This window comes from Schistocerca cancellata, chromosome 4 (genome assembly GCF_023864275.1).
Source record: "Schistocerca cancellata isolate TAMUIC-IGC-003103 chromosome 4, iqSchCanc2.1, whole genome shotgun sequence".
NCBI lineage: Eukaryota > Metazoa > Arthropoda > Insecta > Orthoptera > Acrididae > Schistocerca > Schistocerca cancellata.
The window spans coordinates 667,088,517-667,665,232 of NC_064629.1; the positions used below are offsets into that span (position 1 = coordinate 667,088,517).

Genomic DNA, 576,716 nt, shown 5'->3' on the forward strand with positions numbered 1-576,716 from the left:
CACCAAAACCAGATAAGTGATGGGTGTGGTGTTACAAAATATATTATACTAGAACTGGTTTGGGTGCAAAGATTCTGAGAAATCAGTACCCAGAACGACCACCCCCAGCCGTAATAATGGCCTTGATACGCCTGGGCATTGAGTCAAACAGAGCTTGGATGGTGTCTACAGGTACAGCTGCCCATTCAGCTTCAACACGTTACCACAGTTCATCAAGAGTCTTGACTGGCGTATTTTGACGAGCCAGTTGCTCGGCCACCATAGAACAGACGTTTTCAGTTGGTGAGAGATCTGGAGAATGTGCTGGCCAGGGCAGCAGGCGAACAATTTCTGTATCCAGAAAGGCCCGACAGGACCTGCAACATGCGGTCGTGCATTATCCTGCTGAAATATAGGGTTTCGCAGGAATCCAATGAACAGCAGAGCTACGGGTCGTAACACATCTGAAATGTAACGTCCACTGTTCAAAGTGCCGTCAATGCGAACAAGAGGTGACCGGGCCGAGACGTGTAACCAATGGCACCCCATACAATCACGCCAGGTGATACGCCAGAATGGCGATGGCGAATACATGCTTCCAACGTGCGTTCACGCGATGTCGCCAAACACGGATGCGACCATCATAATGCTGTAAACAGAACATGGATTCATCCGATAAATGACGGTTTGCCATTCGTGCACCCCCGTTCGTCGTTGAGTACACCATCGCAGACGCTCATGTCTGTGATGCAGCGTCAAGAGTAACCGCAGCCATGGTCTCCGAGCTGATAGCCGATGCTGCTGCAAACGTCGTCGAACTGTTCGTGCAGATGGTTGTTGTCTTGCAAACGTCCCCATCTGATGACTCAGGGATCGAGACGTGGCTGCACGATCCGTTACAGCCATGCGGATAAGATGCCTGTTATCTCGACTGCTAGTGATACGAGGCCGTTGGGATCCAGCACGGCATTCCGTATTATCCTCCTGAACCCACCGATTCCATATTCTGCTAACGGCTATTGGATCTCGACCAACGCGAGCAGCAATGTCGCGATACGATAAACCGCAATCGCGATAGGCTACAATCCGACCTTTATCAAAGTCAGAAACGTGATTGTACGCATTTTTCCTCCTTACACGAGGCATCACAACAACGTTTCACCATTCAACGCCGGTCAACTGCTGTTTGTGTATGAGAAATCGGTTGGAAACTTTCCTCATGTCAGCACGTTGTAGGTGTCGCCACCAGCGCCAACCTTGTGTGAATGCTTTGAAAAGCTAATCATTTGCATATCACAGCATCTTCTTCCTGTCGGTTAAATTTCGAGTCTGTAGCACGTCATCTTCGTGGTGTAGCAATTTTAATGGCCAGTAGGGTAGATATTCGAGTGACATCCCCAGTCTCCAGTTGCCTACGAGGTCAGAATGGGAGCTGGCATGTGCTCACCTGCGTCCACCAGAAATGTATGTTACGTGGCTTTTACACAGTCTCACAAGAATCATTCCGTCTGTGCGTCTACTTGTGCAATGTTACTTACTATTGGGAATGCCTTCCGACAGTTGAAGCACTCCCTTTTGCGTTTAACGGCTGCTTCTGCTGACGTTGTTTTCCCTACCTGTGCTTCCCACAACACTGTGCTCGATGTCCATACTTGGCCACATTTATAGCATTGACGTTGCTGACACTGTTTCTGTAGGTCTGTAGGTCTGCGTCCACTATAACATTTTATGTTCACAGAAAAAAACTGTGGTCCGTAGATGTTCCAGCAGCAATGTCGATCACCTCTAAATGCATCGTGACCCAAAGAGCCGCATTTAAATCCCCAGTATTTTCCATCTTTACCGTACGTGACATCCCTGCAGGAATACCACGTAGAAAAAACGCCTAAAGCCCTACACTCGGCTTCCCGCAGCAAGGCTACCTGCTTATGCATTTTGCGTCAGCTGGTACGTCTGCGCATTGATTCTCTGGATTCTGTCCGGAAAGATCTCTGCCGATTCCTTATTTTTCTGTGTTAAGGTATTCAATTTTTTTCCGAAAAAATGTTTTGTGCTGTTTTGCTTCTGATAACGTTGCCGTAACCCATCTGTTAACTGCTGTGGTTTTTCTGCTTCACTTTGAACTTCATGGTACGACACGTACGTCTTTCTTCGCCTGTCAGTTGTCAATTAGCCACACGGAGGATAATCTGGTCTAACCAACCACTCATTGCGGTGGTTAAAATCCTCACTGAACGCCGTTATGCGCTCTGCCGACTTGCCAGGAAATGTTGTTCTTAACTTAGGTGCCGAAGGACTAAAAGAAGAATGGGAGGTTACAAAAAAATGGTTCAAATGGCTCTGAGCACTATGGGACTTAACAGCTGTGGTCATCAGTCCCCTGGAACTTAGAGCTACTTAAACCTAACTAACCTAAGGACATCACACACATCCATGCCCGAGGCAGGATTCGAACCTGCGACCGTAGCAGTCGCGCGGTTCCGGACTGCGCGCCTAGAACCGCGAGACCTCCGCGGCCGGCTGGGAGGTTACAAACAGTAATGCCTTGGCTTCTTCAGTCCCTGATTGTAACTGCTGAACCATAGCGTGTAAGACTTCTACCTGCTTACTTAGCTATTAGTTTGCCTGCTGTTGCTACGAATTTAACCTTAACAATACTTGTACCTGCTCCGTCAAAATGGCAACAGTCTCACTATTAGTAAGAAAACGTGTGTCTGGCATTTTGTGTAATTTACTACTGCCGTTTGCAACAACAAAAACTAAAAATTGAAAAACTGTACCTATAACACAGGCACAACAATTGCACACTGATGTTTTCCGACGTATAATCTCCCAATGAGACTCAGAACAATCCTGTGCCATATGCCGAAGTCATCTACAAGTATTATAGGTGCTGTTTATGTCACTATGATTTTACATGACCCAAAAAAGATACACATATACACTCAAAAGGCCATAAACTAAGAAAACGTTCACTCAAATGGTTCAAATGGCTCTGAGTACTATGGGACTTAACATCTGAGGTCATCAGTCCCCTATAACTTAGAACTACTTAAACCTAACTAACCGAAGGACATCACACACAGCCATGCCCAAGGCAGCATTCGAACCTTCGACCGTAGCGGTCGCGCGGTTCCAGACTGCAGCGCCTAGAACCGCTCGGCCACATCGGCCGGCCCGTTCACTCAACACGCCACACTGTGATAGTACTGATAGAGGACAGTCGGTGTTTCAGATGTAGCATCACTGCCACAGAGATCTTGAAGTGACAGCCAATTCTGACACCAATGGTGCGACCAGCCTGCTGGAGTCACGTTGTTAACAGGACTTGAGTCCTCCAATTGGCACCAAGAGGCGTCAATGACACATTGGTACCTGTAATAACATTTATTTATCGCAATGGCCCCTATTGTAGGAGGCTGGGCACACACTGGTCGTCTCATGTGCGATGACTAAGTACGCAGCGATAGCGGACCACGATTGTGGTAAGCGTCAGATAGGCTGCATCTCGGCGTCGAAGTCAGAAAGCAGGAAGCAGGCTGTTTATCATCGATCAGCGCGTGGTGGTGTCACTGAAACTCAATAGATGGTCATTCTCTCTGGATCTAGTGACAAACAGAATGACAACACGACAGAATATGTTCTTGAGCCCCGAAAGGCACGCTATTTAAAGGCCAACCCTGCGCCTATGATGCGGTGGTTCTCAATCTGTGAGTGCATTTGCCCTCATTTATCAGATCCGTCAGCACCCCTTGCCTCGCTATCGTAATTCAATAATTATTGTGGATCACTCAGCTCAGTCCTTTTTCTCTACGTTTGATTTTGTTGTGGTGCTGGGGCAGTGGTTCAAATGGCTCTAAGCACTATGGGACTTAACATCTGAGGTCACCAGTTCCCTAGACTTAGAACTACTTAAACCTAACTAACCTAAGGATATCACACATATCCATGCCCGAGGCAGGATTAGAACCTACGACCGTAGTAGCTGCGCGGTTCCGGACAGAAGCGCCTAGAACCGCTCGGCCACAACGGCCGGTGCTCGGGCAGTGAAACTACGTACCTCACGAGGCCTTGTTAAGTAACACAGAACTGCTTGTATTTCTGTTTGCCTTGGTCTGAGGTCTGCTGCATTGGCACTACACCTTGTTGTCATATCGACTGGAACATCAAAATGGTTCAAATGGCTCTGAGCACTATGGGACTTAACTTCTGAGGTCATCAGTCCCCTAGAACTTAGAACTGCTTAAACCTAACTAACCTAAGGACAGCACAGACATCCATGCCCGAGGCAGGATTCGAACCTGCGACCGTAGCGGTCCAGATTGTAGCGCCTAGAACTGCTCGGCCACTCAGGCCGGCGAATGGAACATCAGTCCAGCGCTAACCTACTCTGTTCTGAACTCCACTGGTAGAACTCGTGAAAAAATTTAAACTTATAAAGTAAGATTATTTCGCTGTGTAACATTGTAAATTGTGAAAGAACCCTGTGAACATTTTATATAATAAAATTATTATTTTTATACGTTTCTCCGTTTATTCCTCAGTAAAATATTAAAATAATAAGGTAATCTTAATACAGCTGTGTGTGTGTGTGTGTGTGTGTGTGTGTGTGTGTGTGTGTGCGTGGGTGTGTGTACGTCAAGACATAGTTGCTTGGCAACACAGGTGTATACAGCAGTTTTAGTGTAAAAAATACTGAGATATGTGTGTATATAATGACGAATAACCTTTTGACCTTGGAATCATTTTGTCATATTATGCCAGAGGCATGTTTATGTACAAAGACATCTTTCACTTTCACAGAAATAATATAACTTGATAACATCATAAATTTTCGTAGAGATCTGTAATTATAGTTGCAGTGATCAATGATGGTCAGTGATTAACGGTGGTCAGTCATCAATGATGGTCAGCAATCAATGATGGTCAGTAGTCAATAGGCATTATGCATTAGGTGTTAGACATTTACCACTTAGTGATTAGAGCTTTCCTTTTAGCATTTACCATTTAGCATTTACCTTTACCTACGAGATTAGGCGTTTAGCATTAAGCATTTAGCGTTTACCTTTCATCATTCGCCATTTAGTGTTTACCAATTAGTATTTGTCGTTACCTGTTTATCGTTTATTGTTAAGAGTTTATTCACCGTTTACCATTAAGCGTTTAGCGTTTACTGTTTAGCATTTACCATTAAGCATTACCATTTACCTGTTTACAACTTAGCATTTACCATTTCGCGTTTACCATCTAGCATCTACCATTTATCACTTAGCATTTAGCATTTACTGTTTAGCGTTTACAATTCAGCATTTACCCTTAGTTGTTTAGCATTCAGCATTTACCATTAATAGTTTAGCATTTACTGCTTATCATTTAGCCGTTATCGTTTATCATTTAGTATTATACTATTCCAGGAAGAAACCTTTTAAATTAATTACTTTATCCAACTTCCATTCTTTCTACAACAAGGCCGTTGCGATCATTAAGTCAGCTAGCAATACTGATCATGTTGAAACTGACAAAGTCTGCCACGATGTAATGCAGAGAAAAATAGCAATCGTGCTAATCGACGCCGTCTGCCGCTATATAATGTAGCTACTAACACAGTAGTAATCTTCGATACTTACGGCCATATGAAGCTAAACTCTGTATCAACAAAGTAAAATTTGTTAATATTAATTGTAGCCACTTTCCTCAGTTGATAACTTCAATTATGTTTTATCATAAAGTTAAGGAAATATAGAGGGCTGTACAAGGGCGATATACTTGAGGACAATATTATGGAAATGGAATTGTACATAGATGAAGATGAAATGGGGCATATGATACTGCGCGAAAAATCTGACAGAGCACTGAAATACCTAAGTCGAAAAAAATGTTACTCAATCAGTATGCTGAGCAAACAGTAAAGGAAACAAAAGAAAAATTTGGAGTAGGAATTAAAATCCGTGGAGAAGAAATAAAAACTTTGAGGTTTCCCGATGGCATTGTAATTTTGTCAGAGACAGCAAAGGACCTGGAAGAGCAGTTGAAAGGAATGGACAGTGTCTTGAAAGGAGGATATAGGATGAACATCAACAAAAGCAAAACGATTGTAATGGAATGTAGTCGAATTAAATCAGGTGATGCTGACACTTAAAGTAGTAGTTGAGGTTTGCTATTTGTGGAGCAAAATAACTGATGATGGTGGAAGTAGAGAGGATATGAAATGTGGACTGGAAATGGCAAGGAAAGTGTTTCTGAAGAAGAGAAATTTATCAACATCGATTATAAATTTAAGCGTCCTAAGTATTTTCTGAAAGTATTTGTATGTAGTGTAGCCGTGTATGGAAGTGAAACATGGACGATAAACAGTTTAAACAAGAAGAGAATAGAAGTGTCCGAAATAATGTGCTACAGAAGAATGCTGAAGATTAAATGGCTAGATCACGTAACTACTGACGAGGTACTGAATAGAATTGGGGAAAGAGGAATTTGTGGCACAACTTGACTAGAGGAAGGGATCGGTTGGTAGGACACATTCTGAGGTATCAAGGGACCATCAATTTAGTATTGGAAGGTAGAGTGGAGGGTAAAGAGCGAAGAGGGAGAGCAAGAGATGAATACACTAAGCAGATTCAGAAGGCTGTAGGTTGCAATAGTTACTTGGAGATGAAAAAGCTTGCACAGGATAGAGTAGCATGGAGAGATGCATCAAACCAGTCTCTACACTGAAGCCCACAACAACAACAACAACAACGTAGCTCAGTTAGAGAGCAGCAGTCACTGCAATTCAGTTGAAAGACTTTTGTAGTAGGATCAAAGTTACATGTTTGCACTTGTCTTGTTGTAATATAACTCATTAACACGAGTTGTTTGTTTGATTGTTTATCTAGTAAACCGAGTATGTAAGATTCCTAGACACAACAGAAGACCAATACTCAAAATAATTCACAGCCTACGATAAAATAATTGAAAAGAGAAAAATTAAACAAATAAAATAGAAATAACAATAAACATAAAAATTACACACACACACACACACACACACACACACAAACAGTGCCCCACCACCTACTCTTCTACCAGCCCCAGCTTAACAAGTCACTCCTCTCTCCATGATCCCTCAGACAGCTCCCATGACCCCTCAGTGAGCCCTAAAGCATGTGACCAAGAGCAGTCCAAGCATGCGCAGTTTACTACGGTATAGGCCATGTGCAAAGAAATGTGTACTGGCTGGAAGAAATCATTGCTATGTGCATTTAACATATATAGAACAACAAATGGTTCCATGAACAGGATACAAATATGAATGTACATAAAAAACAAAACCCCATATTTGTGAACAGAAATAGCTAGATTTAAGCAAACTGCTAAGAATCACTACAAAGCTCATATCGAAATATGTATAATTAAATAATTTTGTATGTATTATACACGAATGAAGTTGCCTAAAAGAATAAATTTCAGTTGCAAAAGACAGAAGTTTTCTAATCTTTATTATAAAACATAATTAAAGTGAAATTTCTTGGATCTAAGTCTTAAAATGAGAATCAGACCAGTTAACTGAAGGATATCTGAAATCATCTCTATTAAGATACCTGCTAAGATAAGAGAACTGCGACAGTTCTTGCGGCTCAAATCTCTCTATCGTTGTTATGCAAGAACACCGGCCAAAAAATTAGTTACATCCAGGTGACATTGCGCTACTATAGCGTAACACCAACTATAATAATAATGGCCTCAGTTCGGCGAGAAGAGACTCCACAAATTTCTTCAGGTATGCCATATCGAGCTGAAGCTACTTATTGATGATTAGACCCTGTAGATCTATCAAATTGCGGGTATATTGAATGCTACGTCCGAGGCAGTTTCCATGGGATTAAGTTCCGGTGATTAAAAGTGTCATTAGAAAAGATTGAAGGGAGGAAGATTAGAGTTTAACTTCCCATCGACAGCGCTATCGTTTTAATGGCAGTAATGCACATAGGTAACATGTCAATCAATACTTGTGAAAAAACATTTAGAGCACAAAAATGCTTACAGGTGCCAAAATGGGAGGAAAGCACGTCATCTAGAACATTTTAAAGGTAAAGATCTGCGGAAGCAGTAGTGCCACAGATTACGACACACTATCGGTGTGCTTGATCGGCACACCCTATAGAGGAAAGCCTACACGCCCGCTCAGTGACGTCACGAGCAGGGTCTGGTGCCGGTGCTCGCAGACCGTTTGGCCACAGCAATAGACTGACTGTAAGGGGATCCGGACGACGATAATTCGTAAAGAAATCTGATATACCTCTCTCATGAATTACAAGATTTCCTTTCGTAAATGACCCTGTTCTTTTGTCTGTAACTTATTTCTGCGTACCTTTTAGCCCCGACGTGAAAAGTGGCTGTAATAACTTTCACTATCTGAGGCATCAAAACTCCCAAATGAATGGACCCATTTCATTGTAGTTTATTTTATTTTAACGTTGCTTTAATGGGGATTGTCACGACTTTTTTGATGAGTCTGGTTAGCCGTTCGAAGATCATCAGCTATACAAAGTGAAAGTGTTTGCCGCTAGTGTGCTCTTTTCCAATACCATTCCTAAACTGTAAGTGCTGTAGTATAAATCGTAAATCTCTAAATGGCCTACCTAAACGTCTGCAACAGTACATATTTATCTTTTATGGCTGACCACCATTTACCATACTTCAGTTTTGTAGTTGCTGTGTAAGACGACTTTTAATAACAAAAATTTTGACTGAAAGCCACCCGCGAAAGATTCTCGTATGCTCTCGCGGACTTTCTATTAAGTTTTTTTAGTGAAATATTCCATCATTTTGACGCAGGTCTAACAGAGTGGACGGCATTTTGCAAAGTAGCACACTGGCGGCTAACATTTTGCGGACATTGTTCACTGTTATTGCCGCTGCTTATTCCTTATGTAGCAAAATCTATTTTAAAACCTGTTCAGATGGTATAACTGTGAATTAAAAGAGGAAACACGAAAATTGTTCAAATAGTGGTCGAATTATAACAGCACCCCCTATAGAGGGGCACTGGTAATAAGCAGATGTATGAGTCGTTTCAAAAACCAACACATCCATGAAAGGAATGTTCTACATTTAAATTAGTCCACCATTCAGCAACCTTGTATTCATGCTTTTTTAAATTTAAAGAAATTTCTCCTGTTAACAGTTTTTAATTGATGATGAATGATATGATATCTCTTCTCAGTTTGTGCACCTTTCCCTAAGAAACTTTCTTTCCATTAAGAAAATCTCACTGGCTCAAGATGAGTATGTAATGATATTGCCAGAAAGCTTTGGTAGGCCAATAAAAATTTCAATGAAACAAGTTAACTAAATTTCAATCTATGTATTCAAATTATATGAGGTCTCAAAATACAGATTACCAGGTTAGAATTTCCGTGCTCTAAACTGAATACATTTGAAGAAAGAATGTTTCTCTACTAAGAAATATATACTTTTGAAACAAACTGTTTGCATGAATTACACATAAATAAATTTCAACTATGAAGTAAGCTTACATTTCATCTGTTGAGAAGTTTTATGAAGTTATGTGACCTGTGATGAAATAATTGTGAAAAATGAACACTTACCTACCTTTGGCGTAACATTTAGACTGCACTGACCAGTGGCTTAGATACTTTATCCTTCCATATGTTGGGGGAAAGGGGTGGGGGTGATGGTTCAGCTCTGTTTAGTTGAAATACATTAACAGGTCATCATTCCAAAATATATATACAGATAAACTATTAGAAACAGTTTAATTGTTTAGAAGAGGAACACAAGTTGCATCTACTGACCATGCTGATATGAATGAATGCAAATGAAAGTAGAAAAATGCTCTGTATGAATGAATTTATTTATTTCTTGTATTCATCTTCCATATACTCTTCTTGTCAATAGTCACTAACACAAGGAATAAGAAAAATTTTAGATTATAGTGGTTCGCAACTGAAAATTATAGATGTACAGCATGAATACTATGTAGGTACAAAATAATTAAGACTTATGCACACCAAGTCAAAACATTAACGATAAGCACATTCTTGTGACAGAAGTTTCATAATTTTAGGAGTAATAATGATAAATTTTGAACAACATTAGTTAATAAATTGTTATTTTATAATCTCCAGGGTAGTAATGGAAGGTCTTTAAGTAACTGGGACACAAAAAGAATGCAAATAAAACACTGCACCATAAAGTTTTGTGTAGGAGGAATGCATATGAAAGTACTGTAGTAGAAAAAAGGCAATGCATATAGACATTATATTAGGTTACCCTGTAAATTGCAAGTAATTACCATCTTTAAGTGTATGTTATGTGGCAAAAATGTGTCAAGTGGTGTTGGAATATGATCAGTAATGCATAAGTTGGATCAGGACACATTAATTAGATTAGGTGAGTGAAAAGCAATTGTGATAGGCTTAAGCTTTTTGAATATTCTTTTATAAACAAAGATATTCAAAAAGCCAACAGAAGGGCATATCTGACAGTCCACCTCAAATGTTTTCCTTTTCAGCGAAGATGAGCCAGCAAGAAGGCACATTATGGCACAGAGCAAGCATCTATTTAAAGAGCTCAGTCATTAGCTAGCCTGAGGATTAGTGGCACTCAATAGTGCTTGTAATGGGAATGAGAGCTCTTCCACAATTACATTACTATTAGATGAGGAGACCAGCCAATCATCATACACAAAGAAGGTTATGAAAGTACTGCAAAGCCCTCCCCTACCAGCTTCTCCATTTGTAATGGTAGTAAAATACACTCCTGGAAATTGAAATAAGAACACCGTGAATTCATTGTCCCAGGAAGGTGAAACTTTATTGACACATTCCTGGGGTCAGATACATCACATGATCACACTGACAGAACCACAGGCACATAGACACAGGCAACAAGGCATGCACAATGTCGGCACTAGTACAGTGTATATCCACCTTTCGCAGCAATGCAGGCTGCTATTCTCCCATGGAGACGATCGTAGAGATGCTGGATGTAGTCCTGTGGAACGGCTTGCCATGCCATTTCCACCTGGCGCCTCAGTTGGACCAGCGTTCGTGCTGGACGTGCAGACCGCGTGAGACGACGCTTCATCCAGTCCCAAACATGCTCAATGGGGGACAGATCCGGAGATCTTGCTGGCCAGGGTAGTTGACTTACACCTTCTAGAGCACGTTGGGTGGCACGGGATACATGCGGACGTGCATTGTCCTGTTCGAACAGCAAGTTCCCTTGCCGGTCTAGGAATGGTAGAACGATGGGTTCGATGACGGTTTGGATGTACCGTGCACTATTCAGTGTCCCCTCGACGATCACCAGTGGTGTACGGCCAGTGTAGGAGATCGCTCCCCACACCATGATGCCGGGTGTTGGCCCTGTGTGCCTCGGTCGTATGCAGTCCTGATTGTGGCGCTCACCTGCACGGCGCCAAACACGCATACGACCATCATTGGCACCAAGGCAGAAGCGACTCTCATCGCTGAAGACGACACGTCTCCATTCGTCCCTCCATTCACGCCTGCCGCGACACCACTGGAGGCGGGCTGCACGATGTTGGGGCGTGAGCGGAAGACGGCCTAACGGTGTGCGGGACCGTAGCCCAGCTTCATGGAGACGGTTGCGAATGGTCCTCGCCGATACCCCAGGAGCAACAGTGTCCCTAATTTGCTGGGAAGTGGCGGTGCGGTCCCCTACGGCACTGCGTAGGATCCTACGGTCTTGGCGTGCATCCGTGCGTCGCTGCGGTCCGGTCCCAGGTCGACGGGCACGTGCACCTTCCGCCGACCACTGGCGACAACATCGATGTACTGTGGAGACCTCACGCCCCACGTGTTGAGCAATTCGGCGGTACGTCCACCCAGCCTCCCGCATGCCCACTATACGCCCTCGCTCAAAGTCCGTCAACTGCACATACGGTTCACGTCCACGCTGTCGCGGCATGCTACCAGTGTTAAAGACTGCGATGGAGCTCCGTATGCCACGGCAAACTGGCTGACACTGACGGCGGCGGTGCACAAATGCTGCGCAGCTAGCGCCATTCGACGGCCAACACCGCGGTTCCTGGTGTGTCCGCTGTGCCGTGCGTGTGATCATTGCTTGTACAGCCCTCTCGCAGTGTCCGGAGCAAGTATGGTGGGTCTGACACACCGGTGTCAATGTGTTCTTTTTTCCATTTCCAGGAGTGTATATACAAACATGATCTACAGAAGAAAATGTTGATAGAACAACAGTTATAACAGCTGCAAAAAAGTAGTAAACTCAGAAGGAAAAAGAAGCAATTGTCACAGCATGCACATCTGCACTCATAACAATGACATTAGTAGAAGACAGAGGAAAACCACAAACACTACATGAAATCAAAGTTTGTCTATTTAAATAATGCATAAATAATATAGTAGCTTCTTCAACAGTAACAATTAATGAATCATTACAAATTGGCAGATTTCTCACATATATCATAAGCTAAAGTAATAACTTCAGTATACAAAGAAAAGTGTTGTAGAGAATGTAGAAAACTATAGACCAATTTTCCTTTTGTCTTCCATTTCTAAAAGAATGGGAACTATATTTAATCACCAAAACAAATTAACCTTGTTTGCAAAAGAAGTGGAGTCTGCCATAGCACAGTTTGTGTAAGTTCTTCTCAAAATAATAAAAGAAGGTGATCAAAATGGCATTGTCTTGGCTTTGTCAAAGGCATGTGGCATGTTGGGCCACATGACTTTATTATACAAATTGGAAATACTATGAATAAGGCGTGCAGCAAAGATGTGGTTTAAGTCATACTTGGGAAACCAAGTTAAATGATTTTCACGTTTCACATACTATAAAAAGATTACTATTGGTCCTCTCTGCCCGCACACACCCTCTCCTCTCCCCTGTATATATCGTTCACCACCCAAACTTCAACTGAGAAAGAATTAGTGTAAGATTATTTATATTAAAGATTAATAATTTCGATAAAAATTTCAAGTTAGGCTATCACTGTTGATAGCTGTTAGCATCTGTATATTAAAATATTTACATTAACTCTCAGCCATAAGTTGCAATTTGGTAAGTTTTATTGCTTCACTGGTTTACAAGAACCTAAGTAGTTCAGCTTAAGAGGCATTTGTTGATGTGGCAATATTACTGATGACAGGTTTTGTATTAATGATTTAAAAAGAATATAAGATAAAGAGTTCAAAATTATGTCGTAAGAGTTTGTAGGTTTCGCTGAGTGTTTTTTGAAACTTTTTTCCTTTAACCTTTTCACAGTAGTTATTTAAAAATATGTTGACACCAAACCAAACAACACTTTTCATTATTGCCTGGGATGAATGTCCATTGCAGCATAGCCCATCAAATAATAAAAAGTCATTTTCTTGAAGAGTAACAAGTGCTACTGCACAGGCAAGAAAATCTCTTTCATGTTCTTTGAGAAGTTTGCTGACGACAATATAAGTGCAGACAATTATATTTCAAATAGTGTCTGATGGGTATTTTAGTCCCCCACGGTCAAGTCTTTGTATCAAACTAAAATGTTCGTTTATTGGCAACTCCTTTTCAATCACAATTTCAATAAGGCAACTCTCACACTTCAGTTTCTTAATCACTGCATGAGCACAGTAGCCTGCAATGAAAGTTAAAGACGTTGCAATGTCTTTCACTGAAAGAACATCGCCTACATTTACACTGACTTCTATGTCTAATGTGTCTGTTTCTTCAACTTCAGAAAACATAAAATTTTTTATGGCCCCTACTGTGATATTGCCATAGGAAGGAGAACATAAAACTAAAGGCATTCCACTTTGAATTCGAAGCTTCTTTTCTGCTTCATAGAGTGGTTTTCACTGAAACATTGTATTGGGAAACTGCAAGCTGTCTATACTTTCCAAAACGCCGCTCAAGCACATCTGTTTGCAGCTTTGCTGTCAGTAAACAGCTCATACCTAGCTCTTCAGTACAATATCGAGCAATTTCTACAGTGGCATATGTTGTATGCTGTACAGCAAAAAATGTTTCTTTTGTGCGAAACCCACTTGACAGACCCTTTGCTTTCCACACGTCAAGCCAGTCTAGAAAATCTAGCAAAAACTGCATAGAAACACTATCAGTTGTCAACGGATCCGTATAAGGAGTCTGTTTGTGTTTCCCTTTAAACACTGATTTCACATTCATGACATTAAACCCTTTTGTTATTATTTGAATGTATTCCGCTGTTGATGCACATCCCAAATCAAATTTATCGCTAGCTGCCTCAAGGCCCTCCGATACATGGCGACTGAATATCTGCAACACCAGTTTCATGCTGTTTTTCTAACGATGTAGGGCAAAGCGATTTGAGAGAAAATGTGTGGCAATATTTTACTAAGGAACTGGAATCTATGTCATAAATCTGTTTCAGCGTTTTAAAAGAAGCTCCATAAAACTTATTTTCTTCCACTTCTTTTCTAACTGGAAACTGAGGATAAAGCATATCTTTACCATCATTTTTTTTGGTTCAACCAACATTTCTTATGCATTTAACAATGTGTATGGCATCAATTAAAAAGAAAAATGGGCGATTCTGATCAGATGGATGTTTAAAAACTATATTAACAGCTTTATTCGCTAAAACATGGACATGGTTTTGCTATTGATTTTGTTGTTGTCAGTTACCACACAAAAAAAACCTATAGCCTATTAGTTCAAGGCCATTTATTATGGCCAGTAGCACATCATATACACATTAGATTAAATGGTTTTCACCGGTAAAATGTGAACAACATCCCTGTACACAGACTTGACACTTTACAACATAAATACAAACGCTGAATTTGCAGCATATTACGAGTTATATGGCATGCCGAAAACGCTGCCTCCTTTATATTCCAAATAAGAATTTAGATGAATTTCATCTACACTCAAAACAACATCGACATCATCGCTGTTCAAGTGTTGAAATTTCTGTTTTGTATAGGACAGAAAATTACTTCCCCCAAGCCTTTCATGAGATGGATTCACATTAAATTTGCAGCAGATCCTACGCAGAGTGCTTGGATGTGGCATTTTCATTAATGAACTGCTGCATAAAAATTTATAAGCATGAGACGAAATTGAAAATAGCAAACAACACAGTATCATAAATGTAGAACTAAACCTATGATTAAATTTCTTGATATTTATGAGACTAACTTGTTCATATATAAAGTCTACCATCTCCTTTTCACTCTCCTGTACACTGTCTTTCAGGACTCCTAGACTGTCTTTCACTATCTCTACAATACTCTCTATAGAAGTTTCTGAGTGCCTACCATCTGTCTCTGAAAACTCCTGCAGTACACTGACAATTTCGTGGATATTGGTTACAATTACAGGAAAATACCTTTTTCCTAATGTCTTAATTTGTACATCTTTCTTAAACAACGAAACATTTAAATTACTATCTATAACGACAGAATGTGTAATGAATGGTTCGGGTTTTCTTGTTATCTTCAAAAAACACACAAAATCACTGTTTTTTTTCGATCACACTCCAATTTAAACAGTTACTTTTGGTCCACCGTCGTAATTTCCTCTACCTCTACCACAGAGCAATGAAGCTGCATTTTGCTGGCAACGAAATTTTCACAGGCGAGAAAAACAGATCACCAGTTTAGTGCACAGAAACTAAACAACCAAATCAGGTACACTAACGCAGAAACACCATTCACTATAATAGTAAACTGACGCGAAACTCGCCGCACGACTGTTCACAAGCACTGTTCCGTGAAACTGTTGAAGAAGAGACTAGATGTGTAGCCATCTTGTGACGTCACGCACTACATGGACAGGCTTTCTTTTACAGGGGGTGATGGCTTGATACTGTGCCTAAGTGCCGCTGGTGTAGATAACGGCTGGCGGAAGCGCAAGCTCTATTGACGCTGCACTGTTTCCTTATTGGCAACTGGAGTGATTCAATAGTCGATCTCAATGTTTTCCACTGACCGAGATACTAAAGTTTCTCTTTGGAATGTGGTAGTTCATTGCACGAGTGGCTACATGCCAACTAATTTACACTTCGCCAGAAACCGCAGTAATAACTTCATGGAGCAAACAGAAAAGCTCTTGAATACGCACTTCAAAAAGTCGGCACGAGGGAGAAATAGTAAGGAACGAGCATATGAACACTGTGGAAGCAGTAGATTACGTTCTTTTCAAGAACCAGGAACTCTTCCTCACTTACACATAGGACCTTATTTAAGTACAACTGTATAACTGCAGCGTCGACTGTCTTCGTACCGCACGAGACAAGATGGAAATAGCGATGCAACTGTTATAAGGGAATGCTTCTCAGTTTGAGGGAGCGTTCCGTGAAGGAAGAAGGACAACTACTCAATACCAAGCTCAAATAGAGATAATTTTGTTCTTATGACTAAGTGAGCTTGTATTTTTAGCGTTCTTTTTAGATCTATAGGATGACTATGTTATGATCATCATCATCATCATCTCAGCCTTTTCCCGTGTCATGTGGGGTCGGCGTTGCTTTGCTGTATCCTTCTCTTCCATAAACGCCTATCCAGTGCTTCTTCTCTGAGCCACACTTCTTCCCGTAGGTCCCCTGCTACCTTGTCTTTCCATCTCAGTTTCGGTCTTCCTCTTCTCCTTGCTCCTTCGATTTCTAGGTCTTCGACTCTTCTCCCCACGTAGTACTCCCCTCCTCTCTGCACATGTCCATACCATCTTAGCCGACTTTCTTGGATCTTCTTCCCTATGGGCCCCACTTCCACTGTTCCCCTGATGTACTCATTCTTTGGTCTATCCTTTAGTGTCACCCCACTCATCCACCTTAACATTCTCATTTCTGCCGCTTCCATCTTTTTCTCTTGGGCTTTTGTAATTGGCCAAGTTTCTGCGCTATACAGCATCGCAGGCCCCACCACGGACGTGTAAAGCTTTCCTTTCATTCTGCAGCTAACCTTCTTATCACACAGTACTCCGCTCAGTTTCCTCCAGTTCATCCATCCAGTATTTATCCTGTGCTGTATTTCGGCCTCCAGTCCTCCATCACTTTGCATGTAAGAACCTAAGTATTTAAATTTCTTGAACAACTGACGCTGGTCGACAAATCTCGTCGCGTAGTCGAGGCTACACTGACCTTCAACCAGTTTCTTTAGATGTTCACGACAGTAGCACGCAAACATACGACCTGTCTGTAGTTTCCGAGATGCTCGTTCCCAGCCACTGGGCCATATATATCTCATATTTCCAAAGACGGATATGTTAGTGGATTTCTCCTTTGCTGGCCGTATCGTCGCTAGAATGATTCCCCATTTGTTTCTTCTCCTCTTATATAATACCTGGAAGTATGAAATATGTCGTCACCACCATCATCATCTTTCTCTTCTTCGGTTCCAGGGTTCCGAGGAAGGTAGAATGAGACACCTGGTGTCCCACATCCAGTCAGTCTTTTGAAACAGGAGCATATTAGCCTTCTTTGTGCTATGTTAGGAGCATTTATCCACTGGTTCGCTTCTTTTCCCTACTACAGCAGGGCATGTTACTCACATGAAAATGACTTTATGGGTCTGTAAAATTAAGATGGTTTACTTATGTGAAACATAACACAAAACTAATTTTACACCACAAACCGAATTTTACGTGAACAAAAATTTTACATGTGTTTCAGTATTATAACATGGGTTACGAAGACAATTTAAAGCACAGGTCCCCGTGCTACGTGGCTTTATAAACTACGTTTTCGCCTCACACCGGATATTACGTGTTTGTTTTACATATACAAGTAAGGTAATTTTGAACCTTTGTATCCTGAAAAAGGAGAAAGACATCATGAAAATTTTCAAGGTTGTTCGAGAGCGGAACCTTAGGAATATGTCATAAACATTTTAGCCATTTGCTGTGCACAGCCGTCTTGAAATCTATGTCTCGGTTTTAGAACTCAAACAGCATGGTTTTCAGGATTCCTCAGTAACAGCTCATGAATTAAATGGTGCCTCCGTAAGCCACTGAAGGTGCACCATTGACGACATATAATGCAAAAGGAATCAGCCTATGTTCTCCATTTGCCTAATCTGAAGGAAGTGTGTAATATTCATACTTTTACTCTGCGCTGTAGGATACTTCCAGTAACACGGATATGTAAATGGTCCCTAGTGCAAGGATGTTCAAAGCACTTGACCCTATCTTTCTATCACCAATAGAATCCGAGGTATGAGCCCCGGAAAATTCCGTTTTTATACACGCCGTTTTTGAACATATTAGGCAGCGCATGGTTTCACGTAGGTTCTGATTTAAAAAGATTTAAGTGCTTTACCATAAAAAAATTCGAGGAAAATACTTCTCAGTGCGCCCTCGTAATATAAATACGTAGTTTGGAACTTAAATAGTGGGAACTATTTATTCACAACCGATACAAAAGTGTTACATGTTTGTACCTGTTACTGTCCTTCAAAGTAATCACCAGCGTTGTGTAGAACCCGTTGTTGCGATGTGGAAAGCGTAGTATACCGTTAGCAGAGCGTGTTCTGATCGTTTTTGGAGCATCACCTGCGACCAGCTTTGTGAAAGAAGCGACGACACTTCCTGCGCAACCCACCCATCATTTTGCACGACAATGCGCGGGCGCATACAGCGCAAGCTGTGGCTGCTCTGTTCTGTCAAAGGGACTGGGAAGTAGTGTACCATCCACCGTACTCCCCGGACTTGTGGCCTTAATTTGATTCCGAAGATGAAGGAACCACTTCGTGTCATTCGCTTCAGAACTGTTTCAGAGATTCGACAGGCAGCAGACCGCTCCATTCGCACCATCAACAGAACAGGCTCTGCTAACGGTATGCTACGCCTTCCACATCGATGGCAACGGGTTCTACACAACGCTGGTGACTACTTTGAAGGACAGTAACAGGTTCAAACATGTAATTCTTTTGTATCGATTGTGGCCTCAAAGTTGTGTACAGCATCTTCTATTACCATACTTAGTGCAGTGTCCGTGGTATGGTGTTTGCGAAAGCTGGACGGATATTTGTCATGTAGGTGAACTAATGTAACTACGTATTTAATCCGTTGATTGTGAGAAGTATATTCGAGGGTTCTGGATACAGTGAGCAAAATAAGGATGCGCCGGTAATAACTAGGAGATTGTAAGGTTTGTTTCTTAGAATAAGTCGGACTATGTTTGGTTTCCATTGAGAGCATACCATTCTCGACCGTAGACTTAAATGAACCACTAAAAACTGTTTTGTATCACTCTCATGAATTACATAGTATTTTGTTGACTGGAAACCTCTTTATTAATATTCTTTTCACCACAATGACTGGTTACGTCTAGTCATCTGTGTAATGGAGTTTAAAGTTATCCTTCATTCTAATTGCAGTTCAGTAGAGTGAGTTGTGTCTCAATCGTGAACGGGACACTTCAGATTGTATACCGTGTTCAATCTGTCAACGTGTATCAAAGTGTCAGTTCAGACGCAGACCATGCGCGCAGTGCCACGTTACTGCAAAATCGATTGACAGCACTCGAGGCTGCCAGCACAATTAGCTTACACGGCAGCGAATACATTCGAACATTCAGTCGTTGTCGTGACACACAAAGGCATGAAGATCTGCCTATTAGTAGACGTTTGCGGGCAACACCACCAATCCATAACCGCTTTCTACAAGTTAAGGTTCGTAGATAATCCAAGAAAAATGCAATACAATTGCACAGTGCCGTTTTGGGGGCGATTCTAAAGGCTGTGTCGACCTAGGCAGTAGCAAACGTCTCTATGTGATTAATTTGGCCTCTAGGAGACCCTGCTAACAACAGTACAAACGACTCAGCACCTTGGCCCGTAAGTTTCCCGTCGACGACAGACGGAGGGCAAGCTTGGATTGGGGAAGGATGGAGCGTGCCTTGCTTCAGACGATTCATCGTGGCATCACTTTAAGCGATTTACGAAAAGCACAGCCAACTTACATCTGGTTGGCTAGACAGGGGTTTGAACCACCTTCCTCCCGAATATGAGTGCAGTCTCATACCACTGCGCCAACTCGCTGGGTCGGTGCCTGAAGAATGAACCCAGATCAGTGGCGTCGTACCTATTTACCGACGAGGGCAGGTTTCTTCTGACCCCTGGCGACAGTCCTAAAAGCGTAAGTAGGCTGCCAGGTACCATGTAATCACATGGGTTCAGCGAAGGGGGATCAGTTACCTTTTGGGCTGGTTCCATGTACAGATGTCATTTTTATCAAGGGTAATTTGAGAACTGACCATTATCGCCCAAGACCGCATGAGCATCTTCCACCTGGCAGGAATTGAATCGTCTCCGATATCTGGTGACATGAAATCGATTTAGTATGTTTGGGATCAGTTATAACTTGTTGCGGAAACCCATTCCACACACAGTATGACCTCAAGCGGGCCCCATCGAAGAGTGGGACATGCTGAGAGGCAAGTAGTCTACTAACTGTCGACAGGGTGGATCCAGGAGAGGTATAAAGCATGAGGTGACACATCAAATTATTGATGCAAACTTTGATTTCAAATATGTGCAATTTCTACTAAAACCCCTATATTTTGATTATCGTTTGGTTATTATTTCACAGTATATTAATTTTTTTTTAGTTTTATAAGGCTAATTCTTCCGTTTCCAGTTTCCCTTCTATCCAAGCTCACTTGTGTTCACGTATACATAAGTAGTGGGACAAACTTCATAAGAGCATATTTTGTTAATGCAGAGTGTCTACATCAGGGGCAGGTGTGCACTCAGGGACAAACCTACTGTTCTCGTTTGGTTGACAGATACTTAACCTATTGTTCTCCTTTAACTGAGAGGTACTTAACCTATTGTTCATCTTTGATTGACAGGTCCTTAACCTACTGTTCTGCTAATAGGATCGCTCCTTTTGATTGATAGGCACTTAACCTATCGTTCCCCCATCCCCTCTACTCCCCTCCCCCCTCAGGAAATCTCACCGCTCGCTGCTACAGGTACACTTCCAGGTCTGAGTTATTTGATAGCCACTCTCACTCTTATCAATTGGATTGACTACTATTGATCAATTAATTAAACTCTCCCCCTGGTAAATCCCCTCCCCTTCTCGCTCGTGGGAAAATAGGTCACTTGGGCTACCTTCACTAACCTAAGTCATCCAACCGCCACCTCTTCCTAAGAATTGCTGGGAAAAGGACTCAGCTTGTGCTGGATAGGATGGATATAAGTCTTTATTTTCAGTTTTTATTTAAACAATTAGAGGCAGTATCGCCATCCAGTCTGTTCGACATGAGGTCCTGAGTGCAACGGACCTAGTACACAGTACTGCCACCAGATGGCGCCATTGCCCCTCCCATTATATAATCCAAGATGATGGTCTGGAGGGGGGAAAATAGTGGGAACAGAACTCAACCTGTTCTGGGCTGCTGGAGAGAGGAAGGAGTGTACTTTATTTAAATTCAGAACAATTTATGTACCACAACACTTAAAAAGCCAAAAATAATTCAGCGCACAAACACTCATTGCATCTAAAAAACACTTTCAAACTATCATCAACTGCAACGTTTCAGAGGAACCAACATGCGCACGTGTCAACGCCGCCACAAGCCACCATTGCTGCTGACGGCAGCAAACAGGTCAAAGTTGCATCTACAGTTAGAGTTCTTTGAGTGTTATACTGACATCACAGAACTCCAATGCGGGCACGCACCGTCCGCCATCCTATGTCCACTGGACCACACAGGATGCTACCGCACACACTTCTAGGAATCGGGATGCACCGGCAGCCCTGAAAAGTGGTGATATGATTGTCAGCTGCCAAACCATGTGCAGATGACTCAGGTCCCACAAGGATGAGGCAGCGGCATCCCTTTGATACATGACACCTGAGAAATTCCTGTTGAAATACGTGTTCCCCTAGGCACCGTTGCTGGCGCGATGACGCCTAGTTGCAGAGTAGATCCAGCACCGAAAGAGATCTTTGCATATCAACTAGAAGTTTCTCAATGTTATACTGATATCACATGTCTATGTAAATATCAGGCAAGTTACCCCTATGGATGCACTACAGAAATCTGTTCCAGAATAACATCAACTGCTTTCTCCCTAGCAATCCTAACACGACAGTCTGTTCATCACTGAATTAGCCCATCATACTGCCACTCGAAATGGGAGCACCGTCCGCCATTGTTTTCTGCACCTGAGACTTTCAGTGGCAAAAAACTATTTTGTACAGATCGCCATATTGCACTGACAGGTAAACCCTGCAAAAATGCCCTACATGTCGTCAAATGCGGAAAGACTCTTACTCAATTGTAAAGCTTTGTCAATGAGTATTAGCTTGAATATTAGAGCGTGAAACCGATCTACAACGTGGCAATATATCACCATGTACCGTGCCGATGTGGTAAACATACAATTCATATACTGCGCCATACAAAATCGCCCCTTTTGCATCATTCATACAGCTATCGACTGCCAGAGACTCGTACATATACTGCAAAGACAGACAGTACCATATATACTCCTCGCAGCGCTAGATATTTTCTTGTAGCCGATTGTCACAAGTCACCTGCTTCTGACACATGACCAGAGCACCCTCAGCAGACCAAAGTCATCCGCTGAACTGTTGTACAACCACGGGCTCGTTTGTACAACGGTCTCCAGACTCTGGGGATTACAAGAACACATGTATTTTCACTCATGATTTGCCAGAATATTGTACCATTTACACCACACTTCTCGATATCAAGCACATGGCAATATTGTTTGCATAGCACTATCGCTCACGCAACATAATCCCGAAGATAAAGACTGGAAATTACTACTCTAGAAACCCAAAACTTTAGCTAATTGTAGATTGCTGTAAACCATTGAGTAACGAGAAACTTATCCCATCTGCGAAGACGTTTACGTGAAGACTCGAAAGAAACAGAGGAACTGATATCTCCACTCACGATGTCAGTGATGTAACAGATTCCAAATCTTCCCTATAATTTACAAAGTCAACCAAGGTGTTTCTCATGTCTAGAGAACCAGCAAACGTGTCTTCCATCTGTCTTTCACCTGTTAGATGCGCACACCACAGTCGATGTTCTCTCAACTAAATGAAGATGGGAAAAATGTGAAGAAGCAATCAATCATACAATTTACATGGGAGGGAGTAATGATCCATCAGAAACACATGTCCATATTGAATCTTCTCAAATTTTCATGAGATCACGAAAGCTGTCAACAAATACTAAGTATTAGTTTCCTATTCGGCTATCTCAGTTGAACGACATTCGACAATGAGCGATGTACTGGAAATACACCCTTCTGACAGGTGTGGCTCTGGAAATAGAAATATCGGTACCATTATTATGACTTGACATACTCTTCCCTTTGCTATCTCAGTATTACACATCAGATCCATACCTTCCTTATGACTGGACATGGTCATTTCCTTTGCACATGTCGGAACACAAACACATACTTTATCAGCCTGATGCTCAAGGCGAAACTATCACACATCTGCTACTACTAAGTATAATACTTCGCCAATAACTGATTGCTGGCGATACAAAATGGGTGGACATGTCTCATAAGGTTTTCTTACAAGTGGTACCACTGCATCTTAGATAGAGAGATGTAATCGTCTTACAAACCTCCAGATGTTAAAAAACACAACCACATTACTGTCACAAGCGGTCATGGTTCTACAGGTGCATACAAGTGTCCGTGTTAAAAGCTATACTGGCTGTGTATGTGCATGTGTTGTGGATGGCTCTCAGGACCCACAGTAGACCCGAGTTAGCATTCGAGTGTGAATCCACCGTGTGTTATATCTGGAGCAATGTTGGGATGCAGATCCACAATGTGCCATGTCTGGGATAGGGTTTGAAGATGGATCCACCACACACAATGTACGGAGCGATGTTGGGATGCAGATCCACAATATACCACTTCCAAGTTAGTGTTCAAGTGTGGATCTGCCGTACACTATATATCCAGACCAAGGTTCAGAGGCAGATATACATGTCGTATCTGGGATAGGTCTCGCAGGTGGACCAACCACACGTTACATTCGAAGATGTGTTCTATGTTCGAAGTTTGGTCCACAAGCGGGAGGACCTGGTCCTGGGATCCATCCGCGACACATGCACATACACAAACATACAGAAAACAGAGCAGACGCTCTGCAAATATGGAATATGTGGTGTGGAGGCGACTGGATACAATAAAATACAGTGCTATACTAAGCCTCCCGAGAAGTGCGTTTGCGCTGGGTGTTGGCAGCTGTACTACATCTACGAGCAACTTTAGAACACAGAACAGGAGGTTATGTCATGATCGCATGGGTAGAACTGACATAAAATCGATAGAATTGCGAAAAATACGTTTAAATTGAGGGAATATACACCAAAATGTGGGAAAATTGAGGAAGAACTTGCGTGTCTTCTGGTTGGTGCAGAACAATTTGTACATGGGAACAAGTATGGTACATCAAGAGGAATCCGAGAAAATGTCGACATGGAGGCGAAGGGAACCAGGGAAACAGTCAATTTTTCCGTCGAGGCAGCATTCTACTGTATGTCTATTGAGGTAACAGTGACACACGCGAGTTGATTACTGTATTTGACGCTTTTCAGGAAGACAGAGAACCATTTACATCTAAACTTACATGCATCTCAGTTAAAAAAATGGTTCAAATGGCTCTGAGCACTATGGGACTCAACATCTGTGGTCATAAGTCCCCTAGAACTTAGAACTACTTAAACCTAACTAACCTAAGAACATCACACACATCCATGCCCGAGGCAGGATTGGAACCTGCGACCATAGCAGTCGCACGGTGCTGGACTGAGCGCCTTAACCGCGAGACCACCGTGGCCGGCCATCTCAGTTAAAGGATGACATAGAGTGGATGGAGTGGTCGGTTGAGATGAAATTGTAACGAGGTACGTCTTAATGGTAGACTGATGATGCATTCTAGAGAGAGAGAGGGGGGGGGGAAGTTAGTGCAGGTCATTTGACAATTTTTTCCTGATGTTCTATCAGGATGCATCAGTTGGGTGACATAGCCTGCATTCGACTCGTATACAATCTCGTGTTGTCTTAGAGCAGTGTCTGCTTCCGATCATTAACAGTAAACCTCTCGGTCATCAGAGGACCTCTATCTCATGTGTGATGAAATGTGACACATTCCTCTGAACGAAGGAAGATTTATGTGATGTACTCCATTCCCTTGTCGCATCTTGGGTGTAAAATCGAAACTTCAATTTCATAACTCAGTTAGCGATATCCCCGTGTATACGTCTGCTTGCCAAATGTGCAGTTTACGATTTAGTGGTGGCATGACTTGTGATTTCACGTGTCGGACGCTGCTGCTATGCGTTTATCTATTTCCTTGTAAGAGGTATTCTCCGTTACTGACGAACATTTTATATAGGACTGTTGTGGGTATAGTATAATTTGTGAACCATGATCGGATGTGAACAGTGGACGCTATACACCTCTGGAAAGCTATATTCTACATGAGTCACACAGAGCAACTGTTTTAAGGAAGTAGTTTTTTCGTTTTACAGTATGTTACCATAGTTAATCGTAGAGAAACCTGCAAGAAGGATGTATGTCATGCACTGGAATTATATTTCTTACATTGGAATATTAACAGCGCTGCATTCCACACGACTGATATGTCAGAAACTCAAGGGATCTAATGTTATAGCCTGTTTTAAGTGCAGAACCATGTAGCCTTAGGAGTGCACGTGTTTATGTTCTCTCTTACCAGTACCCTCCTGGTACTGATCCCAGACACTAGAACAGTGCTTTAAAACTGATAGTGTAGTTGATCTACATAAAATGCTTCGAACTCCATTCATCTGGAGCTCCATCGTGCATAAAAATCACCCGTTTCTTGATCATCTTAACCGTCTGCTATTACATTACAACACTTACAAATCTGTTACTATACATCGATAAGGAGTGCAAACCTCTTTGACATGAGCGCATCTGGAACAATCTTGCGCTCTTGGATGGATGAGGACTCAGCAAGCTCCATTCATTCACGAGACATGGAATTTAGCTATCTACTTCTAGTCTGCTGCAGATGAAATCGGTAATGGTGCTGCAGGGCGGGCTGGTCAAAGACAGTGCAAGGGAGTCTTTCAGTCTCTAATTTTATCCTAAGACTGCGAGAATGCTCTGACTCCCATCTGCATAGATATAGATCGTAAATTATGAACTATGTTCGTGGTGTTACAAATATGTAGAGTGCTATCTGCTATACTTTGATGATGTATGTGTTCGAGAATTAACAATGAATGGACATACTGCACAGTCATCTATCTACATTCGCAATGATACTTGCGAAGCAGAGAAGAGGTGGTTTAGCTATGATAGTGAAACTGGGGAAACATGCTATCACACCATTGGTCGGTGTTGAAATTACCGTAAAATTGCTAAAATTGTTCGCACTATCGACTGTGATGCTTATTATCACAGTACATCGACGGTGTCTTTTCCATCCCATCCGTCCACTGGTTCACTGTTGGTTCCCACATTAATATTGATTGACATCGCTTGTTTGAGTTGGAGAAAGAGTTTTGGTGGAGGGGCAACACCTTCTGGGGATGGCTAGCACCGAAACAGTGATCGCGTACTTGACTGCAATATTAGGAATCAGTCAAAATGAAATGCAGAGCCATCACCTATTCTGTTACTGTGACAGATGAGTTTAAACATATAGGTCGTCAGTCACCTTCGGAGTGCAGTTTGGAAACTCTCCACAACACCACCAAACTCTTCCAGTTTCCTTAAGTTGTAACTGTCTTTTATTTAAAATCATTCAGTGTGTGTGGTGTGTTATGGTAGCAGCAGTAACAACATGACTTATAATGTGCGACATCTAGTTTTCTGTGAGAAGCAATGGATAAGAACGTGTTAATGTCAGTTTAGAACTTGACAGAGACCTCAAAGTCGAGGTGGAAAAAACAAAATGTATGGCAGTGTACAAAGCATGTTACATCAGAGAAAAAAACAATGTTTCAAACAACGATACAGTGTCACAGGGAGGGTCTCTTCGACTTATAGTATTGTTTGTGGGATACAGTCATCCGCCTACAGTACATTTGCTGAAACTTTAAACTGGTCTATGCAGTGGATCAATACCTGTATATTTAATAGAATTGTCACATGTGATCGATGCCAGCACATAGACAGTATTTGTTGTTGATGTATGGAAGGAGAGAGAAGTGGTAAAAATCTTATCGAGTTCTCTATCGAATGAAGTTAGTGGAGCTTCTGCAGTTCATAATTTTTCTCTGTTGGATGGTTCAGAATAATGAAGATAGCATGTTGGGCTGATAGACCTGAATGGGCCCAGAGGGATGAGGATCTGTTGCAAACTGTAGTATCTGCATGTAGTTTGGGGATGCACCACAATGCAGTAGCAAAATCCTCATCCTTCTCCCAGTTCCTATACTGTCTTTTATACTATCTAGTTCTGCAGGAGCAGGATTCATCTGGCGCTGACTTTACACCTCGTACACTGTTGGCAGAGCTATGACTACTTGTTCCCATTTCCACCAAATGGTCAAACCACAGACTTGACGAACTAACTCAGGTCACTATTTCTACACAGATTGCAGAAGGTGGTGGATATGGCTCTCTCTGACTTCTACTCAGTTCCGACTTAAATTGGAATGATCACATGCACAAAGCTGCAGAAATGGCAGCAGTTGCTAGATGCATAGGGACTACCTAAAACCACATTCGAATTTTACTGTAGCAGACAGGTTCGAGAAAGGTGACTCGTTTCGAGATATGAGAGTGCCAGAAATATGATTCACTAGTGGCTTTAATCATTAAAGGACTTCTCCATAGGATCCAACACAGATATGTGGTTGAATGGAAAGAAAGGATTCCAAATCATAGACATCATTTACAGCAGATAACATAACACTAGAAATCTGAGAAGCCTGTGTACATTTCTTATGACCTCAATCAGCACACCATCTACCGTTTGTGATCCATCCCAATCAAGCATCACCTATAATCCAGTGGATATACTGTGAAATCTCTGACTTGGTATCGAGACAGAATACGTTACAAATACAGGAGAAATATCTAGCGGCGGCATGAGGGAGATGCAAGTAACGGTGTCATACCATGTTCCAAAGCCAAATCACTTTCAAAATTCACCGATATTTTCACGATGTAGCATCATGAGCTACGTGTAACCACAATGCTTGTGTGATAATATACACTCCTACGATCATTGTCTATATTCAGTGTCATGGTATTTGTCTGGAAAAACCAATTCATTCGGAGATAATGCCATACCTCAATTTATAAAGCCAGTATAGCTTTTAACATGGATACTTGTATGCACCTGTAGAACCATGACCGCTTGTGATTGTAATGTGGTTGTGTTTCTTAACATCTGGCGGTTTGTAAGACGAATATGTCTCTCTTTCTGAGATGCAGTGGTACCACTCACTAGAAAAACTCACGAGACATGTCCACCCATCGCTGATTTTCGGTCAGTATTATTTCGTATCGCCAGCAATCAGTTATTGGCGAAGTATTATACTTTGTAGTAGGGAATGTGTGATAGATTCGCCTAGAGTATCAGGCTTACAAAGTATGTGTTTGTGTTCCGACATGTGCAAAGGAAATGACTACGTCCAGTCGTAAGGAAGGTATGGATTTCATGTGAAATACTGTGATAACAAAGGGAAGAGTACGTCAAGTCATAATAATGGTACAGATATTTCTATTTGCAGAGCCAAACCCATCAGCAGGGTGTATTTCCAGTACTTCACTCATTGTCGGACGTCGTTCAACTGAGACCGTGATCATAATATTTAATTGTAAGTACAGTTATAAAATATATATGTGATCGGTTTCCTAGAATGTTTCTCTGACTGGGGGTGCACGCCACACAGGGCCGATGGCCTGTGGTGGGAATGATTCACATTTCTAGCTAACAGTAGGAACTGTCCGAATGGAGAGACCTGTTGGGATGCAGGAATGTAGCTGACTTAACCGTGTCATCCACTAGACGGTCGAATAGTAAACTAATACGTAGTATTTGTTGGACAGCTTTCATGATCACGTAGAAGTTTGAGAAGATTCAATATGGAGGTATGGTTGAACATTTCACGCATTTATTTAGCTGAGAGAACATCGACCATAGTTTGTGCATCTGTCAGATGAAAGACAGATGGAAGACATGTTTGCTTGTTCTCTAGAGATGAGATACACCTTAGCTGACATTGTAAATTATAGGGATGATTTGGAATATGTTACATCACCGACAATGGCATTCACGAGTGGAAATATTAATTTCCTATATTTTTTTCGAGTTTTCATGTAGAGGTCTTTGCAGACAGGATAAGTTTCTAGTGACTCAATGGTTTCTAGAGAAATAGTTTCCAGTCTACATCTTCAGAATTAAGTTGTGCGAGCAATACTGCTATGCAAACGATATTGCTATGTACTTGATATCAAGAAGTATCGCGTAAATGGTATAATATTCTGGCAAATCATGTGTGAAAATAGATGTGTTCTTGTAATCCCCAGAGTCTGGAGATTGGTTTAGAAATGAGCCCATCTTTCTATAACAGTTCGGAGAGTGACTTTGGTCTGCCAAGGGTGATCTGGTCACGTGTCAGAAGCAGGTGTTTTGTGACCATCGGCTGCGGGAAAGTGTCTAGTGCTGCGAGGAGCTGTCTGTCTTCGTGGTATATGTACGAGTTTCTGGTGATCGATAGGTACATGAATGATGCAAAAGGGGCGATTTCGTATGGTGCAGGATACGAATTGTATGTGGTATATTGGCAGTTTGGATATCGGTTTCACTCTCCGATTTTCAAGCTCCTGTTCTCAGTGCCAAATCAGTGTGAATAAATAAGAGTCTTTCCATATTTGACGACATGCAGGCACTTTTGCAGTGTTTAACTGTCTGTGCAATATGGCGATCTGTGCAAAATAGCTTTTTCCCGCTGGAAGTCTCGTCTACAGAAAACAATGGCGAACATTGCTCCCAAACCAGCAGCAGTTTGATGGGCAAATTCAGTGACGAACGGGCTGTTTTATTAGGATTGCTGGGGAGAATGAGGTCGATGTTATTCTGGAACAGATTTCTATAGTGCGTCCAAAGGGGGAAACTGCCAGATATTTACACACACATGTGACATCAGTATAACATTGAGAAACTTTTAGCTGCTACACAACGTCTCTCTCGGTACTGGACCTGCTCTGCAACTATGCGTCATCCCACCAGAAACAGTGCCTAGGTGAACACATATTTCGACAGGAATTTCTCAGGTGTCATGTATCAAAGGGATGCCGCTGCTTCATTTTTGTGGGACCCGAACCGACACCTGCACGTGGTTTGGCAGCTGACTACTGCATCGTCACTTTGTGAGGGCCGCTGGTGCATCCCGACTCCTGGGGGCGTGTGCGATAGCGTCCTGTGCGGTTCAGTGGACAGGGGACGGTGTCCGGTGTGCGTTTTTGGAGTTCTGTGATGTCAGTACAACACTCAAAGAACTCTAACTGTAGACGTGACTTTCACCTGCTGGCTGCAGTCGGCAGAGCCAGTGGCTTATGGTGATGTTGACGGGTGCGGGCATTGGAGCCTCTGATACGTCGTGGTTGATGATAGTTCGAAAGCGTTGTTTACATGCAATTTGTGTTTGTGCACTGCATTAGTTTTGGTTGTTTAAGCATTGCAGAAGTGTTTGCTTAGCGTTACACATCCATTACTTTTTGACAATTTACGAGTTGCTTACATGTCTGTATGCTGTGTACTGCATTATTTCGGTGATTTACGAGCTGTTTGCGTCTCTGCACATCAGTGTACTGCATTATTTATGGGTAGTTTGCAGGTCTGTAGACTATTTACTACGACCTCAGGGTGAGTGTTTTGTATCAGTGTAATAAATATACTATGTCAAATCCGTCGATACATAAATTGTTCTGAAATAAATAAAGTACTCTCCTTCCTCTCTCCAGCAGCCCAGAACAGGTTGTGACCTGTTCCCACTATTTCCCCCCTCCAAACCGCCATCTTGAATTACATCATAGGAGGGGCAATGGCACCATCTGGTGGCAGTCCTGTGTACTAGGTCCGTTGCACTCAGGACCTCATGTTGAACACACTGGATTTCGATACTGCCTCTAATTGTTTAAATCAAGACTGAAAATACTTATATCCATCCTATCCAGCACAAGCTGAGTCCTTTTCCCAGCAATTCCTAGGAAGAGGTGGCGGTTGGATGACTTAGGTTGGTGGAGGTGGCCCAAGTGACCTATTTTCCCACCATTTTCTTAGCTTAGTGGAGGTAGCTGTGGTGTGTTGCATTATCCTACTGGAATTTGAACTTCCCGCCAATTTCTGGGGGAGGGAGGGGTTTTACCAGAGGGGGAGTGGTAAATTAATTGACCAATTTAATTAAGTAGTCAGTCAAACTGATAAGAGTGAGAGGGGCTATCAAATAACTCAGACCTGGAAGTGTACCTGTAGCAGTGAGGGATGAGGTTTCCTGAGGGGGGAGGGGAGTGGGAGGGGGTGGGGGAACGATAGGTTAAGCGCTTTTCAATCAAAAGGAGCGATCCTATTAGCAGAACAATAGTTTAAGGACCCGTCAATCAATGGAGGAGGAGGAGGATATTATTGTTTAACGTCCCGTCGACAACGAGGTCATTAGAGACGGAAAATCAATGGAGAACAATAGATTATGTACCTGTCAATCAAAGGAGAACAGTATGTTAAGTACCTGTCAATCAAAAGAGAACAATAGGTTTCCCCCTGAGTGCATACCTGCCCCTGACGTAGGCAATATGCACTAACAAAATGTGCTCTTACAAAGTTTTTCCCACTACCTACGTAGGGAATGCTAATTTGTTTTGAACAGAATATTATCTGGGAAGACTAGTGCTAAGGTCTCCATAACATTATTCACCATTGTGTCCGATGCTGGTAGCTGAGTGGTCAGATCGACAGAATGTCAATTCTAAGGGCCCAGGTTCGATTCCCGGCTGGGTCGGTGCTTTTCTCTGCTCAGGGACTGGGTGTTGTGTTGTCCTAATCATCATAATTTCATCCCCATCGACGTGCAAGTCGCCGAAGTCGAAAGACTTGCACCCGGCGAACAGTCTACATGACAGGAGGCCCTAGTGACGCGACATTATATACAGGGTTATTACAAATGATTGAAGCGATTTCACAGCTCTACAATAACTTTATTATTTGAGATATTTTCACAATGCTTTGCACACACATACAAAAACTCAAAAAGTTTTTTTAGGCATTCACAAATGTTCGATATGTGCCCCTTTAGTGATTCGGCAGACATCAAGCCGATAATCAAGTTCCTCCCACACTCGGCGCAGCATGTCCCCGTCAATGAGTTCGAAAGCATCGTTGATGCGAGCTCGCAGTTCTGGCACGTTTCTTGGTAGAGGAGGTTTAAACACTGAATCTTTCACATAACCCCATCACTTCATCACTGAAAACGAGTTTCGCACTGAACGCATCCTCTTCCATGAGCTGTTGCAACCGCGCCGAAAATTCAAAGCGTTTGAGTTTGTCATCGGGTGTCAGGGCTTGTAGCAATTGTAATCGGTAAGGCTTCTGCTTTAGCCTTTTCCGTAAGATTTTCCAAACCGTCAGCTGTGGTACGTTTAGCTCCCTGCTTGCTTTATTCGTCGACTTCCGCGGACTACGCGTGAAACTTGCCCGCACGCGTTCAACCGTTTCTTCGCTCACTGCAGGCCGACCCGTTGATTTCCCCTTACAGACGCATCCAGAAGCTTTAAACTGCGCATACCATCGCCGATTGGAGTTAGCAGTTGGTGGATCTTTGTTGAACTTCGTCCTGAAGTGTCGTTACACTGTTATGACTGACTGATGTGAATGCATTTCAAGCACGACATAGGCTTTCTCGGGTCCTGTCGCCATTTTGTCTCACTGCGCTCTCGAGCGCTCTGGCGGCAGAAACTTGAAGTGCGGCTTCAGCCGAACAAAACTTTATGAGTTTTTCTACGTATCTGTAGTGTGTCGTGACCATATGTCAATGAATGGAGCTACAGTGAATTTATGAAATCGCTTCAATCATTTGTAATAGCCCTGTATTATTCACCGTTGTTATACTGATAACGCGATTGTCTATCTCTTCAGAAGATCTCAGCATTACTTTTTTGATGTATTGTTTGCAGCTTAAATTACGAGTGACCGTAGCTGCATGGTGAGTGTAAATGGGTGCTTTGTGGAGAACCAACTTTCGATTTCGCTCCACGGTCTGGAATGTTGGCAAAGCGGCCAGGAGAGCGGTGTGCTGACCACATGCCCTTTCGTACGGCATCCGCTTGGCGCCTCAAGGCAGAGGATGACACGGTGCCCGGTTGACATACCTTGGGTTTTCAATACCTGGGCGAAAAGTTCGCTTTAGGAGAAAGTATCCGTAGTAGATACGTGGACTAAAGGGACTGGCGGATGAGGGTTCATTGCATCATGTGGGCTGACTGGAGAAAAACAGTTTCTGAGTTTGTATTTCTATCATCCATGCTACTGTGTTTCTTCCAAAAATAAGCAGGGCACGCATCGTTGCACACAGAGGCACGAGAGAGTCTAATTTTGACGCTGCGAACGTATTTACCTATGCATTTTCGACGCATTTCGCATTATTCGTAATGTTCAGGCATCGGATTTAACTTAAGACGTCTATGAAATGCATCCGTACTGCCCTTTATTTCACGAAGTTCATGTGTCACGCAGGAATCAGGAATTTTATTTATTCCGATTGTACTTGTAAAAGAATGTCTGTCGTGAAGCACCGTGTGCTTACCAGTTAGTTCATGAATTTTAATATCTGTTGTGTTTTGAAGCATGTTTTCATAATCTACAAACCATTCCAGTGTGTTCTTGATCACGTTATTTATAATTTTGCCGAGACAAGAGATACTGGGCGGAATGATCTCGCGGAAGCTACGTTCCTTCGTGATTTGGGAACGCTACTAACCAGCCTCCACTATTCAGATATAAACGTATTTTGGAACAAAACATTAAGCAGCTTTCAAAATATGGTTTTATTTTCGCAAGGAAGAATGAAGATCAAGTAGCACCTAGTGCCATTCATTCCCGCTTCCACAGTTCATTGACACCGTATAGGACGTAAACTGCCACTAACAAATCCATGAGTGGCGTTGTGTATTTTTACTTGCTTTAACTCCGTTATTATCCTGTGTAGGCTCAGTGAACCTTTAACATTTTTAAAGAATATCTACGAGAAAATATCTGGCCCCATATCTGAGAAATGTACGGGAATTGTGTGTCCTGTGCAGAGACCTATGTTGTCACATATCTCCGAAAACGTATTAGGCAGGCTGTCACATTTTTATGGCTCATCATTGTAAATAAGGGAAAGTGCAAGAACTGAGCAGACGTTACAGCAAACAGAGAGTGTGATAGTCTTTACACTCATCTCACTTATCTCCCAGTAGCAATGATCACTGTTCATAGGCATGAGCGATATGACCGATAAAAAAAGTCACAAATGTATGAAAAATATTGTATTGAAAGTCCCTAACATTCTTAACTCTGCGTTACCAATGCTGTACATGAACGCAGTAAGATTATACTAAAGGTCAATTCATTCCATTTATTTCTTCGACTCAGCCCGCTGATCCCTTCGCTTTCTCTCCCTTCACAGAAATAAATACGTAGAAGTGACGCCGGCAGATGGCGACCATGGTACAGGCCCACCCCTTCCATTCCAGCAATTGCGTCAAACATTGTCTAAATTTTCTCTGGCGTCAACGACAACGTGTGGTGGGACCCCCTCATGTCAGAATCATAATCGTTGCCTGACTGCTAGCAGAATATACTCCAACATTTCTGGTACTGCTTCACGGAGAAAGATACGTTAATTTCCTCCACCGAGTGTGTTAGGCAGGAGATACGGCCCAATCGGATGGTCGTTAACAATACGGGCCCACACATTTATCGTAAATCTCTGTTGATGCTGGAACACACGAGTTGACGTAGGATTTTACTGCTCCAAGACATCGCTATTGTGGCTGTTGAATACTCCTTCCCTTCAGAAGGCTGCCTCGTCAGTAAACAAAACACACGTTTAGAAGTAATCGATATCAACATTTTGGTGTAGAAACAATTGGCATATTTCACGTATTGAGGAAAGTCATCAGCTGATAGGTCTTGTACCTTCTGATTCTTGAAGTGATGCATACTCATCTTGTACAGAGCATTTCATACATTGGCGGTTTAGGTCTTTAGTTCCTTGGCTATGGATCGTGTGCTGGTGCTGGTGTTGTCCTTAAGTCGTTGTTACCATAGCTTCCTTAACCCGTACAGTTCACACACTGCGAGGTTTACCATCCGCCTGATTTAAAGGCTCTTGTATCACCAAGACGTCCAGTACGTCTTTTAAATGTGCCGTGATTTGGTAGCCTTCCCCCTGGAAATCGTTCTGCACACAAATGCCTTGCTACCTAACTGTTGCATCGTGCCTCCTCATAAATGAAATGCATGTCAGTTAACTCAGAGTGTAATCAGCAATCAAACATAAACAAAAACAATGTAATTTCTGATCCAGTGACTTGTACGCAGCCGGCCGGAGTGGCCGAGCGGTTCTAGGGGCTTCAGTCTGGAACCGCGCGACCGCTACGGTCGCAGGTTCGAATCCTGCCTCGGGCATGGATGTGTGTGATGTCCTTAGGTTAGTTAGATTTGAGTAGTTCTGGGTTCTAGGGGACTGATGAACTCAGATGTTGAGTCCCATAGTGCTCAGAGCCATTTTAACTATTATTTTGACATGTACACAACATTAATGAGAACTTACCCTTCCTAACAGGAAGACGTAATTGTATTAAAAATCATAATCCAGTATCAAAGATCTGGATAGGAAGCAGTCAAAGTAACTGTGAAAGTTGGCTGAAGGGTGTCAAACAGCAAAACTATTTCTTTTTATCTCCCCTAATAACTGTTCAAATTTGTGTACATAGTTTTTTTTCAACCTTGTGTGTGTGTGTGTGTGTGTGTGTGTAATAGGGCTGACTGGACTAGGTGTCGGAAGCCCAAGTAAAAGAAAAAGATAATAACGTTGCAGAGATTTCAAAGTCCTGCTTGGAGTGGCTAATATGCTCCGATCTTGACGAGTAGCGAAATTTTGCTTGTACTTTCCATATTTTTGAGTGCAGACGCCAGCGTACGTAACAGTAACATAGTGAGTCATCTTTCATTGAGATAGGAAAATAATACCACGCCGCTAAAATGTTCATAAATTGAAAAATTAATAAAATGAAAGAAACTGAGAAAATTTGAGTCTGAAAGCGCGTGAATCAACACATGAAAGCTTAAACATTACTATTCGTGTGACCCATAAATGAGATACGAGAACGATGATCGTGAGGTGACACAAGCAACGAACAACTGGCGTATCTAGTAGATTGTTACACTGACAGCAGACGAAGTTGGAGAAACGCCCTGTGTTGAGGCTGCGAGAGGCAATGTGCGCACTACACAGTATTGCCTGTAATTTGGGGTTATTTGGACAGTCGTACATCACACAGAGGTAGGCTAGGGCGTAACGGACACGTGAAGGTACGCATGCACGGCAGACAAGCGAGGGAGAACAGAGAGGAAGAGCAGTTTGTCATGCAGGAGATACAAAGGTAGTCAGCAGTTTCTTTACCAACCGTTACGTAGAGCTCGGAATTCGTATGCTTCCTTTATAAGTATCAAGAAATGTCAAGCACAAACAATTCCGTAAAATTTACCAAATGCATGGCTTCAGTGGTGCAGAAAGTAACGAGGAACAGTAGTGGATCATAAACTTCCAAAACCACAAATAAGTCTATAGTTATGAGACCAACAAACTTAATTAATAGCAGAAGAACGTTATATGCAAACCCAACGTCTGTGTTGATTGTGTTATTGTATGAGTATTAGAACCCGTTGTAAAGTGTATGATTTGCGATGTTATTGGTGGTATTTAGTGGAATGCTGGCAGTGATTATTTGCGTCTTTAATAATAATAGAAGATTATGAAGGTTCTGGAAAAATTTATGACGAAATTAAAGGATTTTTTCAGTTCTTTAGGGAGAAGAAAGTTCAATAAATGGTAGGGTGCTACAATTAGATACTGGGAAAGAGAAAAGAAGGAAATTAGTGGGAGAGCATACGCTGGGGGGTGGGGGGAAGGAAGAATTAAAGTTGAAGCCATCTGATATAATTTTGCACAGAGAAAAATACAGATATTCCAAACATTTAGTTTAAGCATTAGTAAGAAAGGTTGTATACATGTAAAAATCGTGGAGACACCGGAAGGTTCCAGGTAAATTATGGGGCCTGGGTAAGTTGCATCAAGCAGAGATTATTTAGTGTGTCAAAGGGAGAATCAGACAACGAGTAACTGCAACAGGGGTAAAGAATACAATAGAAGATGAATGATTGACTTTCAGAATAGAAACAATGAAGGCAGCAGAGGAAAATTAGCCAAAAAGACGAAGTCCAGCAGAGATCCTTATATAACATGTGAGATACTATACCTAACTGACGAAAGGAGAAAACATAAAAATGAGGCAAATGAAGCAGCTAAACTGAATACAGACGTCTACAGAATGAAAGAGACGGCAGGTGGAAGATGGCTAAGAACGGATGACTGGAGGATAAACGAATGGCTGTAGTTCACAGAGAAAAAAATAGAAACCATCAGGTTTGCCAGTGGCATTACAACTCTGTCCGAGACGACAAATAACTTGGAAGATAAGGTAAACGGAATGCGTAGTGTCTTGAAAACAAGTAGTAAGGTGAGCATGAAAAAGGTAACTACGTGCAGGTGAATCGTATTAGATGATGCTAGGCGAATAATATGACGAAATGAGAAATCAAAATTGGTGGGACAGATTTGTTATTTGGGTAACCAATCAAGTGAAGACGGCAGAAGTAAGGATGGTATAAGATGCAGAATAACAACGGCAGAAAATGCGTTTCTTAAAAAATGTTAACATGGAAGGAAAAATTGGCTTCAGAAAGTACAGACCAGAATAGAATATAATCGTTTGAAATGTGATGTTATAGTAGCAAGTTAAGTTTAGACAGGTAGATCGAATAAATATTGAAGTACTGAAGAGAAAATATCTTTACTACAAGACTTGACTAACAAAAGGTTAGATTGATGAGAGGCATCCAGAGGCATCAAGAAATAGTTCAGTAGGTAATACAGAGACCTGTGAGGGTTATCAGTTGATTTTGAATCCACGAAGCAGGTGCAAAAGGATGCGGTTGCAGTAGTACTGCAGACACGTAAAGGTTACACGTGATAGAACAACGTGGAGATCTGCTTGAAGGCAGTCTTCGGAAGGACGGCTAAAACCGTAATAACAGCTACAAGACGTTTATTAAATTTGTACAAACTTATTATACATGGAGGAATGACTGAATTAGATACAAATGGCTGTTCTTGTATAGTGGCTTTAGGAGTCACGTGAAGGCGAAACATATGGCGAGGGGAGAGTTTTGTACCTTGGAACACTTTTCAGACATCCGCCTCTAGTCGGTTCTGTAATAGAAATTTAACAGATTTTCATATGCCATTTTAAATTATGGTATTCACTTTTTATGTATTGCAGTCTTTTTCTGAAATTACAGGTCATGTGGTCGAAGTTAAAACCTGCTCATGTACCTAGGAAGAAATATTCTATTGAAATTTGAAAGCCTTACCTTCGAGAAAATCATGTCGATACTGTATTCACTCGTATTACGGCTAACACCGTAATAACAGCTACAAGACGTTTATTAGATTTGTATTACTGAATTGTACAGTATTACCAAAAAACAGTTACAAGTTATCTGATTTGATCCATTACAAATAGTTCTGAAAGCCTGCAACTGTGAAAACAATAGGTGTAACAGAATCTTCCGTCGGTTCTTGGTAGAACAACATTATAATAAATGAAAAGCACCAATTTGCTTCTGTTCTACAATATTACTTTTATTGTTAACCGGTTTTCGGCTTACAAGGCCATCTTCAGACATTTACTGAGTATTATCACCAAAGAAGTTAAATGTTAGCAGACAACATTGGAAGGGAACTAAAACATCTAGACTGAAGTAGAAACATATAGTAAGTAACATCTTTGCAATGAAAAAGTTAAAAAACTGAAAAGTTAAAAAACTGAACAGTACATAAACAACAATGGAGTAGACAGGAAAACCTTCAGCACAAAATAGGAATAGCGTGCCTACGTAACAGTATCTATTAATAAACAAAACTAATAAAATAAAATAAAATTAGTACTAGACAAGACTGCATCGGAGGTGTGAAACATGGAGAGTGATACACAACCAATTATAAGAAGAGACAGTTATCAATGTAAATACAGAACACATAAGGAACTTAAGCAATATCAATAAGATAAACAGAAATAAATAAATGCAAGAAAATGGAGGTGTTTGAGGGAACCTACAGTTTGAGAGTGTGGTGGTACTGCATTTTAACATTAACATTATAATCAAAGCAGTGTCTGTGTACCAGTTTCATTAAATAAATGAGCAAAGTAAAATATGAACAGTATTTGATGAGACAACTACAAGGGATGTTAAACATGGACAGTAATGCAAGTACCAGTTAAAAGAAAGCCTTAACTATTGAAACTACAGCCTATGTGGAATACAAAGACAACTTCAACAAAACAAAACAACTTAATGGATACAGGAAAATGGGAATATGTAGGACGAGAGAGTGTGGGAAGTAATGAACAACAAAGATGGTTATATAAAGTTTAGGAGAGGGAAAGTGTTGAGCTGTGTCTGGTCATTTAGGATGAGATCTGGACTGTGAGCAAGATGTTTGTTAATTTCCAGGGCTTCCAGCAGGTTGAGTTTATGGCCTTTGTTTGACGTACATGGGACACTGGCTGGTAGTTGTGACCCTCACTCAGTACATGCTCAGCAAATGCAGAGTCTGAATTCTGCAACCTGCAGCTGCGTTCATGTTCAGCCAGCCTAGTTGATATATCTCTGCCTGACTAACCAATGTAAAATTTGTCACAATCAGAACAGGTGATTTTGTGTACCCCACTGTTGGCTAATAGCTGGATCTTGTCTTTGCTATTAAAAACACACTGGGCTGTGGCGTTCCAGACATATTAGGAAAGCCTATACTTGCAAGATTTCAGTACTTTGGCTACAATCTGTGATACGTGATCTAGAAATGGTAGTGTACACCATTTCTTGCAGACAGTGGATTGGGAAGCAGTTGGGGCATAGAGGAGGGGTATAATTTTCCGTTTTTGTTTCCTGTGCAAGATGTGGTCAATAAGAACTGGATTGTTGCCATTGGCTGTGGCAATAAATTTTATTGTATCTAACTCTGCTTTAAAATCATCTCTGGTCATGGGGATAGATATGAGACAGTGTACCATTGAGTGCAAAGCTGCATGTTTGTGAGCTAGGGGATGTTGTGAGCAAGAAGGTATTACTGTGTCTGTAGTTGTTGTTTTTCTGTAAATTTTGAAACAATGTGTGTGTGTACTGATGTCAATGGTGAGATCTAAGAAGTTTATGGATTTGTTGCGAATCTCCATAGTGAACTCGATATTTTTATGTTGACTGTTTAGGTTTTTCAAGAATGTGTTGAGTTGTGTTGTAGTACCAGTCCACATACACAGGACATCATCTACATATCTAAACCAGTATTTGATGTTTGCACTCAAAGTTTCTGTTTTTAAAAAATTTTATTCAAAATGGTCCATAAATATTTCAGCCAACAGTGGACTAAGAGGGGAACCCATAGCTAAGCCATCTAATTGTTTATAAAGAGTCCCTTGGAACTGGAAATAGTTCTGTGTGAGGCATGTCTGTGTGGCCAGTCTCAAGTCATTCAATTCCACAGGATTTACATTAGACTTGTGCATCAGCTCTGTCAGAATATCAATGCATTCTACTACTGGTATGTTAGAAAACATACTGCTGACATTAAAGGATAATAATTTATCACTGTGTGAGACAGATATACCTCTTAACTTGTTTACTAGGTCCACAGAGCTTGAAATACCATGCTTTGGTTTGAATTTAGTCTTGCTCTTAAATAGGACGTCCAGTTTACTGGCTAAGATGGAACAGTGAATTACGATACAACTGGACAAATAGGAACATCTTGTTTATGCAGTTTAGGAAGCCCGTACATTCTAGGAGGCACTGGGTTTATATTGGTTAAGTTTTGCTTCAAATTCAGAGAATATGCTTTTGCATGAAGTGATTCAGATAGTGAAGGGAGACGAAAATTTAATAGTCATGGGTGACTGGAATTCGAGTGTAGGAAAAGTGAGAGAAGGAAACGTAGTAGGTGAATATGGATTGGGGCAAAGAAAAGAAAGATGAAGCCGCCTGGCAGAATTTGGCACAGAGCACAACTTAATCATAGCTAACACTTGGTTTAAGAATCATGATAGAAGGTTGTATACATGAAAGAACGCTGGAGATACTAAAAGGTATCAGATAGATTATATAATGGTAAGACAGAGATTTAGGAACCAGGTTTTAAATTGTAAGACATTTCCAGGGGCAGATGTGGACTCTCACCACAATCTATTGGTTATGACCTGTAGATTAAAACTGAAGAAACTGCAAAAATGTGGGAATTTAAGGAGATGGGACCTGGATAAACTGAAAGAACCAGAGGTTGTACAGAGTTTCAGGGAGAGCATAAGGGAACAATTGACAGGAATGGGGGAAAGAAATACAGTAGAAGAAGAATGGGTAGCTTTGAGGGATGAAGTAGTGAAGGCAGCAGAGGATCAAGTAGGTAAAAAGGCGAGGGCTAGTAGAAACCCTTGGGTAACAGAAGAAATATTGAATTTAATTGATGAAAGGAGAAAATATAAAAATGCGGTAAATGAAGCAGGCAAAAAGGAATACAAATGTCTCAAAAATGAGACCGACACGAAGTGCAAAATGGCTAAGCAGGGATGGCTAGAGGACAAATGTAAGGATGTAGAGGCTTATCTCACTAGGGGTAAGATAGATACTGCCTACAGGAAAATTAAAGAGACCTTTGGAGATAAGAGAACCACTTGTATGAACATCAAGAGCTCAGATGGAAACCCAGTTCTAAGCAAAGAAGGGAAAGCAGAAAGGTGGAAGGAGTATATAGAGGGTCTATACAAGGGCGATGTACTTGAGGACAATATTATGGAAATGGAAGAGGATGTAGATGAAGATGAAATGGGAGATACGATACTGCGTGAAGAGTTTGACAGAGCACTCAAAGACCTGAGTCGAAACAAGGCCCCCGGAGTCGACAACATTCCATTGGAACTACTGACGGCCTTGGGAGAGCCAGTCCTGACAAAACTCTACCATCTGGTGAGCAAGATGTATGAAACAGACGAAATACCCTCAGACTTCAAGAACAATATAATAATTCCAATCCCAAAGAAAGCAGGTGTTGACAGATGTGAAAATTACCGAACAATCAGTTTAATAAGCCACAGCTGCAAAATACTAACACGAATTCTTTACAGACGAATGGCAAAACTAGTAGAAGCCGACCTCGGGGAAGATCAGTTTGGATTCCGTAGAAATACTGGAACACGTGAGGCAATACTGACCTTACGACTTATCTTAGAAGAAAGATTAAGAAAAGGCAAACCTACATTTCTAGCATTTGTAGACTTAGAGAAAGCTTTTGACAATGTTGACTGGAATACTCTCTTTCAAATTCTAAAGGTGGCAGGGGTAAAATACAGGGAGCGAAAGGCTATTTACAATTTGCACAGAAATCAGATGGCAGTTATAAGGGTCGATGGGCATGAAAGGGAAGCAGTGGTTGGGAAGGGAGTGAGACAGGGTTGTAGCCTCTCCCCGATGTTATTCAATCTGTATATTGAGCAAGCAGTAAAGGAAACAAAAGAAAAATTCGGAGTAGGTATTAAAATCCATGGAGAAGAAATAAAAACTTTGAGGTTCGCCGATGACATTGTAATTCTGTCAGAGACAGCAAAGGACTTGGAAGAGCAGTTGAACGGAATGTATGGTGTCTTGAAGGGAGGATATAAGATGAACATCAACAAAAGCAAAACGAGGATAATGGAATGTAGTCGAATTAAGTCGAGTGATACTGAGGGAATTAGATTAGGAAATGAGACACTTAAAGTAGTAAAGGAGTTTTGCTATTTGAAGAGCAAAATAACTGATGATGGACGAAGTAGAGAGGATATAAAATGTAGACTGGCAATGGCAAGGAAAGCGTTTCTGAAGAAGAGAAATTTGTGAACATCGAGTATAGATTTAAGTGTCAGTAAGTCATTTCTGAAAGTATTTGTATGGAGTGTAGCCATGTATGGAAGTGAAACATGGACGGTAAATAGTTTGGACAAGAAGAGAATAGAAGCTTTCGAAATGTGGTGCTACAGAAGAATGCTGAAGATTAGATGGGTAGATCACATAACTAATGAGGAAGTATTGAATAGGATTGGGGAGAAGAGAAGTTTGTGGCACAACTTGACCAGAAGAAGGGATTGGTTGGTAGGACATGTTCTGAGGCATCAAGGGATCACCAATTTAGTATTGGAGGGCAGCGTGGAGGATAAAAATCGTAGTGGGAGACCAAGAGATGAATACACTAAGCAGATTCAGAAGGATGTAGGTTGCAGTAGGTACTGGGAGATGAAGGATAGAGTAGCATGGAGAGCTGCATCAAACCAGTCTCAGGACTGAAGACCACAACAACAACATGAAGTGATTGCATATTTAACATCCTCTTTGAATAATTTAGTAGGGAGGACTTGGAAGCCTGTGGTATTCAGGAAATCATTAACTTTATCCACATAATCACATTTGTTCAAAAGCACAATACTGTTGCCATTATCAGATTTTGTGGCAATGATACCTTGGCGTTATAATTTCTGTTTTAAGGACTTGAGGGTGTGAAAGTCAATAGACCGTGGGATGTTACACACGAATTTGTTTTCGTTCTTTAGATCATTGGCAACTATATATATTGCAGTGGTGTCGCAGGAAAAAAACGGAAAATTATACCCGTCCTCTACGCCCCAACTGCTTCCCAATCCACTGTCTGCAAGAAATGGTGTACACTACCATTTCTAGGTCACGTATCACAGATTGTAGCCAAAGCACTGAAATCCTGCAAGTATAGGCTTTCCTAATATGTCTGGAACGCCACAGCCCAGTGTGTTTTTAATAGCAAAGACAAGATCCAGCTATTAGCCAACAGTGGGGTACACAAAATCACCTGTTCTGATTGTGACAAATTTAACATTGGTTAGTCAGGCAGAGACATATCAACTAGGCTGGCTGAACATGAACGCAGCTGCAGGTTGCAGAATTCAGACTCTGCATTTGCTGAGCATGTACTGAGTGAGGGTCACAACTACCAGCCAGTGTCCCATGTACTTCAAACAAAGGCCATAAACTCAACCTGCTGGAAGCCCTGGAAATTAACAAACATCTTGCTCGCAGTCCAGATCTCATCCTAAATGACCAGACACAGCTCAACACTTTCCCTCTCCTAAACTTTATGTAACCATCTTTGTTGTTCATTACTTCCCACACTCTCTCGTCCTACATATTCCCATTTTCCTGTATCCATTAAGTTGTTTTGTTTTGTTGAAGTTGTCTTTGTATTCCACATAGACTGTAGTTTCAATAGTTAAGGCTTTCTTTTAACTGGTACTTGTATTACTGTCTATGTTTAACAGCCCTTGTAGTTGTCTCATCAAATATTGTTCATATTTTACTTTGCTCATTTATTTAATGAAACTGGTACACAGACACTGCTTTGATTATAATGTTAATGTTAAAATGCAGTACCACCACACTCTCAAACTGTAGGTTCCCTCAAACACCTCCATTTTCTTGCATTTATTTATTTCTGTTTATCTTATTGATATTGCTTAAGTTCCTTATGTGTTCTGTATTTACATTGATATCTGTGTCTTCTTATAATTGGTTGTGTATCACTCTCCATGTTTCACACCTCTGATGCAGCCTTGTCTAGTACTAATTTTATTTTATTTTATTAGTTTTGTTTATTAATAGATACTGTTACGTAGGCACGCTATTCCTATTTTGTGCTGAAGGTTTTCCTGTCTAATCCATTGTTGTTTATTACTGTTCAGTTTTTTAACTTTTCAGTTTTTTAACTTTTTCATTGCAAAGATGTTACTTACTATATGTTTCTACTTCAGTCTAGATGTTTTAGTTCCCTTCCAATGTTGTCTGCTAACATTTAACTTCTTTGGTGATAATACTCAGTAAATGTCTGAAGATGGCCTTGTAAGCCGAAAACCGGTCAACAATAAAAGTAATATTGTAGAACAGAAGCAAATTGGTGCTTTTCATTTATTACAATAGGTTTGTTTATAAATAATTCATCTGCTACCAGTCATGATTTTCTTTATTTTTCGCACAGCCTTTACTCAGACATACTCATACAAGAAGCTGTACAGTAATACAAAAATCCTTATGAAACACAAGAAAATTTCATACACAGAAATTGTTGAATTTATGGAATTCCTTCAACTAACCCTATGTTACTTCACTTTTAATGGTAACATATATAAACAACCAGATGGCCTAGGAATGGGATCATGTATATCTGGTACCATATCTGACATTTACATAAATCACTTATAAGAAAAATTATTTAACAGCCAAGAACCTTGCCTAAAGAAAATTGAATTTTGTACGAGATATGTATATGACACACTACTGTTAGTGAAAGGGGATACCAAAGCATCACAGACATTCTAAATTATTTCAATAATCTACATGAGAAAATCAAATTTACAGTGGAAAATGAGCAAAATAAAAGCATCAACTTTCTGGACCTAAATATTGCAAGACACAACAACGCATGCACATTCAAAATTCATAGGAATAAAACAATGACTGACACCACAATCCCCGCAACCTCATGTCACCCAAATACCCGTAAACAGGCAGCATACAGGTCAGTGTACATAGTACAACTAAAATACCATTGAACCAAGAAAACATGCAACAAGAAATAAACACAGTGAAAAAGATTGCAGGTGCCAATCGCTCCAATGCTTCCATGGTTGACACAATCCTAGACAAAGTGAAGAAAGACCCAGGTACAAACTGCACCACAGAAGAAAAAGAGGAAAACAAATGTATATCTAGTATCTAGTATCCCATACATTGGTAATGTATCACAGAAGATTGCAAATACTTTCAAAAATCACAAAGTAAAAATTGGCTTTTCTGCATCTAATAAACTACAACAAAAACTAATACACAGTATAAAGTGTAACCATGATCTATATTCAGACTCTGGAATATACAAGATCACATGCCAGAGATGTTCCATGTTCTACCTAGGACAAACAGGCCGAAATTTCAACACCAGGTACACAGAGCACATAAAAGCCTACACACACAACAGACACACTGCATCAGCAATAGCAACACATGTGCATAATACAGGACACCCATTTGGAAAAATAGAGAAAAAAGTCAAAGTACTTCACCGACTAAATAAAGGACGTAAAATAGATTTGCTAGAAGAGCTGGAGATGTATTCACATTACAGAAAATATGAAGATAAAATATTAAACGAAAAACTTGAAAGTGAATCAGTGAATTTCTTCAGATGTTTCGATAGTATACTCAAATAAAAATAGTAACACATAGAAATAAGCACAATTGTAAAATAGACATAAATAAATTATAATCCAAATTGTTAAGGTAAATAACCTCTTACAAAAGCATATCGCACTCTGTGGAAGACCTATATTGTCATCTCTGTTGACCACTTGTAGGAACATCTGTGTAACTGTTGTGTTTATGTAAATCGTTTTCGATGTTTAAAAGTGTATAACAAGTTCTGTGTGAGACTCTGCACAAACGGACCATAAGGAAAATGTAAGTACAAATTCTACTAAATTTCGAAACTAACTTCACAAAAAGATCGACAACCAACTAAAAATCGCGTGTTTTCTTATATATTGCAGTAAAGTCAACGAAATGAAGCAGAATCTCACACATCGACAGCATCACGTAGGAATGACATAACAAACACAAAAAACGCACTTGAAAATAGGAATTATTTCCCGAAACGCGTCGCGCGAGAAAAAAAGACGAAGAAAATCGTGACTGGTAGCAGATGAGTTATTTATAAATAAACCTATAGTTACAAGTTAAATACATTTTTAAATTGAAGCTATTGGAAACCGACACAAATTTTCATTTTCAAGGCAGATAAAATTGTTAAGACAGTAATGAAACTCAGTTAATTTGCTAATATCCCATATTCCATGGTAAAAGACCTTCTGTTTCAAGGTACGAGATGGTACACCATCTACGAAGTGTAGCTTTACCGTCCAATCGTTACGTAACTAGTTTTAAATTTTGCAAATGATTTATTACCGGTACCAATATACACAGTGTTTCAGAAGTGATGGTCAATATTCAGGGATATGACAGGAATGATCATTCGAAACAAAAATGCGAAGTAAGCATGGGCTCTAAAACGCATACATTAAGAGCTATGAGCAATTCTTGATCTTCAATACTGTGAAACAAATCTCTTCTACTGTAAGCTCTTTGCTTTCCATATTTCGAAAAGTGGTATTATGGACCGAAACAAGGAAAAAAAAGTCGAGTAAGCGTGTGGTATAAAGTGTATACTTTAAGAGCTATGAGAACTTGTTCATCTTCGCTACTTTGAAACACAACTCTGCTAATTAACGAGTGCTCATAACTTTTAAGGTGTGAATTTTAGAGCACATGTTTGCTGGACATTTTCTTCTTGTTTTGGCCCATACTACCGCATCCGAAAATATGGAAAGCAAACTGCTTGCAGTAGAAGAGATTCATTACACAGCATCGAAGATCAAGTATTGCTCATAGCTCTTAAGGTATGTGTTTTAGAACCCATGTTTACTTGACTTTTTTGTTAACAGTGATCATTCCTGTCATATCCCTGAATATTGACCATCAGTTCTGAAACACCCTGTATTTCAAATAGTTTAAGAAATTATACAGCACTTAAATGATCATATGAAACAGAAAAGTTAAGTAAACATGGGCTCTAAAACGCAAATCTTAAGAGCTATTAGCAATTCTTGATCTTCGATACAGTGAAACAAATCTCTTCTACTGCAAGCTCTTTGCTTTCCATATTTTGAAAAGTGGTAGTATTGATTGAAACAAGAAAAAATGTCCAGTAAACACGTGGTCTAAAGTGCATACTTTAAGAGCTATGAGAACTTGTTCATCTCCGCTACTTTGAAACACAACTATTCTAATGAACAAGTGGTCATAACTTTTAAAGTGTGCATTTTAGAGCACATGTTATATGCATTCCTATACTTTATTCTAAAATCAGTCACTAGGCTGAAGTACCTACCAAAATACTTCATGTGGTCCTAAGTACGCTGTCCTCTAGGTTCAACACTCTCCCTTACTATTCGGTAGCAAATATCATCGCCTGAACATTTTCTTAAAATTAATACATCTGTGTGAATTAAATGATTAAGTATGTAAAAGGAAGATATGCATCTATTTAGAAAACATGAAACGGGTAGTATTGACAGCAGGATTGTCAGCTACTAGCCAAGAGGAGAAACGTTGGAAGTCACTATCATGGATTGATGTACTGCATTCAGTTCGCCTGTGATGTAGCAGGTGATGATATGTGGAAGAAAATAGCGCCACTAAAGTCAAATGCGCCGTTTCATTTTATTTTATTTTGTACTTTGCATGTAGTGAGCGCAACGAAATTTCTCTTTCGGGAAATAACTTGCAAATTTCACCTTGAACGATGATATGTGAAGTGTTATTGAAAACTTTAAGCACAGTGAACGAATCGACGATATTCGAGGACAAGATGAAGACAAGACTTTTATACGGGAAGTGATGTGAAGAACTCAAAGAAATGACTGATGAAGTATAGAGATAAAGAGCAGGAAGGAGATAATTCGATGAAATGCTTTGTGTGTAATTAGGTCTTCGAAGGATTGTTCTGCTGTGTTTGTCCATAATATTTTCCTTGAGATAAATGATTTTTACCTTTTAGCTCGCGTACTGAGAGAGATAGGCCAGTGTTACAAGGACAGCGGTTTGAATACCCACCCATATGGCCGTTTAGCTTTAAGTTTCCCGTAATTTCCCTCCATCTCTTAAAGCAAATTCTAGTATCGTTCCTTCGAAATGATGCGGCTGATACCCTTCTCCAATTCGAGCTTGTGCTACGCCTCTAATGACATCAGTGTCGGAGGATCGTCAATCAGTAATCTTTCTTTACTCCACACAACTGGAGTCTTTCTCTTCCATATAAAATAGTACAAAATGGTTTCTTTGAATGTTGGGGAAAATTTAATTTTTTAAATGCGTACCTTTGCGCGGCCATGTTTCTGAAACCGTCCACTATTTCATTTCATCTAATGTTAGCATGTCTTTTGGTCCACATGACTGGTCAATTTGAAGAGATTTTTGTTTTTTGTAAAGACTCTCATAATGTCCATTTCTAGTGAATTGGATTTCTTGGGATAGGGCTGGCGCCTTTACAGTATTTATTATGATCAAAACTTTTTTGCTATTTAATTATGTATAGACTGTAACTATGTAAGAGGGTTCTGCAGGAGAAAACAAATGTTCCACAGAAAAGTGAATTAAACTGTTTATAAACCCGAGCCGTTACGTAGGAAAATCCATCTCACTTTTCCATTGCCTGTTGTTGTGGAACCATAGGTGTAGATCTCGAAATACTCTGGGGAATTACACTGGAAATGAAGTTCCCACTGTGCGACTGGTCCCGGCGGAGGTTCGAGTCCTCCCTCGGGCATGGGTGTGTGTGTTTGTCCTTAGGATAATTTAGTTTAAGTAGTGTGCAAACTTAGGGACTGATGACCTTAGTAGTTAAATCCCATAAGATTTCACACACATTTGAATATTTTTTGAAGTTCCCACCTGTCGTCGACCTAGAGAATCCCTCATGATATGTCATTTACAGAGAGGAATTCTATCCAACTGCTATGAAGTTGTAAGAAATTGAGATAAGTGATATGCAATTTCTCTTGACAGGAGGCTAGGTAGAGTTGCAAAACAGAGGATTACGACTCCTTTATTTTACTTGAAGTTCCGATTAGTAATAGCATGGGAAACCCAGCTTGGCTATGCGGCGGTGGACAGTTACGTTCCCTGGGCCACGAACAAAGTTATACAACTGTGTGATGTTATCTGTGCCTGGGCTCAAATCAGGAGCGGGACATCCCAGCGCCTTCGGACACAATACGCGCCCGGAAAGATTAGCGGAATTATTCTTCTGCAAAGTAAAGCTCGATTCCCCAGTTTAGTGTCAGGAAATGCCCACGTCAGCAGCGTGCAGACGTATGCACCTGACACATCTTGAAAGAGCTGGTTGCCTGCAAAACATAGGATTTTTTTCACTTTTAGCCACAAGTGAAGGAAAATAGAATCCTGGAATTTTTCCCACTTGAAATACAAGCTTCCCATTCGGTAACAACAAACTCTCGAGTAGAGAGCGATGGACATGAACCTTCGTTCGATTAAAGCTATCACAACCGAATGAAACCTCTTTCAAACTGTCTCTACTGCGCATGCGCAGATTCGTGATGGTTTTTACTGTCAGGACCCTTTGGGTTTACTCAAACGCATATTTCGTGTGTTTCCTGTTTCGTTGTCTGACCAGCTGTAGCGCTAGTTGACACCTGTTGCTGTCTTGACATTGCTCAAATGATTTTGATTTGAATAATGAAACAGTGAACCCCGTACGTATTTTTTTCATGCTTAGCACAACGCGTTTAAAGAATTTATTCTCTTTGTCAAATGCAAATATTTACATAAGTATTTCGTGTGCTGTCTATATGTGTGTTGTGCACCTCTTGCACTGTACTGCATTGTCTTTTTGAGGTTAAGGTATCGTACTGTGCCTCCTGTATTATGCAGAAAAACAAAACATACACAATGAAATCTCGCAAACACTATGAGTGATGGTTTGCGTGCGTGTGGTTTTCTGCATAATGGAGGAGGCACAGTATCTTCTAACGTCAAATAGCCGACTACAGTGCAAGACAGACAGACAGCACAACACAAAAGTACTAATGTAAATGTTTGATCGTGGCAATGAGAAATCCTCGAAATGCGTCGTGCTAAGCGTGAAAAAATTCGTAAGTGGTGCAGTGTTTCATTATTTAAAGAATGAATGACAGTTGCAGGCTTTGCAAATACATCGATTATGATTAATGAAATTGAGACAAACGTTTCTGCTTCCCACTTGTGGTCGGCACTTGTTGACGAAGCAGTGGCACAAAATGTTAACTGAAGACGTGTTTAATTATTTCTGACACCACTTTCCTCATCAACATCTTGTTTTTTATCATATGTATATGATGAAAAAATTTAATAAGGTCTCCTTATTGAGTTTACTAACATAAATTTTGGTGCTGATTGACAATACATTGCTGATAATTAGTACCAACTTTAATAAACTACACTGTCGTAAATGCCAAATCATTACAAATGCCAGATATCATCTAGTTTAAAGAAAAATTATCTTGGTTTAATTGGTAGGGAGTGGCTGCAATGTGTCCACTGGTTACGAAACTGGCGTGCAACTTTAAGTTCACTAATATATGTGTTACAACATGCGTATTTCTACCTATGCAACCTCCCCTCTAAAGTGAGCCAACTTAATCTGTGCGTGTCATTTGTGGCAACGAGCATAGTATGTGATTCCCAGTATCGGCTCTTGTGATCGGATCCTTGAACGGAAGAGAGAAAATTTATTCCTTATGAAAGTGACTTTAACTGAAGATGGTGAAAGTCTTTTGCTTTTGATACTTAAAGCTTTATATATGCAACACATTCTGCAGAAAAATCCGTCAAGTGAATAAAATTACACTAGGGTGTATTAAACTTTCACAAGGTTGAGATACATGTTTCCTTTAAAAAGCTAGCAGGAACCTAGTACTTATTTTCTTCAATGAGAATGCTACAAGACGGAACACAAAAGTCACTGCGCATGCTCGCGCTGATCTCTTTGGAGAAGGCTTATTAAAGGCTTTGGGGGCAGGCAGAAAAATTCCTCTGATCAGTCAAAACTATTACCAACCGTCCATTGGCCGCAACTCGAACAGCTTTCACCCATTCACAAACCACGGGAACTGGGAGAATGCCTGCGTCGAACGCGTTCGCGTGGTTACATCGGTTGCCACTGCATCTCGAACGAACCTATAGTCAGAAGGAGACGGAAAACAGTTCTAACCGAAAGTAATGAAAGGAGTAGTTTACGAAAGTAACAACAATTCTGATTCGCTAAACTCTGCCCCACCTAATGTGAGAGGCAGCCTAACCCATAAGCTGAACCGAAGAGGTGAATCTCATAACTTCAGAAAGGACACTCTTGTTGCTGCCGTCGAGTGAAATTGTTGTTGCTGCCCACGTCCGAGAACCGCCGCTCCGCGACACTTGCAGTAGCTGTCTACTGCCGTGATCCAATGAAGCCCTCGTGTAATTACAAGTTTGCACCAGGCGACGTAATACTTCACAACTTGCAGCCATCTCAGGCTTCCGCATCTCAACATGTACAATGGTGAGACCGAACCATCAGCAATTAGGACGTAGTGAATTTTACTGGACGAGCGATGCTCAGTATGTTTCACTTTCAGTTTAGAACTCAGAATCAGACTTGCATTCGCTAATGACTTGATTTCAATAACAGTTTGTTCGATGCATTTTCATCTCTGAATTGCGCATTAGATTCAGTTAGTTGCTTCCAGCTGTTTTCACAGTAAAGTACAGGTACCCATTTAATTTCATAGTAAGAAAGCTTTTTTGAATGTTTCGTACTTTGAAGTCAGACTGCACTTCGAGAATCTTTAACTTTTCAATGTTAAATTGCAAACAAGGAACCATTAATTCTAATTTAAGCTCAGATTCCAAATCAGGTGCCCCGAACCTTACTCCAAGTACATTTGAATATTTTGACAGTAAGATTTTTTGTAATAATGTCCTTCAAAGCAATTAATGAATAAAATACAGGGTGTCCCAAAATAATGTATACACTCTTTGAAACTGAACATCTGTTGAATGAAAGGGGTTAGAAATACTATTTTAGTGGTGTTAGGTGCCTTATGATCTGACTTGAGGTGGTAAATGTTCAAACTGGTGTCCGTCCATCGCAATGCACCGTCGACAACGACTTACGAGTGAGTGACTTGTCAACTTTATTGTTTCCAACGCAATATCATCACAGGTGTGCTCAATTTTCTCTCTAAGATCATCCAGCGTAAAATTGTTAAGGCTTTCGTGGCCGCTTGTTGACAAACTGCCTATTGGCTTCTGTCTCGGGTTCTTCGGCCGACTTTCATCTAATGATTTTACTGACGTTCGCCAGCACGAGTGGCTGGCATTGTCAAAGCTTCAGCCTCCATTGTCGGTGGTGAATGGGAGCAGAGCTCGCGGCCGCAGACTGTATGTACCTGGCGCGCCAACGTCCGAGGGCTTCTCCGTGGTCATTTCCGGTACGGTTCTCCTCTTGCTACCTGCGACGGTCGTTCGCTGCAGTACGGGAAGCCAGGATCCGTTTACCTTAAAGCTTTCCACTTTCTTGTTGAAGCTGTTCGCGTGCTTTTGTATTTTTACAGCTTCTCTGAACAAGCGCATGTGATAGTGCTTCTCTAGAGCCAGAACTTCCGTGTCGGCGAATTTTATTACGTGGTCGGTCTCACTCAGTGAGGCCGATTTCTCCACCTGCCCCAACCCGCAATGTCGCAGGTGGAGAAATCGGCCGTGACAGAGCACGCACTGAGTGAGACCGACCACGTAATAAAATTCGCCGACACGGAAGTTCTGGCTGTAGAGAAGCACTATCACATGCGCTTGTTCAGAGAAGCTGTAGAAATACAAAAGCACGCGAACAGCTTCAACAAGAAAGTGGAAAGCTTTAAGGTAAACAGATCCTGGCTTCCTGTACCGCAGCGAACGACCATCCCAGGTAGCAAGAGGAGAACCGTACCGCAAATGACCGCGGAGAAGCTCTCGGACGTTAGCGCGCAAGGTACATATAGTCTACGGCCGCGAGCTCGGCTTCAGTTCACCACCGGCAGTGGAGAGTGAAGCTCTGACAATGCCAGCCACTCGTGCTGGCGAAACGTCAGTAAAATCATTCGATGAACGTCGGCCGAAGAACCCGAGACAGAAGCCAATAGGCAGTTTGTCATCATTCAGTGTGTGGGGCCTCGCAGCGTAAACTATGTTCTTGAGAGTACCCCACAGAAAGAAGTCTAGAGGACCTAAATCTGGAGATCGAGTGGGATGCTCCACACTCCCTCTTCGTCCTCTCCATCTGGCAGGGAATGTACGATTGAGACATACCTCACATCCAGGTGAAAGTGAGGTGGCACTCCATCTTGTTGAAAGTAGTAATCTTCATTTCCAAACACAACGCTAAGACCAGGAGTTACCATTACCAACATTTCCAAGGACGAATCGCCGGTGACAGTGTTGTCAAAGAAGTAAGGCCCCTATTAACCCTCTATAAGACAGACCACAACAGACTGTTACTCCTGGTAGATTAACATGCCTTTGCTCGGCTACGTATGGATTCTGCCTGGCCCAGTACACGCAGTTATGGCAGTTAATTGTTCCATCATGTTTAAACGGCGCTTCATCTGACCAAAGAATTCGATCTTGGAAATGTTGCTCTTCTTCAGATCTGTTAATGAACCACTCACAAAATGCACTTCGCCTATCAGGATCATCCTCCTTAAGAGCATGGAGAAGTCTTCGAATGTAAGGCTTAAAGTTCTGAGGCCGCTAAATTCTATGAACACTGCTTCTGCAGATCCCAGTCTCACGAGAGCATTGCCTCACAGATTTCTTCGGGGATCGTGTGTACGCCTGGATTACTGCATCAACACTCTCATTGTCTGTTGAACTTCTCTTTCGTCCGCTATGTCCCTTCTTCATGTCGTGCACTGTTCCGTCGACTTCAAACATATCTCTGATTCTTGTAATTGTTACTCTTGTGCCGGCCGAAGTGGCCGCGCGGTTCTGGCGCTGCAGTCTGGAACCGCGAGACCGCTACGGTCGCAGGTTCGAATCCTGCCTGGGCATGGATGTGTGTGATGTCCTTAGGTTAGTTAGGTTTAACTAGTTCTAAGTTCTAGGGGACTAATGACCTCAGCAGTTGAGTCCCATAGTGCTTAGAGCCATTTGAACCATTTTTTTGTTACTCTTGTCGGTGGCGGTGTTCCAGATTCAATTCTCCAACGTCGGCGTACCGAACTCACATTCTTTGTTTTCCAGTAACACTTTAGCACCCATTTCCGTTGTTCAAATGATAACTCCATGTTTACCGACAATCATGAAACAAAAGAAAGCATTGTTGTATTTCATCGCTTTCTAAATTATTACCCATAAAAATTGTATTTCTGTCTCCTTCAATTAATTCTGTTTCAAAGAGTGTATACGTCATTTTGGGATACCTCTATACTATACATCGATTTAACACCATCCTCCCCATGTATTTACCAACAAAACTCCCTACATTTTGACGACTTCTACTCAGGAATCGTTTCCCATGAGTCTCTGAGATGTGATCATGGTTAGGTGTTTCCCAAACTAGAGATGAGAATACAATGAAGACAAATTCAATAATAAGGCTTAAATTTAAAACAAATTTAGATTAAAACACTTCTGCACCTACATCGGTGTGTAATATTAAAGCAACAAGCCAAAATTTTGCAAGGATGTGTTTATTTTGCCACGGAACAGTATAAACAGGTGATCATAAAGTAGAAACAATGCAAAGAACACAGGACGTATACATTAGCAACATGCATAACGGTAGGCAAAAATGTTCTTCGTTTTTTTTTACAACTTAACGGACTTACACATATATTTCGACAACAGGTTTACGCGCTCAGCATGGGTGTGACCACGTCTGACAGCAATACAGGCCTGACAAGCGACAGGACATGGTGTGAATGATGTCATCAATCTCATGTTAAGGCAATAACGCCCATTCTTCCTGTAGCGATGCTCGCAAGTCTTGGAGAGTGGTTGGTGGATGCTGAGGTGATGAAACCTGTCTTCCTAACGCATCCCAGACGTGTTCTATGGGATTCAAATCGGGGGAGCGAGCAGGTCACGTCATGCGTGCAATATCTTCCGTTTCCAAGAATACATCAACCACGCGTGCCCAATGAGGTCACTATTATCGTCCAACAATACGAAGTCTGGGCCCACAGCATCTCGCAGCAACCGCACATTAGGTCTCAAGATTTTGTCACAATACCTGACAGCAGTTAAACCTCGCTGATTTGACAGTAGAATTTCATTAAGGGATATTCGAGTGGTCAACACAATCCCTGCCCACACCATTAGGGATCCTCCATCCAAAACCGTCGAGAATCACTGTCGTCACCAAATTGGCACTCATCTGTGAAAATAACATTGGCCCACTGTTCGACCGTCAAGGTGGCATGTTGATGGCTCCACTCTAGACAATAAGGGCTACTCTGCCGAAATCTTCTGTACATCGTTTGCTCGTTACAACAGGTCCAGTGGATGCTGCGAGGTCAGATGCCAGTTGGCGTGCAGTACTAAGGCGGTACTGTCGTGCCCTTACATCCAAATGACGGTTCTCTCTTTCTGATATTACACGTAGTCGGCCCCGCTCTAGCCTTTGGGACACAGTTTCGATCTCTATAACCTGTCGCCACATCCGAAGCACAACAGAACGATTCACATTAAGCCATCGGACCACATCAGATTCCGACTGTCCTGCTTCCATTCTTCCCATGGTCCTGCACCTCAGAGAGCCTGGTAGGCGTCTTCTCTGTGCCATACTGTCCCGGCTGTGACTGTGCACACAGCGAATGCGGATGTGGCCCTATCCGGCACACCCTACCCCGTTTGATAGCTACTCTGACGTCATCTTTGGCGTGGTTGTCCGTTAACCAGAATGCCACCTCCCGTGCAGGACACGATCGTACTGACATCTGTTGACAGTTTATATGATTATATAGTGAATTAGACACAGGACGGGGAAATAGTGGCTTGTTGCTTTGATTTTGGACATCAGTGTAGTTACAGTGCTTTTCAGGAAAGGAGAGGTCCGTGAGTATTTTGTCCAGCGTTGTCGTATTCATCGTTGTTTATTGTGTCATCTGGGTGAAAATTTAGAAGTTTATTCAGGAATTCATGTATGTTCATGCGCAAATTAGGAGGAGACTTTTCGTCAATTTTAGATTGCTATTTTAACAAGGTTAGGTAAATTTCGGGTGCTTTATTTGCTTGTGTGTTACGACTTCTGCGCCGCCACACAACTACAGTCAAAGTGTTAAAAAAATTTGTGGTAAATCGAGAAGAGAGTTCCGCAATTTTATGTGCTTTTATTAAATATTAAACGTGATGAAAGCAAATAACAAACCAGTAATAAGGAGTACTGCTAGACTGAACCACGGAAGTTCAGAGTTATTAAGTAAGTCAAATACATCTGACCGCGAAATGATGTTGAACGAACAGATAAATGGGAATTTATCCACGGAAGCGAACGTGGGAAGGTAGAATAAAGTAGAAATTCAGATGACATGTCGCTGCTCAATCTAAGTACCAATCAGGCTGGTGAAAACGGAGAACAGACGGATGCAAAGACTGCATCGCGGGGAACACGTCAGAAGTAATTCATGGGCAGGTTAAGAAATCAAACGAAGAAATGAAAAAATTGAGTGAAAAGTGCGTATTGTAGTGGGGCAGATCGATACGAGTATTAAGGAAGCAATTGCAAGCGCGGACGTGGCTACTAAAGAGCATACGACGGAAATTGAAGTGAAATAGGATGCATCAAAAACCAACAGAGTGATATCGAGAATAATAAGAAAACCATTGAGGACATACAGGACCGCTATCGTGGATATTCAGACATGTTTAACAGGCCGTGGAGTGTAGAATTGAAACGAATAAAGAAGAGGCTAAGAAGAATGAAGTCACGATACACGCTCTTCCGAAGAATGTCGGAAATCATTAAGGATTATCATTAAGAATAACAATAAGAAAATACACAAAGCTAATGAACAAGCTGTAACGTTAGCTGGGAAAATAGAGAAAGTCGAGAGGAGAAATGAGATTATTTCAGAGAGAATCGTGCAGACAGATTTGACAGATAACGAACAAATCCACGAGTTATTGAGATATAAAGAAGTACAAACCAACATTAATGTAGGTTATAAACCGAAAAATGGCGCGTTATTCAGAGAGAAGAGAAAAGAACTGAACGCGATAGAGTAAGCGCACGAGATCATCCTGAAAGAAGAGACAGGAAAAACAGTAATTAGGTTTGGCAAGATATTGAGATGAGGTACTAGTCACTAAGAGATATGGAAAACAATTCCTGAGCGTACGACGTAAGGCGTTTAGTGCACAATTCAAGATAGGATGAACAAGACGAGAAGAGAAGGAAACATTTTCTATGAGCACATAAATTTACAAGCTGCCTCGCCGACAGACAGAGTACATCGCGACTTTGGGCCAACCGTTTGCTAGACATGATCCCCAGAATGAGGAGGGAGTGGAATTAAATCCAACACATATGCTCTTATCTTCAGGAGAGGCGCGAGCGAAGATGAGTAGTGTAGCAGACAGATGTAGGAACGGAGAGAAGTTTAAACAGGAGTTTTTGGGAGAGGATTCGCCGGTGAAGAAACAACAACGAACTAAAGCCGACTGATGAGGCAGGATGATTAACACCATTCTAGTTTGCAAAGACACAGTCCAGTATTGTAGATACAGGTGTGAGAGAAATGAGAACCTGGTCGTGCCATATAGAAAAGGGAAGCTGTTTCAGATATACGCTGACAATCTTCCGAGAGCTCTCAGACGAGATGTGGTAATCCCAGGACGTGGGAGGCACAGTGCTTACTCTTTTATCGAGTTATTAAAGGAGTTAGGCTTCGAGCGTTGGAACGGAAGGTGAGAACCGGCACACTTCGTGCAGGACCCGAACTGGGAACCTCAAAACTCGCTGCGAGGACCCAATAATAATTGGGAACGATAATCACAATGGACCACCTCATCATCAGAATGGGAACAACTACAAAAAGAATTACGATGGACGAAGAAGGGCAATAGAAAAGATGACAGGTAAAACAATAATCATGAAGAAGGAAACCGACGAACGAGCCCCCGTCATGACGGCAGGAATGGTGGAAGACACCACGCCGCTCAGCGATGAATCGGTCCACTGGTATGGAAGGAAGACATTCTAGATTTATAGATTTACACAAACATAAAAAAAAGTTTTGCATCACCCCAGTTCCCAGAGCTCCTGAAGATAGAAAATGACTGTGGATATTGCATCACAGACACAGTCCCTTTGACTGGTCAAGGATGTCACTAAACCCGCCCAAAGATGTAAACAAACATGCATGAGCAATGCCTATTAGACGGAGGGGGTCCAACAGCCGATCAGTTCCAGTCACTCCACCAGAAAGGAGGTACACGGCTCGTGTTGTTTGTAGTTCAACCACGCCTAGACGGTCAATACCGCGATTCGATCGCTTTCGCATTGTTACTTTGTGCCAGGAAGGGCTCTCAACAAGGGAAGTGTCCAGACGTTTCGGGGTGGACCAAAGCGATGTTCTTTGTACATGCAGGAGATACAGACAGACAGGAACTGTCGATGACACGCCTCGCTCAGGTGCCCAAGGGCTACTACTGCAGTGGAAGATTGTTACCTACGATTATGGTTGGGAGGAACCGTGACAGCAACGCCACCATGCTGAATAATGCTTCTCGTGCAGCAACAGGACGTCGTGTTACGACTCAAACTGTGCGCAATAGGCTGCATGATGCACAACTTTACTCCCGGAGTCCATAGCGGGGTCCATTTTTGCAACCACGATACCATGCACGCATGGGCTCAACAGAATGCCGAATGGACCGCTCAGGATTGGCATCACGTTCTCTTCACCGATGAGTGTCGAACATGCCTTCAACCAGACAATCGTCGGAGACGTGTTTGGAGGCAACCCGGTCAGACTGAACGCCTTAGACACACTGTCCAGGTGGAGGTTCCCTGCTGTTATGGGGTGGCATTATGTGGGCAACCATATCGGCAGCATATTGGCGAGGCATTCGTCTTCATGGACGACAATTCGCTGCCCCATCGTGCACATCTTGTGAATGACTTCCTTCAGGATAACGACATCGCTCGACTAAGGTGGCCAGCATGTTCTCCAGACATGAACCCTATCGAACATGCCTGGGATAGATTGAAAAGGTCTGTTTATGGACGACGTCATCCACCAACCACTCTGAGGGATCTATGCCGAATCGCCGTTGAGGAGTGGGACAATCTGGACCAAAAGTGCCTTGATGAACTTGTGGATAGTATGCCACGACGAATACAGGCATGCATCAGTGTAGGAGGACGTGCTACTTAGTGTTAGAGGTACCCATGTGTACAGCAATCTGGACCACCACCTCTGAAGGTCTCGCTGTATGATGGTACAACATATAATGTGTGGCTTTCATCAGCGCTAAAAAGATCGGAAATGATGTTTACGTTGATCTCTATTCCAATTTTCTGTACAGGTTCCGGACCGCTACAGTCGCAGGTTCGAATCCTGCCTCGGGCATGGATGTGTGTGGTGTCTTTAGGTTAGTTAGGTTTAAGTAGTTCTAAGGACTAGGGAACTGATGACCTCAGAAGTTAAGTCCCATAGTGCTCAGAGCCATTTGAACCATTTTTACAGGTTCCGGAACCGAGGTAATGCATATTACTCGGTCGACTTTCCCGCTACTCTGACGCAAATTGCAACCCTCTGCGCTTGGAGAGCCTCGAATTGTAGCGTGTAACATGGCGGTGTATAACGTATCGATGTCGCTGCACTGCGAGATCCTTGTTAAACTGAACCTCGAATTCGAGGAGTTCATCCACACATGCAGAATCGTCTTCTTTAGCATTACAATGTGAAACCACACACGTGTGCTGCGACTTCTGAAATAGTCCGACGCCTTGGGTTCGCTGTCATCGGTCATCCTCCATACAGTCCCGACTTGATCCCATCCGATTTTCATCTGTTTCCAAGACTTAAAGAACGCTTTCAGGGACTTCACTTTAATAGTGATATAGCGATGGAAGCAGAGCTGAGATAGTGGCTCTGTCAACAAAGATAAATATTCTACAGTGATGGTATCAATAAAGAGGCCTCTCCATGAGAGAAATGTGTTCAAATGTGTTCGTCGTGGCCAGTGTGACTCTGTTGGGAAGTAAATATGTAGACATGAAGAAGAAAGATGTACATTGTCAATAAAGGTTTTTTTTTTTTACCAACGGATCGAAGCACAAAAAACGCTAATATGCTACTGTTTTAAAAGACTCTTACTGAAAGAGGGGTACCGGCTGCCTCATTCTACCTTCCTCAGAGACTGAAAATTTGCTATCACCTCAGTCTTTTAAATTGAACTTTACTATAAATAAAAGAATAGAAATATTCTCTGGTGGATAATCAGCTCTTGAGAAACAATATGAATTTATCTGTCCAGAAACTATTACTGATTATGTAGTGTCACTTGGTCCCTACGTTCAAAATGTCTTTTACTAGATTATTTCACAGTCATTCGTCCAGAGTCACACTTTGTTTTTACATTTGATGAAACATTCACGCAACTTAACTACAGCTACGTGCCTCTAAAATGTTTCAAATAACACTGAGTTACAGTCAAACGAAAACAGTACATAATGATTAAGAAAATTAGATTACACCGTTTGTGACATTGAAGTCTCCATGACTCTTTGCATTTTAAAAGAACATATCGTGTGTAGAGAAACTTTGTTGAATTGCATATCTCATAACTATTGATAACAGTTTATCAAAAGAAATTTCAGACATTATGGTTCTTAGTCAAAACAAGTTCCCTTTCCTAAAAGTTCAGTACGCATTTTACGTATCACCATTATTGTATCAAAACTGAAGTTCTTTGTACTAGACGGGTGTTATGAACGTTTTCCCTCACATTTTAAAGTATTGTTGCGACAAGTGTTATAAATCTTTAAAAGAAGCATATTGAAAATCTCCTTCTTCATAATCCCAAACACTAGCGTTGGGTGTAATCATCTTTGCGCGTACACCTTGCAAATATGCATGAATGTGTTTTCATTTATGAATCTTTAGTCAAAATTGGCAAATTCTTCCTTTGCTCGTGACACTTCTTTAAAATTTTGTGAATAATATACCAGTGATCATAAAACATATTCTGTTATAACTACACAGAATATACTATTGAAATTAAAAGAAAAATTGACTGCTTAAATCTATACAAAAATATACAGAAACGAAAGCACATAGGAAAATCGTTTGCTTTACAAAATTCGAGTTTTCTTCATCGTCGACCTAAAGTCTATTGCAAGATTTCGGAGCACTTGACACACACAAAAGGCACATTATTCGTTTGTCACACGTCTGGGAGGTAAACGGATAGTTCATGTTTCTGAGTGTGGAGCTCCTTGGATACAAATGCAAACTTTTACAGCTACAAAACAACAAGTTCGCCGGTTGGGTGACTGCGTTTTTCTAGACACACTGGCTAACTCTTCTTCGCGCTAAGATCACGAGCCTTTGGGTTGAGCTTGGCCTAGGGTTACTATTCAAATTTGTGAAGTCTCGCAGTCCTTTTCTTGCTGTTGGGCGGCCTACTTTAACGGTGTCAATACTACATTTGCTATTACGTTGTAGCAGTATCCATTTCACTCGCAAATACAACATTCATTATCCCGATGACCACACTTACACATGAGCTATATACCTTGACTCTCATGAATTGTTCATGCGGATAACGTAGTTGCGTTTACATAGCTCATATATTTGCGTTGTCTCCGAGATTAGTTGTGTTGCAGAGAGGACTCGGTAACTATTGATGTTCTGAGGAACTTGACAGAGCAGTGTTTTGACAGCTGTCATTCCCTCCAAAAGTTCCTGACTTTTAGCGTACCATCGTCGTAATGACTCAAAGCTTTCCCTGATGTTATCTTGTCGTCTGGCGCATGCCGCGAGTGGTATTAGCGGTCTGATTGTAGCAGTGACAAGTTGTTCTTGTAGATAAGCTATTAGCGGGTTAGGCACAAAGGATTCTGTTTGTAAGCGGCTCAGTCTGCCGAGCGGGACTCGTTTGCAGGTTAGTTGGCCTGCGGCCTGGGGTGTCCACCTGTGGGCCTCTCTATATTATACCTGCGGCAGCGGTCAGCGGTCCGTCCGGAAGATGGCGGCGCATCCGGTCCACGCTCCGTAAACAACAGCCCGCTCTCTCAAGCACCCAACAGTTTCAGGTAGTCATCATTTCTCGCACTTCACGTCCTGGTTCACGAAATATGAACATGGCGTCATGCCCAGTGCGTAGCTCCGCATGACACTGAACCTTATGTATTAACAGGAAGAAGACAATCATTAGAATCTTAAAACTGCTAAAGGACTTAAAATAAATGAACCTATACTAGTTGGAGTTTTGTTTTACAATATTGATTCTAAAGTTCTACATTTTTCTTACAAGACAAAGAAAAATCTGGTACTAGTTTATTCTGATCTGATTTCAAATTACCTTCAATCTTGATTAAATTATAACAAGCTTGTTGACAGTCATTGTTTACAAACACAATCAAGATTTGACTATATTCTTATTTTGAACGTTTCTCAAACAAGCATTGTTTAAACTTTAAAACTGGCTGTTCGCCTTTATTTCATCAGTCAAGGGCGCTCGGGACGGGAAAGAGGGTGGCATTAGCGCTAGAAGTTGCGGTTAGTATGCGCGTGTGCGAGTTTTCTTACTACACGTGAGTGTGTCAGTGATACTGTCTCGACACTCCACTTTAGCGCCACTAATAACTAAATCTTACAAAATAAATAAATAGCCATTTATAAGCAAAGCGCGCTGTTAACATCCTATATTGTGGTTTCAGTTTCCTTCCACGTTATTTCATTTATAGTAACTTTACGTTATTTTGTACTCCATAGTCGTCAAACCTTTTTTCCATGAGCTTATTTGTGACCTTTTATACCTCTTGATTTTAGACGCTTTCTGTGGACAACCTGGAACACATTCTTAAAAAGAAGCACACATATAAATGGGTTAGGCACTCTTGCACTAAGGCTACCTTTTTGATCACTCATATTTCGTTTAAGTTAAAGATCTCTAATAACGTTACTTTTACTTTTTCGATGGCGGATTTACTGACGTGACTTCTTTATTTGCAATACCTCCTCAATTTTCCTTTCGAAACTTTAACTGAAATTAGAAGAGCCGTAAATTTCGTCGTCTCCATTTCCATTTCTCTGTCTGTTCGTAGGTTTCATTCTGTAACCTCAGACCGGCTGTGTTCACTGTGCTACCATAAATTACACCTGCTTGCGACGGACTCTATCTGTGAAAATACACACATAGAAAAGCGCTATTAATCCTAGTACACACTACTTCAGTTGAACTTCGTCGGTGATTCTAACTCCCTCACAAAACATGAATATAAATAATGCTTCAGGATATTTAATCCTCTCATATATAAAGATAATCGTCTTCTTCGCCTACATATATCGTAGAAATCCTCCTAAATAATCATCTTCATCGTCAGTGCTCACATAAACTTTATAAATCTCATCTTTAAGTCGTACTCTTCTTCTCTTCAATGCATGCCGTTTTCACTTCAATTGCTGTCGCCTCTTGGATTCATACTTCAGGTTTATTCGTCAATACATCGTATCTTCGCTTCATCAGATTCAATCTATTAATTCTTTGAATTACATGGGACGACCTTCTTTTCTGGAACTATTTAATATCAGATATTCGCTGTGATAACCTGTTTATTTTCATCGGTGCTCCCTTATCTGCTTCTCTTCAACTCATCTGAACGTGGTGTGTTTGAATTTGTTATTTTACGGACTCCTCCCTCCTCACCCACGGTCTGAATCCTTTCAAAAACCTACCTTTGAATGCCCGAGCCCATCTAGGCGCTACAGTCTGGAACCACGACCGCTACAGTCACAGGTTCGAATCCTGCTGCGGGCATGGATGTGTGTGATGTCCTTAGGTTAGTTAGGTTTAAGCAGTTCTAAGTTCTAGGGGACTGATGACCTCAGAAGTTAAGTCCCGTAGTGCTCAGAGCCAATTGATCCTACCTTTGAACTCTGTTGGCGGTTCAGTATTTATCATTATCTGATTTCTCTCAGTGCTTCTGCGTAATTTCGTAGCTCTGGAATACCTATAATTATCCACTCTTTCCCTAGTTTCAATGTCCCTTGATTCACTTCACATTTCTGCATTTAACTGCTTTCGTTTCATTACATTCCTCTACATCTACATCTTCTCCTAACAGAATCTCTCTTAGTTCAAGTTCCAAGAGTTCCGGAACCTGTACAGAAAATTGGAATAGAGATCAACAAACTTCATTTCCGATCTTTTTATTGCTCATGAAAACCACACATTGCATGTTGTACCACCATACAGCAAGACCTTCAGAGGTGGTGGTCCAGATTGCTGTATACGTCGGTACATCTAATACCCCGTAGTTCGTCCCCTTGCATTGATACATGCCTGAATTCGTCGTGGCATACTATCCATAAGTTCATCAAGGCACTGTAAGTCCAGATTCTCCCACTCCTCAACGGCGATTCGGTGTAGATCCCTCAGAGTGGTTGGTGGGTCACGTCGTCCATAAACAGCCGTTTTCAATCTACCCCAGGCATGTTCGATAGGGTTCATGTGTGGAGAACATGCTGGCCACTCTAGTTGAGCGATGTCGTTATCCTGAAGGAAGTCATTCACAAGATGTGCACGGTGGGGCAGCGAATTGTCGTCCATGAAGACGAATGCCTCGCCAATATGCTGCCGATATGGTTGCACTATCGGTCGGACGATGGCATTCGCGTATCGTACAGCCGTTACGGCGCCTTCCGTGACCACCAACGACGTACGTCGGCCCCACGTAATGCCATCCCAAAACATCAGAGAACCTCCACGTTGCTGCACTCGCTGGAAAATGTGTCTAAAGCGTTCAGCCTGACCGGATTGCCTCGAAACACGTCTCTGACGATTGTCTGATTGAAGGCATATGTGACACTCATCGGTGAAGAGAACGTGATGCCAGTCCTGAGCCTTCCATTCGGCATGTTATGGGGCCCATCTGCTCAAAAATGTTCTAACGTGTGTGAAATCTTATGGGACTTAACTGCTAAGGTCATCAGTCCCTAAGCTTACACACCACTTAACCTGAATTTTCCTAAGGATAAGCACATACACCCATGCCCGAGGGAGGATGCGTGTTGTGTCACCGCCAGACACCACACTTGCTAGGTGGTAGCCTTTAAATCGGCCGCGGTCCGTTAGTATACGTCGGACCCGCGTGTCGCCACTATCAGTGATTGCAGACCGAGCGCCGCCACACGGCATGTCTAGAGAGACTTCCTAGCACTCGCCCCAGTTGTACAGCCGACTTTGCTAGCGATGGTTCACTGACAAAATACGCTCTCATTTGCCGAGACGATAGTTAGCATAGCCTTCAGCTACGTCATTTGCTACGACCTAGCAAGGCGCCATTACCAGTTACTATTGATGCTGTAAAACATGTACCGTCAAGAGCGATGTTCACCAATTATGGATTAAAGTTAAGAATTCCACAGCTACGTCCTTTTTTGCTAGTCTCATTTCCTTGACCTGTTCCAGACCCCACGCCAGCCTGCGTCAGCTAAAACGCGTGCCTTTCGTCTTCCTTTCATAGTGGGTTGGCTCTCTTGCCAATCCACAACAATGCGAACCTCCGCCGGGACCAGCCACACAGTCCAAGACTGCAGCGCCTGAGACCGCTCAGCTAATCCCCGCGCGACCGGCCCATCTGTACCGCGCTGTCTGGTGTCGTGGTTGCAAAGATGGACCTCGGCATGGACGTCAGGAGAGAAGTTACGCATCGTGCAGCCTATTGCGCACAGTCTGAGTCGTAACACGACGTCCTGTAGCTGCACGAAGAGCATTATTCAACATGGTGTCGTCCGAGCCATAATCCGTAGCTAGAGGTCATCCACTGCAGTAGTAAGTCCTTGGCCGGCCTGAGCGAGGAAGGTCATCGACAGTTCCTGTCTCTCTGTATCTCTTCCATGTCTGAACAATATCGTTTTAGTTCACTCCGAGACGCGTTGTTGAGAGCCCTTGCTGGCGTATACCTCCTTCATTGTGGAATTACCGTAACTGATCGGCTGTCGGACCCCCTCCGTCTAATAGGCGCTGCTCATGCATGGTTGTTCACATCTTTGGCCGTGTTTAGTGACATCTCTGAGCAGTCAAAGGGACTGTGTCTGTGATACAATATCCACAGCCAAGGTCTATCTACAGGTGTTCTTGGAACGGTGGTGATCGAAAACTTTTTTTGGTGTGTGTATAAAGGCAGTCGGCCCTGTGGGGTATTGGTGTGCGTTCGGGCCTTTCCTGCAGATAGAAAACAGACAAAATTAGTGACAGTGCACCTTGTGTACATTAATCACGATTATGCCAGTACCACGCGGAAAACAACAATCATGTGAAGAAGAAAGCTAAACTTGATACGTGGAAGGAAATGAGACTGTCTGATTGTCAAATTACCGACAAGTTGAATCGTTCAAGTACAGTGATTGATAATTTCGTTAGATTGAGCGCACGATATTGACAGAACGGAAACTATGGGTACAATAGAAAATTATCTGACGCATACAAAGCGTTACTTTTGTGCAAGGTAAGGGACAAAAACCGTTATTCACTTCAACTTATTGCTGATTTGCAGCTGCCAGTAACTACTAGACGTGTACGACATATTTTGTCACATGACAGGCATCTTGCATTCAAGAAACGACTGCAGAAAGTGTGGGCCGGCCGCGGTGGTCTAGCGGTTCTGGCGCTGCAGTCCGGAACCGCGGGACTGCTACGGTCGCAGGTTCGAATCCTGCCTCGGGCATGGGTGTGTGTGATGTCCTTAGGTTAGTTAGGTTTAAGTAGTTCTAAGTTCTAGGGGACTTAGGTCCCATAGTGCTCAGAGCCATTTGAACCATTTTTGACTGCAGAAACCCGCTCTAACAAAATGGTTCAAATGGCTCTAAGCACTATCGGACTTAACATCTGGGGTAATCAGTCCCCTAGACTTAGAACTACTTAAACCTAACTAACCTAAGGTCTTCACACACATCCATGCCCGAGGCAGGATTCGAACCTGCGACCGTAGCAGAAGTGCGCGTCCGGACTGAAGCGCCAAGAACCGCTCGCCCACAGCGGCCGGTACGCTCTAACACCTAAACATAACAGGCTAGATTGACGTTTGCTGAAAAACATTTGTCGTGGATTTTATAGTGGGGTAAAGTGATATTTAGTGATTCTAAGAAGTTTAATTTAGATAGGCTGGATGGATTTCAATATTATTGGCATGATCTGAGGACAGAGAAGAAGGTAAGAATGAGCAGAGATTTTGATGGTGGAAGTGTTGTGATCTTGGCAGTCTTCTGCACTGAAGGTAAATCACGCATTGCTTGGCTGAAAACTGCACTGGGATGCTAGACATAGAATTGATTAGAATGTATGAGAACGTGGTTGACGAAAGTGTTGTTTCAACAAGATAATGCATTTGTGTGTATTTCTGCTACAACCAAAAAGTGGTTTGAATATAAAGATATCAGTGTCTTGCCTTGGCCTGCCCGCAGTCCGGATTTAAACACCCTGGAAAATCTCTGGGAATACTTTCAGCGCTTGTTAACGACAATGGCAGGCAATTTGAGGCTGTATGTGAGATGAAAAGAGGAACACGAGAAGAATGGGCGACAATTTTACTAAAGGAACTTATAAAGCTAGCAAAATTAAAGACGAGAATTTTTTAGGTAATAGGGGAGAACACCTTATTTTGTTACTCGTGTAATGAAAGAAACTATATAATTCCGTCATAATTGGTTATGTCTTTTATGTCTCTACTACTTTCATAGTAAATTCGGTACATGTATGCTTTAGACATTGTACTATAACTTTTCTAGAACGCTGACTTTATACTGATTTCCACTACTGTCTATGATTTTACCGCTAAAGGAATGGAATTAGAACTAATTAGGTTCCTCTCCGAGTATGCTCATGCATTAGCTCCATACTTAACAATCATATACAACCGTTCGCTCGACGAAAGATCCGTACCCAAAGACTGGAAAGTTGCACAGGTCACACCAATATTCAAGAAAGGTAGTAGGAGTAATCCACTAAATTACAGGCCCATATCGTTAACGTCGATATGTAGCAGGATTTTAGAACATATATTGTGTTCGAACATTATGAATTACCTCGAAGGAAAGGGTCTATTGACAAACAGTGAATATGGGTTTAGATAACATCGTTCCTGTGAAACACAACTAGCTCTTTATTCACATGAAGTGCTGAGTGCTATTGACAAGGGATTTCAGATCGATTCCGTATTCCTGGATTTCCGGAAGGCTTTTGACACTGTACCACACAAGCAGCTCGTAGTGAAATTGCGTGCTTATGGAATATCCTCTCAGTTAGGTGACTGGATTTGTGATTTCCTGTCAGAGAGGTCACAGTTCGTAGTAATTGACGGAAAGTCATCGAGTAAAACAGAAGTGATTCAAGGGAAGTTATAGGCCCTTTGCTGTTCCTTATCTATATTAACGATTTGGGAGACAATTTGAGCAGCCGTCGTCGATTGTTTGCAGATGACGCTGTCGTTTATCGACTAATAAAGTCATCAGAAGATCAAAACAAACTGCAAAACGATTTAGAAGAAATGTCGGAATGGTGCGAAAAGTGGCAGTTGACCTTAAATAACGAAAAGTGTGAGGTCATCCACATGAATGCTAAAAGGAACGCGTTAAACTTCGGTTACACGATAAATCAGTCTAATCTAAAAGCCGTTAATTCAGCTAAATACCTAGATATTACAATTACGAACCACTTAAATTTTAAAGAACACATAGAAAATGTTGTGGGGAAGGCTAACCAAAGGCTGCGTTTTATTGGCAGGACACTTAGAAAATGTAACAGACCTACTATGGAGACTGCCTACACTACGTTTGTCCGTCCTCTTTTAGAATACTGCTGCGTGGTGTGGGATCCTTACCAGATAGGACTTACGAAGTACATCGAAACAGTTCAAAGAAAGGCAGCACATTTTGTATTATCGCGAAATATGGGAGAGAGTGTCACAGAAATGATGGAGGATTTGGGCTGGAAATCATTAAAAGAAAGGCGTTTTTCGTTGCGATGGAAACTTTTCACGAAATTCCAATCACCAGCTTTCTCCTCCGAATGCGAAAATATTTTGTTGACACTGACCTACATAGGGAGGAACGATCACCACGATAAAATAAGGGAAATCAGATCTCGTACGAAAAGGTATAGGTGTTCATTCCTTCCGCGCGCTATACGAGATTGGAATAGTAGAGAATCGTGAAGGTGGTTCGATGAACCCTCTGCCAGGCACTTAAATGTGATTTGCAAGTTATCCATGTAGATGTAGAAGTATCTGAGTTGTAAGCAACTACTATGTCATTCAACCTGTGCATAGAGCGAGCAGTAAAGGAAACTGAGGATAAATCTGGAAAAAAATTAAAGTTCAGGGAGAAGTAATAAAAACTTTAAGGTTTGCCAGTCACATTTCGTATGTGTTGTAAGTTGGAGTGTCAGAATATAGACACTCGTAGAAGTTAGCTCAACGGAATCATTGAAGAGATCTCAGAATGTCTATAATTGTATAGCTTAAATGAGGCACCTGTAGCAAATGTCAGATATAAAACGAATTATTAACAAATCTGATAACGCTTGACTAAGATTAAACACTGTTTTAGGTAAATGCTTTTGCGTGAGAGATTTATTTAGCGATAGTCAGACAAAATGATTAATAAATAACTTTCCACGTGCAAGTCTTAAACAACAAAACAAAAAAGTCTAAACTGCAACATAATGAAACACATGTCAATGGATAAGGAAGTATGTGACAAAGGGTTGCTACTTAGTAAAAACAGCATTAACTATTTAACCCGCACCGGTCGCAGGTTCGAATCCTGCCTCGGGCATGGTTGTGTGTGATGTCCTTAGGTTAGTTAGGTTTTAGTAGTTCTAAGTTCTAGGGGACTGATGACCTCAGATGTTAAGTCCCATAGTGCTCAGAGCCATTTTTTGAACTATTTAACCACGTCTAGCATTTCACAGGCGTAAAATTCTGACTGGAAAATTTAGTATGAATTGAAGACCAACGTTGAATACATTACAAAAATATGTTCGCCAGGTTGTCGAATTTACAGAATAAGTGGAAAGTAATCATTTACTGAAGCATGCTTCCTGCAGAACAACCTCGATTCTTCTATTCCCAAACGTTGTAATACGGCCGACCAGAGCGGAAAGCAATGTCAACCCTTTCACGTTTCCTCCCAGAATGCCGACCATAGGTGTCTCCAAGAGCATCTTTTAATCCTTCTGACGCAGCTCCCAGATGGATCTTCAATAAAGCAGTACTGACAAGAAGACGATAGAAGCTTTGGTAATGTGGTGTTACAGAAAACTGCTGTGCACTATATGGGCAGATCGTGTAACTAATGAAGAGGAACTGAAGCGAGTTGGAGAGAAAATCATTCTACAGTAAAAGTTAACTAAAGGGGGAACAGCTGTAAATAACATTTCATGAGACGTCAAAGAGTAGTAAATTTGGTGACGGAGGGAAGTCTGAAGGTAAAATTGACGGGATGTTCGGAAAGTTGCTGTACAATTACAAATGATTTCCCTATGTCACTCCAGGAAAATGCAGTGATGGTTCCTTTCTACATCTACATCGACATAGATACTCCGCAAACCACCGTACGGTGCGTGGCGGAGGGTACCATGTATCACTACTAGTCATTTCCTTTCCTCTGCCACTCGCACATAGAGCTAGGGATAAACGCCTATCTATACGCCTCCGTATGAGCCCTAATTTCTTGCATCTTATCTTCGTGGCGCAGTATATGTTGACGGAACTAGAATTATTGGTTTTCTGAATTTTCTCCATAGTGTTTCTCGAAAAGAACGTCGCCTTCCCACCACGGATTCCCATTTCAGTTCCCGAAGCATCTCCGTAATACCTACGTGTTGTTCAAATCTACCGGTAACAAATCTAGTAGCCCGCCTCTTAATTTGTTCGATATCTTCCTGCAATCTGATCTGGTACAGATCCCAATTTCTCGAGCAGTACTCAAAAATAGGTTGCACCAGTGTCCTATATGTGGTCTCCTTTGCATGTGGCCGGCCGCTGTGGCCGAGCGGTTCTAGGCGCTTCAGTCTGGAACAGCGAGACCGTTACGGTCGCAGGTTCGAATCCTGCCTCGGGCATGGATGTGTGTGATGTCCTTAGGTTTAAATAGTTCGAAGTTCTAGGGGACTGATGACCTCAGATGTTAAGTCCCATAGTGCTCAGAGCCATTTGAACCATTTTGAACCTTTCCATGTGAACCACTCTTTCCTAAAATTTTCCCAATAAACCTACGTCTACCATTCACCTTTCCTACCACATTTCTCACGTGCTCGTTCCATTTCATATCGCTTTCCAACGTTACGCCCAGATATGTAAACCACTTGACTGTGTCGAACAGGACACTAGTAATACTGTATCCTAACATTACAGGTTTGTTTTTCCTACTCATCCTCATTAACTTACATTTTCACGCATTTAAAGCTATCTTCCATTCATCACACCAACTAGAAATTTTGTCTAAGTCGTCTTGTATCTTCCTACAGTCACTCAACTTCGACGCCTTACCGTATACCACAGTATCACCAGCAAACAACTGCCGGCTGTTGCCCATCCTTTTCGCCAAATCATTTATTTAAACACACATGAAAAAAGTTTTGCATCAACCCCGTTCCCTGAACTCCTGAAGATAGACGTTGACTATGGATATAGTATCACAGACACAGTCCCTTTGACTGTTCAGATATGCAACTAAACCCGAGCAAAGATATAAACAACCATGCATGAGCAGCGCCTATTAGACGTAGGGCGTCCGAGGTCACTATGTACTCTTCCGCGTTTGCTGGAACCTCATTGGATTTCCGTTTCACGTGGGACTGTAGACGTCTCGAGTACTGTCAAGTACGATAATAAGGGTACGTTTTGTGCTGTGCGTTACGTGCACATCGACTTAGCGATAATGCAGGACAACAGCGTTATCGGCACATTTGATTTGGACAGCACTGACCGGTCAGCTGGTACAGCTAGCCTGCAGTGACGTGGCCAGCTCTACTTCATATGTAAAAAGAGACGAACAGAAGAGCAATACAGCTTCAAATCTCACTCAATTTTCAAGCAGAATGAAATAATACACTGCAAATCTGCAATAATACACTCCTTAGACGACTAGACGAAAACTACAACACGTTATCGTTTTTAGCTAACATACTATTGTAATTAAAAACAAGAATGATGAAAATTCCTGACTTAACCACAGGATAATTATTCTGCCTAAGGTGTGTGTAACGCTAAAGAGTACTGAAGGATTTCACCGTATAGTTAAATATTGAAGCCACTGAAGGTATTACTTACAGTCAGGCACCAGGTAATCTCTTAGCTCCTTCCTTATCCTAATCCGAGAAATACATTTCAGTTCTGGAAGTGTCACCTGCTACGTTGATAACGAACCTATCAACAACAGAATCCACGAAGCCAACCAGGAGCAGCTTTTCTCTTCTTCTTTTGTGACGAGCCGTTCTGTATTCCACCAGCGTTCGGCAGTGACGTGTGAAAAAGCTGCGTGCGTTAGTTCTAGTATGTCTGGTAGCTTACAGCCTTGTTACTTCTAGGGCCAAATATCGCAGCTTGGCTCCAGACCAGTTCTGTTGGATTCATATTGTAATGGTACAGTAGCAAATGTAAAAATGAGGCATTTGTCTGATGTTCTCGATGCTGTGAAAATGATGGTTTTTCATGTTTCTACGACACTTATCTACCTCTGTGGTATAAAACGATGGACATAGTCCAAATAAAGAGAATCTGTTTTTTTCATTTTTGCCTCAAAAAATTAAATTGTTATGTTTTCTTAATTTAAACAACTTTTATGAACAATCTTTCATAAAACATCGATAATTAAGAATTTGCATTTGAAATGGAAACAGGAATTTCGCGTCCAATATGTAATTAGAAACAAGAAGACGTGCATTATTCATAAAAATGATTATGAATTTTATAATTACGAGATGTAGGTATTTCAGATTGAACGAGGAAAAGAAAAACATACTGGAGCGATCTGAACCAACGCACGAGTAAACATAATTCGTATATATCCCATTACGCTACCGACTGCCCTACAAACTATGTTGTATTGTTACTCTACTGCATCGCTTACAAGATTGAAAAAACTTCACAGCCGATTATCTCCGTAAATTTATGAAAAACATTGAGAGCAGCCTATTTCTCGGCACTTTTTAACCTGTTCGACGCTCGTGTTTCACTAGGAAACAGAAAGCAGCCTCAGCCATTTTCATACTGCGCATTAACAACGCGACAATCAGAGCACAACGCTGCAGAGGCTGTGACTGTACACGATTTTTTAAATGAAAACTCCGTAGCTAAAGCGTGAGTAAGAAAAACGTCGATGGCCGTTAATAAATTTGAAATCTTAAAGTTTCATTTAACGTAACTTAGTAATAAGATATCTAATACAGAAGTAGGACCTACTTCCAAGAGCGTAACAACACCAGTGTACAAGTGCTACGGCTTCTGACCAATCATCGCGTTTGTGTTTGTTCACATCAGGTTTATTCTTATGATGAACGGATTATAGTCTGGGGTGCGATTTAGTATGACAACAGGCGCACTATCATGGTTATCCTTAGCGCTCTAATTGCAAATTTGTACGATTCGAGCTGTTGTGCTGCGATTCATGAAGAGCATTCCATGAAGTGTTTTCCAACAGGATACGCTCGCTCGGATCGCGCTGTTGTAACCCAACGCGCTCTACAGCGGATCGACATGTTACCTTGGCCTACTCAATCACCAGATCTCTCTCCAATCGGGCACGTATGGGACTTCATCAGGCGACAACTCCAACGTCATCCACAAACAGCATTAACCGTCCCTGTATTGACCGAAGATGAATGGGTGTTTGTGTTGTCCTCATCATTTCATCATCATCCCGGAAAGTGGCGAAATTGGACTGAGCAAAGACTGGGTAATTGTACGGGCGCTGATAACCACGCAGTTGAGCGCCCCACAAACCAACCATCATCATCATCATCTGTATTGACCGATCAAGTGCAACAGGCATTGAACTCTATCCCACAAAGTGACATCCGGCTGCTGTACAATACAATGCATGCACATATGCATGCTTGCATTCAATATTCTGTCGGTCACACCGATTATTAATGGTTCAGCATTTCACATTTGCAATGGTTTATACCGCTCTTGTATTAACTTGTTGTCTTATAGTATTAATCACTTAAATATGTTACCTAGACAAATGTATTCCCAAACTTTCATTTCTCTAGTTTTACTAGTTTTTGGTGTTGTGATTTTACTGCGTAATTGTATTTGAGAACAGTTTCTCTTTCTAAAACCCACACCTCCAAAGAGTTTCACATTATGTTAACCCTTGCAACAGCAAAATGCGTCTGACGCAGTTGGCGCCAATCAATCGCGTCGTCCCCTTTATCACTGCGGTTTTCCCGCTGTTGGCGGTTTAAACCGATTCACCTATTATATCTCTAGTTTTTACTGCATCTGCGTCATGATCGGCGCGCGGTCTCACAACTCACGGCTAGTACCTATTTACTATTCATTTTTTCCTGTATGTGGGGCCCGACGGGCAGCACGCGCAAAGTTCATGGAATCCATGTAAGTGCTTCTACAGAATCTGTTCCTTTTCTTTTTTATCTCATCTTAGATTCTCCGTGATTCAGATGGCTCTTGTTTCTCGTTGTAATGTCGTCTTGGTAAATTCCTAGGTTCCCTCCTTTATACTTTAGACACGCAACTGTTGTTCCGTGAGTAACGTCCCGCCTCCTTTTTTATTGATTCAGTTCTCAAGTGTCTATAACTGCTTATGCGCTACATTTTTAATTTTTTGAGGATTCAGTCACTATAGTTCACACCAGATAATGGAATTTTAGTATAAGCAATAAAAATACTGTTCGTTCAGCAATTGTTGTGCGGTTTCTTCAATTTAAAATATGGATTTGTGCAGTTACGGCTGTCCCACAAGATGAATTCTTTGTGAGTCGTCTGTGTACAATAAAATTCCTGAAACGGATCGGCTTTCGAAATGGACCGACCTGAACCCAATGAAATGCCTTTGGGATGAATTTCAAAGTCAGCTTTGCTCCAGATCCCAATCTTTTCTTCTTCAACCATTCAGACACCTCATTGAAAGTTTCTCCAGCAGAGTTCAAGGCGTCATAAGGCGGAGGGAGGACGCAGCCTGTATTAGTGTCTACTAATAGGTGTCCGGATATAGTTTATGTATCCGTTCTTGGAGATACTAGAACATATGTAATACTCCACGACGCATCGCAATACAGTTTGTAAGAACCATGTCAGTCATCATTATTAACAGTTATTTCAAATAAATAACCTGTACAGGAACAGAACTGACAGTAAACTGTACCGTGACACAAATGTACCCGGTTTGCGGGGGCGTTGTTACGTTAGTCATGTAATTTGTTAACCAAATTTCCTTCTGCACGCGATACTACAGTCCGCAGGACGTAATGAGTTGTTAATTGGCATATTTTAACGTCAAAATATGCCTCTTACTGTGCAATAGGCAACTGCACGAGCCATTGGAGACTGTTTGTTCATGATATCTAACCACTCAGCAGAAAACGATGACAAATCTATGACTGTTGTTGTTGTGGTCTTCAGTCCGACGACTGGTTTGCTCGAGCTCTCCATACTACTCTATTCTCTGCAAGACTCTTCATCTCCACCGAGCGAGGTGGCGCAGTGGTTAGACACTGAACTCGCATTCGGGAGGACGACGGTTCAATCCCGCGTCCGGCCATCCTGATTTAGGTTTTCCGTGATTTCCCTAAATCGCTCCAGGCAAATGCCTGGATGGTTCCTTTGAAAAGGGCACGGCCGACTTCCTTCCCCGTCCTTCCGTCATCCGATGAGACCGATGACCTCGCTGTCTGGAATCCTTCCCCAAACCAACCAACCAACCGTCTTCATCTCCGAAAAATTATTGCAACCTACATCCTTTTGAATCTGTTACTGTATTATCTCTTTGTCTCCCTCTACGATTCTTACCCCCCCCCCCCTTCCTCCTCACGCTTCACTCCAGTAGTAATCTGGTGATCCCGTGATGCCTCAGAATGTGTCCTACCAACCGATCCCTTCCTCTAGTCGGATTGTGCCACAAATTTCTTTTCTCCCTAATTCTGTTCAGCACCTCCTCGTTAGTTTCGTGATCTACCATTCTAATCTTCAGCATCATTCAGTAGCACGGAATTTCAAAAGCTTCTGTTCTCTTCTTATCAAAACTGCTTATCGTCAATGCTTCACTTCCACACATGGCTACGCTTCATACAAATACTTTCAAAACAGACTTCCTGGCATTTAAATCTATACTCGATGTTAACAAATTTCTCCTCTTCAGTAACGCCTTTCTTGCCATTGCCAGTCTACATTTTATACCCTCTCTACTTCGACCATCATCAGTTATTTTGCTGCCCAGATAGCAAAACTCATCTAATACATTAAGTGTCTAATTTCCTAATCTAACTCCCTCAGCATCACCCGATTTAATTCGACTACATTCCATTATTCTCCTTTTGCTTTTGTTGATACTTATCTTAACTCCTCTTTTCAAGATTCTATCCATTCCGTTCAACTGCTCTTCCAAGCCCTTTGCTGTCTCTGACATAATTACAGTGTCTTCAGCAAACCTCAAAATTTTTACTTTTTCTCCCTGGACTTTAATTTCTACTTCAAATTTTTCTTTTGTTTCCTTTACTGCTTGCTCAATATACAGATTGAATAACATCGGTGATAAGCTACAACCCTGCTTCATTCCGTTCTCAAACACAGCTTTCCTTTAGTGCCCCTCAACTTTTATAGCAGCCATCTGGTTTCTGTACAAATTGTAAATAGCCTTTTTCTCCCTGCATTTTATCCCTGCCACCTTTAGAATTTGAAAGAGGGTATTCCAGTCAATATTATCAAAAGCTTTCTCCAAGTCTACAAACTCTATAAACGTAGGTCTGCCTTTCCATTAACCTATCTTCCATGAGAAGTCGTAGGTTAGTATTGCCTCAGGTGTTCCTACATTTCTCCGGAATCCAAACTGATTTTCCCTGAGGTCGGCTTCTAATAATTTTTCCATTCTTCTTTAAAGAATTCGTGTTCTGGTATACTGACGACATGAAGCTTCTTAACACACAGTGAAGTAAGTGGCACAGTAGTCAACCTAATGTACATGTATTTACTGCAGTGAGTTTCAAATTCCCTGTGGCTATTCTGATTTATTTTTTGCGTTATTTCGTAAATCATTTAAGATGAATTCGTCGATGGTCCCTTAAACCATATACATTTCGTACGCCACCAGTGCCCCGTTTCTAAGGAGGACTAAGAGACGATATTGAAAGTATATAAAGAAGAGCAGCGCTGATGGTCACTTGTTTGTTAGGTCAATGGGAGAGATTGACTGAAATGCTGAAAAGCCTGAATAGGCAGACACTTAAATTTAAACGCCAAGTACCCACGAAAGCACACTTACAAACTTTTATGAAACAGTATCTGCGTATCGCTTAACAGAAATCACGAAGACAAAGTTAAGCTAATTACAACGGTCACAGTACCATTTAAGGTATCATTCATCCCGTGTTCCATAAGTGAATGGAATGGAAAGAACCCACAACACACAACTGTTTGTGAAAATTTGCAACACCCAAAATTAATGATCTGAATCACTCAAAAACTGAAGAATATATAGAACGGTGGAATTATAATAAGTGATTAATATTGCAGAGAGATGGCGTGCACGTAGATCCAGCAGAGCTCTTTTTTCTGTGTCTAGACAGGCCAGTGTTACGCCACACCCAGTAGTTGCCAAGCTGTCAAAGAGGAAACGTGCAAGCAAGTGCCGGTATGCCGCCAACACACGGAGCGTGCGTTAGAACGTTGAGCAACGAACATGCCGAGTTTCTGACGTCATAGCTTGGAAAAAGGACGCTGGGAAGTCTTTCCGAATACGCAGAGCAATATATAGCATGTTAGATATTCTGTATGTCTTTGAACGTTGACCAATGAGATGGAAGAACGCCACCTACGTCATAGATACACCAACACTTTTCAGAACTGAATCGCGAGACGCCATATTGGTTTTCAGTTGATGCCCATGTATTGGTTATATGCCGTTTCTAAAATTTCTCGAAAACCCGTAGTTAATTTATGATTGTTTCTAATAAAATGACGAGAAGCATCATACGGAATTATCGTAACCTGCGTATTGTGGAAGTATGCCGTTTCAAGGCAGTGGCACATCGACGATCCATCAAAAACGCATTGTTCTTGGTGCAATTTGTTACAATTAAATGTCAGTTAATAACATAGCTACCTGAGCAGGGTCGCAGAATTGTCATATAACAGTTGCTATGTTGAAAGTTTGCGTATCACTATATCCACACATTTTCTTTACTAACCTACAGGTTTTCTAATGCTTTCTGGTATTTTCTTATTGGTTTAATAAAAGTATATTCTGTAATAAGATAACAGATGCTTTGTCACAAGTCTGCTTATCGCTATATCCATACATTTTCTTCACTAACCTTCGGGTTTTCTAATGGGTTCTGATATTTTCTTATTAGTTTCATAAAAGTATATTCTGTAGTATTCGATGTCATGCAAATATAAGCGATGAATGAGTTTGCTCGATTGGCTTAATCTACAAGACAGTTTGCACTACTTGCAGTAAGATATTTTGCACTTTCTTGTTTTATGTTGCCGGAGAGGCCGTGCGGTTCTAGGCGCTACATTCTGGAACCGAGCGACAGCTACGATCGTAGGTTCGAATCCTGCCTCGGACATGGATGTGTGTGATGTCCTTAGGTTAGTTAGGTTTAATTAGTTCTAAGTTCTAGGCGACTGATGACCTCAGACGTTAAGTCACATAGTGCTCAGAGCCATTTGAACCATTTTCTGTTTTATGTTTTATATTTCACACGTTGTATGGATTCTGCTGTTAAATAGCATCAGTGATCAAGCAAGAACGACTTTAGGGTATTACTAAAATGTGAGAATGATAAAGTACAAACCCCCTCCAGTCACTACTTGCGTTTATTTACTGCACTATGCATTTCGAGCCCTGGAAGCTCATCTTCAGGTGCTTTTTAGTGATTTGCATCAGGTTTTTTTAGTTGTTTGCAGTTTAACATTACATGATGTCTGCTTCTGTTGTGCAGTTGGTATACACAATATACATCTTTAATTTTGCAGTACATATTTTCTTTACTAACCTTGAGGTTTTCTAATGCTTTCTGATATTTTCTTACTGGTTTAATAAAAGTACATTCTGTAATAAGATAACAGATGCTTTGTCACAAGTCTGCGTATCGCTGTATCGATATATTTTCTTCACTAACCTTCGGGTACTGCAAAATTAAAGATATATATTGTGTATACCAACTGCACAACAGAAGCAGACATCATGCAATGTTAAGCTGCAAACAACTAAAAAAAACCTGATGCAAATCACTAAAAAGCACCTGAAGATGAGCCTCCAGGGCTCGAAATGCATAGTGCAGTAAATAAACGCAACTAGTGACTGAAGGCGGTTTGTACTTCATTTTAAAAAAGTAAAACAGTCGCGGACGAAACACTGAAAAACAATGGATAAAATTAAAATGGTAAAATAGTTTTTATCTTATGTGGTTAACTATTGTAAGTTTGTATCGCACTATGTTGTAATGAATCATTTACACCGAAGAGCCAAAGAAACTGGTACACCTGCCTAATATCGTGTAGGGCCCCCGTGAGCATGCAGAAGTGCGGCAACACGACGTGGCATGGATTCGACTAATGTCTGAAGTAGTGCTGCAGGGAACTGACGCCATGAATCCTGCAGGGCTGTCCATAAATCCGTGAGAGTACGAGGGGGTGGAGATTTCTTCTGAACAGCACGTTGCAGAGCATCCCAGATATGCTCAATAACGTTCATTTCTGGGGAGTTTGCGAGGTGCCGGGGCTAGCAGTGTATTTAACACTCAATTCTTCTAGAATCTACATATGTACATGATGCTCTAAGCCCCCCTATTCTAACTATTGTGACAAAGCATCTGTTATCTTATTACAGAATGTACTTTTATTAAACCAATAAGAAAATATCAGAAAGCATAAAAAAATACGCGAACTGACTTTAATCAACCCTGCCAGTGGAGTAGAAGAGAGTTTGGCACCTGCAATAATTTAATTTGATAAATAAGTTAAATAAACGAAGGTTTCATTAACATAGTGAGGAATGATGGGGTTGCTCTACCGATTAACAGAATGAAAGTTCTGTCCAAAATAACAATATGATTTATTCAGACTAAACACAAAATAATAAACAAAACCACATGAACATTTACAATACATCAAATTGGCTCAAATTGGATACTCAAACAAACGCTGTGAATGTGAAGTTGTCCCTAAACTAGATTGCGAGGATTATGACGAAGTGGTATGTGCAGCCAATTCCTTGCAACTCAAATCTTAGAGAAAACACATAGCCAACCCAACATTAATTGCTGCTACCCAAGACAGAACAAAGTTAGAAAAAAGACGAACAGGCGCACTCTGCTGAGCTCTGATTATCACCTAGGAAAATCCCTATCTGCCGGTGCTGCGGACATACATTACCCAACTGTCTTCTTGACTGCCAGGACACGATCTGGCGTACCGGAGCCGTTGGCTGGTTGCTTCGACGTCCTCGACCGATAGGCGAGAGCCGACTACTCACAAGAGCACCCGTACAAAACCGAACACAGAACATTCCCGCCCCCACGACAGTGGCCGTGGTTAAACGTTCCAATCAGCAACTCGAAAACCGGCGGAAAATTCCACTCCATTGCCGGAACACTACCATTCCACCAATGGAGATTCTTGGCGCCAATTTCTGCGCCGATCTTGCTACGTCACGGAGCTATGCCCTGAGCAAGCCAATCACAGTTACTATTTTGCAGAAAGCGCGGGAATTTTCCCGCCACAGCTGCCTGGGTGCACAAGTCATTCCCACGCCTCGCTGGTAGCCCGCCAGAAAGTGTTTTCGCTAAGTTTCTGCGGAGTAACGGAACCTCTAGCCCAGCCGTTACTTCAGGCCCTGCGGGCGTGCCTCTTGACAATGTCGGCGTCTGGAAAGCATTCACTCGACTCCCTCACACCTGTCGGCTTACCCTTTCAAAGTCAGAGCCCGCCTGTCACTGGACCACCCGGGTGACGAGAGACGCTGCGTGGGAAGTCCGCGTGTGAAGGAATAGCAACTTTCCACCGCATGCAATTAGAGAGGAGAATCGTAAGATAGAAATATGAGAGGGGGCTCATGCCACCTCTCAAGTTTGGAGGCCAGCGGAAGTGTTTAAGATCAGAAAAATATTCCTGGAGCAACTCTGTAGCTATTCTGGACGTGTGAGATGTCGCATTGTCCTGCTGGAATTGCTGAAGTCCGTCGGAATGCAAAATAGACATGAATGGATGCAGATAATGAGACAGGATGCTTATGTACTTGTCACCTGTCAGAGTCGTATCTAGAAGTATCAGGGGTCCCATCACTCCAACCGCATACCCCCACACCAATACAGAGCCTCCACCAGCTTGAACAGTCCCCTGCTGACATGCAGGGTCCAAGGAGTCATGAGGTTGTCTCCATACCCGTATACGTCCATCCACTCAATACAATTTGAAACGAGACTCGTCCGACCAGACAACTTGTGTCTGTCTAGTCATCAAGAGTCCAATGCCGGTGTTGACGGGCCCAGGCGATGCGTTAAGCTTTGTGTCGTGCAGTCATCAAGGGTACACGAGTAGGTCTTTGGCTACGAAAGCCCATATCGATGATGTTTCGTTGAATGGTTCGCACGCTGACACTTGTTGATGGCCCAGCATTGAAATCTCCAGCAATCTGCGGAAGGTTTGCACTTCAGTCACGTTGAACGATTCTCTTCAGCCGTCGTTGGTCCCGTTCTTTTTCCGGCCACAGTGATGTCGGAAATTTGATGTTTTATCGGATACCTGATATTCACGGTATACTCGTGAAATGGTAGTACGGGAAAATCCCCACTTCATCGCTACCTCAGAGATGCTGTATCCCATCGCTCGTGCGCCGACTGTAACACCACGTTGAAACTCAGTTAAATCTTTCTAGAATGAAATTTTCGCTCTACAGCGGAGTTTGCGCTGATATGAAACTTCCTGGCAGATTAAAACTGTGTGCCGGACCGAGACTCGAACTCGGGACCTTTGCCTTTCGCGGGCAAGTGCTCTACCAACTGAGCTACCCAAGCACGACTCACGCCCCGTCCTCACAGCTTTACTTCTGCTCTCCTGCTCTCCTGCGAGAGCTTCTGTAAAGTTTGGAAGGTAGGAGACGAGGTACTGGCAGAAGTAAAGCTGTGAGGATGGGGCGTGAGTCGTGCTTGGGTAGCTCAGTTGGTAGAGCACTTGCCCGCGTAGGCAAAGGTCCCGAGTTCGAGTCTCGGTCCGGCACACAGTTTTAATCTGCCAGAAAGTTTCAGTTAAATCTTGATAACCTGCCATTGTAGCAGTACTAACCGATGTAACTGACACCGCAGCACCGTATTTTGCCCGTTTACATATCTCTGTATCTGAGTACGCATGCCTGTACCAGTTTCCTTGGAGTTTTTATTCATGTATACTACAGAAAGAACGACATGGTTAGCATTTGGTCAAGGGAGGGAATGCGCGTTTTAATAGAGTTAAGCAAGAATTTTTCGCCCATCCATTTCGTAAACAGTGTGATTTGCGAGCCAGATACAGCCGACAGCTGCCGCTGAAGTACACTGTATTCGCGTAACACGTTGAGACACACGTACCGCATGCACAACTAGCATCGTTTCTGAGCATTCAGCTCCGCATTTAGCTCTGCACACTCAACGTTGACGTCCGTTAAGCACGGTCCGTGTGCTGAAGGCTGAAGCGTGCAGTATCAGCTCGTGAGCGAGTTCTCTGGGAAGCTAGTTTGCCGTACCGTGGCAGTGCAACTCATACTATGCATGCTGCTACGACAGTGTTGTGTGTGTGGAACCAGTGGATAGAAGAGGGTCGTACATAGCGATGAGCGGGTACTGGGCCACAAAATGTGACCACAGCGTGGGATGACTGCCATCATGTCTTTTTTTAATCGGCAGAACAGTTTTGTCAACGATTTAGCCTGATGCCGGTGTAAAGCAACGTGTGTAAATAAGCATGCGTCGACGGTTCGATGCCGTCTGCTGAGGGCTGGACTGGTGACATGAAAGCTATTGTGTCGGCATCCTTTGACATAAACCATCATCGCCTCACATTGCAATAGACACGAGAACGCTGCCACTGGTATGTGAATGACAGAATGCAGTGTTTGTGGAAGAGTCCAGCTACAACTTGCCCTACAGTGATGGTACGTACGTGTTATATGCTAAAGTGTTGAACGCAGGGCAGCAGGTCGCAATGCTGAATGGCGTAGCAGACAAATTCCGAGTGTGATGATTTTGGGGCGCTATTAGCTGTAACATGAAAATTTGCCTCCTACGTGTTCAGTGAAATATGAATAGCAATAACTGTAATACTGGCCATTAAAATTGCTACACCACGAAGATGACGTGCTACAGGCGCGAAATTTAACCGACAGGAAGAAGATGCTGTAATATGCAAATGATTAGCTTTTCAGAGCATTCACACAAGTCTGGCGCCAGTGGCGACACCTACAACGTGCTGCCATGAGGAAAGTTTCCAACCGATTTCTCATACACAAGCAGCAGTTGACCGGCGTTGCCTGGTGAAACGTTGTTGTGATGCTTCGTGTAAGGAGGAGAAATGCGTACCATCACGTTTTCGACTTTGCCAGAGGTGGTTTTTCTGGGTATTGGTTTCTCAGGATCTATGCACCCAAATTGCGTGAAAATGTAATCACATGTCAGTTCTAGTATAATATATTTGTCCAATGAATACCTGTTTATCATCTGCATTTCCTCTTAGTGTAGCAATTTTAATGGTCAGTAGTGTACATTACGGAAATTTTAGTCAGAGTTGTTGTGGGCATCTCCGCCTGCCATATTTCAATATGTCAAACTCTGGCCACCTATGGCGAGGGATGCGTAAGCCTTCTTCAAAAAATGACTTCTATCTTCCCTGACCTGTAAGTCCGCCTGACAAATCGTCTATCAGATATGTTCATACTCGTTCTCCTGCAGTCTCTGTCCATGCTTTATGGACGTGCCCACAAACCACGTGCTAATATGTTCCCAAGCAGCATATTGAAGCCCTCTTTGATTCCGTATCACGACATCTAGGGGTTCTGATTGCAGCACTTGGCAGCTTCACACCATACCGAATTCTGATAGTCAAACTGCATGCACAGTTCTGTAATTCTAATCATTTGAGTATTTTCATGTCCCTACGCTGTGGAATAAATATCATTGTAATCTCGTGTCTCACTCCTGATGTTGCAGTGGTGTACGTGGCACAATTGCAAGTACAGGGGTTGGACAAAAATATCGAAAGACAGAGAGAAATGCATGCTTGAATATAAGTGCAGATGCTAGCCAAGCCAGCAGGTTACGCTGCTGTATTTACAAATGGCTCTGAGCACTATGGGACCTAACTTCTGAGGTCATCAGTCCCCTAGAAATTAGAACTACTTAAACGTAACTAACCTAAGGACATCACACACATCCATGCCCTAGGCAGGATTCGAACCTGCGACCGTAGCGGTCGCGCGGCTCCAGACTGTAGCGCCTAGAACCGCTCGGCCACAACGGCCGGCTGCTGTATTTGACAACGAACAGCACCTATCCATTAATCTTAATACGTTGCAAGTGTCGGTCGTTATCACAAGAGGGTTCTGTGTAGTTGTGAGTGAATTATGTCGGAGTCACGTGATTTCAAACGTTGGTGCCCGTATGGCAAGTTCTTTCGCCACCAAGATAGTCGAAGTGCATAGTTTTTCAAGAGGCACCGCACTGAAGATTTATACCGCACGTAGGGAAAACTGAAAGCCATCATCCTTCAAGTCATAACGATGACGACCGCAAAAGTCATTACAAAACTGGTCGTCGCATTAGCGAACTCAGTCAGCACCAAAACAACACGAAGGGAGCTTCATCTTCAGGGAACTGCAGGGCGAGATGGAATTCCAAAACTACTCATCATCATACAAATACTGGAGTTTTTAAGTCACTCATCATCATGAAAATGTATGTAACAGGAATACATAGAGCCGAAACCATAAACCTGCATCATAGAGCAAGGTAGGAATGTCATTTTGTAAGTAGGCTTGAGAGGTGGCATGAGCCCTCTCTCATATTTCTATCTTACGATTCTCCTCTCTAATTGCATGCAGTGGAAAGTTGCTATTCCTTCACACGCGGACTTCCCACGCAGCGTCTCTCGTCACCCGGGTGGTCCAGTGACAGGCGGGCTCAGTTGACTTTGAAAGGGTAAGCCGACAGGTGTGAGGGAGTCGAGTGAATGCTTTCCAGACGCCGACATTGTCAAGAGGCACGCCCGCAGGGCCTGAAGTAGCGGCTGGGCTAGAGGTTCCGTTACTTCGCAGAAACTTAGCGAAAACACTTTCTGGCGGGCTACCAGCGAGGCGTGGGAATGACTTGTGCACCCAGGCAGCTGTGGCGGGAAAATTCCCGCGCTTTCTGCAAAATAGTAACTGTGATTGGCTTGCTCAGGGCATAGCTCCATGACGTAGCAAGATCGGCGCAGAAATTGGCGCCAAGAATCTCCATTGGTGGAATGGTAGTGTTCCGGCAATGGAGTGGAATTTTCCGCCGGTTTTCGAGTTGCTGATTGGAACGTTTAACCATGGCCACTGTCGTGGGGGCGGGAATGTTCTGTGTTCGGTTTTGTACGGGTGCTCTTGTGAGTAGTCGGCTCTCGCCTATCGGTCGAGGACGTCGAAGCAACCAGCCAACGGCTCCGGTACGCCAGATCGTGTCCTGGCAGTCAAGAAGACAGTTGGGTAATGTATGTCCGCAGCACCGGCAGATAGGGATTTTCCTAGGTGATAATCAGAGCTCAGCAGAGTGCGCCTGTTCGTCTTTTTTCTAACTTTGTTCTGTCTTGGGTAGCAGCAATTAATGTTGGGTTGGCTATGTGTTTTCTCTAAGATTTGAGTTGCAAGGAATTGGCTGCACATACCACTTCGTCATAATCCTCGCAATCTAGTTTAGGGACAACTTCACATTCACAGCGTTTGTTTGAGTATCCAATTTGAGCCAATTTGATGTATTGTAAATGTTCATGTGGTTTTGTTTATTATTTTGTGTTTAGTCTGAATAAATCATATTGTTATTTTGGACAGAACTTTCATTCTGTTAATCGGTAGAGCAACCCCATCATTCCTCACTATGTTAATGAAACCTTCGTTTATTTAACTTATTTATCAAATTAAATTATTGCAGGTGCCAAACTCTCTTCTACTCCACTGGCAGGTTCGCGTATTTTTTTTATCCTTGTGCAACAGCAAAAGTTGGAGTTAGAATAGGGGGGGCTTAGAGCATCATGTACATATGTAGATTCTAGAAGAATTGAGTGTTAAATACACTGCTAGCCCTGGCACCTCGCAGGCTGTTTAGGTTTTTATGTTGGTAACGCCACGTAACGCTCTGTATGCAAGTCACTGACTGTGCTGTGTGCAGTCTGTGGCTGGTTTGCATTGTTGGAATATTTGCTGTTGTAGTGTTGGGCAGTAGGATGTGAACAGCGCGTAGCGTTGCGTAGTTGGAGGTGAGCCGCCAGCAATGGTGGATGTGGGGAGAGAGAGGGCAGAATTTTGAGAGAGGACGATCTGGACGTGTGTCCATCAGAAAGAGTAAATTTCTAATATTATATATATATATATATATATATATATATATATATATATATATATGATGACTTTTGAATATTATTAAGGTAAATACATTGTTTGTTCTCTATCAAAATCTTTCATTTGCTAACTATGCCTATCAGTAGTTAGTGCCTTCAGTAGTTAGAATCTTTTATTTAGCTGGCAGTATTGGCGCTCGCTGTATTGCAGTAGTTCGAGTAACTAAAATTTTTGTGAGGTAAATGATTCATGAAAGGTATAGGTTATTGTTAGTCAGGACCATTCTTTTGGAGGGATTATTGAAAGTCAGATTGCGTTTCGCTAAAAATATTGTGTGTCAGTTTAGTGTTGATCAGAATAAGTAAAGAGAGAAATGTCTGAGTTCGTTCAGTTCTGCTCAGCTGTTTGAAAATCAAATAACGTAAGAGGTTTATCAGCACAGTAATTCATTAATTTTTCTAAGGGGATGTTTCAATTTGGTCGGACAAGTCTTGTTTCACAATGTTTTCTACTTCTGGTCGAGTTTAAGTCCCAAGAGTGAAACATGACGGGGGTTCGATGATCACGTGGGCAGCCATATTATATTATTCCATGGGCCCCATTGTTACTCTGCAATAACGGCCACGGATTATGTGACTGTTTTGGCTGATTAGGTCAATCCAATGGCATAATGTCTGTTCCTCAATGGTGATGCTGTGTTCCAAGGCGACAGCGACCCTGGTCACACAGCTTGCAAAAGAACAGGACTGGTTTGTGAGCAAGAATTGTCCCATCTACCATACACTGGCCACCACAGTCATCAGATCTCAATATTATTGAGCTTTCGTGGTCTAACTGGGCGAGAAGGGTGCGTGGTTGCTATCATCGTTACCTGACCTTGTCACTATTTTGGAGGAAGAACGGTATAAGATTTCCTTGAAAACCACACATGACCCGTATTTATCCATTCCGAAATGATTAGGAGCTGTTTCTAAAGCCAATTATTTTCCTACGCCCTATAGACATGGTAATATGTCGTGTTTTTGGCGTTTCTGTAATTTTGTCCACTCCCGTTATTCACAGTGGTTTGCCGAATATAGATGAAATGATACTTTACTATAAAAATACAGCTACCAGCCACTTTTTTTATGCGTTTTTATTTATGCCAATATGCATTTCGGATTTGCACCCATCTTCAGCTGGCAAATTACATGTATCTTCAGTTTCTACAGTGGTACAATATCGACAGCAGTTTGGATGCTGCAGCTGGCCTGTGCAAAAGCAACGATTCCAATCATTTACTTCAATTTCGCGTGTGTAAAGTTACGCACTATCAGTTGTTCATTTTACTTTCATTCTCCTCTCCTTGTTTTTTCTTGGCTTTTCTTCTTTTTTGTAACAGCACAAACACTTTTTGTCACATATTTTACACAGGCGCGCTGCGTTATTCGCCATGTTGTCGACTGACAGTTTTTGTTCACATACAAGCAGTTTATCTATGGACAGAGTTATATTTTATGAAAGTTTTGAGGTTCTAGCTAATCTACTGTGTACTAAACATTGACTTGGGTGATAGAAGTATTGCAAGTACGATGTATAAATTTTTTTTTGTTACTTAGGCAGTATTGAAGATAATAAAACTAACATAACACATTTATACAAAGCAGTAATTCATACATTTACAACATAACAAAGATATAATTAAGATTTTTATGTTGTATATTATTACATGCATTTGTTGGGTTTGTATTAGATTATGCTATTTCTTGATTGTGTTTAGTAAGTGGTTTGATAAGTAGAGTGTGGAAGTTTTTCAGAAATATTCGGTTTGGTAACTCTGATTGGTCGTTAAGTATGTCAGAAGGGGATGCATGTTCATGTGAATAAATTTCGATTTCTTCTAGGAGGTTCATTCTTTTTCCTTTGTTGGCTAGGTGAAGAACTTGTAGGTTATGGGATATGTCTGTTACTTGATGTTCTTCTTCTGCTACATGTTGGGCAAATGTGGATTTATTTAAGTTTTTTAAACGAAGAGCATCCATGTGTTCTCGAAAACGTATGTTGAAGTTTCTCCCTGTTTGGCCTATGTAGCACCCAAGTCAATGTTTAGTAAACAGTAGCTTAGCTAGAACCTCAAAGCTTTCGTAAAATGTAACTCTGTCCATAGATAATCTGCTTGTATATGAACAAAAACTATCAGTCGACAATATGGTGGATAACGCAGTGCGCCTGTGTAAAATACGCAAAGACCTTGTAAAAAATAACTAGAGTCACTGATGGCGTTGCAGTCGCGGGACAATTTGAACCTTCGGCTGAACGCCATTATAGTGGTTGTCGTCTGATGTGTTGTGTAGTATGGTTGTTTATGAAGAGCCTGATTCAACGTTGTATATTTGTTGGGGCGTACATACAGTATTTGTTACTCGTAATGCTACTGTCTGTACGTTCCAATCGAAAGAAGTACAATGGTGAAGAGTTGTGCAGCGATTAATTGTACAAATAAATTCGAGAAAGGAACAAATATTACATTTCACAGGTATGTGAATATTTTAAGTTGTTTTGTATGTCAGTGCACTTGCTTAATAAATGTTTTTGTAACACGGTATTAGCATAATGTCTGTGCATCTGTTTGCAGGTTTCCTTTCTCAAAACCACAGCTGTTACAAAAATGGTTACACGCTATCAGGAGGCAAGATTTCCGACCGACAGAATACCATTTTATATGTTCTGATCATTTTGAAGAAAGTTGGCTGATCGGTAGTGTTTTCATGGTCTAGGTTAGGTTGAAACTTGATAATTTGGACGTGAGTTGCCAAAGCACTATGCCATTTATAACGCACTTCTCGTCATAAAATCTAAAGCAAAGTAGAGTCAGAAAATATCTATTAACATAGTGGGTAAATCTTCGAGTATTTTGCGTACATCTATCGTAAATGAACTACGAAAAATGCTAAGGGTCCAGTACATAACTTTTAGCTACGGCAGATTCCATGTAGTACGTAAGATAAATTCATAAACAGTGACTATTTGCTATTTGTTCATAAATTAAAAAGTATATTGTAGTAACGTATTTAAATGAGGCATTATGTTGGCGACCTAACTCAAGGGAAGGCATTTTATAACCAAAAGCGATGTATAAACATTCGAACTCCGCATGTCAGTTTACCACTCTAATGGCCGCCGCCCAGCTATTCAATTTGTCCGCTCTTCACAGTCGACCACTCGTGCGGTTGTGGGGGCCTGAAAATACGTAACAAAACGTGTTTGTGCTGTTACAAAAAAGAAGAAAAGCCAAGAAAAAACAAGGAGAGGAGAATGTAAGTAAAATGAACAACTGATAGTACGTAACTTAAAACTCGCGAAATTGAAGTAAATGATTGGAATCGTTGCTTTTGCACAGGCCAGCTACGGCATCCAAACTGCTGTCGATATTGTACCACTCTGTAAACTGAAGATACATGTAATTTGCCAGCTGAAGATGGGTGCAAACCCGAAATGCATATTGGTAGGGTGACCAGACGTCCGGATTAATCCGGACATGTCCTCCTTTTTAGCTATTTGTCCGGGGTCCGGGCGGATTTTGACAGTGTCCGGCTTTTTCGGAAAGTTGAGCGTAATACAGTTCTATTGCTGTTTTCTTAAATACTTTAACTATTGGCACGATGTTAGTAGGTGGCATCAGGATCGTCGATGTTATCGTTGATCGACCTATAAGCGAATGCAAATATCGATTATTTAAAATTTTCGTTTCGTATCTTCCCTTGGCTTCCTGTAGAGCACGTGTGATTCGTGAGTGTAATTTTTAACCGAGTGAGTTACGTAAAATATTTGGCTATGCCTAAACGAAAGTGTACATTTTTTGATGTCCTTTCCTGCAAATATCCCGCTTTCAAGAAAGGGAGAAACGAATTTGAAGCGGCATATAAGATATGTAGAGCTGGAACGAACGTCTCAGTGGCCAATAAAGGTAAGAAAGAACTCGACAGATTAACTGTCATTGTTTTATTTCATTGTTTCATAGTCATTCAATTTATTTGTATTCGGAAGGTTAAAGTGCAGTTTACATGTGGTCAGCTGCTGCTCGAATTGTAGATGTTGGTAGCGGTGCGTCGAATCAAGGGAGGTGAATGGTCTTACGTTTTTCGGTTTGTAAACAATTCCGTTGTTGTTGACATAACAAAACAATTGGCGCCACACTGTCACCACAATCAGTGTTTTTAACTTTTTTTTATATTGCTCAGTTAACCACCACCTGACCATCAGTAACAATTAACTACTAGTTTTACCGGTAATTACCGGCAGTCACGTGACTTGTCCAAAGCTGACGAGTGGTATCCTCATCTGCAGTTGACCCGTTTGATGTGTCCTCTTCTTTCTTCCTTTGTCCTCCTTTTTGAAGCTCTTTGTCCTCCTTTTTAAACAATTGCATCTGGTCACCCTACATATTGGCATCAATAAAAACGCATTAAAAAAAGTGGCTGGTCGCTGTATTTTTATAGTAAAGTATCATTATCCACGGCCACGGAGCTCAACAGTCCAAATAAAATGGACAAATTGTTATAGATGAAATGTACACAATGACGTCGACGCGATGGCTTCTCATCACACTTCCATCAATAGAACCTCTGTTACTTTCGTTGCACGGATACCGACGCAAAGCTGGATACGTTAGCTCTTAGGGCCTGACGGCCGGAGAAGCCGTTCTGGCAGGGAGGCGGCGAGGCTTGTGGGGGCGCGCCTAGATCCTGCGCGGAGAGCCTGGATGCTGCCCCGCGGCGCCAGGTCTGGCGTAGCGGGCTGTGCGGCCTCAGTGCGGCGCCGGGACTCGCCGGGAGCGCCATGCTGACCACCGGCTGCCAACAGGTGAGCACGCCGGCCTGCCGCGAGCGCGCGCGCGCACGCTACGCTTCCCCCTCACGACATTTTTCCTCGGCGTTGTCTGTAGCCGTTCTTCCACATCCTATTCTCTTAGTATTGAGTGCCGACGAATACGCGTCAAAACACAACCAATTAGATTTCATCGTATACCACTAAAGTGAGCGTCGCTTGTCGAATAATACGTGTTGTCTAAGAAAATGTCGTCTTCGTGCGTCTCCATGTAGAACACCTGTTTACAGTAGATTAAAGAGACACATTTCATGTATAATGTATACATGTATTATGACGCTGTTGTTCATGCTACGCTCAGTAATTCTTGACGGCCACATGGGTTGCGTATTCCGGCAGCAGTGAGGAGAAAACGTTCCACTAATCTACAAACGCTAATGCCCAAGGGATCTAAACGTTGTTCAGATGCTCATTCGGCACTCCAAATTCGTATTTTCCGTGGCTTCGCCAAATCAATTCTAACAATTGTAGAGATGGTCTCTTTGACACTGTTGATTTGCCCCATCTTGGTCGGCCGACCTATGTGGCCGAGCGGTTCTAGACGCAGGTTCGAATCCTGCCTCGGGCATGGATGTGTGTGATGTCCTTAAGTAAGTTAGGTTTAAGTAGTTCTAAGTTCTAGGGGACTCATGACCTCAGATGTTAAGTCCCATCCCATAGTGCTCAGAGCCATTTGAACCATTTTGTTAAGTCCCATAGTGCTCAGAGCCATTTGAACCATTTGAAACAACCCCATCTTGGTCGTCTCTGAGGTTGTCCTTCGTATATAATAAACTCGCCGTATGTGCGACGCTAAACGCTATCCTTCCTCCCGTTTCATTTCAGATCTTCCTGAATATCAGTCAACTATCTCAAATGTGTGTGAAAACTTATGGGACTTCACTGCTAAGGTCATCAGTCCCTATGCTTACACACTACTTAACCTAAATTATCCTAAGGACAAACACACACACCCATGCCCGAGGGAGGACTCGAACCTCCGCCGGGATCAGCCGCAGAGTTCAAGACTGCAGCGCCTTACACCGCTCGGCTAATCCCGCGCGGCTCAACTGTCTTATACTAAATCAATACGCCGTGTCATAATCGACAGATATACATTGATCGACTCTGCAGTGAAGGAGGAAACGATGGGAGATATTTTTAGTTCGAGTTGAAGCCGTAGTCTGTCCTTCCCAGTTCTGATTCAACTCGAGGGCCGTCCGACATTTTTCTTAGTTTTTGTCGGCGATTCAGGTGAGTGAGATACGGCGGCAGTGGCACACAAACAGTACGGTTAATGGAGCAGCAAATTGCAGCACAAAATGAGCTGAAAGACAAACGTAGAGAGCCGTTTTGGGTCTTTACCGGTGCTGCGTAACGCTGAATAATAAACACAGCGCCTACATCAGTGAAGACCGGCGTGCTGTGGAGGCGTTGGACAGGTACGCCGACACTAGCGTGTTTACGCTGAGCGCTGACGGCGCGGCGGCAGCGAGCGCCAACGTAAAGATACAGTAACTTATGCGTGCGCTAGCAGCTAGCAGCGGCGGCTCTGTGACGTAACAGAGCCCACAACGGAGATGCTCCTGGCTGGGGCATTATTTTCTTCTCGTTCGTAGCCTCTCGAGGCACGTGACGTCCTAGAGTAGCAGGCAAGAATCTGAAATGTCAGACAGTGCGCACGCGCTGTGCAAAAATGTTTCTACTTGTGACAGGTACCTTTTATTGTACAAACATGTAGGAAGTCGGGAGGAGGGCAATTCAAAATTCGGCACGAAATGACCTGGTTTTGTTCTCTCGGCCATTAGCTTTTCCGGAGAACATCCATTCTCGTAGCGCAAGGCACACCTGCTCCTGCATTCCATCTGTTCGCCCCGCTTTAACCCCTCTAGCCTCACAGTCAGCACTTACGCACAGCCTCTATTTGACTCAAAGCAGACGCCCTTAACACTACCTGTAGCTAATTCAATATGTTTTCTGTTTAGTACGCAGAGATTTTTTCCACTACTCCATCTCCTTCGCAGTGAGAACCTTAGAATTTTTAACTGAAGCGCAGTAACTGGACAGACACGTGTTTCCTTTCCTTATACCTGTACAAGCCACATAAGTTAAAAATGAAGGTATCACTGCATCAGCTGTGTCGAGCATTTAAGTGATCACGGCGACGTCTGTAATTGGCTACAGTCGCCAACTCAGTTCGCAATCGTTGTCATAAATCGAGGAACCATAACCATATTCTAGTCCGAATTTTTGTTACTGGGAAACTGAGTGAAATTTGAATTCTAAAGGTACTGCTGTTGACTAAGAACACATCATTGCCGGAGAGTTATGTGTACTACGCCTTTAAAAGTCTATATTGACGTGTCACATGTAGTTACGCCATTGAACTGTTTGTAAACATTCGGTTATGAACATATATTTCTTATTTACATTTCGACTGGATGAAGCATTCGTAACTGTTGTGATCTGAGGACGTCTGCTTCATAATTTGTCCGCAGGGAAATTCCTTTACACTCTTTTCTTTTTATGAAATGTGGTGTATAAAAGAAGCTGATACATGAAGACAGTTGCCGTATCTGTTGTTTGAAAAAGTCATGTTACCGCCTTTAGTTGCTGATAATGTTCTTTATTTACACAATCAGTTCCGGTCGACTGACAATCAACAGGTTCATAAAAGTATTCACAGGATCATGTCAGACGAAATATAAAATCACTATGGTCAGATGATAAAACCATGAATTAGACAGTCCGCAGCTCGTGGTCTCGCGGTAGCGTTCTCGCTTCCCGAGCACGGGGTCCCGGGTTCGATTCCCGGCGGGGTCAGGGATTTTCTCTGCCTCGTGATGACTGGGTGTTGTGTGTTGTCCTTAGGTTAGTTAGGTTTAAGTAGTTCTAAGTTCTAGGGGACTGATGACCATAGCTGTTAAGTCCCATAGTGCTCAGAGCCATGAATTAGACACTGTTTTCATAACGTTATAAAGATTCCAGTGTATAAAAAGTGTGCCAGCTAGTGCACTTATTCGTGTTACAACTTCAATCGGCCTTAACTTTTATGAACCTGATTATGTCAGTCGGCAGAAACTGCTTATGTAAATAAAGAATTTTATCAGCGGTTATAGGCGGGAACATGACATTTTTCAAATATTTAAGAGCAGTGGAACACCACCTCCTGGAAGTATGTCTGTTGTCTTTCTCCCACAACAATACTTTTCTCATGATATTCAGTCTGCATGATAATTCTTTTGTCCAACTCAGTAACACTATCATTACACAAAGCAAAATACTATATTTACAGGAAACCAATAGGAAATTTCAGATATGTCTGGTGATAACTACATGACTTGTTAGACACTGTTATCACCCACTTTGTTAATTTAGTCATCTATCTCTTGGTTTAGAGTTCAGAAATTATTTAAATTACTTTACGTTTTCAAAAATCGTTGACGAATCATTAATTAAAGTGTTTAGTAAAGCTAGTGATCGACAGTTGTTGCACAGTAATTTTTGCTATTCATTTTTGATAGAGGAAGCAAAGAAAGGTGTAAACTTTATACACAGAGTAGTAAAAACATCAAGGAATAATTGTTAGTTTGAATTTCTTTGGATTAAAGTGGGTATTCTAATTTTTTGAGAGCATGTTTTCATCATACTTTCTCTAACTGCAAGCTGATAACATTAAGAAATCTATCAGTATTTAAAAGTTCTATGGTATTCTATTCCCTCTGAAAAATGTGGGCCGGCCGGAGTGGCCGAGAGGCTCTAGGCGCTACAGTCTGGAACCGCGTGACCGCTACGGTCGCAGATTCGAATCCTGCCTTGGACATGGATGTGTGTGACGTCCTTAGGTTAGTTAGGTTTCAGTAGTTCTAAGTTCTAGGGGACTGATGACCTCAGATGTTAAGTCCCGTAGTGCTCAGAGCCATTTGAACCATTTTTTGAAAAATGTGAAAATATGTCGCTAATAATGTCAGTGCCAAGTTTGTATAGAATTTGTGAAGGAGACTAAGAGGACAGACTTGAAGATGCAGCCGGTGCTCGAAATATATATAGATTCAATAAGACAACACTAAGAGCTGACTGATTTTAGTAATTGAACTATCTCACCTTTAACTGCGTTCCTTTACTATCAGAAGCATCTACGGACTGAAAGAAGCTCGTGTCTAACCGTCTGCGTCGTGTTTGTGTATACAAATGAAGAGTCATCATTCACGATACGATATAATATCATAAGATACAACATAACTGTCATACTCGATAAGAAACATGTATGAGCGCTTTTATGGATACTTTCAGAATGTCCCTTATTTTCTTTGATAAAAAAAGACATCCATTACTCCAATATCAATGAAATAATAGTTCGTTGTTTTATTTAAATACTCGTAATGGAATGTTCTTAAAGTGTCTGAGTGGACTGTGGATGTTCTGTATCAGACCAGATAGGAATTTGATCCCATTTCCTTACAAAAGTACAGCGCTTTGCTAACTCACTGAAATACTGCTCGGAACTTCCGGATAACGTTTCTTTTCTTTTATTAAAATAAATGTATCGATCATTCCATTTTTCTAGATTTTGCTAGCACATATACATTTGTGTGTGTGTGTGTGTGTGTGTGTGTGTGTGTGTGTGTGTGTGTATTATTTCGTTCAGTATACGGATTAGGTTGGGATCTGTGTCCCATTAGTCATTATTTTATGTTGACGAGCCTCGACACTCATTTGTGTTCCATAAAGACAATGAAGGTAATGAACAATGCAGATCACCAACACTGTAGGTGACCTCTTAGATGCAAGCCGCAGCGACTTCATTATCTATAGGGAAGGATGCAGTAGACGGCATCTGCAAACAGTCTGTCGTGTGTGATTTATTGTTTAATTGCTTTATTCGTATTGCTTTATCGTTGAGCTGGGGAACTAGTCCGTCTTTCGAATACACTGGAGTGAGGAAGCACCTGAGAAGTACATCCGCACTGGCCAATGTATGAAATCAAACAGCCTCTGAAAGAGCGCACGAATTCGACCTGGCTCGTCCATCAGTTTCACGAGCTAGCGCTTTATGAGTTGCACCATACGATTGTCTATGAGTTTCATATCTGATATTTCTGCGCCCTAGAGGTTTCTGTAGTTACATACGGTTGGTTTGTTTTTTCAAGGACGGAGATACTACCCTTACAAAAATGAAACTAGGCTAGCCGTATATTTATGGTGACGTATTAGTGCGCGACTATTTTTCGATGTTGACTGTGCATTTACCCCTTGACATGTCGTACTCGTATTAAAATCAATCAGCTCAGTGGCTGTGGACGAGCAGTTCACTACTGATGCGTTCATCCCTCAAATAGGAGGTCTGAAATAAAGAAATAAATAGCGTATTTAGTAAATGTATGCAGTTACTGGTGGCAGCATTCTAAGCAGGATCCGCACAGGTCTACATTCGATCCTGTCACCGCTCGAAGTGTTTTGGGGTGCCATATTTCGTGATGCTGATCAAAACGTGCACTATTTTTTACTATTTAGCGGAGGGCAAGAACGCGTCTGTAACAAACAGCTTGTACCCTGCTCGTGAGTAGACTGATTTTGATTAAACTTGTCACAGTGTAAGGACAAAGTTAAATGTCGAAGAAGACAGTGGTCCACTAAGACCCCTTGGCAGGTGCACTACCTGGCAAAGAAAGTGAAACATCTAGAAGACATTGTCGGATGACAATGTAACTTCAGACTCGTATACATCATTGGTATGTAACTGATTAACGTTGGAATTCTCTGTGAAAGGTAGAACGACCACTACACTGCTTAAGTGTTGATCATGTTTAGTGTTGTTACCAGGACTGGTAAGGTATATAAGGAGATGTCGAGTGATTATTGTGAAGGACACGGAGATGTCACGTACTCGTGTGATACAACGTTATCAGCTCCTGGCATAGTTTGAAGAGACACCAATTGTGCCTCTCCTTTTGGCTGGCTGGTCGAATCATGCAGTAGCCAGAGCTGTGGGACATTCGGTTGTAACAGTGGCCCGATGTTGCACTGCATGTCACGTCGTCAAGGTTCCGGTCGAACACCTGATCCCCGAATTGTGTACCGAGCGCATAGTAACCCCTTCACATTTACACCTGTCATTCGAGAAGTAATGGACTCCCAGCAACATTTTGTGCCCTCTTGTACCATTGGTCGGAGACTAACAGCAACCGGACAAAGGAATCACGGTTCCATGCTTAGGCTGCCGCTAACACTACAACGCAGACGACTGAGTATGGAGTGGTGCTGTGAGCGAGAAGCATGGACTACTGTTGCATGGCGTCCCATTGTGCGCGGCGATGAATCACGGTTCTGCACTGCCCCAGATGACCATCGTTGACGAGTATGGCGGCGATCTGGAGAGAGTTCCTATTCTTCTAATGTTTTGGAGAGGCACAGTGGTGTCGTTCCTGGCGCCATGGTCTGGCGTAGCGTCGAGTATGACTTCAGGTCACGGCTGGTAGTAACTGACGCAACTCTGACGGCGCAGTTGTACTTTACATACGAGCGTGAGTCAAATGAAAACATTAAATATTTTTTAAATATTATTTATTGTGCAGAAGCGGTACAAAGCTGTATCACTTTCCAACATAATCTCCCTCACGCTCAATGCAAGTCCTCCAGCACTAACAAAGTGCAGAAATTCCTTTAGAAAAAAATTCTTTTGGTAGTCCGCGCAACCACTCATGCACCGCGTGGCGTACCTCTTCATCAGAAAAGAACTTCTTTCCTCCCATTGCGTCTCTGAGTGGTCGAAACATATGGAAATCACTTGGGGCAAGGTCTGGTGAGTATGGTGGATGAGGAGACACTCAAAATGCAGGTCTGTGATTGTTGCAACTGTTGTACGGGCAGTGTGGGGTCTTGCATTCTCATGTTGCAAAAGGACACCTGCTGACAGCAATCCACGTCGCTTTGATTTGATTGCCGGCCGCAGATGTTTTTTTAGGAGATCTGTGTATGATGCACTGGTGACAGTGGTCCCTCTAGGCGTGTAATGATGCCTTTTTCGTCCCAAAAGAGTGTCAGCATAACCTTCCCTGCTGATGGTTCTGTGCGAAACTTCTTTGGTTTTGGTGATGAGGAATGGCGCCATTCCTTGCTCGCTCTCTTCGTTTCCGGTTGGTGGAAGTGAACGCAAGTTTCGTCCCAAGTAAGGGTTCTTGCAAGGAAGCCATCACCTTCTCGTTCAAAGCGCCGAAGAAGTTATTCACAAGCATCAACACGTCGTTCTCTCATTTCAGAAGTCATCTGCCGTAGCACCCATCCTGCAGACACTTTGTGAAACTGGAGCACATCATGCCCAATGTAGTGTGCTACCCATGACTAATCTGTAAACATGCTGCAATGTCATTCAGTGCCACTCGGCGATTTTCCTTCACTATGGCTTCAACTGCTGCAATGTTCTGTGGAGTCACAACTCGTTGTGCCTGACCTGGACGAGGAGCATCTTCCACTGAAGTCGCACCATTTGCGAACTTCCTACTCCGTTCGTAGACTTGCTGCTGAACCTTCATTCGTCGATGAATTTCAATAGGTTTCACACCTTCACTACGCAAAAACCGAATAACAGAACGCTGTTCTTCCCTGGTGCAAGTCGCAAGTGGGGCGGCCAACTTTATACTGATACTGCGATGGTATGTGTGCATCCGCACTATGCTGCCAGCTACAGGCCATTCTGCACGCTGTTTGTAGCATCCTTACCAACTTACAGGATAACGGCGCGAAATTTCGGTTTGTTATTACAAATTTGAGGTTTTCATTTGACTCACCCTCGTACATTCTGCATCCTCATGTGTTACCTCTCATGCGACTCATCGTGGTGCCATTTCCAGCAGGACAATGCTCGTCCACGCATTTCACGCGTCTCTATGAGCTATCTGCGTGGTGTTGGGGTACTTCTGTCGCCAGCGGGACCCCCGGATCTGTCGCCGACAGAACATGTGTGGGACCAGCTCGTGCCTCAACTCTGGTCCAGTTCAAATGTTCAAATGTGTGTGAAATCTTATGGGACTTAACTGCTAAGGTCATCAGTCCCTAAGCTTACACACTAAAATTATCCTAAGGACAAACACACACACCCATGCCCGAGGGAGGATTCGAACCTCCGCCGGGACCAGCAGCACAGACTCTGCTCCAGTGCCATTATCCCATGAATCGAGGACCAGTTACACTAGTTGTGAGACGGCTTGCCTCAGAAGAGGATGTAACGGATTTACGACACCCATCCCGACCAGAGATGTTGCAACGTCATTGTGATACGTGAGCTTATAGTGCTGAGCTCTTTGTAAATTTTACTCGATTTTCGTACTCATTGAACTAACGTCACATACCCTCTCAACCCGCTATGTTTCAACCCCATTTACACTTCCCTTTCTGGGTGCTTCCTGTTTGTGTGTGTGTGTTTTTTTTTCTATGTCTTGCTAGCGCGGAAAATAGTCCGGCAAACGAGCGAGCTAGAGATTGTCGTGGCGCACAAACTGGTGCGTCGCGTGGTCACAACTCGGTCAGCTCGATCGATCGCCGCCCTCATTTCTGTACAAAGGGTGCGCAGAATAAAATAATTCCTAAGTAATGATTGGAGTCTCGTATTTTTGTGTCAGGCTTCTATTGATCTGTCCTTTTAAAATCCGTTATGGTTAATAATCAGACTTCGTAAACACAAAAGAATGTTAGCTGGGACAAGTTAATACTCTTCCATTGTTTGTTGTAAGAGAATCTGCATATGTTGTAATGGACATGGCAAGGTAATCACCCGTAGCTGTGATTCGTTTGTTAGGAGTACAAAAATATCACCATCTTTAGTGCAGTTCATACCTTCTACACCAGCCCTGCGAAGATAGTGAACTCTTAGAAAAACATTTTGAGTATGAATGCGAGCATAAAATACCGGATACGGTGCTATGTATCTCAGTAAGAGAACTCCGCGATCGGCTCTTCCACATTTTTAAACACTCGTTGCTTGAAGCCACCAGGTAGTATCGAGGAGGACGTAATTATGTCTGTTAGGGATAGAGAACAGCAACAACGTGAATAAATAAACATCAGCATCGGATATCAGGCAACTGTTAACAGTCTGAAGTCATACATATTCGTATTCGGGACAGTACCTCCAGGAGAGAATACTTCGATCTTAGACACCAAGCGAAATGTTTGCAATACGAGCGAAACAGCTCCGGAAACTTTGTCACATGACATTAAATGAAGTACATTTCGCAAGGGGGTAATTATATTCTGCGTGAGTTCATGACAGCACTATCACAGATTTTATCTTGTGTGTGGTTTTTTTCGAACAATGACCGTTATTTATTGAAAATAAAATATTTACATCTCGTGGATCTTTGTAGCTTTTTCATATGCACTAATTTCGACTGATCTATATAAATGACCTGGGTGACAATCTGAGCAGTTCTCTTGGTTGTTCGCAGATGATGCTGTAATTTACCGTCTAGTAAGGTCATCCGAAGACCAGTATCAGTTGCAAAGCGATTTAGAAAAGATTGCTGTATGGTGTGGCAGGTGGCAGTTGACGCTAAATAACGAAAAGTGTGAGGTGATCCAGATGAGTTCCGAAAGAAATCCGTTGGAATTCGATTACTCGATAAATAGTACAATTCTCAAGGCTGTCAATTCAACAAGTACCTGGGTGTTCAAATTACGAACAACTTCAGTTGGAAAGACCACATAGATAATATTGTCGGGAAGGCGAGCCAAAGGTTGCGTTTCATTGGCAGGACACTTAGAAGATGCAACAAGTCCACTAAAGAGACAGCTTACACTACACTCGTTCGTCCTCTGTTAGAACATTGCTGGGCGGTGTGGGATCCTTACCAGGTGGGATTGACTGAGGACATCGAAAAGGTGCAAAAAAGGGCAGCTTGTTTTGTATTATCACGTAATAGGGACGAGAGTGTGGCAGATATGATACGCGAGTTGGGATGGAAGTCATTAAAGCAAAGACGTTTTTCGTCGCGGCGAGATCTATTTACGAAATTTCAGTCACCAACTTTCTCTTCCGAACGCGAAAATATTTTGTTGAGCCCAACCTACATAGGTAGGAATGATCATCAAAATAAAATAAGAGAAATCAGAGCTCGAACAGAAAGGTTTAGGTGTTCGTTTTTCCCGCGAGCTGTTCGGGAGTGGAATGGTAGAGAGATAGTATGATTGTGGTTCGATGAACCCTCTGCCAAGCACTTAAATGTGAATTTCAGAGTAATCATGTAGATGTAGATGCATGTTCGTAATACATAATTTTCATAGAATCTCTTATGCTTGCGTGATGTCACATGTCAGATACTTTCTTCATAAGTTAATGACTCTTTTCGTCATTCAATCTGATGGTATTACTTTTTTTTACCTACTTTGGACGACAAATTATAGAAACAAACTCTACGCACTTTAGCTTTGTAGCAATGATTTATCGCTTTGGATGATGCAGCAGAAAAACCTTAATAAATGTGAAGGAAATGCATGATCGATGTCGTACGAGAACTTTGAGGCTCTGCTGGACGTGTATAGTAGTGGCACGCGGTGCTTCCTTTGTGGTTTACCGCGTCGGCTGGGATATCGATATCGGGGTCGCGCGCCGTGCCCCTTATGGTCTTGGCCGGTCTGCCAAGGCGACAGTCGTTTCGTTTCTTTTTGTCACGCAGCCATCTGCGTATCATGACCACTGTTTTAGGCCAAAATGCACGCTTTTTCAATTAAGAAAACTATAGCAGTTTTTACAATCTTCTAAAGAGGAAACATAGCTGCGAATGAATAAACTTGGCATGGAAAACAGTGGGAATACAAATATCATCATAAAACATGCAGGTCTACATTCGGTTTAATAAATTAAACTTGAAACCCAAAACAAGCTAAAAAAGACTGCGACTGTACAGGAAAAGTTCATGTAAATTCCAGACACACGAGTGTGAAGAATCCTCGGCAACCAGGAAAGACGATGTAAAGATATAGGCAGCAGTTCATGAGATCAGGTTAAAGTTACACAAGACAGAATCAAATTGAAAATTGTGATATAAAACATGGTGACAAAAGGCACGAGATAGCGATATGCACACCTACAAATAGCGGTAGAATCGCGCACACAAGGCATAAAAGGACAGTACACTGGCGGAGCTTTCATTTGTACTCAGGTGATTCATGTGAAAAGGTTTCCATCGTGATCATGGCCGCACGACGGGAATTAACAGACTTTGTGGCCGGAATGGTAGTTGGAGTTAGACGCATGGGACATTCAATTTCTGAAGTCCTTAGGGAATTCGATGTTCCGAGATCCGCAGTGCCAAGAGTGTGCCGAGAATACCAAATTTGAGGCGTTACCTCTCACCACGGACAAGCCGGTGGCTCTCAGTTAACGACCGCGAAGCAGCGGCGTTTGCGTAGAGTTGTCAGTGCTAACAGACAAGCAATACTGTGTGAAACAACCACTGAAATCAGCGTTGGAGGTACGAAGAATGTATCTGTTAGGACAGTGCGGCGAAATTTGGCGTTAATGGGCTATGGCAGCAGACGACCGACGCCAGTGCCTTTGCTACCAGCACGACATCGCCTGCAGCGGCGCTCGTGGACTCGTGACTGGAAAACCGCGACCTTGTCCGATGAGTCCCGATTTCAGTTGGTAAGAGCTGATGGTGGGGTTCGAATGTGGCGCAGACCCCATGAAGCTATCGATCCAGGTTTCCACAAGGCACTGTGCAAGCTGGTGGTAACTCTGTAATGGTGTGGGCTGTGTTTACATGAAATGGACTGGGTCCTCTGCTCCATCCGAACCGATCACTGACTGGAAATGGTTCTGTTCTGCTACTTGGAGACCATTTGCAGCCGTTCATGGACTTCATATTCTCATACAACGATGTCATGTCACCAGGCCACAGTTGCTCACAATTATTCTGAAGCATTTACGAGGGGCGTTTGAAAAGTCCGTGCAAAAATAAAAACTACGTACGTGTTTGGGGTAAACCTTTTTTATTTTTCGACATAGTCTCCTTTTAGACTTATACACTTCGTCCAACGCTGTTCTAATTTGTTGATCCCTTCCGAATAATAGGAATTGTCCAATTCTGCAAAATAGCTATTAGTAGCTGCAATCACCTCCTCGTTTGAATAAAATCTTTGAGCCGCCAGCCATTTTTTCAAACTGGGGAACAAATAGTGCCCTGAGGGAGCCAAGTCTGGAGAATAGGGGGATGTGAAACGAGTTGGAATCCTATTTACATTAATTTTGCTACCACTACTGCTGAGGTGTGTGCTGGTGCATTGTCGTGATGGAAGAGGACTATTTTGCGGTCCAGTTGCCGGCGTTTTTCTTGCAGCTCGGATTTCAAACTGTCCAGTAACGATGAAAAATATTCACTTGTAATAGTTTTACCCTTTTCCTGATAGCCGATGAGGATTATCCCTTGCGAATCCCAAAAGACAGTCGCCATAACCTTTCCGGCCGAAGGGAGGGTCTTCGCCTATTTTGGTGCAGATTCGTCCATTTTTTGACAATCACTCGACTTCCTTGATTCACACGAATGCCAAGCACCAAGAAATAGACTAATATGGCTGAAACTTGTTGTGAGTTCTTTCCAAAGATGCTACTAACTAAACATGACCTCGATACGCGCCGGTGGTGCCATCTCTCGGACTTTGCACGGACTGTTCAGGGCTGGTTTTTTGACGACGAGGATGAATTGTCGCCTCTCTCCTGACCATCACAGTGGCAAAACCTCAATACTGTTGAGCCTCTGTGGTCTACTTTGGAGAGAAAAGTGCGTGGTTAATATTATCCTTCATCATCGTTTTCCTGAGCATGCCACTATTTTTCAGGAGGGATAGTACAAGATTCCCTTGAAAATTATACATGACCGTTATTCATCCATTCAGAGACGATTGGAAGCAGTTTTGAATGCCAACGGTGTCCTACACTGTATTAAGCATATTAATACGTATGTCGTGGTCCGCCCCCGGTAGCTGAGAGGTCAGCGTGACAGACTGTCAATCCTAAGGGCCCGGGTTCGATTCCCGCCTCGGTCAGAGATATTCTCCGCTCAGGGACTGGGTGTTGTGTTGTCCTAATCATCACCATTTCATTCCCATCGATGCGCAAGTCGCCGAAGTGGCGTCAAATCGAAAGACCTGCACCCGGCGAACGGTCTACCCGAAGGGAGGTCCTCGTCACACGATTAAAAACATATATATATGTCGTGGTTTTGGTGTTTCTATATTTTTGTTCACCGCGTGTATAACTTATGACCGAAAAAGCTAGCGATTCAATTGTTATCACGAGTTTTTATAATTTAGCCTATATTTTAAATAATGTTTGTGTATTTATAATCCTCTGTTGCCAACGTTATGTGATAAGACATCCCAGGAGACGCCTTAGACAATGGACTTAGTTCTAATGGCTGTCGAAATAATGGGAAGGTTTACTAGTTTGTTTTGTGTCACACTGTAGTATTTTTTGCGAACTTTTAAATTTGATCATAAATGATCCACCAAAACTGTGTGTTACTGCAGTAAAAGAAGGTAGTTTGCATTTGCTTAGGCAGTGTACTCACATTACGAGCAACCAGCCACACCTAGGCGGGCCAAAGAGGGAAAGGACGAAGGAGTTAATGCCTCGATCTCAGTGAGGTTGTTAGAGAGTGGGAAGTATATCAGTGGGGGAAAGATAGGAGAAGGAATAGACAGTAGTCCCATCTGACAGCATAGTTCTTCAGGGCAGTCTTTCTGAGTGGTTGATGATGTCGATCGATCGTCGGGTATTTTATTCGGTCTTAACATTCCTCGGTTGTGGCTTACCACGAGTCATATACGCCGTAACTACCCTTGACGCTGTTGCTGTCGACAGAACTTCCACACTGCCAGTATCGTCGATACTCCAACTAAAGGCGTTGCATCAGTCTGAGGCCTCCCATTTTGCCAGTGTCTTTGGAGGTGTCCGAGGACCCTGGAAAAATGGGAGACTTCAGACTGATGCATCAACTGTAGTTGGAGTATTGACGATACTGGCAGTGTGACAATTGTGTCGAGAGCAACAGTGTCAGGGGTGATTATGGCGTATATGACTCGTGGTAAATCACAACTGAGGAATGTTAAAGACTGAAAAAAATACTCGCGGATCGACCGAAAACACCGACCATTCAAAAGGATTGCCGTGAAGAACCGTGCTGTCAAAACTCTGTGATTGTATAATACAACATGTTACTGCAATCAGTCCAGTGTAAAATGCAGACGTAGAATATCTCGCTTAGGATAGTTCAATAAATCATCCAGTAGGTTTTCACAACAACAGTTCGACTTCGTTAACACTAAACTTCCAAAGCAGCACATATGGCTTTCTACTTCCCACCGCTTAACGAGAATGTGTTGTTACCTGTCAAGACCTGTTTGTATAGTTAAGCGTGCAGCGTACTGGCTTGCGAGACAAGGAGGACAACTACGCCTGAATCGAATCTGCCCGCTCGACTAACGACTGGTGGTCATGCATACTTGTCAACCTGAATGTGGTTGCTGGGTGGGATTCCCACCCTTCGCTCGACAAATGCCGGGATGAATCCTCATCCCCGCCTCAGAAACAAAACACATAAACTTTTAAAATATAAATGCAGAGTTCAGAATGACCTGCAGAGGCTTGATAAATGGTGAAGGCTCTGAAAATTCTCCCTGAACGTAAATAAATGTAACATACTGCGCATACATAGGAAAAGAAACCCACTACTGGGAAACTACACTATTGATGACAAATTGCTGCAAACAGCATCAGCCGCAAAATATCTAGGAGTAATATCAAGAGCGACCTTAAGTGGAATGACCACGTGAAACAGAGTAGAAAACGCAGATGACTGAGATTCATAGGAAGAATCTTAAGGAAATGTAACTTATCTACGAACGGAATGGCTTATAAGGCGCTTGTTCGACCGATTCTTGAGTATTGTTCGTAAATGTGGGATGCTTACGAGGTAGGACTGATACAAGAGATAGAAAAGATCCAACGAAGAGCGGCGCGCTTCGTCACGCTTTCGTTTTACGGGGCGAGAGCGTTACCGAGTGCTACAAGACAGGCGTTGTGCATCATGGAGAGGTTTACTATTCATACATATTTCGAGAGAGCCCTTTCCAGGAAGAGTCGGACAACATATTACTTCCTCCCGCACAGATCGCGCGCAGTGACCACCTGAGAAAATACGAGACATTAGAGCCAGTTCAGAGGCTTACCGACAATCATTCTTCCCACGCTCCTTTCGCGAGTAGACTAGGGTAGGGGGGATCAGCTAGTGATACAAGAAGTACCCTCCGTCACACACCATTAGGTGGTTTGCGGGGTATAATGTAGATGTAGAAATAAGCAAACTTATGGTATCTGGCGTTTGTGGCAACAGAAAGGCCATACGGCTACTGAATTATAATGAACATGGTTGTCGTATCATGAAAGAACGACTTTCCATCATTAGAATACCGTGGCACAACCCGGACAAACGATGCAGGAAAAACCGGCTTGTTGCCGAACGACATCGCCGTCTTTCGAGAAGAAACTGTTCGGATGACGCTGCTGGATTTCTTCGGACTGCGTTGCACGGACTTGTGCGTGACTTGGAATAAGTCCCGCAAACTCTCAACCACTCGAACATTATCGTGCATCAGTGGTGTGCTTCAGAGGAGATAATATGAGGCACTTGTCCTCCTTGAGGCTCTAACCTCTTCATCCTTCTGTCAAAGATATTTCATCATCATCATCATCATCATCATCATTTAAGAATGATTATGCCTTTCAGCGTTCAGTCTGGAGCATAGCCCCCCTTATACAGTTCCTCCATGATCCCCTATTCAGTGCTAACATTGGTGCCTCTTCTGATGTTAAACCTATTACTTCAAAGTCATTCTTAACCGAATCCAGGTACCTTCACCTCGGTCTGCCCCGACTCCTCCTACCCTCTACTGCTGAATCCATGAGTCTCTTGGATAACCTTGCTTCTCCCATGCGTGTAACATGACACCACCATCTAAGCCTGTTCGCCCTGACTGCTACATCTATAGAGTTCATTCCCAGTTTTTCTTTGATTTCCTCATTGTGGACACCCTCCTGCCATTGTTCCCATCTACTAGTACCTGCAATCATCCTAGCTACTTTCATATCCGTAACCTCAACCTTGTTGATAAGGTAACCTGAATCCACCCAGCTTTCGCTCCCATACAACAAAGTTGGTCGAAAGATCGAACGGTGCACAGATAACTTAGTCTTGGTACTGACTTCCTTCTTGCAGAAAAGAGTAGATCGTAGCTGAGCGCTCACTGCATTAGCTTTGCTACACCTCGCTTACAGTTCTTTCACTATGTTGCCATCCTGTGAGAATATGCATCCTAAGTACTTGAAATCGTCCACCTGTTCTAACTTTGTTCCTCCTATTTGGCACTCAATCCGTTTATATTTCTTCCCCACTGACATTACTTTCGTTTTGGAGATACTAATCTTCATACCATAGTCCTTACATTTCTGATCTAGCTCTGAAATATTACTTTGCAAACTTTCAGTCGAATCTGCCATCACAACTAAGTCATCCGCATATGCAAGACTGCTTATTTTGTGTTCACATATCTTAATCTCACCCAGCCAGTCTATTGTTTTCAACATATGATCCATAAATAATATGAACAACAGTGGAGACAGGTTGCAGCCTTGTATTACCCCTGAAACTACTCTGAACCATGAACTCAATTTACCGTCAACTCTAACTGCTGCCTGACTATCCATGTAAAGACCTTTAATTGCTTGCAAAAGTTTGCCTCCTATTCCATAATCTTGTAGAACAGACAATAACTTTCTCCTAGGAACCCGGTCATATGCCTTTTCTAGATCTATAAAGCATAGATACAATTCCCTGTTCCACTCATAACACTTCTCCATTATTTGCCGTAAGCTAAAGATCTGGTCCTGACAACCTCTAAGAGGCCTAAACCCACACTGATTTTCATCCAATTGGTCCTCAACTAATACTCGCACTTTCCTTTCAACAATACCTGCGAAGATTTTACCCACAACGCTGATTAAAGAGATACCTCTGTAGTTGTTACAATCTTTTCTGTTTCCATGTTTAAAGATTGGTGTGATTACTGCTTTTGTCCAGTCTGATGGAACCTGTCCCGACTCCCAGGCCATTTCAATTATCCTGTGTAGCCATTTAAGACCTGACATTCCACTGTATTTGATGAGTTCCGTCTTAATTTCATCCACCCCAGCCGCTTTATTGCACTGCAATCTACTGACCATTTTTTCCACTTCCTCAAATGTGATCCTATTTCCATCATCATTCCTATCCCATTCTACCTCGAAATCTGAAACATTACTGATAGCATTTTCACCTACATTGAGCAACTCTTCAAAATATTCCCTCCATCTGCCCAAGGCATCCACAGGATTCACCAGCAGTTTTCCTGACCTGTCCAAAATACTTGTCATTTCCTTCTTACCTCCCTTTCGAAGACTGCTAATTACACTCCAGAATGGTTTTCCAGCAGCTTGACCCATAGTCTCCAACCTGTTTCCAAAGTCTTCCCACGATTTCTTCTTGGATGCTGCAATTATCTGTTTGGCTTTGTTTCTTTCTTCAACATAACTTTCTCTGTCTACCTGGGTTCTGGTATGTAGCCATTTTTGATACGCCTACTTTTTCCTTTTACAGGCTGCCTTGACTGTATCATTCCACCAAGCTGTTTGCTTCATCCTACTTTTACACACTACTGTTCCAAGACATTCTTTAGCCACTTCTAGTACTGTGTCCCTGTACCTTGTCCATTCCTTTTCCAATGACTGTAATTGACTACATTCAACTAACTGGTACCTTTCTGAGATCGCTGTTATGTACTTGTGCCTGATTTCCGTATCCTGAAGTTTCTCCACTCTTATCCTCCTACATATGGACCTGACCTCCTGCACTTTCGGCCTCACAATCCCAATTTCACTGCAGATTAAATAATGATCAGTGTCATCAAAAAATCCCCTGAATACACGTGTGTCCCTCACAGCCTTCCTGAATTCCTGATCTGTTATTATATAGTCAATGACAGATCTGGTTCCCCTGCCTTCCCAAGTATACCGGTGAATGTTCTTATGTTTAAAAAAGGAGTTTGTGATTACTAAGCCCATACTGGCACAGAAATCCAAGAGTTGTTTCCCGTTCCTGTTGGCCTCCATATCCTCTCCAAATTTACCCATAACCTTTTCATACCCTTCTGTTCGATTTCCAATCCTGGCGTTAAAATCACCCATGAGCAGAACACTGTCCTTGTCCTTTACTCTAACAACTACATCACTGAGTGCCTCATAAAAACTATCCATCTTATCTTGATCTGTCCCTTCACAATGCGAATATACTGACACAATCCTAATTTTCTTGCTAGACACTGTCAAATCTATCCACATCAGTCGTTCGTTTACATACCTTATTGCAAGTACGCTGGGTTCCATTTCTTTCCTGATGTAAAGCCCTACACCCCATTGTGCTATTCCTGCTTTGACTCCTGACAGGTAGACCTTGTATTCTCCCACTTCCTCTTCTTTCTCACCCCTTACCCGAATGTCACTAACAGCTAAAACGTCCAGCCCCATTTTACTTGCAGCCTCTGCCAGCTCTACCTTCTTCCCAGAGTAGGCCCCATTGATATTAATAGCTCCCCATCTCATTACCATTTGTTTGCCAAGTCGTATCTTAGGAGTCCCTGGTTTGTCAGTTAGAGGTGGGACTCCGTCACCTCCAAAGGTCCGAGGCATTTTGCTCTGATTATTGCCAGCATCGTATTTAAAGTACCAGGGAAGCAGGTTGCTAGCCTTACTTGCCCGAGTCCCATTGGGTTTTACCCCTAACGGCTGAGAGACTAACCGGTGGATTTGGTAGTCTTTGCCGTATGAGCACAAAGGTGACCACGACTCAGAATATGTCCGAGATGCCCAGCCTTATTCCAAAGTAACTGGTATTCCGACTGTCGGGACCACTTACTTGGCCACTCATACGTTGCCCGTGGTTCATGAACTAGGACATGACTACAGGAACCCACACCATTTCAAAAATTAAAATTTGTCCTGCAGTCTTCAATGGCGAGCATTATTCAGAGCAGCATATAACGAAACAGAAATATGTGATGAATTAATGCACGTGATTGAGAAGCACTATTTGAAAGGAAATAAGTTACTGAGGTTATTTTCTTCCTGTTGTCGTCTCAAAGTTTCTATAAATTGGCTCAAATTCAGGGTCTATTCGAGCTTTACAAGAAGGAATCCAGATTTTTTGGTCATTTATGTATAAATTTTATAAATAAAATATTGCAGAACCTTTTTAGTTTTTATCAGTTATGTAATTTATTATTTTCGAAATAATTTCCGACTACGATTAGTAAACCACTTGAACTTTGCACATAAGAGAATAAAAAAACCAACATTACAGTATCAAGCACAGCAGTATAGATCAGAAGGCACCAGAAACATGTTAGCAAGTCATACTGCATAACAGAATAGTGGTGAATTGCGACGAAAATTTAGATTAAAGGTTGATTGGGGGAGGGGACCAAACAGCGAGGTCATCGGTCCCATCGGATTACGAAAGGATGGGGAAGGAAGTCGGTCGTGCCCTTTATAAGGAACCATCCCGGCATTTACCTGAAGCGATTTATGGAAATCACTGAAAGCCTAAATCATGATGGCCGGACGCGGGTTTGAACTGTCGTCCACTCAAATGCGAGTCCAGTGTGCTAACCACTGCGCCACCTCGCTCGGTTTTAGATTAAAATGACCAGCAATGCTCAACTCGCAACCCAAAAATTTTTATACATCGATCTTTACAATAAAAGGTAAACGTCATATCTCATTAATATTTTATAAAATTTACAATACAATTGATCTAAATTTATACTAAGAATAATAGTTTTGGTAATTTCAGAAGTTTTCCTCAAAATTAAAAAAATGTTTAATGCGACTTTTAGTGGTTTGATTGTAATTGTGAAAAAAATTTTATTACACATTTTTGTATTTGTACATAAGTAAAATAATATTCTACAGTTTATTAAATCATACCCAAGAAACAAAATTTTTATGATTTCTAAAGGATGTCCGTTACCGTTCTAGGTAAAAAAAACAAAAAAAAAAAAAAACACGACGCGTCACGAAGGAACTATCCAAATGGGATACATCACATCGATAGATGTAGAGTACGTGTACGGACAAGCAAATGATTACTATATCAGAAAAATTAGAAGGTTTATTCAAGAGAAAGAGCTACACAAATAGAGCAAGTCAACAATTCGTTGGTCCACCTCTGACCCTTTTGCAAGCAGTAATTGGGCTTAGTATTGATTGATGGAGTTGTTGGTTGCCCTCCTGAGAGATATCGTGCCAAAGTCTGTCCAATTAGATTTTAACAATCTCGAGCTGGTTAGAGGGTCCTGTCCATAATGCTCCACACGTTCTCAATCGGGAGAAACCCGGTGACCTTGCTGGTCAAGGTAAGGTTTGGCAAGCACGAAGGCAAGCAGTAGAAACTTTCCACGTGTGTGGGCTGGCATTATCTTGCTGGAATGTAAGCCCAGGGTTGCTTGCCACGAAGGGCAACAAAATAGGGCCTATAATGTCGTCGGCATACTGATATGCTCTAACGGTCGGACGATGACAACCAAAGAAAAGAAATAGCACTCCAGACCATCCATCACTCCAGATTGACGGGCCGTATGGCGGGCGACAGTCAGGTCCCACTGCTGTCTGGGGCGTTTCCAGGTACACCTTCGGCCTGGAGTCTCATTAACTGGAGTAGAACTGCATCCACTTCGAACTGAGCCCTGATGGCCAGCGAAGACGTGTCTGGAAACACCCCATCCAACAGCAGTGGGATACCAACCTGACTGTCGCCCGCCGTACGGCCCAACAATCAAGCGTGGTGGTCTTGGGTGCCAATTCTTCACGTAGCAGGACCCCTTTGGTTGTCATCTGTGGTACCCTTACAGCACAGCGGTATGTCGAACATATTCTACGCCCTATTTTGTTGTCCTTCATGCCAAGCCATCATGGGCTTACATTTCAGCAAGATAATGCCCGCCCCCGACGGCGAGAGTTAATACTGCCTGTCTTCTTGCTTGTCGAACCCTACCTTGGCCAGCAAGGTCGCCAGATCTCTCTCCAGTTGCGAATGTTTGGGGCATTAGGGCAGGGCCCTACAACCAGCTCCGGATTTTGACGAGCTAATGCGACAATTGAACAGAATTGGACAACATATCCTTCAGTAGGGTATCCGCTGATTTTATCAATCAGTGCTAATGGCTAGAGGTGGACCAACGCGTTATAGACTTGCTCTATTTGTGAAGTTGTTTCTCTTGAATAAATTATCCATTTTTTTCTGAAACTGTGACCATTAGTTTGTCTGTGCGTGTACATAACATCTACTGATTTCCGTCCAGTTCGATTAATACCTACGCGATTCGTCGGATGTTAATATTATGTAAAATTTGCGGAACACTTGCTTTTCAAATTGCAGTCTAAAAGTTATATAAATAATAATAATTTTGACAAATTCGGAAATCTTCCTCAAAATTAAAACAAAATATATGTAATGCAACTTTTAGTGGTTTGATTCTTATTTTGAAATAATACCTTATCCCACATTTGTATATTTGTACCTAAGTAAAATAATACTCTACAGCTAATTTAATCATAACAAGGTACCAAAATTTTTATGACCTGCGAAGCACGTCCCTTAATCGAGTAATACAAATATTTTAGTGTACCGAGAAGTACAATATGTCGCGAAAGTGAGCTAGTGATCATTTCCATTTTAAGGCGCAGTCATAAAGTTTTAATTATCACCTCAAACAAAACAAAACAAAAAAGAATCATCTACTAAGGTTGCACGCAGCTACAACATTTCTGGTGCTGCCGAAAAACAATTACCGCACGATTCAATGGACTGTGCCACTTTATTTCGTGTCTAGCGGTTTGCTACGATACTGTGGGGTGGGGATGTCACTGTATACCTAGACTACAAAACGTACCTGCAAACTAAAAACAAAAAGTAACTAGTAACTTTTCTAGAGAGATAGATAAAACTTTATTAGTAACCCTCGTCCACCGTTGATAGCGTAATTAAGTGTTACACTCTATGAAGAAGAGAGTAAAATCTCTAAGGCGCTGCAGTCATGGACTGTGCGGCTGGTCCCGGCGGAGGTTCGAGTCCTCCCTCGGACATGGGTGTGTGTGTTTGTCCTTAGGATGATTTAGGTTAAGTAGTGTGTAAGCTTAGGGACTGATGACCTTAGCAGTTAAGTCCCATAAGATTTCACACACATTTGAACATTTCTGAGCGTAAAATCCCTCTCGAAGCAATTTATTAGATGTATTCATCCACTTAGATACAAACTGACGTCATGTTCCTAACATCGCCCGGGTTCCCGGGTTCGATTCCCGGCGGGGTCAGGGATTTTCTCTGCCTCGTGATGGCTGGGTGTTGTGTGCTGTCCTTAGGTTAGTTAGGTTTAAGTAGTTCTAAGTTCTAGGGGACTGATGACCATCGATGTTAAGTCCCATAGTGCTCAGAGCCATTTGAACCTAACATCGCGACAGCCATTGCATATTGTGGATAAAGACGTGTTTAGCGCGTTGTATCTAAAAACCGCAAATACAGTTTTCACTGCTGGGAGGGGGATGAAGTCGAATTTAGTCTTCTTGAAATTAACGCCAGGAGTTCGAAACGCTGTATGTAATTATTTTTTCCTATTTACCTAAAACATATTAAATATGCGTTAAGAAGAATACTACAAAGTAAGCGCTATACTACGGGTATGCGCTAGCAAACATGAAACTTAAATGTTAGATATGTTTTACAGTGTAATAATCATTTCTGAAATGTTTCAACTACCACAATGTATACCGTCCATGCAAAAATTTCCGAGACTGATTTTATCCCTGCCCAAGCGACGTTAAGTCAGTAACTACGGTGCAGCTCGAACTAATAACAGTAAAGAACAGATGTACATTCAGCCAGTCAGTTGGGTTATTGTTACACAAATGGAAATGGAAATGAGCGTTTGGCGTCATTGGCTGGGAGGCCCCTTACGGGTCGGGTCCGGCCCCCTTGGTGCAGGTCTTATTACATTCGACGCCACATTGGGCGACCTGCGCGCCGGATGGGGATAAAATGATGATGAAGACAACACGACACCCAGTCCCTGAGCGGAGAAAATCTTCGACCCAGCCGGGAATCGAACCCGGGCCCGTAGGACGGCAATCCGTCTCGCTGATCACTTTTTTTGCGTTTTGTTCGGTATTGTTCGTTGCCTTCGGTCTGGGCGGACGTCACAAGACATCCGTTCAAGTTTATCATTGATTCCTTTACTCGAGTTTTTTTACCGAACACGCTGAGCTACCGTGCCGGCTACCACTCAGCTATCGGGGCGGACTGTTACACAAATGAAAATGGTTAAGTGTTGAAGACATTCTCCAGAATGTTTTGAAGAAGAGAAAAGTGTGAAAAGTTTGTTCCCAACGAAAACAACGATGCGTGGACGCCCTCCGCGACTTAATTGAAATGCAAAGCGCAGACACTTATTTTCTGGAAAAAGTCATCATAGATTTAGTGTTATCAATATGAACCTACCACAATACGACAAAGTGCAGGAAATCAGATGAAGGGTCTGCCGACATATCCGACATTCAAGCTAATGTGAAGCACGAGCTGAACAACATCCCAAAGGAAGACTTTCGTAACACTTTCACATGGTTACATGAATGTTATGTGCGTTGTACTCGATGGGAAGGAGAGGCTATGTAGAACACCTGAAGCATCCAACCCACCATCTTTTCTCGATTTTTATTAACTCACTGTCGAAACTTTTTGGACTAACTATGGTCACAGGTATAGAGCCACCCTTCTAAGAGAGAAACGGGTAGATGAACAGAATTTTAAAGTCACGTAGTATGACATGGGAGCGGGTGAAAACCTGTAAAGCTATGTTATCAACATGGTGGCCCTTTTGAAAGCCGCCAACTCGGATACAACTCGTAATTTTCAAATGAAAAGGAGGCTGTATGACATACCAGACAGATAGAAAATTGTACGAAAAAAACAGTGCTGTCTTCCATTTGATTTTGGGTTCAACTCCTCTTTTAGTTCAAGCATTCTACCTTTTCTAGTGAACGAATTGAATTTATTTACTAATATTAGTTAAAGTAACCTTTTCTTCCTTTTGGCGCTATTCTTGTTCTATTTTTACATATAGCGGTGATTGTTTAACACTAATTCGGAACCGCCATTTCTGTAGCCAGTTTCCCCCTCTGTCACCTTAATCTAGGGTAACAATGAGCCACTTAAGCGAAAACTGGTGTAAGACTATTTTGTTTTGAAATAAGATATAACGGCATAAAACCTTTAGTTAAACATTTGTTTTGGTGTAAACGATGAAAAAAGGTTTCTAACGAAAACGACTCAGACCAAGAAAAGATTTTCTAAGACTCACAATTCAACATGTTAGGAAGGGTGTCGGATAACATGGGACACACGACAAAATATCACCATCATCATCATTTATTGCATTAACGGGCCTTTAAGGGCTACAGCAGATAAACAACTACAGAAGGAGGAAAAATAGCACTCCACAAAAAATTATAAGAGAACACACTACGATCAGTCGGTGACAACAGAGGAGATATCTACAGCAGATGGCAGTCCATCGTTGCCGGTCTCTAGCTTCATCTTCCACCACCTCTGTCGGCTCTTCTTCTTTAAGAATTGTTGACACTCGATCCTTCCATTGCGTCCTCGGACATTCCCATGGGCATTTTCCAGCAGGTTGAGAATGAAGGGCCGGCCGGGGTGGCCAAGCGGTTCTAGGCGCTACAGTTTGGAATCGCGCGACCGCTACGGTCGCAGGTTCGAATCCTGCCTCGGGCATGGATGTGTGTGATGTCCTTAGGTTAGTTAGGTTTAAGTAGTTCTAAGTTCTAGGGGACTGATGACCTCAGAAGTTAAGTCCCATAGTGCTCAGAGCCATTTGAACCATTTGAGAATGGACTCGGTATGGGAGGGATCTATCAGCTCGAAGGATGTGGCCAAATCACTGTAGCTTCTTGTGTCCTAACATTTGACCAATGTGTGACTTTCTAAATCGTTGGTACAGGTTTTTTTGGTTCTTAGCTTCCATTTACCTTCCATTGTATCGCGAATAGGTCCATAGATCTTTCCAAGTACCTTCCTCTCGAAGGCACAGATTGCTTCTTCAGTTTTTGCTGATGTCCGCAGGTTTGAGAACCATCTAAAAGTACAGGGTGTGCTAATGTCACGTTCAGCAGGATCCTGTTCTTCTGTGATATCAGCCAAGAACTGAATAAACTGTTCAGACTAAAAAACATGTGAAAGGTGTTTATTATTCGTTGATGCACTTTTTTCGCCTCTTCACTGTTATCTATCAGTATGGAAGCCAAGTACTTGAATTCGTTGAAAGGTATGCCCATCAACAATTATAGAAGGTGGGTGACACAACAAGATATTTGGTTTTATCCTCGTTCACCACCACTTCGCATTGCGGAGAAATCGGGAAGTATCAACGCATACTTGCTCCAGCGTATCGCCAAGAATTACAACATCGTCAGCAAATGCCACGATCGTGTCTGCTCCCACCATCTCTATTTCTCCGATTGGATCAAGATATAGGTTTTTAATTAAAAAAGGCGTTATGTAATTCACAAACAAATTTATCTTCTTGTATATCAAAAGTACAAAATAATAAAAAATACAGTTTTTTAAAGAGCCTTTCATCTTGGATCGACTGAACATGAAACAACGCGTTAAAGCTGTGGACTGAGGTTATCTGAAAGTCGGTTCTGGCTGTTTCCTCATAAAGTTTTCATAGAAACCTTAACCTGGCGATTTCTTTTTCCTGTTAAGTATGTGAAGCAGTTTCAACTTTTCTGCCAAATTGTAAGGCAACTTTAGAAACTCAGTCTTAGCTAGCGGCATTAACCTGGAATCTAAAGGTCTCGTGTAATTTTTCTTCAAATGTTGGTTTCAAAATCCCAATCTAAGGTGTTATAATTGTCTGCTGAATCCTTCAGTGATTTTATTATCCTTTGCAGTGCAGTTCCAGGAAAATTAAAATGGTCAGCAGCAATCCTTTCGCTCATTTTGCCTTCTAAAACACTTGAAACCTCTTGCTTCACTGCAGTCTCGGGCCACTCCATCGACGGCATGCTTCTTCTTCAAGCTTGTCGTCGAGTCCTAAACTGAAAAAATAAATTTATTATATGGCTCATCCACCCGAGTTTGGTTTAGTCCATACTACCCGTCTAACACAGCACATTCAAACATCGAGGAAACAGAAACCGGCGTGATTGAGCGGAATTTCATTATTACGATTCAGTCTACATTGGACTACTTAAATATTCACTCAAGTTGTACAAAATAAATGTGTGTGAAATCTTATGGGACTTAACTGCTAAGGTCATCAGTCCCTAAGCTTACACTAAGCTTACACACTACTTAACCTAAATTATCCTAAGGACAAACGCACACACCTATGCGCGAGGGAGGACTCGAACCTCCGCCGGGATCAGCCGCACAGTCCATGACTGCAGCGCCCAAGACCGCTCGGTTAATCCCGCGCGGCACTCAAGTTGTAGTAAATGGTGGAGTGATAGCTGCGCATTATTCCAAGCTCTGCATGAGTCCGCCGTTTTGGTGGAGTGATATCTGCGCTATATTCCAAGCACTGAATGAGTCCGCCGTTTTGAAGTAAACCCAAGAAACACCATGTGGCCCATACTAACCACCGGCCCATACTAACCGCTGTTCCCCTAAGTAGGGCACAGGGGCACAGTTGTTTATGCCATTTATCTGTCATTCATATACACTCTAAGGGGAAAAAAAACGACGCATCACGAAGGAATTATCCGAATGGGACGGAAATCGGTAGAAGTGATATACCTGTACAGACAAACAAATGATTACAGTTTCAAAAAAACTGGATGATTTATTCAAGAGAAAGAGCTTCAAAAACTGAGCAAGTTAACAACGTGTTCGTCACTTGCATATGCAAGCAGTTATTCTGCTTGGTATTGACTGATAGATGGTTCAAATGGCTCTGAGCACTATGGGACTTAACATCTTAGGTCATCAGTCCCCTAGAACTTAGAACTACTTAAACCTAACTAACCTAAGGACATCACACACATCCAGTCCCGAGGCAGGATTCGAACCTGCGACCGTAGCAGTCCCGCGGTTCCGGACTGAAGCGCCCAGAACCGCATGGTCACCGCGGCTGTCTTTGACTGATAGAATTCTTAGAGGCCTTCCTGAGGGATATCGTGCAAAATTATGTCCAATTGGCGCGTAAGATCGTCAAAATCCCAGCTGGTTGCAGGGCCCTGCCCTAAAGCTCCGAAGTTCGCAACTGGGGAGAGATCTGGCGACCTTTCTGGCCAAGGTAGGGTTTGGTAAGCGCGAAGACAAGCAGTATAAACTCTCGCCGTTGGGGGCGGGCACTATCTTGCTGAAATGTAAACACAAAATTGCCAGGTAGTGACGCAAAACAGGGCGTAGAATAGCGTTTAAGTACCGCTGTGCTGTAAGGGTGCCGCAGATGACAACCGAAGAGGTCCTGCTATGAAAATAAATGGCAAACTCGACCATCAGTCCAGGTTGTCGGGCCGTATGGCGATCAGTAGTCAGCGGTACGTCGACGATATACTACACTATGTGATCAAAAGTATTTGGACATCTCCAAAAACATACGTTTTTCATATTAGGTGAATTGTGCTGCCACCTCCTGCCAGGTACTCCCATATCAGCAACCTCGGTAGTCATTAGACATCGTGAGGGATTCGAATGGGGCGCTCCGCGGAACTCACGGACTTCGAACGTGGTCAAGTGATTGGGTGTCATTTGTGTCATACGTCTGTAGCGAGATTTCCACACTCTTAAACATCCCTAAGTTCACTGTTTCCGATGTAATAGTTAAGTGGAAACGTGAAGGGACACGTACAGCACATAAGCGTATAGACCGACGTCATTTGTTGACCGACAGAGACCGCCGACCGTTGAAGAGGATCGTAATGTGTAGTAGGCAGACACCTATCCAGACCATCATATAGGAATTCCAAACTGCATCAGGATCCACTGCGAGTACTATGACAGTTAGGCGGGAAATGAGAAAACTTAGATTTCATGGTCGAGCGGCTGCTCATAAGCCACACATCACGCCTGTAAATGCCAAACGATGCCTCGCATGGTGTAAGGAGCGTAAACATTGTGTGGAGTGTCGAATCACGGTACACAATGTGGTGAACCGATGGCAGGGTGCTGGTGTGGCGAATGCCCGGTGAACGTCATCTGCGAGCGTGTGTAGTGCCAACAGTGAAATTCGGAGGCGATGGTGTTATGGTTTGGTCGTGATTTTCATGGAGGGGGCTTGCACCCCTTGTTGTTTTGCGTGGCACTATCACAGCACAGGCCTACATTGATGTTTTAAGCACCTTCTTCCCAATGTTGAAGAGCATTTCGGGGATGGCGATTGCATCTTTCAACAGGATCGAGCACCTGTTCATAACGTACGGCCTGTGGCGGAGTGGTTGCACGACAATAACATCCCTGTAATGGACTGGCCTGCACAGAGTCCTGACCTGAAACCTATATAACATCTTCGGGGTGTTTTGGAACGCCGACTTCGCTCCAGGCCTCACCGACTGACATCGATACCTCTCCTCAGTGCAGCACTCTGTGAAGAATGGGCTACCATTCTCCAAGAGACCTTCCAGCACCTTACTGGACGTATGCCTGCGAGAATGGAAGCTGTCATCAAGGCAAGGATGGGCCAACACCATATTGAATTCCAGCATTACCGATGGAGGGCGCCACGAACTTGTAAGTCATTTTCAGCCAGTTGTCCGGATACTTTTGATCACATAGTGTATGTCCCCATTTTATTGCCCTTCATCGCAACCCGTCCTGGGCTTACCTTTCAGCATGGTAATACCTGCACACACACGGTGAGGGACTCTACTATTTGGCTTAATGCTTGCCAAACCCTACCTTGTCCAGCGAGGTCGCTGGATCTCTCCTCAATTGAGAACGTTTGGAGCATTATGGGCAGGGCCCACCAACAGTCTCGGGATTTTGACGATCTGACTCGCCAACTGGACATAATTTGACACGATATCGCTCAGGAACACATCCAACGACTCTGTCATCAATGCCTAACCAAATAACTACTTGTATAAGGGACAGAGGTGGACCAACACGTTATTGACTTTCTCAATTGGTGAATCTCTTTCTCTTGAATAAATCATCTAATTTTTCTGAAACTGTTATTATTTGGTTGCCTGTACATGTACATCGCCTCTACCGATTTCCGTCCCAATTGGATAATTCTTTCGTGGTGTGTCATTATTTTTGATGTGTGTGATGTCCTTAGGTTAGTTAGGTTTAAGTGGTTCTAAGTTCTAGGGGACTGATGACCTCAGATGTTAAGTCCCATAGTGCTCAGAACCATTTGAACCATTCGGAGTAGTGTAAAGTAAGGGAGGTAATTGGTCCTAACAATTACAAAAGAATCTTCCATGCCCTTTCCTTGAGCGATGTAGGGAAACATAGAACCTAAATCCGGATGCTTGGTGGAGATTTGATCTCCTGAAAGGCTCTACACATTTGTTCATTCAGACACAGTGTTTTTCAAGTGAAAAACCATTATACATCCTTCTTCGTGGGGTGATATCGCTAGATGTAAAAATAACTTCTGTCGTGGCTCAAGAGAACCTTGTAGTGCCATTACAGGTCATGACATACAAAATACAAGTGACCTGTAGCATAAAAGCGGAAGCTTTATGAGGAAGTTCGATGATTACACTTTTGTATATGGGAAGATCACAACGCCTGAAAATAATGGCAAAATGCAGTAAGATCTGCAAAGGATCGACGCAAAGTATAATGTGACACGCGTTTTACTCTCAACAGAAACAGATATTACAGTGAATAGGAAAAAATATGGAAACATCAAAAGCGCAACACATTAATATGTTTTATACGGTTTATGAAAACCAAACAGCTTCTGTTGGTCTCGGAATGGATAAATAGAGGTCCTGCATGATTTTCAAGGGAATCCTATTCCATACTTCCCGCAAAATAGTGGCAAGGTAACAGTGATGGAGATGGATGGTGATCATGCACCCTTGTCTCCAAAGTAGACCACAACAGCTCAATAATATTGAGACCAGGTACCTGTGGTGGCCGGGTAAGATGTGACAATTCGTCATCGTGCTCACGACCTCAGTCCTGGACGATGCGAGCACTGTGAACAGGGGCATTGTTGTCTTGGAACACAACACTGTACAAGGGGATAGACTTGTTCAGCTAAAATGGTCACGTAATCCTTGGCAATATTGGGAACTTGCAGAGCGTCCATGGTGCCCACGGAATACCACGATATGGCTGCCCAGATCATTACCAAACCGCCTCCATTTTTCACTCCTGGAACATAAACACGACCACGTTTCACTCTTTGGACATAAACTCGGCCAGACATTGGAAACAATGTGAAACCACACTTATACGACAAGACAACTTTCTTCCATTGCTCTACAGTCCAGGTTTTATGGATTCGGCACCACTTTTGCTTGTTATTGGCGTTTGTATATTAATGCGTGGTTTTGGGATCCAACTCGTCCTGCAGTTCCCTGCTTCTAAAGCTTCCTTCGAGTTATTTTTGTGGCGACAGGGTTCGTGAGTGCGACATTCAGTTCTGCAGTGACTTTTGCAGCCGTCGTCCTCTTTATTTTTGTCACAGTCACCTTCAATGAACATATGTTAAGACCACTCTACACACAGTTTAATCTGCGTGGTGACTTAGCGGATGATACTTTTCCCCTTTCCCTGAATGCGGTATCAATCTTAGATCCGATGCCTCTTGAAACACAAGACACTTCAGCTGCCTTGGTTACGGAAGTACCGACCAACCATCACCAACAATTCCCCCACCACCACACGAAACAAGTTTTACTAAAAGTAGTTGCTAGAATGAGATTCATTGGGAAAATCTCAAGGAAATAATGGTTGGTTGGTTAATTTGCTGGAGGGGCCGAAACAGCGAGGTCTTGGTCCCATCGCATTAGTGAGGGATAGGGAAGGAAATCAGCTGTGCCCTTCCAAAGGAACCATCCCGGCATTTACGTGAAGCGATTTAGGGAAATCAGGGGAAACCTAAATCAGGATGGCCGGACGTGGGATTGAACTGTCGTCCTCCCGAATGCGAGTCCAGTGTGAGGTAATGTAATTCACTCATTGAAGAGGTATCTTACGACACCTGCGATTCGTAAATGCTGCTCATCAATGTGGGACCAGATAGGGCTACTAGATAAGAGAGCGCGTTCGTTTAGTAGGCCATACAGTATCAAACAGAGGATCATCTCATGCTGTTGGCAGATGTTGCAAGATAGATGTCGTGCAACACTTACGGGTTTACTGCCAAAATTGTGTGTGTCTTTGTTCCATGGTATGTTACAATCCCCGACAAAAAAAGTGCAGCACCCAGAGGTCATGGTCGGATAGCAATGCAGCTTTGTACACGTACACTCCATTGGTATGTACCCTATGATTAGAGTTGCAATTCCCGTGTGACAGGTAGAACGCCACCAGAGTGTATTAGCGTTGTTCGTGTTTAGTGTGGTTACTAGGCCTCGTAGGGGATACAGTGGGTGTAAACAGCGTCAGATGTTGAGTGATCACTGTGAAGGTGACGGAGATGTAGCCTACTCGTGTGAGACAGCATTATCGCTACCTGGCAGAGGCTGAAAGGGGCCTCATTGTGGATCTCCAGTTGGCCGGATGGCGGAATCGTGCAGTATCCAGATTTGTGGGGCGTTCGGATCTGACAACGGCCCGATGTAGGACTGTATCGCAACGTGAGGGCAGGCATACTCGCCGTCAAGATTTCGGTCGACGACGTTTGACTACGGCTAGGGAGGATAGCCACATTTATCACTAGTGAAAGCACTTTAATGTACAAATTACGCTCAGAAAAGATGGGAAAAAGGTTCTGAAAACACACATAACAACATTCAAGAAAGGTGATTTTGAAATTACGTTATGTGAGTCTAAACCAGCTACAGTAACTTTCTTTGTCTCATTTACATGGTTCCGTTATACTGGATTACACACATCATCTCAGTGTTTATGACATTAAGTCGCTGGTGTTTTAGCTCAATAGTTCCTTATATACGGAGGAACTCCGCTCTACATCTACACAAACCAATGGAACATATCTTGTCAGCATCCGTAAAGGAAGTTCAGTGGAAGTTGCAAAGATTTTGACATCTTCACTGTTCTTGATATTTAATTCCAATTTATCTTTAGCAGATCCATCAAGGACGTTCCGAAAACTCATCAACTTCTCCCAATGTTCCTCCTTTGCCATACCTTCTTCTTCCAAACTCTGTATCACATCAGACAAATACTTGGAGCCATACAATGCAAACAGTTACAACTCTACTTCTTTGTTTTTGACTAATTGTTGGACCTGCTTGATGCCTCCTGCGTCCATTGAGTCTAGCGCGGGTGTGAAGTGTTTGATTTTATCATAGTTTTCGCTCACGGAAACTGTGCATCTTACCGAAGTGCCACATTTTGTGATGACAGGAAACTGGGGAAGGTGGAGCTCTGTCATTTCTTGATACAATACCTGACGACTGGAAGTCGTTACCTGAATCTTCTTCAGAGCAGCAACGAAGTCATTTATCCTGTAGTAATTCTCCCAGATGCTTTTGCAAGCACGGTGCAGACCATGTGCAATAAATGTCACATGTTTGAGGTTGGAGTATATGCTCCTCAATTGCTGGGAAGCCGAAAGCAAGTAGCGTGTTTGATCAATCGCCATAAACCTGATTTTTTCGTATTGTATGCCCCCTGGCCACAGGTTCATACACGAGTCGTTGAATGCTTAAATCATCGTGCAAGCGTATGTCATCTCGAGTTGGTACATTTTAAAAAGCGTATGTTTTGTCTATTCTCCAGTTAATGGAAAAACCAACACATTCAAAATATAACCTTGCAGCTCATCAGTAGTTTCATCTAAAACGAATCCAACTTCATGTTTAAGGACCGCCTCTTTTATTTTCTCTAAAAAGTTCTCATAAATTGGCTGTATGTAACTTTTTCTCAACGTACTCTCATCCGGTATTAACCTTCGAGTGTCCTTCTTAAGAAATGGTCTGAATACAGCATATTTTACCTAGTGGATTGGAATTCCTGAATGGATTAACGCCATAGCAAGATCCGCACTAAACTCATTCATTGGCTGCTGCTTCTTCAGATCCTTAAGTGAATAGGTGTATCAGAATAGTTCACTTAGGTTTCGACTTGCAAACTTCTCTGTTCTTTAAATGTTGTTGCTTTGGATGTACTGGTTAATTCTGTTCCTTTGATGCTTGTCATCCACTGCAGTATTTACTCCGCAGAATCGTGCGATTAGTTTCGAATTCTTCGCGAAGTTAACTCAACTTGTCCTCCATAACCTTGGCCATGATTTTGTCATGAAAAATCCGTTCTGGTAAAACGTTAACACAGCCAAAAAGAGACCGGCCGCCGTGGGCGAGCGGTTCTAGGCGCGTCAGTCTGGAACCGCGCGACCGATACGGTCGCAGGTTCGAATCCTGCCTCGGGCATGGATGTGTGTGATGTCCTTAGGTTAGTTAGGTTTAAGTAGTTCTAAGTTCTATGGGACTGATGACCTCAGATGCTAAGTCCCATAGTGCCCAGAGCCATTTGAATTGGAACAGCCAACAAGACAGCACACAGTCGGTGGATAGGAACCGTTAAATTCATGTCAACATTATCTAACTTACGTTTCAACGGTTGCAGCATCATTATTTAAATTTTATTTGATTTCACAGCTGCAGGTTCACGATTGTCACTGACGTTGACTATTGTTCCTGAGGTTGACTATTGTTGCTGGGGGTATGAATAATTAATGGCGCTTTCCATAAATTGCAATTTAAAATTTATTGACCATTATTGACTTCTGATTAAATAAAATTTTAAAATCCTTATGAAGAAGAGAAAAAAAATTCTGTCTAATCTATTAAAAGTGCAGATAAAATCGGGAGACGGTGCTTAAGCATGGAGATGGGAGAAGGTGTAAAATGTTGTAATCTCGCAAAAAGGTGCAAGAAGATGTAACAAACTGCGCTTTTTTTGCTTCGTTTAATGTTCCCAAATGCATATATTGCCCTGTCGGCATGAAAATAGCTATATTTTTGGAAACGTGCTGCAACTTAAGATCCTTTCTTCACTGAACACCGAGTACGTCGTAAATTCTTCATATCAACGCTTGCCATAGAATGGACTCCTTCAACATTCTGTATAATGCCACACTGATGGTCGCTGACTAGCCGGAATCGCGATTTATTGTCCCATGTATATGCTGCCGTTAATACCACAACACAGGCGGCTGCGCTTGGAGTGGAAAGCGTGCACTGCTGAGGAATGGCGTCGTATTATGTTCAACGATGACTTGCAGTCCTGCACTACCCCGGATGACCATTGCCGGTGAGTATGGTGGCAACCTGGGGAGAGATCCCAGTCTTCCAAAATATTGGAGAAGCAGCAATGTAATGTTACTCTTAGCGTCATGGTGTGGGGAGCCATCTATAGGTTCAGGCGTTGGATGGTAGTGATTGAGGGAACTTTGACGGCGGAATGGTGCGGTACGGACATCCTGCGTCCTCATGTATTACCTCTCAAGCGACAGTACTGTGGTGACGATTTACAACATGACATGCTCGTCTACACATGGCTGGCTACTGGTTCTGTGAACTATCTGCCTGACATTGATATACTCATGTGGCCAGCAACGTCCCCAGATCTGGCCCCTATAGAACGAGGGTGGGACCAACTCAGACGTCATATACATCACGGTGCCGACATCCAGTATATCAAGGATGATTTACAACAGTTGTGCGTCAGTTTGCCTTAGTAGAGGGCTGGCCGCTGTGGCCGAGCGGTTCTAGGTGAGGTGCTTCAGTCCGGAACAGAGCTGCTGCTACGATCGCAGGTTCGAAGCCTGCCTCGGGCATGAATGTGTGTGATGTCCTTAGGTTAGTTAGGTTTAAGAAGTTCTAAGTCTAGGGGACTGATGACCTCAGATGTTAAGTCCCATAGTGGTTAGAGCCGTTTGAACCTTAGTAGAGGATACTACATCTGTATGGGGTACAACGTCATCCTGATAAGTGGACTCATACTGACAAGTTCTTTGTATTTTTGACTCTTTATTGTAATCACGGAAATAACATTACATACCCGCTCAACCCGTGAAGTCTTATTTCGTTTCCTCCCCTCCTTCTGGGTGATACACTTTTTTTGTCAGCAGTGTATTTCCTCCTAATACAGTACATCTCGCGAACTACTGAGCGAGGTGGCACAGTGGTTAACACACTACACTCACGTTAGGGATCCGCGTCCGGCTATCGAGATATATGTTTTCCGTGATTTTCCTAAATCGCTCCAGCCAAATGCCGGGATGATTCCTTTGAACAGAATAGGCACGGCCGATCTCCTTGAAATAATTCGAGCTTGAGCTCTGTCTCTAATGACCTCCATGTTGACGGGACGTCAAGCCCTAATCTTCCTTCCTTCCTTTCCTCGCGTAACGCCTATTATGGGAACATCAGCAAAATCGGTGGTCCGACGGTGGCATGCAAAGTGTCGTTGTTGTACAGCACTTTTCGTGAATAGAACGGGAAAGGCAGAAGAAGAAAATTTCAGGCGAAGTATCCTCTGCCATACATCACAGGGTGATATGTGGAGTACAGATGTAGATATGTGTGAAGAAACATCCGCATTACCTAAGAGTATTGATCATCTTAACTATACTGTGTCAAAGAAGAGTCACCTGACTACTATCAGACTGCGGCGGCGCGGTTCCTTCCGTCCCTTTACGACGTACCTGCACCTATCTGTGAACATTGTCTCAGCATATCATCAGTAGGGAAGCCGAGCGAAGCCTCCTGTACTTCGACGTGAACCAGGCTGCAGTTAAAGTCACTAATCTACGTTTCGGGAGAAAATTTTCATGCGAAATGAAGGGTTGGAAATTTTGTCCTCAATTAATATATTCTGAAACGTAGGTGAACAAGTGTCACTGCCAAGCCCGTGCTAGTCTTGACACAGTCACTCACAATCCCCTTCACTCACGTTAGCAAGTTTATGGTGTTGCATTTCCCGAAAACGTAATACCTACAAAAATACTGATTGTTTTTGATTGATAATGCTCGCCAAATATTAAGTCTGTCGGTACCAAATGCAGTCACAGTTTTTAGCCACCGACCTGTTCAATACGCCACGCGGAATATATGTCTTTTCTCGTCACAAAATTCACTTAAAAATTCCGAAATTTCTACACGCCCATCGGAATAATTATGCCGTCACTTTCCAACACTTTTGATGTATGAAACACTGCTAGATCGGGCAACTTATCGTTTCCATCGGAACTATTACTACACACGTCCGAACTGTTTCATGGCTAGGCTCCGACTCTTCCCTAGAATACTCTGTCTCCTTTACCATCAGAGAAAGGCGCGCGAAGAATATTGCTTTACCATTGGTCAGTTTGCTCAACAGCCAATAGCAAAACAACATTCTCCCGCGTCTGTCCGCGCTTTTCATCAATAACCAATCGCAAAATAATAAACCTAACGACTGCACTTTTTACCGACGTAATTATCTAATATGCTGAAGTTTTGTTTATGCATAAAGTTATTTACTATTGTTATTTATACCTGAATTATCTTTCCCTTTACCATAAACTTACTTTACAGATCTATTCTACAAAAATCCCCTTTATTCACATCCATACTTCTTCGAAATGTTCCCACACTAAATTCCACTACACAACTCGTTAAACAATTATCTTCATATTAATCTTAAACCACACTCACGCATCATTCATACTGCTAAAACACATTTATAACATTTTATCTACACAAAAAGACATAATAACACTTTATGAAAATACTAGAACAGTTTATGAAAAACATTCTATTACTTTAGTGCACTCTAGTGGGCACAATCGACACTAAATCAGTCCCCTATCAAATATTGTCATCTATCGGTTGATAGATAAACTACGTGCGCGTCCAGTCTCGCGTCACCATCTGTCACTATCCAGCTCTGAGACACATCTCCCAATTAACCACCTCCAAGGCAGGATCGGGATACGGCGCTACGCCTCAAGACTCATGTAGCAAAATCAGTTTTCCACCTGAGCGCTAACTCTAATATTTAGAATGATTATTCTGCACCAACACCTCATGTTTCAAATCATTGTATGGAAAGTATTACTTTGTCAACAGATAATACCTTAGCTATTACCAGTCAATAAATATGACACATGGGGGTGTGCTGAAGAGTAATGTCTCCGAATCTGTGGAAACTCTTAAAACTTTCTAAACAAAGCAAACGCTATTAACATCCTGCATCTCCATTCTTTATGTCTACATATTTATTTCTCAACATATTCTCTCCCAAGGAGAGACCAGTTTGATGACACCGTCACTGTAGAATGTTTCACTTCGTTGACGTAGCCACAACCTCACCTCTGCTTGCACCGTTTCATCGCTATCAGAGTGAAGTCCTCGAAGGTGTTCTTTAAGTTTTGTAAACAGTTTAAAATCGGATGGGAACAAGTCTGGACTGTATGGAGGATGATCGATTAGAGTGAGCCCAAGGCGTCGGGTTGTTGCGGATGTGGCAGCGCTCGCGTGTGGTCTGGCATTGGCATGCTGAAGGAGAGAGTGCTCCATGTGTGGACGAACTCTTCGAAGCAGGCACGCTGTTCCTCACGCACCGTCATAGTCACGTTAAACACCGCCATGTTACACGCCACTACTCGGATCCGTCTAGCGACGGAGGGCTGCAAGTATGTAGACATGAAGATTAAAGATGTAGAATGTTCACGTTTGTTTTATTTAAAAACTTTAAGAATTTTCACATAAAAAAACCATTACTTTTCAGCACGCCCTCGTAGTTTCGTAGCCTCCGGTCGAGGTGTTAATGGTGTAGTACTCTCATTTCCGTCAGTGAATCACTCATATGCTTAAATTTTATATTTGGATCAAGTAAATATTCATATCTCGCAAATAATCAGCTCAATTTTCAGGCTGGTTTTTCCGGAAGACCTGACGGTTATTACTGATTTTGCGTTGACAAATTATTTTCCTATTTCATCCTCAAAAGTCCTGAACGTATTGGTAAATATGTGTGAATGTTTTTCCGTATTTTAGCTACCCCACTGAGAGCTATTTCATTCTCCGCCACAAATAGGATAATTAAAGTGTCTTGTTGGACAAACTGTTCCTCCTGGGTCCCGCCTACCATACACATGTCATCAGTGGCAGCGTTGTGTCTTCTAAGCTTTTAACGGAAACAACTTAACTCTACGATCTTTTTGTAGTTCAAGACTTTCATTGCTATGCATCATTAGTTTCTATGAGTAGCGTCTTCGTATGGATTCAACTTGCTATTGTGCTTTGTTTTCCTATTATTGAGGGTAAGGGTGTATGACCATTGCCCACTTTGCCGCTTCGTATTCGACAAGCGGAAGTGCAGAAATTGTAGCCTTATCGATTACTTTTATTGAAACAACTTTGTACAAATTAATACAGACTTTCGGTGTTCCTTTTACTCGTAGGCGTGGTATCGTTTAGACAAACTGTCTTCTGTGCGCGGTTATTCATTTAAATCTAGATTTCCTTGAATCATTATACCGGTATAAATGTTTCCACGACATACATAAATCGTCTAAAGTTACGTGGACGACATTCATCACCACCACCATAGTCACAGTCTTGACTTTATACCTGTGTCGGTGACAATTCGCCAATTATCATTAAATAAAAACTGTTTTTCTTCATAAACTGAAAACTGGCAGTTCTTGCCACTTATTCTTGAGTTTTATGCAAATTAGCGGCATGTTCACTTTGGCACTTTGATATACATCCACTTCAAGCGGCTTACTGTAACTAAGCCTTTATCTCCCGGCACAATGTCTACCCCTGCACATCCCTACATTACAAAATTCGCTAGTCCTTGATGCCTCTGGGTGTGTTCTATCAACTGATTTCCTCATACCATTCTTCTGTAGCAACATATTTCACAGGCTTCTATTCTCTTATTGTCTGTCCTGTTTATCGCCCACGTTTCAACTCTAAATGGCTATACTCAAGCCCAATGCTTCCAGAAATGATTTTCTGACGCTTTATATTATACTTTAAAGTATTTCTCTTTCCCAGGAGCGCTTCTCTTACTATCGTGAGTCTGCATTTTATATCACCTCTACTTCGGGCGTCGTCAGTTATTTTGCTGCCCAAATAGCAAAACCTATCTACTACTTTTAGTGACTAATTTTATAATTTAACTGCCACAACACTGTGTGATTTAATTTGACTACCTCCTTTACTGTCCTTTTCTGTTGTTGATACTCGTCTTATAATCTGTTTTCAAGACGCTATCCATTCCATTCATCTGCATTTACAAATTTTTTGCCGTCTCTCACTGAACTGAAACGTTGCCGGCAAACCTTAAACTTTCTGTTTCTTCTTCATAAACTTTAATTCCCGTTCCAAATGTATCTTTGGTTCCTTTAGAGCTTGCTCAATGTACAGTTTTAAGAGCACGCTTGATAGACCACAACCGTGTCTTACTCCCTTCTTTACTAATGCCCTCTTTCATATCCTTCGACTCTTATAGCTACAATCTTGTTTCTGTATAAATTGTAGATAGTCTTTCGCGTCTCATATTTCATCCCTGCTACCTTCAGTATTTGAAAGATGTATTTCACAGTTACTAAAGCTAGTGGAAGAACTGTATGTATCTACTTGCTCCAACGAGGACGGATGATCATATGGATGCTTTTCACAGGGATTGTTGTTACTCCGTGACTGTAAAAACGTTAAATCTTCTATTTACGTTGTTCTTATGTCTTTACATCTTATATACATGGTAAATGAGCTCCAAACTTAACTATTTCTCTTCATTTTATGACAATAATTTGAATTATATTTTCTTCCTCACTGGCGTTTTAAAGTCGCGTTACGAATGAGTCATTTGCATTTTGTGACTACTAAAGGCTGAAGAGTGTCTGTGAATCAACGAAAGCGCTCGTAAACGATTCATATCCTCAGAGCTGATAAGCGAGAGACGCAAAGAAACGCCGTGCAGCGGCTGTGGCAACTTCACCTCTTGGAACCAGACACAGTTGCAAGCGGAAGGATTTAGCTTAGAACGACACACTGCTCTCGCTCAGTTACTGGACCTGAAGCGAGAAAACTCAAACGTTAAGTGATGGACGCAAATATTCATTAGCTGGATTACTAAGGTAGTCTTAACCAAATTCCCCGCATTTTGCTGGACACTAACAGACGCCATTATCATAGGGAATTCGAAAAATATTGTCTCATTTTCATATATTAATTTTATTTGCGCTGTAACTAGATTACCACGACGATCTGATGTACTCAAAAAAATATTCAGGATAGTATAATCCTACTGGCCAACGGCCTTGCCACAGTGCTAACACCGGTTCCCGTCAGATCACCGAAGTTAAACGCCGTCGGGCTTGGTTAGCACTTGGATGGGTAACCATCTGGTCCGCCGAGCGCTGTTGGCAAGCGGGGTGCACTCAGCCCTTGTTAGTCAAATTTGCGAGCTACTTGATTGAGAAACAGCGGCTCCGGTGACGAAAACTGACAACGGCCGAGAGAGCAGTGTGCTGACTTCACGCCTCTCCATATCCGCACCAGTGACGCCTATAGGGTGAGGGTGACACGGCGGTCGGTCAGTAACGTTAGGGTCTTCCGAGACATGTCAGGACGGAGGATAACCTCAATGAGTCTCTCATATACAGCAATAACTGCTTCCCCATCACTGCGGTTACTAAATGGCGAGGATATGATGTACTTGTCTCGGAAGGTAATCGATTTAGCTCATTGTGAACCAAGATATTTTCAATCTCCAGATGTAGTAGAAAGGGGAGAACAAGCAGCTTACGTTTTATCGGAAACAGATTGTACGTAAATCTCCTGAATTGAATCCCAGGCAGCTACGTGAGGACTAATAGAGTGAAGAAATACGGTAAAATCAATCCAAATAATTTCTGAAGCTGAACATGTGTTCGATGTCCGATTAGCTACCGGAAAACAATAAATAAAAATACACGAAATATAGTACAGTCTTCTGTGTTTGATGTTTTGTTATGCTTGAAACAAAGTAGCAAAAAAATGGTTCAAACAGCTCTGAGCACTATGCGACTTAAACATCGGAGGTTATCAGTCCCCTAGAGCTTAGAACTACTTAAACCTAACTAGCCTAAGGACATAACACACATCCATGCCCGAGGTAGGATTCGAACACGCGACCGTTGCAGCATCGCGGTTCCGGACTGAAGCGCCTAGAACCGCTCGGTCACTGCAGCCGGCCACAAAGTAACAGGTTGGAGAAAAGTACTAGGGTTTCCTGAAAAGTAATGCCTCCGATCATTTTATGCGAAAACTCTTAAGCTGCAGTAGTCTCTCCAACCCATCCCACACCTGCTCGATGTGGTTTAAGTCGCAGGAACGGCTAGGCCAGTCCAACACCGAGTATTCTCTCGTTCCAAGAGCTCCTCCGCCAGCACTATACCATGCGGCCGAGTATTGTATCCATAAAAATGAAGAAAGGAAGGAACGTTAGGGTTCAAAAAATGGTTCAAATGGCTCTGAGCACTATGGGACTTAACTACTGAGGTCATCAGTCCCCTAGAACTTAGAACTACTTAAACCTAACTAACCTAAGGACATCACACACGTCCATGCCCGAAGCAGGATTCGAACCTGCGACCGTAGCGGTCGCGCGGTTCCAGACTGTAGCGCCTAGAACCGCTCGGCCACCCGGGCTTGCGGTTAGGGTTCAACGTCCCGTCGACATCAAGGTCGTTAAAGACGGATTATAAGCTCGGATTGTTTCAAGAACAGGGAAGGAAAGCAGCCGTGCCCTTTCAGCGGAACCATCCCGGCATTTGCCTGAAACGAAATCGGGGATTTCACGGATGGCCGGACGCGGATTTGAATCGTCATCCTCCTGAATGCGAATCCAGTGTGCTAACCACTCCAGCACCTCGCTAGGTCATAAAAATGGATCCACGCCCAAATGCACCCCTGAGAAGACGCACATGGGAAAGGAGCACAGTGTCACAATAGCGGTGATCGTTGAAAAAAAAAAAAAACGTTCAAACGTGTGTGAAATTTTATGGGACTTAACTGCTAAGGTCATCAGCCCCTAAGCTTATACACTACTTAACCTAAATTATCCTAAGGACAAACACACACACCCATGCCCGGGGGAGGACTCCAACCTCCGCCAGGACCAGCCGCACAGTCTATGACTGCAGCGCCTTAGAGCGCTCAGCTAATCCCACGCGGTTTGATCGTTGATGATGATGATGTTTCGTTTGTGGGGCGCTCAACTGCGCGGTTATCAGCGCCCGTACAAATTCCCAACCTTTTCTCAGTTCAATCTCTCCACTTTCATGAATGATGATGAAATGATGAGGACAACACAAACACCCAGTCATCTCGAGGCAGGTGAAAATCATTGACCCCGCCGGGAATCGAACCCAGGACCCCGTGCTCGGGAAGCGAGAACGCGGCCGCGAGACCACGAGCTGCGGACTTGATCGTTGAGTTTGCCGTGTCAAAATACTTGGAAGTCATTATACCCACGCAAAATTATGCCTCCCCACACCGTATAGCATCTGGACCGCCAAAACGATCGTGTTCGACAATGTTTCTAGGTGCATTACGTGTTCCCATCTCTCGCCATATGAGAATGCTCATGCTAAATCTGAGAAATGCGTACCATCACGTTTCCGACTTTGATAAAGGTCGGATTGTAGCCTATCGCGATTGCGACATTGCTGCTCGCGTTGGTCGGGATCCAATGGCTGTTAGCAGAATATGGAATCAGTGGATTCAGGAGGGTAATACGGAACGCCGTGCTGGATCCCAACGGCTTCGTATCACTAGCAGTCGAGATGACAGGCATCTTATCCGCATGGCTGTAACGGATCGTGCAGCCAAGTCTCGATCCCTGAGACAACAGATGCGGACGTTTGCAAGACAGTTCGACGACGTTTGCAGCAGCATGGACTATCAGCTCGGAGACCATGGCTGCGGTTACCCTTGACGCTGCATCACAGACAGGAGCGCCTGCGATGGTGTACTCAACGACGAACCTGGGTGCACGAATGGGAAAACGTCATTTTTTCGGATGAATCCATGTTCTGTTTACAGCATTATGATGGTCGCATCCGTGTTTGGCGACATCGCGTGAACGCACGTTGGAAGCGTGTATTCGCCATCGCCATTCTGGCGTATCACCCGGCGTGATGGTATGGGGTGCCATGGGTTACACGTCTCGGTCCGGTCACCTCTTGTTCACATTGACGGCATTTTGAACAGTGGACGTTACATTTCAGATGTGTTACGACCCGTGGCTCTACCCCACATTCGATCCCTGCGAAACCCTACATTCCAGCAGGATAATGCACGACCGCATGTTGCAGGTCCAGTATGGGCCTTTCTGGATACAGAAAATGTTCGACTGCTTCCCTGGCCAGCACATTCTGGAGATCTCTCACCAATTGAAAACGTCTGGTCAATGGTGGCCGAGTAACTGGCTCGTCACAATACGCCAGACACTCCTCTTGATGAACTGTGGTATGATGTTGAAGCTGCATGGGCAGCTGTACCTGTACACGCCATCCAGGCTCTGTTTGACTCAATGCCCAGGCGTATCAAGGCCGTTATTACGGCCAGAGGTGGTTGTTCTGGGTACTGATTCCTCAGGATCTATGCACCCAAATTGCGTGAAAATGTAATCACATGTCAGTTCTAGTATAATATAGTTGTCCAATGAATACCCGTTTATCATCTGCATTTCTTCTTGGTGTAGCGACCTTCGGACTCGTACCCAACGTAACCCACGACTACAGATGCCTGGGCTTTATTTCTCGATTTTTGGTTAACTTGTTGGGATTTGGCCCCACTGCGCAGCAGGCCATGGCAATCTGCCCTATGTCAAAGTAGTTTATAATGGCCGTTTTCCCATTTGCAACCTGTATAGTCACTACAATGTAAAAATGTAAATGTATGACATTGTTGGCTGGGATATCCCATTGAGTGGGCTTAGCCACCTGTCAGAAAAGGTTCAAATGGCTCTGAGCACTATGGGACTCAACTGTTGTGGTCATAAGTCCCCTAGAACTTAGAACGACTTAAACCTAACTAACCTAAGGACAGCACACAACACCCAGCCATCACGAGGCAGAGAAAATCCCTGACCCCGCCGGGAATCGAACCCGGGCGTGGGAAGCGAGAACGCTACCGCACGACCACGAGATGCGGGCGTCAGAAAAGGAGAGTTTTGCCGTAAGTGTATTTGTAAAGTGTAGGTGAGAGGAATGGATGCGTGTATAGTGCAGTGTAATGGTTATGTTGTGTTGTGCTGATGATGAGAGAAGGGATAGTGTGCAACCCGATGCTGCCACATAGCTTTCTCTTCCCAAAGCACCAATGGGACAGCTGTGCTTGAAAGTTACCAACTGACGGCTGATCACCGTCGAGAGTGACACATGTCTTCAGTTCATGAGACATTGCCGAGAAGTTTGGAATTTAATCCAGGACATTGGCGCAAAGAATGGTGATCAAGAGTTGTACCATCTGTCCTCCCGGATGGATTCAAACCGCCGAAACGAGAGCCACCGCGCAGGAGTGCGCTTGCGACTTCGGCTACAGAAGGCTGTCACTATAATGATTCCCCATTAGGGTAAGTTCATATGTAACGCTGGGCTGCCGCACGTTAACGCGCGATAGCATGTCAAGAGTGTTCAAATGACGAGCGGTGGAGAACATTAGTCGCTGCAGTTACTCTCTCACAGTCTGTTTCGGTTTCACGTACCCTGCAAGCGGTTGTTCAGCGGTGGAGCTAAATTGGAATATCGATTACATCTGGGATACATTGTCAATTATGCAGAGTTATCTAGATGCAATTAGAAGAACTTGCAGCCGGCCGGTGTGGCCGTGCGGTTCTAAGCGCGTCAGTTTGGAACCGCGTGACCGCTACAGTCACAGGTTCGAATCCTGCCTCGGGCATGGATGTGTGTGATGTCCTTAGGTTAGTTAGGTTTAAGTAGTTCTAAGTTCTAGGGGACTGATGACCTCAGTAGTTAAGTCCCATAGTGCTCAGAGCTATTTTTGAAGAACTTGCGATGCTAAACCGGATGAAGAAAAAATGGATTGAAATATCTCAGGGATATGAACAGTATCCAGTGTTTCCTCACTGCACCGGAGCATTCGATGGTAAACATGTCACGATCCGAAAACCAGAAAATTCACGTTCCTTATACTTCACTTACGACAGAAACATTCAGAGATTCCGTTCTATATGCAAAACTCACTGTAAAACAGTTGGATATACTAAAACAAAGACCTTTAACGGAAAACCAAGACATGGCCTGACAGCAGGTGATGAAGCAATTGGGCTGATGGAAAATTTAATGAGATCCTATGTCGGAAAGCAACTAACACACAAAAAAAAAAAAAAAAAACTTAACCATCGGCTAACTTTGGCACATACGTATATTGAGTGTACTTCTGGTATAGCGTGCAATAAGTGGAGAATACTACATTGCCCCTTATATGTCAATGTGGACTGTGCCGAACACATTGTAAAAGCGATTACAGTACTTCACAACTACAGGGGGTGAACGAAAATACGGGAACACTAAAAACACAACACATTGCCATCCCTAATACGGCGCAGGAAAATCCTTGGCATTCAAAACGGCTTCCAGTTGTGTCGGAATGAATAAATACAAGTCCTCAATAGTTTTCAGGCAAAGTTATGCCATTATTCCTGCAAAATAGTGGCAGATCCAGGTAACCGTGGTGGAGGTGGATAACGATCACGTACCCTTCTTTTTCAAAGTATATCAGAAGAACTGTATACACTACTGGCCATTAAAATTGCTACACCAAGAAGAAATGCAGATGATAAACGGGTATTCATTGGACAACTATATTATACTAGAACTGACATGTGATTACATTTTCACGCAATTTGGGTGCATAGATCCTGAGAAATCAGTACCCAGAACAACCACCTCTGGCCGTAATAACGGGCGTGATACACCTTGGCATTGAGTCAAAGAGAGCTTCCATGGCTTGTACAGGCACAGCTGCCCATGCAGCTTCAACACGATACCACAGTTCATCAAGAGTAGTGACTGGCGTATTGTGACGAGCCAGTTACTCGGCCACCATCGACCAGACGTTTTCAATTGGTGAGAGATCTGGGTGATACGCCAGTATGGCGATGACTAATACACGCTTCCAGTGTGCGTTCACCGCGATGTCGGATGCGACCATCATGATGCTGTAAACAGAACTTGGGTTCATTCGAAAAAATTACGTTTTCCCATTCGTGCACCGAGGTTCGTCGTTGAGTACACCATCGCAGGCACTCCTGTCTGTGCTGCAGCATCAAGGGTAACCACAGCCATGGTCTCCGAGCTGATAGTCGATGCTGCTGCAAACGTCGTGAAACTGTTCGTGCAGATGGTTGTTGTCTTGCAAACGTCCCCATCTGTTGACTCAGGGATCGAGATGTGGCTGCACGATCCGTTACAGCCATGCGGATAAGATGCCTGTCATCTCGACTTCTAGTGATACTAGGCCGTTGGGATTCAGCGCGGCGTTCCGTATTACCCTCCTGAACCCACCGATTCCATATTCTGCTGACAGTCATTGGATCTCGACCAACGCGAGCAACAATGTCGCGATACGATAAACCGCAATCGCGATAGGCTACAATCCGACCATTATCAAAGTCGGAAACGTGATGGTACGCATTTCTCCTCCTTACAAGAGGCATCAAAACAACGTTTCACCAGGCAACGCCGGTCAACTGCTGTTTGTGTATGAGAAATCGGTTGGAAACTTTCCTCATGTCAGCACGTTGTAGGTGTCACCACCGGCGCCAACCTTGTGTGAATGCTATGAAAAGCTAATCATTTGCATATCACAGCATCTTCTTCCTGTCGGTTAAATTACGCGTCTGTAGCACTTGATCTTCGTGGTGTAGCAATTTTTAAGGCCAGTAGTGTAATATTGAGATTTAGTGACTGTGGTGACCAAGGAAGATACGAGAGTTAATCTCCGTGCTCACAAAACCAGTCCTGGATGATGCCAGCTGTGTGAGCAGCTGCGCAGTCGTCTTAGAACACAGCGTCACCATTGGGAAACAAACATTGCACCTTGGGACGGACCTGATCAGCTAAAATGGTCACATAATTCTTGGTAGTAATGCAGCCTTGCTTAGTAACCACGTAGCCCATGAAATACCACGATATGGCTGCCCACAAGTCACCGAACCCCCACCATGTTTCGTTCTAGTGACTAAACTCGGCAAGAAGTTAGAAACAGTATGAAACATGACTCATCCGACCAACTGTCTTCCTTCCATTGCTCTTTATCCAGGTTGTATGGCTTCGGTATGCCCTCCCTGTTACGCATAACTGATGTTTGGTTTTCTAATTCGAGCTCGCCCTGCAATTCCCTGCTTCTGAAGGTCACTTCATGCTGTTTTGGTGCTAACAGAATTTGCGAGTGGGACATTCAATTCTGCAGTGACCTCTGTAGCTGTCGTCGTCTTATTTTCCGCCACAATACTTTCGTCCGCGTTATGACTTAGCGGATGATATTTTTCCGCTACCCCTGCCTGTCGTATAAATCTTCGATACGCTGCGTCTTGAAACATTTCTACATGTCGGAAGGAGAGATGCATTTAAGCACGAAGAGAACTTAGCTGGAAATCTCACATGTAGAAATCTTCTTCTTCTTCTTCACATGTAGAAATGCTAATCTCAATTGATGACCCACTTTATCTCCAGATAAAGTTCGGACTAAGTTTACTAACAATTTTGTCAATGAAGGTAGACTTGAACATGCAAACAGTAAGTAATGAACGGAACTTAAGTTGTTAATGATAAAAATTTTCTTACCCATTTTTTTTTCTTTCCCTTACAGAATATCAAAACCAATTCTTCCCAAGCTTGACGTCTCAAAATTTTATTTTTATGCAGTTCCGACGCTACCTTCCAAAATGCTGGCTGTTTTCCTGGTAGCTCGATTTCAATATTCTCGCCTTCAGTTTCATTCATGTTTCGCAACGTCCAACAAAGGAAAGTAACGGAAATATAAGGAAAATTCGTCTGGTCGCGACGGAACCGCGGGATCAAATGAACAGCACACGGACGCCATCTGTTGTAAGTTGAATGTTAGATGTCTACACGGGCGAATTGGGAAGTTTCCCGTCATGTGATCTCAGCCTCAATCACAGCTTCGCTTGCACCGGGTGATCAGAAACAGTCTGAAAATCTTGTAAGTATCCGAGTGAATTGGCATTGAAGTTGGGTAATAGGGCCGTTCTGCGCGCAAATTCAAGCGGCCCGCCAGAGATAATGTCGCCACACGTGATCTTCGTTTGGTTTCCTAAGACCGAACAAGAAAGCGATATAAAAACTGGACATGGGATGGTAGCAAGGATCGAACTCGAGCGAAAGGCTGAGTAGTTTAGTGCGCTATCATCTACGCTACGAGAACAGCTGACACTATTTGTATCTGGCGGGTCCCATGAATTTACGCCCGCAACGGGATGATTGATTAACTTCAATCCTAATTAACTCGGAAATGGCACAACGTATAAAAGTATTTTCCGAACAATTATTTCTGAGCACAACCTACCCTCCAAATCCTTACAAGCTTTTCTGACTGTTTCTGACCAGCCTGTAGACTTTTCTTACCGCGTCTCGTGCTCGTAACGTCACTAGGCGGCATTCAGTCTTGCGGTGGGAAACAGTGATAATGATTTGGCCGTCAGTGTATATCGCAACGTTTCAAGAATTGGTAATTTCAATTTTTTTTTTAATTCATAGCCTCGTATCTTCCTTGATTTTTTGAGAGACATAGTTGCACGTCTAAAAAAAAATTATGCACTTAATCCATATTCAAAACAACGTTAGATTGACCAGGATCGGATAACAATTACTCTTTGAGATATACCCCTTTTCCGCACATATGGTGAAACCGTTAGGCTGAAAATCTAAAGTTTAATCAGCAAGTGCGCTCTTCGCGATACCTGCCGCCACGAATATCGTGATACTGGAAGCAGTTTTCATCATCCTCTTTAAAGCGAGTCCAAGACGATGGCGCTCCATCTGTTTCCACCTGTCTTGTTGAAATTAGTTTACTTCGACTGGAGATGTTACTCATTTGGGTTCAATTGGCTGCCACTCACCACTGATTTTAAAAGAAAGAGAAACTCACACATACGTTACTTATGACAACCTTCAGAGACCACTTATGACAGGTACCAAGTGGAAATCATGTGACATTGATGTGGGAGAAAAGATGGGATGCGATAACGTTCAGAAAATACGACTATTTCTTGCGTAGAAGTAACATGGAACGGTGTGTTGTGGCAGTGTTTTGTGTTGCAACAGGTAGATTGTGCCTTTCATCATGTGTATGGCCATAACCGTATGTACATATATCTCAGTATAACTTAACCATGTCTGGAAATAAATAAAGGCACTGATGAACATTCAACGTCTCTGAAACATTCCTTACTTAAATTTAAAACAGGAAACAATGAAACTGTTTCAAATCTTTGAGTCAGGTTGGTTACTAGATGTCAATTAAAACATGCTACACAATCCATACGACACTGAAAAAAACATGGTAAGTTTTTCCTACGGAAATATGGGAAGTTACGCAATTAAACATTAACGTTGGTAAGTACATGTAGCCGGCCGCGGTGGCCGAGCGGGTCTAGGTGCTTCAGTCCGGAACCGCGCGCCTGCTACGTTCACAGGGTCGAATCCTGTCTTGGGTATGGATGTGTGTGATGTCCTTAGGTTAGTTAGGTTCAAGTAGTTCTAAGTTCTAGGGGACTGAGGACCTCAGATGTTAAGTCCCATGGTGCTCAGAGCCATTTGAACCATTTTTTAAGTACATATGTTAAACCAAAGCTAATAAGCACAAGGAGCATAACGAAAACTAGAGGAAGATTCTCCCAGAGCGTTTGCCTGGTTAACACTAGAGATAAGCTCACTGGACAAAAACTTGGTTACCCCACTGTGCACTCACATGTGAATGGTTAAGCCTGTACAGATGGCGCAGCGATCGAGTCACGTGCTCAATCGCGCACACACTGCCTCTAGGTGAGCATAAGGCAGTTTTTATGTGAGATATTTATATTTAAGGCGGACATTGTGCGTAAACATTGTCAATGTAAGGAAGTGATAGAGAGACAAAAAGTGGCAATCGTGTTTGACGTACCAATGCCCATACGGTGTGTGAAGTTGTTGGATTTGTTGGTGTTTCGCGGCGGACTGTCTACAAGCAACGGGCACGAAACACGAAGTTAGAATTGTGGTCGGAAAAACATCCTGACTGAGAGGTACAGGAGACGCGTTTCACGGCATGTGAATGTAGCACTGCGACGGGAACTGCATGTAATGAACATTCGGATTCGCTTATCTCGCAAGAGGCCACTGACATCCCTACTTTTTAAGACAACAGCAATGTTTATCGGGCTGGAAGAATATGTAACTAGTTTTCTAAACATTCCCTCTCGCAATTACATCTAGATTGGCTTCCAAAATCACCTGACCTGAATGTCATACGAAATCTTTGGGACATGTTGGACCAACAGGTAAAACGCCGACATCAGCATCTCCGCAATCCGGTGGAATTGCGTGTTCAGATCCTCAGCGAGGATAGATAGATACGGCGTACCTGGACGACCTTGTGGACTCAGTTCTTGACCTAATTCAAGCGGTTATTAAGTGCAGGGACGGAATTACACAGTATTAAATGATGCGTGTAATGGTTCCCCTAGGGGTGACTAATTTTTTGTCCAGTGAGCTTACGTGTCATATAGGATTACAATTTCTTGTCTGCAGGGAGATGAGGCTTAGGAAAAGGCCGAGGATTACTGCCACCGTCCAAACTGGTCTGGCAGAGGCAGGTAGCAGGGAGTTCACCAACGGACGGAATTCCCACGGCGCCGTTACCAGCAGCTACCGTCTCAAAACAGGAATGGCTAGTAAAGCGGCCCTCACACGTTTAATAATATCATCAAATCGTCAATATATTGACCGTCTGGCGGCGTTTATTGACGTATTGCCAATAGTATAAATACTGACAAGCATTATTGATGGCCGTCAAAATAGCGTCATTATTGTCAATACTTACTGAAATGTGATATCGAGTATTGGCGGTTTGACAATATTCTCCATTCAGATGTTGAGAGAGAGTCATGAACCAGCCACACGGCGTTAGTGTTTACGTTTTATGGATTCATTTCGCCTTTTTGCATATCATACTTCAGTTTCAATGTTTCAAGCAGACTTTTAACACAGAGCAATTTTAATATTCCTATGCAAAGGTAATAATTGTGTGGTGTGCGTACTGTTAGACCTTCGGCACACACACCATCGGGTTATTTGACTTGTCGCTCTAACGAAGTAGGAGAGTGTCAGCAACATGTCTCATGGTCTTTTAGTGGCGTGTTTATCTTCTGCCGTTAGGTCTGACGATAGAAATGCCACTTGCACCCTTAGAGTAGCAGATTGATGGTGACCAACTTTAAACAGAACTTGATTAATTTTTCACACACATTTATTAAAATAATAAGAAGCATAGAAATTACTTAACTTGATTCTGGATGCTGTTTACAATTGAAAATCTGAAGTTCCTTTGGTCTTGGTACGTTAATCTTATTCTCACATATCTCTGATACTTGACAAAGTGTCTACACATTTCTCTTCGTGGCTATGTACAGGAATATGATAATCTTTTTAGACGCAGACTGAAACTTGACTACAGACTGATGCAGACTGACTAATCGGAGGTCTGTACACTCGTTATAATACCTCGCGCGTTCAGGTATCACTGCGCGAGTGTGATCCGCGAGGAGAAAAGGTTCTGCGTTAGCAGCAATCTCATTGGCTGCGTTACATATTAATACGCGGATCGGCGGAAGCAGAATTCGGTCCGTCTCTAAGACAGCGCCATCTCGTAGCGCGGAGACGAACGAGCGCTGCGCCTGCGCTGTTGTGCTTAGCGGGGCGCGCTCTAGTGGGAAAGTTGTGTACGCGCTGACTACGCGGAACTATGTACACAACAAATTGTATATACCTTTTTAGTATAGTCAATCGAACATTCTCTATGATACTGTTTTTTCCGCATGGAGAAAAGTCTGGTGAATACGGTGGATGAGGAAGAACCGCTATGTTGATCTTTGCCAAAAACTGCTGCACGATGTAAGCTGTATATGGCCTTGCATCGCCGTGGTGAATTCATTCATCCCTGCACCACTTCTCTGGACGTTTCCTTCTCACATCGTCCCTTAGCAACCGTAGGACGTCGCCAGATGTTGGATGGTCTGCCTACCATCTTTAACAATGTCATTCCGAACAGCACTGACACTTCCTGGTACCGAGCGAGGTGGCGCAGTGGTTAGCACACTGGACTCGCATTCGGGAGGACGACGGTTCAATCCCGCGTCCGGCCATCCTAATTTAGGTTTTCCGTGATTTCCCTAAATCACTCCAGGCAAATGCCGGGATGGTTCCTTTGAAAGGGCACGGCCGACTTCCTTCCCCGTCCTTCCCTAATCCGGTGAGACCGATGACCTCGCAGTTTGGTCTCTTCCCCCAAAACAACCCCCAACACTTTCTGGTGTAATGTCGGTAGATGGTCGTCCCGAACATTCTACATAAGCAAACAGATTTTCGGTTATTTTTAAAACGTTAAAATCAGTCATAGGTTTGTGTCTGGCGCAAAGCGTCATTAGCGAGTGCTTGCATTAACATTTTGTGCATTTCTGCAGCTGTTTTGCCAAGTTTAAAACATAACTTGATCCAGCAACGCTGTCCTCTGAAGTCGATCATTGGGAAAACCGCAAACACAAGCAAACTTCACAATGGAAAACGGCCCACCGACAATAAATACAACCACTTAGAACGAAGCCGCTAGGCGTACTCATGCACGAAGCAAGCGCTTTAATGAAATATGTATTACGCTGCTTCTAACGGCGTTCGGTTGTACTACCGTTTGTAAGTGCGGATCATGCAAATTTTGGAAAATTGTGAGTAGCAACTCGTATATCTGCAACAACTAATAAGATATGTGCGAAATGCATGTCAGTTTCACCAAATTACCACAAAACGTAAGAAAGTTTTGCATTAATTGCTTCAAAATATCATTATCATTTAGATATAATTACTTCGCACTTCCCATACAATTTTTGTAATCGTGTTTGTTGATGTTACACAGTCAAACTTGAAGTATTCGAATCACCTACCTGTCGTCAGAAATCTCGAAGTTACTCCCAATCTTTGGTCGACAGCGACTGACCTCTCGTACTTTGTTCTCTATTTTGTTACGTATCGAAGTTAATAATTTTTCGCACCACGTAGGACCAAACCGAAAATAGTTCATGAAATCTTTCGGGTACGTGATTCTGATTTCAGTCTGTAAACCGGCATGAGACAAGTTGCTCCTCTTTTTCAGCCATTTTCTGACCAATTTCCACTTTTTAGTTGTGTTCTATTGTTGCAGGTAAACCCTTTTTTTCGGGTGTTCGAAGTCTTAATCTTGTAGAACCGCTTTACCAGCTGAAAATATTGACGGTAATATAGATTTTGTGTAGGTGCCTGCAATATATTGAAGGTTTGACTAACTGGTATGTTCAATAAATATTGAACGTGTGCAGGCGGCTTAATTCCTCCAAAGGTACAACGAAACAGACCTCTCTGTCTACGGCTTATTTCTCAAGATTTCAACCGAACTGAACAGTGTGTCGCAGTGTCTCAAAAGTATTCCCACGGCTTGCTCTCATTGGCCGATTTATGGGACATTCTACAGCCAGAGGGGTGTGGCGTTACAAACTCGTGACTTATATTAGGTTTTCTTGGTACCACTTTGTTCACCCTCCAAATAAATCCCTCTGAAACACATTGCAATCATATTTTCCATATTTGGCTGCTAAGTGCTTCTGTCCACTGAAAAATTCCATCTATGATTGTAGCAGTACGCACTCTTTTCCCACGAACTCACGTTCTGGGCTGAACTGTACTCAGTAGCTAAACAAGTGGTTGGAATCATATCGTACACAAATAAAATCAGTCGTATATTCTATCACGTCACTCAGACTCCTTCTGCGGTGTGCACACACTTATGTCGCAGTGACACGCAATGGCTACAGCGGAACAAGCCATTAATAACGCTCTTATAATTTATAGTTCTTTTGAGCGAATAGAAATAAAACAGCAACAAGTTGAAGATCTGAGTTGATTCTAGGGACATGACTGGATGGCTTTATTGTAGAATAACTCCTCACGAGAAGCTCATACACTGATGAGCCAAAGAATTATGACCACCTGTTTAATAGCTTTGGAACGAAATGCATCACTGATTCTGCACTTCAGGCGCCCGACAATTTGTTGGTAGGTTTATGGAGGTATGTGGCATTGGATGTCTACGCACAGGTCATGTGATTCGCGTAAAATAAAGGGTCTCTGACTTGCGTTCGCGGTTGTGGCACTCGATAGCGACCCAGATAGTTCACAATAATGCTCCTCTAACCACGGTAGCACGGTTCTGCCTCCGAGAAACGGTCCATTATACTGCAGAAAGATGACATCGCCGTCGGGGACGATATCAAGCAAGAAGGAATGCAGGTGCTTCGCCGCTGTCAGCGTGATTGGCAGCAGAAGCATAGGAGAATGCCTCCAATAACACAATACTACTCCTACCAGCCTGAGTCCGTTTCGAATCGCCATTCACATCGATAACGGCGTTCGTTGAGACGGCCATCGACCTAGTGTAGCAAAACTGCGATTCACCTGAAGAGCCGGCGCGGTTCCATTGATCGATGGTCGAATCCCGATGGTCCCGTGCTCAATACAATCGTAGTAACTTGACGATGTAGATGCCACAGATCACCATCTATCCTACTTTACGGACCAGACAGGCCTCCGAACTCCACGTTCTGCGAAGAATCGTGGACGTCCAACCTCTAGTGGCAGTTTCAGTGTATTTCTGCCTTTTTTAGTAGATGCTTATGACAGTGACACATGAACATTCGATCAGCTTCGCCGTTTTCGAGATACTGATTCACAGACTCTGCGTAATAATAATCTGCCCTTTGTCAGAGTCGTTTATCTAAATGGATTTCCCCATTTACAGCCCATACCTTTGCTAGGGTGATGCCCCGTGCGTATCTGCTCCGCTTACATACTTTTGTTATCGCGTCGCGTGTCCGTAACGCCATCGGGCGGCATTCAACGTCGCCGGGGGCAGTGGTCATAACGTTTTGGCTTATCACTGCATGTGCGAATCCCAGTAGGGCACACATTTACAACTTGTCGGATTCTTTTATTATCTTTATTCAGTTTCTATACCCTCAAAATGGTATGTTTCATCAATTCACTTGCCGTATATTAATAAAGACACATTAAACAGCAGTAGCTAAATGGAGAGAAACTTTTATTGATCAAAATACACAAAGAAATCTGGACAGTCAGTGGGGATTTGACATACATTCCCCATGAGCACAACTCCAGTGTTTTAATTGCTATTTTACTCTGTTTATTATAGATCTACAAGAAAATCAGTATCACATGCATTAAGTATAGAAAGCCAGTATCAACATATTAATGTTTATGCTCTTAACGGGTATGCTGCTGGATATGATCGTCTTCACTACGCGATATTTCGGCGACCCATCTGGCCGCCATCTTCAGGTGCGATCGCTGAGTACACAATCACGCTGGAACTGAATGAACATCAGAAACGGCGGAGGGTCCAGGCCATTGCGCCTGCGCATGAAGCCGAAGAGATGTCTCCTGTGAAGCGAAGATTTGCAGCGCCGCCGGCGGTACAAACTGGTGAAAGTGATAAATCGCAAATTAAGATGTAGCGGGTCGAAAACCAGACCGTTGTTGTTTTATAGCAGATAAAATTGGGTTCCATATCTTCCTTAAATGATAGCGTGTATCTCTATTAATAATGTCATCAGATGTCAGAATGTCGCAAATGGCTCTGAGCACTATGGGTCTTAACATCTGGGGTCATCAGTCCCCTAGAACTTAGAACTACTTAAACCTAACTAACCTAAGGACATCACACACATCCATGCCCGAGTCAGGATTCGAACCTGCGACCGTAGCTTTCATGAACAGTGCGAATAGTCCTTCCAGTATAGGCCTTTCCACAATGACAGGGGATTTTATAAACTCCAGGCTTTCTGGTTCGCAAATCATCTTTAACAGATCCCAACAGGGCTTTAGTCTCGGCCAAAGGCAAAAGAACACTTTTGATATAACAGTTCCTTAGAGTTCTAGAAATTTTTGAAGAAATACTTCCAGCAAAGGGTAGAAAAGCAAGTGATTTACTAGTATCCGGCGCTGGTTCTCTTGATGGTCCAAATTGAAAAGCACGATTAATTTGATAATCGGTATATCCTTTGAGCTTGATTACAGCCTTAAGATGACCCAGTTCCTGCGTCAACTCTTCGGAATCAGAAATGACATAAGCTCTCTAGACCAATGTACGTAGAACTCTCATGCGCTGATGTGGTGGATGACAGCTCGTAGAATGAAGATAGCGGTCCGTATGTGTGTGTTTATACTATACGCCAAGTCCCAAGGTACCATTTTCTTTTTTGCGTACTAGAACATCCAAAAAAGGTAATTTGCCATCTTTTTCAATTTCCATCGAAAATTTGATGCGTGGATGAAGACAGTTAAAATAATCTAAAAACCGATTAAGAGCTTCCATTCCACCATGTGGCCAAACAATGAAAATATCATCCATGTATCTTCAGAAACATGTAGGTTGAAGAGAAGAAGTCCTGAGTGCGATATCATCAAAAGTCCTGAGTGCGATATCTTTTTGAAGATATTAGCGTCACATACGTTTGTTCCAGCCTGAAAAATCTGCCGCCGGCGAACATGTCGTTTAAAGAGACGCAAATCATGGCTCCAGCTTCTCGTTACCGGGATTTTGTGTTCAAGAAATCTATCGAAATACGATTATCTGATGGCATTATTAATAGAGATAAAGGTTATCCTTTAAGCACGCTATGGAACCCAATTTTTTCTGATATAAAACAACAACAGTCTGGTTTTCGACTCGCTACACCTTAATTTGCGATTTATCACTTTCGCCAGTTTCCACCGCAGGCGAGCTGCAATTCTTCGCTTCGCAGGGGCAGCTCTTCCGCTTCCTGCGCAGGCGCAGTGGCCTGGACCCGGGGTATTAAGGAGCCGCCGTTTCTAATGTTCATTCAGTTCAGGCAGGATTGTGTTCTCAGCGATCGCATCAGAAGATGGCGGCCAGATGGATCGCCGTAATATCGTGTAGTGAAGACGACCATATCCGGCAGCATACCCGTGAAGAGCATAAGCATATAAGACGCCGGAACATCTACGGAATCATATCAACATCTTCAATTAGGAAGATATTAATAGCAAAGTGAAAGCAAAACTCTGCATACTGGCTCTGACGGGCCAGGCTTCTGTGTTATCCTGTCATCCTCTGCCAATGGCATTATTCCTATGCGGTTTGGACGGATATGGGGTCGGCACACCTCTCAACCGGCCATTGCCAGTTTCCCAGACGTTGGAATCGCTACTATTCACTCGAGTAACTCTTCATTTGACATTACGAGGTTGCGTGCATGCCGTTCCCGTCCTCCCACCAAGGAAAAATCCCTGGCAGTACTCGGGATTGAACCTGGTTTCTGCAAGTACCTGCAGCTGTCAGACAGATTGGATACTTACATGGCTACCGTGCATACTCGTCATTATCGATTTCACCCCAATTTATGGTGTACGCGGGGGGTGGTCAGAAATTAAAGTGGCAGAAGTGGATGCTCCAGATGGCCAAGCGCGCCGAAAAAAAGTAGCATTTTCGTCGCTGGTCAGATGAGGCTTGGTAGTTTCATAGCAGCAGCTGCCGCAGCGGAAAGACTACAGTATGGTGATCTGACCGTCGTTGGATCTAATCTCTCTGAGGAAATTTGATTTTATTTTCAGTTTTTACATTACTTACACTGCAAAGAAACCGAAATAGTGCTCTATATATTATATTTATTAACGTATTCATAAAGGCATGAAAAGGAAAAGCAAAGGAAAATTTAGACTGTATGATTTCGAGGAAGTGGTTTTAAAGAGTACATGGAAGCTTTGTAGGTAAACTAGATACTTTTATTATTTTACAGTTGATGATTTACACGTGCTGGAGTAGTATTCATTGTAAAACCTGGGTGAGAAGCAATTTTCTCGTCGTCCAGCACAAGTTATAAACGACGCATTTTTATAATTACTTTACTTTTTATACAGAAACAAACTTGGTTTACGTTCATAAAGGATTATCTTTCTTCACATAATTTGGGAGGGGGGGGGTCGGGTTATTTGGGGGAAGAGTCCAAACTGCGAGGTCATCGGTCTCATCGGATTAGGGAAGGATGGGAAGGAAGTGGCCTTGCCCTTTCGAAGGAACTATCCCGGCATTTGCCTGGAGCGATGTAGGGAAATTACGGAAAACCTAAATCAAGATGGCTGGACGCGGGATTGAGCTGTCGTCCTCCCGAATACGAGTCCAGTGTGCTAACCACTGCGCCGCCACGCTCGGTCACAATTTGGGAGCAGACCACTTGTAATGTGTCATTTCGCCAAATATTGGTGAGAACAGCTAGTGATCTACAACGGGATGTATTTTGTTGGAGTCTTTCAGGGATGCGATTCCTTTTTCTCTCTCGACGAGGGAAGAACAATTTTGAAGCTTTTTGGTCAAATTCTTTAGATGACGATAGAAATAGACATCGCAGGGTTGCACTACACTAGCGGTAGCGGTGTGGATTTGGTCGACGATGGATGGGAGGGTGGGGGGAGACCACTTTGATAATGCATGATGGCAGTCCTTTTTCATCTCGAAAATCTCGTCGTACAGTTGTGGAATCCCCATGAGTCAGTTAACATAAGAAATTTGTTCTCCTGATCACAGGATTTCATCAACTCAGATATAGTGTATTGAGCATTATCTCGATTAATTTGCGGTATAAGTAACGTAAAAATTGGAAATAAAGTCTCCTCGCCGCGACTCGGTCCCACGCTCTTTCCTCTTTCCGCTGCGTGGCTCGCTGTGTGGAAAGCACGTTCACATTAACTGTGTTGTAACCGGCAGTACCAATTTACAAATATTATTCTAACTATTTTTGTATGTTTTATTAAGAACAGTAACAAATAAAATCCAACTGCATTACATAGTTCCTCCTCTCACAGTTAAAACACAAAATATGTAACTTTGTATTTCCAAAATTCGCTAATATATACCGCCCTTATGATCCGTTACAGAGTTTGGCGGTCTGAGTACTGAAATTATCCGCTTCTCTGTATATCTAAGCACCGTCGCCCTAAAAAATTTCTAATACTGTCGTAAACTGATTTTTCTTCTGGGGTAGATTCATCGTACTCATACACACAGAGTAGCCGAGGTCCAGTCGAAAGGTACCCAAAAATTTCACCATATATAGTATTCTCGGCAATACTCATCCACCGCCGACTGGATTATCTTCTGCGTCATAGGCCTTGGAAGGTTCACATAGTTTTACACGCAATCAATAATGCAGTGAACATCATACACGGAAGCAAGGACATATTCTTTCCTTTGATGAACGCTATAACGGCTGAAGTAAATAATATTACGGGATCTGTATTTATGGACATGGAGACTATGAACACGTCAGTAATAATTCGTGAACGCAATATATTCTGGATGCAAGGTGACATCAGATATCAGTGCTTACGCTTAAGGCACGGAGTTCGCTCAGATAAGCCAAAGAGTAAGAATTTCTGCTATGAGATGCGCTAGTATTCTGCCTTTTCTGGGTCGCACCTGCAACCTAGACAGTCCTAAGACATTTTTGCGTTCCTCTTTCGTCTATAAAGTTACAGGAGTCATGTGTTGAGTGTATTCTCAGTGGAATGGAATGACTCATTCTCTGTCAATATCAATTTGCACGGTCACTAGGACTGACAGAGGTAACAGCAGAGTGGATGGTGCACCAAACCTAACCACATTATTCGAAACATGTCAGCTCCAAATGCCTTGTTTTATCGCTGCTTATATTGCTACTAAATGATGCTCTGCCCATTACTTACTTTACGACTCGTAAAAAACGCTTATTCTGTACCAGTAGACAATGTGATTTCTAGTTTACAACACTGTTAATTCCCTTGCGGGAGAAGAAGCGCCGGCTAGGCGTGAAGAGATGGTCAGGTTATTCCGAGAAACTGTTGATAATTCGGCCCTTGGAAAATTTGATTTCCACCTGGTTATCAAAAAATGATCATCTTGTCAATATTTTGAGGCCGGGCTTGCTCACGTCATTTGGGAGACTGTTTGTCAATTAAATATCTGTCACATATCATTACTGTGCGCCACAGAGAGATAGTGCGATATGCCGTAAACGTTCTTGTGAAGTCACTGGAATCGGCTTCTACGGAATGAAGTCATGTTTTCTTCTGCGACAGGTCGAGATGTTGTCCGGATATGTATAACCTTTTATCAGAAGTATGCCTCATAAGTAGGGTGAATGCGTAAGTATTCAGTGAAAAAATTACACGTAATGTTGGGATGGTATGCATTGCAGTAAACTGTCTGAGTGTCTCTAGCTACAATACAAAGAATAGAGACATCCCAACGATATGTTGAAGAATGTCAGGAAACATGTTGTTTCCACCGTTGAGAAGCTCAAGAAATGTAGGAGAATACCGCCCGCTCGTACGAAACAGTTGTCTCTCCTGACCGCTATATTGTTGCGAACAAGCATCTCACATTGATGTTGCCAGTTGTGTTGCAAATTAAATACTTTTGCAACCATGTGGAAACATGTGGAAACATCAAATACTGTTTTGTTAGGGGTGCTCGTTGTTACTGCTATTGGATGAGATCCACCAGGCGTACACCGGATGTTCCTGTAACTCCATTTCTGCTCACACTGCAGCATAACAAAGTGTAAGAGGGTTTGTACTATCGCAGAACGAAATCTTTAAGTTTATAACAATTAATGATTTCCAAATTCACACCATTCAGGCAATTGCGTCAGTGAACGAATTCATTTTTTTCTCTTTAGGCACGTAAGTTTATCTGAGTGAGAACCTTAATGTTTATTGGTTTTGGCACATAGTTATTGTATTAATGACGCTGTTGTTTGAAAACAAGAGTAGAAGAAGCTTAACGTGTTGTCTGTCTATCTGAGTGAAAAACAGCTTGCTACATCCAGAAGTGACTGATGTTTTTATATCTGGTCCCGTTAGAGTAGTGGGTTGGAACAGCTGCCGAGAAAATTGTGCTTTACTACGCAAAATACAGAAGAAACGTTCACCACTCATCAATTATCCTTACACTTTTGAATCCCTGGATCTGGATATTCTTCTTTTTTGTGGCCTTTATCACGTGTTTTCGCGGAGTGGTTATGTTAATTTCCAGATATGGCGATGATAGTGGGATGCCCTTCCTGTCATCGTCGCCGCTTTTCACTTCGGGATGGAATTAGTGTATCTCTGTTGTCTGCACCTAGTGTTACCCCAAGTGAAAGGATACGAAAGATTCCCAGGTGTCTGCGTATCGGTGCAACTGGGGTCAGACATGGCTACCAGCCCGTTATCTACCTAGCCGGATGTGGGAAAGCGCCAAAAATCGCATCCTGGCTGGCAGGCACACCAGCCGTCGTCGTTAACCCATCGGGCGTATTCCATGTAGAACCGACGCGTCTTCCCGAATCCCAGAAGCGCCGTGCAAACGCATGCGGCTATCCGAGCGTGTCCGGTTTCCCAGTTTCGGATATTCCACAGCAGATCATTATTGTACACAGAAAATGAAAAAAATCACATCTGATTAAGCGCATCTTCATATTTCTACGCTGTAGCCAATATTTTAAAGGGTAATATTTCAATTTTAGATTTTTTTGCATCAACACTGTGAGATATGCGTTTTTGTTTGTTAACATTTAAAGCTATATATAACTTCTGCTGTCATTCCGAACTCAATCAAGATGAACTTACTACAAATCAAATCCAGCGTGTTCATGCAATTTGACGATGTCCCAGACTGTGAAACAGGACAATACATATGTACAATGTAAGTCAAATTTCCCACAATGGAATCATTTAATGGTAAGTTCGTCTTACAGGACTGGCTACACAAGGTAATGCTGGCAAACATTTGTTGCTTCATACAGTAAAAACTCGAAATAACGTAGATCTGCTAAACGATTTCTACAATGTCGAATCAAATAATTATATGACTTCACTGGTAATATTTAAATTACAGTGGCATATAATAATGTATTTCCAATACAGTAATATTTATTTTCCCTTATTCGTGCGATGATACAATTACTTATGTTACTACATCATAAATAGTTTAGTTTTTAAACAGAATTTTGAGAGGACGCCAGTTTTTGAAACTGGTAGATCTCGGAGAAATCCCGAGTCTCACAAAGAGTATATTTCCTAAGGGCTCGGAAGAAGACGAACAGTGAAGAGATGCCACAGGGAACCTTGAAGGCTGTCGATAGCCTCGGAGTAGCGAGGCTGAAGAAACCGTGCGACTCGTAAAAGCCTGCCGTCATCGCACTACTGAAACGCGGAGCACAGCTTGCATTGCGGAACACGTTGCGGTACTTGACAGCTCTTGAGTTTTAGGTGCCCTTCCACTGACTGCGGTTATAGATAAGTTTCCATAAGAGTTATTGAAACTCACTGCCTCTCCTTTACAACGTTACTCATGTCAGTTAGCTATAATATCCATAGCGATATTATAGAAGCCAGTCCTAGAAAAAAGGAGAACTTGGGTAAATTTGTAGATAATTTTAAAGAGGAAGTACAGGGTGTCCCAAAAAGATTCAACCGTTTTCTCAGACTGTCTGCATGAATCAAGATACAAACAAGGAGTGAATTTCAACTTACGAATCGAAATTCAAAGTTTACTTTGGCGCAAATTGTAAGTTCCCCCTTCCATGTGGTTTCCGATAGGCGTCTTCTGGGGCAAATACACCGCTCTCCCCATCGAGTCGAAATGGCTATAACATAGCAAAATAGGAACAAAAGGTGTTTTGCGCTGTCCTTTTCAATATGTTAAAATAATCACATATGCGCAGCGTGATTTTCGTCGAGAGTACGGCACTGCATCCCCCTTAGCGTAAGGGGGATATGGAGCGTCCGTTGCATCATTGGCCTCCAAGGTCGACTGACGTCACACTATATTATTATTGTGGCAGGGTTTGTAAAAGACTAGGCCTATGTGACCCTCCTTCCAACAACTTTGGATTAATTGCTACGCAACATAGTAAAATCAGTGACTGTAGTAACTTCAGCCACACTTCCAAAAGAATGGGACTAATTTGAGTATGAAATTACAATAAAATCCAGACCTTTAGCTGCTTACAGGCGTTGATAAATATCAACGGGGACAGTTGAAAATGTGTACCCCGACCGGGACTCGAACCTGGGATCTCCTACCTACATGGCATCCTCCTGACATGTTCGAAAGAATAGATACCATCTTCATACAGATAAGGTTTACCGGCCAATGATCTTCTTCAGTACGGATGCTCTCACTTTTCTCGAACTCTTACGGGAATCGGTAGATATACTGCCGCGAGTAATGAGTATAGTGGGCAGGTGCACTACAAATGTGGTGTGTGGACAGTAAGTTGGAAATGTGGGTCTCACGGGGAGTGTGCCAGGGATAAGTCCCTGCAGTCGCACTATCCTCTATGACCTCGATGGCTCAGACGGATAGAGCGTCTGCCATGTAAGTATCCGGACAGCTGTAAGTGGACAGTAATTTGGGGTGTGTCCACCCTTCTCCTTCAAGACGACTTGAAATCTGTTGGGGACACTTCCAACGACGTGTCTGAACATCTGTGGAGGAATATAAATCCATTTTTCCACTGGAGGTAGCGCTGTTGGACACTGGGGTCTGGAGCGAAGTCGAAGTTGTAACTGATCTCCAAGGTGTTCCATTGGGCTCAGGTCGGGATTGTGTGCAAGCCAGTTCATTTCAGGAATGTCACTGTGCACAAACCAGTGCCTCACAGATGCTGCTTTATTACAGGGTGCATTGTCGTGCTGATGCAATCACCATCACCGCAATGTTCCTCCACTGTATGCAGTACTCAGTATTGTAAAATGTGTTCATATCCTTCCTTCCGCATTTAACGTCTTCCTAAATACACTAGGGGGACCACAATCTAACCACGACAAGCATCCCAATACCGTAACACCACCTTCTCAAGGTATTCTCCAAACTCAAACCCTTCCATCGGACTGCACAGCGCGTAGCGTGATTCATCACAATAAATCGCTGGTATCCAGTCATTCACTGTCCAGCGGCGGCACTCTTTACACCACCCCAGGCGTCGCTTACAACCGACTACGGGAATTGTGGCTTGTGAGGAGCTGCTCTACCACTTCGCCCTGTTCGTTTTACCTCCCTAAGAATATTCTCTTAGATGGGCAGCTGGTAGCACTTTCCAATTCATGAGTGATTTTTTCTGTCGATTTCATGCGATGTTTTGCAACCACGCTCCACACTGCTCGACGGTCCCTATCCGCAGTACAAAATTTCCGCCTGGTATTGGTTTAATTGTGGTTATTCTTTCGCATTTCAACTTCACAGTCACACCACGAGCAGTCTACCTCGGCGGTTCTGGAAGGGTTGAAAAATCACTGATCGATTTTTTGCTCAGTTGTCATCCAATGACTAACTCACTTCCAAAGTCACCGAGTTCGCCTTACCCACCCATTCTGCTATTACTTCTTCTAGACTGACAACACAATACTTCACGCCTCCGTTTATACTGGCATGTTCGCCTCACGTGACATCTGGTGGTCAATCCTGTATTATACAGGGTTAGGCAGCTAAGTCATAACACCCCTTGTATCTCCCCAACCGTAATAGATACAAAGATGCCGTTTGGACAGTGAATTGCAGGGACAGAGGCTACTTGAATACATCACATTTCATGTTTGTGCTATTTTTAGAGATATGAAGCCATATTTGTTCGTTTTTTTAATGGAACCCTATGTTAAATTTTAGCGTAACATGATGATTTCAAATATGTTTATATCGTAATATTTAGGCCAATAGTTTTTAAGACACAGATATGTTCTCGTATCGTGTTCGTCCTTCGAAGCGGCGTTGTCCAATGCGATCTTTCCTGTTGTGTAGAGTACATGGTAAACGTCGCGAGTCCGTCCTTACACAAACACGCCCATTTACCCGACAATAGTAATACATATGCGATATTTTACGCAAAAATTAACTGATTATGTCGCGCAAATAGTTATCAGTCATTTGACAACTATGATACCAAAATAGTAGACAACATACAGTATTAAAATCCTACAAGATGTTAATACATTTTAAGTAACAGAAATACAAAAGCAATTTAGAAGGCCCTTATTGGTCACAATTATTTCGTATTTGAAAATATTTACTATTGATCACAATACGAAGCAAATACACACAAAGATGCAAAATACATACTGTACCTGATACAAAACTTTACTGAAGCATGTGCTCAAAGTGCTTCCCCTCTGCTGCAATGCACATTTTTAGTCGCCGTTCGAATGATTTGTGAACGGCTGTGAGGATGTCACGTGAGATATCAACGCTCGCTTCGATGATACGCTGCTTCATATTGTCTGGCGTAGTTGGTATTTGAGCATACACTTTATGTTTGATTGCGCCCCACAGAAAAAAAAAACAAGAGGGGTCTTATCAGGAGACCGGGCTGGCCATTTCACTTCAGCACATCGTCCTATCCAACAATTCGGGAGCCGGCCAGAGTGGCCGTGCGGTTCTAGGCGCTACAGTCTGGAGCCGAGCGAGCTCTCCGGTCGCAGGTTCGAATCCTGCCTCGGGCATGGATGTGTGTGATGTCCTTAGGTTAGTTAGGTTTAATTAGTTCCAAGTTCTAGGCGACTGATGACCTCAGATGTTAAGTCTCATAGTGCTCAGAGTCATTTGCACCATTTTTTTGTACCTCTTCCAGCAAAATGGGCAGAATGTTTCGCAGCAACTGTGCATAGTTATTGCCATTTTGTATACCCGAAATGACGTACGGCCCCACAGTGACATTTGCGACGATGCCGCACCACACGTTAACACTCCACGGGTGCTGATGCTGTACCTGTCGGAGCCTAGAGGGTTCTCTATTGACCAGTAATGCATACTATAGAAATTCACATTACCGTGGTTGGTGAAAGTCGCTTCATCAGTAAAAAGCACCCGTTGAAAAACCGTTGGATCATCTTGTAGGCGCTGCAAAGCAAACCGACAAATTTCCTGGCGCCGTTCGAAATCCACACCGGGGAGTGCTTGATGTAAGGAGATGTGAAACGAGTGAAATCTATGCCGGTGCAATATGCGTAGAACACTTCTCTGACTTATACCACATTCCGAGGCGATACGTCACGACGATACAGTTGGGTCGTTATGCGCCAACCCTAGAGCACCCTCTTCATGTACGTCACCAGTCGCAGTTTTCTGCCTTGTCCTCTGTATGGCGTTCCATGACCCAGATTCAAGTAGTTTCTGGCAAATACGTGCAAGATTCTGGCGCGTAGGATACAGCTCTCCATATCGCTTTATTGCTCTAACAGAATTTCTTCTGCTTTCACCATACACTAGAAGCATATCTAACTTTTCTTCGTTGGTGTACATACCTGCTCCAAGAAACTGTGACGGAAATGCGATGTCTCATTACCCCAGCAGCACATTTATACCCTTCTCTCCAGCTACCTCGAGAATCAGGAAAACAACACCTTCCCTGCTAAGTTCCTCAGTGGCAAACAGGAAAGGTCGCATTGGACAACGCCGCTTCGAAGGACAAATACGATACGGGAACATATCTGTGTCTCAAAAACTATTCGCCTAAATGTTATGATATACACATGTTTGAAACCGTCTTTGTAAGGCCAACATGTGAAACCTCTCCTTAGAAAAATTAGTGAATGACTGTGCTGGTAAACCTCTTACGTTATTTGATTTTCAAGCAGCTGAGCAGAACTGAACGTACTCAGACATTTCTCTCTTTACTTACTCTGATCAACACTAAACTGACACACAATATTTTTAGCGCAACGCAATCTGACTTTCAATAATCCCTACAAAAGAATGGCCCTGACTAACAATATCCTATACCTTTCATGAATCACTTACCTCACAAAAATCTCGAAGTACTGCAATACAGCGAGTGCCAATACTGCCATATAAATAAAAGATCTTAACTACTGAATGCACAAACTACTGATAGGCATAGTTAGCAAATGAAAGATTTTGATAGCGAACAAACAATGTATTTACCTTAATAATATTCAAAAGTCATCATATATATATATATATCAGTTCACGATATACAGTATTACAAATTTGCTCTTTCTGATGGACACACGTCTAGATCGTCCGTTTTCAAAATTCTGCCATCTCTCTCCCCACATCCACTACTGCTGGCGGCTCACCTCCAACTGCACAACGCTACGCGCTGTTCGCATCCAACTGCCCAACACTACAGTAGCAAATATTCCAACAATGCAAACCAGCCACAGACTTCACACAGCACAGTCAGTGATTTTCATATAGAGCGCTACGTGGCGTTACAAACGTAAAAACGTAATCAGCCTACTTACATATATTACGCTAAAATTTAACATACGGTTCCATTTAAAAAAAAAAAGATGGCTTCATATCTATGTAATAAAAAGTAGCACAAATATGAAATGTGATGTATTCAGGTAGCCTCTGTCCCCGCAATTTTTTTTAATCTTATGGGACTTAACTGCTAAGGTCATCAGTCCCTAAGCATACACACTACTTTACTTAAATTATCCTAAGGACAAACACACACAGCCATGCCCGAGGAAGGACCCGAACCTCCGCCGGGGCCACCCGCACAGTCGATTACTGCAGCGCCTGAGACCGCTCGGCTAATATCGCGCGGCTCCCTGCAATTCACTGTCCAAACGGCATCTTTGTATCTACACTCCTGGAAATTGAAATAAGAACACCGTGAATTCATTGTCCCAGGAAGGGGAAACTTTATTGACACATTCCTGGGGTCAGATACATCACATGATCACACTGACAGAACCACAGGCACATAGACACAGGCAACAGAGCATGCACAATGTCGGCACTAGTACAGTGTATATCCACCTTTCGCAGCAATGCAGGCTGCTATTCTCCCATGGAGACGATCGTAGAGATGCTGGATGTAGTCCTGTGGAACGGCTTGCCATGCCATTTCCACCTGGCGCCTCAGTTGGACCAGCGTTCGTGCTGGACGTGCAGACTGCGTGAGACGACGCTTCATCCAGTCCCAAACATGCTCAATGGGGGACAGATCCGGAGATCTTGCTGGCCAGGGTAGTTGACTTACACCTTCTAGAGCACGTTGGGTGGCACGGGATACATGCGGACGTGCATTGTCCTGTTGGAACAGCAAGTTCCCTTGCCGGTCTAGGAATGGTAGAACGATGGGTTCGATGACGGTTTGGATGTACCGTGCACTATTCAGTGTCCCCTCGACGATCACCAGTGGTGTACGGCCAGTGTAGGAGATCGCTCCCCACACCATGATGCCGGGTGTTGGCCCTGTGTGCCTCGGTCGTATGCAGTCCTGATTGTGGCGCTCACCTGCACGGCGCCAAACACGCATACGACCATCATTGGCACCAAGGCAGAAGCGACTCTCATCGCTGAAGACGACACGTCTCCATTCGTCCCTCCATTCACGCCTGTCGCGACACCACTGGAGGCGGGCTGCACGATGTTGGGGCGTGAGCGGAAGACGGCCTAACGGTGTGCGGGACCATAGCCCAGCTTCATGGAGACGGTTGCGAATGGTCCTCGCCGATACCCCAGGAGCAACAGTGTCCCTAATTTGCTGGGAAGTGGCGGTGCGGTCCCCTACGGCACTGCGTAGGATCCTACGGTCTTGGCGTGCATCCGTGCGTCGCTGCGGTCCAGTCCCTGGTCGACGGGCATGTGCACCTTCCGCCGACCACTGGCGACAACATCGATGTACTGTGGAGACCTCACGCCCCACGTGTTGAGCAATTCGGCGGTACGTCCACCCGGACTCCCGCATGCCCACTATACGCCCTCGCTCAAAGTCCGTCAACTGCACATACGGTTCACGTCCACGCTGTCGCGGCATGCTACCAGTGTTAAAGACTGCGATGGAGCTCCGTATGCCACGGCAAACTGGCTGACACTGACGGCGGCGGTGCACAAATGCTGCGCAGCTAGCGCCATTCGACGGCCAACACCGCGGTTCCTGGTGTGTCCGCTGTGCCGTGAGTGTGATCATTGCTTGTACAGCCCTCTCGCAGTGTCCGGAGCAAGTATGGTGGGTCTGACACACCGGTGTCAATGTGTTCTTTTTTCCATTTCCAGGAGTGTATTACGGTTGGGGAGATTCAAGTGGTGTTATGACTAACTGTCTCACCCTGTGTAAGGGTGTCCGGATACTTTTTATCAGATAGTGTACATATCTACATCTACATCTAAATCTACATCCATACTCCGCAAGCCACCTGACGGTGTGTGGCGGAGGGTACCTTGAGTACCTCTATCGGTTCTCCCTTCTATTCCAGTCTCGTATTGTTCGTGGAAAGAAGGATTGTCGGTATGCCTCTGTGTGGGCTCTAATCACTCTGATTTTATCCTCATGGTCTCTTCGCGAGATATACGTAGGAGGGAGCAATATATTGGTTGACTCTTCGGTGAAGGTATGTTCTCGAAACTTTGACAAAAGCCCGTACCGAGCTACTGAGCGTCTCTCCTGCAGAGTCTTCCACTGGAGTTTATCTATTATCTCCGTAACGCTTTCGCGATTACTAAATGATCCTGTAACGAAGCGCGCTGCTCTCCGTTGGATCTTCTCTATATCTTCTATCAACCCTATCTGGTACGGATCCCACACTGCTGAGCAGTATTCAAGCAGTGGGCGAACAAGCGTACTGTAACCTACTTCCTTTGTTTTCGGATTGCATTTCCTTAGGATTCTTCCAATGAATCTCAGTCTGGCATCTGCTTTACCGACGATCAACATTATATGATCATTCCATTTTAAATCACTCCTAATGCGTACTCCCAGATAATTTATGGTATTAACTGCTTCCAGTTGCTGACCTGCTATTTTGTAGCTAAATGATAAAGGATCTATCTTTCTGTGTATTCGCAGCACATTACACTTGTCTACATTGAGATTCAGTTGCCATTCCCGGCACCATGCGTCAATTCGCTGCAGATCCTCCTGCATTTCAGTACAATTTTCCATTGTTACAACCTCTCGATACACCACAGCATCATCTGCAAAAAGCCTCAGTGAACTTCCGATGTCATCCACCATCCATTTACATATCCTTGTAAAATCGGATGATTCTTCTTTGCGTAAGTTAAAATTTACCCCAAGTATCTTCATGTGGAAGATATAATGTTGTGAAATCGGATGAATGTCTCTGGAACGCCTTGTGCTTTGTAACTAGCCGTGCGAGCTCCTCGCCGACGGCGGGGCAGGGTCAGAAGTTTACCTGGAAGAGTACTCAGTGGAGCCGTCGGGTGTGTGCCCGGTCACGCTCCAGCTCTCCAGACCCAGGTAAATCGCGCGCCGCACGCCTCACATTTGCGAGAGACATCGGGACTTCAAAGCGCGGCGGGCGCCGCTCACTGTGAGGACCCCCGCAGCAGCCGTCAGCGTTTCTTGTGCGATAATCCCGGGGAAACCTCCCGCCGCGCGCCGCGGACACATGCCTGCCAGACAATGCCGAGGACTTAAAGGCTTTTCAAGATCGGGCGGCAAGCGTTTAAAACGCTTCTTATGGTAATCCGAGTAGCGTTCCACAAAAGCTTTGAAAGGTACCTGCCGCCGGTAATTTACAACCCCCCTGCCCTCCGCCCCCGCGTCCGCCCACGCCGTCCGCGGCTCGCGCATTCCTGCGTGCCGTCACGCCGCCTTCCTTGTCTGTTTCCGTCCCCGTAAGTTACCGGCACAACTTCTGAGGAAACGCACTCACCTTCGTCACTGTCCGTTGCATCCACCGCCGGTGCATGCGTGCCTCTGCCGTCGCGAAACGAGCCGCGGCGTGGAAATAAACGGAAAGGCTTTTCTATGACGAGTTACGACGCTTTTGGAGAACGAAAAAGCCTCCTCTATAAGAATCGTAATGGATTCCGCAAACGGAGGTCTTGCGAAAGTCAGCTCGACCTGGTCGTCCGTGAGAGCCAGAATGCCGTAGACAAGACGCCCTCGTTCTTACCCTCTTCCTAGACAACTGAAATCAGTCAACTCATACAAAAGCCTGAGCGTCACAATTTCTATGAATATGAAAAACTGGTAGAAGCTGACCTCGGGGGAGATTAGTTGGGATTCCGTAGAAATATGGGAACATGTGAGGCAATAATAACCCTACGACTTATCTTAGAAGCTAGATTAAGGAAAGGCAAACCTACATTTCTAGCATTTGTAGACTTAAAGAAAGCTTTTGACAATGTTGACTGGAATTCTCTCTTTCAAATTCTGAAGGTGGCAGGGGTAAAGTACAGGAAGCGAAAGGCTATTTACAATTTGTACACAAACCAGATGACAGTTATAAGAGTCGAGGGGCATGAAAGGGAAGTAGTGGTTGGGAAGGGAGTGAGACAGGGTTGTAGCCTATCCCCGATGTTATTCAGTCTGTATATTGAGCAAGCAGTAAAGGAAAGAAAAGAAAAATTCGTAGTAGGATTTAAAATCCATGGAGAAGAAATAATAACTTTAAGGTTCGCCGATGACATTGTAATTCTGTCAGAGACAGCAAAGAACTTGGAAGAGCAGTTGAACGGAATGGACAGTGTCTTGAAAGGAGGGTATAAGATGAACATCAACAAAAGCAAAACGAGGATAATGGTATGTCGGGTGATGCTGAGGGAATTAGATTAGGAAATGAGACACTTAAAGTAGTAAAGGAGTTTTGCTATTTGGGGAGCATAATAACTGATGATGGTCGAAGTAGAGAGGATATAAAATGTAGACTGGCAATGGCAAGGAAAGCGTTTCTGAAGAAGAGAAATTTGTTAACATCGAGTACTGATTTAAGTGTCAGGAAGTCGTTTCTGAAAGTATTTGTATGGAGTGTAGCCATGTATGGAAGTGAAACATGATCGATTAACAGTTTGGACAAGAAGAGAATAGAAGCTTTCGAAACGTGGTGCTACAGAAGAATGCTGAAGATTAGATGGGTAGATCACATAACTAATGAGGAGGTATTGAATAGGATTGGGGAGAAGAGGAGTTTGTGGCACAACTTGACTAGAAGAAGGGGTCGGTTGGTAGGACACGATCTGAGGCATCAAGGGATCACCAATTTAGTATTGTAAGGCAGCGTGGAGGGTAAAAATCGTAGAGGGAGACCAAGAGTTGAATACACTAAACAGATTCAGAAGGATGTAGGCTGCAGTACGTACTGGGAGATGAAGCAGCTTGCACAGGATAGAGTATCATGGAGAGCTGCATCAAACCAGTCTCAGGACTGAAGACCACAACAACAACATGAAACGGTATCGTCACATATGCTCAGTCGTAGGCAAAGTACGTGGTAGACTTCGATTCATTGTCAGGATACTGGGAAAATGCAGTCAGTCTGCAACAGAACTTCTTACAACACACTTGCGAGTCCCAGATTAAAATAATGCTGAAGTGCGTGGGATCCATACCAAAAATGATTAATGGAGGATGTTGAACGTACTCAAAGAACGCCGGCCGTGGTGGCCAAGCGGTTAAAGACGCTACAGTCTGGAACCGCGCGACCGCTACGGTCGCAGGTTCCAATCCTACCTCGGGCATGGATGTGTGTGATGTCCTTAGGTTAGTTAGGTTTAAGTAGTTCTAAGTTCTAGGGGACTGATGACCTTAGAAGTTAAGTCCCATAGTGCTCAGAGCCACTCAAAGAACAGCACAAACGGTCACAAGTTTGTTTAAGGGGGGTAGGACGTCAAACGGGCCGACTTGGAGCAGGAGAGGCACTACAGGACATTTCAATTTCCACTGTCTATACTTTTACAAATAAATTCAGAAAACCAATAAGGGTTCAGAATATACACTTATAGCAGTGGAAGTTCTAAAACATAACAAAGTATTTTTTACGTGTGAAATTTCATCATTTTTTTCGCTTACCAATGGCAGCATTTGTTTCTATAAGTACACATTTCTTCATAAGTAAGAGAGATTCTTCGATGAATTTTGCACAGCATACAAACCATACTTAAAGGTGTATGAAACTCTAGAATTTTCCAAATCTATTAAAAAGTGTGGTAAAAATTGAGGTAATTAACTATAAAATTTGTTTTTTTCTAAACATGAAGTTTAAAATATAACAGTTCATTCATTTTTTCATAAATTAAATAAATTCTAGAGTTTCAGACACCTGTGAGTATGGTATGTATGCTGTCCAAAATTCATCGAAGAATCTCTCTAACTTATGAAGAAAAGTGTACCCATAGCAACAAATGCAGTCATTAGTAAGTGAAAATTTCGCACGTAAAAAAAATTTATTTTGTTATGTTTTCGAACTTCCACTGCAATGAGTATGAATCCTGAATCCTGCCTGGTGATGCTGACAAAGTTTTATGGATTTATTTGTAAAAGTATTGACACTGGAAATTAAAATGTCCTGAGATGCCTCTCCTGCTCCAAGTCGGCCCGTTTGACGTCCTACCCCCCTTAACTTACGTGAGAGCCTTATGGAAATTGAAAGCGGTTCAAGAAAGAGGAAAATTATCTAGCGAAATCCTGCTTACAAAGTTTCGAGAACCAGTTATTGTTGCTGTGGTCTTCAGTCAGGAGACTGGTTTGATGCATCTCTCCATGCTGCTCTATCCTGTACAAAGCTCTTCATCGCGAATAAATACTCCAACCTACATCCTCCTAAATCTGTTTACTGCATACATCTCTTAGTCTCCCTCTACGATTTTTATCCCCCACACCTAATCCCCTACTACACGGATTATCCCTTGATGTCTCAGAAGGAATCCTATCAATTGAACCCTTCTTTTAGTCAATTTGCGCCACAAATTTCTTGTCTGCCTGATTCTGTTCTGTACCTCCTCATTAGTTACGCGATCTAGCCATATAAACTACAACATTCCAGCTGTCTTCTGTAGCACCATGTTACAGAAGCCTCTATTCTCTTCTTGTCAAAACTGTTCACCGTCCATGTTTCACTTTCATACAAGGCTATAATCCAGACAATTACCTTCAGATAAGACTTACTAATACTTAAATCTACATTCGATGTTAACAAATTTCTCTTCTCCAGAAACGATTTTTGCCATTGACCGTCTACATTTTATATCCTTCTTACTTCGGTCCTCATAAGTTATTTTGCTGCCTAAATAGCAAAACTCATAAACTAATATAAATGTCTCGTTTCCTAATCTAATTTCCTCAGCATCTCTTTATTTCATTCGAATACATTCTTTCTTTTTTCATTCGTCTTATATCCTTTCAAGACATTGTCTATTCCATTCAGCTGCTCTCGTAAGTCCTTTGCTGTCTCTGATGGAATTACAGTGTCATTGGCAAACCTCAAACTCTCCCCAAACTTTAATTCCTATTCCTAATTTCTCATTGGTTTCCTTTACCTCAATGTACAGACTGAATAACGTCGGGGATAGGCTACAATCCTGTCTCCCTCCTTTCTCAACCAGTGATTCAGTTTCATGCCCCTCTAATCATAGCTGCCGTCTGGTTTCTGTGCAAATTGTAGATAGCCTTTCGCTCTCTGTATTTTATCACTGTTACCTTAATTTTGTGGAAGAAGTTTCTGAGAATGTACCTATAGAATATAGCATTGTATGGTACTGACACATGGACTGTGGGGAAGCCGGAACAGAAGAGAATCGAGGCATTTGAGATGTGGTGCTACAGAAGAATGCTGAAAATTTGGTGGACTGGGAAGGTAAGGAATGCGGAGGTTCTCCGCAGAAGCGACAAGGAAAGGAATACATGAAAAACACCAACAAGAAAAAGGGACAGGATGGTAGGACATTTGTTAAGACATCACGGAATAACTTTCGTGGTACTACAGGGAGCCGTAGAGAGTAAAAGCTCTAGAGAAAAACAGAGATTGGAATACGACCAGCAGATAACTGAGAACGTAGGTTGCAAATTCTACTCTGAGATGAAGATGTTGGCACAGGAGAGGAATTAGTCAGAAGACTGACGACCCAAAGAAAAGAAGGTATCAGAGAGGCAGTTCTGACGTTGTGGCTGATAATGGAAGCAAGACTGAAGAAAAATCAAGACACAGTCCTAGGATTTGTCGACCTGGACAACGCTTTCGATAATATAAAAGGTGCAAGTTTTTTCTTAATTCTGATAAAAATAGGGGTAAGCTATAGGGAAAGACAAGTGACATACAATATGTACAAAAACCAAGGGGGGACAAGAAACAAGTGCTCGAATTAAAAAGAGTGATTTGTTGATTCTGTTGTTATTCTCGGTGAAAGTGAAGAAGAATTACAAGATCTGTTGAACGGAATGAAAAGTTTAATGAGTACAGACTATGGGTTGAGAGTAAATCGAAGAAAGACGAAAGTAATGACAAGTAGCAGAAATGAGAACATCAGGAAACTTAACATCTTAAGCCAGCCGGGGTGACCGAGCGGTTCTAGGCGCTACAGTCAGGAACCGCGCGACTGCTACGGTCGCAGGTTCGAATCCTGCCTCGGGCATGGATGTGTGAGATGTCCTTAGGTTAGTTAGGTATAAGTAGTTCTAAGTTCTAGGGGACTGATGACTTCAGAAGTTAAGTCTCATAGTGCTCAGAGCCATTTGAACCATTTTAACATCATCATTAGTGATCACAAGGTAGTTGAAGTTAAGGAATTCTGCTACCTAGGCAGCTAAATAACCCATGACAAACGGGGCAAGGAGGATATAAAAAGCAGACTACCATAGGCAAAAATGGCATTCCTGACCAAGAGAAACCTGCTAGTATCAAACACAGGCCTTGACTTGAGGAAGAAATTTCTGCCAATGTTCATTTGGAGCACAGCATTGTATGGTAGTGAAACATGGGCTGCGGGAAAACGCGAACGGAAGAGAATCGAAGCATTTGTGATGTGGCGCTACAGAAGAATGTTAAAAATTAGGTGGACTGATAAGGTAAGGAATGAGGAGATTATCTGCAGAATTGGCGAGGAAAGGAATGTGTGGAAAACACTGACAAGAACCAGGGACAGAATGATAGGACATTTGTTAAGACATCAGGGAATAACTTTCATGGTAGTAGAGGGAGCTGTAGAGGGTAAAAACTGTGGGGGAAGACAGAAATTGAAATACATCCAGCAAATAATTGAGGACATAGGTTTGCAAGTGCTATTTTGAGATGAAAAGGTTAGCACAGGAGAGGAATTTGTGGCGGGTTGTATCAAAGCAATGCTAGAAATGCTATAAACGAAGATTTGTCTTTGCTTAATCTATCTTCTAAGATGAGTAGTAACGTCAAAATTGTCTCGCGTGTTCCTACATTTCTCCGGAATCCAAACTGACCTTCCCTGAGGTCGGCTTCTACAAGTTTTTCCATTCTTCTGTAATGAATTCGTGTTAGTATTTTGCATCCATGACTTATTAAGCTGGTAGTGCGGTAACATTCATACCTGTCAGCACCTGCTTTCTTTGGAATTGGAATTATTACATTATTTTGTCTCCTAGAACTTACACTCCAGGTGGAAGAGTTTTGTCATGGCAGGCTCTCCCAGGGCTATCAGTAGCTCTGACGGAATGTTCTGCTCCGGACTCCTTGTTTCGACTTAGGTATTTCAGTGCTCTGTCAATTTCTTCTCGCAGTATCGTATCTCCCATCTCATCATCTATGTCCTCTTTCTTTTGTACAATATTGCCTAGACGTTCAAGAGAACTAGCATTGGGTGAAAAATGTAGATATAAACTTCAGCACCCTACGTAACGTGCCCGTAAGGACCGTGAAGATAAAATGAGACGAGTTATAGCGCGCACAGAGCCGTTAAAGCAGTTACACTTTCCGCCCCCATACGCAGTGGAAAGGGGAAGTAGCTTTAACGTGTTTCACAAAGCTCAGTACCCTCTGCCACACACGCCAAAGTGGTTTGCTTAGTATGTATGCTGACCTCGACAAGGCATTCGATATAATTCTGCACTACCGATTAGTGAACAAAATCCACGTCCTGACAAATAAAAAGGAAAGCGCCCCGAAGAGGAGGAGGAAACGAAATGAAACTTCACGGATTGAGAGGGTACGTGATGTTATTCCAGTGATCAAAAAATCTAGCAAAATTTACAAAGAATTGAGTACAATTAGCATTACGACATTGCATCAATATAAATTTATAAGTGATGGTACTAATGCCACAAGGTACACAAAACAGGTGAGATCGCTGTTACAGAAGCAACGAAAATAGCATGCCAAATGTAAAAGAACGCAAAATCCCCAAGATTGGCAAAGTTTTTGCAGGAGCTCGAAAGATAGCGCGTACTTCAATGAAAGATGCTTATAATAATTTCCTCAACGAAACTCTGTCTCGAAATCTGGCAGAAAACACAAAGAGATTCTGGTCATACATAAAGCATACCAGGGGCAAGACGCAATCAATACCACCACTGCGCGATAACAACGGTGAAGTCACTGATAACAGTGCCACAAAAGCAGAGTTATTAAACACGGTTTTCCGAAACTCCTTCAGCAAAGAAGACGAAGTAAATATTCCTGAATTCCAATCAATAACAACGGCCAAGATGAGAAACATAGAAGTAGATATCCTAGGTGTAGCAAAGCAGCTTGTAATATTGTAACTTTAATTTTCTTAGCTGAAGTGTAATGTTGTAACTTTAATTTGGTATGCTGAAATCGGAACTAATTGACAATGAAAGTGGGTTAAAAGCCGTGATCTGTCTGGGGACGTTAACCGTGGATTACTGGGCAACTGTTTCATCAGATATTTAGCAGACTAACATTAATGATAATCTTTTAATAGTCATACAAAACCGGTAAAATATATATATAAAAAGGAGAATTTAAATAAAAAGAAAGAAATCAGTTTATACTTGGAAATTTATTTTAAGATTGTTCATTGAAATTTCAGCATATTATACGTGAGTTATAACTGAGCTGGTGCCTTATTTACGATTGAAAAGAATGTGAGATTGTAATCTTACGGAACACATAAAATATGGAGCCAAGATTTGGGAAATTGCATACAACACTCCATTCATAAAATAACACACGAAGAACATTGAAACATAAGCAAGAAGAAATTAACCACAACCAACAGATTCAGTTTTTACCCAAAGAAATTACGTTCATACCACAATCCTGTCCGTCATGTAAATACCACACACTGGTATACTAAATTCATATTAAATCTTTGTGAAATCTTCGCAAAAAGAATAGCTGAGGGCTACTTTGATGATTACACCACATGCTTCACGTGGTCAACTTGGTTTACACAAAGCGTACAACTCCACAATAATTTTGATAATTAGATCGAAAAGCAATTGACCAAAGAAAAACCTTGAACTGGTTACTAACGTCTTACTATTAACCTGATGGGTCAAACAGTTATATAAGCACGTGGTAGTGGTCTCGCAAAGTACACCCCACGTGGGCTGAACATAAAGAAAAGTTGCTATATTGAAAATATAGTCAAGACGAGACGTTATAATCACACAAGCATTCGCATTTAAGATTGATGAACTTAGTTAGAGTTACTGATCAACACGTGGTTCCACTTTACTCACAAAGTAGTAACAAAGCAACTACCGCAAAATAATCTGAATTTAACACGAGAATTACACTCCGCTGCACTTTAAGATAGCATTAGATATTTTAGAGCTAAACCTGAAATCAAGGTGATTAAATTTTCAGTTAGGCTGAACTTAAGAAATCCATTGTCCTACGGACTTAACAGACACGCGCTTAGCCGGAGATCTTACCACTTCAGACGCTCGCCACGGCCACCCTGCAACTCTCCTACTGCCGAGCGTACTTCCTGAGGGTAGCTCACAAAGACCAACGGAAGTGGCCAGAGGGGCAGGTTCCTATACCAACATGACAACGGACGGACAGGACCATACTAAGGATAGAAACCTCTTTGCTTTTAGGAAGCGTAGCTACCTGTTCCGACGTTGGTCCTACTGTTCTCTAGCAGACAGCCTTGTCTGCTACCCTCAAGCATGCAACTAGAAATACATATGCTCATTCATCCTCTCACACAAAAGGGAAGGGGGATGACAGTATCTTATCATATACAGTATATAAAAGAAAGCGGATGTAGGTTCCGTATGAGACTGTGTGACATGAATTACATATAAGAATTACATATAAACTGTGCTTTAAAGTGTAGTAGTGTGACAGATCGTTCTTGTTTATGTGTAAAAGTAACACGTTCCACTGCTCAGTCTCCTCCCAGATAGTCAGAAACGCCACAGTACATTTAGAAGAGGAATTTATTCCATAAATGGCAACAGATTTAAGAAATTAAACATGAAAGGAATCCAACAGAGACCTTTCAAGCTTAAATTACTTAATAAAGGCAAGGCCTCTGGTCTATATTGTATTCTGTATGCTGATACAATAGCTCCATATTTAGCAATTATATTCGGCCGCTCGCTTACAGAAAGATCCGCACCTAAAGACTGGAAAATTGCTAAGGTCACACAAATACCCAAAAAGGGAAATAGAAGTAATCCGCTGAATTACAGGCCCATATCACTAACGTCGATTTACAGTAGGTTTTTGGAACATATACTGTGTTCGGACATTATGAATTACCTCGAAGAAAACGATTTATTGACACACAGTCAGCACGGATTCAGAACACAACTAGCTCTTTATACTCATGAAGTAATGAGTGCTATCGACAAGGAATGTCAAACTGATTCCTTATTTTTAGATTTCCAGAAGGCTTTCGACACCATTCCTCACAAGCGCCATCTAACAAAACTGCGTGCCTAAGGAATACCGCCTCAGTTGTGCGACTGGATTTGTGATTTCCTGTCAGAAAGGTCACACTTCGTAGCAATAGACGTAAAGTCATCGAGTAAAACAGAAGTAATATCCGGCGTTCCCCAAGGAAATGTTATGGATCCTCTATTGTGTTATCTATATTAACGTCATAGGAGAAAATCTGAGTAGCTCTCTTAGATTGCTAGCAGACGATGCTGTCATTTACTGTCGTTTAAAGCAAAATGATTTAGATACGATATCTGTATGGTGCGAAAAGTGACCCTGAGTAAAGAAAAGTGTGAAGCTATTCACATGAGTACTAAAAGAAATCCGCTAAATTTCGATTACGCGATGATTCACTCGAAACTGAAGGCTGTAAATTCAACTAAATACTTAAGGATTACAATTACAAATAACCTAAATTGGAACGATCACATAGAGAGTGTTGTGGTTAGAGCAAACCAAAAACTGCGATTCATTGATAGAACACTTAAAAGGTGCAACAGGTCTACTAACGAGACTGCTTACAGCACGCTTGTCCACCCTATTCTGGAGTACTGCTGTGCGGTGTGGGATCCGCATCAGGTGGGACTGGCGGATGACATCGAAAAAGTTCAAAGAAGGGCAGCACGTTTTTTATTAGCCCGAAATAGGGGAGATAGTGCCACAGACATGATACGTAAATTGGAATGGCAATCATTAAAACAATGGTGTTTTTCGTTGCGACGGGATCTTCTCATGAAATTTCAATCACCAGTTTTCTTCTCCGATTGCGAAAACATTCTGTTAGCACCTATCTACATAGGGAGAAATGATCATCACGATAAAATAAGAGAAATCAGGGCTCGCACAGAAAAATTTAAGTGCTCGTTTTTCCCGAGCGCCGTTTGAGAGTGGAACGGTAGAGAGACAGTTTGACGGTGGTTCATTGAACCCTCTGTCAGGCACTTTATTGTGAATAGCAGAGTAGTCACGTAGATAGATAGATAGATGGCCTGGGTGTAAGAACTTATTCGGCTAGGATCCATGTTGTCCTCACGATAAAATAAGAGAAATCAGGGCTCGCACAGAAAAATTTAAGTGCTCGTTTTTCCCGAGCGCCGTTTGAGAGTGGAACGGTAGAGAGACAGTTTGACGGTGGTTCATTGAACCCTCTGTCAGGCACTTTATTGTGAATAGCAGAGTAGTCACGTAGATAGATAGATAGATGGCCTGGGTGTAAGAACTTATTCGGTTAGGATCCATGTTGTCCTGAATACGGGCACTGACACGGCGTTGACATCCGAGTTGGTTCCACACATGCCCTGTCGATGACAGGTTTGCAGATATTTCTGGCCACGGAAGTAGGTCAGAATGACGCAGACGGTTCCTAGACACACATGCCATATGTAGACGAGCATTGTCCTGCTGAAAAATGACACCATGATACTGTCGCATGAGAGGTAACACAATAATAATGTCGTGTGACTAGGGCCTCTCCTCAGGTAGACCGTTCGCCAGGCGCGAGTCTTTGTATTTGACGCCACTTCGGCGACTTGCGCGTCGATGCGGATTAAGTGATGATGTTTAGGACAACACAACACCCAGTCCCTGAGCGGAGAAAATCTTGATGGCTTAAAAATGGAGTGCTCTACCAAAAGCACTGCCTTATACGGAAATATTAGAAGAAATGAAGTTTACAGTTTATCGTCATGTAGACATCGACGGCATAAATGAAGGAACAAAACATAGAAGGCAGGGAACACCCAAGAGATAAACCGAGTGAACTGGCGCGGTGCTTAGCATTCGCTACGACAGCGGTTCAAAATGCCATATGGCCAACCACAGTAATACACTGCCTGAAAAAAAGTGATGCACCAAAAATAAGTGTTCATATGTCAATGAAACTACCTAAATGTACACACCAAGGCGGTTGCAATTATCTGTGGCAGGTAGAACGGCCACCGGAGCGTATTAGTGTTGTTAGTGTTTTGTGTTGTTGCAAGGCTTGACAGGATGCATAATGCGCGAAAACAGCGTCAGATGTTGAGCGAACACCGTGAACAACACGGGAATTGCCGCGTACTCGTATGAGACAACTTTTGAAACGGGCCTCATTGTGGATCTCCATTTAGCAGGCTGCTCGAATTGTGCAACGTTAAAATTAGTGGGACATTCGGATGCGACAGCGGCCCGATGCTGGACTGCACAGGAGCGTGAGGGCAAGCATATTCATCGTCAAGGTTGCGGCCGAACATCTGGTCACCTCGCGAAAGGATCGGCGTGTTGTGCACCAAGCACACAGTAATCCTATCCCATCTGCGTCTGCTATCCGAGAACAAGTGAAGGGCTTATTTCAATAGTGGTACAAGTCCATTACCTCCACTCTTCTGTCTATAATGCTTCTGCAATTAATGGTCCAAACAAACAGAAAGAAAGGTTCATCACTAGAAAGAAGCCATATGCTTGAATATTTCTGGTATCTCAACTGCAGATTCTTCAGCGCTCATGTAACTGTAGGACTCTATATCCCAGAATGAACAAAATTGGACTTATTTCACTATTGAAATGAGCCCTTCAAGTAACAGTCTGTGTCATCCTGCATCATTGGTCGGAGACTAGCAGCAGGGAATTTGCGTCCTATGTGTTCGCTGCCGTTATCAGTACAGCACAAACGGCTGCGTTTGGAGTGGTGCCGTGGCAGCGGAGCGTGGACTGCTCACCAATGGCATAGCGCTGTGTTATGCGATAAATCGTGATTTTGCACTAACCCGTCAGGGAGTGACTGAGGGAAATCTGACGGCTCAACGATACGTCACGGACATCCTATGTTCTCATGTGTTACCCGGTCACCGCGACAGAATGTCAATCTTAAGGGCCCGGGTTCGATTTCCGGTTGGCTCGGAGATTTGTCTCCGCTCAGGGACTGGGTGTTGTGTTGTCCTACTTATCATCATTTCATCCCCATCGACGCACTAGTCGCCGAAGTGGCGTCAAATCGAAAGACTTGCACCCAGCTAACGGTCTGCCCGACGGGAGGCTCTAGTCACACGACATTTGATTTTATACTCTCCAGTATTTCTGGATGTAAAACATAAACAAACAGTATTTCCTGTTGCCATTACACATCTGTTGATTTTCAATTTTATCCTTCTTAACTCTGTTCTTTCCACTTCGTCCACTGTTCATGGCCATAATTTTTAGTCTTCCTCAAGCCTTCATTTTCTGTTTTTCTTCCCTTCTTTTACTCCTCAGCACAAGAAGTATAGTGGTGACGTTCCTCTGCCAGCATGTTAACACATCTACCAGAAAATTATTCACCCCCCCCCTTCCCCTCCCCCCCCCCACCCCCACCACTGCCCAGCAGATATCACTCTAATACCCTGTAACGTCGCCTGTAGCCTTGCTAATGGTCTAAATCCGACGAAAAAGAGAGTGCACAAGTTTCTGCATATATTCCATACCCAGCTGATGCTAATCGTTGACGATTAGATTCCGTAGAGCTAACAGATTTCATGGGTTTCGCTTGCAGATCGAAGTACACTTTCCAGTCACATTTATATGAGCACCTTGTATCTTCGATGTCAACGCGGAATAACCAAGCGTGTTTGAGGGACGTGGAAGACAGCGCAGTCGTTGTAATGCTAAAACGGGGCAGTTTATCTGACGACCAAAAGAACATGATTATTGGCTTTTGGTCCAAGCATTTCAGAAGCGTCGAAGATTGTAAACTGTTTGCGTACAGCTGGCCGGGGTGGTCGAGAGGTTCTAGGCAATACAGTCTGGAACCGCGCGACCGCTACGGTCGCAAGTTCGAATCCTGCCTCGGGCATGGATGTGTGTGATGTCCTTAGGTTAGTTAGGTTTAAGTAGTTCTAAGTTCTAGGGCACTGATGACCTTAGAAGTAAAGTCTCATAGTGCTCACAGCCATTTGAACCATTTTGTTCGCGTACAGCCGAGGTTAAAGTATACCTTGTATGGAAAAGTGGCGCTATCCAAAACTGGCGCCGAGGCAACTATGGGGCACCACGGGCCATAGATGACGTGGGTGAACGATGGCTGCGGAGAATTGTGAAGGCGAATAGACGTGCAACTGTTGAACAACTGACCTTCCAGACGAACCAAGGGACTACCGTACCAACAGTGTTTTCTTAACGACCGTTCAACGACCGTTGCTGCGACTGGACCTCCGTCTGGTTCATGCACCCGGGCTGACTGCTGTTCATCGGTGACGAAGGCTGCAATTTGCACTCCAATACCGCAACTGGGAGTCCGCTGAGTGGCGACAGGTGGCCTTTTCAGATGAATCATGTGTTATGCGCCATCGGACAGATTGTCTTTTGCGTGTACGCCGTGAAACGTCTGAAAGCAAAGGATCCATACCGGCTTAGGGAGCGTTATGGTCTGGGGAATGTTTTCGTGGCATTCCCTGGGTGATCTCATGGTTATGGAATGCACAATGGATCAACAGAATTATGCATCCATATTTTGGGACCATGTCCACCATTTCATACGGTTTGTTTTTCCTCAGCATGATGGCATCTACCAGCAGGACAATACAACGTGCCACACAGCTCGCAGTGTAAGTGCGTGGTTCAAAGAGCACCATGGTGAGTTTACCGGTCTCCCTTGGCCACCAGACTCCCCGGATTTAAACCCAGTCGAGAAGCTGTAGGGCTGGTCGCGGCATGGAGCCTCAAACGAGAAACCTAGCATAGCTGGCCCGACACGGGAGTCGGTGTGGCTCTGCATCCCTGTTGGTACCTTCCAGAACATCATTGTCTCTCTTCCTGCATGTCACGCAGGGGTTCACGATGCAAAAGGTGATTATAAAGATTTCTGACTCATGGTCACACTAATGTGACTGGACAGTGTGAAACTTAATAGCTTTTACTTCAACTGCTGAGTAATAAAGATTTTACTTGTTGTTGTTGAGGTCTTCAGTCCTGAGACTGGTTTGATGCAGCTCTCCATGCTACTCTATCCTGCGCAAGCTTCTTCATCTCCCAGCACCTACTGCAACCTACATCCTTCTGAATCTGCTTAGTGTATTTATCTCTTGGTCTCCCTCTACGATTTTTACCCTCCACGCTGCCCTCCAGTACTAAACTGGTGATCCCTTGATGCCTCAGAACGTGTCCTACCAACCGGTCCCTTCTTCTAGTCAAGTTGTGCCACAAACTCCTCTTCTCCCCTATTCTGTTCAATACCTTCTCATTAGTTATGTGATCTACCCATCTAATCTTCAGCATTCTTCTGTAGCACCACATTTCGAAAGCTTCTATTCTCTTCTTGTCTAAACTATTTATCGTCCATGTTTCACTTCCATACATGGCTACACTCCATACAAATACTTTCAGAAACGACTTCCTGACACTTAAATCAGTACTCGATGTTAACAAATTTCTCTTCTTCAGAAACGCTTTCCTTGCCATTGCCAGTCTACACTTTATATTCTCTCTACTACGACCATCATCAGTTATTTTGCTCCCCAAATAGCAAACCTCCTTTACTACTTTAAGTGTCTCATTTCCTAATCTAATTCCCTCAGCATCACTCGACTTAATTCGACTACATTCCATTATCCTCGTTTTGCTTTTGTTGATGTTCATCTTATACCCTCCTTTCAAGACACTGTCCATTCTGTTCAACTGCTCCTCCAAGTCCTTTGCTGTCTCTGACAGAATTACAATGTCATCGGCGAACCTCAAAGTTTTTATTTCTTCTCCATGGATTTTAATACCTACTCCGAACTTTTCTTTTGTTTCCTTTACTGCTTGCTCAATATAGAGATTGAATAGCATCGGAGAGAGGCTACTTAAACTGCTGAATGCTTACTCAATGTTCTTAAACTGGTGAGTGAAATTGAACGTACTGTCTCTTTGCTATTTTATCATTTCAACACTGACCTACAGAATTTGCTATGCAAACAGAACTCAAACTTTTCCTATTCATTAATTATTCACAATATTCAAGGATAACGCGATCTGATTGCTTTAAATTTGAAAATCTGACTTCAAATAATTAATACAAAAGAATGGCCTAACAATAACTTATACATTTCATAACTTACGTTCCTCACAAAAATCTTCATTACACGAACTAAAGCAATGCCACAAGCACCAATACTGCCAGCTGAATAAAAGATTCTAACTACTGAAGGCTCTAACTACTAATAGGCAAGTGGTTAGCAAAGGAAAGATTTTGTTGCAGACCAAACAATGTATCTACCTTAATAATGTGACAACCAGTTCAAAAATTATATAATCGTCCATGACATCCAGTTCCAAAAATTATATAATCAGTAAATTTCCATGAAGGACACACGTCCAGATCGTCCACTCGCGCCAACACTTCAAACCTCTAACTTCCATCACTGCTGGCTACTCACTCCGAACTTCCATCGCTGCTGGCTGTTCACCTCCAACTTCCATCACTGCTGACTGTTAACTTCCAACTTCGAGTCCAACCAGCCACAGTCTCTTACAGAGTGCGCACAGCGCTGTCAGAGATTAATGCAGAGCGCTACATAGCGCTGCCAACATACAAACACATAAACAGGCTACTTACAAGTGTAGTTCCACACCTTTTCTGTGGGATTTAAATTAGGTGATTTAGTGGGCAAATCGAGGTGCGACAGGATGCATGAGTATTCGTCAAACCTGCCCTGTGAAAATGTAGAAGAAAAGCCAACGTTTGTTCGCCGAGGATGTTGACTAAACTTGTGGTGTGATGTTCACGTTAACCTGCATAAATGAGCGTAAGTCATGGTACGAAAAACATCCCCAAAACATCATAGAATCATCTGTGACCTGAGCTACGCCTTCCACACATTGCGGGTTAAACGCTCATGTTGCAGAGAGTGTACCTGAAATTTGGAATGACGCAAAATCGCGACTCGTCGGACCGCAGTACACGTTTCCAGTCAGCTATTGTTCAGTTTATGTATTGTTTGGCCCGGTGAAGACCTGCAGCTATATGTGCCGTTATGATCAAAGGCCTTTTGCGAGACACCGGACTCTAAATGTCCATTGCATGAAGTTCCCTTCGCAACGTTTGGTCGGGAACTGTTTGAGATGGACCTGCATTCACTGACAGAAGAAATTCCATTTGACAACGCTGGACACTAATCTCCGGTCACTGAGGGAGGGTTATGATCTTTTTACGATCACTATTATTGCGCGGTGTTGTATGGCTGTGGATGGTACAGCATCCTTTGTAGACTAGCTGGACAATCCTCGTTGATACATCGTAGGATAAAGGAAACTTCATTCACGGTACGGTCATGACACGTCCAAACACGGTATCTGCCTTTCTGTCACGTCTCCATGTCGACCCATCTTGCTACGCTGTTTCCACACAACCGAATGGTACACACACAGCACTCCACTGTTATGACCTACGTCAGCGATGGAGCGACACATCACTGACTAGTACGAGCTCTGCACCACCTAAAGCGCTCCAAATGGAGTAATGTCTTCATTTAAGGGAAAGACTAGTAATAAATGAAAAGCACTAGTTTGCGTTTGTTCTACAGTATTACTTTTATTGTGTTAACCGGTTTTCGGCTTGCAAGGCCATCTTCAGACATTTACTGAGTATTGTCACCAAAGAAGTTACAATGTCAGTAAACAACATTGGAAGAGAAGTTACACGTTTACATTGAAGCAGAAACATACAGTAAGTAACATCTTTGACAGTGTGGTGGTAATGCAATTTAAAAGTAAAAAATTTGAACATTAAATAAATAAAAATAAAAACGGAGTAGACAGAAAAAAACTTTAACACAAAGCAGGAACAGCATGCCTACATAAGTTTCTAATAATAAACAAAACTAATAAAATACAATAAATACTTGACAGGGCTACTTCAAGAGGTATAAACCATGGAGAGTGATACACAAACCAATTAAAAGAAGAAAGAATTATCAATGTAACTACATGATACCGGGTGATCAAAAAGTCAGTATAAATTTGAAAACTTAATAAACCACGGAATAATGTAGATAGAGAGGTAAAAATTGACACACATGCTTGGAATGACATGGGGTTTTATTAGAAACAAAAACAAAGTTCACAAAATGTCCGACAGATGGCGCTCGACAGCAAAACGTTAGTGACTGCGCATGACAATCGTGTATAAAAGGAGCTGTAATGAGAGCGATTTAGTGAAGCGGAGAGCATTTGCGGTGTGGGCGTTTCAAAAGATGGCGAAGATGACGATTGGTTGAGTAACGTGTTGGGGACCGACGAAGCTCATTTCATGCTCAGAGGGTCTGTCAACGCCCACAACTGCAGAATTTGGGCTACCGAAAATCCTAGAACTGTCGTGGAAACTCCATTGCACGACGAGAAAGTCACGTTATGTGTTGGATTTACCACATCTACCGTTATCGGGCCTTTTTTCTTCGAGGAAATGCGTGATTCTGGTTTTGTAACTGCTACCGTGACGGGTGAGAGGTACGCCGACATGTTACAGAATCGCTTCATCCCCAGCCTGGCTGATAGACACCTGCTGGAACCTACGATGTTTCTGCAGGATGGCGCTCCACCCCATATTCCTAGACGCGTGAAAGATCTCTTGCTCGCGTCGTTTGTTGATGATCGTGTGTTCAGCCGCCACTTTGGTCATGCTCGGCCTCCCAGGTCCCCAGACCTCAGTTCTTGCTCTTATTGGCTTTGGGGTTACCTGAAGTCGCAAGTGTATCGTGATCGACCGACATCTCTAGGGATGCTGAAAGACAACATCCGACGCCAATGCCTCACCATAACTCCGGACATGCTTTACAGTGCTGTTCACAACATTATTCCTCGACTACAGCTATTGTTGAGGAATGATGGTGGACATATTGAGCATTTCCTGTAAAGAGCATCATCTTTGCTTTGTCTTACTTTGTTATGCTAATTATTGCTATTCTGATCAGATGAAGCGCCATGTGTCGGACATTTTTTGAAGTTTTGTATTTTTTTGGTTCTAATAAAACCCCATGTCATTCCAAGCATGGGTGTCAATTTGTACTTCACTATCTACATTATTCCGTGACTTGTTCAGTTTTCAAATGTATACTGACTTTTTGATCACCCGGTATATAAGGAACTTAAGCAATATCGATAAAACAAACAGAAATGAATAAATGCAGGAAAATGGAGGAGTGTGAGGGAACATACTGTCAATGCAATCTTTGAGAGTGTGGTGATACTGCATTTTGAAAGGTAAAAAAGGCTGAACAACACAATTTGTGTATAGTGTTGGGGCGGCGGAAACCATTAATTGCCAGGATGGTCGTCTCTAACCCAGGATGGTGTGTGCAGGACGTTGGGTTGCGTAGCACGACGGTCATGGAATCAGAAGAGTTCAATTAGAAAATACATTATTTATTCAGTAAAACAGTCGTACAGTGATTGATGGCAGTGACTCGAAGGCGTATGTCGAACCCCCCCCCCCCACCCCAGCCAGCAATGACTACCTACCTCAGTACAGCAAAATACGGCGTGTTTAGCTATGGCCGGGCAGGAGAGCCCAGCGAAGTGAGAGCGGCTGATGGCCTCGCAGAAGTTAGCGGGCAGCAATGTGTATGTGCCGCTCCGGTGGTCGGGCAGACGCGGGGCATGCTGGCACACAGGAGGAAGAGATTAGTGTTTAACGTCCCGTCGACAACGAGGTCATTAGAGACGGACCAGAAGCTCGGATTAGGGTAGGATGGGGAAGGAAATCGACCATGCGCTTTCGAAGGAACCATCCCCGCATTTGCCTTAAGCGATTGAAGTAAATCATGGAAAATATAAATCAGGACGGCCGTCGTCCTCCCGAATACGAGTCCAGTGTGCTATCCACTGCACTGCCCCGCTCGGTGCTGACACACAGGCTTCGAATCCAAGTTACCCTGGAAGTGGCTCCCTCTTAGTGACTCCGACTCTAGATTAGATTAGATTATATTTACTTTCATTCCAACTGATCCGAAGTGAGGAGGTCCTCCAGGATGTAGAACATGTCAGAAAAACAACAATACATGACAAATATTTAAAACTAAAACAAATAAGCTTTTGTATCATTCCACAGGTCCCAAGTGGAATGATCGTCAGTTTTTAGTGAACACTATATGAAAGAGTCATTTTACAAATACTGATGCAATGAATTTAAAATAATAACGTTTTTTATTTATTTATAAGGTAATAAATGTGTAATACAACTACTATAATACTTATTTACAATGAACATATTACTGCACTGAAATGGTGCAGAAGTTAGATTGTACTTACACAGTCACACACATATTTACAATGAACACATTACTGCACTGAAATTGTGCAAAAGTTATATATATATATATATCAGTTGGTTTTACTGAGAAATGCATCAATGGAGTAGAAGGAGTGGGCCACCAATAAATCCTTTATGCTTCTCTTAAACTGAATTTCATTGGTTGTTAAGCTTTTTATGGCTGCTGGCAAGTTATTGAAAACGTGTGTTCCTCAATAATGCACACCTTTTTGTACAAGACTAAGCGACTTTGAATCTTTGTGAAGATTATTCTTATTTCTAGTATTGATTCCATGAATTGAGCTGTTGGTTTGATTTGGTTTGAAAAAGTGATATATTTTTAATGACAAATTTCATTAAGGAATAAATATATTGGGAAGCAGTAGTTAGTATCCCTAGCTCCCTAAACAGGCTTCTGCAGGCTGTTCTTGAGTTCACACCACATATAACTCTTACTGCACGTTTTTGTGCCCGGAAAACTTTAGCTTGGCTTGATGAATTACCCCAAAAAATAATCCCATATGACACTATGGAATGAAAGTAAGCATAGTATGCGAGCTTTTTCATTTTTATATCCCCTATGGCTGACACAATTCGCGTTGCAAATAGAGATTTGTTAAGAAGCTTCAGCAGTTCTGTGGTGTGCTCCTCCGAGTTGAATTTATTATCAAGCTAGCCCGAGAATCATCATATATAGCAGCAACCCGTAGATCGGGAGATTGCGGATGAGGTGGCTAAACGAAGACGAAGTTAATTGACCCACATGTGACTGTCGACTTGCGTGGAATAAGTGTCAGTGTCTGTAGTAGTCCAAGACAAGGTAAGATACAGCTAGTATCTTGTGCGATAGAATTTATAGTGACTCTTTCCAGTTTTGTTGTGACAGGGCTCCGCCTTTGGTCATGTAGGGGAACGAGTTGCGCGACATGAGGAAATTTACCTCGTCACTCTGCTGACTGGGATCTTTCATCATGTTGTTACGCAATATTCCAGCCCCGACAGCAGGATTTCAGAGGCAGCTAGCTTGTCCGCCTGAAAACGGGTTGTGAACACTGCAAGGAGGGATGTTGGTGTTAAACGAAATTCATTTGGGAGGAGCATACAACAGAACTATTAAAACGACGAAAGTGGTCATGTAGATGTATTTCAGAATGGTTCAAATGGCTCTGAGCACTATGCGACTTAACTTCTGAGGTCATCAGTCGCCTAGAACTTAGAACTAATTAAACGTAACTAACCCAAGAACATCACACACATCCATGCCCGAGGCAGGATTCGAACCTGCGACCGTAGCGGTCACGCGGTTCCAGACTGAAGCGCCTTTAACCGCACGGCCACACCGGCCGGCCGTAGATGTATTTATGGTGCGGATATTTTAGACGTGGTGAAATCTTCCTACACTTTGTTGTTTAGTTGAAAAAAAAAGAGCTCTCATCAGCAGTTTCTCAAATTCACTTCTACCGGAGATATACAGAGTGATTTGAATTAAACTTTCAGAACTTGACAGGGCTCCCATAAAACGCGAGTGATCGTAGTACAATGAAACTTTCTGGAGACATTTGTAAAAACATGCTGCAGAGAGATAAGGAATAGACCATTAAAAGAAACATATTTTAATTTCGACGAGAGAGGCTAAAAATGGTTCAGATAGCTCTGAGCACTATGGGACTTAACATCTGAGGTCATCAGTCTCCTAGACTTAGAACTACTTAAACCTAAGTAACCTAAGGACATCACACACAGCCATGCCCGAGGCAGGATTGGAACCTGCGACCGTAGCAGCAGCGCGGTTCCGGACTAAAGCGCCTAGAACCACTCGGCCACAGCGGCCGGCTGGGAGGGTAACATTTGTTAATTGGGTAGCTACGTTGCTCAGAGTGACGACCATTTGCATCCACGACACCCTGGAACCGCACTGGAGATTGCTCTACTGCTGCCCAAAACACCTCAGATGATACAGGACCATGGAATGTTCAGCTGTCATGATATAGCTCGTGCACTGCTTGAAGATCGCACATTGCGCCCAACATTCTCAATCACGGCAACAGCAACTTCTTCAATAATTTTTGTCGCAATTGGCTGTCGTCCTCTCCCAGGAGAAATTCCCAAATCGTTAGTTAATTCAAACTTCCGAAACATGTTCTTCAACCCCAGACGGAAAGAGAACCCCTCCATATTCCCGTAATACGTCCATACTAGAGAAAATCAGCAGCACTACTGCGGTTATTTTGATAAAACAGCTTTATGAATAAAGCCCTGTTCGCTTTGTCCAGAGCAGTGATGACTATGTGTGATTGTAATGCACACTAATGCACGTATTTGAACCCTACGTCACCGTACCAGTACCACCAGCCAACGACAAGTCATAACACTAACACTACTAACAAAACAAATAAGCAAAGCACTGTCTCAACGTAATTCCTATAAATTTGAATACTCATATCGTAAATACTTTTCCGTCTACACTGGCTCAAGTCGCGAAAGTATAATTACAACCATCGTTTACTTCCCTTGTGGTGGTTGACCATCTATGGTTGCAGGTCCCTGGATCCATTTTTACGTTTGAGTTGATCTTAGTTTTATAAACGACGAACAAAACTTTGAGTTATGTTCGTGTGTTACAGTTCAGTAAAAGATACAAAAAATCTTGCGCCACTTACACCTTGTTTAGTCAGTGTTACCAATATATTAAATAAAATCGAAAATTCAGAATCATTTGCCTAACTCAACACTCCAAAACTGCTCACAAACTGCCCACATTCAGCTACTTTAAATCTGATGGCTTGTAGTGTCTTGTGAATCAATTCGATATTTATACGATTTCCAGCGACAATGAAAGCCAGTTTTCCAACATGAACCAACCCTTACAGATTTCTGGTTTTGTTTGCATGAAAATCACGTATATAATATATTGATTCAACTGGTCTGACATGGAGATAGTATAGCTAAACACATACAAAAACGAAAATCATTACAAAAATGTCAAAATTAAAACTACACTAAATGTGATTCATATGTCTATTAGAAAATAGCATTTTAATCGTAGATTACACATCTAGATTTGAATTTCGTAAATTATTGATCTATTTGTATCAATGTTTTAACTAACAAATTATTGAACCAAGAGATCAGAAAGCTCGCAGAGCAAAATTTTAACTACATTGTCAATTGTGAAAGAGATATCAGGGCAGAATGTGGGTGCTGAACATATTTACCTCCTTTCTTTGAGAAATTAAACTATTAGTGATGTTATATTTGTACAAAAATTTAATAATCACTTCTTGTCAACAGCCAGCAATTTAAATTAAAATTTTATTGGTACAGGAAAAAACACAGAACTTTTCAAAGCTGCTGTTCCGAGGCAATTAAATCTCGTGTAGCTATAAAAGCAAGCAGAGATGATAGTGAATCAGTTGTTGCCTGATTAAAGAGTAAAGAATTCCATGGATATGATGAAATTTCAAGTAGGATTATGAAGACCAGTCCGCCATACCTTAGTTCCATACTCAGTCACCTATGTAATGTGTCTTTTACGTGAGGTCAGTTTCCGTACGGATTCAAGTATTCGTTAGTGAAACTGCTTTATAAAAATGGTGAAAGAGATAATGTAGAGATTTACCGGTCATCTTCTCTGCTGGCAATGTTTTCAAAAGTTTTTGAGGAAGCTATTTATAGGTGAGCAGTTACTCATCTCAGAACAGATAATTTACTGTCAGAATCGCAGTTTCGTTGCATGAAAGGGATGTCTAAAATGGCTCTCAGCACTATGGGACTTAACATCTGAGGTCATCAGTGCCCTAGAACTTAGAACTACTTAAACCTAACTAACCTAAGGACGTCACACACATCCATACCCGAGGCAGGATTCGAACCTGCGACCGTACCGGTCGCGCGGTTCCAGACTGAAGCGCCTAGAACCTCTCGGTCACTGCGGCCGGCAAAGGGATGTCCACAGAGACAGTAGATATTTTCTTTGGCTTAACAAAAGCGTTTGATTGTGTGGACCATGCAATACTTCTGCATAAACTGTAACATTATGGGTTTAGAGCAAAAGTTCAGCAATTGTTCACTTAATGCCTGGAAAGTAGGAAGCACAAGGTTGCCCTCCCCCATCAAGAAATATGGAAGAATTTAAATCTCATAGTCGTCGTGTAATGTTCGGGGAGAGTGTGTGGTGTGTGTGTGTGTGGGGGGGGGGGGGGGGGCACAGGGGTCTGTTCTTGGACCGTGCACCCTGAACATAAATAAATGTAAGATACTGCACACATATTGGGAAATAAAGCCACTACTTGACGAGTAGACTATTGATGGCAAACTTTGGGAAACAGAACCCACAGTATCTATGAGTATCCATCCAGAGCAATCTTAAGTGGAATGACTACATATTACAAATAGTAGGAAAAGCAGATGTGAGACTGAGATTCAGAAGAAGAATCCTAAGGAAATGTAATTCATCCACTACAGAAGTGGCTTAAAAGGCATTTTTTCGATCTTGAGTATCGTGTATTAATCTGGGTGCTTCACTTTTTCTCTCAGGCAGTGTAAATACCGATGGATTACATTTAAGAACAATTTAAATTGGGACCATCAAACAGAAAATGTTGCTTGGAAGGCGAACCAGAGACGCTGTTTTATAGAAAGAAGATTTAGAAGATGCAGTTACTCTACTGAAGGGACTGTCTACGCTACATTTGTCCGTCCCTTAGTGAAGTGTTGCTGTACAATATGGCATCCTTACCAGACGTGATTGACGTAGTACATCAAAAAAGTTCTAAGTACCCCAGCTCTATTTGTATTATGGCAAAATAGGAGAGAGTGTGTCACGGATATGGTACGGGAGGTAGGGTGGCACTCATAAAATATTTTGTTGACACCCACTTACAGGAGTTAAGATGGCCATCGTAATAAAATAAGGGAAATCACAGCTCACAGAAAAGGATTTTGGTGTTCATTTTCTGCACCTACTATTCGAGACTGAAACGGTCGAGAAATAGATTGAAAGTGGTTCTGTGAACTCTCTGCCAAGCAATTAAGTGTTCATTCGATGTAGATGTAGATGCAGAATTAGGAGCCACTGCTACTAAATTACAGAATGACAGATACCTCTTTTTAATCTTCGCTTCATCAAGAAACTGCCGCCAATTATAAATTAGTAATCTACGATGCGAAACTTCAAGTTCTGACAATCATTGACGAACAAATAAGACAAGCGTGCACAATGCCCACCTGTGAAACACTCACGAAATTTGCAAAGTAATTGTCAGCTCGAAACAGTTTAAGAAATCATGGTTGCAAAGTGTTAACACGATTTATTTACAGAAAAATGGAAGCATCTGTAGAAGCCGACCTTGCGAAAGATCAGTCTGGGTTCTGAAACTCGCGAGGAAATACTGACTATACGAAATATCTCAGAAGAAAGATATAAAAAGGGCTAACCTAAGTTAGCAACATTTGTAAATTTAGACAAATCTATTGACACTGGTGACTGGAGTACACCATTTGGAATTCTCAAGGTAGCAGAGATCAATTACAGGGAGCGAAATGTTATCTACGACTTCTCGAGCAACCAGTCTGAATTTATCGGAGTCAAAGTACAAGAAAGAGAAATTGTAGTTGAGAAGGTAGTGAGACATGTTTATAGCCTATCCTCCATGTTATCCAGTCTGTACAATGAACAAACAATAAAGGAAACCAAGGAGAAATTTGAAAGGAGAATTAAAATTCAATCATGAGAAATTTTTAAAAAATTGAGGTTCGACGATGACGTTGTACTTTCTTTCAGAGAAGGACTTGGAAATTCAGTTGAATGAAAATTAAAACAATTAAAACATGGATGATGGAATCTCGTCAAATCAAATCAGGTGATGCAGAGGGAGTGAGATTAGTAAATGAGAGACTAAAAGAATCACATGAGTTTTACTAATGGGTAGAAAAATAGTTGACATCAGAAGTCGATATTCGACGTAAGAAGGAAGTACAAAAATGCTCATGGAAATTCAGGAATACGTAAATAAAGTTATTTACGAAGGAAATAAATAGGAAGTGTAGGGAAGCTAAGGTGAAATGGCTGCATGAAAAGTGTGAAAAAATCGAAAAAGAAATGATTGTCGGAAGGACTGACACAGCATATCGAAAAGTGAAGGCAAGGACGGCAATATAAAGTGTGCAGTGGGTACTCCACTGTTGAATGCAGAGGAGAGAGCGGATAGGTAGAAGGAGTACATCGCAGGCGTCTTAAGGGGAAGAAATTGTCTGTTGACGTGATAGAAGGAGAAACAGGAGTTGACAGGGAAGAGATAGCGACAAGGGCAAGAATAATCGGAGAATCAGGCTAACAACTCATGCATCCAAGTTGCTGACAACAATAATATACAGAACAATGGAAAAGAAAATTGAGGATCTGTTAGATGACGATTAGTTTGCCTTTCGGAAAGGTGAAGGCACCAGCGAGGCAATTCTGACATTTAACTTGATAATGGAACCAATATTGAAGAAAAATCAAGGTACATTTGTAGTTTTTGTCGACCTGGAAAAACCTTGAGACATTGTAAAATGTTGCCAGCTGTTCAAAATTCTAAGAAAAATAAGGGTAAGCTATAGGGAAGACGGGTAATATACATTATGCACAAAAACTAAGAGCGAACAATGAGACTGGAAGACTAAGAACGAAGTGCTTGGATTAAAAGATGGGGCTGTAATCTTTCGCCCCTCCTATTCAATGTATACGACGAAGAAGCAAAGACAAAAATAGAAAAAAGGTTGAAGAGTTCGATTAAAAATCAAGGTGAAAGGATATGAATGATAAGATTCGCTGGTGACATTGCTATGATCAGTGAAAGTGAAGAAGAATTACATGATCTGTTAAATGTAAATGTCGTGTTACTAGGGCCTCCCGTCGGGTAGACCGTTCGCCGTGTGTCTTTTGACTTGACGTCACTTCGGCGACTTGCGCGTCGATGGGGATGAAATGATGAAATTTAGGACAACACAACACCAAGTTCCTGAGCGAGGAAAATCTCCGACTTGATAGTCTGTCGCGCTGACCACTCAGCCACCGGGGGCGGACACAGCATCGGTTGAAAGGAATGAACAGTCTGATGGGTGCAGAATATGCTTTGAGAGAAATTCTATGAAAGGTGAAAGTAATGAGATGCAGCAGAAATGATAAAGCGAGAAACTCAAGATCAGCACCATTTAGATCAAGTTATTGAATTCTGCTCCCTAGACAGCAAAATAACCCCTGATGGACGAAGCAAAAAGGACATAAAAAGCAGACTACCACTGGCAAAAAGGACATTCCAGACAAAAAGAAGTCTACTAGTATCAAACATAGGACTCAATTTGAGGAAGAAATTTCTGAGAATGTACGTTCGGAACACAGTATTGTATGGTAGTGAAATATGGACGGTGGGAAAACCGGAAGAGAATCCAAGCATTTGAAATGTGGTGGTGCTGCAGAAGAATGTTGAAAATTAGGTGGACTGATAACATAAGGAATTTGGGAGATACTCCGCAGAAGCGGCGAGGAAAGGAATATATGGAAAACACTGACAATAAAGAGGGCCATGTTATAGTACATTTGTTAAGACATCAGGGAATAACTTCCGTGGTACCAGAGGGAGCTCTAGAGGGTAAAAACCGAAGACGAAGACCGAGACTGGAATACGTCCAGCAAATAATGGAGGATGTAGGTTGCAGGTGCCGTTCTGAGACGAAAAGTTTGACACAGGAGAGGAATTCGTGGCGGACCGCATCAAACTAGTCAGAAGACTGACGACTCAAAAAAAAATCCGAAGTGGTAAGTATGCAAAATGCAGACCAGCAATGGCAAGAAAAGTGTTACTAAAAAGATAAATTTGTTAACATCAGATATAAGTTTAAGAGTTAAGGAGTCCTTTCTGAAAGTATTTATCTGTAGTGCCTCTCATGGAACTGAAATGTGCAAGCAAATAGACAGGACAAGGTGACTATAGACGCTTTTGAAATGTGGAGCTGCAGAAGAATGCTGAAAATTGAACAGGTGGACTGGATAAATAATTAATGATGAAGAACTGCATCAAATTGGGGCGAAAAGTTGTGGGACAATTTTTAAAGAGGGGATCCACTGATAGGAAATTTTTAAAGCTGCTGCCCTTACCTCTCGATCTACATCTACATCCATCTACATCCATACTCCGCAAGCCTCCTGACGGTGTGTGGCGGAGGGTACCTTGAGTACCTCTATCGGTTCTCCCTTCTATTCCAGTCTCGTATTGTTCGAGGAAAGAAAGATTGTCGTTATGCCTCTGTGTGGGCTCTAATCTCTCTGATTTTATCCTCATGGTCTCTTCGCGAGATATACGTAGGAGGGAGCAATATACTGGTTGACTCCTCGGCGAAGGTATGTTCTCGAAACTTCAACAAAAGCCCGTACCGAGCTACTAAGCGTGTCTCGTGCAGAGTCTGCCACTGGAGTTTATCTATCATCTCCGTAACGCTTTCGCGATTACTAAATGATCCTGTAACGAAGCGCGCTGCTCTCCGTTGGATCTTCTGTATCTCTTCTATCAGCCCTATCTGGTACTGATCCCACACCGGTGAGCAGTATTCAAGCAGTGGGCGAACAAGTTTACTGTAACCTACTTCCCTTGTTTTCGGACTGAATTTCCTTAGGATTCTTCCAATGAATCTCAGTCTGGCATCTGCTTTACCGACGATTAATTTTATATGGTAATTTCATTTTAAATCACTCCTAATGCCTACTCCCAGATAAGTTATGAAATTAACTGCTTCCAGTTGCTGACCTGCTACTATCCGGAACGTATCGTTGTACATGCTTAGGATTTCCGACATTGGCGGTTAGTACAAACAAAAATTGAATTGACAGCTAAACCCTCTCAAATGAGCTACCAAGGCTTTTCACTTCCGCGTCGGTAGCTTCTTCCACTGTGCGATTTTTAACACAGCAATGACTTTCCGCGCAACAAGTCACAAATTTCTTGCAAAGGCAAAGCACTGGAGTCGTCTTGTGCGTCCAACGTCCACAATAAGTGTAACTTGTCAGTAGACGATTATGGTAAAAATATAAAAATTGACAAAAACGTTGTTGATCTGGTGAGGGTTTCCCAAGGGCCCGAAAATGACTCTTCAATTATTGCTGGAAGACTTTCCATTTCTTTGACATTTCAATAAGACTGTTGGTGGAGGAAAATGCGATGGCGCTGAGGGGTGATGGTGTTTTTGATGTTGTAGCTACTGTTCTTGCGGTTCTCACCGAAGTTGTTGCCCTGGTGATGTTACCCTTTAGCTACTCTTTCTTTATGAATAAACTTCTGAATGTTCGGATCAGTAAAGCAGTGTGTCAGATTGTAAGCCTTCCCACTGTTTCCGTTAGCGTGCAACACGTTATTTATTTGTTGAACAGAAATACTCACAAAAACTTTTCAAAAATGTAACAGGACAGTCGTAACACAAATGACAGTTGTGGATACAGACACAATCTAGTCTGTAATGCTGGCTGACACTTCATAGTGTAGCTGGGCTGTCGTATCATAGGGCAACACACCCGTCAAGAAGACGGACGAATCCGTCGTCACACTGACATACGTAGCACAACCAGGCTACCGTATCACTGGGCGCAGTTTTTGAGGAGCTAACAGCTAAATCTGTATTCGTACGTTGGTCGACGCAGATGAATACTATGGCCCTCAACCTTTATTTGCAGCGTTAAAAGGAACCCCGGCAATAAAGAGGAATAGTCAGGTGATTTCTTGTAGTTGGCCGCTTGTATAGACACCGTGGGCAGATCTTCCCTGTCAAGTGAATGATAGTTACGCTGGCCGGCGTATCATTTCGAGATGTAGAGGAGACTACACTCAGAATTTCTGTGTGGAATCTAAAGAAGGGAGAGATTCATCTGTTGTTGTTGTTGTGGTCTTCAGTCCAGGGACTGATTTGATGCAGCTCTCCATGCTACTCTATCCTGTGCAAGCTTCTTCATTTCCAAGTAGCTACTGCACCCTACATCCTTCTGAATATGCTTAGTGTATTCATCTCTTGGTCTCCCTCTACGATTTTTAAAGTCTACACTGCCCACCAATACTAAATTGGTGATCCCTTGATGCTTCAGAATATGTCTCACCAACCGATCCCTTCTTCTCGTCAAGTTCTGCCACAAATTCCTCTTCTCCCCAATTCTATTCAGTACCTCCTCATTAGCCCCATGATCTACCCATCTAATTTTCAACATTCTTCTGTAGCACCACATTTCTAAAGCTTCTATTCTCTTCTTGTCTAAACTATTTATCGTCTACGTTTCAAATCCTTACATGGCTACACTCCATACAAATACTTTGAGAAAAGACTGCCTGACACTTAAATCTGTACTCGATGTTAACGAATTTCTCTTCTTCAAAACGCTTTTCTTGCCATTGCCAGTCAACATTTTATATCCTCCCTACTTCGACCATCATCAGTTATTTTGCTCCCCAAATAGCAAAACTCATCTACTATTTTAAGTGTCTTATTTCCTAATCTAATACCCTCAGCATCACATGATTTAGTTAGAATACATTCCACTACTCTCGTTTTGCTTTGATGGTGTTCATCATATAGCCTCCTTTCAAGACACTATCCATTCCGTTCAACTGCTCTTCCAGGTCCTTTGCTGTCTCTGACAGAATTACAACGTCATCGGCAAACCTCAAAGTTTTTATTTCTTCTCCATGGATTTTAATTCCTACTGCAAATTTTTCCTTTTGTTTCCTTTACTGCTTGCTCAATATACAGATCATCGGAGAGAGGCTACAAGCCTGTCTCACTCCCTTCCCAACCACTGCTTCCCTTTCATGCCCCTCGACTCTTATAACTGCCATCTGATTTCTGTACAAACTGTAAATAGCCTTTCGCTCCCTGTATTTTACCCCTGCCACCTTTAGAATTTGAAAGAGAGTATTCCACTCAACATTGTCAAAAGCTTTCTCTAAGTCTACAAATGCTAGAAACGTCGGTTTGCCTTTCCTTAATCTATCTTCTAAGATAAGTCGTAGGGTCAGTATTGCCTCCCGTGTTCCAATATTTATACGGAATCCAAACTGATCTTCCCCGACGTCGGCTTCTACCAGTTTTCCCATTCGTCTGTAAAGAATACGTATTAGTATTTTGCAGCCATGACTTATTAAACTGATAGCTCGGTAATTTTCACACCTGTCAACACCTGCTTTCTTTGTGATTGGAATTATATTCTTCTTGAAGTCGGAGGGTATTTCGCCTGTCTCATACATCTTGCTCACCAGACGTTAGAGTTTTGTCAAGGCTGGCTCTCCCAAGGCTGTCAGTAGTTCTAATGGAATGTTGCCTACTTCTGGGGCCTTGTTTCGACTTAGATCTTTCACTGCTCTTTCAAATTCTTCATGCAGTATCATATCTCCCAGTTCATCTTCACCTACGTCCTCTTCCATTTCCATAATATTGCCCTCAAGTACGTCACTCTTGTATAGAACCTCTATATACTCCTTCCACCTTCCTGCTTTCCCTTTACTCTAAAACAACAGCAACACTCTGTCTCACTCCACTAGACGTCTCAGTGCTTAAGAACCTCGCAGACGAAGGAGACAGATGTTACAGAGAAGTTCTGTCTAGGAGGCACGGCAAAATGAGGCGAAATTCGGCTTCATGTACATAATTTTTACAGAGATGCCAAAAGAGCGCCTGCTAAACAATTCGCGCATACTACGAGCAAGATGTTACAATGTCTCGTCAAGGGCGGGAATGGTAGATTACTGCAGGTGCGAGGTCAAAATAAGAACCAATCGTTAAATCAGTATACAAAAATAACCTGATGATAAGGAAGTGAACAGTAACAGATACTAGTGATAAGGTCGTCTGCTGACAAGAAACGATTTATAATATTCAGATAAAACACAAAAAAGTATATGTATACGTGGTACACCTTGTTTCTGGAAAAGATGTTTTGTGTCAGGTTGTGCCATTCGTATTATTAATCAACTTAATATTCTAATCCAGCGGTATATGACTGTATTTGCAGATGAAGATAACATCTCGATATTCCTCTTGAGCGACAGACGAAATTACTAAGCTGCCTTCAGCCTGGTTGACATTTTACCATTGTGACAATTCCCTCTCTGCAGAAGCTTTTCCACTAGACATACATTACTGATCATTAAAAGTGCTACACCACGAAGATGACGTGCTACAGACGCCAAATTTAACCGACAGGAAGAAGATGCTGTCATATGCAAATGATAAGCCTTTCAGAGCATTCACACAGGGTTGGCACCAGAGGCGACACCTACAACGTGCTGGCATGAGGAAAGTTTCCAACCGATTTCTCACACACAAACAGCAGGTCGCCGGCGTTGCCTGGTGAAACGTTGTTGTGATGCCTCGTGTAAGGAGGAGAAATGCGTACCATCACGTTTTCGACTTTGATAAAGGTCGGATTGTAGCCTATGGTGATTGCGCTTTATCGTATCGCGACATTTCTGCTCGCGTTGGTCGAGATCCAATGACTGATAGCAGAATATGGAATCGGTGGGTTCAGGAGGGTAATACGGAACGTCGTGCTGGATCCCAACGGCCTCGCATCACTAGCAGTCGAGATAACAGGCATCTTATCCGCATGGCTATAACGGATCGTGCAACCACGTCTCGATCCCTGAGTCAACAGATGGGGACGTTTGCAAGACAACAACCATCTACACGAACAGTTCGATGACGTTTGCTGCAGCATGGACTATCAGCTCGGAGACCATGGCTGCGGTTACCTTTGACGCTGCATCACAGACAGGAGCGCCTGCGATGCTGTACTCAACGACGAACCTGGGTGCACGAATGGGAAAACGTCATTTTTTCGGATGAATCCAGGTTCTGTTTACAGCATCATGACGGTCGCATCCGTGTTTGGCGACATCGCGGTGAACGCACATTGGAAGCGTGTATTCGTCATCGCCATACAGGCGTATCACCCAGCGTGATGGTATGGGGTGCCATTGGTTACATGTCTCGGTCACGTCTTGTTCACATTGACGGCACTTTGAATAGTGGACGTTAGATTTCAGATGCGTTACGACCCGTGGCTCTACCCTTCATTCGATCCCTGCAGAAACCCTACATTTCAGCAGTATAATACGACCGCATGTTGCAGGTCCTGTACGGGCCTTTCTGGATACAGAAAATGTTCGACTGCTGCCCTGGCCAGCACATTCTGCAGATCTCTCACCAATTGAAAACGTCTGGTCAATGGTGATAGACCAACTGGCTCGTCACAATATGCCAGTCACCACTCTTGATGAACTGTGGTATCGTGTTGAAGCTGCATGGTTAGCTGTACCTGTATACGCCATCCAAGCTCTGACTCAATGCCCAGGTGTATCAAGACTGTTATTACGGCCAGAGGTGGTTGTTCTGGGTACTGATTTCTCAGGATCTATGCACCCAAACTGCTTGAAAATGTAATCTCATGTCAGTTCTAGTATAATATATTTGTGCGATGAATACCCGTTTATCATGTGCATTTTTCTTGGTGTAGCAATTTCAATGGCCAGTAGTGTAGCTATTGTGTTTCAGACTTACTCAAGTTAACTTAAACCTTCCATAATTTAACAGCATTTGTTTTCATAGTCGTCTTACAGCAGTGGCCAAGAAAATGTAATATCAATTCACTTAGTTGTCACGCTATAAATGTCTGCCAACCGCTTTCACCTTTACCATTTACATTAACAGTTCAGTACAGTTTATTCAGTTATTGAAAACTGGGAAGTTAGATCTATCGTATCATTGATATCGAGGTCGTCAGAGACGAAACAATAACTCAGTTGGATGCGGATGGAATGCTTAAGTTGCTCCAAGGTCGCCTAAAAAGATTTAAGAGATTATGTAGACTTGCTCCGTCTGAACATGAATCCAGTTAAAAAAAAATTCTCATTGAATGATTTAGATCAGTTTATGCGATCGAGTGGTATTCTAGACACAATCCTCACCCTTATAATTCAACGAGCTTACTTATGTACCACTTCTATCAGTATCTAGTAATGTAGTGTACTGCTTGCAAGATAGCATTGCGCAAACACTATCACGTGAAAATGTGTATTGAACTAATTAATTGCCGGCCGGAGTAGCCGGCTCTAGGCGCTACAGTCTGGAACCATGCGACCTCTACGGTCGCAGGTTCGAATCCTGCCTCGGGCATGGATGTGTGTGATGTCCTTAGGTTAGTTAGGTGTAAGTAGTTCTAAGTTCTATGGGACTGATGACCTCAGAAGTTAAGTCCCATAGTGCTCAGAGCCATTTGAACTAATTAATTAGACGATTGACTTGTAGGAAGATGGTTTGAGAAGTCTGGTAAAAAAAGCGAGAAAAAATATTTCTTTCGTAAACAGCTCACCTTACTTTTCGACTAGTCTCCTTTGAGGGATATACATTTGGTGCAGCGATCCTTCAGCTTTTCCGTCCCATCGGAAAAATAGGTTCTGTCAAAATCTGCAAAATACTCGTTAACTGCAACTACCACTTCCTCGTTTGATGAAAATTTCTTCCCAGCAAGCCAAGTTTAAAGGTAGGGATCAGAAACAAATCGCTTGGGGCTAAGTCTTATGAACAGAACCAATTCAGAGCCCAATTTATGTTCTTTCGCTATTGTTATCGCTGATGTGTGAGATGGTGCATTATCGTAGTGAGCCTTGGTCATTTTTCAGCGAACGCAAGTTTCAAACGATCCAGCAATGAAGCATAACAGGGCCCAGTTGTGGTTCCGCGTTTTTCGAAGTAATGTATGAGGTTGGGAATCCCAAAAAACAGTGTTAATCACCTTACCAGCTGACGAAATGGTTTTTTTTCGGTGCATTTTCACCACCCTTTGTCCATTGTTTTGATTGCCTTTTTGACCATGATGTACCGAGCGAGGTGGCGCAGTGGTTAGCACACTGGACTCGCATTCGGGAGAACGACGGTTCAATCCCGCGTTCGGCCATCCTGATTTAGGTTTTCCGTGATTTCCCTAGATCACACCAGGCAAATGCCGGGATGGTTCCTTTGAAAGGGCACGGCCGACTTCCTTTCCCATCCTTCCCTAATCCGAGCTTGTGCTCCGCCTCTAATGACCTCGTTGTCGACGGGACGTTAAACACCAATATCCTCCTCCCCCTTGACCATGATGTAAAATGATAGATCTAGGTTTCATCAACAGCCACAAATCGGCGCAAAAAGCCTTGCGGGTTGCGATCTAACATCTCCAGACATTGTGTTGAAACGTTGTTCCGGATACGCTTTTGGTCGACTGTGAGCAATCGTGGCACCCACCTCGCACAAAGCTTCTTCGTAAACAGTTCTCCATGAAGATTATTATGCACTCGCTCAGTTGAGATGTCTACAGTCTTAGTAATTTCACCAGTTTTCATTCGTCGGTCTTGCATTACCATATCACGGATTTTGTCAATAGGTTCCGTTGTGGGGACCTCAATTGGACAGTCGCAGTGTGCTTCGCCTTCGATGCTTTTACCACCACGTTTAAATTCATGAATCCAAAAGTAAATAGTCTTGAAAGATGGTTCAGAGTCTGCTTGAACTTCATCCAGTTATGTTTTGATTTGTGCGGCAGTCCAATCGTTCAAATGAATATGTTCAATCACAGCACGAAACTCGGTTTTCTCCATTTTTAATCACAGCCGACACACTGACCAATTGAGACGGCTGTCAACAGTGAAATGCACGCTATGCAGTTTTGAAATTCTTTATGCGATCTTTGGAAAAAACATGTATATATATATATATATATATATCCACTTATAGTTCATAAATTAGAATACGTTTTTGTTATAATTTTCACGTATAATTGGGTTTTTGGGGTGTTTTCAAGATCAGCTCTTTCTTTCGTTTAAGATACTACTACCATATCGCATTCTTTTGTTCCAGAGCCATCAATATAGCAAAAACAGTAAGCCTGTACGAGACGGGTTACACATGGCTTGTGAGAAGAGAGGCTGCTTCTGGACAAATGTGGTAAGCCAACCTGTAAAAGTTTTGTTTAATAAATTGTTCAGCAGTTAAAAATTCACAAGGTTTTCCTGACTGTGCGAGAATCGTGATTCATCATCATGTGGATTACGTAGATTAATCAGTAAAGAGGAATTATCTGCTGACAAACTAAATTTGTTACGTCAAAAACAGTTCACTGAGATGAGATGAAAACAGTTATCGTCAAGTCTCTGTTATTTTTACATATATTTATTTATCCTAGAACGTAAATATAGAGTAACAGTAGTGAAAAAATTTTCGCCATACTGAACTGAAAATAATTAAAATTTTAAGACATCTACTTTTAATGCTACGAAATTTAACGTGATTTGCTTCTCAAAAAAAGTGGAGTCGCATATGTTCTTTAAAATTTGGGATCAAGGGAATATTAGAAAGGGAGCTGACTCCATGCTATTGGCAGCACCACCTCCACGATCGATATCACCGATAGGGGGCGTCTTGTTGGTTGCCATCCATTGTAATGACGTCGACATTAACGAAGTCTCATTTTAATGCTATATCACACTTTATCACTACAATGTTTCACATCTACACAGATGTGCGTTTTAATATGAGTATCCTTGCATAAACATGCTACATCTGATGATAGCATAGATTCTTCAATTGCAGCTATTGTGAAGTATATCGCAGAAGGCACTTTCCATGTTACCGTACATTACATTTCCTTCCCATTGTTTCGACGGATGAATCACAGGTAAAATGACTGTTGCGGCCCTGTGTCTGTATCAAAATCTTATTTGCACAATCCATACGCTATAAATGTATGAGAGACCGCAGGATATTAGTAGATTACGCATTGGAACTTGGTTTTTCATAGACTGTAAGTAGATTTTCGAGAAATGTTCTGCATCTTTCTACTGTTCCCTGTCAGTTCATGAACCTCAGCATTTCTCTGATATTGTTTCAGAAATCCAACAAATTTTCACCGTCCTTTTATGTAGCTGGCCATTATCTTTTAACAAACTTCAGGGCAAGTGTCATCAAAGTTATAGTATACGCTGTACTAGTATCCTCACACGTAAACGAACTGCCGTTTCCCAATACGTTATGAACGTACTGCTAGAGTCAGTAACCAGTTTTCGGTCTTACGAAAGTCATAACAGACCTAAAGCTAACATTAGACCAAAAGAAACACAGTGATGTTGTGGAAACATTAAGGATAAAACCATGTATAACTGAAATTAGCGAATTCAGTGGACACACAAGTAGAAAGCACATCTCGTCTCCACATTTACATGCACACACCAAAGCTCCAAATAAAACAAATTTTGTCGTGAGATGGTTATGATATGGGTTCATACAGGAGAGCCACCGGCAAGTTTAAATATATTCCCATTTGTGTCTTGCTAGATCTGTGATGAATTTGTAGCGTTGTGTCGTCGTGATAATCATAAAATAATATTAATTGAGGACGTTTAATGAAAAGCATGTATAATGGTCTATATAAAAATATCTACATATAGTTCTCAGCACCACCTGTGACTTACTTTGTCACTGATAACCAACTGATTACTTTGTGTTGATTAATAACTAAATCTAGTATTGGACAGGAATTTGTTACCGCAAAAATCCATTCTGACACCAGAACTAAAAGTCTCTCACAAATCCATCAGAATTCTACAAAGTAGTCAGATCCATGGGTACATGTGTTTTCAACTACTTGTGACAGTCTATTACATTTCTTGTGAGAAAGATAGGGCAATTTAAGAGTTAATGAAATAGCTTTCTACTGACTTCCTCATTGTAATCCATTGCAGACTATCTTCACTACAATTCTCTAAACTAATGTTAAAATGATGTAACCTTCTTTTTCCTTATAATAGGATATAATCTTTTATGTTATAATATTTCTTAACTAAGTCACTCTGTTGTGTTGTGCTTAAATAAAATGTCCAGCTCTGACTTTGTTCCACAGCCCAGAAACTCCTCTCCGTTGTATATACGAAGTATGATTTACATAATCGAATTTGAAGTCCTCCTAAATAAAACGGCGCACTTAAAAATAGAACGCTGTCACAATAAATTCTGGTGATACCTGATAAAGAATGTTTAGAGCATCCCAATTTTGGTAATATTTTTACTTAGTACTTTCTCTTATAAAGAACTGTGTTCTCATAATGTCTTCTCGTAATCGAGACATCTGAAACGAAATTGGTGTCCTTAGACGTACGGTATTTGGGTCATTTAAGTTAAAAGAAACCTTCGCGATACAGCGTTAATATGCACCTCCAGATTTCGCGACTTCCTTTTGCAGCTCTCCATCCTGCTCGTCGCCGCAGGCTGCAACGCCGACGAAGCTTCTGGAGCGACGAACAGCGTCACAGTCACGTCCAACTTCGTTCCATTCTACAGCCACCCTCATATCCACGCCGTGCAGAGGTTACTGAAGGTAATTCCTCTCTTATTATAAGCACCACATTAACTACAGTTCGTTTGATTGCTGTTGCTTATTTTGATATTCAACGAATTATCATTTTGCAGCCTATCAGCGGAAAGGTCAAACTCGTTGTTGGATCAATCATCTGAATTCTTACTCCTATTACAATAATTCAGTTAACAATATCAAGTCTCTGCCTAAGGCTGTTGCTATACTTTTAATTTTAGAGATTTCAGTGTGTTTGCAGTATCGGAAAAGATGCCACATCACCCATAGACACCCATAGAGAGTCAGGAGGAGACGTATATGGTTTGAGGGGTGATACAAGTGGTGATTCTGAACAAAAACCTCCTAATAAACATATGCCCTTTTCTTAACCGTTTCCGGGTAAACCAATGAAAACAACTAGGAACGGGAAGCGTGTAGCGTTGTGCTTACTAACCGTGTCAGTACGCAGTTCACTTGCGCATGGTGCAGTTGTTTACCTCATGTCTCAGTCCGACAGTGTTTGTCGAAGTGCACGGTACTACAGTGTTGTTACGTCAACAACGAATACAGTTTTGTACAGTGAAAATGCCACGGATCTTCACACATGCAGAGTATGCTGACACGGTGTTTGTCTATGGTTTGTCCAATGGGAATTCAAGAGCTGCTGTGAGAGAATACCAACAACGATTTCCGAATCGCAGAGTGCCAGATGGCAGGGTGTTTCACGGATTGCGTGAGCGTGGTACGCTTCCCAGCGCAAATGTCGTCTCTGAACGTCCCGTGCAACAACCTCTTAATGAAGTTGAGAACATTCTTCAAGTAGTGGAACGCAACCCTATTAGTAGCACTAGAAGAATTGCTGCCCAACTTGGTATTCCACAAACACGAGTGATACGCACAGTACACGAGTACGGTCTGTATCCCTTTCATCGGCAGAGTCTAAAACATCTGCATGAAGGAGATGCTGCCCCCGTTAAGAATTCTGTTAATGGATCATTGCCAATGAGCGATTAATTCCACGTATTCTGTTCACTGATGAGTCAACATTTACCCGCAACGGAATCCATAACACGCGCAACTCTCGTGTATGGGCAAATGAAAATGTGCACGGTACTGTGGAAACGAATTTTCAACGACGTTTCTCAGTCAGCGTGTGGTGCGGTATTATTGATAACCATTACCCCATTGGATTACTGTTTGTGGGGATGGTTGGAGAGCGACGTCTACAAGCGCAGAGTGGCCACAAGAGAGGAACTTCTCGCTCCTATTTTACATGCTTTATGGCTCAAATGGCTCTGAGTACTATGGGACTTAACTTCTGAGGTCATCAGTCCCATAGAACAGAACTACTTAAACCTAACTAACCTATGGACATCACACACTTCCATGCCCGAGGCAGGATTCGAACCTGCGACCGTAGCGGTCGCGCGGTTCGAGACTGAAGCGCCTAGAACCGCTCGGCCACACCGGCCGGCTTACAGAGACAGACAGCAAGGGTAACTAGTCCCCTATTCAGCCCCAAGGACAGAAGAAGTGTACCCAGTCTGTCTGTGTATAGAATAAATTATGTGTGCAAGTGTAAGAAAGTGTTCTAAATGTTTGTGTATAGTGTGTCTGAGGAGGAACATGGAAAGCAGTATGGTATTCATCTAATGGGATGTGCGAAACTAGCTAAAAACCACATCCAGGGTGACCGGCACGCCAACCCCTCGCCATTAATCCCCCGGACGGATTCGATCAGGGGCTGGCACATCTACCCTTCCCGAAAGCGGTCGCGTTAACACACCCGGATACCCGGACGGGTCGATAGATGTACAAAGAAATGTATTCAGGCATTTAGGCGGGCAGTGATAGAAGCATTCCACGGCGTACATTCCCTGGACATTTCTAGCATCTGTGATGGTTAAAGAAGTACTTTGGTAAGCTATCCAATGTTGCTAGTGCCCGCTTGCATCCCTGCACGGTTGAAATCTTCCAGATATATTTTCGAAAAGAGTTTTTCCGTGTCGTGAGGCTAATATTATTCTACGGTGGGCTGAAGAGCATCCTTTAACCTCCATTGATTTTCTTGGTTTATATTTAATGAATATTAACTCTAAAAAACAAATATTGAATCTCATAGAGAGCTACCTCGTATATACGTCAAAGTACTTCTTTATATGAAACAAGAACTGTATGAATTGTACGAGGACATCTGGAACCATCTACCTTCGATCATAAATCAAGGCCTATGACTGTTTTATGTTGGAAATGTGGCTCTGCACGCCATTAGATAAAGTATCTGGCCATTAGTGCAAGGACACTCGTATGTAATGCTGAATTGACCACTAGATGTCACGAGAGGCGAGCCCGCCACTAAAAAAGGAGGCGGGGAGTATTGTGTTGTCAGTAAAGAAGCAGTGACAGGACAATATGTCGTTCAGGAGAGTTCGGTGATTTCCAGCGTGGACTGGTCATTTGATGTCACCTGAGGACATTTCAGTCCGTCTAAAGCTGCCCATAGCGACTGATGGTGCTGTGATTGTGACCTGGAAACGCGAAGGAACAACAACTGCCAAATCAAGCCCAGACCTCATGTACAGACAGACAAAGATCGCCGAGCATAGCACAGGGCAGTTCTAAAAAATCACAGGAAATCAGCGGAAGAAATCACTCGCGGGTTCCAAAGTGCTACCAGAAGTCCAGCTAGCACAACGAATAAGTGCAGGGGGTTAAAACGATTGGGCTACATTGGTAGAGGAGCGTATCAAACACCACGTATTTCAGTAGTCAGTGCTCAGAGACTCTTCAGGTCGTGTAAAGAGCGACACCGCTGCACAGTGGATGACTTGTTGTGGTGAATCGCGTTATACCCTGTGGTAATCCGATGGAAGGGTTTGGGTTACGTGATTGTTTTTCATGGTCAGTTTGTGGTCCCCTTATTGCGCTTATAAAACGCTAAATGCAGAACGACGTGAACATATTTTAAACCATTGTAAAACAGTAGGGGAACAGTTCAGGGACGGTGACTGCACCAGGATGACAGTGCACTTTGTCACAAACCAGCATATCGAGATGAATCTGCGGGTTTCTTCCATTACGCTCTCTTTGCAGGTGACGACTTATTGGAGGAGCCTTGCCCTTATCCTTCTCTGATTTTACTGCAAAGCACAAGGAAATTGTAACTGTAGAGTTCGCGCTACTGTTGTGAGTGAGTGTAGCGTTTTTATGTTTTCTGGCTAAGTAACGAAACGAATGAACGTAGCTCAACTTTCCAATTCGATGCTGAACGCAACTGTACACTATGTGATCAAAAGTAACCGGACACCTGGCTGAAAACGACTTACAAGTTCTTGGCGCCCTCCATCGGTAATGTTGGAATTCAATATGATGTTGGCCCACACTTAGTCTCGATGACAGCTTCCACTCTCGCAGGCATACGTTCAATCACGTGCTAGAAGGTTTCTTGGGGAATGGTAGCCAATTCTTCACGGAGTGCTGCACTGAGGAGAGGTATCGATGTTGGTCAGTGAGTCCAGGCTCGAAGTCGGCGTTCCAAAACATCCCAAACGTGTTCTATAGGATTCAGGTCAGAACTCTGTGCAGGCCAGTCCATTGCAGGGATGTTATATGTTATTGTCGAATACCACTTCGCCACAGGCATCATGAACAGGTGCTCGATCGTGTTGAAAGATGCAATCGCCATCCCCGAATTGCTCTTCAACAACTGGAAGCAAACATCAATGTAGGCCTGTGCTGTGATAGTGCCACGCAAAACAACAAGGGGTGCAAGCCCCCTCCATGAAAAACACGACCACACCATAACACCACCGCCTCCGGATTTTACTGTTCGCCGGCCGGGGTGGCCAAGCGGTTAAAGGCGCTACAGTCTGGAACCGCGCGACCGCTGCGGTCGCAGGTTCGAATCCTGCCTCGGGCATGGATGTGTGTGATGTCCTTAGGTTAGTTCGGTTTAAGTAGTTCTAAGTTCTAGGGGACTGATGACCATAGAAGTTAAGTCCCATAGTGCTCAGAGCCATTTTTTACTGTTCGCACTACACACGCTGGCAGATGACTTTCACCGGGCATTCGCCATACCAACACCCTGCCATTGGATCGCCACATTGTGTACCGTGATTCGTCACTCCACACAACGTTTTTCCACTGTTCAATCGTCCGATGTTTACGCTCCTTACACCAAGCGAGGCGCCATTTGGCACTTACCGGCGTGATGTGTGGCTTACGAGCAGCCGCTCGACCATGAAATCAAAGTTTTCTCATCTCCCACCTAACTGTCATAGTACTTGCAGTGGATCTACATCTACATCTACATCCATACTCCGCAAGCCACCTGACGGTGTGTGGCGGAGGGTACCTTGAGTACCTCCATTGGTTCTCCCTTCTATTCCAGTCTCTTATTGCTCGTGGAAAGAAGGATTGTCGGTATGCCTCTGTGTGGGCTCTAATCTCTCCGATTTTATCCTCATAGTCTCTTCGCGAGATATACGTAGGAGGGAGCAATATACTGCTTGACTCCTCGGTGAAGGGATGTTCTCGAAACTTCAACAAAAGCCCGTACCGAGCTACTGAGCGTCTCTCCTGCAGAGTCTTCCACTGGAGTTATGTATCATCTCCGTAACACTTTCGCGATTACTAAACGATCCTGTAACGAAGCGCGCTGCTCTCCGTTGGATCTTCTCTATCTCTTCTATCAACCCTATCTGGTACGAATCCCATACTGCTGAGCAGTACTCAAGCAGTGAGCGAACAAGCGTACTGTATTCTACTTCCTTTGTTTTCGGATTGCATTTCCTTAGGATTCTTCCAATGAATCTCAGTCTGGCATCTGCTTTACCGACGATCACCTTTATATGATCATTCCATTTTAAATCACTCCTAATGCGTACTCCCAGATAATTTATGGAATTAACTGCTTCCAGTTGCTGACCTGCTATATTGTAGCTAAATGATAAGGGATCTTTCTTTCTATGTATTCGCAGCACATTACACTTGTCTACATTGAGATTCAATTGCCATTCCCTGCACCATGCGTCAATTCGCTGCAGATCCTCCTGCATTTCAGTACAATTTTCCATTGTTACAACCTCTCGATATACCACAGCATCATCCGCAAAAAGCCTCACTGAACTTCCGATGTCATCCACAAGGTCATTTATGTATATTGTGAATAGCAACGGTCCTGCGACACTCCCCTGCGGGACACCTGAAATCACTCTTACTTCGGAAGACTTCTCTCCATTGAAAATGACATGCTGCGTTCTATTATCTAGGAACTCTGCAATCCAATCACACAATCGGTCTGATAGTCCATATGCTCTTACTTTGTTCATTAAACGACTGTGGGGAACTGTATCGAAGGCCTTGCGGAAGTCAAGAAACACGGCATCTACCTGGGAACCCGTGTCTATGGCCCTCTGAGTCTCGTGGACGAAGAGCGCGAGCTGGGTTTCACACGATCGTCTTTTTCGAAACCCATGCTGATTCCTACAGAGTAGATTTCTAGTCTCCAGAAAAGTCATTATACTCGAACATAATACGTGTTCCAAAATTCTACAACTGATAGACGTTAGAGATATAGGTCTATAGTTCTGCACATCTGTTCGACGTCCCTTCTTGAAAACGGGGATGACCTGTGCCCTTTTCCAATCCTTTGGAACGCTACGCTCTTCTAGAGACCTACGGTATACCACTGCAAGAAGGGGGGCAAGTTCCTTCGGGTACTCTGTGTAAAATCGAACTGGTATCCCATCAGGTCCAGCGGCCTTTCCTCTTTTGAGCGATTTTAATTGTTTCTCTATCCCTCTGTCGTCTATTTCGATATCTACCATTTTGTCATCTGTGCGACAATCTAGAGAAGGAACTGCAGTGCAGTCTTCCTCTGTGAAACAGCTTTGGAAAACGACATTTAGTATTTCGACCTTTAGTCTGTCATCCTCTGTTTCAGTACCATTTTGGTCACAGAGTGTCTGGACATTTTGTTTTGTTCCACCTACCGCTTTGACGTAAGACCAAAATTTCTTAGGATTTTCTGCCAAGTCAGTACATAGAACTTTACTTTCGAATTCATTGAACGCCTCTCGCATAGCCCTCCTCACACTACATTTCGCTTCACGTAATTTTTGTTTGTCTGCAAGTCTTTGGCTATGTTTATGTTTGCTGTGAAGTTTCCTTTGCTTCCGCAGCAGTTTTCTAACTCGGTTATTGTACCACGGTGGCTCTTTTCCATCTCTTACGATCTTGCTTGGCACATACTCATCTAACACATATTGTACGATTGTTTTGAACTTTGTCCACTGATCCTCAACACCAACGGTACTTGAGACAAAACTTTTGTGTTGAGCCATCAGGTACTCTGAAATCTGCTTTTTGTCACTTTTGCTAAACAGAAAAATCCTCCTACCTTTTTTAATATTTCTATTTACGGCTGAAATCATCGATGCAGTAACCGCTTTATGATCGCTGATTCCCTGTTCTGCGTTAACTGTTTCAAATAGTTCGGGTCTGTTTGTCACCAGAAGGTCTAATATGTTATCGCCACGAGTCGGTTCTCTGTGTAACTGCTCAAGGTGGTTTTCAGATAAAGCACTTAAAAAAATTTCACTCGATTCTTTGTCCCTGCCACCCGTTATGAACGTTTGAGTCTCCCAGTCTATATCCGGCAAATTAAAATTTCCACTCAGAACTATAACATGGTGGGGAAATCTACTCGAAATATTTTCCAAATTAACCTTCAGGTGCTCAGCCACAACAGCTGCTGAGCCAGGGGGCCTATAGAGACATCCAATTAGCATGTCTGAGCCTGCTTTAACCGTGACCTTCACCCAAATTATTTCACATTTCGGATCTCCGTCGATTTCCTTCTATACTATTGCACTTCTTATCGCTATAAACACGCCTCCCCCTTCACTGTACAGCCTGTCTCTGCGGTATACATTCCAATCTGAGTTTAGAATTTCCCGATGCAGTTTGGAATTCCAGTGTGATGGTCTGGATAGATGTCTGCTTATTACACATTACGACCCTCTTCAACTGTCGGCAATCTCTGTCAGTCAACAGACGAGGTCACCGCATTCCTCGCCCTCGCTCCTATCCTCCAACGGTCCCAACGCCTTCTCCAGAATCACCTTGACCTTTTCGCCGCATGGTGTAACCAGTGGCTCCTGAAAATCAATCCTTCCAAGATCCAGGCAATCATTGTAGGTCGTACCACTCGCTCCTTCCGGCTCATGGATTTCTCCCTTACCGTCTGCTCACGTCCTGTCCGCCTCACCCCCACCCTCACCTACCTTGGCCTCACCATTGACCGTCACCTCACCTGGATCCTTCATCTCCTCTCCATCCAATCCAAAGCCCACAACCGCCTCTGCCTCCTCAAACTCCTCTCTGGCTGGACATGGGGGTTGCAACCCTCTACCATCCTCCACACCTACAAATCCTTAATCCGTCCCATCCTCTGTTATGCCAGTCCTGCCTGGATATCTGCCCCCCCCCCTCCCCCAAATTCTACAAGTCCCTCCAGATCCCTGAGCGTCGTGCACTCCACCTCGCCTTCTGTATACGCCTCTCATTCCCCACGCGGATCTTCTATGACCTCAATACTTTCCCCAATCTGCTCCTATTCCTCGAACATATCCGCATACTCTATACCTCCCGCCACCTTGATCCCCCTCACCCCCTGGTTGCTCTTCTCCTCTCCCATCCCCGCCCCCTGCCACGTCTTCACTGTTGTGTCCCCCCTACCCTTCATCTCTACACCCTTCATCTCCTTTCCCAAGGTGGCTTCCATCCCTCCCGGCTCCCCCTCCCAGATGATGCCCTTTCTCCCTCCATTTATCCCTCCTATCAACTTTGATCCTCACTCCCCCTCCTTTCCTCCATCCTTTCCTGGGCTCTCTCCCCCCCTTCCATCCTCTTTTTTCCCCACCTACCCTCTCTCTGCCCCCCCCTTCTATCCCCCGAGTCCTTTTGCATTTCCCTCCTCTGCCTTTTCCTATTTCCTCTCGTGTCTGCCCTGCCCCTCCCCCCCCCCCATGAGTCCTTTCCCTCGTTTGGTTTCCCCTCTTTCGTTTTTCCTCTCCTCCCTCCTTGTTTCCCCCCCCCCCCATCTGTTCAGGTCCCCCCCCCCTCTGCCCTTGGCTATGGTGTGTCATCTTTGTGCCGACATTTTAGTGCAGTGTTAACAGTGAGTGTTCAGTGTTGTGTGTCTTTTCGAAGTGTTGCGAACGGACATCATTCTGTCGCTGGGTGTGATTTTTATATCTCTTGCGAACGGAAACCAGACTGTGGCCATGTTTTTCAATTGTCTGCCTACTATGTTACCTTTCTGCTTCCTGTGTATTTTATTAGCTTTGCCAACCCTTTGGTGTATGTTTTAACTTTCCCCAATTTTCCGTCGTTTTACGATTTAAGTCACCGTTTTATCGCCTTTTTTTATTGTTTCTTATCTTCTCCTTACGTTTTAAAAAACCTGTAGGCTGCAGAGCAGCGTAATTAGCTGATGCCAGCCCGCCTCCTTCGGGGGGAATCGAAATTCAATAAAGGAAATGAAAAAGCTCAGCCAGTCAGTCTAATCTCGCTTACGTCGGTTTACATCTCGCTTTGCGCTAGACTGCTTACTTCCTGGTTCCTGTACAAGTGGGCGTGTTTGTTTCCTTGTGACTCTGTTGACTCTGTTGTTCGGTCATGTTGTATTCCTTCTGTCCTTCGTTGGTCGTGTCCGTCCTCCTCTGTTGTGTTGTTCGCTGGCCTCTCCGCGGGTCCCGCCGCGCATTCCGTCATTGCAACCCCGCGACCGTCCTGGTCGCACTTACAACACGTATGACACAAGTGACACCCAATCACGTGACCACGTTCAAAGTCCGTGAGTTTCGCGGAGCGCCCCATTCTGTTCTCTCATGATGTCTAATGACTACTGAGGTCGCTGATGTGGAGTACCTGGCAGTAGGTGGCAGCACAATGCACCTGTTATGAAAATCGTATGTTTTTGGAGCTGTCTGGATACTTTTGATCACGTAGTGTATGTAATCATACCATGAGATACTGAGGGAAAATGTGAGATTTGTTACAGGCTATCAAATCACAGTGTGGTTGTCAGTTTATCGGGATATTCTTTGTCTGCAGACTACATAATACTGACAACAATTGTTTGTTCAGCATATACAGCGAATCAGCGACTTCATCTGCAGAGGTGGTCAACCGTCGGTAGTGTCGTATCGAGTTTTACTGTACGTAGGAGCACTTGCAACACAGGCTGCCGATATAATCAAAATGAGGGTTTTTTGCACTGTCTGACGAATGTTATGGGAACAACATATTTATGTTTGAGAACAACTGAGGATTAGGTTACATGCCTGCGAGAGAGGGGTCCGACGCGTCACCACGCGTATACCTCCTCTTGTTGCTTGTGAGATAATGAGGCTCACTATTAGCGCAGCAGGGGGACCGGTAATGATCTCTGGATCCCTGACACGGCTGTTGCGTACTGTTACCTGTGAAAGATAAATGGTTATGTGTCATTACTCGTAGAAACCATTATACAACAAAGCCTCCAACTATTGTCACGCATTAATCGTAGATAATGATTTAAGGAAGACAGTAAATTCGTCTTTGGGGAAAGTTTCAGTTTAGAATGCAGATCTGTGATTGTGACATAGTCTCTTCAGAGACAACATTGTCAGTATATACACAATCTGATCAAAAGTATCTGGACATCCATTATCCATTTGTGGAAATTAATGTGAGGTGTGTGTACACTTAGCGTCAACGGCTGCTTGCATTTTACCCAGGTACCTGGATGTGTCATGCTGATGGAAACAATCATCGTCTATGAACGGGTCCTCTACTGGATGTAACACATAATGCTTTCACATTTAGCATTTTCTTACGCGCAATAAGAGGACCACACCGAAACCACGCAAAATACCCCCATAACCCAAACTCTACCATCGGATGGCTACAGGGCATAGCATGAGTCACGACTCCAAATCACTCGTTTCCATTCATCCATTGTCCACTGGCTAAGCTCTTTACACCACATCAAATGTCGTTTAGCATTGGTTACATAAATTTATGGCCGATGAGGGGCTGCTAGAACATTGTATCCCATTCCTTTTAACTGCTTACGCAAATTCATTGTGTTAGCTGGACTGCTGGAAGCACTCTGGAACAAGCGCTTCCTTCTGCTGATTTCATGCAATTTTTTACGACGACTCTCCGCTGTGCTTGACTGCCTCCATTTGTCAGTTCATGAGGTCTGCCTAGTCTTGGCTAAGCTATGATTGCTCCTTCACGTTTCCACTTTACAATCACATCACCAACAATCGACTAGGAAAGCCTTATAAGATCTAAAATGTCCATGATGTTCGTTCCTCAGATGATATGCAATGAACAGTCCATGTTCGACGAACTCAGCTCTCCTAAGGGACCCATTCTGCTTTTTCTGCGTCTCTACTGACAACACAATACTCCCTGCCCCTTTTTATACTGACTGGTCCATCTCTCATGACATGTATTAGTCAATTCCCCATTACGTGGGGATGCCCAAATACCACTGATCATGTACAGTAGATATATATGTGTACAGTGTTCAGATATAAATCAGACATGCTATCATGACGAAATCATTGTTCATTAAATATGTGTAGCAACAAATACACTGTCCAGTCACAGTGCTGTGGCCACCTATTTCAATGTGCACTGCTGTGAGATGTGCAGGAAGAGAGTGAGGTTCTGGAAGACAGGGACAGGGATGTGAAACCATGTCGACTCCAGTGCTTTGGCCAGCTGCGCTAGGTTTCTCTGTTGAGGATCCATGGATCGATTCGAGTTTGTCCCACAGATTCTCGACCAGGTTTAAATTTGGGGAGCTCAGTGGCCAGGCCAGGGAAGTTTGGTAAACGCATCCTGGTGCTCTTCTAACCACACACGTACACTGCGAGGTGTCTGACACACTGCGTTGTCCAGCTGGTCGTTTTCTTTGTGAAGAGGAAAAACAAACTGCGTGTAGGGGTGGATGTCGTCCCCAAGGATAGACGCATATAAGGTAGTTGTGTTGATCCATTGTGCCTTTCAGAATGACGAGATTAGCCAGGGAATGCAGACCATAAGGCTTCCTCCTCCAGCCTTGAACCTTCCGACGATTGTTGCAGGGTGTTTGTTTTCAAACGTTTCACGCTGTACGCGCCAACGCCGTCAGTTCAATGCAGCACAAAACATGATTCACTGAAAAGGCCACCTGTCGCCACTCAGTGAACGTCCAGGTGCCTGCTGTGAACGCTCATATGCATCAATGTTCGGTGAAAGGTTGTTGAGAAAACACTGTTGGTAATTTATTGGTCTATCTGGGCGGTCACCTGCTCAACAATTGCATGTCTGTTCACCCGTACACATCTCCACAGGCGTCGTTCACACATGTCACGTATGGTTTGTGGTACACCACAGTTGTACGGCACCGGTTTTGTATAGGCCATTTCGTCGTGCATGGTATATTTTAACCAAGGCGCATTCGAACTGTTTACAGACTTAGCCATTTCGGAAATGCTTCCACCCTTAGCCCAAAAGCCAATGAGCATACCCTTTTGGACGTTTGATGAATCGGTCTGTTTCCCCATTACAACGACTGCACTGTTTTCGCATTCCCCAACACGCTTTTTTACATCCTTCACTGCTAGTGGTGTCACGTGCCGTCTGTGAGTGATTATTGCACGTTGACGTCGAACATAGGCGGCGGCCTCATTAATGTGACTCAACTGTGTATTTTCCCACATCCGGCAGTACACTGACCAGAAAAAACATGATGACCACCTTCTTAGTAGCGTGTTGGTCCACTTTCGGAACGCTGTACAGGAGCGATTCTGCGTTGGCATGGAGTCAACAAGGTCTTGATATGTTTCCAGAGGTATATGGCATCAGGTGTCTAGACGCAGCTCTCGCAAATCTTGTAAACTACAGGCCGGTAGTTTGTGGGTGCAGAAGTGGCTTCCACTAGCGTCCCAGTTATGTTACATCGGGTTTAGATCAGGCTAATTTGGTGGCTAAGACTATCGTGCTCCTTAAACCACTGTAGGACGATTCTAGCTATGTGACACGGACAGTTATCCTTCTGGAAGATCCCGTCACTGTTGGGGAGGAAATGAAGCGATGCAATGGAGCCGCAATAATCTTCATTCCTTCTACAGCTCTGATGGTGCCTTTTATTCGTAACACAAGTTCCATGGAAGTCCACGTGAATGTCCCCCATAACATAACACTGACCCCATCGACCTTCGTCAGTTGCGCGGTGCACATTTTGAGCAGCTGCTCGCCTGGGTGAGGGTGTATCCGGACGCGACCAGCCGACCAGCTTCGCCGTTTCCGATTTGTTCGTGCCCAGGCGCTGAGTCAGGAGAATCCGGCCTATGTCAAAGTCACGTTTGTCAGTGGATTTCCCCATTTGCAGCCCTTACCGTCGCTATAGTGATTCCCGATTCGCCTCTGCTCCGCTTATATAGGGTGATCAGAAACAGCCTGTAAAGTTTTTAAGGGTGTTGAAGGATAGGTTGTGCTAAAAAGAATTGTTAAAAAATTGAATTAGCCAATCAGGCCGTTGCACACGCAAATTCAAGCGGTCCGCCAGATACAATTAGTGTTAATTGCTCTAGTAACGTAGATGAAAGCTCTCGTGTTCGGTCTTAGGAAACCAGACGAAAAACACTTTTGGTGACAACGTCTCTGGCGGCCAGCTTGAATTTTTTTCTTAACAGCCGGCCTGTTGTGGCCGAGCGGTTCTAGGCGCTTCGGTCTGGAACTGCGCGACCGCTACGGTCGCAGGTTCGAATCCTGCCTCGGGCATGGATGTGTGTGTTGTCCTTAGGTTAGTTAGGTTTAAGTAGTTCTAAGTCTAGGGGACTGATGACCTCAGATGTCCCATAGTGCTCAGAGCCATTTGAATCATTTTTCTTAACAATTATTTTTCAAAAAAATGGCTCTGAGCACTATGGGACTTAACATTGGAGGTCATCAGTCCCCTAGAACTTAGAACTACTTAAACCTAACTAACCTAAGGACATCACACACATCCATGCCCGAGGCAGGATTCGAACCTGCGACCGTAGCGGTCGTGCGATTCCAGACTGAAGCGCCTAGAGCCTCTCGGCCACTTCGGCCGGCACACCATCATGTGCCGAAATAGCCACCAGCTGTTCAAAATGGCTCTGAGCACTATGGGACTTAACATCTATGGTCATCAGTTCCCTAGAACCCTAGAACTTAGAACTACTTAAACCTAACCAACCTAAGGACATCACACAACACCCAGTCATCACGAGGCAGAGAAAACCCCTGACCCCGCCGGGCATCGAACCCGTGAACCCGGGCGTGAGAAGCGAGAACGCTACCGCACGACCACGAGCTGCGGACCCACCAGCTGTAATTCAGTCTCGAGTTGGGCAGTGTTCACAATGTATTGGCTGGTCAGAACGTGATACCTCGTCCTCGAGTGTATTTATTGAGTGTAGGCGAAAGTAATGGGTGTGTCTAAAGCGTAGTATCATCCAGGCGTGGAACCATGTTTCGGTTCAATGGCAGGGTGGAGTGTCACCGTTTGTTACTGTCTGTCTTCTCCCACCCAAATATAACTTGTCCTCAGCCCCACTGTTAACGTGTCACAGATGGGTACGATTTTAATTGTTAAAAAACATTAAATAAGCTCACCAGGCAAAAAATTATTCATCCCAATGTACACGCACAGATGAATCATTAAGCCTTTACAGATGGCGCAGCGATCGATTCATGCTCACAGCCTCGAGCTAACTACCTCTATGTGAGCATGAGACAGAATTTCAAGCGGACATTGTACAGAAACATGAAAAAATGTAAGGACGCGACAGAATGACAAAAAGCGGCAGTTGTGTTTGGCCGTGCCCATGGCCATACGGTATGTGAAATTGCTACAAGCAGTGGTGTAACACACGTGGCCACGAAACACAACGTCAGCATTGTGATCCGAGACAGGTCCTGACTGGTAGCGACCAGAGGCGTTTCACAGCTTGTAAATCAAAATCCCTTCCAAACCCGACAGTAATTGCTGCAAGCAGTGAATGAAGCTCTATCCTGGTCTGTTAGCGAGAGGACGTTGCAAAGGGAACAGCATGCAACGAAAATTTTGAGTCGGTCACCTCGCAAAAGGCTGTTGCTCACACAGGCAAATCAAGAGCCGGCCGCGGTGGCCGAGCGGTTTTAGGCGCTTCAATCCGGCACCAAGCCGCTGCTACGGTCGCAGGTTCGAATCAAAATGGTTCAAATGGCTCTGAGCACTACGGGACTCAGCTTCTGAGGTCATTAGTCCCCTAGAACTTAGAACTAGTTAAGTCTAACTAATCTAAGGACATCACACAGATCCATGCCCGAGGCAGGGTTCGAACCTGCGACCGTAGCTGTCTCGCGGTTCCAGACTGCAGCGCCTAGAACCGCACGGCCACTTCGGCCGGCGCAGGTTCGAATCCTGCCTGGGGCATGGATGTGTGTGAAGTCCTTAGGTTAGTTAGGTTTAAGTAGTTCTAAGTTTAGGGGACTGATGACCTCAGCTGTTAAGTCCCATAGTGTTTAGAGCCATTTGCATTTTACAAATGAAGACGTCAGCAGCATAGCATTGGGCTGTAAGAATACGTGACTGGATTTCTGAACACTCCCCCTCCTTATTACATCGCGAATGGCCTGCAAAATCACCTGACTTGAATCTCACAGAAAATTTGTGGGATATGTTTGAACAGCTGGTAAAACGCCGATATCTACATCCCCGCTATATTGTGGAACTGCGCAATCAAATCCTCAGCGAGTGTCTTAACTATATACGACGTACCGGCACAACCTTGTCGACTTATTTCCTAACCGAATCCAGACGGCTATCAAGTCCAGGAGCGGAATTACAAGGTATTAAATGATGCTTGTAGTCATTTCTCTACGGAGACTAATTATTTGTCGGGTGTGCTTATATGCAGTAGAATAAAATACAAATAAATTTCTTGTTCTTCTTCTTCTTCCCATCAGTTAACGGATGTTGGCGGTTATACGATACATATTTGTTCTATGAACCGCGGTATGTAATAATTGATCTGGCCTTGATCAGTTTGTTAGCTGATATTTGTTATCTAACTGAGATATTCCTCTTTGCCCTTTTCTTATGATACACCGGATCTTCCCTTCTGTTATCAACTGCAGAAGTATATATTTGGTGTTCCGTAAAATACAGGGTGCATTTAAATTCCCTGTAGAGACTTAGAAGACGTGTTCCTTACACCAAAACAAGAAAAAATCTCGAGTAAACAGGGGTTCGAAATTGCATACCTTAAGAGTTATGAGCAATTGTACAACAGAACAAATGTGTTTCACAGTAGCGAAGATGATCACGTGGTCATAGCTCTTAAGGTAAACATTTTAGTCCCTGTGTTTGCTAGACATTTTTCTTGTTTTGTTGTAAGGAACCTGTTCTCAAAGTCTATAAAGGAAACTTAGCTACACCCTTTATGTACTAGGTATGCAGTGTTTCTTCTTTCAAATGGTGTTAACGTTTCTCGCTATTTATAAATTCGTTCCAATGCTTCAGAGTTAGCTATTCATTATGTCCATGATATTTCAACAATTCCGCGGTAAATCCGCATTTAGTTAGCATCGATCTGATTTGCTGCTGGCATATTTACTGTCCATCCTTCAAAACCGCATAGAAGTAAAGACCAGTTATATAACCGTCCAAAAGCCCGCATCTCGTGGTCGTGCGGTAGCGTTCTCGCTTCCCACGCCCGGGTTCCCGGGTTCGATTCCCGGCGGGGTCAGGGTTTTCTCTGCGTCGTGATGGCTGGGTGTTGTGTGCTGTCCTTAGGTTAGTTAGGTTTAAGTAGTTCTAAGTCCTAGGGGACTGATGACCATAGCTGTTAAGTCCCATAGTACTCAGAGCCATTTGAACCATTTTAACCGTACAAACCGAATTTAAGGTTAAGGCTAGGTCTGCACCGGAAGAGAATTTTCTTAGGTTTTATGAACGCGCTACGTTCGTTCTTTGAGCGACATTTTAACTCCATGTCTGATCTCCAGTCTTCAAAGAGCCACGTTCCAAGCTACTTAAACTTGTCTACTATTTGTATTAAGGAGTGCATTTGAAAACGAGTGTTGACATTCGATATAGATTATTGCTGTAATCTTCTACAATGGTGACGAGTTGTTGAAGATCATCTAAATTATTAGCAATCAGCAGTTCATCATCGTTATAGCGAATGTTGTTGATAGAGGCTCTATTAACAAAATGGCTCTGAGCACTATGGGACTTAACATCTATGGTCATCAGTCCCCTAGAACTTAGAACTACTTAAACCTAACTAACCTAAGGACAGCACACAACACCCAGTCATCACGAGGCAGAGAAAATCCCTGACCCCGCCGGGAATCGAACCCGGGACCCCGTGCTCGGGAAGCGTGAACGCTACCGCGAGACCACGAGCTGTGGACGCTCTATTAACAATTATGCCTTTTCTCTATCACCAAGTGTTTCCTGAAAAATACACCCTGAGCAAAAATTTAATAACCGTTCCGACAGAACGCATCCTTGTCGGACTGCTCTACTCATACTAATCAAATCTGTAACCTTATTATTAACCTTAACACGTGGTGTATGATTCCAATGAAGATTCTCAGAACAGCAGATGTCTTTCTGATCTATTTCCATTCTTTTGAGAATTTCCAAAAGTGTATGATGTTGTACTCTATCGGAGACATTTTCATGAACATCAGTACAAAAGCCTGATCATACAGTTTTGCACTAGATCTTGCAATACAACTAATGTTTCTATTGTACGTAAATCTTTCCTAAACTCAAACTGTTTCTCACCTATTGATTTTTCGTATTTTTCATATAACCTTGGATGGATGACTTTCCTAAACATTACAAAGGAATGGCTCATAAGACTAATGGGTCTATGACCTTCACGTTTTTGCGCATTCTTCTCTTTTGATAAGTGAATGAATGTTGATAAACGCCATTTTGTTTTTACTGTTAAATTACCGTTCCTAGAAATCTCAATATTAAGTCTATCGTCCGAAAACAGGTTTCTAGTATAATTTGTTTAATTACTACCACATATTTTATATAATAATAATATGTTTACACCAGTGAATGGTACATTGTTTCAGCATAAAGTCAGAGGAATTGCAGGTGAGAAAAATACTCGTATAACCTTTGAAAAGGATACATCAGAAAACTTGAGAAGTACATGCATAACGCAGTTAATTTAAGAACTGTAAAGGCAAAAACTCTCAAAACGTAGACAACATAATTTACATGGCATAAAACCGAGCCCGCATCTCGTGGTCGTGCGGTAGCGTTCTCGCTTCCCACGCCCGGGTTCCCGGGTTCGATTCCCGGCGGGGTCAGGGATTTTCTCTGCCTCGTGATGGCTGGGTGTTGTGTGATGTCCTTAGGTTAGTTAGGTTTAAGTAGTTCTAAGTTCTAGGGGACTGATGACCATAGATGTTAAGTCCCATAGTGCTCAGAGCCATTTGAACCATAAAACCGAAATGTGCGCTCACTATTATCATTATTTCAGTAAACACGCGATTGTGACCACACGTCTGCAGCCTTTGGATATATGAGCGTGTATCAGAGGAAAATGCTGTTTGAACCAATCAATTCCGCTCACATTCTGGATATCAGTTTGTTTCGGATTTTTGCGTTAGCGGAAAGGTCTTTCCTCTTCTGTCCCGCCTTACTCAACTTCCTATGGTTTTCTGGTTCTATCAGTGGATTCGCGAACCGTGTCGGAATTGCTTTTGACAGCAAGTCGGTGAGGCTGCACATTTGCAACGTTACCTGATTGGAATGTTCAGTCAGGATCTAGCGCATCCACGTGGGCAGCCCTTTACGATAACAGCTGAATTGTATTCTGTGTTAAATGTGGCTTCTAGGCGCTAAATTCCTTGCCGTTTCCGAGACACTAAATTTCTATGCTATTTTATTCTTCGACTGTTAATCGTGAACTTTGGAAGCTGATAAATGTGAAAATATAATACTTGTACTAATTTTTTTTTGAGGGGGGGAGAGGTTGTCAAGACACTTGACGTCCTCTTCCCCCCACGCCCCCCACCCCCCCCACCCCCTCTCAATCTGCGTCTGGTGTCTTGATTGGGAAGAGAGATAACGATGATGCTGATAATGATGATGAGAGGAGGTGAAATTCGTTGCCGGAACGCAGCCTACTCCTCAAGTGCCGGCCGTTGTGACCGAGCGGTTCTACGCGCTGCAGTCTGGAACCGCGGGCACCGCTACGGTCGCAGGCTCGAATCCTGCCTTGGGCATGGATGTGTGTGATATCCTTAGGTTAGTTAGGTTTACGTAGTTCTAAGTTCTACGGGACTGATGACCTCAGATGTTAAGTCCCGTAGTGCTCAGAGCCATTTGAACCCTTTTTTTATTCCTCAAGAACAGCCCCAAAGGGGTCGCCAAGCTTAACGTCCCCATCCAATGGACGGTCCATCATCAACAGTGTTACAAGCCGTCATTCTATGGGAGTCTGCAGAGGGGTTTGTAACTTAATTCAGGATGTTGACGCAAAGTATGGTGATCAGGAACTTTCCATTATCACTTCTCCCCCCTTTGCTATCAAAATACTGATGGTGAGAATTCCTACCACTACCATTGTTCGAACAGACAACCTACACGTCGAACACCAATGCTCAGGCGTGCATTTCCGATCTCGGTTACCGAAGCGGGTAATAAACAGGGACAAAATACATAGAGTGTTAAGTTTAATGTGATTTTTAAGGGAGCAAGGGACACAGAACGGTGCTGATTAGAAATGAGTTTGCATATAGACAAAAGTTCACCAGCGGTGTTACGGACATTATATCCTTCAATGGAAGAAACAGGAACTTTTAGCTTCGAATTTCGTAAACTTGGGCTCACGGCAAGTTTGCATAGTGTTTTAGAAAGCAGAAACCAAAAAGCAATAAAAAAAGTCGTTTTCATAGTAATATTCAATCCTCACCGATGCGGAAAGCGAGTAGATAACTGCCAGGAGATAAGGTGTCTCGCATTACTAATGTGCATGTTGTGTGAACTGATGCCCAAGTAGACTGTGGTACAGATGTACACAACCGACATTCTGGTTCACATTTTGTACACAGTCCTGGTAATTAATCTCTTTCTGAACGATGGTAGTGTTGGGTAGGCCATAAAGAGTAACCAGATTTACAATATTAGCGTTTCATTAGCTCCATTTTAAAAACAAAATGTTTTCATAGCTACAGCATGTGCTAGACGTTTGAGTCAGCTATCAACGATGCGCTGCAACTGCATTATCTAACACATTTCACTGTTTATCGAACGCATGTCTGTAATTTACTTGTTCTCCCACCCCATGACATGCCTCAGGAAGAATTTTTCTGTGTTGATGCTCAGGCAACTTTGTTTCCGTTTGATACCATATCAAAAATTACTACTGAAATGGGGCTTTTGTCAGCATTAATCTCCCAAGTTTTTACATCTATCCTTTCAGGACAAGAACATTAGTCAAACATGTAAAACGGTAGTGTGGGTAACCTACGAGGTCGTACTTAAAAGTAATTTTTTGCTTGAAAGTTCAGAGCGTTTTAAATAAAACAAACGATATTAATTTTCCTTATACTTCATGTCTACATATTTACTTCTCAGGATAGTCGTCCTGGTGATGAACACATTTCTCATGCACCGACATTGTTACATTACTCACCATCATGTTGCAAGCCACTATTCGGAGCCCTCTGGCGGCAAAGAGCTGAAAATATATAGGCATGAAGAATAAATATGTAGAATGTTAATAACGTCTGTTTTACTTAAAAATCTTCAAGAGTTATCACATACAAAGTTCAAAGGCATTACATTTCAGTACGCCCTCGTAATTATCAAGCGACAACCTATTTGCTTTCCGTCTATAAACGTTGGTATCTGCGTTATTGGTGAGTATAATCCGTTCATCATAAGAATAAACCTGATGTAAACAAACACAAACACGATGATTGGTCAGAAGCCGTAGCACACATACACTGGTATTGTTACGCTCTTGGAAGTAGGTCCTGCTTATGTATTAGATATCTCATTACTAAGTTACGTTAAATGAAACTTTAAGATATTCAAATGTATTAACAGCCATCAACGTTTTTCTTAATCATGCTTTAGCTACGTAGTTCTCATTTCAAAGATCATGTACAGCCACAGCCTCTGCAGCGTAGTGCTCTGATTATCGCTCTGTTAATGCGCAGTATGAAAATGGCTGAGGCTGCTTTCTCTTCCGTAGTGAAACTCTCGTGTGGAACACGGTTAAAAAGTGCCGAGAAATAGGCTGTTCTCAATGTTTTTCATAAATTTACGGAGATAATCGGCTTTGAAGTATTCCCAGCGTTGTATATAATGCAATTGATAAACAAATCCGAACTGAATGTTTAGTGCAGTCGGAAGCGCAATGGTATGTGAATATAATGCGGCTTTTCGTGCTATTGGACGCGAAATTCCTGTTTCCATTTCAAATACAAATTCTTAATTATCGATGTTTTATGAAAGACTGTCCATAAAAGTTGTTTAAATTATGAAAACATAACAATTTAATTTTTAAGGCAAAAATGAGAAACCAAATCCTCTTTATTTTGACTATGTCCATCGTTTTATACCACAGAGGTAGATAAGTATCGTAGAAACATGAAAGACAATTATTTTCACAGCATTGAGCACATCATACAAATGCTGCACTTTTAGATTTGCTACTGTACGATTACAATATGAACCCAACAGAACTGATCTGGAGCCAAGCTCTGGGATTTGGCCCGAGAAGTAACAAGACAGTTAAGCTACCAGACGTTCTGGAACTGGCGCACGCAGCTTTTCCACACATCACTGCCGAATGCTGGCGGGATATACAACGGCTCGTCATAAAACAAGAAGATAAAATGCTGCACCTAGTTGGCTTCGTGGATTCTGTTATTGACAGGCTCGTTGTCAACGTAGCAGGTGACACTTCCAGCCGGCCGCGGTTGTACTAGCGGTTCAGGCGCTCAGTCCGGAACCGCGCGACTGCTACGGTCGCAGGTTCGAATCCTGCCTCGGGCATGGATGTGTGTGATGTCCTTAGGTTAGTTAGGTTTAAGTATTTCTAAGTTCTAGGGGACTGATGACCACAGATGTTCGACGACGACGACGTTTGCAGCAGTATGGACTATCAGCTCGGAGACCATGGCTGCGGTTACCCTTGACGCTGCATCACAGAGAGGAGCGCCTGCCATGTTGAATAGTGGACGCTACATTTCAGATGTGTTACGACCCGTGGCTCTACCCCTCATTCGATCCCTGCGAAACCCTACATTTCAGCAGGATAATGCACAACCGCATGTTGCAGGTCCTGTACGGGCCTTTCTGGGTACAGAAAATGTTCGATCGCTGCCATGGCCAGCACATTTTCCATATCTCTCACCAACTGAAAACGTGTGGTCAATGGTGGCCGAGTAACTGGCTCGTCACAATACGCCAGTCACTACTCTTGATTAACTGTAGTATCGTGTTGAAGCTGCATGGGCAGCTGTGCCTGTACAAGCCATCCAAGCTCTGTTTGACTCAATGCCCAGGCGTATCAATGCCGTTATTATGGCCAGAGGTGGTTGTTCTGGGTACTGATTTCTCAGGATCTATGCACCCAAATTGCGTGAAAATGTAATCACATGTCAGTTCTAGTATAATATATTTGTCCAATGAATACCCGTTTATCATCTGCATTTCTTCTTGCTGTAGCAATTTTAATGGCCCGTGGTGTATATCGATAATGGCGGCGATTGGATCAACTATTAGGTAATTGTGCAATTATTAATAACATGTATTTTCATGTAAACATGTATTTTCATGTAAACATGTATTTATATTAGTGTCTTTTATTTGATGCAGATAACGGAGTACACTTACTTGTGGAACTGACTGTAGATTCAAACCCAGCACTGATAGCCAATGCTAAACCAGGCAAAGCTTTCGTGCCTGACCGAGACTCGAACAAAATTCCGATCGTCACTGCTGACTAGGCGCAAAGAGACGTGACGTACCCAAGTTTTGGCCACTATCAGCTAGTACTTCTCAACTCGAAACTGACTGACGAAAGCCTTTGTACCGGACCTAAACTCCTATCCAGCAAGTACTATCTCTGTTAACTAAAAACGATAGATGTTAAATACGGTTTCAGTCATAAGAAAGTATGGACATATTTAAATTGGAAATCATATGGAGTAAAGTTTTGTGTCAGTCGGGAATTCTAACCCACCAAATAATCGGATTGTTAACTAAGCATGGTAAAATGTAAGCTACCGAATTTTTCATCAGTAGCGAAATGTTTGAACTTAAAATCACGAGGATAATATGTTTTGCTTTCCCGGAATTCGAAACCGAATCCTATCATTGTTATTTTCTAGCCGCAAGTAGACTAAGTATTGGTGTCCTTCACCAGTAGTGAGATGTAAGCGTGACTGAACTAGAAGTATCGTAACGAAAACTTCTGAGAGTCGAACACTGCAGTGTTCAGTGTTGATTACATACGAAGAGACGTTAACTACAGAATTCTTGAAACTTCCTGGCAGATTAAAACTGTACGCCCGACCGAGACTCGAACTCGGGACCTTTGCCTTTCGCGGGCAAGGTTCGCAGGAGAGCTTCTGTAAAGTTTGGAAGGTAGGAGACGAGATACTGGCAGAAGTAAAGCTGTGAGTACCGGGCGAGAGCCGTGCTTCGGTAGCTCAGATGGTAGAGCACTTGCCCGCGAAAGGCAAAGGTCCCGAGTTCGAGTCTCGGTCGGGCACACAGTTTTAATCTGCCAGGAAGTTTCATATCAGCGCACACTCCGCTGCAGAGTGAAAATCTCATTCTGGATACAGAAATCATTTTCACCAATCACTACGAATGACATGTTTGAACCTCAAACATTGTGGTGAAAAGTTCTGTGGCTGACTGGGAGTCGAAACTGGCTCTTATCGTTGCTGTTGAGAAAACATGAAGAAACATTAAAAATCAAAATTATTTTTCGCTTATAGTCAGGTTGTACATGCCACAGTTTGAAATGGCATGAAGAAAATTTTTGTGCCTGACCTGGATTCGAACCCAAAGACGTTTCGTGGAGACATTGCGGAGTTTGGAATCTTGGGGAAACAACGAAGTGATGGAACTGTATAGTCCCTAAGGGGTTAAAATCCCGCAAAAGGGGAGATTCGAGTTCGAATCCAAATCGAGTATTAACATTTTCAACTTCTCAGGTACAAATAAAATAAGAAATAAGTGCCCTGTGACCTTTATGACGACTGTTCCATGAAATAAAATATCCTGTATTACTCCAGTCGCTAGCGAAGGAACTGTGGTGTAACTCTAAGCTTTTCACTTGGCGTTAGCAGAGGTGGAGAGGATATGTTAGTGCATTTTAAAAATAGTCAATAGTCGCTCGATGCGGCAATCGATCGCAGACCTTACACATAACGAGCTGCCATCAGTCCAACAGATCACCAGACTCCACATTTGGCTGGGTCATGTATCTGCTGTACTGGAGGATGCGCCACCCTGTATGAGAATTCTGATTCCCTGGTGGCGGAGTACAGCCTTTTCAATACATTCAATTCCTTTTTCAACCACATTCCCATTCCCCAATGGCCTTGGCTACTCAATGCATACATTCGACTTGATTTTGTAAGTACTGCAATAGAATCACGTAACGTCCATCTGCAGCAACTGGCAACATTCTGGGATGCTTCTAGAGAAAGTGTTGCCTTCCACTTAGGCTGTACTGCTTTTTTTTCAATTATTTTTTGCATGTCTAGTTTCGCAGGACCAAATTGAGGAGCAAATCTCCATGGTCATGGAACGTGTCAGTACATGAAATTACAACAGAAAAGTAATAACAGATATAATAAAATTTTTATGAACCCGGAAAAAAGACAATCCATAAGTTAATGTAAACGCAATCAACAATATAACACAAGAATCGGCGTAATTTTAAAAGGAACACTTCGACAGAATAGAAGGAGTGACCCGTGAGGAAAATCTACAGTTTCGATTTAAAAGCGCGTGGATTACTGCTAAGGTTTTAGAACTCAAAAAAATGTTCAAATGCGTGTGAAATCTTATGGGACTTAACTGCTAAGGTCATCAGTCCCTAAGCTTACACACTACTTAACCTAAATTATCCTAAGGACAAACACACACATCCATGCCCGAGAGAGGACTCCAACCTCCGCGTGGCCACCCGCACAGTCGATTACTGCAGCGCCTGAGACCGCTCGGCTAATCCCGCGCGGCTTTTAGAATTCATGTGGTAGCTTACTGAAAATGGATGCGGCGGTATACTGCACACCTTTCTGCGCAAGAGTTAAGGAAGTGCGATCCAAACGCAGATTTGATTTGTGCCTAGCATTAACTGAGTGAAAGCTGCTAATTCTTGGTAATAAGCTGATATTGTTAACAAGAAACAACAGTAAAGAATATATATTGCGAGGCCAATGTCAGAATATCCAGGCTAGTGAACAGGGGTCAACAAGAAATTGACGAACTTACACCACTTATTGCCCGAACCGCCGTTTTTTGAGCCAAAAATATCCTTTAAGAAAAGAAATTGGTATAGGCATGCATATTCAAATACAGAGATACGTAAACAAGCAGAATACGGCGCTACGTTCGGCAACTCCTATACAAGACAACAAGTGTCTGTCGCAGTTGTAAAATCGGTACTGCTGCTACAGTGGCAGGTTATCAAGTTTTAAGTGAATTTGAACGTGGTGTTATAGTTGGCGCACGAAGTAGCGATGAAGTGAGGCTTCTCCCGTACGACCGTTTCAGGAGTGTACCGTTAATATCAGAAATCCGGTAAAACATCAAATCACCGACATCGCTGCGGACGGAAAAAGATCCTGAAAGAACGGGACCAACGACGACTGAAGAGAATCGTTTAAAATGACGGTAGTTCAACCCGTCCGCAATATGGTGTAGATTTCATTGCTAGGCCATCAACATGTGTCAGCGTGCGAAACATTCTACGAAACACCATCGATATGGCCTTTCGGAGCCGAAGGCCCCCTCATGTACCATTGGTGACTGTACGACACAAAGGTTTACGCCTTTCATTGGCTGTCAACACCTACATTGGACTGTTGATGACTGAAAACATGTTTCCTGGTCGGTCGAGTCTCGTTTCAAATTGTATCGAGCGGATGGACGTGTGCGAGTACGGAGAAGATTTCTAACAATCTTTTTCTTCCACAATCACATACAAAATTAATATTTAAGTCACCACATAAAACTAATTTTTGGTTCCTCCTATAGAGTGAACCACGAACCCTTTCTAACTCGAGCAGAATTGTTCTGAAGTCAGAGTTAGGGGACATACAAATAACAACAATTAGAAGTTCAGTTTCACTAAATTCAACTGCCCTTGCACAACATTCAAATACCTAGAATGAGGTGTGCTGTTTGAGGCTTTCCCGGCGCTGCATCTGCTTGATAGGTTCCCGGGATTTACGCCGGATCATATTGTAGAAACCGCACAATATTTCAGCGAGACAACTGCCCGCCATCTTCAGGTGCTACTGTCGCGTCGCTGAGAAGCGCGCCAATTTATATGCTGGCTTTCTAGAACAGCGCAGGCGCCAGCGGGGCATAACGTCATCGAAGACCAATCGTAGACAGCGTCGAATACCAGAGTCCTCTGCTGAAGAAACGGGTCGCGGTCTGCGGAAGCGCGCCGCGGCGCGGGAAAATGCGGCCGGGAGCGACGGACCCCGTTCGCGCGCGCGATTTAAGCATCTGCGCTAAGGCTTCCCATCTGCGTTGACTCGGCGCGGTTACTAATCTGTGGCTGACGGTTCCTTAGTGCCGCCAAGGCTGGTTCCCAGGCTTTGCTCAGGTGAAACCCCGTGTCTCTGTTTAATAGGTCACTGCTTATACGTATTTCGACCGCCTCCTTGATGATGGAGTCCCAGTATGTGGAAGCATGCGAGAGGATCTTAGTTTTTTCATAATTCATGCCGTGTCCCGTGTCAAGGCAATGCTCAGCAACCGCAGATTTCTCTGGTTGGCCCAACCTCGTGTGACGTTTATGTTCGTCGCATCTGTCTTTGACCGTACGACACGTCTGGCCAATATAAGATTTCCCACACTGGCACGGGATCTGCGGTTGCTGAGCATTGCCTTGACACGGGACACGGCATGAATTATGAAAAAACTAAGATCCTCTCGCATGCTTCCACATACTGGGACTCCATCATCAAGGAGGCGGTCGAAATACGTATAAGCAGTGACCTATTAAACAGAGACACGGGGTTTCACCTGAGCAAAGCCTGGGAACCAGCCTTGGCGGCACTAAGGAACCGTCAGCCACAGATTAGTAACCGCGCCGAGTCAACGCAGATGGGAAGCCTTAGCGCAGATGCTTAAATCGCGCGCGCGAACGGGGTCCGTCGCTCCCGGCCGCATTTTCCCGCGCCGCGGCGCGCTTCCGCAGACCGCGACCCGTTTCTTCAGCAGAGGACTCTGGTATTCGACGCTGTCTACGATTGGTCTTCGATGACGTTATGCCCCGCTGGCGCCTGCGCTGTTCTAGAAAGCCAGCATATAAATTGGCGCGCTTCTCAGCGACGCGACAGTAGCACCTGAAGATGGCGGGCAGTTGTCTCGCTGAAATATTGTGCGGTTTCTACAATATGATCCGGCGTAAATCCCGGGAACCTATCAAGCACCTAGAATGAGATTTTCACTCTGCAGCCGAATGTGCGCTGATATGAAACTTCCTGGCAGATTAAAACTGTGTGCCGGACCGAGACTCGAACTCGGGACCTTTGCCCGCGAAAGGCAAAGGTCCCGAGTTCGAGTCTCGGTCCGGCACACATTCAAATACCTGTTCAGTGCAGCGCCGTGATACGTCTACGGCTCAAATGGAATACCAGTTTTTATGTACATGCCACTCCTCCACTCCGCAAAGAACTCCTCGAAAAACAGCCAGCTAATCTATATCCTGGTAAAGGAAGCCTCTGAATTGTCAAATTATGTAAGCGGTGCTCCGATATACCAATAATGTCAGAGTTAACATCTATAAGCAGTTCACTAAATTTGTTTGTAATACCTCTTATATTTTGATGATATATGCTAATTTCTTCACTACTGGGATACCTGACCTCCTTTGAAAGTGATTTTTTTGTCAAAGGGACTTCCTTTAAGCAGGGATACCTACCAACTTGCTTCAGTCTAAAAAAGGTGCAGCTCTAACACCAACTACTACAGGAAGTTTCCCATGAGTAATACCATCACCGCCCACTACACTGTCACCTATAAGCTTTTCCCGTCTCACCTTCCCATACCTATGTATTCATGGTCTTGTGGCAGCCTGTGTTTGGTTGTGGTTGTGTGTGGATATCCGCTGTCCTCTGCCGCCGTCCCGCTCACTAGCGGTAAGTCTGCGCGTTTAATGCAGCTTTTTGCTGTAGTGTTTGAGCTAGTGCGAATCTTAGAAGATGCAAATATGAGTTGACCGAGTAGAGAAGACATTCTGAAGTTCGCCTTCGATAGGAATTTTGTTAGTCCAAACTCATATGAAATTTAACTGATTCTTGAAGAAGTTTTGAAGGCAGGTTGTGATAATATACTTGGCATCAATATGACGATCATTAGTAGTGGTGTGTATTTCTAACTGAAAAATGCTGATCTTTGTAATAGAATTGTCAAAGCTAACGGAGGAAACTTCAAATTCAAGCACAGTGTCTGAAACGTTATTGAAGTTAGTCTTACCTATGCAGGTTTTGGCATAAGAACGGTAAGAATTTTTTAATTTAAATTTTAAGTTACAGTTGAGAAAATTAATGCACTAGTATCTTCTTATGGGAAAGTGACAGGAAGCACTCCAGAAAAGTGTTTTAAGTTTCACAGGTTTCCAGTACCAGAAGGTGTCAGACAATTAAAGGTGGAATTACAAAAACATAAACTGTCTTATATTAACGTATCCGCCGCGCAGGTTAGCCGTGCGGTCTAAGGCGCCTTGTCACGGTTCGCTCGGCTGCTCCCGTCGGAGATTTGAGTTCTCCCTCGGGCATGGGTGAGTGTGTTGTCTTTAGCGTAAGTTAGGTTAAGTTAGATTAAGTAGTGTGTAAGCTTAGGGACCGTTGACCTCAGCAGTTTGGTCCCATAGGACATACCACAAATTTCCAAAAAATTAACGTTTCCTGTTACCGCGTTGCAGTCATGTACGAGGTGGAATCCAAAATTTTCGGGACTGGTGCTGCCATCTGAGAAGTAGGAGTAGTAGATCTTTGCACCGCTAGGTGCTCCCTGCCGCCGTTGGATAAGCAGCTGCAGCAGCAAGTCGTATAATCTTAGCTCACTTATTTGTTACATAGTTTAATTCTTAATTTCTTCGCGTGTTTTTGGTATTTGCATTGTTTAATTCATAAATTTCGGGCGTATTATAGTATTTGAGAGTTGTAGCATCGCGTTTAAGTACCTGAATAGTGTAAAATCGCGTAGTCTCCTTCCGCCGCCGAGCAGTGTGTCAGCAGTGCGCAAGTAGCAGCATTACTGCATTTACTAGGCAATCATGTGTTTTAATATCCGTTTAAATTTTGTATCGAATTATTTGTGCTCTCTGTAGATTAGTTCAAAAAAAAATGGTTCAAATGGCTCTGAGAACTATGGGACTCAACTGCTCAGGTCATTAGTCCCCTAGAACTTAGAACTAGTTAAACCTAACTAACCTAAGGACATCACACACATCCATGCCCGAGGCAGGATTCGAACCTGCGAGCGTAGCGGTCTCGCGGTTCCAGGCTGCAGCGCCAGAACCGCGCGGCCACTTCGGCCGGCTGTAGATTAGTTCAGACTTTCTTTGCACAACAGTTTTTAGCATGGATAGGGACTGCAACTGCTGTGTTCGGATGCAGACTGTGTTGGCATCCCTTCGCTCCCAGCTTCAGGCAGTGTTGGCTTCGGTCACACAGCTTGAGGCTGTTTCCAATGGACATCACTGTGGGGGTCCGGATGGGGGTTTGTTGGGGACGGCCAGCTCGTCCCACGCATCCCCCGATCGGACTACGACTGTGGCTGCCCGGGATACTGCCCACATTGAGGCTGATCCCTCACCTGTGGTAGAGTGGGATGTCGTCTCGAGGTGTGGCAGGGGGCGAAAGACATTCTGGAGGGCTGAAAGGAAGGCCTCTCCAGTTTGTCTGACGAACCGGTTTCAGGCTCTGTCTCATTTCAGCCGGACATGGCTGCTTGTCCTGTTCCAGAGGTTGCCCCTCAGTCTGCAAGATCCGGGCGGTCGCAGAGGGTGGGCTTACTGGTAGTTGGGAGCTCCAACGTCAGGTGCGTAATGGGGCTCCTTAGTGATATGACAGCAAGAGAGGGGAAGAAAACCAATGTGCACTCCGTGTGCATACCGGGGGGAGTCATTCCAGATGTGGAAAGGGTCCTCCCGGATGCTATGAAGGGTACAGGGTGCACCCATCTGCAGGTGGTCGCTCATGTCGGCACCAATGATGTGTGTCGCTATGGATCGGAGGAAATCCTCTCTGGCTTCCGGCGGCTATCTGATTTGGTGAAGACTGCCAGTCTCGCTAACGGGATGAAAGCAGAGCTCACCATCTGCAGCATCGTCGACAGGACTGACCGTGGACCTTTGGTACAGAGCCGAGTGGAGGGTCTGAATCAGAGGCTGAGACGGCTCTACGACCGTGTGGGCTGCAGATTCCTCGACTTGCGCCATAGGGTGGTAGGGTTTCGGGTTCCGCTGGATAGGCCAGGAGTCCACTACAGGCTGCAAGCGGCTACACGGGTAGCAGGGGTTGGTTGTGTGGCGTGGACTGGGCGGTTTTTTAGGTTAGATGGCCTCGGGCAAGTACAGAAAGGGCAGCAGCCTCAAAGGGTGCGGGGCAGAGTCAGGACATGCGGGGGCCAAGCAGCAGTCGGTATTGTAATTGTAAACTTCCGAAGCTGCATTGGTAAAGTACCGGAACTTCAAGCGCTGATAGAAAGCACCGAAGCTGAAATCGTTATAGGTACAGAAAGCTGGCTGAAGCCAGAGATAAATTCTGCCGAAATTTTTACAAAGGCACAGACGGTGTTTAGAAAGAATAGATTGCATGCAACCGGTGGTGGCGTGTTTGTCGCCGTTAGTAGTAGTTTATCCTGTAGTGAAGTAGAAGTGGATAGTTCCTGTGAATTATTATGGGTGGAGGTTACACTCAACAACCGAGCTAGGTTAATAATTGGCTCCTTTTACCGACCTCCCGACTCAGCAGCATTAGTGGCAGAACAACTGTGAGAAAATCTGGAATACATTTCACATAAATTTTCTCAGCATGTTATAGTCTTAGGTGGAGATTTCAATTTACCAGATATAGATTGGGACACTCAGATGTTTAGGACGGGTGGTAGGGACAGAGCATCGAGTGACATTATACTGAGTGCACTATCCGAAAATTACCTCGAGCAACTAAAAAGAGAACCGACTCGTGGAGATAACATCTTGGACCTACTGATAACAAACAGATGCGAGCTTTTCGACTCTGTAAGTGCAGAACAGGGAATCAGTGATCATAAGGCCGTTGCAGCAGCCCTGAATATGGAAGTTAATAGGAATATAAAAAAGGGAGGAAGGTTTATCTGTTTAGCAAGAGCAATAGAAGGCAGATTTCAGACTACCTAACTGATCAAAACGAAAATTTCTGTTCCGACACTGACAATGTTGAGTGTTTATGGAAAAAGTTCAAGGCAATCGTAAAATGCGTTTTAGACAGGTACGTGCCGAGCAAAACTGTGAGGGACGAGAAAAACCCACCGTGGTTCAACAACAAAGTTAGGAAACTACTGCGAAAGCAAAGAGAGCATCACTCCAAGTGTAAACGCAGCCAAAACCGCTCAGACAAACAGAAGCTAAACGATGTCAAAGTTAGCGTAAGGAGGGCTATGCGTGAAGCGTTCAGTGAATTCGAAAGTAAAATTCTATGTACCGACTTGACAGAAAATCCTAGGAAGTTCTGGTCTTACGTTAAATTAGTAAGTGGCTCGAAACCGCATATCCAGACACTCCGGGATGATGATGGCATTGAAACAGAGGATGACACGCGTAAAGCTGAAATATTAAACACCTTTTTCCAAAGCTGTTTCACAGAGGAAGACCGCACTGCAGTTCCTTCTATAAATCCTCGCACAAACGAAAAAATGGCTGACATCGAAATAAGTGTCCAAGGAATAGAAAAGCAACTGGAATCACTCAGCAGAGGAAAGTCCACTGGAGCTGACGGGATACCAATTCGATTCTACACAGAGTTCGCGAATGAACTTGCCCCCCTTCTAACAGCCGTGTACCGCAAGTCTCTAGAGGAACGGAAGGTTCCAAATGATTGAAAAAGAGCACAGGTGGTCCCAGTCTTCAAGAAGGGTCGTCGAGCAGATGCGCAAAACTACAGAATTTTAGAACATGTTTTTTGCTCGAGTATCATGTCGTTTTTGGAAACCCAGAATCTTCCGGAAACAGCGATAGTGTGAGACCCAACTCGCTTTATTTGTTCATGAGACCCAGAAAATATTAGATACAGGCTCCCAGGTAGATGCTATTTTCCTTGACTTCCGGAAGGCCTTCGATACAGTTCCGCAATGTCGCCTGATAAACAAAGTAAGAGCCTATGGAATATCAGACCAGCTGTGTGGCTGGATTGAAGAGTTTTTAGCAAACAGAACACAGCATGTGGTTATCACTGGAGAGACGTCTACAGACGTTAAAGTAACCTCTGGCGTGCCACAGGGGATTGTTATGGGACCATTGCTTTTCACAATATATACAAATGACCTAGTAGATAGTGTCGGAAGTTCCATGCGGCTTTTCGCGGATGATGCTGTAGTATACAGAGAAGTTGCAGCATTAGAAAATTGTAGCGAAATGCAGGAAGATCTGCAGCGGATAGGCACTTGGTGCAGGGAGTGGCAACTGCCCCTTAACATAGACAAATGTAATGTATTGCGAATACATAGAAAGAAGGACCCTTTATCGTATGATTATATGATAGCGGAAAAAACACTGGTAGCAGTTACTTCTGTAAAATATCTGGGAGTATGCGTGCGGAACGATTTGAAGTGGAATGGTCATATGAAATTAATTGTTGATAAGGCGGGTACCAGGTTGAGATTCATTGGGAGAGTCCTTAGAAAATGTAGTCCATCAACAGAGGAGGTGGCTTACAAAACACTTGTTCAACCTGTACTTGAGTATTGCTCATCAGTGTGCGATCCGTACCAGATCGGGTTGACGGAGGAGATAGAGAAGATCCAAAGAAGAGCGGCGCGTTTCGTCACAGGGTTATTTGGTAACCGTGATAGCGTTACGGAGATGTTTAGCAAACTCAAGTGGCAGACTCTGCAAGAGAGGCGCTCTGCATCGCGGTGTAGCTTGCTCGCCAGGTTTCGAGAGGGTGCGTTTCTGGATGAGATATCGAATATATTGCTTCCCCCTACTTATACCTTCCGAGGAGATCACGAATGTAAAATTAGAGAGATTCGAGCGCGCACGGAGGCTTTCAGACAGTCGTTCTTCCCGCGAACCATACGCGACTGGAACAGAAAAGTGAGGTAATGTCAGTGGCACGTAAAGTGCCCTCCGCCACACACCGTTGTGTGGCTTGCGGAGTATAAATGTAGATGTAGATGTAGCTGCATATCTGATGAGTCAGTGTGTGGAGTGGCATTCAGCTGGGAGGACGTGTTGTGTGTCCACAGTGATTTCCGTAATATTCTGCGAACAGAGCAGCGCGTGTGTATCAAATTCTGTGCGAATCTCGGGAAAAATGCTACGGAGGCCCTTGCAATGATTCAACAAGTGTTTAGGGGACAGAACATGAGCTGTACGCGCGTGTTTGTGTGGCTCTCCAAGACCCAAAAAAGTGAGACAGGTGAAGAGCAAAGTGAAGAGCATGATCATCGTTTCCTTTGATACCAAGGAAATTGTGCACAAAAAATTCGTCCCACCCAACCAAACAGTGAATTCCACGTACTTCTGTGACGTTTTGCTATGGTGCCATGAAAACGTGCAGCGATGACGGCCCGAACTTTGGCGTCAAAGGAACTGGCTGCTGCATCACGACAACGCGCCCTGTCACACGTCCATGCTCACCAGGACGTTTTTGGCAAAAAACAACATGGCAGTTGTACCCCACCCACCATACTACCCAGATTTGGCACCTTGCGACTTCGCGCTATTCCCAAAACTGAAATTCAAGTTAAAAGGCCGTCGGTTCGACACTCTAGAGAGGATTCAATAAGCATCACTGGCAGTGATAAACACCCTGAAAGAACAGGACTTCCAGAAAGCGTTTGACCAGTGCCCAAAGCACTGGGACTGGTGTATACATGCGGATGGGAACTATTTCGAGGGTAATGGTGACCATTAGTCCAAAGGTAAAGTTTTCAACAGATGGCAGCACAGTCCCGAAAATTTTGGAGAGCACCTCGTATGACAGGTAGCCCCGCACTTGAGGTGTCTGTGGCCCAAAGGGTCACGTGCATGCCCAGTGTATGCAGTGGCACGTGGCCCAGGTCTCGTCCAGTGAAGCAGTACACTGAGGACCCAGGTGAAAAGGTTTCCTACGTGATTATAGCCGCACGACGGGAATTAACAGACTTTGGATGGCGAATGGTAGCTAGAGCTAGACGTATGGGACATTCCATTTAAGAAATCGTTTGGGAATTCGGTATTCCGAGATCCACAGTGCCAAGAGTGTACCGAGAATACCAAATTTGAGGCATGACCTCTCACCATGGACAATCCGGCGGCTTTCACTTAACGACGGGAACAGCGACGTTTGCGTAGAGTTGTCACTGTTAAGAGACAAGCAACACTGCGACAAATAACCGCAGAAATCAATGTGGGACTTACGATCAACGTATCCGTTAGGACAGTGCGGCGAAATTTGGCGTTAATGGGCTATGGCAGCAGACGACCGACGCGAGTGCTTCTGCTCACAGTATGACATCGCCTGCAGCGACGCTCCTAGGCTCGTGACCATATCGGTTGGACCCTAGACGACCGGAAAACCGTGGCCTGGTCAGATGAGTCCCGATTTCAGTTGGTAAGAGCTGATGATAAGTTCGGAGTGTGTTGCAGAACGTACTAAGCCATGGACCCAAGTTGTCAACAAAACACTGTGAAAAACATGAAATGTATTCGCAATTGCGAATATGGACTACCGTCAGCTCTATAATGGAATGACGTCGATGAAGATTTATGCCAGACCGGGATGTATTCGTTATTGCGAATATGGACTACCGCCAGCTGTATAATGGAATGACGACGATGAAGATCTATGCCAGACCGGGAATGGAGTCCAAATTTCCTGCTTATCGCGAGCGGCCGCCCTACTATTTGGCTATCCGTGTACGACTCACGGCCAGACCTAAACTTTCACATGTCATTAACCATGTGTCCACAACTTTTACTCGTAGAGCCATTACGTATATTCCCGTACAGACAGACATTTTACATGAAAGTCGCCTTCCCGGTGTCGGCGGATAATTACGATATTGCAGTGCTTGTGTTATTCCGAATTATGATGAAAAGTTCCTTCGGACATGTGTGTAACCGTATGAAACGCCTATTGACGGGAACGTCCCAGAACCTGAATGTGGTATATCAGCAGAAAAATGTGAAAGCTAAGTTGCTGAGCAAATTGCCCAGCTAATGCGCGAATAGGTCAGACATATAGCCAAGAAATTAAATGAAAGGTCAGAGGAAATTCCCGACTGTATTACGCCTTCAGCAGTTCCCACATCAGCCGGCAACAGAGTACTCACCCATTCGGGAAGAAAATAAAACGCGAGTGCAGTTTCCCACAAAGGTTCTGAAGACATCGCGCGTCAGACGGGAAAAAGACAAGTTCAGACTTTCCGCTCAGAAGAACTGGGCAGATAAAACCACAGAGGAGAAATGAGAAAATCACTGGTACTTTCCAGAAAGGCTGTTGATTGTCCGACCTATGGCACTATCAAACACTTGGCCGCTCTCCCTCAGACATTTATAGGAAGAGATGGGACTTTGTTAAATATTCTTGTCATGTTATCGAAAAATTAAAAGACATTCAGATTGAGTTGTAGTGATATTATGGTCTTTTTTGATGGGTCACTGTTTTATGTGGCTCCTCTTAACGTTGTAATATCACAGTTTGAAAGCATTTTCGCAGACGATATAGGCGTTCTTTTCAAACATTAAATTATTTTGAATGGGACAACACATTCTTTGAGCAAACTGATGACCTCACTATGGCGAGCCCACTCAGGGGAAATATAACGAATTTTTATATAAAAAATGAAGACGCGACCTTCAGACGGTGAAGAAGAAACCTACATGTTAGTTTCGGTATGTTGACGATATTTTTGTTGTATGGTCTCATGGAGAAAAAGAACCCTCAGAATTTTTAAAATTCCTGAGTGATACTAATTCTAATATAAATTTCACTGTAGAAAAAGAGAAGGAGGGTAAAATGTCATTTCTGGCTGTACAGATACTTAGAAAATCCGACGGAACTTTAGAGCACAAAATTTACAGTAAGCCCACTCACACGGATAGATACCTACACAGAAATTCCAGTCGCCATTCCAAGCAAAAATGTGGATTAATCAAAACATGATGGACCAGGCTAAACGAATCTGTGAACCACCGTACTTGAGAACGACCTCGTTCATTTAAGAGGTGCCTTCAGAAGAAACGGCTCCTCTAACAAAGAGATAAAATAAGGCCCTACACATTAAAAAGATCTGGGAGCTGCTAATGAAAAAGAATCGACTAAAGCAAAAGTTTCCGTTCGATTCGTTAAACTGTCACAGATGGCATCAGCAGAGTACTCAGAAGACACGATTTTGACACAGTATTTAAGCCAAAAAGCAAACTGGTCAAAAATTTGAACCCAGCAAAGAACCTACAACCACCGCTTGCCACAGCGGAATGCATGAAATTCCTTGCATTTGTGGGCCCAAGTCCACATAGAAATTACAAAAAGAAGGATCAACACTCGCCATAACGAATGCGAGAACAGTTGTCGTCTAAGTAACACTGTTTAAGTCGGCAGTAACAGATCATGCATTGGGACCAGGAAACCACCAAATCTGTCTCTCTGAGACTTTCGCTTTGTCAAGATGTATTCATTACACTGCTAGGATGTAAAGAGAGGAAATATAAATTCAAAAGCACGAAACGAACATTAATAGAAAAGAAGAAAGATTTAAATTAGACAAGTTGTGGGCCTCGGTGCTAAATAAAGCAAATTGCGCCAACTATTCCCCACTACTAGCTCCTTAACACACGTCGACGTGACTCCACGATCTTAGGGTGCAGTCTGATGACATCGTACACCGACCGTTGCGTGGATACGTGTAAACAGTTCGGCTTACTGAGCTTTTTTGGGATTGTGACTGCTTTCTGAGTCGTTATACCTTTTGAAGATATCTCCAGCGTGGAAGACGAAACGCTAGGCAGAGAAATATGCTTTTGACGACAGCCTAATGGCCATAAAACAAAAATCATCAAAAACAGAAAGTCAGTCACCAAGAAGCTTTCTTATACTATATATTTTGTTTTACAGGGTGGTTATAATTAAACTTTCGCTACTTAACGGGGCCCCCATGAAAAAAGAGTGATCGTAGGATAATGAAACTTTGTGAAAACATTTATAAGGACATGCGGAAGAGAAATAACGAATGCTCCATTGAAGAATTTCCACGTGTGAAGGTAACAGTTGTTAACTGTGTACCATGTTTACGGTCCAGATTACAAAATTCGCTCAATGTGACAACCGTCTGCATCCACGAAAGCCTGAAACCACACCGGAGATACCATTTCACAATCGTTCGCAGCTCTATTCGAATGGTGAACCGTGGAAATTTCAGCTGTCGTGACACAGCTCGCGCACTCATTGCGTCCATCATTCTCAGCTATGGCAACAGTAACTTCTACAACAATTTGTGGCGCAATTAGCCGTCGGTCTCTCCAGGAGCAATTCCCAAATCTCTCCAGTTAACTCGAACTTCCGAGTCATGTTCTTCAACTGCGGTGCGGAAGGAGGACATCTCCGTATTCCTTTAATGCGTCGATATTCATGAAGGGCAGCGGCACTGTTGCTGTTGATAAACACATTTACGATTAAAGCCCCGTTCACCTTGTCCAGACGCACGTTCACTGTCTGCAACTGTAACGCGTAGCCGCACTGGTACGGGCACCAGTGGCTATTCAAGACACTAACACTGCTAACAACACAAATCCAGCTGCGCACATTTCTATACAAATTAGTTACCCATACGGTAAATAGGCTTCCGTCCACACTGACTCAAGTAGCAAAAGTTTAGTTACAACCACCCTGTATTTTAGGAGCCAATCTTCATGAAGGTTTCAGAGAATTCATTTCTTATTTTCTTTGAACCCGACGTGCTGAAAATGTTTATTCTGGACTGGGATTTGAACTCGTATCTCCCCTTTTGCGAGATTTGCTTCCTTCAGGACGGTACACTTCCATCATTTTGCTCCTTCCTAAGGATTCCAAACGCTTCAAGGTCTTCACGAAACGCACACTCCTACTCCGTCACAGGAACTTTCATCACGTCATTTCAAGCTCGAGCATGCACACACTTAACTGTTGGTGAAAAACAATTTTGATTTTTAGTGTCTCTTTGTACCTTGTCAACAGTAACGATAGGAGTCGATTTCAGCTCTTAGACACAAAAATCTGCATTGCAGCGTTTCAGGTTCAAACATTTCACTCGTAGCTACTGGTGAAAAGGAATTCGATAGTTAACATCTCTTTGTGCGTAGTCAACACCGACGAAATGTGCAGGGTTCGACTGCCAGTCAGCACAGACACTTTCGTCACGTTACTTCTAGTCAAACACGCTCAAATCTCGATACTGGTGAAAGAAACCTATATTTAAGGTCTGTTTGTGGCTGGATAATAAAGATGTTGAGAACCGAGTTAGAATCCTGGCAAGGAAAAAATATTATTCTCATTATTTTAAGTTCAAACGCTTCATTACTGATGAAAAAAATTGATGTCTTACATTTGACAGAGCGTAGTTAACAATCCAATTAGGCACTAGGTCCAAGTCCCCGTTCAACACAAAACTCTACGTCACGTAATTTCAAAAGTTTAGTATTGAACAAGGATTACTAGATGATTTATGGGATAGAGTTACGAGTATTATTTGACTCATAAGTTAATGAGAGTGGTAAAATTTTTGAAACGTCACTTATTGTAATCAGTTTTCGTTTACAAGCTCTAAGGACTTTTAATCTCTAATAACGCGATTCCTAATATTTGCAATATTGTGGTATTATCTTACAGCTGGACTGATTGTCACGCAGCACAGTGCTCTCAACTTGTCTCCTGTGGTAACCATTCGGTATACTCACACCAGTCTGCCGAAAGAGATTGGAGGACGTGCAAGCAAGTTACGTTACGTGTAGGCTCCATGCAAATCAGGCAGAACGGAATACATGTTTTTCTAATACTTATGAGCGTGTTAATACATATAGTCTATGTGGTGTCGCCGCCAGACACCACACTTGCTAGGTGGTAGCCTTTAAATCGGCCGCGGTCCGTTAGTATACGTCGGACCCGCGTGTCGCCACTATCAGTGATTGCAGACCGAGCGCCGCCACACGGCAGGTATAGAGAGACTTCCTAGCACTCGCCCCAGTTGTACAACCGACTTTGCTAGCGATGGTTCACTGACAAAATACGCTCTCAGTTGCCGAGACGATAGTTAGCATAGCCTTCAGCTACGTCATTTGCTACGACCTAGCAAGGCGCCATTACCAGTTACTATTGAGATTATGAATAATGTACCGTCAAGAGCGACGTTCACCATTTATGGATTAAAGTTAAGTATTCCACCAGCTACGTCCGTTTTTTCTAAAGTCTAATTTCCTTGTCCTGTTCCAGACCTCACGCCAGCCTGCGTGAGCTAAAACGCGTGCCTTTCGGCTTCCTCTAGTAAACCGGTGTTGGCTCTCCTGCCAACCCACAACACTCTATAACACCCAAAATGTCATCTTCCGGCTTCGTAACGTCCACCCCATGCATAGTAGTTTTCGCATTGGCACGAGGGACGAAATATAAGCCTCAATATTATTTGACTGTGAACTAAGTGGTTTACCCTCGTCACCAGAATAAGGTTCCCCTTTCTTATGATTGCGGCCTGATGGTATTAGACTTGTATCATACTTATTTATCCCTTCCTGCACCAGTGTATCGAAGGGAACTGGGTGTATCCTTGTAACTGGTTAACATTCGCCTTACTGTGAACGACATAAAATGGCCAACGTGAGGCTCATTATACACATTTATTTGCTGCCCGTTTTGAACTCTACTATTTACCACTTTTGCATCTGCTAATGTAGCTGCCACATGACATCTATTCAAGTGGAGTTTGCGATACCGACTGTCCGCTTTTCCCAGTGTCGGAGTGATAATTGCGCCATGTTTTTGAATGAAGCTTGTGGTGACAGAGTTAAACGATAGCGTAGCCCGAGGTTTAGTTACATCAGATAATGACAGTCTGGTTGTAAGTTGTCAAAGTCAAAAAATATAATATCCGAATGAGCCTGGTTATAGTTACTAATCACCCAAATAATGATTCAGAAGACTGTGTCCAGAGGTTACGTTCATCTTACGGATTGTCGCTATACTGACCACGACGTTGGTGAAAATGTACAGCTTGCTTCAAAACTTCCTCTTCATCCATGATATCTGAATATCATATTAGTGTGACAACGTCTGAGTTTTTCTACAAGTACAGAAATGACATTGACAAACCGGACGACTATGTACTTACGCAAATTCAACTTATATGACAAATATCAGTTCGACTTTTGTAAACGCCACATGACAAACATTGCATTACGGTATCTAGTAACCTGGAATGTGCCACTAATAAACGTGAGGCCACATTATTGGCATTAATAGACTTAAGCAAAAAATCTGATACCGTCAACTTTGACATTCTGCTCAGAAAAATACGACAGCTAAAATTTTCAGATAGTACGCTAAAGTGATCTGGAAGCTACTTGAAAAACAGACAACAATGTGTTGCCTTGAGAGTGAAAACTCGTCCTGGAAGCTTTTTATCTCGGGAGTGCCTCTGGGGGTCAGTCCTGGGCCGACTACTGTTTTCCTTCTACACTCCTGGAAATTGAAATAAGAACACCGTGAATTCATTGTCCCAGGAAGGGGAAACTTTATTGACACATTCCTGGGGTCAGATACATCACATGATCACACTGACAGAACCACAGGCACATAGACACAGGCAACAGAGCATGCACAATGTCGGCACTAGTACAGTGTATATCCACCTTTCGCAGCAATGCAGGCTGCTATTCTCCCATGGAGACGATCGTAGAGATGCTGGATGTAGTCCTGTGGAACGGCTTGCCATGCCATTTCCACCTGGCGCCTCAGTTGGACCAGCGTTCGTGCTGGACGTGCAGACCGTGTGAGACGACGCTTCATCCAGTCCCAAACATGCTCAATGGGGGACAGATCCGGAGATCTTGCTGGCCAGGGTAGTTGACTTACACCTTCTAGAGCACGTTGGGTGGCACGGGATACATGCGGACGTGCATTGTCCTGTTGGAACAGCAAGTTCCCTTGCCGGTCTAGGAATGGTAGAACGATGGGTTCGATGACGGTTTGGATGTACCGTGCACTGTTCAGTGTCCCCTCGACGATCACCAGTGGTGTACGGCCAGTGTAGGAGATCGCTCCCCACACCATGATGCCGGGTGTTGGCCCTGTGTGCCTCGGTCGTATGCAGTCCTGATTGTGGCTCTCACCTGCACGGCGCCAAACACGCATACGACCATCATTGGCACCAAGGCAGAAGCGACTCTCATCGCTGAAGACGACACGTCTCCATTCGTCCCTCCATTCACGCCTGTCGCGACACCACTGGAGGCGGGCTGCACGATGTTGGGGCGTGAGCGGAAGACGGCCTAACGGTGTGCGGGATCGTAGCCCAGCTTCATGGAGACGGTTGCGAATGGTCCTCGCCGATACCCCAGGAGCAACAGTGTCTCTAATTTGCTGGGAAGTGGCGGTGCGGTCCCCTACGGCACTGCGTAGGATCCTACGGTCTTGGCGTGCATCCGTGCGTCGCTGCGGTCCGGTCCCAGGTCGACGGGCACGTGCACCTTCCGCCGACCACTGGCGACAACATCGATGTACTGTGGAGACCTCACGCCCCACGTGTTGAGCAATTCGGCGGTACGTCCACCCGACCTCCCGCATGCCCACTATACGCCCTCGCTCAAAGTCCGTCAACTGCACATACGGTTCACGTCCACGCTGTCGCGGCATGCTACCAGTGTTAAAGACTGCGATGGAGCTCCGTATGCCACGGCAAACTGGCTGACACTGACGGCGGCGGTGCACAAATGCTGCGCAGCTAGCGCCATTCGACGGCCAACACCGCGGTTCCTGGTGTGTCCGCTGTGCCGTGCGTGTGATCATTGCTTGTACAGCCCTCTCGCAGTGTCCGAAGCAAGTATGGTGGGTCTGACACACCGGTGTCAATGTGTTCTTTTTTCCATTTCCAGGAGTGTATATCAATGATAGCCCATTGGTCCCGCCCTTCTGAAAACATCATTTCTATGCCGACGATCTACAGCCTTAACTGTCAGAACCTGAAGACACCAATACTGCGATAGTCCAAGTGAATAACAATCTGTCTTCAGTGGTAAGATGTGTGCAGATCTGGTGACAAACTGAATGTAATAAAGTGTCTTGTATTTGGCTTCCTTTACAAATGATAGTTCTTTCCCACAACTGTCCCGACAGATCTAAGTCATCCATTCAGATTCTCTACTGCTGACTTTGTTTCACTTCATTTTACTTCCTAGAATTACCTATAGATATTTAAACGATTGGCAGTCTCCATACGTTTAAACGTTAATTTTGTATTTGGATACTATAAAATTATTTCTCTTTGTCATAGGGGCACTTCACCCACCTCTAAAGCGAGTTGCTGTTCATTACGTCAACTGAAAATGCCATCTAAGCTGCTCTGAATTTCATTAGGATCGTCCATCTATGTTTCCTTGGAGGCAACAGAATCATCTTTGAACAATCTGATAATTGCTACTGACTCTGTCAGAGGAATCGTTTATGTATATTAAGATCCTTAATGATCCTATTACACTTAATTGGGTTATACCTGATGTTACTTCCGTTTCTATTGAAATGTCGCCATAAATTATAACGTGATTGGTTCCGTTTGTTGTATAGTGTCGACTGTATTTCTGAAAAATTGGTAAACGGAAATTAGCATCAGCATTCCTATTGTATAGTGTCGACTGTATTTCTGAAAAATTGGTAAACGGAAATTAGCATCAGCATCCCTAGAATTGATGACATGAGCATTAATTCTTTTTCCTGAAGCTGCTGACGCAGCATCCGGCCCTCGGGCAATGAAGCAACCACCACCAACATGGACACGTCTGCGGCACCGAGTACGGAGACAAACATATTTCGCTCGGTTTTTTATTTGTAAGTGGAACAGGAAACTGAATTCCTATAAAATAAAAATACACACACCACTCATTGCTACACATGCTAAACTAGTACTCTGTATCTAACTGTGTATGTTCTATAATTATTAATTACATCGAACATGATGGGTAATTGCAGGTATGTTTTTTTAAGGCAAAAGTTGTGATCTTACAGTTCTACACGAAAATTCCACAAGAATGTGCAGCAGAAGAGCTGGTAGCATACACCCTGACAGATGTGCAATGTTACAACAATAGTGTTATTTAGGGAAATAAGAGGTAAATTAAACTCCCCGAATGCTCTCGGCTAGAAAATATGCAGGAAGGAATGGAACTAATTGTTGAATCCATAAAAGAGATAGTTTGCAGGGAAAAAGACATGGTTTTCAGTTCGAGAATATACCTTCTTTGTACTCGTCAAATTACTGGATGGAGAAAGAAATATAAGATTCAGATGTAGATTTAAATTATAAGTCAGAAATTAATCTGGACGTTATTAAAAACTACATCAAACAAACATAAAGAAAGGGTGGTTTTCTGACTTATATGTATATGGCAGAAAATTAATGAAGATTTTGTTGTAGGATATTTGTTTGTCTTATTCGCTAACCCACAAAAAAAAATCCTACGAAGTTTTCAACACGAAAAACCTGTAACATATACGCCGAATTAGTCGGAACAAATTGACTCCTTTAGGTAACTATATTTTTGCCAGCAAGACGGTCAGGTCTATAGAGACGTATAGCTATTCTTTGCATTCCTGTAACTATATTTTGTCCTTATTCTTAACACTAGCAAAGAAAACCGCTCGGAAGCTGGTGCCTTTGCTGGGCATAGTAAATGCAGATAGCCATACATTGGGGTAATGGCTGGAAATTTTGATATCGAGACCATATTGCTGCATGCAAGGACACACAAAAAATCTGTTTATAAAGCTCAATTTACAACTGGACTTGCTCAGATGTCGTACACCCAGCGACATAACAGCCGTTTGCAGAGTTTAAAACTGCTGGAATAACAGCTTTTAACGATAATTTGTTTACAAAAAATCTTAGCTCAAAGTTCTACATTGCTTTGAGTGATGTTTAACACTGTTCTGCAGTCGGTCTACTGAGGTAACGAACCCCTAAAAGCACTGTTCATGTATCGTGTTTATGAAAAAAGGAAAACTGAAAAATATAGGACCTCTAACTGAAGAAATTAAAACTGGAATATATGGCTTAGTCAACTGACATAAAGGAACGAAAAACGAAATCATGGTCATTTGACCTGCTTTTTAAGCTCTTAATAGATAATACGATAAGTCTGCTCGACCATTTGGCTTTTTTAGGTATCTGCATCTTTGCCACCAAGTCAAGCATGTCTCTAGAGATGTATAGCTATTCTTGTAATTCCTCTTAAAAGATTTTTCCCTCGTTCTTATCAAGAAACAAAGAAAACCACTGGGGAAGTAGTGCTCTTTCCAGCCACAGTTACTGCAAATAGCCATGCGTTGGAGTACTGATAGAAAAATGGCGCAATTGAGACCATTTACTGCATTAAGGGACACATGATAGTGACGTAACAACCATTTATGCAGAGTTTAAAACCCTAGAATAACAGCATATAAGGGTAAATGGGAAGTACTCCACAGCAGTCTGCCGTCTTATTCCAGTGGGAAGCCTCTCTGCATGCAGTAAAAATGCCAATCTATGTGTGGTGTTCTACAGTTTGGCTACTGGAGTAATAAGACCCTAAGCACGGTTAATGTGTTATGCATACGAGAAAGAAAGCTAAAAGTACTGAATAGGTACTCTTGCAAGCCCTAGCTTGTCAGGACGAACATTCCGTCCACTGATGGAATCGGATGACGTGTGTAAACCAATTCCTATTTCGCTAGGCAAGTGTTATATTAAAACATCAGGAGAAAAACATGTTTCGCGACAGTACCATCACATAATCTTCTATAACACTGAGTTCTCCGTGACACACTTTTAGTAAAATACGGTTTCCAGGCACTTGCCTAGTATAAATGCCAAAGTGAAAACCGCATTACATACTCGTACAACGTCTCAAAACTTCAAAAACATTTTGTCACTGCTCCACTGGCACATGTTTTGATATACAACTCTAACAGAAGTCACGTATTCGTTCTTGTGATCCGCGAAATTTAGCAACAGCACAATGGTGATCTGGGACGTCTATCGCTTGTCGACTTATAATTCTGTAACTGAAGTCTGTAAATGAGCTGTGACGGAAGAACTCTGCAATAGGAGAGGCAGGTATCTAACAGTTAGTCTATGTTGGACGCTTAAAAACTGGACCTATAGTTTAATATTTCATGCCTGCCAGAGTGATGAGTAGATTTAATAGTTCGTTGACGTTTCCGCTATACAGAACGTTGCTAACAATGGACTGTGGTGTACTTGACTCCTGTGGAAGCCCTACAGCTACATACATATTTCACATGACGCTTTATGGTGCATGGCGGAGACTACCTTGTACCACGACTAATCGTTTCCTTTCCTGTTCCATTCGCAAATAGAGCGAGGGAAAAATGACTGTCTATATCGACTGAAACAACAAGTTTATTGCTTGTCACTACTTGTTTATACAGAAAACGAGTTTGGAAGGCTTCAACTTCTATCATCGGGTGGATATACGTGTGTTAATACGACATGTGTGTTGTGTTACGAGTTTGGGGTAACCTGTACACTGTCTCCAGTGGTCACAGGAATCGTTCTGCTGTCAGATTCAAATGCCGGTTCTCTAAATTTTCTTTCCAATGATTCCCATTTGAATTCATGAAGCATCTCCGTAATACTTAGCTGTTGATCAAACCTACCAGCAACAAATCTAGCGGCTCACCTTTGAATTGCTTCGTTGTCTTCCTTTAATCCGACCTGGTGCGGACGCCAAACATCGAGCAGTACTCAGGAATGGGTCGCAGTAGTTCTATATACGCAGTCTCCTTTACAGATGAGCTACACTTCCCGAAAATGCTCCGAATAAACCGGAGTCGACCATTTGCTCTCCCTACTATCACTCTTACGTGATGGTCCCATTTGCGAACTGGGAGACAGGCACATCAATGGGAACTCGCCACTGTGTTCTTTGAACCACTCCATCACACACCTGACCTTGTGACATGGCACATTATCTTGTTGAAAAATGCTACTGCTGTTGGGAAACAGGATCGCCGTGAAGGGGTGTACGTGGTCTGAAATCAGTGTACGACACCCCTTGGCCGTCATGGTGTCTTGCACGAACTCCACTGAACCCATAGATGCCCACGTGAATGTTCCTCAGAGCATAATGGAGCCACCTCCAGCTTGTCTCCGCCCGCAGTACAGGTGTCTAGGAGCTGCTCCCCTCGAACGCGACGGATTCGCGCCTTCCCATCGGCATGATGAAGAAGGTATCGGGATTCATCAGACCATGCAACGCTCAGCCACTGCGCCAACGTCCAGTAACGATGATCAGTCGTAGTTGACAGTGTCTGGCGCAGGGGGCCATCGTTAGGGATATTCGGTGCACTGTGTGTTCAGACACAGCGTTAACGTCTGATGTTAATTTCAGCATAGTTCACCGCCTGTCCTGCGGTACCAGTCTGCGCAGCCTACGACGTCCGACGTCTGTAATGAGGGGTGGCCGCCCGAACTCGTGACGTCGGGACGTGGTGTCACCTTGGTTTCGCCACGTGTTGAAGACACTCACCACAGCACTCGTTGAACACCCGACAAGTCGTGCAGTTTCCGAAACGCTCGTGCCGAGCCTCTGGGCCATCACAATCTGTCCTCGGTCAGGCTGAAGATAGATCGCGTACTGTCCCCGTTCTACACATGGGCAGCACGCTGACTGTTACTACGAGGTGCATTCAAGTTTTAAGGCCTCCGATTTTTTTTTCTAATTAACTACTCACACGAAATCGATGAAACTGGCGTTACTTCTCGACGTAATCGCCCTGCAGACGTACACATTTTTCACAACGCTGACGCCATGATTCCAAGGCAGTGGCGAAAGCTTCTTTAGGAGTCTGTTTTGACCACTGGAAAATCGCTGAGGCAATAGCAGCATGGCTGGTGAATGTGCGGCCACGGAGAGTGTCTTTCATTGTTGAAAAAAGCCAAAACTCACTAGGAGCCAGGTCAGGTGAGTAGGGAGCATGAGGAATCACTTCAAAGTTATCACGAAGAAACTGTTGCGTAACGTTAGCTCGATGTGCGGGAGTGTTGTCTTGGTGAAACAGCACACGCGCAGCCCTTCCCGGACGTTTTTGTTGCAGTGCAGGAAGGAATTTGTTCTTCAAAACATTTTCGTAGGATGTGCCCTTTGGAACGCAATGGGTAAGGATTACGCCCTCGCTGTCCCAGAATATGGACACCATCATTTTTTCAGCACTGGCGGTTACCCGAAATTTTTTTGGTGGCGGTGAATCTGTGTGCTTCCATTGAGTTGACTGGCGCTTTCTTTCTGGATTGAAAAATGGCATCCACGTCTCATCCATTGTCACAACCGACGAAAAGAAAGTCCCATTCGTGCTGTCATTGCGCGTCAACATTGCTTGGCAACATGCCACACGGGCAGCCGTGTGGTCGTCCGTCAGCATTCGTGGCACCCACCTGGATGACACTTTTCGCATTTTCAGGTCGTCATGCACGATTGTGTGCACAGAACCCACAGAAATGCCAACTCTGAAGGCGATCTGTTCAACAGTCATTCGGCGATCCCCCAAAACAATTCTCTCCACTTTCTCGATCGTATCGTCAGACCGGCTTGTGCGAGCCTGAGGTTGTTTCGGTTAGTTGTCACATGATGTTCTGCCTTCATTAAACTGTTGCACCCACGAACGCACTTTCGACACATCCATAACTCCATCACCACATGTCTCCTTCAACTGTCGATGAATTTCAGTTGGTTTCACACCACGCAAATTCAGAAAACCAATGATTGCACGCTGTTCAAGTAAGGAAAACGTCACCATTTTAAGTATTTAAAACAGTTCTCATTCTCGCCGCTGGCGGTAAAATTCTATCTACCGTACGGTGCTGCCATCTCTGGGACGTATTGACAATGAACGCGGCCTCATTTTAAAACAATGCGCATGTTTCTATCTCTTTCCAGTCCGGAGAAAAAAAATCGGAGGCCTTAGAACTTGAATGCACCTCGTATATGCACCGTGGGAGTGTCTGACTAGCAGTAATTCCTCGCCAGGTGACGCTGCTATCGCCTGGAACTACTTTGTATCGATAGCAGGTCGGTGGTCATAATGTTCTTGCTGATCAGTGCACATATCTTTGATCAAAGAACGGAACTTATGGCCTTCTACGATTACCCAACGTTAGAACTCAATCAACGGTCTCTGTTGAGTCATTCCGACAAAAAATTCGTCTACAATATCATATTGCGTTTATATCCTCTCACACCTCATGGCACTCGGAGTTCGTTTATTGGGGTGTACGGAGACTACTGGCTACGTTGTTGACACTATATTGACACAGACTTTATAGCCATCTGTAAATCTTTAAACAATGAATTACAGGTTACCTGCGTATTCTGAGACTTTCAGTATCGTTTGACTGTTTAAATCAGAATATCTTTTCACGTAAATTAGAATATGGTTCAAGTCAAATCTGCCTAACAGAAAAACAAAAGGTTTCGAAAGAAAATAGTCTTGTATTAAGCTATAAGTCTTCTAATTACACGTGTTGTCCTACAAGGTTCCATCTGAGAGCCCATACTATTCCTTATATGTGTGTGTCTGTGTGTGTGTGTGTGTGTGTGTGTGTGTGTGTGTGTGTGTGAGTGTGTTTGTGTGTGTGGGTTTATTATTGTTCTTTTTACACTAAGATTACAAGATGTTAACCCTTTCCAGCCTGAACACCATTTTTTTGAAAATGGTGAATAAAGTTGAATTCTCTGTATACTTGGGCATAGTAGACACTGGGAAAAATAATAAAAAAAACTCTTCCATAAAAAATGCAGCGGGAAAACAACTAGCACAATCGTGAGGGTCAGGTTTTATTTCACCAAAATTATTCTCTGACTTCCTGCTATTTGTTTCATATTATAAGTTACCTGAGGAACAGTTATGAATAAAAATTATTCTTTCATTACTTTTATTTATTAGTTATTATAAAAAAATATTACATAGATTGCAAATCATATTCTGTGGCAAAAAAATTAATAATAATTTTTATTTATTTATTTTGTAACACAAAGTCATGATTCAGACTGCTTCACTTTTCGTGAAATAATTTGAAAGAATCCTTTCCTTTTGCAAGACATAAGTACTGATTGCATTTTATGCATTTTGTCTTTATTCTGGAACTGCAGCGCTCATACTGACATGTTCGTGGTGACAAAATATCATCCACTGTCGGCCAGTGATCATACCCATAATATCGCCTGTCCAAACCTGGTTTCGGATGGGATTTGTAAACTTTTGCCTTTGTGGAGGTGCTTAACGTATCATCTAACGGTGTTTCAAACTCTTCAGCTCTCAATACTGTAGTAGTTAAAGCTACGAGGCAAACTGTGACATCTTCTTCTTACTGTGTCGATCACTGGCTGAAATTTCCACAGTCTATCAGTTTTAGCCTCTTCAGGTGGTTTTATAGTATCAACAAAGTGCACATTATTCCTGAGACCAAGGAACCGGTCTCTAGACATAGTGTCACTAATCGCTGATAAAGAAATAGATTTCTTCCAGTACATGGGTAGCCTAGAATACCTCATGCACTCCATCATTAAATTTATCCCAAAAAACACCTTCAGTTCGTGAGCTGTAGTCCTTAGGGATTTCCCTGTTTTTGCAACACTATACATATTTGTATATTTCACTGCCTCTTCAAAAAACGTTTCACTGAAATATTAACAGAAATATTCAGCAGGAGTTCCAATTGGTGAAGGACTCTAGAATTAAAAAGAAGATATTTTAGTAAGAAAATGGGAATGATACACGAAATAGGTAACTCAGATCGCACCTCTTTGTCACTGACCTCAATAGCACTGTAATTAATGTTTGGTGGATGAAACTTCGGAACAAAATTTGATCTCTGAAAAAGCAGTGGTCTGACACCTTCTGTGACACTGTGTGAACTCCTGCGCTCTTCAGGAACTTCTTCGGCACTCAAATCATCATCAGACGAGTCGTCTGCCTGCTGAATATTTGAAGGAGAAGGAACAAACTCGTCGTCTTCATCTGACGAAATGCCACTCAAATCCGAATCCTCTAATACAGAACGGATTTGATTGTCTGATAAACCTGCATACAATAACGGGAATGTGCATAAAAACTTTCCCATTCAAAACTGTATGAAAAGCAGGAATATAGGGAGCCCAATGACACAATCAACAACACCCACTCGATGATGAAGTGACACAGTCAACGTCTAACCCGCACAATCGTGCTAGTACAAATTTAACGCACAATTGCTGTGCAAAGATATGAAGTTACTAATAATTATCAATATCACAACGTTGTACACACCATTACAAATAACCAGATCCAGCAGATCGCCGAAACAATTCAATTTAACTTAATTCTGAGCTACTAATCAGGCGCCGGCATAATGCTCACTTCTCGATCAACTTAAACATCATGTGCTGCAATCTGTTGGCGCCGAATGACAACATAAAAATGAGAAACGCGTAGCGCACAACCTGCACGATCGTTGCAGGTCGGTTGGTACCAAGGCAAGAGATTCAATTTGACGTAAAAAAATAAAAACCGCACCCGCACGATCGTGTGGGTTCGGGTGGAAAGGGTTAAGACTGTTTTGTTTGTAGGTAATAAAAACATCACGATGAATAGAAAATCACGTGTATTTTATAAAGAGTGTAACCTCCCACCTATATTTGTATTTTGTATGAAATTTAGCCCAACTTTACCCTTCACTCTATAAAAATCTACGTATTGCCAAAACTATGTGCCCAAAAATTATTATCCAACTTAAACTCGTGTATTAACCTTGAGTAAACAGAACCTAATTTGAATTGAACTGTAACTGCAGCAAACAACAATCAGGCAGCGGCTGAGCTAGATTTCTATTCCTAAATAAAAGGTCAAACCGTTGCGTACCACATGCTGCAATGTGGTATTGCGTAATGATAAACTTCCCTTAAAAATGGGATGGGAAGAGTAACTATTCCTATGAAATGATATTCCAAGAGACGATATTAGAATTAAGTACATATTCAAAATGACAGTGTAGAACTTCGCGTTATCTTCATACATAACATTAGTCTGAGCAATACCAGTGCTTAACAAAGTGAGCAATGATTTAAAAAGGGTACATGTTTGTACATGTTATCAGAGAATTTCTATAAAAATCAAGCAGCTTAATCAGTTGGTATCTTAATGCATGGTTCAAGGAAGTGGGGTGGTGTGTCTCTCAGCTCTGAGCAAGCAAACAAAGTTAATTAGCTGCCAATAATCATTTCTACAAATTAGGTGCGCAGTGATCCAATCGTACCTCAGACTTCTCCTCTTCAAAAAAATAACATTACTCAAAATTTATATTCCTTTCGCCTTTCAACATGTATATCACATTCATCCTTGCTGCCCTTTAAAATAAATCTTTCTGCATCTAATGCATACCAAAAATTGTTCAAATGGCTCTGAGCACTATGGAACGTAACATCTGAGATCATCAGTCCCCTAGTACTTGGAACTACTTAAACCTAACTAACCTAAGGACATCACACACATCCATGCCCCAGGCAGGATTCGAACCAGCTACCGTAGCAGTCGCACGGTTCCGGACTGAAGCGCCTATAGCCGCTCGGCCACCACGGCCGGCAACAGATACCATCATAAGTCAACACAGCACTACTGAATACGCCCATCATCTACCACACTTCAACTAAGAATATATCAGACTGTGCCACGACAAGACCAAAGTTCGTTTAACGGTAACATAACTTGCTCTCTCTGTAACGTGCACATCGATAACTTACAAAAATCAAAATGACGTGCCTACCTTACAACAGAAAATACTGATATTTTTTTGGACGTTAAGAAATGACTTCAAGCCTCTTCACTAGTAATTAAGTCTTGAAAAAAAGTATTTATTCAGAACCTAGAAAAGGTTTCCACCTAACAGATACAAAAGTATACGGACTTGCATAGGCGACGTTGACAATGTTTAATACTTGGTGTTAAAACGAGATGTTAAATACAGCTGGGAGGGGAACACAGAAAAACTACGAAAATACCTAAGCAAATCTTTATTTGAAGTCATTTGGACTACTTTTCGACCGTGACTGTTTCAAGAAATAGATAAGGGTTTTTTTTTTTAAATTACCGCTATCAGTCACACCACGATTGCGACTGGTAGCAGTAATTTAAAAAAAATCTTTACATAAATCTTTATTTGCAACACGAATGATGTCAGACATAGGTGATATAACAATAAAAGAACTGACGTTATTTGCTTATTTCCATTGCATAATGTCATGCGATATTGTATGCTTGGGATAGCTCACGTAGCCATCCTGAAGTTTTCTGGGTCCAAACGCGTATAATACGAATTACTTGTGGTGAAAATTCAAGAGCGCCTTGCACAAGCCTGTTCAAATAACTGAATACACTAACTATCACTTTTGAGCACATATATTCATCAACGAAATCAGTCACGAGTAATATACTTCTCTATCAAACCGATAACTGAGATCACAGAATCAATATTAGAAGCGTGAACAACTTTCAAAAATACTTGAAAGTCGTTCACTTTAATCCAGAAAGTTCACCATTATTCGAGAGTACACGTTGTCAGTAACTTGACAGCAACTATAAAAAACTTGGTTACTACTGAATTATAGTTTAAGAGTACCGTAAAAAATTAATCGGTGGCCACCATTAACTGCACGTGCACCCACTTTATGTCCTTATCAGTACGCATATAATTTAATATGAATGCATTTTAATACACTTGAGGAAAAGAAATCGCAAAACCAAGAAGGAGTTGTGGGACATAAACGGAAGATGGCAGACGTATTTCTACATCTGAAAGATAATGTCTAACCAAATTTCGCGCCAGTCGCGTAAGAGCTGCGCTAGTCACGCCACTATGAGGATTCACATCAGGTTTGCTTTAAACACACCCTGTAGCGGTCATAAGCGTTAGTTACCTTGAGACTGAATGTGGTGAACTGATGTTACTTGTTGTTGTTGTGGTCTTCAGTCCTGAGACTGGTTTGATGCAGCTCTCCATGCTACTCTATCCTGTGCAAGCTTCTTCATCTCCCAGTACCTACTGCAACTTACATCTTTCTGAATCTGCTTAGTGTATTCATCTCTTGGTCTCCCTCTACGATTTTTACCCTTCACGCTACCCTCCAATACTAAACTGGTGATCCCTTGATGCCTCAGGACATGTCCTACCAACCGATCCCTTCTTCTGGTCAAGTTGTTCCACAAACTTCTCTTCTCCCCAATCCTATTCAATACTTCCTCATTAGTTATGTGATCTACCCATCTAATCTTCAGCATTCTTCTGTAGCACCACATTTCGAAAGCTTCTATTCTCTTCTTGTCCAAACTATTTATCGTCCATGTTTCACTTCCATACGTGGCTACACTCCATGCAAATACTTTCAGAAATGACTTCCTAACACTTAAATCTATACTCGATGTTAACAAACTTCTCTTCTCCAGAAACGCTTTCCTTGCCATTGCCAGTCTACATTTTATATCCTCTCTACTTCGACCATCATCAGTTATTTTGCTCCCCAAATAGCAAAACTCCTTTACTACTTTAAGTGTCTCATTTCCTAATCTAATTCCTTCAGCATCACCCGACTTAATTCGACTACATTCCATTATCCTCGTTTTGCTTTTGTTGATGTTCATCTTATACCCTCCTTTCAAGACACTGTCCATTCCATTCAACTGCTCTTCCAAGTCCTTTGCTGTCTCTGACAGAATTACAATGTCATCGGCGAACCTCAAAGTTTTTATTTCTTTTCCATGGATTTTAATACCTACTCCGAATTTTTCTTTTGTTTCCTTTACTGCTTGCTCAATATACAGATTGAATAACATCGGGGACAGGCTACAACCCTGTCTTACTCCCTTCCCAACCACTGCTTCCCTTTCATGTCCCTCGACTCTTATAACTGCCATCTGGTTTCTGTACAAATTGTAAATAGCCTTTCGCTCCCTGTATTTTACCCCAGCCACCTTTAGAATTTGAAAGAGAGTATTCCAGTCAACATTGTCGAAAGCTTTCTCTAAGTCTACAAATGCTAGAAACGTAGGTTTGCCTTTCCTTAATCTTTCTTCTAAGATAAGTCGTAAGGTCAGTATTGCCTCACGTGTTCCAGTGTTTCTACGGAATCCAAACTGATCTTCCCCGAGGTCGGCTTCTACTAGTTTTTCCATTCGTCTGTAAAGAATTCGCGTTAGTATTTTGCAGCTGTGGCTTATTAAACTGATTGTTCGGTAATTTTCACATCTGTCAGCACCTGCTTTCTTTGGGATTGGAATTTATATTCTTCTTGAAGTCTGAGGGTATTTCGCCTGTTTCATACATCTTGCTCACCAGATGGTAGAGTTTTGACAGGACTGGCTCTCCCAAGGCCGTCAGTATTTCCAATGGAATGTTGTCTACTCCGGGGGCCTTGTTCCGACTCAGGTCTTTCAGTGCTCTGTCAAACTCTTCACGCAGTATCATATCTCCCATTTCATCTTCATCTACATCCTCTCCCATTTCCATAATATCGTCCTCAAGTACATCGCCCTTGTATAGACCCTCTATATACTCCTTCCACCTTTCTGCTTTCCCTTCTTTGCTTAGAACTGGGTTTCCATCTGAGCTCTTGATGTTCATACAAGTGATTCTCTTTTCTCCAAAGGTCTCTTTAATTTTCCTGTAGGCAGTATCTATCTTACCCCTAGTGAGATAAGCCTCTACATCCTTACATTTGTCCTCTAGCCACCCCTGCTTAGCCATTTTGCACTTCCTGATCTCATTTTTGAGACGTTTGTATTCCTTTTTGCCTGCTTCATTTACTGCATTTTTATATTTTCTCCTTTCATCAATTAAATTCAATATTTCTTCTGTTACCCAAGGATTTCTACTAGCCCTCGTCTTTTTACCTACTTGATCCTCTGCTGCCTTCACTACTTCATCCCTCAAAGCTACCCATTCTTCTTCTACTGTATTTCTTTCCCCCATTCCTGTCAATTGTTCCCTTATGCTCTCCCTGAAACAATGTACAACCTCTGGTTCTTTCAGTTACTTAAGAATGCCAAAGACGTCCTTATCAACATCTCACTGAGTTTGAACGAAATCGTACAATAGTGCTACGAGAAGCTGGATGTTCCTTCTGCGATGGTGCAGAAAGACTTGGCAGAAATGTAGCCACTGTACATGATTGCTGACAACGGTGCTCACGAGAATGAACAGTCGCAAGGAGATTGGGCTCCGGACGGCCACGTGGTACTACCAAGAAGGAAGACCATCGTATTCGGCGTGGGGCTCTGACCCATCGTACTTGCATCTGCGGCAGCAATTTCAGCAGCAGTTGGCATCATAGTGACACAACGAACTGTCACAAATCGGTTACTTCAAGGACAGCTCCGAGCCAGATGCCCTTTAGCGTACTTTCCACTGACCTCAAACCACTGCTATTTGCGACGTAAGTGGCGTCAAGCGAGAGCTCAGTGGAGGGCAGGGTGGAAGTCTTTTTGTTTTCTGATGAAAGCTGCTTCTGCCTCGGTGTCAATGATAGCCATGTGTTGGTTAGAAGGAGGCCAGTTTAGGGCCTGCAACCTACCTGTCTGTGTGTTAGACTCACTGGACGTAAAATTGGAGTTATGGTCTGGGATGCCATTTGGTATGACAGCAGGAGCACTCTTGTTGTTATCCCAAGCACACTGACTGCAAAATTTGTACATCAGACAGGTGGTTCGACCAGTTTTGCAGCCACTCACAAACAGCCTTTCAGGTTGTGTTTTCCAACAGGATAACGCTCTCCCAGATACCTCTATTGTTACCCAACATGTTCTACAGAGTGTTCACATGTTGCCTTAGCCTGCTCGATCGCCATATCTGTCTCCATTCGAACACAGAAGGGATATCATCGGATGACAACTCCAGCGTCATCCACAACCAGCATTAACCGTCCCTGTAGTGCCCGACTAAGTGCAACAGGCATCGAATCCCATCGAACAAATTGACATACAGCACCTGTACAATACAAAGCATCCAGGTCTACAGGCATTCTGGCGGTTACACCGGTTATTAAGGTACCAGCATTTCACCTTTGCAATGGCTTATCTCGCACTTACATTAACCTGTGATCCTGTAGTGTTAATCAGTTAAATATGTTACCTAGACAAATGTATTTGCGAAATTTAATTACACTACACTGCTGCGATTTTTTTCCGTTAGTGTACATGGCTTCAGCATAACTTCGTTTTAGTAATGTGATCTTTGCAAGAAAACCTTGCAATTGTTTTTGTTTTGACAATAATTGGGTGTAATTGCCTAGGAATTATGTTATGTACTTCAGTATATATACATTTAATTGTTTGTGTTAAATTTCTTAGTTAAAACGTATGTTTTTTTCATATCCTGGAGAACCACTTCACTTAAGAATCACGGAATGCACATTAGGATATCAATTCTTTACAAATATGTCTCATGTATTTTTCACTGACGTGGTGCTCACTGCGAAACGAACAGTGTGGCTAATCTTATGTAATCTAATTTAGCCCACGTGTGTCTTTTATTTTCATAACGGCTTTCGTTATCATCATCATCTACTACTGAAAGAAACGTGGGTAAAACTTTTCCTTTTAAATTAGATACACATTGGAATGCTCAAAATTTTGCGTAAACTTCACCTGCTTCCTGTATGTAAATGCTGCATCTTGATACTCTAGTTTCAATTTTTTGACAAATACGTTTGTATGTTTTCAAGCTATCACGGAATACGCACACAGAGAAGGAAAATGCCCTCAAGAGAATTTTCCTGTCTACGCCAAATGTAACTTGCAACGATGGATCTCCTGCAGGGTAAGAGCTATTCGTTTGCAAATATAACTACCAACTTACAGCTAAGATTTGTATATGAACAGTATAACTAAATTAATTTTAATTTAAAAGAATTATTCTGTAATTTAGTAGTTCTTTGATGACCTGTACGAAAGAATTCAGTGGTATTGGTAGCTGTCAATAAGAACCATGTACAAAGAATGGATATTAAAAGTGATTTGCAGCCGGCCGATGTGGTCGAGTGGTTCTAGGCGCTTCAGTCCGGCGCCTCGCGGCTGCTACGGTCGCAGGTTCGAATCCTGCCTCGGGCATGGATGTGTGTGATGTCCTTAGGTTAGTTAGGCTTAAGTCTAGGGGACTGATGACCTCAGATGTTAAGTCCCATAGTGCTTAGAGCCATTTGAACCGTTTGAAAAACGATTTGCCACATACATTCGGGCGATGCACATTGTAACAGCTGGTGTCAGTTTATCAAAAGTAAATTATTTCACTACTCTTTACACATCGGAAAATACTTTAACTCGGAAAAACCAGTCTCTGCCTTGAAGTTGTAAATGTGAAATAAGGGGTGCTAGAGAATGAAGTTTCAATAATTTGAGAGATTGTAGAGAATGAAATTTTACAGTAAGGAGTCTCTACCGGGAAACGTCAAAGTTTCTACAGGCCTATGCACTTTCTGCGCAGTCGGTAAGCTTATTGAAACACCACAATACTGTTGGGTGGAAGACATTTATTGACAACAGAGTACAATGAAGTACCGTGAACCGAATCTGTGGTTTCACAAATGTATGGTTAATTATTAATGTGACGGCCATGAACTTTGTTACACAATGTGAAACGGCGAACCGTGTTTTCTCTGATTCCCTGTAAGATTTCGCGCTCCCCTTTGATGGTATCAGGCGCTCTGACGATGCGCTCAATAAGCTCAGGTATTTTTCCTACTGGGGTTGTGTATACAAGGGGCTTTACAAAATCCCACAGCATCCCCTTCCATTTACTTTCTGCTGAAGCCGTCTGTGAGATATGTCCTGGCTCGACGATAAAAGTACGCTGAAACACCAGCACTCTGAAACCACAAACGCACACAAATGCAAGGAAACGTCCTCCGGAAGTTCAGGCAAGGCTTTCTCCAGAAAGTTCAAATACCATGTATCATTCAAACGATCTGGTAAGATGTGTGGTCCAGCGAGATGAGCGTCAAGAATTACAGCCCAAATGTTCATTGATAATCTCATCTGGTAACTTCTCGTACAAGTACGCGTGGATTTTCAATAGCCCATTGGTGGCTGTAGAAACTTTATTTAACATTTCCGGCTTTAGATTCCTTATATCAAAACGGTCCGAATTTCATACTCGGTAATGTACCATGTTTTTAAAATGTCATTCTGTAACACCCTGTATAGCTAGCCTAAGGAATCACCAAGAATGGCCGTAGTGGTGCCAAGAATCAAATCAGCCGCCAGGTAAAACATTCCAATGAAATAACAACAACAGAGTCGAAAATCACCAGCGGGTAGAACCGACACCCCCGGGATAATAAGGCCGCCCACCAGTGTTAGTGACGTCACACTAAGCGGCCCATAGCCGACGCAGCAGTCCACGGACACCTCCGTACAGACGCGCCTGATGCTAACGATCTTCTGTCCGTCATACAGAAAGGAGCGAACTTTAATTCGAACCAAAGACCAAATTATATATATTCTTGTAAATAGCATAAAGGTTCATAACGAAATACCGATTACATATACGGGCAGGAATAGGTTCTAGAGCTCCTCTGAAAAGTGTTTATCTTCAGTACCAGAATGAACATCAAATTGTCAGCTTTTCTCAATAGAAAAGCACTTTGTTAGTAACAGACAGCAATAATGAGACTTGCAGTTGGTGATTTCTACGTGGAAAAGGAAATAAGCTGTAGAGAGATTGAAAATGGTAAGTAAAGAGAGCCTCAGCCTTTTGCTCACATTCTTACATGTAATGCACTTGGTTGTTTTTCATTTCCTTACCTTTCATAACATTTTTGATATTGTCTCAAGAAGTGTATCTTCAATAGCAGAGTGAACTTCAAATTGTCAGGCTTTTCTTAAAGGAAAGACCAGTCCCTTAGTATCACAGTGCAAGACAGAATCTTGTGTTCAGTGATGTCTATGTTAAAAGGAGAATATTTGATATCTATCTTTTGTTTCCATTCTTTATTACTGTGGATACACTCGTAAAAATTCTTGAAAAGAGCTGTCACCATGAACATATGAGTAAATTCACAATAGTCATGTGTTTTATGAGATAAAGCGAACTCTTGTTACCTTATTGTAAACGAAAGTTGTGAGGGTTTTGCTATGTATGACAGTGTTTAAGATAATTTACTTTCAGTGTAATATCTTGAAAATGTTAAGTCCTGCTGTCAGTTGGCATTTGTCACCACCTGTATGCGAGTTTTAAAGCTAAATAGTGTTCTGACAATTATAAAATAGTGGCAAAGTTCCTCAATCGATTAAACTTATTCCTGCCCGTATATGTAATCGGTATTTCGTTATGAACCTTTATGCTGTTTACAAGAATATATATAATTTGGTTCGAATTATAGTTCGCTCCTTTCTGTATGACGGACAGAAGATCGTTAGCATCAGGCGCGTCTGTACGGAGGTGTCCGTGGACTGCTGCGTCGGCTATGGGCCGCTTAGTGTGACGTCACTAACACTGCTGGGCGGCCTTGTTATCCCGGGGGTGTCGATAGAACTGAGTATGGTGTCAGTGAGGCACGTGACCATAGTACCGTCTCAAGTGCTTTTGTTCCTCTGGTCGGCGAATTACGTTATCCGTGTGACGTCAGTGATTCCATCCATTTGACAGCGTTGCTAAGCAGCATCTCAGTTGTCGGAGGCGTCAATGGCAGCGGTGGTCTTAGGTTGTTCATCACGTTATCCGAAGACAGTGATACAGTACACTTTAACACTTCTTATCATCTGTTTGTTCTAAGTACACTCATCTAATGAGGTGGTTCTGTTAAAATGTCGGACTAACATGTGTGATTTCAAATTCAATGCAGATGAAAGTTACCTAGTGTTAGTAGCTCTGCTTTGTGTGCTGGTGAAGATTAATAGACTGTAGCACAATGAAGTTGCCAACGGCATGCAAGACCTCTCCCTATCATTGGCAAAAAAAATTTTGCCGATAATAGACAGGGATGCAAGTCAGAGAATGAATGGATATCACTGAGTTACAATATGAAGGACGTAGAGAAATTAAGGGCAAAGTTTAAACTGACTGTAAATCGCGCTGCGGAGAAGGACGTGCCTATATGAAGATGGTATCTGTTCTTTCGGACATGTCCGAAAGAACAGATACCATCGGTGACCATGCAGCGCTCTTAGAATGAAATGATAATTAAATCAAGCTGGTGGAGGCTCTGTAATGGTGTGAGGTGTGTGCAGGTAGAGTGATGTGGAATCCCTAGATACGACTCTGACAGGTCTCACGTACGTAAGCCTTCTGTCTGGTCACCTGCATCCGTTCATGTCCATTGTGCATTCCGGTGGACTTGCGGAATTCCAGCAGGACAATGCGACACCCCACATGTCCCGAATTGCTACAGAGTGACTCCAGGAACACTCTTCTGAGTTTAAATACTTCCGCTGGCCACCAAATTCCCCAGTCATGAACAGTGTTGAGCACATCTGGGATGCCTTGTAACGTGCTGTTCAGGAGAGATCTCCACACCCTCGTATTCTTACTGATTTAGGGACAGCTCTGCAGGATTCATGGTGTCAGTTCCGTCCAGCACTACTTCAGACAATAGTCGAGTCCATGCCACGTCGTGTTGCAGCACTTCTGCGTGCTCGCAGGGGTCCTACCGATATTAGGCAGGTGTACCAGTATCTTTGGCTCTTCTTTGTATCTGACAGGTAGCGAAGCAAGGTTTAAATCTAATTTAAAATTATTTCTCGTGGGTAACTCCTTCTATTAGATGGATGAATTGTTACTTATAAAATGGTACCCAGTAAAAAAATTAAATTTTATATGTAGTTGCATGAGTAGGACTATAAAAAATAATGTGTTCATTAATGTTAACTAATGGCTTTGAGCACTATGGGACTTAACATTTGAGGTCATCAGTCCCCAGGAACTTAGAACTACTTAAACCTAACTAAACTAAGGACATCACACACATCCATGCCCGAGGCAGGATTCGAACCTGCGACCGTAGCGGTCGCGCGGTTCCAGACTGAAGCGGTTCTACCGCTCCGCCACACCGGCCATCAACATTAACACCAATAATGAATACACATCCTGTAAACGGACTCGTTCCACATAATTTCCATCAAAGAATCGTTCTAATGATCAATGGCACATGTAACTAACTAACTAACAACTGTATTCTGTCCAGCCCCGGCGACGTATTGAGTGCCACCATACCTGTGGCTTCTACCACTTCATCGTCGTCAATTTCCCGCAGTAGTATGGCCCCCGCCTTTTGATCGAGCGTCCCAAAGAGCGGCTCAGTAACGCCTTGTAGGGTCGTCCTCTCGAGTTCTTCTCTGGTGTATAATCGGGTATAATGATCAACGAAGGCATTTGCCATGTCATATTGTGTCGTCAGATGTGTGCCGTCCTTTGTGTCTAGGGTATGTATTAGGGTTCTGCGGCGCCGCTTATGTTGATTAATGACATTGTGCATTGATGTACGTCCGTCTGTGACTTGGTCTAGTGTCCTCGCGCAGACTGCTGCTCCTTCCAGATGAGGACCCAAAATAGCAATGATTTCTGCCCTGGCTTATTGTACCAGCACTGTCCTTCGGGAGAGGGAAGCTGGTTGGTACAGCTTCGTAATATTGTGAAATAGAAGTTTTAAAGTCTACAGTCTCCACGGTGAATGTTCGCGCCCCAATGCACTCAGTGCACGCCGTATCGCCGATTTGCTACATTTCAACTGTTACGGCGTCAAGTCAAGCGCCGGCACGCCAGTCGGGAACGATAGAGCAGAGATGGCTGTGAGAAGACGTCAGCCAATCGCACGCTAACTGACCCCTCTCCAGGATGACAACCCAACAGCAATGGCCCCTATGTGAGGACATAATCGCCGCGCCAGACTGGCCGAGGCCGGTCGAATAGCAGCTTCAAGATTAGGCACTTGTATAGCAGCGACTTAGGAATCGTTTATACTGAAGAAGTTTTGTTTATTTTGCAGGTCGCCCTTTGCTTGCTACACATCTCACATCTATGTAATCACGAAGTTAAGTATTGTAATCCTTTCCATTTGTGATAAAACCAATTAATACGATTTGTTTGAATTCCTTGTCTAGCGATCCGAGAAAGCAGGTTTCCTATACAGTCTGTTTTGACGACTAGGCTATATTTAACACCAACTATCAACGTAATGTCGTATGGTATATCCGTCGACGCCCTTCACGAGATTGCCAAACTTCTTCGATAACTTGACGACACTCATTTTCCACAGGCCGCGGCTTCACCATACCTGCTGTCTTTGGAAGGCGATCGTGCAGATATATACCATGTTATCAGTGAAGGCCGGTGGCCATAGTTTTGCGTCATGGATGTCATGTAGGAGGCGGCGCGTGACGTAGACGCGAGACACGATCGATGCAGCTCTCGGAGTGGCCAGTGACGTATGTATGTCCGGTTCGGCCTCTATGAATGTGTTCCTACGAACCTACTAACTGCAGATCTCGTACCGGTGGTCTAATTTCTTGGCACGGGTTATAGCGTGGAAACTGATTCTTCGGCTCCAGCACACAATTGATGTCGCCCCCGAGTATTTGATGAGCGTGCCGTCCTAGAAAGAGCGGGGGCTATTTTTTCTGCTAAGAAGCGTTATAGTTATCTTCATTTGTCCGTGTCTGACGGCTAGTAAATGTTGATAAGCCGCACTCCAAGTACTGTTACAGCCATTCCGGGTGCCGATGGTAGGTAGATGACGTTCTCCGCTACGATGCCTTCTCTAATAAGTAACGCTATGCCACTACCGATTTCTGAAGCTGGTGATGTCAAGTTGTCGTAACCATAGAGGGACTGGAATGCGTTGAAGTACACTTCCTGTAAAAGAGCGATACATATATCTGCAACATTAGCATATCTACGTAAATTCGTCGATTTATACTTCTTGTAAAAGAGCGATACCTATATCGTCTTTATACTTTATCGTGTGGTATTAGTATTAATGGTTGTGATGCGGAACGCCTGTTGACGTCTTACGTGTTGTGGGGCTTTCATGTTGGGAGCACATTGTCCTTGTAGGTCTGGTCGCCGTTGGTGGAGCCAGTGAATCGACTATCGTCAGTTATAATGTGGCCGCTGTGGGGGTGTCGCCTCAACAGTGATGGCTGGCTGGTTCAAATGGCCCTGAGCACTATGGGACTTAACATCTGAGGTCATCAGTCCCCTAGAACTTAGAACGACTTAAACCTAAGGACATCACACACATCCATGCCCGAGGCATGATTCGAACCTGCGACCGTAACGGTCGCGCGGTTCCAGACTGAAGCGCCTAGAACCGCTCGCCCACGCCGGCCGGCTCAACAGTGATACCCGCGTTTCCAGACAGCTGGATTTCGTCACTGTCATCGGCCCAGTTCTGCCAAGACGAATCCTATAGCCGGACCGTCTCAACCTCAGCTATTATGGCCATGTCTTCGTCTACTGTGCCGATTTCTGGGACTTGCAGGGGATCTGCCTTAAAGGTCTCGCTGGTGTAGAGAAGGGCATCACATTCGGTGGTGTCACGTCGGTCGTCGTCGGAGACTCCTGCGTTCTCCACTGTGGTGGTGTCATCATCTGCTTGTTCGCCTTCGTCTTCTCCCATATGAAGAAAGCAATCGTGCGAACGTGTGCGACGTCTTTTCTTTCCCCGTTTTCGTGACCTCTTTTTGCGCTGTCATACGTCCGTATCCATATCTAAATGCTGTTTGGAAGCCCAGTCGTCTTGGATGTCGGTACCACGAGCTGGCCGATCTCCATATTTGCCTCCGTTCGTGCGACACCGGACTACTGTTGCAGCTGCTCAGCGGGGGATTCCTCGCCTGACATCTTGGACGCTTTGTCGTACAACTGTATCAACTGTGGCATGGGAATGTCCGTCATTTGGTACTGTGGAACGTGCAAGGGGAATCATGTAACTAATTATCGCTCTAGAGCCACCAATACGGAGGTAAGACGGGACATGTCGTGTAAACTCGATCCGCACTTGCCTCACCCCGTTAAGAACGGGATATGTCGTTGAAGTGGTTCATTTCTTCGGCGACATGGCTGACTATGCGTCCATATGGTCGTAAGGCATTGATCATGACGCCTAGTGGAACCTCGAAGGAAGTTCAGAAACTATAATAGTGCGGACGCCAAGTCCCGTGTGATCGATCGACACCATCCCCGCTTTGCCATCAGAATGTTTGAATTTTATTCCATTCTTAGAGTGACGTCCAATTTTATCACGTACTGGGCCGTTGATCAATTTAAGGTAAACCACACAATTCGTAATAGAGAGGTGGATGTTTATTAGGTTCTGTGGATGTATTTTGATCTCTTCCCGTACGAATCGTTCGATTTCGAAAGCTTTGGGCCACGCGAATCCACTAGTAAAAGTAATCTTAATGGTTGACTGTCTGTACGAGTGAGCCATGTCGATTCTATAGCGTAGTTACTCGTGAGGATCGCAAGAGGTAAACATCCTTGCGCGCGCAACGTTCCGTGGCTTGGACGTAAATAAGCGTTCTTGCCGCTTCACTGCTGGCTGCGAACTACCACTCAGATTTCTCACATATCCACAAGGAAAGGGGCCAATGTGCGCGGAGGAACAGCATCCTTTCCCACGGGCGACTGAATCAGCAATGCCATACGGCATTTATATTTTTTACAGTGCTTGCTTCCGACCCAGTTTCAGTTATGGCGATCCGGAACATTTGCTAATTTGATGGTGGTGGCTTCCTGGAAAAATATGATGTGACCTAATAATAGGTCTGACACGCTGCAAGCTGCACAGATGAGTGGCTGGTCTTCGTAAGTAACTAAGCCCTGTAGCCACCAACAGGGAGATAAGAGAAATAATTGTTTCTTTATCCGGTAAAACTTGATGTAAGCGGAAAGCGCGTAGTTCAGCAATCTGCCCAAACCGTACAAGTATTTCAGTCCCGACGCATTCAGTACACTTCTATATGCTATTTTTTTTGTATAAAGTGGAACGTGTCTAAAGCGGAAACGGAATGCAAATTTTAAGACTTAATTAATAATTAATCGTATAATGCGGAAAAGAACCACAGTACTTCTGTATTACAGTATACATTAGCTATTGATGACTCTACAAGGACAGTACTTTTAACATAAACGCTGCACAGACCTGACATTGCTGTTAAGCGGCACAAAACCAAGAAAAGAGGTTCGGCTCATCGCGGCGCTGCGGGGGTGGACAGCAAACCGCGCCGCCCTTTGCAACAACGAACAAGTTCCACGCAGTCTCGGTACATCAAAGGAATTGGTTCGTTTGTGAGCGCTCTGTTTGTCGGCGTTTCTCGTTTTCCATTGTTACTGACGACCTCGGGAGCACACTGGAACATTGTTTGTTGCTCATCTAAGAACACACTGCTGAAATTGCACAGTGAAAGACGTGTGTGTTATTCCGTTAAACAATGGTTTTACCTGGCAAGGTCAAGCATTCAAAATGCACTACCTGCGGTTTATTTTCTGCCAGTTTTAGTTGACTAGTAGTACTTTAAGTCATAACATGATGTCGGAGAAAAAGTATGTGTCGCTAACACTTAACGAAAAGATTAAGGTAATCGAGGCGAGTGAGAAAATCAAGCACTCTGTGCGCGAAATAATGTTGCGTTTCAAATGCAGTAAAACACAAATTTATGATTCTTTACGAAACAAGGATAAGAAACGGGATGAATAGATGAAAGTGAACAGGCAAATGAAAAGCAAGACGAAAAGGACGGGGAATGAAGAAATTAACGAGATAGTGTAGGAATGGTTCGTAAGAGCGCGGGCAAAAAACATATCGCTGTTTGGACCCATCTTCTAGAGTGCCTGTAAAGATTCCAAGCTAGGCATAACATCATGTGGAATGAAATGTATGGGGAAACTAAGACATGCAGGAAAGTGTAGCAACAGAATGGGAGACAATACTGTACAATCTAATAGCGAACTATGACTCGAAAGACACGTTCAGTGCCAATGAAACGGGACTGTTTGATCGCGCACTGCCTTTGAGGCTCTAGCAACTCGAGATGAAAAATGCACCGGTGGCGGGCATGGGTGCATCCTTAGGATAATTTAGGTTAAGTAGTGTGTAAGCTTAGGGACTGATGACCTTAGCAGTTAAGTCCCATAAGATTTCACACACTTTTTTTTTCTTTTTTTTTTTTTGCACCGGTGGAAAACTCTCAAAGGAAAGACTCATTATACTGCTGTGTGGAAACAGGTTTGGTGAAATGGAGAAGCCACTGGTGACTAGAAAGCCGGCAAAACTAGGTTGTTTCAAAAACATAGATGTCAATAAGCTTCCGGTCAAAGTAGTAAAAAGGCATGGACGGTGAATGGTCTTATGGAAGAATGGCTGGGCTCTTTTAATAGCAAAATGAGAAAAAAAGGAAATCAGCAAGTTCTCCTTTTCCTGGGCAATGCAAACTGCCACCAGAAACTCAAGTTATCAAGCGTGAAACTGGCTTGTGATTCCTAAATTTATCCAGGCGTATTTTATGACGAAATAAATCTCAGGTGAACAGCCTGGTATGAGTGTGCATAGGACACAATATTTCGGCAATCGACCACGTTGCCATCATCAGGTACGCTAATCGAAATCAGCCCATCTGATGATGGTAACGTGGTCGATTGCCGAAATATTGTGTCCCATGCACACTCATACCAGGCTGTTCTCCCGAGATTTATTTCGTCGTGAAACTGGCTTGTTTAAGCTGAGTTCAACCAGCTTCACACAATCCATGGACTACGGATTATTTACACATTCAAGTCCCATTATAGGCGATTATTGATGCAGTCGATCTTAGTGTTGAGAAAACACAAAGTACATTTGCTTTTGCACGGTCAGTTTCTGTCCTGGATGCAGTAAATTAGATTGGCTTGACAGTAAGGAAATAAAGCCCGTAACTGTTACCAAGTGCTTCAACAAAACGGGATTTGGAGGTCAAGGACAAGACGCTTCGATGGCTGGAGCTCAAGAAAATGCAGCAGCAATTGCTGAATTAATTAAAATAAGAAACATTTCATGTAGCGCAGATGACTACATTCGAACTGATGAGTTGTCAGTTCACTCCACTTTTACTTCAGCAACAAATGTAATAGAAATCCGCAGCACAGAAAATGATCAGGAAGAAATAAAAGAAGAAGAAGGAGAGGAGCAAAATAATGTCCCTAGAGACATTAATACCTTGAAGAAGCTGTTGAACTGTCGGGAATAATATATACGTATATGTACATACAACATAAAAGAATTTAAAGTTATAGTAAAAATACAGAAATGACGCATTATTTATTAATTAATGTAATATAGTCTAATGTTCTGCTGTACAATATACAGTAAATGAACATCTGCTGTGCGGGAATGAAGATACTTAAATACTTGCATAACTACAAATTTATACTTTTGTTCATGTTGCCTGACAAATTTTATGTAGCCTAGTGAGTTTTGTGTAATCGTGAAACTTGTACAATTTGGAAAATTATTTTAGCTCCATGCAATTCCATTTTGAACAAGTTTTACTGTATATTCATTTTAACAATTTGTTGCTTATCCACTTTTCTTGCTGAACCAGTAACGTGGATCCATAAGAATTGTATCGTTTGGAATTTGCAGAGCGAGGTGGGGCAGTGCTAAGTCACTGGACTCGCTTTCGGGAGGATGGCCACGAAACTCCTGTGCAGCCGTCCAGATTGAAAAGGACGCGACAGAGTTCCTTCTACTAACCTTCCCCAGTCAGAAAGTGCCTCATCTTTAAGGACCTCGTTGCTGATTGTACTTTCTTTTCTCGTTTTTAATTTCAAAAGGTAGATTATGTGTTTTTACAGGTCGTAGACAAAGGGCACGGATGCTTTGTAAGATTACTCCGTGCACGTTGTGTCATTCACGAAGCCTTCTACACAATAGGGCGTTTCGCAATGTTTTGACGATTTCGAATTTGCATAACAAACTAATCGCGAAACAAAGTTGAACATTTTACACAAGGTTCAACATTTATTGAAGTTTACTTATGAAATACCACATCAGACAAAAGAAGTCGCTCTAACAAAGGAATCATCTTCAAAGCGGGCCAGGTATCCAATTAGTGAAGGAATTAGCATATTTCATTAAAATAAAAGCGGTAATAGAGACAAAGTTAGTGAACTGCTTATAGATGTTGACTCTGATATCACTGATATATCAGAGCATCGCTTAAAAATTTTGACGATTCAGAGGCTTCCTTTACCGGTATACAGATTAGCTGGCTGTTTTTCAAGGAGTTCGTTGCGCAGCGAGAGAGTGGCCATGAACGTAAGAAACAGTATTCTATTTGAGTCCATAGACATGTCACAGCACTGCACTGAACAGATATTTGAATGTTGCGCGGGTGCAGTTGAATTTAGTGAAACTAAACTTCTAATTATTGTTGTTTATAGGTCCCCTAACTCTGACTTTAGAGCATTTCTGTTCAAGCTAGAGAGGGTTCTTGGTTCACTTTATAGGAAGTACCAAAAATTAGTTATATGTAGTGACGTCAACATTAATTTTGTATGTGATTGTGCAACAAAAACGATGTTGGAAGATCTCCTAAATTTATATGAGATGATGCAGATTGTGTTTTTTTCAGTCAGAGTGCAAGGGAACAGTAGCACACCCATAGACAATATTTTTATTCATTCTTCAAAAAAAAAAAAAAATTTAATGGCTCTGAGCACTATGGGACTTAACATCTATGGTCATCAGTCCCCTAGAACTTAGATCTACTTAAACCTAACTAACCTAAGGACATTACACTACACCCAGTCATCACGAGGCAGAGAAAATCCCTGACCCCGCCGGGAATCGAACCCGGGAACCCGGGCGCGGGAAGCGAGAACGCTACCGCACGACCACGAGCTGCGGACTATTAATTCATTCTTCATTTGTAGGTGGGCATTCTGTTAGTAAAAGGGTGAATGGCCTTTTAAACCATGAGGCACAAATTTTAATACTAAAAGTTTTTTGTACTCAAACAAATGTCATATATAATTACAAACTATGTAGCGAAAGCTAATCCAACGGCAACAGAGAATGTTTGAAACCTAGTTAAGGGACAAAAGTGACAGGATGCTTATATTGCCGATAACATAGATGACAAACATACGGTACTGTTTACATTAACACATTTCTCATGCTCTTTGAAAGTTTCTTTCCATTAGAATGTTCTTAACAGGTTACTAGCAGTGAAAGTCGGCCGGGGTGGTTGACCAGTGGGATAAGGATATTATGTAGAACGGGTATTATATCAAAACGTTAGAAATAGTCACAATCGAACTAGAGTAACCCATCATAAACAATACTGTAAGGTGCTTAAGAAGTTATTAGGAAGACAAAGAGTATGTGTTACACAAGCAGAATAGCTAATTCACGGGATAAAATTAAAACCATATGGTCAGTCGTGAAGGAAGTGTCTGGTCAGCAGCACAGAGTCAACGATATAAAGTCAGTTAGTAGTAAAAATATTTCTGTTTCTAATAAGTCAGATATATGTACAGTATCACTTTCTGAGAATTGCTGGTGAATTAAATAAAAATTTAGTTTCTCTTGGAAAATGCCTTTCCGAGGCTGATGTCCGAAACACTTCTCTGTATTATTGACAAGGGGGAGATTGAGTCAATAATTAAATCATTGAAGACTAAGGACTCTCATGGATACGATGGACTACCTAGCAGAATAATAAAGTACTGTGCTGCATATGTTAGCCGTATACTTAGCCATATTTATACTTTTTCCTATAAGAATAGTCAGTTTCCCGAATGATCAAAGTACTCAGTAGTAAAGCCACTTCACAAAAGGGGAGAAAGGAGTAGTGTAGGAAATTTTAGATCTAGTTCTATGTTACAGTTATTGAAAAGACTGTGTATGTAAGGATAATTTATCATTTTATTTCACGTAATTTGCTGTCAAATGTACAATTCACTTTTAGAGGTGGTTTAACAACTGAAAATTCTATATTCTCCTTTCTCTGTAAGGTACTGGATGGATTAAACAAAAGATTTCGAATGCTAGGCATCTTTTTTTTATTTTACTAATCCGTTTGATTGTGTTGATCACATAATATAGCTCCAGAAGTTGAACGGTTATGGAATACGGGGAGTACCTCACAATTGGTTCACCTCTTACTTTAACAACAGACAGCAGTAGGTCATTATCCACAGTGTTGAAAATGGGTATGATGTGGTGTCTGAGTGGGCACAGTCAAATGATCAGTGCTGGGGCCACTCTTGTCCCTTATTTATATAAATGATATGCCCTCTAGTTTTACAGGTGATTCAAAATATTTCTGTTTGCTGATGACACTAGGTTGACAGTAATGGATGTTGGGTGCAACATTGGCACTGTTTCAAATAATGCAGTTCATGACATAAGTTCATGGCTTGCAGAAAATAAACTAACGCTAAATCACAGGAAAGCTCAGTTTTTACATTTTCTACGACACAATTCAACTAAACCCTACGTCTTAATTCCACAGAAGGGGTATATGATTAGTGAAACTGAATAGTTCAAATTTCTAGGTGTTCAGAAAGATAGTAAACTATCGTGGAAAGCCCACGTTCAGAATCTTGTTCAAAGGCTTAATGCTGCCATTTTTATTATTCGATCGGCATCGGAAGTAAGTGACAGTTCGATACGAAAAAGTACTCTACTTTGCTTATTTTTATTTGCTTGTGACGTATGGTATTATATTTTGGGGTAACTCTTCCCATTCTCAAAGGATATTTTAGGCTCCGAAGCGGGCGGTTCGGGCAATAAGTGGTGTAAGTTCGTGAATCTCTTGTCGACCCCTGTTCACTAGCTGGGTATTCTGACATTGCCCTCTCAATGTAGTGATTCTTTACTGTCGTTTCTTGTTAACAATAGCCAGCCGGGGTGGCCGAGCGGTTCTAGGCGCTACAGTCTGGAACCGCGCGACCGCTACGGTCGCAGGTTCGAATCCTGCCTCGGGCACGGATGTGTATGATGTCCTTGGGTTAGCTAGGTTTAAGTAGTTCTAAGTTCTAGGGGACTGATGACATCAGAAGTTAAGTCCCATAGTGCTCAGAGCCATTTGAACCATTTTTTTTTGTTAACAATATTAGTTTATTCACAAGAATTATCAGCCTTCACTTAGTTAATACTAGGCAGAAATCCAACCTGCATTTATATCACACTTCCTCGACCCTTGTGCAGAAAGGTGTGCAGTATACTGCTGCATACATTTTAAGTAAGTTACCACAAGAATTCAGAACTCTTAGTAGTACTCCACGTGCTTTCAAATCGAAACTGAAGAGTTTCCTTATGGGCCACTCCTGTTCTGTCGAGGAGTTCCTTGAAAAATTAAGGTGATTCCTGTGTTACATTGTCGATTGTGTTTACATAAACTTACGGCTTTTTTTTAGTTCATAAACGTTTTATCTGTTATTAGTTTTATGTTGTAATTTCATGTACTGACACGTTCCATGAATTTGGTGATTTGGTCCTCAGTTTGGGCCTATGGGACTAGCCGTGTAAAATACACTCCTGGAAATGGAAAAAAGATCACATTGACACCGGTGTATCAGACCCACCATACTTGCTCCGGACACTGCGAGAGGGCTGTACAAGCAATGATCACACGCACGGCACAGCGGACACACCAGGAACCGCGGTGTTGGCCGTCGAATGGCGCTAGCTGCGCAGCATTTGTGCACCGCCGCCGTCAGTGTCAGCCAGTTTGCCGTGGCATACGGAGCTCCATCGCAGTCTTTAACACTGGTAGCATGCCGCGACAGCGTGGACGTGAACCGTATGTGCAGTTGACGGACTTTGCGCGAGGGCGTATAGTGGGCATGCGGGAGGCCGGGTGGACGTACCGCCGAATTGCTCAACACGTGGGGCGTGAGGTCTCCACAGTACATCGATGTTGTCGCCAGTGGTCGGCGGAAGGTGCACGTGCCCGTCGACCTGGGACCGGACCGCAGCGACGCACGGATGCACGCCAAGACCGTAGGATCCTACGCAGTGCCGTAGGGGACCGCACCGCCACTTCCCAGCAAATTAGGGACACTGTTGCTCCTGGGGTATCGGCGAGGACCATTCGCAACCGTCTCCATGAAGCTGGGCTACGGTCCCGCACACCGTTAGGCCGTCTTCCGCTCACGCCCCAACATCGTGCAGCCCGCCTCCAGTGGTGTCGCGACAGGCGTGAATGGAGGGACGAATGGAGACGTGTCGTCTTCAGCGATGAGAGTCGCTTCTGCCTTGGTGCCAATGATGGTCGTATGCGTGTTTGGCGCCGTGCAGGTGAGCGCCACAATCAGGACTGCATACGACCGAGGCACACAGGGCCAACACCCGGCATCATGGTGTGGGGAGCGATCTCCTACACTGGCCGTACACCACTGGTGATCGTCGAGGGGACACTGAATAGTGCACGGTACATCCAAACCGTCATCGAACCCATCGTTCTACCATTCCTAGACCGGCAAGGGAACTTGCTGTTCCAACAGGACAATGCACGTCCGAATGTATCCCGTGCCACCCAACGTGCTCTAGAAGGTGTAAGTCAACTACCATGGCCAGCAAGATCTCCGGATCTGTCCCCCATTGAGCATGTTTGGGACTGGATGAAGCGTCGTCTCACGCGGTCTGCACGTCCAGCACGAACGCTGGTCCAACTGAGGCGCCAGGTGGAAATGGCATGGCAAGCCGTTCCACAGGACTACATCCAGCATCTCTACGATCGTCCCCATGGGAGAATAGCAGCCTGCATTGCTGCGAAAGGTGGATATACACTGTACTAGTGCCGACATTATGCATGCTCTGTTGCCTGTGTCTATGTGCCTGTGGTTCTGTCAGTGTGATCATGTGATGTATCTGACCCCAGGAATGTGTCAATAAAGTTTCCCCTTCCTGGGACAATGAATTCACGGTGTTCTTATTTCAATTTCCAGGAGTGTACGTAAAAAAGCAAATGACGACTATTGGCGGCAACGAAATATTTGAGGCGTTTCGCCCTGTTATTGAACTCATCTTTCGCAATTGCTGAAAGAATTCTAGAAATTTCATTATGAATTCGATCTTTTAAATGTTGTAAGATTCTCGGACGGTCGGAGTACACTCTTGCCTGCAAATAACCTCATAGGTAAAAGTTTGGCACAGTTAAATGACGCGAGCGAGGCGACCATTCTACACTAGGGAGTCTGGAAATTATGCGGTTACCAAAAGCGTCACGAAGAACTTGCAAGTTCTTGTTAGATGTGTGGCATGTCGCGCCGTCGTAGTGGAACAAAGTTTTCGTAACGAACGATGAGGGCTTCCTTGTAAATTGCTACGCACACGTTCGATGTTCTCCGGAGTGGCAGTTTTACGAAAGTTACTTAACTAATTCAATATTGTTCCACGAGCAGGAATAGAATAACGCAGCTGAATCTTCAAATGCTTACAAAAGGCCCGTTGCACGCGCACGACAGATTCACTTTAGCGAAAATAGTACCGCCGGCCGCTGTGGCCTGGCGGTTCTAGGCGCTTCAGTCCGAAACCGCGCGACCGCTACGGTCGCAGGTTCTAATCCTGCCTCGGGCATGGATGTGTGTGATGTCCTTAGTTTAGTTAGGTTTAAGTAGTTCTAAGTCTAGGGGACTGATGACCCCAGATGTTAAGTCCCATAGTGATTAGAGCCAATTGAATATTTTTGAAAATAGCACCCCACCGCGAACGCAAGATGATGTTCCGATCAGTGCGACATGATTACTGACCTGTATATGGGATGAAACTTCACACTCCAAACTACTGATAGACGGCACCACCATCACTGTAACTTGTTTTCAGGGCACGTTGTACAAATTTGAAATCGTCTAAAAATTATGGAACACCCTGTGCCTACCACTCGGTCACAAGTCACGTCGCGTACCGAAGAACAAGTGTTCCGTTGAAGCCGTTAAAGACTTTTATTGAAAGGTTCACAAAATGCATCATCACGTGATTTGTACATCGGAGGAATAACATATTTTATCTTCGGAATAATAAATATTTTTAAAATTTTTAAAATGTTTTGAAAATAAGTGATCATATAACCACATAAGGCCGTTAAGAATATCACACTTACATCATCTCTTAAATCTTTGTAGCATTCAGAAAAAACAGTTGTTAACAAGTCCCAAAGTCCATCGTGAAAGCAGTAAAAATAAGTAAATTGCTGTAAAGCGCTGGTCCAAGTTAAAATGATAGGGACCGGAAAACAATATATAAAATAAGGGCATATCTCAGTGACTATGAAAAACGGAAGAAATCGGAAAAACTGTTGGCGCCTGAAGAACATACGAATAAACAAAGTCAAATAAACGTACCTCAACTTCAAGTAGGAACCAGAAAAAAGAAGCAAGGCTGAACACACACCTTATCCGTTGGCTGGTCAGAGAGGTAACGCGCCGTCGAACTGAGCTAAACTTGTATAATAGGTGTGAAAGGAATGGAAAGGAAACGATATGGGAAGGAGATAGGAAGGAAATAACGACTTGTAGCCGCACAGGAATTACGGCAATGCATCGGCAAGAGTTGAAAATTTGTGCTGGACCGCGACTCGAACCCGAATTCTTTTGTTCTCTATAACAGTTGCCTTTGCCGACTCGGCCAACTGGACACGCATTGAGTCACACCCAAATTCCCGCTCGCCGCACCACAACGATCCCCACCCATTAACCTTGTACTCACAGATTTCTGATTACCGAAGGGGTTCGGACGTTGGTTGTGCATCCGCACTGAAACTTTTTCATCAAACATCCGTTGCGCCAATATAATTACAAACACTAACGGAAAAAATCCCAACACCAAAAACTAATGAACGCAGAGTAATGAAATTTCGGGAATACATATTTCAGTGATTATCATTGCCAGATGTTCGCAGCTCGCGGTCTCGCGGTAGCGTTCTCGCTTCCCGAGCACGGGGCCCCGGGTTCGATTCCCGGCGGGGTCAGGGATTTTTCCTGCCTCGAGATGACTGGGTGTTGTTGTGTCGTCTTCATCATCATTCATCCCCATTATGGTCGGACGAAGGCAATGGCAAACCACCTCCACTAGGACCTTGCCTAGTAAGGCGGCACGGGTCTCCCGCGTCGTTCCCCTACGCTCTGTAAAGAAGTATGGGACTCATCATCATCGTCATTCCCAGATCTTAGGTTAGTGTAACCGCGAGAGGAGCTTTGCAAATGTGAAATGCTGGTACATTAATAACAAGTGTAGCCCTCCGAATTCTGCACGCGAGCATACTAACGTGTGTGCATTGTGATGTACAGGTGCCGGATGTCAGTTTGTGCGATGGAGTTCCATGCCTGTTGCACTGTGTATATCAATATCAGGGACGGTTAATACTGGAGTTGTGGTCCTATGATGGCAAATATGTGCTCAATTCCAGACAGATCCGCTGATAGAGGAGGCCAAGGCAACCTGTCGACACTCTGTACAACATGTTGGGTTACAACAGCGATATGTGGGCGACTATTATCCTGTTGGAAAACACCTCTTAGAATGCTATTCATGAATGGTAGCACAACAGGTCGAATCACCAGACTGACGTACAAATTTGCAGACAGTATGCGTGGGATAACCACGAGGGTGTTCCTGCTGTCATACGAAGTAGCACTCCAGACCATAATACCAAGTGTACCTCCAGAGCAAGCAAGACAGGCTGATTGCAGGCCCTCAGCTGGCCTAACGCAAACACGACCATCTCTAGCGCCGGGGCAGAACCGGCTTTCATCACAAAACACACCAGACCTCCACTCCGCCTTCCAATGAGCTACCGCTCGTCACCACTGAAGTCGAAAATGGCGGTGGGTTAGGGTCAGTGGAATGAACGCTACAGATCGTCTGGCTCGGAGCCGTCTTTGAAGTGACCGATTTGTAACAGTTCGTTGTGTCACTATGGTGCCAACTGCTACTCAAACTGCTGCTGCAGATGCAGTACGATGCGCCAGAGCCATACGCCGAGCACGATAGTCTTTCCTCTCGATAGTGTCACGTGGTCGTCCGGAGCCCGATCACGTGACCACCGCTGGCGGCAATCATGTACAGTGGTTACATTCCTGCCAAGTTTTTCTTTAATGGCGCCGAAGGAACATCCAGCTTCTCGTATCCCTATTACGTAACCTCGTTCAAAGTCAGTGAGTTTTGATAATGGCTTCCTTGTCGTCTTGCCGACCGGTGTGGCCGAGCGGTTCTAGGCGCTTCAGTCTGGAACCGCGCGAACGCTACGGTCGCAGGTTCGAATCCTGCCAGTCTGGAACCGCGCGAACGCTACGGTCGCAGGTTCGAATCCTGCCTCGCGCATGGATGTGTGTGATGTCCTTAGGTTTGTTAGGTTTCAGTAGTTCTAAGTTCTAGGGGACTGATGACCTCAGAAGTTAAGTCCCATAGTGCTCAGAGCCATTTGAACCTTGTCGTCTAAAGGCATCCGTGACTAAAATCAACTCACCACGTCCAGTCTCAAAGGTAACTTAACGTTCACGACCTTCACAACTTGTATTCAAAGCAAACCTGATTTGCATACTCATGGAGGCGCTACTAGCGCCACTCTTACGCGACTGAACCGAAATTTGAGCCTACATCATCCTTCAGACGTAGAAAGTAGAAACACACCTACCAACTTTCGATTATATCTCACAACTCGTTCTTGGTGTTGTAATTTTTTTCCGGTAGTGTATGAAAGTGGTGTCTGTTCTGTCGGACATGCCTGACAGAAGAGACGCCACTCATATGTCTGAGCTAAACTGGACAAACGGTGTTGAGACCACGCGGGAAATGGCACATGCGCGAAGGCCTTTCTTTATAATTACAATAAATAGTTTATTGGTTGGTAGAAGCATATTATTTACGCATTGCTTTTTGATGTCAATATAGTCGTCTCCTTGCTTAGTTTAGTTACAATGCACAGCCACTTTCCATTCTTCTCGTCGGTACACACGACTCGCCATTTCTCGTGCCGTCTCGTAAACAGCGTTGTGCCAGTTTAGCTCAGTTTGATGGAGTGTTACCTCTCCGAGCATTCCACGGATAAGGTATGTGTTCAGCCTTGCTTCTTTATTTCTGGTTTCTGCTTGAAACTGGATTACATTTATTTGACTTAGTATAATTACTCGGATGTTCTTACGGCACCTACAGTTTTTTAGATTTCTTCCGTTTTTCATAGTCACTGAGCTATGCCTTTATTGTATAGGTTGCTTTTCCGGCCCAATCGTTTTAACTTGGATCGCCGCTTTACAGCGGGTTACTCATTTCTATTGTTTTTGCGATGAACGATGGAATTTGGCTATAACTGTTTTTCCCGTACAGGGGCGGGCAATTTCAGGAGGCGCCAAATTAATATTCTGGAAGAAAAAAACCTTGTTTCACAAAGCGCCTACCATACAACGCACGTTGGTCTATCGATTATTCATGTCATTTTGAAACGCATCCCAGTTGGTTTTTGAACACATTCTAAGTTGATTTCTGAACCAATCATAAGTTGATTTTTGAATGCGTCAATAGCGTACGTGATGTCTCTACTAGGGGAAGCCCCGTCGCGTCTAGAAATTAAAAAGTTTCCCGCAGACAAAAGGGGACGGGGCTATAAGAGCTGATCCGAAGAAACCCGAACGGGTGAGTGCTAGTCGCCGTTTGTTTGGGTAGGTGTTTGGGTGTGTGAATGATCAGTATTGTTGTAATTATTAGCGGTATCCATAGATTCAGAGTACCAGAGTGAAAAGAAACGACTAGCTGGACTAACAGGCAAGAAAGATTACATACTATCTACTCTGTGTATCCAAGAAAATGAAATTTTGACAGAAAAGTTTCGCCAGATCGCTACGCTATCAGTGTGCAACTGCTATCCGTGAAGTGACAACCCTCGTTAGCAGCCGCTTTAAGTTCCATTCTCGGAACAGTGCGGAAAACGCATTGTACGAACATGTAATAACGCCTAACGGGAGAATAAATGGGGGATGACTGAAGCTGTGATTCTGGCAGGGTTAGTGAAATTAACTGGAGAATAAGTTTTGACAATGGCGGGAATAGTTACAGAATTCGTGATGATAAGATTGTTTGTTAGAACTAGGAAGGAGAAGAAAAAAATGGTTCAAATGGCTCTGAGCACTATGGGACTCAACATCTTAGGTCATAAGTCCCCTAGAACTTAGAACTACTTAAACCTAACTAACCTAAGGACATCACAAACACCCATGCCCGAGGCAGGATTCGAACCTGCGACCGTAGCAGTCCCGCGGTTCCGGACTGCAGCGCCAGAACCGCACGGCCACCGCGGCCGGCGGAAGGAGAAGAAACAGGGACATCACACAAATTATATGGAAGAGTATGACAATTCCAAATTTATACAAAAATTTCGTACTAATATTTTTCGATCTCATGCTTGAGAAACTGAAGCGTATGAGGGAAATGTGAAACTACTTCCGAACGTAAGACTTTTGCTTGCAGTAGGTCTAATAGGCATTTGATATTGGTACTTCATGAATTATGTTCTGTCGTGTTATTTGTGTAAATGAAGTACATAAGAATGACAATTTTTGCCAGAACAATCTCGCTTGTTTTGCGTGTGTTACAATTACTGCAATATTAGAAAGGTCTATTTCGTTATATCTAGCAGACAGTGATAAAATAGACGTAATCAAATTGAGAAACCACATCAGTCTTGGGTACTATTCGTATTAACAGCTTTTTCAGTATTAGATAATGATATTTTGATTTTTCATGTAGCAAAACGTTTGACGAAGCTTAATGAGGTAATAGATTCTTTCGCAGAAAATAAAGCTGTAGCAAGGTTAGAGAGAAAAAAAATGGTGGGTCTCAAGGATTGAAGAAATGTGTACTGTCTTGCTTGTCTCCTGTCTTTATGGTTTTATGTTTCCTATGTTTAATTTTATGTCACACAAAAGAGAAAGTTCTTAGCTAATAGACAATAAAGAGTGCAAATTTTCTGTAGAGTTCTTATTCTCCCGGTCGCAAATAATCCCACCCAGCATTAATTATATTTTTTTATAAAAAAGGGGGGAGGTAGGATGTTAAACCGGCCGTCTGGGAGCAGGAGAGGCACCACAGGCTATTTCAGTTTCCAGTGTCCTAAATACAGGCTTGACGGTTTCCATTACAAAGTATACACGTCTGAATTCCACAGAGCGAAATACAATAACGTGCGATAGAAGAATAACATGTCTTGCATTTCCTCGAACATATATGTATTATATATCAAACTCTTCAGAAATATGTGCTCGTTCTTGTCCTGATTCGGAAATATCGTAGATCCTGGGCTGTTCCTGTATACTACAATGATTTATAAGATAATGGATTATTCTTAGCGGCCTTATGTGATTATGATTACTTTTTTAAAACTTATTTAAATTTTTTAAAAATAGTTTATTCCGAAGAGTAAATATATTATTCCTTCAATGTACGGATCTCTTAAGAATGTGAAACAGATCGTGCCCTTTCAAATAGAGTATTTCAACAGCCTGAGCAGAAGATTTTTTATTCAATACGCAGAATTTCAGCTGTGGTTGCTCTCATTTTAAAGTTACGTGCTATGTCTTTACTTTACAGAAAAGCAGCTCTGGAGTCTGATCACTCAGTTTTCTTTAAGTTCGGTTGTGTGACATATCCAGCTATTAACACTGGTCAGTCGTGGCCGCTTTTTCCACAACGAGTCACTGAATTTGGAAATGCATGTCCTACCCTTGTTACTATTGCTGCGTTCCGAATACTTATAGTCTGAAACGAATTAATTGCAATGAAATTGAATGGATGGATCGATGAGGATGAAATGGTCGAAATTTCAATGATATGGGTGCAAACCATTCACATATGCTGAATCCGCAGCGTAATCAATATGCCGTGACACTGAAAATTCGTGCCAGACTACAAATCGAACTTCGATATCCTCCTTAGCGTGAGTTCTCACCTTCACCGTAAGGTGAGCGCACTACCAGACTTGACTCAAAGCTTTATTGTCACTGATGTCCCCACCTATGAGTTCCGAACGCTGCTATCAATCGTTTAACGTAGAATGAGAATAACGGAGCAACTAGGCTTTTGCAAGTAGCCACTTAGTAATGAGGTCACACAATAATTTCTCTAAATCATTCGAGAGGAAAGACGTAATAGACCCTTCAAAAGGGCCACGAGACATTCCTTCCCCTTTCTTTTCGAAATTGAGTCACTGCTCCAACTCTAAAATCCTCACTGCTCACATGTTATGTGCTGAGAAAAAACATGCCGAGCAACAAAAAATGTTCAAATGTGTCTGAAATCTTATGGGACTGAACTGCTAAGGTCATCAGTTCCTAAGCTTACACACTACTTAACCTAAATTATCCTAAGGACAAACACACACATCCATGCCCGAGGGAGGACTCGAACCTCCGCCGGGACCAGCCGCACAGTCCATGACTGCAGCGCCCTAGACCACTCGGCTAACCCCCCGCGGCTGCCGAGCAACAACTTAGACGCAAGAACACAAGTACACCTTTAACGATGTAATCTTTTTGATTTCGTCTGCAATGCTTCCGAAGAGAACATGCGTGTAGCAGATATTTGAATCACAGCTTCTCACTGAGTTGTCTTATGTTTGTGTATTGATTCGTGAAGTCCTTTTAACGAAGACAAAAGCGGTATTTTAGTTTGTTCATTTTTTTATTTCGATTTTAGCCTGTAACGTAATCTAGTATAATTCTCGCTGCATTTGGCCACGTGTTTCTTGGATCAAATGGCAAGAAGACAGGTGTTTAAAGCAGTGATACACCGGAGGTCCAGCTGTGCTCTGTGTGCCTTCTCAATCCAAAATTTGAACATATCTTTATGGGACGACATTCACGTACCCTATTAACTCAAAGGAAAACGACAGTCTGAATACCGTACTAATATTGTGACAGTCGTACTAGACGTATCTTCTTAATTTCATTGTGCATCGTTAATGAGAGTATCCGGATCCAGTAAATTATTTCCTTGGACACCACATTCTTCTACATCTCGTACGTTTTTTTATTCGCTACGTTTTGGAAACTTTCTTATTAATTTTCTCTGTTTCCACGTGAAGTTTATTATTTAATACTACTTAATTGTTAGATATACTAGCCCTTAAATATGAATAAGAACGGCAACTCACTGCGAATAGCCGGCCGGAGTGTCCGTGCGGTTCTAGGCGCTACAGTCTGGAGGCCAACGACTGCTCCGGTCGCAGGTTCGAATCCTGCCTCGGGCATGGATGTGTGTGCTGTCCTTAGGTTAGTTAGGTTTAATTAGTTCTAAGTTGTAGACGGCTGATGACCTCAGAAGTTTAGTCGCATAGTGCTCAGAACCATTTGAACCATCACTGCGAATACGGTTTCCAGACAATAAATCAATTGACAGCAAATTGTGCGCAGTTAAAAGTCGCATTCACTGTTGTCGACTGATCTCCTCACATAAATGCCACCTTCTCAGAAACGAATGCCTTGCAGTTTATCTTCGCGTTCTACCCTGAGTGGCATGTCGTCTATCAACAATATTTCTAAAACGGGTCGCGGTCCCATGTTTTCAAATGAATGGACTTCTACTCGTCAGATTTCATCGATTATATGATTTCGTAAGACAAATTACAAAAATGGATCATTGTGCTTTTATTTTAATGCGCATATATACCTCCATCTGGGAATAAGGAAGCTACAGAGTTACTGAGAGTTTCAAAATGCTCTATAAAGGATCCATAAAAGTCTCCAGCAAATGAGCATATTAGGGCACGAGCGATGACATGTAGAAGCCTTCGGAAGAAAGTATTAAAGTATATAGCATTTCTAAAAACCAGCGGCGTTCATTTATCTCTCGATATCGTAAGCCACCTAAAACCCAAAATTGACAACAGCAAGATATTCGAGACAAACTTAAATGCTACCCAAAAACGCAAGCTTCATGAAATAGCAGGGAGTCTTTTAGTTGAAGTAGACAGGAAACGTCGTCTGGGAGGTAGAAATAGAGTCTGAGCACGAAATTGCTTACGCAAATATACTATAAAGCGTTGGCTATGACCTTGGTTCGCTAGTACTTTCATTTCATAATAGTTGGGGATTTTAACCTTTTCGCTATAACTTTGTGGACCTGTATTTTCATAAGAGACGGACAAGAAATTTAGGCTAGTGACCAGCTCTTTAACCCGTATCTACGTTAATCTACGGAGTTTAAAGAAAGCTAATCTGTCATCTAGACTCGATACCACATATGAATATAAATGCTGTAATTACTGGTCGAGGACACTACACAGTTCGAATATTTGAACTACCTGTCAAATTAATCATAATGCGCATTTAGCTAACAAAATATAGTAAATATCTCCATGCGATATCGCTTAGCGAAAAAGGAGAAAGGCTTCAAGACGGGTCTGCTTCAGGTAACACAGAAAAGGTGCGAATTATCAATGTTGGAAAAGAGAATATTTGTTGGGTACTACAAGATTAAGACATATGTGATAATTATATCGCTGAATCCAAAAATATACAGATAAAGCGTCACTTGAAAATTTACGTGCAACACCTTTTTTAAACAACGCTGTGATTAAATGAAAGACAACAATTGTTCAAAAGTTAGAATAATAGTTCATTAATTATAGATGCACACAGGCAAACGCAGGGACGCACTGAGAAACAATCTCCTCGATAACGTCTATTTAACCGTTGTAGTTACTACGCAGTCGTCAAGGCAAGTCACAAATCAGAAAAATTTCAAAACAAACATTGCGACAAAATAATTATGATTGTCACAGAAAAACAAGTGTTGTATATATACTCGTTCGCACAAATCAAGGAAAATTCACAAAAAATAACGATATGGCGAATGGTATGAAACTTCGCCAGAAGTATGATAGGGCTGGTAGCCCATAAAGAAAATAAGAAACAAATAAATAATTTATTTTCCAACGTAGAAAATTATGAAATGCTCAAAACTCAGTAATGATCTTTGTATCTATATATATCCCTCCTGCTCACTAGGCATATGTGATAACTACTACACCATCCTGGCACAGTGGCTTTGCACAACTGCATGGACCATCCAAGCACGCCTATCTCTTCAATCCAAATTCCTATTCACGTTTCAGCCCACTTGGTATTCCCCCTAAACTCGAACAGCATTGCAGAGGCTCTCCAGGTGTATTGTAGCAGCACCTCAGCATTGAACGCAACTGGGGATCCTGCCTGAAACCACGCTGATTACCTCGACTTTAAGAGCCCGTAAGCTCCCCTGCCTTGAACCCAGACATAGGTGCTTTAATCAAATGAAACTATATGGTTCCAGACACGTTTTCAAGTCTCAGACATCTGTGATGTGTATATGGAGAGTAAAGCAACGAATTAAAATCTGTACCAAGGTCAGGATTCAAACCCAGATCTCCTGTTTACTAGGGAGATGTGCTTACCACTACGCCACCCTGGCACAGTGGCTTTGGAAACTGCACGGACTACCCTAGCATGCCTCTCTCCTCAGTCCAAATTTTCATTCACTCCTCAGCCCACTTGGTATTCCCCCTAACCTCAAACAGCAGTGCAGAGGCTCTGCAGCTGTATTGGTAAAGCCCCTCCGCATCGAACGAAATGGGGGATCCTGCCGGAAACACAGGCATAGGTGCTCTTGTCCAAAGCCGTTGTGTCACGGTGGCGTAGTGGTTAGTGCAACTGCCCAGTGAGCAGGAGACCTGGCTTCGAATCCCAGTCTCCGTACAAATTCTCATTCGTTGCTTCAGTTTGCATATATACATCATGGATGTTTGACACTTGTAAAGGTTGCTGGAATATGGTTTCATTTGACTAAAACTGTATTATACAGAGATGTCTGGTGGTGCTAATGATGGTCAGTCTAGCCTTTCTAATGAAATAAGTACCATTCTTCGAGGAATCCTGCTCGGAGCAAGGCGTTCGATACAGTTCCCCACAGTCGTTTAATGAACAAAGTAAGAGCATATGGACTATCAGACCAATTGTGTGATTGGACTGAAGAGTTCCTAGATAACAGAACGCAGCATGTCATTCTCAATGGAGTGGAGTCTTCCGAAGTAAGAGTGATCTCAGGTGTGCCGCAGGGGAGTGTCGTAGAACCGTTGCTATTCACAATATACATAAATGACCTTTTGGATGACATCGGAAGTTCACTGAGGCTTTTTGCAGATGATGCTGTGGTATATCGAGAGGTTGTAACAATGGAAAATTGTACTGAAATGCAGGAGGATCTGCAACGAATTGACGCATGATGCAGGGAATGGCAATTGAATCTCAATGTAGACAAGTGTAATGTGCTGCGAATACATAGAAAGAAATATCCCTTATCATTTAGCTACAATATAGCAGGTCAGCAAATGGAAGCAGTTAATTCCGTAAATTATCTGGGAGTAGGCATTAGGAGTAATTGAAAATGGAATGATCATATAAAGTTGATCGTCGGTAAAGCAGATGCCAGACTGAGATTCATTGGAAGAATCCTAAGGAAATGCAATCCGAAAACAAAAGAAGTAGGTTACAGTACGCTTGTTCGCCCACTGCTTGAATACTGCTCAGCAGTGTGGTATCCGTACCAGATATGGTTGATAGAAGAGAGAGAGAAGATCCAACGGAGAGCAGCGCGCTTCGTTACAGGATCATTTAGTAATCGCGAAAGCGTTACGCAGATGATAGATAAACTCCAGTGGAATACTCTGCAGGAGAGACGCTCAGTAGCTCGGTACGGGCTTTTGTCAAAGTTTCGAGAACATACCTTCACCGAGGAGTCAAGCAGTATATTGCTCCCTCCTACGTATATCTCGCGAAGAGACCATGAGGATAAAATCAGAGAGATTAGAGCCCACACAGAGGCATACCGACAATCCTTCTTTCCACGAACAATACGAGACTGGAATAGAAGGGAGAACCGATAGAGGTACTCAAGGTACACCAGCCACACACCGTCAGGTGGTTTGCGGAGTATGGATGTAGATATAGATGTAGCATAGTACCGGTATCTGGTAGTGAACTGTGGATAGCAACACACCTTTGAGGAGCACCTCAAATATCCTCTGAGGGATCCAGATCGGAAGGTCGATCTAGGCGCTGAATGTGCTGAATTTACTGCTGTGGAAGACATTCTTTCACGAGATCATTCTTTAGTATCAAATCGGTACGTATAGCACAAGAATGTTACCTCTGTAGACGTGAGAAGTCATACTTCCTCTTGTAAAGCCGCGGATCACTCTGCGTCAATCTAAGCAAATGCCCCCCTTGACATCCCCCCCCCTCCTCCCCCCTCATACGCTCACGGCAAAGTTTGAGGGCATTCCCTTAATGTATGTTTTATGGATGATAACAAGTTCTATCTTTCTGATAATCGAAACACATCTGTTCTCGCTTTGTGAGCTAAACCCGGACTCATCCATGAACAGAACGGCTCTCTGTTGATGTGGACTCAGTATATACGACGCGTCCACCGTACACGACCTCTCCTGTGACGAGTTACGAGCGTCACCTACATGGTTAATCGCCTCCAATGCTTACCACATATTCATGAATCCTTCTGCGAGCAGTATTCGTTTACGTCAAGATTCTCGTAGCTGCCTCAAGGGCATATTATAGTCGGGATAAAGTCGCAAAACTGTCCCCAAGAGTTAATAACAACGGATGTGGGTACAACAAGCGTAATAGTCTTTAGCTGTCATTTGCTGAACCTTCTAGTGCCAAATCTTTGGTTAGAAATTCTGGCCACAGACTAAGAACAACCAAGAACGAACAGAAAACGCTACGTATTTGTCCTGTATTCAGCCCACAACTAGCTTTCTATCACAGCTTGTCCGATAAATGATACCTCTTCTTGTTCTCAGACAGGCAAGTTCTGAAGCACCATTGGGCTGCAGATCGTTATTATGTTCAGGGCTTATGTGGGACTAGGCTACTCATCTTCCTTATGAATTGCTCTGTGTTTTCACGAACAGTTGTTGCGTTTTTCTTAGTTATAGAAACCTAAGAACAGCCCGAGATCTCATTCTTGGCCCATTTTTAGAGGTGATGCAAGGAGCAGAGGAGGGAAGCTGCACCATTTACACTACTGGCCGTTAAAATTGCTACACCAAGAAGAAATGCAGATGATAAACGGGTATTTATTGGACAAGTATATTGCACTAGAACTGACATGTGATTACATTTTCACGCAATTTGTGTGCATAGATCCTGAGAAATTAGTACCCAGAACAATCACCTCTGGCCGTAATAGCGGCCTTGATACGCCTGGGCATTGAGTCAAACAGAGCTCGGATGGCGTGTACAGGTACAGCTGCCCATGCAGCTTCAACACGATATCACAGTTAATCAAGAGTAGTGACTGGCGTATTGTGACGAGCCAGTTGGTCGGCCACCATTGACCAGACGTTTTAAATTGGTGAGAGATCTGGAAAATGTGCTGGCCAGGGCAGCAGTCGAACATTTTCTGTAACCAGAAAGGCCCGTATAGGACCTGCAACATGCGGTCGTGCATTATCCTGCTGAAATGTAGGGTTTCGCAGGGATTGAATGAAGGGTAGAGCCACGGGTCGTAACACATCTGAAATGTAACTTCCATTGTTCAAAGTGCCGGCAATGCGAACAAGAGGTGACCGAGACGTGTAACCAATGGCACCCCATACCATCACACCGGGTGATACGCCAGTATGGCGATGACGAATACACGCTTCCAATGTGCGTTCACCGCGATGTCGCCAAACACGTTTGCGACCATCATGTTGCTGTAAACAGAACCTGGATTCATCCGAAAAAATGACGGTTTGCCCTTCGTGCACCCAGGTTCGTCGTTGAGTACACCATCGCAGACGCTCCTGTCTGTGATGCAGCGTCAAGGGTAACCGCAGCCATGGTGTCCGAGCTGATAGTCCATGCTGCTGCAAACGTCGTCGAACCGTTCGTACAGATGCTTGTTGTCTTGCAAACGCCCCCATCTGGTGATATAGGGATCGAGACGTGGCTGCACGATCCGTTACAGCCATGCGGATAAGATGCCTGTCGTCTCGACTGCTAGTGATACGAGGCCGTTGGGATCCAGCACGGCGTTGCGTATTACCCTCCTGAAACCACCGATTCCATATTCTGCTAACAGTCATTGGATATCGACCAACGCGAGCAGCAATGTCGCGATACGATAAACCGCAATCACGATAGGCTACAATCCGACCTTTATCAAAGTCGGAAACGTGATGGTACGCATTTCTCCACAACAACGTTTCACCAGGTAACGCCGGTCAACTACTGTTTGTGTATGAGAAATCGGTTGGAAACTTTCGTCATGCCAGCACGTTGTAGGGGTCGCCACCAGCGCCAACCTTGTGTGAATGCTCTGAAAAGCTAATAATTTGCATATCACAGCATCTTCTTCCTGTTGGTTAAATTTCGCGTCTGTTGCACGTCATCTTCCTGGTGCAGCAATTTTAATGGCCAGTAGTGTACATAATGAAAAGGAAATAATGTGGACAGAGTAATGTGCCGTTACAGTTTGAGGTCCGACTTTGCGTCAATGTTGTGGACAAAACTCTAAACCTATCCGCAGTGTCACAAGAACTGAGGGCCTGAGACACTGTCGGTGGTGATCCGTCCGCCGCATGGGGACATTAAGCTGGGCGGGCCCCTCGTCTTGTTTGAGAGGCGTAGACTCTATGACGACAGTTGGCTTATTCCTCTCCCTTCTCGCATCTTGATCCAACACAAACATGACACTACCTTACAAACACTCATTACAGTCATCTACACCTACCACATAGACAACTCGGCCAAGGACAAAAAAACTTGCGATTTATGCAGCTGAACCTGCCCTTTGGGGTCTCCCAACCAACAGTGCCTTACGATTGTACGTTTTTACCAGTGACAGGAAGACGCAATAAATCATCAGTGTATCATATAACTGAAGTTGAAATTATGGTTTTATTTCGCTCAAAAAATATGGCGTTAAAACAGTATTTATTCTGTCGACTAAAACCAGGGCATATACAGTATTGCAGTGCCTGTGTAGTTATTAAGAACGATACAGTGTTCCTTCGGGCATGTATGCATGTCCGAAGGTATACTGCATCGTCCTTCTCAGCAACGCAGGCACTGTGATATCTTATTTATCCACCGACACCAGGCAGCGACTTTCAATTAAAATGTCCTTCCCTGTACGCGAATTACATAATGTCCGTACGAGTATATGTTGTGATGCAGAAATGACGATATAAGGAAGTTTGGATCTGGCTGTGAGTCGTGCAAGAATAGCCAAAGCGGTATAATAATAATAATAATGGCGTGTGACGAGGGCCTATCGTCGCGTAGACCGCTCGCCTGGTACAAGTCTTTCGATTTGACGCCACTTCGGCCACTTGCGCGTCGATGGGGATGAAATGATGATGATTAGGACAACACAACACAACACCCAGTCGCTGAGCGGAGAAAAATCTCCGACCCAGCTGGGAATCGAACTCGTTTCGTTCGTTACATCTGCTCTGGGCGCACGTCGTAAGACATCCGTTTAAGTTCTTTGTTGATCGATTAACTCAGTTTTTTTTATTACAGAGGACAGTTAACCCTCTGACCGAACACGCTGAGCCACCGTGCCGGCAGCACTCAGCTACCGGGAACGGACGCCAAAGCGGTTAAGGCGACCGCTCGCGTAAGGGGAGAAATCAGGGTTCGAGTCCCTGTGTGGCACAAATTGTCATTGACGTCATTCCCTGATGGTTGTGCCTATTCGCAAATGCGAATACATTTCATGTAAAACTGGAGCACTACTACGTAACGTAAGGGACGGTCTAGGATATATAAGACCGCGTATATCAAATCACGTGTCATACAGATGAAGCAGTTCACACAGTCGAAGATGGTTTGCGCGGATGACAGCAGGTAATTTCCAAAAATGATTGCCTATCGAAGCGCGGGGTCCAAACGATACATATCGAACGTGCGATAGTAAATCGATCATGCGAGTCTCTTGGCGGGCGTTATGATCAATTATTTGTGATCGTCATTTTTATCTGTTTTCCGTCGTTCCTTTAGTTCGTCTACATTACATTTCCGCCCTAATTATTTGTGACTTGATTGGGAAACACAGACGGTTTCTGTGGATAGCGAGTGTAATGTCTGGTGTTCCTGACGTTTCTTCCGCAGATTCTCTGACATGGAAAACTCTAATTCCATGTATATCCAGCCTAGAGAGTTGTTTGACTTTTTGCCGCAAATACAGAGTTCTGCCGGACGAGGGAAGGAGGGACTGTGTTGACTGTGGTGCTGCAAAGTCTGTAAAACGTCTTAAGAGGAGTGTCAATACTGAAATTTTATTGCGGAGAGTGCGGAAAACGAACGAGTTCCAGGAAAAATACGTGGTGCGACTCTTCAAAGTTATCCATTCAGACGAGCGTAATTCTTGTATCGTGCTGGATTCGAGACTACACGTTGCAAGCAACAGCATCAGAAACTGAGTTATCTGCAAATACCGTGCGTGACTACTTCGGGTTTTGCCGAGCAGTCTGTTACGTGGTAATGACAAATGCTGGTGTATCAATTGGTGGAGCGAATAAAGTTGTAGAAGTAGACGAATTTCATATAGCTAGACGAAAGAACCAGAGAGGACGACCTTCAAAAAGTGCAATAGATCACATTTGGGTATTCGGTGGAACAGAAAGAGAGTCTCGGAAGTGTTTCGTTGTCAGAGTATTGTCCCGAGACAAGGTCACTTTAGTGGGTCTCATAAAACACTTCATACTGCCTGGTACTAAAGTTATTACAGACGGGTTACAGTCTTACAAGACTCTGAAAGCTGAAGGGTTCGACCACGAATTCGTGAACCATTCTGTGGAGTTCGTGTCCTCGGATGACCCCAGTGTCCACACCCAGAATATTGAGTGGCTGTGGAAATACTCTTAAGTCTTCCATAAAAAAAAGAAAGGCGTCCCGGACAAAGGGACCAACTGTACTTGTTTCAGTACCTATACTTTCACAACTTGCGTTTGCAGGGGAAAGTTAACGCATGCGACACTCTGCCGATATTCTTGCGTGATATTGGCAGAGTTTACCCTGGCTATGGGAAAAAGGGAATTGTCCCTGTAGCATAATGATCGATTTACTATCGCACGTTCGATATGTATCATTTGGACCCCGCGACTTCGATAGGCAATCATTTTTGGAAATTACCCGACAGCAGCACACCCTTCTACTGCAACCAAATAACTCGACGGTTTGTCCGCATTATATGCTACGGAATACGATCGCACCAGGATTTTGTCGCAAACAGTCAAATATAGTATTAGCGCTACGTCACAAAAGAAGCCATTCAGATACTAATTAATGACCAACTTACTGGTAAACTGTGATTGCGACAACATTCTCAGAAGGGTCTGAGATCCCGGCCCCAGTATGAGTGAGTAGAAAAAATGAGGTACGTAACAAACGCAACGAGATTACTTTTGGGAAGAGTGGAGCGCCCACAGCTATGCTGCCGATACCGTCCTGTAGGCGCCGCTGCAATCGCCGCCACCGACTCAGACTGTGCTCGCCTGTGTGCGCGGACGGCGTATGGAAATTCGCTCCAGAGACGCGAGGCAGTTGATATTAGTCACCCGCATGCGTCCAGGAGGTGAGATCGCAAGTGTACATGATGGCGACAGGGTTGCTCCCGGAATTACTGTGACCGTTGGACACAGAGTACCGACAGTGCATCTGTGGACTGTTCTGTCGAAGTCGAAATTGACTTATAAATTAGGAGAAATGTTTACCCGTGTGTATTGCTAGATGATAAATTTGAATTTTCACAAAAACCTGAAATTAAAAATAGAAAAATTAAACTACTTTCCTGTGGTTTCTCCTGTCCTGAAGCGTTGTTTAATCGCAGGGATTAGTGGTTGTTTCCCCAAAGTCCTCCGACTCCTGTAGACTGAAGACTTGAAATATAGGATCTCGACAATAAAGATCACGTAACGCAGTAATCTAGGATGGCGCGTGGGGTGCAACCACGTCGGAAGCGGCGATGTTTGTGAAATGTTTTTGGACATTAATAGACAATATGTATCGTGAATGGAACTGAACTGTATTCGAATATGGTAGAGCAAACTATGTAGCGTCGGCAAACATTAGCATAGTCCCCGTCGGAGATTCGAGTCCTCCCTCTGGCATGGGTATGTGTGTTGTCCACCGCGTAAGTTAAGTTAGATTAAGTACTGTGTAGGCGTAGGGACCGATGACCTCTGCAGTTTATTCTCATAAGACCTTACCACAAATTTCCAGTTTTTTTTTCATTAGCATAGGGGTGAGTAGCGCCTGTGAATCCAGGTAAGCCGGATCGGCTCTGAAGGGTTGATAAGCATCGAACGAAATACTAGTCACCTCCTTAAATGAGAACACTGGTTACTTTGGAGCGCTGTAGATGGAGAAGAACTGGTACCAGAGGTCATACAATTTTCCGCCGTTGATCTAAGTCATGGCAATGAAGTGATGTGTATGTGCCAGTCGGTTATATAGAATCAGCGCAGTAAGATGGGTCGACGTGGAATCGTGCCAGAACGGCAGAAAGAAACTATCGTGTTTGGACGTTTCCTTGACCACACCGTGGGTAAAGTTGCCTAATTTGTCGATGTTTCAACGTGAACTGACCAGCGTTCAAATGGTTCAAATGGCTCTGAGCACTATGGGACTTAACATCTATGGTCATCAGTCCCCTAGAACTTAGAACTACTTAAACCTAACTAACCTAAGGACACCACACAACACCCAGCCATCACGAGGCAGAGAAAATCCCTGACCCCGCCGGGATTCGAACCCGGGCGCGGGAAGCGAGAACGCTACCGCACGGCCACGAGCTGCGGGCGACTGACCAGCGTATCTACAAGGAATGGTGTACCTCATGCAGCCGTATTACACAGCGTAAGAACTGTGGTCGTAAAAATCATTTTGTGGGATGGAATTCAATGCCTGTTGCACTCGGTCGGTCAATACTGGGAAGATTTTTACTGTTTGCGGATGACACTGGTTTTGTCGCCCTAGGATGTCCCATATGCGCTCGATTGGAGACAGAGCTGCTGATAGAGCAGGCCAAGGCAACATATCGGCACTCTGTAGAGCTTGTTGGGTTGAAACAGCGGTATGTGGGAGAGCGTTATCCAGCTGGAAAGCAGCCCCTAGAACGCTGTTCATGAATGGCAGCACAAAGGTCGAACCTCCAGACAGATGTACAATTTTGCAGTCAGGGTGCGTGGGGTACCACGAGACTGCTCTTGCTGTCATAGGAAATCGCACCCCAGACCATAACTACGGCTTTAGGTCCAGTATATTGAGCACATCTAGCTTGGTTTCAGGCCCTCAACTGCTCATCTCCTAACCAACACACGAACATCACTGGCACCGAGGCAGAACCAGCTTTCATCAAAAAACACGACAGACCTCCACCCTGCCCTACAATGAGCTCTTGCTTTTCACCACTGAAGTCGCATATGGCAGTGTTTTGGGGTCAGTACAATGCACACTACAGCTCGGAGCTGTGCTTCAAGTAACCAATTTGTAACAGTTAGTTGTATTTCTGCAGTATTGCAGAAGGAACATCCAGCTTTTCGTAGCGCTATTACACGATTTCCTTCAAACTCAGTGGGGTACTGGTAATGGCGTCTTTGTCGCCTTCAAATCATTCTTGACTATCAACTCATCAAGGCCAGTCTCAAAGGTAACTAACACTCACGACCGGTAGAGCGTGTATTTAAAGCAAGCCTGATTTGCATCCTCATAGTGACACTAATAGCGCCATTCTTATGTGACTGGCGCGAAATTTGAACAGACGTCATCTTCCAGATGTAGAAACATGCCTACCAACTTTCTTTTATGTCGCACAAGTCCTTCTTGATGTTGCGATTTTTTCCCATCAGTATGTAGGGTAAATCGCCTAAAACTTGAACCGCAGAGACTGCGGAAATGCAAAGTGCTGTTGATGTATGATTTTCACAGAATGGATTGGTTGTCAGGTGCTGGTATTGTTAACACGTGAACAGATTGTAATAATATTTAGAAAATGTATTTTTGTGTAAACCTACACATTTTAAATGAAGTAATGCCTATTGACATTAACAAATTAAAAGTAGAATAAATCAGACTATCAGCAGTTTTTGTTACAGAGTTAAAGTGTGAGTCGTTTACTAGCTATCGTATTTTGAAAAGTTTCACCACGGACACTTGTTTGTGCCATTCAACCTGTGTAGTTGCTGAGTACGATGTTGTTTTGTTTGCTTACAGTATTCTTGTGTGTTCCTTGAGTGCATCGCGATGTGCTAGTTAGTTAGCGTGTGACGATTCAGGCAGTAGCACTCGTGAGAGGACGATGGGATTTACCAATGCAGAAAAAGCCGACATCTTCATGGTGTATGGAGAGTATAGGAAGAATGCAATTCGTTCTTGTAAGGTGTAGGCGGCGAGATATCCCAATAGACATCAACCAACTCGCAATTAGTTATCAACCTTTTCAACCAGTTACGTGAAAGTCAAAGAGCAACACCTAGGCAACGTAACAGAAGGAAACAAGTGACAACAGAGCAGGAGGAAATTAATGTTCTTGCTGCTGCTGCAGGTGATCCGCATGTTAGCTCCCGCGCAATTGCATGAGGAAGTGGCATGAATCAAGTAAGTGTCCTACACATTCTCAAAAATGGTTCAAATGGCTCTAAGCACTATGGGACTTAACATCTGAGGTCATCAGTCCCCTGCCAGCCGCGGTGGCCGTGCGGTTCTAGGCGCTTCAGTCCGGAACCGCGAGACTGCTATGGTCGCAGGTTCGAATCCTGCCTCGGGCATGGATGTGTGTGATGTCCTTAGGTTAGTTAGATTTAAGTAGTTCTAAGTTCTAGGGGACTGATGAGCTCAGATGTTAAGTCCCATAGTGCCCAGTGCCATTTGAACCATTTTTTTCATCAGTCCCCTAGACTTAGAACTACTTAAACCTAACTAACCTAAGGACATCACAGACATCCATGCCCGAGGCAGGATTCGAACCTGCGACCTTAGCAGCAGCGTGGTCCCGGACTGAAGCGCCTAGGACCACTAGGCCACAGCGGTCGGCACACATTCTCCATCGACATAGGTTCCAGCCCTGCCACATCTATCTCCGTCAAGAGCTTCACGGAAACGATTTGATAATCGTGTTGACTTCATTAAGACAGGAGACTACAGATGTATCGTGTATCTTATGTAGTGATGAATGCACGTTTACCAGTCACGGCGGGGACCGCTGAAACATGCGCTATTGGTTTGTAGATAGTCCTCCGTTGTCTTAGTCAGATGGAACGTCAGCATCCATTGAGTGTAAACGTGTGGTGTGGGAAAGTGAAGCATCAGCTCATATGCGCTTTTTTCATAGAACAGTGAACGCGCACAAGTATTGCAGCCTCTTAACATCCCATCTTGCACGGATGCTAGAAGATGTTCCTCTGCAGACTAGGAGGAACCTGTGGTACGAACGTGATGGCTGTCCAGCCCATAGTGCACCAAGTACTACAGCATGTCTTCATGATTTGTTTCCAAATCGTTGGATTGGACGCAGAGGACCTGTACTTCAGCTGGCCCATTCCCCAGATTTAGCGCCTATAGACTTTTTTTCTGTGGGGAAAGCGGAAAGACGCTGTCTAGAAGGACATACCAATTACACCCAATGATATCCAACGACGTATTACTGCAGGCTGCTTGGACGTCTCCACGGAAATGTTAGCACACGCACAGCAGTCATTCCATACCATAATGGAAGCGTGTATCAACGCTGCCGGTGGTCATTTTGAACACAACATGTGATGGTCAGTTGTCTCGTTACTGGTCAGAAAACTAGTGTATGCATTTCTGTTGTTCCTTAGTGTGTGCTCCCACAGCCATTGTACAAGTGTCGGTGTGGAAACTTTTCAGAATACGATATCTCGTTAACTACTTGCACTGTTGTCCTCCAACAAATACCACTGACCTTCTGATTTACCCTACTTTTATTTCATTAATGTCAATAGGCGTTGTTGCATTTAAAGAAGCGCATGTTTGCACAAAAAATAAGCTTTCTAAGTGTTATTACGTTTTGTTTCTTGGCTAACAATACGAGCCCCTGACTACCAATCCATCCTGTCAAAACCGCAGATCAATAGCACTTTCCATTTTTGTGTATGTCCAAATGTTTATTAGAGCTTCCTGTAAAAATCTAAAGTAAATGTGTCAAGAACTTTTCGAGATTTTTCATAACAACGTTAAACAATATCTCGTCTTTATCTAGTAGTACAAATTACTGGAGCGTCTTCATTAAGATTCCAGAATTAACTTCAGTTGGTAGAAGCAGAAATGCGTCAACGACGCACTCATAAGCAACTGAATAAGCGGCAGCAACTGGTTGGAGAAACAGTGGATCGAATAACTCGGCGTGTCGCATGACAGATGTCCCCAATTCTGTTCAATACCTCCTCATTAGTTGTGTGATCTACCCATCTAATCCTCAGCATTCTTCTGTAGCACCACATTTCGAAAGCTTCTATTCTCTTCTTGTCTAAACTATTTATCGTCCACGTTTCACTTCCATACATGGCTACACTCCATACAAATACTTTCAGAAACGACTTCCTGACATTTAACTCTATACTCGATGTTAACGAATTTTTCTTCTTCAGAAACGCTTTCTTTGCCATTGCCAGTCTACATTTTATATCCTCTCTACTTCGACCATCATCAGTTATTATGCTCCCCAAATAGCAAAACTCCTTTACTACTTTAAGTGTCTCATTTCCTAATCTAATTCCCTCAGCATCACCCGAGATTCCATTATCCTCGTTTTGCTTTTGTTGATGTTCGTCTTATATCCTTCCTTCAAGACACTGTCCATTCCGTTCAACTGCTCTCCCAAGCCCTTTGCTGTCTCTGACAGAATTACAATGTCATCGGCGAACCTTAAAGTTATTATTTCTTCTCCATGGATTTTAAATCCTACTCCGAATTTTTCTTTTCTTTCCTTTACTGCTTGCTCAATATACAGATTGAATAACATCGGGGAGAGGCTACAACCCTGTCTCACTCCCTTCCCAACCACTGCTTCCCTTTCATGCCCCTCGACTCTTATAACTGCCATCTGCTTTCTGTACAAATTGTAAATAGCCTTTCGCTCCCTGTATTTTACCCCTGCCACCTTCAGAATTTGAAAGCAACTCTCGATAACCTGCGACAAAGTTTAGACCTTTACTGTTGGCCCTGCACGGGGCCCAGCGTTCGCGATGTACGGCGGACAAGGCAACTACTGTAACATCACAACTTCGTTGCGGGGCCCGTATTTCTCGTGGGTCCTGCTGCATTACATCTACATACATATTCCGCGGAGGGTACCCCATACCACTACTAGGCATGCCCGACCGGCTGGCCGTGCGGTCTTACACACTGCTTCCCGAGCCGGAAGGCGTGCCGGTCCCCGGCACGAATTGTGTGTGAATTCCTAAGGGACCAAACTGCTGAGGTCATCGGCGCCTAGACTTACACACTACTTAAACTAATTTATGCTATGAACAGCACACACACCCATGCCAGAGGAAGGATTCGAACCTCAGGCGGGAGGGGCCACGCAGTCCGTCATGGCGCCTCAAACCGCGCGGCCACTCAGCGCGGCCGACACGAATCCGCCCGGCGGATAATTACTCTGTGGGCCAAACCGCACAATAACCCTAGGTTCGGTGTGGGGCGGCGGTGGGGTGGGTGGACTGCTGTGGCCTGTTGTGGGGTTGTGAACCACTGAGGGCTACGGCGGGACGAAGGAGAGGCTTCGTTTCTAGGTCGCCGGTTTAATACAATGCCATACAATACAATACTACTAGTCATGACCTTTCCTGTTCCATTCGCAAATAGAGCGAGGAAAAATCGATTATCTATATGCCTATATGTCTATAGCTGTCGATGGGTTAATCGAGTCGAGCGCATGATGGGCAAGAGATACACTGTTAGTACATTTGGTCACGGCCAGATCGTGGGAGGCTGGGATATTCCATTTCCGAGGTAGTGCAAGCACGGGCTCTTTACATACTTCTGTCAAGGGTGTGCCGTGAGCGAACTGCCACGGGCAAAATTTACTCCTGCCAAAGGTTACCGTCAACTATGGAAAATTATAAAAGGGGGTAGCTGGGACATTGGTGAGCATTCATTCCATTCAGAACCACCTCCACACCGTGGCGCACAGAAGCTAACGCTCAACACGTGTACCTGTAGTCCCACATCACACGGCATAGGTGGTAGCGAGTTCATAGAGTCGGCACCACTGTACATCTTAAGGGTGGAAAAAGATAGATCGCCTGGACTGGTGAGTCGAGGTACATGCCAATGGCAGGTTGCGTGGATGTCGAAAAGCAGGTAGTCTTGTGTGGGATGTGCTTAGATGGATTATAAACGGGGTCTCTGATATATTTGTTATCATCTCTCGTTGACGAACGACCCTGGAACGTATTGGCTGGTTACGAGCATCCATTTGTTCGCCAACCGCAACCTACAAGAGATTTGTGCAGTTTGCAAGCCAATACACTACCCTGCCACTCCACAACTGTCTCAGAGTGGTATCTACATGGTGGGACAAATAAAAGTGTCCCAGAAAACAGAGTTCCAGGGTATAAAGAAACACAGCAGAGGTAAGGAAATACAGCACCAACCTGACCACAGCAGATATTGAAAGGAAACACCATTTATCTCTTGGCTCTTTCGGGCCCTGGTCAGCAAGTTGCTGAAGACTGATCGAAGCTGGACTGCTGGTGTTACTGCAGTTTCATCCGAAGTGTCCTGCTGCAGTTTTTGAAGACTAGGAGGATTGTTGCGATACACCTTAGGCTTGACGACTCCTTACACAAAGTAATTGCACACTGCAGATCAGGTGACCTAGGTGGCCAGCTAGATCCGCGACGAGACTGACCTCTGCTAACAACTCTGTCAGGCGTGAAGATTGTGTAAATGTGCTCCAAGGTTCTGCCGGCTGTATGAGCAGTTGCTCCATCCTGTTGGAAGTAACTGTAGGTCTTTTCGTCATTCGTTAATGCTGCTACAAAATCACGGCCTATCGTATCCACTCGTCCGGGCCTCTTTCATTTGCCCTACCCTGTACATCCATACTACGCAATACACCTTACGTGTATGATGGAGGGAACTTTTGGCACCACTGTCTTTTCCCGCCTTACGCTTCCATTGACGTTTGGTGCGTGGGAAGAATGATAGTCAGCAAACATCCAAATGGACTCTCATTTCTCTGACTTTCTCGTTGCGATCGGTTCACGAGACGTATTTGCAAGGAAGTAATATGTTGCTCATCTCTTCTTGACACGCACGCTCTCGGGATTTCAACATAAACAACGCCTCATGTGGCGTCTACCACTTTTTTCTTTGTTTTTTAGCATCTCCATAACGCTCTCGCTCCGACTAAACGAACCCGATTCTTTGGATCTTCTCTGTCTCTTCTACTAAACCAGCTCGGTAATGCTCCAAGACTGATTAGCAGTATTTAAGAATCAACTGAACTAGTGTTCAGTAAGCCATTTATTTAGCGGATGAATTACATTTTCTTAAGATTCACCCAATGAATCTTATCTTGATATCTGCATTTCCTACATTTTAGTTTATTTGGTCATTCCACTTTACTGCTAGGTGTTTCCAGTGATTTTTTGTCAATAATGTAAAGTAACAGTAGTGGGTAATGTAAAGTAACAGTAGTGGGTCAGTTTGCCTATTTAAGGGGTCGGCGAACCTGCATCTTCCTAGTATTCTAGCGTTACAACCTTATGTACCTATAGGTAACACCATTGTTTTCAGAAAGTGTAACGGAGTTTTCAGCATTATCCATTAGATCATTACTATGCACTGTAAAGAGTAACGGCCCTTTAACACTCCCTTGGGATTCCTCGAAATTAACTATACATCTGTTCATTTTGCATGCACCATAAGAGTAAAACAGATGCTATGTGATTCTCTCCTAATAAAGTACGTACAGAATGTTTACTCTCACTGACATTACATGTGAGTGAGCAACACTGTAATGTCAGTGTATTTGCTATGTAAGAGAAACATGATTACATTTTATGAAACGTAGTTTACTTAACTTGCAAATGGTGTCAGTGTCTAGGGGTCTGCGTCGTTTTAATTCCACCTATCAGGCTGGGTGGTGCGATGTTCCGTGGATCATCATGCACGATAAATCATAATGACGTGAAACGAGTCATTTTCAGTTCACATCACATTTGTAAATATGGCTAAACGCCGACCCTTTTAATTTTTTTAATACAGAAGTGGGTTAGTAATTCCCATCCACCACCTTTTACAGATTACAATAATTGAAATTCTTCTACGGGTTAGAAGCAATCGTCAAGGAGCAACTGTTTCAGTTTGTTTTCAAATTTTACTTTGCTGTCTGGAGGAGGAGAAATAGATCAGCGTTTAATGTCCCGTCGACAACGGGGTCATTAGAGACGGAGCACATGCTCGGGTTAGGGAAGGATGGAGAAGGAAAGTAGTTGTGCCCTTCCGAAGGAACCATCCTGCGCTTTGCATTAAGCGGTTTAGCGACATCACAGAGAACATACATTGGAATGGCCGGACGCGGGTTTGAACCGTCGTCCTCCCGATTGCGAGTCCAGTGTGCTACCCACTGCGCTATCCCATTCGGTGCTTTGTTGTCTGTCAGACATTTTATATCACTGGGTAAATGAACAAGAATTTTTGTTACAGCATTGTGCGTCACTTTTTTTGTTACAGACAACATTAATGTGCAGCAATGAATGTCATTTCTCCCTCTGGCTTTCTAATTACGTATATCATTGTTACTTTTGAACTGTAGTGGATCATTTACAACAAATTTTGTGAGGGAATAAATATACTTTGAAGGAGCAGTCAGAATTCCGAACTCCTTAAACAGACGTCTACAAGATGATCGTGGGTGAGCACCACATGTTATTGTGCCAGCACATTTTTGGGCAACGAATACTTTTTCTTAAAGATGGGTTATCCCATATCATTATTCCATATGACATTATTGAATGAAAATATGCAAAATATGTTAGCTTACTGATTTGTATGTCCCCAAGATTTGCAATGATTCTAAGTGTAAATGTGGCTGAACTAAATTGTTTTAGGTGTTCCAGTTAAAATTCTCATCAATAAGGACACCTAAGAATTTTGAAGTTTCCACCCCATTTATTATTTCCACGCCATTTGGTACACTTATCATTGATGTAGTAGCCCAGCATGTACAGAAATGAACATGTTGCGTCTTTTTAAAACTGAGGTTGAGGCCATTCCCAGAAAAACAAGTCAATGATACACTGCTCAAAAGAATTAGGGGAACATGAATTTGGACGTCAGCCGTAGTCCATTGTGCAACAATTGAGGATTGGATATGTTACCAGTTATACCTTTATCTTTCACAAATTAAGTACACAACAAGACATCATTACATCCGCGTTCATTTACATAACAAGAAGTGAAATGTCCGACAGGTGCCGCAAACAAAGTGGAAACAATCATTCATCTCGTCATCCCGGATTCTTTTATTGGACTTTGAGAGCTTTAATTACGTGTATGCGTTACTTGAATGTTTATCAACTCCTGACACATACGTGGCATTCTCCGAATAAGTCTGTGGAGGTCACCCTGTGGTATCCATTCCCATCCTTGAATTAGAGTCCGCAGCTCGTGGTCGTGTGGTAGCGTTCTCGCTTCCCGCGTCCGGGTTCCCGGGTTCGATTCCCGGTGGGGTCAGGGATTTTCTCTGCCTCGTGATGACTGGGTGTTGTGTGATGTCCTTAGGTTAGTTAGGTTTAAGTAGTTCTAAGTTCTAGGGGACTGATGACCATAGCTGTTAAGTCCCATAGTGCTCAGAGCCAGTTTGAACCTTGAATTAGAGCTCTTGAGAGTTCTTGGAGAGTCTGTGGTGGGAAAGGAAGACCACGAACACGTCTGTCAATCATGTCCCACACATACTGGGTTGGGTTAGATCGGGACTCACACTGGTCATTTCATTACTGCAGTGTCCAGGCTTCGCAAGAGATTCCCGGTGATGCCTGCCAAGTGGGCCCTGGCATTATCGTGCATGACAAAGAACTTAGGGCCACCACAGTATGCAGCAACCACCGCATGGCACATCAGGATCTGTTTGATGTACAGCTTGGCGATAAGGTGACCATGGACAATGATTAAATCGGTACAGATGTCAAAACTGATGCCTTCAATCACTTTGACCGAATCTGTAGATTTCCTGGAGAACGTTTGGCAGGTAGCGCTCTCCACGGCAACTCTGCACACGAACGTGGCAATAACGTTGCATCGGCGGAAATCTGAACTCGTCTGTGAGTAACACTTTTCACCAGCGACGAAGTTGCCAGTGGAGATGGGAACAGCAGAACTGCTGAGCTGCGAGATGGTATCGTGTCAAGCGGGGTACTCGAACAGGAATTCTGGATCGTAATGTCCTTTAACACAACCCGTTCCTTACAGCCTGATCGGCCACAGAAGCTCCAGTGGCCCTTCTGGGATTATCTTGCAGTGTGCTGGAGGCAGAGACTTAGGAATTATGCGAAAAGCTATTTTCAGATAATGGTATGAATTTATCATGGAATGGATTAAATTTTATGTTAGTATTTAGTGCATTTTAAATTTCATCCCAGGTCATCTCTTGTAAACAACTCTTAAAAACATTTGTTCCCGCGCGGGGTAGCCGCGCGGTCTTAGGCGCCATGTACGGTTCTCGCGCCTCCCCCCGTCGGAGGTTCGAATCCCTCGGGCATGTGTGTGTGTGTGTGTGTGTGTGTGTGTGTGTGTGTGTGTGTGTGCGTGTGTGTTTGTGTGTGCGTGTGTGTGTGTTTGTGTTTGTGTTTGTTTGTGCTTGTGTGTGTGTGTGTGTGTGTGTGTGTGTGTGTGTGTGTGTGTGTGTGTCCTTAGCGTAAATTAGTTTAAGTTAGATTCATTAGTGTGAAAGCCTAGGGACTGATGGCCTCGCCGGCCGCAGTGGCCGAGCGGTTCTAGGCGCTAGTCAGGAAACCGCGCGACCGCTACGGTCGCAGGTTCGAATCCTGCCTCGGGCATGGATGTGTGTGATGTCCTTAGGTTAGTTAGGTTCAAGTAGTTCTAAGTTCCAGGTGACTGATGACCTCAGAAGTTAAGTCCCATAGTGCTCAGATCCATTTGAACCATTTTTTGAACTGATGGCCTCAGTAGTTCGGTCCCATAGGAACTTTCCACAAATTTCCAAAAACATTTGTTCTGGAGTCATTAATTATTCTAACTGATTTCCACTGAGTAGTGTCCATACTGTAAGACACTATGTTATTTATCCTAATTAATTGCGCTTCGTGATCAGAGAGAGTATTTGTTACTGAGTATACAGTTATTTTCCTGCTTTGAAAGTCACCAAAGGAAACATTATCAATTAGAGTCATACTGTCTTCATCCACATTTGTTGGAAAGTTAATTACTGAAATCAGACTGTAGGATACTATTAAGGTTTCCAGATCATTTTCCCTACCAGCATACTTTAGAAAATTTGCACTAAAGTCACCACAGACAATTAACTGCTTACTATTGTCTGACAGCATAATAAGGAATCCAATTCTTGATTGTTTGTTAAGACAAGCTTGAAGCACTAGATCTTGTTTTAAAAATATTTGGTTTTATTCTCATTCAGTGTAAAACAAACCACTATCACAAACACAATTCAGTGTTACAAGAAAAAACACAGATTTAGAATACATATAAGTAAACTGACAGAAAAGGAATCGCAACATCGAGAAGAATTTGTGCATCATAAACGACAGTTGGTAGGTGTGTTGCCACATCTGAAAGATGATACTCATTCATCGTTCGCGCCAGTCGCTTAACAGTGGCTCTAGTAGCACCACTATGAGGATGCAAATCAGGTTTGCTTTAAATACACTCTCTAATGGTCGTGAGCGTCGGTTACCTTTGAGACAGGACGTGTTAAGTTGATATTAGTCAAATATTCCTTTAATCTCACTAAAACTCCATTATGAGCATCTCACTGAGTTTGAACGAGGTCGTATAATAGGGCTACGTGAAGCTGGATGTTCGTGCTGCGATATTGCAGAAAGACTTGGCAGGATTGTAGCCACTGTACGTGATTTCTGCCAACGGTTTGTCGCTTTAGCGTGCGGTCGCAAGAAGACCGGGGTTCGGACATCCGCTTGCACTCCCGAAAGGGAAGGCCATCGTGTCCAGCGTATGGCTCTTGTGCCCTGTTCTGAATCTGAAGCAGTAACCTGAGCAGCAGTTGGCACCACAGTGACGCAACGAACTGTTGAAACTAAGGTTTTTCAAGGACAGCTCTGAGCCAGACGCCCTGTAGTATGCTTGTGGTCCCAAACCACCACCGTTTGCGACTTCATTGGTGTCAAGCGAGAGCGAATTGGAAGGCAGGATGGTGGTCTGTTGTGTTTTACGATAAAATCTGGTTCTGCCTCAGTGCCAGTGACGGCCGTGTGTTGGTTAGAAGGAGGCACGTTGAGCGCCTGCAACCAACCTGTCTGCATGCTAGACACTATGGACCTACACCTCGAATTATGGCCACAGATGCCGTTTCTTATGACACCAGGAGCGCTATCGGGGTTATCCTACTCTCCCTGACTTTAAAATTGTACATCAGTCTGGTGGTTCGACCTGTTGTGCTGCCATTCATGAACAGCATTCTAGGGATTGTTTTCCAGCAGGATAACGATCGCCCACATACCGTTATTGTAATCCAACATGCTCTACAGAGTGTTGACATGTTGCGTTAGCCTACCCTATCAGCAGAACTGCCTCCAAGTGAGCACACATAGGACATCATTCGAAGACAACTCCAGCGTCATTCACAAACAGCATAAACTGCCCATATATTAACCAAGCAAGTGCAAAATGCAGGGAACTCCATCCCCCAAACTGAGATCTAACAGCTGTACAACACGACACACTCACGTTTGCATGCTTGTACTCCACGTTCTGGCGGTTTCACCAGCTATTAATGTGTCTTCATTTCACATTTGAGCCCGCATCTCGTGGTCGTGTGGTAGCGTTCTCGCTTCCCACGCCCGGGTTCCCGGGTTCGATTCCCGGCGGGGTCAGGGATTTTCTCTGCCTCGTGATGGCTGGGTGTTGAGTGCTGTCCTTAGGTTAGTTAGGTTTAAGTAGTTCTAAGTTCTAGGGGACTTATGACCAAAGCAGTTGAGTCCCGTAGTGCTCAGAGCCATTTGAACAATTTTTTTTTTTTTATTTTTTCACATTTGAATTGGCTTATCTTGCGCGTACATTAACCTGTGATTTTGCAAAGTTAATCGCTTAAATATGTTACCTAGACAAATGCGTTCCCAAAATTTCATTTCTCTGCATTAATTACTTTTGGTGCTGCGATTTTTTTTCCCGTCAGTGTACCTAAGAACAGTTTCATTACCTTTCTAAAACCCACACCTCCATGATGTCAACGCTTCCAACGGTAAAATGAGTCTGACACAGTTGGCGCCAATCAAGGGTAATATAAACCATGCTAAATTGTTCTCAAACCTTTCAGAATGTTCTATGAGCCAAAACACTGTTTATGTAATGTCTGCTTTTAGACCTTAATTCAGGTTTAATTTGTTAGATATTTTTCATAAGTATTAATTCCTTTGAGGATATCTGAAAATAACAGGCGATGATAAAGTTTTTAAGTTATTGAAAATATGCTTAAAGCTGTTAACTTAAGGTTATAATGAAACAGTGTTTGAGTATTAATAATATCACGATAAAAATTTAAATAGTAATTTATGTTTTGTCATAATTATATTATAAAATAATGATAAATTATATAGTTTGTTTTATTAGCATTTGCTGTCATTTATTTGAAAAGTAATGTCCATAGTGTAATCCCAGTATATTAAAATATTGATATATAAACGAAAAATCATATTTGTGGCAAATTTGCTCTCGATGGCTAGAAAACTTTGTGAACATCCACAGTCACGGATTACATAATTTATAGATCAAAAATAGTCTAAAATCTGGCCAGAATTTAGATGGTATCAGAAATTTCTGTAACTGAGAAAAGTTCCATCATGTCTTGATTTATTAAACTGTGCAGCCTATTACACAATATCTATTTGTCATAGCAGATTCAAATATAGTAAAATGTGTTCCTCCTCTCCTAGTGAAATTTGCTAACATTTGCATGCCACAAATGAAATTCAAATGTTCTTCTTTACCATAAAGTCTGTGTTGTGATGACATGGTGGCTGATAATAAAGTCGGACCAATATCTGACATTGTTGTTTATATATGCCTTGCTAATCAATAACATATCTTGAAAATGGATATAGTAATACAAGATGCCTAGTTGCATTATGGTTTGGAATCCCCACTATGTGATCCTCCATAACTGCCTGTATACACAACAAGAACAAATACAGAACAGAGAAGAGGCATGTCTGCAATTGACTAGTACAAATGAAATTATCTTTCTCTGCATAATAAAATATTGTGAAGTGAAACTAGCCATTAGCCAAGCTTTAGTAAACATAATTTCATGGCACAGATCTTAAGATTGTATTGCAGATGCTGTAGTGCACATTACCTCATTCACTGCTGATTGTTTTATTTATTTACTTATCTGCCTTGTAATTGCTAATACACAATTTCTTTAATATCTCCTTGTATGCAAAATTTGGGATTCACTATACTGAGTACACATCATGAACCAGGTATCCACACACACACACACACACACACACACACACACACACACACACACACGCACTTAGCTTATGTAACTTTTAAGCATGGAAAGAATTTCTAGGATGTGGAATGAAAAAACAGAAAAAATTGTTTATTCAGGGAATATAGTTTCACCTTGTAATTTTTTATCTCGGCTTTTCCAAAATATGAAGTATATATGAAAAGTACAGCATTTATTTGTTGTTACACATGTTTGTTCATGGCATGTCTGAGAATCAAAGTTATGTTCAAATTTTGTTAGTTTTCACTCTTTGTGCCACACACCACATGAAGATAATGTTATCTTTACATCTTTCTAGCTTCTACCTACGAAGATCAAACAACAGTAATAGATGGATAGTGTTCCTTGAAGGTATGTAAACTGTGAGGGTAAGCATGGTAATACAACCACAAGTGTTAGATATCTCATTTCATTTTTATGTTAAAAAGGCTTAAGTAGCAATTGATATTTGTCTTCATTGTCAAAATCCTCCAATTGAATGTACAGAGCCTCAAGTGTTGCATTTACATGTAACTATTATGTGCCAACCCCTTATGTGCAATCTAGAGGTAACCTTCTCAACCATCCAAAATCCCAAACCCCTATTTGGGTCAGGTTCATTAATGATAGGATCGTGATATGAACATAGGTCCAAAACACCTTATCCTTATTTATCCATTACCTCAGCAGCTTCTTCAGCATTTGCTTTACCTGGCCCTCCTCCGCCACCTTCCTGAATGTTAACCTCCACCTCTATAGCTCAATGAAGTAAATCATAAATACACTCTAGGACAAAAAGAAAAAAAAAAGCAACAAAAGATGCACCATGAAGGAATCATCCGAATCAGAAAGAAATCAGTAGATGTGACATACATGTATAGACAAAAAATGATTACTTTTTCAGAAAAATTGAATGATTTATTCAACAGAAAGAGCTTCACAAATTGAGCAAGCCACTAACATGTTGGTCCACCTCTGGCCCTTATGCAAGCAGTTATTCAGCTCGACATTGATCGACAGAGTCGTTGGATATCCTCCTGTGGGATATCATGCCAAATTCTGTACAGTTGGCATGTTAGATTGTCAAAATCATGAGCTGGTTGGAGATCCTTGCCCATAATGCTCCAAACATTATTTATTGGGGAAAGGTCTGGCAACCTTGCTGACCAAGGTAGGGTTTGTCAGACACAAAGACAAGCAGTAGAAACTCTCATTGTGTGTAGGTGGGCATTATCTTGCTGAAATGTAAGCCCAGGGTGGCTTGCTGTGAATGTCAACAAAATGGGCATAGAATATTGTCAGTGTACCAGTGCACTGTAAGAGTGCTGCAGATGACAATCAAAGGAGTCCTGCTATAAATGAAATCACACTCCAGATCATGGGTCCTGGTTATCAGGTCATGTGACAGGAGACAGCCATGCTGGTATCCCACTGTTGTCCATGGTGCCTTTATTGGTAACTGAGGCTCAGTTTAAAGTGAGACTCATCACTGAAGACAATTTTACTCCAGTCAGTGAGCTCCATGCTGAATGTGTCCATCAGCACTGCAAATGGGCTTATTAGTGTACAGGGATCAATGGTAGTTGTCACAATGGGAGCTCAGTCCCCTTTTTGTGGGTCACCTATAAATGGTCCCTTTGGTCACTGAAATACCAGTTGCACATCGGATCAATGATATTGATGAACCCAAGTTCTGGGTGCCTCTCTCACGATTGCTAAGTCCTCATGTTCTGGCATCTCTCTAGGTTGACCACTTCCTTCTTGATGCTGTGTTTATTTATGGTTCACCCATTCCTGCCATCACTGTTGAATAGTGGCATAGCTCCTGATCAAATGTTGAGCTATTCACATATTACTCTAGTTGGCTTCTTTGAACACAACTACACATCATCTCTGAAATGTAGGCACTTACGTATATTGTTCACGCACCCATTGGTGAGGCATAGTTACTGTCCAACTGAGTACACAGAATGAAATTCACAAAGATTTTATGCACTGGAATCAACATGTCCACTGTTTACTAGCCTTGCCAGTTGTGTGATGAAATTGTACTGCTGCATCACACATTCATCCATCAGCTACAACAGTTTACAGTTTTGCATTTTCTGTCAATACCTGTATGAATATCAGTTTGGGACCAATTTGAATAATTCCTTTGTGGTGCATAAAATTTTTGGTCTAAGAGTGTATTATCATACATTGTACAACTTTAATCTTAGTGAGCTAGACTTTTAAACATCAATTTGCAGCTTTAATCTTAAACAGCTTGCCACCATACTGAGACACATACAATATCTTTCTTCCAGAAAATGTAATTCTATAATATTTCTTTAATTATACGTGATGCATCACAGTTGATCAATACCAGTAACTGTATCCACAAAGCTGCAGATAAATATAAGTAAACTCCATGACCCTTCTATTATGCTACAGTCAGTGATTCATAATTTGTAGATATTGTGTGCGTGTGTGTGTGTGTGTGTGTGTGTGTGAGTGAGTGAGTGAGAGAGAGAGAGAGAGAGAGAGAGAGAGAGAGAGAGAGAGAGAAAGAGAAAGAGAAAGAGAAAGAGAAAAAGGGGGGGGGGGGAGTGTGAAGGGAGAGACAGAGAGAGAGTGTGTTCAATGTGTTCAACACTAAAGTTTTTAGTTCTCTTCCTAAAATAGTTTGAGACAAATATGGTTTACACAGGTAAAATTCACCAACTCAGTCATATCTAGTCATGCAGAATGTGAAAGTGTCAAATTTTCCAATAATAAAACGTCATGTTAAAATGATAATTGATGTATTAAAATAAGGGCAAATTAAAAATTCAAGAGAATGTGGCTTGCTGAACACTTAAAAATCATCTGGGAATGTGTCAGCCATTGTGATAACATATTAAAATGTTCTCTCTAACAGTTTAATAAGCAGATCAGACAATTGAAGGTCACAATATTTGTCCCGTGGTCTGCTACAATAAAAGTCAAGTGAGATAATGAACCACTCTCTGCCCCCTTGTTTGAACATAACATATGTGACATATTGAAAGATGTACTGCACTCGCATGTGCTCAGTGGGATTTAAGGTGGGTGAATAGGCAGAGTAGTCCACTCGCCAAATGTCCTCTTGTTCCAAGAGTTCCTCCACCTGCGCTGTTCAATATGGTCACACATTGTCATCCATAACAATGAAGACAGGGCCAAAAGCACCCCTGAAAATACCCGTGTAGGGAAGGATCACGGTGCCACAATAATGTTAGCTGATGAGTTTATCATGTTCAAAGATTTTGACACCAATACACCCACGCAAAGTTAATAATCATACTCTACTGAGTGCAACCTTACAATTTTTTTTTTTTTTATAAAGAGGAAATACAGTTTTAATATAAGTATATGACACAAGCAGAGACATCATGTATTTAGTTCTCTGTTAGCTTTAGACATACAGGAGACTCAGTTTACATCTAGAGTGCTAAGGGCACTTGAAAAAAGGATAAGTTACTTGACATTATACAGGATTGATCTCAACACCACTGACAAAATTTCATTGGTTGTTCAGGAATATTTTCAGAATATTTCTGTATAAGGGATCTGTGGTCTCTGGTGGATCATTGCAGCTCAATAATGTAATTATGATTTATTTTGTTTGTTACACCCACTACCTTTGTTTCTATGAAAACACCAGCACAACAGAGAAAAAGCATGTAACATGCAATCAGGAAAACATACAAGGGGGCTTGAAAAACTAAGTTACATATTATTACAGCATGCCAAATAAGATTTATTGAATGTTGTACTACACATTAAAGTGACACAGACACATGACATTATTTTTCAGCACACTGACCAAGTCTCTGTAAACAATGGTCAGGACATTTTACCAATGAATCAATTCCTTGATGATAGAAATCTGCTCATTTGTCATGGAGTCATTCAAGAACTGCTTGTGGATGTCTTCATCATTAAAAAATCTCTTTCCTCCCAGCTGTTCTTTCAGCCTGCTGAGACGGCCAGGGTGGCTGAGCGGTTCTAGGCAGTACAGTCTGGAACCGCGCGACTGCTACGGTTGCAGGTTCGAATCCTGCCTAGGGCATGGATGCATGTGATGTCCTTAGGTTAGTTAGGTTTAAGTAGTTCTAAGTTCTAGGGGACTGATGACCTCAGACGTTAAGTCCCATAGTGCTCAGAGCCATTTTGAGCCATCAGCCAGCTAAAAAGATTGCATGGACATTGTAATCTGTGGTTGATATTGATGGAATTCCTTCCCAATCAGCATCACTGTCATCTGTCCAGCCTCAGTCAAATTGTTGCCACCATTTCACTATGGCAAGATGCAACATTGCATTTCATCCATATACCACTAGTATTTCACAGTCAATCTATGTGAAATTTATGCATTTTGCGCATGAGAATCATACCATCCTGTAGACTTAAACTTTGGCATACATTTCCAGTTTCTGCATCATTGTGCTTGCACCCTCTGATGCACCTATTATCTGTACCACAGCAGAAGTATCTGCAGGAAACCTGGAATATATAGTCTCTTCTGACAATATGCCACTCTTGTTGCACAATTGTCTTAGTGTGGATTGACATGTGTAACCTACTTTCTAAAGTCCCTACATACTACAAAAACACAGACAAATGTAACAACCCTTACAAAATTGCAAAAGTACTGTCATGTGATTGCTGCCACTGCAGGAAGAGGTCAGCATAGTGTTCTTGGTCCACTCTTACTTTGCATTCAGTGAATTCACATGAAGGTGTAGGTTGGTCAAGTCTTCATCAAGTCTGGAGGGAAGGCCTGTTTCAAGGAATGCTACTGAGAAAATTTAGAGAATTGGCATTTGAAGTTGGCAGCCATCAACATACATTTTGTGTAAGGACCAAAAAGATAAGAGAAATTAGGGGTTGTATGGAGACATAAATACTGTCATTTTTGCGTCACTCTATTTGCAGGTGGAAAAGGAAAGCAAATTAGTAGTGGCACAAGGTACCCTGCACAACACATCATACAGTGGCTTGCAGATTGTGTAGATGTAGAAATTTTGTTAGTGGAACTAGGGTTCACCCTTGACATGCAGTCAGCAGTACTTGCTAAAACCACAACATAAAAAATTCATGCAACACTCCTCATGGCATGAGCATGTAATTATCTGCTCTTACCTCATAATAAACAACTACACCTTAATGATTCCAATATTGCCTCTGTTATGCCTGAAATAATCCTTACTGATGTGACTGCCCTGACTGCACTTTTTCTTCAACAGTAGCTTTAAACAGGCATAATTTCAATGTCCTGCTCAACACTAGATTGCTTAAAGTCACCATTATGGCAACCATATCAAGTCACATATAGTTATAACAAAACATTGCACCTTCTATGCTCTTTCTGCTCCTTACCTAGTGCCTACATAAACATACAAGACAATAGGAGAAATATAGAAACTGCAGCTCAGAAGTGACAAATAGAACTGAGGATTATTTGGGGATATTGTTTTTGTCACACCAGTGTGCACCACAGGGCAGTGGACCCCCTGACTATATGTTTCAAAAACTTAAATCTCCTATTTTTTGAGTTCCTAAACACAATTTCCTAAATTGTATTAACAACCATCCAATGTTGTTGATTAAACCACAGAAGTCATAACTACATTCCCCAGATACCAGTAGTGTATGAGATAGAATGGGAAACGAAGAAGATCTGAAGTACAATTGAGAATACCATGTGCTTAGTGTATGCCATTGAGTGGAAGATCTTCTAGGAATTCTACATTTCCAGCTTCAGTTAGGGTTTCTGGTCTATAGTATATTCTTAGGCTCAAGCGCTACCCTTTATCCAGGGAAGCAAACCTACATATGTTCTCATGTGGTTTGTCAACCACCCCTGAAGGCCTAAGATAAATCATCTGGAGTTTTCTTTTATTTTTGCATTTATTCATTTGAACTTCTTTATAAATGAAAATGCACATGACACCTGTGTACTATTCTACAGTATTTACTACTACTAGTCTCTTGCCTGTGACTTCACTCACATATGCATTCAACACATATATTGAACACACCTCCTCCTTCCCCCTTCTGTGTCTATCTCTTCCTTCCTATGTCTGTCCACCTCATCTTCCCAGCCCCACCTGTCTGTCTCCTCCTCCACTCTCTCTCTGTCTCTTCATCTCCTCCTCCCCCACCCCTCCTCCTTTGACCATTTCCTCCATTCTCTTGTGATGTTCCACTTGCTTGTGGTTTTATTGTTACATTCAGTCTTATAGCATCTTGGAGTCTCATATCTTATTGAACTGAAGTACTGAGAAACGATAACCAGCAGGAGAGTTGCAAATGATATAGACTGTACATGAAATATGTTTTAAATGCGTTTTAACCCAATATATTTTCACTGTATCAAAGTTGGTGACCAGATCCAGTTTCACAGTTCACAGTGTACACAGGTAAATGAAAGTGCATCTCCTTTGTTATAATCTCATCATCTAACTACCCAACAATGACATAGATTTACTGAAAGTTCACTGTGACAGCACAAATGCATACTGGAAGAAATATGATTAACACAGTGCACGTGGAATAGTTAGCAACATGCTCACATATTTCACAACACTGTCTCATAAATACCATTAATGGAACATTAGCATTCTGATGTCACAAGTTTACAGTTTCACATAAAGCAGTCAGGAAAAATGTCAGTAAACAGTTTGATATACATTGGAAATGTACTCATTGCGCATATTATATTGAAGCACAGAGAGTCACTTTAACCAACACAGCATTAGGGCAGTAATACACAGATTTTCACACAGTTTGATATATTGGTATTATCTGAGAAATGCTGTCATACATTTTCATGCAAACTTACATATATATTTTATCTGTGTACCAGTCTAACACGATCTGTCACAGAGATAGCAGTGGTACACAGGTGGGACAGGGACTGCTTATTTTGGGAGGGGTTGACTAAGGACAGGCATGAGCACATGATGTGAATTCTGAAACTACATAATACTTTGAAATTTGTTTAGGTTGGATTTAGCTGTTCTGCATGGACTCTAAGACTTTATTGTTGTTTGGTTCATGTACAATATTTCAGATGAGTAATTTACAAAAGTACATGGAATATTATTATTACACTGTTCTTTTAATCTCCTGTGTACAAGTATGGCATCATCTTGAAATAAATATTTTATGATTATAAATTATATGAAATCTTAATTACTGACTGGATTAAGTAGTGAAAGGTGTTGTCTAACTTGGAAAAATTACAGCAACAAAAGCATATTGTCAACGTTCAGGATCTTACAGTCATTAAAACAAAATAGGTGACTGAAATGTGGAGGGTCTGTATGTTTTGTGTCAGAAATTTTGTAAGTTAATTACTTTTATATAATTCCAAATACATCGTAAAAAATTTGGGAATGCCCACTTTTGAATGAGTGTTAAGAATAATTCTTCAGCTACTGATTAGCTCACAAAGTTACTCCATTACATGACATCATCATAACTTTAATTATCTGTATCCTTTAATTGCCAATGTTTTCAGTAAAACTAATTGCATTACTTCCATTAGGAACATAAATATAAACAGCTGAGATATTAGTTCAAATGAGAGTTTGCATAGATAACAATTTTACACATTCCTGTTCATATGACATACTATGTGTGCACCTGCATTATATATAGCATGAAAAAGCGAAATAATTTTAGTTATTCTTGGGAGCAGAAAACATAACACATAGTCTAATCTCCAGTGTGCTCTCTCTCTCTCTCTCTCTCTCTCTCTCTCTCTCTCTCTCTCTCTCTCTCTCTCCCCCTCTCCCTCTCCCTCTCCCTCTCCCTCCCCCTCCCTCCCTCCCTCCCTCCCTCCCTCCCTCCCTCCCTCCCTCCCTCCCTCCCCCTCCCTCCCTCCCTCCCCCTCACCCTCTCCTCTTCCTCCCTTCTTCCTCTGACTATAGCCTCCTCCCTCTCTCTCTTTTCATCTCTGCCTCTCCCTCTTCCCTTTCTACCTACCATTACCCTTCTACACCTTCCACCTGCCTCATGCATCTCCCCCTTTTCATTTCTCTCTGCATAATTGCTCCTCCCCCTCGCTTTGTCCATTCTAGTCTCGAACCATCTCAGCCTGTCCCCAGTTGCACTCACTCGCACATGTATCCCTGCGATACAGTTCAATAAAGATTGCCAATTCTACATCAAAAACATTCCTGTCATGCAGGGAAAGCTACACATTGGAGGCTTGAAAATCATTTATTTGCCCCTGATATACAGACCACAATGCAAAGCAGTTTGTGAAAGGAGGTCAATACTACTCCAACACATCAATCATGGAGGGCAGCCTACATGTCGGAGGCCACAAAATCCATTTTTGCCCCTGACATGTAGGCTGCCCTCCAAAGTGGGTGGAACTGGCAAGTTGATGCTGTTTCCACACGTGTTTGTCATCAGGGCAGCCTGTATGCTAGGGGCTGCAAAAAAACACGTTTTTACCCAAATCTGCGCTGCTATTGGAGTTAGGAGATTATAAATGCACAGTGCTGAGACTTGTCAGACCTTATGTTTCTGTAGCAAATTTGGTTGAAATCGAACCAGGGGTTTGGGAGGAGATCCCAAACATACACGCAGACTGGTTTTTAGGGTTTGTAAAATAAAACAATAAATAATGTATAATATTACACCAGTGTTGCGTGTATTTTCTCTCATAATGTATACAGTACTCAACCAAGAACCAATGACACAGTAAGTCAATGCAATTTGAATTTATCTTTAGTCTCCAAATGGAAAATCAAAGTTTCAGCATGTCTCCAAATGGAAAATCAAAGTTTCAGCATCCAACTGGTCATATAAATATTTCACTTGATGCATCCACATTTGATAATAATCTTTCCTAATTGTTTCCCATCTGCTGTTCGTTGGAACAGCATTCTAATACAAAATTATACTCAAAATCTTTCACCAAATGACTAATCTCAGCCTTTTCAGTAACTGAGTAGATCATCTGTAAAGTCTCTTTAAATTCTCTTGGGTGGACTGATCTCATGGTTTCCAACTTGAGAAACTTTTTGCAGTTCAGCAAATCATTCTCTACAATCACATTTTTCTAGACTGTGGATCTGTATTCCAATAACATGAAATGCTGCTCCATACTCATTCACTTAGAGTGCTACATTCTACTGTTTTAGGTCAGAGTGTGATATCTGTATCAGTACTCTCCTAAATTTTGAACAGGCTTTCTGTGTACTTGGTTCCTAAACACTTATGCACTGCAGCAGATTGTCCTTGCACCTATGTTAACTAATCCTTTACAGATTCCTTAGGCCGGTATTATACTATCAAATTTCTTTGTCCAGTATCTTTGTCAAATATGTTTGTCAAAGAAATTTGATGGTGTAATAGGAAACTTTGTCAAATATTTGATCAAAGCCAGGGCATCACTGTAGATTTGATCAAAGAAGTCGCTTGTCTTCTGATCACTGCAATGTGACATGTTACCACGTGGAGCGCTAGCATCACGGCAGCATTCTGTCACCTGTAGTGTTTTTATAAACATTACCGGTAAATACAATTGGTGTGTACCAACAACTACAAAATTAATAGAGATGTATGAAGCTGACGAGGCACTTTACAACATGAGGCACCCTGAATACAAAAATAGATTAAGAAGACTGGAGACCTAACATAACATAACCTAACCCAACCCTCTCCTGTAGCAAGGAATCGGAGTGTTACAGTGAGCCTGTCTTCTGCAGATACAGGGGTCCTTAAGCGAGTATTGTGCTTTGTGATATGAGGATACACTCCACTGAGCACATACAGAAATGTATGCTCATCCATTCTTACTTAACTGATGTCTGACTTTACGTCCTCCACTACAAGCTCACGTAACAAGTTTTGTTGAATGCTTTTATCGTGTCGTTGTAAAACCCATTGCTTCACCCAGGTATGTTCCCTTTTTTCCCCCTGCTTCTCTTCCGCATGTGCACACACAGTACAATTGTGGTACATGCAATTGCTGTTGGCAACAAGTTTTTGTTGTCAGCCGTCTTAAACTTTGACGAAAAATATGATGACAGTGTAATACACATTTTTAGTGCCACGTCAAAGATCTTTGTCAAATATATTTGACAAATATTTGATCACATCTTTGATCAAATCTTTGAAGAAGAAATTTGATGGTGTAATACTGGTCTTAGTCTTGGTACACCATTCTGTTGCCTTTCATATCTGCAACTCCATGTGCCCTTATTATGTCACTAGTTCTCCATCATTTGAATTTCAGTAATACAACTCTCTTTCAACATTTTCATGCCTCATTCTAATTTATTGTTCAAGGAATCAATAGGAACAAACTGTGTATAGAAACCCATGTCCTGAAATATCATCCAACAACTAATATAGAGTGTCTAAGTTATAGCAGGCAATTCTGCCACTAGGTGACCCCTCTGGCAGCAAATGTGAGTTTCTGTATTTGCATACTGCAAGTGGAACATATCACACAGTATTATGAAGAGTAGATGTAGAACACATCCAACATTATTGCGACAACACAGCTTGTGTCCCGTCAGCGTACAAATACGCATGTATTGTTGGAGAGAGGGCCTTGCTGCAGGCAGTTTTCCATATAATTACAATGCTCTGTAGAGTTGCTGGATGATATTACCAGACATGAATTCAAATTCTCAGTTTGTTCCTCAAAACACTCATCATAATCTCTTAAATGAATTCTATTCAGTTGAAGAATTCCTGGAAACTAATCATTATAATATATGTTTTTCCTATATGATAAATAAAACCTTTTAGTTCTTAAATAAGCCACTTATTTTCTGTGTTTTTCTATGTAAATAATTGATTATTATATAAAACTTAACTGAATTGTAAACTTTGACAAAGCCAACTCTATGAAAAATACTGAAAGGTGAATAAAGGTTCAATTCTATTATATTTGAAGTTTGTCAATATTCAGTGTGTTCAGAAATTCCCATTACAAATGTCTAGGACTTGTAGGAGGGAGTGTGTATATAATATTTTGTGTAGGAACCCATGTCCAGAAAATAGCATTCCATTCTATGGTTGTTTCAATACAGATGTTTAACTCATCCACTTCTGCTGGATGAATTGAATTAGGCATCATACAGTATAATTATTAGGTAACAGTTCAGCAGGAAACATAATTCAACATCCATTTATCACTTAAACTCATTTGTTTGTATTAACATTTAAATGTTATGTGTTTGCATTATTCCAAAACAAACAATAACCCAGTATGCTGTACATATAGCACATAATTTTAAGTGTTGATACAAAAAAATGTGCTTAAATGATAAATGGATCCTTTGTTATGTTTCCTTTCAAATCTTTACGTAATAATTGCACTGCATCACACCTAATTCAGTTCCTGATCCAGAAGTGAATAAGTTGAAAACATCGGAATAGCGACCATCATAGAACGGAAGTGGTATGTTTCCAGACATGGGTTCCTATTCAAAATATTATGTACTCACTTCCCTCTATAAGTCTTATAAGTTTGTAACAGAAATTTTCAATAACCCTGTACAGATTTTGTATGTAATTTAAACAGAGTCAACTACTTTTGATGAAATCAGAACAGAAATCAAGACTCGATGCAACTGTAGGTAACTGGAGATTTCACTGTTACCATTTTTCTATATATTTCATCATGGCAAGATAAAAAAAAAATTAGCTCGCAACAAGGTGGAATTACTGGTCATGTAATATTAACTACATCAGTAACACATTAAGCTAAAAGGGAAAATAAATAAAATTTCATGGGACTATGGAACACACTGCAGGAAGCAAGAAAATGCCTCCAGATGGTCTGAATCACTACATGACCAACATTTTAGAAAAGTGTTCCTGGAGAATCTCATAGAAGCATATTACCAAGACTAGTATACAGAGGTACATTATAACAGCTGGTTCCACTTGATTTCTCTCAAATACCACAATGTCATTATTAGTCATGTCATCTATATGTGACCAAGTAAATACTAAAAAGCTGCTAACCTAGGTAAGGTATTCTGTTTCCCAAAGGAGATAGCAGCTCTTAGTTCTATTGATATAGGCTAATTATATATCGAATGTTATATTGACAAAGAATTAGTTCCTTAAAGTAGCAGGGCGTTTCTGCTATCCTCAATAATTAATACAAAGAAATGTGAACAACTCCATTCTGTTAATTTACAAAAGGAATAGTCATTTAGGAATTCCCTAGACTTATTTTACAATGCATTGGAGGTAGTTTTACTGTATTCTAATGAAGGCTAATAGATTATGTTTTTATTTAAAAGCCCTGTCTTCCTTAAGTATTGTATGCTCTTGAAATGTTGCCCAAAATTTGATAACAATGCTGTATAAATTACAACTGAGCTGAAAATTTTTCTGTTAGTTGCCACATATATTATTTCAAAGAACATCAACAGACTTATTAATATCAATTTTTCCAGTAATGTTAAGAAGAATATTCATGATTTTTTGTAAGCGTATTGTTTGTCAATAACTCATAGATTCTTAGAAGACTTGATATGATATGGAATAAATCCTCCTTGAGGCAATTACAGACATCTGAATGGTCCATATATTGTGTAGATATCTTTCAGTGTTCATTTATTGTGTGTAGAAGTATTATACTATGTGTTATGCACACTTTTTAAAAATCTATGTTCTGAATTACTTGCTGATATGTTTCCTTGGTTCAGATAGCCTTCTACAAAATTGTTATTTGATTTTTCACTACTTAATAGAAGTTACATTCTTTTGATTTGATAAAATTGCACAAATAATTTTATTGATTTTTAGCATACACTCAGACACTAAGACTAAGTTACCTGGTTACACAGGAGGATGGTACTGCTTTGACACAGAAACATGTCTTAATCGCTGGACGGAACGGCGTTACTTAATGAGCTCTTCCCATTGGCCCGAAACACGTACTGGTCTGTATGAGCATTATTAATAAATATTTGAATTTGTCATAAGTCAGAACATGTGGATTTATGTCTACTCAGCACCACTTTATATTAATCATCATCTAATTCCTTTACAGTTGGAGGAATATTGTCTTCTAACCAAGAAGAAAATCCTTTCTGGCATAATACAAATCATGTGTAAGTCCATAAATTTACAGTAGCTGTAACACATGTAAACACATTACTGGAATTGTGTTTCCATATAATATAGGAAATGCAATCAGTCTGCATAGATGGTCACAGGTTTGTTTGACCCATGGGTGAGTGTAGCAGAGATTCTGAAGAAACTGAACTGGCAGACTCTTGAAGATAGATGAAAACTATCCAAAGAAAGCCTACTTACAAAATTTCAAGAACCCACTTTAAATGATGAATCTAGGAATATAGTGCAACCCCCTATGTATCACTCATGTAGGGATTGTGCAGACGAGATTAGATTAATTACTGCTCACATAGAGGCCTTTAAACAATCACTCTTCCTGTGGGATGTACTCTCCTCCATGCACTACACAGTGATTTGCAGAGTATAGGTGTGGATATAGATGTAGATGTAATGCCCTAACTATGTGATCATGGAAGAAAATTAATGCATACTAATAATTTGCAACTGTCTGTTCATTTATCAAAGTTGGAAGCAAAGTGACAAATTGAGAAGTATGTTGCTAGAACTGAGGAGGATAAGTTAGTTATTGTGTGAATCAAACATGAGACTATAACTCAGAAAGAGAAAAGAAAAATTGAATGATCTTTATGAAAGTAGCTTAAGAAACTGGTCAAAAGTGGACAAATTTTATTAAGTGAGATGGTAAATAGTGGAACAGGAGACTCAGCAGACTCATGATTGGGAGTAACTGGGTTACAATAATGATATTTGGTCTACATAGTTTAGGTGAATGTAGGGATGGATCTACCTCAATAACTGTTAAATATGAATTAATTGTTAATGCTAAATGATAATGTCATCAACAGGACATTGTAGCTTAATCCAAAAAACACTAGTACAGTACATATTCCAGTATAAAGCTCTATTGGTTTTTGGTTGACAGCACTGATGCTCATAAATGTCAGGTGGGGCTAGGGGACAGCACATGGCAACCACTGTGCATCCTATTACAGCTACACTGTAACTACCACATTTTAGCAGTCTGCATCTATCAGAAAGATCAGTAAGCATAACTTTTTTTCGGAATGCCCCATATTAATAATGAAAATTTGTTATTTGGGTTTATATTTTCCACCTATAAAATGTTGATTTTTCAGCTGTTCTGTAATAATGTTATTATAATACAAAGTAATTCAACAGAGACTACACTAAAAGTGATAGACACTAGTGATGATGTGTTGTAACTAATGCGTAATTTGCTGAAAACCAAAATTTTACTGTTTCTCAGACACAGACCTTGATGTTCCTCACATTCATACACTGTACACTGAGTATATGACACAGATCATTGCCTTCATATTTTTATTTGAATGATCATGCAATGAATGCATATGTACAGTAGTACAGAGGAATTTCCTGGTGCCAGAATTCTGATTCTCACACATCTTAATCCATGACCTGTGATTCTAATGTTCATACATCATGGGAGCCATGCCAGTTTCAAATGATCTTTTTCCAGGACATATCATCTCCCAAAACAATTACTTAATTTTCTGTGAGTATATTTAAAAGGAACAATGTGTTTTACTGAACTGTACATGCTTAACAACCTGAAGGAAGAAATTCGTGACATTATTTATGCCAAGACCACAATCGTTTGTACAGTGATGATTAGTTTTGGCAAATTTGAACTGTAATTTTCAAACTGCATTAGTACAAGCAGCAACATCTATAATGACCACCACAGATAGACACTTTATCATAATCGAAAATAATGTTACTTGATTATGATAAATTGTCTACCTGGTTATGATAAAGTGTCTACCTTTAATGATAATTGTAGATGCTACTGCCTTTACCAATGTAATTTTAAAATGTCAGTTCAAATTTGCCAAAACTGGTCATCACTATACAAACAACTGTCATCTTGGTAATTAAAGTGTTTGTATAAGAAGACTTCATCATTTAAAATTATGAATCACCTCCTATAAGACTGACTGTATCAGGTAATTAAAAAATAGAAAGTGTTTAATTTATAGTAGAAATATGTCATTCAAATATATAAATAATGTTCTAACGTAGAGACACATATGAAACTGAATATGTTATTTCCAGGTTTTTAACAACATTATTAGGTTAAATTCCCAAGATATGCTCTTGTTGCCGTCACTCATGGCTGCTGTCAGTTAACCATTCTTACATGTGCTGCTGCTAATGATGTGGAAATGGCATCCAAGCAATTAGGATGACAGATATGTAAATATTACTGATTTTCATTCACTGCAGGCAGCCATACCCACAATTAATGTGCTGATAAATCATGTGCCACATATAAGTTAATATAAGATAATCTCTGCAGTTTTTATTCCAGTAACACATTTGATTTAGTGTTTCAGCATCCTGTCCTGTGATCAAAGTTACAGGGTCAGTTGAAAGTATTTATCTACTTATTTTATGAAGTGTGAGGTTGTACAGTTGATATTTTCCACAACAGAAGTACCAAATTATTTTTTGTTCCCATCACCAGTGATATGGCACTTTGTGGTGTATGTAGTCCATCAATTTTTAAATCAAAAGTAGTCTTAAAAAAAGAATTAGAAAGTGTATATGGTACACTTGTACAGTTGATATTTTCTACAACAGAAGTACCAAATTATTTTTTGTTCACAGCACCAGTGAAATGGCACTTTGTGGTGTATGTAGTCCATCAATTTTTAAATCAAAAGTAGTCTTAAAAAAAGAATTAGAAAGTGTATATGGTACTATTTTCTACTAAAATAAATATGGGGAAATCAGAAAGTACTTCTCACACGACAATGCCGATGAGGTAGGACTTACCACAAGTCACATTTTAGCCTCTGCGAAGCTACCAAAATCTAACATCAGCAGGGCTCCATGCAGTCAGAAAGATGAAGATCTTCTGGTACTTAAGCTGACAAGGAAAATGCCACAGTTGTTCTTAACACAAGTGAATATTATAGCCAAGTGGCATCATTGTTGGAAGATACACATACACATACCTAAGACATGACCCAGTTCTGTCATTCAGGAGAAAAGCAAAGGAGTTCCTGAAGAATTCTGGTCTACCAGAGAATTTCATTAAAATTTTTAGAGCACGAACTCCTCGACCTCCTGCTGTACAGATTACCTAAAGTCCACAAGGAAGGTATTCCACTGAGGCCAGTTGTTAGTGCTATTGGTTCTTCCAATCTTCCATCTTTGGCCAAATATTTCACTAAGCTGATGACTTCAATAGCTGGCCAATGTGAACATCACATCAAAAATTCTCAGATGTTCATTGAGAAAATTAAACAGATAAGAGTTGGCCCAAATGATAATTTAGTCAGCCTGGATGTGGTCTCACTATTTACAAAAGTTCCTGTGGTTGACACATTGAAACTGTTGATGGAGCATTTTCCTCCTGAAGTGATAAGGGTTTTCCAACATGTTGTGATTCTTGTACGGTGGTAAATTTTATGAAATGATAGATGGAATGGCAATGGGTTCTCCATTCCCCCAGCTGTGGTAAACTTTTTTATGGATGATTCTGAGGAACGTGCATTAAATTTGGCCTGCTTCATCCATCTTCATTTTATCATTATGTTGATAACACATTTATGGTCTGGCCACATGGCATAGATTCTCTTGAGCACCTCCTTGAACATATAAACAGTATGCAACCAAAAATCCAGTTCACTGTCAAGACAAAGAAAAAAGGAAGGCTGCCATTTTTAGATGTTCTGACACAACAAAAGTCAGATGGACATCTTGACTGTTCAGTGTACTGCAAGCTGATGCACACTGATATATATCTTAGTGCCCCGAGTTTTCATCATCCAGTCCAAAAGAGAGAAATTTTAAATACATTGGTACACAGAGCAAAAACTGTTTCTGGAAAAAACCACTTGGATTCTGAAATTGATCATCTGAAGTACGTGTTTGAAAAGAATGGCAATGGTCCACAAGATACAAAGTCAGCATTCTCCAAGAACAGAAAATGTAGAAATGTTGAACATTAACATGATGAGCTACCAATGGTATTCCTTCCTTTCTGTAGCACTACATTCAGCAAAATAAGCACTGGGAAGATGAGGTATAAGACCTATTTTCTGATCTCCTAAGAAGATAAAGGAGGTGCTACACCCTGTTGAGGACAGTCTTAGCCTCAGGATCACACATTTCTTGTGAGTGCAGTTGCAATTACATTGGTCAGTCCATCCACACAATCTCCAACCACTGTGCAGAATATCAATGGCATATTATAAAATTGGCAACAGGAGAAAGTTATAGGTGTAGATCACAGGCTCACAAACACAAAATACTGTTTGACAAAACAAAAGCTATGTCCCTGGCTCCTACATACTGGGATTCTCTAATTAAGGAGGCTGTAGAAATAAGAATTTGTGATAGGAATGTCAACTGTGACAGTAGATAGAGAAGAGGCAGAGATATATGTCACTATGTTTACGCTACTACAGGAATGGTGGCACCACCAGCACAGATAATGACACCATCTGCAACTGTGTTATGTAATTACTGACCAATCAGAAGTCACTACAGCAACAGTTTTGACTGTCAGTTGTTTCTGATGGAGTCCATGGTGGTAATCATCAAAAGCTTGAGGTTTTATTCTATCTTGAATTGACATGGCAAGAAATCCAAGAATGTTTTATACATGAAGGTATTTCCAGGAAACCTTTATTTACTTGTGAATATTACCAGATCATCAATATGTGCATTGCTCCACAAATGTTTTCTTGCAAGTCACATGACTGATTGGAGCTGCTGAATTAATATAATGTACAGTAATTACATTTATAAACTCTTCATTTCCTGTGACTTGAAAATTTTCCTGAGGTTACTTTCTTCCTTTAAATTCTTATGTTTTGATTCACATTCTTTCACCACATTTTCTTAAATTTTAAACACAATGCAGTCAAAACATAAATACTGTTTTATTTATGTATGTAAGTATTGTACTTAGACGTAATTCTGCATGTTTCACTCACTCAGTCAGTAGTTAGAAGATATCACATGTATTTTACTGAGTGCTAATTTGACTAACATTTGCTCTTTGAACTTTATACATCCTTAGTTACCCATTATTGTTTCTTGTATCATTGTTGACTTAATACATACATTTTTATTTACAGGCTAGTACCATATTGCAGCAGCGATTCTTGGAGTGGATCAAGAAACAAACCTCTGAAGGATCTACAGTTCACATTCATGGGTGCCATTATTGTATCACAGGTTATAGAGGATTTGTTGCCTCTGGGATTAAGCAAAGCAACATCCCTAATGCTAGCAGGTAGCAGGTGTGTGAGTGTGTGTGCAGTGTGTAGATTCAAAAGAATCAGTTAGTTCTCGTAGTGCAATGACTTCACACAAAGTTGTATCAGCATATATGCATTACTATTAAATTAAAATATTATATTTAATGTCCTGTTTAATTTAGTTTATTGGATATAGGTACAAATTTGACTTCTCCCGTATTCTTTATTTTTCTGCTTTCTTTTTGTCTCTATTAGGTTGGTGCATAAGTTCATAGAGTTTTTGTTTTGCACGTTGTCATTCTGTTTGCTATGGGTTTAGTTATCAATTGTTATTTTTTATTTGTAGATCACTGTTACTGGTTCAGTTTACATATTGTAATTTTGTTAATTTGAGACAGTGTATGGAGCTGTGGACACTAAAAGTGGAGCACCAAGAGGAGAAATGAGAACATTTCTGACATACTCTTCTGTTTGAGTTCAATAGAGGGGTGACAGTGGAGGTAGCCAGAAACATTTTCACTGTGTGTGGGGATAATGCCATTGGACAGAATGTGGCTAGAAAATGGTTTTCTCAGTTTAAGGAGGACCATTTTGACATTAGTGGCTTTCCACATTCAGGAAGACCTTCAGGGCTTGATGAAGATCATTTAAACACATTAATCCACAATGGTCCACATCGGTGTCCTTGAGAAGTGGCAATGTGATGAATTGTGATCATTCCATCATCATGTGACATTTGCATGTAATGAGGAAAGTTAAAAAATCAAGTGTTTGGGTACAGCACGCTGTAAGCCAAAATTACAAAAAATCATGAAGTGGCCACATGAGCATGTCCACCATTCCTATCCTGTATCATTACTGGTAATGATAAATGGTGTCTTTATGCTAACATAAGGAAAAGAAAGAAATAGTTGAGCCCAAACAAAGCAGCAACTACCCACACAAAGACCTGTGCACATCCACAGAAGATAATGTTATGCATCTCATGGAACAGTGACAGTGTGGTGTACTACGAATTGCTTCCCCGAAGTATAACCATCAATGCTGACATTTATTGATAACAACTGAGATCTCTTGCAGACACAGTTCAAGAACAGTGACCAAGAAGACTGCGTGAAGTGATGCTACTGCATGATAATGTTTATCCATATTCTGATAGACTGACAGAAAACATTATACAGAAGTTGGGTTGGGAAATCATTCAGCACGCACCTTCTTCACCTGATCTTGCGTCTTCTGATTTTCACCTTTTCCTATCTACATCAAACAACCTTCAAGTAACCTCCTTTCTGGATGGAAATGCGCTCTCAACATGGCTTGATGAGTTCTTCATCTCAAAACCACGTGATTTCTACAGTCATGGAATTTAAGTTACCCCAGCATTGGCAGACTATTGTAATGGTAGAGAATAATATATCATTGATGACTGAATTCTCTGTTATGTGTGTCTGATGTGAATGCCACAAACTTATTCACCAACCCAATACATGTACCCTTGAGAAGTGTTTATCTGTCATCATAGTACTGATTAGTGACGGATGAACAGTGTAGTCTATGTAGATAAGCATGAGGGGTGTTTCTTGGTTGAAACGTTTCCTCATTAAGAATTGTCAATAATCCAATCAAAGTATATTTCATGCTGCCAGCACCTGGGATGACTGCGTATTGTAGTATGAATCTAAAATATAGGTATTTACTTTATGTATAAAGTTTGAAGAATTATTCACACTTTATGCCACAATAAATTGTGCATAATCTTCAGTACTGCTGACAATATTTATACTATCAAACTGGTACTACTTAAAATTTAACACAGAAAATGAGCTATTTTCCGTAATGTCTTCCTGAACATTGAAAAGAATTGTTTTAAAACTTACTATTTTTATATATGCAATATATGTTCCATTTAAAATGATAGTTTCTCTATGGTCCATTCAAATACCTTTGCAGAAAATTTACTTAGCTGTGTTATGCCTGAAATAATATTTTTTTTATAAAGTTCCTATCAGATATTAAGTAACAAGTACTGATTTATAATTAATTAATATTAGGGATACATTATGTTGGCAAAAACACTGAAACTGTATATATTTTGGAAATGTGACACATGAGGAAGTCAATACAAACTTACCAGGCATATTGGAGTGACAATATATCTGTTAAGAGGTTTGTCCAAGAAAGGTGGCACAATGGACTTGCATTCACAAAGATGGCATTCAAATCCCCATCCATAATTCAAAATTTAGGTTTTCCATGGTTTCACTAAACTGCTTGAGGCAAATGCTGGTTTGATTCCTTCAATAAGGACATGGCTAATTTCCCTCCCCTTTCTGAGATTGTGCTCCATCTCTGATACTTCATAACCAACAGGACATTAAGCCCTGGTATTCCTTTTTTCCTTTGTTAAGAAGTTCTTGTGTGTACTATCCTGAAAGTGACACACTATTTATTATGGATTCTGAGATTTAGCTATTTGAAGTTCATGGAGTGTGCCATGCAACTTGAATGTGGAGTATGGCAAGTAAAAATCCTGCTGAGCACAATAATTTTTGCCATAGTTTCATAGTTAAATGTTTCCACAGTAGTTGGCAGAAACGTATCATGGGCACATATTGAGAATTGTCTGTAGACAGTTGAGGCTCACCCATGAAAAAAATTGGTTTCCACTTATCATTGGATTATTTAATGCATTCCGTCTGCCTGCAAATACTCCCTTGAGCAATGCTACATCTTGTGACACAAAGTTTGCTTTCACACAGACATCACCAAGCCATACTTTTAGAAAACGATCAACCGGTGGCAGCCAAAATATGCACAACTGCCCAATAATTCCATATAGTATCTCTAAAACCTAATACCATAACAAGTATAGTGTAGAAGTATTTTTCTCAAAGATATATAATAGGCTATGAACTGTAAGTTAAAGCTTAACAAACTTCAAAGAGGTAGTAAATTAATAAAATGGGGCCTGTATAGTATGAAAGAACAAGTGGTTATTGAGGGTTCCAGAGAGACAGTTAGGCAACATTTGACTGAAACACGGGAAGGGAATACAGCAGAAAACAAATGGGTAGCTTTGAGAAATCATCTCTTAAAGTTACCCATTTGTTTTCTGATGTATCGAGAGATGATTTCTCAAAGCTACCCATTTGTTTTCTGCTTGTTCCCTTCCCCTATTTCAGCCAAATGTTGCCTAACTGTGTCTCTGGAACTCTCAATAATCTCTGGTTCTTTCGTAGTATCTAGGCCCCTTTTTTTAATTTACTAACTTTTTGCAATTTATTAAGTTTTAACTTACAGTTCTTTTACAAAAATAGGGAAGGTAGCAGATGATCCAGTAGATAAAAAGGCAAGGTCTAGTAGAAGTCCTTGGATAACAAAGAAGATAGTGAATTTCATTGACAAAAGGAGAAAATATAAAGATGCAGGTTTACAGAATGCCACAATCACACTGTTCAATTCATAAACTTATTAATGCTAACTCTTTATTATTCATTCGCACACTACACAGCAACATGAAGTCCAGACCTCATGAGAACAAGAAGAGGGCAAAGAAATCAGCATCAAGAAAGTATGAAAGACAAAGATCTCTTGCACACTCCTATGTCAACGATTGTTTGTACCTTAATGACTGTCCTTGGCTATACTGGTTCCCAATGTGTCTGCCACATAGGAACTGAAACAGGTGAAAGGGAATACAGACATCTAAAAATGAGACTGGTAGAAAGTGCAAAATGGTTAAGCAAAATGGTTCAAATGCAAGGCTGTAGAAGCACGTATAACTAAGGGAAAGATAAATACTGAGTTCAGATGACAATCCAGTACTAACCAAAGAAGGGAAAGCTTGAAGGTATAAGGACTGTATGGAGGGGTTATATAAAGGAAAATATATTTGAAGACAGTACTATAGAAAGGGAAGGAGGAGTAGATGAAGATGAGATGGGAGATGTGATACTGCAAGAAGAATCTGACAGAGCACTGGAAGATCTAAATTAAAACAAGGCCTCTGGAGTACAATGACATTCCTCAGACTTATTGAGATCTTATGTATATAGACTGAAGCAGTGAGTGAAAATTTGTTCCGAGGCTGGGAATCAAACCTGGGTCTCCTGCTTACTAGGCAGGTGCATTAGCCACTAAACCACCTTGGCACAGCAATTCACACAAGTGCGCGAATTACCCTGGCATGCCTCCCACCTCAATCCAAACTCTCACTGGCATCCTTGTCTATTTTAAATTCCCATGTACACAAGAACAGAATTGCCGAAGCTCTCCAAGTTCTGGAAAGCACCTCAACATCAAACTTAAATATTCCAGAATTCGAAACCAGAACAGCTGTTAGCATGAGTGACATAAAAGTAGATATCTTAGGTATTGTGAAACAACTCAAATGACTTAAGAAAGGCAAGTCTTCTGGTCCAGATGGTATACCAGTCAGGTTCCTCTCAGAATATGCAGACACAATAGTGCCTTTCTTAGCAATCATATACAACTACTCACTTGACGAAAGGTCCACTTCTAAAGACTGGAAAGTAGCGCAAGTCACACCAATATTCAAGAAGGGAAATAGGAGTAACCCATTGAATTACAGACCCATATCACTGTCCTCAATTTGCAGTAGTATTTTGGAGCATATACTGTACTTGAACATTATGTATCACCTTGAAGAAAATGACTTATTGATACATAACCAACATGGATTCAGAAAATATCATGCTTGTGCAACACAGCTAGCTCTTTATTCCCATGAAGTAATTAGTGTTGTTGACAATGGCTCTCAAAATGGTTCAAATGGTTCTGAGCACTATGGGACTTAACATCTGAGGTCATCAGTCCCCTAGAACTTAGAACTACTTAAATCTAACTAACCTATGGACATCACACACATCCATGCCCGAGGCAGGATTCGAACCTGCAACTGTAGCAGTCTCGCGGTTCCGGACTGAAGTGCCTAGAACCGCACGGCCACCGTGGCTGGCAGGGGACTGATGACCTCAGATGTTAAGTCCCATAGTGCTTAGAGCCATTTGAACCATTTTTGAGAATGTGTAGGACACTTACTTGATTCATGCCACTTCCTCATGCGATTGCACGGGAGCTAGCATGCGGATCACCTGCAGCAGCAGCAAGAACATTAATCTCTATCTAACATGCAACATGCAAGACATTTGCACTAATTTACACTAAATAAAAAAAGTTGTTCAAAGGTTGGCGACACTCACAACGTGAATAAAAACAAACAAACATATATAAACACTGTCTCTGTTCAGAGTGAGAAACACACGTAACTTCAGTTCAGTTAACAAAAGTGAAGTGTATAGAATGCAGCACAAGAAATACTGCAGAATGGCAAAATTTGCCTAATGCATACATGAATCGAAGACATTTGATTCATCCACTGCTAGCAGGAAGGGAAGGAGTGGAGAATATGTAAAGAAAACACCATAAGTAATTTGCACACCAGTTTTATAAACAAAACCCTGTTTTTGGCGTACAAAAACCAAAAATGTGCAAACATATGTATCCAATTTGCAGAATAACCATGGAGGGTGCTTTATAAATAAAAGTGAAACACGTCTGGTGTAATTCTCTTTAATGAAATTGCAGTAAGCTCAAGACAGAAAACCAATAGTAGCTGATTGTGTCATTTCATTTGTGTAAGTACCTGCACCTGGGTTTCAGGCTGGATCCCCCATTTATGTTCGATGCTGAAGTACTATTCCAGAATATGAAGAGCCCTGGCATTTCTGTTCATGTGTAAGGGGGAATCTAAAGTAGACTGGGGAGGCAGTGAGAATCTGTATTGAGGTGAGAGGCATGTCAGGGTAATCCTTGTAGTTGAGTAAACTGCCGTGCCAAGGTGGCTTAGTGGCTAAAGCAACTGCCTAGGAGGAGACCCAGATTCAATTCCTGGCCTTGGTAGGAATTTTCACTCACCGCTTCAGTCTGTTTACATAAAATCATATCTGTATGAGCTGAGTAATGGCTCTGAAATTGTGTCATTTCATTTGATTTCTGAGAATCTTGGGAGACCCATCAATGACAAAATTGTTCCATCTTGTGTGCAGTATGTGTAAGACATGCCAAATACCCTCAGCCGTCAAGTATAATGGAATAATTCCCCAAAGAAAGCAGGTGCTGACAGATGTGATATTACTGAACAGTTAGTATAATGGGCCTGATATTACTGAACAGTTAGTATAATGGGCCATGGTTGCAAAATACTGACACAAATTATTTACAGAAGCATGGAAAAACCTCAAGGAAGAACAGTTTTGGTTCTGGAGGAATATAAGAACACATGAGGCAATACTAACTCTACGAGTTATCTTAGAATTTAGTTTAAAGAAAGGCAAACCTTTGTTTATAACATTTGTAGGCTTAGAAAAAGCTTTTGACTACTCTGATTGGAACACATTTTTGAGATTCTGGAGGTATCAGGGGCCAGTTGAAGCGAGTGAAAGGTAATTTACAACTTGCAAAGTAACTAGACTACAGTCATAAGTGTTGAGGAACATGAAAGGAAAGCAGAAGTTGAGGAGTGAGATAGGGTTACAGGCTACCCCAATATTATTCAGTCTGTACATTGAGTAAACAGTATGGAAAATCAAAGGAAAAGTTTAAGAAGGGAATAAGTCAGGAAGAATAAATTAAAACTTTTGCATTTTCCAGTGACACTGTAATTATGTAAGAGACAGCAAAGGTCTTTAAAGAGCAGTTGAACAGAATGGATCGTGTCCTGGAAAGAGGGTATAAGATGAGCATCAACAAAATTAATATATGGATAATCGAATATATTCGAATTAGCCAGAAAATGGTGACGAAATTAGATTAGGAAATGAGGCTCTAAAAGTAGTAAATGAGTTTTGTTATTTGGGGAGCAAAATAACTAATGATGGCCAAAGTAAAGAGAATACAAAATGCAGAGTAGCTATAGCAAGGAAAGTATTTCTGGAAAGTAGGATTTTGTTAACAGTGGATATAAATTTAATTTTCAGGAGTCTTTTCTGAAGGTATATGTCTGTAGTCTAGTCTTATATGGAAATGAAACGTAGATGATAAGCAGTATAGAGAAACAGAGAATAGGAGCTTTTGGTATGTTGTGTTCCAGATGAATGATGAAGGTTATATGCGTAGAGCAAATAATTAATGAAGAATTGGGGAGAAAAGAAATTAATGGTACAACTTGACTAAAAGAAGGAACTGGTTGATAGGGCACATTCTGAGGCATCAAGGAATTGTCATTTTGGCACTAGAGGGAAGTGTGCAGGGTAAAAATTGTAGAGAGAGACCAAAGCATGAATACAGTAAGTAAGTCCAAATGGATGTAGGTTGCAGTAGTTATTCGAAAATGAAGAGGCTTGGACAGGTTAGACTGGCACTGAGAGCTGCATCAAAGCAGTCTTTAGACTAAAGACTACAACAACATAATAGGCATTTATGATGGATATGTCATTGGTTATTTGGCATTAGAGTTAACATTAGTTTACTTTTCTCCAAATATTTTCAGATCTGGATTGCAGTGAAAACAGGGCACAATAGTGCAAATGTTGACGCTATGCACTGATGAGCCAAAAAATTGTGACCACCTGCTTAATATCTTGTTTGTCTTTGGAACGGAATAAATCACTGATTCTGCATATCAGGGTTCTGACAGTTTTTGGGAGTTTTGTGGAGGTATGTGGCATTAGATGTCTCTGTACAGCTGATGTAATTAATGTAAATAATGGACCACTGATTTGCATATGCAGTGATGGCACCTGATAGTGACCCAGATGGGTTCTATAGGATTTACATCAGGTGAATTTGGTCTGCAAGACATCAAGATGAATTCACTATATTGCTCCTCAGATCACTGTAGCATGGTTCTGACTCTGAGACATGAACAATTATGCTGCTGAAATGTGACATTGCCACTGGGGAAGACATTAAGCATGAAAGGATGCAGATGCATGTGGTTCACAGTTGCCAGCATGTCTTCAATTACTGCCACAAATCCCATGCAAGTGCAGGATAATTTTCCCATATAGCATAATACTGCTCCCACCAGCCTGCACCCATTGTGCACTGCATGTTTTGAGCCACTGTTCACCTCAATGACAACATTTGTGGAGATGACCATCGACCTAGTGTAGCAAAAATGTGATTCACTTGAAGAGCTGACATGATTCCATTGATTGATGGTCAAATCCCAATGGTCCTGTGCACACTGCAATCATAATTGGTGATGTTGTTGGGTCAACATGTGGACAGGAGTGGTCTGCTGTGGAGCTCCATGTTCAAAATCTACAATAAATGGGGTGCTCTGAAAAACGTGCGTGCACCACCAGTGTGCTCTTTTGGCAGAGATGCCACAGATCACCATCTATCCTACTTTACAGAGCAGACAAACCTTCAGTCCCCATGTTCTGTGGAGAGTCATGGACGTTCAACTTTTAGGAGCGTAGTGGTAGTTTTACTCTCCTCCTACCTCTTTGTGTAGGTTCTCATGACAGTATCATGCGAACATTCGATCAGCTTCACTGTTTTCAAGATACTTGGTCATAGGCTGTGTGTAATGATAATCTGCCCTTTGTCAATACATTTCCCCATTTTCAGCCCATATCTTTTCTAGGGTGATCCCCCATCCATGTCTGCTCCACTTATATACTTTTGTTAGCGCATCACATCCCCACAGTGCTACCAGGCAGCATCCAATGTTGCAATGGGCGGTGGTCATAATGTTTTGGCTTATCAGTGTATGCCATGTGCCTTGTTTCCATTTGCTCACAGTACCTGCAATCAACAATGGTAATGCACTCATTACCTCGTTGCTCCCAAGTTTGCATTCAGTACTGTCCAGGGTTTTATTTTCCATCAGTGTTAGTTATTCATTAATAGTGATACACTGCAGTACTATGGACAGGTTTACTAATGATGTGCCCAGTATGCATCTCATGTATGAGTTTATTAAATGCAGTGGAAGAGTGGCACAATGATGCTGAGCTGTTTCCATACCAACAGTAAGCACAGCACAGAACATTTGCAACTGTACATATGTGCCTACGAGAAACTGGATCCCTTTGCATTAGAATGGAAGATACTGCTTGTGTGAGGTCCACTCACACCTAATATGGAAAAAAATGTATTACACGTGATTGTTGACAATCCTTCTTACAGTAGTTGCCGCATCGCCAGAACTCTGAACACTAGCCAATCAACTGTTCTGAGAGTCTTACATGAACAACAACTGCTCCTGAATCATCCAGCAGAGGTACAATCGTTGCAGCCAGCAAATTTCTCAATCCAAGTGGCATTAGAGAAAAATTGGTTTCTACAGCAATGTACAGAAAATTCCAATTTTCCTGCTTTCATGTTACTTACAGATGAGGCAGTGTTTACAAGAGAGGGCATGTTCAACAACAGGAATAGCCATGAATGGGATGAAAAAATCCACATGCACTGGTGTGTCAGTCCTATCAACACATGATTACTGCAGTTATCAACGATTTTGTGGTCGGACCTTACCTACATCCTGATACGATGAATGGAGTCATGTACAAGAAATTTTTTCAAAATATCCTCCCATAGTTACTAGAAGATAAGCCACTGAGAATTTGTCAGCTTTTGTGCTTTCAACATGATGGGGCACCAGCACACTTTGCATTTAACGTGAGGAACCACATTGAAGAACAGTTTGGGTGACAATGGATTTGTCACAGTGGTCCTGTTCCATAGCCAGGCCAGTCACCAGATATGACACCAGTGGACTTCTTCTTGTGCATGTGGAGAACCTAGTTTATGAGACTCTGGTCAATAGTTGCACAGACTGGTTTTCTAGGATTATCACAGCTGTGGAAGTAGTATGCCAAATTCCTGGAATTGTCAAGAGTGTAAAAAACTTGGTGGTGCATGATTGTACACTCTGCTGTGATCATGATGGGTGAAATCATGAACAGTACATGTAAGGGAACAGTTCTGCATTTGTTACATGACAATGACACAACAGACTGAACACACTGTGATGAAAGCGTAGGCTACATATTTCATCTGAGGGTTTTGAATTAGTCCGTGTTGTGTGTTGTACATTTTGGTTATTGCATATTACAGGCTCCTCCACTATTTTGAAGGTATTTTAACAGAAAAAGGGTGATTACAGTAACAAACTGAATAAATCATTATTATATTATGACTCTGTAACAAGCGGCCAGAGACTGTGTGGCCCCTTACACCATAATACTCAGAAGGTATTGCTTAACAACTGAATAGCCCCTGATGATATATATGGTTTTTTTGTAAGGTAGATCTGTAAATCTCTCCTTTTTTCCAAGTAAATCCTTAAAATTAGTTACTGAAGCTTTCCTTTATCTCTCAAAGAGATAACAGTTTCCAGTAGCTGTTTCTGCTGGATAATCATGTTGTGTCATAGAGATTCTTATGATTTCTCCTCATCTTTTAATATACAGTTTTTTAACTATGCCATCATAAAACAATAGCAATATCATACTTATTAAAAAAGAAAGTGCTAAGCTGATCTGGAATGTTTTTGGAATAAAAAAAATCATGACTGAATTAAATATTGATAACAATCCTGAACATTTGTGTAGTAGCCTAATAATGTTTCTGGTAAAATTTGTTTAGTTTTACTTTTCAGTTTTGTATAAAAGACAATAAGATATATAATAGTGCTGCAGTTGCCTAGTACATTATCTTTTTAATAGGAGATAAGAAAAAGAATTATTTAAATGCTTGTTTGAATATGGGAAACAATTTTACAAATACAATACTCTTCCTATTCCTAAGAGTGTGGCTGGTATTTTATTTTAAGTAAAAAATTTGCCTTTTTTCAGGTGGATGAATTTGGTCTCAGTTTGCTGAGTGATCATAATGAGGTGCTGAATTATTTTTAACATTTATTGATAATCTTTGTTTACAGCATTCTGGTATTGGCGAAATTTTAGGATAGAATGTCATCACCACATACCTTGTTAGTGATGTTTTAAACATTGCACAGAAAATATAGGAAAGTGAACAGTTTCTTACATTTTGTATTAAGTAATGCATAAAGCTTCTGTAGAGATAAGCTGTCCTTGTCACAAATAATTTAATATTAACCCCCGAGTGGGCATACCTATGTATAATGCGTGCCAACCACAAATAACATTTTCTTGTATCATTCCACAGCTGTGTTACAATTGTGAGCCCATATCTATTCCTTCATTATTACTTCAGCTAACACTGTGATAAGTTGTGTTGTCATATGGCCAAGAGAGAAGCAGTAATATAAAATAAATAGCATGCTATGTGAGAAAAAATTAATGATTCATGAAAGAAAATTACCCATATTTTGAGGTAATGGTAACAGGACAATCCCCAAATGAGGCAGGTGTCTACAAAATAATCAGTTATCGAATAAGCAGTTGGCTCTGAACTGATGCAACTGCACTCTTTAATGCTTTGAGTGGGTCATTACTTTGGAGTGACACTCCCATCTGGTAACAAAGAGATATAATGAAAGTTTATTTTATTATTGTTTAGTTAAAGAGTGATTTAGCTCATCTAATGTAAGTTTATTTTATCAATGTTTAATTAAACTAAGTTTAAACTGTGATATTGCTCATACATGTGCACCTTGGTAACATAAAGACAGCTATTTTTGACATGTTTATAAAGTACACCACATAACTGCTTGTGTTCTAAAAAATGGCATATTATGCCCACTCAAGGATTAATGGAATTTTGTTGTTATTTTTTAATGTTAGTGGTTGATTTGTTCTTTTTTAAAATATGTGGATAAAAAAGTTTTAATTGATAGTTCATTTTATTTCAGTGCTGGTGGAACTGGAGTCATAGTCAACCTTGATGTAGTCAAAGATTATTTACACAACAAAGTTGGCTTGCAGCAAATAGAAGTGAGAGGTGTTTCTGATTCTGGGTGGTTTCTGGACAGAGATCCTTACATCGGCAATGCACAAAGTCAAACCTCATCAGTAACGGTGCGCAAAGGGCTGGCATTGTGGCAAGGCCAACTGCCTGCTCGTTGTGTTCAGAAATATTCAAGTGATCCGTGGAACTGCTACTTTGGGTACAGGTCATACCCAATGTTATCAGGTAAGCAATGGTCAAAAGAAATGAAGAACTGAACATAAACTCTGAGCCACCTTGTTTCTTTAGGATTTTTCTTTTTTGTGATTGTTAAAACCACCACCACAATACAAAATAAGAGCTATCTTTATCTGATAAACAAAGCAGCAAACAACGTGATAGCCAACTAGGCTTGACTGATAGCAATATCTTTGATACTCCTGGGGCTAATAAGTTCAAAATGGCTTCTTTCACCTCACCAGTTTATGGAGCCAAGTATCTAACTCATGGAATTATGCTCTGCTACAAACAACACTGCTGGAGGAACATCCACAACTGAGCATTATAGTAGAGATTGAAATTACCACTTCAGTTGTAAGGTTTGTTTTTTATTTTTCAGTGCTTAGACCATGACTGGTTTCAGTCTGCTGTGTGCTTATCATCAGGTGTGATACTGAAACTTACCAAGAGACCAAACCTAATACTAATTTTTACACACAGCTGTACTCATGAGAAAACAAAAATGGAGTACCATATAACATTTTATAGGAAACAACAGTCAGGCTAAGTGTCATAAAATGTAAGTCAAAGCCAAAGCAACACCAGGCAATAAACAGACAACTGCCTGGGTAAAGAAGTATGGGATGAACACCAGGACACTTACGTTTTGTGCTGTGATGCTGAGCTACACAGTGGAGAGTATAGGACATGGCATACCACCAGCAAGTGCAAAGCAAGAAGTAGTGTACATGAAGGGGGAAGTGAACTAGTAAATCACATTGGCAAAAGTACTGCCATCTGTTGATGGGAAGAATAACACAGGGCCAACTAGCCCAGGCCAGTTTATAAATAAACTGTCACTGGCTTCCAGTTAGAAGTTTTACTACAGTTCTGTACTAACACTGTTACAGTACATTCCTTTACCATTCATAATGTACTCATCACACTTTTCATGCAGTTTTTTTGTAATTTTTTTCCTTTTTGTGTGTAAATCATTAATTCAAATTGTGAAAGGCCTGGCTAGTTAGTCCTGCATTAGTCTTCCTGTCAACAGACAGCAATACTTTTGCCAATCTGGTTTACCAGTCTACTTCCTCCTTCGTGTATGCTATTCCATGCTCTGTACTTGCTATTGGTATGCTGCATCCTATAATCTCCATTATGGGGCTTGGGGTCGCAGCACAAAATGTAAATGTCCTGGTGTTCATTCCATACTTCTTTACCCAGGCAGTTATTCATTGTATCGTTTGGTTTCACTTTGACTTTTACTTACGTTTAACTACACCTAGCCCGACCACCATTTTATAAAACTGTTGTATAGTACTCCTTTTTGGTTTTCTCATGTGTACCATTGCATGTAAAAACCATTATTAGCCTTGGTCTCTTGTTTATGTTCAGAATCATACCTGATGATGGTCATGCAATAGCCCAAAATTGGTTAGGGTCTAAGCATTGGAAAATAGAGAAGACCTTACAACTGAAGTGATATTTTCAGTCTCTACTACGCTGTGCTAATCCCTTCAGCAAATACTTATTTAAAAATAGCAGTGTGATAGATTTATTAATAAAACTATTCAGACATAACTCAGGCTTCTTCAGAGGTCATAGTGCAGTCAGATAATAGATCAGATTAATACTTGATGACAGGTCACCATGATGTTAAGCTGACAGTTATGATGCACAAAAACTAATGCTCATAGAAAATCTATCAATGTGATATTTTAGGTTATCATTTAAATGCTTTCTCTTGCACATATTATACGATTAAAGTTCAGTTTTGGAAAACCTATCTTGAAATGTGATTTATGGAATTAGTTAAGTAATTTAATGGGTGCACAGATATAAAGAATTAACAAAGTTTTTATTTGCACCTACACTTCACACTGTAATGGCTCTGATAATCAAACACACTGTATAAACGCACTGATCCAAAAATCAAACTGATAAAACTACAAATCAATGTGTACTTCAGAGAAATGTGGCCAGCCAATGTGACTTTTTGCTCATTACTTTTGTGGGATTGACACTAGTGATCTTGAGATATCATAACATTTTAGCATAGATTCATATCCTATGGGTAATGGGTAATAACTGGTTAGCTGTATTGAACAAAATATTTAGAAGATATGAAGAAACTTGACATTTGTGAGCATTGTAATGGACAAATTCCACTTATGATAGGTTGAATTCTCATTATGTATAGCATGCAACTTTGACCCATATATATAATTTAAGGATATTCAGTAAGTAATGCAACACATTTATTTCTGAAAGTCGGTTTGTTTTATTCAGGATTCCAATACACCACATTATTCCCTGCTCTTTTGGCTACAAAACCCTATTTTTCAACATAATCTCCATTGAATGTGATGGCCTTATTCCACCTTGCTGGAAGGACATGTATGCCCGCATGGTACCATTCTATTGGTCGATGTCAGAGCCAACATCTTGCTGCATCAATAACCTCCCCATCATCTATATACTGTTTCCCATGGAGGGCATGCTCCATTGGGCCAAACAGATAGAAATTGGAACGTGAGGGATTTGGTCCGTAGGTTGAACGAGGAAGAATAGACCAATGAAGTTTTGTGAGCATCTTTTGGATGTGAAGACTTGTGTGGGCGTGTGTGTTGTAATGAAGAAGGATAAGTTAGTTAGCATATTTTTGGTGATGAACATGCTGAAGTCATTTCTTCAATTTCCTGAGGATTCACTTCAAGAGTTGATAGTTGCACTATAAGGGAGCACGTCTAACAGAATAACCACTTCAGAATACCAGAAGATCATCGCCATGACTTTACTGGCTGAGGGCATGGCCTTGAACATTTTTTTGGTGGAGAGGTAGTGTGGTGCCACTTCATGGATTACCATTTCATTTCTGTGTTTCAACGCCTGTGATGATGTTGAAGAAAAAGTTGTCACAGTCAGCTTCATAATGTGGGAGCAGTTCCACACAGATGGTCTTTAATCACTCTTTATGGTCTTCTGTCAGGCAATGAGGAACCCAGTGGGCACACACTGGTTGACAAGTGTGTCAGCATTGCTGATGGATATGTCCAGTTGAGCAGCAAGGTGTCTGATTGCAATCTCTCGATCATCTTGAATGAGAGTGTCCACACATTTCAACATTGCAGGAATCACAGCTGTGTATGTTGCTAGCCAGCATTCAGGAGATCAGACAGGTTTGCATATAATGACAGATGCCTCGCCCAGTGACTCACCATGGTTTTGATCACTGCCAGGACATTCTGCAATTCCCTATGAATATCTGTAATCCTCTGATTTTCCACCAGAAGAAACTCAATGATAACTCTCTCCTTAGAATGCACTTCCATTACAGATTCCATTTTGAAGGCTACATATAGCGCCACCACCTATCGGAACTTCATGAAACTATAGGGGGCTGAAGAAGGTTTCAGAGCTCAACTTGCTGCCCTTTTCTCAGGCAACACCACATTTCAACAGGACAGTGTCATGTCATACATGATGAGGAACTGCAAGTCTTATTGGGAGAACAATAGGTAGAAATGCTTTCGTGGCCAACAGGCCAACCTGAAAGGTCGTGATATATTACCCATCAAAAGAATCTGGAATATGATTCGTCAGCACCTTGTTTGTCACAGTCCTTCAGGAACCACTGGTATTGCATAGTAGCCTAACATACAATACATGTGGGGATAGAGTGCCCAGGAACATATCCAGCCTCTCACTGATTTCGTGGAATGAGAATCAGAGACTTCAGCTGCAGCATGTGGGGCTTCATGCCATTTGGTATTCTCAGACATACACTGTAGTGACAAAAGTCATGGGATATCTCCTAATACTGTGTCGGACCTCCTTTTGCCCGGTGTAGTGCAGGACTCAATGTGGCATGGACTCAACAAGGGATTCATACTGGACAATCTGGGTGATCTAATCATTTGCTTGAACTCTCCAGAATGTTTTTAAAACCAATAGCACACAGTTGTGACCCAGTGACATGGTGCTTTATCATCATTAAAAATTCCATCCTTGTCTGGGAACATTAAGTCCATGAATGGCAGTAAATGGTCTCCAAGTAGTCAAACATAATCATTTCCAGTTAATGATTGGTTTGGTTTGACCAGAGGACCCAGCCCATTTCACATAAACACAGCCTACACCATTATGGAGTCACCACTGGCTTGCAAAGTGCCTTGTTGACAACATGGGTCCATGACTTCACGGGATCTGTGCCACACTTGAACCCTACCATCAGCTCTTACCAACTGCAACTGTAACTCATGTGACCTGGCCATAGTTTTCCAGTCACCTTAAGTCCAACCAATATGATTATTAGCCCAAGAGAGGTGCTGCAGACAATGTTGTGCTGTTAGCAAAGGCACTCGCATCGGTTGTCTACTGCCATAGCCCATTAACACTAAATTTTGCCATACTGTCCTAATGTATGTGTTCATTGTATGTCCCTCATTGTTTTCTGTGGTCATTTCATGCAGTGTTGCCATTGGCCACTATGTTGTCCATGGTGAGAGGTAATGTCTGAAATTTGGTATTTTCAGCACATTTTTAATGCTGTGGATCTCAGAATATTGAATTCCCTAATGATTTCTGAAGTGAAATGTCCTGTGCATCTAGCTCCAACTACCATTCCACATGCAAAGTCTATTAATTTCCTTTGTGCAACCATAATCACATTGGAAACCTTTTAATGTGAATCATGTGAGTACAAATGACAGCTCCACCAATGGGCTCCCCTATAATACCTGGTGTATGTGATACTACCACTATATATGTGCATATCACTATCCTGTGACTTTTGTCACCTCAGTATGTAGTTCTGAAGCATCAATAATTTGTGTATTGTCATCTACCTGATATGTAGTCTGAAGTCATTTCTGTCATCACAGTTTTCGCTAACTCCTGTGTGTTATGGCCACTGTAATCCAAGAAATATACAGGGTGACTTTTCCCACCATATACAAACTCTAGGGACTGATCGATGAAAGGATACAGAACAAAAAAGGTCTCATGACATATGTCTGGAAATGCATAGTTTCCATGTTAGAGACCATTTATTCAGTCATTCAGAGACTGCAGTCTAATTCACTCTGTACCATGCAGCCACAGTTACAGTATGTGTTGAAAATGGTTTCCATGTGCCTCAATGCATGTGCATATGCGCTCTAGCATGTTCTGTCTCACACGTTCACATTGGTCAGGCTGCATCTGAACAGAGTCAAAGGCAGCATGAATATGCTACTCCAGTGTCTCCATGTCTGGAATATGCTCTGCATAAATGATACTTTCAGGATGGCCCTATAACCCTAAATTGCACAGGTTTAGATCCGGTGAATGAGCAGGCCATCCAACTGGACTGCTTGTCCGATCCATTGATCAGGGAAGAAATGATGTGTCCGGATGTTAACAGCCAAGTGGGCTGGAGCACCATCATGTAGCAGCCACATAACCCTTTGAATCATCAATGGCATTTCTTCCAGCAGGGGGGCAAAGTCATCTGCAAGAAGAGCTGATAGTTCCTGTCTGTTAGGCAAATGGAAGGAACACTCGTTCCAAAATATGGTTGCCAATTATCTCGGCCCATACATTCTGGCTGCACCGATGCTAATGATTCACTGTCACTATACCATGGGGGTTATGCATACTATTGCAGAGATGACTGTTATGAAATTTGAAGATACCACTCTGCGTAAAGGTGGCCTCATCTGTGAATATGATGGATGACACAGATCCCAGAATCTTTGTTGCCTGTTTGAGAAACCAGTGACAAAACTGTTCCTGATGTGGAAAGTCTGTTGCTAGTACGCCCCGTACACACTGTATGTGATAAGGGTAGTAACAATTGTCATGGAGAATGTTCTACACATTCGTCTGTCTTACCCTATACTGGTAGGTCAACTTTCTGGTACTGACATGGTGTTAATCATATTTTCCTCCAAGTCTGGTGTCCAAAAATTTTGGCTATGCCCTTCAGGGCCTGCTTCCTGAAATAATCCTGTCTCAGTCAAATGGTGAACCACTGTTGCAAACATTGAATGTTTTGGTTGTTGTCAGTGGGTATAGGACTCCTGATAGAACCTTGCTGCCCACTGTCCATTGCCATTTACCTTTCCGTAAGTAAACACCATGTCGGTCAGCTCTCAATTCAAATACGGAAACATTGCGTTCAACGCTGTATCACATCCAATACGAGGTGAGTCAACAAGAGGTGTGAATCAGACACAACATTACCAATTACTATGGCAGAAGATGGTGCTAGGACATGATGATGGAGGAACAGTACCACCCTCTACGAGGAAACTGTGCATACTGTAACTGTGGCTGCATGGTACAGCGTGTATTAGACCGCAGTCTCTGTAACGAAGTTTGATTGAACAAGTGATCTCTAGTATGGAAATCATGCATTTCTGGATATAAGTTTATTAGACATTTTTTGTTCCATAGCCTCTCACCAATAAATCCCTAGAGTTTGTACACGGTGGAAAAAATCACCCTGTATTGGCAATTATAAAAAATTCTTATACTCTTTGAGTATCCAGGTGGATAATTCTGAATGTGTCCAGTGTAGTCTCAATACACATGTCTGATGGAGTTCATTGTTACACCTGAGATTGTAATCTGGATAAAATCAATAACCAAGTAACTTAATTGTTCAGTTTAATGATACACTTGAGACAAGGTTTCTGTTAATTGGGAGACTAAGAAATGTGATAAATGTGACTACATACGTTTTAGGAATGCTAAATATTTTTAAGCTATGTTATTCTCAAAACTGAAAAGACATTAATTGTTCTACCATATGAATAATTATGCTGTGTTGCAAAGTGATATTATTATTTCTGCTGTAGATAATACAAGGGTTGTCCAGAAAGTAATACACCACATTTTTTTTATTCAACAATTCTTTATTGAATATAATGAGAATTACACACACAAAAGAATGGGGTTTTATCTACGCAAATTTTTTTTCACGTAATCTCCATCCCGTTCTATGGCTTTCCTGCAGTGCGAAAAAAGGGCATGTATGCCCTGTTGGTACCACTCTTTGTCCTGGTGGCGGAGTCAGTGCTTCACTGTGTGAACTTCCTTTGCTGACTGACAGATGCAGTGCCAATTGCTGAGTCATAATCTACATCTACATTTATACTCCACAAGCCACCCAACGGTGTGTGGCGGAGGGCACTTTACGTGCCACTGTCATTACCTCCCTTTCCTGTTCCAGTCGCGTATGGTTCGTGGGAAGAACGACTGTCTGAAAGCCTCTGTGCTCGCTCTAATCTCTCTAATTTTACATTTGTGATCTCCTCGGGAGGTATAAGTAGGGGGAAGCAATATATTCGATACCTCATCCAGAAACGCACCCTCTCGAAACCTGGCGAGCAAGCTACACCGCGATGCAGAGCGCCTCTCTTGCAGAGTCTGCCACTTGAGTTTGTTAAACATCTCCGTAATGCTATCACGGTTACCAAATAACCTTGTGACGAAATGCGCCGCTCTTCTTTGGATCTTCTCTATCTCCTCCGTCAACCTGATCTGGTACGGATCCCACACTGATGAGCAATACTCAAGTATAGGTCGAACGAGTGTTTTGTAAGCCACCTCCTTTGTTGATGGACTACATTTTCTAAGGACTCTCCCAATGAATCTCAACCTGGTACCCACCTTACCAACAATTAATTTTATATGATCATTCCACTTCAAATCGTTCCGCACCCATCCTCCCAGATATTTTACAGAAGTAACTGCTACCAGTGTTTGTTCCACTATCATATAATCATACAATAAAGGATCCTTCTTTCTATGTATTCGCAATACATTACATTTGACTATGTTAAGGGTCAGTTGCCACTCCCTGCACTAAGTGCCTATCCGCTGCAGATCTTCCTGCATTTCGCTACAATTTTCTAATGCTGCAACTTCTCTGTATACTACAGCATCATCCGCGAAAAGCCGCATGGAACTTCCGACACTATCTACTAGGTCATATATATATATTGTGAAAAGCAATGGTCCCATAACACTCCCCTGTGGCACGCCAGAGGTTACTTTAACGTCTGTAGACGTCTCTCCGTTGATAACAACATGCTGTGTTCTGTTTGCTAAAAACTCTTCAATCCAGCCACGCAGCTGGTCTGATATTCCGTAGGCTCTTACTTTGTTTATCAGGCGACAGTGCGGAACTGTATCGAACGCCTTCCGGAAGTCAAGAAAAATAGCATCTACCTGGGAGCCTGTATCTAATATTTTCTGGGTCTCATGAACAAATAAAGCGAGTTGGGTCTCACACGATCGCTGTTTCCGGAATCCATGTTGATTCCTACATAGTAGATTCTGAGTTTCCAAAAACGACATGATACTCGAGCAAAAAACATGTTTTAAAATTCTACAACAGATCAACGTCAGGGATATAGGTCTATAGTTTTGCGCATCTGCTCGACGACCCTTCTTGAAGACTGGGACTACCTGTGCTCTTTTCCAATCATTTGGAACCTTCCGTTCCTCTAGAGACTTGCGGTACACAGCTGTTAGAAGGGGGGCAAGTTCTTTCGCATACTCTGTGTAGAATCGAATTGGTATCCCATCAGGTCCAGTGGACTTTCCTCTGTTGAGTGATTCCAGTTGCTTTTCTATTCCTTGGACACTTATTTCGATGTCAGCCAATTTTTCGTTTGTGCGAGGATTTAGAGAAGGAAGTGCAGTGTGGTCTTCCTCTGTGAAACAGCTTTGGAAGAAGGTGTTTAGTATTTCAGCTTTACGCTTGTCATCATCATCCCAGAGTGTCTGGACATGCTGTTTCGAGCCACTTACTGATTTAACGTAAGACCAGAACTTCCTAGGATTTTCTGTCAAGTCGGTACCTAGTATTTTACTTTCGAATTCACTGAACGCTTCACGCATAGCCCTCCTTATGCTAACTTTGACATCGTTTAGCTTCTGTTTATCTGAGAGGTTTTGGCTGCGTTTAAACATGGAGTGAAGCTCTCTTTGCTTTTGCAGTAGTTTCCTAACTTTGTTGTTGTACCACGGTGAGTTTTTCCCATCCCTCACAGTTTTACTTGGCACGTACCTGTCTAAAACGCATTTTACGATTGCCTTGAACTTTTTCCATAAACACTCAACATTGTCAGTGTCGGAACAGAAATTTTCGCTTTGATCTGTTAGGTAGTCTGAAATCTGCCTTCTATTACTCTTGCTAAACTTTTTTTATATTCCTATTAACTTCCATATTCAGGGATGCTGCAACGGCCTTATGATCACTGATTCCCTGTTCTGCACTTACAGAGTCGAAAAGTTCGGGTCTGTTTGTTATCAGTAGGTCCAAGATGTTATCTCCACAAGTCTGTTCTCTGTTTAATTGCTCGAGGTAATTTTCGGATAGTGCACTCAGTATAATGTCACTCGATGCTCTGTCCCTTCCACCCGTCCTAAACATCTGAGTGTCCCAGTCTATATCTGGTAAATTGAAATCTCCACCTAAGGCTATAACATACTGAGAAAATTTATGTGAAATGTATTCCAAATTTTCTCTCACTTGTTCTGCCACTAATGCTGCTGAGTCGGGGGGTCGGTAAAAGGAGCCAGTTATTAACCTAGCTCGGTTGGTGAGTGGAACCTCCACCCATAATAATTCACAGGAACTATCCACTTCTACTTCACTACAGGATAAACTACTACTAACAGCAACGAACACTCCACCTCCAGTTGCATGCAATCTATCCTTTCTAAACACCGTCTGTACCTTTGTAAAAATTTCGGCAGAATTTATCTCTGGCTTCAGCCAGCTTTCTGTACCTATAACTATTTCAGCTTCGGTGCTTTCTATCAGCGGTTGAAGTTCCGGTACTTTACCACGCAGCTTCGACAGTTTACAATTACAATACCGATTGCTGCTTGGTCCCCGCATGTCCTGACTTTGCCCCGCACCCGTTGAGGCTGTTGCCCTTTCTGTACTTGCCCGAGGCCATCTAACCTAAAAAACCGCCCAGCCCACGCCACACAACCCCTGCTACGCGTGTAGCCACTTGTTGCGTGTAGTGGGCTCCTGACCTATCCAGCGGAACCCGAAACCCCACCACCCTATGGCGCAAGTCGAGGAATCTGCAGCCCACACGGTCGCAGAACCGTCTCAGCCTCTGATTCAGACCCTCCACTCGGCTCTGTACCAAAGGTCCGTAGTCAGTCCTGTGGACGATGCTGCAAATGGTGAGCTCTGCTTTCATCTCGCTAACGAGACTGGCAGTCTTCACCAAATCAGATAGCCGCCGGAAGCCAGAGAGGATTTCCTCCGATCCATAGCGACACACATCATTGGTGCCGACATGAGCGACCACCTGCAGATGGGTGCACCCTGTACCCTTCATGGCATCCAGGAGGACCCTTTCCACATCTGGAATGACTCCCCCTGGTATGCACACGGAGTGCACTTTGGTTTTCTTCCCCTCTCTTGCTGCCGTATCCCTAAGGGGCCCCATGCATCTGTCCTCATGAATGCCAACATCAGCTCACTGCAACATGTCAGGTGTGACAGCCTTGGGTAGTCTTCCTGACCACTGCAAATCGTGGAGCTCCCCCAAACCGCCTTCTGATGACCTCATCCTCCATGCCCAGCAACTAACTGTACTCCTGTCAACAGCAGATGCTCTATAGACTTTGCACAAGTGTTTGTTAATATTCCCCACATTTTCTTTCTGTGCAGCAAGAAATTCAATGGCAGTACATTGCTTGTAATATGCATCACCTACAGATGCCATTTTGAAACTGTCTTGCAGCTGCACTATCTGCCAGAGATGACAGGAACTTCGCATGCTCACTCAGGAGACTTCAAATTATACATACATAACGTTTCACATTTGTAGCATTGTTTTCGACGAAGAAAAAAAATGTGGTGCATTATTTTCACAGCAACCTTTGTATTAACTGAATTACTGTTCTTTTTAACTGCACTAATAATTAACCACTTAGATCGCAACATGTTTGAAGACACCCAAATGTCATAATGAATACCAAGAAATGACATGTGTAAAAGGCCAGGGGCAGCGGAATTAAGTTAGATAATTTGTTCTATGTTTCATGGATCATTTGCACAACAAATCATCATGTCATGCCATGAGTCATTTTACATTCAAATCACAAATTAATTCATAAATGTGGCTATATATATGCCTCTGACTTTTTTATTCTGTTCTCAATACTGACTGAGGTATTACATGTCATGCATGTTATTTGGTCAGTATTTCCATTTTGATGATGCAAGTTGCAACCCTCTGCTCCTAGGTGACTCCAAATTCTAGTGTGTAACATGGCGGTGTGTAATGTCACGATGTTGGTGCATGAGAAACAGAGTGCTGTAATCTCTGAAAGCACAAATTTTAAGAGTTCTCTTCTTCATTGTGACAATGCCAGATCACATACAACCTCTGTTACAGCTGCAACAATCTGACGCCTTGGGTTCACTGTCATTGATCATTCCCCATACGGTTCCAACTTGGCCCCATCCAATTTTCACCTGTTCCAAAAACTTAAAGAATGACTTTGAGAACTTCACTTTGATAGTGATGACATGGTGCAAGCAGAGGTGAGGTAGTGACTCCATCAACAGAGTCAGATATTCTGCAGAGTCAACAAACTGGTCTCTTCCTGTGAAAAATATGTTCATCACCAGGGTGACTATGTTGAGAAATAAATGCATGGACATGAATAATAAAGGGTGTAGAACATTAATAAAGTTTGCTTTACTTAAAATGCTTTAAGAGTTTTCACATTAACAGTTCATAAGTAAAATTATTTTTTAATTGGAATTTTAAGTGCTCATCCAATAAAGTGCTCCTGAATTAGTCTAGTCTGATACTAATTTTATCGATGTGTGTTAACAGAGACAGTTAAACATGAAGAATGAACAGCAATCCAGCAGCAACTCAGTAGCATTATGTACTTGGCAATAGCCATCAGTGTGGGCCAGGACAGTGCTGTCACTGCTAGAGTACTGGTTATTCTTAAGTGTTTTACTGATGCTGTTAATACATATCAATAAACTGAATATTGAATTCTGCTCTTATCAAATAGGCACGTAGAATTTTCTCTAAAAAAATTATTTTCTTTGTAACAGGAAACAAACACACTTTTTGTCAACACTGGGCATCACTTGAGAGATGTGATAAATACTATTTGTTTGGGCTCACTCTATCTACACAATGAAATAACAAAATTGCAAATATCTGTTGAAATATCAGAGAAAATGCACTTGACATCTATTGGGAGTGACTCCCTGTTTGTGTATATTGTCCACAATTTCTTGTGCTCAAGTCAACCTTAATGTGGAGTAATTAATGTCATTTCTTCTTCTAGTATTGTAATTATGTACATCATTGTTCTTTTCGAATTGCAGTGAGTTAATTGCAACAAACTTCATGAGGGAATAAGTATAGTGTGAAGCAGTAGTCAGACCCTCAAAATGTCCAACTTTGTAAACATTAGGACACTAGACAACAAAACGTTGAAAATTTCAACTTATAATTTAGTAAAGCATGTATGGGGCAGTGTCTCCTACACAGGGGCCACAAATACATCCTTCGAGATTTCAAAGAATTTTCTAATTTTAACACTGACTGTAAAAGTACTTCCTACAAAACACATGTGACTGGTGACATACAGACCAAGTAAACTCCATTTCAGCAATGTTACCAACAAATTGGAAGATATAGTAAATACATTTGCAACACATTTATGGCAACATACTAACAGAGGTCAATCCATGTAACATCCATTTCAGCAGTGCACCAATATTTTGAAAGATAATATCAGTGCATTCACAGCACATTCATTGAGGCAAGACATTAACATGACAAACAGCTTTCACTTCAATGTCAAGAAAAGATGTAGTGGGACACAAATCTATGCTTGGATGTAATAGTAACAGAATCAAGAAACATTTTACCATAAAAGGAAAGTATGAGATAACATACGGAATATAATCTATGAAATCATGTAATAATCACTATTACCAACCATTCAAGCAAGAATTGGTAAGTGCAAAAGGCTGAAGTTTTATAGAAAACTGTGGCAAAGGAATAAACAGAACAAAATGGTCAGTACCAACTATGAACACTATTGTCAGTTACTAGAAAAATAAACTATCCAGCAGGATGAGCTCCAAGACCAAATAGAAATTTAATGCTCCTGCACACAAGGAGAAATTTACAATGTAAATAATCCATAAGCTCAAAGTGTTGAAGAAAGAACAAACAAATAGTAAAATCAAAATTCCCCATCATTTGCATGGAAGAAGTTATAGCATTATGATGGAAAGTGCCTCTCTCAGATTGTACACAAAATTGTGGTTGTAAATGTTTCAGTGTAACCCTCACCTAGCATTTCAAAAATTTCAATTCTTCATTGAACAACCACTCTTGACACCAGCTTACCTAACACAGGGAATACCATATCTGGTGCCAAAAGAATGAAACCTCATTCACCCATTGCATACTTAGGTACAATTTTAAGTTTTCATGCTGTGTAAAAACAAGAAAATGTAAAGACACTTGGTCAAAATAACTCATTGGCAGAAGAATAGAAAGACTGAGTGAAGAAAGTACACCTTATCATATTTTTTGTTGAATCAGAGCAAGATGCACATACTTGGCAAACATCTGTACACTCTTCATTAACTACCAAAAGAAGCATTCAGCTTGGTCAAACACATGTGATTTAGTGATGTGTAGTAATGGAAAGTTCTGCCAGAATGTGATTAATTTAGGAGCAAAGATTACAACTTACTGAATAGTAGAGGCATTGAGTTGTTGACAGAAACATTAAAAACTGAAAACTTGCTAGTTTTGGATGAATCCTTTTTCAAGCTAGAGTGCACACAAATACACATGCATAAGCACAGATGTATATGTGCTATAGCTTGAAAAAGTATTCATCTGCAAGCTAGCAAGCTTTCTGTCTGGCTTTATGTGCCTGTTGTTGACTTAGTGGCTCTACTGTTTGGTGAATTGTTACCTTTAATCCAAAATCATTTATTGATGTGCCATAGCTTTGTGAGACAAAGAGTGAAATAATGAATATAATCTCATATATGATGAAACACTGGTAATATGTAGGTAAGGTGCTACTTTATATATTTTGCCCCTTTAACTGGACAGAACTACATCTGAAATGACTACTAAAATTTAAAAAAAGACACATAAAATACTTGAATAGTATAATCACAAAGAACCTAAAGCATTTGTTGAAATATTGACCATCCTACGCATAAAAGATGGCAGGAGGACCACAGAAGATATTGAGCAACACTATGGAAAGCAAATTTGAAAGTTTAATTAGAAGTAGTAACTACAGACATAAAATACATGCTACTTAATCAAACAAAATCATTTGGAAGAGTATTAAGGTCCAAGACAAATTATTGACACCAGAAAGATAAACTTAATTACAGTACTGGCCATTAAAATTGCCACGCCACGAAGATGACGTGCTACAGATGCGAAATTTAATTGACAGGAAGAAGATGATGTGATATGCAAATGATTAGCTTTTCAGAGCACTCACACAAGGTTGGCGACACCTACTACGTGCTGACATGAGGAAAGTTTCCAACCGATTTCTCATACACAAACAGCAGTTGACCAGCGCTGCCTGGTGAACTGTTGTTGTGATGCCTTGTGTAAGGAGGAGAAATGTGGACCATCACATTTCCGACTTAAATAAAGGTCGGTTGTAGCCTATGATGATTGTGGTTTATCGTATCGCAACATTGCTGCTTGCCTTGGTCGAGATCCAATGACTGTTAGCAGAATATGGAATCGATGGGTTCAGGAGGGTAATACAGAATGCCATGCTGAATCCCAATGGCCTCCTATCACAAGCAGTCGAGATGACAGCCATCTTATCCGCATGAATGTAACGAATCATACAGCCACATCTCGATCCCTGAGTCAACAGATGGGGACATTCCATCTGCACGAACAGTTCGATGACGTTTGCAGCAGCATGGACTATCAGCTCAGAGACCATGGCTGCGGTTACCCTTGACGCTGCATCACAGACAGGACCGCCTGTGATGGTGTACTCAACGACGGTTCTGGGTGCACGAATGGCAAAACGTCATTTTTTCGGATGAATCCAGGCTCTGTTTACAGCATCATGATGGTCGCATCCGTGTTTGGCGACATCACGGTGAACGCACATTGGAAGCGTGTATTCGTCATCGCCACACTGGTGTATCACCCAGCGTGATGGTATGGGGTGCCATTGGTTACACATCTCTGTCACCTCTTGTTCGCACTGACGGCACTTTGAACACTGGATGTTACATTTCAGATGTGCTACAACCCCTGGCTCTACCCTTTATTTGATCCCTGCAAAACCCTACATTTCAGCAGGATAATGCACGACCGCATGTTGCAGGTCCTGTACGGGCCTTTTTGGATACAGAAAATGTTCGACTGCTGCCCTGGCCAGCACATTCTCCAGATCTCTCACCAATTGAAAACGTCTGGTCAATGGTGGCCGAGCAACTGGCTTGTCACAATAAGCCCGTCATTACTCTTGATGAACTGTGGTATCGTGTTGAAGCTGCATGTGCAGCTGTACCTGTACACGCCATCCAAGCTCTGTTTGACTCAATGCCCAGGTGTATCAAGGCCGTTATTACGGCCAAAGGTGGTTGTTCTGGGTACTGATTTCTCAGGATCTATGTACCAAAATTACGTGAAAATATAATCACATGTTAGTTCTAGTATAATATATTTGTCCAATGAATACTCGTTTATCATCTGCATTTCTTCTTGGTGTAGCAATTTTAATGGCCAGTAGTGTATAAACATTACTGCTTGGAGCGTATGGAAAGTACCTCATCCAAGATCATATCAAAATGTGAACACTGAACAACTGGTTCAAGAACATAAGTCCTCACACAGAAACTAAGGAATTTGTGATACTGATAAAAATTCAGGTGTTTGTAATGAGTTATACTGGAAGAACAACATCAAGGAACCATCAGTGAATGATTGCTGTAGGAAATTGTAGCATAGGAAGGATTCTGAAAGTATCTGTAATAAACTTTCATTGCATGAAATATTCATCAGTTGTGGGTAATTTGTTTATGTCTGGTGAAATTAAAAGTTTACATTTACAGTAAATTGTTAATTGTATCAATCAACTGGATATTAATTAATATTTTTCTGTTATTGCAGCTCCATTGTTCGTATTTCAGTGGCTTTTTGATGAGGCTCAAATGACAGCTGATAATGTAGGCATACCTGTGACAAAGCAGCAGTGGGACTACATTTACAAAATGGGAGACAGCCTTCGCACCACATTCCAGAATGTATCGTAAGGCAGTCATCAGTACTTCATGATTTCTATACAAGATGTTTTACTATTATAGGTACAAATATATGGGTGAGTTGAGAACAATGAAAAAAAGAAATAATGCAGAAACCAATGGTATCCCCAATATCACATACTAAGACTGGGTACACAAACACCTTATAAAACAGTCTCAAAGGACACAGATTGCAGATACATACCTGAGGATAAAAACATTACAACAAGTGTTCTGCTTGGTCACCATTCATGTGAAGGCTGGCTTTAGCATTTCTCCTTATAAATATCCGTATGCATTCAAAAATCCCAGGTGTGTTTTGGATACACTGACTACCATCTGCGATGGATTCCTTGAGTTCACTGACACTGTCAATCCAATGAATTCAAGTCTGCAGACCAGGGAAGTCAAGTCATGACCAATGTACATTCTGTCAAAATGCTATTTACCAGTCTTAGATATGCATTATGATGATAAAAATGAAATGATGATAGTTTACCACTTCGTATCTTATGTTTCACTTGTGATGTTTCAAAATGAACATAGCCTCTGACATTAATGGTGTTGTAACATTGGCACCAATGCTCTTGTGTGTAAGTCATATCAGGGAAACTATTGGTTTCTGGATCAATGTTCATTAACATTATTTGCTTGCTCCATTGCCCTCTCCTCACTCATTTTGTTTGTACCTAAAATAGTCAGTCACTCAGTATAATGGCTGAATAAACTAAATCTTTGATATGAATGTACTTGAGAACTTTCTGTGTTTTTCTTGACAATAGTTTATTCATTTGTTCCAATATCAGCTATATGTTTTTTTTATTATTATTTATCTGTATCAGTGATTTAAAAGCACACATCTTGAATGCATCTGATAACGTAAGTATTTATGGGTAATTCTGGTAAATAGGACTGTCACATGAAATAAGTACTAGCAAAAACTAATGGAATACTTAGATTTGTTGCAAGGATTCTGGGAAAGTATGGTGCACCTGTAAACAAAATTCTATACAATATCTATGTCTATGATGGGTATTCAGTTACTAATTAAACATCTTTTAACAGGTCCATTGTATTCAGGATTCCAAGACACTATATTATTCTCCACTATTTAGACTACAAACTCTGTTTTTAAACATAATCTCCATTCAGTGTGATGGCCTTATGCCACTTTTCTGGGAGTACCTGTATGCCTGCATGGCATCACTCTACTGGCTGATGTCAGAGCCAACATCATGCTGCACCATTTGGGCCAAACAGATGGAAGTCAGAAGGTGAGAGATCTGAGCAGTAGGGTTGATGAGGAGAAACAGTCCAGTGAATTTTTGTGAGCTCCTTTCAGGTGCATAGAATTGTTTGAGGCCTTGCATTGTCATGGAAAAGAAGTTCATTTGCATTTTTGTGGTGACAAACACACTGAGGTCATTTTTCCAATTTGTAGTGAGTAGTACAATACATGTCAGAGTTGATCATTGCACCACGAGGGACAACATAAAAAACAATAACCCTTCCAGAATCCCAGAAAACTGTTGCTATAACTTTAGCAGCTGAGGGTGCAGTTTTGATCGTTATCTTTGAAGGAGAGGTAGTGTGGCACCACTCCATGGATTGCCATTTTCAACACTACCAATAGAGATTTCCAGTTGTGCAGTGAGGTTTTTGACTGTGATCCATTGATCACCTCAAATGAGTGTTGACACGTTCCAATTTGCAGGAGTCACAGTTGTGGGCAGCTGGCACATGCGAGATTGGATAGGTTTGCGCGACCCTGCAGCAATGACGATCAATGCCTCACCCAATGACTCACGATTCAAATTTATGTTTTCCTTAGTTTCTCATTACTGAATAAGGAAAATGTTGCAATGGTTCATTTGGGAAGAATATGTTTGATTTATTTTCCAATCGTTTCCCAATTCAAATTTGTGCTCTATCTCTCTTGACCTTGTCATCAATGGGCCATCAGACCATAACCTTCCTTTCTTTTTTGCCTTATACAATGTGTGGAACATTACCTCATATCTACAATATTGAGAAATGAACTGATGAAAAAGAAAGATGTATTTCATGGAAATTGTTCTGCTCATTGCTTTGGGGTTTTCACAGCTGGAAAGAAGAATCGTTAAGTTATAGTAAACCTTACTTTGACACCACTGGTAGTGCAGGCAATGTCTAGGCAATACTCTGTCTCTCACTACACATTTACAATACTGGTCAGTGGGACCCATTCTGTTGCCATCTTAATCCAACCACAAGAATCTGTTACATTTGTCTTGGAAGTACCATGTTCTTGGTCTTTCACAAATGCCATAGACAGAAGTCTAGCAGAGTCAGGAAATACATGCATGTGTTACAAATTACAACTTTTGCATGCTCTTGAGCTAGATTATTTGCTCATCAGAAACAGTCTGCTGAGCTGATGCTGGAACTTGTTGAAGATAGTGACTATCTGCTGATGACAACAGTTTTGAATGAGGCTGCATTTCATTTAGGAACATGTGAACAGAGACAACTGCAGGGTGTTGAGGACAGAAAACCCACACGCTGAGTTTGGAAATCAAAAACTGCCACTGGACACCATTTTTCAACAGGATAGCACCTAGCCCAACTATGCCAACATCGTCTGCTCCTTTGTTGAAAGGACATTTCTGTATCATTGGAATAGGAGAAGTGGACCAATTCTGTGACCACCATACTTACTAACCCTGAATCTATAGGACTTATTTGTGTAGAGGTATATGCTTGCAAATGTGTGGCAGGAAATAAAGTATTGTGTAGGCAAAGCCTGCACTACCAATGGCACTCACACTGAGGTCTCATAAAACTCTTTGAGGTCTTCTTGTCTGTTGTGTAGACCCTACTACAATAAATATAATAATTTCCAAGATATGCAGCTTTCTTATTCATCAATTCACACCAGGACATCTTTGCATGTTATTCAAACACTTATTGTTTGCGAACATATTCTTTTGATTCTAAGATACATTGTGGATTTCAAAAAGAATGTACCAGTAGGGCAGCATAAACTCTGTCAATATGGCACAGAAAACATGTTTACATTATATGCTTACACTGTCTGACAAAAGACCAAGCATACAGAAAGGAAGGAGGAAACAAAATGAATCTTCAGTAGTTGATAGAGTATGTGATGTCACTTCAGTGATTAAAAAATTGAGTCAAAGTTACAAAGAACCTTGCAATATGAACCTACTTATGGGTATGTTGTTGCACTACTTCTGGCCTGGATGCATACACTGATTTGGTTGGATAGAATGTCATAAAGCAATCGCAACCTCTCCTGAGGCAATCTGGCCCACAACTATTGTAACTGGTCTTTGATATCATGGATACAGGCACTAGGATGGTGTTGATGTCCAAGCTGTGTGCAAACAAGTTCTATTGGGGATACATCTGGGGATATTGCTGGCCACAAGAGTACCTCAACATCACACAGAAAGTTCATAGAGACAAGTTTCATGTGTGAACAAGTATTGTCCTGTTGAAAAATGCTACCAAGATACCATCGCATGAGGGGTACCATGTGAGGACACTGGATTCCCATGATGTACTATTGTGCCATCAGAGTTTGCTCAGTGAAAAAAATGTAAATGTCATGTGACTAGGGCCTCCTGTCAGGTAGACCATTCACCGGGTGCAAGTTTTTCCATTTGATGCCACTTTGGCGACTTGCACATCGATGGGGATGAAATGATGATGAGTAGGACAACACAACACCCAGTCCCTGAGCGGAGAAAATCTCCAACCCAGCCAGGAATCGAACCCGGGACCTTAGGCTTGACATTCTGTCACTTTGACCACTCAGCTACCAGGGGCAGACAGTTTGCTCAGTCTCTGCCAGCCACGACTTGAGGTCATATCCAATGGCTTTCCACACCATGATACCAGGATTAACATACTGTGTTTCTCCAAAACATGGGTAGAATGTGACCTCTCCACAGGTTTCTGCCATATTTGCCACTGATGGTCATCCAAGTTAGTTCAGAACCATGATTCATCATTGCACACAATGCAGTGCCATTTGTCAGTAGTCCATATTTTACAGTCATGTCACCAACTCAAACACAGCAGTATGTGTTGTGTTAACAGCAGCCTATGCATGGTACAATAATTCCCTAGTCCAGTTACTGCTAGTCTCTGACTTGGTGCAGGATGACATAGAATGTTTCAGGAAGTCCATTACTTGTTCTTGGATGGCAGGCACAGATGGGAAGGTGTTATGATGTGCTTGGTACACAATAAGGTGATCCAACCTTGTGGGGTCAGACATGGTCTACCAGAATGCTGATGATGAGTATGCCTGCTCTCACATTCCTATGCAGTACAACATCATACCACTTTTACATCCAAATTCCCCACGAATTTGGATATTGTATGGTTTGACCAGCCAGCCGAGTGGAGATGCATAATGAGCCCACTTTCAAATTCTGTTAGGTGCTAATAACACTGTGTCATATGAGTATGCAGGATCTCTATGTCCTTCACAGTGATCACTCAACATCTGATAATGTATACACACCTTAGATACCCCACAAAGACTGGTAACAACAGTATACATGAAATGTACTCTGGCTGCCATTCTATGTGACACAGAGAACTGCAAATCTAATCATTTATACATGTGCAGATGGTTGATATGTGTACAAAAATGCATTTACATCTGACCATGTCTCCTGAGAGTGCTTCAAGTCCCCCCCCCCCCTCCCCCCCTCTGTCTGCTACTGAGTAGCCTTAATAGATAAATTTGATAATCCTAGCTGCACAGCTTACAGAAGCTCACAAAGACGAAGTCTGAGTATTGCAGCATTTTATAAAAGGAATTACGATCCAATGGGATTAAAATGGTCATCCACATTCCTAGCCAGCTCATTTTGTAAATTCAAATGGTTCAAATGGCTCTAAGCACTATGGGACTTAACATCTGAGGTCATCAGTCCCCTAGACTTATAACTACTTAAACCTAACTAACCTAAGGACATCACACACATCCATGCCCAAGGCAGGATTCGAACCTGCGACCATAGCAGCTGCGCGGTTCCGGACTGAGGCACCTGGAACCGCTTGGCCACAGCAGCTGGCTTTTTGTAAGTTCACCAGCCCAATTTTTGTAGGACCTATTCTCTGTCAGCTCTTTTGTGAAATGTTAGTTGTAAGCTCAAATTTGTATATAGTACTAGTTGCTGCTTTCTCAATAATGAACACAACACTACAATTCTGATTTCACTTTCCCACACATGTACGTCCACAAAGTTCTACTGTTGGGACAAAGACCAGTTTTTCAACTTCATAAGATTAACAGCATATAAATCAGGTCAGTACTCATGAAAAACCAAGAGGCCAGAGGCAGAGTTCATTGAATAAATTGTAAAGCCATTGGAACACAAGTTAATAAAATATTGTGCAAGAGTCAATGGTAGCTCTAACAACGCCACTGAACAAAGTAGTTAAGTGTGGCACAGAATGCAAATCTTAACATCACAGTTCACATACAATATTGTCTTGCAATAATTCAACAGATAGAAGAATACTGCAGTAGTTCACTTAGTTCAGTCATTAATGAAAGTCACCTCTCTCAGCAAGGACAGTTTTAGTCCAAGCCTCCTACCAAGCACAACACAATTCATTCAATATTCATTAACTTTAGTTACATAAATTACTTGGAAGTTTCTAGGCATTGACAGTACTGAATTTTTGCAGATGCTGATACATATTTTCACAAAGGAACTGTGCATAGCTATTGCATGAGCAAACACTGGGAGAAAACTTAACACAGGTGTTACCTGTTTGTTAGCTCGAGCAGGATTGGGCGCAGACTACCAGTTTTGAGTGGCAGCTGACTATTTAAAGACTGTTGCATGAACAAATTATTATTCTGGGAACTACATAATAATTGTAAAAATGGCTGCATTAGATTTTGCTATTTAGGATGGACTTTAAGTACTGATAATTTTTTTGTGAAAAATGTGGTGGTTTAAGAATTTAGGAAAGTTTTTGGAAACATTTTATACATCCATATTAAGAGCACTTGACTTATGAGCACAAATTCTATATTGAAAATTATGGTAGATTATGGAAATTTCTTAATTAATCAGTTTGTTAACTATGTCATCTTGTGCATAAAATTTAGCATTACGAAAATATAATGGCAAAGGTTGGAATTTAACAAGTGTAGAGCCCATATCTTCATGGACAATGTAGCTGCTTCTGAAACTCAATATTAATTATTTTGTGAATTAATTAGTTTCACAGAATTTGAAATACTTTATTTGATAGTTGAACTGCCACTCTTTATAATTAGTGATATCACAATGCCCAGAAATGCAAAGCTCATAAGCTTCTTCTCATTACATAATGGGGTGGGATTTTCAGTTAGTTATAACTTCATTAACTGACTTCCCAGTGAAACTAAGTACAGCATTAGAATCAGCACATCAAAAATGTTATCTTGAATAATTAATCTAATTGGGAAAAAGTTTAGTTGACATTTTGGAGTATTCGAACACCTCTCAAGTATAAACTGCCTAGAGAATTTACAAAATTTGAGAAATTAGCAAAGGGAAAAAGAGAATGAAATCAGTTATTAACAGGAATTGAATTCATAACAAAGGGAATAGTTCCAACTTGCTACGTCACAACTAATGGCCAGCCACATGGAAGTACTTTCACAACACTCCAGCATCCAGTTGTCTAGAATCAGAAGCAGGTATCATTGGCCAGGTCTTCATCTGTCATGCTGTATGTAAGTCACCAAAGGGAAAGCCAATAATGGAAGCATATGCCTCAATTATACCAGGGCACCTGGTACCTCTTGCTTTTGCAGTTGCTCCATTTGACCAGGCTTCATTTGACCTCTAGCAGAAGACATAATTTTAAAGATAGAGTACCTTGTGGAACGAATGATCTTTCATTGTGTAAAAGTGTCAGAGTCAAGACTGGTGTTAGGAGTGATTTCAAAATGCATTTTGTAGAGAATGATATCTGTCTATCACCTCCTGGTGAATGGCCTCATGGAAATTGCTATTAATAAGACAGGTGATATGCCTTCAGGTTATATAGAGATAACACAGAGATTAGGAAATGATACTGCCTGTCATGACATTGCATACAGCATAGAAAATGAAATATGTAACAGGTCTCACATTTTTCCTCATTCACGCTCAAGAGGATCTCACAACAATGGCTACTTAGTTTCCATTTCAGCCTGACAATGCTCACCTTGATTAAGTCAAACTGCTCATTACAAGAACTGAAGAAGAAAAGACAGCTGGCATGTATATGAACCATGGACACCCAAAATTAGGACCATGAATGTTATAAAACTAAACACTAACCAGTAAGCTACAATCCAGACAGCCGAGTATATATTGTTTCACCTGTGAAAGTTGAGCTATAAGAAAAAAAAGTTGAGCACTGCTTTGTTCCATACTGAAAGCTATGTTGAAGATCAGGTGTCACATCTTATGTCAAGGATGATGATACCACACTGAGGGGACAACAGTGCAGAGACTTCATCCAAGTCCTTTGAATGAAGCCCTGTCATAGTTCTAAGATACAGATATATGATAGAGGCTTCCAGTATAGAAACATAAAGACCTGCCCAATGATTGCAGTACCAAGATGGAAGTAACTCCACTTGAACATACAGTTGCCATAAGGATGTGAGGATTCACGATTGCCATAATACAAAGAACTAATGATTATGTTCAGATCCAAGAATCTGTAAGCTGTCCAAAATGGTGAGTCACAGTTTTGCAGGGATGGGATCAATGCCACTTGTTGTACATTGTATGCCATGATGTATTCACTGGCTGGTGATGTATGGGTCACAGGTTCAGTTATTTATCATTTAATATTTGTGTATTATGCATGTTTCATAGACTTATATATTTGCAGAATATTGGAATTTGTTAGAACATTCTGTATGTATATAAGTAGGGGCAATCTCTGCTGAGGCAGGCAGTTCAGTTCTGTATATGCTTCCTTATGTGCTCAATAAAAATGCTTTCAGTCTGAACTGTTAGTTCTTGCTAAGAACCATGTTCTTGTAACTGATACTTGATTCTGGATCTACATGAAAATATTCTTCTCACTAACAATAAATCTCTGCCCATTATTGTCAGTGAGATGACTCAGAAGTTCACTTATATTGATAGTATCTTTTTTGTCCTAGTTTATAAAAATTACATCAGTTAGGGTGCTTTGATTTGGGGCTAATCTGTCAGATGATTAGTGTTTTAGGGCACACAACAGTGAGGTTATCAGCGCCCGTAATCTGTCAGAAATTTGGCTTTGGGAACAAGGTTGTAGCTGTACATTAATTTTTTATGTCTACATTCCTGCTTCTGTGTATGCCTCCACTGGCTATAACATGTCTTTTAACTTGAAGAGTTGCTGGGAAAGGAATCCATCTGGTTCAGAAAGAGTCCATAACGATGCCCTGTGTATTGTTAAAACAACAAGTTACAAGACTAACAGGCAATTAAATCACATGTACTTAAAAACTTTGCTTCAAACCCAAGTCATATATATGAACTGTATTTACACATGAAAAAATTGCTACTAAAATACCAGGGTTTCATCTAAGTGTTCTACACTATTACACTGAACATCCAAAGAAACTGGTACACCAGCCTAATATCGTGAGGGGCAGCAACATAATATGGCATGGGCTCGACTAATGTCTCAAGTGGTGCTGGATGAAATTGACACCATGAATCCTGCAGGGCTGTCCATAAATCCATAAGAGTATGAGGGGGTGGAGATCTCTTCTGAACAGCATATTTCAAGGCATCCCAGATATACTCAACAATGTTAATGTCTGGGGTGTTTGGTGGACAGTGGAAGTGCTTAAATTGAGAAGAATGTTCCTGGAGCCACTCTGTGGCAATTCTGGATGCATGGGGTGTCACATTATCCTGCTGAAATTTTCCTGCTTGTATCTTTTACTCTGATGCATTGTCTCATATTATGATGACTGATTAAATGGCCACATAGATAGTTAGAAAGTGGGTGACACCTTTAAAATTTTTAGAGTTTTTCAGGTCATGTGGTGGATATTATCATGTATTTTATCTTATTTTCATTTACAGTAAGTCAGATTTGTCCTCCTCCTGCTATAATTACTTCATTTTAAGGGTCTCTTCTGACAGTTAAAATACCTCCTGTGTATTTACGTGGAGGACTGGATTTAATCTCTGTTGTACTGCTTTTATCTTCATTTATTGACTGAGCAATGCTAAGTTAAATAGGATGCCAGAGAGACTGTCACCCTTTTTAACTCAATGGCATTGTTAAAGATTTAGGCATTTCATGTGCAGATTTCATCTATTAGTTGTTGATTACCATTGCTTAAAAGTTCTGACACTACCTCATCTTAGTCCAACACACAGCTATATCCAATTTATATATTACTGATTCCATCTCTTGCATTGTTGGTTGTTTTGCTTCATTTCTGTCAAATTCACTTGCCTCCATATTCTCCTCCTGTTCATGCAGGTCTCTTGATATTTGATTTGTGTTGATATTCAGTATACCTTAAAAATATTCCATCCATGTCTTTAAAATATATATTTTGTGTTTAAATATCCCACCACTTCTATTTTTACTTGTTGGTTGAATTTCTTTCCTCATATGACCTATCATCTGATAATTTTCTCATTTCATTCAGTTCCTTTAGTTCTTCTTTCTTGAAATGTCACTTTCATCCATTCTTTTTTTTCTTTTTCTTGCATATTCAGTGGGCACTTGGTCTTAATTCCTTACATACCTTGACATTTCTTCTTGTCTCTCCGTACATCACTTTGCCATGTTATATTTCCATCCTCTATCATTAGTGTAGATTTATCAATTCATCATCAAACCATTTGTTTTTTTTTCCTTTCTTCTAATACCAATTGTTTCTTCTGTTGCCTCTTTCCTTAATTTCTGGATCTTGTTCCACCTATATTTGTCTCCTATAATTTTTGTTTTCTGTTTATGGGATATGTGTTTCAGGGTGATTTACTTTTTTCTTTGCTGCAGTTTACTTTTTTACCACTCTAGTTTTCTTCATTATAGCCAACCTCTCTCTCTTTATTGCTCTTACAGCATAGTAGTCTGAATCACAGTTTGGAACTCCTATAGCTTGTATATCTATAATTGGTAATGAATGCTGTCCTTTTACTAACATATGATCTATTTTGTAAATTACTCCAGTAACAAGCAACTATGGTATTTTAAGATGTATCCTTATGTTTGAAAAGCAGGTCCTCTTCCTGAATAAATGATTTCTAACAAGACTGATGTATCACAGATTCATCCTTTGTACTTTCTTTGTTTAATGCATATTTTCCTGACATTCTGCCATGTTTATTTTACCCAGTCTTTGCATTGAATTCTCACTTAAAAAGGAACAGGTAATAGTTTTGCCATTTACTATAGGAGCTTTCAAGGTCTCCATAAAACTGTTCTTTTATTCCTCTTTTGCTTCATATGTTGACATATATTCCATTTTCATCATTATATTCCTGAATTTCCCTTCTGTTCCCAGTCTGCTGACTTTTTCATTTATAGGTTACAATTCCAAGAGATGGCCCTCATCATATTTGTTATTATAAATTCTGTTCCAGCTTATACTCCTCTAGGATTAGTAGTTTGCTAATTCTACACTATAAAGTAGGAAATCAAATCAGAGGATCTCTGTTAGCTACAATATCTGATAAAAAAGAGATCTCTACTTTTCAAACATTGTAGTAGTTAGGATGTGGCCAACAAACACTCTTTGGAACAATGACAAAATATAGAATTAATCAAGATCCTGGTTAACCAACACATTTGGATAGAAAACAAGAATAGATGTTAAGTAAACAGTGAGAGAACTAAGGAACTGCTTCACTACTGGAGTAAGAGAACAGAATAATGTGCCCCTAACTTGATGCACACTGCACAAGAATTGTCTTGCCTCTGGCTAAGAAATATACAAAGTCTTCAATAATGTCTGCCTCCATAGCCGAGTGGTCAATGTGAAAAACCCTCATGTGAGGTTCCAGGTTTGATTTACAATACCACCAGGCATTTTTTCTTGGTCAGAGCACTGGACGGGAGCACTCAACATTGTGATGACAGCTGAGGAGCCATCTGATTGAAAACTAGCAGCTCTGAGATCAGAACATTGACAGCAACCATGTGTGTATTGTGTTGTCCCCATGCCTCTCCATATTGCATCCATTGGTGAAGGACAGGTTGATACAGTGGTCAGTCAACTATCACATAGTCTTCAGGGCCCGATTGTAGAGTTTTGCTTCCATTTGCAATAACAAGACATATCCTTGGCAGCATAAAAGACAAATTAAGGCTTTGTATACTTACAATATCTCAAGTAAATTTTGAATTTGGCGCATCTTATACACTGAAGAGCCAAAGAAGCTGGTACACTTGCCTAATACCATGTAGGGCCCCTACGAGTACACAGAAGTGCCGCAACATGACATGGTATGGACTTGACTAATGTCTGAAGTAATGCTGGAGACAATTGAAATCATGAATCTTGAGGGGCTGCCTATAAGATTCGTAAGAGTACGAGGGATGGAGATCTCTTCTGAACGGCACATTGCAAGGCATCCCAGATATGATCAATAATGTTCATATCTGGGGTGTTTGGTGGACAGTGGAAGTGTTTAAAATCAGAAGAGTGTTCCTGGAGCCATTCTGTAGCAATTCTTGACGTGTGGGGTGTCACATTGTCCTGCTGGAATTACTCAACTCTGCCGGGATGCACAATGTACATCAATGGATGCAGGTGATCAGACAGGATGCTTACATACATGTCACCTATCAGAGTTGCGTCTAGATATATCAGTGATTCCATATCACTCCAACTACACATGCCCCACACCATTACACAGTCTCCACCAACTTGAACAGTCCCCCACTGACATGCAAGGTCCATGGATTTGTGAGATTGTCTCCATACCCATCCACGTCCATCCACTTGATACAATTTGAAATGAGACTCATCCAACCAGGCAACATGTTCCCAGTCATCAGCAGTCCAATGTCAGTGTTGACGGGCCCAGGTGAGGTGTAAATCTTCGTGTCATGCAGTCATGAAGGGTACATGAGTGGGCTTTTGGCTCTAAAAGCCCATATCAATGATGTTTCATTGTACAGGAGACATGTCAAAAATTTATAAAACAGTTACAATGATTTTTACATTAATAAATAATAGCACTCTAATAAATAATAACATCAAGGGATCACCAATTTAGTATTGGAGGGCAGCGTGGAGGGTAAAAATCGTAGGGGGAGACCAAGAGATGAATACACTAAGCAGATTCAGAAGGATGTAGGTTGCAGTAGGTACTGGGAGATGAAGAAGCTTGCACAGGATAGAGTAGCATGGAGAGCTGCATCAAACCAGTCTCAGGACTGAAGACCACAACAACAACAACAAAGATATTTCTTGAAATGTGTAACACATTGTATCCAGTTCAAATTTCCAGTCTGTCCAGCATGAATTCATCCACTTAGTAATAACACTTCGGTGTCAGAACCTCAATAGCTTTCTTTTAAGTGAACATAAATTCATCTGCATCAACTTGTTCCCTCTTAATTTATTACAAATTTTCATTCCCATGTACTGAGATCCCTGGGCATACAGTCTGAGGTGGTGGTTGGGGAGTATAAAATTTTCTTTGTTTCTAGTATCTTGTGTATGGACAAAACGGTTTCCCTGAAATAATTCATGTCTGGTGTACAAAAATATAATAATATAGTATATGTATAAGGATGGCAGAGTTAATATTTTAAGTTCTCTAAATAATGGTCGACATGGTTTTTTGTGATTTACAGTGCACATATTTCGAATGGTTTTTTTCTGTACTTTTAGTATCCGCACTATGTTTGTTGAGTTACCCCAAAAAAATAATACCATACCTAATAATGGATTCGAAGTAGCTTGTATATGCTACTTTTGGTGTGCCCATGTTAGTTGTAGTTGATAATATTTGCATTGCAAATGCAAAGCTGCTTAGTTTGTTTGTCAGATATTCAATGTGTGCCTGCCAGCTCAAATTTTTATCTGCATTTAAATCTAAGAATTAGACTGAGTCAACTTCTTCTATACCTTGGTTGTTGTGTACAATCTTAATCTGCTCACATTTTCACTGTTTGGTTTTGAACTGCATCACATGAGTCTTAAATATGTTTAGATTCAATCCATTTAGCTGAAACCAAGTTTCTAAGATACTGAGGGGACTGATCACAGTTTTGGGAATTTTTTCTGAATCCTGATCTTCAACTAAAACAGAAGTATCATCTGTGAACAGAACTGATGGGGAGCTGATATTTAATGTTAAGTCATTAACATAAAAGAGAAATAGGACTGGGCCTAACATGGAGCCTTATGGAACTCCCTGAGATTTTCCAGTCAGAAAAATAATATGCACCATTTGAAGAAATGCTAACTCATTGCTTTTTGTTAGATGAGTAGGATTTCAGCCATTGATGGCCCAGTGTTGAAATTTGCAGCGATTTGTGGAAGGGTTGCACTTCTGTCACATTGGAGGATTCTCTTCAGTTGTCGTTGGTCCCATTATTGCAGGATCTTTTTCTGGCCACAGTGATGTCAGAGATTTTTATGTTTTATCAGATTCCTGATATTCACGGTACACTCATGAAATGGTCATGTGGGAGAATCCCCACTTCATCGCTACCTTGGAGATGCTGTGTCCCATCACTCATATGCTGACTATAACACCACATTCAGACTGACTTAAATCTTGGTAGCCCATCAGTAGCACTTGTCTTATATAGGCGTTGCCAACTGCAGCTCCTTATTCTGTCTGTTTACATATCTCTGTATTTGAATATGCATGCCGATACATAATGAAAGTGACATCATGGTGCAGCTCATTAGTCAGCAGTGAACAGTGTGCCTGAGCTGCTACCCATATCAAAAGATTGAGTGGTCTGTATTACTGTTCTTTTGAGGCTGTAGACAAACTGTTAAGGAAATATAACTAAGGAAAAAAATGCCCGCCTAATGCTACAGCTACAGACGAATTCACTTGATACTGTGGAGTTCAAGCAATACTTCTCCTACAGTACATGAAGATCAAGCCTACTGTTTCCAATTGTGTATCAGGCTGTCTCTTTCTCTTTTTGTCTGCAAGCTGAAAGACCTTTTGTTATGAAATAAAGTGCATTTTCATTATTGTACTTGATATTTATGTTGGTTTTTAAGATGTGTGAGTATGTGTTTTGATGACTTTTCTTTTGACCTTTTGTTACAGTGCTGTGTTTGCACCATCATGCATTTCACATTCTGTCCTCCTGAAGAGAGACTGGCTGTCAATAAAGATTAATGATATATCACTTTCACATGCTTTAAAATGTTGGGAAATGAAATCATACAAAAAACAACTGATGGAGCAGTGTGGAAATCAAAAGTAAGCATTTGAGATTTTTGTGTGTTTGAACCAAATACATTTAAAGCATATCAAACTCTTAGAAGTGTAACGCACAACCTCAGCTTCAATGGCTCTCCCTAATATTCTATTTTTACTTCTATACATCAGTGTATTCTCACTGTCGCTCAAACTGTAAACATACTCATTTTTTAAAACATGCTGAAAACCTGGCTATAGTAACAAAGAAAGCAAAAAATTGCTCATGAAGCAGAACAGAACTCGAAAAAAACCTTAAAAATTGTACCACATGTGTCTCTTCAACTCCTAAAACAGTCCTCTTTTTTTCAGTATAGAATATAATTTATTACAATGTGGTGTACTGAAATTTCTGCACTGCATAAATCACCCATTTTAACTTCCTCTAGTTGGAACAGGAAGTTGTGTACAATAGGCTGTGTCCTATCTGTAAAGGAACTACAATGGGCTTATTTTATATGAATACCTGGAACAAAGTATACTACGATTAGCTGATGGAATTAAAAACACTTCATTGTTTGTCAATCTCAGGCAATTTTCTTACCACTGGCTCATGCCATTTTACCTTAACAAAGATTTGATAACATGCAGAAAAACAACACACTGAATTACTGGTTTATCACTGCGTGCTTTCTTGTTTGATACATCTGCCAATTCATTTCTGTGATTTCCCATGAACCATAGTACCCTGCAGAACAACACCCCTTTCTCAGCTTTTGTAGTCAGAGAAAGATGTCTTGGATATCTTCCAGTATTTTATCTTATGGCTACATGTGCTGTGTATAGTAAAGAGCACTCAAGAATTTGGAGGAGATGAAGAATTTTTCTGGACAAGTATGTCTCATCTGTACCATTGCTGTCATGGCTGCATTTAATGTCAGATATGGTAAATTCATGTGTTAAACAAGTCTTGAGATTGTGATTAGGTGAAATGATAGAACAGACAAGATAGTTCCCTTACTTGTGCCCATCTTTGAAATTAATCTTATATTTGTGATGCACATTTAAAATTTCATAAAATGTAGAATTACAAAATTTCTTAACCTACCAAGTCTCCTTTAGTTCAATAAATCTGAAGTAAGGTTTTGGGTCTTTACAGTAACCATGATGGCCGTCGACTAAAACACTGTGTTGGGAATAATATTTATCTCACAACAAATGCCATTTAGTAATGCTTTGTGTGCTTTTCACATGAGCTCATCACACACAGATGATTTATAAAAATTGATTCAATGGCAGAACAAATGTTGGAACAGCAAGAAATCTGTATGTGTGGCTCACAATGAGAAGCTACTGACAGACAGTGACTACTCAACCTCAGTGCAGAGGTTGGATATGAGACTGGTCCTGTAGGCACCTGTGACCAGCCTAATCCCTTCATGATCATCAGCATCAATAATCTTGAGATATTTAGGTCTTTTGGATCCATAAATTGCTCACCCATGATCTAGCTGGGATTTCATGAAAGCCTCATGAAACTGGAGTAGACATGCCCTGTCTGGTTCTCGAGATTTGTGACCAAAGAACTTAACGACATTCAGTAACTTCAAGGGTCTTGTCTTCAGGTGTCTTAGGTATTTAAACAACCACTTTCAATCACATATAAAGCCCAGAAAAATCACTGATTAGAATAGTTAAAATAGCCCCCCCCCCCCCCCCCCACACACACACACCCTCTCTCTCTCTCTCTCTCTCTCTCTCTCTCTCTCTCTCTCTCTCTCGCACGCACACACACACACACACACACATATATATATATATATAAGAGAGGGAAACATTCCACGTGGGAAAAATATATCTAAAAAGAGATGAGACTTACCAAACAAAAGCGCTGGCAGGTCGATAGACACACAAACAAACACAAACATACACACAAAATTCGAGCTTTCGCAACAAACGGTTGCTTCGTCAGGAAAGAGGGAAGGAGAGGGAAAGACGAAAGGATGTGGGTTTTAAGGGAGAGGGTAAGGAGTCATTTCCATCCCAGGAGCGGAAAGACTTACCTTGGGGGGAAAAAAGGACAGGTATACACTCGCGCACACACACACATATCCATCTGCATATACACAGACACAAGCAGACATTTCATTAGGCAATGAGTTTCTGATTCTCGTTAATGCCACCTTCAGGCCCTGCTTGTTAAAAACGAGTATACATGTAGTGTATATCAATGTCTGCTTGTGTCTGTGTATATGCGGATGGATATGTGTGTGTGTGCGAGTGTATACCTGTCCTTTTTTCCCCCTAAGGTAAGTCTTTCCGCTCCCGGGATTGGAATGACTCCTTACCCTCTCTCTTAAAACCCACATCCTTTCGTCTTTCCCTCTCCTTCCCTCTTTCCTGATGAAGCAACCGTTTGTTGCGAAAGCTTGAATTTTGTGTGTATGTTTGTGTTTGTTTGTGTGTCTATCAACCTGCCAACGCTTTTCTTTGGTAAGTCTCATCATCTTTCTTTTTTTATATAGAAAAGCTGGACTAGTAGCTACAGTCCACTCCTCCACCCTTCTCACTGTATCTCTGTTGACCCGTCATGGATATGGGACAACGGCTGGTCAGATATTTACCAGAGGAAAGTCACCAAACAGCTGTATATTTTCAGAAGTTATTTTATTTAGGCAATCAGTTTCTGCATCTCGTTAATGCCACCTTCAGGCCCTGCTTGTTAAAAACGAGTATACGTGTAGTGTATATCAAGATATACTACAGTTCACATCACAGAAAATGAAGCACAATAATAAAAGTCCTTAAAACCAACAAAATGCAGTTTGCAGCATTAATGAAAGTTGCACATGACACACAACAAAGCAGAATATGTACATATACTGGTTAGAATCGAAACTAACTATTTTGACATCACAGAGTTATGATAGAACTTGCCAAACATTACAAAAGACCAAACAATAGAAAATATACAAAATCAGAAGCACAAACAAATAAAGATTTATCTGAATTAGTTGTCACAACATCAAAAAATGCAGCCTGTGGTGAAACCCAACAGCCAAAAAATTACTAAGTGAATAACAGTTAGCAAAGAACTTGCAAGGAATACTCATAAATACCTAGAGGGCATAAAGTTATATACCAAATCAAAAAGTAAAAAGATATGACTTGGTGTCCCATAAACATCAATTAATCAGTGGGAAAAACTAGTGTGGAAAAAAGAAGGATCCCAAATATCATATTAACCAAGAGCAGTTGTCCTAAAATCTTGACTGTATAATTCCCATTTCCTTGGGGCAAAAGGTAGTGTGGGGATGGGACAGGTTAAAAGTAAGATATGCCTGCAAAAACCACCAAGACAGCAAGGTATAAGCCTGGTAGTTAAAGAACACACTGGCACAAGAAGGAGCAATATTTATGAGTCAGAAAGGAGTTTTTAAATGACTTCACACTACAGACCAATCACAGAGTGGTGCAATACTAAATCAATTGATGTTTAAGGGACACCAAGTCATATCATTTTATTTTTTGATTTGTTATATAATATTATGCAATCTAGGTATTTTATGAGTATACTGCTGCTAGAAGAGTTGCAAGTTTCTCCATATACTCTGTGTCAAATTGTACTGGTATCCGATCAGGTCCAATAGCCATAGATAAAACATATACCTTGAAAGTAATCATTTTGTAAGTACCAAGTCAGCACATCATCGGTACTTATCAGTTCAAGAATTAGTTATTAAAATGGTAGTTACTGGAATGTCAGGCAGCAAAGATTCAGAACAAAAATTCCTCTTGGAATGCAGCCAAGAAATGAGAGTTTCCGTTCATTGTCGAGATGGAGGCCCTTATCTTGACTGAGCAGGTTCTCTGCTTCTTGTATAGCCACAGTTTCCATGACCACTGAATCCCTATAGGATGAGACTGTGAGTGAAATCTGGACACTTGCATAATCTGTGCAATTCCCAGTGGAAATACAATGTTCAGACACCACACATTTGCTGGACTGTAGAAGGCAAGTGTGCTGTCAGCGTTCAATGCACCATCTGTGTCTAGTATTTGTGGTTTGTCCTAAACAATCTTCATCATAGTGACAAGTATTTTCATAGATATTTACTGTTAATAAAATCAGATCATCCTTTGCAGATCTCAGAAAACTGTTGTCTTAGCTAATGGGTGGAAAGTCACATCCAATTTATGCTTCTTCATGATTCCAACCATTTTTCAAGATGCATTTCCCACATCTGGAAGAAAGACCATAGAGTTTACATCTCTTTCCTCTTCCTCTTACTTTTGTTGGTCTTGCATTTTGACCTTCAGAGCTCTCTTAATCTGATGTTCTTTGTATAAAATTTTCCTGAATATCTCCTCCAGGTGTACAGTACCAGTTCATCCTGCAGGCTGTAAACATCAGTCACTGCATGAACATTTGAAATAAAATTATAAGAACACTCATAGATTGTGATAAATTTGGCAGCTGGCTGCCTGCAACTACAAATCAGTGTGGTACATGCAGTTCCTGAAAACCCCATCCTCCTTACATCTAGGACATCCAAAAACAATAGGCAGTTGGGAAAGCTTAAAGAAACACAGTGAAAAACATTAATTAATAACTTACGTGTAATATAAAATAGTTGTGAAAGTGCCCCATGTGAAGAGTTTAATAGTGCATGCACCTGATCTTACATCATACTGTTCCATTTTGTAAATATTGTCTCTTAATGCATTAGTTAATGTAAATAAGCAAAATAAACTAATTTCTTCCCTCTTAAATAACTCATAATTGTCAACATTCATCTTTATCATCTGGCTTTTCACTGGTGGGACTGGTACTATTCTGTATTCATGTACTTGCATCATCTGCAGAAATGACACTTTTCATCTTCTTACAAACATGATGATGTTGATGATAGGTGATGTGGGCACATGACAGCAATGTCGTTGGTGCCTGTATGAAAATGTTATGAGAGGTGTGTTGATAAAATACAATTTACAGAATCATGCTAACCACTGCTCAAGAAAAAATATGATATAAAACAAGAGATTGAAAACAGAAATGGATGACTGATGAGATTCTTTCATTGATGGATGAATGGCAAAGGTATAAAGCCCAGTTAGAGCAAACTAAGTACAATATTATCCAGAAACTCATAAGATCAAAGATTAGAGCAGCAAAAAATGAATGACTACGACATGAGTGTGAAGAAATTGAAAGCTTGCTAGCTTCACATGACGATTTTAACTTACATAAAAGTTAAAAGAAACTGCTTGGATACATAGAAGAAAAAACATCTCCTTATTAACCAACAAAAATAATAAAATAGTTCTAGATACCATTGAGAAGAAATAGGTATGGGAAGACTACATTAAGTACCTCGTTTCAGATGATAGACCGAATGTTGAATTTTCTAGGAACAACAATTTAACAGGACCTCCAATCATGAAAGAAGAAATTGAGAAAGACATCAAAAACTCAAAAACCAACAAAGCCACAGGGCCTGATGAAATTCCAATCGAACTTATTAAACTCCTTGATGAAGAAGTTATCAAAGTCTTACACAAACTGTTTAACAAAATTTACGACACTGGCCATTACCCTGCCGAATGGCTATTATCAACTTTCATTCCCTTATCAAAGAAGAGGAATGTGGAAAGATATGAAGATCGCAGACTCATTAGTCTTATGACCCATTCTCTGAACATATTTCTGAGAGTCATCCATCAAAGGCTACACAAAAAATGTGAGAAATTCATTAGTGAGACACAGTTTGGATTTAGGAGAGGTTTAGGTACAACAGAAGCAATAGTCACACTACACGTTATAGTACAAAACTGCTATGATCAGGGTAAAAATGTAAGCCTTTGTTTTATTGACTACAATAAAGCATTCAATAGAATGCGTCATAAACTCATGGAAATTCTCAAAAGAATTGATATAGATGAGAAAGATATCCACTATATAGAGAATTTGTATTGGAATCAGACAGCACAGGTTAAATTTGATAATGAGGCCACAGATTTGGTCATTATAAGTAGAGGAGTCTGACAAGGATGCATACTGTCAACCCTGTTATTTAACTTACACTCTGAGAGTATTTTTCAGGAGGCACTTGATGATGTAGAAAAAGGTATAAAGGTTAACAGAGTGTATATCAACAACATCCACTACGGTATTGATAGCTGATAATTTAGATGACCTTCAGCAACTCGTCAGCATAGTAGGAGATTACAACAGTACTCTAGGTCTGAATATTAACATAAAAAAGACTAATTTTATGATTGTCCCATGAGAGTCAAACTCATTTAAAGATGCAGATCTACAATTTCCAGGGTCTGTAATAAAAAGAGTCAAAAAGTTTAAATATCTCAGAACCTGGCTTTGTGAAGACTGGCAAACAGACTTGGAAATAAAATGTCGTACAGAGAATGCCCGAAACACCTTCATAAAATTTAAGAATATTCTTACAAGCACAGACCTAGACCTTAACCTTAGAGTCCGATTTGTAAAATGCTACATCTGGTCCATGGTTCTATATGGCTCTGAAGGATGGACATTAAATATGACAACAACGAAGGAGGTAGAGGCCTTTGAAATGTGGATTTATCGCAGAATGCTTAAAATAATGTGGACTGCAAGAATAATCAACACCAAAGTACTGGAATGAATGAACAAGCAGCGAGAAATGTTGACAGTGCTTGGAAGAAGAAAAACTGCATACCTAGGACATATAGTATCGAACATCAGATGTATGCTTCTGGAGTTAATAATAGAAGGGAAGATTGAAGGGGAAAGAAGAAAAGGGTGAAGAAGAACATCCTGGTTGGACAATATAAAGCAGTGGATAGGACTATGAAGTGTAGACCAGCTATTACATACTGCAGTTCACAGAAAAAAGATACAACATGTGGTCGCCAACATCCATTAATGGATAAGCAGAAGAAGAAGCTACAATTAAAAATATTAAATGCAGCAAAACTTGTGTATGCACATGTAGAAATACAAAACTTATGTATTGCGTCAGGACTAAAACATACATTAAAAAAGAAAAAGTGATGAAAAACAATTAAAATTATCATAGCAGATAGATAGCTGATCACCAGAATAGAAAGGATGGACCAGCCACTCTGCAACACACTACAATCACCAACCTAGAAGCTTTAGCTGGAGGCCTGACATGTAATACAACTTTAAAACCTTCACTATACTTATCTCGCTATCAACAAAAAAGAGGATAGATCCCCACCTAAATCTGCCTCTGCCTATTTCTTACAGTATAAAATGTATCTAGTTAAAATGTGGCATAATGTGGCTAGCATGCCACAGGCATCATAGACAAGGAGTCCTCTTACTGGAGTAGGAAGACAGGTGTGAAGGGACAGTGCCCAATTTGGAGATCGGTGTGGGTGATTTCATCCTGCCGGAGTGAGCAGCACGAGGAACACCACAGCTGGATACTCCTCCAGCTACTACTCCTCCGACAAATGCATGATCCTCCCACTCACCAGCAAAATGACAACCTGCAGGGGAATAGCATGTTATGTCATGTCATGTATCCTGCAAGTCTCCTTGGTGGCTTGGTCTGTCAGTTCATTTCCCTGAATTCCCACATTCCCTGATACCTAGCAGAATGATACCTGCTTCCTTTGCTGTTGAAGGAAGTACAGTTGGCCATATATGAGCTGGACTATTTTGTCCCCTGGATGCATGTTCTACAATGATTGTTGGGTACTAAGGGAATTATAGCAGGTGAGAAACTGTTTGCCCTGAAGATGCCTCATCTGCTCCAGTGCCTTCTGGATAGCATGGAGGTCTGCAGTAAATACAGTATGGTGATAGTGAAGACAAATCCTGAAGACACAGTGAGGGAACACTACTGACCAGCTTGGGGAGACACCCTGTTTCGAGCCATTGCTGTACACAACTTTAAATCTGTGATGCCTATCTAACATGTCAAAAAAACATAGATTGGAACAAAAAAAATCTAGAGCACAATCCTTATTATAATTGTATCCAAGGTTCTCGAGTGTCCAGCTGGATCTGATCGTCAAAGTTCCACAATATTTCGGCAAATAACCGTTCTGCCATCATCAGGTGGTGCTGATGGAATGATCTGTCTGCACTGTGTCTGTGGTATTTATGTCCGCAGGGTCCCGAGTCGTACCCCGGTGCGGACGGCCGGCGGAGCGCCGTGTGGTGAGAGGGGGGGATAGCCGCAGCCATGCCCGGTGGTAGGCACAGTTCATCTCCGTGCACCATGGCAGAAGGATCTCGCATCTGCTCATGCCGTTGCTCTTTGATGATGTTTAATAATGTTTTCCAGGCCTTGCTAAGTTGAAACCAGGTGTCCCTGTTGATGAGGTTATCTGTTATGTGAATTTCTATGGTCTCCTTGTAGATACTGTCCCAGCAGGCCCTTTTAGCCATCAGGATTTTTGTCTCTTCGAATTTCTCTGTGTGTCTGGTATCAATGCAGTGTTCTGCTAGGGCACAATGGCTGGGTTGGTGTAAGCGGGTGTGACGTTCATATTCCTTGCATCAGTCCTCGACCATGCGAACTGTTTGGCCAATGTAGGATATGCCAACATCGCATGGGATTATGTATATGCCCGCTTTCTTAAGGCCTACATCATCTTTTACCATTCCTAGTAGGTCAAGAATCTTAGCTGGTGGTCGGAAGACTGTGTCAATCTTGTGTCGCCTTAACAGTCTCCCTATTTTTGACGACACATTGCCAGCAAACGGCAGAAAGGCCCGAGCTTGCTTCTCTTCTTCAGGTTGTTCTTCATCTCGGTTCCTGCTGCACTTCTGTTGTCAGAAGGCCCTTTGGATTTGGCTGTTGCCATATCCCTTCTTGGGGAACTCGGTCTCCAGGTGTTTGAGTTCCATTGACATGTTCTGTTCTGAGCATTCCATTAAGCTGCGCCAGATGGTGGCAGCTGCAGGCATTTAGGTACAGGTCAGTGTGTGTAGGCTTGCGGTACACACTGTGACCCAGTGAGCCATCAGACCTACATTCCACTAGGACATCAAGAAAGGGTAGTTTTCCATCTTTCTCAGTCTCCATGGTGAACCGAATGTTACTGTGGACCAAATTTAGATGTTGGAGAAAAACCTGTAGTTGTTCCTGTCCATGTGGCCAGATGACGAACGTGTCGTCTACGCAGCAAAAGAAGCATACAGGTTTCAGTTCGGCGGCTTCCAGTGCTTCCTCTTCGAAACTCTCCATGAACAGGTTGGCCACCACTGGTGAGAGCGGGCTCCCCATGGCTACTTCGTCAGTCAGCTCGTGGTATTGACCATTGAAGACAAAGTACACAGATGTTAACACGTGCCTGAACAGTTTTGTCAGTTCAGGCCCGAATTTTTCACTGATTAAGTGGAGAGAATCTTCCAGCAGGACACATGTGACTAATGAGACGACATCGAAGCTGACCATGATGTCGGATTCTTGTACTGTCATCTCCTTCAGGTGGCCAATGAAGTCCATCGAGTTCCGGATATGGTGTGCACATTTCCCCACATAAGGTCTTAGCAGGCCCGCCAAGTGCTGCGCCAAAAGATACATCGGTGCCCCTATGTTGCTGACTATGGGTCGCATCCCTTCTTTGTGCATTTTTGGGAGACCATATATCGTCGGAGCTACCGCTGAATGTTGGTGAAGTCTCTTGATGTCCTTGTCCTCAAGCATACCATTTTTCAGCAAGGTGGTGGTGCTTTGTTGTATCTTCCTGGTTGGGTCTGTGTTGATTTCCCGATATGCTGGATCATCTAGCAATTGCAGCATCTTCTGTTCATAGTCACGTCTCTCAAGGATGACTGTGGCATATCCTTTGTCGGCAGGAAGAACGACTATCTCCTTATTGTCTCTGAGGGCTCGTAGTGCTGCTCTTTCTGCTCCCAAGATGTTGCTTCTGTCTGGTGTTGCCCTTGAAATGATCCAGCAAGTTTCCTTTCTGATTTCTTTTTACTAAGGTGTAGGGATGAAAACACCATACCTACTTTCACCAAAATGATGCATCACATATGCACGCCTGCAGCGAATTGTATTAAGCGAAGACAAGAGCCAGTTGGGCCCTGGTCAGGGAGAGGATTTGCTACACCCATCTAAAACTCGACAAGAATGCCAAGGAGCTGCTGCATCTTCACCTACGATTATGCTCCCTACTCCAAGATCACTCCTGGGAATTGGTGGACGGTGTTACCTGGGCCCAGGCAGACTGGACCCACCGGAAATCCACGGAGAAGCAGATCACCAAGGTTGCACGACTACCTGGCAACCTAAAAAATGAGATAGTGTCCACTAGGTGGACCGTGATTAACCTCACGTGTAAACCACTCGACGAGACAGCTACAGCTGTACTTGAAAAAGGACTCAATTTTGCACTGACACCTGCATCTCTGCCGTTCAGTGAAATAGTCTCTTCAGTAGAACAGGCAGTCCGTGGCTTACCAGATGACAAAGCAGAAGAAATCAGAAGGGAAACTTGCCAGATCATTTCAAGGGCAAAACCGGCCAGAAGAAACATCTCGGGAGCAGAAAGAGCAGCACTACGAACCCTCAGAGACAATAAGGAGATAGTCGTTCTTCCTGCCGACAAAGGAAATGCCACAGTCATCCTTGAGAGACATGACTATGAACAGAAGATGCTGCAATTGTTAGATGATCCAACATATCGGAAAATCAACACAGACCCAACCAGGAAGATACAACAAAGCACCACCACCTTGCTGAAAAATGGCGCGCTCGAAGACAAGGACATCAAAAGACTTCACCAACATTTGACGGTAGCTCCGATGATATATGGTCTCCCAAAAACGCACAAAGAAGGGATGAGACCCATAGTCAGCAACATAGGGACACCGGCATATCTTTTGGTGCAGCACTTGGCGGGCCTGCTAAGACCTTATGTGGGGATATGTGCACACCATATCCAGAACTCGATGGACTTCATTGGCCGCCTGAAGGAGATGGCAGTACAAGAATCTGACATCATGGTCAGCTTCGATGTTGTCTCATTAGTCACACGTGTCCCGCTGGAAAATTCTCTCCACTTAATCAGTGAGAAATTCGGGCCTGAACTGACAAAACTGTTCAGGCACGTGTTAACATCTGCGTACTTTGTCTTCAATGGTCAATACTACTATGAGCAGACCGCCAGAGTAGCCATGAGGAGCCTGGTCTCCCCAGTGGTGGCCAACCTGTTCATGGAGAGTTTCGAAGAGGAAGCACCGGAAGCCGCCGAACTGAAACCTGTATGCTTATTTCGCTATGTGGATGACACGTTCGTCATCTGGCCACATGGACAGGAACAGCTACAGATTTTTCTCCAACATCTAAATTTGGTCCATAGTAACATTCAGTTCACCATGGAGACTGAGAAAGATGAAAAACTACCCTTTCTTGATATCCTAGTGGAACATAGGTCTGGTGGCTCTCTGGGTCACAGTGTGTACCGCAAGCCTACACACACTGACCTTTACCTACATGCCTGCAGCGGCCACCATCTGGCGCAGCTTAATAGAATGCTCAGAACTGGACATGCCAACAGAACTCAAGCACCTGGAGACCGAGTTCCCCAAGAATAGGTATGGCAACCGCCAAATCCAAAGGGCCTTCTGACAGCAGAAGTGCAGCAAGAACCGAGATGAAGAACAACCCAAAGAAGAGAAGCAAGCTCGGGCCTTTCTGCCGTTTGCTGGCAACGTGTCGTCAAAAATAGGGAGACTGTTAAGGTGACACAAGATTGACACAGTCTTCCAACCACCAGCAAAGATTCTTGACCTACTAGGAACAGCAAAAGATGATGTAGGCCTTAAGAAAGCTTTGGTAGCTCATATACTATAGCACTTGCCCACGAAAGGCAAAGGTCCTGAGTTCAAATCTCGGTTGGGCACACAGTTTTAATTTTGTATACAAAATCCCGTGTGGCATTGGCATATTCTACATCGGCCAAACAGTTCACACGGTCGAGGACCGATGCAAAGAACATGAACGTCATACCGGCTTACGCCAACCCAACCATTCAGCCCTAGCAGAACACTGCATTGAAACCGGACGCACAGCGAAATTCGAAGAGACAAAAATCCTGATGGCCACAAGGGCCTACTGAGACAGTATCTACAAGGAGACCATAGAAATTCACGTAACAGATAACCTCATTAACAGGGACACCTGGTTTCAACTTAGCAAGGCCTGGAAACCGTTATTAAACATCATCAAAGGGCAACGGCATGAGCAGACGCGAGATCATTCTGCCACGGTGGACGGAGATGAACTGCGCCTACCACCAGGCATGGCTGGAGCTACCCCCCCCCCACCCACCCACCACGTGGCGCTCCGCCGGCCGTCCGCCATGGTATGACTCGGGACCATGGACACAGTGCCGACAGATCATTGCATCAGCACCACCTGATGATGGCGGAACGATTATTCACCGAAATATCGTGGAACTTCGATGATCGGATCCGGCTGGACACCTGGGAACCTAGGATACAGCACATTCGCTGGGAAAGCCTCAGATCACTTATTATAATTCATCAACTCTGAAATAATACTGGGTCTCTGTAAAACCCAAGCTGGAGATCTGCCCCAACTCTGGTGTAAGACTTTCAGACCAGCCACATCCATCTTTAAAAGGCAATCCTTCACCTGGATCCCACAGGTCCTCATTGCTCATTGTTGATTATGGAAAAGCCTCCAGAATGAAAATTTCACTCTGCAACAGAGTGTGCACTGATTTTCTGGTAGATTAAAATTGTGTGCCATACCGAGACAAGAGCTCAAGACCTTTGCCTTTTGCAGACATGTGCTCTACCATCTGAGCTACCCAAGCACAACTCATGGCCTGTCCTCACAGCTTTAATCCTGCCAGTACCTTGTCTCCTACCTCCCATACTGCACAGAAGCTCTCCTGCAGACCCTGCAGAACCAGCACTCCTGGAAGAAAGGATATTGTGAAGACATGGCTTAACCACAGCTTAGAGGATGTTTCCGGAAAGAAATTTTCACTCTGTAGAGGAGTATACGCTAATATAAAACTTCATAGTAGATTTAAACTGTGTGAATTTTGGAAGGTAGGAGACGAGGTACTGATCAAATTAAAACTGTGGGGACAGCTTCTCACTCATGCTTTGGTAGCTCATATAGTAGAGCACTTGCCCACGAAAGGCAAAGGTCCTGAGTTCAAATCTTGGTTCGGCACACAATTTTAATTTACCAGGAAGTTTCATATCAGTGCACACTCTACTGCAGAGTGTAAATTTCATTCTGAAAACATCCCCCAGGCTGTGGCTAAGCAATGTCTCTGTAATATCATTTCTTCAAGGAGTTCTAGTTCTGCAAAGTCTGCAGGAGAGCTTCTGTGAAGTTTGGAACATAGGAGATGATGTACTTGTAGAATTAAATCTGTGATGATGGGTTGTGAGTCATGCTTGAGTAGCTCAGATGGCAGAGCACTTGCCTGCAAAAGGCAAAGGTCCCAAGTTCGAGTCTCGGTCTGGCACATAGTTTTAGTCTGCCAGGAAGTTTCATGGAAAAGTCTTTCTATTGATCGTAAAGTAATAGTATGGGGTGCACCTGAGCTGTGTATGGTGTGAACAGTGTTTTATAGGAATGTTGCACAATGAGAAATAATTCCGTGATGTGCAGTGGTGGCTCACTAGACTCAGCACAGAGGCTCGGTATGGGACTGGTTCAAAAGGCCCTAGGTCACCAGCCAAATTCCTTCATGGTGCACCACATCCAACATTTTAAAATAAGAAAGTCATTCAGACCCATATACAGTGCACCTGTAGTCAAGCTGACATCATGTGAAGACCTTGTAAATCTCAAGGAGACAAGTGCAGTCAGCTTCCCATTAATTGTGGCTATGACATTTTATAATAGTGAATGCTTTTGGTGACTATCTTTCCAGGTCCCTTAGATGTGGCAACCATGTAAATTGAGAATTAAATGTGAGGCCCAGGAACCTCTGCATGTTTTTCAAAGGAGGAACACTATCCCCCATCTGAAAGCAACTCAGTAAACTTTAAAACAGAACATGGACAGTTAAAAAGAATGCTCACAGACTTCTTGGTGGAGGAAATAAAACCTCTTTTAACTGCCCATTTGTCCAATGCTCAAAGTGTCAGTTGCAGCTGAGAAGTTGTTGTCGTGAGGCTCAAAGAGGAACAGAAGACACCCTGTGAGTTGCTGTAACATACTATAATGGACCCTATCATGACCAGGTGACATGTCATGAGCTGCAGATGCTGCAGAATCCAGCTCAGATGTGGAGAAGGGGCAGTTGTATTCTTAATCAGTGGTGGATCTGAAGTCCCAACTGCCCCTCTCGACAGCCACTCTGTGGTGTTGGAAAGCTGAATCCTGGCTGGCAATGGCAATAACTGTAGCAAAATAGATCACTATAGTCTACACAGTGTCTTATGAGTTGGTCTGGAGTTGTCCATTTCCCATTATACCAGCCACTAGGCACCTGACTCCTCTGCCAGAAACCCTCCTGAGGGTCTCCCATATGACTGCTTTTAGTGAAATGGTCTGTGGTGGTCAGCAACTGTTGCTATGATCTCTTTTTTTGCTCTCCATACCAATTAGGTGACATTTTGCCCTCACAACCTGATAGACAGTTTCTCTGGTGCTGGTCAGCACCTGAATCTGCATAGAGCCTCTTGTGTCATCCTAAAATCAAAGCAGCATTTGTCACTTGATCAAGAGACAGGCAGGCTTTCCAGCTGGCCTGAAGATTGCAAAATGGATACTTCAGTGGCGTAATATGATCCACCCATTCCTGGATGCCATCATGCTGTTCAAACATAGCAAGTTGACTGTGAAGTGTCCATTTTGTGCTACTGAGCACCCATTGTGGCAGTTTTCTGTTGGTCATCACTCTGTCTGACAGCTTAATCCAGATCAGGAAGTGTAAAAGTTAGTAAAAGTCATCAACCAGTTCTCAATGAGCAGCATGTGCAAGGGTAGGAGAGCATACCAACAGGTCTATAGCAGTGAATGACCCTATTGCAGTACTGAAGTTCATGCTCTACCCCATGCTCAACAAGCACACACAGGAGGTCATGAGAAGCTTCTCATTTGCTCTACCCTTGAGACACATGGTTGTAGAGCCCCAAAGTACACTGTGTACATTAAAATTGTCACAGAGTAAGAACGGATGGTGGAGTTGAGTGAGAAGGTCATGGAGCCCATCTTCATCTAGCACCTCATTTGGGGACAGGTAGAGTAAACATATTGTTACCTAATGAAGCACAAGCAGTGATACAGTGGCTGCTTGCAGGCTGGTTGTGAGGGAGAAAAGCAAGGAATGGTAGGCATTGTTTTAAAAACTTGCCTCTCCCCTAAAGGATGAGGTCATTAACGTCATATTTTTTATGGAGACTGTAGTCATGTAACTCAGGGAGGTCAGAGAATTTAAAATTTACCTTGTGGAAAGAAGGACACATTGGTGCCGGAGCTGAAAGATGTAGTTCCTCCACATTTGTTCTGAATCCATTCAACTTCCACTGAAGTATGAAAGCCATCTTAACAGGGATATTTCCTGTCTTTCCTCCTGTTGTTTCTTTGTGGCGGGGAGGGGGGGACTGCAGCAGAGGGGCTGACCTACTGGTTCCCTCAGCAGATGTCAAAGTCCATACTGTCAATAAAGCAGTCATTGTCTGTAGTGTCAGACAGAACCAAGCTCACATGGTCTGAAGGCTTTGGACCTGATCATTTTGGCCTGTTTGTTTTTGTCACCAGTTTTGATTTTGGGGATGATGGCAAGACTGTTTCAACATAAACATTCTGCTAGGTCTCTTGTACTACTTGCCATGAGAGTCTGCTATACTTTCCAACATCAGTTTTTGCAGCCACCATTATTTCAGTTGTATGAAAGCTTGATTTTTGGACTAGCAGTGCAGCCTTGCAGCTGACTCACAGATGCATGTTGATGTGCTCTGCTCAGATGTCAAAGTCTGGATGTGAACACTAGTCTTCTGGACAGACTGCTTCAATGCTTGCGGCAAATGATGTCATGAAACTTGGTGGCTGTGTGGCCATATATGCCTTCTGTGTGTCAGAACAGGAGATGTCTTGGGTGACTTTAATCTCCTGTATTTTCTTCTCTTCTCCAAAAACAGAGCTTTCCTACTCCAATCTGGACAAGCTTGGGAGCAATTGGCACAAATGGGTGAGACCAAACACTGAATAACCAACTTGTGAACAGTGGAGCCACATTTTCCGTATATAGCCTGACCATTACAACCCATGGTGATGTGACCAAAGTGGTTACACTTAAAGCAGTCCATTGGATTAGGTACATAGAGCCTAACTTTAAGACATGGGAAGCCTGCTGCAATATACTCAGGCAATTTTGGTAGATTGGAATGCAGTATAAAAGACAGTGACTTCTGTAGCTCACCATCAGAGCTTTTCATAAAATTCTGTACTTCAGTGACACATTCACTTTTCCATTCAAGTTAATGTTCTTTGGTATCTCTGTCCATAATATTCCAGAATGTTACAACTCCTATAGAACAATTTAGCCCAGTGTGCATCTCACTGTTCATAGTGAATTCTCCAAGTTGATTAGCAGTTAACAACTTCTTCACTTAGGTAGCTTCAGTATCTCAATCAGGAGTGTACCAGTGCATATCGTCTTGACAGATTTAAGTTTCCCTGCAAGCCCCTTATAGCTTCATGGATTTAGAAAGGAAACAGTTTTTCAGAGAAACCCTCTACATGTTTAACTATAATAAATACAGTATCTACCACAGGATGTAGTCCATTATTATAACTGCTTTTTCTTACATTCACAGACATCACAGGGGGACTAGGTACATGAGGTCTCATTGGAATTTGGGTCTTAATACTGCCCAATGGACCAGCTGAAGCAATGGTTGTAGAAAAAAGTGATTTAGGCTTCATGTAAGTCCCACAAGAAGCTAGGGAAGTAAGCATCCACTCAGGCAGAGCTCCCCTTGCCTGAGTAGGCCTTATGCAATTGATTTGTGGCACTTTCACCTGATATTGTCCACTAATGACTGTTCCGCTTCAACAGCCATGCACCTGCACAGTGTGCAGCACGCTTTGATATTGAGGTTTTTTTTAGATGTTGTTAGCATCTTCATGGTCTGGACAGTTAAGTCAAGATCACCACTCCCTGTGGCACACAGTGTTCCACAATGCTCCCCAAAGTGATCACTGAAGCATGCCCAGATCCTATGATTACAGAGAACTGGTAATGCTTACCAGTCACCAACTCAGAAAAGTGGGTTTGCCAGCCCTATACCCAGCAAATGAATGCTAAGCTCCATGAGGAGCTTGCCATTTAGGACAGCCCAGGGAGGCACATGTAGCTTTATCAAAAATACCATATGGTGAGCAAACAACAAAAGACTCAAATTAGAACCCTGTGATTGCTTTAGATTACAGGTGTCTATTTATTTGTGATCAATATGAAGTTGATACATACTGATTTCTATCACTCAAATAAAATAAAGCCCCTGAATATGTTGTGTGTGAACTATTTGATAGTATTTTAAGCTGCATTAGAATATCACAGTTAATACAATCAAAGAGAGAGAGATAGAGAGAAGCTAATGAGACTATACTTGTTTGCCCAGATTTCAGTTAACTTTTTGTTATCATTATGAATAACAATCAAAAATAAACTGCAAGCTACCTGTCAGCAATAACCAGCCAAGTTGAGCTATGAGAAAATCTGTATAAAACCTATGCTTCTACAACTCTGAACAAAGCACAGCACAATTTTTTCGCCATAGAATTATAGCTATTTTTGTTGAGCTGAGCCATACAGTATTTCCTGTTAGCTATATATAAAAAAAATAAAATTACAACGTGCACTGTCCAAATGCAGTGCAGTCTCCAGAAACTCCTAAAATGACTTCAGAGTTTCCGTGACACCTCAACTTAGTTTAAGGACATAATGTTGGAGTGAGATGAGTATAATACTCATATTTCATACGAAACCTGAAAGAGTAATTAAGTAACCAACACCTTGTCTTGGGTATGGCAAGTGCAACAAGCTGATACCACCAAGGAAGTACATCCATTCACATGCTCCAAAGTAGGTTATAAGCATATCACATCCTGCAAAGTTACCCCCTCAGCAATGAGCAGAAAGCTGAAATAATAAAGTAATAGCATGAGACCCTGATTGAAAGTAATTGTGGAATAATGTGAATGTAAGATGTTCGAAATCAGTTGGCATGGAATAAAAAATTATATTTAAAACAAATCCCAATCATTTAATGTTTTCATTACATAAAATAATGAAATCTAAAGGAAATATGCTGTTCAAACCAACAAAACTACCAGAACACATCTTTGAGTTACATGACATGGGTGTCATAGAGTCCTTACCAATTTCAAATCATAGTAATTGGTGTATTCTCATATTTCACAGTCTTCTAATGAAATACATAATAGTGAGATTAATAATGCAGCAAGATACAGAAACTGCCACTCATACATTAGAGTAAACTATCATACTATAATATCAGATGCTCTTAGTCTTGCTAAGCAGTTGAGAACGTAATATCATTAGCCAGATTCAGACAACAGTTTGTAAGCTCCAACAGATTGACAAGATCCAGTGCATAGGGACTATAGACAAGTGGCTCCTCATAGTGAATGCATCACATTTTGATGTAGTATATACAGCACTGTGTTAATAGCACTCATTGTAATTGGAACTACTGTGCACAATATGCCCCTTTCAAACACAGTCACTTTTTCCACCATGTACAAACTCTGGGGATTGATTGATGAGAAGATATGGAACAAAAAAGGTCTAATGAGCTTATGTCCAGAGATGCATGGTTTCCCTGATAGAGACCATTTATTCAGTCATACATTGTTACAGAGACTGTAGTCTAATACACACTGTACCATGCAGCGACAGTCACAGTATGTGTTGAAAATGGTTTCCATGTGCCTCAACACATGCATGTATGCACTGTAGCATGTTCTGTCTCACATGTTCACATCGACAAGGCTGCATCCGAACAGTGTCAAACGCAGCATGAATATGTTGCTCTAGTGTCTCCATATCTGAAATGGACTCTGCATATGTGTTACTTTTGAGATGGCCACATAACCAAATATCACAAGGTTTGAGATCCAGTGAATGAGCAGGTTATGTAACTGGATCCCCTCATATGATTCACTGACCAGGGAAGACACAATTGAGATATTACTGGATGTTAATGGTGAAGTGGGCTGGAACACCATCATGTAGCAGCCACATAACACTTTGAATTATCAGTGAAACTTCTTCCATGAGGGAAGGCAAAATCATCTGCAAGAAACACTGATAGTTTTGGCCTGTTAGGTGATGTGGAAGGAACACCCATCCCAAAGTGTGGTCACCAATTATCACAGCCCACACATTCTGGCTGCACTAATGCTGATGATTCACTGTCGCCATACCCTGAGGGTTCTGCATACTATCCCACAGATGACTGTTATGAAAGTTGAAAATACCACTCTGCGTAAAGGTGGCCTCATCTGTGAATAATATGGATGACACAAATCCCGGAATCATAGTTGCCTGGTGGGGAACCAATGACAAAACTGCTCCCAATGTGGAAAGTCTGCCAGTAGTTCAGTAGTAAGCCCTGCACATGCTGTAAGTGATAAGGGTAGTAACAATTGTCATGTAGAATGTTCCACGCAGTCACCTTGCTTACCCTGCACTGGCAGGCCATTTGCCTGGTACTGACACGGCATTGCCTTCCACAGTGTTAATCACCTTTTCCTCCAAGGCTGGTACCCAAACATTTTGGATATGTCCTTCCTGAAATGACGCTGCCTGCTGCCTGTTGCCAATTTGCCTTTCCGTAAGTAAACACCATGTTGGCAAACTCTAGATTCAAATATGGAACCATTGTGTACAACACTGTATCATATCCACTGCAAGGTGTGTCAGCAAGAGAAGTGAATCAGACACAACATTACATATTATTATGGCAGGAGAGCACTAGGGCACGACATATGAGGAACAGTATCATCCTCTAGGAGGAAACTGTGCACACTGTAACTGTCGCTGCAGTTGTGGTCTCTGCAACAAAGTATGATTGAATAAGTGGTCTCTAGCATGGAAACCATGCACTTCTGGACATAAGTTCATTAGACCTGTTTTGTTCTGTATCCTCCCATCGATCAATCCATAAAGTTTGAACATGGTGGAAAAAATTACCCTGTATAACAAATGCAACTGTTGCAATTACACACAGAAACTTTAGGACCAAGTGCAACATCTGCATTATTACACATGAAAATTCAGTGAGGAGTGTAATTTAAAAAGTTAAGGATATCAGACTGTGAATCCAAATGAAGTGTGCAAGGGATTTAATGCATCATGAAGGTATCAGCTGAGATAGATTGTAACAGTTGGACAGAAGAAGTGCAGGTTTTAAAAGTTAAGAGCCACCAAAGGACCCAACGCCGTTCTTAGATTATAATGCAACAAATACACTACAGGCCATACCAGCCACCCAACAGAATTGCTCTGAAAATTTAAGATCGAGGCTGGCAGACTGTTATGGGATTTCTACAGATAGCACATTGCAGCAGAAATGAATCATCCCTGCCAATGCAATATCGTATGATTGACAACTGCATAACTGTACTAAGAGAGCTTGTGAAGGTGTGACTGTATTAAACCACTTGGAAAGTTGTAAGCTACAACATTTAGGAGACCTTAAGTGGCAGACTGAACAAACAGAACCAATGGTGCAAAAACCATAAACTATAGAAAGCAAAAAGCCTCTAGTATGCATATAAATGCCATTGCATGTTGATTACAAAAGGTAATCAGACATGCCCATAACTATAGGCCAGTATTACTGATACCTATTAATTGTAACATTATAGAATATTTCTGTGCAAGTCCACCTCCTTGGCAGAGTGATCAGTGCATCTGACTGCCATGCAGCAGGCCTGGATTCGATTCCAAGCCAGATCAGAGATTTTCTATGCTCATGGACTGTCTCTTGTGTTGTTCTTATCATCATCGACATGCAAGTCACACAATGTGGGACCATCTGAGAAGACTTGCAACTTTGCAGCTGAATTTCCCCACCTGGGGTCTCCTGGCCATCAATGCCAACTGATCATTTCATGTAATTTCTATACATGCATTTTATAACCTGTTTGGAGGCAAAATCTCTGTTGGAATCAACATGGGTTTCATAAATGTCCACAAGGGGTCGGTGCTGGAGGGCACTTGCCCCATCCTGGAATCTGGTGTAGAGGATGTAGAAGATTTAACACTTCTGAGCATGATGGAAAATACTGTGACTTTAGCAATGATTACCTGTCAGAATTTTTTTTTAGTTTTCTTACCATTCATGAGAAACTATGCTGATTCCTTGGAATGGTAGCAGTGCCAGTACTATTTTGCAGTCAAGACAGATGCAAACCTTTACAGAAGAGTGCTGAAATAATATCACTGATCTTTTCTCTCTCTTTTCCTCATACAGCCATTTTCGGATTGCAGAAGGAGTTAGATGCAATACCTTGAATCGTGGATTCCAGTATACAGTAAGTGTGGCAGGAGTATGTGTGCTGATGGAATGATTTAGGTTCCCTCCTATGTTCCTAAGGGCATACACGCCTATGGCATTGTGCTGTGCCTTTGTTTTTATCCCCACAGAGTGCTGTAGTAAGGGTCTCTTGCATCCTTAAGATGGAAACGGGAAAAGTTGACGATGGCGATGAAACACGGGAGGCCTTTGAAGATAGTAGGGCATGAAAAGTACATTAGTGCCTGTACAGTCATTGGGAGAGTGCAGGAGCTGGTGGCAGAGGCTAAGTGTCTGAGGAATTTGACCTCGCTCACCCCAAAAAAGCATTTTGCTGGGTTGAGGATCACTCCAGCTTTCAGTAGGGTCCCTGGAGTACATAAGTATGTAATCTAGGCCCCTGGGTTTCAGCTCTTCATCTTACCCCCAAGAAGGATAATTCCTGACACCCTTGTGGTTGTTATCATAAACTCAATGCCTGCATGATCCCTGACCGCTCATCCGTCCCACTCCTCCATACCTACAATTACACCATCATGGGAGCTACTACCTTCAGTAAGATAGATTGTACTAAAGCCAACACACAAATCCCAGTCACATTGAAAAAGCAGCCATAATCACACTTTTCGGCCTGTTTGAGAGTGCATTCATGACTTTATGGCTCTGCAATGCTGCACAAACATGAAAGTGATTTTTGGACAACATCCTCCAGGGTATGTCAACTAGGTAGTCCTCTGGAAAAAGTACAGCACAATAATAGACGATGAACTGGACTATAATGTACAGGGTGACTATAATTAAAGTTAAACTTTCAAAACACTGTAGAAATAATACCACTGGTCAGAGTGACATCAAATTGCAATGGAATATTATTGGAGAAGGGGGAAAATGTATGGCAGAAGAAAAAAAAATAGTGTGAAAATTGATCAGTAGTTGGCACTGTATGTGTCACAATACGTAAATGAAAACATCTGTCATGCACACGCCGGGTACACGGCTTTTCCACGTTTTGCATCTGCAACATTTACTATGATTGTCTTAATGTAGGAGCATGCTCTGTTTTTAAAGCTGTATTACAAGAATGGGGACTCTGCACATGTCACTCTGCAGAAGTTCCAGATACTGAAGGGTTTGAAAAAAGGCATTGGTCCAGTGACTGCCATGGGTCTGGAGAAAATGATTTGGAAATTCGAAAAGACTGGTTCTTTTGGTGTGCCACCTGGTAGAGGGAAGAAACGAACTGATTCAACATCATTGGAAGCAGTGGCCACAGCAACGCAGGGGGAAACGAGTGGTGGTGTGCAAACGTGTAGTGCACATAGAATTGCTCGAACATTGGACATACCCGTGAGCATGGTACGTAAAATCCTACTAAACATCCTTCTTTGCTATCCATTCAGAATTACCTATGTGCACAAGTTGCTTCCTGTTGACCTACCAGCAAGAGAGACCTTTGATTTACAATTTCTTGCTCATGTGGAAGTGGACAATAATTGGCCATGGAAAATTCTGTGGACAGACGAAGCCTACTTTCATCTGACAGGATACGTCAATACACAGAATTTTTGAATATGGGCAACGGAAAATCCATATGCAAATCAACCAGGACCACAGCATCATTTATCATAGGGCCACATTTTTTAGAAGAGACAGGTGCTTCTGGTCCTGTTCCCTGTTCTGTCACTGGTAAGCACTATGAATGTCTTTTGCATGACCACATCATTCCAGCTCTCCAACAGCATGGATGTGTGGATATGATCATTTTTATGCAAGATGACGCATGTCTGCACATTGCAAAACCTGTTAAGCAGCTGCTGAAGTGCCATTTTGAAAATGGTAGAATTATCAGCCACCATTTCCCTACAGCCTGGCCATCCTGATCACCTGATCTTAATCCGTGTGACTTCTGGAAATGGTAGCATTATCGGCCACCATTTCCCTACAGCCTGGCCATTCTGATCACCTGAGTTTAATCTGTGTGACTTCTGGATGCAGAGCTATCTGAAAGATGTTGTGTTCAGTATTCTGATTCGAAACTTAGCTGCATTGATGGCATGCATTGCGCAACACCATCTGAACGTGACCCCAGAAACACTTTGATCAGTTATGGAACATGCTGTTTTTCGTTTTCAACTTGTTGCAGAAAACAGTGGACAGCATACTGAACATGTTTTTAGCCAGGTACACGGAAATTAATAATCCATTTTGAATTTGATTCATGCATTTTGTGTGGGTTTTGGTCTCAGGGCAATTAAAAACCATTGTGATTGATGATTTTTATGCAGTTTGTGATCTCAGAACAATTAAAAACCAATTTTTCTCATCTGATGTGATATGACCTTGCCATGGTGCATGAACTTACATAAGTAACAGTATCACACCTGTACAGCCATGCACACTGAGTAGCACAGTTTGTTTAATGTCAAACATACACCTTAGGCATTGTTTCATGATTTATTTGTCATTTGTAGTTGACAACTATTAAATTATGATGCTTAAAGTGCCATCTATTGATACATTTTGTAACTATTTATTTTTCTTCTGTCGTACATTTTCCCCCTTCTCCAATAATATTCTGTTGCAATTTGATGTCATTCTGACCAGTGGTGTTATTTCTACAGCGGTTTGAAAGTTGAACTTTAATTATAATTGCCCTTTATATCTCATTATGCTTATTTTGAAACAAATTCACAGTGTGCACTGTCCAAAAGCTTCTAAATTAGCTCTAAAGTGTTTGCGATATTTCATCCTGGTTTATGAAAATAAAGGTGAGGCTTGCAGAGTACAGAAATCATATTGAAAACCAAAATAGACATTATCAAAGCATCCAAAACAGTGTCTTGGGTACAGGAGGTGCAACACGCGGATTCCACCAAGAAAGGGCACCCATTGGTGTGCCCCAAAGTAGGCTCTAAGTGATCACAGCCTGCAAAACATCCCATTGGAAATCGGTTGAAAGTTGATATAATAAAGGTTATCAGTCAACACGTCATTTATCTGGAATTCAAATATATAGCACCAGAAGAATCCATTTTTACAGCAATGCTGTCAATAGATTACATATTATGACTGAACAAAGCATATCTCAGTTTGTGTTTGCCTCATGTATGCAGTTTTCTACTGGAAGATAGGCAGAATTGACAATGGAAAATTCAGGATGGAATAACAATAATATGAAAGCTATAGATTTCTACCACATAAGGAAGGCAATGAACAAAAGACAGGCACAATAAAAAGTAATGCTAGATATATTCAGCTATTGGAGTAAGTCCTTCTTCAGACATAAAAAGACTCACACATTCACCACAGCATAACACACACTCATGGCCACTGTCAGCTCCAGGCACTAAGGACTGACTGTTGACTGAGTCTGAGGTAAACATAAGTCTTTTCCTCTGTGGGTAGTGATGCTATAGAGGAGACATGGCATGGGGAAGGTAAGGGTTGGTTGGTGGGTTGGTTGATTCAAGGGGGGGGGGGGGGGGGTCAGGGGGTGGGGAGGGGCACCAAGCAGCAAGATTAGGGAAGAATGGGGAAGGAAGTCAGTTGTGCCCTTTCAAAGAAACCATCCCGGCATTTTCCTGAAGCGATTTAAGGGATTCACAGGAAACCTAAATCAGGATGTCCAGACACAGGTATGAACCGCCATCCTCCCTAATGCAAGTCCAGTGTGCTAACCACTGCACCACCTTGTTCAGTGAAGGTGAGAGCTAGGAGGTTGGAGGTGGGGGAAGATGTTAATGGTGCCTGTATGAGCATGGAGGGATGTAGTTTGGACAGTTTAGGGCCGTAAGGTGTGGCATCGAGAGGCTATGCTTGCGGCTGGGGAAGGGGGGGGGGGGGGGGGGGAGTTGGTAGGAGGATTAAAAAGGTGCATCAATTGGTGCATAAGAAAGCATGTGTAGTACTGCGGTGAAACTGGGGGGCAGAATAGGGGAGATGATTGGCAAGTCCCCCTGTCATCCACCTCTCTATCCCCTTTCTTGCTCCCGCTCCAGTACCCATCAATGTACCTAGATAGTCTTTTCCTCTTCTTGACTTCTCTATTCTCTCCTTTGCCCACCTACCTGTGCCCCCCCCCCCCCCCACGTCCTTCCTTCTTTACCTGCTCCCCAGTACAGCCACTCAATGCTGCACCTAGCAGCTGTATCCTATCCCCACGACAACCCTCCATTCCCCTGTAGACAGCACTAGCATATCCCCCCCCCCCCCACCCACACCCTGCTATCCCTTCCCTTCCCATGCCTCTTCTATATCCATACTAACCATCCCAGCAAAGACTGCTGCTTACGATATATGCAGTCACAGTTGTAGTTGGGTTTTAGCATCTAGAGATAACAGTGGCCATGTGTATGCGAGGTGTGCTTGTGTGAAAGTGTGTCAGTTTTCAATGTCTGATGAAGGACTCAGACCGATACATGAATATATCCAGCATTCTTTTTCACTGGGCCTGTCTGTGACTCACTACTCCTTCTATATGTTGGACAGCAATCTATCTGTTTCATGATGTTGGACTATAGACAGAAAGATGGAATGGTAAATAAATTGACAGAAAGAAATGAGAATTTTGTTGTTCAACATTTCCTAATTTCAGTTCAGGGACAGAAAATCTAGTAAGATCTTTGTTGACTCTCTCTTACATTGATCATAAGAGCAAAAGAACATCAGTTCAAGACATCAGTTCACCTGTGAGAATAGTTCTTGGGAGTATTTTTGTGTGGTAATTTTCATGCTTTGACATTTTGATACCTTTTAAGGTCTGGAAGAAAATTATGCAGACAGGTCTCACAATATTCAAAGATATGTTCCTGAAAGTCATGACCAATTGTGTGTCAGGTTTCCAGGATGTAATTGATACAAGACTGACAGTCACAGTGATGACTGGTGTGTACCTACAGCCATGTTGTTGACTGTCATTCATATGCACTCAACAATTTCTAGAACATTTTCATCATTCAGATATTTATTAATAAATTCATTTAGTATTGGAAGTCAAAGTTCATTGTACAAGGATGCCGTACAATAGTTTGTAGTGGGAGGGGGGGGGGGAGGGGGGGCTTATGCTTGAGGGTATGGAGCATTTTTAATATTTTGGACGACAAGTGGCAATTTGTATGTAACCATAAAAAATTTCCTGTTTTGATCATGTTAAAAATCAATGTGACACTGACTTTTAAATCATTTGCTTGGAAGAAAAACGTATGACTACACTATATTTTTTCCTTCCTGTGAGAGGTATAAATAGCAATGTTATCAAAGTGTTCAAATCCATGGAACAACTAAAGTTCTGATCTTTATTTTTGACTGACTGTCAGTTATCAGTCAGCACAAGAAAACAGCATTGCTGCTGTGATAGCAAAGCAATTCCATTATCCCTTTATTTATTCAAAAAGCTTGAAGCAAAGGTTTGGCTAGATGCTGACTCTTTCAGACTCTTTATCTTTTTAAATTCTTATTTCCTGTTCTTATCTATGAGTTGAAGTGAAAGTAGAACAAAATGGAATCTAAATTTGTTGTGGAGATAAATGTTTTCCTGCATTCTTACGTTCATTCCAAGCCTGTAAATATTTGTCTAGTGTTTAATCATTTATATTTACCCCCACATGCTCTGTTTAATCATCTGCTCATTTCACATGCATAAGCTGATGTCTGTAATCCCTGACCTCAGCAACGTTATTTTACTTTGGAGTCACTCTTATAATACAGCCTACTGCTTGCAACAATAACCTGTATGACAATATTTATGAGAAAATTTGTCTCTGGAAATATTGTTGGTACCAGCTCATATTCATATAAAATTTTATTTCTTTGAAACATTGCACTCTTTGTGAATACTTAGATTGCAGGTGTCCTGCGAGAAAGTGTGATCAGTTAATTTCTCTTATGTATATGTTCCATGCAAGGCTAATTTTACAGTAATACAAACTTTCATACTATTTACACACAAATTTAAAAATATCCCTTAAATATCACATAATTATAGAAGCAGTTTATGGAAGGACACTGCCGGCCGCGGTGGTCTCGCTGTTCTAGGCACGCAGTCCGGAACCGCGCGACTGCTACGGTCGCAGGTTCGAATCCTGCCTCAGGCATGGATGTGTGTGATGTCTTTAGGTTAGTTAGGTTTAAGTAGTTCTAAGTTCTAGGAGACTGATGACCACAGCTGTTAAGTCCCATAGTGCTCAGCGCCATTATGGAAGGACACTGAATATACTTCTTAGTTATTCTTTTTTAGAAAATCAGTGACAAGCACAGGAACAGCTCGTTCACTTGCAAGTGATAAGAGTACACAACCAAGAATACGATTTGGCAGTACTTCCAAAGAAGCATCTTTGAAGGCTGGTCGTGCTGACAGGAGGAGGAGACGCAGAAAGAAGCACAATAATTACCAGAGAAGCAGGAAGACAAGAATAAGAAATAGAAAGAAAAAAGGAAAAGGTACATTTCTCCATGATGTATGTTTGCATACTGATTTGAATTATGTTTGGGTTTTTTCATGTTGTTTGGTTATTATGTGGACAAATTTCCTATACTGAGAACAACAGCATAAGCGGATTTATGAATACATCAATTGTCAAATATCATGCTTTAGGTACTGATCATAAGGGAAATGACATTCCTGTTACAGATTAAGAATGTTGCTAAGATCATGAAAAGGATGTAGTTCAAACACTGGATTGGATAAAGGTAACTACTCTCTTCCATATAACTGAGGCATTTCAAAGTCAACAGGCACATAAATGATATTTAAATTGTCACTAAAAGCTTTTGGACAAAATTGTTCCTTGGAACTAATAGACTAACAAAGACACACACACACACACACACACACACACACACACACACACATACACATATGTGTATGGCTACATTGGCTTGGTGATGCAACCCAAATGGGTTATGGTGTTGAGTTTTGTGGAGTGGGTGTGAGGAACAAAGAAGAGGGGAGGACAAGGGTGGGTGAAAGGAAGGGTAGATGATAACTAAGAGGCATCAAAAGACTGGAAAGACTAGGATGGGAATGTGACAGTGGCGAGTCCGGATGGTGAAGACAGGGGCCATTGCAGCACATTTTTAAAGTAGAAGAATTGTTGCATAGAGACAAAAATGGGGGGGGGGGTGGTTACATTGGCCAGGAGTATTGCAAAAAAGATCAAAGGATGTGATATTACAACTCCCATCTACACAATTCAGAGAAGCTGGTGTTGGAGGGGAGGATATAGATAGCACAGGTTGTAAAGCAGCCATTGGAGTCAAGAATGTTGTGCACTACATCGTGCTCTGCAGCATGACAAGAAACTTGCTTTTTGCACATAAAATCTGAATGAAGCTAGATTTCTGAAAGAGAGTTTTCAATTTTATTATATGAATGCATTTTTCATTTATTTGGTTTACTTTAAACTGTTTCCACACATTCAGTTCCTGTAAGAACGGATTTTATGTGCTACATTTAGCTCAACTTTAAACCATCATATCTCAACAATAGATAAAAATTATTTGATAAAATAATTCATTTTGACTTTATCCATTTATCTAGATCTATACTCTGTAAACCACCGTGAGGTGCATGGCAGAGGGTACATTCCATTGTACCAGTTATTAGGGTTTCTTCTTGTTCCATTCATGTATGGAGCACGGGCAGAATGATTGTTTGAGGAGAAGGAGGAGATTAGTGTTTAATGTGCCATTGAGAATGAGGTCATTACAGATGGAGCAGAAGCTCAGTTTAGGGAAGGATTGGGAAGGAAATCAGCCATACCCTTTCAAAGGAACCATTCCGGCATTTGCCTGAAGCGATCTAGGGAAATAATGGAAAACCTAAATCAGGATGACCAGATGTGGGTTTGAACCATTGTCCTCCCAAATGCAAGTCCAATGTGCTAACCACTGTGCCACCTTACTCAGTGAAATATTCTTTGAATGCCTCTGTGCATGCTGTAATTATTCTAATTTTATCCTCGTGATCCCTATATGAGTGATACATAGGGGATTGTAGTATATCCCCAGAACAATCATTTAAAGCTGGTTCTTGAAACTTTGTTAACAGACTTTTTTAGGATAGTTTACATCTACCTTCAAGAGTCTGCCAGTTCAGTTCCTTCAGTATCTCTGTGACACTCTCCCATGGACTAAACACCTGTGACCATTCATGCTGCCCTTGTCTGCATACATTCAATATCCTCTGTTAGTCCTTCATGGTATGAGTCCAACACACTTGGGCAATATTCTAAAACTCATCACACAAGTAATATGTAAGCAATCTCCTTTGTAGACTGATTGCACTTCCCCAGTGTTCAACCGATAAACTGGAGTCTACCACCTGCTTTACCCATGTCTTAACCTAAGTGATCATTCCATTTTATATCCCTCCAAAGTGTTACCCCCAGGTATTTGTACAAGTTGGCCAATTTCAGTAGTGACTCATAGATATTATTGTCATAGAATACTACAATTTGCTTCATTTTGTGAAGTGCAAAATGTTACATTTCAAAACATTTGGAGCAAGTTGCCAATCTCTTCAACATGTTGAAATCTTATCAAGATCTGAATCAGGGGCACACCCGAAGTTACTTCTACATCTGATGATGACTCTCCATCCAAGATAATATGCTGTGTCCTCCCCACTAAAAACTCTCAGTCCAGTCACAAATTTCACTTGATGCTCCATATGATCATACTTTTGACAATAATTGCAGGTGCAGTACTGAGTCAAATGCTTTTCAGAAATCAAGAAACACTGCATCTATCTGGTTACCTTGATCCAAAGCCTTCAGTATGTCATGTGAGAAAAGTGTAAGTTGGGTTTCACATGATCACTGTTTCCAGAATGCATGCTGGTTGACATTGAGAAGGTCATTCTGTTCAAGATACCTCATTGTGTTTGAGCTCAGAATATGTTATAAGATTCTACAGCAAATCAATGTCAAGATATTGGACAGTAGTTTTGTGGGTCACTTCTACTATGCTTCTTGTAGATGGGTGTGACCTGTGCCTCTTTCAGAAAAATGGGCATGGTTTTTTATTTGAGGGATCTATGGTAGATTATAATTAGAAGAGGGGCTTACTCAGCTGAAAGGGATTCCACCGGTGCCTGGATCTTTATTCAATTTTAATGATTTCAGCTGTTTCTCAAACACCACTGACAATGATATTTATTTCATCCATCCCTTCAGTGGTACAAGGATTAAATTGGGGCAATTCTCCTGGGTCTTTCTTTGTGAAGGAACATTTGAAAATGGAGTTAAGCATTTCAGCTTTTGCTTTGCTACCCTCAATTTCAGTTCCTGTCTCATTTGCCAGGGGCTGGAAGCTAACTTTGGTGCCACTAACAGCCCTTACATATGACCAGAATTTCTTTGGATTTTGTGAAATGTCATTTGATGATATTCTACTATGGTAGTCATTCAAAGCATCATGCGTTGCTCTCTTGACAGCCAAATGCATTTAATTCAGCATCTTTCTATCAATAGCCCTATGCTTGTTGTACATATCTATCCAGTGCATGGTCAATTATTCTTTTAACCTTGAGCCAAAGTTCCTCTATATGCTCCTGCTCTGTGATGAAAGTTTCAAATTCCTCATTGAGATATGCCACTACTGATTTTTTATCTAGTTTAAGGAATGTATATATCTTTCTGCTTGTTTTAGTTGCCCTTTGTACTTTGGTAATCATTGTAGTCACAATCACATCATGGTCACTGATAACAGTTTTGATGTGGACATCCTCAAAGATGTCAGGTCTATTTGTTGCCATTAGATCCCATATATTTCCATCATGAATGGGATTCCTAACTATCTGTTCTAGATAGTTTTCAGAGAAGACATTTAGTAACCTTTCATAGGATGTTGTATAATGCCCACCACTAACAAAACTGTAATTTTCCCAATTAATTGTTGGATGATCTAAGTCTCCACTGATGATTACAGTATGATTGGGGAACTTATGTACAAGTAAAGTGAGATTTTCTGTAAGGTTTTTGGTTATGTTGGGCGATAGAAGGATCTAATTATCATTTTATGCCCACCCCTGATTCTGAGTCTTTCCCAAACAATCTCACATGCAGCTTCAATTTCTATCTCGGTGGATTTGAGTTTCTTGTCTACTGCAGCAAATACACCATCCTCATTTCCCATTTGCCTATCCTTTCAATGTACACTTAAATTTTCCCCAAAAATCTCACTGCTATCGATTTCAGGTTTCAACCAGATTTCTGTACCTAGTATTATGTGATTTTCATTGTGTTTCATCAGCACTTCAAACTCTGGCACTTTGTTGTGAATGTTTCAACAGTTTACTGTTAGAAATTTAATACTGTCACCTGTGGGGGGCATTTCTTTTGATCTTACACTGACACTTCTGGGTTTCCTACTGCTGTCATTATCTGGACGGGATGGAGAGTCACCTAATCTAAACAACCCTTGTGTGCACCCCACACGCAGTCAGCTACCTAAGTAGCAGCCTCTGACACATAGTGCACACCTGACCTATTTAGGGGGACCCTACAGTTCTAAACCCTATGGCACAAGTCCAGAAAGTCACAGCCTAGCTTCTCACAGAACCTTTGAAGTCTGTGGTTCAGTCCTTTGACTCGTCTCAGAACCAGAGGGCTACAATGTACCTAGATGCAAAGTTTAAACTTATTTGTACAGGTTTAAAGTATAGAATGGGCATACTTTACAAACCTCTCAGACTTTTTTTTTCATGTAAAATCCAAATGACAATTAAAATTTATCTTCGATTAAGGTCTGATACACCAGTGGACCAAATTTGAACCATTACTTTCACTCCAGGCCAGAGTTACTTAAGAATGACTGTTTTTGCATGTAAAATCCAAAGGAGGGTGACTTTTTTTTCACATAAAACCTGAATGGTGCATATACAAATGGGTCATAAGCTGAGCATTAATTTCAGCCCAATTAAAATCTTTTGTAAAAGGATTGAATCAGTTCACACAATCTGCCTGTGTGCCAGCCCCAGTTCATCATTCAAGCATTACTTAATAGATTGTAACATAGCTACAGTAAGACAGATGTTTGAATGGATATACAAATAGCTAATGGTGCAGGCTAAACTAAAAACTTTTTACCCCATGCTCCTAGCTCAGATAGGATCCAAGCACCGAAATCCTCCAAACTGTGATTCTACAAGAGACCTTTTCATACATATTTGTTACAGCACTTCCATGCTATAATGATTGAGTATGCAGTATAATATCATTTGGGAGAGGTGAGAAGAATTTTGGAAAGGGAGTTTCCTCACCACAGGATATAATGAATGTATGTAAAAGCCTTGGCAGAAGATGTGGTTAAGTTTTTCCAGACTGAGGTGATATTATGTGTAAGAGGACTGTTCCTTTATAGTTTGTTTATGGTGTTGATTTGAGAATTAATGAAAATTGTGGGTATGGCATAGGAGATCATTTTGAGAACTAAGTTTGGAGGGTAATACCTCTTTATGAAGGCCTTAATTAAGGCCTTCAATGTATCGGGCAAGGGATTGTTTGGTCACTGCAGATGCAGCTAGATTAGATTAGATTAGATTTACTTTCATTCCAATTGATCCGCAGTGAGGAGGTCCTCCAGGATGTGGAACATGTCAGAAAAACAACAATACACGACAAATATTTACAACTAAAACAAGTAAGCTAATGTACCATTCCACAGGTCCCAAGTGGAATGATTGTCATTTTTTAATGAACACTAAGAATCGTTTTACAAATACTAATGCACTGAATTTAAAATAAAAAAGTTTTTGTTATTTATTTATCAGGTAATAAACATGTAATACAACTACTGTAATACTTATTTACAATGAACACATTACTGCACTGAAATGGTGCAGAAGTTAGATTGTACTTACACTCATACACAAACGCACACACACACACACACACACACACACACACACACACACACACACACACACACACATTTTCAATGAACACATTACTGCACTGAAATTGTGCAGAAGTTATGTTGTACTTATTTACAAATCAGTTGGTTTTACTAAGAAATTCATCAATTGAGTAGAAGGAGTAGGCCACCAATAAATCCTTTAGGCTTCTCTTAAACTGAATTTCATTGGTTGTTAAGCTTTTTATGGCTGCTGGCAAGTTATTGAAAATGTGTGTTCCTGAATAATGCACACCTTTTTGTACAAGACTAAGTGACTTTAAATCCTTGTGAAGATTATTCTTATTTCTGGTATTGATTCCATGAATTGAGCTGTTGGTTTGAAAAAGTGATATATTTTTAATGACAAATTTCATTAAGGAATAAATATATTGGGAAGCAGTAGTTAGTATCCCTAGGTCCCTAAACAGGCTTCTGCAGGATGTTCTTGAGTTCACACCACATATAACTCTTACTGCACGTTTTTGTGCCCAGAAAACTTTAGCTTGGCTTGATGAATTACCCCAAAAAATAATCCCATATGACATTATGGAATGAAAGTAAGCATAGTATGCCAACTTTTTCATTTTTATATCCCCTATGTCTGACAAAATTCGCATTGCAAACAGAGATTTGTTAAGACGCTTCAGCAGTTCTGTGGTGTGCTCCTCCCAGTTGAATTTATTATCAAGCTGTAATCCCAAGAATTTAACACTGTCCACTTCTTCTATCTTCTTGTCATCATATGTTAGACATATACTCTTGGGACACCCCTTACAAGCTCTGAACTGCATGTAGTGTGTTTTTTCAAAGTTTAGTGACAAAGAATTGGCTAGGAACCAGTGATTAATGTCCACAAATATTTTATTGGCTGATCTTTCTAAGACTACACTTGATTTGCTATTTATTGCAATGTTTGTACCATCGGCAAACAAAACAAACTTGGCATCTGGTAATGTTACTGATGAAAGGTCATTGATATACACAAGAAAAAGTAAGGGCCCCAAAATGGAACCTTGTGGGACCACACATGTAATTAGTTCCCAGTTGGATGATGCCTGATAGCTTGATACATGTCTCTTTCCTAATAACACCCTTTGTTTCCTGCCAGAGATATAAGTGAAGCAGATGTACTATTGGTGGATGGAGATTTCATGCAGCTATAAGAGAGGTAGAATTAAGTATCTAAGAAGGTGGTGTGCTAACCTGGAAAGAACCATGTGAACTTAAAAAGGAATGAATGTGTTAAGGGCATAGAGGATAGTGTGTCTTGGCCCAGGATCACGAATAAATCATTACTGAACCTCTACCAGATCTGGATCTCAGGTAGCTTGTATTGTGAAGCAAGTGCATGACAGTGGTGAGATTTTAAGGTCAGACAGTGGTTTACAGTATATGTGATTGCGGGCTTTCTCAGCATGTTGCAATGATAAAATCTCCTTGTGTGGTCAGCCTAGTGGTGGTATCATCTTGTTGCAATGTTTAATGAGTTTTGGATCAATCATCTTCAGGTGAAGTCACTTTGCCTGAAGATGATGGGTACAAAACTCTCTGAAATGCTGTGACAAGATGGTGATGCCACTTTGCTGATCATCCAAGATGATTTTGTCATTTATTTACAATATTCTACATTCTTCTTCATGCTGATATTTTAAATACTTGTTTATACATCGTAGAAGTTGTGTTGAATCCAGAGCTGTTTCTCCCTAAAAGTCATGCCATAGTTCAGTATGGACCTACATACAGCAAGACAAACAACCTTAAAAGTACCTACATTGGTGTTATCTCTGATTGACTACAGGAAAAACCAATTTTCTTAAGCCTTTTTGATACATACTACGTCTATATTTGGTCAGAATTGTAGTATGTTACTGATATATGGTTGAATCAATTTGATGTATTGCCTATGGTAGTATAAGGGGAAACATCTCCTTCATGTTTTGTCTCTGTTTCTTAGTATTCTGTTGCCTCAAACCAAGATTTTGTATCAGAAGTATTTTCATTGACTGTATCTTGGAGTGTGTCCACTCCACTAAAAATATAAATGCTGTAGCATTTTTTACTGGGACATCCCACAGGTTGGGTTCAGCCACAAGTGGGAAAGGGTGTTCTTCTTCCATACACATTGGCATCTTTCCTTGCAGACCTGTGCAGGCTGTGTGACATATGTGTCTGTAGAGTGTATGTGTGTGTAATGGATGCACATATAGTGTGGTGTTGTGTTTGTGTTGTGTGATGGTGGTTAGAGAAGAGAAAAGTTGAAACCCATTACTGACACATAGGCTGCTACCAACATATAGTACCAAGGGGGCTGCTGAGCTTAACTTCCCCATCTGACAGATATATCACAGTCAACAGTGTCATATGCTCTCACTTTGCAAGAACTGCAGAGAGGTTTGGAATTTAATCCAGGAAATTGGCACAGAGACTGGTAATCAGGAACTCCCCATGCTGGCCAATAACTGGTAGTGAAAATTTCATCCTCCACTAGGATGTGAATTATCTTACCTCAGAGTCAAGCCCCACCAGACATATGTGCATAAGTGATCTCAGCTATGGCGGAAAGTTACACTCCACTGTTTATCAATGTACGTGTGTAACCTACATACATATATGCTTATAAGTGTGCATTTGTTAATGCCACTAATGTAAATGAGAAAAGTGTTTGATCAAACACAGAGTCCTGTAGGACACTGCAAGTTACATTTAATGTGTCTAATCTGAAACAGACTAACTTCTTCAGAGACAAAAGCAGCCATTTAGGCATTCATATTGGAGAAGTTTTGATACTATACAGCAAAGGTCATTAGTGTATAGCCTCTGAGTTATTTTTAAAAACAATGTATTTCATGGATGATTTCAATACTCATGAAGAACTTTATTCACATTTGGTGATAAGATTTGGAGTGAAATTTCTATTGAAGGCTTTCGGGAATTGATTTGTATTAAATTGCTGGTGATTAACAATATGGAACATGTTGTTGCAATGGGAATGAGAAAATCATCATGTGTTTAATATGTTTTGTGGAAGAATAAATCACACTAATGTTTCGTGGAAGAATAAATCACACTAATCTGTTTGTGTTAAGATTATTCTTCTCTATAATACATTTCAGCTATACAGACTGGCACTTTTCCACATTTCTTAACAACAAAATGCAGTGATTACCATTGAATTCATACCATATGCATTTATGTTATTCCTTGAGAAAACATTTGAATGCATTCGAGTGTAATGTTGTTTATTAAATTGGGAAGGAACTTGTTAGTTCCATGGTGTGTTGTAGCAACTAAAGAACTTCAGGAGGAGGTCAGACAAATATTACAGCATACACTCAAATTTTTAGTTATTTATTACAGCCTGATCATGGTAAATAGTCACATTTGTAAACAATTAGTGTCCATACACATGGTAAATAGTCACATTTGTAAACAATTAGTGTCCATACACTGAACACTTTGTCATTGCAGGAAGATTGTTTCACTTCAGAGTACAACTGTCAATAATGTAATACAAAGTTCAGAATCAATGTTCTATTTGAGCACAGCTGGATCTGTGCTAAGATGGCACTGTCATCATTAGTGCTGATTACAAGTGGTCACTGATTACAGAGACACTGGGGGATCACATACAGACTGGGGGAGAGTAGCACTGCACTTGGATATGAATAACTTTCTGCCAGTGTCAGCATGAAGAAACACATGAGGGCGTGTCTATGCTGACATCTCCTGTTCTTCGATGCATTGTGCAGCGACTGCCTTTACTTATGATGGTACCATGAGATACCAAGTTTTACATGAGACCTCATTCTGAGGATGATGCTACAAGTTCTGTGCCAACATTATGTGGAATCAGGCTTCTCATTTGGGTGACGTTCACATAAAATGAAACTGGGTTCTTGGTATGACTGTCATTGTTTCTCATCAGTGTTATAATTTGTTCTCCTACAGCAACTCACAAGCAACCTGTATTTTCAGCAAGACCCATTAATTGTCAGAGTGTTAGGAGGAACACTTCATGGATATCATAGTATTTTTTGCTCCCCAGGCAATCTGATGTTAATCCTATTGACTCGATCCAGGATGCCATTGAGCCAAGTTTGACCTATCTTCATGAGTTGTAAGTGACAGTAAAATGGTCATGTATGAGAAAGGCTATCCAATGCTTCCACTGTCTCATGCAATCCATATTAGAAAGCTTAGCAACTATCATCTCATTTAAAGAAGTGCTACGCATTACTAGTTAGGTATCTTGAATGCTTTTGCTCATGAGTGTATATGCTCAGTGTTCCTTGTTAGCTAAACTTACTATGGATCCTATTTCAATGAAGATTTTAGAAGTGCACAGTAAAACATTTATTTTATGGCCACACTGACAATTTGTACTATCTTATTAACATATGCCAATTGCTTTTACCTACCACTCAGCCTATGTACCTCTTTTATTTTGTATTGCCACATATTGTTGCTAGCAGCCAGTTTTTATGCAATGAATGACTACAGTTGTGAATAACTGATCCTGCAGTCAAAGGTTATTACATTACCTGATATGCATAACTATAATTTTCTATATTATTGCTAGTGGCCAACCTTTTCTTCATGCCAGTTGTCAGTCTGTAGATGAGAGCTGTCATGCCAAACAACTACAAGAAAAATACCACTGGTGCAGTTGTGCTGGCCCTTAAAAGCATTCAGTGGTATGCAAAACCTTCCCGGTCTCCATTTAAAAATGAACCATCATTCAAAATATACAAGATTTAAACTTACAAGGAATATGTGAAAGGAAGTGCTTTTTGAGCTAGTTATTTTGCAACATTAGAAACAAATCTAGGTTTGGTAGTAAGTGTGGGTCATGGTGGTCTAGCAAGCAGAGCAATAGAATCTGGACCTGGTGGTATCAGGTTTAATCCCAGATAGGGGTGAGAATTTTTCCTCACTGCAGTCCATCCAGGATGGTCCCCAGTCCACTCAGCCTGCTGTTAAAGTGAGTGCTGTGGATAATTCCTGTGGTTTAAAGGTCCCTAGACAAGGGACCTACAACCCCTCTCCATCCTAATGCCATGGCAAACAGAAAGGCCGCAGTACGACTAATAGATCAGTCACAGGTTTATGCCACAAAGATAACCCTTACCTTCTACTCATCTTTATCTGTTGCTTTTAATGATGCACTCAGACTTTATACACCATGTGATCAAAAGTATCCAGATACCCACAAAAACATATGTTTTTCATATTAGGTGCATTGTGCTGCCACCTACTGCCAGGTACTCCAGATCAGCAACCTCAGTAGTCATTAGACATTGTGAGAGAGCAAAGCAGGGCGCTCTGTAGAACTTACATACTTCGAATGTGGTCAGGCGATTGGCTGTCGCTTGTGTCATACATCTGTATGCAAGATTTACACACTCCTAAACATCCCTAGGCCACTGTTTCCAATGTGATAGTGAAGTGGAAACATGAAGGGACCCATACATCACAAAAGCATGCAGGTTGACCTCGTCTGTTGACAGACAGAGATGCTGACAGTTGAAGAGGGTCGTAATGTGTAATAGGAAGGCATCTGTCCAGAACATCACACAGGAATTCCAAACTGCATCAGGATCCACCTCAAGTACTATGACAATTTGGTGGGAGGTGAGAAAACTTGGATTTCATGGTCTAGCAGCTGCTCATAAGCCACACATCATGCTGGTAAATGCCAAACGACACCTTGCTTGGTGTAAGGAGCATAAAAATTGGACGATTGAACAGTGGAAAAACATTGTGTGGAGTGACGAATCACGGTACACAATGTGGCGATCTGATTGATGGCAGGGCATGGGTATGGTGAATGCCCGGTGAACGTCATCTCCAGTGTGTGTAGTGCCAAGAGTCAAATTTGGAAATGGTGGTGTTATGGTGTGGTCCTGTTTTACATGGAGGGGGCTTGCACCCCTTGTTTTGCATAGCACTGTCACAGCACAGGTCTACATTGATGTTTTAAGCACCTTCTTGCTTTCCACTCTTGAAGAGAAATTTTGGGATGGCGATTGCTTCTTTCAACGCGATCGAGCACCTGTTCATAATGCACGGCCTGTGATGAAGTGGTTACATGACAATTAGGTCCCTGTATCCCTGTAATCAACTGGTCTGCACAGAGTCCTGACCTGAATCCTATAGAACACCTTTGGGATGTTTTGGAATGCCGACTTTGTGCCAGGCCTCACCAACCAACATCAATACCTCTCTTCCGTGCAGCACTCCATGAAGAATGGGCTACCATTCCCCAAGAACCCTTCCAGCACCTTATTGAATGTATGACTGCAAGAGTGGAAGCTATCATCAAGGCTAAGAGTGGCCAACACCATATAGAATTCCAGCATTACCGATGGAGGGCGCCATGAAATTGTAAATCATTTTCAGCCACGTGTCCAGATACTTTTGATCACATAGTGTATTTGCCACACCACTTTTGAATTACTGGTAATTTTACTAAGAGAAACTTCAATTAATGAATTAAATTATAACTACTAGGTTGTACTGAAAGATAATCCCTCCAAATTTCTTAGGTGGAAAATCATAAAGCTCTTTTTTTTTAAAAAAAAAAAAAAGATTATTAACAGTCTACATCTTTATTTCTCATGTCTATATATTTATTTCTCAGTATAGTCTCCTTGGCAATTATTACAACAAGAGACCCATTTGGTGATACCATCACTTTAGAATAGTTCACTTTGTTGATGGAGCTACAACCTCATGTCTTCTTACACTCCTTCATCATTATCAAAGTGAAGTCCATGAAGGTGTTCTTGAAATTTTCGAAATAGATAAAAATCATATGCGGCCAAGTCAGGACTATATGAAGGATGATCAATGATAGTGATCTCAAGGTGTTGTACTGTTGCACATGTTGCAGCCATCATGTGTGGTCTGCCATTGTCACACTAAAGGAGACGGTGCTCCATGTGTGGACGAACTCTTCAAATTTTTAACTCAGTTACAATATGCTGTTTTTGATACACCGACATAGTTATGTTACACACATGTTACACCATGTTGCGCTCGACTATTCAGAGCCCTCTAGTGGCAGAGGGCTGCAGATATGCAGACATGAAGCATAAATATGTAGAATGTTAATAACATTTGTATTATTTAAAAATCTAGAAGAGTTTTCACATAAAAAATTCAGAGGCATTATTTTTCAGCACACCCTCCATAAATACATCTTACTGCTTCATATAAGAGATTTAGGCAAACATGGATATTATGGAATTACACGGGGCTGTCATAATATATTTATCATTGCTGGTTATTGAGTTCTGGTTCAATTACTCTATTTGGTATATCAAAATTGATTATCACATCAAAACTATTTGACGTAAAAACATATGATGTTCATTGTTTACAATTGTATCTTGTATGTTTCATTTGTCTTATCACCTGTTAACATAAGTATGCATTTGTCTTCTTAATTAAAATTGTGAAAATATTGATTAGGCATACAAACATTACCTTCAGAGGTTTTACTGCAGGCATCAGTGAGTTTATCTCATTCACATGGCCAGTGTAGTGCAGTCTGATTTTCTGTTGATTTATTAGATGAAGTGAAACATTAATGACAGTAAATTTAATTTTCATGCCTTGTTGGGTTGAAACGGTCTCCCAGAAAGCCCCAGAATGTCATTAGGTGCTCAGCTTGTGCCCATCACCTCCCATACAACTGAGCCTGGCACTCAACTGTTAAAATGCTGTCATCCACCTGACTGTACCTGCTCTGCCCACTTGACCTTGAATCACGCATGTGAGCCTCTAACTCTCCTTGCCAACTGAAGCCTAAAAGATGACAGTCTTTTAAAATGACCCAAACTTTATAAGTTTGTGGGTGAGGTCCTGCAACAAGATCTTGCATGCTACTTGTTGAAGGTTTCAAAAATACTCTTCTGTATGCCAAACACATTTTGTTTAAGAGTTGCCTGTTTGTGTTTCTATGCTTTACTTTGTAGCTATTGTACAACTACTACTATTCCTTAGATATTTTACTGGTGTTGTTTCAATAGCATTAGACATCTGTACTGTCTTTAACTGTACCCTTAAGTCTTTATTTGCTAGAGATTCATTAAGCATTAACCCAAACCTGAACCATAGTTCCTATGCAGGCACATTATCTGATTGAAAGTATCAAGACACCCTTTGTAATGCAGAATTGACCACTATACTGGGTGTAGCAGGTATGAGCGCAGATATTTTTATATGTGGTACCTTAATATGAATACTCCAATGTGTTGGTTATTTCTTCCCTGTGTTGAACAGTCTTCCCACAAATATGTCAAATAATATACTAACTGATGTTTTCTGAAAAGTTGTAACTGTGCCACTAAGTAGACAATGCTTGCCTGTACAAACCAACTGTTTTGCATCCATGCATCCACAGTTTAACCCCTGACATACAGCTCAGTGGAAAATAAGCATTAATGACTTGCTCTTGGACATGAACCTGGAGATACTAACCAACCTAAAGACCTACTACTCATAATATTGTAGCTACATTTATTAGTTTGCAAAAGAAGTCAATACTGACATAATGCTGTCCAGTGCACCATCCTCAGTCACCATTGGAAATACCTGCACTTATACCCATTACACCTCGTATGTATCATGAGAGGCAGACCCACCAGTATGAAAGGAGATGGGGAGTATTATATTGTCAGTAGAGAAGCAGTAACAGGAAAATGGGTTAGTCAGAAGAGGTCAGTGACTTCATATGTGGGTAGTTATTGGATGTTATCTGAGTAATAGATTCATCAGGGGCATTTCAACCATTCTAAAGCTACTTAACTTGATTCTTGGTGATGTTACTGTGAAGTGTAAATGTGAAGGAAAGACCACAAATAAACGAAGACCACACATACCTCATGTATAATAGACAGGGACTCTTGGCAATTGAGCAGGATGAATGTAAAATATCTAATGATATCAGTAGAAGGGATCACTCATAAGATTATTGACATGGATTTTACTTTGGTAGCAGTGATTCTTCTTTTCAGAAACTAAGTTTTTTAAAATGCAAACTCAACACTTTATCAGGCTATCCTCTCACATTTATTTCATCAGTGAAATAATGATGATCAGCTTATAATCAGTAATTCAAGCAGTTGATACATTGTCACGTAGAAGAAGGTGTAATTAGATGAATGACGAACACTAACTTCAGTTAATGAAGGTTTATTCAGCACTTGCACATACAAGAGCACGTTGCGAACTGCCTCCGGCTAGAGCACATACGGTATATATACAGTTACAGAACATTCCAGTACAATGATTCTTGATATTTGTGGGTACTTCTGGAATGTCCTCGACCCAAATACAGAAATTAAAAAGTTCAAGTGAGTTTTGAACTCAGGATCCTCCATGCAATAATCTAGTATCATAGCCACTACACCACAGTGATGGTGCTACTCAACTTATTCTGCGACATTGCTCTCTCCTTAAGAGAATAGCCTCTCGGTGTTATACCCTTCTAGCCTGGGAATGAGTCATCGGTCTTGCATACTCCAACTCCCGATGACTGATGTTCGCCCCGGTGGTGATCTTCTTAGAACTTCCTTTTCTGCTATGCTCTTCATCACTTTTCCGCTTGTTGCCTGTCGCTGGAGCTTTGAATTTACTCTGGGTTGCAGGATCTTTATAGGGCTTCATTCGAAGGACGTGGACTGTATTTCTGATCTTTCATCATCTTGTCGGTGTCAAAATCTTCAACTTCATAAGTAACATCAGACAACTGTCTTACAACCTTATAAGGTCCACATTAGTGCCTGAGGAGCTTCGCAGAGAGAGCAACCTTCTGAACACGAGTGAAGATCCAGACGAGGTCATCAGGCTGGTAGACAATAGGGCGGTGGCTTGTGTCATACCTTCGGCGATTGTTTTCTTGAGCCTGCAGCGTGCGAAGTCGTGCTAACTGCCAAGCTCCTCAGCTCTGGTTATCACCTGGCTGATGTAGTCATCATCCACATCATCAGGATGTAACAGAAACACAGTGTCCATGGTCATAGTCGCTTCACGCCCATGCACCAGGAAAAATGGCATAAATCCTGTGGTGTCTTGTTTGGCGGTGTTGTAGGTAAACGTCACAAAAGGTAGCACCTCATCCCAGTTGCTCTGCTCAGCATTGATGAACATTGATAGCATGTCGGCCAAGGTCTTATTAAGGCATTCAGTAAGCCCGTTAGTTTGCGGATGATAGGCAGTCATCATGTGATGAATAATGTTGCACTGACAGCTTAGCTCTGTCACAAGATTCGATTGAAAAACTTTCCCTCAGTCTGTAATTAACGACCTTGGGGCCCTGTGTTTTAATAAATGCCTTCTACAATGAATTTGGCTACTTAAAATGCTTCAGCTGGTTTCACGGCTTTTGTAATGGCATAGCGTGTCAGATAACCAGTGCAAACAGTAATCCATCTATTGTCACTAGCAGACATTGGAAATCGTCCTAGGAGGTCAATCCCAACACACTGGAAGGCGTTTTGGCTGGTGGAATTGGTATGGGTCGGGCAGGTGGTTTCTGAGGAACTGCCTTTCTCCTCTGGCACTCTCGACAGTGTGACACATAGTGACAAGCACTTCTAAATAAACCTGACCAGAAAAATCTCTTGCAGATTCTATCATATGTCTTAATAAATCCGAAATGTCTGTCCTCAGGTGTGTCATGGAATTTCTGTAGAACATCTAAGCGCATGTGTTTAGGAATCACTGGCGGCCACCTCTTTCCAAATGGATCAAAGTTTTTCTTGCAAAGTAATCCATTAACTACGTTAAATTGTCCTTTCACTGTTTTAAGGCAAGCATAATGTGAGATATCTTGGTGTCCTCCTTCTGCTTAGCAGAGAGATCCTGGAGTGCAGCGAGACAGTCACTATCTTCATCAATGTCTCGATGGTCTTTTACAGGGTTTCTTGAGAGACAGTTGGCATCTTGGTGTTTTCTTCCACTTTTGTACACTATGGTAATGTCATACTCCTGAAGACATATGCTCACCTGGCGAGTCGCCCTGTTGGATACTTAAGACCTGTCAACCAACAAAGTGAATGATGGTCTGTAACAACTGTGAATGTCCTTCCATAGAGATATTGTCAAAATGTGCACATGGCACAGATTACAGCAAGACATTCTCTTTCTGTAGTTGAGTAGTTTCTCTCGGCTTTTGCAAGTGTTGTAAAAGCATAGGTTATAACCTTCTCTTTTTCATCCGAAATTTGCACCAGACCAGCACTGATCCCATACCCACTGGCATCTGTGTGTAGTTCTGTAGGTGCTCTCTCATTGTACAGACCAAGTACAGGGTCATTCGTCAGAGCTTTTTATGGCACACTGAAAGAATCTTGTTGAGCACCACCCCAGATAAATTTGGCATTGGCTTTTAACAACTCGTGGAGTGGCCTGGCTTTGATACAAAAGTCTTTGATAAAACGATGGTAATAAGAACATAATCTGAGGAATCTTCTCACATCTCTAATACTTTTAGGAATAGGAAATTCCGTTATAGAGCTCACCTTTTCTGGGTCTGGCCACACATCTTTGTTTGACACAAGGTTTCCAAGTATTTTGATTTCTGTTGCTCCAAAGAGACACTTTCTTGGATTAAGTTTCAGTCCGCCTTGTTGGAGACACCTAAGAATGGCCCTCAGTCTTTTTATGTGTTCATCAAATGTCTCTGAGAACACTATAATGTCATCTAAATAACAAAGACACATCGTTCACTTCAAGTGATTTAGAAGATTATTCATCATCCGTTCAAAAGTTGCTGGTGCATTACACAAATCAAATGGCATTACCTTAAGCTCATACAGGTCTTCAGGGGTGAAGAATGCAGTTTTCTCATGATCAGCCTCATCTACTTCGATTTGCCAGTATTCCAAGTACATGTCCATGATTGAGAAAAACTTAGCCCCCTTCAGACAATCTAGTGTATCGTCAATTTGTGGAAGAGGGTAAATGTCCTTTTTAGTTATCTTATTAAACTTCCTGAAATCAACATAAAAGCGCTAACTGCCATCCTTCTTCGTGACGAGAACCACTGGTGATGACCATGGGCTCTGCAAAGGCTGAATGATGTCATTCTTCATCATTTTCTCTACCTCATCGCAAATTATTCGGCATTCCATTGTTGACACATGGTATGCTCTCTGGCTTATTGTTTGATTGTCTCCAGTGCTAATCTGGTGCTTCACCGTTGATTTCTCTAATGTGCTCTTGACCTGTGGATTGAAGCATTCAGAGAACTCTTCAAGAGTGGTAAGCAGCTTCTTCTGTTGTTCCTTAGATCTGGTGATAGTCGAGCTAGAAGATCTTGTCTCGTAGTGGTAGCACTAATTTCGCCCACAGACTTGGCATGGGAGATTTCTATGACACTCAGCTGTTCTGCAATTAATGGCTCATTCTTTGCTACACACATGCATCTTGGTAGGATCTGCAGTTCTTGGTGGCAGTTAACTATCCACAATTCACTGAATCCATTCTTAAATGAGACGACAGAGGCTGGGATGACCAAGTTATTCTTCAGTGGTATGCTTCTCTTACATTCCACTACAAGACCCATGGGTTGATACATGGCATGACACATGACCATTACTTTTCTAGTGCTGACTGCAGGAATGATCACTTCATCCAGCATGCATAGTCTCCACACACTCAGATGGGCGTGTTCCTGTCCACAGTATCTCATCTCGTCTAGCATAATCTTTGAGCGACCACAATCTATAATTGGCTGACAACCTTTCAAAAAGTCCTATCTGAGAATGACGTCATGTCTACACTCTTGTAAGATGATGAATTCTAAGGGCTGTGTATGGCCACTTATACCCACATGAATGACACATCTTCCTGTAAGTTTGACCTATTTCCCATTAGCCACCTTCAGCAGAGATTTTTTGTTGTTGCCAAATATGCAACTGGCAATGGCACTTCTCCGAAATTACTGAATATGATGCTCCAGAGTCCACAAGAGCTTGGGCTGGTCGGCCATCCATGAGGATATCGATGTAGTTCCCTATCATTTTTGTAGTGATTGACACCGGAGGTTTTTTTTCTTAAGCGACCTCACTTCCAAGCAAGGTCGCACCCTTTCGTTTTCCAGGTTGCAGCGGCTAGGTGATCAACTGGAGCTTCTAAACAATGATGGAGACCTTGGTCGGTGTGTTGGGGAGCATCCTGTCCAGTGGCTAGCTTGTGGTGACGGTGACCTACATTGTCCTGCACCCACATCTTCTTGTTCGTCTTCATTGTCCCGGAGTTGGCGTCGGCTAAGATGGGTTGCTGTCTTCTGGTGCGGGCATCATCAAAAATCCACCACCTTTCTTGACAATAGCACACCACATGTCCTGGTCATCTGCCATGGAAACATACTGGTTGGTTATCCTGGGTCCTCCAGACATCAGTCTTCCTTGGTGCCCAAACAGGTTCTCATGCGGCATTGTAGGAATGTAACTCCACCTTGGTCTTGACCTTTTACCCATTTTAAAGGGCAATGAAGGACGAGAAATTGGGTTCAATGTCTGTTCCACTTCCTCCCTTATGACCTCTTGAAGCGTCTCAGTTTTTTGCTTGCCATGAAATCCAAATACCTTTTGAACTTCCTCTCTCACTGTCTGATGAATAACACTTGTGAAATCAGTTCCTTCCTCCATCACAGATTTTGATACAACATTTAGAAGCCATTCAAACTTCTTACACTTAATTCTTTTTTGATGCATTGTCTCGATATAATGGCACCATTTTATGAAGTCATCTTCTGTTAAAACCTCCTTCAGGAGTAGGGCTTGATACATGTCCTCAGCAACACCCTTCATGAGATGTGCAACGTTATCTTCCTCCTTCATTCTAGGATCCACTATTTTACACTCCTCCAAGACATCTTGAATGTAGGATGCTGTAGTTTCTCCTGGACATTGTGCCCTGCACTTTAATTTATCTGCAGCCTTGCACTTCTGTCGTTGTGTTGCCGAAATACTTGCGCAGTTCCACCTGGAATACTTCCCAGCTAGTGAACTTCTCCTTGTTGTTCTCATACCATTGTTTGGCAGTGCCCTCCAAGTAGAAAAACACATTAGCCAAACACACAGTGTCATCCCATTTGTTAAAGTTGGCTATACATTCATATACCTTCAGCCACTTGTTTGAATCTCGACCATTGTAACCAGAGAACCCGGAAGGATGTCTCGTGTGGTGGCAAAGAGTTGCTGTCATTGTTACATCCTCTTCTTTTTCTGTCTCCAATAGATTGTGATTTGTTGAATATGGCTTGAACTCGGGTTTCTCATCACGTAAACGGCAGCTCTGTCATGGCCTGATGGGAGCCACTGTGTCGTCAATAATGTTCCAATACCCGATGCCTCCACCAGAATAATGTCACATAGAAGGAGGTGTCAGATAGGAGCAGGTGTAATTAGATGAATGACGAACACTAACTTCAGTTAACGAAGGTTTATTCGGCACTTGCACATACAAGAGCACAGAGCAAACTGCCTCCAGCCAGAACACATATGGCATATATATATATAAAGTTACAGAACATTCCAGTACAATGATTCTTGATATTTGTGGATACTTCTAGAATGTCCTCGACTTGAGGATAGAAATTAAAATTTTACAGTTTAGGTGCGTTTTGAACTCATGATCCTCCATGCAACAGCTAGTATCATAGCCGCTACACCACAGTGACGGTGCTACTCTGCTTCTTCTGCGATAATGTCACAGGTCAGCATCTACATTACAAATGTTTTCACAGAGTGGCAACATTTTTCCAGTACTCTTTCACAGTCAGTTTCTTTATATCAAACAAGATGAAGTTTGTTTTGTTTACGTACTGCACTAAGTACTTGTTCAATTTGTATCATTAACTACACATAATAAACAGTTCTTTTTTATGGACAATAGTGACACTAAGGTGTTTATTATGTAATTATAAGATATTGCCCTATGTTAATTGTGATTACATATAGATGCGAACTTGTGCCTAATTCAGTAGGAAATTTACATTTTGATAACCAACATTGGACTGACTGACTGGTTCTGGCTAGGAACACAGAGTTTTTTTTACAATTTAGCTATTAGGTACTGACTGGCTCAGGCCTTGTCTTGCATTCCTACTTACAGATATGCATATGAATGAAAATAAAATTCTGTTACTATATTTTAATTAATAACATGTAAAGGAGCAAAATCATAGGACACAAAATTATAATAAGCAAAAGAGGATTTTTCTTAAATGAAACCTGTATTACCAGAAGATGGGCAAACTTTTAGGTATTATTTCATATAAATGATTTTTACTTCTGTGTAGATTACAAAGTTTCCCAAAACTTGCTAAAAACTTGAATTTCCCAAATCAAATAATTAGAGAGGTAACAAGTTCTTCTAATGGAAGTGGGCAAATTTGGACTTTATAACCACTTTTTTTTTAAAAATTCAAACATTCTGGAACATGAGAACATCAGTAACTTTGAAATAGGAAGAAGTTTTGAAAAATTAAAATTATTATGGAGAAGTGAGAATGATGGCTCTACCAATTTATAAATAAATAGCTAGTTGCTCACTAAAAATTTCAACTCCAATTCTTCCTTAAAAATTTAAATTATGAATATTTCTTTACAAGAATTATTTCCAGGTAAAATAATTGAGCAGTTGTTGTCATTAATAGAGAAATTACATTGTGAATAATAAAGTTTTATGAATTTCCACTTCAAAAATGGCATAGTTTCTTTGTGTAACTATCATATATTTGTTTTCTACAAAATGGGATCAAATAAAGGAAAAATTTATATTGGTGTCAGGAGTTCTACAAGAACAAGTAGAATGGTTCAACTTTACTCTTCCACATAAAGAGTTACAATGTGCTACAAACAGACCAACTAACACAATAACTGTGCACAGGTAGTTAGAATGAATGGAGTGCAATGGTCGAACTGCTCCTTGTAAGCAACACATTTCTGTAGTCAGTTCTTAATGATGCTTGAAGTGGTGTAAAGAGCAATGACATTGAACCATGGGTGACTGGAAATGAGTGGTTTGGAGAGATGAGTCACACTATGTCCTGTGGCAGTGTGATGGAAGGGTTTGGGTTTGGCAAATGCATGAAGAACTTTACCTGCCATCATGTGCAATGCCAACAGTTAAGTGCAGATGCGGTGGTATTGTGGTATGGGAATGTTTTTCATTGTTATGGTGTAGTTTCCTTATTGCACTTAAGAAAGCCAGGTGTACTGTGGACAGTAGAGGAACAGTTCAGTGATGATGATTTTTGTATCTGCATCACAATGCTTTTTGTCATAAAGCAGCATCTGTCAGTCAGGGTTTGTGGACAATAATACTTCTGAAATGAACTGGGCTGCCCATAATCTAAACCTGAACACAACAGAACACTTTGAGATGAGTCAGAATGTTAACTACACTCTAGACCCCAATGTCCAACGCCACTACCGTCTCTAGTTTCAGCTTGTATGGAAGAAAAGACTGCCACTCCTCCATAGACATTCGGATGCCTCACTGAAAGTTTCCTCAGTAGAGTTCAAGCCATCATAAAGGCAAAGGGAGCACAGAGTCCTTATCAACATCCACTAATAGGTGTCCATATACTTTTGATCATATGATGTATCTTGCCAGACTAAACTATTCGAGCTCTACTGGAGAAATAAACTGACACTATCCTTATCAAATTTACTTCTTATGAGGATCTTTCTTCTTGATTCATGTAGTCCTTCAAGCCTTGCTACAAATGTTTCATGGTCCAAGATCTGAATTTCAGTGTAAACATCCTCCAAGAGATTACCTCTGTTTGCTTCAGCAAACCTGACATTTTCTATCATGGATCAGAATTATCTGTCCTAGGCAGTTTTGCTGAGAAAGCTTTTAGAACTGTTTCAGAAGGAGCTTTATTTCATCCACCACTTATGACATTTTAATTTTTATAATTGATTGTGGAGTGGCTAAAACTTTTTCAAATGATTACGGTATGAGCAGGGAAATATTTGTTAATGAACTGAGGCATTCTCTAAAATTTTCAGTTATTTCTGCAGATCAGTCTGGTGCACAGTATATGGATCCAGCAACAACTTTCAGTGTAAACTCACTCAAACTCTCCCATATACAGACTGAAATTCCATGTAATTTCATTTATATTCATTGCATGCTGAAATACATATGCAACTTCCTACGCATCTAGTTATCAGTGACAGTGAATGTCTGAGGATATTGCTGACTTCTCACACCTTTATAACCTTCAAGAGAATGTGTAATGTTTGCTGCTGTAACAGTTGAGCTGGACTATTCATTACTCTTGAGAGCACCAGCTGTAAAACTGAATTACTGTATATCACCAGCAGAGAGGAGACAACAGTTGGAAGAGAGGGGTGGTGTGAACACTGATGCACTGGAAATTGTGGCAGTACTGCTGCTTTTTAAGCAATGTGCTGGACTAGCACTACATTCTTCACAGACTATTACTGCTTAGAAATCTTTCCTTTCATTGTCATTTGTGAGGTTCAGATGTCATTTATAAAGAAATAAGGAGAGATATAGTTACAGAAAAATTAAAGCCATTTCATACAAGATCCTAATTTTTTACCTTACTAGATTAATCATATACTTTCTTAATTATTGTAGCTTACTGATGTCATTTTGGACTATCATAAGAAATCTAATAAAAAAAGTGAAAACCCAAATGGTGCACCATTGTCTCAGATGGGACAAATGTTCAAGAAATCACAGCACTAACTCTGTTAGCAAATTCCAGTAACAAATTTTCATCATGAAGGTAGCACATTCAAATGAAGTTTCAGGAAGCTAAATAGTGCTAAATTCATTTTGTGCCAAAATGTTCTCATACATAGTAAATTGCCATGAGTGACAGAAGCATTAAAGAAGCAAGTTAAAAGTTGAGTTTCAGGAAGCTAAATAGTGCTAAATTCATTTTGTGCCAAAATGTTCTCATACATAGTAAATTGCCATGAGTGACAGAAGCATTAAAGAAGCAAGTTAAAATATGAAAAATGTGTTGGACTGAGTGTTCCTTAATATAAACTTATCACCAAGAAATATCAGCACTAATTACACATTATGAGGTATTTTATGAAGATTTGGTTTGTTAAAAGCCAACTGGCCATAGTGGTAACACAGGTTCCTGTCAGATCACGGAAGTTAAGCACCGTTGGACTTAGCTAGCATTTAGATGGGTGACCATCAGAGTCTGCTGAGTGCTGTTGGCAAGTGTGGTGCACTCAGCCCCTGTGAGGCTAATTGAGGAGCTGTCTGATGGAGAAGTAGCAGCTCCGGTCATGAAAACTGACAATGACCAGTAGAGCAGTGCATGGACCATGCCCCTCTGTATTCACATCCAGTGACACATATCAGCTGAGGATTACACAGCAGTCAGTTTGTACCATTGGGCCTTCTAAGGTCAGTTTGGATGGGGAGAAGGGGGGGGGGGGGTGAGAGGTGTGTGTGTTAAAAGTAATAGAATTCAGCAATCTGCCAATGTTAATGAAGCTGTGTTAATGTTAAGCTTTGTGAGTCTAGAATGTAAAGCAATTTCCCCCACATTTCTTCCAAATAATTTGTGAAAAGAAAGAAGATGTAAATTAGGATGACCCAAGGAAAATTGAAATCTACCTTCCTACAAAATAGGAATCCAGGATCTTCATCACTGCATCACATTGCTACATGTGAAAACTCATTTTACAGTTGTTCTGTCAGGTTAGTTGAGTATATTGGTCTTGAAACAAGTATTGGTTTCTCTGTTTAGCTACATGCTTGTAAATGTAGTAACCTATTGATGAAGAGTTTTTGAAAGTTTCATAGCTGTCAAAATGTTTTTCACAAATTTTTCTCAAGATTTTTCACAATATATGACAAAATAAATTCCTAACATATCGCTTTGTGTTTACTCAGTTGTTTTGAATGGAATGTCACACTTTGTTATTGATTATGGGTTGAAATAACGTGTGGTTGTAAATTATTTATAGGAGCTAAAACGAGTCAAATGATCTTCTTATCTCAGATAGGTATACTTCACATTCATAAACTCTATTTTGCTATTGATATGCAATTGGTCCTGCTTTATTTTTTTGTCAGATATTGGTGATAGGAACACACATTCAGTCTCAAATGCAATACCATAACCTTCATTTTTAATTTGGTGCATTGAATCTTCTAATTACGTAATTTATTTCTCATTTTTCCACAGGAAGGCAGCACAACTGCATGCGTTCACCAAGATATGCATCACACACACATCAGAACTCCAGAGATTCTAATGACTCATGTCATTATCATATAATAGAAAGGTGTTCGTGGCCACAATGCAATCATTCATGTCCAAAACTGCAGAACCCTTATACAGGAGAAGAAATGGACTTCATTGAATTGTTAAAATCATTTGGCCTTGACATGGTGAATGTTGCAAATGCACTTGATATTGACATTCATACACTTAACAATATGGATCATGAGGAATTGCTTCAGTTACTTACACAACAAGCTAACTGAAACATGTACAAGTATAATGTAAATAATGTTGGACATAATGTACTATATTAACTATATTAGAAATGGAATTAGTTTTCTCCCTCCATAAAACAGGAATAAAAAGAAAACTAAAATGATCAACATGAGTTGCATTGCATTACAACTCAACTTACAAAATACTGTGTGTCAGAAATCTTCAGAGCAGTTCCTTGCTATATTATTATTTAGTTAGTCATCACCAAAACTTCCTGTCTTTTATTTGGTAAAGTAAAAGGAACACAAAAGGCTTGAAAAAATCATGTTTATATCAATAAATGTACACAAACAGTTTACAGTCAATTCTGCAATACGGAAAGTAAAAGTGAAGAAAATACTTACAGTTTACCGCTGATATATTAATTGTAGCATTGTCACTTATTGATGAAGAAGATCACTGCAAGTGTTTAAATTTGAATCAAAAGCAGTATCTGAAGTTATTGGTACATGTTAGATACAAAAGTAATCATTTTTATGATACAGTTGATAATTTCATTGTTAATATAGTTATGAGAAATTAAAACTGCAAAAGTAAGTAATTTTAAAACACTTTATTCAGTAAATGGTGCAAACCTTGAGATGTATGTGTTTTTCAAGTTTATGGAGTTGCTGCTGTTGGTTAAGTCATGATACACAACTCAGGATCATATTATGTTGTGATGCTGTGTCTCATGTTATCATGTGATTTTCTTCGGTAGAGTACTGAAGCTGTAATAATTAAAACTGTAATGTTTAACTGTTTTAATCTAACCACATTTAAAGAATAATATAGATTGTTACATCAGCTTTAAAACTTGAGCAACAGGAAAATTACTTAATGTAGTAATGGTATTATTTGTGTTGATCCTCTAGTCAGTTTGTAATGATTTTTCACTTGTTAAGCTTTAGCAACAATTGTAAATAAATGATGGATCAAAATAATGTCACATAGAAAAGAAATGCAAATATTTTCAGCAGTTTGAGTACATCAGTTACTAATATAGCACTTAGTTTTAACTTTAAACAAAAATGCCTTAAATAGAAGGAAATATGAATAATGAAAAGAAAGCATGAGATACATACCACCAGCAAAGCATCTTGATCATTCAAACACCTGTATAAAAGAAAGTATTATGTGGACAGATACAAAAACTTTATTCTTCAGATAAATGAAAAATTCTTTTTTCATGTCTAATATTCTTGTTGTGATCATTGTATAAACTCTAACATTTCTCATTGCAGAGAAAATAATTTCTTAAAAAGTTAATAATCTGTCTTGTTCTTGTCCTGAACAAGATGTAAAGTTCACTTGACAATGAAATTCAGACAAATGTGGTTGTTCCATTAGTATTTATTTCTTACAGATATGTTTTTACCTTTTGAGGCTATCATCAGGTAACACTTGATTTTTGTCTGCAAACATACCAGTGTACAAATAAAAAAGAAAGATTACAGTTATTGCTGGAGTACATAAGAATTTTTAACCATAGCAGCAGACAAAGTATACCATACCAAGAGCTCTTAACTAGTGTTATGTGTTGCACTATGCTCTAGATAACTATAACTTCCAGAATGACATATCAAAACAGCACCAAAATAACGGATAGAAATCCCATAAGGCATCCACATATTGTTTGATCTGTATGTTAGTATCGATGTTACTTTGTAGTAGAAATTACGGTGTATGTGATGTTTGTCAGTGTATCCCTCATACAGTGACTGCTATTTACACTCTGATTTTATATCCACCCATGGCTTCTTATTTTCTTTATATGTTGTAGTTTACTATTGTAAGTGAATATTTACCAATAGTTATTAAGTGAAGATTCAACTTGTAACTTTGGTTATTACAGTTCTTGCATAGTGTTATGGTGAAAATCTGTTTACACTTTGTAATGTATTTTATTTTAAAGGTTTTGGTATTTCATTGTAGCATATTTGTGGACACTAGTCAGTTGTTACCTCATTCAGGCCTAAAACATCTACACTAGTTTGTAAAAGTGAATTCAATATCTGCTTCTAGTTTAATGCTCCAGAGATCCACAGACAATCTTAACTTGTGTAATGGTGGGTGTTCAGCGTACAATATTATTTCTTAACTTTTCTGTTCCATTTCTGAATAGTGTGTGAGAATTATGATCATCAATAAGCATCTGCATATGTTCAAATTTCTCTCATTTTGCCATGATGGTCGTTTTGTGATACATTTATGGAAGGAATTAATATGGCTCTTGATTCTTCTTGGAGCTTCCACATTATAAACGGTGCATACAATACCTCACTTGTAGTGTCTGCATTGGAATTGAATAAGCATCCCTATGACTCTCGCACATTCATTAAAAAATGTGACAAATTGCACTCGACTCCTTTAGATCTTCTGAATATCCTCTGTTATCATGTAGTATGGCTTTTATACATTACTTTAGGAATCGTACACTGAGTCTTCAGACATCTGTCATTCCAAAAACTTTTTTTATTTGATCTTCTGCTTTAAATTACTCTGATACCATACTGTTACATATTTTATTATGGTTGTGGGTGTTTTTAATTATTTATCATCAAATAAAAAAGTATCTGTCCAGTTGTTTATGAAAAGTATGTACCATAATGTTTGTCTCTTTTGAAGCTCAACTGCCAGTCCCTGGACCAAGAACTGATAATTTGCAGTTCTTCTCACATTTTCTTACAATTTTCTGGTATTCCTACTCCTTTACATGCCATAATTTTAGCCATGCACAGCCTCATGGAGTTTTCACTATTATTCACAACTTTTTTCTGAATGTTATCAATAAATAAAGAAATGAATGTTTTTAATAAATCTACGGAAGTCTAAAAAAATTACTGTTCACAGAATCCACATTGATTCCTGCAACAGAGAATTTTGGTCTCCCAAAACTGCGGAACAGGCAAACCTAAAATGTGTTCCTTGATTCTAAAACTGACTGAGGTCATAAATATAGATTTATAGTTATTTACATCTGTGCAGTTACCCTTTTTAAGAATGAAAATGACCTAATCCTTTTTTTCCAATTGCTTGGATCACTCTGTTGCTTCAATAAACTTTGAATGAACAGCTGGTGAGAGGTGAAGAAAGCTATTTCATATGATCTATATAGAATTGTTCTAGTATACCAAGCATGGTTTGTGTGTCTCACATCCTTAAAAATGAAATTTTTTAAGACAAAATGACAAAAGAATGTTGCACTGATTGACTGTTCTGTCAGTTCTTGGTAAAATATTTCATACATTATGAATGAAAACACACATGGCACTGATGTAATATTCTGGAAATTCATTTCAAAATTTTGGCTGTTATGCCATCACCTGGTGCTTGATGATGATATAACAACCAAAAACTGGTTTGTGAAATAAGTAATACAGGGTGATTCAAAAAGAATACCACAACTTTAAAAATGTGTATTTAATGAAAGAAACATAATATAACCTTCTGTTATACATCATTACAAAGAGTATTTAAAAAAGTTTTTTTTCACTCAAAAACAAGTTCAGAGATGTTCAATATGGCCCCCTCCAGACACTCGAGCAATATCAACCCGATACTCCAACTCGTTCCACACTCTCTGTAGCATATCAGGCATAACAGTTTGGATAGCTACTGTTATTTCTTGTTTCAAATCATCAATGGTGGCTGGGAGAGGTGGCCAAAACACCATATCCTTAACATACCCCCATAAGAGAAAATCGCAGGGGGTAAGATCAGGGCTTCTTGGAGGCCAGTGATGAAGTGCTCTGTCACGGGCTGCCTGGCGGCCGATCCATCGCCTCGGGTAGTTGACGTTCAGGTAGTTACGGACAGATAAGTGCCAATGTGGTGGCGCTCCATCCTGCTGAAATATGAATTGTTGTGCTTCTTGTTCGAGCTGAGGGAACAGCCAATTCTCTAACATCTCCAGATACTGTAGTCCAGTTACAGTAGCACCTTCGAAGAAAAAGGGACCAAAAACTTTATTGGCTGAAATGGCACAGAAAACGTTCACCTTAGGCGAGTCACATTCATACTGAGCTGTTTCCCGCGGATTCTCGTCGATTCACTTCTGCCGTACTCAATAAGACAAAAAGCTTTCTGTTGAGCAGTCGCCTTCTTAGCATCAACTGGCGCTGACGCCTAGTCAACAGCGCCTCAAGTGAACAAATGTACAACTAAATGAAACTTTATAGCTCCCTTAATTCGCCGACAGATAGTGCTTAGCTCTGCCTTTTGTCGTTGCAGAGTTTTAAATTCCTAAAGTTGTGGTATTCTTTTTGAATCACCCTGTATTATTGTAGACTATTACACCAGTATCATGTGTGTTTTCATTCATAAAGTGGAGGAATGTTTTAACAGAAAGAAAGAAATATCTGTTTCAACATATAAATGAATGAAATTGTAATTTGAATGTGTGTGTGTGTGTGTGTGTGTGTGTGTGTGTGTGTGTGTGTGTGTGTGTGTGTGTGTGTGTGTGTTATATTTTTACGTACAAAGTTCATAGAATGTCATATTTTAAGTTTCTTTCATTATGAATCTACCACAGTGGCATTTTTAATTTACATATCTGGTTCTGTTGTACCTTTACACAACTTTTACATTGGAAGGATTAACTCAAGGTTTGAATTCACCCAGTTTCTTGTAACTTCATTGTAATAAGAAAGTACTGAAGGGAAAATTAACTTACTTTAGTAGCACCTCTTTCTCCACAGAGTTAACCTATATGTTAGTAGCTTTTAGTAAACTTCTGCTACTGAAACATTATCTCTCATGTAAACAAATGATTTTTTCTTCATAATATATGGTAATTAGTATTATTTATTTTTTTTTTACTTTTTTTCTTTATGAAATGTATAAGGAAAGTTTTGATGCACTTAAGGGGAGTTGGAATGCCGGAAAATGGAAAAAATTCACATTTTCAGTTTTTAACCTTATAACTTAATTTGAAATTTTCTGCTTAAAATGGTGCAAAATTTGTTAAGAAATTCCAATTGGAAGTATTTTTATTTAATTTTTCAAAATTACATGTGCGCCCAGCAAAGTTACCCATCTTGTGATTTGTACACATTTAAATCTTCGCATTTCCGAAAACATTACATATAGAAGGCTGTGGATTTCACTCTTCAGTTGTAGAATCTTTGATCCTTCCATAGGTACCATTGTTTTTACGACTAGCTGTGTTTATTGTTCAGTTTTTGATCTGTGAGTGTTTGTTTTGAGCCTCGAGTTTAGTTTGTCGCTCATTTGGAGTTTGTTATCTGTCTTGTTTTGACTTTCAGTGGTGAGTGCGTAGTTTCTACGATGCCTAGGAGTGCATCATTATTTAAAAAGCGAAAGTTTCGCGGTAATAGATTTACAAATAACGTTTGTTCAAGTGATTCTGCTTCAGCACCTGTTGATGCTGGTGAAAGTTCTGACGTTTGTACAGCTGAGATGTGTGAAGGAGACACGCCCACCAGTGCATCAAAAAAGAAGTTATCAAACTGTGCAAGTGAAATTACAGATGAAGCTTCTAATGAACAATATGTTTTAGTCGACTTTCCTGTTTTTACTGAGTTTATGAAGAAATGTTTGTGTTGTAATCTTTGTGGAGGTTCTTTTGATATGAACATAACAAAATCTATAGGACTTTCCTGCAAAATTGCTATAGTTTGTGCCAGTTGTGAAAATGAGACCTGTTTTTGGAGCTCTAAAACATGCAGTAGCAATTTGTTTGAGAGTAATATCAGGCTAATGTATGCAATGAGAGCAATTGGTAAAGGACATACTGCTGCTCAAACATTTTGTGCCATAATGAATCTTCCACCTCCACCTGCTAAAATTGACAATTACACTGAAGTGATAGGAGATGCTGTTCAGTCTGTAGCAGATTTATCAATGAAAGCTGCTGCCAGTGAAGCAAAATATATAAATGAAGGAAACCCAGATATCCCTGTTGCTTTTGATGGAACCTGGCAGAAAAGGGGTCACACATCCAAAAATGCTGTTGCTACTGTTACTAGTGTGGACAGCGGTAAAGTTTTGGACTATGAAGTGCTCACTAAACATTGTTACCATTGTGCATCTGGTAAGATAGAAGCAGCTCACATATGTAGCAAGAATTATGAAGGTACGAGTGGAGGCATGGAGGCTGCCGCTGCTGTGAAAATGTTTAGCAGATCAGAAAAAGAACGGGGAGTATTTTACACAAAATTCCTTGGAGATGGGGACTCCAAGGCATACAAAAGTGTTACAGAATCCATGCCATATGTCAATAAGACAATAACTAAACTAGAATGTGTCGGTCATGTTCAGAAACGAATGGGCACTCGTCTAAGGAAACTGAAACAGAATCTGAAGGACAAAATTTTGTCAGATGGTAAAACCATTAGAGGTCGCCTGTCAGATAAAATTATAAATGAATTACAACAATACTATGGTATGGCAATAAGAAATAATGCAAATAATTTGCAGGAAATGAGACAAGCTGTATGGGCCACATATTTACATCGATCATCAACTGATGATAATCCTCAACATTTTGCTTGTCCAGATGGTCCTCAGTCATGGTGCAATTATAGAAAATCTCAAGCTACTGGGGATCCTTATCACCATAAAAATTATATTCCATTGGCTGTTATGGAAGTAATTAAACCAATATATAGAGACTTGGGGCATCCTGATCTTCTGCGAAAATGTCTTCATGGTTGTACCCAGAATCAAAACGAGTCGTTCAACAACCTCATTTGGACTCGTGTACCTAAGAATGTATTTGTTGGGATAAAAACATTGAAATGGGGAGTCAGTGATGCTGTTATTTCATTCAATGATGGTCATATGGGTAGGCTAAAGGTCATGGCAAGGCTCGGCATTGCTCCTGGTATCAACACCATCAGAGGTCTTCAGCTTCTGGACAGCGTGCGAGTAAGGAAGGCTCAGTATGCAGCTGAATTTAATACAAAAAAAGCAAGGGCAGCAAGGAGAAGAAAGCTTCTAGGTGAAGAAGAAGAACTAGAAGATGACCCTGATTACTCTGCTGGACACTTTTGATAATAGAATAAAAGGTATTTGTGAATTTTCATAATAAATTACTTTAATCGCATTTTCTGGCATTTGACATTTTTAGTGTTACATGTACCTTTATCTCATAAACCACTCAACCAACAACATTCAAATTTTCAGAAATGCTGCAAAACAGTTCAAAGAGGCCACTGAACTAGAATCATGACAAGAACTGGCTTATTCTCTGAACTAGGGAAGTTTATGTTATACTTTTTCCAATAAAAAATGGCTTAATGGTAAAAAATTCATAAATACTATACCAACAAAAAGAAAACATTGGTTCTAGTTCAGTGGGCTCACAATATATGCTGAAAACCTCTGCCAGAATTTCAAAGTTCTGAAGATAATAGTTCCAAAGAAAAAGGTACACAAAGTTAGCAAATTTAACATTGGCGAGATAGGGCATTCCAACTCCCCTTAACTGACTCCTCAGTGAGTGTTCTCTTACTTTCATACATTGAATACTAAAAGATATGTATCTTTTAGATGAAAATATATTACATGTTAATTTATTTCTTTAGTTAAATACTGCATCACATGAGAAGGGAAGATGTTAAATCTAAAACTCAGAATCCTCTAAATTTAACTATGGCTAGATGCTTATTCCTCATCCACAGTTATCACTCTATTGCCAGAAGGTAAAACTTTTGATTCAGAATGAATACGTTTTTAACAGAATCATCCAAAACTGAGCTTGTCTCATGATATTCGTATTGTCTGTGCACCCTTATACATTTTACATCACCAATTGAATACACATGTGGAGCACAGATGAATATTTGATGACAGGAATGTAATCTGTTGATCATATCACCTGCACAGCTGGCTCCTGCTGCAAGAGAGATAAGAAATGTTACTTTTAATGCAGTCAAATGTTTCATCAAGACATGTATAAAAAAAATCATCTCGGACAAGAAATGTCCATATGACTGTGCAAGTAGGCATTAGCTAATGTTAACTCCTACATACAATTTGTTGCTGAATTCCTGTTGTAAACTTCTACGAAAGTGAGAGAGCACACTTTGAATAACAATGCCAAAAAAATCCATGTCTGAAGATGAACTGCTACCATGCCACAAGGTCACACATGTAAAACATTGTATCTCACAATCTAATGTCACCTGAGTTACATAGCAATAGTAATTGTGCGACTCTGGAAACCACTACATTTGCTACCAACTGTCCAATGCAATAATAATGCTCAGTGCTAAGATACACACAATTTTTGGCATCCAAGTGCATTATTAACTAGCTGTCTTACCTTTTTCCATTGCTACAGTAGTGATTGGCAATGACCGTTGTTACCATACTATTTTTTGGCTATATACAGGATGATTCATGATGATATGCAAATATTGTAATATGTTATTCTACAAGTAAAACTAAGGAAAAAATTTCATGTAAGCATAGGTTCGCAAATGTTTAGTTATGGAGTTGCGCTAATAAAAGATTTTGCCTTTCAGCAAATTCACTAATATGCAACGGTTACAAAACTGTACGAGGTTAAAGTAAAGCATGGTTTCCATTTATTTTGTTGTTATTGGTGTGGTGAATCTAATAATACATGTCCCAGATGTGTATCTGCAGTAGTTTTCCAGACCATCCAGAGAAGCAAAGAACTAATTTTTAATTTATTAACCATTTGGCCCAATTTGTTTTTTAAATTCCAGACAATTGCACAAAGTTTTCAACAAAATTTGTAGAGAATTTAATTTTGGAAAAATGATGGTAATAAGGTTAACTGAAACTGTATGAATGTGTCAGATAATCTGCTTTTATTAATACCATACCACATGTGAATTCATGTTAAACCGGAAAAATACAAAGCTCAGTGTTAAGGAAGTTGTACAGTGTACATACAATTTCACAATACATTCACAATAAATGTTCAAAAATATCTTCACCAAGTTCAATGCATTTAGCCGCACGTGTGTGAAAAGATTTTGTTTCTCATTTCAGTTCCACAGGGTTGCTCTTAATTTCATCTATTGCATTCATAATGTGAGTAAGTAATGCCTCACATGTACTGACTTTTCCCTCATAAATTATGTCTTTCATCCAACCCCATACACAAAAATCCATTGGTGTTAAATCGGGAGATCTGGGTGGCCACAGACGTGTGGCACCACGACCAATCTATTTCTGGAGAAAATGTTCATTTAAATATGTAGTAACAGCATTGGTGAAATATGGAGGTGCGAAATCATGTTGAAAATACATTTGCAGTTGCGAAGCAAGTGGAACATCTTCAAGCAAGTGAGACATTTCTTCTTGAAGGAATTGTAAGTACATCTAGCCAGTTAGACGCCCTGGGAAAATGAATGGTCCAGTAAAGTGTGTGTAGATTACACCACACCACAAATTTATGCTAAATTGCTGCTGGAAATTGCATTGCAACTGTTGCATCTGGGTTTCCTTCAGACCATATATGCTCATTATGTAAATAGTTTATACCGTCTGGAGTAAACTGTAATTGTGTATACCATCTCTAGTAAACTGTGCCTCATCAGTAAATAAAATGTATTTGTATAACTGCTGATTAGTATTTAACCATTTTCACAACTCCAAGTGAAGGACAGGATCTCCCAGATGTAAACGGTGTACTTCTTGTTTATGGTAAGGATTATTGTGTTTCAGTGTATGCCATACCTTAGATTGTGACATGCCTAATCGTTGAAAGATACGTCATGTATTGGGACCCAGGCTATGTTGAACAGCATCATTAATATCTTCATCATCGTCTTCACGTATTGAGTGCTCGTACTGATTATGAATGCTACCTCCCGTAACATTCTGAATACTCCACAAATGGTTCGTGCATTCGGAATCCTCTGAGTTGGATAGTTTACACGATATTCATTAACTGCAGCCTTAGCATTACCATCACATTTTCCATAAATAAACACCATATCAGTGTATTCCTCTGTTGTAAATTTGAAAGCCATCCCTGTTTCATAAATAATCTACAAACTGCAACAGTTACTATGTGGTTTCACTTAGATACACTGTTGTTATTATGTTCTTTCACTGAACAATGCAGAAAACTACCTCATTTCAAGGTATGAAACGACTGAAACAACTCACTAACAGCTGCCAACAATGACATAAATGTTTCTACATTCTTAATGGAAAGTAAACAAATTTAATTGTATAATAATCTTTGCTTCTCTGGGTGTTCTGGAAATCTACTGCAGATACACATCTGGGACATGCTTTATTAGATTCACCAGACCAATAACAACAAAATAAATGGAAATTGTGCTTTACTTTAACCTTGTACAGTTTTACAATGGCTTCATATTAGTGAAGTTGTTAAATTTCAGGCAGAATCTTTTATTAGACATAACTCCGTAACCAAACATTTGTGGACCTCTGTTTATATGAACTTTTTTCTTTAGTTTTACTTCTACATCTACATCTACATGGATACTCTGCAAATCACATTTAAGTGCCTGACAGAGGGTAGAGTAATGTATTAAAATATTTGCATATCTTGTGAATCACCCTGTATGTAGTAATTCTGAAGTTCACGGTAAATTACTATCACTCTTTCTCCATGTTTTTCAGTGTATATAATATTGGTTTTGCTTTACTTTTCCTGTAGCATAGGAATGGTAGACCTCTGAACATGTGGTCCTCTCCAGTATTCAGACTGTTACTTAATAATATCAAGTAGTTTGTACTAGGACTTTATAAATACCCTTTACATTTCAGTCTCCAAGCAGTCATACTAGGAACGTGTTTCATGTCTGAGTTTCACAAACATTTTTCAGCTGTATGTGGAAATCTGGTTACAAAATTATTTGTTACATTCTTCAAGAGAACATAGGTTTTAATTTCTCCAAATGAAAGAATTATACCATGAAAAGTCTTTTGCCTTAGCACTAGCATTTATAGATTTCTGAGAACCTATACATGCAACAGTTCCTGTGTAGGGTGTTCCTATGTCACCCTACCCCCCACCCGCCCTCCCAGCAAATCCCTCTTGTGTTCTGGAAGATTACTCACTTGATTTTGTTCTCATGGTATATGACAAATCATGACAAAGAAAAAACTGCTCATGCAGTATTTCATGTGATGATAAGTATAATCAGTGAGATTTTTGAAATCTCATTATAAAGAAAATATTGTTTAAATTATAATTTCATATGCACAACATATAGAACACACCACAAATTAGTCTAGTGTGATAGTGCAGTGACATCTGCTCATGGTGACCACAAGACACAAAGAGTAATCAGTGTTTTCATTATCAACTGAGTATCGCTGCAGTGCCACCCCTTGTTGTCCTCAAAAGTCCATTCACATTGCTGTGTGAGACCATGCAGTCTTCACAGTTATATCACACTGCAGTGACATAGTCAACATGATATGGCACAGCAGCTATACTTAGTCACTGCTCAAACATTGATTTTTATTTTTATTTGTATTTTGCTGCTGCTATCAATAAATTACTTCTAATCATTTCCTCTCTTTTTCCTCTTGATTCTGAAAACTAGCATTAATGTCATCTTTTTTCACACTCTAGTTTGTTGCTGCTTAGTATGTGGAAGTTTTTACATATTATTTGATTGAAGTTTAATTCTGAATATCGATTTTTGATATAATTGTAAATATACACGGATAACATGCATGTAAAAATTTTGAACTACCTATTCTTCTTCTGAAATGTCAACTTTATTAAACACCTATGACAGACTTTTTAAGGCATTTTGAACAAAACTTAAATTAATCTTGACAAGAGAGCTGCATGTTATAGTTTTCTCATATTTTCTATTTGTTGTATTGTTACCAGAAAAGCAATTTTGTTTGTTTGCCTGAAACATTTAACCTGTTTCAAGTATTAATTAATTAAGAGTACTTTTGGTAAACTATGTCCCAGTGCACTCTTCATACATTTCATATGCTGAGGAGTTAATGGCCGTTCATAATTGTATCACAGTTGTTTGAGAGGCTATATGTGTAAAAGATAATATATTGCTCAGACTAAACATAAAATATGGCTGTCATTCTTAAAAGCTACCACTCCTGCAATATGAAGTATTAATTTACACAAATCTTGTCAACACCAAAGAGCAAGCATACTGTTGTTATTTTCCAAAAAGCATTTACCATTAGTTAAAATTCTAAGTCTGAATCACCATTGAGATTTTATAAATAATACCTGATCTCCACTTGTCATTATGAGTTTCCTTTGTATGTATTTTCCACTGAAAGTTATATGTATGTAGTTACTGAATGTCTTTTGTAATTATTATGCAACCAGCACTATGACCACGATGGACTGCCAACCACTGTACTATACATTCTAAGAGAGATAATTAACTATAGAACTTTTAGTGTTATTTTTGTACAAATTTGAATAGAATGTATGAAACTGTAATATGGTACAAATAAAATTTAATTTATATGTGGACAAAGTACAGAACAGAAAGTACTAATAAAATTTCTTTACATTGACTTTTTACAACTTCATTTTTTCTTCCCTGACAATTGCAGTATCTCATTCCAGAGATTCATGAGTCTTATTTATGACCTACATACACACATTCTACAAATTTTGGCAGTAGTTACTCGTATCAGACAACTCTCACTTCATATTTAGGTGACTAGTTTTGCATTTATACTTTCCACTGTTCATTATCAAAGCATGAATCTAAATTGTGCTATACTTTCAACATGTAGACTGCGTAATGTGGATTTCCCATACCACTTTTTTGTATTAGCAGTAGTAGTGTGTTTTACTTAAATATTTGTCTTTACCTGATGGATAACATTTTATACATACAAATGTACATTTCTGCAGCATGCCAACACAATAAAATTTTCTGAGGTTTCTTGCTATGTCAGTCTGCAGTGAGTCTGCGACATTTTGAAAAGAATATACTCTCCTTCCAACTCCTAGCCATTCTGGAAGATGTATTGTCTCCTTCCATCTTCTGGACACAAGATACGAGGAGAATATATGGCTTCCAAAATGTCACAGAGTCACTGGGAAATTGAATGAGCAAGCACCTATACAAGATTTAATGCATCATTGTATGTGATGTCATAAATTTACTATTTTATCTGCATGTGTTCCAATTTGAATTTTCCTGTTTAATGTAACTTTTTGATGTGATTTTATTCATTTTAAGTAGATGGAACTGTAAGTTGTGTTATTGGCCAACAAGTCTAATTTAATGTTCATTCTTAGACTCAATTAATTACACAATAAATGATGTTAGAAATTTACCAATAACGTAATCAACACTGCAGATATTTAAAGTACATTCAATAGACATTTATTTTAATGATTACACTGAAATAGTAGTGATGACTGAACAGTGTAACTTGGAATGTTGTTCACCTGAAATAAGATGGTCACAGTTTACATATTCTCTCATTGAGTCCACATGAATATATTTTTTTTGAGTGGGATGTTTCTGTGTATTAACACAAGTTCTTCGCACATATTTCCTAGCTGCAACTACTCTGGTGAGCCAATGCACTGTGACCACTGCTCACCATGAGACTAAATGCCACCTGGTGGCATTACAGGCACATGATATGATAAGGAAAATATGTGATTTGAGCAGAGACAAATGATAAACTGTTCCAGTGATGATACAGGCCAAAAATGGTGAAATACACTGACATATGTGACTCTGACAAAGGGCAGATTGTTATGGCCTGACATCTGCAAATTAGCATTTTTGAAATGGGGAAGCTGGTCAGCTGTTTGCAGGCAACTGTCGTGAACATCTATGAAAAGTGAATGAATGATAGTGAAATTGTGTAGGCAACAAGATATTGGACATTCACACTTCATCATAGAACATGGAGGTCAAATGCATGCCCACTTTGCAAAGTAGAGTAGGTATCCATCTGTGGAAGATTTAATGACAGAATATAATTTTGGTGCAGGCACAAGGGTTTTGGAGCACACCGTTGAGCACACATTGTTCAATATGAGGATCTGCAGCATGTGACCCCTATGTGTTATCATACTGACCCAATATCATCATCAGTTATGATTGCAGTGCACAAGGGATCATTGGGTTGGAACGTGGATCAATGGAAACATGTCAGCTGATCAGATAAACCACATTTTTTGTTACTGTAAGTCAATGGTTGTGTCTAGATTTCCCATCACCCAGGCAAATGGCTGTTCAAAACATGCATCAAGCCACAACCATACCCCAGTAGGGGCAGTATTGTGCTATAGGGGATCTGAGTCTCTGTTAGTAATTGAAGCTGTGGACAACATGAACATCATTGCAGACCACCAGTATACATTCATGCTGGACATCTTCCCCAATGATGAAGCCATTTTCCAGCAGGATATTTGTCCATCTCTTAAGGCCAGAATCATGCTACAGTAATTTAAGTCAAATGGTTGTGAACTCATTTTGATGTTTTGACCACCAAATTTGTCTGATCAGAATCCAATGGAACACATCTGGGACACTTTTGGGTGCAAACTCTGCACCCACGAACAACCAGCCCATAATTTATGGAAATTCTGTGACTGTGCCACTAATCTCTGGAAACCTGACAAGGACTTTTTGGGTCCAGACTCTGGTGTCAGAAGGCACGAAAGTTGAATGTGTGCCAGAGGATATGGACCTGGATATCCACTAGGAGTCTCTGTGCTCCAACGTGCACCTGCGCCGAGAGCCGTGCTGTGAGAGTGCACCACGTTCCATACCACATGAAGTCCATGACCAATCGTGTTTCCTGCAGTTATGTATTTAGGCAGCTGTGCAGTTCTATCCCGGCAGTCTGGTACTCACCATAGTTTGTGTGTGCATCTTGGCCATACTGTGTTCCAGTTCCATGTGTCAAGACACATACATAAATCTGAACCATTTCTTGTTTGGTGACGTTCTAGAGAAATAAAAATCTTAAGTTATATTCTCTGTAGACATTAAGAAGTAGAACTTTTTACCTCCTCAGCTTGCAGCTTTTTCATTGCTTTGCAAACTGCTGCAGAATACAACCAACCTCAATACTACTTAATTTTCTAAGAAAACCTTCAGCTTCACATCTAACTCTACCACTCTCATTTTCTGAAATTGTTCTTAAAGCAGAAAACAGTTTTCCAGTCTGCATTCAGACTCTTACAAGCATCCTAACATGCACACCACTGTGTTATAGACAGTGTAATACTTGCAGGATCAAAAAATGTTACCAGGGTGTTCCATCTGCCTGTAGAATCTGTAAAAAAAGTTGTATTATCCTTGAATTAACTTTAAAAAACTCTACTGAAGCTGTGCAGCCCATGAACGAACTAGACTCAGCAAGTGAGCCGAACATGGAATGGGACTGATGGCCTCAGATGTTAAGTCCCTTAGTGCTCAGAGCCATTTGAACATGGAATGAAGAAAATTAGAGACTTTCCATCCTTGAATCTTGCTTGTAAGCCTGAATAATCACCAGACATGTTGGCTGCATTATCATATGACTACCATCTACAGCTGTCAAATTTCAGTCCTTGTAGTTCTAAAATATTCAAAACTGTCTCAGAAATCTTGTCTCCATTGTGACCTGCACTTATGAAACATAGGAATCTTTGAGCTGAGAGTCCATCTTCATATAAGTTTCTAATTAATATACTTAACTGGCTATTATGGAATATGTCTGGTGTAGAATTTACTATGATGGAAAAACATTTAGAAGAAATAACTTCATAACATATTTTTTGGATCATAAGACATATTAAATCTTAATAAGTCTTCCAAGGGTTACCAAACTTGTCTGTATGGACAGCTAAAAACGAATCACACTCTGCAGTTAATTCCAGACAAATCATGAAATTTCTATTTTTCACAGAGCCAAACACCTCCTTGTCTCCATGAAATGCTAGAGCCCTAGAAGATTTGTAACTACATAAACAACTCATTTTAGCAGATTCCTCCTTTATGTAACTTCATGTTCATGCTAGATGAGCAGCTGTCTGTCATTCCATTCATCTCGGTTGCTCTGTTTTTCAATTTTTAACAATCAGTCTCTGTGAGAGACAGAATTTTCATGTTCAGCTATCCAGTCACTGAAAGCAGTTGTTGCAAATTGATAGCACCACCAAATAATTTACACTATGCTCAGAACAATGATCCTTGGCTAGGAGAATATACAAAATATTCATGTAGACAATTTCCCCATTCACCAAAACCTTCTGAAAGAATTTTTACTGCGAAATCACTGAGATCTCTCAGCATATTGCCATGTGAACATAGAAAAATGGTTTTGATCAATACCATTTTTAACCAATTGGTCATTCTTTTCCCATTAAAATGGGTCATTACTGGAAACAGGAAAATCCTCTGATTTAAAGGGTGTAGAATATTGAAATCCTTTTGGAACTCTGAAAGTTAGAACTTCTGCATCCTATTTACCGTTTAGAACCCTAATTTCGACTGCACCTACAGGGCCACATTGTTCATTGTTACTGTTTTGAACCGCAATTTCACCTGACTGTTCAGAGCCACGCAGTTAACTTTCACTTTTACCACTAAAATATGAGTCCAATTTCCGTATTTTCTGTAAAAGTTTACTATCCCTCTTTCTTTTTTCTTCAGCTTTCTTTCGGTATGTAGCACCAATTAACCTAGATTGAACATCCATACCGCTAACTGTGAACAGAAGAAAAAATAGTTGTGATGCACAGTGTTGGAAACAAAACATACAGTAAACTGCGGACTACCCGGCCTAATGGAACGGAAGGTCAACATGAACTATAAAAAAACCTGATGGTCAGTAGTTTCACAAATTCTCTCTACTGATCCCACCAGCACCATTACAAACACTCTTTCTTTTTCTGAAACCAAACTTTATGAACATTTTCTGACTACCATAATCACTAGAACTTTTTATCGTTTGTCACATGTTTTGGACTCTTTAATTAAAAACAAGTGACCGCAAAAAAAAAAAAAAAAAAAAAAAAAAGACAACGCACTCACCTTGGCTGGCTCAGTTGCAACAGAAGAAACAATGAACACAGGGTTGCCACGAGAGTTGCTCTCTACATGTGTTCATTGTTTGTGGTGGCCTCTATATATAGCTTTTTGAAGAGTGATTCCTGTAATTTATTCATTATTATGCTTGTGACTCCAGTTGTGTTAGAAGCACAAAAGGTGTTAAAACATTTTGAAAGGTCACACAGCATGGTATATGGCGCCAGTAGTGGAGCTAGGAGAGCGTCAGTGCATTTTGTTAATGTGAGTTGCCTATATCAGGGGCAGGTATGTGCTCAGGGGCAAACCTATTCTTCTCCTTTGATTGACAGTTACTTAACTTATTGTTCTCCTTTGATTGACAGGTACTTAACCCATAGTTCTACTAAACAGAGCCTTAGTTTTGATTGACAGGCACTTAACCTATTGTTCTCTTGCCCCCTACCCCCACCCCCTCCCCCCTCGCTGCTACAGGTACACTTTCAGGCCTGAGTTATTGGAATAGCTCCTCTCGCTCTTATCAGTTTGATTGACTACTTAATTAAATTGATCAATTAATTAACCTCGCACCCAATGGTAAACCCCCTCTTCTACCCCCTCCACTCCCCCAGAAAATGGAAGTAAGTTCAAATTCCATCAGGACGATGCAACACACCACAGCTACCTCTACTAGCCTAAGAAAATGGTGGAAAAAGGACTCTTTGACTACCTCCACTAACCTAAGTCATCCGACTGCCACCTCTTCCTAGGAATTTGCTGGAATAGGACTCAGCCTGTGCTGGACATAAGTCTTTATTTTAAGTTTTTACTTAAACAATTAGAGGCAGTACCGCCGTCAAGTGTGTTCACGCTGAGGTCTGCAGTCCAACTAACCTGGTACACAGTATTGCCACCAGAGGGCACTGTCATCCCTCCTGTGATATAATCCAAGGATGGCGGTCTGGTGGTGGAGAGGAAGGGTCTCATAACAGGAAATTCAAGGGTATATTGTTTATTTATAAAAAATCAGTTCGTGAGGGCTGGATTTCTCTTGCTCATCATTCTCTGCTGTTTGGAAACATGTAAATCTTGTAAGAAGTAAATACATGGAACAAACATGTTACATAACCTAAACTATTGTACCGCCTTTGATATCAAATTAAGTAATTAATTATGACCCATCATTTTCTGGTACACTTTTCGAATTTCACATGGTTTGGGACGCCATTTATGGCGCATTTTTCCTTGTCACCCACACCCTTAAGCTATTGTACTACATTTTACATAAAAATTATGCAAATTAACCTAGTATTCTGCACATAACCTACTCTTCTGCTCCAGGTCACCCACTCACGCACACCCTCCCTTAACTATTGTACCGCTAACACCACATTCATATTAAATATAATATTCATGCAAATTAATTAATTCGATATTCTCCACATGTATGTGATAGTTCTTCTATAATTCATAGCATCCTATTGGTTGGTGAAATCAATGGAATATCATGTGCAGCCGGCCGATGTGGCCGAGCGGTTCTAGGCGCTACAGTCTGGAACCGGGCGACCGCTATGGTCGCAAGTTCGAATCCTGCCTCGGGCATGGATATGTGTGATGTCCTAGGTTAGTTAGGTTTAAGTAGTTCTAAGTTCTAGGGGACTGATGACCAAAGAAGTTAAGTCCCATAGTGCCCAGAGCCATTTTCTTATCATGTGCACCAGACCAAACAGGATGCTACTGCACAATCTTCCAGAAGTCAGGATGCACTGGCAGCCCCCCATTAAGTGACGCAGCCGTCAGCCGCCAAACCACACATATATGTCAGTTCGGGTTCCGCAAGGATGAGGTGGCGGTATCTCTTTCGTACATGACATCCGAGAAATACCTGTTGAAATATGTGTTCACCTAGGTACTGTTGCTGGCGTGATGACGCGTAGCTGCGGTGTGGGTCCAGCATTGAGAGAGATGTTGCAATGCTTCCCAGAATAGCATAGGGTGCATTATTCCTAGCAATCCTAACAGAACAGACCGTCCATCACTGAATTTACCCATCAAACTGCTGCTGCTGGTGGTGTAGGAGCACTGTCTGCCTTTTTTCTGCAGACGAGACGTTCAGCGGCAAAAAACTATTTTGTACACATCACCGTATTGCACTGGCAGTTAAAGCCTGCAAAAGTTGTCTACAGATCATCAAGTATATACAAGACTCACAAGAATACTGAGACCCAGGAACATATTTACCAGTGTAACTACAATTAATTATTACGATTGCTGCTGCAGTCTGACACTGATCGATGTAATGTCTCCTCCCTCCTCTTGATGGCTGTGGCTCTGGAACGAATCTCAGTATCTATAGTGCACATAATTTTCCATTTAAAAATCTCTCTCATACCCTCACGATTATTGATGCGCTGAATCTATATGCCCCTCACAATAGGACACACACTCATTTTCGCTGGTCATGCCACAACATAAGCCACTGTAACATTACACTGCAATATATATATATATACATTTTACACAAACAGTGCAGTTAACTTTTATATCTGTACAGCAACAGAAAGAGTTATGGTATATCTACACTCACAATGGCTATATGTCTCGATTCTCCTCAGTCCTACGAAATTATCTGACAAAGTCTTCGAATTAGCGCCTCTGGCAGGTGCTGCATCCTGCCAAGATTCTCTCAAACAAGTGTTATGAAGTACAGGTGTCCAACACTATGTGATAATGAATACCGCGCCTGTGGACGTAACGCCTGGAAAGACATCACCAATGCAGGTTGGCGTACTGTAATCAGGTGACGTATTGTTGCAGCCATATTGCCTGTCCTGTTTGTACACTATAGCAGGTCCAGTTGAACACTTGCATTGCTATATTGTGCAGCTGTTTTTATATCATTCGCATAGATATCGGCCACCAGACACTCCTACATATACTGCGAAGACAGACAGCACCGTATACACTCCTCACAGCACTAGATATTTCCCATGAGGTCGGGCAGTCATCGTGACCAGAGCGCCCTCAGTGGATCACTCTCAGAACTGTTGTGCAAAGACCGGCTCGTTTTCCCATCGGCACAACCGCGTTAATGTTTCTGGTCCGGACCTGCTTGCTTGCTCTCTTTTCTACACCCATCTCCAGACTCTGGGATTACAAGAACGTATTTAATTTCGCACGGCTTGCTGGAATATCATACCAGTTTCGCAGTACTTCTCGATGTTAAGCACGTAGCAGTACCCTACCGATCGCTCGTGCAGCATAAATCTGAAGATATAGACTCGAAACTTTAGCCAAATGGAGAGTGCTGTAAACAATAGAGTAATTAGAAACTTGTCCCATCTGCGAAGACCTTTGTGTGAAAAAACTCGACAAAAGAAAAATTGAGGAAACTGATATTTCCACTAACGAATACCGAAGTTGATGACGTAACAGATTCCAAATCATCCCTATAATTTACAAAGTCAACTAAGGTGTTTCTCATATCTAGAGAACCAGCAAACGTGTCTTCCACCTGCTAGATGCACATACCACAATCGATGTATGTCAGATGGTCAGTGATATACAGGGTGTTACAAAAAGGTACGGCCAAACTTTTAGGAAACATTCCTCACACACAAAGAAAGAAAATATGTTATGTGGACATGTGTCCGGAAACGCTTACTTTCCATGTTAGAGCTCATTTTATTACTTCTCTTCAAATCACATTAATTATGGAATGGAAACACACAGCAACAGAACGTACCAGCGTGACTTCAAACACTTTTTTACAGGAAATGTTCAAAATGTCCTCCGTTAGCGAGGATACATGCATCCACCCTCCGTCGCATGGAATACCTGATGCGCTGATGCAGCCCTGCAGAATGGCGTATTGTATCACAGCCGTTCACAATACGAGCACGAAGAGTCTCTACATTTGGTACCGCGGTTGCGTAGACAAGAGCTTTCAAATGCCACCATAAATTAAAGTCAAGAGGGTTGAGGACAAGAGAGCGTGGAGGCCATGGAATTGGTCCGCCTCTACCAATCCATCGGTCACCGAATCTGTTGTTGAGAAGCAAAATACATTAGACTGTGAGTACAAAACACACATGGCACTACCATCATAATTTAATTATTTTATAAGATTAAAAAAATCGAGTAGACTGGCGATGACGAAAGTTCGAATATTGCCTATACTTTTCGTGGCAAAATAGATGCTCATAGTAAATACTTGCACATCTAAATTACCTGTATTACTAATCAAAATGTACATAGCCCATTTATGGGTGACATAACTTACAGGTTAGTCAATGAGTTTAATTTGACCTTTGTAACATACATTAAATTTATAAAAATACAGAAAAATTTATTCTGTAACATAACACACTTGGGCACTTCTGCTGATCTAGCTTATGGTTTAAAGCCCACTTGTCAGTGAGAATAGTTTGACATTTGTATCAAAGTAAACAGTGATCTTCCTACATCTAAATTTCTCAAAAATGCATCGTAATTCACCTAATTCTGATATGCAAGTGAGTCAAACATTATAGCAACCCCATGCCAGTTACTTATGTTTTAAGCTACACGTATTTTGAAACAGTGTACACAGAAAAGCATGGGAGCAGTAATTCTTAATGTCTACAGTGATGTTTTTATCCATCAAATTTCATGCATGTTTGTAAATGCTTTGAACATGGTGCGAAAATCAAGATCATTTCTGATACTCCTGAATATTGCGCTAATTTACACAATTTAAGTGAAACTTACCTATTTTCATAAACAATAAAAGTCGTTTGGGCACTTTAGAACATGGCGCTTCCTTGGACTGTAGCGGCAATGTGCTTCCAGAGACTAACTTGTATTTCCAATTTGCACAACTACATTAGTTCCACCACTTTTCATTTTTGGATTTCCACCATCTTTCGTTTTTAAATTTGCTGTCAGCACCATCTTGGATTTTTAATTTTTCTCGCCAGACCAGATTCAGTAACTGTAGCACTGACTAGTGGCATCCACTTGAAGTATGTGCCAGAAGCCCAAAAACCACACTGCTCAAAAATATTATGTTTGTAACGAGAAACAAACTGCCACATTCTGTCGATGCTAAGTGTCACGTGAAAAACAGTATTCCCTACTAGCATCATGTGTCACAGACATTGGTAGCAAAGTATTTTTGGGCTATTGAAAATAACTAGTCTGTTTTTGAAAGTGCATTAGGCATGAGCTTTTGACAGAAATAAGCTTGATGGTATTCATCAAGATACCACAGAAAATTCACCTTATGACTCTTAGGAGAGACCCAGTTTTTCATGTGAAGGGAAGACAGCACCTCAAGGCCTAAAAATTCCCTGATGCAGCAATTGTTATCTAGGGTACCCTCAATCCGTTAGAATTATGGTAACACGTTGTATCAGATGGCGACCCATACCACCAAATCGGAGTTTTTCTGTTTTGCCACTCAGCAGTTCAGGTTTCATTGCTGCGATCACCAAGGTAGCGCCAAACACACGTATGCCAACGTTGTAGGATGCTAAGAAGTGAGACTATATCTCGCCGACCACCACATCAGTGATGGCGTTCATGTGCTCATTCCAAAGTGAATTGTTTATGGTTTCTGCATAATGGTAGCAGATACAATGGCACGCATTTCACCATGACAGCAGGGAGAAATGGCGCCGAAACAACAATGCAGACAGGTGTACATCTGGAAAGTAGATCTCCAGTGTCGGTTTAGTCCTATGGAGTATCCTGTCAGCCCAAAAAGTTTCGAGACTGGATTAATAAAACATAGAATAACATTAAGATAGTGGTTTTCATACTTCAGATGCACTACATTGTCTCCGCCCAATTGAGTACAATGCACAGAATCATGTGAAACTGTGAGAAAAGTTTTTCTTTGGAATGTTGTTCAGCTCGTACATCACAATGGCTTGAATGTCGGATATTTCGCCAAAGCATTGACCCTTCATGTAAATTTCTGCAATTTGTTCTTTTTTGCTAGTTTCGTAATGACAACTCCTAGCTTTGCTACCCATAGTGGTTTTTCAAAAGAATTGTCCGCGTTTTGCATTTAATCATGTCACGGCAGGCCTCCATACGTCATTGTTGTCATTCAGAAGCTAAAGTTTGTGTGATAAACTTTCCACTCACTTTTCTCTTCTTCAAAACATTCTGTAGAATGTCTTGAACACTTGATTTAGAGATGTTGCTGCATTGCAATTTGTGACAATGACATCGATACACTAGGATTGCATGTCCACTGCTCACAACTACCTGGTCGAATGCACATCTGTTGTTTACAGTTATTAGTTCAAGCGACCACCGTAGTTACTGCACTGACGCTGTTTATATGCCAGGAATAAAATCAATCTCGAAACTTTTTGGATGGATGGTGTGTGTGTGTGTGTGTGTGTGTGTGTGTGTGTGTACGTTCTGCTACAGCAGTGCGGACAAGATACTGTGCTGTGGCCGTACTGTGAAGTACACTAATTCCTCAGTCCTCTGCCCTGCCCCTCTTCCCTCTCACACCCTCCCCCCCCCCCCCCCCAATCTACCTGTTTGTCCCAACCATGCATCACTACTGTAGCATCTTTTCCTATACCGAAATGCCATGGTATGACAGGCACTTTCCGTGAGACAGTCCATTCTGTCACTAACGATTTCCCCTACATGCTAATGGTCCACCGTTTGAAATTAATGAGGCATACTGGAAATTGCTTATACAATGTGTGACAATCATATATCGAGACAGCACACCTATTCCTGTGTAGCCACATGAAATTTTGATGAGGTTGGTGTTGCAACATAGTCGACCTTGATAGTTCTGAAGCTACCAACTGTCATTCCATCTTTCTGTCTAATTTAGTTTGCTGTTGACTGTTGGCTATAAGGAAATTGTTGTGTAATTGCGCCACAACCACAGTTAACTTAAAAGTCAAAAGTGGAGCGGCACATTAATCTAAAAATTCTTTGCAAAATAATAAAATAACAAACAGAATGTTTCCAAAAGTTAAAGAATAAATTTGATAATAATGGTGTGTGACATGCACTAGTTTGACAATGGCAAACACATTTTTTTTATGAAGGTCGGAAAAAATTGAAGATGAGGAATATCTACTGTCTATCTTTGGTTGCAAGAACTGAAGAAAACATTCAGAAAATTAATGAGACAGTGCGGAAAGACAAACGTATGAGTCTTCGGAAGATCGGTGACATGGTAAACACTAACGAAGAAAGAGTAAGACAAATGTTTCATGATTTATAAAATGTGATATAAGTGTGTGCAAGAATGGTCCCACAAAGGCTTACTCGGGACCAAAAAGACGATTTGAAACACATTTCCTCTGACTTTCTGACAAATCACAGGATGATGATGTTTGGTTTGTGGGGCGCTCAAATGCGCGGTTATCAGCGCCCGTACAAATTCCCAACCTTTGCCCAGTCCTATCTCACCACTTTCATGAATGATGACAAATCACTGGACAGACAGACAAGCTCACATATGTGATCATATGTAAACCGAAAACAAAACTTTGATCGATGCACTGGGATACCCCTGGTCACCAAGACTGAAAAAAGTCGGCAAGAAAGTTTAAAAGTTATTAGTCATAACTTATCTCTCACACCTGTGAATGCATTTGGGAGTTCTTTTAATCTTTCTGTACTGGAAGACATTAACTTTGCCGATCACTGTGTGTGAGTAACTGCCTATTCAGAAGTATGAAACACATCTAAACACCACCTGCATCCCAGAGGCCACGACTTCCCTCCTACGTCAAGGAAGACTGCCCGTTACACTCAGGACGAATGTCAGCCGATTTCAGATTTTCGCGTTCCCAAAATGATTTATATTTTAGCTCATCACTTCGAAGGGGTGGAATGTATGGTCTGAGACAAACTCTCACTGATCATATCCTTCCTCCTTTCAACAACACTTCTCAGTGTTACCTTGTGGCAGTAATTATCACATTATTATTTTCAACTTAATGGCCCTGAGAGAATTCCTTACATCAGAAAGTCTAATACTTATTCCACCAGATTCTGATCCCAACGTTCTGGATGCACTGTGAATCTTCCCTATAGCTCTCTTTATACAAACTGAGAAAAGCTAAACTATCTCCTCCAGGTGGCATACAGGCAAGCCACTATCCACAAGATCTGGCTTTCGCATTGCTAACGACAGAGATCACGTCCCAAGGTACACCCACCCATGGGGCGACACTCTAAGTAACTGCCCTAAATAAAATCCAAAACGGATAACTGCTCCTCTGAAATCTCGTCAGTTCATACTCGAATATGAAATGATACAGTGTACTCCATGATTTGCGCATGCTGACTGTTGTTCATGCGCTGTTAGTCTACCAAAATATTTCCTCGGTGACTGCTAGGATTGCAGTGGATGTGCATTCGATTTGGTGGTGGGGGGGGGGGGCATTTGACTTGGCTTTGAGCAACACTGCTAAATTTGCCGATGGCCAAAAGCAGACCGGCTACCAAAGAAAAAAGCACTCAGAATATATGGTTGGAAGTCAATGTAACTTCATACACTTATACACCATCTGGTGTATGTAAGTTATTTGAGATGCAATTCTCTGTGACAGGTAGAAAGCCCACCAAAGTACATTAGTGGTGTTCGTGTTCAATGTTGTTACCAGCTTTGGTAATGTGTATAAGGGGTCCCAACAGCTTCAATAATTGAGAGATCACTGTAAGGAACAGCTGCATGCTCATGGAAGACTGCATTATCAGAACCTGACAGTGTTTGAAAGGGGCCTCGTTGTTCATCTCCATTTGGCCAGCTCGTCGAACTGTGCAACATCCAAATTTGTTGAGCATTCAGATGTGACATTAGCCCCCATGTTGGATCTGACTGCCGAGTGGTCTAGGGCGCTGCAGTCATGGACTGAGTCCCGGTGGAGATATGAGTCCTCCCTCGGGCATGGGTGTGTGTGTTTGTCCTTAGGATAATTTAGGTTAAGTAGTGTGTAAGCTTAGGGAATGATGACCTTAGCAGTTAAGTCCCATAAGATTTCACACACATTTGAACTTTTTTTTTATCTGACCACAACATAATTGATTGCATTTGGAACGGTGCTGTTACTGGGAAGCATGGATCTCTGATGAATGACGTTGCAACCTGTTCAGGGCCGTGAATCATGGTTCTAAACAGCCCAGTGTCGCGTGCTGTAAAGGAAGCTGAAAACAGGACAGTTACCTGTGACTGCGGAGCATGTGGAGAGCTCGTGGATGCGTCAGCAGCTGTTAAAATGTCTGAAGAAGGAAGACAACATGCAATTACTGATAGTTTTTTGTCAGTTAAGAAACTCTGCAGGGTAGCACTCTGGTGAATTTCTACTAGAACCTACTCCTACTCGATCACACAGCAATATCCCTTCCACATTCTTCGCTAACAAAGAATGCGTCAAGACGACTCACAGCCTGCAACTGACTGTGGCTTGGAATGTCTTCGACTGATGCTGGATCTCTACAATACCCAGCATAAACACTCTCCAGTGACATGCACTTCCTGCATCACCTCCCAGATACCACACTCTTGTTTTTCTGCCCACCGCTGCAGTGCCAGGAAGTATGTAGCCCTATCTCTTTGGTTCTGTTTGGTTCCCTGTTCACGACCCCTATCACCTCAGGGTGAATTTTTTGCGAATCTTCACCCTCGAAGTGTTTCCAAAAATTTCTTCTCCAGCTAGTATTCCTTTTCGAGTGAAGAGCCTGTTAAGTAATGAATTTCCTTCTTATATACCTGACAGTCATTCTGCATCTTTGCAAAAGTATTTTCTCTTAGTATGACATCTTTAAAAGTACTACATATGAACACTCTTGGTTCTTAAAAATAAGTTTCACGTCTCTGTGACAATACGTAACGTTATTCAAAAATTTAATTTTACAGTAACTTACATGTCTTATGTCTCTGGTGTTTCACAGCCATCAGGCTTTATTTACATCTCTTATGTGTTCTAGATACAGGGCTTAACCTATTTACATCACAGTTTCCTCACCTGTATAGAATGGTAGTTCGGATATACACCAATACTGTCGTTGGTTCTTTAGGAGAATAAGTCACAGGCACAAGCCCTTGTTCGTAAAAGTCAGTTCTGTGACTGTCTCACTCTCGCATGGAGAGCTGATAACGTACATGGGACCCTTCACTGTATCTGTTAATCACTTTATTCCTAACACACAGCTGGCCACATTGGCCATCCTTAAAAACCCCTTTGTACTAGTCTAAAGCAGTCTATACAACGTTTACAATATCTGCATATTTACAACATATCACTGTTATTATGACTATGCCTGCACCTGTGTATCCCCATATTGAGTAACAGTTAAATGTAGCTGCCTGTTGGTATTCAATCTCATTTTGGAGGTCATCCAGTTTATGGCCCACCACTTTCAAATCATCAGCTATCTCACGACTGCTCAATAGGTAAATTAAAATTGATATAGGAAACATTTTTCTTATCCTTATCTTAAAAACTACAGTCTTAATCTAGGATTTAAATTAAATATAATGTCATCATGTTGTATGACGGATCTCACAGTATGTACTCACTGGACTCCATACTCACTACAGCCGTCAAAAAACTTTACCTGTACCTCTAAGGACTATGTCACATGGCTTTTCTTCATTACAAATAACTGTTAAGCCCTCTGTCTACAATCCTGTCAATCCTGTGGAACTTCTCTGACTGACTGCTACATTTTTGCCTCACAAATCTCGTGGTCTTAGGTCGATAATAATATGCAGAATTGCAATCTAATTCCTCATTACTTAGCTTGGGAGACTGTTGATAAGCACTGTCCAAGCTTAATATCTCCTCATCTGGAGTAATGTATGTTAACCAGTGTTTCATAGAACCTATTTCTATGGGTAAGGGATATATTTTATTCTTATTATATGAGTTGCTATTGACTAATGGAATACTCAGCATATTATCCCACTATAAATTCATGTAAATCAATTAGTTTCAGCAAGTGGTACCCACTGTCCTCAATGCAATAAGAAGTCTCTTGTCTTTTATGTCAGTTTCAATCGGATCTAGATAATTTACAGTTTGAACTGGATTGATTACGTGAGGTTGAAGGTTCCCTTTGGAGCATTTACAATGACTACGATAAACAATTTTTAACTCTATTTCTAACTTGTTAGAGATACCAATAGGCTGGATCAGTTGCTCATTCACAGTAATCAGTATGACGGCCCCTGTAATTCTCATATTTTAAGCAGTAGGTGGGTACTTTGAGCACACTTGTCATGTTTTTATTACATAACATTTTTACAACTTAATTAAATTTATTATATTATATTATTAATTAATTTGTAAAAAATGTTATGGAATAAAAACATTCCAAGTGTGCTCAATGTACCCACTTACTATATATATATAAATCCAGGCTAGTTTTGAGTGCTCTAGAATGAAATAAAATTTTAGTTGAAAGTAATGTACATTTTCAGCACACTACAAATTAATTTAAAAAATTCATTTTGGTGTATTCAATTCAGTAAGTGATGGGTATCACCCACGAGATTATTAAATACTACGAAATTAATATTTTATATTTTATTCAGTGTTGGATGGTCATCTAAAACTAGATTACAGGGAAAAAATCACAGTAAAAATTCTCGGCCATGAAATTCATTGCCATTATTTTACAGTTTCTTCATTCATTTATATCTCAGTGTAATATTCCCTCCTTCAAAAAATTGGAAATAACAACTAATTAATTTCATATATCTGTCTGGCAAAATAATTTAAAATTCGTTATTCAGTTCAAAGCACATTTTTCTCCATGTCTAGTATTCAAATATTCACAACTGGTAACCTTATATAAAAAATTTACTTGTAGCTCATTAATCTTTTTATACAAATTAGTATTGAAAGTGTTGATGAGTTTTTTCAGTAAGGCTTCCATTTATGCAGAATAAAATTTATTAATGAAATTTAAAATCCATCTGGTACTCTACCATAATTTTGTAGAACTATTCTTTTATCATGCTTAAATGATATTTCTTTCTTAACTGTTTTGTTTAGTGTTTACAAAAAAAGGTTCAAATGGCTCTGAGCACTATGGGACTTAACATCTTAGGTCATCAGTCCCCTAGAACTTAGAACTACTTAAACCTAACTAACCTAAGGACATCACACACATCCATGCCCAAGGCAGGATTCGAACCTGCAACCGTAGCAGTCCCCCAGTTCCAGACTGCAGCGCCTAGAACGGCACGGCCACTGCGGCCGGCTTAGTATTTACATCTCTCGTTATTTGGTTGTCCTCTAATTGAATCTTTTCTTTCACTTCATCCTCAATTAAGCTTATCATAGATTGAACATTCAGCTTTTGAGTATTCTTATAGTTTAAAGTGATTTCCTTTATTTTAATCATTTGTCTCAAATTAATAACTTTTAGGTCCAGTTAAAGCCCAATCTATAATCCAGTTACTCCCTAATTCATCGGTACTTTCACCTAGCAAATAACCTGTTTCCACAATATTTTCACCACCTGTATCAAAATATATAACAGCTTTTCCTAACTTATCTAACTCTTGTATTTGCTGCTATAAAAATATTTGTAACTGTATTATTTACCACATAATAATCCTTGAAACTACTTCAACTGAACCATATTGTCATTAATAAAATTGACTAATCAATCATCCAGTAGTATCTCATGAAACTTTTCTAGATCTTTCACTTACTCAGTTTTACTCATTGTTTGTTGTTTTCCAAATTTTGCCCATATTGAATTTAGACATATCTTAGCAACATCTCGTTCTCCTAGATTTTCTTTTGACTTATCAGGATCTAAGTCAATATCTATTTTATATACATTCTATTAGTTTCAAACTCAGGGGGGCGGATGTCTAATTTTATATTCATGAAGTCTTTCACATAAGTTTTAAACAGGATGGTGCTTTTATTTCTAAAATTTCACACTTCATAGATATCTAAAATTTTATATCCTCTTCCTCTAACTTTATTTACTTCACCAGTTGTCCAAATTCGGATAAAATGTCTTTCATCATTATTGTGATTATACTTATTTATTCTTTCTTCTGCACAGTTTACATGTACAGGACACAACAGTATTTCATTTTTATCAGTCTTCATTTGTACAGGTAAAACAGGAAGATTTTATAAGCCATACCATTTTTTAGAATACTATCTTGGCTTGTACATTTTTGTTGGATGATGAACGAGATAGTACTCATAATGTTGTACAGTTGGATAGAGACTAAACACATCAATGTATTATATTATTGTGTTTAACACTGTCCTCTTTATCTCTTAATTTTATTGTATTTCTATGGCTTACATAAAAAGCATCTCTTGGATTCAGTGGTTCTACAAGTTCAGGTAACTGTTTTAATTTCTCAAGCTTTTTACACACTGCTGAGTTAATCCTATTACATTCCCACATCCCTACTAAATTATTCCAGAATTTCGTATTTCTGCACTCCTTAATGTCTTTTGATATAAATCATCCACTGACTCTCGATTTTTGTATTGACAAACAGAATTGGATGCTTTATCAATGCCATCTACTTTAGCTCCAGCTATTTTTACTTCTCCACCAGTTAGAGTGAGATGACAATTTTTATTGTTCAAACTAGTTAACCACGCTATAGATTCTTTACTATAATTGTCCTTTTGTTCTTCATGTAATACAGCAGTTCTTCAATAAGATAAATATTTACATCTGTATATAGCTATATAAACTACAGCATTTGTTACATAACAGAATATCTATATTAGCTATTTCTTCAATTGTTTTCTTAGTTCTAAGTAACCTCTTCTTTATATATCTAAATCAGAATTACAGCCTTCATTCATTTCTGTCTTAATATTGAACATATAATTTTCTTTAAATTTTTGACAGTGGCTTTTCAGAAATATTTCCTTATATTTCGGTTTCATAGTATCAGCACTATAATATTTGATATCAGGACTCAAACCTACGTAATTTCTAATTTCCTGTATGTTGAATAAATGCCTGAAGTAATATTTGTTTAATTCTTTCAGATCAAATGTTTCTGGAAATTTGCTATGATTTCCTTGTATGAATTTTCCGCTAACTATAATTTTAGGTGTAATTGTTTATCTCCAATAACATTCATTTAGTTCCCTTACAGATAGCATATCACTTTATTGTACTTCCAACTAAGTGCTGTAGAATGATTTGTGAATCACAATTTTCAACATAATAAGCTATAAATCTATAATCATTACGTGTGTTACATATCAACCACTTACAGAGTTCACTGTTTGTTTTTAATTTATGAACAGTGTCGCCATTAAAATTGTGAGCTATTATGAAATCTGGAATATATATTCTTGTTTCATGTGGTGTTTCATAACCAAACCACATATATCTTTCAGTATAGGTACAAGGAACTCTCCTTAAGAATCCTTAACCTGATTTTCTGTAACTATATTATTGCATTTTGAATTCTCAAAAATTTAATAATTTTTTATTCTCCATTAACATAACAATCATTTTTATTACATTTTGACAACTTTGACTATATATTCTTCACTAAATTTTCTTCCACATATGTTACCATTTTGTATTGAATGTAACATTCATCATTTTTAATTTTTACTTTTAGATATCGTTTCTACATTTTTCAAAGCAACATATATGTTCTTTAGATCTCAAAGAAATCCTTTTACATTCTTCACATTCGTAAGCTATATCACAAAATTCTGGGTACTGTTTAAGCATTCTTCATTATAACAGTATCTACTATTTTTTAAAATATATCTTATTTTCCACAATGTGGTGTTCTGTACCACTGCAGAACATACATATTTTCTTTTTTTATCTTGCATTTATGATCGTTCTTGTTGTTACATGTTTTGTTAGATTTATCACAAAAATATGATAATTCAAAGAATGCTGACATACTGTTAATTACATCAAAATGGTTGTGTTTTTACACAAATATATCTTTATGACTTACTCATGACCATGACAGATAACCAAATTGATATTTTTTATCCATACAACATTCATTTGAATATCCAATAGTTCTCAAGATTTTTATTATCTTCTAGGGTAAATCCTTCATCGTTGTATTCAGCTGATTGGTTAGATAATATCCTGGTTAACTTTTTTTGTAATCTGCATTTATCTTCTTCAATGATTGATTTTTTTTTCACCAGTAGTTAGATCTCTGTATAAGATAAAATCTATGTGATATATTGATGCAACCATTATTGCTATAGGACAACACAGATTATCACTATTATTAATTCTAGTAATGCATCCTTTAGTGTTTTTATCATCAGCTTAATTCATTATTTTATTTCCTTTCCTACTTCTTGGAGTTGCTAACATTTGAATATTAAATGTTCTATTTTCTATATCAATAGATGCATCAGATGTTAATGTAGCTCTGATTCTATTGCATAAAACATGAACAAATTCTCTAGTATGATTTGCTGTTTTATGTTCTGTGGAAATTAGATAAAAGTTTTTCGGATTTGCTGTTTTTATATTCAGCATATCTCCATCTCTAAAATTAGTTCTCTTTTTAGCTACTTCTACCATACAATTAAGTGTTTTCGTTATATGTTCTGTTTTCTCACTAATGGTACCGAGTTTACTAATATTAACACAATTTAAGATTGTTTTATAATCAACAGACCAAGCTTTCAATTTTTCATTAAATTTAGATTTTATTTCTTTACTGTCGAATAAATCGTTTTTAGACAGTTTGTTCCCTTTTTCTTGCTCAAATAGCTAGCTAATGAATGATCAATTTTTTCTTATCCTGATGGTCGAGTTTTTTCGAGAATATCAGCGTCAAATCTGCAACAATAACTTGTATTAGTTACACTTTTGGTCTCGTTTTAGTCTACTGGAATAATTCTTGATGAAATATAAAACTTGTAAAATATCAAATCAATTAATTCTCAATTGTTTAATTTATTGCAGCCTCCAATACCAAGATTTGTAGCCCTAGTCTTTTCTTCAGTTTCTTTCATATTATTGAGAGTCCTTGCAGGCATAGCTAAATTATATGATATACTTAAATTAATTAACTTGTCCTTTCTTGATCTGGTTTAATTATTAACATTTTTCTTCCACAAAAATTACGAAGTTGGGCAATTGTAAATTGCTCCATATTAATCTATTATTTCATTTAATTATTTTATTAAGGATATTTAAAAAATTCTCAACTAGATTTCTTATTTTTGATATATTGTTGAGTACACTTCTTAAATCTGCTTATATGTTTGTCATTACACAATGGGTTTAAGTACTTGACAATCAGCATGGTTATGTGTGTTATCTGTCTCCGACTTTTGTTCATTATTTTTCATCAACAACAATATCTTCAAGTTTTCTTCACTTAGAATTCGCTGTGTGTTTGTATAACAATGTACAGAAACACACTCAAGGAATTTGTTCACTACTATATACTCATATATGATATTCATTTATATGTTGTCTACACATTGTCCTATAACCATCTTTTAGATATTTCTTGAGGTAAAAGAATCAATTGACTTCTCAGTTTTACAGTATTTACGTAGTTTTGATTGGATGGCTTCCATTTATATAAATATATTTTATTTAGAAATTTTCTAGTTTTTGCAGTGTACCTTTTTAAGTATTTATCACCTCAGGAACTAATTTAGATGGTTTATTGTAGTCAATAAGATTTAAAGATAAATCAGCTGTACCAGCTCAAACTATCGTTTTTGAGATTTCATTAAGTTGATAGGAAGTATGTAGTTTGAAAAGATACACCAATCCATTAATATAGCTAACTGCAGAATTTATTCCATTATACACTCTTCAAAATTCTCTAGTTATAACACCACATCTTTTAAATTTAAAATCATACTCATCTATTATCACATCGAAAAGTTCATTAAAGAATAAAAACGTTTTTTCGAGTGTGTGTGTTTATTACAATGTTTAATTTAAGATGTTGACAACATTCCGTATTAGATAGTGATTGGGGGTAATGTATACAAGTGTATCATATATATCATGTCAACAAATGAAACGATTTTACTGCCTGCCATTTGATATATTCCCTCTATTTTTGTAAATCTTAGGTAAAAATGTTAATCAGTTAAGCATAATGTGTGATTCATATCGCTACCTACACACACCCATATTAGAAAAAAATATATAAAATTACATTCACAAACAATAAGTTATCAACTTCTTTATTTGATATAAAGATTCAATTATTTCAAATGAAACAACTGGAATTCTTCTTGGAATATGGTTGTGTTTTTTGTCGATATTATTCACCGTACAAGCTCTGAATAGCTTATGCTGTAACCATTGAACCATTATAGTATAGATACATTACTGCTCCATCAATATCTGTGTGCTCTAAACCTAATTCATGAACAATTTCATGAACCTAAACTTCAGACATTTGTTTTATCTGTTGATGTATTCCCAGCAGTCTCCACAACTCTTCATCATCCATACACATTTCCATTGGATCATTCTTCACAGCTGGAAAAAATGCATGACCTAACACATTATCATTTCCACCTGGGTCCTTTGGATAGTGGTGGCTATGTATTCCATACATATGAACATTTCTTTTATTTGTAATTAAAGTATCAAGATTATTGTTAGCTTAATTAAATATGATTTTACCTTTAATGAAATTCTGTCTTTGTTACTTGTAGTAACTATTTAGTTGCACCTTTAGAGCATTTATATCTTTGACATCATATCAAGGTTTATTCATCAAACTTAAAAATTTCTTCACATAGCTCACCTTTTATTTCAAGACCATGTGTGTCCTGTAAAATCATTAATGCTTCTGTAAATATAACATCACTCACTTGAATATGCTTTGTATCATCCCAAACATCTAAGTAATAACAATCATTCAAATATTTCATTACTCTATCTTTTCATATTTAATTACTGTTTTCACAGGCATGAAAGGAAATGAAAACTCGACTATATAAATGGATACATATATATTCAATTTTTATTAGTATAAAATGAAAATCTAATAAAAATTATTTTTATTAAATGGAGTGAGTCACTGAGCTTGTCAACAACAAGCTCATACTCAAAGTGAAGCAAGCGTTTGTGATTGTTGATGAAAAACAATAATCTATGGTTTAAGGCAAAGACTTTTAGAATATATAAAAAAAAACAGGCAAAGCCTTCATACATTTTGACCATGAAGATGCTATTACATTAGAAAAGTTAAACTGCTCCAGTTTGGAGGTGTTAAAAGGAAACGACAAATCATCTATTTTCATTAATGAAGAAGACCAATATTCTTTAATTTTAAAATCACAAAAGGTAGTATCTAAATAATTAAAAAAATGGGCTACACACGAAGTTTTACCATCAGTTCATAAACATGGAGAATATAAAATTAAAGAGATGTATTGAGGTCATGTAACTCATTGGAAAATATTAAAAAAATTAAAGATGAGCAGATTGAAAATTTAAATGGAATCATTGATTGTGTTGTGGGAGTAATACAAAAAAGAAACATAGAAATAGATAGTTTATTACCTCATGTTGTTCCTCAAACATTTGATCAGAATTTAGGACCAACTTTCGTTCTTTTGAAACTATTTTATGAAAATTTTGAATTTTGTTATTACATAATGAGGGCACAACGAAAAAATTTACAAAGGCAACTATATAGAGTAGAAGACAGATGTCGAAACTGTGAAGAATTTTTAGGACTTAATTATAATCCTAATTGATTAAGTTTATACCAAAAAATGAAATAAGCATTAAGAATTGTTTCTTGGCACAATTATTTTAATATTTCAAATGATTATACACAAGAGCAATTGAGTAATGATATAATTAGTCTTCATCAGGTACTGCTAAAAGAGAAGCTCAAATGATTTTAATTAACTTATGCCTGTTTTCTAAAGTATTCATAAACAAAACATATTTCTTCTCCATTTAGCATTTATACATCCTCATCTGTTTATTGATATATGAATGTGGATACACCATCATGAGGGTAACATACAGATATAAAATATGAAAATGTTAATTTTCTCATTCATATTGTAAGATACATTTACAAATAAAAATTTTGTTGATAAAAATAAAAATCTAATAAAATTTGTTTTCTATTCAATTTAGCCAGTTCCAAGATCATCTAATGCTGAAGTACCCATGATAAATATATTTTAGTTCATTAACCATAACAAATATCACCTGAATCTAGGAACTTGGATTAAAGATATTTGGGTTCCAGTATTTGAAAAAAGGATGCAATGATCGATAATAAAATTTTATATTTTATTGAGTTTCGAATTTCAGAGGTCATGATGCTGGCCTCTGTAACATGAAACCAAATTAAAAAGAATTTTATCAAACTCTCAAATATATACAAGCTAGAATATACTGAGAAAAAGTAAGGTGAGCCATTATATTTAGTAAATGAAAACATTCAAAATAAAATCAAAAACATAACATCATATAATTTAAATAAAAAATGTTGATACTTTTAAGAAGAAGAAATTGGTATGAGTTTAAGAACTAAAGTTGATGATGAAATTAAAGTCTACTATATTACAACTGAGGATACTCTACTTGACTAATTGTAGTATACAGGAAGTATACAACAGAATAAATCTTATAACTTGAAAAACAAACAAAAAAAGTAGAAGAATAGAAACAAATTGCTGTACATCTAGGGGAAGAGAAAGCAAACAGTAAAACATTAAGAAAGTAAACTAAATTGTATTTAAAATAGATTTGAACGATATAATCTACATCATTGCCACAGTTAAAATGCAAAAATAGTTTTTATTTAACGTTGGTGGAACAACTATGAAGTTAATATAATCTAGATTATCTGCATACAAGACAGGAGAGCATCCAGGTGGTAAATTTCATGTGTATACCAAAGAGTGTATCAACTACAAACTGATCAAAGGGTTTTAGAACAGAGGAAGGTAAACAACTATACAATATAAATTTTGATGACATAAAAGAATACCTAGATAGCTTCTTTGAGGAAGAAGTTAATTCATTACTACACGAACATGATCTCAATAATGAAAAAATTAAGAATAATTTGTATGACTATATTGTAAAACCTTATAATATATTATCATCATGCAAGAACTCACAACTAAAGCAAACAATAAGATAATTAATAAAATAGTGTTAAATGGTCTACCTAAAGAGGAATCAGCTCAATTTATTTCTGAAACCTATGAAGAATATCCTGATAAAATGAATGTGGTTAGAAAAACACTAGAAAATCTTTTTGAATCTAGGGGAAATAGAATTAAGGGAAATATGAAGGAAGACACAGAATGGCTTTATGACTATTTTAAGAGAAGCTAATCCAAAACCAGAAATAAATTTTGAGTACCAAAGTAAAAAAATTATATTTGTTTTTTAAAGTATTCATGAACAACACAAAGCCCACATCATGTTGGAAGGCGGCCCAATTTTCAGCCGCTTTGCTGCACTTCCCCCTCCACTAGCCACTGGCAGCCAATAATATCCATTCTCTTTCCGAGAGGCCAGCAGCGAGTTACAGGTAGACAAAGAGAATCTCGCTACAACATGCTGCACTGTTGCTGTACTTCTCGACAACTGATTTATTCATTTAATTGTCAGTCTTTTTTATGTTTCCTTTTTTCTCGTAGCAGTACAGGTGTGAACGTGTATCTGTAAATATTTAAGTGCGATTAAAAAAAAAGACAGCAATAGATGTGATGTGTTTCATAAGCAGGCAAGGGGAATTATTTATCGTATTTATAAATTTTTCAAATGTGAATTTGAAAGTAGGTCTCCTACAGTTGACATTTGAAGATACTTGAACGGACTCCAGAACCATATGGTGTCAGCAAGAGAACTGTAAAGAGAATTGTGAACGAAAGTGTCAGAGCTGTAGGAAGCATAGAAAAAGTTGGTTTCATGCCGCCTGGAAAGCATCGACATCGCAAGGAACCTGTAATACAAATGGGTGGTTCAAATGGATCTGAGCACTATGGGACTTAACATCTGAGGTCATCAGTCCCCAATAACTTAGAACTACTTAAACCTAACTAACCTAATGATATAACACGTATCCAAGCCCGAGGCGGAATTCAAACCTGCGACCGTAGGTGTCGCGCGGTTCCAGACTGAAGCATCTAGAACCGACCGGCCACCCCAGCCGGCTACAAATGGATGGTTTTAACAATGATGTTTTAAAGTGCTCCATGTGAATGATGAATTCCCGATATCACAAACACGTGTTATACTTGTGCAGGAGAAATTAAGTCTCAGTGGTAAGCGCTTCATCATTGCAAAGAATTTTAAAAGACGTTGGTTCCCGATATGTTAAAAAGAGAGTTTTTAGTTCAAGGAAGTAACACAGGTTCAGCACGAACTACATGCTATAGAAAGATTCACGATACAAGAGAAAGAGGTAGTGCAACAGTGTATTACCTTGATGAAACATGGGCCAATTAGAATCACTCTAGAAAGATCTGCTGGAGAATGAGTGATGGTACTGGCGGTTTTAAAGTTTTCATAGGTATAGCTTCTTGGATAATTATTGTCCTTGCTGTCTCTTCTTCTGGTTTTGTTTCTGATTGTAAACTTGTATTCACATGTAAGAAAAACAGCAGTGACTACCGTTCAGAAATGAGCGCTGTCAGTTTCGTGATGTATTTCACAATTCTTGTCAAAACTTGCTTCAATGTTGGTCACTACTAGTTATAATTCAAGTGTTACAGAGAAAACACCAAATATAAACACCAGAAAAGCGGACATTTTTCCCTGGCTTAAAAATAAAAATATTAAACACAGTATAAACGAGACTCGTGTTGATCTCCTGCAGTTCATTAATTTATACAAGTCGTGTGACAGAACGTACAAGCTTGACTTCTTTGCAGGTGAGTGTAGTCACATAGGTTTGCGTTTACCAACGTGTCACTGTCAGTGTAGCCCTATGGAATTAATTTGGGCAAAGGTTAAGGCTGTATGGGAGAAAAAAATTCAAGATAATATTCACTAAACCGCTTGTGCATGAGGCAATAGACACCTCACCTGTACCATGGTCATAGTCTGTGCAGCATGGTGAAAACCTTCAGCAAGTATAATTTGACAGTGAAGTGATGGGAGGATATACACCTTGAACCTATGATCGTAAATTTACAGTCAGATTGTTCGGAAATCAAATCAAAGAGAAGTAATGCTGATATTACAATGTAGACTTTGGAATAAAGTAATAACATTTCCCAGTTTTAAACACTCATGGTTTAAAAATGTGTTTGTCAACATGTCACTTACATACATTATAATGAGAATTTCCTCGCATTTTTGATTAGGACTTTGTATCATTTGAATTATGCAGACTGTAATATGCAACATATTGCCCACAGACAAGTTACGCTTCTCCCAACACATTGTATGCTCTAATAACACTTGAGAATGCAGCTGGATAAATTCGCCAGAAGTCCAATATTTCTACATGTAAACCCTTGTCATTTTCAAGCCATGAACTGGATAAGGCCTTAAAATGGCGACAACTGTTATTTGTCGAGATATCGATTATCATTCCCTAGAGTTATGATCGTTAATTGTTTGCTTGTTCAATGCACTATAAATGCTGTCTCTCACTGTAATGTCGAAAGAATTAGTTTACACTTATAATGCCCGTTAACAGCGAAAAATATGACAACTTATTGACGATTTTTACTATAGTATTTTCACTAGTCTTTTCTGCCACTAATTCTTTTTCATGCGCAGTGATTACACTTAACTAAGTCAAACACATCAACACACACACCCTATATACATTTTAAAAAATTCTATTGAGTAGAAGCAGTTGTCAAGCAGATGTAATTATTTCGGTTTGCGCTTGAAGTTAATTCTGTTGTGTACTAAATTTTTACTTATAATAGTTCAAATCGCAATAAATGATAATTATTGCACCCAGTTTCAATGATCTTGTCGTTAGACAATTGTTATTTTGTGAAAAATTTTACTTCATGTCGTCACAAAGCTGTGTCAGCTGTTCTCGCTGTTCCTGACGTTACGCAGAGTAAATCTGTGGAGCAGTATATGCAACATCATCAAGACATGAATTAATATTTCTGTCATGATGACTGATAGAAACTGGTTTTAATATTTACTATTCCCCTCATAGGTTTGAATGTATAATACGATGTACCATAGACAAATGAGCCTGACTGTTGTCCGCAGCAACATAGTTCTGCAACATGGACTTCATTTGGCCACTCTCTGCTGCCGCACATGCGCAGTTCTCATCCCTCCACTGCCCCACCTGTATGCGCACATGCGTCGTCTTACATGATGTGAACTATAACTACAGTTGTTGCTAATTTTTCCCCAATTAAAGCATCAGAAGTATGCATTACTTCTTTTGCAGCTAGTTGAAGTTCTTTAGCCACTATGTGTCTTTTTTCTAAATCTTTATTATGCCTATAAGCAATTACATGTTTTCTGCAAGCTTTATCATGTAGATTTATTCCTTGGTCTCCTGTAGCTAATCTTTCATCTAATTTGGTCCCCAGATGACATACTCTGTCGTCAGTTGGAAGCATTTCAAAAAGTAATTAATTAATGTGTTAACAAATTCTTCTCCATATTTTTCATTTTTCCAAAATGTGTGTGACAAGTTATTCGAAAATCTAATCAGATATGGTATTCCTGCTGGATTATTAATAATAAAATCACAAACTTTGTTGTGTTATTACCACTTTTTATTATGATAATTTTCATTTCCAGCTAATTATTCTTAATAAGTAACCGTTAATTTATCGATTAAATCACTAACATAATTCATCCATATGTATTCAGTTGGTTCTTCTGTATATTTTTATTAACACTACAGCTAGTTTTTCATCTTCACTTGGGTGTAAACTACTTTGGACTCTTTTAAGAATACAATACTCCTGAATAGTGCAAAACATCTGAATAATTTCGTAAATCAACAGCATCAAATATTTTACCTATGTCATATACAGTAATGCATCTATGTTAACAAATGCATTAGTGCATCTATACCTTCACATGTCTTATCACCAGCTGTTAATTTATCACTATCAAATTTTACTGGATTTTACCAGTAAAGTTAAATGTGAAAACAGGCTTTAATCCAAAAACTATCTTCACTCTGATCGATGTACTTTAAAACTCTTTCGGTTCTATTTTTTTCACCCTCCTTTATTTTTTAATGGACCCTGAACTTGAGCTATCTTTTTCTATCTTTAAGCTCTTTACCGTATTTTCTCAATAAATCTTGTATTTCTGATTCACTTAGTGTACAGTCACATTGAGGACTATCAAGTTGGTTAACTTGTGGTATGTCTCTAAATCCTTCTAGATCATGATGAGCATAAGGAGGAATTTGTTCTTCAATGTCTCTATTTTCATCTATAGTTTTCCACACATTATCACCTACTCCTTCAATTCCTTCTTTAACTTTTTCGATTTCATCAGTAACAAGTTAATATTCTTATTTATATTTTTCATATTTTTTTCTTGGTTGTTTTTTCCAAAACTTGAATCCATCTTTCAGTTCTTCAATTTTTTTCTATTTCGCTTATTTTTTTAACAACCTCTGGGCCATATTTCGATACCATTTACTAAGGATAAACAAACATGAATGAAATCTAATTTTATGTATGCATGTAGAAATTTTTTTAAAATAATGCATTCTTCTTTTACACTTATTACAAAAAAGCAACCACATTTATCTGGCCCACATTCAAGCATCTTCACTAGCCCACAAACAATTGGTATAATTATAATTTATATTTCTGTGATATAGTCAAGAGGTTCTTTCAGTTGGTTTGTATGTTCAAGTAAAATACCATCATTATGGTCTAATACATATGCAATATCATGCTTTAAATAACTCATTTAATAAGGAAATCTGTTATGTGATATATGTAATTCCTTTCAGTAGGTTTCCTCATCATATGTACTGTAAAAAATCGAAACTGAACATTCCAGTATTTACTGCATATATCTTTAAAAATATCAAATTTTAAATCACCATTAACGAACTCATGGTAGATGTGATTTAAATTTGTACCAATTTGTCCAAAAATATTGAAAAATTTTAGATTATCCCTTGCTAACTGTTTTGATACTTTTGAATATTTCTGAACCAAACAAAAGCAATCCATTCCTTGATGTCATCTTCAAGTAAAATATTCTCTAAATACACATTGATTATCAAGAATAAAATCAACAAATACTATAAGTGTATTATCTTGTCATCGACCTAGTGGTACATTTTCATCATTCTTTTCAATAAAGATAGTGATCTTCTTGTTATTTTTACCTACAATGTGTTTTACACATTTTTGTAAGTTCTTGATATTTCAGTTGATTTTAACTTCTTGAAGAAACGTACAAGTGATTTATGTAATTCCAATGCAACCATCCTGGATCTAGAATATAACTGTCAATCATTAATGTTGTTTTTCCACAGCCACTTGGACTTATTATAAGCACACTGAATAGAATTAGATAAAAGCTTACTGTGTTTATTTTTTAATTTCTTCTCTGGAATTCTTATTTTTGGTTTCCAATCAGACTTCATTTAATTAAATAAATTTTTATTACTATTAAATAAGTTGCCTCTATCAGTTGAGTGGTATGTCACCTGTACTGATATGTGAAAGTTTTAATAATATTGCACTATTGGGTTTGTATACAACATTTCTAACTCATATTACATAAAAAAGTAATTAATAATGTTGTGATGGAGAAATAATAGATATTTCTGTTATCCAATGTATACCGGAAAAATTTATTCATTCTAAAAAGCCCAATATTCACATTATTGCAGATGAAATTTTCAAGAGAATTGTTATTAAGAGTGATGTCAAATTATATATCGATATAAAAGGTAGTATTGGAAATTTTCTTGGATTTAGTGACCAAATTATTGAAGCTGATAAAAAAGCGGTTGCTAATGATATTCTTAAATTTATTCAATTCGAATTAATCAGCATAAATTCTAATCTAGCTGATGTAATGTTTGTGAAACATACTGATCCTTTCCCTTGAGAAAGTAATAATATTGCTTCATTAAAACCTAATGTTGAATTTGGTGGACCAGTAATTCATGAATCACATTATCTCTATGATATTCCAATTTTTAATAATATATAGGAATTCAAAATAAGTGCAACTGATGAAAATGATAATTTTATTGACTTCAGTGGTGCTACTGTAACAGGTATTTTAGAATAATGAACAAAGTAGTGAGCTGTCAGTTCTACTCATTCCCTGTTAATATGAAATAAAACTAAAAATTCCTAAGAAGGATGCAGAAATGAACACAAATATAGAAGATGAATTGCTTCATCCCAACCATCCTCTGTTGTGCATGACCTTCAGTGTTATTGGTGCTGATGGTACAGATTATCCAACTGATGATGGAAAATCGAATAAAAAATTAACTGATAATTATGTGACAAATCTGTCTGATTTTATAACTGTATAGGAAGATAATAACATTATATCTAGAATAGAGCATCCCTTTATTCCAACTTCAGTTTTATTGTTTATGAATTCTTCTCTTAATGACAAAATAATTATGGGGAGGCATCTGCTTAATATTGGTTAAGTAAAGAGTAAGACAAATGAAGTGCTCTATACACTCAATATGCTTGATGGTTTCTTTAAGGACTATAAAGAAATTTTATGGGAAGGGAATCTTGCTGTAATTTTTACTTGGAGTTCCAGTGTTAGAGATGCTCTTCTTAGATAGCCTGACTACAATAATACTGGAGTTGAAGTAAGTGATACACTTTCAAAATAAGGTAAAAGTGTAGTAGAATTTATGGAAAAACCTGTAACTATTGTTAAATATGAACCGAATTATGAGCTTGAACAACAAGGTACTCAAGGTACCCTCCGCCACACGTCGTCGAGTGGCTTGCGGAGTATGGATGTAGATGTAGATGAACAAGAAACTATACTGAAAAATCCTAAAATTCCAATATCTTTCTATGAAATACAAACAATTAAGGTAGCAGGATTAAGTGGGAAGAAAAATTTTGAGTTAAATCTCACATATTGGTTTGCCTTATTTTATTCTTGTTGTGTTCCATACAAATCGAAACAATAACCTGTATACCAATTCATCACTATATGCTTATACAGGGTGTTACAAAAAGGTACGGGCAAACTTTCAGGAAACATTCCTCACACACGAATAAAGAGAAGATGTTATGTGGACATGTGTCCGGAAACGCTTAATTTCCATGTTAGAGCTCATTTTAGTTTCGTCAGTATGTACTGTACTTCCTCGATTCACCGCCAGTTGGCCCAATTGAAGGAAGGTAATGCTGACTTCGGTGCTTGTGTTGACATGCGACTCATTGCTCTACACTACTAGCATCAAGCACATCAGTACGTAGCATCAACAGGTTAGTGTTCATCACGAACGAGGTTCTGCAGTCACCGCAATGTTTACAAATACGGAATTGGCAGATGCCCATTTGATGTATGGATTAGCACGGGGCAATAGCCGTGGCGCGGTACGTTTGTTTCGAGACAGATTTCCAGAACAAAGGTGTCCCGACAGGAAGACGTTCGAAGCAATTGATCGGCGTCTTAGGGAGCACGGAACATTCCACCCTATGACTCGCGACTGGGGAAGACCTAGAACGACGAGGACACCTGCAATGGACGAGGCAATTCTTCGTGCAGTTGACGATAACACTAATGTCAGCGTCAGAGAAGTTGCTGCTGTACAAGGTAACATTGACCACGTCACTGTATGGAGAGTGCTGTGGGAGAACCAGATGTTTCCATACCATGTACAGCGTGTGCAGGCACTATCAGCAGCTGATTGCCTCCACGGGTACACTTCTGTGAATGGTTCATCTAACAATGTGTCAATCCTCATTTCATTGCAAATGTTCTCTTTACGGATGAGGCTTCATTCCAACATGATCAAATTGTAAATTTTCACAATCAACATGTGTGGGCTGACGAGAATCCACACGCAATTGTGCAATCACGTCATCAACACAAATTTTCTGTGAACGTTTGGGCAGGCGTTGTTGGGCCCCATGTTCTTCCACCTACGCTCAATGGAGCATGTTATCATGATTTCATACGGGCTACTCTACCTGTGCTGCTAGAACATGTGCCTTTACAAGTACGGCACAACATGTGGTTCATGCACGATGGAGCTTCTACACATTTCAGTCGAAGTGTTCGTACGCTTCTCAGCAACAGATTCGGTGACCGATGGATTGGTAGAGGCGGACCAATTCCATGGCCTCCACGCTCTCCTGACCTCAACCCTCTTGACTTTCATTTAAGGGAGCATTTCAAAGCTCTTGTCTACGCAACCCCGGTACCAAATGTAGAGACTATTCATGCTCGTATTGTGGACGGCTGTGATACAATACGCCATTCTCCAGGGCTGCATCAGCGCATCAGGGATTCCATGCGATGGAGGATGGATGCTTGTATGCTCACTAACGGAGGACATTTTGAACATTTCCTGTAAAAAAGTGTTTGAAGTCACGCTGGTACGTTCTGTTGCTGTGTGTTTCCATTCCATGATTAATGTGATTTGAAGAGAAGTAATAAAATGAGCTCTAACATGGAAAGTAAGCGTTTCCGGACACATGTCCACATAACACATTTTCTTTCTTTGTGTGTGAGGAATGTTTCCTGAAAGTTTGGCTGCACCTTTTTGTAACACCCTGTATAAAGCTGCATCGTCTATAGTTGAAAAACGGAACAAATGATGTACTTCCTGAAGCAGCATGGAATTTACAACCACCAGATAATAATTTGAAAGCTTATGATGCTCTTCTCAATTTTAAACGAGTTACTCAACTGGTAGAAGTTGTCATAACGCCTTATAATTTTATAACAGATTATCCTACATGTATTATTAACATAACATGCAGAAAAAAATTGTTGAAAGTCAAAAGGCAATGATGAAATTGGTGTGTACATTTAAAGATAAGGTAACAAAAGAGAGACCTCTCTATATAGTCATTTACGGTAAGAAAAATTAACATGGGATTTTCATCACAGATTATTAACTGAAAAATTGCATCCAATTTTATTCATTATTAATTTTCTGGGTATCCCTTTTCATGAAGGTTGTGATAACATTTCGAATTTTTAAAATCGTTGTATATTTGGCTGAGAAATTAACGAAAATCTATCTGTTCTGAAGGGTGGCCAGTGGGAAATATTGTGTAGCCCCAACCCCTAGAGTAGCTTGTGGTTGACTGAAGTTTATGTCGCTATCTGGGACAGTCAGAAGGTTGAAGAGCACTATCAAGCCACAGTTTACTGTTCAGCTTTTGCAGCTGGAGTTAGATCAGGAAACTGCTAACAGGTGTCTCATTTTGTTCTCAAATCAACTTTATTCCTGAAATATCAACTATATTTACAATTTGTGAACGTTATTTCCTTGTCCTGTAGGGCCCAGCTGAATACCTATGGGATTGGTTCAGCCAGCCAATAGTATTGTTATTTACTGTCATCGTCCACGGCTTGAGCCCATTTGGAAGAAGATGAGGACATCTGTTGCCAGAACCTCTAACATCTACAGAGGTCGTTGCCAAATGCTGCCAGAAGAAGAAGATGGGTAGACAATGGTTAGAATCCAAGTTGTAGTACAATAGCGACATTCAGCAAAATATAGCTCAGTGGGATGAAAGGAAATAAAGAGAGTACCATCAGAAAAAAACCCTGTGGGGTTTCCTTTCAGAAGGCCCAGAAGGGTTTTTCTGACATTTTATTGACTCCTTGTAAAGGAATAAATAATGATTTGGAATCTCAATTTACTTTTAAATTAACTCTAGTGCATTCAAAATGCCAATTATTTTCATCAAAAATTTTATTTCATTATATATAGAATTTAATTTTGGCTCTCAAAATTGGCTTGGGTTTTTATATATAGTAGTAAGAGGTACATTGTGCACACTTGGCATGTTTTTAATGCACAACCTTCTTTTATGAATTAATTAAATTATTTATGTTATATTGTATTTAAAACATAACATAATATATAATACAATTAATGTAATTAATTTATAAGAGGAGGTTATGCATTAGAAACTTGCCAAGTGTACTGAACATATCCACTTAGTACTACACTCCTGGAAATGGAAAAAAGAACACATTGACACCGGTGTGTCAGACCCACCATACTTGCTCCGGACACTGCGTGAGGGCTGTACAAGCAATGATCACACGCACGGCACAGCGGACACACCAGGAACCGCGGTGTTGGCCGTCGAATGGCGCTAGCTGCGCAGCATTTGTGCACCGCCGCCGTCAGTGTCAGCCAGTTTGCCGTGGCATACGGAGCTCCATCGCAGTCTTTAACACTGGTAGCATGCCGCGACAGCGTGGACGTGAACCGTATGTGCAGTTGACGGACTTTGAGCGAGGGCGTATAGTGGGCATGCGGGAGGCCGGGTGGACGTACCGCCGAATTGCTCAACACGTGGGGCGTGAGGTCTCCACAGTACATCGATGTTGTCGCCAGTGGTCGGCGGAAGGTGCACGTGCCCGTCGACCTGGGACCGGACTGCAGCGACGCACGGATGCACGCCAAGACCGTAGGATCCTACGCAGTGTCGTAGGGGACCGCACCGCCACTTCCCAGCAAATTAGGGACACTGTTGCTCCTGGGGTATCGGCGAGGACCATTCGCAACCGTCTCCATGAAGCTGGGCTACGGTCCCGCACACCGTTAGGCCGTCTTCCGCTCACGCCCCAACATCGTGCAACCCGCCTCCAGTGGTGTCGCGACAGGCGTGAATGGAGGGACGAATGGAGACGTGTCGTCTTCAGCGATGAGAGTCGCTTCTGCCTTGGTGCCAATGATGGTCGTATGCGTGTTTGGCGCCGTGCAGGTGAGCGCCACAATCAGGACTGCATACGACCGAGGCACACAGGGCCAACACCCGGCATCATGGTGTGGGGAGCGATCTCCTACACTGGCCGTACACCACTGGTGATCGTCGAGGGGACACTGAATAGTGTACGGTACATCCAAACCATCATCGAACCCATCGTTCTACCATTCCTAGATCGGCAAGGGAACTTGCTGTTCCAACAGGACAATGCACGTCCGCATGTATCCCGTGCCACCCAACGTGCTCTAGAAGGTGTAAGTCAACTACCCTGGCCAGCAAGATCTCCGGATCTGTCCCCCATTGAGCATGTTTGGGACTGGATGAAGCGTTGTCTCACGCGGTCTGCACGTCCAGCACGAACGCTGGTCCAACTGAGGCGCCAGGTGGAAATGGCATGGCAAGCCGTTCCACAGGACTACATCCAGCATCTCTACGATCGTCTCCATGGGAGAATAGCAGCCTGCATTGCTGCGAAAGGTGGATATACACTGTACTAGTGCCGACATTGTGCATGCTCTGTTGCCTGTGTCTATGTGCCTGTGGTTCTGTCAGTGTGATCATGTGATGTATCTGACCCCAGGAATGTGTCAATAAAGTTTCCCCTTCCTGGGACAATGAATTCACGGTGTTCTTATTTCAATTTCCAGGAGAGTATTTTCAAATGCTGTTGTATGCTGCCCTAATTTCTTCATGCTCTCTGTGATGACTTTCTCATTTCTTTCTATTGAGCTCACCATCTGATTTATACTGACACAGGTTTTCTCACAATTGTTACTTGCTCTTTACTTAATTTTAACAAGGCTCATTGTCTTTCTTCTGGTCTATCTATTTTGACTTTGAAATATGAGGTATACTCCGCATCTAATGTTACTGACCTCACCTACAATGTTCAATATACCTTACTTGGTTCTATTAATGTCTGGCTAGCTGACCAATTAATTCTCGGGACCGCTCTATTCGACCTGAGTGTCGTTGTTGCACCTGACTTACTCCAATATGTTCTGCCTTATCCATGTTAATGGATGTTAATTTTTATTCACAAGATATGATAGCTTGCTTGGCTATCCTTTCAGTTTGTTCAAACGTATCTTTTAATTCCTTAAGATTGATATAAATAACTATACGCCAATTGACACTATATATGTTAGCTTGTCCCATATCATCATAATAAATACTGGATAACGACTTAAATAGGTAGTGGTGCTTTTCCACAGCACTTACTTGTCATAGCCAAACCACCATTATCACCACCATGATGCACATAGTCTCCACCATTTTTTCTGTAATTAGAAAAACTGCTTAAGGCAATTCGTGTGTACCTAGATGTAATACCTTCCTTTTGTATTTATCACTTCATTTGGGTTCTTTTATCTCTATTGCTGAGAACAGATTTCTCCATTGGCTTCTAATTTACGGTCAGCCTCTGCCTGCACTCACATTGTACAGTAGTACTATGTCTTCTTGCCTGAAATTGACTAGATGTTGTTTTCTATGATATTGTTCTTTGTATTTCTCCTTCTACTTTATATTCTTCTTTCTTGCTCGTTGGTTCGTGTACTGCACTCGCTGTTTCAGGTCTAAGAAATAATCATCCTTGTCATATACCATGTCTCCCAGTTTCTTTTGCGATATTTCTGGTACATTATTTATTCGTCCGAAGAAAAATTCGAATGGTGTGTGTGTGTGTGTGTGTGTCTGGTTGCACCGTGTGGTGTCATGTTATACACAAATACAAAGTATGGAATCTGAGTGCCCCAGTGTGTATGTGTCCTGTTCATGAAATCTCGCAAAATCTCTGTTAATGTGCAGTGAGTTCTCTCCAGTGGTCCATTCGTTTGTGGGTGATGGGCAGTACTCTGTATTATCTCTATGTGTAATAACGTGCAAACCCTTTACATTATGTCTCCAATGAAACTGCCATCAATATCACTCAGCGGTACTGAAGGAATTCAAATTTTAGTATTATGTTTCCTATTAGTACACGTGCAACACTAACAGTGTCCTGTCGTTCTATTGGTTCTGCCACTACAAATTTAGTCAGCGCCTCTAGGAACCTCAACAAATAACGGTTTCCATCATTAATGACATTTAAAGGTCCGACATGTCAATGTCACAACGTTCAAGAACGTATTTGGGTGTCGTTGTCAGCTCTGAAGGCGTTCAAGTCTTGACTTCTGTGATTTTATTTTTCTGGTAACTTTCACACTGTCTTATATAATTTCAATACCAGCTTTCATACCTTCCTGGTATATACTTTAAGTATGACCTATCCCTTGATATCCTCCCATAAGAGAGATGTGAAATTCTTTCAGAATACTTTCCTTTTCCGCCTTGGTTAATTCTTGCACTGATTTTTCCTCATTTAGCATTTGGGTGCCCACCTCACATGTTTTTCTCACTCTTCCATCTCATTTAGCTGTTGCACCTATTCTATTGTGGACAAATCATTCTTTTGCCCACTTTGTACTAAATTTCATAGTCATACTCCATCAATTTCAGTCGAAATTTTATTAATCTTGATGATAGATGGGACACACTATTGATCCATGTCAGTGGTTTATGGTCGGTACATATTTTAGATTTTCTACCAAATACATTGGTCTAAAATATTTCACTGGCCAACATTTCTCGAGTCCTAGTCGTGCTTTTAACTGCTGTGTGGTCTTTGATTGTGGGTGATTCTCTACCGCAGTGACTTTACTGGGGCTGGGCTTCAGTGCGGTGTCAGTTAGTACATGACCTAGAAATGTCACTTCTATCTGCAAAAATTCACATTTGTCGATCCGTAATTTTAACTTGTATTTTCTGTCTTCTGAATACATCCTCTAACCTGTTATTGTGTTCTTCCAAGGACTGTCCAGAAACTATATAGTCATCTAAACAACTGAACACCCTCTCTCCCTGGAGACCTGTTAAAAAGGAATTAATTAACTTTTGAAAGGTGCTATGTGTTGTTTTCAGACCCATCGGCATCTGGTGGTAAGTGTAGTGCTCACAGGACGGGCTAAATGCCATCTTATCCACATCCCGTTCATCTAGCAGCACTTGGTAGCATCCTTTAGTAAAATCAAGACTAGAAAAACATTTTGCCTTGCCTAGGCCATCCAAAATTTCATCTATTCCTGATAATGGACATACTACATCCAGTGAAATGTCGTTTATACGATTTCCACTCGCATCAACATTTTTAGATAATTCTGCACATGTAGGATGCGATGTGGTCGCTGTTGACTGATATGCCTTCAGCTTTGAACAGTAACGTTGTTCGGTGGTTTAACATGTCTTTATATATTAGCAGATCTCCATATAAAACATATAATTATAGTAATTTACCAATTCCTATAATTCTATTTCTGGGACATACAAACTGGCTGTACTTCTTACTTGGTATGATTGATTCCGTTTCTTGCCAAAATGCGACGTTCATTTGGTAAATTCTTTCTTTCCGTCTTACTAACTTTTTCCTTTGTTACTATCCTTTATTGTGGTGCCAGCCACTTCCAGTTTTTTCCTCTTGTTATTCATGACCCCTGCCAAGGTTTTCCGTGACCATTACTAACATTTTTGGCCTCATCGTTCCGAACATATCTGCCTTTCCTTCTTTCGCTTTGGTGTCTGTTAGTACAAAACTTTGCTTGCCTCAGTCTAGTGTCTATTCCGTCAGGTGAGACCACTTTTTCCTGCCGAGCGGCATTTGCTGTCATTGGCTTGATGGGTCCCATACCTGACCATCTTGTGCACTGACTGGCATTATGGCTCCTTTTGATTTCTTTCTCTGTTGCATCAAAGTTCTGTTCTCAGTGAAACATTTGTGCACCATCATTTTTCAACTCTGAGACACCGATAGCACTTGTTCTTATTATTTCTGCATATGTTTGAATTTACAGTCCTAACTGTTTCTTGTCTTTCATCTGGTAATGCTTTTTCTGTCTCTCTCTGGAGCATGATCGATTTGCCATAGATGCACATCTTCCACTTTGCATAATCCAGTATAACTCTGTGTTTTTGCACTAAGTGTCGACTGATTAATCCCATGTCAGGGGTGTACCTAGGGGTTGGCAGGAGTGGCCCCCGCCAGGGGCGCAAGAGCAAGGGGGGGGCACAAATTCCAAAGGCCGCCGACGATGACGTAACGGAGCGCCGCGCCGCCCTCTGAAAAAAATAAAGCTGCGCCGCGGCCAATCTGGTACGAAAAATTGTGGAAAAATTTGCTACAGAACGGAGAAGAGATAGTAAAGGAAGGCGCTCTGATGACGAGAATCCTCTTCGCTTTACTGGGAGGCACTTTCCTCATGTCCAGTCCAAAGAATGTGGGATGCTATTGTGTGTTTCGTGAACGTAACGAATATCTGAATGAAGGAATCATAACCATAACGAAAGTTAAAAAAGTGTCTAGTCATGTTTTCAATAAGATTAATATTGAATAAATCATGTGGATAAAAACGTGAAATAGGAAGAAATTGAAGTGTTTCGTATTTTTATAAATTATACATAATTCATGTGGGCAGAAACGTTAAACTGAGAAATTGAAGTGGTTCTGAAGATAATTCCGAATGTTGCTAGAAACATTAAACCATCTAGTTCCATTTAATTTTGCCTTCGTGTTGTAAATCAACTAAGAAAGATAGTGAAATCTTTCGGACTATCTACATGGATCTGCTCGAAAGTTCTCTCATCTCCGTTAGAGCCCATGTTCAGAACAAGGTACACGCTAGCAACACCGGACAATAGGACAATGAAAGCACATAAACAAATAACAATGCAGATTCAAGACGCACACAACAGCCTTATATACAGAATGCATACAACGGTCGATAGGACAACTCGTGAAACTCATGATGACGCGTGCCTATGTCACTATGACGTAGGGCTCTCCTCACCTAGCGTGAGATGAATGCTACCCCGCCAGGTCAGGGCAATTACGACTTGCCCAGATGTTTGGGGGCAAGGATTTTGAAGCACGAAGCCTTACGAGAGCGACGTAGAACAAGTCATGCTGAACCCACCATGTACACGTTCGGCATTACCTGGTTATCATACTGATAAATAATTTAGCACTTAAAAGTTCATTGGCAGTGACGACTCGCCTACCTCCCCATCCTGGTCGGCTTTCCATCAGGTTTCAAAATCGCCACCCACCTTCGTAGTGGTAGGTGTTTGTGTTAGCTGGCGAGCGGAAGTAACCCAGACCGGACACGCTCCCCCGCGCTGTCTGTCGCCAATTCGCAGAAGGACCTCGGTGCCGGCACTAATCCTGTCGACCGTGAGCCTGGCTGCCACCCTTAAAGGCTCGCCGAAGCTGCATTCACGGTTGCACGGCCCCGCAAAACTCAACAGTTACCAGTTCATCTGTGGCTGTGTAGCAAGAGGAAGCGCTCGATCGTACATCAAGGAAGGTGAGTCATGTGTTCTGTAATAGCAATATGTTTCCTGTACTCATGCTCATGGTTCATTAGCAGCTACGATTCATTCATGTTTGAATGAAACTCTTATTTTGTTTTATCAGGCAGTTAAACATTTTCCCCGTTTTTCTCGCAGTAGAATCGCACTATTTATGATTTGACGCTTCTTACGTATATCTGCTTAATTTATGGATTGGTTTTTTTTCGCAGTCAATTTTTTGTTTTGAAATTCGTAGCAGTAGGGAAAACTACGTTATAACAATATATGCATATCAAAATCTGTGAAAGTGATGCATATGTCACTATAAGTTTCAATCGACATAGGTGTTTCCAAAAGTGTCCCTAGGGAAGATACTAAAATTATCAGCTTTGTTCTTAACGAGTACATAAAAAACCAGAGTTTAACTTTTGATTATTCAAAATAATATGAACTCATTCATCTGCAATGCCAGTCATACAATTTTTCTTTCTCACAACTACATTTCATTAACTAAAATTAATAAATATGAACATACTCGTGTTTGATAATTGTAGCATCTTTATTGTTTATTTCAGTAACATTTGATATGCTATCTAAGGGGATTTGGCTGTTTGCCATATTGTTTATAACAGACGTACCAGTTAAAATTACACGTAAGATTTAAAAGTATTGAAGATGAAATCAGTTGTTTTATCCTAAATGTCATTACATTCGATAAATATCAAAGTGATGCTAATTTCATTATAATCTCAGATGAATGTTTTTGATAAAAGCAAGCAGTGTTAAAGAAGCAGCTTTGATGTACGTGCCAAGTAGAAGCGAGATATTGATAGTATCTCTGATTTTTTTCCACTGTGCTACTATTTGTGTTTTGCCACATGACGCACGAAGTGTCCCTTCGCGCATTCCGCTGAGACTCTCCGAGTTAATGAAATCCAGCTGAATTTTCTCGCCTTTCTCAATGCATTTTATGGAATACAGAACACAGAACGACAACAATAACTTTCTTTAAAACGGAAATAAAGCCTGAAGTGTGAAAAATGCTAGATGCTTATTTATCTCTCTCTTACACTTTTTCTTTTTTTTTCCTCCAGACATCGATGATGCCTTTACAATTTTTTCTGTACGTAAAGCTGGTATTATCAGGCGTGAACCATAGTTTCTGGCCCATTCAAACACGTAACAATGAACCAACCAGATTATTAACGGGCATTATTGTGTAAAAAAGTGTCAATAGCAGACGTTGAATGCAAAGTCGCCTTTGTATTTTTCACGTTTGATTGAAAGTGTCCTTCTAACGCTCATTCCCTTTTTAATATCAGATCTATGTGCATTGTGCATTCAAGGTTCACTAAAACTGGTGATACCGCACTAGTCAATTTGCATTCGTAAAACAAGCTCTGAGCACTTCACTTTCAGTCATATCTGGTTGCGATATGTTTCTCGATACACATTGTATCTCTCTATGGAAAATTTTTTTGAAACGAATAGGCTAACTCTAAATTCTCTAGCTCTTACATCGTTAGTATTGTCTACTCTAAAGCAACGTCTACATCTACATCTATCTACACCTATGTGATTACTCTGCTATTCACAATAAAGTGCCTGGCAGAGGGTTTAATGAACCACCTTCAAGCTGTCTCTCTACCGCTCCACTCTCGAACGGCGTGTGGGAAAACGGCCTTAAATTTTTCTGTGCGAGCCCTGCTTTCTCTTATTTTATCGTAATGCTCATTTCTCTCTATGTAAGTGGGTGCCAACAGAATGTTTTCGCAGTCGGAGGAGAAAATTGGTGATTGAAATGTCGTGAGAAGATCCTGTCGCAACGAAAAATGCCTTTGTATTAATGATTACCACTGCAATTCCTGTATCGTGTCTATGGCACTGAAAAAAAAAATGAAGTCCCATGCTTCTTTACAGAACGTAGGGGAACGATGCGGGAGACCCGCACCACCTTACTAGGCAAGGTCCTAATGGAGGTGGTTTGCCGTTGCCTTCCTCCGACCGTAATGGGGATTCTATGGCACTATCTGCCCTATTTCATGATAATACAAAACGAGCTGCCCTTCTTTGAACTTTTTCTATGTTAACTGTCAGTCCCACCTGATGCAGATCCCACACTGCACAGCAATACTCCAGAACAGGGTGGACATGCATGGTGTAAGCAGTCTCTTTAGTAGACCTTTTACACCTTCTTAGTGTTCTGCCAATGAATCTGGGGGAGCCCCTACTACCGGCCCCTCAGAGAGCCTTTCGCTGTCTGCCAGGCTTTGGAATGAACTCCCTCTCGACCACAGGAGAGGGCTCAACCTCAGCGCAGGCAGTACCCAGGGCGTCCACAGCAATGGACCGATTGGGGGACACGTGGGACGTGCTCCCCCACGTCCGACCCCTCACAGTGATGCCCCTTGGGAGCAGCCTCGAGTTGTGATGCTGTGTGACGGAAGCCAGCACAGCCTGAAGCTGTGAGCAATGGGTCACAAACTCAGCTCGCATCTGTACACAGCAATCACAGTTACTATCCACTACTGTAGTCGCTCCTATTTGAAGCTCATAAAAATATGTAACAAACAAACGTTGTACTCAGCTCATTAGCTGCAGGAATTTGAAGTGCCCTCTCACTGATGGTCTATCCAACACTGAGCTACGCTAACCAAAACGAACAAAAGCCTGTGCAATACGACGGTCGATAACAATTGCGGTACTGTAGGCTACACTGCTATTAAAATAAAAGGTTGTGCCTAGCAAGCACTCGAACACACAAGAAAATACAGAAATAAACTAGTAACTACACAGGTATCTGCAAATATAAATCGCTCCTGTTGGAAGCTAGTAAAAATATGTAACAAACAAATGGTGTACTCGCCTTATTAGCAGCAGCAACTCGAGTTGCATCGGGTGCACAATGTGGTTTCCCTGTCAATAAAATTTGCTTGAATTCAAAGAAATATTAAAAAGTCACGCATTTATTGTCACTGTTATTTCTGATATAATTCAACATTGTTTTGCTGCTTTGGTTTTTTACCTTGATATTTGACATTCAGTTCGATACAGTTCCCCACAGTCGTTTAATGAACAAAGTAAGAGCATATGGACTATCAGACCAATTGTGTGACTGGATTGAGGAGTTCCTAGATAACAGGACGCAGCATGTCATTCTCAATGGAGAGAAGTCTTCCGAAGTCAGAGTGATTTCAGGTGTGCCGCAGGGGAGTGTCATAGGACCGTTGCTATTCACAATATACATAAATGACCTGGTGGATGACATCGGAAGTTCACTGAGGCTTTTTGCAGATGACGCTGTGGTGTATCAAGAGGTTGTAACAATGGAAAATTGTACTGAAATGCAGGAGGATCTGCAGCGAATTGAGGCATGGTGCAGGGAATGGCAATTGAATCTCAATGTAGACAAGTGTAATGTGCTGCGAATACACAGAAAGATAGATCCTTTATCATTTAGCTACAAAATAGCAGGTCAGCAACTGGAAGCAGTTAATACCATAAATTATCTGGGAGTATGCATTAGGAGTGATTTAAAATGGAATGATCATATAATGTTGATCGTCGGTAAAGCAGATACCAGACTGAGATTCATTGGAAGAATCCTAATGAAATGCAATCCGAAAACAAAGGAAGTAGGTTACAGTACGCTTGTTCGCCCACTGCTTGAATACTGCTCAGCAGTGTGGGATCCGTACCAGATAGGGTTGCTAGAAGATATAGAGAAGATCCAACGGAGAGCATCACGCTTCGTTACAGGATCATTTAGTAATCGCGAAAGCGTTACGGAGATGATAGATAAACTCCAGTGGAAGACTCTGCAGGAGAGACGCTCAGTAGCTCGGTACGGGCTTTTGTCAAAGTTTCGAGAACATACCTTCACCGAAGAGTCAAGCAGTATATTGCTACCTCCTACGTATATCTCGCGAAGAGACCATGAGGATAAAATCAGAGAGATTAGAGCCCACACAGAGGCATACCGACAATCCTTCTTTCCACGAACAATACGAGACTGGAATAGAAGGGAGAACCGATAGACGTACTCAAGGTACCCTCCGCTACACACCGTCAGGTGGCTTGCGGAGTGTGGGTGTAGATGTAGATCAAATCAAAGAGTCGATGGATAAGCTTTCTCTATAGCTTACTCCTATTCTCTTCAGAATTTCGAACATCTTGCACCATTTTACCTTGTCGAACGCTTTTTCTAGGTCGACAAATCCTATGAAAGTGTCTTGATTTTTCTTCAGTCTTGCATCCATTATCAGTCGCAGTGTCGTGACTGCCTCTCTGGTGCCTTTACCATCCTTAAAGCCAAACTGATCGTCACCTAACAGATCCTCAATTTTCTTTTCCATTCTTATACAGGGTGATTCAAAAAGAATACCACAACTTTAGGAATTTAAAACTCTGCAACGACAAAAGGCAGAGCTAAGCACTATCTGTCGGCGAATTAAGGGAGCTATAAAGTTTCATTTAGTTGTACATTTGTTCGCTTGAGGCGCTGTTGACTAGGCGTCAGCGTCAGTTGATGCTAAGATGGCGACCGCTCAACAGAAAGCTTTTTGTGTTATTGAGTACGGCAGAAGTGAATCGACGACAGTTGTTCAGCGTGCATTTCGAACGAAGTATGGTGTTAAACCTCCTGATAGGTGGTGTATTAAACGTTGGTATAAACAGTTTACAGAGAATGGGTGTTTGTGCAAAGGGAAAAGTTCTGGACGGCCGAGAACGAGTGATGAAAATGTAGCACGCATCCAGCAAGTATTTGTTCGCAGCCCAGAAAAATCGACTCGCAGAGCTAGCAGAGAGCTGCAAATTCCACAATCAACTGTATGGAGAGTCCTACGAAAAAGGTTAGTTATGAAACCTTATCGTCTGAAATTGGTTCAAGCACTGTCTGCAGCTGATAAGATTAAAAGAATCGATTTCTGTGATTTTATCCTTGCTCAAATGGAAACAGATGAATCTTTCGTTTCAAAGATTGTGTTTAGTGATAAAGCAACCTTCCACACTGACGGGAAAGTCAACCGTCACAATGTCTGTATATGGGGCACTGAGAATCCGCGGGAAACAACTCAGTATGAACGTGACTCGCCTAAGGTGAACGTTTTCTGTGCCATTTCAGCCAATAAAGTTTTTGGTCCGTTTTTCTTCGAAGGTGCTACTGTAACTGGACTACAGTATCTGGAGATGTTAGAGAATTGGCTGTTCCCTCAGCTCGAACAAGAAGCACAACAATTCATATTTCAGCAGGATGGAGCGCCACCACATTGGCACTTATCTGTCTGTAACTACCTGAACGTCAACTACCCGAGGCGATGGATCGGCCGCCAGGCAGCACGTGACAGAGCACTTCATCACTGGCCTCCAAGAAGCCCTGATCTTATCCCCTGCGATTTTTTCTTATGGGGGTATGTTAAGGATATGGTGTTTCGGCCACCTCTCCCAGCCACCATTGATGATTTGAAACGAGAAATAACATCAGCTATCCAAACTGTTACGCCTGATATGCTACAGAGAGTGTGGAACGAGTTGGAGTATCGGGTTGATATTGCTCGAGTGTCTGGAGGGGGCCATATTGAACATCTCTGAACTTGTTTTTGAGTGAAAAAAAAAACCTTTTTAAATACTCTTTGTAATGATGTATAACAGAAGGTTATATTATGTTTCTTTCATTAAATACACATTTTTAAAGTTGTGGTATTCTTTTTGAATCACACTGTATATATAATTCTCGTCAGTATCTTCGATGTATGAGATGTTAATCTGATTGCCCGGTAGGTCTCACATCTATCTGCCTTTGCTATCTTCAGAATTGTGTGTATGATATTTTTCCGAAAGTCTGATGGTACGTCGCCAGTCTCATAGGTTCTACTCACCTAGTTGAACAGTCGTTTGGTTGCTACTTCTCCCAATGACTTCAGAAATCCCGATGGAATATTACCTATCCCCTCAGCCTTATTTCATTTCAAGTTCTCCAAAGCCTTAAATTCTGCCTCTAATACAGGATCCCCTATGTCTTCCATGTCAACACTCGTCTCTTCTTCTAGTACTCCATCTGACACGTCTTCCCCCTAATAGAGTCCTTCAATGTATTCTTCCCATCTATCTGCCCTCTCCTTTGCGCTCAGCAGTGGGATTCCCACTGCACTCTTAATGTTACCACCGTTGCTTCTAACTCGGCAGTGCACGCGCCTGGAAACGGGACGCACAAACGTCAGACACGTAGCTGTTCTTTCAGACCCTTACAGATTACATCGATTTTTAATTGCCATCAGACGATTGTTATTGTTATCTTTTATATGTGCCGACAATATGGCTTCTTTTAACCAGTTTTCAGACATTGTGTTAGTGTGAAGTTTTCTCCGTGGTCTGACAGACCAGCTGAGTTAACAGCCGGGTTAATTTCCCCGAATGTTGTTTTCACTTTTCTATATGCTGAAACAGTCTTACCGACGATCATTTCATTTTCAATTTCTTCACATTTTTCCTGCACCCATTTTGCCTTAGCTCCCCTGCATTCCCTATTTATTTCATTCGTAAGTGATTTGTATTACTGTATTCCTGAATTTCCCCAAAGATTTTTATACTTCCTTCTTTCATCTATCAGATGAAGTATTTCTTCTGTTACCCATGGCTTCTTCGTATTTACCTTTCTTGTTCCTATGTTTAAACTTCCTACTCTGGTATTCACGGCCGCAGTATCCACAGCCTTCGCGATCTTCAAACGCGTCTCATCATTCCTCAGAGCTGTGATATCCCATTTAATTCCCGAATGGTTCTTTCGGACGGTTCTCTTAAACTTAAGCCTGCTCTTCATCATTACTAAATTGTGATCTGAGTCTATATCGGCTCCTGGGTACGCTCTACAATCTAATATCTGATTTGCTGCCATCTTTTGCATGCACACACATTTGGGAAGATATCTGTGCAGACAAATCGTAGCGTGTGGACCGGCCTTTCCTTGTAAGCGCCAACACACTAAATAAATGCTTTCGTGATTTTTTTAGGTAACTTCCAGTGTATCTCAGCAGCTGAAATTTGGTATGTGGTTTTAAGTGACGTCAACTACAAGCGCCAGAAATCAAGGCAAGTTTCGACATGACAAGTCTGATTATCTCGTCCAGATTCGGCCTGACCTGGGGAGAGTACTTGAGCCAATTGGTGGTACTTGAGCCCAGAGGTTTCTTTTGTGTGTGGCCCATTATAAATTATTCATATGTTATTGTTATTATTATGTGTATCGGTTCATTTTATTTTCATTTATATTCCATTCCAGGTTAAAACATTTCCTTTCATACAACAAAGAGATGGGACCTAAAAAACTGTCTGGAAGTGCATTTAAAAAACTAAGAAAAGAAAAGGAAAGAACTGCAGTTCTCCTTTCGGGAGACTTGAAAAATTGGCTAAAACCCAACAAGGAGGTGGACACACGTAACACTGCAACAGATCAAGATGAGAGTAATGCCGATTTTGAATCAGATGATACGGAAACACATCCACATACAAATGATGACAAGCAACCACAACCATCAATTTCCCATCATATAGCCCCACCAGTTTCAGAAAACAACAATGAAGAGTACGAATCTTCCACACATAGTTCTTTAGATGAGGAAGTATCAGCAGTTGGTTGTCATGATATACCTGCACTAGAAGAAGACTGTTCACAAGAAATAGGTGAAATAGTTTTTAATGATCCAAAAAATGGCCTAGCTATCCATTGATTACTGATAGTATTCGAATTGTGCTGGTTGAACGTGGCCCTCAAATTGTTGACGTATCAAACTTCAAGTTTCCCCTATCGGATGGAGATAGACGTTTCGATGGCAAGTGGTTTTACAAAAAGCTCACAAATGGCGAAAATGTGCGAAGAGAACGGTTACTTTATAGCCAGTCGGAAGACTCTGTATTTTGTTTTCCCTATCTCCTCTTTGGGAAGGATCATCGTGAAAAGTCATCTTCATTTTCAGATTTTAATAAAGGCTTCAGTGACTGGAAACACTTAAACCCTCTCATTTACAATAACGAAAACTCGTCCAGCCACAGGTTGTGTTGCATGCAGTGGAAAGATTTGCAAAACCGACTAAAACAAAAGAAAGCTGTAGATGATGAAATTTAAGAAAGTATTCAGAAGGAGGTAGAGAATTGGAGGAACATACTGAAAGTAGTCATAGATGTAATTATATTTTGTGCTAAGAATAATGTACCACTTCTAGGAACAGCAAAGAAAGAAATCATTGGCGAGTCAAGTAGTGTTTTTTTAAGCACATTAGAACTAATAAGTCACTATCATCCTAAAGTAGCAGAACATATGGCATAGGTTAAATCAAATGAAATGGCACACAGTTACTTTTCGCCTAAAGTCCAAAATGAGCTCATAATTTTAATTGGAAGTAACGTGAGGCAGAAAATCCCGAATCAAATAAAAAATGGAAAATACTTTTCGATCATCTTCGGCTGCACACCAAACAGTGCTCACATTGAGCAAATGAGCCAAGGAATTAGATTTCTTGACTTGTCCGATGGGAAGTGTCAAGTTAAGGAAAGTTTCATTTACTTTTATCAACACTATTGAAAAAACAGGCGAAGGCATTTCAGTAGACATTCTTAAAAAAACTTAAAGAAGATGGACTAAGTATTGATAACTGCAGAGGTCAGGGTTATGATAATGGCAGAAATATGGCTGGAAAATAAATCGGTGTGCAAGCTCAGATCCTCAAACAGAATGCTGGTGCTCGATTTGTACCATGTGCTGAACATAGTTTAAACCTTATCGGATCACATGCTGCCGCTGTTTCGCCTCTAATGATTACTTTTTTTTGGAACAGTTCAAAAGATATTTACTTTCTTCAGTGGCTCTACAGGAAAGTGGCAAGCTGTGTTAATTAACTTCGAGATTACGTTGAAGGGTCATTGTGACACTAGGTGGTCAACCAAACGAAGAGCAGACACCGCTTTAAAAAGAACACTGAACGAACTGTATGCAAGTCTGGAGGAAATGGCTGATATTAACAAGGACAAATGGATCCTGGAAACGTCAGTGGTGGCTCAAGGACTCATCAAGCAAATCGACTTCAAATTCCTATGTCTTTCGCATCTGTTGGAAAGGATTCTTGTCTCGATTGACAAAATCAATAAGTCACTTCAGAAAGACACTGTTGCAGTCGACAAGGCTAACAAAATAATAAAGGGATTGTCAAATATGATTCAGGAAATCCGAGATGAAGGTATTGGTCCAGCAATCGACTGTGCAACAAAGCAAGCGCAAGAAATCGGTATCGATGATAATTTTGCTGAAAAAAGACGGAAGATCATAAGCCAAAGTCTCTCAGATTCAAACAAACAAATGCATGATGACTATCTCGACTCAAAACAGGAGTTTCAGAGGGAAATAAATCTGGTTTATGATCAAATCCTGACAGAACTCACTAAGAGGTATGAGGCAATGGCTTCAATATCTTCAGAATTTTATTTTCTAACGGGAGAAGCTCTAAAAAAAGAGCCATTTGATGTTCTTCTTAAACATGCTGCAGATTTTGGGATTAAATATTCACATTATGTAGATGTAGTTGAGCTGTCACAAGAATTGAAAATTTTTCGAATGCAAGCTAAAGAACTCATTAACGATGTTGAAAAAGCAACACCACTTGACATTCTTAAAAAGATTCAAGAGCTTTCTTTAGAAGATATATATCGGAATATCCAAATAGCTCTTAGAATTTGCTTAACACTTCCTGTTACGGTGTCCTCTTGTGCGCGTAGCTTCAGTAAAATAAAGCTCATCAAGAATTATTTAAGATCATCCATGGGGCAGGCACGTTTGTCAAATTTATCCATTTTATCGATTGAACGTGAAGAGGTAGCGAAACTTAACTTACAATGGAACCTCCCCATCGCACCTCTCTCAGATTTAGTTATAAGTTGGCACAGTGGATAGGCCTTGAAAAACTGAACACAGATCAATCGAGAAAACAGGAAGAAGTTGTATGGAACTATGAAAAAAATAAGCAAAATATACAAACTGAGTAGTCCATGCGCAAGATAGGCAGCATCAAGGATAGCGTGAGCTCAGGAGCGCCGCGGTCCCGTGGTTAGCGTGAGCAGCTGCCGACCGAAAGGTCCTTGGTTCAAGTCTTCCGTCGAGTTGCCGGCACGGTAGCTTAGCGTATTTTGTCAGGGAGCTGGTTGGCCTCTGTAATAAAAAAACTGAGTCGAAGGATCAACAACGTACTTGAACGGATGTCATGTGACGTCCGCAACGAGCAACATCGCAGAAAATGCAAAAAAAAAAAAAAAAAAAAAAGTGAAAAGTTTAATTTTTTATTTTAAGACAATTATTATCTGTCCGTCCGTCTGTCCGATGGGAGGTAACTGCGCCGTAGTATGGGGACGTTACACCTAAACAAATATCGACACACACGACGTCAGTCGACTACAGCGCACGGAAGAGAGAGTATTCCTGCTAACGAGGCTCCCTGGCTGGCAGTTGACTGTTCGCTACTTTTGACGAGAGTGCATTAAATACGTGAGATGTATTCCGTGGGCAATATGAATCCAGCAAATATAGCTCGCGACTTCAATAACAAGTTCAATGAATATTTTCCGAACTGTAAGGAATCGGAAAGTTCCTTTAAGGGATCGAACGATTGTCGAACATTTGTATGATTATTTCCTACATTTGTTGATAAACAGTACGTGTGGTGACGACGATACCTTGCTGATTGCTGCGGGGTTGTATGTACCAGATGATGAGATTGTTGACGATCCGTACGAAGAAGAAGAGGAAATACTGCGACTTCAATGTGATGGTATTTCTTTGGATTACATGAAGGAAATGCTCCACTAGAGGTTACTGTCCAAACCAATTAAAAGACGCAAATATAGATTATAGAGTGAAGTAACAAAAAAATTTAAGAAATTTAAAGGGATGGAGGAAAAAAAGCACAATTAAATATTGCAAAGAAGTCGTGGAACGAGGTGGAACCCGAAGACAGAAGTGAACAGAGACGTCAATGAACGAACGGACATATCATAACTTTGCGAAAAATAAAGAAAGTAATCTTTTCACTTGAGGGAAGACTTGAACCAACGACCTCTCGTTCCGTAGCTGCTCATGCTAACCACGGGACCACCGCGCTCCTGGCCGCAAGCTCTGCTTGATGTTGCCGATCTTGCGCATGGACTACTCAGTTTGTATATTTTGCTTATTTTTTTCATAGATCCATACAACTTCTTCCTGTTTTCTCGATTGATCTGTGTTCAGTTTTTCAAGGCCTATCCACTGTGCCAACGTATAACTAAATCTGAGGGGGGTGCGATGGGGACGTTCCCTTGTTAGAGGAATTAATTGATAATTTTGCGAAAATCAAAACCAGGAAAGTAGCATTTAAGTAGATTAACTGAGCTTAATAACAGCGTTAAGTTAAATTTGATATAGGTATTCCTAGCAACTCAATGTATTTTGAAATAGACTTTGTAAAATATAACGAGTTTTTGTATTTAAATGTGTGTTTCTGTTTCTTAATCCTTTATAACACCTTTGATTCTGCGCTGTAAATTAGTTTCGTTCTGTCTTAAATTACTAACAATACTGCATATATATATATATATATATATATATATATATATATATATATATATATATATATATATATATATATATATATATATATATGCCAGGAAACGCCTTCACATTTTCTTGGGACAAGGGAAAATATCAATCTCCCTTTATTGATAAGGGGGTGCATTCTTTGCATCCAGGGGCGTTCTTTAGAGGGCGCCATTTCAAATTCTTGTCAGGGGCGCCACATACCTAAGGTATACCACTGGCAGGAATATCCATTTCATTGCCCACTACTTGAAATAAATGCTTTACTGGAAATACTGGCAGCAGTTAGCCATCAGCGACTGGCGTGACAGCATTGCATTTGACGTGCAGCCTGCCCCCTGGCATAGAAATCCATTCAGCGTTAGTGGGACGTGGGCCAGCCTTGCTCTTCCCGTTCACCTCTGCGTCGGAACTCGCCTGCCGGCGCGGGACATTGGATTAGCTCGCCATTTATCGACAGGACACATCCCTCTCGACACCCCGCTGAGTCAGTTAGGCCCGGCGCGCGCATCGACTGTGGTGCCACGCGACTCGCTTGTTCCTCGAACGACACTAGAATTATATATTAATACCTTCAGCTGCTAACGGGCGTTGATATGTATCAACGGGGGCAGGTGAAAATGTGTACCCTCACGGGGACTCGAACCCGGGATCTCCTGCTTACACAGCAGATGGCCTATCCATCTGAGCCACTGAAAGCACAGAGGAAGAACAGACACCATATCCATATATGTCCCTCGAATAGTGCTCTAGCAGGTGGTTGGTCGCTAGGGGATGGCTGCCGGCGAGCGGTGGCGTCCCGCTGTCTGTGCTGGCTTGTGATGTCCCGCTGTCTGCACCGGTAGACGACCAGGCTGTGTGACGTAGGCGCGTCAGCTGGTCGTGGCCCGATTCTGTCGCAGCGGAGGGTCCCCCACACCCGGGCTGCCACAGCTGAGAGTCATTACAGCTGCCTGCTCCCTTTGCCCTAGCCGCCTGGCACGTGTCGTGTTCAAAGTCTGCACAATCCTCAAGAGTGGTCAAGTGCCACATTCTCCCACAAATGTCATTACATCGATATAATCCATTTACATAAAAAGAGCATAATGATGAATGAGCATAACTTAATCATAGCTAACACTTGGTTCAAGAATCATGAAAGAAGGTTGTATATATGGAAAAAACCTGGAGATACTAAAAGGTATCAGATAGATTATATAATGGTAAGACAGAGATTTAGGAACCAGGTTTAAATTGTAAGACATTTCCAGGGGCAGATGTGGACGCTGGCCACAATCTATTGGTTATGTACTGTAGATTAAAACTGAAGAAACTGCAAAAAGGTGGGAATTTAAGGAGATGCGACCTGGATAAACTGAAAGAACCAGAGGTTGTACAGAGTTTCAGGGCGAGCATAAGGGAACAATTGACAGGAATGGGGGAAAGAAATACAGTAGAAGAAGAATGGGTAGCTTTGAGGGATGAAATAGTGAAGGCAGCAGAGGATCAAATAGGTTAAAAGACGAGGGCTAGTAGAAATCCTTGGGTAACAGAAGAAATATTGAATTTAATTGATGAAAGGAGAAAATATAAAAATGCAGTAAATGAAGCAGGCAAAAAGGAATACAAACGTCTCAAAAATGATATCGACAGGAAGTGCAAAATGGCTAAGCAGGGATGGCTAGAGGACAGATGTAAGGATGTAGAGGCTTATCTCACTAGGGGTAAGATAGATACTGCCTACAGGAAAATTAAAGAGACCTTTGGAGAAAGGAGAACCACTTGCATGAATATCGAGAGGTTTGATGGAAACCCAGTTCTAAGCAAAGAAGGGAAAGCAGAAAGGTGGAAGGAGTATATAGAGGGTCTATACAAGGGCGATGTTCTTGAGGAGAATATTATGGAAATGGAACAGGATGCAGATGAAGATGAAATGGGAGATATGATACTGCGTGAAGAGTTTGACAGAGCGCTGAAAGACCTGAGTCGAAACAAGGCCCCGGGAGTAGACAACATTCCATTAGAACTACTGATAGCCTTGGGAGAGCCAGGCCTTACAAAACTTTACCATCTAGTGAGCAAGATGTATGAGACAGGCGAAATACCCTCAGACTTCATGAAGAACATAATAATTCCAATCGCAAAGAAAGCAGTTGTTGACAGATGTGAAAATTACCGAACTATTAGTTTAATAAGTCACAGCTGCAAAATACTAACGCGAATTCTTTACAGACGAATGGAAAAACAGGTAGAAGCCGACCTCGGGGAAGATCAGTTAGGATTCAGTAGAAATGTTGGAACACGTGAGGCAATAATGACCCTACGACTTATCTTAGAAGAAAGATTAAGGAAAGGCAAACCTACGTTTCTAGCATTTGTAGACTTAGAGAAAGCTTTCGACAATGTTGATTGGAATACTCTCTTTCAAATTCTAAAGGTGGCAGGGGTAAAATACAGTGAGCGAAAGGCTATTTACAATTTGTACAGAAAGCAGATTGCAGTCATACGAGTCGAGGGGTATGAAAGGGAAGCAGTGGTTTGGAAGGGAGTGAGACAGGGTTGTAGCCTCTCTCCGAAGTTATTCAATCTGTATATTGAGCAAGCAATAAAGGAAACAAAAGAAAAGTTCGGAGTAGGTATTTAAAATCCATGGAGAAGAAATAAAAACTTTGAGATTCGCCGATGACATTGTAATCCTGTCAGAGACAGCAAAGGACTTGGAAGAGCAGTTAAACGGAATGGACAGTGTCTTGAAAGGAGGGTATAAGATGAACATCAAGAAAAGCAAAACGAAGATAATGGAATGTAGTCGAATTAAGTCGGGTGATGTTGAGGGAATTAGATTAGGAAATGAGACACTTAAAGTAGTAAAGGATTTTTGCTATTTGGGGAGCAAAATAACTGATGATGGTCGAAGTAGAGAGGATATAAAATGTAGGCTGGCAATGGCAATGAAAGCGTTTCTGAAAAAGAGAAATTTGTTAACATCGAGTATAGGTTTAATTTCAGGAAGTCGTGTCTGAAAGTATTTGTATGGAGTGTAGCCATGTATGGAAGTGAAATGTGGACGGTAAATAGTTTGGACAAGAAGAGAATAGAAGCTTTCGAAATGTGGTGCCACAGAAGAATGCTGAAGATTAGATGGGTATATCACATAACTAATGAGGAGGTATTGAATAGAATTGGGGAGAAGAGGAGTTTGTGGCACAACTTGACTAGAAAAAGGGATCGGTTGGTAGGACATGTTCTGAGACATCGAGGGATCACCAATTTAGTATTGGAGGGCAGCGTGGAGGGCAAAAATCGTAGAGGGAGACCAAGAGATGAATACACTAAGCAGATTCAGAGGGATGTAGGCTGCAGTAGGTACTGGGAGATGAAGAAGCTTGCACAGGATAGAGTAGCATGGAGAGCTGCATCAAACCAGTCTCAGGACTGAAGACCACAACAACAACAACAACATTTTTTACTTAATGTATTTATTTATTTATTTATTTATTACTAAGGACACAAATCCAAAAATAAATTTAATGACTGCAGGGCCCTGTTAACGTTGTATGGATGTAAATTATGTGGTGTGAGGTGTGTTTGTTTGTGTGTGCACGTGTTTTTGTTAGTTTCTTGGTTAGTACTTCTCGTGTCATGCACACTAATTTTACGCTGGCGCTACCTCTATACCTCCAACAAACGTGCAGACTTCTCCCAATACTAAATACTAACTTATTGTACTACCCTATGCTTTTGTTAATACTACCGAAGCGAATTTTCATGCATTTTATTCCTTGTATACTCCTCTTTTATTTTCCGTTGTCCGGTGGTGTTGTCTGCTGACGCTGAAGTGGCCAGGAAGTGCATCTACTCACTGAGGCGCTGGTGATTTGGCTGAAAACTTTGAAGTGGCATTTCACGTAATTGTACGTAGTACAAGGATGCCTCCTGTTTCCTCTTTTAGGATCGCTGCTGCTGAAATGAAACACGATCATTATGGTTGGTTGATTTGGGGGGAGGAGACCAAACTGCGAGGTCATCGGTCTCATCGGATTAGGGAAGGATGGGGAAGGAAGTCAGCCGTGCTCTTTCAAAGGAACCATCCTGGCACGATCATTATGAATTATTTATATCTATATATAAATGTTTTTCTAATTTAACTCTCATCCATGGTCCGTCATTTCGTTTCTGCTTCTTATATCCGTATCTGTGGTTCGCCACTCTACCATGACTTGTACTTGTCCTTGCTAATTCCCAATACAGAATATTTTGCCGACGGCGCTCACATGGCGCTGGCAAAATTCCACCACGAGACATGCTAGGTGCCTCCGCTGTGGTCGAGTGGTTCTAGGCGCTTCAGTCTGGAACCGCGCGACCGCTACGGTCGCAGGTTCCAGTCCTGCCTCGGGCATGGATGTGTGCGATGTCCTTAGGTTAGTTAGGTCTAAGTAGTTCTAAGTTCTAGTGGACTGATGACATCAGATGTTGAGTCCCATACTGCTCAGAGCCATTTGAACCATTTTGAACAGGCTAGGTCGCACGACAGGTGATGGCTCATATCACTACGAGTCTTAGCGTCGACACACGCCTAAAGCGTGGATTGCTAACACCATACGAAACACATCCGAAAATCTAGACGCACATGCTCTATGGCACGATTTACCGTCTAGACACCACGAAAAACAAAGTGACGTACATCCGTCCCTTGGACAGTGTACAAGAAACCATGGAAAGTAAACAGAAACAATTTCATCGACCATGGTGATGATTGTGAAGGTTCTTCTACGAGAATGCTATGACAGTACGACACTCAGTTGCGGAAATCGGACAATTGTGAGGCCCAAAGCAATAATGACAGTATTAAGTTGTTTGGAGTACTCAGTACTGCAACGTGCCTGGTTTGGTATGCGACAAAAAGTGCCAACTGGTGATTACATATAACTGGCAACGAAATTTTAATTCAGTCTGACACCTTCCAGTAAATTTTGGCGTGAAGATGTCACAAATACGCAACTCATTTGACCACGTTCAAAAGGATCATGCTGAAAAGTAATGGAAATGACAAACAAACAAAATAGCACCGAAATACAACAAATGGAAAATTACGCTAAGCAACACAATATCAACATTAAATTGCGTTAAACAATTCGTCCATGGAGACTATTTACATACTGCACCTTTTCTTCCCGTTGCAATTCTCTTGTGTCTTAGTACTCTAACAGGTTAATATCGCTCGTTCCGATAGTTTCTGCGGCGTTGTTTCGAGCTGAGTCCGCAGCGTCTGTGTGTCAATTCCTGTTTGAATTTTCTCTGCGTGACCCCTGCGATGAGTTACGTGCCCTCAACTCCACACATTCACTACATTGGTCATTCCATTGACCTTGACCGTTGTATGTCCTGCTATTGCTTTGTTGTTGTTCCTTAGAATCCCGTTGGCCCTGGTTCGAGTTCTGTTGCTTTCTTCAGTTTCCGTTTCGTCGGTAGTAGTAGTTGTTGTTATGATTATAATTTCCTTGTCCTCTATTTTCCCATGATGGCTGGTTATTCCGAAGTTTGAATTTTGGTGTCGATTCGATCGATGTTTTCCCCCATTTCGTCCATCGTCATTCCTCTCTGGCAAATCTGGCCAGTTACGGTCATTATTTCTATTTCTTTCCCGCGAGTTGTGAATTTCATTCACGTACTCGAGTTCGCACAGCGCACTCTTGAAAGCTTTGATTGAATCGCTGCATCTACCGATGAGCAGTTGCTGGTAACGTAAGGAAAATTTAATGTAGCAGTTCCTTATAATTGCTTTGGGACTGTACGGTTGATCCAAGAATCGGTATTTCTTGACCAGGGATTCGAAGAATTTGACAGGACTTCGAAATCCTGACGCTTCTAAGTCCTTTCCTAACATGATCTCCTGTTTTATCCTCTCCTGTGTGTCTTGCGACCAATATGTGCTAAGGAATGCGTCTTTAAATTCTTGGTAGGAGCGACAAGTCTCCCCAACTCCGCGCATATGTTCTGCAGTTGACCCTTCTAAGAAACCACAGATAAACTGGAGCTTGTACTTCAGAGGCCAAGATTCTGGTAGCACGTGATCGTACTGTGCCATCCAGAACTTTGACTGTAATGCGTTGTTTGCCTCCTTGTAGACCTGAAAATTCTGGACGGTCAAGAAAAGTTTGTGGGCGGAAGGTTCGACGTATCCGCCGTACGAATTTTCCCTGTCGTCTTAGTGCGTGATTCCATGTATCCGTGCCCAAACGATCCTCGTGCACTGTTATGGTGTCCCCTCGTGTTGTCAGATTCACGTAATAACGTTTCTGACCTCCGTAGGCTTGTAGAATTGTTTTCCGGCTCGGTCTCTGACATGCTGCGTGGTACCAACGGAGCACTTTCTATTACGCTTTCCGCCGCGGCAGGAGCATATTCCTGCTGCATTCGCCTATGTGCAGGGGGTGTGCCCTCATATAGCGGTTCGGAGAGTCGCAAAACATTTTATTCACTTCTGCAATCCTCTCTATGGCGCTCTACCGGACGAGTTTGTGTTTGCAATTGCGTGGCCCGCCCATATTCCTGCCGAACGTCTTTAGCCAATTCGTTTTGTTGCGCGACGACTCGGGACTGCTGATGTTTAACTTCCGAGATTTCGGCCTGCTTGATTTCTATCTCTTCAATTCGTTTCGTCGCCTCACTCATTTGTTCCTGCGGTTCTTGAACTGTTTTCTTTTTTTTCCCTTGCTTTTGGAGTACTGCAAGTGCCTTCTTTGTCTTACACACCTCTGCTCTTGCCAGTTTAACTTGTTCTTTGCCCACTGATGCATCCTTTCGTGCTATTTACGCTACCAGTCGCAGTGTTTCGGCATCGCACTTCGCCTGGTCCGTGACCTCACGGGTTTCTACTGTCGTTTTCTTGACATTCTCTAGTTCTTCTTGGATTCCTGCCATCTCTTTCTTGACTCCATCTGTTCCGTCTGTGACCGTTCTTATGACTAATTTGTGTCTTTCCTCCTCTTCCTCTCGTCTCTTTTCCTCTGCCTCTTGTCTCTTCCTTTCTGCCTCTTGCATGAATTTCGTGAGAGCCTCAAACTGAGATTCACCGCTAACACCTTCCGGACTAGACGATCGAGACTCTATCATTCTGTGACGTTTCATACGTGATTCTGGTCTGCCAGTTTCACTGATGGTGCGTCTCGTACTAGCAGAGCCAACATTTCGTTCTGCTGCGGTCTCCCGTTCACTTTCGTCGTCTGACTGAGACATGTCGTCCCGCTCTGCAGGTTCTACATTCGACATTTCTGTCCGGTCTGCAACTGCATTTACCTGATAATCCTGCGTAATATCTGCCTAGTCACCGCTAATAATCTGACGTGGATCCATGGTTAACAAAACACAATTACTCCCGCTACTCTGTAGCAAACGTGCCTTGTTTCTTGTGAGCATGCACTCTAATTCTGACCCAAAAGAATTTAAACACTACCCATTACTATGCCACATAGATTCTACTCTAAATTACGCTCACGTGAGCTACTGATTCCTCGTTCCTGACAACGAATTCAAATAACAGCACGCTTGTCTATGCTAACAAACAAAAATCACAATCTATTCTAACAAATCAGCACAACGCCGTTCGCCTCAGAAACAATCAAGTGACACCGAAGTCACAACCACAACATGAAAATACACACATACAATAATTAAATATTAGTACTATGTCTAGGCGCCAGCAACGCGAATCTATTCTACCCAGTGCACCATATTAATAATGGGGAACAGAAACTTCATTATGCAACATTATCTACGATCTGACGGTCACAGAAGGTGCCATCAATTCAAAATTCTGCACAAGGAACATCAAATTGAATGACTATGCTAGGCAACACGATCTGACAGTCACAGAAGGTGCCATCAATCCGAGATCTTGGCAGGGGACGCCACAATGAAAGTTGTCCTGGCATGTGACGCCACAGTGAAAGTTAACTCGTGGTGCTGACTATTTAAAATTATTGAGAATGTGGTAAAATTTACTAGCAACATTTATTTTTTTAAAGAAAAACAGACGTAAATTATAATTTTGATTTAATACAGTAAACAACTAATAGTTGGGTTAAGAGAACAATGGACAAGGATCCTGGGTGGCAGAAGTGAGTCAAGTACTCTGGCCTTAAAAATGTGGATAACGCAATCTGAATTGATCTGATTCTGGACAGACTTTGGTTGATAATCTACAGAAGTCCATATAGGTGCAGCTGAGAGCAAGTGGCGATTGAGATCTGTATGGCCTGACAAGGCCGGAGCAGCAGTACGTTAGCCTGTTTGCTTCATGCGGCGATGTAACTTTTAGCTGGCGAGATGTGTGCAGCAGAGGACAGGGCTTCGATCAGAAGATCACTTTCAGACCAAAGTCCAGAACCCGAGTGCCTTGCACCTTTCCAGATAAAAAAAATTCCGTTTTTCCGCAAAGTGCACGAACGGCACCGCCTTCACCACGTCTTGAGCCAATCAAAGGGCTTTAGAAGCGCTAAATCTCCCCTCCTACACGACAGCACAAACTCATGTTGAACCAGCGCAAGAGTTAAGAAACCTGCATCTCCGGAAAATAAAGAAACCGCCAATTACTGGCTTTTTTAAGTTTTCGCAGAGGGAGAAGATGTTTTCCTCCGAAGTCGCGTCGCTTCCCATGGCAACAGGCGAACAGATACAATCTTAAAGATCTTTATCTAAATCGCCTGTGCCTTGGAGCGTGTTAGTCCTGGCTATGAGGTGTAATAAAGATTTTATCTCTAAATGTTTCTCAGATGGCGATGTTTCTCATACAACCGAGGCGGCTGATGGAAGTGAGTCGCAGGCCTATCTGCAATATCGGCAAACACAAAAACTTGTAAATTTTTATTACACTTGGCTCTGCACACAATGCTAGGTTACGACTCCACTGTGTAGACATGTCCCTTCAGTCTGTCGCCCCCAGCCCAGCCTTTGGCTGGCGCCAATGCAGGTATAGTGGCATTGTCCTACTGGAGACCTGTCTCGACTATGGGCTGCTCTGTCTGTTCTGTATGGCTATGGGCCTGTCCGGCAAGATTTACTGATGGATGGGCTTGCTGCCAATTGATTTCAACTTCCAACATGCCATTTCTACGAACTAAGAACCATAAAAAAACCTCATGTTTTTAGCGCCCTACCAGGCTCCATTAACGTCTGCTCAGGCCGTTAACTTTCTACAGTCTCGCTTAAGGTGTGTAAAGTTGTAAGAGAATCTTTAATAATTTTCTGTATACGAAATATAGGTGAGAGAGCAACTTGTCGTCTCTCAACTTCCCTATCTCTATTTCCAGTTCCACCATGCCTTCGGTATTAGCTACATTAGTGGCAATACCGTGTATCTTTACACTCTCTTTTCCATTAATCTGTCATTCACATAAACTATGTTTGTTTACCAGACTCACCTTCACTGTGCTATCAGTCAGTAGCTTGATCGCTTTCCACTTAGCTTCTCTACAACTTACTCTTACATACTTATTTTTATTCGTGCAGCCCTCCCCACACACTCCTCCCCCTATTGGTTGGTAATTCAAAATTTGCCAGGAAATTCAAATTTTCGCGGTAAATTCAAATTTTTATGGCAAATTACAATGTCAGTTACATTACAGAGGATATAATAATAATAATATGTTGGTGAGAATGAATGTAGGGTACTCTCTGCAGGATCAACAACTACATGTGCAATTACATAATAATACTACACAGATTATGTATTCTGACCCATTTAAAAAAATCGTAAACATCTATATGCACAGCTATAGGTCTATTACACAACGCTAAACAAATCACAATAGATGGTGGCCAAAGACAACTATCAGTCGTAAGAAACATCACTGAGACACTTCTATGTATCACCAATGGAGTGTCCAACCTGGTAGCTGAGTGGTCAGCGCGAAAGAATGTCAATCCTAAGGGCTCGGGTTCGATTTCTGGCTGGGTCAGAGATTTTCTCTGCTCAGGGGCTGGGTGTTGTGTTGTTCTAATCATCATCATTGCATCCCCATCGACACGCAAGTCACCGAAGTGGCATCAAATCCAAAGACTTGCACCCGGCGAACAGTCTACCCGATAGGAGGCCCTAGTCACACGACATTTACATTTAACAATGGAGTCTTAAGTTCGCACATTTGCACCTTCTGTGGGCATCAAACGAGGGCAGAGCAGTGGGAGTGGATAGCCTTCTTACTGCTGCTCATTGTGGTGGCTGGCCACTTACTGTAGCCTGCACAAGGGCTTTCATGTGCCATTCATGCGCCAAGTGGCGGCTGTTGGAATCTCTTTGAATAGTGACTGGCACTCAGACGGTACGCTCCTGTCATTTAGCAACCTCTGCATTAACTACTAAGGCCTTGCAGAGGTAGGTGGTCTTTGTTTGTGCGGCCTGTGCTGAGTGCCCACCGCTGCAGGTAGGCACTTTTGATCCCAGTGGCAGCTCTGTCGCTAGCTTGCGGCATGTTATAATTCCCAAGTAGTGGCTTGCTTTGTTGTTGACTGGCACCTCTGTGACATCTATGGAATACCTGCACACTGACCCCCCTGAGCTGGGGAGAAACAGTGCATCTAAAACATTATGAATGAAGTGCCTCCAGCCTTCTCAGAAAGGCCACAAGGTATATTTCCCAGAATGAAAAGAGCAGTCTCTGGCTTGCAAAAACATGTAGCAGGTTGTTCAGAGACATTCATCAGCTTGCCCAGCGTCCTATTCTTGTTGGCACGACTGGGCATTTAAAAGTCAGCAGGGGAAAATACCAGGATGTTTCACTGACAATGAATGAAGTGCTTCCTGGAAGGGCGGGTGCCCTCTTCAGTGCTACTGACCAACTGTAATACCGACAAACAATGATGTGCTTCCTATCCCACCTACTGACCGAAATGCTCTGTGATGTGTTTTCGAGATACGCCAGAAAGGCAACCCTGTGAACAATAGCAAAATACCTGGAATGAGATTTTCACTCTGCAGCGGAGTGTGCGCTGATATGGAACTTCCTGGCAGATTAAAACTGTGTGCCGGACCGAGACTCGAACTCGGGACCTTTGCCTTTCGCGGGCAAGTGCTCTACCAACTGAGATACCCAAGCACGACTCACGCCCCGTCCTCACAGCTTTACTTCTGCCAGTACCTCGTCTCCTACCTTCCAAACTTTACAGAAGCTCTCCTGCGAACCCTGCAGAACTAGCACTCCGCTGCAGAGTGAAAATCTCATTCTGGAAACATCCCCCAGGCTGTGGCTAAGCCATGTCTCCGCAATATCCTTTCTTTCAGGAGTGCTAGTTCTGCAGGGTTCGCAGGAGAGCTTCTGTTAAGTTTGGAAGGTAGGAGACGAGGTACTGGCAGAAGTAAAGCTGGGAGGACGGGGCGTGAGTCGTGCTTGGGTATCTCAGTTGGTAGAGCACTTGCCCGCGAAAGGCAAAGGTCCCGACTTCGAGTCTCGGTCCGGCACACAGTTTTAATCTGCCAGGAAGTTTCATATCAGCCCACACTCCGCTGCAGCCCTTTGTTGCATGATCGTCGTACGGTATTAGACGGCGAGTTGTCTTTCAGTACCGACCATTCAGATTGTTAGGGCGACAATAATAACTCTTTCCCTTCACTTTCCAAAGTGAAATGACTGAGAATAAGGAGAAAATGAAAGGAAAATGGGCTGAAGAGGATATGAGAACGGCAATAAATGAAGTAATATCAGGGGAAATGATAGCAAGGCAGGTAGTTGAGTCTTTCCATGCCCCGAGGAACACTTTAGATGATTGAATGAACGACAGAGAGCAAAGAAAAGGAAGGCAGAAAGTGACTTGAAGTCAGGTGAAGCGCTCAACAGAGAAACTTCAGATGCATCTAACAGAAGCGAACAAGTAAATAGTTCAAACAAGAATGCAACAAATAGGAAGTGTCAAAAGAAGCTGGAATTTGGTGGGGACACTCTAACAACGGACGAGAGCACAGTATGTGTAATATGCTGTGAATCGTTTGAAGAAGAATGGGTACAGTGCTCTAAATGCAAAGAGTGGCCACATGTTGGTTGTGTAGATCAAGAAAGTATACTGTATTTTATTTGTGATCATTGCAATAAGTGAACAAAGAGTTTGGAAATTAATGAACTTTGTTCTAATAACAATGAGTTTAATGGTTTTCTTTAATTGTGTGATGTTAGCTACCAATAATGCCTGAAAATCTTCCTGTAGGGGCACTGGCCAGTACTGGAAGACAATTTTTGTACTAACTGAAAAACCACCTTTTTTTACTTCTACATGACCTGTCACTTTTGTAAAATTTCGGGGAAATCATACATGTACATCATAAGGCATTAGTTTAAGTACCAGATTATTGTATTAAATTCACAAATTTTTAAGTATCTCACATGTTGCAAGTGAAAAGGTTAAGGTGATCAGTACTGTAGGACTCTTCCCTACTGTCTATGAGAGGCTGATTGTGTGGCAGTTTCGAAGTGGTTATCCCGTGACATTTTGCTGGTGTTCACTAACCCCTGCTGTGGAGAGGCTGTCTTTTTTTGTTGCTCTGTGCCTCTTGGTGTTGCTGCAAGGCGTGCCCGGAGATGGCACTTCAGGTTGCTGGGCTGTGGTCCTCTGCCTGGTGAACCCTGCAGTGGTACTCGTGGAGGTCTGCCTTGCTACTCGTGAAGATCTGCGCTGCTACTCGTGAAAGCTGCTCCTCAGTTGTAAAAGCGCCCTGTACGGGGCGCCTTGCCACGGTTCGCGCGGCTCCCCCCGTCGGAGGTTCGAGACCTCCCTCGGACAAGTTGAAATAAGCAGTTCTCATAATATGCAAAGATCAGCACATTCCTCAAACTGGGGAACTATCAAGAATGGGGTTCCACAAGGGTCGGTCTTGGGTCCTTTGTTGTTCTTAATATATATTAATGACTTGCCATTCTATATTCATGAAGAGGCAAAGTTAGTTCTCTTTGCTGATGATACAAGTATAGTAATCACACCTGAGAAACAAGAATTAACTGATGAAATAGTCAATAATGTCTTTCAGAAAATTACTAAGTGGTTCCTTGTAAACGGACTCTCACTGAATTTTGATAAGACACAGTACATACAGTTCCGTACTTTAAATGGTATGACGCCATTAATAAATATAGACCTTAATCAGAAGCATATAGCTAAGGTAGAATATTCAAAATTTTTAGGTGCGTCCATTGATGAGAGATTAAATTGGAAGAAACACATTGATGATCTGCTGAAACGTTTGAGTTCAGCTACTTATGCAATAAGGGTCATTGCAAATTTTGGTGATAAACATCTTAGTAAATTAGCTTACTACGCCTATTTTCACTCATTGCTTGCATATGGCATCATATTCTGGGGTAATTCATCACTGAGGAATAAAGTATTTATTGCAGAAAAGCGTGTAATCAGAATAATAGCTGGAGTCCACCCAAGATCATCCTGCAGACATTTATTTAAGGATCTAGGGATATTCACAGTAGCTTCTCAGTACATATACTCTCTTATGAAATTTGTCATTAACAACCAAACCCAATTCAAAAGTAATAGCAGTGTGCATAACTACAATACTAGGAGAAAGGATGATCTTCACTATTCAAGATTAAATCTAACTTTGGCACAGAAAGGGGTGAATTATACTGCCACTAAAGTGTTTGGTCACTTACCAAATAGTATCAAAAGTCTGACAGATAATCAACAAGTATTTAAGAAGAAATTAAAAGAATTTCTGAATGACAACTCCTTCTACTCCATAGAGGAATTTTTAGATATAAATTAAGAAAAAAAGAAAAACAAACAAACAAAAAATTATAAAAAAATTAAAAAGTTGTTATATCGACTTAATTATGTCATGTATTGGAAAATTTGACTCGAAATATCGTATTCATGATCCATGGAACTAGTATTAATCTAACCTAATCTAATCTGTGTGTGTGTGTGTGTTTTGTCCTTAGCGTAAGTTAGTTTAAGTTAGATTACGTAGCGTGTAAGCCTAGGGACCGGTGACCTCGGCAGTTGGTCCCATAGAAACTTACAACAAATTCCCTAAATTTTTTCAGTTGTATGTCTGAAAGCCATTACTCTCTACCTTACTTCAGGCCGAGGTTTTACGAAAATAACCAGGTTCTTTCCATTCCATTAACACGAAGCCTACAACAAACCGTATCTGCAGCTCGTTGTCCATTAAGAGGGTCAACTGTATGACCAACCTGTTCTACGATGTGGATAGTTAATTTTTGCCTCAAGTGCCCCACACCTAGCACCAAAACTTGTGTTTGCCCCGATGTCGAGTCCTGGAGAGGCAGATGAAAGCAGGACTATTACCTGCGACTGTGGAGCGGTGTGGAGGGCTCGTGGATCCGCCAGCATCTGCTAAAGTACCTGAACAAGGAAGACAATAAGCAACTGCCGATTGGTTTTTGTCAGTTAAGGAACTTGATACGTTACGAGTAAGGAGTGGTTGTAAATTCCATAGAGAGGTGTAGTGTTACAAAATGACAATCTGAGGCACTCTATTGAACTGCTACTAGCTCCTGCTCCTACTCCGTCACATAGTGATGTTTCTTCCACATTCTTCGGTACCGAAGAATCGCGACAAGACGATTAACGGATTGAAACCGACTCCAAATCCAAATGACTCCGACTGACCGCTGGGTCGCTACAACTTCCAGTATAAATACTCTCCAGTGACGTGCGTCACCCTTGTTTTTCTTCGAGAAGATTCCACTGTATGTTCAGATCACATGTAAGTGGTCCTGTGACCTCCTGATATCCGGTCTTGATCGTCTCGACGTACGTACCCGGAAGCTGTTGTCGTCCACAGGGCGGTACGCGAGAGGCACAAGACTCATCTTTGGCCAAATCCGCTTCCTGGAAGACCCCCCCCCACCCCACCCCACCGATGCAAGGTAAGTACATAGCCCCGTCTCGGTTCCTGCTGCTTACTTGGGCTTGGCTATTCCTCATAAAACTACTTTTGTCTCGCTTTGCTTCCCTATTTACAACCATCGTCGGTGGTTATGGCGGAGACCTGGGAAAAAGTCCTATTCTTCCAGTGATTTGGAGACTCTCAGCAGTGTTACAACTGTTAACGTGGTGCGGTGACCATAGGATATGACTTCAGAACACAGCTGGTAATGATTGATGGCACTCTGATGGCACAGTTGTATCTCATGGACATCCTGTGCCCTCATACGTTGGCAGTGTCGTAGTGCCATTTTTCAACAGGACTATTGTCGTCCACACATGGTATGTGTCTATGAAGTACCTGTGGGATGTTTAGGTACTTCCAAGGAATGCATGGTCCCCAGATCTGTCCCCGATATAACATATTTGGGACAAGCTCGGACGTCAGTTCCGTTCCAGAGCCAGTACCGAGGATGTAAGAGACCAGTAACAGCAGTTGTGGGCCATCTTGCTTCAGGAGAGGATACAAAGGCCTTATGACACCCTTTCCGATCGAATCAGTGCATGTACGAGGTGCATTCAAGTTCTAAGGCCTCCAATTTTTTTTATCCGGACTGGAAAGTGATAGAAACATGCGTATTGTTTTAAAATGAGGCCGCGTTCATTGTCAATACGTCCCAGAGATGGCAGCACTGTACGGCAGATGGAATTTTACCGCCAGCGGCGAGAATGAGAACTGTTTTAAATACTTAAAGTGGCGACGTTTCCTTACTTGTACAGCGTGCAATCATTCGTTTTCTGAATTTGCATGGTGTGAAACCAATTGAAATTCATCGACAGTTGAAGGAGACATGTGGTGATGGAGTTATGGATGTGTCGAAAGTGCGTTCGTGGGTGCGACAACAAACCGAAACAACCTCGGGCTCGCACAAGCCGGTCTGACGACATGATCGAGAAAGTGGAGAGAATTGTTTTGGGGGATCGTCGAATGACTGTTGAACAGATCGCTTCCAGAGTTGGCATTTCTGTGGGTTCTGTGCACACAATCCTGCATGACGACCTGAAAATGCGAAAAGTGTCATCCAGGTGGGTGCCACGAATGCTGATGGACAACCACATGGCTGCCCGTGTGGCATGCTGCCAAGCAATGTTGACGCGCAACGACAGCATGAATGGGATTTTCTTTTCGTTGGTTGTGACAATGGATGAGACGTGGATGCCATTTTTCAATCCAGAAACAAAGCGCCAGTCAGCTCAATGGAAGCACACAGATTCACCGCCACCAAAAAAATTTCGGGTAACCGCCAGTGCTGAAAAAATGATGGTGTCCATGTTCTGGGACAGCGAGGGCGTAATCCTTACCCATTGCGTTCCAAAGGGCACTACGGTAACAGGTGCATCCTAAGTAAATGTTTTGAAGAACAAATTCCTTCCTGCACTGCAACAAAAACGTCCAGGAAGGGCTGCGCGTGTGCTGTTTCACCAAGACGACGCACCCGCACATCGAGCTAACGTTACGCAACAGTTTCCTCGTGATAACAACTTTGAAGTGATTCCTCGTGCTCCTTACTCACCTGACCTGCCTCCTAGTAACTTTTGGCTTTTTCCAACAATGAAAGACACTCTCCGTGGCCGCACATTCACCAGCCGTGCTGCTATTGCCTCAGCGATTTTCCAGTGGTCAAAACAGACTCCTAAAGAAGCCTTCACCGCTGCCATGGAATCATGGCGTCAGCGTTGTGAAAAATGTGTACGTCTGCAGGGCGATTACGTCGAGAAGTAACGCCAGTTTCATCGATTTCGGGTGAGTAGTTAATTAGAAAACAAATCGGAGGCCTCAGAACTTGAATGCAACTCGTATTCAAGTCACAGTGGGTGCAACGTCATACTGATAAGTGGTCTTGGTCTATCAGGATCTGTATAAGTTTAACTCGGTACTGTAATCATTGAAATAACATCACATTCCCTCTTAACTCGTGAACTTTCATTTGGCACCATCACATAACTTACAACAACTTTGAGTATCTCCATGACACACTTCGGTAAAATACAGTTCTCCAGGTACTTGCATAAATTCCAACATGATAGGCGCATCAAATAAAGTATCTCAAAACTTCAAAAACATTTTGTCACTGCTCTACTGCCACATATCCTTAGTTATACCACTCTAACAGAAGTCACGTATTCGCTCTTGTTATCTGGGAATACTTAGAAACAGCACAATAATGGAAAGGGAAGCCTGTCACTTGTCGACTGCTAACTCTATCACTGATGTCCACAACTGAGCTGTGACGGAAGTCCTCTGCAGTAAATGAGACAGATATCTAACAATCAATCCATATTGGGTGCTTCAGAGCGCGAAATAACAGTTAATATTTCACGCCTGCCAGTGTAATGATTACATTTAATGGTTCGATATTGCAATGCCAGGAACACTGCATTGTTCATAACAACACAGGACTGCAATATCGTGTTTATCCGCCGATACCAGACAGTGACTTCCAATTAAAATATCCTCCCCCTGTACAGGAATTACATAATGTGTACGAGTGCAATTTGTGACGCATGAACGACGACGTATGGAAGTTTAAGTGTGGCTCTGAGTCGTGCACGGATAGTTAAAGGGTTTAAGGCGATATCTCGCTTAAAGCGGGAAATGCGGGGTCGAGTCCCGGTCCGGCAAAGATTTTTATTGTCGTCATTCCATTACACAGTTGTCGGTTGTCCATATTCGCAACTGCGAATACACTACTGACCATTAAAGTTGCTACACCACGAAGATGACGTGCTACAGACGCGAGATTTAACCAACAGGAAGAAGATGCTGTTATATGCAAATGATTAGCTTTTCAGAGCATTCACACAAGGTTGGCGCCGGTGGCGACACTTACAACGTGCTGACATGACGAAAGTTTCCAACCGATTTCTCATACACAAACAGCAGTTGCCCGGCGTTGCCTGGTGAAACGTTGTTGTGATGCCTCGTGTAGGGAGAAGAAAAGCGTACCATCACGTTTCCGACTTTGATAAAGGTCGGATTGTAGCTTATCGCGATTGCGGTTTATCGTATGAGCGACATTGCTCTTCGCGTTGGTCGAGATCCAATGACTGTTAGATCAATATGGAATCGGTGGGTTCAGGAGGATAATACGGAACGCTGTGCTGGATCCCAACGGCCTCGTATCACTAGCAGTCGAGACGACAGGCATCTTATCGCCATGGCTGTAACGGATCGTGCAGCCACGTCTCAATCCCTAAGTCAACAGATGGGGACGTTTGCAAGATAACAACCATCTGCACAAATAGTTCGACGACGTTTGCAGCAGCATGGACTGTCAGCTCGGAAACCATGGCTGCGGTTACCCTTGACGCTGCATCACAGACAGTAGCGCCTGCGAAGGTGTACTCAACGACGAACCTGGGTGCACGAATGGCAAAACGCCATTTTTTCGGATGAATCCAGGTTCTGTTTACAGCATCATGATGGTCGCATCCGTGTTTGGCGACACCGCGGTGAACGTTCATTGGAAGCGTGTATTCGTCATCGCCATACTGGCGTATCACCCGGCGTGATGGTATGGGGTGCCATTGGTTACACGTCTCGGTCACCTCTTGTTCGCATTGACGGCACGTTGAACAGTGGACGTTACATTTCAGATGTGTTACGACCCGTGGCTCTACCCTTCATTCGAGCCCTGCAAAACCCTACATTTCAGCAGGATAATGCACGACCGCATGTTGCAGCTCTTGTACGGGCCATTCTGGACACAGTAAATGTTCGACTGCTGCCCTGGCCAGCACATTCTCCATATCTCTCACCAACTGAAAACGTCTGGTTAATGTTGGCCGAGCAACTGGCTCGTCACAATACGCCAGTCACTACTCTTGATGAACCGTGGTATCGTGTTGAAGCTGCATGGGCAGCTGTACCTGTACACGCCATCCAAGTTCTGTTTGACTCAATGCGCAGGCGTATCAAGGCCGTTATTACGGCCAGAGGTGGTTGTTCTGGGTACTGATTTCTCAGGATATATTCAAACAAACTGCCGGAAAATGTAATGACATGTCAGTTCTAGTATAATATATTTGTCCAATGAATACCCGTTTATCATCTGCATTTCTTGTTGGTGTTGCAATTTCAATGGCCAGTAGTGTACATTTCATGTATTTAATGGGTCGTTGACGTTTTTTCTTTGCAATAATCTCGATAACAGTGGTCTACGGCGGCGTGACTCCTGTGAGATCCCTACGTCTATATACACAGCCCACCAGCCACTGTACGCCGCATGTCGGAGGATAATTTGTACCTTTGCTACTCGTTTCCTTTCCTGTCCCACTCGAGAATAGCGGGAGGGAAAATGACTGTGTATATGGCTCCATACGAACTTTAATTTCTCTTACCTTATCTCTGTACGTTGGCGACACTAGAAACGTTCTGTAGTCAGATTCAAATGCTGGTTCACTATATTTTCTCAGTAGTATTTCGCAAAAACAACATCGTCTTCCATCCAAGGATTACCATTTGAGTTCCGAAGCATCTCCGCAATACTCATCTGTTGATTGAACCTACCGGTAAGAAATCTATAGGCTCTCCACTCAATTGCTTCGATGTCTTCCTTCAGTCCGACCTGGAGTGAGCCCCAAACACTCGAGCAGAACTCAAGAATGGATCGCACAAGTGCTGCACAGGGTGGTCTATTGATCGTAACCCGGCAAAATCTCTCACGAAATAAGCGTCAAACGAAAAAACTACAAAGAACGGAACTTGTCTAGCTTGAAGGGGGAAAGCAGATGACGCTATGGTTGGCCCGCTAGTTGGCGCTGCCATAGGTCAAACGGATATCAACTGCGTTTTTTTAAAAATAGGAACCCCCATTTTTATTATATATTTGTGTAGTACGTAAAGAAATATGAATGTTTTAATTGGACCACTTTTTTCGCTTTGTGATAGATGGCGCTGTAATAGTCACAAACATATGGCTCACAATTTCAGACGAACAGTTGGTAACAGGTAGGTTTTTTAAATTAAAATACAGAACGTAGGTACGTTTGAACATTTTATTTCGGTTGTTCCAATGTGATACATGTACCTTTGTGAATTTATCATTTCTGAGAATGCATGCTGTTACAGCGCGATTACCTGTAAATACCACGTTAATGCAATAAATGCTCAAAATGATGTCCGTCAACCTCATCTACATCTACATCTACATTTACACTCCTCAAGCCACCCAACGGCGTGTGGCGGAGGGCACTTTACGTGCCACTGTCATTACCTCTATTTCCTGTTCCAATCGCGTATGGTTCGCGGGAAGAACGACTGCCGGAAAGCCTCCGTGCGCGCTCGAATCTCTCTAATTTTACATTCGTGATCTCCTCGGGAGGTATAAGTAGGGGGAAGCAATATATTCGATACCTCATCCAGAAACGCACTCTCTCGAAACCTGGACAGCAAGCTACACCGCGATGCAGAACGCCTCTCTTGCAGTCTGCCACTTGAGTTTGCTAAACATCTCCGTAACGCTATCACGCTTACCAAATAACCCTGTAACGAAACGGACCGCTCTTCTTTGGATCTTCTCTATATCCTCTGTCAACCCGACATGGTACGGATCCCACACTGATGAGCAATACTCTAGTATAGGTCAAACGAGTGTTTTGTAAGCTACCTCCTTTGCTGATGGACTACATTTTCTAAGGACTCTCCCAATCAATATCAACCTGGCACCCGCCTTACCAACAATTAATTTTATACGATCATTCCAATTCAAATCGTTCCGTACGCATACTCCCAGATATTTTACAGAAGTAACTGCTACCAGTGTTTGTTCCGCTATCATATAATCATGCAATAAAGGATCCTTCTTTCTATGTATTCGCAATACATTACATTTGTCTATGTTAAGGGTCAGTTGCCACTCCCTGCACCAAGTGCCTATCCGCTGCAGATCTTCCTACATTTCGCTGCAGTTTTCTAATGCTGCAACTTCTCTGTATACTACAGCATCATCCGCGAAAAGCCGCATGGAACTTCCGACCTCAATGCATTTGGCAATACGTGTAACGACATTCCTCTCAACAGCGAGTATTTCGCCTTCCGTAATGTTCGCACATGCAATGACAATGCCCTGACTCATGTTGTCAGGCGTTGTCGGTGGATCACGATGGCAAATATCCTTCAACTTTCCCCACAGAAAGAAATCCGGGGACGTCAGATCCGGTGAACGTGCGTGCCATGGTATGGTGCTTCGACGACCAATCCACCTGCCATGAAATATGCTATTCAGTACCGCTTCAACCGCACGCGAGCTATGTGCCGGACATCCATCATGTTGGAAGTACATCGCCATTCTGTCATGCAGTGAAACATCTTGTAGTAACATCGGTAGAACTTTACGTAGGGAATCAGCACACATTGCACCAGTTAGATTGCCATCGATAAAATGGGGGCCAATTATCCTTCCTTCCATAATGCCGCACCATACATTAACATGATAAGGTCACAGATGTTCCACTTGTCGCAGCCATCGTGGATTTTCCGTTGCACAATAATGCATATTATGCCAGTTTACGTTACCGCTGTTGGTGAATGACGCTTCGTCGCTAAATAAAACGCGTGCAAAAAATCTGTCATCGTCCCGTAATTTCTCTTGTGCACAGTGGCAGAACTGTACACGACGTTCAAAGTCGTCGCCATGCAATTCCTGGTGCATAGAAATATGGTACGGGTGCAATCGATGTTGATGTAGCATTCTCAACACCGACGTTTTTGAGATTCCCGATTCTCGCGCAGTTTGTCAGCTACTGATGTGCTGATTAGCCGCGACAGCACCTAAAACACCTACTTGGGCATCATCATTTGTTGCAGGTCGTGGTTGACGTTTCACGTGTGGCTGAACACTTCCTGTTTCCTTAAATAACGTAACTATCCGGCGAACGGTGCGGACACTTGGATGATGTCGTCCAGGATACCGAGCAGCATACATAGCACACGCCCGTTGGGCATTTTGATCACAATAGCCATACATCAACACGATATCGACCATTTCCACAATTGGTAAACGGTCCATTTTAACACGAGTAATGTATCACGAAGCAAATACCATCCGCACTGGCGGAATGTTACGTGATAGCACGTACTTATACGTTTGTGACAACTACAGCGCCATCTTTCACAAAGCGAAAAAAGTGGTCCAACCAAAACATTGATATTTCTTTAGGTACTACACGAATATGTAATAAAAATGGGGGTTCCTATTTAAAAAAACGCAGTTGATATCCGTTTGACCTATGGCAGCGCGTTGCGCCTAGATACTTAATCGACATTTCTCTGTCTAATCGACATGACTGTGTCAAGCAGTGCACTACCAAAACTGTATCTCGAACATTATGGGATGGTTTTTCCTACTCATCTGCATTAACTTAATTTTTTCTAAATTTAGAGCAAACTGCCATATATTACACCAACTAGAAATCCCTTTGGTCAAAGAACAGAATTCGTGGCCTCCTACAACTACCCAACGTTGGAACTCTATCAGCGGCCTCTGTTGACTTATTCTGATAAAAAATACGTCTACAGTATCACACTGCATTTATATCCTCTCAGACCTTATGCCGCACACATCTTCTCGGACCTCATGCCACTTGGAGTGCTTTCCGTGTGGTTTACACAGTCTACTGGCTATGTTGTTCAGGCTATAGGAACACTGACTTTATAGCCATCAGTAATTCTTAAAACAATTAATTACAGGTTTCCTACGTGTTCTGAGACTGTCAAAAGCGTAAATCAGAACATCTTTTCAAGTAAATTAGAATATGGTTCAAGCCATATCTATCTAACAAGAAACAAAAGGCTTCGCAAAGAAATAGTCTTCATCTGAGTGCGAACTAATTACGTGAGTTGTCCTACAAGGTTCCATGTGAGGGCGTATATGTTTCCTTGTTTGTTTATTACTGTCCTTTCAACAGTAAAGTTACCATATGTTAACACTGTTTTGTTTGTAGATAATAAAAACATTGTAATAAATAGAAAATCACATTTATTTTATAAAGAGATAACAGTGAAATTTTCTTGGACATTAGGAAATGGTTACAAGCCACCTCTCTGTAACTAAGCCATGAAAAAGACAGAAATATATTCAAAACCTGGGAAAGGTTTCCACCTAACGGATGCAAAAATATACGGACCTGCAGACAGAAGAAGTTGACTATGTTAAATACTTGGTATTAAAACTTGATATTAAATGTAACTGGCACAAGCACACAGCAAAACCTAAAACGCTTAAAAAAATTTGTTTCAGTACAAATAATGTCAGACATAGGTGATACACCAAAAAAAGAACTGTCGTTCTGTACTTACTTCCATTGGATAAGGTCATGGGCTATCGTATTTTTGAGACAAATCACACAGCCAACTTAAAGTTTTCTGGATCCAAAAGCGTGTAATATGAATCACTTGTGGTGTAAATTCAAGAATGTCTTGCACAAGGCTGTTCAAAAAATTGGGCATACTATCACTTCTTAGCACATTTATTCATTAATGAAATCACTCACGATTAACAGACATATCTTTCAAACCGATATCTCAGATCTCGGAATCAATATCAGAAATAAGAACAATTTTCAGAATTATTTATTAGTCGTTCACTTTAATCCAGAAAGTAGGCCATTATTAGAGAGCATACATTTTCTGTAACTTAACAGCAAGTATAAAAAGCTGAGACTGCTAATGAACTATGGTTCAGAATATGCTAAAAGACTTATTGGTGGCCAACATCTACTGCATGTGCGAATTTCTTAGCAGAAACAGTTGATGTACTTATGATTACGCCTATAATCTAACATGATCGCGTTTTAATACACGGCTTCTGCACAACTTCGCTGTAGTAATGTGATATGTATCAGAAAGACTTCCAAAATGTTATTGTTTTGACAAGGATTGGGTGTAATAGCCTAAGAATTGCCCTATGTATTTCAGTATATGTACATTTAAAAGTTTAATATAAACTTCCTAATTGAACCGCATTTTTTTCCTTTTATTTTTCTCACATCATGGAGAACGTTTTCACTTAAGAATCACGGAATGAACAGTTCTTTACAATTGTATATCACGTATTTCACACTGACATGTCGCACTTCCTCGATGATCTCCTCACTACGAAACGAACAGAGTTTCTAATCTAATCTCCCTCAGTCTAATTTAGCTCATATGAGTATTTTATTTCTGCAATTGCATTCGTTACCGTCGTCATATAATACTAAAAGATATGTTAGTAAAAAATTTGCAGTTAATTTAGATACACCATGTAATTCTCAAAATTCAATAGCTCCGTGTATGTAAACTGCTGCATCTTGATATTCTACTTTTACTTTTTGACAAATATGTTTTTGTGTTTTCAAGCTATCACGGAACACGCATACAGAGAAGACAATGGTCGGAAGAGAATTTTCCTGTCTGCGCCAAATGTCACTTGCAACGTTTGCAAATATAACTACCAACTTGCCGGCCGCGGTGGTCTAGTGGTTCTAGGCGCGCAGTCCGGAACCGCGGGATTGCTACGGTCGCAGGTTCGAATCCTGCCTCGGGCATGGATGTGTGTGATGTCCTTAGGTTAGTTAGGTTTAAGTAGTTCTAAGTTCTAGGGGACTGATGACCACAGAAGTTAAGTCCCATAGTGCTCAGAGCCATTTTGAACTACCAACTTATGCTTTCTATAGTTAGCATTTGTACAGAAGTGTATGACGTAGTTAATTTAAATGAATTATTCTGTAAGTTGCTAGTACAAGTGACTTGCCACATACATTTGGGCGATGCACATTGTAACACCTGGTGTCAGAGTATCAGAAGTGACATATTTCATTAATCTTGACACAGCACAAAATGCATTAACTCGGAAAAAAACGAGTTTATGTCTCAACATCGTAAATGTGAAATAGGGGTGTTACAGAATGACGTTTCAAAAATTTGGGAGCTTGTAGACGATGAAATTCAGAACCCTTTGTAATAAGGAACCTATATCTGGAAAAGTGAAATTAAGTTTCTCCAGTAATACGCACTTTCTACGCGTTTTTTGAGCCAAATGAAACATCAAAACACTCTAGTTTGGAAAGCACGTATTGATAACAGAGTATAATCAAAGACTGTAAACCGAATCTGTGGCTTTACAACTGTAGAGTAAAGGTTCAATGTGACGAGCACCAACTTCATTACATAATGCGCATCTTCGAACCACGTTTTGTGTGATTCTCTGTAAGATTCCGCGCTGCCCTTTGACGGTATCAGACGCTATAACGATGCGCTCAATAAGCTCAGGTAGCCTTCCTACTGATGTTGCGTATACAGGGTCTTTACGTAATCCCACAGCATCCCCTTCCAATTATTTTCTGCCTGATGCTGCCTGTGACATATACCCTAGCTCGACAATAAAACTTTTTTTTATTGTTTACGTAAGTAGCTTATTGGTTGCTAGAAGCATATCCTTTATGCAATGCCTTTAGACGTCAGTATATTCATCCCCTTGTACGTTGGAGTGTTAGTTTAGTAACACTCTGCAGCCACTTGCCATCCTGCTCGTCGGTCGCACGACTTGGCCCTTCTGTAGCTTTGCGCATGCGCCATTTCCCGCGCGGCCTCGTAACAGCGTTCTGCCAGTTTAGCTGAGTTTCCGGCGTGACACCTCCGTGAGCGGTCCACGGGTAAGGTGGCGATCCACGGGTGAGGTATGTGTTCAGCCTTGCTTCTTTCTTTCTGGTTCCTATTGAAGTCAGGCTACGTTTGTTTGACTTTGTTTATTCGTATGTTCTTCAAGCACCTACGATTTTTCCGATTTCTTCCGTTTTTCATGGTCATTGAGATATGCCCTTCTTTTATACGTTGCTTTACGGGCTCTAGTCATTTTAACTTGGACCATCGCTTTACTCCAAGTTACATATTTTTATTGACAACAAGTTACTTATTTTTATTGTTTTGACGTCGAACAATAGCATATCGCTATAGCTGCTTTTCCTGTATACTACAATGATTTAAAAGATAATCTAAGTATACTATTCTTAGCAGCCTTATGTGATTATGATCACCTGCTTAAAAAAATTAGGTTTTTTTTATTCGTTATTCCGAAGAGTAAATATGTTATTCCTTCAATGAACAAATCTCCTTATGATGAATTTCAAGAATGAGAAACTGGTCGTGTCCTTTTAATAAAAGACTTTAACAGCCTCAGCGGACGACTTTTTAATCAACAAGCAGAATTTCAGCTGTGGCTGTCCTCATTTTAAAGCTGCGCGCTACGTCGTGTACTTTACAGAAATTACACTAGCCGAAAAGCAGTTCTAAAATCTGATCAGTCCGTGTTCGAGTTCAATCGTGTGATACATCTAGCTATCGACACTGGTCAGTCGTGACCGCTTTTGCGACTATGAGTCACTGAACCATTGTTACCACAGCGCAGTTCCAGATACTTACAGTCTGAAAAGAATTAATTGCAATGCCATTAAATGACTGGATCGATGGAGATAAAATCACTGAAGGTGCAGTCACATGAAATGATATGAGGGCAAACCGTTCAGATACGCTATATCTGAAACGCAATGAATATGTAATGAAATTGAAAATTCGTGGCAGACCAGAATTCGAACTTCGATTTCGTCCTTATCGCGAACTCTCACCTTCACCATACGGCTATCTGAGCACACCACCAGATTTGACTCAAAGCTTTGTCACTGATGTTCCCACCTACGATTTCCGAACGCCTCTATCAACAATTTACGTGGCATCAGAATAATGGAGCAACTCTGCTTTTCAAGTACCCACTTAGTAACAAGGTCAGACGATAATTTCTCTAAATCACTCGATATGAAAGACGTAACAGACTCTTCAACAAGGCCTCTTTCCTTCTCCTTTCTTTTGGAAATTGAGTCATCGCTCCAATTCTAAAATCCTCGCTGCTCACATGTTAAATGCCGAGAAAAGTAAAAAATTAAAAAAAAATATCTCTGGTGCAACTATTTAGACGCAATAAAACAAGAACACTTTTAACAATCTAGTATTGATTTCGTCTGCACGGAATCTGAAGACAACATTTCTGTAGGAGAAATCTGAATAACAGCTTCTCACTGAGTTGTCTTTTTTTGTGTATTAATTCGAAACAGAGCTTTGAACGAAGACAAAAGTGGTATTTTAGTTTGCTCCTCTCTGTTTTCATGTCCTTAATTTATTTCGATTTTATTCCGCAGCGTACTCTAGTATAATTCAAGTTGCACTTGTCCACGTGTTTCGTGGACCACGTGCCAAGAAGACACGTGTTTAAAAGCAATGATGCGTCGAAGCACCAACTGTTCCCTGTGCGCATTTTCAATCCGCAATTTGAACAGAACATCGTGGCACTGTATCACATACCCCATTACCTTAAAGGAAAACGACAATTAGGAGGAACATCTGTGTATTGTACCAATATTGTAACAGTCACACTAGACGTATCTTCTTAATTACGTTGTACATCGTATAATTAAACGATTACTAGATGTAAATATTCGTTTAATGCGGGTATCTGGATGCAGTAATTCTTTAGACACTATATTCTTCTACATCTGGTAGCATTTTTTCATTCGCTACTTTTTGAAGAATTTCTTTTTAATTTTCTGTTGTTTCTACGTCAAGCATTTTATTTCATAAGACTTACTTGTTAGATATATTAGTCCCTAAATATGAATAAAAACGGCAAACCACTGCGAATACGGTTTCCAGACGATAAATCAGTTGACTCCCAATCGTGCACAGTTGAAAGCTTCATTCACTGATGTCGACTGATCTCACACAAATGCTGCCTTCACAGAGACGAATGGCTCGCAATTGGTCGTAGCGCTATGTTTTCAAACGAATCGTCACTCTACACGACAAATTTCGTCGATTCTACAATTACTCGTAACACAAAAAAGATAATTTTGTTTTTGTTTTAATGGGCATATCTTCGTCCATTTGGGATGAAGGTAGCTACAGAGTTACTGAGAGCTCTAAAATACTGTAGAAAGAGTCTCCAGCAGATGAGCACAATAGGGCACGAACAATCAAGAACTATTCAACTTTACAGCATTTCTAAAAACCAGCAGTGTTCATTTATCTCTCGGTATCTTAGGAAGGATAAAACACAAAACTGACAACAGAGAGATATTTGAGACAAACTTAAGTGTTATCTTCAAAAGCACGAGCTTTGCAGAAAAAGATGGGTTTTAGTAGTAGTAGATGGGAAGCTTTAGTCACCTGGGATGTAGAAATTGAGTCTGAGGACGAAATCGCTTGTGCAAATTTACTATAAAGCGTTAGTTACGACCTTGGTTTGCTAGTATGTTAATTTCATAATAGTTGGAGATTTTAACCATTCCGCAATAGCTAGGTGAACTTACAATTTCATACGTGACTGACAAGAAATTTAGGTTAGCCAACCAGCACATATAACCCTTAACTAGATTAATCTATGGGCTTTTCACTAAGTTAATCGCCCCTCAAGATTTGATACCATATGGTGTTTTACAAGTCCAACACATTCGAGGCCACTACACAGTTCGGTCGCATTATTTGAACTACTTGTCAAGTTAACATAATGCGCATGTAGCCAACAAAATATAGTAAGTATGTACATACCATCTCAGTTCGTGTAAAGTGTGAATGCCTTCAGGACAGGTCCGCGCCAGGTATCACAGACATGGGGGCATTTTTTACATGTTGGAAAAGGGGATGTTTATTGGATACCAGATGATTAAAACATATGTCATAATTATATCGCTAGATGCAGAAATACATAGATAAGACGCAAATTGAAGATTTACGTACAGTACTCTTTCATACACAACGCGGTGATTGAATAAAACCACAATTGTTCACAAGGTAGAACAAAAATTCATCCGATAGAGACGCACACAAGCGAACACAATGAGGCACTGAGGAGCACTTTCCTCGACAACGGCAATTTAAGTGCTACAGCTACCACGCAATCGTCATGGCAAGTCACAAATCAGAAAAATGTCAAACTAAACACTACGGCAAAATAATAATGGTCATAATTATTTAGAAAATTTCACTTGGAGAAAATAAGCGGTCTAGCTTAAGTACTTTAAAATAGATTAAAAACAGTCTTAATCTCAATAACATATTTATTTCTAATGGTAACCGATTTCGGTCAGAAAGTGATCATCTTCAGACCATTTATACTACGGTGGTAAGCGGTGGCGGTGGAGGGAGCAAGTGTTGTCGCACCGCGACGTCAGCTGCTGTTTGGCGTTCGTGAAGCCACACCTCCTCCATCCACCGCCACCGCCTACCGTCATGCATGGTATAAATGCTCTGAGGATGGTCACATTTTGGCCGAACCGGTTACTGTTACTAATAAATATTATATTCCGGTCAAGACAGTTTTTAATCCATATTATAACAATGATTGTCACAGATAAAACAAAGGCTATATATACACTGGTTCACACAAATCAAGGAAAAATCAATAAAAATAACGATATGTTGAATGTCATGAACTGTAGCAAGGTATGGTAAGACTGACATGCCATAAATAAAACATGAAAAGAAGTTGCAAATAAGTAATTTACACTCCTGGAAATTGAAATAAGAACACCGTGAATTCATTGTCCCAGGAAGGGGAAACTTTATTGACACATTCCTGGGGTCAGATACATCACATGATCACACTGACAGAACCACAGGCACATAGACACAGGCAACAGAACATGCACAATGTCGGCACTAGTACAGTGTATATCCACCTTTCGCAGCAATGCAGGCTGCTATTCTCCCATGGAGACGATCGTAGAGATGCTGGATGTAGTCCTGTGGAACGGCTTGCCATGTCATTTCCACCTGGCGCCTCAGTTGGACCAGCGTTCGTGCTGGACGTGCAGACCGCGTGAGACGACGCTTCATCCAGTCCCAAACATGCTCAATGGGGGACAGATCCGGAGATCTTGCTGGCCATGGTAGTTGACTTACACCTTCTAGAGCACGTTGGGTGGCACGGGATACATGCGGACGTGCATTGTCCTGTTGGAACAGCAAGTTCCCTTGCCGGTCTAGGAATGGTAGAACGATGGGTTCGATGACGGTTTGGATGTACCGTGCACTATTCAGTGTCCCCTCGACGATCACCAGTGGTGTACGGCCAGTGTAGGAGATCGCTCCCCACACCATGATGCCGGGTGTTGGCCCTGTGTGCCTCGGTCGTATGCAGTCCTGATTGTGGCGCTCACCTGCACGGCGCCAAACACGCATACGACCATCATTGGCACCAAGGCAGAAGCGACTCTCATCGCTGAAGACGACACGTCTCCATTCGTCCCTCCATTCACGCCTGTCGCGGCACCACTGGAGGCGGGCTGCACGATGTTGGGGCATGAGCGGAAGACGGCCTAACGGTGTGCGGGACCGTAGCCCAGCTTCATGGAGACGGTTGCGAATGGTCCTCGCCGATACCCCAGGAGCAACAGTGTCCCTAATTTGCTGGGAAGTGGCGGTGCGGTCCCCTACGGCACTGCGTAGGATCCTACGGTCTTGGCGTGCATCCGTGCGTCGCTGCGGTCCGGTCCCAGTTCGACGGGCACGTGCACCTTCCGCCGACCACTGGCGACAACATCGATGTACTGTGGAGACCTCACGCCCACCGTGTTGAGCAATTCGGCGGTACGTCCACCCGGCCTCCCGCATGCCCACTATACGCCCTCGCTCAAAGTCCGTCAGCTGCACATACGGTTCACGTCCATTCTGTCGCGGCATGCTACCAGTGTTAAAGACTGCGATGGAGCTCCGTATGCCACGGCAAACTGGCTGACACTGACGGCGGCGGTGCACAAATGCTGCGCAGCTAGCGCCATTCGACGGCCAACACCGCGGTTCCTGGTGTGTCCGCTGTGCCGTGCGTGTGATCATTGCTTGTACAGCCCTCTCGCAGTGTCCGGAGCAAGTATGGTGGGTCTGACACACCGGTGTCAATGTGTTCTTTTTTCCATTTCCAGGAGTGTATTTTCCAATGTAGAAAATTATGAAATGAATAAAATTCATTAATCGTTTTGGTATGAGTGCGATTACCACAGAAACAGCAAAACAGTGTTATACACAGATATTTAGTTGTGTTCATGATGGTCTCTATGATCTTCGTATTGAAGTAAATCCCATTCTTTCAGTAAACCGACTCGAGGCGTTGTACCAGTATGTGACAGTGAACAGCGGTTAGAAATGCACCTCTCAGGGACGTCTCAAGCAGTCTCTGAGGGATTCACATCTGAAAATCGATCTAGCCATTGAATGCGCTGAATTTATTTCTGTGGAAGGTGCTCGTTCACGAGATCTAGCTTGGTCATTTTTAATCTGTACATATAGTACAAGATATTACCTCTGTCGCCCTGAGACGTGATACTTCCTTTTGGGCCGGCCAGGGTGGCCGAGCGGTTCTAGGCGCTACAGTCTGGAACCGCGCGACCGCTACGGTCGCAGGCTCGAATCCTGCCTCGGGCATGGATGTGTGTGATGTCCTTAGGTTTGTTAGGTTTAAGTAGTTCTAATTTCTAGGGGACTGATGACCTCAGAAGTTAAGTCCCATAGTGCTCAGAGGCATTTTAACCATTTTTGAACTTCCTCTTGGAAAGATGTGGAGGCCTGTCCTCATATCTAAATATATGCCACCTTAACACACGTAACACCCCTCCCCCCTCCCATCACCTCACATACACGACGTGTATGTCTGTTGGGTGACAGCAAAAATGGTTCAAATGGCACTGAGCACTATGGGACTTAACATCTGAGGTCATCAGTCCCCTCGAACTTAGAACTACTTAAACCTAACCTAACCTAAGGACATCACACACATCCGTGCCCGAGGCAGGATTCGAACCTGCGACCGTAGCGGTCGCGCGGTTCCAGACTGAAGCGGTTAGAACCGCTCGGCGACACCGGCCGGCGGGTGATAGCTTGTTCTGTCTTTTCTCATAATCTAAATACATCTGTTCTCGCTTTGAGAGCTAAACCCGGACTCATCCATGAACAGAACGGTCCTTCTTTGAAGTGAAACTCGATTAACAGGACGTGTTAACCGTAAAGACCTCTCCTATGACGAGTTAAGAGTGTCATCAACACGGGTAGTCGCTTCCGGTATAACTATATACTCGTGAATCCTTCTGCGTGCAGTATTCGTTATGTCAGGATTGCCGTAGCTGCTGTAAGGGCAATTCACAGTTGGGATGATGCGAGAAAGGTGTTCCCAAGAGTCGATATCAACAAATGCGGGTACAATAAGCTTAGTAGTCCTTGTTTGTGATTTGCTGAATCTTCTGGTGCCAAATCTCTGCTTAGAAATTGTGGCAACAGTCTAAGGACAACCAAGAACGAACAGAAAACCGTGTTTTTCCTGCGTCCAGCCCACAAATAACCCTCCATTGCAGTTTTTCCGATAAATGATGTCTCTTCCTGTTGTCAGACAGTCAAATTCTAAAATGCCATTAGCTTGCAGATAGTCCATTGGTCTGCAGATGGTTATTATGCGCAGAGTTTTCGTGGAACTAGGATACCCAACTTCTCTATGAATTGCTCTATATTTTCATGAATAGTTGTCGCTTTTTTCCTAATTATGGAAACCAAAGAACAGCCCCTGAGATGTATTTCTTCGCCTGTTTTTAGAGCTGATGCGTGGAGCAGAGGAGGGAAGCTGTACCATTTGCACAGTGACACGGATATAATGTGAAAAGAGTAATGTGCTGTTACCTGAGAGAAGCCCGACTTTGCGTCAATGTCCCGGATTAAATTCCAAACCTCTCCGCAGTGTCTCATGTAGTGAGAGCGTGTGACACTGTTTATGGTAATCCGTATGTCACGTGGGGACGTGAAGTTGGTGGGCCCCTTGGTGCTTTTCGAGAGGAATAAGCTATGTGATGGCACCGGGTTTCACTCTCTCCGTTCTCTCATCATCCAAACAAAGTGACACCACTCTACAAACATCCATTACTGTCACACTTACAACACACACATAAACACTCACACTTCGCGAAGTAAAAGTGCCATTGTGCGCGGACAGAAAAGTCTTTCCAATTAGGCAGCTGAACCAGCCCTTCGGGATCTCCCAACCAACAATGCCATACGACTGTACTTTTTTTACCAGTGACAAGAAGGGGTAAATAATGTTCAGTGTCCTTAAAACAGTATTCTCTCCGTCAGCTAAAACTATGGCATATACTACACTACTGGCCATTAAAATTGCTACACCAAGAAGAAATGCAGATCACAAACGGGTATTCATTGGACAAATATATTATACTAAAACTGACATGTGATTACAGTTTCACGTAATTTGGGTGCATAGATCCGGAGAAATCAGTACCCACAACAACCACCTCTGGCCGTAATAACGGCCTTGATACGCCTGCGCATTGAGTCAAACAGAGCTTGGATGGCGTGTACAGGTACAGCTGCCCATGCAGCTTCAACACGGTACCACAGTTCATCAAGAATAGTGACTGGCGTATTGTGACGAGCCAGTTGCTCGGCCAACATTGACCAGACGTTTTCAGTTAATGAGAGTTCTGGAGAATGTGCTGGCCAGGGCAGCAGTCGAACATTTTCTGTATCTAGAAAGGTCCGTGCATCTGCAACATGCGGTCGTGCATTATCCTGCTGAAATGTAGGGTTTCGGAGGGATCGAATGAAGGGTAGAGCCACGGGTCGTAACACATCTGAAATGTAGCGTCCACTGTTCAAAGTGCCGTCAATGCGAACAAGAGGTGACAGAGACGTGTAACCAATGGCACCCACACCATCACGCCGGGTGATACGCCAGTATGGCGATAACGAATACACACTTCCAATGTTCGTTCACCGCGATATCGCCAAACACGGATGCGACCATCATGATGTTGTAAACAGAACCTGGATTCATCCGAAAAAATGACGTTTTGCCATTCGTGCACCCAGGTTCGTCGTTCAGTACACCATCGCAGGCGCTCCCGTCTGCGATGCAACGTCAAGGGTAACCGCAGCCTTGGTCTCCGAGCTGATGGTCCATGCTGCTGCAAACGTCGTCGAACTGTTCGTGCAGATGGTCGTTGTCTTTCAAACGTCCCCATCTGTTGACTCAGGGATCGAGACGTGGTTGCACGATCCGTTACAGGCATGCGGATAAGATGCCTGTCATCTCGACTGCTAGTGATACGAGGCCGTTGGGATCCAGCACGGCGTTCCGTGTTACCATTCTGAACCCACCTATTCCATATTCTGCTAACAGTCATTGGATCTCGACCAACGTGAGCAGCAATGTCACGATACGATAAACCGCAATCGCGATAGGCTACAATCCGACCTTTATCAAAGTCGGAAACGTGATGGTACGCATTTCTCCTCCTTACACGAGGCATCACAGCAACGTTTCACCAGGCAACGCGCTCAACTGCTGTTTGTGTATGAGAAATCGGTTGGAAACTTTCCTAATGTGAGCACGTTGTAGGTGTCGCCACCGGCGCCAACCTTGAGTGAATGCCCTGAAAAGCTAATCATTTGCATATCACAGCATCTTCTTTCTGTCGCTTAAATTTCGCGTCTGTGACACGTCATCTTCGTGGTGTAGCAATTTTAATGACCAGTAGTGTATATTGCAGTGCTTGTGCTGTTGAGAAGAACGCTGCATATCTGAAGGAACATTGCATCGTCCTTCTTAGCAATACAGGCACTGCGATACCGTATTCATCAGCCCATACCAGGCAGCGACTGTAAATTAAAATGTCCTCCCCTGTACGGGAATTACATAATGTGTGTACGAGTCCAGGCTGTGACGCAGCACCGACATACGGAAGTTTCGGTCTGGAAGTGAGTCGTGCAAGGATAGCCAAAACGGTTAGGGTGACCGGCTCACACAAAGCGGTAAATCCGCATTCGAGTCCTGGTCTGGCACAATTATTCATTGTCTTCATTCCCTCATATAGCTGATGGTTGTTCGTATTCGCAACTGCAAATACATTTAATGTGGAACTAGGGCACTAATACAGAGCGTAAAAGACGATTTAGGACTACGTAAGGCAGCGTATATCAGATCTGTCAATTCGGTGTACAGGTGAAAAGGTGCGCACAATCGAAAACAGTTGCCGCAAACGACAGCGGCACACCCGTTTATAACAGCCAAAATAGCTGGCGGCTGCTGAATATTGTCCGAATTACATGTTATGGAATAAGATCACACCAGGATGTTGGCACAATCAATCAACTATTGTGACAAAAGAAGCTATTAACATACGAACCAAAGACCAGTAAGTCGATCTTACTGATGAACTGTGATGGCGACAATATTCTCAGCAAGGCCTGAGATGCCGCCCACAGTATGATTAAGGAGAAAAATGAGATACTTAGCGAATAGAACGAGACGACTTTCGCGACGGGTGGAGCGCAATAATAACCGCCACCTACTCAGACTGCGCTCGCCTTCGTGCGTGGACGGAAATTCGCTCCAGATACGCGAGGGAGATTATATAAGTTATCCGCATGCGACCAGAAGGTCAGACCCTTAGTGGACGTGATGATAGCGACAGGGTTGCTCCCCGGAATTTGTGCCCATTGGACACCAAGTGCCGTCAGTTCCCCTGTGGGATATTCTGTTGAAATTGAAATTGATTTATAAATTAGGAAAAAATGTTTACTCGTTTGTATTGCTAGATGACAAATTTAAATTGTTACAAAAATCTGAAATTAAGAATAGAAAAACTGAAATATATTTCTCTAGCTTTTCCCATACTAAGGTTTAGATTAGCGGCTGGTGACGAATATAGGCTGTTTGCCTTTGTTTCTCTTACTCATGTCGATTGACGACAAGAAATACAGGATCTCAAGAGTAGAGCGCACGGACTGCAGTAATCTTTTAGGATGGTTCGTGGGGTGCAACCACGACGGAAGCGGCGGTTGTTGTTGTTGTTGATGTGGTCTTCAGTCCTGAGACTGGTTTGATGCAGCTCTCCATGCTACTCTATCCTGTGCAAGCTTCTTCAACTCCCAGTACCTACTGCAACCTACATCCTTCTGAATCTGCTTAGTGTATTCATCTCTTGGTCTCCCCCTACGATTTTTACCCTCCACGCTGCCCTCCAATACTAATTTGGTGATCCCTTGATGCCTCAGAACATGTCCTACCAACCGATCCCTTCTTTTGGTCAAGTTGTGCCACAAACTTCTCTTCTCCCCAATCCTATTCAATACTTCCTCATTAGTTAGGTGATCTACCCATCTAATCTTCAGCATTCTTCTGTAGCACCACATTTCGAAAGCTTCTATTCTCTTCTTGTCCAAACTATTTACCGTCCATGTTTCACTTCCATACATGGCTACACTCCATACCTCCATACAAATACTTTCAGAAACGATTTCCTGACACTTAACTCTATACTCGATGTCAAAAAATTTCTCTTCTTCAGAAACGCTTTCCTTGCCATTGCCAGTCTACATTTTATATCCTCTCTACTTCGACCATCATCAGTTATTTTGCTCCCCAAATAGCAAAACTCCTTTACTACTTTAAGTGTCTCATTTCCTAATCTAATTCCCTCAGCATCACCCGACTTAATTCGACTACATTCCATTATCCTCGTTTTGCTTTTGTTGATGTTCATCTCATATCCTCCTTTCAAGACACTGTCCATTCCGTTCAACTGCTCTTCCAGGTCCTTTGCTGTCTCTGACAGAATTACAATGTCATCGGCAAACCTCAAGGTTTTTATTTCTTCTCCATGGATTTTAATACCTACTCCGAATTTTTCTTTTGTTTCCTTTACTGCTTGCTCAATATACAGATTGAATAACATCGGGGAGAGGCTACAACCCTGTCTTACTCCCTTCCCAACCACTGCTTCCCTTTCATGTCCCTCGACTCTTATAATTGCCATCTGGTTTCTGCACAAATTGTAAATAGCCTTTCGCTCCCTGTATTTTACCCCTGCCACCTTTAGAATTTGAAAGAGAGTATCCCAGTCAACATTGTCAAAAGCTTTCTCTAAGTCTACAAATGCTAGAAATGTGGGTTTGCCTTTCCTTAATCTTTCTTCTAAGATAAGTCGTAAGGTCAGTATTGCCTCACGTGTTCCAGTATTTCTATGGAATCCAAACTGATCTTCCCCGAGGTCGGCTTCTACTAGTTTTTCCATTCGTCCGTAAAGAAATCGTGTTAGTATTTTGCAGCTGTGGCTTATTAAACTGATTGTTCGGTATTTTCTCATCTGTCAACACCTGCTTTCTTTGGGATTGGAATTATTATATTCTTCTTGAAGTCTGAGGGTATTTCGCCTGTTTCATACATCTTGCTCACCAGATGGTAGAGTTTTGTCAGGACTGGCTCTCCCAAGGCCGTCAGTAGTTCCAATGGAATGTTGTCTACAAATTCAAAATGGTTCAAATGGCTCTGAGCACTATGGGACTTAACAGCTGTGGTCATCAGTCCCTTGGAACTTAGAACTACTTAAACCTAACTAACCTAAGGACATCACACACATCCATGCCCGAGGCAGGATTCGAACCTGCGACCGTAGCAGTCGCGCGCTTCCGGACTGCGCGCCTAAAACCGCGAGACCACCGCGGCCGGCAATGTTGTCTACTCCGGGGGCCTTGTTTCGACTCAGGTCTTTCAGTGCTCTGTCAAACTCTTCACGCAGTATCGTATCTCCCATTTCATCTTCATCTACATCCTCTTCCATTTCCATAATATTGTCCTCAAGAACATCGCCCTTGTATAGACCCTCTATATACTCCTTCCACCTTTCTGCTTTCCCTTCCTTGCTTAGAACTGGGTTTCCATCTGAGCTCTTGATGTTCATACAAGTGGTTCTTTTATCTCCAAAGGTCTCTTTAATTTTCCTGTAGGCAGTATCTACCTTACCCCTAGTGAGATAAGCCTCTACATCCTTACATTTGTCCTCTAGCCATCCCTGCTTAGCCATTTTGCACTTCCTGTCGATCTCATTTTTGAGACGTTTGTATTCCTTTTTGGCTGCTTCATTTACTGCATTTTTATATTTTCTCCTTTCATCAATTAAATTCAATATTTCTTCTGTTACCCAAGGATTTCTACTAGCCCTCGTCTTTTTACCTACTTCATCCTCTGCTTCCTTCACTACTTCATCCCTGAAAGCTACCCATTCTTCTTCTACTGTATTTCTTTCCCCCATTCCTGTCAATTGTTCCCTTATGCTCTCCCTGAAACTCTGTACAATCTCTGGTTCTTTCAGTTTATCCAGGTCCCATCTCCTTAAATTCCCACCTTTTGCAGTTTCTTCAGTTTTAATCTACAGGTCATAACCAATAGATTGTGGTCAGAGTCCACATCTGCCCCTGGAAATGTCTTACAATTTAAAACCTGGTTCCTAAATCTCTGTCTTACCATTATATAATCTATCTGATACCTTTTAGTATCTCCAGGGTTCTTCCATGTATACAACCTTCTATCATGATTCTTAAACCAAGTGTTAGCTATGATTAAGTTGTGCTCTGTGCAAAATTCTACCAGGCGGCTTCCTCTTTCATTTCTTAGCTCCAATCCATATTCACCTACTACGTTTCCTTCTCTCCCTTTTCCTACACTCGAATTCCAATCACCCATGACTATTAAATTTTCGTCTCCCTTCACTATCTGAATAATTTCTTTTATATCATCGTACATTTCTTCAATTTCTTCGTCATCTGCAGAGCTAGTTGGCATATAAACTTGTACTACTGTAGTAGGCATGGGCTTCGTGTCTATCTTGGCCACAATAATGCGTTCACTATGCTGTTTGTAGTAGCTTACCTGCATTCCTATTTTCCTATTCATTATTAAACCTACTCCTGCATTACCCCTATTTGACTTTGTGTTTATAACCCTGTAGTCACCTGACCAGAAGTCTTGTTCCTCCTGCCACCGAACTTCACTAATTCCCACTATATCTAACTTTAACCGATCCATTTCCCTTTTTAAATTTTCTAACGTACCTGCCCGATTAAGGGATCTGACATTCCACGCTCCGATCCGCAGGACGCCAGTTTTCTTTCTCCTGATAACGACATCCTCTTGAGTAGTCCCCGCCCGGAGATCCGAATGGGGGACTATTTTACCTCCGGAATATTTTACCCAAGAGGACGCCATCATCATTTAATCATACAGTAAAGCTGCATGTCCTCGGGAAAATTACGGCCGTAGTTTCCCCTTGCTTTCAGCCGTTCGCAGTACCAGCACAGCAAGGCCGTTTTGGTTATTGTTACAAGGCCGGATCAGTCAGTCATCCAGACTGTTGCCCTTGCAACAACTGAAAAGGCTGCTGCCCCTCTTCAGGAACCACACGTTTGTCTGGCCTCTCAACAGATACCCCTCCGTTGTGGTTGTACCTACGGTATGGCTATCTGTATCGCTGAGGCACGCAAGCCTCCCCACCAACGGCAAGGTCCATGGTTCATGGGGGGGCGGTATCTGTGGAATATTTTTGAACTTCAGTGAGGAGTATGTATCGTGATTGGACAAGCTGATCTGTTTTCGTGTATGATAGGGCAAACTACGTATCGTCAGCAAACATTAGCACAGGAGTGAAAAGCGGCTGTGAAGCCAGGTAACCGGGATCGCCCCTCAACAATTGATAAGCTCACGGGATAAAATATTAGTCACCTCCTCAAATGAGAGCTCTGGTTAATTTGAAGCGCTGTAGGTGATGTGGAATTGGTACTAGGTCTCATACAATCCTCCATCGTTGACTTTTTTTTTTTTTTTTTTTTTTTTTTTTTTTTGGTCATCAGTCTACTGACTGGTTTGATGCGGCCCGCCACGAATTCCTTTCCTGTGCTAACCTCTTCATCTCAGAGTAGCACTTGCAACCTACGTCCTCAATTATTTGCTTGACGTATTCCAATCTCTGTTTTCCTCTACAGTTTTTGCCCTCTACAGCTCCCTCTAGTACCATGGAAGTCATTCCCTCATGTCTTAGCAGATGTCCTATCATCCTGTCCCTTCTCCTTATCAGTGTTTTCCACATATTCCTTTCCTCTCCGATTCTGCGTAGAACCTCCTCATTCCTTACCTTATCAGTCCACCTAATTTTCAACATTCGTCTATAGCACCACATCTCAAATGCTTCGATTCTCTTCTGTTCCGGTTTTCCCACAGTCCATGTTTCACTACCATGCAATGCTGTACTCCAGACGTACATCCTCAGAAATTTCTTCCTCAAATTAAGGCCGGTATTTGACATTAGTAGACTTCTCTTGGCCAGAAATGCCTTTTTTGCCATAGCGAGTCTGCTTTTGATGTCCTCCTTGCTCCGTCCGTCATTGGTTATTTTACTGCCTAGGTAGCAGAATTCCTTAACTTCATTGACTTCGTGACCATCAATCCTGATAAGTTTCTCGCTGTTCTCATTTCTACTATTTCTCATTACCTTCGTCTTTCTCCGATTTATTCTCAAACCATACTGTGTACTCATTAGACTGTTCATTCCGTTCAGCAGATCATTTAATTCTTCTTCACTTTCACTCAGGATAGAAATGTCATCAGCGAATCGTATCATTGATATCCTTTCACCTTGTATTTTAATTCCACTCCTGAACCTTTCTTTTATTTCCATCATTGCTTCCTCAATGCACAGATTGAAGAGTAGGGGCGAAAGGCTACAGCCTTGTCTTACACCCTTCTTAATACGAGCACTTCGTTCTTGATCGCCCACTCTTATTATTCCCTTTTGGTTGTTGTACATATTGTAATATTGTATGTGACCCGTCTCTCCCTATAGCTTACCCCTACTTTTTTCAGAATGTTGAACAGCTTGCACCATTTTATATTGTCGAACGCTTTTTCCAGGTCGACAAATCCTATGAAAGTGTCTTGATTTTTCTTTAGCCTTGCTTCCATTATTAGCCGTAACGTCAGAATTGCCTCTCTCGTCCCTTTACTTTTCCTAAAGCCAAACTGATCGTCACTTAGCGCATTCTCAATTTTCTTTTCCATTCTTCTGTATATTATTCTTGTAAGCAGCTTCGATGCATGAGCTGTTAAGCTGATCGTGCGATAATTCTCGCACTTGTCAGCTCTTGCCGTCTTCGGAATTGTGTGGATGATGCTATTCCGAAAGTTAGATGGTATATCGCCAGACTCATATATTCTACACACCAACGAGAATAGTCGTTTTGTTGCCACTTCCCCCAATGATTTTAGAAATTCTGATGGAATGTTATCTATCCCTTCTGCCTTATTTGACCGTAAGTCCTCCAAAGCTCTTTTAAATTCCGATTCTAATACTGGATCCCCTATCTGTTCTAAATCGACTCCTGTTTCTTCTTCTATCACATCAGACAGATCTTCAGATTCATAGAGGCTTTCAATGTATTCTTTCCACCTATCTGCTCTCTCCTCTGCATTTAACAGTGGAATTCCCGTTGCACTCTTAATGTTACCACCGTTGCTTTTAATGTCACCAAAGGTTGTTTTGACTTTCCTGTGTGCTGAGTCTGTCCTTCCGACAATCATATCTTTTTCGATGTCTTTACATTTTTCCTGCAACCATTTCGTCTTAGCTTCCCTGCACTTCCTATTTATTTCATTCCTCAGCGACTTGTATTTCTGTATTCCTGATTTTCCCGGAACATGTTTGTACTTCCTCCTTTCATCAATCAACTGAAGTATTTCTTCTGTTACCCATGTTTTCTTCGCAGCTACCTTCTTTGTACCTATGTTTTCCTTCCCAACTTCTGTGATGGCCCTTTTTAGAGATGTCCGTTGACTTAAGCTATCCCAATGAAGTGGTGCGTGTGTATGTGCCAGTCGGTTATGCACGGTGGCCCATTGATCGTGAGTGGGCCAAATATCTCACGAAAGAAGCACCAAACGAAAAAACTACAAAGAACGAAACTTGTCTAGCTTGAAAAGGGAAACCAGATGGCGCTATGGTTGGCCCGTTAGATGGCGCTGCAATATGTCAAACGGATATCAACTACATGTTTTTAAACAGGAACCCCATTTTTTTATTACATATTCGTGTAGTACGTAAAGAAATATGAATGTTTTAGTTGGACCACATTTTTCGCTTTGTGATAGATGGCGTTGTAGTAATCACAAACATACGGCTCACAATATTAGACGAACAGTTGCTAACAGGTAGGTTTTTAAATTAAAATACAGACCGCAGGTACGTTTGAACATTTTATTTCGGTTGTTCCAATGTGATACATGTACCTTTGTGAACTTATCATTTCTGAGAACGCATGCTGTTACAGCATGATTACCTGTAAATACCACATTAATGTAATAAATGCTCAAAATGATCTCCGTTAACCTCAATGCATTTGGCAATACGTGTAACGACATTCCTCTCAACAGCGAATAGTTCGCCTTCCGTAATGTTCTCACTTGCATTGACAATGCGCTGACGCGTGTTGTCAAGCATTGTCGGTGGATCATGATAGCAAATATCCTTCGACTTTCCCTACCGAATGAAATCCGGGGTCGTCAGATCCGGTGAACGTGCGGGCCATGGTATGGTGCTTCGACGACCAATCAAATGGTTCAAATGGCTCTGAGCACTATGGGACTTAACTTCTGAGGTCATCAGTCCCCTAGAACTTAGAACTACTTAAACCTAACTAACCTAAGGACATCACACACATCCATGCCCGAGGCAGGATTCGATCCTGTGACCGTAGCGGTCGCGCGGTTCCAGACTGTAGCGCCTAGAACCGATCGGCTACCCCGACCGGCCCAAAAGGAAGTTTCACGTCTCAGGGCGACAGAGGTAACATCTTGTACTATAAGTACAGATTAAAACTGACCAAGCTAGATCTCGTGAACGAGCACCTTCCACAGAGATAAATTCAGCGCATTCAATGGCTAGATCGATTTTCAGATCTGAATCCCTCAGAGAATGCTTGAGACGTCCCTGAGAGGTGTATTTCTAACCGCTGTTCACTGTCACATACTGGTAGAACGCCTCGAGCCGGTTTACTGAAAGAATGGGATTTACTTCAATACGAAGATCATAGAGACCATCATGAACACAACTAAACATCTGTGTATAACACTGTTTTGCTGTTTTTGTGGTAATCGCACTCATACCAAAAAGATTAATGAATTTTATTCATTTCATAGTATTCTACGTTGGAAAATAAATTACTTATTTGCAACTTCTTTTCATGTTTTATTTATGGCATGTCAATCGTACCATACCTTTCTACAGTTCATGACATTCGACATATCGTTATTTTTATTGATTTTTCCTTGATTTGTGTGAACTTGTGTATATATAGCCCTTGTTTTATCTGTGACAATCATTGCTATAATATGGATTAAAAACTGTCTTGACCGGAATATAATATTTATTTGTAATGGTAACCGGTTTCGGCCAAAATGTGACCATCCTCAGAGCATTTACACCATGCATGATGGTAGGCGGTGGCGGTGGATGGAGGAGGTGTGGCTTCACGAACGCCAAACAGCAGCTGACGTCGTGGTGCGACAACACTTGCTCCCTCCACCGCCACCGCTTACCACCGTGGTATAAATGGTCTGAAGATGGGCATCACACACATCCATGCCCGAGGCAGGATTCGAACCTGCGACCGTAGCTGTCGCGCCGTTCCAGACTGTAGCGCCTAGAACCGCTCGGCCACTCCGGCCGGCCGATGACCAATCCACCTGTCATGAAATATGCTATTATATACCGCTTCAACCACACACGAGCTATGTCCTGGACATCCAATCATATTGGAAGTACGTCGCCATTCTGTCATGCAGTGAAACATCTTGTAGTAACATCCGTAGAACATTACGTAGGAAATCAGCATACATTGCACCAGTTAGATTGCCATCGATAAAATGGGGGCCAATTATCCTTCCTCCCATAACGCCGCACCATACATTAACCTGATAAGGTCGCTGATTTTCCACTTGTCGCGGCCATCGTGGATTTTCCGTTGCCCAATAGTGCATATTATGCCGGTTTACGTTACGGCTGTTGGTGAATGACGCTTCGTCGCTAAATAAAACGCGTGCAAAAATCTGTCATCGTCCCGTAATTTCTCTTGTGCCCAGTGGCAGAACTGTACACGACGTTGCAAGTCATCGCGATGCATTTCCTGGTGCATAGAAATATGGTACTGGTGTAATTGATGTTGATGTAGCATTCTCAACACCAACGTTTTTGAGATTCCAGATTCTCGCACAATTTGTCTGCTAGTGATGTTCGGACTAGCCGTCACAGCAGCTAAAACACCTACTAGGGCATCATCATTTGTTGCAGGTCGTGGTTGACGTTTCACATGTGGCTGAACACTTCCTGTTTCTTTAAATAACGTAACTATCCGACGAAAGGTTCGGACACTTGGATGATGTCATCCAGGATACCGAGCAGCATACATAGCACACGTCTGTTGGGCATTTTGATTACAATAGCCATACATCAACACGATATCGACCTTTTCCTCAATTGGTAAACGGCCCTTTTTAACACGGGTAAGGTATCACGAAGCAAATACCGTCCGCACTGGCGGAATGTTGCGGGATACCACGTACTTATACGTTTGTAATTATTACAGCGCCATCTATCACAAAGCGAGAAAAGTGGACCATCTAAAACATTCATATTTCTTTACGTACTACATGAATATGTAATAAAAAATGGGTGGTCCTACTTAAACAAAACGCAGTTGATATCCGTTTGACCTATGGCAGCGCCATCTAGCGGGCCAACCATAGCGCCATCTGGTTTCCCCCTTCGAGCTAGACAAGTTTCGTTCTTTGTAGTTCTTTTCGTTTGATGCTTATTTCGTGAGATATTTGGCCCGGTCACTATCAATAGACCACCCTGTATAAAATCAGCGCAGTAAGGTGAATCGGCGCGAATTGTGCCAGAATGACTAAGAGAAATTAGTGTTTGGATCACACCGTGAGTAAAGTTGTTCGATTGATTGGTGTTTCAACGCGGAATGTCCAACGCGGCTGCAAGAAATGATGTAGTACAAGCAGCTGTCTAACACAGCATAAGAACCATGACGTAAAAAGATCCTATTCCTTCAGCGACCGGGGATGAGCGTCAAGCATTGTCAAAGATAGTCGGTTTCCAACCCCATGGATGTAGCTGTTGTCAGCGAATGCAGAACCATCTGTTACCTAGCAAATACTGCGAATAATGCGGTGGGCACTTGGAATCGGATCCCTCGCAGTTATTCAGATAGTTAAGGGAGACGAAAATTTAAAGTGATGGGGGACTGGAATTCAATAGTAGGAAAAGGAAGAGAAGGAAAAGTGGTAGATGAATATGGACTGGTGGAAAGGAATGAAAGAGGAAGCCACCTGATAGAATTTTCCACAGAGCATAATTTGATCACCGCTTACACTTGGTTTGAGAATCACGAAAGAGGGTTGTATACGTGGAAGAGACCTGGACACCGGAAGGTTTGAGATTGGTTATATAATGGTAAGACAGAGCTTCCGAAACCAGATTTTAAACTATAAGGCATTTCCGAGGGCAGATGTGGACTCTGACAACAGTTTATTGATTATGAACTGTAGGTTTAAACTAAAGAAATTTAAAAACGGTAGGAAATTGAAGAGATGGGAAAGAACCAGAGGTTGTTGAGAGTTTAGGAGGGAGCATTAGGCAACGAATGGCTGGAAGAGGGGAAAAGAATAAAGTAGAAGACAGATGCAAAGCTTTGTGAGATGAAATACTGAAGACAGAAGGGGATCAAGTAGGAAAAAAGACAAGGCCTAGTAGAAATCCTTGGATAACATGGGAGATACTAAATTTAACTGATGAAAGGAGAAAAAATAAAAATGCAGCAACTGAAGCAGGCGAAAGGAATACAAACGTCTAAAAAAGGAGACTGATAGGAAGTGCAAAATGGCTAAGCAGGACAAATTTAAGGATTTACAAGTAGATATCACGAAGAGAAAGATAGATACCACCTATAGAAAAATTAAAGAGGGCTTTGGAGAAAAGAGAAGCAGCTGTATGAATATCAAGAGCTCAGATGGAACACCAGTCCTAAACACAGAAGGAAAAGCTGAGAGGTGGACGAATTATATTGAGGTTCTATACATGGCGATGTCCTTGTGGGCAATATTATAGAAATGGAAGGCAACGTACATGAAAATCAGATAGGAGATATGATAATGCGTGAAGAGTTTGACAGAGCACTAAAAGACCTAAGTCGAAATAAGGCCCTGGGAGTAGACAGCATTCCATTAGAACTACTGATTCCCTAGGGACAGCCAGCCATGACGTTACTATTCCACCTGGTGTGCAAGACGTATGAGGCAGGCGAAATACCCTCCGACTTCGAGAAGAATGTAATAATCCGAACTCCAGACATATCAGGTGCTAACAGGTGTGGAAATTACCGAAGTATCAGGTAATAAGTCACGGTTGCAAAATACTAACTCGAACTCCGCACAGAAGAATGGAAAAACTGGTAGAAGCCAATCTCGGGGAAGATAAGTTTGATTTCCGGAGAAATGCAGACACACGCGACGTTTTACTGACCCTACGACTTGTCTTAGAAGATAGGTTAAAGAAAGGCGAACCTACGTTTATAGCATTTGTGGACTTAGAGAAAGCTTTTGACAGTGTTGACTGGAATACTCTCTTTGAAATTCTGAAGTTGGCAGGGGTAAAATACAGTCTGTAAAGTAACCAGACAGTAGTAATAAGAGTCGAGGGGATGAAAGGGAAGCAATGGTTAAGAAGGGAGTGAGACAGGGCTGTAGCCTATCCCGATTATGTTCAGTCTGCACGTTGACCAAGCAGTAAAGGAAACCAAAGAAAAATTTGGAGTAGAGCTTAAAGTCAAGGGAGAAGACGACATTGTGATTCTGTCCGAGATAGCAAAGTACTTGGACGAGCAGTTGAACGGAATGGACAGTGTCTTGAAAGGAGGTTGTAAGATGGACATCAACAAAGGCAAAACAAGGATAGTGGAATGTAGTCGAATTAAATCAGGCGATGCTGAGGAAGTTAGATTAGGAAACGAGACGCTTAAAATAGTAGATGAGTTTTACTGTTTGGCAGCAAAATAACTGATGATAGCTGATATAGAGAAGATTTACAAGGTGTTCGGAAATTCCCATTACAAACTTCTAGGACTTGTAAAGGGGAGTGAGTACATGGTATTTTGAAGAATCCATGTCCGGAAACATGCCGTCTCCGTTGGTTGGTTGATTTGGGGGAAGGGACCAAACAGCGAGCTCATCGGCCACATCGGATTATGGATGGAAGTCAGCCGCATCGTTTCAGAGGAACTATCCCAGTATTTGCCTGGAGCGATTTAGGGAAATCACGAAAAACCTAAATCAGGGTGGTCGGACGCGTGTTTGAACCGACGTCAAACCGAATGCGAATCCATTGTGCTAACCACTGCGCCACCTCACTCAGCTGTACCGTTTCCGTTATGCAACAGTTTCAGTTCAGATGTGTGACGCGTCCACATCTGCCGAGGGAAAGAGAAAAGTCTCGGAGTTGCTTGTCCTGATATGCAGTAGAGTAGATAGGATGACGTGCACTTCTTGTGGAATCATGCGAAGTGTAATTTACGAGACTCCTGCAGAGACAGAGGAAGATCTGCTGGCACGAGTTCTGGCCACTTGGATTTGAAGAGACATGAGATAGGATGGAGAAAGTGTATCAAACATTCATCTTACGTTCAGTGTCTGTAACAACGTTGTTGCTCGCCACAGCGAGCCGCTGTTGTAATGCATCAGTACTGTTCAGTACGTACAGTATGCTGAGTTCTTCTTTGTTTTGGAATAATGTAAACACGTAATGTTTAAGCGTTGCTACAAACAAATGTGCTTAAGCGATAAATGGATGTTTCGTTATGTTTCTTTTCGGTTTGTTACCTAACAACCGTCCGCCCCCGGTAGCTGAGTGGTCAGCGCGACAGAATGTCAATCGTAAGGGCCCGGGTTCGGTTCCCGGCTGGGTCGGAGATTTTCTCCGCTTAGGGACTGGGTGTTGTGTTGTCCTAATCATCGTCATTTCATCCCCATCGACGCGCAAGTCGCCGAAGTGGCGTCGATCGAAAGACTTGCACCCGACGAACGGTCTACCCGGCGGGAGGCACTAGTCACACGACCTAACAACTGTACTGCGTTACGCCTAATTCAGTTCCTCGAGCAGAAGTGGAAAAGTTAAACATCTGAAATGAAATCTTCGCAGAACGGAAACGGCACGTTTCCGGACATGGGTTCTAGTTCAAAATATTATGCACTCACTCCCCTCTACAAATCCCAGAAGTTTGTAAGGGGGATTTCCGATCACCCTGTAAAATGTAGACTAGTAATTATAAGAAAAGCGTTTCTGAAGAAGAGAAATTTGTTAACATCGCATAGAGATTTAAGTGTCAGGAAGTCCTCTCTGTAAGTATTTGTATGGAGTGTAGTCATGCATAGAAGTGAAACATGGACGATAAACGGTTTAGACAATAAGAGAATGGATGCTTTTGAAACTTGGTGCTACATAATATTGCTCAAAATTAGGTGGGTAAATCACATAACTAATGTGGAGGTACTGAACAGAGTCGGGGATATATGAAATTTGTGGCATAACCTGGCTAGAAGAAGGGATCAGTTTAGACCACACATTCTGAGATATCAAAGGTTCACCAACTTACTACTGGAGTGAATTGTGGGAGCAAAAAATCGTAGAGGGAGGTCAAGAAATGAATACAGTAAGCACTTTCAGATGGATATAGGTTGCAGTAGTTATTTCGGAGATGATGAGGCTTGCATAGATAGAGTAACAAGGAGAGCTGCATCAAACCAGTCTTACGACCGAAGACCACAACAACTACCGTCACCTCGTAAAAGACCATTGCTCACAGCGTCAGATAAAGGTGCAAATCTTCAGCGGGCCAAACTATACAGAAACTGGACAGCACCTAACTGGAGGCGTGTAGTGGGGTCTGACGAGTCGCGATTTTGCCTTCAACTCGTCCAACTCGTTTAGTGCACCGATTGCCCAATGAGGTGCTTAGCCCATAGTGTGTGGAGGGAGCAGTTCAGGATGGAGGCGGATCTGTGATGTTTATCGTACCATGATTTGGGCCCTCTCACTCAGATTACCGTGAACGCGAACTAGAATACTTAATTCGACATTCTTGTTGACAAAGTGTTGGTCATTTTCCTACATCTTCATGATGAGTACGCATTGGACACTCCCGTCTTTTAAGACGACAACACCCGTGTCCAAAGGGCTGCATGATTACGTTCCTGCTTTGACGAACACTTAGGTACCCTGTCACACGTCGGCTGGCCCCTTAAATCACCCAATCTTAATCCCATAGAAAATCTCTAAGTCTATTTAGAACAGCGTGCGAAACGTAGCGACCATTATCCCCAAAATCTGGTAGGTCCACAGGATCTAACAAGCAATGAATGGCTTCAGCTACATATGGCTTACCTAAAGAAGTGTGTAGAGCCTCCCGAATTCAGGCCATCATCAAGGGTAGAGGTGGTGTTACACGTTGTCTGCGGGGGTGAATAATTTTTTGTCTCGTGTGCTTAACTTCAAGATGCAAGTGAACATGGGAGCGTTTACGACTATTTTCATTCCCACGCTCCGCAGAAAGTTTCTGTGGAGAATACTTTGCATATGACACCTTGTAACTGCACTGATGCTCCCGAAGTTACTGGAGAATGACGGCGTCAGATGACTCAAATCAATATGTCCTGCAACAAAGGGCGGGTAATAAGATGAAAAGCGTGGGACCATCAACTACCTGAATGTCTGAATCAGCGAACAAGCTGTTGGCGGCAACGTTGTGGCCTGTGTTATATTTCCGCAGCGACAGAAGCTACTAGAATTAATTTGGGATCTTTTCCATCCTTCGGGATGCCGTACACACCGAAATTCTTACCGCCTTCCCTGTTGGGAGCTAAATACGCGAATATATGGCTTCTCATACCACCGCAGTCATCAAAACTGCGCAGGAAGAATAAAACTGTCAGTTTTAGGTATTTGTCTGACGACCAACCTCTTCGGCTGTTTGGAATCACAAATATGTAACATGTAGAACTTCCTCCACACACATTACTACAAGTTTGGATGCTATACAAGCCATCTGATTTTAAAACACTGTAAGAAGATACCAGACTTCAACCCATATCGTGCCACGATGTTTTTGTGGTCTCAGCGCTAAACGAGAGACTGCTCAGCCATTTAGATATTGATTGTAATGATGTGACATAATCGAACAACGATGGAAAATTGTTCAAGTCACACCAATACCCAAAAAGGGAAGTAGGAGTAATCAGCTGAATTACAGGCCTATATCACTAACGTCGATTTGCAGTAGGGTTCTAGAACATATACTGTATTCGAACATTATGAAGTACCTCGAAGAAAACGATTTATTGACATATAGTCAGCACGGATTCAGAAAATATCGTTCTTGTGAAACACAAATAGCTCTTTGTACTCATGAAGTAATAAGTGCTATCGTCAGGGGATGTCAAATTGATTCCATGTTTTTAGATTTCCAGAAGGCTTTCGACACCGTTCCTCACAAGCGTCTTCTAATCAAACTGCGTGCCCACGGAGTATCGCCTCAGTTGTGCGACTGGATTCGTGATTTCCTGTCAGAAAGGTCACAGTTCGTACTAATAGACGGAAAGCCATCGAGTGAAACAGAAGTAATATCCGGCGTTCCCCAAGGAAGTGTTACAGGACCTCTATTGTTACTGATCTATTTTAACGACATAGGAGACAATCTTAGTAGCCGTCTTAGATTGTTTGCAGATGATGCTGTGATCTACCGTCTTGTAAAGTCATCAGATGATCAAAACGTATTGCAAAATGATTTAGATAAAATACCTGTATGGTGCGAAAAGTGGCAATTGACCCTGAATAAAGAAAAGTGTGAAGTTATTCACATGAGTACTAAAAGAAATCAGCTAAATTTCGATTACGTGATAAGTCACACAAATCTGAAGGCTGTAAATTCAGCTAAATACTTAGGGATTACAATTACATATAACCTAAATTGGAACGACCACATAGATAATGTTGTGGGTAGAACAAACCAAAGACTGCGATTCATTGGCAGAACACTTAGAAGGTCAAACAGGTCTACTAAAGAGACTGCTTACACCACACTTGTCCGCCCTGTTCTTGAGTATTGCTGTGCGGTGTGGGATCCGCATAAGGTGGGACTGCTGGATGACATCGAAAAAGTACAAAGAAGCGCGGCTCGTTTTGTATTATCGCGAAATAGGGGAGATAGTGTCACAGACATGACACGTATATTGGAGTGGCAGTCATTAAAACAAAGGCGTTTTTCGTTGCGACGGGATCTTCTCATGAAGTTTCGATCACCAGTTTTCTCCTCCGACTGCGAAAACATTCTGTTGGCACTCAACTACATAGGGAGAAATGATCATCACGATAAAATAAGAGAAATCAGGGCTCGCACAGAAAAATTTAAGTGCTCGTTTTTCCCGCGTGCCGTTCGAGAGTGGAACGGTAGAGAGACAGCATGAAGATGGTTCATTGAACCCTCTGCCAGGCACTTTATGGTGAATAGCAGAGTAATCACGTAGATATAGATGTAGATGTAGATGTAGATCACATTTAATGAAACTAGCGAATCCGGCAATGCTTCACAATGGCTAAACATGTACGTGAATCGGATATACATCTTAATACCTCCTACCTCCACTCTCAGTCCATCTTCTCCTCCTACTCTGTTCATCTCCTCTCCTCCCCTCCCCCCTCTCAGGCCTTGAACTTGTTTATTGTTATTGCAAATGAAACCTTTATCGGAACTTGAAGTCACTCAAAATGAATTGGCAGTCAGGCTGGGATCACTGGTGTACCGGGTATGAGAGAGACCTCTCTAACTGCTGGACCTGTGAGGCTAGTAGCTTCTATGACAGTATTTCGCATAGTTTTAATCTGTGAGTGGATATGATTATCAAGTTAGCCATAAATACAATTTTCCCGTTTCCTGTTAAACCGATTGCGAGGGAAGAAAACAAAACAGAAAATTGTTGTTTATAAAATTTTTGTGTAAAATTATATGTAAGTAGAAATAATATATATGGGAGAATCGCTTTGTCTAATCGCTGCTACCGTAGTCAAAGAAAATAACCGCACAATTTCACACCACGTCATAGTATTTTCCTCCTCGCAGTCGATTTTAGCAGAAAATCTCTACTTTACTGCTTAAAAAGATATAGCATATGTCCGTCCGAACGTTTATTAGAATACTGTGTAAAATTCAAAATCGGTCAAGAGCCTTTCGAGATATTTTCTGGCGACGTTTCCCCATATATATAATACGGTTTGGAAAGCCTGTAAGGATATTGTAGGGGAGGTTTTGCTGGGAAATAATTGTTAAGAAAAAATTACATACGTTGCGCCGTTTCATAGTTATTTAGTAATGAAGTTAGCCATTCATGTCGTCGCGCGCGCAAATTCAAGCAACTTGCCAGAGACGGTGTCGCCGATCTTGTTCTTCGTTTGTTTACCTCAAACCAAACAAACGTAGCTTTACTCATCCAGCTTAAATTTATCACTTTCGAATAAGGCTCATTTTAACTGGTTATCAGCGTTTGAACACGTGGTAACTCACAGAACCATAGTGTCTGTGCATTACCACATTTTAGTGCGTACAAGTGCTTGAACTTGAGCGCGCAACTATCTGATTGGATAACGTCAATGCTAAATAACTCGGAAACGGCCCAACGTACCGAATTTTTTTCTTAACAATTATTTCTGAGCACAATCTTCCCTGCAACATCATCTCAAGTTTTTCACACTGTTTCTGACACTCCGTATGTGTCGATATATAAAAAAATGAATAGCCATTGCCCATCCTAATGTTTATTAGAGTAACATGTAAAAATGTGAATGAAATTGGTCAAGAACTTGAAGAACTTCTCGACGTTTTTGACAATGACGTTCTTCCTTTTCTTCCTTTATATATTACTAGCTGAGTGCCTGGTGTTGCCTAGGTAGTATTTATTCCACTTCTACTCGCCAGTCTCCTCTTTTCCCCTATCTTTGTCTGCCTCCTTCACCCTTCTCTCTGTCCATCTTTCTCTCCTCCCTCTCTGTCCACCATCTCCAACTCCCCCTCCCACCACTGTCTATCTCCTCCTGTCCCACACTCTGTCCAACTGCTCCCACACCCTCTGTCCGTCTCCTGCACCGACTGCCCCTTTCCCCCTCAGCCACAATTCTAGGTCCATTTCCTCTTGCCCTCTCTATCTCCTCCTCATTCCCTTTAGTGGCTCGAAACAGCATATCCAGACACTCTGGGATGATGATGGCATTGAAACAGAGGATGACACGCGTAAAGCTGAAATACTAAACACCTTTTTCCAAAGCTGTTTCACAGAGGAAGACCGCACTGCAGTTCCTTCTCTAAATCCTCGCACAAACGAAAAAATGGCTGACATCGAAATAAGTGTCCAAGGAATAGAAAAGCAACTGAAATCACTCAACAGAGGAAAGTCCATTGGACCTGACGGGATACCAATTCCATTCTACACAGAGAGTACGCGAAAGAACTTGCCCCCCTTCTAACAGCCGTGTACCGCAAGTCTCTAGAGGAACGGAAGGTTCCAAATGACTGGAAAAGAGCACAGGTAGTCCCAGTCTTCAAGAAGGGTCGCCGAGCAGATGCGCAAAACTATAGACATCGATCTGTTGTAGAATTTTAGAACATGTTTTTTGCTCGCGTATCATGTCATTTCTGGAAACCCAGAATCTACTCTGTAGGAATCAACATGGATTCCGGAAACAGCAATCGTGTGAGACCCAACTCGCTTTATTTGTTCATGAGACCGAGAAAATATTAGATACAGGCTCCCAGGTAGATGCCATTTTCCTTGACTTCCGGAAGGCGTTCGATACAGTTCCGCACTGTCGCCTGATAAACAAAGTAAGAGTCTACGAAATATCAGACCAGCTGTGTCGCTGGATTGAAGAGTTTTTAGCAAACAGAACACAGAATGTTGTTCTCAATGGAGAGACGTCTACAGACGTTAAAGTAACCTCTGGCGTGCCACAGGGGAGTGTTATGGGACCATTGCTTTTCACAATATATATAAATGACCTAGTAGATAGTGTCGGAAGTTCCATGCGGCTTTTTGCGGATGACGCTGTAGTATACAGAGAAGTTGCAGCATTAGAAAATTGTAGCGAAATGCAGGAAGATCTGCAGCGGATAGGCACTTGGTGCAGGGAGTGGCAACTGACCCTTAACATAGACAAATGTAATGTATTGCGAATACATAGAAAGAAGGATCCTTTATTGTATGATTATATGATAGCGAAACAAACACTGGTAGCAGTTACTTCTGTAAAATATCTGGGGGTATGGGTGCGGAACGATTTGAAGTGGAATGACCATATAAAATTAATTGTTGGTAAGGCGGGTGCCAGGTTGAGATTCATTGGGAGAGTCCTTAGAAAATGTAGTCCATCAACAAAGGAGGTGGCTTACAAAACATTCGCTCTACCTATACTTGAGTATTGCTCAGCAGTGTGGGATCCGTACCAGGTCGGGTCGACAGAGGAGATAGAGAAGATCCAAAGAAGAGCGGCGCGTTTCGTCACGGGGTTATTTGGTAAGCGTGATAGCGTTACGGAGATGTTTAGCAAAGTCAAGTGGCAGACTCTGCAAGAGAGGCGCTCTGCATCGCGGTGTAGCTTGCTGTCCAGGCTTCGAGAGGGTGCGTTTCTGGATGAGGTATCGAATATATTGCTTCCCCCTACTTATACCTCCCGAGGAGATACACGAATGTAAAATTAGAGAGATTCGAGCGCGCACGGAGGCTTTCCGGCAGTCATTCTTCCTGCGAACCATACTGGAACAGGAAAAGGAGGTTCAAAATTCAAATGGTTCAAATGGCTCTGAGCACTATGGGACTCAACTGCTGTGGTCATCCGTCCCCTAGAACTTAGAACTACTTAAACCTAACTAGCCTAAGGACATCACACACATCCATGCCCGAGGCAGGATGCGAACCTGCGACCGTAGCGGTCGCGCGGCTCCAGACTGTAGCGCCTAGAACCGCTCGGCCACATCGGCCGGCGAAAGGGAGGTAATGACGGTGGCACGTAAAGTGCCCTCCGCCACACATCGTTGGGTGGCTTGCGGAGTATAAATTTAGATGTAGATTTCATCCTCCGCCTCTTTCTGTCCATCTCCTCCCCCCTCACTCTCTGTCTACATCCTCTTCCCTTTCTCTATTTATTTCCTCGCCGCTTCTCTCTGTCCATCTCCTGCTCCCCCTCTTTAAGCTCACATCCTGCTCCTCCCTCTCCCCCCATCTCCTTGTCTTTCCTTCCTCTGTCCATTTCCTCTACTCCCTCCTCTGTCCACCTCCTCTTCTTCCCTTTTCTGTCCATTTCCACCTTCCCCTCATCCTCCCTCATACCTGTGTCGATATCCTCCTTCCCCCTTACTGTCTACTCATCTCTTCCTCCCTCTTCTCTCACCGCTCCTGCCTCAAAAAAGGTTACTCATTCTTATCCCCCATAGTATTTGTTCCACATAGTAAGTAACATGTGTAGCTAGTTTGGCTGAAATTGGTTCAAATGGCTCTGACCACTCTGGAACTTAACTTCTAAGGTCATCAGTCCCCTAGAACTTAGAACTACCTAAACCTAACTAACCTAAGGACAGCACACACATCCATGCCCGAGGCAGGATTCGAACCTGCGACCGTAGCGGTCGCGCGGTTCCAGACTGTAGCGCCTAGAACTGCTCGGTCACTCTGCCCAGCGGCTGAAATCGAGCTAACGGTTTAGCAGTAGCTTTTTACCTGCAGCTGTGCCAGAGGATGCACATGTCGCATATAGTTCATATATTTCATACATATTTGTGCGCAAATTTCACTTGTATCCGTAGCGAATTTAATCTGGCAGTTTTGATTTCACGCAGCTCAATTTCTATGACGTCATATCTCCTAAACTATGTTTTGTACAATGATAAAATTTTGCAGGTATACTCAGTATATGTGAATACTATCTGCAAAATGCGCCATAACTTCAGTAAGTAGTAAATAAGTAATAAATTAAAACGTCATGCCTGATGCGGTAGCTTTACTGTAAGTAAAAAAACTAAAATCTAGTAAGCGATAAACTTTTTTCTTTGATCATTTTGTGAAGATTGCTAGCGAGAAAAATTTCCATAAATGTTTGAAATTACAAGTAAAGTTTGTTGCAAGCCATTAAGTGTTCTCATTCTGAAATACTGGATGAATAACGTTTGCAAATTAGGGCGCCTCGTGTGGTACAGTACATTTTCATTCGCACCCCGCCTTTTTGCCAAGTGGATGGTTCTTACGTATGGTGTTAATGTCCGACCGAACGCCTGTGAGTGTTTCCTGTAAAAATCTGAGCCGGCCGAAGTGGCCGTGCGGTTATGCCGGCACGGTAGCTCAGCGCGTTCGGTCAGAGGGTTAGCTGCCTCTGTAATAAAAAAACTGAGTTAATGGGTCAACGACGAACTGAAACGGGTGTCTTGCGACGTCCGCCCCGAGCAGATACAACGAACGAAAACGAACAAAATGAGAATTGCGGTTCTAGGCGCTGCAGTCTGGAACCGCGAGACCGCTACGGTCGCAGGTTCGAAACCTGCCTCGGGCATGGATGTGTGTGATGTCCTTAGGTTAGTTAGGTTTAACTAGGTCTAAGTTCTAGGGGACTAATGACCACAGAAGTTGAGTCCCATAGTGCCCAGAGCCACTTGAACCATTTTTTTGTAAAAATCTGAAGTAAATCGGTGAAGAAATTTCCGAGATTTTTCGTAATAACGCTAAACGACTTGTCTTTATACACTGGTATAGATTACTGGAAAGTTTTTATAAAGGTTCCACAATTAATTTTAATTGGCAGAAGCAGAAATGCCTCAATAACACACCGATGAGCAACTGAATAAGCGGTAGCAGCTGTTTTGGAGGGAGAGCGAATGGAAAAACCCGGCATGTCACGTGACTGATATGTCGTCAAGCGTTGTATTGACATACGGGTCCTGTGGCGTGCGTCGCAGCACGTGACACCACAGGTCTAATACAGAGCATGACATATTGGCTTCTCGCGCAGACTGCTGACGAAACGGCGTGACGTCGTTCGGAATACGGGAAGCGAGAACACTACAGGTGCATAATTAATGCAAGTAATCCCCAAATCTTGCTGTTGAAGTAAATAGTATGCAGCTACTTGTTAACTGTTCTTGTTGCTGGCCGTTTCGTAGTACTATGAGCAAAACCAGAAATCATCGTCTTTTTGCTGAATACAAAAACGCTTCATGTAAAACTGTGGCTGTCGCTTGTCACTGAGTTCCGAAAGTAGAGAAGTACAGCGCAAATGAGTGTCTCACTGTAAAAGAGCTGATCCTGTTTATGTGAATAATGTAAGGATTTTGTTCAGGCCATTTCCTTTCTTAAGATTATGAACAAGGCTTCAGAAAATGAACTTCTGGAGTTGCATTTGAGAAGAAAGCTAAAGTGTGTGGCACTGTGCCGTCGCAAATTCCAAATTGGCATCGAGATGCATTCGATGTTGTCGCAAGCATCAGCAAGGATGACATACAGGTAACTGCTAGATATTCATTTTCTGTAGAAAGACATTACTTAGTGTTATCGCATTTGCAATTATTCGCGGATAAATTTTTTATATCGATTACAAAGGTTTCATTTTTACACTAATAATAAAAGGTAACGTCAGCAAGGGATCACCGATGTGAAAAGAATACGGAAGAGAGCGCTGTCTACTTTAGAAGCTTTATCTCCGAAAAAAATTAAATCTGATCAGTCGACCAGTACAGAGGTAGCTCTTGACCTAGAGGTCACTGCTAAAAAGGAAACTGATTAGCAGGCCCGCTGTGACCGAACTGTCCTAGGCGCTTCAGTCCGGAAGCACGCGGCTGCTACGATCGCAGGTTCGAATGCTGCCTCGGACATGGATGTGTGTGATGGTGTCCTTAGGTTAGTTAGGTTTAAGTGGTTCTAAGTCTAGGGGACTGATGTCCTCATATTTTAAGTCCCATAGTACTTAGAGCCATTTGAACCATTTTTTTGCAACAGATTAAAACTGAAATACGACTGCTGAGGAAAGAAAACTAAGCTTTGAAAAGAAATGACAAGGTCCCGAAAGCAAAGTGTTCGAAGTATTCCGTGGAAGTAAATAGATGTGCTTCATGTGCATTAAAACAAAAAATTAGAGATAATGTAAATAGCATTTTGTCTCCGTGTTTTACACCAGGCCGGATTCAATCTTTACTCAGTAATAACAGAGTGGAATGGGGCCAGAAAGATATTACTAACGCTCTCATTAGAGCTTTTTCTTCCAGAGTTTACATTTACTTGCGGATAGAGAACAACTCCTTTCCTTGCCGGTCAAAACTTCAAAAATGGACTAAACAATTCAAGTGTAGACCTGTTATTCTGCAAGAAGTACTGGATCTTATGAAAACCAAGACAGAAACACTCAAACCTCTAGAGAAGATAGGAGTCGTATGTTCTGACGAGATGGTTGAGTGTGCTATGACTCATCAGCTGTAACTTTGGACCAAACAAAAATGTTATGGTGGTCACGATTTGTGGTTTGTTGTCATCATGGAAACAGCCAGTGTATTTTTACTTCATAGTACCATCACTAGTGACTCCTGTTCATAACAGAGCAATTGGAAGCTGCTGGAACCCAAAACACAGCAGTAATTTGTGATATGGGAGACAAGAACTCAAAGGTCTGGATGGAGCTTGGAGTTTCCGCAACGAAAACCTACTTTCCGAACCTTATGGATCCAGCGAGAAGAGTGTGGGATTTCTGCGATGTCCTGCATTTGCTTAAATTCCTTAGAAACTTTGCTTTAGATGATGGAGTAACTCTACCCTACAAGAAGCTTTTCGAAAATCTGTTAGCAACACACAGCAGGGATTTAAGCATCATACATCATGTTACGGAGGCTCACGTACAGGAGAACGCACTAAAACGTTTCCTCGAGGTTTCTTCTAAGCCGGCCGCGGTGGTCTAGCGGTTCTGGCGCTGCAGTCCGGAACCGCGGGACTGCTACGGTCCCAGGTTCGAATCCTGCCTCTGGCATGGGTGTGTGTGATGTCCCTAGGTTAGTTAGGTTTAAGTAGTTCTAAGTTCTAGGGCACTTATGACCTAAGATGTTGAGTCCCATAGTGCTCAGAGCCATTTGAACCATTTTTGTTTCTTCTAACATGCGTTGTGGAAGAAAGCAGCGCCCGTTCCCAGTTCAGAAGGGTTACATAATCACAGTAAACTCTCTTTTTGGACTTAATAACGAAATAAAGAAGCGTCGTATATCTTGACTTCCAGGGTAAACCAAGACTGATTAGAGAACTTTTTTCTAAATTTCGTGGTCTAGGTGCATTTTACAACACCCAAGAATAGAATGCAGCTCTAATATTTACTGGAAATACAGAAGACAAACCCTTGCTGGCAAATACATCAGTTATGGAGACTACTAGTCAGGTGCCTTCACATGTTTCTCTAACTGAAGAAACTGAATAGGACGTCATTAAGCTCATAACAAGCGAGTTGTGTATTAACATAAATGGAAACATGTCAGATTATTTGGACTGCACCAATTTCAGCGAAATACAACTACATCTACATCTACGTGATTGCTATTCACAATAAAGTGCTTGGCAGAGGGTTAATGGAATCACCTTCAAGCCGTCTCTTTACCGTTCCACTCTCGAAAGGCGCGCGTAAAACGAGCACTTAAATTTTTCTGTGCGAGCACTGATTTCTCCTATTTTATCGTGACGATCATTTCTCCCTATGTAGGTGGGTACCAAAAGAATGTTTTCGCAATCGGAGGAGAAAACTGGTGATCGAAATTTCATGAGAAGATCCCGTCGCAACGAAAAACGCCTTTGTTCTAATGACTGCCACTCCAATATACGTGTCATGTCTGTGACACTATCTCCCCTATTTCGCGATAATACAAAACGAGCCGCGCTTCTTTGTACTTTTTCGATGTCATCCAGCAGTCCCACCTTATGCGGATCCCACACCGCACAGCAATACTCAAGAACAGGGCGGGCAAGTGTGGTGTAAGCAGTCTCTTTAGTAGACCTGTTTGACCTTCTAAGTGTTCTGCCAATGGATCGCAGTCTTTGGTTTGCACTACCAACAATATTATCTAGGTGATCGTTCCAATTTAGGTTATTTGTAATTGTAATCCCTAAGTATTTAGCTGAATTTACAGCCTTCAGATTTGTGTGACTTACCGCGTAATCGAAATTTAGCTGATTTCTTTTAGTACTCATGTGAATAACTTCACACTTTTCTTTATTCAGGGTCAATTGCTACTTTTCGCACCATACAGATATCTTATCTAAATCATTTTGCAAATCGTTTTGATCATCTGATGACTTTACAAGACGGTAAATCACAGCATCATCTGCAAACAATCTAAGACGGCTACTCATATTGTCTCCTATATTGTTAATATAGATCAGGAACAACAGAGGGCCTATAAGACTTCCTTGGGGAACGCCGGATATTACTTATGTTTTACTCGATGACTTTCCGTCTATTACTACGAACTGTGACCTTTCTGACAGGAAATCACGAATCCAGTCGCACAACTGAGGCGATTCTCCGTAGGCACGCAGTTTGGTTAGAGACGCTTGTGAGGAATGGCGTCGAAAGCCTTCTGGAAATCTAAAAACATGGAATCAATTTGACATCCCCTGACGATAGCACTTATTACTTCATGAGTACAAAGAGCTATGTATTTGTGTTTCACAAGAACGACATTTTCTGAATCCGTGCTGACTATGTGTCAATAAATTGCTTTCTTCGAGGTACTTCATAATGTTCGAATACAGAATATGTTCCAAAACCCTACTGCAAATCGACGTTAGTGATATAGGCCTGTAATTCAGTGGATTATTTCTACTTCCCTTTTTGGGTATTGGTGTGACTTGAGCAATTTTCCAGTCCTTAGGTACGGATCTTTCTGTGAGCGAGTGGTTGAATGTAATTGCTAAATATGGAGCTATTGTATCAGCATACTCTGAGAGGAACCTGATTGGTATACAATCTGGACCAGAGGCCTTGCCTTTGTTAAGTGATCTAAGCTGCTTTGCTACACCGAGGATATCTACGTCTATGTTTCTCATCTTGGCAGTTGTTCTTCATTGGAATTCAGGAATATTTACTTCGTCTTCTTTGGTGAAGGAGTTTCGGAAAACCGTGTTTAATAACTCTGCTTTAGTGGCACTGTCATCAGTGACTTCACCGTTGTTATCGAGCAGTGAGGGTATTGATTGCGTCTTGCCACTGGTATGCTTTATGTATGACCAGAATCTCTTTGGGTTTCTGCCAATTGACCAGGTGTTTATGTTCTTTAAATCTCGTATGAAAATTCCTGCCACCCTGACCAATCTATCTGCTCTTACACAACTGGCTCGTATCGCACTGCACTCAATAAGATACACTCCGGAACATGAGAAAGGATCGAAGACTTCGCGGTACCTTAACCTCCTCCCCAAATTTTTTTGGTATGAAAAATGCCAAAGCTATATTGGCCGACATCACTTTCTTTCCGTTTCTCTCTGATACGCGTCCATGATATGGAATATTATAAAACTTGTTCTTTTTCTCTACTGGGTCCAAAATGATTCCCCTTTGTTTTCATGTCAAAAAATTAGGACAGTAGATTAAGGAAAAGTAAAGTCTTCAAAAATGATCCTTTCTTCTATCCCGAAGTGTATTGTATCAAGTTCGATACAAGCCAGTTGTGTAAAAGCAGGCACTTTGGTCAGGTAGGCAAGAATTTTTATACGAGATTTAAAGATCCCCTAGAACTTAGAACTACTTAAACCTAACTAACCTAAGTACATCACACACGTCCATGTACGAGGCAGGATTCGAACCTGCCACAGTAGCAGTCGCGCGGTTCCCGACTGAAGCGCCTAGAACCGCTCGGCCACACTGCAGAGAAAGGTCACATACTTAATGTCCCGGAAAAAACTGAAATCTTAAGAAGTCTTCATCCCATCTTCTTAATGAATTCACTGACCTGTATCAGAACAATATTTTAGTTAATTATGACATTGTTCAGCCAGGTTAAGGTGTCAATATAAGGTAAGAATTTTTCTTTTGTTTTTTTAACGTACAGGTCCTCTTCCGTCTTAGTGTTATGATGGTTCTATCACCTTTCTGCTGTTACTTTCCGCTTTTCCAGTTTAAACAGTGCACCAGTTACATATATGTTTCACGCGGCGGGTGCGCTATGGATCGTGTACAGCCTCAGTCCTCACGGCTAATATTTACATAATCGCGCAGCATGGGGGAACGGTTTTTGTGGAATTTATTTAATTCCACGCAATACGTGATTTCTCTTCCCCCTTCCTCTCCTTTTTATTGCATTTTATATGTTTCAACATTCTGATGAGTTTTGCCCGTTTTTTTCAGATTTTTCTCGGTCCGTTTTATCCTTTTAACATGGAACCTTTTGTTCCATGACAACCTGCGTCGTATTTAGGCCTAGGGAGACTAAGCTGGCGGATTTTAAGGGGCTTCTTATAAGGCAGATGGGGCCTTCAAACGGTGCCACCCTGCGCAACAACGAAGTAGTTCCCGCTCAGTGTCGGTATATTAAAAGAAATTGTTAGTGCGCATCTCTGGATGGCGTTTCTCGTTTCTCACTTTTATTTTGACTAGCGCGTGCGCACACTGAAACATTGCTGCGCACCCACGAACACTGCTTCATTCTGTGCAGTTCTGCACTCCTCTGCGCAGCGCGGAGATGATGTCACTGGTTTTTCTTTTTTTCAATATTTTGTTTAAAACTCTTGAAAGGAGAATGGGAACTTAACTCACAACGAAATAGATATGAATGACATTGGTGACAATCCGCTCAAAATTTCATGAATGGTATAGTCAGATAACGAGGAAAGGTCAGGTTTTCTTATAGTTATGACGTACCGTCGAGTCACTGTGACCATTAGTAATTTTATTCAGCGTCGTGCCATCTCATGTGGTATACGTTAGGAAGGCAAATCTCGATGCTCGCAATTGAGCTTTGTCATGAGAGACGCCGCGAACACCGTCATACGAGTACCCAGTGCCGACACTCAACAATGCCCCTTCAGATTCAAAGTAAATACCGCCAGTCATTGTAGCAGACGGCCACTTGGCTGGCAGTTCAGTTTAATTTGTTTAGTTCTTAGATTTTGATTTACGTTCCAGAGTTAATGAAAACGAGTGACAGCCGAAGAAGTTTAAGTGGTTCTCAATATCCGTAACTCGTGAAAGAGAAGGCACTAAAATTGTGAGGGAAAGTGCGAAAATTGATGTGCTGTGTAAAAGTCAAAAACAGCCAACTAGTTCCAGCTCGAGCTTGAGTCTAGGAACATTAGAGTGTAATAAAGTTGTGAACAACATCGAAAACAGCACAGCGTGTGGTGTATCTCAGTCAAGCGTTTCAGTGGACCCAAATAACGCACACAAAGTGAATGATGACAATTCTGCGAAATGGATAATAAATGAATTCGTTTGCGATGGAATCGCTAAACGAGGTCACATGTCACAGAATGTGGATTGTGATTTCAATATCAATTCATGCAAGCAATATACTGACTTAACTGATATAACGGTTTGTCTTTCTGAACCTACTGTAATGGTGAGAAACAGCAAAGACTATGTTTAGTATACTCACGAAGTACGGGTGGTGTATTTTGTGTCCCATGTTTGTTGTTGAATGAAACATCACAGTTCACAAAACCTAATGAAGGATTTAATGACTGTAAAAACGTTCAGTCCCAATTAACTGCCCATGAAAATTCAGCTGAACATAGGAAGTGTGCCTGAACTTTAAAATCTAGACGACAAATCACGGAGAAAATAGGTAAGAATCTAACAACTCAGCTTTAGACAGAAGTAAAATATTGGAGGAACGTTTTAAAACGTTCAAGAACTTTTCCATACTAGGCCTAATACGATCCATCTAAACATATGGAAATTTTTGGAAACAATGGAAAAGAAAGCACATCATATCTTCCTTTTCAAACGTGTGAAGAGTTCATATCAATACTCGCAAAAAAAGATGGAAAAGTATGTGGTAGATTCTGTGAAGGAAGCTAAATATTTTTCCTCCATATTAGACTCCACCCCCCACGTTACACATGTGGATCAGCTGTCTTTTGTTACAAGGTATTTATCAAAATATTAATTTCCTACTGAAAGATTTACCTGTTTTATCCCAAATTCAAGACAAAAATCAGAAGAATTAGCTTATTCACTTATAAATATATTAAGTAAATATGATTTGGACATTCATTTATGCAGGGATCAGTCATATGACAAAACAAGCAATATGGATGGTACTTTCTCTGGTCTCCAAGCTAGAATTAAACAAATCAGTTCTCTTGCTGTGTATATACCGCGTGCAGCTCACTCTCTGAACTTAGTAGTATCATGTGCAGCAGAGTGTTGTCCCCAAGCTACTTCATTTTTCCGTTTGTTGCGACAAATTTACACCTTCTTCTCTGCTTCGACAATCTGTTGGAATATTTTGCAGTCAGAATTAAATAGTTCAGTCTCCGTAAAATGACCTTCAGAAACACGCTGGCAAGGCCATCACGATGTCTGCTATAATCTCAATGTTAACTGGGTAGAAATAATATCAGCTTTGGTTGGAAGTTCTTCGGGATGATTGGACTCACAAGGTTTCACTAACATGCGAGGCGACTCTGAGGAGTCTGCAGAGTCTGGAAACTGCGATAATGAAACTTTTTGGTTAATGACAATGAAGGGATTTATTGCTCCAAATAAATTATAAAATGTTCAAATGTGTGTGAAATCTTATGGGACTTAACTGCTAAGATCATCAGTCCCTAAGCTTACACACTACTTAACCTAAATTATCCTCAGGACAAACACACACACCCATGCCCGAGGCAGGACTCGAACCTCCGCCGGGACCTGCCCCACAGTCCATGACTGCAGCGACTAGATCACTCGGCAAATAAATTATAGCAAAGTGCTGATACCAGTACTAAGGCAGTAATAAAGTTTTACGATTTCTTACTTGACTACGTTCGAGAGAATCGTACGACACACATGAAAACGCTGGCATAGAAAAGAGTAAGATAAATATGTAAAAACAACCACAAAAAGGAAAAATTCAAGAAAACTGAAAGTGAACGAAACAGCCAAGCTTGATATTACGTTCGAAGGAAAGGAAGGTTTCTGAATGAATACGTCTGCTTATTGTAAGCAGATTGATATCTGAATTACAGAAAACAAGAAAACGAGGAAAGAAGGAATTCGTTGGAAGCGTTTTGTAGCTTTTTTTTTTTTTTGTTGCCCTTTCTCACTCCTCAAAAGACTCAAGAATTATTTGCGATCATCCTCGTTGCAGGACGGAGTCAAGAGTCTTGCCGTCCTCACCACGAATTCTACTGATCACAGCACAGCGGACTATGGAGATGTGATCGATGAGTTTGCTACAAAGAAAGCACGCTGTAAACAGCTTTGCCTGACTTGAGTGCGTTGAGTTCAACACGCATGTATTTATTATTATTATTATTATTTTTATCAGCAGTCGCAGTATTTAGGTACCTACAGATGTAAGTTACTCGGTGTTACATTTGTATCGAAAGGAGGGGTAGAAGTATTTTTCTCTGCCTAGGGCAGCAAATATCGGGGTGAGGATGACCTCAGATGTTTAAGTGACTTTATTTGTCGGTAACGTCCTGTACTCTTTTAATTTATTTTAATTCATTTCAGATATGTCAGAGGCCTAGTTCCTTATCTGACATTTCAGACTTGAAGATACCCTCCAATTATCGTGTTAACAGAATATTTTCATTATTATAGCTTACACCAGATGATGGAGCTTTAAGTGTTCCGAAACAGGTGAATTAAGCAATTGTTGTGCAGTTTCTTCATTTTATAAAATGGGTGTCTACAGTTGCGGCTGCCCCATAAGGAGCAATCTTTGTGCCCGAGACTGGTGGTTAACTCTCGCCGTAGAACAGTATTCCAAGTAACGTCACACGTTTTAGTCGGTAGCAGCGGGACCCCACGTAATACATCTACATCTAAGTGATTACTCTGCTGTTCACAATAAACTGTCTGGCAGAGGGTTCAATGAACCACCTTCAAGCTGTCTCTCTACCGTGACACTCTCGAACGGCGCGCGGGAAAAACGAGTACTTAAATTTTTCTGTGCGAGCCCTGATTTCTCTTATTTTATCGTGATGATCATTTCTCCCTATGTAGGTGGGTGCCAACAGAATCTTTTCGCAATCGAAGGAGAAAACTGGTGATTGAAATTTCATGAGAAGATCCCGTCGCAACGAAAAACGCCTTTGTTTTAATGATTGCCACTCCAACAGAACAGACGTATCATGTCTGTGACACTATCTCCCCTATTTCGCGATAATACAAAACGAGCTGCCCTTCTTTGTACTTTTTCGATGTCAGCCGTCTGTCCCATCTGATGAGGACCCCACACCGCACAGCAATACTCCAGAACAGGGCGGACAAGCGTGGTGTAAGCAGTCTCTTTAGTAGACCTGTTGCACCTTGTAAGTGTTCTGCCAATGAATCGCAGTCTTTGGTTTGTTCTACCCACAACATTATCTATGTGATCGTTCCAATTTAGGTTATTTGTAATTGTAATCCCTAAGTATTTAGTTGAATTTACAGTCTTCAGATTTGTGTGACTCGCCGCGTAATCGAAATTTAGTGGATTTCTTTTATTATTCATGTGAATAACTTCACACTTTTCTTTATTTAGGGTCGATTGTCACTTTCCGCACCATACAAGCATCTTATCTAAATCATTTTGCAATTCGTTTTGGTTATCTAATGACTTTACAATACGGTAAATCACAGCATCATTTGCGAACAATCTAAGACGGCTACTAAGATTGTCTCCTATATCGTTAAAAATGATTCAAATGGCTCTGAGCACTATGCGACTTAACTTCTGAGGTCATCAGTCGCCTAGAACTTAGAACTAATTAAACCTAACTAACCTAAGGACATCACACACATCCATGCCCGAGGCAGGATTCGAACCTGCGACTGTAGCGCCTAGAACCGCTCGGCCACTTCGGCCGGCCTATATCGTTAATATAGATCAGGAACAAAAGAGGGCCTTTAACACTTCCTTGGGGATCGCCGGATATTACATCTGTTTTACTCGATGACTTTCCGTCTATTACTACGAACTGCGACCTTTCTGACAGGAAATCACGAATCCAGTCGCACAACTGAGGTGATATTCCATGTTGTTGTTGTTGTGGTCTTCAGTCCTGAGACTGGTTTGATGCAGCTCTCCATGCTAATCTATCCTGTGCAAGCTCCTTCATCTCCCAGTACCTACTGCAACCTACATCCTTCTGAATCTGCTTAGTGTATTCATCTCTTGGTCTCCCTCTACGATTTTTACCCTCCACGCTGCCCTCAGATGCTAAATTTGTGATCCCTCGATGCCTCAGGACATGTCCTACCAACCGATCCCTTCTTCTAGTCAAGTTGTGCCACAGACTTCTCTTCTCCCCAATCCTATTCAATACCTCCTCATTAGTTACATGAACTACCCACCTAATCTTCAGCATTCTTCTGTAGCACCACATTTCGAAAGCTTCTATTCTCTTCTTGTCCATACTATTTATTGTCCATGTTTCTAATGGAATGTTGTCTACTCCCGGGGCCTTGTTTCGACTCAGGTCTTTCAGTGCTCTGTCAAACTCTACACGAAGTATCATATCTCCCATTTCATCTTCATCTACATCCTCTTCCATTTCCAAAATATTGTCCTCAAGTACATCGCCCTTGTATAGACCCTCTATATACTCCTTCCACCTTTCTGCTTTCCCCTCTTTGCTTAGAACTGGGTTTCCATCTGAGCTCTTGATATTCATACAAGTGGCTCTCTTTTCTCCAAAGGTCTCTTTAAATTTCCTGTAGGCTGTATCTATCTTACCCCTAGTGAGATAAGCCTCTACATCCTTACATTTGTCCTCTAGCCATGCCTGCTTAGCCATTTTGCACTTCCTGTCGATCTTATTTTTGAGACGTTTGTATTCCTTTTTGCCTGCTTCAATAACTGCATTTTTATATTTCCTCCTTTCATCAATTAAATTCAATATTTCTTCTGTTACCCAAGGATTTCTACTAGCCCTCGTCTTTTTACCTACTTCATCCTCTGCTGCCTTCACTACTTCATCCCTCAGAGCTACCCATTCGTCTTCTACTGTATTTCTTTCCCCCATTCCTGTCAATTGTTCCCTTATGCGGTCCCTGAAACTCTGTACAACCTCTGATTTAGTCAGTTTATCCAAGTCCCATCTCCTTAAATGTCCACCTTTTTGCAATTACTTCAGTTTTAATCTACAGTTCATAACCAATAGATTGTGATCAGAGTCCACATCTGCCCGTGGAAATGTCCTACAATTTAAAACCTGGTTCCTAAATCTCTGTCTTACCATTATATAATCTATCTGATACCTTTTAGTATCTCCAGGATTCTTCCATGTATACAACCTTCTTTTATGATTCTTGAACCAAGTGTTAGCTATGATTAAGTTATGCTCTGTGCAAAATTCTACCAGACGGCTTCCTCTTTCATTTCTTAGCCCCAGTCCATATTCACTTACTATGTTTCCTTCTCTCCCTTTTCCTACTCTCGAATTCCAGTCACCCATGACTATTAAATTTTCGTCTCCCTTCACTACCTGGATAATTCCTTTTATCTCATCATACATTTCTTCAATTTCTTCGTCATCTGCAGAGCTAGTTGGCATATAAACTTGTACTACTGTAGTAGGCATGGGCTTCGTGTCTATCTTGGCCACTATAATACGTTCACTATGCTGTTTGTAGTAGCTTACCCACACTCCTATTCTTTTATTCATTATTAAACCTACTCCTGCATTATCCCTGTTTGATTTTGTATTTATAACCCTGTGTTCACCTGACCAGAAGTCTTGTTCCTCCTGCCACCTAACTTCACTAATTCCCAATATATCTAACTTTAACCTATCCATTTCCCTGTTTAAATTTTCTAACCTACCTACCCGATTAAGGGATCTGACATTCCACGCTCCGATCCGTAGAGTGCCAGTTTTCTTTCTCCTGATAACGACGTCCTCTTGAGTAGTCCCCGCCCGGAGATCCGAATGGTGGACTATTTTACCTCCGGAATATTTTACCCAAGAGGACGCCATCATCATTTAATCATACAGTAAAGCTGCATGCCCTCGGGAAAAATTACGGCTGTAGTTTCCCCTTGCTTTCAGCCGTTCGCAGTACCACAACAGAAAGGCCGTTTTGGTTAGTGTTACTAGACCAGATCAGTCAATCATCCAGACTGTTGCCCCTGCAACTACTGAAAAGGCTGCTGCCCCTCTTCAGGAACCACACGTTTGTCTGGCCTCTCAACAGATACCCCTCCGTTGTGGTTGCACCTACGGTACGGCTATCTGCATCGCTGAGGCACGCAAGCCTCCCCACCAACGGCAAGGTCCGTGGTTCATACGCACACAATTTGGTTAGAAGACGTTTGTGAGGAACGGTGTGAAAAGCCTTCTGGAAATCTAAAAATACGTAATCAATTTGACATCCCCTGTCGATAGCACTTATTACTTCATGAGTATAAAGAGCTAGTTGTGTTTCGCAAGAATGATATTATCTGAATCCGTGCTGACTATGTGTTAATAAATCGTTGTCTTCTAGGTACTTCATAATGTTCGAATACAGTATCTGTTCCAAAACCCAACTGCAAATCGACGTTAGTGATATGGGCCCGTAATTCAACGGTTTACTCCTACTGCCCTTTTTGGGTATTGGTGTGACTTGAGCAATTTTCCTGTCTTTAGGTACGGTTGTTTCTGTGAGGGTGCGGTTGTATACAGGGTATTACAAAAAGGTACGGCCAAACTTTCAGGAAACATTCCTCACACACAAATAAAGAAAAGATGTTGTGTGGACATGTGTCCGGAAACGCTTAATTTCCATGTTAGAGCTCATTTTAGTTTCGTCAGTATGTACTGTACTTCCTCGATTCACCGCCAGTTGGCCCAATTGAAGGACGGTAATGTTGACTTCGGTGCTTGTGTTGACATGCGACTCATTGCTCTACAGTACTAGCATCAATCACATCAGTACGTAGCATCAACAGGTTAGTGTTCATCACGAACGTGGTTTTGCAGTCAGTGCAATGTTTACAAATGCGGAGTTGGCAGATGCCAATTTGATGTATGGATTAGCACGGGGCAATAGCCGTGGCGCGGTACGTTTGTATCGAGACAGATTTCCAGAACGAAGGTGTCCTGACAGGAAGACGTTCGAAGCAATTGATCGGCGTCTTAGGGAGCACGGAACATTCCACCCTATGACTCGCGACTGGGGAAGACCTAGAACGACGAGGACACCTGTAATGGACGAGGCAAGTCTTCGTGCAGTTGACGATAACCCTAATGTCAGCGTCAGTGAAGTTGCCGCTGTACAAGGTAACGTTGACCACGTCACTGTATGGAGATTACTACGGGAGAACCAGTTGTTTCCGTACCATGTACAGCGTGTGCAGGCACTATCAGCAGCTGATTGGCCTCCACGGGTACACTTCTCCGAATGGTTCATCTAACAATCTGTCAATCCTAATTTCAGTGCAAATGTTCTCTTTATGGATGAGGCCTCATTCCAACGTTATCAAATTGTAAATTTTCACAATCAACATGTGTGGGCTGACGAGAATCCGCACTCAATTGTGCAATCACGTCATCAACACAGATTTTCTATGAACGTTTGGGCAGGCATTATTGGTGATGTCTTGATTGGGCCCCATGTTCTTCCACCTACGCTCATTGGAGCACGGTATCCTGATTTCATACGGGATACTCTACCTGTGCTGCTGGAACATGTGCCTTTACAAGTACGACACATGTGGTTCATGCGTGATGGAGCTCCTGCACATTTCAGTCGAAGTGTTCGTACGCTTCTCAACAACAGATTCGGTGACCGATGGATTGGTAGAGGCAGACCAATTCCATGGCCTCCAGGCTCTCCTGACCTCAACCCTCTTGACTTTCATTTATGGGGCCATTGATAGCTCTTGTCTACGCAACCCCGGTACCAAATGTAGAGACTCTTCGTGCTCGTATTGTGGGTGGCTGTGATACAATACGCCATTCTCCAGGACTGCATGAGCGCATCAGGGATTCCATGCGATGGAGGGTGGATGCATGAATCCTCGCTAACGGAGGACATTTTGTACATTTCCTGTAACAAAGTGTTTGAAGTCACGCTGGTACGTTCTGTTGCTGTGTGTTTCCATACCATGATTAATATGATTTGAAGAGAAGTAATAAAATGAGCTCTAACATGGAAAGTAAGCGTTTCCGGACACATGTCCACATTACATATTTTCTTTCTTTGTGTGTGAGGAATGTTTCCTGAAAGTTTGGCCGTACCTTTTTGTAACACCCTGTATAATTGCTAAATATGGAGCTATTGTATCAGCATAATCTGAGAGGAACCTGACTGGCATACAATCTGGACGAGAAGCGTTGCTTTTATTAAGTGATTTAAGCTGCTTTGCGACACCGAAGATATCTACTTCTATGTTTCTTATCTTGGCAGTTGTTCTTGATTGGAATTGAGGAATATTTACTTCGTCTTTTTTGGTGAAAGAGCTTCGGAAGGCCGGGTTTAAACACTGCTTTTGTGGCACTGTAATCTACATCTACATCTACATGGTTTCTCTGCAATTCACACTTAAGTGCCTGGCAGAGTGTTCATCGAACCATTTTCATACTACATCTCTACCATTCCACTCTCTAATGGCGCGTGGGAAAAAGGAACACCTAAATCTTTCCGTTCGAGCTCTAATTTATCTTATTTTATTATGAGATCATTTCTCCCTACGTAGGTTGGGGTCAACAAAATATTTTCGCATTCGAAAGAGGAAGTTGGTGATTGAAATTTCGTAAATAGATCTCGCCGCAAAGAAATCACCTTTGTTTCAGTGACTGCCACCCCAACTCGCGTGTCAGATCAGTGACACTCTCACTCTTATTGCGCGATATCACGAAACGAGGTGCCCTTGTTTGCACTTTTTCGATGTCCTCCGTCAATCCTACCTGGTAAGGATCCCATACCGCGCAGCAATATTCCAGCAGACGACGGACAAGTGTAATGTAAGCTGTGTCTTTAGTGGGTTTGTCGCATCTTCTAAGTGTTCTGTCAACAAAACGCAGTCTTTGTTCGCCTTCACCATAATATTATCTATGTGGTCTTTCCAATTTAAGTTGTTCGTAATTGTAATTCCTAGGTATTTAGACGAATTGACAGCCCTCAGATTTGTGCGATTTATCGTACATCCAAAATTTATCGGATTTCCTTAATACTCATGTGGATGACCTTGCACTTTTCTTTGTTTTAGTGCCGATTGCCACATTTCGCACCATACAGAAATTCTCTCTAGATCATTTTGTAATTGTAATTGATCGTCTGATGATTTTACTAGACGATCAATTACAGCGTCATCTGCAAACAATCTAAGGGGGCTGCTCAGATTATCACCTAGATCATTTATGTAAATCAGGAATAGCAGAGGGCCTATGACACTATCTTGCGGAACGCCAAATATCACTTCTGTTCTATTCGATGATTTACCGTCTGTCACTAAGAACCGTGACCTCTCTGAGAGGAAATCACGAATCCAGTCATACAGCTGAGACGATACTCCACATGCACTCAATTTGATTAATTGTTGCTTGTAAGGAACGGTATCAAAAGTCTTCTGGAAATCTAGGACTAAGGAATCGATCTGAGATCCCTTGTCGACAGCACTCATTACTTCACGGGAATAAAGAACTAGCTGTGTTGCACAAGAATGATATTTTCTGAATCCGTGTTGGTTATGTATCAATAAGTCATTTTCTTCAAGGGGATTCATAATGTTCGAGTACAGTATATGCTCCAAAATTCTACTCCAAATTGAGGTCAGTGATATGAGTCTGTAATTCAATGGGTTACTCCTATTTCCTTTCTTGAATATTGATGTGACCTGTGCTACTTTCCAGTCTTTATGAACAGATTTTTTGTTAACTGGGCGGTTGTATATGATTGACAAGAAGGGCGCTATTGTGTCTGCATACTTTGAAAGGAACCTGGTTGGTATACCATCTGGACCGTAAGACTTGCCTTTCTTAAGTGATTTGAGTGATTTCACAACACCTAAGATATCTACTTTTATGTCACTCATGCTAACAGCTGCTCTGGTTTAGAATTCTGGAATATTTATGTGTCTCCTTTCGTCAAAGAATTACAGAAAACTGTATTTAGTAACTCCTCTTTAGTGGTACCATCATCGGTAACATTTCCATCGTTATCGCGCAGTGACGGTATTGACTTTTTTTTTTTTGCCATTGGTGTACTTTGCATACGACCAGAATCTCTTTGGGTTTCCTACCATATTTTGAGACAATGTTGCATTGTGGAACCTATTAAAAGCATCTCGCATTGACGTCCGCACTAAATTTCGAGCATCCGTGAAATTTAGTCAGTCTTAGGGATTTTGCGTTCTTCTGAATTTGGCATTCTTTTTTCGTTGCTTCTGCAACAGCGTTCTGGCGTGTTCTGTGTACCATGGCGGATCAGTCCCGGCTCTTATTAACTTATGTGTTATGAATTATCTATTGCTGTCGATACTGTATCTTTGAATTTGAGCCATATCTGGTCTACACTTACATAATTAGCTTCGAAGGAATGGAGACTCTCTCTTAGGAAAGCAACAGGCGAATTTTTATCTGCTGTTTTAAATAGATATATCTTGCGTTTATTTTTAGTAGTGCTGGTTGATATAGTTTTGAGCCTCGCTACAATGACCTTGTGTTCACTAATCCCTGTATCCGTCATGACGCTCTCTATTAGATCAGGATTATTTATGGCTAAGAGGTCAAGTGTGTTTTCGCAACCATTTACAATTCATGTGGGCTCATGAACTAATTGTTCAATGTAATTCTCAGAGAAAGCATTTAGTACAATTTCGGAAGACGTTTTCTGTCTTCCACCGGCTTTGAACATGTATTTTCGCCAACAAATCGAGGGTAGATTGAAGTCTCCACCAATTATAACTGTATGAGTGGGGTACTTATTTGTAATTAGATTCAAGTTTTCTTTGAACCGTTCAGATATTATATCATCTGAGTCGGGGGGTTGGTAGAAGGAGCCAATTATTATTTTGGTACGGCTGTTGAGTATAACCTCTACCCATAGTAATTCGCAGGAACCATCTATTTCAACTTCACTACAAGATAAACTATTACCAACAGACACAAACACACCACCAGCTACTTTATTTAATCTATCCTTTCTGAACACGGTTTGCGCCTGTGTAAAAATTTCGGCTGAATTTTTCTCCGGCTTTAGCTAGCTTTCTGTTCCTATAACGATTTCAGTTTCAGTGCCTTCTATCAGCGCTTGAAGCTGTGGTACTTTTCCAACACAGCTATGACAACTTACAACTACAGTACCGACTGTTGCTTCTTCGGTTCTCGTCCTTTCTTTGCCCTGTACCCTTGGAGACTGGAGCCCTTTTGGATCTTTCCCGAGACTGTCTAACCTAAAAAACCGCCCAGTCCACGCCACACAGCCCCTGCTACCCGTGTAGCCGCCTCCTGTGTGTAGTGTACACCTGACCTATTTAGCGGAACCCGAAACCCCACCATCGTGTGGCGCAAGTCGAGGAATCTGCAGTCTACACGGTCGCAGAACCCTCTGAGCCTCTGATTCAGACCCTCCACTCGGTTCTGTACCAAAGGTCCGCAATCGGTCCAGTCGACGATGCTGCAGATGGTGAGCTCTGCCTTCATCTCGCTAGCAAGACTGGTAGCCTTCACCAACTCAGATAGCCACCGGAAACCTCTCTCTTCCGATCCATAGCGACACACGTCATTAGTGCCGACATGAGCCACCACCTGCAGTTGGCTGCACCCTTTACCCTTCATGGCATCCGGGTGGACCCTATCCATGTCTTGGATGACTCCCCCTGGTATGCACACGGAGTGCGCATTGGCTTTCTTCCCGTCCTTAGCTGCCGTATCCCAAGGGGCTCCATCACCCGCCTAACGTTGGAGCTGCCAATGAAAAGCAATCCCACCCTCTGCGCTTGTCCGGACCTCTCAGGAAGACTGACCACTGCTGCAACAGGCGAGGCCGCCCTTGTTGGCTCAGAAGTACTTTCAGCAGTGGGCAGTACCTCAAACCTGTTACGGAGACATAAGGGTACAGCCTTGCGGCCAGCACCAACTTTCGCCTTCCGCTCAGGGAGTGACGACCCCGCCACGGTTCGCCAGTCACCGTCAGGCAAGTGTTGACAGGCAGGGACATCCGAATCCGAGGGCGCAGTGGCATCAGAAATCCCAGGCGATGCTACGGGTTCCGGAGGCGCGAAAGCGCTCGCCTCGGGTGTCCCAATGTCATCGCGGCCCAGGGCAACATCCTGGAGCCAACACAGCTTCCAGCCGTTTACGGACTGTGGCCAATTCCCCCTGAATCCCGCGGGACTGCTACAGTCGCAGGTTCGAATCCTGCCTCGGGCATGGGTGTGTGTGATGTCCTTAGGTTAGTTAGGTTTAAGTAGTTCTACGTTCTTGGGGACTTATGACCTAAGATGTTGAGTCCCATAGTGCTCAGAGCCCCCTGAATCAGTATACAACAGGCGCAGTCCCTATCCACCCCTAACAATTTTTTTTCCTCTTTTAGCTCAAAAGCCGTTCAAAACAAACAGATGACTGACGACTACGCTAATTTACACAATACGGGTACTAAAACGCAATGCTGTAACTCTCAAATACTATAATACGCCCGAAATTTGTGAATTAAAGTATGCAAGTTCCCCAAAACAAGCAAAGAAATTAAGAATTAAACTATAAAACAAATAAATGAGCTAAGAGTGCGACTTGCTGTTAGCTGCTGCTTATCCAACGGCTGCAGGGAGCTCACTGGCTGTGCCCAACCGACACTGGCCGTTCAAAACAAAAACAGATGACTGACGACTACGCGAATTTACACTATTCAGGTACTAAAAGGCGGTGCTACAACTCTCAAATATTATAATACGCCCGAAATTTGTGAATTAAACTATGCAAGTTCCCCAAAACACGCAAAGAAATTAAGAATTAAACTCTAAAACAAATAAGTGAGCTAAGAGTGCGCCTGCTGCTGGCTGCTGCTTATCCAACGGCGGCAGGTAGCTCACATCAGTGACTTCACCTTTGTTATCGCGCAGTGAAGGTATTGATTGCGTCTTGCCACTGCTGTGCTTCATGTGTGACCAGAATCTCTTTGGGTTTTCTGCCAGATTTCGAGACAGAGTTTCGTTATGGAAATTATTAAAAGTATCTCGCATTCAAGTACGCGCTATATTTCGAACTTCTGTAAAACTTTGCCAGTCTTGGGATTTTGCGTTCTTTTAAATTTGGCATGCTTTCTTCGCTGCTTCTGCAACAGCGATCTGACCCGCTTTGTGTACCATTGGGGATCAGTACCATCACTTATTAATTTATGTGGTATATACGAGGTGTTCAAAAAGTCTCTCCGCAGTGCCGTATGAATGTTAGCAGCGCGTGCCGTATGCCGCAGTGAATATACCGAAATGAAACTCAGTGAAATAAAAGTTATTAATTTATTGAATATTCATTTTTATTTACAGATTTTCACATTAAATGTTGTAAGTGTCCCCTTCCCCCCTGTTGTTGAATACCCAATTCAATTCGTCTTAATCATGTTTCCAAGCACAAGCTGCAACATTTCTTCTGTAACAGAAGCAGTGAAAGTGGATATTGCAATTTTCAGTTCATCGATGGATTTTGGACGGTTTTCGCATCCCAGAAGAAAAAGTCAGTTGGTGTTAGGTCAGGCGGTCGTGGGGGCCAAAGTCCCTGTGAAATTATGCGATGACCAAAAACATCAGCAAGCAGTGACATTGAAACGCGAGCTGTATGCGCGGTTGTTGAAAATAACCGTTCAGTATTTCACACAAGGTCTCCTATGAATGGGTACAGAATATCACTGCAGTATCGTTGTGCGTTTATTGTTTCGTTGAAAAACATAGGACCCACAATCCGACGTCTAGAAATTGCAATCTAAGCTCCTATTTTCACAGAATGAAGTGGTCCCTCAAGAAAACACAATGGATTTGAGTACTCCACGAGAATTTTGCGAGTTCATGTACCCAGATAAATGAAACCACGCCTCATCAGTGAAAAACGTTTCATTAAGAATATCCCTTCCATTTTGTTGAACGAAATTTTTGACCCATTGACAATAACGCAGTGGTCTCGTGCCATAATCAGTATTTTTCAGTTCTTGCACGACTGTCACTTTGTATGGGAAAAGTACTATTTTTTTCCTTACAGCTCTGTGGGCCGTTCCGACACTAACATCGATTTCCTGGGCGAGTTTTCTTACTGACTTGTTCGGACTCATGGACATTTTATCGGAAACATCGAGTAATTTATCCTCAGACAAAACGCTAGAACGACCACTTCTCGGTGCATCTGTCACTGAACCCGTACTTCGAAATTTGTTAATCAAATCTCGCACAGTATCGCGTTGTGAGAGTGTTGTCTCCGGAAAAACTGAATTAAATGTTTGACAAACTGAAACTGTGAATTTACCGCCAGCTTTGAACACTTGTTCGACTAAAAACACACGTTCTTCAATGGTTAGCATTTTAACAGTGACAAAAACTAAACAAACGAACAACGGAACTAAACTTAAACATTCACGTCAACACGTAACGACACACACCAACGATACTATTGACGCTGGCTGAGATAAGCGAAATAGTGGAAAGTTGGGAGAGTCCCCTTGAGGGGAAGTAACCCAGGCAGGCGAACAATCATACGGCACGCGCGGCTAAGAATCATACGGCACTGCGGAGGGACTTTTGAACACCCCGTATCTCTCAATTGCTGTCGATAGTATCTCTCTGAAATCATTCCACAACTTTTCTACGATTACATGATCAGACCGTAAGGAGTGAAGACTGTCTCTTAAAACGGCTTACCTAATTGTTTCTAGTTGCCTTGGGTCTAAAATGATGCGTTCAGTGGCACCGACAACAGTCGTCAGACGCCGTTGCCAGAGTTTGGACGATGACATAGGCTGACAAGTTTCTTCTCGGTGCGTCCAGTCTCCTTCGTCAGCTTGTGGCGGCGTCAAGGAGATTAGGTTAAGTTAGAATCTGTTCTATGTGTGAAGTAGGTCAGATTTTAATCTCCAAAGGTGGGATACGTACCGTCCGCCTCTGTGCGTAGAGACGAATGCTGTATTGTGGCGTTTGCTACTGAAAAGATGCCGAATGCATGTAAATGAATTATATCTGTATTGAAAAGTACTGCACATTCTGCAGTCAGTTACTGGAATTATCAGATGAGTTTTACGAACATACGCGATGAAGGGTAAACCACCATACCACAAAAATTGAAAACTCCTTTACTTTGTGACATCACTTCTCTTCTCCCACCACGGATTAGCGTTAGAGGAATTATTTTTTGAGGTTATAATTTGCATCTAAAAGTTCCGATAAAAATTTTGCCTGCTTGTGGTTTCCAATAAACCTACAACTTTAGTCCATAAATTCTGAACTATATCCCAATTATAATATTTTTATCAACAGGACGCCACAAACTCTTTCTTTCTTGGATCAAACTTTACATCAGTTTCTGACAGCCCGTATGTGAGAGTATTGATTGATTTGACTGAAGAAAACAATCTGATTTGAATTTCACCGACTGTCGCCCGAAGTGTATACGTTCGGACGATGAGATCGGCTACAGCTCGTGCCCAAAGTCATATTGGCGTCCTCATTTGAAAAGATCAGCCGTCTTCGGCCGATGTCGGTCGTCGGCGAAATCCATCGAAGTCAATGCCACTGCGACCCCAGCCTTTTACGCGTTCCATCGTCCGTCTCCGGCGGGGAGCGACTTACTACTGTGGACAGGTTTAATAATTCTTAACTGTACATTTAAATACATGCAAGCTCTCGATAACACACGAGTAAGTTAAGACTTTGGAGGGTACCTTTTCATTGACGTATTGATTTTCTCGTGGGCCCTACGTGGAACAGATCGCGAGCCCCGTTGTAATGACCGTCGACGTGTTGGCTATGGTCGATCGCATGATGAGCAAGAGGCACACTGTCTGCCTGGGATATTCCATTTCCGAGGAAGTGCAAGCACGGCCTCTTCACGGGCTTCTGTGTCAAGGGTGTACTGTGAGCGAACTGCTGTGGGCTAAAGCATATTCCTGGCAAGGATTCCATTAAATGTTGCTAATTATAAAAACAAGTAGATGAGCATTCGTACGATCCAGAATCACCCCTGTGCTATGGAGCACAGAAGCTACTGCTCAACAAGTGAACATGTAGCCCAGTGTCACAGGGCATAGAGATTAGTGTAACTAGAAACTCTCTCATTGTACAACTTCAGGGTGGAGAAAGGTCGCTTCGACTGGCGAGTTGAGGTACATGCCAAATGGCAGGTTATGAGGATGTTGAAAATCGCATAGGATACGAATATGACTTGATGACAGAGTCCCATTTAACGAATGCTGGAGCTAGTCTTGTGTGAGATACAGTATGCTTACATGGATTATAAACGGGGTCTCCTGATACGTCTGTTATCATCTCTCGCTGGTGGACGATGCAAGAACGTATTGGCTGGTCACGAGCATCAAGTTGGTTGCGAACTACAACCTACAAGAGATTTGCACAATTAGCAAGACAATACACCATCCTATCGCTCCACAATTGTTACAGAATAGTATCTACATCTATACTACGCAATCCAGCTTAAGGTGTGTGGTGGAGGGTTCTTCTGGCACCACTGCCTTTTCTCGCCTTACCTGTCCCATTCGTGATTGTCCGTAGACGTCTGTATAGGGTCTCTTTTATCTGATTTTCTCATCGTAATCAATTCACGAGACGTATTTGGGAGGAAGTGATATGCTGACTGTTGTGGATTGGCAAGACAGCCAACCCACTATGTGGAAGCCGAAAGGCACGCGTTTAAGCTCACGCAGGCTGGCGTGAGGTCTGGAACAGGACAAGGAATTTATAGTAGCAAAAATAGTACGTAGCTGCTGGAATACTTAACTTTAATCCATAATTGGTGAACATCGCTCTTGACGGTACATGTTTTACAGCATCAATAGTAACTGGTAATGGCGCCTTGCTAGGTCGTAGCAAATGACGTAGCTGAAGGCTATGCTAACTATCGTCTCGGCAAATGAGAGCGTAATTTGTCAGTGAACCATCGCTAGCAAAGTCGGCTGTACAACTGGGGCAAGTGCTAGGAAGTCTCTCTAGACCTGCCGTGTGGCGGCGCTCGGTCTGCAATCACTGATAGTGGCGACACTCGGGTCCGACGTATACTAACGGACCGCGGCCGGTTTAAAGGCTACCACCTAGCAAGTGTGGTGTCTGGCGGTGACACCACATTCCTCCCTCGCAAATCGACGGACGGTTGTGGCATAAGGCTTCCGCCCGCCGTGGGGAGGACCCCATGTTGGCGTATGCGACGAGGTGGGGAGCCTAACAACAGGCGAGGCTCTGCCACCCGCACCCTGCCATTCGGACCGAGGGAAGCTAGGAAACGCCTGAAAACCTGCTTCAGGGTGCACGCCAACATGCGGTGTATGCACCCGAAGAGAGACAGGAGGGGCCGAAGGGTCGACCTCCATCGGGCTGGGGCACCCGACGGGCGAAGACGACAGATGGTCCGGAGCGGGCAAGAGTTCCATGGCGGAGGACAACTGGTCACGGGAAGCGATCGGCGACGCGTGACCCAGGGAGGCGCCAGGTGGTTGCAGCGACGCGTCCACTGCGGGCGTCGCCGGCGGGAGAACAGGCGGCGGCGGCAGTGGCGGCGCGTCGCCATGGGGCAAAATGGAAGGCAGCGTCGGTAACACCTGGGGCTGAGGTGAGCCGGTAGATGGGTCCCCAGGGCGCTGACCGGACGGCACCGTCGCTGAAAGCAGACGGGGAGCGGCAGATCCCGTGCGACGACAGAGGCGCAGTTGATTGAGATGCCGACGCACCTCACCAGAGGCCCCCAAAACCAAATACATCGCGCGGCCGAGGCAGCGAAGAATGCGCCCTGCGAGCCAACGCCGTGAACCTCGATAGTTGCGGTAGTAGACAACGTCGCCTGGAGCAAAAGCAGGCGTCTGCCGCTGCACAGGAACCTGATGCGGCGGATGTAGCAAAGACATCATGGTGCGATGAGGGCGACCGTGAAGCAACTCAGCCGGCGAGCGACCATCTCGAGGTTGAGAGCGATACGAGGACAAAAAGAGCAATAACGCGTCCTCCCGAGAATGCGACTCTTTCAACTTTAACATCTGTGACTTGAAAGTCTTGACCAAACGTTCAGCGGCACCGTTTGACTGTGGCGAAAACGGCGCGGACGTCAGATGTTGAATACCATTGGCCTTGCAGAATGACTGAAATTCTGCGGACATGAATTGTGGGCCATTGTCGGAAACAATAGTCTGTGGAAGACCTTCAATGCAAAAGATAGCGGATAATGCTTGGATGGTGGCAGATGACGTCGTGGAAGACATCCGGACAACAAAAGGAAAATTACTGAATGAATCTACCACAACCAACCATCGAGCATTCCAGAAGGGACCAGCAAAATTGATGTGTAAGCGTTGCCAAGGGGAAGTGGCTTTTGGCCATGCAAAGAACTTCCGCGGTGGTGCTGATTGTTGTTCGGCACACACCATGCAAGAAAAGCACATATTCGTAATCGCGGCATCGATTCCGAACCAAGTACAGTGCTGACGAGCAAGTTGTTTCGTTCGCACTATACCCCAATGTCGTTGGTGGAGAAGCTGTAAGACAGAGGAGTGTAACGAACGTGGTACCATGACCCTGGACTGATCATTATCTGAACGCAACAACAAAACACCACCTCGTACAAAAAGTCTCTCCTTGTGAACAAAAAATCGGCGAACCAACGGATCCCCGACCCGTGACTTTGACAAGGGCCATTGCGTAGCAACAAAACGCAGAACGGTAGCAAGGACAGGGTCGGCAGCTGTGGCCGTAGCTACCCGACGAAAATCAACTATTCGACTACGTCATCGGTTTCCGAATCAATGAACATGCAAGCAAGTTCGGAGGAATCGAATGCTCTATCCTCAGCAACAGGCAAACAGGACAACGCATCGGCGTTTCCGTGCTTAGTAGTGGACCGATACAAGATATCGTAGCGGTACTGCGAGAGGAAAATAGACCAGCGAATGAATTTCTGCACTGTACGTGGAGGTACAGGCTTGGTCGGATGAAAAAGCGATGTCAAAGGTTTATGGTCTGTGATGATGGTAAAGTGACGACCATACAAGAAATCATGAAACTTTGTAACACCAAATACGAGAGCCAATGCTTCTTTCTCGATCTGTGAATAATTTCTTTGCGCAGACGAGAGCAATTTGGACGCAAAGGCAATAGGGCGATCGTCCGAACCATCTTTGTGCGCAAGCACAGCACCAATCCCGAAATCCGATGCATCCACCATCAACAAAAGGGGCTTCCGGGGATCGAATGGCGTAATGCAAGTATTGGAAAGCAACGCCGATTTCAACTGGCGAAAGGCGCGTTCGCATTCCGTCGTCCAGACGTTTACGGCGTAAGCGTTGAAGCGGAGCTGAAATGGAAGAGGCGTGGCGCACATATTTATGATAATAAGTAATTTTTCCCAGCACACTCTGTAGCTGCTTCAAATTCTGCGGCGAAGGCAAGTCTTGTATGGCACGGAGGTGCTCTGGACTGGGATGTATGCCTTGGGCATTGAGTACATGTCCCAGATAGGGTAAGTCACGGGCAAAAAACACACATTTGTCCTTCCGCAAGCGAAGACCATTTTGTCGCAAGACCTGAAATAATGTTCTGAGATTGGCTAAATGTTCTTCTTCCGTCTTTCCGGAGATCACAATATCGTCCAGATAGTTTGCTTCAGTAGGGACCGACGCACAAACAGTTTGCAGATATTGCTGAAACAATGCAGGGGCAGATGCACACCCGAATGGCAGTCGTTTGAATCGATACAAACCAAGATGCGTGTTAACCACCAAAACGCGCTGGGATTCTTCGTCCACTGGTATTTGCAAATATGCATCTGCTAGGTCCAACTTCGAAAAATATTTACCCGGGCACAGTTTGTCAAAAAGACCTTCCGGGCGGGGTAAAGGAAAAGTTGCAGGTCACTAGGTGTGGATTCACTGTTGCCTTGAAGTCCATGCAAAGTCTCAATTTTCCAGAAGGTTTTGGCAAAATTACTAAGGGTGATGCCCAGAGACAAGCCTGCACATGGTCAATTACACCTTGAGATTCCAAATCGTGTAATGTTTTTGCGACCTCATCACGCAATGCGTGGGGAACATTGCGTGCTCTGAAAAATTTTGGTTGCGCGTTGACTTTCAGTTCCAAATGTGCTATATAGTTCTTAGCGCAACCAAGACCCGGTGCAAAATGTCTGCAAATTCTTCACATAGACGAGAAACACTGTCTGAAGGCACAGTCTGGTTCACTGATAGGACCTGATTTACTATAGACAAATTAAACAACTGAAATAAATCGAAACCAAACAAGTTCACTGCAGCAGAAGAACGAAGTACGTAAAATGACACAAGTTCTGTTTGTCACTTGTATGTTGCAAGAAGGCTGCACTGTCCTAACACAGGGATCGCTTGTCCTGAATAACTACTTAACTTAATATTTGCGGCATGCAACAGGGGTGTGCCCAGCTGTTTGTACGGGTCATGATTGATCAGTGAAACTGCAGCTCCGTTATGGAGCTGGAATGGTATCACTTTGCCGTTAATGTCCAAATCTACAAAAAGTTTATTGTCCTGCTGACGACAAGAGCGACTGTCTCGTGCAACGTGAACTGACACTGGTACAGAATCACTTGCGACGTGACGGGATTTCCGGCGATGTCGACGCACACTATTTGTGGGACGAACACAATCACTGTTAGAGAGAGTAGCACTGGGCCGTGTGGCATGAACTATATGAATTTACATGGGCGAAGTGTCGTGGGCCGGAGTATCCTTGGTTCGATTCCGATTCCGGCGCGAAGCAAAGGGCCTGGGATGGTTGGGAGTGTACGATCGGAGCTTTTTCTGGCAAACACTTTGAACATGGCCTTTTTTATTGCAGAAAAAGCAAATAGCTTGGTGTGATGGGCAATTCTCACGCGAATGTCTAGTAGCACACCGCGGGCATGATTTCACTGCATTTGCTTGTTGGCGCAGTACACGTGGCTGAGAGCCAGGCGGCTATGGCACGGCCGGGCGCGAGGACTGTTTACTGTTCCGTGCAGTTCGCCGGCGGGCCAGTTAACCTGACACACGGGTGGCGAAGTTTCAAATGATTCCTGAGCAAAGTCAAGTGTGTCCTGCCAATCGAATATGTCCATCACTTGTTGAAGGGAGGGATTGACTAGTTTCAAAATCTGTTCCCTTATACGAACATCAGAAACGTTCTGTGCAATTGCATCACGCTCCATAGTATCTGAATAAGGGAGTACACATTGACACTCAAAAGCACAATCCCTAGCAAGGCCTTGCAAGGTTGCAACCCACTCCCTCTTAGTCTGACTGGCCTTACGTTTTGTACGAAAGAACGTATACCGTTTGGCAACTACATTGACTGATTCCATCCTTAAATCCTGTATTTCCCATTTTCGATAACCTGTAACCTTTATGAAGATACACCTGAAAAGCCATGAGTTTTGTGTACCAAAACTACCAGTTGTGGGAATGGTTACCTCTATAATTTATATTGATGGCAGATCGTAGAAAATTTCACCGTATGTGCTTAAGATGATATCCTCAACTAGCATCGAAGCTTTCTTCCATATCACTATCCGTTACCATGATCCAGAGATTCAAAGTTGTCGTACTTATGCAGTACAATATGCACGTAATATCCAGACTAAGCGTAAATGTTGTGTTAACTGACGTTGTGAACACATGGCAAGTGTTCTAAGGTCGTCACAAAAGTTCTGAGGACACCAGACTATGTTTTTAGAATTTTTGTACCACTACAACTTTATGACGCGCTGTCTCTGTATAATGTACACTTCAAGCCCATATAAATGCCCAGAGTGGTACTGTAGTAACAAAAAATAGGCTAAAAATGGTCTTAACATGCCTGAAAAGAACTTGAATTGACTGCTAAAAATTAGGTAAAATTGGAATGTTCCTGTGTTCACATTTTTGCTTCCCACGCACATAATTTCAATCAGAATTAGTGTAGATTGAGGTAGCTATACATTTAAATAACATTTATAAATATATTTGAAGTTTTCATTGTATTTAATTATAATAATTTCTTCGAAAGAAAACAGTAGCATACCCGCTTGATGTGCACTTGTTAAGATCATGCTCTAAATTTCACACTCGTTTAGCAATGAAGTCCTTCCAGTGCTTTTATTATAATATACAGCTTCTTTCATCCCAGTGTAAGCCCAAGACGATGCACTACTGGACACTGCGTTATTAAAACAAATGTTTAACTTCATGCACTCTGTTATTTCAGACAAAAAGTAACAGCCATTATGATACACCTTGTATAATGTTTTGTTACAATGGAAATTTGGAATGTAGTAAAACAAAAAAAGTCGTAAACCATGTCTCCAGTTTCCCACTGCGCGTTTGAAAGAACTAACACACCAGTCAGATAAATCATGAAAAATTACCGTTATGGATAAACTGAGAAAGAATAGTAACGCCTTGATGCTTTCATGGGCTTGAAGATTGAGCGAATTGTAACAAATTGGTTTGAAACGTAGCGACGGAAGCAGTTACCAGGAACCCAAGACCACAACAGATAGGGAACTGGTTGATAGCTCAACCATGGCAAGGGAGAAAATTGATAAGATCGACAAACTTACAAGTTCGGCTTTAGATGGTACTCAGTAATGAATTATTGTAAAATATATGTATGCTACATTTTATTTTATTTTTTAAGTAGTTCAATTTATTCTCACACCACTTTAAAACAAAAGGCTGAGTATTATACTCATCTGTAGGAATTTGTTGCCACTCGTTCCATGGCGTGTCCACACATTTCAGTAAATAGACACCAGTCCAGTTGCATGTAAGCCGTCATGAGCAGTGCAACAGGTAGCATATTATAACCTACTTACCCATAATACTGACAATGGCGCTATGCGAACTTTTGGTTCAGGAAATGTTTGAATTACAGCATCAGAAATTATATTCAGTTGCCAAGGTTCCCAAATCTGTGAGCCGTTGTTAATGCACAGTTGATCTGAGACAAATTAAAAAACGAGTCAAGGTGATGAATGACTTTCTGCTTCTCTACAGTCACTGGAAGAGGGTAAAATATTCGCATAGCTTCATATAAATTCTGAAACAACCTTTAAATTTTAGCATCATTCATCCTATTTAAGAGTTCCAATGGCTCCGAAGTAGTCCAGTCTAAGGTCTAAATATGATTTGTTTTCAAATATTTAATTTCTTCTTCTAAATCTGTTGTAACATCGTTAATGTATTTATTGATAATTAACTTGCATACCTCAGTGACCTGATAATCAGTCAGATTTGTGTATTTCCATACAACCCAAATGTTTTATCCAATATCTTCACTGCTTCATACTAGATTTTCAAGCTAGACACTAGAAGTCAATAATGACGTAAATTCATCTTGAACAAGTCTTCTCACTTCACACCTGTCAGCGCATTCCTGATTTAATCATAAAATGATGTCCTCTTCCTAGTGAACACCTCTAGAAAATCAGGATCGAGATTAATTGTACTGGCAACAACTTTAGATCAGCGAGAATGTGGTCCCAATTTTCCTGAAATCATTCTAAGTCATTTAATAAGCTCTCAGAGTGTCTTACCATAACATCAATGGTAGTATTTCGAGCTTACTGTGATTTGCTTCTGTAGTCAGTTGGTGCGAACAACCTTAGATAAAATGATGCCATAATTAAGCACTTGAATGATCTCACATAATTCAAAATATCGCATACCACAGAACGTGTTTCAGCTGACAAATTTAACTTACTGTCAGTTTCAACAGCAATGGCAATGGCAAATTACTGCAGCGACGACCTGAGTACTTCAAAAGGTATCAGACATTGAATATAAAGAGCTTCTAAGACACTGTTTCAGAATTAACCATCTTTTTGAGCTGCTACTGGACAGTTTATTAAAGAAGGTAAATCACTCCGAAAAATGTATCTTCTTCGTGACCACTATCGGCTACATGAACTTCACTTAAGGCTATGACAAACACGCAGAAAATTTTGCAGAAGGATTTCACTGAAGAAAATATGTCTGAGCTTCTTTATAAGTGTCTCTAATATTACTTCCGTTATCGTAATCTTGTACACGGCATTCACTGATAGGAACTGAGTGCCTTGTGAAGGGTTTGACTGCATTAAATGTGCAACAGCAATTCTTGATTTCAGATTACTATCTAAGAATGCCAAAAACCGTTCATTTATTTCATATTTATCAGTTTCCTTCTTGAAGTAAATACACTCCTGGAAATGGAAAAAAGAACACATTGACACCGGTGTGTCAGACCCACCATACTTGCTCCGGACACTGCGAGAGGGCTGTACAAGCAATGATCACACTCACGGCACAGCGGACACACCAGGAACCGCGGTGTTGGCCGTCGAATGGCGCTAGCTGCGCAGCATTTGTGCACCGCCGCCGTCAGTGTCAGCCAGTTTGCCGTGGCATACGGAGCTCCATCGCAGTCTTTAACACTGGTAGCATGCCGCGACAGCGTGGACGTGAACCGTATGTGCAGTTGACGGACTTTGAGCGAGGGCGTATAGTGGGCATGCGGGAGGCCGGGTGGACGTACCGCCGAATTGCTCAACACGTGGGGCGTGAGGTCTCCACAGTACATCGATGTTGTCGCCAGTGGTCGGCGGAAGGTGCACGTGCCCGTCGACCTGGGACCGGACCGCAGCGACGCACGGATGCACGCCAAGACCGTAGGATCCTACGCAGTGCCGTAGGGGACCGCACCGCCACTTCCCAGCAAATTAGGGACACTGCTCCTGGGGTATCGGCGAGGACCATTCGCAACCGTCTCCATGAAGCTGGGCTACGGTCCCGCACACCGTTAGGCCGTCTTCCGCTCACGCCCCAACATCGTGCAGCCCGCCTCCAGTGGTGTCGCGACAGGCGTGAATGGAGGGACGAATGGAGACGTGTCGTCTTCAGCGATGAGAGTCGCTTCTGCCTTGGTGCCAATGATGGTCGTATGCGTGTTTGGCGCCGTGCAGGTGAGCGCCACAATCAGGACTGCATACGACCAAGGCACACAGGGCCAACACCCGGCATCATGGTGTGGGGAGCGATCTCCTACACTGGCCGTACACCACTGGTGATCGTCGAGGGGACACTGAATAGTGCACGGTACATCCAAACCGTCATCGAACCCAGCGTTCTACCATTCCTAGACCGGCAAGGGAACTTGCTGTTCCAACAGGACAATGCACGTCCGCATGTATCCCGTGCCACCCAACGTGCTCTAGAAGGTGTAAGTCAACTACCCTGGCCAGCAAGATCTCCGGATCTGTCCCCCATTGAGCATGTTTGGGACTGGATGAAGCGTCGTCTCACGCGGTCTGCACGTCCAGCACGAACGCTGGTCCAACTGAGGCGCCAGGTGGAAATGACATGGCAAGCCGTTCCACAGGACTACATCCAGCATCTCTAGGATCGTCTCCATGGGAGAATAGCAGCCTGCATTGCTGCGAAAGGTGGATATACACTGTACTAGTGCCGACATTGTGCATGCTCTGTTGCCTGTGTCTATGTGCCTGTGGTTCTGTCAGTGTGATCATGTGATGTATCTGACCCCAGGAATGTGTCAATAAAGTTTCCCCTTCCTGGGACAATGAATTCACGGTGTTCTTATTTCAATTTCCAGGAGTGTATAATGCAAGATGAATGTTTTTTGTTCAATATGATTTGAATCAAGAATTGTATGAACAATGATTCAGTAACGCTTCTCATTTTCTCTCGGTTCCAAGAGGACACCCCTAACATGATGGACACAACAAGAAATAAATTTACTAGACAGACAATGCACTTGTAAACGTTTACCAGCTTCTTGTCGGTCTCTGACCTTGATAATGTGTTTTGCAAGAATTGGATCATAGCGACTGTAGATCTCTAAATATTCCGAGGAAATTTTCATTTATTTGAATTTCCAATTTTCTGCGCTAAGCCTCTCAAGTTTCTTTGACCAAGAAATAAAGTCACATCAAGTAACGTGAGTGTTAGCCTGTAAGTTGGTTATTTGACAGACGAACAAAAGAAGAACATTATCTCATTACGTCTAAGCATCAGCATGGCCAATGTACCTCTTTCATGCCATTATATTTCTTCACTTTACCGAGTCTTCCAGAACACCTATGTAAAAATAAAAATATTTAGTTTGTGTTTACTCTTAAATGCAAAATATTTTCTGTATATCGGTTCTCGTTTTTTAACCTTGTGATAGAATCAGAAGTGCATTAGTTTTGAATGTCGTTGGCAAACCTACCAAATCATAACGACTTTTCACAGCTGTTGCTGTGTGCGTTTGTTGGGGAAATGTTTTGGTAGGATTTCCAACACCATTTAAGGAAATCGCATTTTCAACTACATCAGAAGATAGTTCACGATGAGTAACGAAAATACTGTGCTTTCGAAGCTATTTTGACTGTTTTTCGCCTCAAAAAATATGTAAAGGTTTTTTAAATTACCGCTACCAGTCACAAACTTAGTTAACTATTGTATTACTTATTTATTTAGCGACACGTTTCGAGGGAATACCTCATCTTCAGGCTAAATGGCATTACAAAAACGATTTTACAATAAACGTGTAACACCTATATGATCTTATTGTAAAATTGTTTTTGTAATGTCATTTAGCCTGAAGATGAGGTATTCCCTCGAAACATGTCGCTAAATAAATAAGTAATGCAATAGTTAACTAAGTTTGTGACTGGTAGCGGTAATTTAAAAAAACTTTACAAAGTACTGTGCATTCAAGATTAAATAGGAAATAGAATTATATGCAGTTGACCTGTATACTCATAAAACTGAAGTGGAAAGGAAGAGCTAGGTTGGTTATGCTGGTGCTGGGGTAATGTTCTTTTATTTATTATATTACAGTAGGAGTTTGATATTTGCCAGCTGATTCTGTAACGAAGCGCGCTGCTCTCCGTTGGATCTTCTCTCTCTCTCTTCTATCAACCGTATCTGGTACGGATCTCACACTGCTGAGCAGTATTCAAGCAGTGGGCGAACAAGCGTACTGTAACCTACTTCTTTTGTTTTCGAATTGCATTTCCTTAGGATTCTTCCAATGAATCTCAGTCTGGCAGCTGCTTTACCGACGATCAACTTTGTGTGATCATTCCATTTTAAATCACTCCTAATGCGTACTCCCAGATAATTTATGGAATTAACTGCTTCCAGTTGCTGACCTGCTATTTTGTAGCTAAATGATAAGGGATCTATCTTTCTATGTATTCGCAGCACATTACACTTGTCTACATTGAGGTTCAATTGCCATTCCCTGCACCATGCGTCAATTCGCTGCAGATCTTCCTGCATTTCAGTACAATTTTCCATGTTACAACCTCTCGATATACTACAGCATCATCCGCAAAAAGCCTCAGTGTACTTCCAATGTCATCCACAAGATCATTTATGTATATTGTGAATAGCAACGGTCCTATGACACTCCCCTACGGCACACCTGAAATCACTCTTACTTTGGAAGACTTCTCTCCATTGAGAATAACATGCTGTGTTCTGTTATCTAGGAACTCTTCAATCCA

At 41.7% G+C, this 576,716-nt stretch overlaps 1 protein-coding gene and 1 pseudogene across 1 annotated transcript; both read left to right on the forward strand.

Annotated features, from left to right (window-relative positions):
• The first annotated feature begins 92,768 nt into the window (after window positions 1-92,768).
• On the forward strand, window positions 92,769-421,176 carry LOC126184375 (palmitoleoyl-protein carboxylesterase NOTUM). The gene is made up of 13 exons (XM_049926760.1): window positions 92,769-92,807; window positions 199,177-199,263; window positions 201,554-201,688; window positions 258,145-258,239; window positions 307,436-307,488; window positions 319,956-320,051; window positions 320,162-320,222; window positions 325,341-325,505; window positions 337,273-337,553; window positions 353,720-353,858; window positions 368,136-368,291; window positions 396,002-396,204; window positions 420,875-421,176. The coding sequence occupies exons 1-13, from the start codon at window positions 92,784-92,786 to the stop codon at window positions 421,174-421,176; spliced, it is 1,797 nt and encodes a 598-aa protein (XP_049782717.1). The 5' UTR covers window positions 92,769-92,783.
• On the forward strand, window positions 133,373-133,490 carry LOC126185635 (5S ribosomal RNA; annotated as a pseudogene).
• Window positions 421,177-576,716: the final 155,540 nt, after the last annotated feature.

Bases quoted from the DNA above. Each gene is read 5' to 3' on its own strand.
- LOC126184375 (XM_049926760.1), top strand. From the start codon at position 92,784: ATGCTGACCACCGGCTGCCAACAG. The intron at 325,506-337,272 runs GTGTGTGAGTGT...ATTTTATTTCAG, and splicing joins CTAATGCTAGCAGGTAGCAG to TGCTGGTGGAACTGGAGTCA. The intron at 353,859-368,135 runs GTAAGGCAGTCA...CTTTTGTTACAG, and splicing joins ACCACATTCCAGAATGTATC to TGCTGTGTTTGCACCATCAT.